Raw genomic sequence first — 539,398 nt, 5'->3', positions numbered from 1 at the left:
TGTTTGCTTCGCTTTTGTGGATGACTTTAATTCTTTTTCCAATTGGCTTGATGATAACACATGGCGACAATTGGAAAGTGATATGCGAACGAACATTCGCCTCACTGCAAACGAAAATTGTCAATTTGTGCACAAATTTTACAGGGCTATAATTTTGCTATTTATTACCGCCATTTGTGTGTTGCATATGTCTCCATATCCTACCCAGTAAATATGTATTTGCATAAGTAAGTAAATAATATATTTCCGCCTTGCATATGTAACACGTGCAGCAATGTTGTGCATATAAATTCTTGTAAAATATTTACTCTTTAAGATGTTGCAATATTTTTCAACAAATAGTCAAGCAAGTGTTTCTTTAATGTAGTAGATGAATTCCCCCCAGCAGATATTTCTAATTCGAGCAGAATTGAAATCTCATCATCAGTTTGTTTACCTAAATTCTTAATAAACTCAACTTCCTTTATATTGTGAGTATGCATTTTACACACTTGCCAAAAGTCGAAATAATAAATTGCAATAAAAAAAAGCAAATGCATTTTCAGCATATTTCGAAATATTATCAGTTGACTTTGGAATATCTGCATAAAAGCACGTTTGTTTGCTTTATAATTCGCGTTCATTAACCCGATCCGAGTTTGCCATATCACAATTTCTACACGACAGGTTTTTGCTTTTACTCATTTTCTTTTATTCATGTTTGTTTTTTTTTTTTGGTTTTGGTATTTATTAACTTACGAACAATTTGTTATAAGTATAGTCAATATATGTATTTTTATTGTCCTGTATTTCATTTCTGAGTATTTCACTTGTTAATTATTAGTTACATATGTATGTATGCGTGTATATTCATATATTTATATATACGTATGTATGTATGTATGTGTGCTTTAGTACAATTTAATAAACGTAAACTTATCCTAAGTATTCAACGTATAATCGCATTAGTAACTTTATATCATTTCAATCTTTTGTTTTGGGTTTAAAGTTTTCGCAAAATTAATTTCGGTAAAATTTCCTTAAATGTCAAATGGGGGAAACACAACTATTCAGTTGTAATAGAACTCAAAGTGGAATCTTTAATTTCTTATGAATGATATTTTATTGTGAACTTTTTGTTTTCATATTTAACATGTTACAAGTATTTTTCTTCAAATGTCTGTTAATACTTATAATCTTATTATAATCTTATGGTAACTTCGATTATAGTTTAACCAGAATATTGAGAGAACGAGTTTAAAATTGTTATTACGTGAAATTATTGCATATTGCTCAACTTTCATTTGATTTTATTGGTATACCTATAAAAATGAAGAAAAATTAACTATAAAACTATTGACTAAATCAAAATCTTGATAACGACTTAAGTCTGCTGTTTGATGTTCCCTGATTTCAATATTTCAATTTTAATTACTTTTTCAATTACAATTCTTGATCGTTTGGTAATAAAATGATTGAGTTAAATAATTGGCCTTCACTACATATAAATATATATACATAGAATTGAGCTTAATGTTTAACGGATTTGTGGAATCAGCTGTCGATATGTGGTTGTCTATATTGATATATGTTTTATGATCTTAATATCTCTAAAAGCAAACTTTGCATATAAACTTGCAAATAAAAAGTGAACGTTTGTTTTTGTTTTATTTTACAATCTGTTTTGCTTTTAATATCGCTATAAATAATGAGAATTTATTTATTGCATTTTGTCATCTTATTAATTATTACAATTAATGTTTACTCGTGTGTATATGTTTATTTGAATTATTATTGTCTTATGGTCCATAAAAGGTATTCAAACAAATGTTATAATGCGAATACAAGTCTATCTATGTATGTGTGAGTACTTTATTAAATTAGCCACACTTTTTATTGTTATCTGTTGTCTTCGTATTTTAAATTGATGTTCATATTGATCATTTCCATTTTGATTCTGATTGTTAACTTAGCACTTCAACAAATTGCAAATAGAAATACAGATTAATGAAATATATTATTTGGGTTAAAAAGATATTATAAATCTTGCATAAATTGAGAAGGAAATGGAATTTAAATAAACAAGTGCAAATTATGTCTGCACAAATTTTCACGTGTTTTGCTATCGTTGTCGGTCCTTTCTTATTTTGGGCGGGCAGGTACACTAACTTACATTAACAACTGTAATCGTACGTGAGGCATGTATTGCAGATGTTTCGTTTTTGTGGCATGCAGACAATTGCTAAGAAGAAGTACAACTAAATTGACCAGCCGCAAATTTATTACAGCTGCATTGAAACTACATACATACAAACATATAGACATGGATATTTATGTGTGTCTATATGTTCGTCTGGTTGTGAATATGCAAATACATTTGGCAAAGAGCATTTTGGGCACTCGAATAGTGTGTCCCCTAATTATAATAATAATAATAAGTGTACTTATAATTCAATGAACATAAATATTCAAAACAAAAACAAATAAACAATGCAATGCAAACAATAAAAAATACAAAATACAAAATATATATCGGACACATCGTGTGTGTAAATGAAAATGAAATAAATGAGAATGGACGTTTTTAAACCGAGATTAAAACATTTGCATAGCTAGTTACGAATGCTCAGCTACGCGGTGGCTGATGGTGCGTATACATAATATGCGTGTAATAGTGTTGCACAATGCGGTTCAATTGGAACTAGTTCGCCAAGTAGTTCAATGAGTGAACTTTCGTTAGTAAAATTGTCTTTAATGACAGATGAGTGAAGAAATATAGTATTTGTATATTGCAAACTATTTTATGTATAAGTAAGTTTGAATTTAAATTGAATAATATTTAAAATCAGCATCAATTGTATTTCCATTTAAACTAAACAGAAAATCAATGAAAATCAGCATCAATTATAATTGTATTTAAATTATAAATAAAATCAATGAAAATAGAAACGAAGTATAAATGAATAAATTCTTGTTTAACAGCAAAAATAGGAAATAATGGAATCAACTAATACTAATGCTAAATAAACACATAACATTTATATAAAAATAAAAATTAATGAGTTCCCATATACATATAGAAAGTGTTTAAATGCAATGATATAATTTGTACCACTTTCGTTGACATTGATGACTCTCGAATGTTGAATTGCTGCGAATGGCATGAAATTCCAATACAAATTGAAATCAACCATAATGTTAATAGTCACATTTGCATTGGTACAATAATTATTGGGGAATTGATGGAATATGACAAATGGACCGCGATGGAAATAAATGTGGCAACATTCGCTCTTGAAATTGCGGTGATACTAGCTCATAGAATTTGAGACGATTGTTGTGAATATTGTAGAATAACGCACGGGATACTTGAGGGGGGAGTGAAGGAAAAGTAGGTGTCATTATTGCGTAGCAAACTCTACATTCCCCCTCTCTCTCTCTCTCTTCTATCTGTGTCTCGTATCTGCAGTGGTTGACCGCATGCAATGGAAGAGTCCTCTGTGTGTGTGTATTTGTGTGTGTGTGTGTGCATTCGACGTCACGTGGCAGCAGGAAGCAAGTAAATTATGCATGCAGCTTCAAGTGCAATAAAACAGAATTTAATGGGAATTTAATGTCGAAAACATTATCAGGCTCAGAGGCTCAGCTTCTGCATTGGCTAAAGTGTAGAATCGACAAACAAACACGCTCACATTCCAACAAATAAGTGTGCGTGTGTTTCTCTCTCTCTCTCTCTCTATGTGTGTGTGTGCGTACACATACATATGAATCTCGTGTGGACATCTGACAATTGCCGAATCAGCCCATTTCTTTTTATTTCAGAGTTTTTTTTTTCAAAATGGAATCCGCGCAAAGTGGAGTGGAGAGTGGAGAGAGTGGACGTGGAGTGGAGTGGAGAGTGAAGAGAGTGGACGCGCCAAGTGCCGTGAATTCAACTGGCTAACTTAAGCTCTGCATTCTGCTCTCACCCCCCTTCCCCTTCCACTTCACCATCGCCTTCGCCACCTTCATTCACTTTCCCATCCCAATGTTGCTAAATTAGTGACAATGAGTGTGGAAGCGCAGCGCAAGCGGGAAATGCATGAAATTCGTTAATGCATGTCCATTGTGCACTGCGAGAAAAAGTCAATATGCTTCGGGATTTCTTCACAAAACTAGGCTTGCTTTAAAATATTAACACTGCAATAAAAATTCTTATTTTAAGTATGTTTTTCTCAGCAGCAAAGATAATGAATTTTTTCTATTACGGTGTTCGTTTGATATAGCGAATTTGTTTGTTTGTGAATTTCTTTTTTACTGTAATCTGAATTGGTTTGAATTATGGAAATATTTTGCAACTATATTTTATTTATTTTTATCTATTTGTCTCAATTGGGTGACGAGTTAACTAAATAATTTATTAAGAATATTTATGAGCTGAAGCTCTCTTCAGAATTGTAGTAAATTAAAAATGACACCTCAAAAACTTTTAATAAACTCTTATATTGTTATGTAATTTATAATTCCGTGATCTACAGAGTCAAACTCATAGTCTAAGGCGCATGATAATAAAATTTCAGAGTCGAAAGCCTCTACTGTATAATTAATATTAGTATTTAATACTATATAAAATAAAAATATATAAATAAATTCAAATAAAGTAAACAATGCTATTTTGTTCTCGATTCAATAATTATGAAATCAGTTCGTGATATTTGAAGTACAACATTTTGAAACCCCTTTTTCTCTCAGTGTAAATATATGGCTTGATGCGTTGTGCGTTTTTGCACGTTGCATGTTGTACGAGTATGCTGCCCCATAATTCGTTGTGCCCCACGCACACTTGGCGGCGTTGCATTGTGGGTGCGTGAAGCGCACTTGAAGGTTTTATTCTTATCGCCCGTTGTCCATGCGGACTTGATAAACAACAACAACAACGCTAGAAAGCAGCAGCAGCAGCATGTTATGAGTTGGCTTGCGATCTGCAACGGAATCGGGTTTGGGGACTAGAGACTAGAGAGTAGAGAATGGGAAAGGGAAAGGCTATTCGCCGTCATTTACACAAATGCGCATCATCATCCAGACCGCTTTTATTAGGCTGGGAGTTGGAAATGCAACAATAGCATGAACCACAACGCTTCGGACACTAAACTCGCCCTCACTGCCACTCCAGTGAGGCAACCAGAACAAACCGAGCCAAACTCTCAACTCGCAACTCGTACCATCATGAACATCAACCGGACATGGCCAAGCATCCCACTTGCCAATTCCCACCCAGCGTCAGTCTCTCTCCCTTCGCTCCCCCTCCGTTAGTCGCTGCAATTCGCAGCTTTCGCGTTTTGTGCATCTCTGTAGCCAAGCGACTGCATCCAGTTTGGATTGCAATGCAATGCAATGCAATAGCAACAGCAACAGCAGCCACTTTGGCATTTTCAATCGCATGCATTTATGCAAATTCAATGCCAACTGCATCCCAGAACATAACCAACAGAGACCGAGAGAGAGGGAGAGCGTGAGTGGGAGAGAGCGAGAGGGAGCAACGTGTGCACAGCTAGAAAAACGGACATCGAAATTGAAGTCGAAACTCAGTTACGGAATTTAATAGTTCACATTTCGGGAATACTTTTTTTGTTTGGTTCTTCAATGAAGTATGGAAAAGGTTTGATTTATTTTTGAAACCATTATTAAAAAAGAACTTATTAGCTTTGATTATTAAGTATTCTTAATAAATTACAAATATTACGTGTCAACAAATTGAGACAAATAAATATAAAGAATTCGGCTTAGTAAAAAATTAAAATTAAATGATTCTGAACAAAATGTCAACTAATACAACTAAATCATTCAGAATTGGGCAAAAATATATATATTTTTCTTTAATGTTATTGAAAATTCCATTCAATTTAGTTGTCCTAAAATGAAACTATACAGATAAGAAAAAATATTAATCATAGAAATAGTATAGTTTCATTTTAAGACATCTAAATTGGATGGAATTTTGCATAACATTAAAAATATAAATAAATATTTGTATTTTGTTTTTCTATTCTTTATGATTTAGTTTCCATTTGTAATTTTTTAAAGTTACTCCAAATTTAATTGAATTTAGATTAAGTATGCTAACAAAAAAATAGAAATAGAGAGTCTTTGTAATTTTTTAAAGGTTTTCAGAATGTAATTGAACTTAGATTAAATAAGTTAACAAAACAGTAATGTATTATTTTTTTTGTATACTAATACTAATATGTAAAAAATTAAAAATTACTTTTTTTGTTAACTTATTTAATCTAAGTTCAATTACATTCTGAAAACCTTTAAAAAATTACAAATGACTTTCTATGTTGATTACTTTTCACATCTCTATGATACAATTTTGGATAACCTTAAACAAAATTGTTTTTTTTTTCTTTCAATTTTTCCAAATTTAGTTGTCTTTAAAAAGTGAATCTACAAACAAAAAATTACTTTACTCTTTATTGAAAATATTCCGGGTTTTTATAAATTCGCTCTATCGAGCGTGCACTGTAATGTAAAGTCAAAATCTTTGCTGTGAACTGCTGTCAACTTGAATTAAGAGTTTCAATTGCAGTATTAATATTATATTTTGAACACATCATTATTTTGGTCATTGATTTTTTCTCTCTGTGTATGCTATATGCAACTGTTTGTGTGTGTGTTACACATACGTAGTATATATATTCCCGCATATGTATAAAACTACAACCTGGCAAGAGAGTGTTGACCATGACAGTGATACTACGCATCGTATTCATAAAGCATAAAGCGAATGCAACAGCAACTCCAACAGCAACACCAACAGCAACTGCAACTGCAATCGCATCAGCGGCAGCAGCTTTAACATCCGCCAAACGTATTCCTCAATTATTAATATTCCGCAAGGCTGCACACGCATGTATGTATGTACATATATGTATGTGTGTATATGTATGTATGTGTTTGTACATATGTACTAGTCAATTAAGCATATGTATGTGTATTCATGTGCACGCACAATGCAACATTCTCAGATTAATGCATGCAAATAAATATGGAAATATCCACAATATACATTTTTGACGTCTGCTAGGCTTTCTTTCCTCCGTCTGTCTTATCATCAACACAAAAAATAAAAAAAAAAATGAATTTAACAATAAAACAATCACTATTATTTTTGTGGATTTAAATGTATATAAAGTGCATGCATACATGAATGAATCGGGATGTGTTGAGCGAATGCATTCAAACGAAATGAATGTTATGTATCTTAGTTCAAATGCTCAACTCACTTTTGATTTTTGCTTCGATCGTTCATTCTGAAGTTGTTAATTTCATTCAATTGAAGATTATTTAATTAACGTTTTTGAAAACTGTGTAAGCAGAAATTTAAATATCTAACAAATTAGTTTCGTGGTGAACATTTCTTAAAATATGTGCTGGAAATACTTCATAAAACATTCTTATTGTTCATTTCGTTCAAGTAAATATCATTTCATTAATATTATTGTAAACTTTGATAACGTTAAGGACAATTTTTAATATCTATCAAATTATTTCAGTTTTAACCATTTCTTAAAATATGATTTGGGAATACTTAAAAAACTTTGCAAAGAAAAATTTAAACATCTAACGAATTAATTGAGTTTTTAACATACTTAAAAAACATTATTATTGTTCATTTCGATCAAGTAAATAGCATTTCATTAATATTTTTGTAAACTTTAAAAAGGTTAAAAACCAATTAAAAGGATTTAACAAGTTAAGTCAGTTTTAACCCTTTCTTAAAATATGTGCTGGGAATATTTAAAAAACTGTGTAAGAAATAAATGAAATATCTAACGAATTGAGTTTTGAACATTTCTTAAAATATGTATGTATGTGTTGGGAATACTTAAAAAACATTATAATTGTTAATTTTCATTAATATTTTTGTAAGCTTTGAAAAGTTGAAGAAAAATTCAAAGGATTCAGTTTTCAACATTTCTTAAAATAGTTGCTCGGAATTCAGGAACTCTTCAAAAGTATAGAACAACAATATTATTCATTTTAAAAATTTCTTAAAATATATCTAAGGAATACTAAAAAAACATTATTTTCAGAATTTTGAGGTAATCTTCAAACGTACAGAACATTATTATATGTTAAAGCTAAGAAGCTGTCTTCGACCTTATAAAGTAGATAAATAATTCAAGGTGCAACAACAACAGCTCAGTCGATCTGAATGCGACAAGTTTACAAAGTTTTCAAATATAAGCAGTATTAGAGATTAGAAAATAGTTACAAAAAAGATATATACACGCAGTATTCAAATTCGGTTTATACACTCGAAGCGAGTAACTACTTTAAAGCATGAGAGTTGAATAAACAATTAAATTTCGATTGACTGAACTGTTGATGAGCAATATGAAATATATAGTACTTGAAGTAGTTTTGGGTTTTATCTTTGAAGCGATTGAAAATCAACTGAAGTAGTAATTTTAATTTATATTTAGGGTTATACTTATGTTTTTGTTTTTTTTTTTGGGGTTTCGTTGACTATATTATTATTGTTGCTGTTCTTGTTGTTTATTTTGATATAAACGTCACGCTTAATTAATATTTGCATTTCATTATTATCGGAAGACATTTTAGTATTGCATAATTCAGTATATAACGTTTTTTTCTTTTCGTTCTTTTTTGTTTTTCGTAATTTTGATTACTTTACATTATCTATAGTAATATGAGCTAATAAGCTCAGTATAATGTCTTAAATACAAGAATTTTCGTTAACATTCATTTTCTCATTTTCTCATTTCTCTTTCTCATTTCCATTTCCAGCTTGTGTATAATTATTGTAGTGTGTGTGTTTTGTTTTCTTTTAAGCATAGTTATATATGTATGTTATGTTATGTATGTATGTATTTATATATAATTCATTGTTATTGATTTCATTGGCCTTTTGCACTTTTTGTTATAAAGGGGGAACATTAAGAAATACATGTATTTTGCACACTTACATATATGATGAACTTCGTACATATGTATTTATACTATTGTTGTTGGAAAATACTATATGCAATACGCTTTTTTTATGTGGTTGCCAAATTACCCTCGAACCCGCAACTATCTGAATTTTCATTGAACGAAAGTATTAAAACAATAGCTGACAGCTTAATGCGAGCAGTCGATATTTCGTTTATAACAATTAAAATGTGTGTAAGTGAAATTGACTAGAAATTGAATTGTTTGTGCTATCAAATTGATATGAAAAGCAGACAACTCGTCAAACAGTTAAGTAAGCTCCTCAACTTGCCAGCTTCTCTGTCTGTTTGTCTGTTTAGTTTAAATATATTCATACAACTTGTTTACAATGTTTACACTGAAGCACTTCCATCCGTTAAGCTGTTGCCAGCACAGAATTCATTCTTAGTTTCCTGCTCTTTTGAAGAGATGTTTCGCTCTTAACATGCACAATGTGATTTATAATTTATCTATGTTCTGTTTTGTTTTTTTTTTTCAATATGTTTTATAAATGCCAACCAAACTGAATTAAATATGAAATTGTTTAAGCTGAAAATTTATATTATAAATGAAACTTAATTTTCAATTCCGCTACCCATAGGGTGGAATTCTTTTATTTCTGAGAAATTGGTTATTGGTTATTTAAAAAATACTTTTCTATGACAAATAGCTCCTACTGCAATCGGGTCTTAGCTGCAAACAATCTGGTATATTATGACCTCTATGGTATATTAAAAATACTGACTCCATCAATACACCAAATATGACCTTTGGTATATATTCGGTGTATTTGAAAATACAACACTGTTTTGCCTTTTTTCTTTAAATAGGTAGCGGGTATCTCAGAGTCGAGTGTGCTCGACTTTCTTAATTTTTTATTTAAATGACTTATAAATAAAAAATAATAATATTTCCCAGAGAATCAGAATGAAAGGAAACTAAATGGACAACTGTATAAATGAATAATGAAAATTCTTAATGAGTTTCAATTTAAAATTCTTTTTTTTTATCTATAATATCAATATTTTTTTAAGTAGCAATTGTTAATAAAGCTTAAATAATCATTAAAGAGCAATTATTATAATTAAAAATAAATGAACATTTATTATTGCACAAACTTGACTAAAAATTGAGAGCAGTTGTTAATAAAGCTTAAATAATCATTAAAAAACAATTATTAAACATAAAAGTAAATAAACATTTATTATTGAACAAATTTGACTAAAAATTCAGAGGAGTTGCGAGTGCGGGATTCGAATTTTGAAACAGGCTGTTGTCTCGGCTGCACTCGTGTTTGTGTTTTGTGTTATGAATGCTTTGAATGCATGGGGAGCACTCACAGTATTCAAATAGATGCACAAATTCATGACTTGCTTAAGTAGTAACAAAAATAAAGCGTCGTCCACAAGTCGATGGATGAAAATGTGTGTTCAAAAATCGACTAACCAGAAGATTGCTGTTCCTTTTACTTTTTGTGCTCCGAAGCTTGTTGGGTGGGCAGTGGCCAGTAAGCAGGCTAATAATGAGAAGTAGAGCTAGGCACCTCTTGCTCTCCCCCTCTCTCTCTTTTTTTAATATCATTCTCTCTCTCTGGCTCGCTCGCTTTCGCTGTGTCACTCGCTGTAGAGAGATTCCTTCGTTGTCTCCGACCCGTTTGTTACGTTGTGTGGCGTGTGGATTTTGTTCGGAAGCATAATTTTAAATGAGCTTAACTGAATACATAGACAATATACAGAAAAAAGCCATCAGGGCATTTGTCGTTATCGTGGCTGTGGCCAGCAGCTGTGACCCCGCATTCGCATACGTCCACGGGGTGCGGGGAGTGGCAACCATACCGCTCCCCGACTTATATGTCTTTTCGAATCCGTTACGTGCCGGCAGCTGCGTATCTACTGAAATTATATGCAGTATATATTTAAGTTAAAGCAGACAAGTGCAAGTATTATAACATTTTATAGTATTCAAATAATTGCAAGTTGAAAGAATAATTATTAATAAAGGGATTTCAAAATTTAACGTGATAAAAACTTTCTTTTTTGTATATCTGAAGTAATAAACAGCATCTGTGCTTTATATGGTATATGGTATATTAAACACTTAATGATATTTTAAATACTCTATGGTATATTTTTCGTAGGTAAAGATATTTTTTAAATCAATTGCAGTATACTTATAACACTTTTACCTCAGTCTTATGGTATATTATATACATTATGGTATATTTTCTTTTTGGAAAACGTATATTTATATACCTATTTGCAATAAATATTAAAAATGAAAAGTCGATTTTTTAACCAATTGAAATACATATATTAATAATATATGTAGCATACTTTTTAATTCAATTCTTATGATGTATACATTATGGTATATTTTTCTCTTGACTTATATACCAAATTGTAATAAATGCCAAACATGGCAAGAACATTTTGTTAACTAATTGCAGTATATTTTTAATTCTAATGGTATTATATACACTATGGTATATTTTCCTTTTCCAAATTTTATATTTATATACCTATTTGTAATTAATACCAAAAATCATAGCTATTGCAATACCCATAACATACTTTTGTTTAAGTTCATTATGTATTGAGTTAGTCAACATTTGCTGTAATGATTAATAGGAAAGAGTGTATTTTTTTCTATATTTTACTGAAAGCCAATATGTATTTCGATCATTTAACAGACAGCTAAATAATCGGAAGCATTCACAAGCTTTCGTATCAGCTGCTAAGACGACAGAGAGCAAGTTTTGTGAAAAGGAATTGAAAATGCGTGTGCTTATGCATCGTTAGGACTTGAGTTGCTTGCAACTGACCTAATCAAACGAATATATTGTTATTCGAAATATATAGCGAGTAGCCATGGCTGCGCAATATATCTGCACAGGGAGGTTGGACTAGAAGTTGCAGCTGAAGTTGAGAAGGAGAAGGAAGGAGAAAGCAGAAAGGAGGAGGGCAGGCAGGAGAAAGTCGCACACTTAAAATTGAAACTGACTGCTGGAAAATTAACTTCAAAAGGGATTTGGAGAGCAGCGAGCAGCGAGCAGCGAGCAGCGAGTGTTACCAAAATACGGTTTCACTGATAAATCAGTGTGCTCGACAGCTGCACGAGTGCTAAGCTCAGAGACCAGACCAGTGAGAGCAGAGAAGAAGAAGAAGAAGAAGCAGCACTCGCTTCAGTTCGGTTCAGAACAACAGTTTAGGTTTTTGGGGGTGGTGGCAAGAAAAGGAGGAGGCGGGGCATGAGTGTGTTGCGGTTTTGCCGAGCATACTACTAGTAGTCTGCTCTGCTCTGCTCTGCACTGCTGCAGTCCGTGTTGCATGGCAGCATAGATCGAAGAAGCACAAGCAGAAGCAGTCGCTGGCATGCGAGCAGCTTGGGGTTTCCTTAAAAAGGCAGCGACATATTATATTTGCCCAAGTCATAGTCCCATGACATGGGAGGAGTGCTGCCCATGTGTAGAAGGTGTAGCTACTGCTCTCCTGGACAAGGGATGTGACTGGGTGACTGGGTCTGTGTGTGTGTGTGTGTGTGTGTATGTGTGTGAGTGTTTGTAACTGCCGCTTATGCCTGACTTCATTCAATGCTTGTGCTTGTGCTTGTGATTGTGCTGCAAGCCATGTACTCTCGTACCTCTCGTACTTGTGGAATTTTCTAAATCGTAACTTACCTTCCGCTCCGTTTATCATGCCGTTGACGTTTCCACTTGCCACAATGCCACCACCGGCAGCTCCAGTTCCACCAGCAGCTCCAAGTCCGCCGCCGCCGCTGTGTGGCACATTCCCAATGCCACCGCCTCCGCCACCGCCACCGTTGAACACATCGTTCTCTTGCTGCATTTGATTTGAGAAATGGGTTTCCTTGGTACGCACCACTTCGTTCGTTCCCTTGTTGTGGCTGCTGGTCTGCTGCTGCTGCTGCTTCCGACGCGGCTTGCTCGTGGTGTGCAGCACGTGAGGTGTTGCTGTCGTTGTTGACTTGGGCGGTAATCGTAATTCTGCAAGAAATTGCACCAATTATGAAATGCCGAATGCCAAATGCCGACTACGACTACGACTACGACTAGGACGGCGACCAAAGAACACCACAGAGCACAGAGCTCCCCGAAAAACAAAAGCAAATGGCCTGGCAGACATCATGTCCTCCTCCCCCCAAGTTCCGTCTCTTTATGCTCCTTAAACATAAACAGTAAAACAAGAGCCACAACAACAACAACAACAATGCCAAATACAAAATCTCTAGTGTCACGGGGTTGTACAGTTGGGAGCACGAGTTCGAGTTAGTCGTGTACTACTGTACTATATAGTACGGGTTGTACGAGTAATTTGCTCTGCCGCTTTTCCCCTCTTTTCTCCCCCCTCACACTCCTAAGTATGTCTGTTCCGCTTTCGCATGGCATGGAAATGATTTAACTACTCGCAGCAACAACATAACATTTGATTACAAAGTCTGCTGCAGTGGTTTGTTTGCACCAATTATAAGTATGTATCTAGTGGAAGACTCAACTACGCAAATAAGCACTACCTGATGCCCTTTTTATTGGCAGAAGTGGCCAAGTACATACTTAATATAAAATTCGAATAAAATTCTTCTTGAAAGAAGAAATAAAATGTAATTATTTTTCTACCTAAAATATAAATGATTTCTTGAAATTCTCAATCATATTTAATGAGTTTACAAATTTTAATGAAGTACTTGATATACTAAATGAGAAGCTTAAATGCTTTTGCAAGTTTTGTCTTCGAAGGAAATTCTTAATTTAAGATGGAATGAATTTACTGCTGTAGACACTGAAAATCTGGTATATTATGGTATATTAGCGAATTTAATGATAAGAGGTTATAGAAAATATACCTTTTCATGCATTTCAATATATTTCATCGAATATACCAAATATATATTCAATTTTAATATATTTCAATAATTTTGGTATATTCATGGAATGTTATATATTTACAATAATACCGCTTCCTCACTGTTATATTAATTATACGTTTTGATGTATCTCAGTATATTTTAACGAATATACCAAATACACCTTTTGATGTATTTCAATATATTTTAACCAATATACGAAATATGCCTTTTGATGTATTTCAATAGTTTTGGTATAACCATGAAATGTTAGTTCGGTATATTTGAACGTTTTGATGTATCTCAGTATATTTTATCGAATATACCAAATACACCTTTTGATGTATTTCAATATATTTTAACCAATATACCAATAGTTTTGGTATATTTGAACAATAATACCGCTTTCTCACTGTTTTGCTTTTATGTAGCGATTATATTCGCTTGTCAAAGTTAATTGTAAAAATACTTGGCACTCAAATACATTTCATAATTTCATTAAATGTGCTTTAGTTCAATGTCAACTAAAATCAATATTGCAAATTTGAAAAACTGTTGCGGCATTAAGATATTTACGATTGCAAGATAACTTGCACTCGAAAACTTTGCAGAAATCTCTCCTATTCATGCCAGACATTGCAGTTGAACTCTTTCACCCATCGCTCATAGTTGGCTCAACAATTTCTATGTTTATTATGGCAACCTTTTGCTATTTGAAGTGCATTTAAATAGCGCGCTAAACAATGTTCCTTAACAGTTTTGGATGCTTCATTTCGGTGCATGCAGCAAGTTGTTAATAACTGCCAAAGGCAGCACGAAAAGTTCAAAAGCCAGTTTATTGATATAAGAGATAAGAGATTCGCTTAGTTGCAAAACTTGTATCTTTCATCTGATTAAATGTGGAAACAATTAAGCATTTCTCTGCACCGTTTCCCATGTTTGAAACAGTTTCAATTTAACGCTAGTTTTGGGCAACAAAGCAGAGCAAATGCGGTTACCAAGCTACATTAATAGTTGATTAATAATGCATAAAGACAACAATACAGATGGTTGGCTGGCTGCTCGCTCGTATAGCTGCAATTAATTGGGGCAACAATCGGGGTCAATCTTCTCTATCTCTTGTCGTTCGTTTGCCGGTTTTTAAAGCCGAGAACGGAAACCGAAAAATAATTAAGTGAAACTATCTATTTAAGATGTAAGAAATGTGCATGTCCGACATTGAAATTGATTCAATAAAGCGAGTTTATGAGATAGAAATGAAAAGCTTAAAGCTTATTGCTTGATTTCATTTCAGCAAGCAGACGGACAGACAGACGGACGGAACGAAGGACGGAATGTCTGGCGGACTGTCGTGTAAGTGAAAATTGAAATGGCGTCCACGAACTTGATGCAACTCCATTGGCAATGTGTGTGCGAATGCGAATGCGAGTGGAGAAAGTTTTCCGCTGATTGTGCAATAATTCATGCTTAGTTTCTGCGCTCCAACTCTATTTTTTGGCTGCTGTGCGTTGCGGGAGGAGCATGGGGGGAGTAGAAAGGAATACGAAGGAAGGGGAATGGGGAATGGGGTGACTGGGGGATAAGGAGCCCACTGTGCCAGATGAAAGATAGAGAAAAGCTTCAGTCGTTTTTAAATGAGATCGATAAAAATAATAGACCGACGGAAATCCTAGGTGATTTATTGCAAGGAAACTGAACGAATTACACATGCGATGCAGACACATACATCGCATATATATATATATACGAGTATATACTCTGATTCCCCCTTCCGATTTCCCGCCAAATCCACTTCTCCTCACTTGGCTATTCTCAGCTGAATTGATGGTTTCGAATTTTTGAGAACTATTTGGCTTAGTCTGGGCCACAGTCACAGTCCTGAATGATGTCCCTTCATTCTACCCTTATATGTATTAGAATACTCTATATATGTGTGTGAGTGTGCTCAGCATTGAACTTGAAATAAGTTTGCTGTATCGCTTCGATTGTTTTGCCTGTCATTGTCATTCACCTTGCAATCGAATCCGCGTCTCACTCTTGCCAAGGGCATTCACACTCGAACAGCTGTAAGCACCGAAATCCGATTTGGTCAGGTGTCGTATCGTCAGATTGAGATGCCACGTGTATAGGTTAATCAGCGCCTCCGATATGTTGTACTTGTTGCCATTGTGCAACTTCACATTGCCTGGGCGGAATAGAAATGAAATGGTGATTAATTATGGTACAAGTTTGTAACTTATTTTATTTACACGTAGGTGCTAAAACTTATTTATTATAACAAATTATTGTAGCTCTGATTGGATTGGATTAGATTAGGTTAGAAATAAACTATTCTATTACATTTTTCTTTTAAATTAATCAAAATTTAAAAAAAATTTAAAATTTAAAAATTTTGTTAATTGAATCGCTTGGAGTAAATTTACCTAAAAAATACGTATACAAGATTTGTTCTTTGACCTTTTGTTATTTATTGAAATATATTTAAATAACGTGGTATGTATTTTTAAGACTATATTTGTATGAAATTATATGCCAAAAAGGATTTTCTTTTTGGATTCAATTTTTTTTTTAGATTCAAAGATTCATTTGATTTTCTTAGAATACTGTAGATTTTTCTACATTTCAGATTCATTTGATTTTCTTAGAATACAATAGATTTTACTGTATTTAATGATTATTAAAAATACCAAAAATACAAAAACTATTAGTATTTTTGTTTATAAATAAAAAGAGTTTTTTTTTTTTTTTTTGTCATTTCAGATATATTCTTTATACCGGTGAGTATTTAATCATATTGAATTATTACAGTACTAAAGACAGACATTGTACTTAATTAGGCAATTATTTTTGCTAGAATTTGAGCAAATATTATTTGGTAACTCACCTTCATTTCGGTACCAGCCGTTAAGTGGCTTTGGATACACTTCCACAATGCACTCCAATGTCACCTCTCGCTCCACAGGCGCACCAACTAACTGGTTAACTGCTTTGATTGTGGGTGGAACTGCAAAGAAGAAAGAAGAAAACCGAAATGTTAATATGTAGAACAAGACTATGATTATATAGTAATGCTGTTGGCAACTCCTTTACGTTATTCACGCCTTCCTATGAGCACTTCATTTAAGTTGTAAACTTGCCAGCATAAAGAAATATGCATAATAGTTTTCTCCAAAATAACTTGTGTGTTTTTTGACTATCTTGATTGTCAAAAATTTGCATTTTAGATAAGGAGTGTGGCAAAGAATTTTGAAAGTTTAAGAGGGCAATAAGTTGTCGTCAAAATCTGATTAAGATGGAAAGGGAAAAGAGGCAAAACTATGAAGAAATTGGAGTATAGAAATGAGCTATGTAATTGAATGTTTATAGTTGATCAATTCAAGTTTTGTTACGTTTATGAAATGTATGTGAATTATATTTACAGTTTATTTTTGCGCATATCAAGTGATAGTAATAGCTGCATAAATACTAGCGTCTTTAACTTTGGGATTTTTTTGCCAACATCTTTTTGAAGTTGCAACAATAATTTTTCACTTATTCCTCTCTTTTTATTAGTCACCACAATGATGACTGCACCAACTTCCAGCAAATGACTCTGCTGCATTCATTTCAAAGACAAACTTTTCGTATTTCGCCCAGATACACAGAAAGTGCAAGAGATGAGTGTGGAGAGTGGAGAGCTGAGAGTGAAGGGGAGACATTCGCTACTCCCTGTGCTCTCTGAGTACTTGCTGTGATAACTTGCGGGGGTGGTGGTGGGGGGGTAGCCCGCCATCTCTCGTGACACTTTGAAACTGGAACTGGCTACAGCGACTGTGGTATTCGCTTTACACTCGCTATGCTTTTGCATTCATATGCACTGGCATTAGTTCAGCGCTATAGCAATAGGTGGCGCTAGACGCTGTTTGTGGGTGCTATGTAAATAACAACAGACAAACGTGCGTTGCAAATGCTCTGCCAACAAAGCTAAGCTGAAGTGTATTGCATTTCGTGTGCAGCTTGTTTGCCTAACTATAATTGGTTTAACTATGTGTTTGAATATGTGCATATTTTGTAGAACTTGTTAGCTTTAATGTAGTTGATTAACTACAACATTATACAATTATAGATAATTAATAATAATTAATAATAATAAGTGAGAACTCATTCTAAGAATATACAAAAAATGGCCGCTTTAGTTGTAATAAATACGTTTTTGTTGCATACTTTAGGGTGACTTATTCTGCGTCAGCGTATGAAGAGCATATTTCAGATTCTACATAATATACAATTATACATAAAATTAATTAAATCTTAAGAGTACGTAGTTAAATGTGTTTATTTACTTTTACAGAGCATGTCTGGATTAATGTCAATTTCTATTAGACTTAATACTTATTGTGTAGTTTTATTATTAATTTTATTTTATTTTATTGTAATTAAGTTCTTTGTGCTAAATATCATTATTTCGTAAAAAATATTTAATATTGCTATTATAATCATACTCAGGCATTCATTTTCTTAAGCTTAATTAGAACAAAAGACATATAGTATATAGGGAGCTTTCTATATTTCGACTATTTAATTAACTATTTATTAGTAAATTGTAGTGTATTGAAATGTCGACTCGTTAGTGTATTGCAATGTGCGTTTCACAGAAGATGCCACTGCTCTGGGACTAAGGACTGGCGGGGGAGACTAAAGAAGCGCGGGTGCCAAGTGAGAAGTGAGCGGGTGCGTGAGTCACAGGCTAAGTTCGGTGGGGATGCGACTGTTTTGGGGCACGGAGAGCGGGGGTAGAGCTGTTTTCATAGGTTCATTTTATGCTAGTAGTGTGTGTGTGTGTGTGTTGCTGCTGCTGTGGTAGCTCTGTATGTGTGTGTGTGTGTGTGTGTAAATGACGACTGTAATACTCTGTTTCAATGCAGCAAAGGCTCATGCTCATGCTCATGCTATTTTTCCTGTCGTTGGCTGCTGTCTCGTTGTCGTTGTTGTTGTTGATGTTGTTGTTGTTTCTGTTCTTGTTGTTGCGGTTCTCGTTGTCGTTGTTGTTGGTGTTGTTGCCGTTGTTGCTAAAGGATAATTTTAAGCCATAAATAAAATGGATTAAAGCGCAATGATCCGCTCATCAAAATAGATTTCATCCTCTGTAATTTCTACGCTAGCAACATTATTAAAGCTTTTCTGCAAAATCAATGATAGTCCCAAAGTCCCCATAGTCTCTGTTTGCGGATTTATATGCCATTTTAGCTTTATTTCGTTGTTGTTGTTGTTGTTGTTGTCGTTGTTGTTGATATACTGAAGTTATTCACTCGTCGCGTCTTGCTTTAACTTTAAGTATGATATTACACAGTTCAAGTTTTGATGTGAAATTTTGCGGGAATAAATCGCATCTATTTGGCTTAATACTCGTACTGAAAAATAACTTTTGTTCTTTACCCTCCCTCCCCATGCTACCAGTCTAATCGGAGGAAAATGAAAATGGGAAAATGCATGATTAATTAACGTATATTCGTTTTATGCTGTCATATCCCTGTTTTGCTCGCAGTCTGTTTATTTTCGAGTCGGGCAGGCGAGAAGAATTATTTCTTGTTTTTCGCTTCAAAACAAATAAATTTGCTTAGTCAGGCATGCTCGACTGGTAAATACCTAACTACACAAAGCAATAGAGGTATTAGTTAGACTAATTAACAATTAATTAAACAACAAGCTTAGGCTCGAAAAAAGAAAAAAAATCTACTGTAACCTAAAATTTTACATTTTAAATATGATTTGTTAAAATTTATAAAATCCTAACAATTAAATTCTGAATGAGTATTTTCCTCTATTATTCTAATTTTAAAGAATTTGACAATAACTATAGTCAACTTCTTGACGAAGTCTTTAAAGTTGTTCTTTGTTCTTATTGCTGTTGTATTCTCTGAACTTGTGTTGATTGTTTTGCATTTTTGTTGAAGACAAATTGCTTTTTAATTTATTGTAAGCTTGGCTGTGACAAATCTACATTCACACATATTATTTTGAGGCATTTTAAAATTAACAATGAGAACAGTTTACATTTAATATTAAACACATTTTGAAAGACAGTTGATTCTCATTTGCGACTCTTATAACGAAAATGATATTGTTTGTTTCTTTATATCGAAATCCATAAATCTATCTTAAAAGAATCCTTCACTTTATTTAGCATATGCCTAAAATATCGACTATACTACAGAAATATCTCCATGCATCGCAATGAATGCATTTCAATTGTTGATTTTTCATTTTAAAGACTTCATTTCCTGTCGCATCACATTATCAAAGGGTATCACAACTAAACACAGACAGAGAGAGAGGAAAAGAGGGAGAAAGAGTTGGCTTTAAGCGAAACTTTTGGTCATGTTAGAAGCCATATGCAATAGATCAGAGCTGGCCAGTTTTGGCCAGTTTTGTCGGTTTTGCTGTTTTGTGCTTTTGCTTTCGGTGTTGTTGTTGTTGTTGTTGTTGTTGCTGCTGCTGCTGCTGTTGGGCAACTTGGACGTTTCGACAATTGCTAACTTTGAATTTGCATTTGCATTTAACTGATTTTGACGTGGACACATTGCCGAAATTTCAACAGTTGTATACGAGGCTCCTCATCTTGGATGACTTTCACTTACACTCGCACTCACACACACACACGCACACGCACACATTTACTGCGAGTCGAGGAGTCAGCTACGCATATACGCACACATGCATACATTTATATGTATATATATGTATATATGGGCGTGCTCTTCTACATAAGACAATGGCATGGCAACTGTTGGATGCGTTTGAGATCTGCCTGCTACAACCACATATGCATTTTAAATACATACATACGTGAGTGCATACTTACACGCTTACATACACAGAGAGAATCAAATAATTAATAATCAATATATAATCTTAAATCTAGACCAATTCTCTTCAAATGTTTGAAGATTAAATTCGGGTTTGGCTGCTCTTAAAACAAGTTGTTTAAAGGTAACAATTTCAAAATTAGCATATTCTGAATTCATAAATGCAAATGTTTTAAAAGTGAACGTTAAGCCTCACATTTCAAATGAAGATCAAACTTCTTGAACTTGACTTGCTTATAAGTAATCCAAAAAAATACTATCTTGCACTTTACTTTTTATGTTATATATGTGCTTTACTTTACCTTTTATATGTATAGTACACTTTACTATGATTATGAATAGACTCTTTTGCTTATAGTTTTTATTTTTAAATTGTTTTTACTTTGTGCTAAACGCAATAACTACATTAAGATCTTTGTTTTACGAATGTAGAGTATATATATAGAATATATGTATATATAATTTTAAAACGTATTTCAGAAATACTGTTGTATGCCAAAAAACGCCTACTGACAATCTGGTATATATGGTATATTTTGAATGTAGTATTATTATATATATCAATTACGACATTCGGTATGTAAATATATATTTTTTTTTGGCATTTTTCACTAAATCGAGTTGGCATATTTGTAGTATTCGGTATATTTTCTGTATTTTTAGAATTCAGTTTTATCGAAAATATTTAACGGGTTTCTCCCAGCCGAGTACACTCGATTGTATCTTTCTTACTTACTAATGCCGGGTTTCTCCGGTTTAATTAACATTATTTTACTTATATATATTTTTTTGAATAACGTAACAAATATTTACGTTTCTTCCTAATTTTGTTTTTGAAATAAAGTAATATGTTTACTTTTTCTTCTTCATTTTGAACGTAATTTTTCTCTCTGTGTACTTGCATAGATGCTGGCACACGCACACATACATACGCACATCTGCGCATATAGGAAGTAAACAGAATAATAGAGGCAACAGCTCATGACAATAGTTCAATGTGAGCTGCCAGCTTCACTGCTTCACTTCTCAGTTGCGCTCCTCATCATCTTCCCCCCTCCCATTCCCGCCAGCCCTTTTCTAGCCACTGTGATGGGTGCTTTGCTAGTTACGAGTTGTTATTACAATAGCACACACTATACTACAACTACAACTACAACTACCATCACACAACTACTACGACGACGACTGCTGAAGCATATTCGCCCATTTGATATGCTTTTGGGCTGGTTTGCCGAAGTGCGACTATCGCAACTTTTCACAACTGCTACTCTGAATTTGACTTGACAATCTCATGGTGTTGATTTGTGTCTTGTGTGCCACACCAACGCCATGTTCCATGTTCCTTCCTCCGAGCATCGCAAACAGAACCTTCACATACTTACTTACCATACAGTAAAGTAGAACTAGCATCTTTCAGCCAACATGCGAGTTGCACTCGAGTCGAGTACATGGCTGCAAGACACAATTTGATTGTTTCGCTCCGTCTGGAAACATGCAAAACCTCTGAATGACCATGGCGACCATTCAACATAAATTTAATTTTACATTTTACATTTTACATTTGCCAGTGTGTGCACTTTTCATACTGCATTGATAAATATAATATGTTATTATATACCATAAGCATCTTTTCTTAAATCTCAGCCATTTCTCAGATTGAAAGAATAACATATATTATATATTATTGAATTCTTAAATTCAGTGACAGACGGAAAATACATTTAGTTTTTAATTACATTCCAAATCGATCCCAACTGGCATAAAATACTTGAAATATGGTGGTTTATATATAGACAGCATTTTATCGATACTGAATTGAATATTAAACATGTCTAGCCGAAGACAAAATGATGAATGATGAATGAAAAGATGAACTTTTTGTACTTGAAATTTCTAATTCTTTAAGCAGTATTTATTTCAAATTCAGTTTAAAATCTTAACGGAATTGAAATAATACTAAATGTGCTTTATCTTGCAATCTTGAATTGGGAATACTGTCTCGATGACTTTGTTATTTAATAAAGATAATTACTATATGTGTAATTTCAATCAAAAATGAATCACAAAGTATCTCAAAAGATAGTCTTATAGAGCTGTGCTCTAGTTTAAAAGTTTCATTGAATCTCTTTCCGTGTGCTATCTTAAAGATTCCTTAAAAACTATAAAGCAAAAAAGATGTAGCAGAAAGCAACTTACAGTTGACGTGAATATCAAATCGCTTGCTCACTGAGGGAGGCACTCCATTCGATGCGATGCAAAGGTAACCTCCCATATCAGTTCGGTGGACATTCGTGAGTGTCAGACGCTCGCCCTCGACTGACTTCAGAGCTGCGCGATGACAAGAAAATTGTACAAATTGTTAGAGAATATCATTAACAGTTCAGTTCAGTCTGCCAGCAGATTCTTCAATAACCACATTATAAAACGTTTACAAATAGTGTGTATGTGAACGGTTTATTATAAGGAAATTCAATTATTTAGATATGTTATGCACCTTGTTTGTCTCTGCTCTCCGTTCTTAGCATAATATCTTTGCCTCCCTCACGTCGCCACTGCACCATGGGCTCGGGAACACCTGTTTGAATAGATATTTGTTTAAACTATTAGTTTCAAATCACATATGAAACATCATATAAATTTATGAACACCTGCGAACTTAAAAATAAGATAAATTTTTGTTTTACTTGTTTGTCATATAACTATTAATGGTTCTTGTAATAAGTATTCTATAAACTCATAAAAGAAATAACTATTGTTCTCAATGTAATACAAATTAAATTGGCATGTTATGTTAACATGTTGTTTTTTAGTACAATTTTGAAAGCGATTGAATTTTTAGAAGTTATGCTATTTTTAATTTCTTATCTGTATGTATCATAGTTTTATATTTTATATTTAAATTTTGTATATTTTTTTTTAGTTTTATTTCCTTTTTTAATACACGTTGTCTTATTTGTTTTTTTCCTTAACAAAATAGAATAATTCTATTGAAGCAATTATATTTTATTCTAATTCTATTTTAGAAATAAATTTCGGTAGATAATTTTTGGAGCTACGAAAGTTGTATTATTTGTATGTTTTACATTTATTTTTCGTCTCGCTATTATGATATTGTATTGATTTTCATTTTATTTTGTTAACATGATTTCTTTATTTATGTTTTAAAACAATCTCAATCGCACTCACCTGTGGCACTGCATTGTAGTGAGATGCTGCCTCCTTCAGTGCTGACGCCCTCGTCAATGTTTTGATCGGGATGGTTCAGAATATCCGGTGGGACCACAACATCCAAATAGCCAGACTGCGAAGAAACGAGGATATGATGAACTTCACAATGCACGATTGAATTAGAAAATGTTTTTTTGTGACCTTAAATGTTGACAATGTCTTGAATAGGGGAAAATGCATTAGAAATTAATTGAAGTGAAGAATTATTGAAGTGAACGCCTGTCAGTCTATATTTAATTTTCAAGGGTATTCCAATTTCATATTGCAAACAGTTGTTTAATATTGCTGATTGGAATTCTTATGCTTAGCTTAGCGTAGCTACAGCTACAGTACGTGCAAGCAGTCGACGTCCACGTCCACGTTCATGTTCACGTCCACGTCCTCATACGCGGACAAATGCTGCTGGTCACCTGGGCTAATCCATTCACACATATCTCAGAAGTAAGCCAGGACTCAGACGCATATGGCGTAAAGATTACTGTCTCAGCAGGACACCAAAGCAAAACCACGACAGTCATCTGGGAATGGGCTAGGGATGGAGATGCGGCAGGGAGTGATATGCGGCAGGGATGGAGGTGCAGATGGGTGGAGGCTGCAGTTCATGGTGAGGTGCGGTGTGGTCCGAAGCGGGGTGGTGTGAGTGACTTCTACTACTTACCAGACTCTTCATGGGATCCGTGTTCACCTGGCACATGTAGCTGCCAGAATCATTTAGCTGCACGTGCGATATGTGAAGTTTCCAGGTGTTGTGTCCATTGTGTGTCACTGATAATCTTGGATTTAGCGACACCATATGTGTGTGTATACCAAGTATTGCTTTTGAATCTGATTTAATCCATGCCACCTGAAATTGCACACCAAACACAAAGATAGTAATGTAGTACCGACAACTACAAGTATGAGACACTGAAAAAAACGATTGGATTATCTATGTAGAAGCTCAAAGCAGATTTCGATTAGAACTTGGGTTATTCATATTTATAAAAAAAAAATACTATGTCAGTTTAATTTGTATATTAGAGTTTAAGAAATGCAAATCAGATTTATAAATATGTTAAAGAAAACTTTGTAGATCTTTTTTTACTTTTTTAAAAATTAAGTGTTTACAAATGAACGGTTCATGTACAATAATCAAGCCAAAATTTGCAATTCTTAAATTTATTTTATAGTTTTTGGAATAGTACAATAATTTAGTTATAAATTGTTCTAAAATAATGATTTATATATTTTAGTATAAATTAAAATTTATAAATTTTGATTTATGATTTTATGTAAAATCCAGAAAAATTTGTAAAAATTTTGCAGTTTTCGATTTTGATTTTGATTCTAGAATTCTCGACTCTTTCTTCGACTCTACACGTATTTCTCTCGGTGCATAAGTTTGTTGCTTCTCGGAACTTCAGAAAACAACCATTACTTAGGCGCATGTAGGACATACATGCACACGAGTGGAAGATACTAGAGTACTCGGGTATAAACTCGCATGTACTTTGTACCTGAATCCCCGCTCCCCAAAGACGTCCTCACTGAGGCTCAAATACATACAAATAAGATTAGGACAAGGTTGTCTGGTTTGGTCAACGCAAATACGATTTTATGGCATATTAATGCACTCGCTTCGCAGTTGCCACCCAGCAAAGCTGCTGTCCATGCTGTGGGGTATATTGTATTAAAATCTTGAACTCTATGGGTGTAAATGTTTAGTGTACTTATATAGGTAGTTATGCTCGTATGCATGTCTGAGCGAGGGTGTTCATTAATTCATAAGGCAAACCAAGTTCTGGCCACAACTTTAGCTGAATTGTGTCACATTTTCAGCTTACGAAAGCAGCTTAAATACTCCGCATGTGTAAATCATCTGTTCGTCCTATGATCTATTCTGCGCACAGTTAAGCAGACAGGCGCTAGGTGGCGCCAGCTGCCACAATTGTTTCTCTAATAACTTCCCACCTATTGTTTAATAATACTATCTGAATAGAAGAACACCTGGTTTTATGCATGAATAAAGACAATTTAATTTAATGAATACGTCTTTAAAATGTATACTTCAATTTAATGTACTAAATGCCAAAAATTTGCAAATATGAAGCTTAGCTTTTCAGTATTTGTACATATGATAAGAAAAGAAATTTATAGTGCATATAAAATTTCAATATTTTTATTAAATTTGTGAATTTTATTTATTTTTTTTATGTTACAATCATAAATCAAGTCCTAGCTATGAAATAATATTGTTTGTAGTATATTTAAAGAAACAAAAAAATAACTAAAAGTTAAGGGGATTAATCTAAGCATTTTAAAAATAAGTATTTATATATGATGGATATGATTAGATAGGAATGCTTTTGAATACATATGCCTTCTTATTGTAAATTTATGTTATACATATTTTGTATATTATAAGTAAACAACTAAATATTACATATAGATAATACATACCCGATATTGTCCCAGGTTGTCCACGACACAGGTGAATGATATGTCGCGTCCTTGGGGAACTGTGATATTCGTGAGTTGGGCCAAAAACTGCGGTCCCTGCTCATCGGGATCACTGTGAACTGTGAAAGGTTCGAAATGTCATCATAAAATAATGTGTGCGGAATGTACAAAAAATAATTGCAAAAAATAATGTAAACACAGGTGTGTGGACACAACTATAGTTACTGTATGCTATATATAATATAACTGTAGCAGGTGTATCGTGCATGCAAATAACTCAAGTTGAGGAACAAAGCGAATAAAACAAACGGAAAATGTAATACGAAAAGTGCATTACGCAATTGTAAAACTTCCCACCCAAAAATGGTGGAAGCTGTGGTAGGAGGAGGAAGAGGAGGAAACCATTATCCAAGTTGCGCAGTCTGTTTATACAGTGCATTAAAAAAGTAATGGTGCGCTTAGAATATTATTTGCACATAAGCAATAACTGGGGATAATGCAAAATTAGTTTGCTACTTAAATTAATTACATTTAATACGCTCGCACAATGCGGCAAATTAAGCTGTTGTTCGAGTTCCGGCAAAAAACTTTTATTGCCCGGAGAAGAACATTTAATCCCCGGGCGTTGTCCCGACGACAGTTGAATACTCTTACCCAGATTACTAACGTATTTATATGTCTAAGTACTTACTTTGTGTGTTGGTAAGCGAGTGGCTTGCATTTGTGTTCAACACGCCGGAGAGTAGCAAAATCATCACGGACACTATTGTCCTGACCCGTCGTATGTTTATCAGAGTCATGAGGGCAGTCTTCATTTTGTTTTTTGGTTGGTTTGTTGGGGTTTTTAATCTATTATATGTAGGCTTCTGATCGTCGTCGGATCTTCAGGTACTTTCCAAATAACTTACTATCTTAGATGTGTATAGTTATAATATGCATAAAAATCTCGCTATTCGAGCTGATCCCTTTTGATGGCGATTTATATATATGTATGTTGGTATGTGTGTTGTTATTGTCGCCGATTATTTGTGCGATCGAAGCATTTCCGTTCTCTATTAGTTGTCTAGGTATTGTCATTTGTTAACAGATCATCACGAATAGATTTGCGCCAAGTTGATTCTGCGAAAAGAGGAAGAGTTGAAGAACATGTAGAGTATATTGTAAAAACTTGAAGGTTTTTCTACCAAAATTCATGTTACGTGTTGTTAATGCAATAATTATCTTTATTTGTAAAGCTATTTCGCTTTCAACGTTGTAAGGAAAGGAAAACGAAAAAGGTCTGGTGAAGGCAAGTGAAGTCAGGCAGGACTTTCAGTCCAAGGCAAAAAAGGGAAACAAAGTTAAAACCAAATTCCAAGCTCTGGAATGCGTCGCGCAATTCACTTTGCCGACTGGAATTTCTTTACCAAATTTTAAGTTGTATACAAAAATGTACAAGTGGTGAAATAATACATCTAATTTAAGGGAGGTGAGCTGATGCTGCTGTTGTTACTGATGCTGCTGCTCTGTGGTAACAATTAAACAAACAGACAAACATATTATGCCAACAAAAAATTAAGAAACAGGCATTTCAATGCCTCAGTTCTACACAAAAAGGCCAACGAAAGGGCTAAACGAATGTGAAAGGCATAAAAAGGAACTTAAAGATTCACATGTTTTTCGTAGTCTATTCTCGATTAAATAGCAAATATGTTTCATTACTCAGAGCTTAAAATCTGGTTTCATTGATTCTTTAACAGTTTTTCAAGACTTTGATTTAAACAGAACTGATCATCGCAGAAATCGGGATTTAATTGCGGGGGAAACTTTCCTGGCCGGACACAAAACATTCAGCCGGTCACAGTATAATTTTTTAGCTGAGTTTAAGCTTTTTTTTTATAAAGCATTAGATAAGTTAATAAGTTTCTTTTATAAAGCTTCAGATGTTAATAACCATATCATAACATTTATAATTTAAATATAATAATTTATATGTGTATATTTATATATACTTAATGGTACAATAATATCAAATTAATTTTATCAACATTTTTAAAAATTTGATTTCCTATGTTTACATATTGGGTTGGGTTAATAGAAACATCGACTAAAGGGAGCTTTTAGAGAGTGGAACTTTAACAGAAAAAGCAACAAAGAGAAAATGAAACTAGATAAACGAACTTCAAGAGCGATATGCATAAAGAATCGAACTAGATTAATGATAGGCTGCAATAATCGAACTAAATTCATGAACTAGATGAACGGCTTGCATTAAGGGACAAAAGAACGAACGAAAAGAACGATGAGCAGTAATTGAAAGCGTTTAGTGCAAGTTAAATGGCGGCTTCATTTAGCTAGATCGACTTAACAACAACAAAGTGAACGAATAGAGGAAAAAACTGTAGCAAGTGAGTTGTGACGCTTCTGAAAACATTAAAACATTAAACGGCGCGTTTAACTTTAATCAAAATAGTTAATAACATTCTGCAGTCTATCTTATTGCGCTTTTAAACAATTACGCAATTGCACAATATTTCAGTACAGTGTTGAAGTGCTAACCAATAATGTAAGTGCGCGAATAAGCAAACACAAATACACACACACATATAAATATAAGTATGTAGTAATTCTGCATGCAGAAATCAGAGCCATCAATTTTGGTGCGAATTCGTTTCGTTCGTTTCGTTTTTGTGTGCGTAAATGGTCATCCATCAACAATTAATCGCCCGCTGGCAGCGAGAAAGAGAGCAATGGTAGAGAGTGAGCGAGGGAAGGAGTAGAGTGTGGGGTAGTGGGGGCCTGTGCTGCTGCTGTTGCTGCTGCGAGAGTGTTAAAATAAAGAAAATATTCAGCCGGAATTTTTAATTCTCAACGACTGCAATCAAAGGATTTTACAAATGACCAACCCATCTGCTTGTCGGTTGCTTGTTGGATGTTGGATATGTTGAATGTTGGATTGTTGGATTGTGTTGGATGTTGGATGTGAAGCAATGCGATTGCATAAAATGCTTTAACCACATTTCATGTTTGCTCTTGCACGCCTCTGCTCTCTGCTCGGCCTCTGCTACTGCCTCTGTTGACCACAACAAACCCAACTCTGTTACTTTTGTGACATCATTGCCCTCAGCCCTCGGTAAAGAATGAATGCAGGAGAGTGGAGAGCGAAGAGCGGAGAGTTGGCCATTTTGGAGAGCGAGCGCATCAGCATAAAGTGCCTGCTGATCCATTTATTCATATTCAGTTTCGCCTAAAATCACATAGAACTGTTGCTGTTGCCGTTGCTGCTACTGCTGTGTGATGTGGAATTTAAACGGGAGCTGCTCTCCCGCTCTCTTCTCTCTATCCCCATTTTACAATGCTGAGTTTGTGCTTGCACTTATGCATGCACACAAACACACATTCGGACATTACGCATGTAGATTTGCATGACCAGATTGCTGGTTTGCCTAGTAAGAGATATACACATATACAAATGCAATTGTGTGTGTGTGTGCGTGTGCGTGTGCAAGCGTTGCCGGATCCGGATACGGAATTTCGAAATTGTGCGCACTGTCGGGTAATACGAAATTCCATTCGCCACAATTTTTAATCAGAAGTAACTGGTGTGGTCGAGAGCATTTCCGACGTCGACCGGACCGGGTCGGGCCGGGCCTAAAATAAAAATGCCAAAATAAAAAGATTTGCGTCTGAAATCTCATTAAAAACAATTCCGTTTGTGTGCAAAACAAACGCAAACAAAAAACCGAGGCGAGAGCTGGGAACTGAGGCACGTTGGCCGAGGAAACATTGGACATATCCATCCACACCACATGCATGAGCAGCATGGAGAGCTTGTGATTGTGATTGTGCTTCTGCTTGTGCTTGTGTTGGAAGGGTAATCCCTACAGCTGTAGCAATGCCACTGCCAATACCAGCAACAGCTCCAACAGCAATAGCAACAGCAACGGCCCAGATCTCAGCTGCTCTTCCACCGCAGCAGTGCAGCCAACAACTGCCTTGAACTTGTCAGTTCGTCGTTCGTTGTTCATCGCCGCCGTCGCCGTCGCAACTCGCGCCCTGTTTGTCCATTTGATGACGAAGAGCTACCATCAATTTGCAACACTCCCACAGCCAGAGAAGCTGTAAGAGGAGGCAGGAGGAGGAGCACGGCATCAGTCGTGGTCCGTTGCCCATCGCCTGCCCACTTTGAGTGTAAACACATAATCCATTTAAATTGTTTGTGGTTTTTCTTATTGTTTGTTTCCCTTCTTGTTTTCATTGTAGCTGCCATTTTCGCTGCCGTCGCTTCTGCTTCTGCTGCCGCTGCTGTCGCTGTCATTTCTCTCTCTCGTTTTCGAAGGCAAATCGGGCTCATGTTAGAGGCCTACACGCTGCTCCCCTTCCCCTCAGTTTTCCCCCAGCAGCCGCAGTAGTCGCTTCTAGTTACTTTAAACACTGGCATATTACGCTGCAAGCCCTCACAATTGTATCTGCTTGTAGCTTATCTGTTATTTTTTTGTTGGTCTTTGTGTCTTTGACATTTGATGGCCGCTGAATGATGTGCATTATTGCTACATTTATGCATTTTCACTTTACTTAAATCGCACTCGATTAATGATTTATCGTTATACGCTTTCCCAGTGTAGTTCATCGATCTGGCAACGTGGCATGGCCAATGATCAGCACAAAGAGTTGGCAGCGCGGTCATAAGATTTGGAGACTTTTTTAAAGCTTTTGCTTTTCTCAACAAATGTTATTTATAATGGCGAACAAATATGGCATTTTTTTTATTAATCTCTTTAACAATGTCGTAGCAAAAAAATTATTTTTTCTTGCAGCAAAGACTGTTTATTTTTTACATTACTGCAACATTTTTTCCAGCATTAGTTTTTCAATTTATTTATTTATTTTTTTTTTTATTAATTTTGGTTTCTTTTATAAAGGGGATTCGTTATTAATTTCATTAATATAAAAAAAATAAACAAATTTTGCGAATTAGCTAAGATGTAATTATCTTTTCAGTGCTAAAATTCGATTAAAATGAAAATTAATGCAACTTTGAGAAATACAAATGAAATTTTCAATTATTTCGCAATTCAAAAGATAAAATTGTTTTTTACAGCAATGATTTATTGGTCATTAATTACCAAATTTGTTATTTGAAATTTCGAATAAATTTTGCATTTACGCCAAATCTAAATTCCTAACTTCTGTTAGCTAATATATTAATTTTATTTCGTATCAAATATAATATTGAATTTTAAATTCACACTACCCATTTTTGCCAACATTTGGTTGCAAATTTCGTATTGATTTGATTGCTCTTAAGATCTTACCACAACTTCTTTTGGCAGCCAGCACTTTCGATTAAAGTACTTTTATTTGTTTTTTGCCTTGAACAACGTAACAAATGAGGAAAAAAAAACAAAGTTTTTTTCGTTTTTATATTTTTTCAAGCATGAGCTTGCTTTTTTGGGGGGAGGCGATTGGCATTTGCTTTTGCCTTCCATGTCGATGCGTCTTGTGATTCACTCCCAAAAACACTCAAGGATGCATTAAGTTCCATTTTGTGACACGGCGAGTACTCGTTCTCTTACTCCTATGAGTGCTCTGCATAAATAGCTGTGTCGTGTGTAGCGTTGAGATGTCTGTGCAGAAGTCAAAGTTCTTCAAATTTGCATAGAATCAAAATGACATGTTACTGTGCTTTTTCTCTTTGCTTTCTCCCAATTCAATAGAAAATGTAAAAAGATTATATTGAATTTTCTCGTTGTCTCTAGCCACACCTACATATTAAATTGAAGTAGTTGCATTTAAAGCACAAACTGATTAGCTTATTGGACAAATGTAACATTGACAAATGAAAAAATGGCATCAGAAATAAATCCTACATTAATCCTTTTGGTTAACTGCCCTTTTTGTAGGTTAATTACCTTAATAGCATTTATATTGTAATGTAAACATAATTAGCTAAAAGTATATTGAATTATTGGCAGCAATTACAAACATTTATGAAACTAATTAAGAACTTTTAATCGCATTCTGAATCAATAGAAGTTTCCATTATTTGTCACCACACGTAAGCTCGCCGTTACGTTGTTTGTCTTACGTTTAACGTAATGATCGGGGTGAGTGTCAAAGCAATGACTTTTTGTCCATCACCTGGTGCCCAGCCAAGCGACTTGTGTCTGCAGTTAAAGTAAAACACAACATACACAAACTCCCGCCTACTCCTTCCAACTCACACATGACATATGATTGCGTGTGTGTGTGTGGGTGTGGGTGTGGGTGTATGTAAACTATGCAGTGTAAAGGAATTGGAGAGTGCGGGGAGTGGGAGTGAAATAGACAGACAGGCAGTACTTACACATGGAACAGAACACGACAATGTGCAACTGTGCAAAAGTGGCAAACTGAAATAGTTTTTAGCTAAAAGTTGCCACACACAACACACATACACAATATGCAATAGACAATACCCAATGCACACACCCACACGCACACACATAGATAAGGCGATTGTGTGAATGTGTGTGTGTGTGTGTTGTTGAGTCAAACATTTTGTAGCACTGATTTGGGGGTTGCTACGCAATTGTTGTTATCACTTTGTAATAATAATGCACGACATTTACACTGACTGCTGAAAGTATGCACAAACACACACTGTGAAGATCGTGCATACACACACAAAATGTGAATATTCCGACGCACTTTTGCCTAGTTTATAATCCAACTTTGATAACTGGCTCTAATTATTGCAAACTATTTAATTATTTGATTATTTTTAGATAATTTAATGATTACTGGTGATTAATTAATCGTATGATCTGATTTGGTTTCTTTTTTGGTTTTTCTCAATATTCTCAGAATTTAATTTATATCTTTTATTTCTAATTATAATTGATATCCCAAAATAAGTAATTCCAAATTATCATCCAAATCTCTTCAATATATATAAATATAGAAAACAACACATATTTTATGATTTTAATATGATTATAATAATGCTAGACTAATACAGTGGCTGCTGTAGGTTTTACGTCCACGTTTGATTATTAATTCCCTATAACCTATCAACTGTTATACTCAACAGTTATACATGCTATTGCACTGACAGATCATTGAAAGCTCATTTGCCTGCGTTCATTCACTCAGAATGTGATACTACTTTTCATAAACTAATTTCGCACGCTGTCTCGCTGTCTCCCATTTCTCGACCCTTGACGCCAGCCCTGACTTCAACCCCTCCCTGGGTCGCTTTGGCTGCTACCCAATTGAGTTGTGGAGCGTGCCGTGTCTGTTGACTTTGCTCCTTATCAACAAGTCGCCACTTAATTCAATTACATTAGATACGACGAGAATATACTATGTATACGAGTGGAATGAGAGTTCGAGCTTCCACTCTTCTCTTCTCTCCTCTCCCTTCTCTTCGCGTACTCCAATCGTGTATCCTAAAGGAGGCCCAGTCCTAGTCCTATTGTAACTGCGGTTGGATGACAGCTGAGCGCACTACTGTGGCATCCGCATACTTCTCAAAAGAAGAAAGGAAGGAAATAAAGCATTTAATAGCCGCCGGCATTTCCATTTACATATTCTTCGATTTAAATGTTATCGCGCGTTGTGCTTGTGCTTTTGCTTTTACTTTGGCCAAACGCACAATTTAATATAATTTTCTTTTTTTTTTTTTTTGATTTTTATGTCAGAACAAAAACCCAAACAAATTAAAAGCCTTGCTCAAGGTCAATTGTGAAATGTCTTTGCTAAATGCTCTCAATTGCCCAAAAGGCCCAAAGGCATTCATTCCCATTTCAATTTCAATTTCATAGCCAACTTTGTACCTTGTTTATTCAGCTGACCAATCTCAGAGTTGGCAAATCAATGAGACTAACATTCGAGTGGCTGTCTAAACCCGTCTACTATTCATACTCACACTCATATGCATTGTCATTTGATTACTACTTGTGTGTGCTCAAATGTTGGTTCATTTGTCTGCTTTTAATTCCATCTCAATATGCTTTTAATACATCAATTTAATTGTCGAACAAACTGAAGGGCTTGATGGTAGGACATGGTGTTGAGGCATAAAACAAAGGCAAAGACAAACCTCAATTCAATTATAATTAGTCATAATTATTTATACTACTGACGCTCGATAGTTGGCAAATGTTATTGAGGTGAAAAAGGCAATTGGCCATAGCCCAATAAACCATAGAAATATTGTATGCAAAGTAGGAACAGGAAATTCATCAATGAAAATCACCAAAGATTTCTTCTCGAACTTCTCTCAGAGTATTGTGCATTTGTAACATATGAAATGAATACTATTAATATTATTGAATGAATTAATTCAATTATCAATATCATAAATCTGCTAAGAGAAGAGGTGAGATTTAATAGTGTTTAATTAAACAAGTTGCTTGTTTGATTCTAGTTAAACTTATTGTTTCAGAATTTTCATTGTCTTTTATTCATACTGAATTCAGAATTACTAAAAATAATGATTTTAAGAAGGAAGAAAAATATTTTCAATCTTAGAATCTTCTTCCTTGTCGTTGCAATTTATGATTAGGTTATTCTTTAACAATTATATGATTTCCCTAATAATCTTCTTATTTTAAGTTCTTATAGCATTTCGATATTGCTATATTATACAAAATTAACATAATAAATTTGTAATTAGTTGATTATAAAAATTGCAAAAATATTTGCCAAAGCTCGGCTAAAAAGAGATTTGAAATTCAAATTCGATTAATACTTCTACAATGATAATATTGAAAAGATAATATATCGTGAATTTTTTTGTGAAATTGCAGATCTAGTAATCCAATGTGAGATAAAGATTACTCTGAAGAAATGTGTTTAGGATAGTAAACTTTCCAAAGTCTTAAACATTTTTGTATAATTGAGAATTTTTTCTTACTTTTCTTTTCCAATATTTCAGGAAATATTTTATTGTACGCTATAATATTATTTTTCTGCTGGATTGTTCAGATAATGTTGAAAAAGCATAATGGTAAGTCCAATCTCTATTAACTTCTTTTATGAAGATTTTTCTAAAATGTATAATTTCATTTCATTTTATAATACACATAGATATAAAATTGTTACCAAAGCTATGTTAATATTTCAGTTCAAAAACCATATAAACAGCAAATTTAACTTCCGTCTAAATAATTAGCGATCAGCTATTGATAATCGTGGAGAAATTAAATAGTTTATAGCTTGTAGATAGTCGCAAGCCAATTGCTGCTGCAGGATTTCCCAATTCCTTATTTGAAGTGGTATAATTTGTTTGCCCAAAATTAAATGCTGCATTCAGTTGCAGTATTTACATTTTTCTCATTTGAGGAAAATAAATGAAGTGCATAATTAAACTAGAGTTTTAAAGAAAATAGAGAATAGAAAACACATTTTCATGCTTACATTTTGGACACGAGTACGAGCAGAGGATGAAGTGGAAGTGAAAGAAAATGAAGTGAAAAGAGACCAGTTTCATTCAGAGCTTGTTTAGTTGTTGTTTTTTTTTGTTTTGTTTTGTTTTTGCCGTTTCGTGGCTGCAGTTGTTGTTGTTGTTTTTGTTGCTGTTGCTTATTTGGTTGGCATTTAATGCGTTGGCTGCTTGAACGTTGCAGCACTTGAAACGCTTAGCAAAATTAATTGTTGAGCACAATTGATCGTTATCATTGCAAATATTCGCAGTTATCGATACGCAATAGAAACTTAATTACACATTTTGGAATTGAGTTGTGAAACAATTGATAGAGTATTAGCGATAGTTAATGTGTAGAATAGTGCACCAAGTCGAAGCTAATTAACGTTAACCATAACGTAACGTAACGACGGCAATGCGTTAATCGCGTTCTCCGCACACACAACACGAGCTTCTTCGTTTCGATAACAAAAACTATGCAACTCGACCATGAACCGTCGACCGTCGCGCGTCAAGCTCTGATTGGGACTGAAGCCAGGACTCTGCCTGATAACTTGTCTTGGCCGCGAGGCGCCCGATGGCAGCATCGTCGTGCAGCTTCGTGATTGCTCGTGCCAGCCGAAGTCTTTCACTTGCCCCTTCACTGGGCGGAGAGTGTGCTGGCGACGCTCTCATTGGTCACGCTGCGCCGGCGGTGGGAGAGTTTGTACCGTGAACTGGCCAACAGATGGTTAAACGTGAGAGCGCATGTAAAACACTGTGTATAGCATCCACCACGTGTCGTTGTGGAACGCGTTTGCTCCTCTACCGGCGTGTGAACAATAAATGAACATCAAATTAAGTGGAGGGTGTTTGAAGTGCAGGTGTTTGTGGATACTCTATAAGTTAGTCCACATGTTACTACATACAATTTTTTGATTAGAATCGCTAATTGCTCAAACGAAATGCGCAATTTATTTCAATCAGACTCTATTAGCTTATGACAAATACTCTGAACAACTTTTATATACCCTATAAATACAATATTTTTAAGCAAATCCACAATGCATGCACAGTAGATATTCATTAAAATACGCACAATTGAGCATATTTATAGCGCTATATGCAAGTTACCAACGCTAGATGGCGCCACCACAACTTCCGTTATATGTAGCTGACAATAGTGTTATTAGGTTAATCTCGCTGTTTATTATGTGATTCTAATGCAAAGATAATTAGACAACGCAGGTTGTGGTTTGCTTAACAGATTAGGTGAAGTCATGGCAATTTATCGGATAAAATTTAAGCTTTATGTATACCAAGAAAATATACTATATTCTTGTTTTTTTTGTAGCTTTTATTGCATTTTGAGTAAAGAGAATAACAAATTTGTTTTCCTTAAAAACTGTTTACTTAACATTAATATATAATACATGTATAGAGGACTAGTGAAAAAAGAGTAAATAATAATAAACTTTCCAAAAATATTATATATGAAGGTCATTAACAAAACAGAGCTTTGATAATTTTAGACTGAAAATAAGTAATAATTTTATTCGTAGTCAACCTTTGTAGTCGGCGCTACTCTACCCAGTATTTTTATATTATTACTTAGCTAAAGTTAAATAAATAAAATAAAATAAAATAAAATATTATATATGAAGGTCATTAACAAAACAGAGCTTTGATAATTTTAGACTGAAAATAAGTAATAATTTTATTCGTAGTCAACCTTTGTAGTCGGCGCTACTCTACCCAGTATTTTTATATTATTACTTAGCTAAAGTTAAATAAATAATATAAATAATAATAATATATTATGTTATTATGAACTTGTATGCAGTGTTTCAAAAACAGAAGTTATTTATTCGAGTAACTTGCTCTGCTTTTGGTGTCAAAGTTATGTGGGGAGTGACTTTGTCCTGTTCGTTTGCTCATCCTTTTTGAAGTGTGTTGGCTAATGGAGTTCTACTACACGAGATACTTGTAGATGCTGGCATAAATGAATTTACGAATGTAGAATTTGTTTGCAACCACAGAAATGATATAAATAAATAACAAAACATAAATTTTGCAAAAACAGCTGAAAACAAACGGTCAAACAAAACAAACAAATGAATGACCGCAAGTAAACTGAGGCAACAACAAAGGCAACAATAACAATGACAACAACAACATTCACCCTCGTATTCATATTCGCATTCGTATTCGTATTTGTATTTGTATTTGTATTTGTATTTGTATTCGTGTTCGTATTTGTTTGTGCATTTTTGAAATACTTTTCTCAAATTATTCCATTCAACATTTTCAAGGTCCTTTTGGTTTATTTATTGCTGCTCGCACAGTGAAAGCTATGAATCTGCCACAGCTTTTTTTTCTGCCAGTTGCTGTTGCTTTGCATTTTATGCGTAAGTATCTCTCTCTCTCTCTCTTTCTCTCGCTCTACAGCGTGCTTAAATTGCAGAAGTATCTGTTAGATACACACGAGCATAGTACATGAGTGCATGCATAAGTATGTGCCTGTGGCATGTGCTGCGGTCAGTTCGCTGCTTGCCACATACACTCAAAAACACACACACACACACACTCTTACACACACTTTCGTATTCCAGGGCTGCAAACCACAAAAGACTAGAGATATTTTATTCAGTGGCGATTTCAAAGATGCGTATACGTAATTTATGAAATCACAGCCGGAAAGTAGACTCCATTTTCTTTATATTAATACATTTTTTTAATGTTTCATATTATAAATAACATGTAAAAAAGCTCCATTCAAGAGTGCTCGACTAAGAGATACTCACTACCAATTCCATGAATATACCGACAATATTATCAAATATACCAGAAGCTATATTTGGTATATTAAAACACTATTACATTAAAAATATACCATATAGCGTATTTTAAAATTTTGTAGAGGCACGAACTTGCAAAAAGCTTATAAATTATTTAGATTTGCGTATCTTAAATAATATATACATATACTAGTGATTAATTCATTCAACAATTTTAGTATAACAACAAAAATAGTTCATTATAAGACATTATCTGAAATGCAGCTCAACCATTATAAAGCAACTAATTCAGTGAATATTGCATTTCAGAATGAAATTATTATCATTAATTATAACTGGCAAATTTCACAACATGTTTAAAACTGCCTTCAAATTTTTTTGCTTTCAGTTAATATACTTCTTGTCTCTTGACTGCATCATCTTGCTTGGAAAAGTTTCACAAATTTTATGAAATGATTTAGAATGTAGCCGTTAATTTTTTGTTTTGATGCTAGGGAAAGGGGTTAAAGAGTGAAAAGGAAAACATAGCAATAAATAAGACAAGTGTAGAAGTGAATAACTAAGATTTTATTGTGCTTGTATAATCACTTTGCCAGCGCAGCGCAGCCAGAGTCAAAGGGAAAAGCCAGCGAAGTGAGGCAACAAACGCAGCTCATTGAATGAAGAGTCAAGAAGCAAATGAAAGAGGCAATCGCTGTAGCTGTAGCTGTAGCTATAGTTGAGCAAAAGGCAATGGCAACATCAATGCCAAGCAAGTAACAATAACTTTTAATCACTTTAAATAATAAAATCCAAGAAACACTTTCGGATTTACTGAGTTCCTTGTTGAGGATTAGCCGAGTGAATCTCCAGCGGCTTAGTCAAAATGCCTTCCACCAACAACTAGAACAACGCTGGCTCCCATTTCCATTCCCAGCTCAGTTTCTCAGTTCCTTAGTTGCTCAGCTGCTCATGTAGTAAGTATGTGTGTGTGTGTGTGTGTGTGTGTGTGTGCATTGGGTATAAATGCGGGCTTTAACAGCATTCCTCAGCCTCATTCCTAGACTCAGTTTCTGCCTCCATTTCCAGCTCTATCTCATTCTTAGCCCTTTACACTGAGAGAAATCAGCTATACATTTTTGATTGTTAATGAACTATAATCTACAAAATATGGAAAATATCAACACTTTTTAGAACTTAATTTCTTTTGAGCAGATTTGAACTTAAACTTTACCTTTTTATTAAAATTGTTCTCTCCATTAATCATAAAATAAAAGTGAATAAATAGGATTATAATTTGTATAACTTTTTAATAGCTTAAAGACTTGAATTATTATTTTTAGTTGAAATGTAACTAAGAATTATTGAATATAATATCTTCATCTTCTATTGTAAAATACCTTAACAACAAATAAATAAATTTGTCTTATACCATAACGTCAACAAATCAATCTGATAAACTTTAAAGTGATTTTTCGCGGCTTTATTTCAGATTATTTCTGTCAGTGTAGTGGCGGCTCATTCAGCAAGTAACTGACGCCTTAAGAGTTTCGCCCGCTGAAACTTGGGCGTCTTGCGACTGCGATTGCGACTGCGAATGCGTATGTAGATAGCGTCTTGCTCAATGATGTCCTTGCCGCCATCGTAGCCACCAAACGAGAAGGATAACAGAATAGAACAGAACACTGAACAGAACCAAGAATACAAGGCAACGCAACGCCAAACAGAAAATACACGAGAACACAAGACAACAAACTGTTATTGCTAGGAGATGCTTTGATAAATGCTTCTCTGTCACAATGATGATAATCTCAACTAATGAGGAATTAAAATTGGATTACAGAATTCTGTAATTAAAAGGATTAAGAGGGAATGCAACAATGAATACGCTCACTCGCTCGTTCCCAGGATTAAAATTGACTTGCTCGCATATGCGATGGCAACTTTTGATAATCATATATTCATATATGTACTATATGTACATATATTACTAGTATAATAATCGTGCAGGGAATCTTTTCTTTTTTCGTTAGTGGTGTATTTTTCTGTTCAAGCACTCTTGAGTGTACTCAATTGGGGCACTCGATACTCGTGACATTCATTCGGCTTTTAAGCTCGTCATTCAGCCGGGCTAATTGTTTGCTGGAGCCAGAGAGAATCATTGTAATCGCCACCATTAAAACACTGTCAATCGCTCAACAAAGCAACCCTCTTAGAGAGCATTTGGACAGCAGCAACAACAGCAACAACAACAACAACAGCAACAACAACAACGGCAACAGCAACATCAACGGGAGCAATAACAATGGCAACAACAATAATTACATTCGCACCGCCAAAGTCGTCGAAACAACAGAAGAGATTATTGTCAGTTGGCTAGGCAGTCAGTCCGTCAGTCATTCCATCACTCTCTCATTCATTCCCTCAGTCAGTCAGTCACTCAGTCAGTCAAGTGGGATGCTCAAGCAGAAGCTGAAGCTGATGCCGAAGCTGATGCTTTTCAAAAAAGACTTTGAACAATAAATGATGTGAAATCTCCTGAAACTGAACTCTGTTCCATTCCCATTGTGTGTGTGTGTGAGTGTGCTTGGGTGTGTGTAAGTGGGGGATGAGTGTGTGTAATGGGTGTGTTTGCGAGTGCGAGTTGCCTGCAATTCGCGAAAGGGGCTCATTCGCTTTGCTCTCGCAACCATCTTGCCGGGTTCTTTGGCTCTTGGCTCTTGTCTCTTTGGCTGTTTGGATATTTGGCTGTTGCCTCTTGATTCCTGTTGCCTGGCACTTCTTCTTTCTTTTTTTGCTCATACCCGGCAGTCAAAAGTGGAGAAGAGTGTTGGGACTTAAAGGGAGCTGATAATTTTTTAAGCAAAGTAAAAGGATATATGTTACATAACTCTGACTTTAAAATTAAAATGTCTCATTAATATAGACTCTCATATGCATAAAGCATTGTCCGTCTGACTGTCTGTCCATCACTTTGAACTTCTAAATCGTAGCATCTATAAGAGCTAGAGACTCCAAAGCTTGCAAAAATATTTCTATAGTTACTATGCAGCTGAAAATGTTTTCAAAATGTAGCTTCATTGCTCCTACATTAAATTGATTCGATGGCTTGCACCTTGTATGCAATATCATAGATGTAATCAGCAGGTAATTGTGATCAGTAAGCATAATACCTAATAACTACTATATCAAATTTTGTAATCGGTGTACAACGTTTATGACGAATATATGGTAAAAAGATTGTACACCGATTAGAAAATTAGAGAATGTACTATAGTGATTAGATTTCATGACTACTGACCACAATTACTTACTGACATTGTACACTGATTACAAATTTAAAATAAGGCAATCACTGAGAAAAAAATAATATAAATATTATCAATAATATTGCATGCATTTGCTTTTGATAGAGTTGCCACAGAATCGAAAAGATGTCGAACTAAGTTCATGAAAAGTTGTTAAGTCATTCAGCAGATATTGATCTCTGATGGAACAGAAAATAAATAATAATAAATAAATCACACACAGTATCGATTTAGTTTTGAATATATAAAGAGCTTTTCTTTCGCGCTGCGCTTCTAAACATACCTAGTGTAAGGATAAAGCCCATATTATAGGGCACATTTGCTAATTACTAATCAGATTTCGCTACTGAATACATCTGTTTCACTTACAAGTTTCTTTGCGACACCAAATTGTATGCCGGGTATCTTGCAGTCGTGCCAACGCCACTGCAGCTTGCTTACTTCTGGTTTTTTTTGTTGCCGACAAAGCCGTAGCTGTTGTCGTTTCTTATGCATGGGTGCTTGCTCGCCTACCTTCTTTCCGCGCTTCTCTGCTTCTCTTCTCCTCACTGCTCGCTCCACGCTCCCTCTCCACCTTTCCTTCCCTCCTGTCCTTTCTGTTTGTCTGTCTGTCTGGAGCCTTCGCTGCTGTTTGCCTGCAACAACATCCGTTTGTTTTTTGGCCACCCGTAAGCCATGCTTCCCTCTCTCCCACTCTCTCTCGCACTCTCTTCCCCTTTTGCACGTCTTCGCTTACGTTCCAAAACCAAAAAGCAAACATTTTTTCCTGAGACACTCGACTTGTACAAAGTAAATCGGCTTTCGATTGTATTTGAAGTGGGAAGCTGCCTTCTTTTTGGCTCTTCATCGCAACTACTTACCGTGTATCCAGCTCATATACATACTACTCATGACTACGACTACTTGTCATACAACCTCGCTCTCCCTCTCTCTCTCTCGCTCTCCCTCTCTCTCTCTCTCTGTTGCCATCTCCCTCCTCATATCGCTAATGTGCGTGTCTGCATGGCGTAAGACAGATATGTCTCAGGTTCAGCTTCAGCTTCAGTCGCAACTTCAGCCTCAGAGTTGAATGAATGAATGAAGTGGCTGCGAGTATGACAAGAGTCAATTGAAGCGGCTCAATCTTGCCATGAATGCTTCTATTTCGACTCTTCATCCCTCTTCTCCTCGTTTCGTCCCTCTCCTTCATCGTTCATCGCATTCTTCAGGCATTGCTCCAGGTGCAATTTTCACATGTTGTTTTACGGCAATACAACTGCAATTGCAATAGTTTTGCATTCAATGCCTGAAGCTATGACTCTGCATACAATATATGAATAGATGTTAGTTGATTGGTATTATTTTTATGTTACTTTTATTGTATTCAGTTTTTTCAACTTTTCTTTTCCTTTATTTTATATTTAATTCGTTAAAACTTGTATGTGGATAATTCTCTAACGACAAAAAAATCACAAACTGAAACCATTTTCAAAATAAATAAAGGTTATTCTTATACTCTGGATTATCACTATATTTAGATCTAAGATTTATTTTAGGAACTCTCTCTGTTTTACAATAAGAAATATATTCCAGAGCTATAAGATCCATCTTTATTTAGAATAAAAAAAATGTATAAAGGATATATTTTTTTCATTTTAAACAGTGTCCCTCGCGACATTTGGGTCACAGAATTAAAATACTTTCAATATCCTACTTAAGAATTAAAGTACCAGCTTTTTTATTTAAACTTTACAAAGATTTCTTGAGAATGTTTTCATTTGACTATTGACTTTAAATCCGTTTCCGATATCAAATAAGTCTATATTAATTTCCACAAGAGTAAATTTCCACTGCAATAGCTTTGAAACATTTAGATAATATTTACTTCTATAATATGGTATTATTATCCTTCGGTTCTCTAAGTGAAGCGAATCATATTCGTGAAGGAATTTCACCGTTTCACCTATTTATAATAGTGTAAATAATTTAGTAGTAGGAATTATTAATTCTAAAATCTATATAATTAATATGTAGATATGTAGCTTTGATAGCAACCCATTTTCCATAAATATTCACATTACATTAGCAGCTGTTCGAATGCCAAATGTAAATAATAAGAATTTATAATACACAACTTTTTCTTCAAAATAAATTAACCATTCCTAGAAACTCTTTAGAGAGCATTTCTATCTCTCCTCTTATTTCTGTTTCTTTAATTAAGTAGTACGAAATAATAAAATCTATTGAAATGTTATACGTTGTTTTTATTGACAGTTTTGTATTTGCTAGTGAGTAAAATTATCTCATTAAGACATACAAAATATCGAAAATAATTCCTTATTGCAATGAGATGAATTAGTTTGACTACGATGATCAGGTTAAGAAATGTACCTCGTTCAGTTCTTGTTTAACATACAGAACATAGAATTATTCTTTGCTTCAGATATTCATATTTAAGTTTCAGTTGAAAAATGAGTTTGATTGAAGTTATTGTTTAACTTGAAACGTATACTTGATATAATGTAAATAATATTTGTCGCAGAATTTGTGATTGAATTGTTGACTGAATCGTGTGTGTCAGAATAACATAAGTAAATCGACAAATACGAATACGAGTGCGAGTGCGAGTACTCATAGAGCGTGGCGAGTACTCGTATTCCGATGACAGCGCATCAAGTGTGAGTTCATTTGCATCGATGATTGGAATTGTGAATAAAGAAGAGTTGGAGGGGTGCGTGAGGGGGAGGAAAGGGGGACAAAGCAATGGATTTTACAGCTATTCAAAAGTGAACGTGACGTCATCATCGATGATAACTTGGGTCAACACACATCAATAGAGAAAGGGAGACCCAGCGAGAGAGAGAGAGCGTGAGAGCTTTTGAGGATTGACAAAGTAAAAAGTGCTTTGGGAGTAAAGTTTTTTTTTTTTGAAATGCGGAACACAACACCGTGATACACTCGCAGCACACACACGTCCACTCATCACACACACACATCAATACTCATCACACACAGACACAGACACACACACACTCGCCTCGCACACATCATACACGTTCAGTAACAATAGTGTCCATTAACACGCTGGCGGCCAAACAACTTGGCTATTGATGTCATAAATTAAAATTGCAATCGCAGACCATTGATGATAAATCATACGCTCGGATGAGTTTTCATCTCGCACATGAATTGTAGCCGGCGGCAACTACTGCCCACTGACCCCCCCTCCTGCTTCCCCTCTCCCCTCTCCCCCGCTCTTCTTCGCTTCTGTCAGGCAACCAACCAGGCGATGCGATGGCTCTCTTTTGCTCACTGTCGACTGCCATCAACGGGGGCAACACAGCAAACCACACGACGGCGACCAGGGAAAAGGCAGAGAAGAAGTAGGAGTAGGAATTGGAGCTGGAGCAGGAGAAAGCTGGGTCGCCTCTTTACTCACTGCTCAATACTGCGACGTGATGGGATTTTCAAAAAAATCCAAGCTAAATCGTTTTTGTTTGCAGGCAAAAGCCAACTTTGACTGCTAACTTTGTTAGAGACGAGCAAGCGAAATTTATGTTTTATTTGGTGTCAATTTGTGGCTGTGGCATCATTCTCTTTATTCATAAATCGCATACAATTCGATTAGATTCGATGATTTGATTGCTTCAAATTCAATTTGTGTGTGCCAGCTACTCACTACTCACTCACTCGCTGATATTCGTATTTCAATACATTTTAGCACGTGATCAGCCCAATTGAGCGCACTACAAACACTGCGTATACGTAATCTACACCACTTTAAGCCGCTCTGCTTTATTTGATGCTGTTTTCCCTACATATGAGAGTGCCAAACATCACGTGTCGTATTAATATTATTAAGCAGCCTTGAACCAACTTTGAATGCATGAATACCAGCATGAATACAACATTGACTTGAAGTATTGAAGTATTCATATTTGATTTGCGTATTCGATCTGCGTTGCGAGTTCGTTTGTTAAAGAGCAGCTTTCTAGGAAAATGTGGGTGCAGTAAATTGCGAAATTCACTTTACTAAATGTTACTTGGAAGGGTATTAAATATAGATAAGGAGAAAGTAGAAAAACAAATGCTTATCAAAAGCATTGCTTTAAAAGTATCAAAAGGTTTACTAATAATGTATAGAATAGTTATCTAGAATTAATATATTTATTTATCGAAATGTTCAATTTATAAATAGAATATTTTGAAAAATATCGTCACTTTACTAACTATTTCTTTATAGTATAAATCAGAGCGATTATAGAAAGAAAAATAGAGTTGAAATAGAAACATTTTTAAGTTGTCAAACTCAAGGTATATTGAAATAGTGCAGAATTATATAAGGAATTATTTTCACTCCATTCCACAATATTCCATATGATTATCTTTATTGTCAATTCGCGGCGAATTTCTAAAAAAAAAAAAGATGCAAGGTAAAGCTATTATATATTAATGTAATATCCAATCCAAATTTAAAATAGAAAAACCCCAGCTATCCATTAAAAATTCAGAATATTTCAATCGTCTAATTTAAATTAATTTATTTCATGAGTTGCTGCATATGCCTATCATAACATTCTGGTTTAGTGATAACAAAAAAACTGAAGTAATCACTCGACTACACTAAACACTTAAGAACTTTCTCAAAGTTGACAAAAATTTTTGAGTTATTTTAGCGTGTTAACTTGTTAACTTCTAAGCAGACAGATGAACATTGTCATGCGAGTTGAACCAAAATTCTCGTCTGTTAAGAACTTATGTTCTACAAGCAGAATACAATACAAAACATTTACTTGCTCTGGAAGAGGCTTTTATAAAGCAGTTGCTAGTCAATTGTTCAACTTATGGTGGCTGTAGTATAAAGTTCGCATAGTTGAGCTATTAAAAGTTTACTAGACTTTCGCAATAGGGGCTTGAGATGCTGAAAATTGCATTCACTATGCTACTACGCTTATATACTAACAGAATTTTACTACCTTGGCAACTTAATTTGCTTTCGTTGTGATTATCTTTAACATGCTTTACGAATGATAAAAGTATTTCTAAAATTTTTTAAATATTCTTCTAATTGTGTTATTATTCAATTATTTATTTATTGAATTTTCAATTCATTTAATTTGGTTAGAAATATATTATATTAACTCCGCACTTTTACCCTACAATTTAATTTTAAGCTACAGCAAAAAAAAAAAACATTCGTGAAAAAAATGCTAATAATCTGCATGGTCTATTTTGTATGCAATACTATATCAACAAACCAAATATAGGATTTAGTATATTTCTGTATGTTTGTGGTATTTGTATTTGGTATATTTTAAGAATAATACTGCACTGTTTTGCTCTACATAAAAATGGTAAGCGGATATCTCACCTGAACATTTTTTAATTCATGACTATTCAATTCGGCTCTAAAAGTTTTAAATAAACAAATGAAAAGTGTGTTATTGTTATTATATATAGTATATAACGTACTAGTCACTTAACGAACTAATGCAATTATTTACCCTAATTGAAATGTTTCTTTATTTAATATGTATACTGGCTAAATTACCCAACAAGCTAATATGTTTAGATAAATGTCTACATTTGTATTTTGTATCTCTTTGTGCTGAACATATTTGTTTACACAGCAGAGTGTACACTGTACATCCTGAGCTGGCATTTCAAGACATGCTTGACTGTGTGTAATGCAGACATTTCCGACATTTGGCACTTAATAATTTAGCGTTAAAATGTTCGCACGAAAAATTGACAGCGTTTTGACAGCAACTGGGCAAAGCGCTGAGAAAGAGAAGGAGAGGGGTGAAGTATGATGCTAAGGCTTTCTCTGTCTCTTAATGCCACATCCCTTCCCCTTTCCCTTTCCCTTCCGCTTCGCCTTTGCCGCTCAGTTGGCTCACATGGAGAGACGATTGGGGATTCGACCAGAGGCTTCATTGTGAGACAGACCTACGAGAAGATGTGTCAGATCCAAGGCATTTTAGTATGTCATTGGGGTTACCATGCTTCACGTTCCTACTTAATACATAACTGTAACTGTGTGTGAGTGCGACGTGTGTGTGTGTGTGTGAGTGTGTGTTGATATGCAGCTTACCTCGCTCTCCTGTCTCCTGTCTCCTGTCTCCTGTCAGCAGGCGAAATCCTAAGACGCTTGTCAGCAGATATAAGAAGAAAAAAAGAATATATATAAAGAAAATATGTTTCAAACTGCGGAAAACATTCTTCAACTCGATTCTAATGCGTTTGTAGTGTTCGCATCTTCTTGGCGTGTAAGTATTTCTGTACCTCGTATTTCCTATTTGCAGTCACTGTAATTTCTATACCACGCAAAGTAAAAGGCATATAAAAAAGAATTTAAATCCTTACAGCTAATATGAATGAACAGTTGAAGCTGCTACTTTGATATGCTTCTATTATTAGTTGTTATTATATTCGTCTCTATTTATCATTCAATTATGCAGGGTATTTTGATAGTTAGTCTGTTGTTTTTCTACTTGACCAACTCATATTATATTTTCGTTAGTTCTCTTTGCTGCAAATCTTTGCCTTGGATTAGGGACGTGTAAAATGATTTGCTGTCAATGTCATGTTCTCGCATACTTGCTTCAAATTGCATTTTGCTCAAATTTGTTGAAATATTTGTAAAGAAATAGTTATCAGAAATTATAGCCAATCAAAGTGAGCATTCAACAGCAATTTCTTAAAAATAGTAGTAAACATTTTTCAAGTTTATATTGTATAATTAAGTATGAATATCATATAGGCAAAAATATTGTAAAATGCATAAATAAATAAAACTTTTATTAAATAATGATAACTATTCTAGTATATAATCTAGAATTTGGTATACTGTACAATTTGTTCTATATTGGTATTTGGTATATAATACCCAAGTTGGTATATATTGGAATTTGGTATATTATACCCAATTTGGTATATATTAGTGTTTGGTATATTATATCCAATTTGTATATATTAGTGTTTCGTATATTATACTCAATTTGGTATATATTAGTGTTTCGTATATTATATCCAATTTGGTATATATTGGTAATTGGTATATTATACCCAATTTGGCATGCAGATGTGTTATTTGAAATTGCAGCGCTTACGACTTAAATTTGTGTTATAAACGCAACTTAAATACAAAATTTAGTTATAACAGCTTATTGTATTTATTTTTAAATAATTCAACTTTTCTTAATTTGAATTAACAAAAAACAAGAATGCATATATCATTGAAATAATAATGTTACCAGAAATAGTGTTAATAAAATGAAATATAGCTTATAAATAACTTAATCCTACAAAATTGCGATTTGATTATGACCTAATATTTTGTTGAATATTGGTATCTGAATTTATAATTCTTATTATCACTGCGATCTAGTTTTGTATACAGTCGGATCAAGAAATATGCTGGCGTACATAAACATACATATAATATATCTTCTTTTTTTTTCAATTTGTAATACTCTTTCCTCCCTTTCTCATTTCTGACCCCCCTTTGCTGCCCACCCCAATTAAAAACAGACTTGCAATTGCGAGTATATTGGCGAGCAGCTAGCTTGAGTTTTTCAGCTCTAGCGTCTGCCATAATAAACATTAATTTTTATGCCAGTTTGTATAAGTTCAAGAGTTCTTCGAGATGTTGGTGATGGGAGGAAAGTGGGCGTGAAGCGGAGAACTCTCAGTCGCCCATTGACATTGACTAATAATTAAAAGGGGAATGTGAATTAATTTCAGTAAATAAACTTTTAAATTTTCGAACAAACAGTCGTAAATTTACAAAGTATTCGAGTTATGCCTCTAATTAAATGCCAAATGTGTGTACGATTTAATTCATAATGGTTGGCTGTGATTTAAAGGGTGAAAATGGGAAGAGGAGAGGGAAGGGTTAAAGAGGCCAGTTTTGCTTGAGTTTCATTTCGAATTTTAATCGAATGCTGTAAACTACTCCTTGAAGTAGACTTTTGGGCGTGCACCTCACTCATTGTGTTGTAAGTTAACTAACTATACAGGACACAGCACAAGGAGCAGGACCAAGAGCCACTAACTCAGCATCCACGTAAATGTTGTCTAGAAAGTTTCAAAGTCACGTTTGATGGCAAACTCCCCCGAGTACTTATTGCTGACAAACTAGACTAGTCTAGATTAGCAACTTTCCACAACAAAAGTATCGCGGAAAATCCACTTTATTTTTAAATAAACTTGCCACTTTTTCAGCAAACTAGAAACGTAGGATTAGCAAAGGTGATACTGTAAAAATATTCTGTAACGAGAAATGAATTTATCCTTTTAATTTACAATACATATCTAATTAAATATGTTTCTAGTTTATATAACTTTTGTATTGATTAACCTGTGTAAACATATTTAAAGTACTCTTTAATTTAGAGCTTTATCTTTTAATAATTTCAAGAGAAACTTTATAGCACAAATATTTAAACTTTAATTACAAGATTAGCATTCATGATGTAATCGAATATTAAATATGACAACGATACATTTAAAATAAATAAAGTTCAATTTAGGTTGAAAACATTATTCAAATTTTGCTTTAATAATTCAACTGTTTCAAACAGCAAATCAATTCAAATATCAAATGCAACTAAATGCACAAGTTCAGAGGTCAAACAATTGGCGTAACAATTGGCTATTATTATATAATATTAATCATTTCGCAACATTAGTTATGAAATGTCCCAGGCAGGTTATTTTTTCCTTTTTCCTTCTTTTATTTTGCGTTGTGGAAAATTGAACAAACGGAATTAATGAATTATGATATATTACTTCAACGAACGAGTAAACAAATGTTTGCCCAGAGGAATAAGAGTTCCACACATGCATCTGTGAGTGTGTGTGTGTTTGAGTGTGTGCACACACACACACATACAACATACAACATACAGTTACATACGGTCAAGCTATCGAATTTTGATTAGCGTGCCTGCATCAAATGGAGCGTTCAAGAATTAAATTGCCGGAATTTCAAGCACTCTATTGCAATGACATACACGTAATACGACTGAGGGAGAGGAGAGCGGGGAATGTTGAAAAGGGAGTTACGGCGGTTGCTTGAGCTAACTAAACACGAGAAACATAAACCGAAATATGCTTTGCCCTAAAAGTTGTTTTTTATGCATCTAAGTCAAAGACAAGAAAAGTCCTCTAACTAAGAGTAATTCACATCTTTTATACAAAAGATAATACAATTATCTGTAATGTTTATTCAAAAGGAAATTCCAAATGATCAATTTTTTGACTGCACTTTTTTATAAATAAAAGCATATATTTATGGTTTTATTTATTGATATTCATTTGATATATAAAATATCTGATGGCTCTAAAAATAAAATTCTAATTTCAGTATTGCTATTCACATTAGAGATTATACAAATATCTTTGTGCAATTAAATGTGATTGCTATTATATACATATATTTAGTATTTAGTGCCATAAATTCTTGGTATACCAAAAATTTAATAAGTAATAGTACTTCTCAAAATATTATAATACATTTACAGTCATTTTTCATTTTATTTGTGTTCTTTAAAAATAGTTAGCAAGTATCTAACAATCGAGCACACTCACCTGTAGCAATCTTACTTGCTTTATATTGCAGTCAACAGTTCAAAAATCAGAAAGAAAATAACAATCAACAACAGAGGCTTGCTTTTTACATTATTTGTGGACTGATTTCCACTGATTTTTACTTCAATTGCAACTGTGACCCACTTTTCATAAGAGTGTAATAAAATTAGCAACTTCAGGAATATAAATATTCTCTTTTATGCTGCACATCTTTAGAACTCAATTTGCTATTCAAAGACTCAAAACTAAACCACAATGCATAGAGCACTTTTGGTTTATAAGTTTTCAACCCTGAGGGTACAAAATTGGTTTCAGCTTTCCACGCTTGTTTAGAGAAATGCATATTTATAACAAATGAAATGGAAATCAAGAAAAACCAAGAATAGTTGAGGAAAGCAGTTGCCTGCAGCGGTGTAGTAAAAGTCAAATAACTGCAAAATATTCATATAATCGAATTCTACTAAGTTTCTAAATACAAAACAACCACATTCTTGGCAAATAAAGCAGCGAATTTGTCAATAAGTCAATAAACAAAATAATAGAACTTATTCAAAGCTAAAAATGATTTATTTACTAGATTTTATTTACTTATGTATTTAAGAATTGGCAAATGTATAATAAAATAAAATAAAATCGTCTTCAATATGGATATTAAATGTCCGCAGTATTTGGCTATCCTTTTTTTACCACGCTGACTTTAAGCGGAAACACACACGAAATAAATAAATAAATAAAATGCCACGATGCTCAGGCGTATACACAATATCCTTAAAATGCGGATAAGGAAATTGAATCAAAATCAATAAAATAAAACTTCGATTTGAATTTAAATGCACATTTAAAGTTGTTATCCTCCTACTTGTGTGCCTGAAATAAAAAACATTTCGAAAGCAAGCAATTTTGAATAAAAAGAAGTAAGAAGACTGAGTTACCCGCTACCAATTTTCAATAAAACCATATTCTTAAAATATACCAATATTGTACTACATTAAAAGTATACTATTGAGTACAAAATATATTGGATTGTCAACCAGAGTGGCTAAGATCCGATTATAATATTTGATTAAGACAATCAAAGTAAATAATCAAATAGTTAGTCAAATTAATATGTGATATATAAGTGAACATACTAATTTTTTGCTTTGTCACTTTTGACTTTCCTCAGTTCTGATTTTATTTAATTAACCAACCTTTATTAAGTGTTGGTTGATTTAAACATTTATGAATTCTGTATTTAGATTGCGTGTTAAATTTAAAAGACAATCAATCCCACAAATAATAAACCTGGCAGTAAAAGAGCATTAATCTTTCAGAAAAAAGTGTCAAAATATATACCATATTATTAAAATTTAGATTTATTATTTATTTATTTAATTAAAATTTGAAGTAGAATTTGAATTTTGAAAAATCTTGCGCGATTTTAATTACAGTTCTTACCGTTTGCACTGTGCTTTGATGCTCAGATAGTCACTCTGAACAATTTTAGATGTATGTATCATATATATTTGTTTGTATATATTTAAGTTTGTAATACTTTTTATTCTTTACTGTATTCTGTACACAACATTTAGTTTATTTGCAGCAATTCTAAGCATCCCTGTCGTAGGTCAGACAGTTGAACTCTGATGTGAGGGAATGTCTGCTGCGCGTTCTATTTATTGCAATTTATTAATAAGCTTCAGCTAATATCGGGTAATAATAGTTGAGGCATCGTTGGAGACACTGAGAAGGGTTCAACGGCGTGAGAGAGAGAGAGATGACGCTGACGATAAGGATGACGATGATGCTGCTGATGGTGATGCTTTTGGTGTGTTTGGCTGGTGTTGTGTCTAAGTTATGTGTCCGCCTCTGTTGAGTCTTGGCACAAAATGCCGAGTAATGTGAAACAACAGTAAAATAAAATATGTTATGTAGTCCCTTATACGAATTCTTTTGGTGGCATTTTCTGCTTCAAATATTTGTCGAGCACACACACACATAGAAGGTTCGCATTTTCCCGAGCTTGCTATGCTAGTAGTATGCGCCAGGTAAGGAAAACCATGTTGCTGATGTTGCGAACCGCTGTTGAAGTATGCACATGTATGTCGTCATATTGAAAATATTCACGAAAACCTTGTAAACTTTGTGCACCCTCATAGCTGAGCAACAAAACGGGTTGATAGGGGGCTGAGGATGGAGAGGTTGGGAGGTTGGGAGGTTGGAAGTGGGGTTTCGCCGCTGGTCACGCTGACAGAGCTTATTATGGTTTGCGTGGCTGCTTTCCAATGTTTTCAAAATTCAGTTCACGCAAGAATTCCTTTTGTTCTCATAACATATTTTAAATTAGTTTGTTAAATATAATAATGCACAGACGACTACCTACAGAGCGTAGAATGCTTTACTAGCTACTGAGTAGCAATCACTCAGCTGCTCCTCATCACTCCCTTTTGAATGCCGCACTCAATACGCTTCCTCTATTAAGCATTAGGCGTATAAACAAATCTCCACTTACCACACAGATACACGCGAATCATAAAGTGAGCACTTTTCTTAAATTTCCTCAATGACAATGATAAATATGATGAATCGTGCCATCTCAGATCTGAGTGCTGTGAGAGGCCAAGTGGCAATCGAAAGTGTGTTTGCCCTCTTTATCGTTATCTCTATCTTGTCTCTAGCAGCAAACACATTAGCTTGCCACTAAATATGCCGGAAGTCCTCGCTTGTCTAGCGATGACCTTTTCGATACCACATCGAAAGTACAAAAGATAAATGAGGGAAGGGATTCGATTAAGATAAGCTAATAAGTTGAAATTCGAAACATGATATTAAGGTATTAAGGTGCCTAGAGAGAACAACATTTAGAAATGATTTTATATTTTGCTTTAGCTTAAAATATAATAAGGAATAATAATAAAAAAATAATTTTAATATTGAACTAATAAAAATAGCTTTCATTTAAAAATGATTATTACACATAAATGCTTCCACGATTTAAAAATACTTGATCTATTGGTTTCTAAGGACTAATTGCATCACTTTGCATTAAGGAGACTTGGATTTTCTATCAATACATCATTTGCAAGAGTATACTGAAAGTGAACCCAACCAAATTCTTCAGAGAAAAACGTTGGATGGATTTTTCGATATAAATTGTAAGACACATATGCCAAAAAAATATAGTTTATCCAAATTTCGTATATACATAATTAAGGTAAAAATGCACAGTAAAAATAAATAACTATAGCTTTATTTTAACGATTTAAAAAAGGTCATCAGATAAAATACGTAAGTTTGGTAAGTATTTAATTTTCACAATACAAATATGCAATATTTATTTATTAATTTCCGCTCTACGAAATTTCTTCTAAATTTCATGTTGCTGCAAATTAAATAGTATACGAACATAAAAACTTAAAGATTCTTTAAAAACGTAGATTAGTGGAAGTACCAGGCTAACATAACAGAGTAGCAGGCTACAGCTGATAATAACCTTATTCTCTCAACGGGCATTGTGGATCCTAAGAGTGAAAGGCAATATTCTCTGTCCACATATGTAATTGATTTTCTGTGTGTTGCTGATCTGTCTAATCACAATTTTGTGACCTAACCTTTTTTAAACAAAAATTCCTTGTAACCTGACCGTGTGCAGGATACTCGTTCTTTACAGCATGGTTAGATTAGAGCTATCCTTATGCCTACGGACAACTGGATAGCGTAGAATATACTTAATATATTTCCAAAAAGTGCGAAACCTTCATCTGATTGGTCAGAATTAAAATATGTGGCGGAAGTGACTTTTTCTACAGCCATCTACTAGCCACTTCTGTTGGCCTAGTAAAATATGAGAGTAAAATGTCATGTGAAGCAGGTGAAACACTAACCAAACATAATAAGTTAGTAAGTCGATTCGCCCTACTGCAACTGTGATACTGTGTGATCCTTTCAGATAGAGATCTATGTGATCCTCTCAGATAGATATGAAAATATTGATATTTAAAATATCGGTTTATTTTAATATGAATTAAAAACGTACTTTGAAGTCCAACGAAATATTCGTAAGTATTGCATACTTTTAGGAGCAAATGAATTTAATGTCCTTTCTCAGTATGGTAGGACATACGTTCTTTTTAATATGCTTAGATTAGAGCTATCGATGTGACTATGGACAACTCGATAGAGTAGAATATGCACCCAACTGATCCTCTGTAATGAATATTAGATTTGTTTACATACGAAAAAAGTGCGCATTACAGAAACTGTGTCACAAAACCTTTATAGAGAGACTGGCGTAGACCTTAAGAAAAAATGTAAAATCATTCTATGACTCATTGAGAACGAGATCCTTTGCTAAATGCCACGTGGAGCAACTAAAATACCAGGCGAACATAATAGAGGAGAAAGTGGATTGATCTGGAAAAGTAGCTTAGCTACCATTGGTCAATTTCTCACGACGTGTGCTCTCATATATTGAGCTTAAGAGCGGGAGTCCAAAAGCTTGCAACTGATTGGTCAGAATTAAAGCACGTGGCGCAATTAACTTTGCTTACAGCCACCTACTAGTTCCTACTACTACACCTACTTCTGTTGGCCTAGTAAAATATAAGAAAATTACAATAAGAATGATTGGGCCGGAGTATTTATAGGAAATGTCACTTGTTTACTTGCCCCTCTCAGGGCAGAAGCACGTGGGACAATTGACTTTCTGTATTTTTGCTTGCTGCTAATTTATGTTCGCCTGTTATTTCATTTGGTACTTTTGGGCGTTCGTAACAAGTTAGAGTCATAGACTTTACCAAAGTCGACGAGATTCCTTGTGAAATACCAGGCCAACATAATAGAGTAGAAAGTGGATTGATCTGCAAATATGGATTGATCTACCATTGGCCAATTTCTCAGGTCATGTGCTCCGTATATGGAGCTTAAGAGAAGGAGACCGAGAGCTTGCATTTGATTGGTCAGAATTAAAGTAAGTGACTTTGTCTACAGCCACCTACTATTCACTTCAGTTGGCCTAGTAAAATATAAAAAAATGTCAAAAAGAATTAATAAATTTAAGTGCTATTTGGAGCAGCTAAAGTACCAGACAAACATACTTAAGCAGCAGAAGGATTTGTCACGTAGCTGCAATGAGTACTGTGGTGATCTTCGCAGATCTAAAGTACGTGGTGGAATTCACTTTCTGTATTATTGTTTGCTGCTTTTTTATGTTCGTCTGGTATTTCACTTGATGATTTGGTACATTTGGACGTTGGTAACGACGAGTTCTTTTGTGAAATACCAGGCGAACATAATAGAGTAGCAAGTGGTCAATTTCTCAGGACGTGTGCTCTTGCATGGATCCTAAGAGCTCACACCTGATTGGACAGAATTAAAACATGTGGCGCTAGGAATAACAACCTGCTTCTATAGACTTCTGTTGGCCTAGTAGATTAAGAGAATATTACGAAAATTCTTACGAGGATTTCTAGTAAAATGTCACGTGGTCCATGAAGTACCAGGCGAACATAATTAATTAGTAAGTGGATTGCCCAGCTGTGAACTTTATGATTCTCTCAAAGCATGACCACGTGGTGCAATTGATTTTCTGTATTACTTACTTGCTACGGACTTATGTTCGCCTGGTATTTTACTTGAAGATTTGAAATTTAGCTGTACTTACCCTTGTCAAAAATTGCGAGAATTAAGTTGAATGCAAATCGATATTGAGTGCCGATTTGACAGAGTTATGCCAAGAAAACGAATGTTGATTTTCGAAAATAAAATAAAAATGGCGAATTTTATAAATTTTTACACAACATCCTTTTAATTTCCTATTTCAATTGACAGTACAAATTGAGCTTGAGTTTAAAATATCTTAAAACGAATACACATACATCATTCATGCTTAGCATATGTAAGATTTCTTATAACATACGTTTTACACAATACATGCATATCTCCACATACATACAATTGAATGTATGTTATGTATGTACATACAATATATAACGGTCTATTTGTCGCGAGTCGCTATAATAAGTATTTGTCGTAATGATGAATTAATATAATATATGAATATGTTATTTAAAATTGCAATAATTGCTTGTAACAGTATAAAACTAGTGTATACTTAAATGTTAGCACGAGTTACTGTTAATGCTACGTTGTTTTTGTTAATGTTTATATTAATTTTAAGAATGTCAGTTATCTAAGTTACGAGTATGTTAAGATATTGATATCATTATATGTTCATTAATATTCTTGAATCGATAGCATTGGTGCTTCAGTCTAATTATACTATATTGACATTGATCCAAATTACCTGTCCCCAAAAAATGCTTGCAAGTAAATGCAACAATTATGAATTCGAAATGCTCGACTCGTCTCGATTTGCACTCGTACACCAATTAGACAGTTAGCAAATTCTATGCCTATAGCTATTCTTTTATGAATTAAGTAAATTTATAATCCAATTATATCATCATAATAATCATATTAATAATAATAATAATAATAATAATAATATCTTTAATCCCCAAACCGACTAACCACTGTAAAGGTGATCTCACAATAATTGTCTATCTTAAGTCTAAATGCAAGTAGTTGATCGTTTGATATTCCTTTGAACACTACAAAATATATGCAATTGTGAAATTGAAGTTTAATTGATCTTGAATTCAGTGTGAGAATTGATCTTCGTTCATTTTGTATTAGGCAGTGTATGTATAATACTCTTAGTAGATCGACTTGCAGTTCTGATCAAGGAACATTTCAGTCTAAGGGCAACTTGAAATCAAATGAATTGTCGAATCTGAAGGAAACCTTGCAATATACAAGATAAATACATACATACATCTAAATGACTAAATATTCCTTTTGCTATTGCTAACAGTAATGTTCGTTCTATTGTTCAACTTTTCAAATTTGTCCAATTCTATCGATAAACGCCGATGGCGGACTAACGTGCTTTTCGTTGAGAATGTGATCGCTGCAATTGGATATATTTTCCAAGCTGTTTTCCATTTGATATTGATTGTTATCCATCATAGTACTGCCCATGGCCAAGGTCTCGGAGTTGCTCAGCGACTCCATGGCCATCAGCTCCATGGGCTCAATGCTATAGATGTGACGATGTGAACCGATTAGCTCTAGTTGATCTCCGCCTCCTGTTGATCCTCCTCCTCCTCCTCGATTAATTAATTTGGCATTCTTATCACCGTAGCCCTTGTTGTAGCATGTTATCGACGAAATACAACCATGTTGATCGGCATTTCTCTGCGGCTTTAGTTTTTCAATATATGCCCCCGGCTGTGCAATTGGTCGGGTGATGCCCTTGTTGGCTTCCCCACAATCGCGATTAAGGGTGCCGCTGTTGGCATTATTATCGGCACTTTTGTATCGCTGACGACCGGATACACTTCGGGACAGATCTGCACATTTGGTTGCATCTTTGGCAGATGTAATTGCGAGAGCTTTCCGCTGGGCATCGCCAGAATGCGTTGATTTGCGCTGTTGCTTTGCTGTCGGCTCAAAGAGCCGGTAGTCGATGGGAACGGGGTCCAAGATGCTGCAAAGTGGATCACAATTAGGCGTAGAGTAAACGTATAAGCAAGAACACAGAGAGAAAAATTGCAATTCAAACAAAGTATGATTACATTTTCATAAAACAAAACAAAAATTTAGATTAAGAAAGATTTTTGTTATTAAAAAGTTTACTGCAATTAATATTCTATTGCTTAAGTTTCGGCATTTTTATAGTAAAATTGTGTATGTAAATGAATTGAATTTTTCTCTCTCTGTATGCCTTATTGATTTTCATGGGAAATGATAATGTTGATGAGACTAAGATTAGGTACTAACTTACTATGCAGTTGAGGTCTGCTAAATACAGAAGACCTATCCTTACTATTCCCTCCACTGTTGCGCATCTTCTTGTTATGAGCTGAGAATATATTGGGCACATATATAGTTGATAGTAATATGGTTTATTATCGAGCTTACCTGATACTTCCTCATCCTCCAAGTAACTGTTATCATCACGCATGCGTTCTCGTTCCCCGCTTAATTCACTGTCACTATTGAGACTATCGTATTCCTCCGATTCCGATTTGATGATCTTCGAACGCCGCTTGTGTCGCTTGTCGGTCGTGTTCAAGTGATTGCCATCATCGGGTGATCCAACCATCATGCTGCTCAGATTCGCATTGGAGTTGCCTCCGCCCACACTCGTTGTCGTGCTGCGTTTCCCTTTCACGCCGGAGCTGCAGAGGGTGCTGTCATCGTATTTGGTGGAACTTCCTGTGTAGTTTAAAGGAATATTTCCAGTTTGGTTTTCATGTTCTGGCAAATGGAATGTGGCGTAAGGATAGATATCTTCTGAGTACTCTGGTATACGCTCAAGGCCAGCCACCGATTCAGGCGGAGATTGCTGGCAAGATTTTCGTACTGTACCATAAAAGTGCTCTCGACTCTGAATATCCTTGCCATCGCTCCCACCATTCTGCGGTCTCAGAGAATCAAGATTACGGGTAAACAACGTGCGTGGGTCTACGAATGAAAGTACAAATATTTAATAACATTTATATAATTATCCATTTGCTAATTCCTCACAGTTCTTGAAGCATATGAATGCGCCAATTAATGCCAAAATTGTGCCAAATATCGATGAGATGATCACGGCAATCAGATGAGCATCGCTGAACACAGTTTGCTGATCATCGGGCATCTCATCGTTGCCCAAGCCACCGCTGAATCCGATCAGATTTTGTGTTTCAAAGTAGAATTCCTTTGTAGTTGAACCAGCATTATTGTTTGCTGTCACGCGCAAATTGTAAGCGGTTCCCGGCTCCAAATCCCCGATGATATAGCGAGTCTACAAAATGTAAAATGTAATTAAGAGGTAATAAAATTGTGTACTTGAAGTACTCACATTGGTTTCGATTTTATTGGAAACAATTATCCAATCACTCGAAGATTTGTAGCGCTTAAACTCGATGCTGTAGTGAAGAATGGGACAGCCGCCATCCTGCCAAGAGGATAGATCCAGGATCACTGACGTCGTGTTGGAGCGGAGGAAACTGTGCTTCTGCGGTGCAAATGGTTTGTTGCCTGCAAATCAGTGGAATGAGTTCTGTTGTCAACTTTTGATTCCACCAATGAACTTACCTTTTGTCTGAGCTGAGACTGTTGAGCTTGCGGCGCTGGAACCAATCTTATTGTAAGTATTCATGGTGAACTTGTACTGGGTGCCACACTGCAGATCCTCCAGCATATAGGAGGTGACTCGACGATCAATTTGAATCTCCTCCCAGTCGGACGCGTCACGTCTGTAGGTCAAAGTGTAGCCCTTGATGGGTGAGCCGCCAATATCGTCGACTCGCCATTGAATGGACACCGAATTCTTTTGTACCGAGTTCACCGATACAATCGGAGCAGCAGGTGGCACTAGAAAAATAATCAAAGATAAACCAATTGTTAATTTAAAGATTATGAATAATAATAGATATTTGAAACCAATAACTTCATTACTTACTCCAACAGCTTCACTTACCCTGCACATAGAGCTGATAGACAATGTGATCGGAGCCTGTGGGATTACGGGCCACACACGAATAGTTGCCCTCGTGACTGCGCTGAATATTGCGGAGACTGAGGGTGTTATCGTTGCTCACCTCCAGCGGGAATTGCTTCTTTCCTCGGTTGTTGAGGATCTTCCATTCGGCACTAGCCTTGGGGTTGCCCACAAAAACGCAGGGCAACTTAATGTCTGACTTCCAGTTGACATGCAGCGTCTGACTAAACGAGATGATGGCAGCGGGTATCGAGGTGCTGGGCACAAGTTTAATTACTGGCGTGCTCGGTCCCTGGCCCACTCTGGTGGATGCAGTGACCCACGCCTCGTAGGTCTCTCTGAAATTGAGATCCTTGGCCTCAAAGTGACGATTGTGTGCAGGCAGCATTTCCTTAAGGATCTTTAATTCTTGACCCTTTTCCAAGATGCGTATATAGACATTGTATTTGGTTATTAAGCCGTTGAGTCTCCGCGGTGGCAACCAGCTTATTATCACAGAGGTCTCTGTGCTCACGGCAGATTTAACCAGCTCTGGCGCATCGGGCACCGCTTCCTCGGTAATGCAGGACACCGGAGGACTCGAGACGCCCTCGCCGGCTCGTGTGAAGGCCAGCACCTGGACACTGTAGTTCGTATATGGTTGCAGACCATGCAGCACTGTGCTCAACGCGGACGTAATCTTTGTCTCCCGCACGCTGTACTCGCTCTCGAGCAGTCCCGGCTCATAGAGCAGCTTGTAGCCCTGAATGATGCCATGACTCAGTTCCTTTGGCGGCGACTGCCAAGATATTTGTATATTCTGAGCAGTCAATGCTATGCACGTCACAGATCGCGGTGCAGCCGACGGCACATCCTCGAGCGTGTGACCCAAGGCCACTGCACTCGGTGGTCCATCTCCTTTGACATTGTAGGCTGAGACTGTGATGCCATATTGTGTATACTTCTCCAGTCCCGTCAGGCGAAAATCATTGAGTCCCTCGGTGATGAGGTTGCCAACCTTTGTGTGATTCGCCACGCTGTCGGGAGTGCTCTGCTTCTGGTAAGAGATCGTATAGCCCAAGAGCTCGCCATTCCACGAATCCCGTACAGGAGCACGCCATGTAATCAACAGCTAATTAAAAAATATTTATGAGTTAACACATTGTTTATGGTAATCGTCTATAGACTAACCTGCTGTGGTCCCAATGGCTCTGAGGTGACATCCTGAGGCGGTGCAGAGGGCACTTCGGAATCGGTTTGAACAAACAGCACATCGCTGGGTGCACTTGTGCCCAGATGGTTCTCGGCAAATAGACGAATGTGATAGACCTGAGCAGGCCGAAGAGAGCCTAGTTGAGCTGTGGTTCTGTCGCCAGGCAACAGCTTCTGATTGTTGTGCTCATGCCAGACATCTGAGTAAAGCGGAAGAGGGAATTAATAACAATACAAAATAATTATTTTTATAAGCTACCAAAACTACCAAGATGATACTCTCATCATATTCTAACAATTTGCATTATTCCCTATATAAATAGCTAATTATTTTAAGCCATACACACCTCCCGCCTTTTTTGTATTGCAGAATGTAATTTGATATTGGCTGTGAATCGCGATTATTGCCGCCTCCGCCTCCTAGGATGACCGAATCCTGATCATTCGGTGACCAAGCCAATGTAACCGATCTGCTGCCCAAATCACGCACATGCAAATTGACTGGAAAATTGGGTGGCTCCTGGACTTGGACATGGATAACGCTACGATCACGACCGTAAGCATTGTTGGCGATGCAAGTGTATTCGCCTCTGTCGGTTAGCACAGTCTGCAGAATGGTTAATTCCGATGAGACGCCACGAGCCAGCGGCGAATTCTTGATATGATAACGTATATCATAAGAGGGATCAATGCGTATAGCCTTCGATCGCCACGAGATCTCCAGGGGCTGATCGCCATTGGCCTCGCAGCGAAGTGTGATGCGCTCGCCGCGGCGAATTGACAGCTGTTTTTTGCTCACAGTCACCGATGGGCCAACTATTTATAGAGAAATTGCAGATTAGTTATAATTTGCTTAAAAATCATTAAAATATATAAGACTTGCCATGCACTGTTAGCTTAATTAGCGTACTGAGACCAGCTCCAATGCCATTGCTGGCCTGGCACAGATAACTTCCCTCGTGCTCTCGACTCACTTTCGATATGATTAATGATCCATTCGAATGCACTACTAAAACGGCATGCGAGTTGACATTGTCCATGGCAAAGCTGAGATCACGATACTCCCCAGTGTCGCCTAATTGAAAACAAATTCAAATAAATAGTAAATACTTTACGAAATAATAAGTAGTTGGGAGTTCTACCCTATGAACTTCTTCAAAATATAAAAAGAATCTATATTGTTGATCAGTTTACCTATAGACTGCTTCCACTGAATGGTCGGCAAGGGAAATCCGTCGGCTTTACACGATACGATAACTGCATTTCCCAAGATGGCATCTTGATCGGTGGGCTTTAGGATCCATCGCGGTGGTACTAGGTTTTTATGTTCGAAGATTCAATTTATTATCTGCAACTCCATTTAAATTCGAAATTTTGCAAGGCTCAACTATCATGCAAACTAAGAAACATGCATAAACAACACTAGAACTACAATATTGATCTATTGAGAAAATATGTATATACATTATATTTTCATTGTTATTGAAATAATATTATTTTACTTCAGATGAGAACAGCACTAAGGACTGTAAGAAAATTGTAATTTAACTTACTTTTTAAGTATAGAATTTTGATTATTAAAAACGAAATTTTTCATATTTTGCTGCAAAACACTTAAAAATGTATCATACCACATTTATTTTATTTGCAATGTAAACTGTTGAATTTCGATTAATACCGTCAATTTATTTCCTACTTTTGGCCTTCAAAATAAAAACTATATTGTCTCCCCCAGCTATGACGAATGATTAGTAAATATTCCTTTTGGAGTATTCCAGTTTTGTTAGTTGTTCAATTTGATCTTTGATCTTCATTAGTCATGCGAATTAGGTATCCCGATACTGTTACTGATACTGATATTAATACTGATACTGATGCTTTACATGCGATTGAGATACTGCTTAGCTGTTAGTAAACGAAATTTGTGCAAAAGTGCTGTGTGCATTGTGCTCAGTGCTCTAGATTCCTGTCCTGAATATATGGTTACAGTTAAGATTGAAGTTTGCACTACGAATGATTCCTTTAAAGTTGAATGAATAAATGGACGGTTGGAACTTCATCAAAGTTTGCTATCTAATGAGGGACCTATATTTTTACTCTATTATTTACTTTAATAAAAGCTGATTAATGACTTCGAATTAATTCGAATGAAGGCAATTATTTCTACAAATTCTACTAAAATGTATGTCAGCTTTGAGCATTTTTTATAAAAGTAAAAACATATTTTATATATTTTTTGTATAAATCTATATATTACTATCGGGGTGTAAGGAAATATTTTTACCATCATCAAAACATCCGATCATTTCAATCGGCAAAAATAGTTATTATATTATGTACCTGAAAGTGGTTAAATAATAGTATATTTTGAGTGAAAATTATACATTTACTTAACTGGAAATACATATTAGAGAACTCCTAAACATGTTTTATAAGGCATTTAAACGTGCATTATAGAAAGAGGAAGTTTAAGAGTGAAGAGTATATGGAAACGTACTCGTTAAAACTAAAGCAAAAGTGGGAAATCCCTAATTAGTTAGATATGGACCTGCATCATAACTTCTGAATAAGTGATTATTAATAAGTTCCATTCCTAGACAACCATTTAAACATACATACACTGATGACCTTATTTGTATGTTGGCCAGCTTCTGATAAAGCTGAGCATGGAAATTAATTTATGTGCGCTTCCCTCCTAGTGCAGAATCTACAATATTTACGGTGAGATTGGTGTTCGAGAGTGCAAGGTACATTTGTCAATAATGCGGTGAATGGTAGTAGAATAATACGGCTGCCGTTTTTAAGGGCTGCTCTTGCTAGAAAACAATAGTTACTCTTGATTTACCCGAAACCGAAAGAACGGCACTATATTCAACTGTGCCAGCGTGATTGGCTACACTGCACGTGTAATTGCCATTGTGCCATGAGGAGACGTTATGTATGGATAATATGCTGGAAAATGGGGCATACTGATTGATTGTCAACGACGGATCCGGCGGCAAAAACTCTTCGCCAGGTTTGGTCAACATGGTGGCGCTCGAACTTGTTTTGGCATTTGGCATGGGAGCATTGCTTAATATGGCCACATTGTTTCTATGCCAAGTGATATTGAATGGTTGGTCTCCTTGGCTACTCGAGCACATTATTTGTGTTCGCATACCTTCAGTTATTTCATCTTCAAATGCAAAAGGAGAAATACGCGGCGGAACTAAACAATTGAAAATAACAAAATCAATTAAATTATGTTTGGTTTTTACGAGCATGTTAAGGCTACAAAGCGTTAATACAGTTTTTAAACGTCGTTCAGTTCAAATTTATAAATTAATAGTCCGTTCAACTAAATGATCGAACTAGCTCGATTTCGCATTAGTAGTCAGTTCAACTAAATGAATGAACTAGTTCGATTTCGTATTCGCCACTTGTTAAGAACTCTTTTCGGGTCAAGTATTAAATAAGCACTTTAAATCAAAAATTAGTTTATATCAAAATATCAATCAAACTATAACTATTAAAAATTATAAAAATGTCATGTCATGTCTGTTCGTTGGTGTTATATTTATTATTTTTCTTCAATAAAAATATTGAAAAACAAAAACTTTTAAAATAGTTGATTGGAGAATATTTCAAACTTTCATGTAACTTTTAATAAATAATTAATTTATAGATGAAGTCACACTCAATATTCGAGGGACTTAACATAAAATTTATATGGTTTATTATTTATATGATATATTTATAATGTTTAATCACTGTATAGTATATATAATAAAACCAGAAAACTCTCATTGACTCAATGTTACTTAATAAGACAAGAAATCTAAGAATAAGTTTCAATACTCCAATAAATATACCAAATTTTTATCTATTTGATAAGTTTAAGGCGATTTGATATTGAAGAGTTGAGGCTACAAAGATTTAACCAATACTATAAATTATATGGTCTTCAAAAGTATCGATACCTCATCTTGCTAACTTAAAAAGCAATGCCTAACAAATGCCTTTCTAATTTCTAAAGTCGGATAATTAACCATCTATTAATTCCAATTAATAGAAAAATAATTCAATTTCAAATTATTAAATCAAAATAATTATAAGTAATGAAAAGTAAACAGTAAATATTACTTGACTATGCTCTGTTAACTGATATAGGCTCTCTTCATTTCAATGTTTACTTTATTGTTAAACTCCTATTCTTATAAAGTAACATTGTGTAGAGTATGAACAGGTTTGTAAAGATTATCAGGGTTCAGCATCCTGTTAATACAAATATACAGTTTGTAAAGCTAGACTTTGAAAGATAAATAACTTACAAGAGATATGCAAATAAAAATAGAATATTTTCAAATCTTAGTAATTTAAATAGACTTAAAAAAATTGGAATGTGCAATATAGAATTGTAAAAAGATTGTAGAAAAATATAGATTTTAAGAAAAAAACATGCAGACAAACTATTAACAATAGAATAAAGAACATGCATTTATAACAACAACAGCTAATTTCTATACCATATATAGTACATTGTATTGACATATTATAGTTTGCATAGAAGAGTGTAACGAAAAGTCAAGCCATTACAAGTACCATTAACTTTGAGCTGTGCAGAGTGCGTTACAGTAGCGGCATCGTTTTGGACGCGACACGTGTACGTGCCACTTTGGTCTCTCGTCACACTTGTGATGCTGAGGGCGCTGGTAAAATCATCATTTTGGCGAATTGTCACTTGGCCGTTACTTTCACCACCACTACGACCATTATCATTCATTGCGTGGGCAGCGTGCTGTTCACTTGCTGACGATGGCGATGCATAAGACGAGGCCGAGGAAGAAGATAAGTGCGATAAGTGCGATCCGGTGCCGGAACCCAATAGACCAAGACCAGCAGCGCCACCGGTACCCTTAAGCCCACCGCTGACACCGCTGTCGACCGTGGCCGTGGTGGCCACGTTGGCTGCCTGTGGCAAAGGTATTCCATCCTTGAGCCAAGTGAATGAAAGCGGCAGGTCCCCGGTGCCAATAACGCACTGAATACTTGTGCGGTCACCGACGTTCAGATCGCGTGCGAATGAGAATGGTGTAATCTTGGGTGGAACTGAATGTTTTTCGATTTTAACAATTAATTACAAATCCATAACTTTCGCAGATAAGTGTTGTTTATTTTTTGTTTGTTTTTTTTTTTGGTATGGGTAACGTTATTAAATTAAGCCAACACACAGTTTAGAAAACACATTATTCCCGAATCGTATTCAAGTTATTCAAATTACGAAAGCTTAATCGAGTTAGAATAGCTTTATGAGATACATGGGAGAAAAGGAAATAAATTGCGAAGCAACTTAGCCTAAAAATACTATCGCCCTTTAAGCATACTACAATCCTACAACCCTTCTTTGTTCCTCATTTTTGTATATATATTATATTTCCTGCATTCCCACCAGCGGCAAGGTAGACGGCAATAATTTATTGTGATTGGGTCAGTAAAGCTTTACATTCTTTGTGATTTAACATTGTCCATTACACACAAAAAAACAAAACAAATATAAAACTCAAATACTCTGTATTCAATCAACAAAACTTTGCTGAGAAAGACAACTGCTAAATACACAGCCTTGAAAGAATGTACAACTGATCCCGAAAAAAAACCCAAAACACCAAATTGACGCTAAACCGCGCTTTGCGACTCGCCCTCTTTAGAAACCAGTCCAGAGTTTTAGAGACAGTTCAGAGGTTTGGAGCTGTTACAACTCACAACTGTGGCGACTGTAGAACCTTTTTGTAAGAATACCGCGCGGATGCCAAAAAGCAAGTGCAGGTGCAAATACGTGAGGAATACCGAATGCAAAATGCGATTATATAAATACAAGTGACAAGTGAGAAGTGCAGTAGTGTAAATGATCGAATTGTGCAGATATTATAATTAGAGTAGAATAGTATTATAGGAGTAAAAGTGAAAAACTATGTCAAGTTCATATTATTAATTATAAGTTGAGTTGCGTCAAGACATATTATGTACGACAGTTAACATTCTTGCCAATGAATAATGCATTTACCCAAGAGTATCCTTAGTGCACCAAGGACATCATTCATAACCTTATATGTCGCAATATCTCGAATTACCGTACGAATATATGTATATAAAGTATGGCTCTGGCAATGATTGTTATACTTACTTATTAAAATAAAGATATACCTAAAAAGATATCTTAACTAATTGAGATACTTATTGTATTATTAAAGTAGTCTTATATGAAATGGAATTGATAGCATTATTGTTGATTTAAATAATAATCGTTGGACTTAATTTATTAAGTTATTCATAATCTTAAATAATCATTGCCATTTGCCGGGAGCATGCATTAAACCATGAATATAATTTATAATATTGTCGCATTTTATTCTATGCTTCATCCCCACCGAGACCTGATGTGGAAATAGAAGTGAAATAGGAAAACGAAATAGAGGAACGTGCTTCGTGCATTCAAATGCATATTATATCTAAGCACGTGCATTGTGCATAGTCTCAAGACGGCCTTATAGATATACATAAATCTTTTCATAAGAGGTCACACAAGGATTATCGCGAACTTAAGTGCAAGTGCATGCTTATGTGCAGTGGAAATTATGTTAGGCTTAAAACTACTTGTGCGTATACTTAACCAAAAGTATATTATTTTAATTATTATTAGTATTTCTTAAATTAGTATTCAGATTTTTGGCGTGGATTCTTCCCGTTAAATTATTAAATATCACCCCTATTATATTGTATTAACTAGCTTACTTAGAAAATAAAATGTAATGCGTATACGTAATTTACAAGCAATGTTTTTAAATTAATATTTAATTAATTATCTTTTTTGAACCTAACATTGGCTTATAACTAACTTACTTTAGTTTTGAGTGATTTGTAAGCACTATAAATTATTAAATGTTCTATATCAAACTTTCAGCTTTTATTTTGTATTAAATGAATTTTAGATGTAAAATTTTCCTTTAAAAATAAATCTTCTTCGTACATACCCAGCACTTTGACTTCAACGGATCGCTGCGAGGTGTAATTGTGTTTGTTGCGAGCGATGCACGTGTAAGTTCCTTGATCGGCAGCTCGTTGCACATTGTCGATTACCAAAGTTCCATTTTGAACACGCTGTCACATATTTATGGGCAGTCGCATGCCGTCTAATATGATAGGAAAGTTTGTTTAGAATTTTCTCAATTTAAAATTGCAATTTGTCGCACCTTTCTCGATATACACACTCTCGATGGGATAGCCAGCAATGGGACACTTAAGGGAGAACACTTTTCCAGCGACTGCCGACAACTTGGGCATGTGGCGTATATAAGGCATGCCTAAAGACAATTTAAATTAATTAAATGATATGTGATATACATTATTATATACCATAAATATTTAGCCGAGCAGAATGTGAAGCTTCGCCAGCTCGAGAAATCGCTTTACACTCGTAATCGCCGCCATCCTCCGATTTAACTGCTGATATATTCACATGACTGATGACATCACCGAACGTGGTCACATATTGGCCAATCATTAGACGATCGTTCTGTGGATTCAAAATAAAATTAATCGTTTATCTTTGCATCATTTTATAAGTACTTACGTTGGGTAGCGGAAAGCCGTCCAAGTGCCAAACAATTTTCGGCGTAGGATTTCCACTTGCGCTGCATTTTAAGGAAACTGAAGGTCCTGGCTGCATTGTCTGCTCAATGAACTTGTAGAGCAACTGAGGCGAGACCTCTGCAAGTAAAATAATTGTGAATATGTAAATTAATAAATATACAATTCCCGCATTTTAAAATACTTGAATTTCTATTTAAATATTCATTTGTATTCATTTGTTGGCTTCATTTACCAAATCAAAAAGAAAATCAATATTTAAATTATTGGAATTGTTGTTCAAATATTTGGTCACTTGCTTTTAATTATTAATTTCAATTATGAATGACAAATCATACAAAGAAAAATATATATAATATAAACACTTTTTTTGATTAAAATTTCTTCAACAATATTTCAAAAGGTAATTTTTTTCGACTTGAACTTCAACTGCAATTTCTCCCTCTGCGCATATACTCACCTCCCAATCTCAGTTCGGCAGAACTTTGTGTTGACTCGATATCGTTCTTAATGATGCACTGATACATGCCCTTGTCCTCCTTGACGATGGATGTGATGCGAATGTGCTCCTTGGACAAAAGACGCACTCGAGCGCCCGAGCGCAGCGTTTTGCCATCTTTAAACCATGATATTTGTGTTTTTGGGAATCCCGATGTGCTGCAAATCTATTAAACGCATTAGGAAATGTCCGCATAGACCAAAACATTTAGTATTTGGGTCACTTTACTCACTAAATCTGCAGTGTGGCCCAGATTCACGGTCTGTACTCGTGGCTGCACGCTAGCCGTCAATGGTGACGAAACAGACAGTTCCACCTCCAGTGTCTCGCTGCCTTCGGAATTGGTGACAGTGCAGAAGAACAAGCCGTTGTCTGTCTTCGACACGGCCGAAATAATGAGAGTACCATCCTTGATTTTAGCGCGTCCTGTAGCCAGCATATGCTGCATAGATTCCTCGGTACTCGATCGAGTTGTATGCCATCTAAAAATAATAATAATTAATGAATTTACTATGTAAAACAACTTATAATTTGTTTGAGTTATTCTCTGCTAAATTTATTACAAGTTCAAAAGCATGTCTTAATGCAATTTGCAGAAATCGTTCAGAATGTTGTTACTAATTGAATTAAATTAAAATTCTATTTAAATTCTCCTTCTAGTTGTTTGTATTTAAAATTAAAGTTTCAAAAAGGGTGTGGTCAAATTCTAAAGCAAACTTAAACTACGTACGACCTAAGGATTAGTTTTTATTGCTCTGAGTGAAATACAGATGGTCAGATGTACATACATAAAAGAGGGTTTCCTTCCGCCTGTTAGGCAAATTTTTGGCACTTTAGTATAATGGTCTTCTATACAATTGGATGCGGATTGAAAAGGCAAGAAATTACTCGACTGATCATGTGAGACTAACTTGAACATTGGCGGAACTGCTAGTTATGCAATATGCATATAGTTCATCCTTTTTTTTAGATGTGTTCATTGAGTACAGTATTTAGAAACGGAAAAAGCAAACGAAAAAGCACCTCTCCGTATGCAGATTACCATTTCCACAATCATATGTATATACGAACAATTTGTATGTGAATACAATTCGTATATACATTTGAAAATTAAAAAAAATACATATAAATATTTTTTCTATATAAATAGGAATAAATGAATCTACATGCATACGTATGTACATACATATATATGTATTTGTCTATGAACGTATTTGGAAAGTACATACAAACACATGCATGCAAGCATACATATGCAACTACACTCACACACACCACAACATACCGCACCACACCACACCACACAACACACACCACAAAGTCACAAACCCAAGAAAATCATCATGCAGAAAAATTCAAGAGGAGAACATCGCAAATAAAACAAAGCAAACCCTAACATCGCACACTGAGGACAAAGCTATTTGTTGCGCCATAAATCATGACCACATTGCAATCAGTACAAAAAATGTTGCATACAACTAGGATAAAAGGATTAATTAGTACATACAAAAAAATATTTTAGAAAGTCCTTAATCTTTGATTTAAAAAATAATACTAATATATTTTAAAAGTATATAATTTTTCAATGCATAAAATTGTGAATATTTAAAGTTCAATATTATTTTGAATTAATATAACTTCGGTGTGAATCTTTTTAAAATGCATGACAAATTTGTGTAAGTAATTTAATTTGCTATAACTAATAAGATATTATATAAAACAATTTGTAAAACTGTTAACTGGTTTAAAATGAGTATAAAATAATAAATCTGCAATGCACTATTTCAATTAATTAACCCATCTTATATGTTAATCCAAGATGTAAAGTGTTGTAACTTTTTCTAATTTGCCATAACTTTGGAAATGTGTTTCCGTTCTGAGCTCACTGTGCTCTGTGTTCACGACTCGTCGACTAAACGCTTGTATGTAGAGTAGATACATGTGAGTGTGTGGGTGTGTGAGTGTGTTTGATATGAGTACAAGCATGGCATACAAGTACATTCACAGATATGTGCACATGTACGATGCAACACATGTGTATAAACTTGTGTGCGTGTGTGTGTGTGTGTGTGTACAGGAGTGGAGACCACCACATCATTTAAGTGAAGTTGCCAGAGAGGTGGGCCATCATCATAGCCTTTCAGGCTCGGAGACGCCGCCGCCGCCTGAACGGGACCCAACCCAGCACAGCCCAACTCAACTCAAACTGAACCCCAACCCAGCACACACACATACTATATAAGGACACACAGAGAGAAGAAGGCAAGCAACGAAACAAATTCAGTTGATATGCTTGAGTGCATTGACATGCTGAATTTAATACACACACACATTCACTTGGGCACATCTACATACGACATGTGCATGTGTATGGGGCCGGGGGAAACATGTTTGCGCTGGTATGAGTAAACGTGCACGTACGACAGACCAAAAGAGAAGAAGAACAGAACAATTATGCACAACTCTTTTTTCTAAGTACCTCAAGACCAAACCTACCACCATGCCCATTAAATCATTTCGTTTAGTAATGAGTACTGATGATGATAAAATGGGGAGACAGTCTGTGCCTATTAAAGGTCAGGGCTGAGGTTCACTAATTTGCAAAGAAGCAATTGCAGAATTTCGCATTTATCTGCCACAAACCACTTACATATAATACGTTAATTATGTAATATCTCTGTGCAATTTTATATTTAATTGCAATCTTCTTTTCACATGCATTAATTATACAAGATCGCCCTCATTTCATTGTCATTGCAGGGATTTATAAAATATACTACTACAAATACCAATTATCAGCTATTAAAACTGCGAGTTAGGTTACACTGGTCATACACTTGTAAACATAACTGATATGATTTTGTCCTTGTCTTACCTGTAAGTGGGCTTTGGATTTGCATAAGCAACGCACGCCAGCACTAATGGATCCCCAACTCTTGATGTCAACGCTACTGTTTTATCGTTCATTATGGGCGGCACCAGTTCTCGCATTTCTGTAAAGCCAATAAAACAGCAAATATTAAAATAATACGGCTACATGTTTTGCAAACATTTTTACAAACAGAAACTTTGCAGTCGAGAATGCTCGAGACGTACACACACATACATGTATGCATCCAACCACATTTAAAGCATATGCAAACACGCACACATCCACATATATACAACTTCCCCACACTAGATGGCGCCAGCATTGCTTCCGCTGCTCTGCTCTTTGGAAAATTGTTTCTTGAATTACTTTTGTGTTGATTTTGCTATAGTTATGAAAACTTTTAGCTTAGATAAGGAGCGTAGAAAATGTCTGCCATGTCTGCGTTGCCATTGTTTATTGTAAAAATACCAAGTACACCGACATATTCAACTTGTAATCATAAAAAATATAAATTTTTGATCTCAACTTACCAGTTAATTGAATTTTCCCCGCATTGCTGCTGACTATGGAGTCCTGTGTTAATTTATGATGTGTGCGACAACGATAAATCTTTTGTGAGTCATTCTTGGTGATGTTATATATTAAAAGTTCTCCTGTGGGTAGCATATGATTTTTGCCATCTTTGAACGAGTAGAAATAAACAATAAATATATACAATATAAATATATATCATAATTTATGATTTACGTATGTGCTGCAAAACTTACCGCCCTCTAGTGATGGATAGATGTTAAAGTTGGGCTCCTGCAGCCAAGAGGTCACTGTGACGTACTCCTTGACGAACGACGGAATATTGCATTTAATCAGCACGTTACTGCCAATAAATCCGCCCGGATTTTGTACCTCCGGTTCGTAGTGCTGATAAACCACTGGCGCCCAAAAAAAAACAACACAGAGGATGAACATATTTTTTAATTAAAAGTCCATCAACACAAACCGTTCAGGTTGCAAAAATATCAAACCCCGCCAGCTCGAATTGCAGATACTCTACCTATCTCTATCTGCCTAAATAAAATCCTTTCACAAATTCAAATTCAACTTGAGCTCTTCTCGCATACACAAAGAACAATGCAAATTTGTGTTATCTCCAGTTCTTTTAAGCTTTGAGCGCTCGTTGCTTCAATTGGAATTGGACTTGGCCTAATTGGACTGGGTTTTGCCATAATAATTGCATTCACCGTGCAATTTTGCAATTGCAAATGTATGCACAGTTTGTTAACGCATTCTTATGAATACATGTTTGTAGTACATATATATGTACATATGTATTTGATATTTATGTAATTTCGGGGTATTGTAAACAAAAAACCCAAAACCTAAACTAGAAAGCCAAAAAAGTAGAAGTGCATACAAATAATCCAATACAAAGTGCAATGCAAAAAAATATTCTAACTGCAAGCTAGCCAGTCTCCATCTCCAACTCTAACTCCATCTGTATTTCTCCATTGCTCTCTATGTCCATGTCCATTTTCCATGTCCAGTGTAAGCATCAATAACAGCCATACCAAAAAACTGCATTTGTTACCACTGCAACGTGGGGTCGAAGCCTTTAAAAAGTGAGCAAAAACTGATGAGCTAAGCATGCTCGACGTCGAGCCACCCGATGCTTACTTCTACATATATATTTGAGAAAACTTTAACTAAATCGTATAGTATCTTAAACAGACAAAACAAAGCTATTGCTGACCATGAAATAATTCAAATTTTTAGCATACATTTTCGAATGCCACTATATTATAATAACCATCTAGCTTTCGAATGAAGGGTATAAAAAAAAACCAAACAATGTTATTGGTAGTTGCTCGTTACAACGAAACACGTAATCAAAACTGAAATATTTTGTCAGTATGCGAATATGAAGCTATAAGCAACGTATGTGGCCCACTGTACGACTGCGAATGCAGAAGATTTGGTCATGCGCCCAACTGCCTGCTATGGCAACTTCATTGTTAAGCGTAGAGCACAGTGTATTTACATGCACAAGTACATACATGACCACACAAACTACACACACACACAGACACACACGAATTGGCTTACATATGTGCAGGTTTATATATGAGTATGTGTGTGTGTTGGAACATATGCCCGTATAATTGCTTCGTGTTTTTGGGCTGTGGCAAACCCGTTAGATGAAAACAGTAGGTCACATAAACACCCATCGGAGACTCATATAAGATCCGCAAAATGTACATCCGATAGACACACACGCATACACATATACATATATATATATATAGAAAGGAAACGGGCTGATTGAAACCTGGCCACATTCCAGGAATTATCCATAGCACAGTGTGCCCAAATGCAAAGAATACGCAAGAGAATTTCTTAATCAACGTACCTGCTTTAACAATCACATCCCTGGAGATGATGCTTCCCATGCTGTTGGAGGCTATGCAACGATAGACCGACCAGTGAACATCCTGTCGAAACTCCTCCGCAGCAAATGGCGGAAAGTGCAAGGAACTGTTGGCCAGGATATGACGAACCTGCGAAAACAATACACGACATCCAATTAGATCGTTATTCATCGTGATCATCAATCGATTATCGATTTGCTTCGATATCAGTGTAAAAAATACCAATTACAGTATTAAGCTTACCTTTGATATCGATGTAATGGGATTGTTCTCCTTGTCCAGCCACTGTATATTGGGTACAGGGTTGCCATGGGCAATGCAATTGACAGTGTTGCCTACAGTGTTCATGAATTCTATCCTACTTGGCGGCTCCACAGAGAAACTTGGTCCTTGTGTCTCGTAATAATTTGATATCTCTGCGAAAAGATAAAATGCAAGCGAATTTGCGATTAATTTAGATACGAAATCACAGCGTTTATCACGTTTACACTTTGTGACACAAAGGCGCTATCGCTGTAGCAATCTTAAAGCAACATAAAAAAAGAGGCAACTGTAAAAAAAAGGGTGGCTATTTGTATAGGCGGCGTGTCGGGAGTTTGAGATAATTGCCTGAACGAGAACTCAACAAACACGGGCGTCAAATTCCTTTCATCAGCGTTGAATCACATTTGTTTGCCCCAAGTCTGCATAGAAAATGTCTCGAATTAGCAAATACCCTGAACACAAGTTACAGAGTACTTGCAGTTTAGCATTCAATATGCTATCTCCTTTTCTTTAGCAAGCTCCATCGGTTATCTATTGCCGACTCGCTTGCACTTGTGAGCTGTGAGCTTTGCTCCCACACACATCGCTATCTGTTGCACTCGATCAAATTGGACCAACAAATAGCCGTGCATAAAGGAGACGGGCAGAAGCAGATAGCATGGCATGAATAATATAGTGAGAGGTAAGCCAGCCAAGCCATTTATTCAGACAGCGTGAGCGTCAGGGAGAGAGAGGAGGGAGTAGGGCAAGCAACGGTCAACACGTGACGCCCACACAGGGCAATAAAGCAAATTATCTTTCAATTACATAAATACATTGTGGCTTACCTGTGGCACTTGCCGAAGACGCGCACAAAATAACAACTATAATGTTAAATAATAATAATGTTTGGCGCTTCTTCTTCTGTGCTGTCCAAATCATCTTGTTAGCTGTCACTAACTCTGAATAATGTTCAAGCTTAGCTTTTGCAATATATTATGCTGTAATAAAAAAATATATCATTAGTTAAAGTGAATAAGATAATACTAAAATAATTATATAAAAGATATTCTTGCTTATTAAAGCATGTTAATATAATTAAGATAGCTACAGTTGGATAAGTAAATATGTAATAATGATTAAAAGTGTTGCCTACTTTTCTACATTACATTCAGAAAAGTGTTGCCTACTTTTCTACATTACATTCAGAAAAGTGTTGCCTACTTTTCTACATTACATTCATAATTTTAAATTGTCGTTATTTAAACAGCGAAACAATTTTTAAAAAAATATATTCACTTCTCAATTATTAACCTATTATATTATAAAGGGTTAACAACGATCAAACTAAACTGAACGAATCACATACAAAACCTCTGAATATCGTTTAGTTGCTTCGGTCATTTTCTCTTTATTTTCGAATCTATTGTAAGTTTCCTTTTTGTGGTATTTCCATAACAAATTTATCGCTATTTCAGGCCGCTTTTTTCCAATATAATTCATTAAAAATTGAACTGTTTCCTGCGCAAATAAATCTGTATAGAATCAGTTTCCTTGATTTTATGCTGCGCGCTGGGAATTGATTTGCAATCAGTTGCAAAATGTTTTAAAATGTCAAAAGAGGCAAATAGAAATACATACACGCATATATACATACACACTCACACCCATACAAAATCAACATAAGCATGCTTTGCCAGCGAGTCCAAACAGAAGAAGTAGAATGCGTGTTCTTATTACACGCTAACTTGTCGCGCCTCATTGTGATTATACTACAAATAATAATAATAAGCACTCGTAAATACAGAGTTCCCACAATTATTTCCGCTCTTAGCAAAGAGAGCAAACTGAAAGAGCGCAAGCGATACCAAAAGAGAACGATAGAGAGGGAAATGTTTGTGCAGAAACCGTTATAATAATTAGTTATGCATCGCATGTGACAATATGATAATCAAAATGCTGTTATCATAATTCTTATCAAATATATTCATAATAATAATAATACAAACAAAAATTTGGCGCATGACGTATATATTGAAATTTAGCTCATACAAACTATCACTAAATGTTATATTTACCCAGTTTAATTTTAAAATTAATTTCCAATGCGATGCCGTTTAAATAATGTAAATTATTAAGCTGCACTTTGACGTTGCCGGTGTTTTTTTCTTCTCATTGATTTCGCGACGTGAGCTTAAAATTCAATTTCGAGATGTCACTTTAGATGTGTTTGTTCACTCACAACCACAGGAAAAGAAGCACAAAAATGCAATGCACATTGTACATGTGTAGGTGTGTATAGATGTGTGTACATATGTATGTATGTATGTATTTGCCTCTGGTGGAAAGGCTCTACTGCCATCTATAAACATAAAATTTGTATTGAATTCATGTTGTCTGTGCTCTGTGTGTTGTTTCACTCGCGCGTTGCGTTTCCAAGATGAACGACTGACTCCTCCGACGAGTTAACGATGACTGCCAACACTCGCATCCCAAGCACAAGAAGCTTTTTTTTGTGGACAGCGCAATCCCGGAGCGGATGTATATACATTACATACGCACATATGCGCGTGAGCTTTGCGCAGATGCTGTATAATCTCGCGCACTTGAGTATAACAAATATATCGCATCGCGAGAGCTTTCATATATAGCAAAGCAAAGCATGCGTAAGCTGAGGACTTGTCGTGCCTCTGCTGATAAGAAATCATCTGTTTGAATAGCAAATAATTATGATGTTATGTATGAACGCACACACAAACACATCCCCACACATTTACGCGCATCTGTTTAACAGTACGTAAGGCTATATGTGTATGTGAGTGTAAAAATTCCTCGCAAACTTGACACAACGTGCCGAGTTAATTAGGTAAACAAAACACATACATAAATATTGGCACATTTACTAAAATTGAAAACACAGCATAAATATAGAGCTTCACTGACTTCGACAGCCTATAGCAACAATAATTGGCAGGATCGGTTTATTGTTTATACTGTGTGCAGAGATTAACTTCTAAATAATAAATTTTAGATCACTACATTTATTTAAAGGCAACTAATTAAGTACAGAATTATCACTTCCTCGCTTATACCCCAAAATTATGCATAACTTTAAGAAACTCTAAAAGTATGTATTAGAAAAATATTCTTATTTTTGTTCATTTTATTACATAGTTTACAGCAGATTTTCGTTTCTTGAATTGTAAATATATTAAAATTGCTAAATACATTTTTTATTTAAAACTTCTTATTTTAACTTGTATTATTAATTATTAAAAATATAATTGTCCGATGAACAAGTTTGTTCGGTGACTTATAGAAATTTCACCCTATAGAAAGTGACACATTAATTTGACTACATACCAGATGAAATATCACTTATTTCTTCATTTCTCACTCTTAGTATCAATTAAGATTGGAACAAAATGTTTTAATAAAAAAACGTTTATTGCGCGTAGTGAAAAAGTTGTACACTAGATATAACATTGATAAACTTGAGCTTGCAATTCGCAAAAGTTAACAGATATTTCTTAAGTTGCGCCAGCGTAGATGAGATAACTGTAACACAAAATCATTAGAAATGAATTAATATAATAATTAAATAGAACATTGATTACTCACTTGTTCGCTGCTCAAAACTAGACAAATGGATTGTTGTCATTAGGTAACTTTGTTCGCTTACTATTTACATTCGACTTCATGTTGTCTGATAATCTCTTTCTGCTATCACTGAAATTAGGTATCAGAATTTACATTATTACAATGAAATTATAACAAATGAGTATCCTAAAATTTTACGTACCTTTGGTAATTCACATCCTTTATTGCTTTATTAGCACTATTCTTGCTGGCTTCATTGGCCAATGGTTGTTGTCGAAACTGTTGAGTCGCATTTGTTGTCGGACTGCTGCTTAACAACTGATTAGTTGCGACGGGTCGAATAATGTTTGGCGAATTCGGAGTTGTGGTTTTTTGAGTAACACTCGATACGGGTTTAACGCTGCTTACGGAAACCTTGCCCAAATCGCCACTCATCAAATTGTAATTGTCTGGTGCTTTTTTGGTTGGCATGAAGTTCGCTGGCAAATTTTTATCCCGTACAGTTTTTGATAGCGAAAATACATTCGGGTTTGGTGCCTTTTTCGATTTGAGAATATTGGGCGCTGTGATATTTGGAGATTTTTGCACATCTTGCGGGCGAGATTTGGCAATTTCGGTGGGTGGATTGACCGCAGTTAGCGAAATGCTTGGCGAAATTTCATTGAGTTGCTTGGTAATACTGCTGGTGCCTGGCGGACTCGTGGTGGGAATTATCTGCATGGCAGCGTTGTTTTTTAAGAAATCCTTGGGCAATGCCGATGCTGCATCACTGGGAAATCCCAAAGGGAAATTTACATTTGTTGGCTTTGTGGGTTTCACGCTTTTGTCGATGTCACTTTGTTGGGTGGCTTTCTTAGCCAGCGTGTCAGCAAACGTTGTCGTTGTGGTGAGATCAACCGATGTTGTCGGAGGTCCTGGATGCTTCTTCATTGGCACGGGATTCTTTGCAGGCACATTAACTGGCGTCGTTGTCGTCAGATCCACTGAGCTTACGATGGGCGCAATTGTTGCTCTAATATCAGGCGCAGTTAACGTCTTGTTCTGATCCACAGACGTTCGTGATTTTGTTGCCTTATCCCTTTTATTCAGACTGTCTACAGCTTCAAGTATTTCATTGGGATTGGGATGCAATCCTCCACCTTGAGCTAAAGCCGAATAAGACGTTGAATAGTTTAACAAACTTGACAGCGGATTGTCCAGGAACTGTTTGTATTGTCCCAAAGTGGAGAGCATATTATTTGCACTGGCATTGGCCGATAAGCTGGCAAGAGATGGCGACTCTGTGGTCAATGGATGATGCATCGTTGGATGTGCTAAAGGTTGGCCAGCGCGGGGCAAACCCAAATCTCTTGAATGTGGTTTGGAGGCATTGGCAAGATTCTGCATTGTGGACATCAGCTGAGCACTCGGCTGCATGCGATTCGCATTTGGCAAAACTCCGAAAGGTGACGCAAAACTGCTCAGATCGGTATTCATGTCATTGAATCGCAGTGCCGAATACTTTTGGTACATCGATAATGTATCCAAATAGTTTTGATTCAAGTTGTAGCCATATTGTGGTATCAACGAGGCTGATTGGAGACTGTAGTTCAAAAGCGTTTGCATCTGCACAAAGATTTTCGAACATTTTGAGTAAAATATTTTCAATTATATTAATTAGAAACTCACATCAAGTCCCGGATATGGATTTAGCTTTGACGCTGGCATAGCATTGGGCATTCTGAAATAAAGAAATTTATTAAATCTGTATTATAGTTATAGTAACTTAATGCAACTTACTTGTCCGCAGTTAATCCCTCTTGTTGAGCTAATTGAGCAAAGTATCACATTAATTGTCAGTTGTTTATCTTGGAATGCTTCAATTAGTTACCCAAATTCATTTGTAATTCCCGCTCGTAAGTATGCCATGCATCGGCTTTCTCCTGCTCGCTCAGCTCCTGTTCCACCTTGTTCTCCAATAAACTGTCATGTTCATGATACTTGTAGACCAGCTCCGACTGACGCAACAGATGAGCCAATATCGTATCTTTTGGCAGCACAGGCATCGTTCTTTCACTCTGCACTGGTTTTGTTAAACTGCCGAGTATTATAAATGGTTAATAACATCATTTTCAATTCAAAATAATTGTATTGTTTACGTATAAAGTTCGGCGAGTTCTGCCATATTATAATGTCTATCGATTTGCTGCTCATCCACAACGCGAAAGCTCATCGCTTGCTTCGTCACGGACCTCGTGTACACCTTCTCCTCCATTGTGCCCTGCATTACACAACATTTTTTGATTAGTTTGTTATAATAAATTCATATTAAGAAGTCGCTTTACCATTGCAATCAAGCGATAAATGTAGCAATTCTTTTTCTGGCCCAAGCGGAAGATGCGAAAGATGTTTTGTTGATCGTTCGAGGGATTCCATGAAGTGTCCAATATGATGACTCGATTGGCGCCAATTAAATTGATGCCCTGACCGCCAGCCTTAGCCGAGATCAAGAAGACGCGAGCTCTTCGATTGGCTTCGCTGTTGAATCGTTTGATCATCTCATGCCTAATGTTCTTGGGCGTCTTCCCATCCAGCCTGTAATAATCCTGTCCATTTATCCACGAATTGCTAGACTTAAATGTCGTGGGTATATCTGCAAAATAAGTCGAGTATTATTGTCAATGAAGAGCTTTCATTTGTGGTTAAACTTACGCGTGTGTTGTAAGATCTCCGGATCGGATTCGGTTATTTTTTTAAAGAAATACTCAACGACATTCAAGACGGCAACAAATGCCGAAAAGATTAAGCTGCATAATATCAATTTATATATTACAATAGTACCTCAACTCAGAGAATTTATTGACTCACCATTTTTCGCCCTTCTCCTCGCACATTCGCAATATCGTGAACATTGTACGCAGTTTGTTGCTGGGCATTATAGTCTCCAAATCCTTCTTGGAAAGATCTTTTCGCCACCAATCATTAGTTACCGATATAGTACCAGTTTGGCTGTCATAGATATCATCTGGTTGATCATCATCTGAGTGCGGCACTCCCGCCCTTTTCGTTTCTTTTTTGTTCTTTTGCTGTTTTAAAAGGAATTTTAAGAGTTGTTGATGGGATAATAATAATAGCGTTCATTGAACTCACCATATTCGCATTTTTCCAAGCATCTTCTAATACTTTGGGATGTGTCCAAATCTGAAAATAAAACATACGTTTAATATTGTAATAACTATTCTGCTTAAGCTTAAATTACCTTTCGCAACACGGTGTAATCAGTAATAAGACTTTTGCCTCGACTGTCGCCGCGACTTGCAATTGCTTCCAGAATATATTCATAGAGGGTGTTCTTAAAAGAAAATCAAGTCAAGAATTAACACAAATATTTGTAGATTTCATGTCAATAAACTAACCTGAACTGCAGTCATTGGAATAAACAAAACATATTCAAACTTTTGTGGCAAAAAAGTCTTTAGCAATTCGGCTTCTTTGCGCTGCAAAATAAATATAACATTTAAAAATTAATGGTGCTGAACTAACCAATTTGTCATTAGGTTAAAATACCTGCACAAAATTCGAGAGCTTCTTATGTAGCACAAAGGAACGTTGTTTCATCACAGTAATATCCTTTTTGCTAGAGTCCTTGTGCTGACCATTCTTGATGGGATTCGCATATAAATTGGCAAATTCCTTCTCAGTGCCAAGATACAGAGGCTTTATAAAGTTGACCATGCTATAATCTGTAAACAATTTGAATCGATAAATAAATATAATAGTAAATACTCCAAATCTGAAACATTAACTCACATTCTTTTAAATTGTTTTGAATTGGAGTGCCAGTGAGCATAATGCGCTTAGGTGTAATAATTTTGGACACCGCCAAACTTATAGCCGACTTGCTGTTCTTAATGATGTGACCCTCATCGCATACCACAAGATCCGCACCTAAAATAAGTTATTTACATTGTGACTGCCTCTATATATGTGTCAAATATTTAGTACCCGGTTCAAGTAGATATTTATTGACTTTATCCCGTATACTCTCCAACTTGGAAGTACTCAAGTTACCGCGATTCTTGTAAAACACTAGAGTTCGAAAAGCCTCATAGCCAACCAACAAACAACCTGCTTTGCTGGCCGATGACAAAGACCATTCCTCCAAGACTCTTAGTTTATCGGAAATGTCACTAAAGATAAGAAAAATATGTAATCACCTAATAACAGTAATTGGTAGTATTGCTTACGATAGATCGGGAAAGACGAAGACTTTGTATTTGGTTTTGCTTTTAAGTGGTCCCAGCCATCGTTGAAGTTCATCAGCCCAATTCATAACCGTACTTTTCGGACAGAGCACTAGCACCTTGGATGTATTCAGTTCCTTGTAGGAAATTACTGTGTGCAACAGTGCGATTAACTGCAAGAAGACCCATAAAGTTAATATAAGAAAATTAGGTTCTACTAATCATTTTGATTACCTGCAAAGTCTTGCCCAGTCCCATGCAATGGGCCAAAATGCAACCAGATCCGGTATTTTTTTTGCTATGATCAATGCCGCCATAGCATGAATCATACATAAACTTAATACCATCAATTTGATGTGGCTTCAATAGCTTGACAAGATCCTCATCGACTTGTACAAAAGTCTTTGTTTTTTCCAGATAATCGAGTATGAACGCATTTGCTTGAGTGTTCTTGTTATTTTTTAGTGCTTTGGTGAGTGTTTTCTGCTTCTGCTCCAATCGACGTACTCGCTCGGTTTCCGTCTCCTGTGCGGCTCGCGTCTCTTTCGCCAGCTGATCCATGCGCAGCATTGGTTTTATCACACGTGTGTTCACCTCCACGGGTTCGGGCTCCGCTTCGGAATATTCACTTTCGGAACTCACAACGATTTCCTCATTTTGATTGCGTTTTTCCGCCTCGGCCAGACGTTTCTCCAGCGACTTTTTCGATCTCTTAGGCTTCACAATATTGTCATGCCATGATTGTTCGTCATGACTATCTGATTCCTTTAAAATGCCATCCAAATCGGGCTTACCTTCAATGTCTTCAGTATTGCCACCATCATCGTCGCATTTGAAGACTTGCAGAAACTTGTCGACTACCTCCGATTTGGATTCATTCTCTGACGATGATGAATCCTTTAATTGATTGTAATCGCTTTCATCCGACAGTCCAGAATCGCTATTGGAGTCATCCAGTAATTCTTTTTTGATCTGCTCATTGAATCGCGACAAATATTGATTCTCTGTGATGGCTTCGTCGTCGGTCTATAAAATATATAAATCAAGATTAGGGTGCCGTTCAATACTAAATGTCCGCCCACCTGTTCTTCGATGATCGTCACAATTTTGCCTAGTGAAAATTGAAAACTCTACATACATACTCACTTCTTTGCAACTACGATCACTGTCAAGAGCTTCCATATCATCTTCAGACTCGTCCAGCGCTTCAATACCCTTAACACTCAATGGTTTTGTCTTCGGTTTGTCCTTCAGTTTCACCTGTCGCTGCTGCACGTGACGTTTCTTTAAGCCACTCAAGTTGGTCAGCCTTATGAATTGAGAAATTTATTAGTTTCGTTTAAATATGCTTTTATTTAACACAAACCTTTCAATTTCCTTGTCTGTGTCGTCAGCAGATGAACATGTAGCTTCCCCCTTCGCCTTTCATGTCACAAGACGCTTGGCGGAATTTCTTATTGGTTATATCCAACTTAATATACTTGGAGAGATCAATGCCATCGTTGTACTCGAGATTCCGACATCGTACGCTCTCTTTATCCGCCTGTTTCGTTGAAGTTTCCACAGAACACGATCTAAAAGCTTCATTAGAACTACTCGCATTATCCGAATCGTAGCGTGAAGAGTCTGAATCAGAATTCAAAAGATTCCTTTTGGCATTGCGATTGATGCGATGCCGCTTTTTGAAGAAGCTTTTTTGTGTTGGTTTGCGTTGCTTCTGTCGATGTTGTTTGTTTAATATTCGCTATATTTTGCAATTCCTTTATTTTACTCGAAATAAACACTTTCAACTCATCTTCAGTTTGCACTGTTTCCGCATTGCAGTGATTCAGTATGTCTTTGGCACAGCTCAGTGTGTCCGCCAGTCGTTTGCTCAACCCTGTTGTATTCTCACTAAAATTCTTGTAAAGACTTTCAAAGTATTCATCGCCGGGCTCCACTTCCAAAGGTTCAGAGCAATTGAAGTCCAACACTGATTCATCAGACTCCCTTTTGCTATTCTCCAGGCGTAGTATCTTGATCTTGTTGATGGTGTTGTCAACAAAATTAGAGACATTCGTTGGCACCGTGTCGCTGGACGAAACAATTTGACTCAAGAGCAAATCTTTAACACTACCCAGTCTAGGTTGACTCAGCACAAGCTCCTGTGACGTGTAGTTGTGGTCATTTAATGCATCCGAAAGTTGTGTTCCACTGTGCTCATCATTATCATCCTCCTCCTCCCTCAACTCACACATTTCGCCAATTGCGTCCTCGATGCATCCCACTGTGGTCACAACTTCCTCTTCATAGCCTTGCCCCTCAAAATATGTGGTCTCTGTGACCTCCTCAGGCTCAAATTTGATTTCACTTATGAGCTGTTGTTCCATTAGATCGTCATTCGGCGTATTTTTCACATACGGCATTTCTGCATCTGATAATGAAGTGCGCCATTCACAACTCATGCTCATTGTTTGCTGCAAACGAAATCAGCAAAGATTTTAATTAATGAATACTGACGCACACACATGTCCGCTTGTACATACGTGTATCCGGTTATTTAAATGTACTCAAATGCATCACTAAATATGGGGATTCACTCATTTAATCTTGGATGCAAAAGTAAATGCACTTGCTGCTAAAACAAATTTCGAGATATTGTTGATAATAGGGATGGGCGATAATTGTACAGCGATAGCTTGACATATAGCAATACCGATTAATCTAGTATTTAAATATCATGTAATAAATAAATAATAACAAAAAAAAAATTTTCTTAACAACATCATGGAGTATCATTATTATTTTCACCATATGTCAAAACATCGCTTCACATTTTAATGAAATATACATACGATGCGTTTAAGCGCAAAACATGACATAGTTTGAGATGACACATTTAACTGCAGTAGTCGATAAAACAATGCGACCGTTTGCTGCTCTTATCGATAATGTAATGCTCATATAGCGCATCTCTAAATTGTACCAAGCAAAGTAAAACAAGTAAAAGTAAATAAATAACCATGAACACACGAAGTAGAAAAGCAAATCAAGAAAAAGTGCAGCGAAAACCCAATCTAGCGAAGTTTAAGGCACCGGCTATTAAAAAAGCTAAAAAACGAAGAGAACACAGAGCGAAGGTTTAATGTTACTAAATTTCCACCGTTCGGTATCCCCAAACATGCTTTGACACGAACTCTGGAGATTGTTAACGATCCTAATGATGAGTTTTGGCTAAATAAAAACTCATCGTGTGCGCCGCCAATTAATGATATTGTTTATGGCGGTGGTGTCCAGCGATCGGAAACATATATTAAGTTGAATTTGGCACGTAAATGTTTGTTGACGCGTGATTTTCATAACTTGGCTAAATTGTTGACATCGAACATCATCGGCGACACTGTGATGCAGAAGTCCTCGTTTCCCATTTTTACAGATGTAAGTTCCGTTTTCATGCTCCCGTATGTCACTTATTCTATAATCTACTTTCAGTATGCATCAATCCTACTCACACTAAAGGATCCCGAACTTTTGCAGAAACTTAAAGCGACGATATCGAACTCTACTCAAAGTGCCAATAAATCTTTGCAATTGAATTCTACGTCTACAGAAAAAGATAATACAAAAACATAATACTTTAAGACATTTCCTTTGACGAAAGCCAGTCTTTATTAAAATTTCGACTATCCCATATAGAATTAATGCATTAAGATCTAAGAAACTACAAATATAGACACTGCTTTACTATTTAAGAAAATATAAGTACAAATAAACAGCAGACCCACGATCCTCGTCGCAATTTGTAATTTCTCTACCATATGAGGTTTTGGCTACTTTTACTATTCTTCAAAGCCCTATTTCGCGAACGGCTTCCAATTTTAATCGCCTCGACATTTAACTTGATTTAAAAATAATGCGCAAACATAAATATATAATTTTTCAAGTCCACGGAACTTGTTGCCTATTTTCTTTGTGTACTTTTGGCCATTTACTTTGCTTTTTAAAAGTCTAGCCACATAATCTAGCTATCCATAAAAAAAAATATGCAACTTGGTTCGTGCGCTGTGGGAATAACCGCATTAGCGTAGTTCGCTAAAATAAATTCCATGTTATAAAAAAATAACTTAATTCATTTCTCTTTTGTTTAAATCAGGAAGGATTAAACACAATTTAAAAAATACAAATCTCGCTTCTATTAGCATTTTGTAAAACGTTTTGAAACGTATAACTTTTGATGATAAAAATACACATTGTTATTGGTATCACACATTTTTATTTATTTTCTTTTGAATTCAACTTGGATCTAAAGTCCTTCTGACAGTCATTCCAATATCCAATTTTATTGCAGCCAATCGGACGTCTTCTTCAATGTTTTCGATTCATGGTCAAATCGACGGTGCCTTCGTAATGTTCAAGATATAGATGCGTATTTTTAAATACTAAACAGTTCAAGGTGACACAATTCATGATCATCAACAACACAAATCTTGTGAGAAACACAACGAAGAATAAATAACAACAAAACACTTTTATACAAACTTATTTTTTATTTGCTTTTAACGATTTTTTCATTAATATTTGTTTGTTGAATAAAATACTTGATTAAATGTTTAGATATATCTGCATGTTTACTTTTCAAAAAAATCAGAAACTTTGAAAATCATGCCAGTGATGCAATTGGAGAATAGTTATACATTTTGTTCTGAATTCTTCACTATATAGTGCGTTTAGTGTGTACTGAAGCCTACCTTTATTCTTTGCCCACTAATTGGTAAGATTACAAAAAAAAATTAAGAGCATAATGAAATATGAATACGAAAGAGACTACAATCAATCATATATTTAGTATAAGTCTTCTTCCATTGAAAAGTCTGATGTTTCACCAGCATAAAGAGAGCTGAAAACAGGAAAAATAATAAACTTGTTAATATAATGCAATTGTAAAATGTGGAGTTCTGAACGTACTTTACGGCTCGGCTGGTGAAAAAAACGATGCGTTTTAGCTTCTTATTGTAAAAGAAATAGTTAAAGGACCAGAGGCAACCAGGTTCGCCAAATGGATCCGAGCTAAGATCCGGATTATAGCTATATATGTCGCACTCCGATAAGTTAACCTCATCGTCGACAGCAGACCATAATGGCTGGCGCAAAACCTGATATTGATCGCCAGCCAAGGCAGACAGGTTCGAGTGAACCGAATTCATAACCCAAGGCAAGGAAGGTTCCTTGCTAAACTCATGCGACTGCAATATGAAAGAAAATTCAAATAGTAAGTTTTGAAGAATCAAAGAGATAGCACTTTTAAACTCACCTTTGCATCTGAGAAATCATAGTCAGGCTCGAAAGACGCATTCAGCGTGGCAATCAAGTAAAAAAGAGTTTTGCGTGAGATCGTGTCACACAGAATGACGCCTTCATCACCAGACTGGCTGTTGTTGCGATGAAAGTTGGGCGAAATGTCCGATAGTGTTTGAGGCGGCGATAACGCCTGCAGATCATGGCCATGGGTCTCGGCCGTGAATCGCTTGTACAACACCTTCTCGGCAGCTACCATTTTGCTAAAATTGTTGAAATAGAAAAAAAAAAATTATATAAATTGTATTTACGTAGAACAATCTAATCAATCATAATAGGTTGTATGTAACGAAGTGTGTTCAGGACCAAGCCCCACTGAATCGGATGAAGGCCGATTTCTGCTTAAATGGAAATTCCTTATTATACAAAGAAAAAAACTTAAGAAAACACTATAAGATTGAGAGTAAAAGAATATACAGCACAAATAAGAAATAAAATAATGCGAAAGTTAATCAATCTTTACTTCAGAATTGATTCGAGCTTTTAATAAGCTTTTTAAAATGCAGTGAATACATGAATAATTTACATAAATAACAAGTTGGATAGCTAAATTATTATAAACACAATTAATCTACAACATTTTCATTCAAGTCACAAAAAGTTTAGGAATCTGATAAAAATGTATGATTATATAATTAAGTTTTGGCACAACCAAATTAAAATGTTATTAAATATTGTGATCAGTTTGGAATTGATCTTTTAACAAGCTTTTTAAAATACAAAGAACCCAAATCTACTCTTAATATACTATATGTTATTGTTTCCGTATAATTATAATCAGATCATCTAATTCAAAATTCACTAGTCTGATAAGAAATTGTGATTATATAAGTGAGGTTTGTATATTTTGCTTACCATGAGTAGCTTTCGATGCGTCCGAAAATTGTGACGCCACCAGTTTGAATAGAAATCGCATTGTTGATGGCCTCGAAGCGCGAGCTCTCGAGTAACTTCATCTTGTAATTCCACTTGTTCTCTGCTTCCGGGATTCAGGATCTCACTTATGGGCAATATATATGTATATGCTTTTCGCGATGAGATATTGTGAATTGCAGGCGAACGTTTGAGAACACGACGTCGTTTTCGTTATATGTATTATAAACGATCGAGTAAATTTTCTATATGCGTATGCTTCACAAAGACTTAAGCAAATTTGATCGACAAAAACGAACAATAGCGAAATAAAAGGCAGCAGCTTAAGCGCAACAACAGCTGTTTATCAATATTTGCGGCGTCGCTAAAATGTTTCTCGTTTGGACAGCTCTTGCTCCATATATGGCCCAGAAAGGAATAGTGTGGACGACTTTGAAATTTCTAAACATGGTACTCGGATGAACAGCGATTCTCTTCTTGACAGCGACTCTCTTCTCGATGATGTTGTAAATATGCTGGAGTCTGCACTGTTTTACTAACATTACACTTTAACACAATTGCTGGCACAATTTAAATTGATCTCTTGGGTTCTTTTGCTTTTTTGAGTGTTTGAACTGCAACAACGAGCACTGGCTGCAGAATTCTTTGTTTTCACAAATATATATTTTTGTTGTATAACTTTGTATCTGGATTACTTATACGCACCCACACACTTAAATGATGCGTTTGGATGTAGTTGTTTTTTTTAGCCTTGTGTGTGTGTATACACACGAATAAACGGTTGAATGGGTGTGCGTTTGTGTATAGATGTGTGAAGTGTGACCTTCGTATTAAGGAATATACGCAGAAATATAAAATGGCGTCAAATATTCTGCGTATAGCGCGTCGGTTTTGTTTTTCTTTCGTTTTCGATGTTCTGCTCCACTCCACTAATCTTTTTGTATCGTTGTATATCCGGAAATAACAACAATGCAACACTTAGTAATCAAATAAATGTTCAGAATCCATTGAACGAGACATATTTATATATTAGATAATTTTGCTTTTGTACGTTTTGTAGTTTCACTTATGTATTGATTATTTGATTGCTTCTTGATTAATTATTATCGCCAATTGGTTTTCACACAACGCGCTTTCTCTTTGGGCTGATTAAGTGATAAGTAAATAAAATATGAATCACTTTTTATATTGGTTAAAAAAGATTTTCTGTACGGAAAAACACACTTGCACACTTTACTCAATTTTTTTACTAGTGATGCACCAAGGCTCTAAGCATCGATAAATTGATTTTCAATGAGTGATGGTATAGGACTTGAATGCGATATTTTTGCTTACGATGGTTTATTCGATAGATAAAATGCAATATTACACATTAACAAAATATGTTATTTAAATATAAAAGAATATAATATTATTGTTTTTATTAAATATAAAAACTTTTTATTTATTTTGGTGCAAATTTTAATGTTATCGCACAAATTTGCATCTATGCCAAACTATCGTTTATTGCTTATACACCTAGCCAATACTCGCATATCGATATTAGGCCAAAAAGCAACAATGCTGCGCTAAACCATCTATTGTGCATCTCTAATACATATGTACATATAAATGAATCGCACTGTGTAGATGAATATTAAATACGAAAATTTGCGATTCTTCTTGAGCTTATCACATTAAAAGCGACCAGTGTCAATACATGTGTAATATCGTGTTAAATTCATTTCCGCTTGCAAGTCGCAACTGGTGTTCGTCAAAGTAGACAAACCGTTTTAATAAAAGACCACGACGGGTGTTGTCCCTCTTAAGTAGTATATACATTTTCCATTATTATAAGTTCATGTAAATTCTCAAGTAACTGTTACACAAATTTGATATTTTGTTTTTTTTTCATATATTTTTTTTTTAAATTTTCGCCACAGCATTAGCGATCTTATGAAAATATGGATATTATTTTGTTATATTTGCAGTTTAAAAAGTTGCTGTACATAAAATGGCGGAGGGAAATGCTGGAGTAAGTGCTGAGGGAGCTGCCGCTTTGGCTGCCCCAAATCCTAATGCCGAAGTAATCAGGGGCCAAATATTCGAAGTTGGCCCACGGTATAGGAAACTAACATATATTGGTGAAGGCGCATATGGCATGGTGGTGTAAGTATATCCTCGGTTTTGTCTTAAATCTTGTTGGAACACAACCAGAATACTCTGTGATTCATCATAGTTTATTTACTTACTCTTTATATCATATATATACATATTAAAACAGTTCATGTCGTTAATTAGAACAAAAAAAAAAACATTTCATATATAATTACAATATTAGTTTAAATACTTAACTAATTAAATTTTTGTTTAACCACTGATAAAAAGTGTTTTCAAAACATTTACTGATAGTCTTTAGAAATAATAAATAATTACCTTGAAATAGTTTTTTTTAATAAAATATTAACGGCGGCATCTTATTTTTGGTTTGTTTTTATTGAAATTATTTTTATTTTGTTCTAAATATTTGTTGATGTCCACCACTAATTACTATTTTATCTTCATTCATTCATTTTTTATTATAAAACGTAATCAAGAAAGTGAATCAACATGATAAGATATTCTGTTCCTATGCCCTTTATAAAGTTTTATTATCAATTACATGACAAGATAGCCAGCGATTTATATATAAAATTCATTCTGTTCACTTATTTGAATCTTTTATTTGCAGATCTGCCGATGATACGTTGACGAACCAAAGAGTTGCTATAAAAAAGATTTCCCCATTCGAGCATCAAACTTATTGCCAACGAACTTTGCGGGAAATAACCATTCTAACAAGATTCAAACACGAAAACGTAAAAAATATTTGTATAATTTGGACTGAAAATGTATAGTTTTTATATCGCGGCACATATTTATTACAGATTATTGATATTCGAGACATCTTGCGAGTAGATAGCATAGAACAAATGAGGGATGTATATATTGTACAATGCTTAATGGAGACTGATTTGTATAAACTATTGAAAACGCAGGTAAATACAAATCTTTATACATATTTGCAGTTAATGAGTAATCATCTTGATATGGTGAGTGCATCTAATCTTATCTAAAATATATTTGCTCTCTTTGCTTGCAGAGGCTGAGTAATGATCATATCTGTTACTTTCTGTATCAGATATTGCGTGGTCTAAAGTACATCCATTCGGCAAACGTTTTACATCGCGACCTTAAACCGAGCAATCTATTACTCAATAAGACGTGCGATTTAAAAGTTTGTATCATATTTGATAGTGCTAATTATTTTTTTAATTTTATTGTTAACCTGATTTTTTCGCTTACAGATTTGCGACTTTGGTTTGGCACGTATTGCCGATCCGGAGCACGATCACACTGGGTTTTTAACTGAATATGTTGCTACTCGATGGTACAGGGCACCAGAGATTATGCTTAATTCAAAAGGTTATACTAAATCGATTGATATCTGGTCAGTTGGCTGCATTTTGGCTGAAATGTTGAGCAATCGACCCATATTTCCCGGCAAACATTACTTGGATCAGCTGAACCACATTCTTGGTGTACTAGGCTCACCATCACAGGAGGATTTGGAATGTATTATTAATGAAAAGGCAAGTGCAGCCGTCTATATAAACTAAATTGATTCCCTTAATAATAACTTTGCAATTTTACGCACGATTTGCAGGCAAGAAATTATTTAGAATCATTGCCATTCAAACCAAATGTGCCATGGTCAAGGTTATTCCCAAATGCAGACGCTTTGGCATTAGACTTGCTTGGGAAAATGTTGACGTTTAATCCGCACAAACGAATTCCAGTCGAGGAAGCTTTGGCACATCCATACTTGGAACAGTATTATGATCCCGGCGATGAGGTAATTTTAAAATCTAAATTATACAATACATAGATATAAATATATTTAGATACACCACTAATTATTTGATGTAAACAATTACCTTTAGCCCGTTGCCGAAGTACCGTTTCGCATCAACATGGAAAATGATGATATATCTCGAGATGCATTGAAGTCATTAATTTTTGAAGCAACGTTGAAATTTAAAGAACGACAACCAGAACAGGCGCTTTAAAAACCAAAACTTACAAAATAAAATAACTTACATTTTAAACATACTGGTTTTATTTTGATTTCCGTTATGTTGTTTTTCGGTTTTGTTTTGTTTGTCGCCTATTTTGAATATTTCACATTTGCTACGTTAGCTTGTTCGGTGTTATATTTTCTTATTTGAATTAAGTATAGCAAAGACATAAAAACCAACATCAAAATAACAGAACTAAATACTAACTCGTATATATCATTTGTCTGTGTATAAACAAAAATTATTTCTCTTACACATAGTGGGTAAATTCTATTAAATTTCATATAAATACATGTGTTTACTTATACAATATATTATATATTTATACATCATATGTGTAATCATGCGAAAAAACGGCATGTACCTAATGCATTTACGATATCTCATTATATTATAAGATGAATAACATGTTTTACCTACACACGTTGATAAGTTTGTCATTCTCCAATTAACACACACACTTTTTAATCATGTACTGTATAAACAAATGTCATTTAATATGTTCAACAGTATACAAATTTACATCGTAAACGTAAGCTAACAATTAGTCAGTACCAAAACGAATGTTACACATATACATATATATGTATCTGTCTGTTTGTCTGTCTGTTTGCCTATTGTCTTTGGCATATTGCATAATTATATATGTCAATCGAGAGTTCTTTATATATATATATATATATAAATGTATGTGTATTTACATAATTACCATTTTACATTAACAATTACATCTCAGTTCATTATTACTCTAAGGATATTGAAGAGTTTAATCAATTTATGCATATTGTATATTTGTGTGTTTATTTGTTCTGTATTTTAACAAGAAAATCAAAATATTATTAACTCGTATTTCAATTGTCGATTTCAAATAATAGCAAAATAATCCAAAACGAATTTGTCTATAGACTAAATTTTTTTGAAACTACACGCTAACGCATTGATTGATGTATTAATAAGCCAGAATGTTTTTTTTAGTACTCAGATCTCTGCAAAAAAAAAAGAAAAAAACGAAACAAAACAAAAAAGAAAACAAAGTATCTATGTATTGCAAATCTCATTTGAAAACAGCAAAAATATCTTCTTGCTCATCTAATAACTAATTAAACAAACAAAAAAACGAAAATGAAAAGAACAGATTGTATCTTTTGGGATGCTGAAATCATAATTTCTATCGCATCTTTTCAATATAATAATGCTCCCGATTTTGATCAATCTCTTGTTGATATTCATGTTTGTACCGATCTACTAATCAAATGATAGTTAGATAATAGCTATAGATATACCAAGAAAATGATGATGTGTATCAAGTTTTATTTATTAACAACAAAATATTGACTCGTCTCGTTCCTGATTATTATTATAATTATTATTATGTGTATGTATGTTTTTATATCTTGGTGTACACTTGATGGAGTTGCACATTTCATAGATTCTTTAATTCTGCAATGGAGTTCATGTGTGAAGTGTACTTTCAATTAAATTTATTGTAGTAGGAAGTTTAAATGCAATTTTAGCATATACTATACTCATTACATTCCATTGAATGCGTGTGTATGTGTCTGTAGGTATATATGTATTTTAAATACAATTATATCTTAATTGAAATGCACTTTGAACATAAGTAAACATTATTTTTTTGAATCTTCGCGTTGTTAATAAATCCTTAAACTATGTTGAAAATCTTGGATCATTAAAAATGTAATAATTTACGAAAAACTACAAAAATCTTTGCTTACAATTTTAATTTCTGGGAAATTTATGGATGGAAGGTCAACTTCTAAACTATCATTAATAGCATTCGTTGATTGTCCAAGGGAAACACTTCTTTCGAAAAGTCCTCTTCCAATGTGAATATGGTGGAAGAGATTAACAAATATTTTGCAGTTCAGTTAAGTGGCCAAATCAAGTTCTAAAATGCATTATTTACCTAGACAGGTTGAACTACTTCAGACATGCAGCTCTTTCAATGTTTGTCCAGGTGCACCACTTCATGCACTATTATAAAGCCCACAAACACGAGACGTGTACCCGATATTCATACCATAAATATTTTACATTATTTGGCTTAATTGATAAAGCCAATTGGTGAACTGTTGCAAAAGCAATTTATTTACGCTATAAACACGATTACTCTTTCAAAAAATGAACAATTTTTGAGAAAAATGTTTTTTTCTCGGGATAATCGTTTGTAAGTGTTTGAATAATTTCCATCAGCGTGTCATTCATCTCAAGTTGATTCTCCAATTGTTGCTGAATAACACTTTCTGATCTCACAATTTTCAGCTGTCCTTTGGAAGTGCTGAGCTTACGGAATGCCTTAGCCCGATTCTGTTTGCGAATGATCTGCTCAAGATTAGCGTGTTTCATTAGTATAGCATCTTCAATTTGCGCTTGGATTCTGGTATCTTTGGTTGTGACTTCCGTGAGATCCGCTTGAATCTTTCGAAGAATGTAGATCATTTTTTCTATATTGCTGACAGAATCGACGATACGATTATCCGCTAAGAATGCGATTTCATTTAGAATCGCCTTGGTTTTATTGCGTACTTCTTCAAGTTTTACTTGCGCCTGCGATGAATTCTTGAACCTTTTCTTCTTGGCATCGATATGCTCCTTGACCGAAGCATTCACAAATATTTGCTCCCGATGCATTACACAATGTTCTAAATCTTGAACTAATTTCTCTTGAGCACGCTTCAATTGACTGTGACGTATATTCATTCTGTGTATCTCGATTTTCATGGCGCCTATTTCACCATTTAAAGATGACTCTGACTTGGACCAATTGATAGTTTCCTCAATTAACTTGTGTTTTGTTTCCCAGGACAATGCTTCTCGATGGCTGTCGAGAACCAAGTCCTTGTTGAGCTCGATTTCATTTTGCAAATCATTTATATCCTTTTCCAATTTCAATGTGCCTGCTTCAGTGTCCTGAAATTCGAAATTATAGGATTTTCATATTCGTTCAGATTAAAATAATGTGGACTACTAACCTTGAGTCTTTGGCTCAGCTCAGCTTGTTCATGTTCGTACTCGCTTTCTTCGGTGTCATGATTTTTGCGTTTATTGTAAATTTTCTCGTTGAGCAGCTCCAATTTGGAGGTGAATTTTTGTATGTCTAGCTTTAGATCTCTGGTTTTGCTTTCTGATATCTCCAACTCTTGCTCAACTTTCAATGATTTTTGCTTTATGATTGACAATTCTGTAAAATATGTAAATGCATTAGTATTTAAATATCTATTTCATACAGGAATTTCATATCCTACTTACGTTTGCGGGTCACCTGAATCTCATGCAACTGATCACTTCGCTTATGCGTCAAGTTGACGTAATGATTCTGCAGCATTATCCAAAATTGTTGATGCTCCCTAATCTGATGTTCTCCAATGTGAATGGATTTCTCGATTTGTTTGATCTGTTTAAATATGGTAATTTAATATATAAATTGCTCTATCTTCTGCAAATCTCACCTTTAACTCAGTTGGATTGCCAGTCTCATCCCCAAAGGCACTTTGGATCTCTTCGATTTGGCTATTTAACTTCTCGAATCGCTGCATTTTGATATCAATCTTAGTTTGCATTCGCTTCAGTTCGTCTTCCAGACAATCGGATTTTTGTTCAGCCTTATTCAGATTCTCTTTGACAATATCATTTTCATTTCGAGATTTGTAAAGTACTCCTCTTAACTGTTCGACATCCAGCATGGCTAGGGACAATTGATTTTGAACTTTCGACAGCGACAAATCGACACTTCGACGTTGCTCTTGCGCCTTGTTCAGTAGCTTCAAGCGATAACCACTGGCTTTATCGGTAATAAGTTGTTCTTGAGCCAGTTTGAGTATAGCTTCTTCGGTTTTAAATTTCTTCTGATGATTTTTGTCCAGCACGAAATCAAGGCGACGGATTTCAGACATCAATTTGTGACCTTCTCGTGTGGCTTCTTGCAAATCGGCTTCAGTTCGCGCTAAGAAGTCGGGGAATTCGTCGAGTTTGGTTTGCAAGCCCGACAAAGTTTCTGCTTCGCGTTGACCTGAAATAATGCATGTTTAGCCTACGTCTAGTGATAATTGAGATTAAGAAAAGCTTACAGTCACGACTAAGAGTGTTCATGTCATCCACCATTCGCTGCTTGAACGATTCCAGTTTCTTGTTTAATTGCATTTCACGTGCTATTTGTTTTTTTACAGCCTCCACACCATTTAAACTTAGTTTGATGGCTTCTTTTTGTTTTCTGCATTAGAAATGATAAATTAAAAAATGCATTGAAGCCAAATGATAATTGCTTAAATTGTTCTGTCAAAAATGTATTAGCTTACCTTATATTATCCTGCACTTGGAATAGAATCTTATCACGCTGCTGAATCGCAATGATCACTTCACTCCAAGCTTGCACCAGACGCTTGTGCTCATTCTGCAGCGCCTCCAGATCGGTATTGGCATCCGCAATGCTCATATTGAGAACGTTCACCACCTCTCGAATGGCCGCTCCATCTTCAATGATTGATTCGAGTTCGGCCTCCTTTTTCTTCACCTCCATATCGAGTCGATAGAAAAGTATATCGGACTTGCGTTTCTCCTCTGACAGCTGCTTCTGCAACTGTGCATCGCGGCTAACAATGCGCTTGGCATTCTTAACCTCGTCCTCGACATCGTAAGCCCATTGTTTGATGTTGCTGCCCAGACTTTGTAGATCTTCCAGTTCCATCATACGTGTCTGATACAATGATTTTTGCGTGCGCGTCAATTTCACCTTTTCTTCGTATTCCTTTTTAAGGATTTCCACTGCAGCTTCCTCTTCTTGTCGCTTCTCAATGTGCTCGTCAATTTGAGTTGAGATCTCTTTGATTTGTTGCTCCTGATAGGTGATTTTATTTTGCATATCATAAAGGGCCAATCCTTGAGCTTCGCGGCGATCTTCCTTCTGTTTCACTTGATATTTGATCTCCGTTATCTCATTTTCCAGTTTATACTTAGTCCGAAGCAGATGCTCCTTGAGTGATTGTTGAAACTTCCGCAAAAGCGGATGATTGGGCGGCAAAATGCTCATCTCCTCCGGCTCCAAAGCTGGTTGTGGATCTGCATCCGATATGTTAGCAAAGTCGCAGGAATCTTGGTCTTCAGTGTCCTCCATTATTGCGAAGAGAAATTGAGTTCACCAAAAAATATATTTATACAAGTTTTCGGGTTGCTGATTCAGTTTTTTTATGTTTATTCGTTATAAATATCAAGCGCCTGTTTGGTTGCCAAGTGAAACGAATATTGTTTCTAAGAAACATTGTGATTGGTAAACAGCAACTTTTCGAATTGCAATCGAAATATAATCAATCGAGTCGTTTTTTGCGCATATCGATTAGAGCTGGCTAATTGGTTAATCGTTCGTAATCGTAATTATATCGATACTTAGCATGCTGAAGCTGATCAGCGCATGCGCATTTCAAAAGTTGAGCGCCTCAAGCAGACATCACATATTGAATTTTTGTAGCGAGCAAGTTTTATATAACGAACATTTTGGTAGTTTAAGTAATTTGAATTTAATTCTAATAGCTCATTTATGCTGAATTTACCTCCATTTTGTGTTGTACCAGTGCAATTTTCACGGATTATGCTGTTAATATCCTCAAAAGCTTCTCATATGTGACTCTATCTATTGCTATTCTAATATTATATGTACACACATTTTCATGCATATACGAGTATAGCTGCTAATTGTATACGTGTTGTATGTATATATCTTTAGCTACATGTGCGTACATATCTTTAATAATTGTGTTGTGTGTTATTGAATTCGAGCGTCAATGAGCTGCCCTTGTCGCAATATTCATGATGAAAATGCTTTGAGATCCCTACTTTGCCGTAACTTTTGATTTGTTCAGCTTCAAGGACTGTCAAGGTCTCGCGAGGCCGTTGTCTCGCTATTTGTTAATTTACTCAATTAATCTTTATTTGCTTAATTACTTTATTAAAGGTTAACATTTTGAGCCATGGACAGCTTGGGTATCTCTACAGAGCCAAGTTTTCTGGAAGTTGAGCTGCCCCAAACCCTGCTTGAGTCCCCCTCGGTGTCGACATTTTTACCCGATGAAGAAGCCTCGATATGCCCTTTGCTCTCGAGCAATAATACTCTGGGCACCGGTTTGCTATCACATCCCCTGAGCCCAAACATTGCGGCCAGCGATATTACCTCATCGAATATTAGCAATACCGACTGTAAAGCGGAAACGAGCTCATCTGGAAGTAGTACCGGTATTGCAATGGATGCCATGGATACGTCGACAAATCTGTTTAACAAAGTCAACTATCATCATTTACAGAACAATAATATGACAATAAATCAGGTAAGAAATGCAATTGTATTTCCTTAATATCTAACTTTGGCTTGGCTGCTTTCACTTTAGCGGCTCCGCAAAACAAAAAAGCGCAATTTACGGTGAAAATTCGTTGATTCGGCCTCATGTTTCCAATGTTAGCTGACTTTTAACGTAATCTCTATGAGAGTAAATAAATAAAAACAAGCAAGAAAAGCTAGCTTTCGGCATGCCGATGCTTAAATACCCTGGCAGAGTGAAGATTGATATTGTAAACAAGTGCTAATATAAACAAAATATTGTAAGAACGTGTAAAAAAGTGTCGAATGCACAGTTGCTGAGTTCTGATGAAATAACTAATATCTAAAAATGCAAGATTTTCAAAAACGGTTACTGCTGAGGCAGCTGTTCATAGTAAAAATCCAATGCCATTTGTATTTTCTTCGTATAGAAATTATACGGATAAGTGTCAAGTTACGATAGCGTTGAAATAAGAGGATTATTTGACAGACGGGCAGACATACGTTTAATAAAATGAACTAACCTCCCTCTGCTAGGGTCTTTAAATGAGCTACACTTTTCAGTTGCATTTGATGTGCCGAGGCATTAAATTTTGTTAACGTATATGTCACATTGTAGGTCAATTGGATCCCTCCCTAAGGGGTACCTCTCTTTTGGATGTAGGGTTCAAAATGGAAATGAGAGCGAATGTAAAATTGTTATTAAAATGCTTTCTACACATTTTCATTAATACCTTCGCTTCAATTAGGAATCAAGCACGCATTGTTTGAAGGGTAATCGTCGCAAATCCAAAGAAACACCCAGTTTTGTCTCATGGAATTGGCCCTTGATCAGGAAATGCACATTTTTCGTATTTATCTCCGGCGTCTTAGCCATGTGCTCCATTGTCGTGGCTCAAATCGCCAGTTTGCCAAAATATTGTAACCCAAAGTAAGTAAGAATTAATGTTGTTCGAACGTACGTTTTGAAAATGTTTTTTTTTTCTCATATCTTTCGCAGAACTGAATGGTACCAAGGAGGCGTCTTTTATGAGATCAATCCCACATCCTTTAAAGATACTAATAATGATGGCATTGGTGATATCCGAGGCCTAATAAATGGCATTGAGTATTTTGCAAATTTAGGTATTTCAGGCGTGCGTCTTAACTCAATTTTTCCCACCGGCGAATCCTCCTCACTCAGAGATATGCGACCAGAGTTGGGTCATTTAATGGATCTAAAGATATTCGCTCATGAACTGAATGCTCGCAATATGTCGTTGCTGTTAGATTTGCCTTTGCAGCAGATAGTTGCAAATAGTGATCAGCATGAGCTGATAGAAACTGTTGGAGCAGCACTCAATCATTGGATACATCAGGGGGTAAATGGTTTCTACTTGAAGGGCTTGGTCTCGATAGAAAAGCTCGCGAAGCTCTCCAACTGTTTGGATGCATGGAAAAGCATTGTGGGTCCTGATCGAGTGCTCATGGTAGAGGAATCTCTGTTGAAGCACACGGCTAAAACCAATCTGACAGCTCTGCTCGAGCACGTTGATTTGGTGGACGTTGTCGTGGATGTGGAAAGTGATACGCAAAAGATGAAGCAACGCATCGAGAGTGTGCTGGCTGAGATGCCAGCTGGTGATGATAGCACCTGGATACACTGGTCGATTGGGGAGCATGATCTCGATGTGGACAACAATCCCCGCAAGATATATGCAGCCACTTTAATGCAGTTGACGTTACCCGGCACTCCGAACATTATGCACTCGAATCAGATTGCCATTGCTCAAACAAATAATAACGAATCGAATCAAACAGAACAGTTCCTAGATGATTGGACGCAAGAGCTGCATAATCTGATCGATCAAATGGACTTTAAGGCATCGCATGGTCTTGTTATGATTAAGAATATGATTGCGTTGCGACATCGATCCCCATCGATCTACAAGAACTTTGTGTGCAAGGCGAATAAAAACAAGTCAAACACTCAAATACTAGCAAATAGTAACGCCAAAATATTAGTTATAGTTCGCAATTATCCGCGCAAATTCTCATTTGTTTCAGTCACGAATTTCGGCGACTCGAAAGCGGTATTAGACTTGACTTCCAACTTTTACAGTGGTAATCGAATGCTCAGTGCAACCAGTGAAAAGATCTATTTTGAAAAAATCAAGATTGATTCATTTGACACAATTGTTGTAAAACTAGATAAGTAAGCACTGTTTCAAATATATATTCTATATATTATGGATATTGTTATTGATTTTAGCAATAATAATTACAGTAAAAATGTTGATCGAATTTTATTACGGGTGTTTGGTAATTGGGAAAACATTCTTTCCAAGTGGTAACATAATTTTTTCCTTTAGAGAAAGCTCTTCGTTTGGTTTCATCTATTGCGCTTAACGATCCCGATAAGGAATTTTTATGGATATCCGCAGAGAGAATAACGGCCATAGAAAATAAAAGTTCCGATTCATTGATAAATTAAATAAAAAAAAAATTCTATAAAGATTAATGGTTTAAACTCAGTTCGCTTTTTGGCCGCAAAAAAAACTATTTTCCAATTTCATTAAAATTTTATGAATTTGTTGCCCACATCACTTTACATAACTTTTCCACAGTTATTAAACAAATTGTTTTTTTTTTGTTGGATTTTTTATTTTTTGTGTATTACTAAATAAAATAGAATTGTTTTATTTTTAAAAAATAAGGAAGATTAAAACAAATTGCGTAGCAATTACAATTACATACGAGTACAATCTAGATGTAAAATTTCTAATCACCATGTTTACCTTATAATTGTAAACAAATTAACACGACGTCATCGGATATCCGAAGCTCACATTTCTTTTGAGTTTTCTTTTTTTTTTCGTTAAAGTCGCTTGTAAAATTTAATAAACACTCAGTTTATGCTCCAATATTATTATACAATATACAAAACATTAATGTAAAGCAATCATTATAGCCGAATTTGTTTTTTGAATAATCATAATAATACAATAATAATAATAATAATGTGACAACACTTTCGTTTCATTGGGGGATTCCCCGCCTTCAAGAGTCGATCTAAAGGTTAATGTCTCAGAAATACGTAGTTTCCGTAGTTTAACTTTAGCTTTTCGTTTTTATATTTTTTCTTCTTTATAACAATAACAAGAAGTACAATAATTGCGAAGAAAAACAAAGATGATTGTGAATCGAACCGAGTCGAGTCCGAGTGAGAACGACTTGGATATACCCTGTACTGGGGATCAGGATATCAGCCACGTTAATTGCTTTACTGCATTTTTGATTGTGGTATGTACAAAATTGGCAAACAATAAATACTAAATAGAATAATTAATTGTTTCTTAATCGACTGTTAATCGATCGAGCAACCTTGAGTGCCGCCCGCCCTTAGTTTTGACTGCAAGCCTAAATAACAACCAAATTGAGTAGCTAGGACATTATGGGGTCTATACATCTTGGAGGGGGGTGTGGCAGCAGAGTGCAGTTATTAATCAGCTGATTAAGAGTATATATTAATATTTATGTATATTATTAATTAATTGCTTACTGTACGTTCTTATCTAATTTAATACTTATGTTGTTAATAATTTGTTGAAAAAAATCAATGGAAGTAACTAGATGAACCAGATGAGGCGTCTAGTCTAATCAATCGACAATCAACATAATTGATTTTTGTTTTGTTTTGTTTTTTTTTTTTTAGTTTTTTTTTGTTTTATTATTATTTTTGAAGCTATGAATAAAAACGTTGATGATGACATTTAGAGATTCCACATTATTATCAAAATTCTTTTCTTTTTTTTTCGAATTATTCAATTATGTATTCAAATTGAACTGAGGATCGCAATCCTTCAGCGTATGTAAATATCATACAAAACTGGGGGCTCGGGAACAAGGAAATAATTAAAAATCATTCATTAATATCTAAACTTTAGAAACTAATGGTTAGTTTCTCACTCTCGGAAGATCTGTTAACGGAAGCAATGTACATATAAGGAAGTTATACTCTAGCAATAATCTCACTATGTTTTCTCACTTTTCATTGACATTTCTTATAAATGGTATACATATGAATGCTCATCAAAAATTATCAACAGAATCAGAACGATATTGGATGACATTCCTTTTATACTATATGTAAATATAATATATTATGTGTTGTATAGCGTTCTAGCGTTGTAATGCCGAATGAGACTTAAAACATACAGTAAAATAAAAACTTAATAATTGATAATAATAATTAAAAAATAAAACAATACAACAAATATACGTAATTAGTTAGTATAACAGTTTCGAAGTCTATATAATACTCGTATTATTAGAATATTTAACCTACTCTATGTACAATATTGAAGCTTACTAAGTCTGCTACTCGGCAGGTACCATGTTTTGATCTAAATCGGGCTTGGTATCATCCGGATCCAAGCTCAAGCACTCCGCAAAGTAGTGTTCCATAGATGAGTAGACGTGCTCCAGCACTCCATTGAGATCATGGCCTTCGTCAGCATAAGTCTGTGAATAAATTAAAAACAAAATTAGTGAATAAACTACTAAATTAGAACTATTATTATAATGAAATTTTACAAATAAACAAAATCAAATTCGATGATTAGGTTTCTATAATAACAAATTGAGCCACATTTAAAAAAAGAGTTCACACCTGATAACGATATAATATATTAGCTTCTGTCAAGGACTTGGCTAGCTGTACACCATGCACATAGGGTGCCGTTGAATCAGCTAGACCGTGAATTAGGAAAAAGGAGTTTGATTTGATAAGACGAGCTCGTTGCGTTGCATCCGCTTCCACATATCCCTTATAGTTCTCAGCCGGCAAGCCCAAGATGCGTTCAGTGAATGCAGAGTCTGCAAGGAAGTACCAATTACCGTAAGAGAACAAATAACACATTAGACTTCTGGAAACTTACTGTAATAAAGCCAGTCAGCAATTGGTGAAATGGATATGCCGCATTTGAAGACATCCTGTTGGGTGCCCAGAACCATGGAAGTCACATAGCCTCCATATCCCCAGCCCCAAATGCCAACTCTAGTTTCATCTAAAAAACTTATGGTATCCAATAGATATCTGTACAGGCATATAAAAGAGTATTTAATATATTATTTTCTATGCAGGCAGGCATTCAGTGCTTACCTTAATACAGATATTTGATCCTGTACTTCTGCACCTCCCAAGTGACGATATAGGGCCTTCTTGCTTTGACCTTTTGCTCCTCGGACATCCAGACGAACATAGATAACATCATTACGGGACGACATATAGGTACCCCAATCTATGCGAAATTTCTCGGAAACGGACTCAGAGCCTGGACGTCCATTACTGCACAAAATAATAATAATGTTAAACATTTAGTTTTCTTTTTAATTTTGATAATATTTACACTTCAACGACTACAGGAAAAGCTGCATCCCTGAGTTCTTCACGCCAGCTAGGTGGTAAAAGCAGCTGAACTTGAGCTCGACTACCATGGGGCAAGGGAATTTCAAAGGATCGCTGAATCGGTAATGCAAGTTTCTGCAGCCTTTCGGTGTAGAAGGGACGTGTATCGTATAGGATCTTGACTAGGCTGTGAGTCTTCTGCATATGCACTCCCGAGACTGGTAATCCGGGACCCTGACACTCAAGTATGTAGAAATCAATTCCATAGTTCGTCGCAATCCCAGTTGTGGGTGTGATGAAGGCGTCAAAATGCGAACAATTCACATAATAATATCTACTACTCCAAAGAGCTTCGCCCAAGTCGCAAGTAATGCACTGCGGTTCACTTCTGCAACAAGATGGTCAAAATGAGATATATTTCATTATAAGAAGAAGAATATAGAATAGAATAGAATTTAAAATGTAGCTTACTTTCTAGTATCGTCATGAACGGGATCCTTAACCGAATAGAGATGTCTTTGGCCTGGCTTTTTATCCTGTGTGGCCAGATAGTACACTACATGATTCGCTGTATCCCAACAGAGTATTTTCAGTACCTGAAAACATAATTTACTCATTATGAGGACGCATATGAGCGGATAGAAAAGAACTTACCTCATAACGACCATGAGAAATTACTGAAATCCTTTGCTGCGAGATGGTTATATGTTTAATGTGGGTAAAATGATCGTTGCCTGATTCTTGAACACTGGCTAGCAGTAGAAAACTATTGCCATCAGGTGCAAAAACTGGATGTGGAAAGATGTCTAGCCATTCATCCTCCGGAGCTCGTTCAGAATGAATCTAAAAACAATAAATTATTTCAATCAATCATACTATATGATACATTACATTCTTTTATACTCACTTCTGTACATGTCCAATTTTGATCTTTTGAGCATGTCGCGATTATACTGTAATTTTGAGATCGTACCATAAAAACTACAGAGACTTGATGATTACTACCGGAGACCCAACTCGCTGAAGTTAGGTAATAATCTCTGTAAAAAAACAAAGGAGAATGAATTTACGTTTTCGTATAGGTTAAAGTCTATGCAAATGAGAAACTCACTGTCCAATGAGAGAGGGGGGTGGTCTCAATTCCATTTTAACTATAGACATAAAATTTGTAATATCAACTATCCATAACTGGACTTCTGGATTGGCAGTGCCTGGCGTTGGGTATCGAACATTTTTCGTTTCGGGAAATGAGCTACCCGATGTCATACCGCTACCAGCGATAATGGCTCCAGATGATAACCATGGATATGTCATCACCCCGACATGAGTATCATTAAATAAGGCAAACATGAAGTGACTTCCATCCGTGGACGACCAAATTGCTTCCGGCATATCAAAAATTTCCTCTAAAGAAATTAAATATTATAATATATTAATAAAAAAAAGGAATTAGGTATAGAGGTAAGATGGCAGTAACATTACCCTGGTAGAGCCAATCAGGCACACCATTGTATATATTGTTATCGTGGCCCGTCGTTGTAATCCTGATGTCCTCCTCCATTGAGGGCGATTGTCGTACAAATATATCATTGTCAGCAACAATAATGATTGACGTTGTATTCCCCAGCCAGGCGGCATATTGAAGACGCGTTCTTTGTACCTTCGATGAGTCTTTTAACTTGACTGGCATGTGATGATCATTATCTACATCATAGATTGTGTAAAACGCAGTAAACGATTTCTGAAAAATCTACAAAACAACATGATTTGCCTAATTTTCATTGACTATTTTGCAAATATGAAACTTACTTTTTTTACATTATGCCTGAAGAGGACATATTTAAGGTCGTGTGTGCAATGATATCCCCGTACATTCAGTTGACGAATCGTGTGATTTGTTACTAAAATATTTATTGAGTTCGTCGTCGTATCCAATACGGAAAGTCCCCCATCATCCGATTGAAATACGTATTTCTTCGTTGTCACCCAAGAGGGTTGCAATCTAGTCGGCGTCAGTTCGCCCTGTAAATATTCGTCGAGTATCATGCGGCGTCCCGACCAATATAAGAGTTCATCCACATATCTGTAAACGGTATTTCAATTATATTATATTAATATTATGACGGATTAAATCCTAACCACTACACTTTTTAAGATTCTCAGATTCTTTTACTTTAATTTAATATTGTAATATTTTCGTTTGTTAACTTCAAATTACTTACCCCAATAAATAGATAGCAGTTATTATACCAGCTATTACAAAACTAATAACTAGTAAGGAGAAGATAATGCTGCGCCAGTTATGTCCCTCATCCAGATCGAGATCTTGATCTTTCTGTTTGGGATCCTGCACCTGTAGAGTCTCATCGGGTGGCAGTCTCCAGGAGCCGCCTCCGCCACCTCGATCAGAAGCTGCATTCGCATGCATTTTCTAAAAATCCAAGCAGTACGTGTTTCGAAAACAAATTGTCGATGAATTGAAGTTATTTCAAGTCGAAGTGTGCTTCGGACGGTTTCGGAAGTAAGAAGCTATAACATTAAATGTAAGATGTTAAAACAAAGTCAGATAAACTCTAATGAATTCTTTTTAATGTTTTAACCTTACTTTTGATTAATCATCATGCCCCAACTATGTTTGTCATCGGCTGGTATTTTCTGATAGTATTAAAAATAATATATAAATAATCTAAAGTTGTATGGAAGAAAAACCTGACAATAGTACGAAAAATGTCTTACCTATATACATTGATGATATATTGACATGCATTTATGTATGTACTATATATCTGATATCCTTCACATTGTTGGTACAACAATTATAGCATTGATAGCCGCCGACGAATTTTCCATCTTTTTTGTTCACCACGAAATTGAAAATATGATCACAGACTGAACGAATCTGAGCTTTGCAGCCTGTAAAATTGAATAATATTAGAATTAATAATACTATTCTTAATAAGGCATTTTTATAAAACATAAAGTGTTTCTATACACTTTGGCAAAGTGATCGAAAGAGATCAGGCTATGCATTAGTTTGCTTAAGAGAGTCCATGTAATCTCCTATAGCGACTACGTTGTACTCTATACCTCAGCGCTGTCTTGTAAACTTAATAAACAATAATTTACGTAGTCTACATTACTTTGTTCCTTGTTGTAAAATCAGACGTCATTAGTTTTTTGCAACGTTAGCATAACAAAGCAAAGCCTTCAAAAGCCCTTCAGGTTGAAATGGTATTGATTTTTCTATGGCTCAATCTATCAAGTACACCCTTCTCCTTTCATAAGTCACCTTCTTAGATGAACCCACCATAAGTTGTAATGATACTCTACCTGTAAACTGTAACAGCGCAGCACACAGCCTTGTTCTCAATTACACTTCCGCAAAATGTGCTCAAAACGGGCAAATCAGAAATGGCTTTGGTAGTCAAACGTTAAGTAAATGATAATTATCGCAATATTGCAGTAATTATGGAATTTATTAATAATTAATATATGTGATAATTATTCTCTAATCGGAGCTCTTTGAATCAAGTGAAAATTATACCAATGGTGAGTTGAGTTTTAATGTGAGAGGGTGGTGAATAACCTGTCTGATCGAACTCAACTTCCCACCACCCTGTCAAGTGTGTGGGACAGAAAGAGATAATGTGAAGAGCACTTGGACTCAGCCTTCGGAAGTGAATGAGATGCGATGCAACATCGAGGTAGAGAGATGCTAACGAACAATGTCAAACGCTTGTGTTGTTGGCCTTCCTTTTGCTTTTTGCTTTCTGTATTTTCATAATTTACATTGACCCCCATTTTGCGCCCAAGGCGATGTGTGCGTGCGTGCGTTTGTGAGTCTGTGTGTGCTGATAGGCCGAACCGATAGGCAGATAAATAGGAAGCCGATTTTATCGCACTAAGTAGTTTCCTTTTATGTCGTAAGACAATTATCGCTGCCAGCAATCTACTTACACACATATCTGTTTATCGATCTATAAAGCATACTTTCTGGGCTTTAAGTTTGTACATTACTACCTATTGCTTAACTTTTCCCCACACTGCTAATCAAAATGGCCAAAAAAGAAATACACAAGCATGTAATTAATGTACACACATAACTCAAGCACTTGTTAGACTATGCAATTCGGGAAAAGCTTTTGCTTTTGCGTGCAGCGTGTAAACACGATTAAGTCCACCGTTAAACTGTGTATGTAAGTGTAGGTGTGTTTTTTTAGGTATTTTTTTAATCTAAGATTCTGACCGTTGCGCCCTGGCACGCGCTTAAGGATATAATTGTTAATATGAGGTAACAATCGTTGACGTTCAAAGAACGGAATGAAAAAACCAAGCAAAACTATTTTGTCAAATCATGCATAATATGCACATATGTATGTATATACATACATGTATATCACACACACATACATATACACATGCATATATGCGGTCTTTGGCATTTGAATAAATATGTTTGTGGTTATACACTCTCAAACGGTATTAAGCGGTATTATTTGACATTTAAATACAGGCATATGTAGTTGTATGTTTACAATATGTATGTACGTGTGCAAACAGACGTACATACATACATTACGTATACGTTACCCTCGGTCACACTTACTTGCGAATGTCAATAAATTAGTTATTTAATATATTTGCCAACACATACATACAATGTAAAAACTGGGATTTTATACACATATAAAGTTGCACAAATTTAAACTGTCTGTAGATATATAGGATATTGTCGTGCTTATGTACTCAAGAATTGTTGTCGTTTTTTTTTATTTTTTGCATAACTACATATATGTAGGTGTGTGTATATGCACATACATGCATATACATATATCTGTGCACATACACTGTAGATATGTATGTACATAAGCATTTACAGGCATGTAATGGCTACTTAGAGGCGGTTAGATAGCACTTTCACACCTAGGCATGTTTTTAACAATTGTGTATACGTATTTACATACATGTGTATGTGTACATCTCTTTTTCCTGCACATAAAATCACAACCTTCAGAATATTATACACACATACACTAACTATGCTCAGCACATGCACACAGCACGCACACACACACGCACAGTACACAGCGCACACGCACACGAACATACATACTTCAATGATAGCCAAGAACGCAAACAACACTGGGATTGCAGTAGTATTTGATGGAAGACCATTACCCAGCGACAGGCAACCCGGGACTGAAACCTACATTCGACTGTTGTTTTAAGAATTGCAAAAAATTTTGCTGGCCAGATATGTACCGCACTGAGAGGATTTTTATTCAGCGGCATGCGACAAGCGCTGTAAATACACAGAGAAAAAACATCCACACATTAAGGATCATCTTAAAAGGACAACAAATATGTTTTTATTATTTTTGAAAATTACATAATATTTAAATTTTAGAATGCAATTAATTTTGTGTTTTAACGTTAAGGTACATTATTGTTATAAAATAATTATTATTTTGAATGCCAATAATGATCATTGTTTATAATTTTACTATGTTGACCTTTGGTAGAACGAAAAAAACTTTTGCATTTACTTAAATATACATTCATATTTGAAATAAGAAAATTTAAAATATGCGCGTATCCAGTAGTTTTTATTCAGTGTATAAATGTATACTAATAAATACAGGCTCCTTAAGGGTGGATCAAGAGTTGAAATCTAGTGAGTAAAAGTCAAAGCTAAAACCCTTATTTTAATTTTACAGGTATTCTGAGGATTTATTTTATAAATTCTTATAATAATATTATTTATTTATAGTTATAGATTGCTTGACTTTTAATTAAATTCATTTATAATTATAAATGGGGTTTGGGAAATTTTCTCTTTCAAAAAGAGCAATGATTGGACTTTCTCTTTTGCAACTTGGGGTTGTTTTCATATCAGATTTACTCAATGTGTGAGGCGTGCACCATGCCATCCAATTTATTCACTTGCTCATCCACTTTGAGCATCTTAATCATTATACCTTGGACTGTTGACAATGATGGAGGTGCTCTCAATTATTTTGTATGTTGGATTTTGATTTCAAAAATTTTTGAATGAACAATTTGAATATCCTAAAATTGTATATTGTTCTTAAGCATATTTGATATCCATCAATTTTTTATAATTCACTTTTAATTTATTAATTAAATGTATTAATGATGCTTTTTAATATAATAAGAATAATAGAAATATTTTCTTATGTTAAACAAAAGAATCCCAAGAATATAAAAATATTGGCTTTAATTTGCCTTATTGCCCGTTCCACTTTAATTTGTTTTCCAAAAGGTTGCTTAACTTTTAGAGAAAAATAAATCTAACTTACTTGCCTGTTTTGCAATTAACTTTCACGCAATGAAATATAATTCTTATCATCATTGAATAATATTTTTTATCATTCTCATAGACTTTTATTACTTCAAAGTTATATATCTTTTTAGAAACTAACAAATGTGTTTTTAGTGATACATCATAACTTCCGTGCTTTGGTACATACACATGTAGGCGTCACAAAAAAGACGCTTGGCGTGTTCAGGTAAGTCTTTGTCCTTTGAATAATGTTCATTAATAACTTTCGCTCCGTCGTCCGACAACCACTGCGGTAACTCCGGAACGGATATCATTTCAGGTATATTGTATCCGTTCTTTTCACCTGTATGTTACAATAACAAATGTAATCATGAACTAATATAAATGCGATAAATGTAAGTTCATTAGTTACCTTTTCTATCAGCCATTGAGTCAAAGAAACACCATGGCGCATCTGGTCCCGATCCCGTCTTCACAAATGCCACGTAATGTGACGTTTCAATACAGACAACGGCAAATAGTTCCATGAATATACGTGGCACATGTGAGATGTGGTTGACCATTGCTTTGTAATCCCTTGGTATGGATAGCTCCTTCCATACATGTTTCATTCTAGAAAAATGTATATGTTTTTTTTTGTACATGAAATTTATGTGGCGCAGTTGTAATATTACCTTTTTTCATGTTTATGAATAGTGTTAACGCATTGATCGCAAAATGCGGTCGACTCAAGACCACTGTCGGTCTGTAAGCAGCCAAAACATTCGCGACATTCAAATTCAGCCAGATTGCCACAAACCGCACAATGACGAGGGGCTACAAAAAAACACGTAATAAAATTAGTTATCTAGTAATTATACATTTCTGCAGTACTCTTACAATCTTCAATGATGTTTGTAACGTCCAGTACTTGTGAAGGCAAAATACGTGGATACATTTTGAAGCTTTTGCCAAATCGGGGCATTTGTATAATCAGACACGACGGCACTTCTTTTAACTTGATGTCGGACGAATGGAAGCTCTGCTCAAACAATTGCTGAACTGTCGGAAATGTCAATCGCTCATCTTTCTCCACAAACAATTGATAAAAATACGAATCCTGGCCAGAGCTCAACTAAAAAAAAAATAAATTGAATTACTAAAAAAGTAAGCAATTAAAATATCGTAAATATACTTTTAGGAATGGCTCCACCCGCATTATTTGCGATAATAAACTGTTTAAGAACTCCTCGGGATCCTTTTCCTCACTGGTCAAACCACTAACGGAACTCAATTGATCCAATAATTTACGAAGTTTCATCACTCGATCGGCACGCACAAAGACATTCTTGCGCAACGGATTAACAATCTCATCCCGCAAAACATTCTGCACCTCACTGTAGTGCGAAATGTCCTAAAATTATATGTGTGGGAAACTTTCGTTAGATATTCGCATAATGCATTAATAATATTACCTGAGGACCTTGTCGTCTATACAGTATAGAATCAAAAACGCTTGTAAATGTGAACATGGAAAACAATGTTGCATCCAAGTAGCAGGAATTATGATGTCCTTGAATGCCTTTAAATTTGCCACACGTTGCCTCAAGTTCCTCCATATTATGTATTCCTAAAAATCAAATAATTTATAATGACTTAGCAATTAGAATATTTGAATAGCTATATTACTTACTTAATGGTGCGATAGCGCCTAAAACAGACGGGCAATCAACATGCCCAAACTTGACGGCGTTAGTATCGGTTGACATCATGCTGGCCGCTTGGCTGCCCTCGGATTCAATAAACCTGCGATCGTTGGTGCACTTGTTTGATGGCACAAAGACAGCGCCACCCTCGCGGCACTGAAATAAACTAAAAGAATGATTTGTGTTGCATGAAACAATGTGTGAAAATCAGTGCTGTCAATTTAACCTTTTCCGCATGGGTTTGCCTTAACAATAAATAATAAATTTTGAAAAAATGCTCTTTTTAATATCTAGCCTGTTTTTGAACTAAATATTCCGATTTATCACAAATTCGTGGTTTGTATTTTGCAATTTTCGTATGGCAGCGACTATGTCGCAACACTGATGTTGAAAACAGCTACAGATCGATTGAATTTGAGAGAGGTAGTGAAAGAGCTAAACACCTTGCAGCCCATCAGAGAAATAAACACATCACATAAATATGTGTATAATATGTATATAATATTTACCGAACGCCGTTGTAAGTGCCATCGGATGTGTGTAGATTGCGCAAATTGGGATCATCTTCAACTTCGATTCCCACCGTAATGTGTGGCGAATCCGGGGTAATACCGATCCAACGAATGACGCCATATAAATCAGCACATATTCCAGCATCGATCACCTCAACTAATGAGCCAACAACTAGTTTTGTGCCTGGTATTTCATGCAATTCCTGATAGTTTGCGCTACTTCGATCTAAAGTAAAAGCAACGATAAATTAAAGAAACAATCAGTGTTACGTCAAGCAATGTGAGAAAAATTCGACAATCTGTTAACGCTACTATATACCTTCATAATCATAGTCATAATCGTCGGTGTCTGTCTGTATATTGAACTCCAAAACTGTCAACGGAATATCATCCATTGTAAACTAATACTTATACTATATATATTTCTCAATATATGAATGAATTTATGCTCTATGCGCTTATTCAAAATAAAGAGCTAATTTGAATAGATCGTTTTCGAATAGAGAAACTAGACGCAACACAAAGAACAAACTTATTCTCTCGGATGCAGAGCACGACAAATTTATTTTTACCACGAGCGTATGTGTATCTATAACTAAATGAGCTGCAGAAGACAAACTTCATGACTGCCTGCATTATACCCTAGTTCAAAATAAAAAAACTGCATACAAATTGATATAAACTCAAATTGATATAAACACTAGTAAAATTTCTTTTTTTTTTTTTGTTTAATAATATTGATGACGCGCTCTTAGTATCATTATCACAGAACTTAATTCACTTGCAGTGTATTTTATCGCGCTCGTTAAATTGCTAAAAATAAATGTTTATATATATTTAGATCGAACTGAGAACTGAGAGTCAGCTGCAGTACGCTGAACTCTGGCTAAACAATCTGACGTGTGTGGCTAACTGAATACACTACTTAATCTAGTAAGGAATCCATTTATTTTTACCAGTATTGCCCACCACAGGCTTCTGATCGATCGGTGAAATAAGTCTTTCGGCAAATTCCTTTTTCTTAGGATACGCAACTGGTTTCTCAAATTTGTTGTCAAGTGTTTTGCCATTTAAAATCCCAGCAGCTCCTCCAGCGTTAGCCGGCCAATTTGTGCCCAACAATTCGGCCAAATCCACGTTTTTATTATCGTGAGCATTGTCGATCACAATGACATTCTCATTTTTGGTGGACTCTTCAATGTCGCTCTGGTTTATAACAATGATTTCCTTTTCTTTGAGATTACTCATTGTGGTCGGATTATTTAAAGTGCGTATATTTTGTTCAAGCTGTGAATTCTTACTTTGAAGTGTGGCATCCTTTTCACTGGCCTGATGTGAAACTTTCACAGGTAAAGTTTTGTAGTTGTTATTATTAGATAACTCATTATTATTACTATAATGCTTGTTATGCCTTTTAGGCACGCTATCATTACTGTACAACGGTTTGTTATTTCCGCCTTGATACCTGCTTGGAATATTTAAAACCGATGGCACAATAGCTGTGATTTTGTCAAAGGTTTCGTTGATTAATTTCCGAGGAGATAATTTATTGCTTAGCTCATCCGGAACACGAGTTATGCGATCAGCTGTGGTAAATATTGTTAGCGGAGCTTCGCAATCCAAATAGTTTTTAGCAAAAGGAATGCTGTCGATTTGTGGTGAACAAACGTTGGGTTGCTAAAATAAAGTATTACATTTTATTATTTTTTTTTTGCTTAGCTAAATAATTGTGCATTGTTATGATTGTCTTACCAAACAATTCATGCTTTTTAAATTAAAAACAGAAATTCAAATTCATTTCAACCATATTAAAACTTGGTAACGGATTCGATAATTCGACCGTTGCAAAAATCAATGTTACCAGTGACGATAACAATATCGATAAAGCTTATTTGCCTTATATTCAGCTGTTTAAAATGTAATGCATAGTCAGCGCTTCCCAACACTATTGAGTATCATCAATAATATTCACGAATATCTCAAATGGGGAAATACAGAATATAAGCAATTAGTCATGGACAAACAAGCAGACACCTCATTGTTGTACTTCATTAAACATTTCTAATCTGCACTCTAATACAGAGGCAATATACATTACCCTTGCCTCACAATCGAATAAACAAAATAAAACCCATTTAACATACCAGAATTTCCAGTCCAAAGAAATAACCAACGGGATTCAATTCCTCCACTGGACCAATGTAGCGTATAATGCAATCGAATCGTATGTCCTTTTTAAACAACTCGCCAGGTACACTTAGGGTATCCTTCTCTTTCAAGTTAAGTACCCAACGGCACTGCTCCTTATTGCGCACCAGACGCAAACGACGCCCCGGATTGGCAATACTTATCACATATGGCCAAAAATCTTCGGACACTGGCAGCACATCACTTATTTTACATTCGTAGAGCTGCGTGTTCACATTGCTAAGGAAGTCAACTAATTGCACAATGCACTTTTCACCTTCAATTGTTTCATATATCTTTATAAAGGTGCCAGCCTCTACAAAAAGTTGAAACAATTCTGGGGTGTCTGTTGAATATTCCGAATTAGCAGCGTTGACATATGTAATGAGTTCAGCTCCACGCGTTATTAACGCATATTTCGAATAGTTGTTGGAATTAGAGTCCATTTAAATGAAATGCCAACACATTAGCCAATAGAAATAACTAATGTTCAAAACAAGGCTGACTAATAACAAAAAGAAAATATTAATAGAGATGTGAAACAATATCGATAGACGTGCATACATTTCGATAGTTAAACCTTGGATTATTATGGGTGCACCTTTTTTCCATTGATTCATTAAAATCGATAACTATTACATATTTAAATTGCAGCGAATATTAATTAAATAATTTCAATTAAGATTTATTTCCAAAATTAAAGGAAATTTTGGCATTTATTTAACACACTATTTTGAATTTAATTTAATTGCTGCTACTAAAACAAAATATAGTATTTGCGAGTAATATTCAACATCAAAGGCAATTTATTAAAATACGTTTTGAGTTTTACCACATATTATCAGCATCATATTTTTTTGTTTTTGAAAAGTTGAAAGTGATAACTAAGTTATAAGTAATTTACATTATTTTGGATAAGTGGAATTGTTAATTGCTAGTATATGTTTTAGTATTTACATATCATTATATTGTTTGCAAAGCGCTTATAACCAGCTCAAATTTCAATAAAAATACAAAGAAATACATATTTGTTTTTTTTTGTTTAGTTTAAATGAAACCCTTTTTCCTTCGTTGCAGTTAATAATCGTTCTTTCATTATCTCCTCAGACGGATAATCAGGCAGCTTCAAGTAATGCACACAAGTGTTCACCGATGGATAACTGCCTTGTCCGGCATCCACTTTACGTACCACCGTGAGCCGAGGATGCAAATTAGCCAATCCGCCGGGAGGTAGACTACTGCAGCCAGTTGTGAATTGCAAGAAAGCCTTGCGCTCAGCACCCGACAAGCTCAACAGAACGTTAACGAAACGCAAAAAACCAGGGCTGTTTAAAGAAATTTAATTAGTAAAGTAAATTAATATTATGGTAAAGAATGTCTCACCTTTCTTTGGAGTAGCCTAGTTTGGGTTCAGTGTATGCCATCAGATCCTCACGGGTCCATTGCGGATATTGCTCGCCGCAAATCATCATTCGAGCTTCGCATGGGTTGAATGCTGCCAATTTGTTTAGTGGAAACACTTCACAGAATCCATCGTGGAACGCCTGCATCTGCTTGGCAATGCCATCCTGCAGCATAAAATTGAGCAGCAACTCGCAATACGCCTCCAAATTTTCGATGTTCACCTCAATCGAAGCGCCATTGGGCAATAGCTCGGCATGTGTGTATCCGTACACGGATGAGCTGGGCAAATAGGTAAATGTTAGCGCCAAGTCCTCTAAAGATACTTCAATATCATTCTTGGTGCATAGTTTCAATTTATCAATTAATTCCTTTTTGCTATCACTACTGAGACTGGCATCCATTTCTATAACCTGCTTACGCATCAACAGGTCTTGTAATTCGATTAAAAATTGATAGCGCGTTGGATCAATTTCCTTTAGATTTTCAATGGTTAGAATCCCACTGAACCAGCTACTGGATTGTGTTAAATCGGCATTAAACAGTTTAGAGAACGTGTTAGTCAACTCAGACCCTGCTGAACTTGTCAGATCCTGGAAGCGTGCATTTGTCTTGAGCTTCAGGTCATTGCGCAAAAGTTTGTTATGACAGAGCAACTGCAAAAATGATTTGGAAAGCGGCATATCAACGAGTCGCATATCCTGAAGAACCTTGGCAATAAAGACACCAAAGAACCAGAAATACTTCGCTGCTTGCTCGCAGATCTCAGAGTTTTGCGGCAATGGTGCCGGGAAGAGTCCTTGCTCACGTCTATTGACATAATATCCAACGGGTTTCGATTGATCATCAGTGGGATCTTCCGACGCATCCTGAGCAAGAGGTAGTTCAGAGGACTCGCTGAGCTCATCGTCGCATAGCCACATACAAAGATCTGAACGCTGAATTTCCGCGGCAACCAAAGCATAAAATTCCAGAGTGGGACCCAGTCCAGTGCCTTCCTCATCAAGGAATTCCACTTCCAGCACCGACTTGCGATTGCAGTGCGCCTTCATCACCTGAATGGCCCACTTGAGCAGATCCTTATTGCGCGGCACCTTCACACGCTCATGCTTTAAGCGTCCAACACGGAAATCATGTTGATCATCGCGGCGCGGACTCATGATTGGAATTCTTTGACGTTCCGTGGTAATGTCCCGCTGAGATTGCAAGCAAACAATGCTGCGCGAAGCGCCAAATGCCGTGCAGTTGAAATACAATTGTCGTGTCTCAAACGGAAACAGGAAGGGACACGATTGGTTAAGATCCTCACACCAGTTGGGCAGAGCATTACTCGAGAGCACAAGCGGATCGTGTATTTGTTGCTGCAACTTGTTGGTAATTTTCTTACTCATAAACAGCTCAGCCGGCAGCAAAGAATGGTCCGAAACATTTTGCTCCTGGGCCTCCAATTCCTGTTGATTTAATCCATTAATTTGGATAAGCAACTCCAGCACATCCTCCACCGAACACAAGTTTGTATCGGTGACATTTAAGCCGCCATGCACTGGGGAATTCGGCGACAATGTCGATGCACCGCTTCGAGATGAAACTCCCGGCGTGTTTTGTCCCTCATCCGATTCCAGGTATGTGCATTCTTGCACTGTCGGCAAGACCTCCCGATAGACAATCGTGTATGTGGGTTCCCACAACTTGCGGAACTTGTCGTTTTTGTTTAGCTGACTGTTCTGCAAGAGTTCTTGAACAGCCCTAAAAATGGTCCACTCACTGTTGTCCAAATCAATTTCCACATCAGGAACTCCGCCTACTCCCGGGCCGCGCAATTTCAAACCCAACATTGTCTGCTCATTATTGGGCTGCCGGCTTTGATGAAAACTCTCCATGTTTGTGTCGGGTGGACAGATTTCTAAGTCCGAAGTTTGATTGACATTGGTGCGTCCAGGACGCGGATCAAACGCTGGAATGAGTGCCGAGAACTGGCGCTTTAACACAAACTCATCGTCCCAGGACTTGCGCTTGCTGACGCCCGCCAAACGATTCTCCAGTGACTCGTCGTCCATAAAGGTCAACAAGTTCCGAGATACCATCACTTGCAAAAGAGTATTGCCCACCTCTTCGTACTCGTCCTCGTTCTCCTCTTCATCGTTCTCTTCGTCCATATCGTCTTCATCCTCCATGTCACCTAGCAAAGTGGGCGCACGACAGCTCTCCAAAAAGTCCTCCAACGACACCTGTTCGCTGTCACTCGACGTAGAAGTTAAGCTCATAGTTAGGGTCGGATTTATGGAGGGTGCTGGCTGCTGGCTGACTTTCATATTTGTGGGATTGGGAGCAGCATTCGCTTCGTTGTTGGATGACAGGCTGGGATAGCTCTGGGCGGTGCTCAACAGCCCCGAATGGAAATTGCTGGACAAAGCAAGTTTTACAAGACTCGTCACCGAGTTTGGTCCCCTGGGAAAGAAAGAGCTGGCACCGACATTCTGGTTGCTGTGCTCGTTTTTATTCGCGTTAGTTTTGTTCGCCTGATTGCCGCTGCTTTCGTTGTGCGTATCCTGCGATGTGCGACGTCTCGCGATGGCCGCAAATGTCTCCAGGAAACTGCTGTGCACGGCTGCCTCCGAGGTGGATGACACTTCCGAAGAGCTTGTTGTCGTTAGATTGGGTACACTAATACTCATTTGATTGGAAACGGACACAACGTCATTGGAGATTTGCGGATTCATATTCTCAATGTGGCCCTGATAGGCTGAAACAGCGGGAGCATCATCGGAACTCGATAGATTCGGTGTGGGCATGGCTGACTTCATTGCATCATCAGGAGTTTCGTTCTTCGGCAGATTTCCAGACTGTATGATGACGGAAACCTTGGGATTACCTTTAAGTCCGCCCGAGACATTTGCACGATGTAAATGCAGCTCGTCTGCAGACAATATGTTGTTGCTGTTATTGCGCATTGTATCCACAATAATTTCTCGCGATTCGCCTGGGAACTGGGAAGAAGAGCTGCCTGAATTGCTTTGCTTGAGGTTAATCAGTAATCCCTTTGCGGAATTGTTTGCATTCATCTTATTGTTCTCCTCAATGTGTGCAACTCGTATCACATCGCTGGCAACAACAGTGTCACAGGATTCACACTCTTCGGGCTTGACAGCAACATCGTCCTCCTTTGATATCTCCACAATTGAAAGACTCTCAGTGATGGTAGCCAGGTCGGAGACATTGCTGGGCATGGAATTGTTGATGGTTGATAGATCGGCAATATGCTCCAGTTCGCGTATCAAGGGCGACGGAATATTTGGCTTGGCCATAAGCGTTTGTTCCACTCCAGAAGCTGATGATTCACTGTATGTGGCTTGTGTGTCTCTAGTTAAAGCGGTGTTGGATTGGTTTGTGGTTATCTGTGACTTGGCCGAAATGAAAACATTCTCTGCTATTGTCTCCACTGTCTGCTTCCAGGCAAGGTTATCCGCTGAAACAGTTTGATTTGAAGCATCCTCAGCGTTCTTGTTAATCTCCGTTGCCTCTGGCAACGATGGCGTCGAACTCGATTTGCGTGAAGTCAACACGTTGCCCTTGTCATTCTTCTTGGATGCCATTGGCACCATCGAGTTGACGCCCTCAAACACGGAGGCAACACTCTCCAAATTGGCCAATTTCAAGTCGTATTTGCCCTCGGCACCCATGCGATATGAATTCCTTACGCCATGATCCCATTTCACATCAATCCATCCATTGTGTATCTCACCCGTGATGGTTCCTTCACCTGCGCCATCTTGGTCATCCCAACGCCAATCGACGCCACGCACAACACGCGCTCCACTCGTGATGTGCTTGAGTTGGGCTCGTATTTGACGTCGCTCGCGTCGCGTCTTTGCTTCTGCTTCCTTAATGGTCTTACCAATGTCGTCGCAGACGCCAACAACGCGACCATACACCTCAAAGCCGCTCAAGCTCAAATAGTGTGTCTGTCCAGAGGCATTACGTCCATTCTGTTGTATTCGAATGTGCCTAAATCCCTTTGTCTCCTCCGCAGCGCAAATGATGGGCCAAGTAGCTGTGCTGCCCGGTTCCACCAAGCTTTTGTCATCCACATGAGTGATAAGTGTTACCCAACTGTTGCCGTCCTTTGAGGCCTGCAGTAACCAGTTTCGCAGAGCCGAGCGACCGTAACCACGAGCATGTCGCAAAGTGTAAGCTGTGGGCACAACGTAGACACCCAAATCAATGGCAAACCAGGCCTTCTTGTTATCCTTGGTGTGGCAATTGAGCGAGACGCTGTCGCGCGACAATATGTCCTCCAGTTTACCATATGGCAGCGTTTTGCCTTCTGAACTGGTGACTTGGACCAGCCCGTATTGGGCGGGATTCACCCATTCGCAGGTGCGGCCATTCGATCCAATGTAATAAATTAAGCCTTCCTCGTCAAAGTCAAAACTGTGCGTGAACTGCAGATCAGGTTTGAGTTCGCGCAACTTTTTCAGATAGAAGAATGTTGAGCGATCGAGATCATACCATTGCTTGGCCACCATTTTCAGCAGATATTTAGCCAGTTGCCCCACCGTCGCAAGCGGTTCTATTTTCAGTGTGCGTCCAGTGCGATCGAAGAGTGTGCTCTCGCAAGCGGATCGCTCCAGGCGAAAACGAAGACGCTTCTGTAGAATCTGTAGGCCGTAACCGGTGCCCGGGGCATCGTATAAAAAGACAGGCAATTTCTCTGTGCTCTCGAGGACTGCAACTAATTTCTGTATCAAAATGCTTGCCGTGTTCTTTGTGTCTTCACCAAATATGCACTTCTTAAATATATCGATGCGTTCTTTCAACATTTTGTTGGTTTTGCAGCGTGACAAGTTGTGCTCCCAATAGTTGTTGGACAGCACAGCGACGAGTGCCTGGACAAGACCAGACGAATGCATCTCATATGCACTCACAACACCGTCCTCGTGTATCAATTGCGATAGATTCGTTAATGATGTAAACAATGTGTTGGACCAGGTATTATTGTTGCCCAAACGTTGCTGCTCAATGGCCAGATTAATTTGCTTGACAATTGCCGTGAGCTTTGCAACAGCACCCCGTGGTATTATCTGAGCTGATTTAAAGTATTTGTTGTAGATTTCGCGCGATAGATTTCGCACTTGTATCTTTTGCACATCCGTCTTGGACTTGATACGCTTCTTCTTCTCGGTTGACCAGCCAGAAGCAAAGTCGGCGCCCAGCGAAGTCTCCGCTGTGAATGAATGTTTTGTGCCACGATTGCTTTCGAATATAAATCCTTGCAGATCCTCTTGTAAAATGGTCACTTGATGACCTTCGGTATTGTGTATTTGCAATTGATTTGGCTTCGGCGACTGCATTACCCAATTGCCCACGACAAGCCGCAGCACACAAACGGTGGGCAAAATTGGTTGTGAGGGTGTCCCTGGAGTTACACTGGATCTAGCGCGTACCAGCTTCTCCAAGAACTCACCACGATTCTCTGTAATCAAGTAAAGCAATTCATTTATGTACTACATACAAAGAGTCATAAAAGTTGTTGAGTTGTTACCTGAGCTGTCGTTGCCATTTTCTGGACTGCCGCTGGAGTACATTGTGGCTAGCTTGCCATCAAGTATGAAACGAAACCAACCATTCGAGCCATTTGACAGCTCTAAGGCGGCGGAGTCCGACCAAACATAGAGGCAATCGCGACCGCGACAAATGCTCCAGTCACGCCAATGATATGGCTTGCCTTGCAAGATCTCCTTGGCATCCTCCATGGAATCATCTGTAGCGAAAATAATTATCTACATTTTAATAATGTTTAATTAGGGATATTATGCATTCAACACTTGCCTGACGTTGATCTGTGCGGCATGCACAGCACTGGGCATCTCTGGGCGGCAGCCAAATCCTGCGAGCTGGCTGTCAACAACTGCGAGCCGCCTTCCTCACTCTGATCCATTAAAGCTTGCACTTTAGAGAAAACGCCGAGTCTGGCGAAATGCTCGAGAAATTCTTCCTGTGTCTTACACATGAGTTCCTCAATAATATTTAAGATGATCAAGTGACCATCCTCATCATCCTGCAAGTTAAATGAAGAAAGCGTTAATGACACGACAAAACTACAAGTTTGAAGATCTGAAATTTACCTCACTATCCAGCACACTGGCAATGACTTCTGTCATCAGGTTGCCCACATTTTGGGCAGCCATCAAGTTGGTGGCCTCATCCTGTTTGGCGCAGATGCTCTTTAGCACCGATGGATGTGCGTACTGCACAATCTTCTTGATCAGTCCCAAGCTGGCACGACGCACTGAACTTAGCATGGATCCTTGGAACGTCCGACAGAAAATGGGCAACAATAGTTTCAGATATACAGGAGCCATTTCAGGATCCCCACGCGGCTCCATCAGTGTATAAGCTTGACCATCCTTGCTAGCCATCATATGACCTGATGACATCCATTCACCTGGCGATTGCAGAATAGCAGCGACTTCGCGATGCCCATCATCAGATCGCTCGCGTGCCTTATCCAACGGCGTTTTGCCGTCCTCATCCCGCAAGTCGGGGTAAGCTCCAAACTTTAGCAAAATTTTGGCAATGCCAGGACGGCCAAAGCAGGCTGCGTAATGTAGAGAGGAACTGCGTTGTCCCTTATTGACATCGGCTCCCTTTTCGCACAAATACTCGACCATCTCTAAGGTGCCAAAAGCTGAGGCCCAATTAAGCAGCGTCTGGCCCACATCGTCCATGCAATTTACATCGACGCCACAAGCCTCGATGGCCTCTTGCAAGGCTTCCGTGTCCTTGGAGCGTATGCAATCGATGAGCTGACGATGGGTGCGATCATTGCTCATATCGTTGCGCTTAGGACGCGGCGCCAATTGACCCTGACTACTGGTGGAGGCATTGCCACGATTCAATGCCTGACGACCCTCAAACAGCAGCAGCAACAAAAGATCGGCGAATCGCATGCAGTCGAGCACACACCGCTCGTCGCCTTTGAGGCCACGTTCGATGGCATTCGGCAGCTGCGAGCGCAAGATGTCACGTGTTATCGATGGCGAACCGCGACACAGCGTGGACAACAACGAAATTGTTGTGGAAATCGATTGTGGGGAACGATGAGCTTCACTCGTTTGTATTTTGCTGGATGTATTGGCGGCTGCAGTGCCAGCCACATTATCGTTTAAACTATCCGTGTTGGATGCAGGAGTTGCATTTGCCGTTGTAGCTGCAGCAGTCGTTGTTGCAGTTCCACTTCCACTCGCACTTCCGGCTGTTTGTGGTCCACTAATTTTAGTAGCAGCTAACGTGTGATGACTACTAGTTCCGCCAGCATTCTCTAGGCGCTTCAATAACTCTGTAACTAGTCCGTATTCAGCCAGCGGCGCTGGATCTATCCATTTGCGTGTAAAACGATCCGCAACGGAAGCAAAACATTTTAAAGCGCCATCCGAAACCATGGCGTCCTCATGTTGTAGCAATGTACTTAGACTCTCCACACAATTATCGATGCACGGCGAGTTGGGCTCGACTTTGGTGCAGAGACGCGACACCACAGCCATTGCCGAGTGGAGCGTATCCTTGTGCACTTGCGACCCACTATCACGTATAAAGGAGAGCACACAGTTGAGACCACCGCCCTCAAAAACAGCTCCCGCCTCGCGGGTGCAAATCAATTCAAGCACCTTAATGCATTGCTCGGCAAGATCGCGCGAAGTACGCGATGATAGATCCGCGACAACGAGGCGATTGCAGATCGCTTTGATGGCACCCTCGATAGAAACAATACGGCGTGTGCATTCGGCCGACACATCCAGATAATATGTGATTGCTCTGGCGGTCACTTCGAGCACATTTTCGGGTGCCAGTTCATCTAAAAATATCTTGCACAATGCCGGTAAAAACGTGCGTGGCGGACAACTAATAAAATATGAACAAAGTGTCATAAATATAAATTATTCAACTAATGGAAAATAAAAAAAAATTTACGAAAATTACCTTTCAAAACAACGATCAACATTATCAGACATCAAAAGCAACATACATAACTGCTCCAGGGCAATTAATTGCATATCCCGCTCATCTCCTTGTCCCATGGACAACCATTCCAGTAAAGTTTCTGGATCTACGTCGCCCATCTGCAAAGCAAGACACAAATATTATTGCAATATTATTTCTAACACTTGCTAAACAAAGGCAGCGGGCTCTCTCTTGTGACATAAGTTAATTAACTTGAAAATGTATTTACCCTAGTAAACAGATTTTCTTTGTTATGAATTTCACGCAAACTATGATTTAAAAATAAATTTGCACGTTGCATGTCACTTGGTATCATTTCTTTTGTTTCACTTTATTTTTAATAGCAACAATGACTTCTGTGCCAATAGTCACTAAATACTCCAATGAGTCATAAAGAAAAGCAAAAGAAATGGAGAAACAAATAAAAAAAATCAATATAAAAACACAGGAAGAAACTCGCATGGCGAGTTCAACTTTTTCTTGGATATACAACTTTTTTTACAAATAACTAATAAATCAGTTCCTTAGTTGTATTTACTTGTTAGTCAATCTCTTAATATGTATTATTAAACCATTTAATCAAAGAAAAATTTGTGAAAGGTATTAAGTTTTTTAGTTTTTCTTAAGTTTTTAATGTCTTCATTTTTTTATTTAAATCGTATGAATACTTTCTTTTGCATTTTTTATTGGGAACACTTACCGTGTATTCTTAATGTCCAAATTAATTTTTGATGTGGAATAGTTATGTCTGAAATTAAAAAAAAATAAAATATATATATTTATACATATATAAAGTCAAATAATAAATTGCCTCAAAATAAATATCCATCAAATTAATTCTTATAAAGGTAGTCAACAACAGTTTCTAATCAGAATAAAAAACCCACTTAAATTAGAGCGCACGAAAAGTGCTGACACACAAATGTATTATACGTACATATTCACATACTGTAAATAAAATTGTTGTGGTAAAAAGATACTAAGTTATAAACATTATTTTGACAATAACTTTTTTTATTTTATGATGTTGCAATCTAGTTTAAAAATCAGCTTCATAAAACTAGTTACATGAGATTGAGTATGATGAAATTATGTATCCATATGTAGTTACGTATATGTATGTATGGACCTAACAAAGTTTTTCATATGGTATGTATGAACATAACAAAGTGCGTATGTTAAAAACAGGCATACATATGTACATACATTTGTATAATATTGATATTTTCATTCCCGAGTCACTAATCACCACGTATATTCAAATGTGTGTGTGCGCTTACATACATTTGCATGCATACATTTTTATTGACTGGCAATCGTTGCTTAATTAACTTTGGCAAGTGCGCCATTGCGCATAATATGTACACTTTATTGGCTTTAAGCCTTACACACTTATGTACATAAAAGCAAGAAATATGTACATTCGAATGTATGTGTATTCGACTTGGTGCACTTTCTACATATACATTCATACATATTCATATGTATGTACGTATTCTTCATTTATGGCAAACGAAGACGTAAAAGCTTATCTGTTATGTAAAACTATGCTTAATCGTTCACTTTTGTGACAATATAAAACAAAAACCACAAACATATATGTACATATATTGATCAATTCTATTTTTGTCAAACCTTTTTTGCTACTTTTTCCATCCGTAACTTTGTGAACTATTGACACAAACACGTGAGTTTTGTAATTACCTTAAGCATTCTAGCTCGGCACTGCATATCTTCGGCCTAAAATTGTTGTTATTTATCACTTAATTGCACATTTGCAAATTTTCACACTTTCTCGTAGTAGTATTAAATTTGATAATTTAATATTGCCTAAAAATTAAATGCCTATTGAAAACACACACATACATATGACAAGTGTGACCACAAACGAAATTTGCCAAAAACATTTCTTTTAACTCTAAAATATACCAAAACACTATTATTTTCCACCTGATTACACTTCATTTGGTATAATTATTTTTTTTTCTTGAGTAATTTTTAAGTGGAAATACGTCAAGTGTATTTAACAAATCCGAATTTAAAAAATTACACATAGAGAATAATAAAAACAATTCCACAAATGTAAATATGTAATTATGTAAATACTACTTCGGTGCCATTGCTTTACTAATAGCGTTAGTATTAATTTTAATTATAACTAACCTTTTAAATAATAAAAATAAAAAACAATTGCAACAACATTTTTTAATTGAGCGATAAGCTTAGAAAAACAAATTATTCTTGGTCACACTCACCTGCATTACTACTGAAATTTATATTATTACGTATCGATTCTTTGCAGCTCGATAACATTTTTATGCAGCTTTTCGATACAATTCATACTTTTTATGATTATAAGCGCCAATGTATTTTTGTTTTGTAAACAGCTACGAAACAGTCGCATTTGTATTTATGTTATATACATATGTATATGGAATGTTTTAGGCAACACTTCAGAGAAGCTATCCAAATAAGTTTTTCTCGGTAATTTGAAAAGTGAATTACATTGGCCAATGTAGAATTTTCTAGACCTTCATACATTTTACCAAACAATCCTTTGGTTTACGTTTTGTAAAATTTTTCTTTTTTGCTGTTCAAAAGAGCAAGTTGCCTTTAAGCATTTGAAATACCATATTGCTAAACAATAAAAACCATATTAATTTAATTCTCATTTATACCGAAATATGCGTAAATCTATTAATATACATATATATATTTACATATGTATGTACATTAATTAATTCAATTAATCTAATGACATTCATTGAAATATACTTATTTACAAGAAAACACAACTCTACATATACAAATATAGAGCGTTACATACACATGCGTATATTTACAGCAATGCGTTTTGTTTATAGTATGTATTAATATGTAATTACAAATGGCAGTGTGCCCCTTTTAACAAATCTTAGATGTACATCATTTCCGCCATCGAGGACATTTTTTTGGGAATGTGCACCATAGTATCAAAATAGCTGGCCAGCTCGCCAATGGTCACATCGTCGCAATTCCTTCCGCTCGTTGTTGCTAGATTGTTGTTGCTGGCTTCCTGGGAGCATGAGAGTCTAGAACTATTGTTGATGGCAATTGTAGATCGCTCCCTCTCTTTTTTTTGGACTTCATCTGCGGCGCTTTGTTGTTGTTGCCATATGGTAAAGTTCTTGGACAACGGCCTGTGAGTAGTATTGGAAATGGCTTTCTTTGATTTGGATTCATCTAGCAAAATGTTGCATTCGCCGATCAGATCACGAAAGCTGCAAGCATTATTTATGCTCGACTTAATGCTGATATTATGATTTCGAGATTTGTGAAAATTTGTGCGACTTTTGTCATCCAATTGTAATGGAATCATTCCATTAAAATTACATTTCGCGGAATGCTGTTTATCGTTGGCAACGACTCGCAAAATGGGTTCGCGCAATAGACTTTTCTTTGCTAGAGCCACACTGTTCTTTTTCAATTGTAGCTTTTGCACACCAGGCGGATTCGCAATATCAAAGTCATCATCAACAACAACAGCATCTTCATGGCCAAGTTGTTTTTGTTTGATGTCACAGTCGCTGGCATCAATATTATTTTTTGATTTCCGCCTAATGCGACGTATTTTACACGGCATATGCTTTGTATTTTGAAAAATTGCCGAAATTGTTCTCGCATTCACACTAATAGCATTTGTGCTGTAAAATGGATTTCTATCACGCAATTGCATTTGTTCACTGTTTGATGTTATTTTTAGTTTATCCAAGTCGTCGGGCAACTCCTCGGTAGACATTTTGCTGTTTTTTCTTTTGCGTAAAGCGTTGTTTTGTTTATTATCTTCTTTGTTTCGTGTTGTTTTATTCTTGTGTTACCAAATTTAAATGTTATTCTAATTTTTATTGTATTCGAGGATCGACTTTTATTAAATTTTCTTTATTATTTACTATTTTGATGTAAGTGTTGGACAACGTTTTTATTTGCCATTTTTGTATGTTTCCAAACAATGAGTCAATATGCAGGGATGCAAGTTATTGCCACTGTTAGCAGCAATTTTTCATTAACAGTAGCATTACCAAGTTTTTTTAGGTGCTTATTTTACTTTTTGCTTCTATTTAATTTTTTTCAAACATAATCATATTTGATTCTCAAATCCTATTAGGTGTTGTACACATATCATATTTGATTCTCAAATCTTATTAGATATTGTACACTTTTTTGTAAATTAAAAATGGTATTGCACCATTTATGGTATTTTACATTTTGGTATTTTTTGAAGTGCATCTTGCGGCCTCTCGAAAGTGCTTATTATCAATTATAATTTGGAAGTTTATTTTCACAGACTGGTTTGAGACCGCAACAAATAATGGTAAGTAGATAACTCCTACCTTTAATTACATGGAAATCTGCCTTTTCATTTACACCTTGCCATATATCGAAATATGAAATCATCTTAAAACTCATAATTTTTATGGAATTATGAATGGTTGGCAATTGTTTAAATTTTGCATTTCAATAAAAATTCATATAACATTCATTTGACCTTTACCTTTTGGACTAATTATTCCGTTCAATGCGAAAAAGTACATATTATATGTTTTTAATTGGTTTTGTTTTATATACATATGCATTTTTTTTATTTTTACTGGAATGTTCTAAATACACTTTTTAGTGAACATTTATTAGAAATTATTTTACGGCCTAAATTGCATTTCTTTTAATTTATGCCAATATAGACCCCGCCGTTGCATTGCATACACACATGCAAATCTATATTTGCATGTATTTTCAAGTGCTACACACTTATTCCAATACATACATATACATACATATGTGTGTTATTATTTTTCCTAGCAAATTTGTTGATTTGTTTAATATCATTTTTGATTATCTAAACGATGTATTGTTGTGTATTGTTATAATTCTTATTGTATTATGGTGTTCTGCTTGGAATGTAATAGGATTCTTGTAAAACTTGTGTCACAAGTTGTGCATTTTAATAGCTATAATTCTGATTGTATTTATGTGTTCCAATCGGATTTTTATAGTATTGTGTTCCTACTAACCGGCTAAATTCCATTAGAGCCATAATACAGTCGAACTTGACTTTGAAATACCCGCTCTACCTTAAAGAATATAAAACAAAACAAGTGCAACTGCACCTGTTTAATTGAGATTAATAAAAGTGTCGCTTTCTCTGTCGCCCTTCTACCCGCTATATACAAATATTTGCCTAGTTGCATAATTATGTAAATGTCACTGTGAACTTTGCCATGCAAAAGCCTTTATCTAAATCCAGTGGCGATTGTGGGCGAAGAAGAAGCAGCAACAGCGGCGTGATTGCCTATTTTGTCTTATCGTGCAACTTATTTTATTTGTTTGTTTATGACCTTTGACGAGTGTTATGTGATTTCTAATTAGCGTTAAAATCACTCGAAACTTGGTACCACATACTGTTCCTGATACTTCTGATATCTCACTAATTATTGTTTGTTATAAACCATATACTAAAACACGGAATGTTCTATTATGATGAAATGAGCGTCTCAAGAAAATCTGTCCCCGAAATCTAAGACCAAAGAATTCTTCGAAGTCAAAGTAATTTAATTAATTTTTGATTTTACATTTAATTTTTTTAAAACCTCAAAGTATTTATAATATATGATACATAATTTTGTATTATATAAATTAAATATATACCCACGCAAGTTAAGCAAAAAAAAATAAAAATCTTAACTACTACAGACAAATTACTAAAAAAATTTTCCAATATTAGTATAAGTATTATTAGTAATTTGTAATGATTATGGTTTGTAGCTTATATTTTGTAGCATCTTCATGTGCCTTAACATTTTGTACCGCATCTTCTGACGATTAACTAAATTAAATCTGGAATTTCTTCACAGGCTGAACCTATTCGCATTGTGGTTACTGGCGCTGCCGGTCAAATCGCCTACTCCTTGCTCTACATGATCGCTAGAGGCGAAGTGTTCGGCAAGGACCAGCCACTGATCCTTCACTTGCTGGACATTCCACCCATGGTTGGTGTGCTTGAGGGCGTTGTCATGGAGTTGGCCGATTGTGCCTTGCCACTGTTGCGCGAAGTTGTGCCCACAACTGATCCACTGGTGGGCTTCAAGGATGTTTCGGCCGCTTTCCTAGTCGGTGCCATGCCGCGCAAGGAGGGCATGGAACGCAAGGACTTGCTGTCTGCCAACGTGAAGATCTTCAAGGTCCAAGGTGAAGCCTTAGACAAGGTGGCCAAGAAGGATGTGAAAGTTCTTGTAGTTGGCAATCCTGCCAACACTAACGCCTTAGTGTGCGCCAACTACGCACCATCAATTCCACGTGAGAACTTCTCGGCGATGACTCGCCTGGATCAGAATCGCGCCGCTTCGCAGATTGCCAATAAGTTGGGCGTCTCCATCAACGAAGTGAACAACATCATCATCTGGGGCAATCATTCCTCGACGCAATACCCGGATGCTGCCCAGGGCAAGGTTCTTGTTAAAGGCGAATGGAAATCAATTGCTGAGGCCGTTAACAATGATGCTTATCTGCAAGGTCAATTCATTGAGACGGTGCAGAAGCGTGGTGCTGCTGTGATTGGTGCTCGCAAAATGTCGTCAGCAATGTCGGCGGCAAAGGCCGCTTGCGATCATATGCATGATTGGTGGAACGGCACCGCACCGGGCAAATTTGTGTCAATGGGTGTGTTCTCTGATGGCAGCTATGGGTCTCCAAAGGATGTGGTCTTCTCATTCCCTGTGGAAATCAAGAACAAACAATGGAAAATCGTCGAGGGCTTGGCCATTAGTGAGTTTGGCAAGTCGAAATTGAATATTACCAGCAAGGAGTTGGAGGAAGAGAAGAATGAGGCCTTGTCCGTGTTGGATTCGAATTGACTAGCCGGCTCAGGGGACTCCAAATTGTGAGGATTGTGAGGCGTTAATCCTAGTTGCACATTTTGAAGTAGGCTTTTAAAACACACCCCCAACTTTTATTTTTGTTAGAAATGCATTTATGAAAAACAAACATTTCACACATGGCAATAATCTTTTGTATATAATATTAATAAAAACGTAGTTTCAAACAGTATGCATAGATTGTTTTTTAATATTGATTGATAATAATTTAATTTATTAATGCCGGCAAATCTAAACAAACACTTATGTATGTGAAAACAGTTAGGAATAAAACATGAATTTTTGAGTATTGCTATCGATCGATTGACAATCTATCACTGATCGTATTTATAATTTATCGTCATCGAAGCCTTGTTCCTCATTTGAGCTAGTCGAGCTTCTCTAGCATTATTTACTTCCACTCGCTTAGAAAAATATGCCATTGGTCAGTTTAAAATGAATGGCCGTTTCACAAATTTTGTTAAATTTGTATGGGAGTGTAACCAGATGAAAATCTTATGGAAATCTGTAATTTTTGTTGGTTTCATGGAATATATGGAACATATACTTAAGAAATTAAAACTTATGCATAAACTTAATAATGCATAAATCGACTACAATAACTTATGTATTTCGTGGGGTGGTTTGTTGCAATGAACAAAGGTATATGAGAATTTCATACAAAATTTTCAATAAGCAACTAAGTACGTTTCAATATATTATTTCTTCATATATTTTATTTTAAATGCCGGTTCTTTGCTATAAATATATATTTACAATTATGCCAAAGCTACTACAAGGTATCTTTTATTTACAACAGTGTAAATATTATGTTAATTTGGAATTTTTTTAGTTTAATTATATCCATGAAAAGAAGCCATTTGTAATTTTAGCAATTAAACGATTAAACGACTTTTATTACTTACGTAGTAACAAATACAGAGTAATTGTTGACAATAATTTATGGTAAATAAAAGCCAATATGTTCACATAAGAGAAGGAGGTGTTAATATTTGCAATTAATTGATGAATGAATAGATATAAAAGTTAATTAGTAGCATCAATATAATGCACACAATTTTGAAAAATTAGTGTTGATAAATTCCACAAAAATTATCGTGATCTTGATGTGTGTGTGTGTGTTAACCACAAAATACCTAGTGTAAAATTATAATTATGTATGTGTATTGTTAGTAAATGAGTTTGCAATTTGTTTTGTGTATTATAATTGCTTACATATGCTTTATAAATACGCTCAGTTGGGATACAATATGTCATAATGGCCTGGCCTATAAATAAGATAGACTGTTGGCTCTGATCCCTCGGGAAAATCATGGGCCTTGACTTGGGAGCCTTCACCTCGATCCAGATATTCCACACGCACTCCAACTCCTATCGCTGTGCATAGCGCAATGATATGTATGTGATCTGATTCCTTGTACATGGGCTCAACTTCTTGATGGCGGAATTCCTCAATTGTGAAATCACCCTCAATAAAATTTTGATAAAAATCAGCGTCCTCCTGCAGTTTTCCCGATGTAATCAAACGTAGATAAACAACAACATAATCGGAATAACCCTGTTCATTAAATATTTTATGCAGTTCGCTTTGCACTTTTGCAGTTCCTTCGGCATTTTCCGGACTTACACGCGTTATTACTTCCATAAACTAAAAGAGAAAATATAAGTTAAATCTATGATTTTAAATGGACAAATCGATGATATTACTGACAGTGTCATGAAAGTCTTCTAGCGTAAAGCTGGGGAAACCAAGCTGCACAAGTTTCTCTTTTGAGGCTTCGGCCAATTTGCGAAACTCTTGGTAAGCACTGTTGTTGCTGATTAAATATTCCAAATAAGAATAAGCAAACGCTCGAAAGAAACAATTGCCATCGGGTCGTGTGCGTCGTATGAATTTGTATTTCTTGGCCAACTCTTGAATTTTAGCGGTAAATATCTCATCTCCTTCGTATTCGGCACGTAAACAAGTTAGCGGCAATTGTTCGCTGACCAATGGAGTCGATTCAGAGATCTGTAAAAACAGTAAATGCTTTCCAGTCATTATTATTATTGGAATTAATGGTTCTCTTTACTAGCCTCTTTTTCAATTTCACGTTGTTGTTGTATAATCAATTCGTCGCGATTGCCATCGGTTTGCTCGAAAGACTCCATAATGGTTTTTAATTACAATTTTCCTTAAGTGTCACTAAAACTTTGTTGATTGTGCATTGAAAATAGAGGTGGAGAAACATCGCTATTGAGATGTATCGATATTTTAGGTATCGATTTTTTATGGCAAATATTGACGTTTTTTGCATGTAATGATTATACTTTTTTTTAGTTCTGAAGTACTCTAATTTTTGTTATTTTTACTTCTTTCGTATATATTATATAATATATATTACAATCTTTTCAAAAACTACTGAATATAATCGCCCAGCGATAAATTTATCGGATTACAGGGTGTTCCACAAAAATTATTAGTCATTTTCGATAAATTGAAACAGTTGCTTTTTGTATACTAATATTTTTATTTTACAACAAAATATAAAATAATATGTAAATTATATATATTTCTTAACCAACGAACAGCCTTATGCAGTACTATTTAGAGGTGCTGCTGGCAATGGGACTTCAAAGTTACTATTAGATTGGAATGGGACTGGTTGTAAGCGAATAAATTCGAATGGGAATGGTATTTCATGGTATTTATTGTCATACATTTGTGGAGGCAAGTCAATTGACGTGTTGTTATCAGTCACAATAATATTAAATTGCGACTCACTCTCCATGAATTTGACGGGCAGCACTTGACTCTCAGATGTAGACTGCTCCATTGAAGGGGGAGATGGTGATATAGTAGTTTTTGGGAAATCTATATGAGTGTGCTGCTTTATAGGTTGTTGCTTAATAGTCGGAAATTCGAAATCCTGTGGTGGTTCGGGCTTCTTGAAAGGACTAGACTTGTGTGATGTGTAAAATGCGGGCATGCGAGGCGGATAAAAACTTTGATAATTCTCTATGCTGGTTGTTTCTGCGATCTCAGGATTAAATTGCGCCAGCTCTTTTTCTTTGAGCTGCTTAGTGTACATGTGATCAAATTTATATGGTTCTGGATCGTGAATGTAGATGGGAACTTTACGTTCAACTTCGACTTTATATGGAACTGGAACTTTCTTTTCAACTTGAACGGGAACTTTGATCTCAACCGGATAGGGAACAGTCCTTAAGACAGGATAGGGTTTTGGGACATGCACGATTTTCTCCATTACTCTCTCGACTACATACGGTTTAGGAACGTGTACTGGTTTTGGTATTTGTACGACCTTTTCAATAATCTTTTCGACGGGCACATGAACAATTTTCTCTACCGTCACATTTACAATTCTCGGCACTTGCACAATTTTTTCTACAATTTTCTCAACCGGAACATGTACGATTTTTTCAACTTTATAGGGTTTTGGTACGGTTTTAATGACTTCTTTGATGTGGTTATGATGATGATGGTGATGATGGTGCTTTACTTTGATCTTAACTGGCGTTTCGTGTTTCTTGTTGCCCACGTGTTCAACACCCTCCATAATTTCCTCGTGGCTCTCGTAGTGTTCCGACGGCTGTGTCTGAGAATCTTCTGTGCTCGGCTCGTTGATATGCTCATGTATTTCCTCAAAGGTTTCATAGATCTTTTCCTCCCTGCCTTGAACCTGTCTCTTGGCATGAACTGGTTTCGCAAAGTGGACAGTTTGTCGCTTTTTCTTCGGACGCCTTTTTCGCACTTCGTAGTAATCCTGATTCAAGCGAGAGTTTGAACCCTCGCTAAATTCCCGATAATCAGGATGAAGTGATTGTTTTTTCAAGTCTCCATGAGTTCGGTTTCGATGATTGAGAGACGTATTCCGATCCTTAAGACTGGCATTCGATTGTCCTGCCACCGTAAGCACAAACAATGGAATGATTAAAATCGAAAACACCTGAAATAATCCTTGTAATGCCTTAGCTTGAAGATGAATTGGAGGATCCTATTATATGACTCACCCATGATGTCATATTCGATAATTTATGATTTGATGTTGATGCAGCCGATTCCTCAACAGCAATGAATTCCTTCATTAATCGTTTGCGAATTTATAGGCTTGCAAAATCATAACATTGCATGTGTGTATTTGAAATTAATGATTTAAGTATGAAATTTACAAGAAATTATGTAATGTGAAATCGGTGGAATTCAAGTACAAAGTCAGGAAAAAGTGTTTTTCTCATTTTTTACACATCAAAGCACATGATTGCGTGTCTTTTATTTTGAACAGACATGATGCCGACTATACCCAATGTGTAAATATATATATTTTTTATATCAATATTTTTTTGTAATAGGAGCAGCTTGTCTTCTTCTTTTAAGCATATTTATCTTCATTAATCAGGCACGCTTGGATGCGATTCGATGCAATTTCTTTTCGACTCAATTCCGGACATCACACTTGCCAAAGAAAAAAGAAAAATTTAATGAATATATTTCTGGTTTTTGCTTGCAAAGTTACTGAAAAATAAACCACACAACATTGCCTGATGTAATTTTATTGAATATTTTAAATACGATAGGTTTTTTGTGTTATGACTAATTTGATTAAATAGAAAATGTAAAAACACATTGAATTACTCTTTTGCCATAAAGAGATTTATTTTCTTATAATCTTCATAAGGCTCTTAAATCACAATCACATCATGTTTATTTCTCCATAGCCCAATTTTTCGTTCACATCTTTGAAAATCTTCACAATTTAGCTAATTCACCATGCTTACTTTATCCTCACGAAGCTTGACCATAAATATTATACTTATAGATACACATGCATATCTGAAAATTGATATTTTAAAAACTAGAAATATTATATTATTGCGAATATGTTGAGCGGTAAAAAAGTAGTTTGTTCTTAAGTATCCGAAAGCAACTCAAAACGGAATTGTCACTTGCTACTTGTTGTCCAAAATGAAATTTAGAAACTTGTAATAAATATTCAAAAGGCCTTAATTATTATCAATATTTTATTTATATAGTATTTTTTAGCATGTACAAGATGAATTTTGTTCAGGAACAAGCTCGGAGGCCCACACATCTTGTGGCCAACCAGTACGACCCTTTGTCAGTAAACTAGCATTCTGAAAAGATAAAATATATATACATACATTAGGTAAAATGTTTTCAATTTTAATGAGCCTGACAGGTATTGCGTAGTCGAGCAATTTCCGATTCGTCTATCGGATTTTTAAGGTAAACGACGTGTATTTTTCAAAATGTAAAATAAACAAATACTTCCAGTTCTATATAACAATTGTATATATTCTACAGATACTTTCACATAAGATACAATTTATGTATTAGTCGTGTACTCGTACTACAAATACATTTGTCGGTCCGTAAACACGAGAATTGTTTATCTATTTTATGGAAAACACACCCAACATTTGATTATCTTGTTGTGCTGAGAGTGTCATTTAGCTTTGAAATTTAGTTGCTAACTATTTCAGAATGTAAACTATTGAGTTTGTATACAAAACGAGATATAAATGCATGGGAGTTAATTCAAATTATCAAGGTCGCCGTAGAAGAAGATACAATTTACTATTGGTACATCCGTCGGAAGAAACGCATCTCTTAAGAGTCTTTTCCTATTTAAGCCATCGTAAAAGGTTCGTTTTGCGTTCTATATTTATAACTTTTTACCTATAGGAGATGTAAATGGCAGAGGATGGCATTTCCGATTCCATAAAGTATATATATTCTTGACGATAATGCCATGGCCATCTATACGCTTGTCTCTTTGTCCGTAAGAACACATAACATCTCAGAGACTATAACAAAAAGATTTACATTTCTTTCCAATTTCTTTTACTAGTTATCTTTTCGGATCAAACAATGATCGTCACATCTCAGGTCGTCAGACTTTTTTTCCACCTTATTTTTAATATTCACTCTCTGCAAAACTTATTTATATAAAAAGTGCAAGTTTTTTTCATAACAATTCTGTAAAACTTATTTCGATTATACAGCATATCATTTATAATAAAAATAAATAAACAAACTTTACGATTTGTGAACAAAAGTAATTCGTGAATAAAGAAAAAGAGTCTATAATGTTTTTCCTTTGATGATTTTTAGTATTTTACAATTTCACGTGTTTTCATTTACGTCAAGTAGAATAGAATTTACTTAAAAACGAAACAAATTGACACAGAATCATTAAAAGGGAGATCGATGGAAGGGGAACTTTTTTCCTTTCAGAGATAAACATTTTTCTGTTTACAAGAAAGCACTTGACTCTCGATGCATGGACTCTGTATGTACATACATATGTATTTTTATGTCTACAAATCAATGAGCATTTAAAGAGTTTTAAATATACATACATATATGAGAAATGCCTAATAAACTAATTGGGTAATATTTTTTTCTATTTTTGTATAAAATTTATGAAAGCTTGTTTTTGTAATCTGAAACCAGACTATATTTATTAGCATTTATAGCAATTACAAATTAAAAAGGGTATTTAATCGATTTCGTAATTAGTAATGCATATAATGTTTACATATATAAATAATATTAATACAAATCTCTTTAATCTAACTCACAATTTAACAAAAAAAAAAAAATATACATTTGTGTTTACCAAAATCCACAACATTATGTAGATTACATTTGTATTCAAAATTAAGTGGATTTTGGCCCCTCCATGCAGATAAATAAATTGCGGACACTTGACTATTTAATTGAGATATCTTGCAACTTCAACTTCAACTCCCACCCTCGACGTCAAAGAGTACATTTATTTATGTATGCGATTGAGCCATGTGAAAAGATTGTCGAACACCCGGTCTATAAAAGACTTCTAATGGATTGGGGTGTTGGTAATTTTATGATTACCAGTCTGCACGTGCGTCCAAAATTGTTAGGCATTAGGTCGAACAATTACAAGTGCTTGGCACTTTGGAAGAACACGATGTTACTCATTTCAGAGATACCATAAAGTGCTATTGTTAATCTTGTATCTGTAGATTATGGAGATGCCTTTTTAAGGAGTTATCCTTGTTTGACAGTTTTTTACTGCGTCAGAATTATTTCAAAAATCTTTTCTGTTCTGTTCTCAAGCAAAAAAGGTCAAGAGACATGTTTGCTCCCTTTGTGATATATCCAGCACATTGTGAGTTCATACGTTGATTTGTTTATATGGATCTTCCTTACCTCATTTCTTTGTTTTCTCTCGTTGTAAACTTTCCGATTCGACAGCTTTAGATCTGCTTGGAATCCACTTTTCGGATCCTGATCACCATCTAAAACATCCACTAAGTAATTTATATACAATATGGCCAATTTTAATGTTTTTATCTGAAAAAATGGGAACGAATAAGTATTATGATGTCGAGGATTGTCGTATTAATTTAACTAAATAAATTTCTTTGTATCGACTGATTTAAGTATTAGCAATCAGCATCGATAACATGAATCGCGAAGGCTTAAGTGTAAACGTTGAATAATTTTTTAATAGGAAGCTCCTTCAGAATGTTCATTCGGATCAAATACAATTAAGAAAATTGCAAAAAGTATTTTTCATCATTTACTGGTTTGTTTTTGCAAAAATGCGTTATTAGACCAATTCTTGTAAAACATTCTAGATGTGTCAAATGTAATGGACTGTTTACCATTGCTTATCACTTACTTTGGATAATTTTGTGTCTGAAGGAACATTGGGAATTTTTCCGCGCAGTTTGTAGAAAGCACTGTTAATGCTTTGCGTTCTCCTGCGTTCTTTTTTATTTGCCGTGTTGCGTTTTTTTATTGTTCGCACAGCCGTATTTGGAATGAAACAATGATTGTTAATGGGCGCGTATATATCGTCGGGAACTTTCTTCTCTGAATCTGCAAAGAAACGGAGAGTAAAGCAAAAACAAATTTTATAATTTAGATTTGATTGAGGTTAAATTAATGTACTCCTCTATTTAACAGATAACATATATTATTATTCTTGAAATTGATTTGCAATGGCTTTACATTTCGTAATTTACAAATCCTTATTTTGAAATAACTGATTTAAATTCAAATTAAACAAAACAATTAACATGTTGTCTTCGATATTTTTGATATTTGTTGAATATCAAATAAATCAAATAATTCCAAGGTTTTTACGAATATTTTAAAAATGTCAAGAGTTATAGAAACTTTCAACATTAGAAATATTAATGTTACAATCTAATACATTCACCTACAATTTAATCCATTAATATCCACAATTGAATTGTTCGAATAACTGGCATTATAATAAAACGTATTTGGTTCGGGGCACACAACACTTGTCGTATATTTCGACATTTCACACTCAAGAGCCAGCGCACTTTTCAGTTGGCTCTTTTATACCCGTAAAAATATATTTCTATATGTATAGTATACCATATATCTAGAAAATGGCTTATAATTGTCGGATTGCACTTAAAACAGATTACCGCGATTTACAATGCATCATGGGAGCATTTATCTCGGCACCGCTTGGATACTAACTAAATTCAGATTGCAGACGCACAATTTCAGATCAATCGATGTTCTATGAGTATCCAAAAATTTAACCAAAAAACACCCCCAGAAAATAGATACAGCCAATGGGACACTCTGATGTATTATGCGACCAATAGCAGGCTGTGGTGAAAATAGTTCATGGTGAAAATAGTACAAGTTCAACAAAGCTGTCATGCAGACACAACAATTTACCACATTGCCCTCTACACTTGTACCAAATTTGTATATGTGGGTGTATATTTGTAATATTGTACTGCAAGCAAAAGAAATTATAATTTTGATACATTCTTTTATCCATTAACTAGATTAAAAAGAAGGTCGAAATGTGGTTCTGTTCAAGCCGCAGAGCTCTAAGTTTCGCAGAGAAAATAAAATTAAAAGCAAATTGGCGTAAAACATATTTAATTATAAGTACTTAAGAAATTGGTACGTTTTTTACAAAAACTATAAATCATTCTCTATCTGTGTATACTTCTATTACTAGAATTAAAATGTGAAAGAGAAAACAATAGAATAATTTAAGCAAGCTTTTTGTTAAGATCGAACAATAAATATAAAGTTATTCTAGGAACAAGTAACAAAAAAGACCCTTAAAGCTGCCTAACTGAAAACCTGTTTGTAATATTGCACCTTTTATTATCTCATGGGATTAATAGGAACCTAATAAATGTAATGATTTTACATACACATACATAAACATATATACTAGGTCATCCCGCTGTCGATGAGCCAATTACGGCATGTACAAAGTATTATGTATATTTATTCAAAACAAAAATACAAACTGATCTCGTTTTGAAAAGTATATTTTCAAAAAAGTTTCTTTCGTAAATTTTCCCATTTCGCTTCAAAATAAATATCATTATTAATTTCTTCTTGCTGGGATTTCGTACATATTTGTGTACAAACATTAATAATACATCACAAATGTAAATATTGTGATTGAAAACAATGACCCGTTGACACCGTAATCAATTCGTAATTCCATAAGCCGAGAACCCAGTTGCAAATTCAGCTTTTGCGTTTGCTACTTTTTAAGAGCGTGTTGCTGATATGCGGAGTCTTCGCTCACAAGATTTCCGACTGGGTTGCGTTCATACTAAGATGCGTACGATTGTGTAGTGTGCGAGTGTGTGTGAGTAGAATACTGTCAATTTTCACGCTGACCGCGCTCTCTTCTAGCCGGCCCTGGGCATAAACTTGATTCAGAGCTTCAATTCAGTTGATAGTCGGCGGTTGGAAGCATCAAAAAAGCTCTCACTTCAAGTTGAATATCAACGGAATATACGATCAGTACAATTTTTAAGACATAGCGCAACAGATCGTGGAACTTCCGCTGGTAAAAAATACGAAATAAACAATAGTAAGTGAAATAATAAATATATTTACATATAGATGCTCATAAATATGTAAATACATATATGTATATGTATGGGCTTAATTGTGATTAGCGAGTAAATGGTAATATGAGAGTGATTACGCAGGTCATTTTGGGGATTTTTTACGTACACATTTGTCAATACTATATATACGTGTGTTTAAATATTAAATCGATGTATAATATATGTATGTATGTACGTGAGTATGCATACACACACACATGCACACTTGTTAAAGTGACTTCTAGGGGCAAACAGGTTTGTTTTATTGGCAACAAATACACACTCATACATGGACCATAAATATTCAGCCGATATATTGTGTATACGGGGAGATACAGATATTTATATATAAACGGATATTATTTTTATTATAAAGCAATGTTGCAACATTTTGCCAAATAAGTGCCTCATTAATTAATTCATTTAAAATATATTAACTACAAATTTACATTAAGATTGAGAAATTGCTCACAAAACACACACATATGCACAATCTTTGAGAAATTCCCACAAGCATACTTTCGTATGCGTCATTGGCGAAATCCTTGTGTGTGTCGATAAATGCAATGAACTCGATAATATCTTTGTACATAAGTACATATGTACATATGCAGCTATGCTGAATTAAACGGTCACCTTTGAAATTGATTTTGTTTTTTAGGACATCTGATGATGGACTTAAAGTGTTTTGTATTGTGTCTTTTGGCATATACCTGCTACGCACAGGACACATCGTTGGACGCTCTAATTGCTGATATTTTTAAAACCGATCCAAACTCATTCAGTTCAACTAGCCCCCTTCCAATCCTTTCATCCACTTCAATAATTCCTGACACTGCTAAACAAAGTGATGAATATGAGTCCTGTGGCTACCAAAAAGAATGTGTACCTCGCTGGTTATGCTCAAACGACACCATAAATACGAGTGGCGAAAATATAATCGATATTCGCATTGACACAGAGTCGCCATGCAAAGGATATTTCAATAAATGCTGTGATCTTCCCAACAAGGTAACGTTGAATTTTCGCATTTTCATTATGGTGTTTCTAATCGTTCGTAATTCTCTTATTCCTGTAGATAGATAAAAAGGACGAACCCATTAATCCTGTTGTCACAAATAAGGGCTGCGGTTACCGTAATCCCAATGGAATTACTTTCAAAATAACTGGTGCCTTGGATCAAGAGGCTGAGTTCGCTGAATTTCCCTGGATGGTTGCCGTTTTGCGTGAAGAGTCGCAACTTAACCTGTACGAGTGTGGAGGTGCAATCATAACACCCGATGTTATTCTGACTGCAGCTCACTGCGTTTACAACAAGGACGCCCAATCTCTCATTGGTATAATTGGCTGCCTTAGATTTGTGCAAGTAATTTAATATTTATTGTTTTCAATGATTTAAGTGCGAGCTGGTGAGTGGGATACACAAACCAAAGAGGAGCCGATTCCACATGAAGATCGTTATGTCAAGGAAATTATCTACCACGAACAATTTAATAAGGGATCGCTTTATAATGACGTTGCTCTACTCTTTCTCGAAAGTCCTTTAGAATTCAAAGCAAGCATTCAGCCCGTATGTCTTCCAAATATAGGGGAACAATTCGACTTGGAGCGTTGTTTTGCCACAGGCTGGGGCAAAAATAAGTTTGGCAAAGATGGTGAATATCAAGTAATTCTGAAGAAAATCGATCTTCCTACTGTTGCACATGAAAAGTGCCAAACCAACTTGCGCTCAACACGCCTGGGAAAGCATTTCATATTGCACGATAGTTTTATATGCGCTGGTGGCGAAAAGGATCGCGATACATGCAAGGGCGATGGTGGTTCACCCTTAGTCTGTCCTATTAAGGGTCAACCAAACCGCTTTAAATCCGCTGGTTTAGTTGCCTGGGGCATTGGATGTGGCGAAGAAAATGTACCCGGTGTTTATGCAAGTGTTTCTTACTTGCGACCATGGATAGACCAAAAACTTAGCTTAAGGCAGATTGATACAAAATATTTCACTCCCTGATCAAAAAATGTAATACCTGTTGAAAAACAGCTGTTCAATAGCAACTTCGGGAATAAAATAAAACCTAATGTCGTTTACAAAATTTATATGTACTGAAAATCCAAAATTTATTTTAATTATAATTTTACTTGAAAATTTAGAACGAAAAAGAAGACCAGATCCTATAAACTTACATATGTATGTACATATATAGATATGAAAGGAAGAAAGAAAAAAATGATTAATGGTCTTCAATTATTTCAATTACAAATAACTCACAATTTATCGAAGAATCTTTGTAAATAGGTTTTAATTTATTGATAATAAATTCTATGCTGGAAACATTGTCAAGGTTCGGTGGACGTGGTTGAACATTATGCGGATAGCTGAGTTTTAGAATTTGGCTAACAGTATTTATGTTTGATATAAAGGCAACTCTTCAATTGAAGAACTATCGAACTGACGCGGTATACAACTCTAAGAAGTACGAAGTGTGATTATAAATAGTATATTAGGTGTGATTATCAACAGTATAGTCTAATATGGTATATTTTTGATATTAAAATATTAAAAATACAAGTGTGTTCTTGGTATATTCACCTGCATTCGTACAATAAATGCCGTTTTCCAACAATTGATATTTTTATGAAATTAGTTCATAGAGGAAAAAAAAATTTCAAATGTTTATAAAATAGTTGGTTTAGGAAATCTGGTGAACCACACGACTTGCATTTCTCGTAAATTGTTAAATTCTGAGCAAAGTGTAACCAACAATCCAGTAATTGTGAAAGAGGGCATATTTGGTATATTTTTCGACATAAAATGGTATGTTTTAAAATCCGATTTGTGGTCACCCTGATGACGCACGAAGAGAACAAAGATGGCGTTCACGACGATGGCTACTACACGAACAAAGCCAGCAGAACACTAAATATAAAAGTTGTAAATTGTAGTGAAAACATTGTTGAAAAAGTGCAAATCAAGCTAAAAAGGCAAACGAAAATTGTTGTACCATGTGTAAACTAAAAAAGGGTTACGCAAACTAACCATTTGCCCATTGCTGTGGAAGTTTTGTGTAATTCAAAACATATACATACATATGTATGTAGTTTGTGTTTCGTGGTCAAAAAGAATATACAAATCTCCGATCCACACCTTTTATCACAACTTTAGAAGGTACGGTTTTGCTGCTATTTGTGACAAAGTAAACATCATCTATATTGCTGCCACCAAACAACAACTATAACAAAAAACTAAAAGAAAGAACTAGTTTGCATTTTGTGCAAAGTGAGTATACCAATCAAACCAGTGAATGAAACTCTCCAATTACCTGAGACTTCTTGAAAATAATCTTCGTATGCACAAACACACACACAAATCATTTATGTGCTATACAAAGACATTGTGTGTATCAATTTTAAATTAAAAAAGTTAAATTGAAATAATGCTTTTGTAGACATTTGCATATGTATAAATAGTAATATGAATTAATAACAAGGTGAATGAATTTTGAACACCCCACATTAATATAAACATTCAACATTATTTCGGGTGCACGCTCATCGAATCGTACATAAATAATTCAATCTATGTCTTTGTAATTCATAAGTTTTTTTCATTTTATTTTTTTCCTAAGAGTGTGTGTGTTTATGTTTTGTATCTGCATCTCCGTGTGTACTTCGTGCATTCAAATACATATGCACAAGGCTGTGTGTGTGTGTATGTACACCACGTACATGCACACTAACGCAATTACATATGATCCCGTCGTCGTCGATGTTGTTGCTGTTGCTTCTGTTCACTTCTCTCTACATACGTAACAAGTAAAAGTGGTCTCTTCATCAGTGTGCTCAACTATTAAATACTCTGTCTAACGCACAAACATATGTGTGCTAAATATCCGCATATTGGTATCGAGTATAACAAAGTCTGTAGAGTTTGTGGATGGAGAGGTAGTGCACACACAAAAAGTACATAGACTTACACTTACAGTCAGGCAAACATACATGCACCTTGTAAGCATGCTGCATAGCGGCATCAAAGAATGTTCGTACCTATGATGAATACATACATGTGATAAATAGGACCATTAAAATCTATGTTAAATGTTTAATAAATTCTGTTAGTTTGGGTAATTTTCGAATAAATAAAAAAAATATTTCTTTTAGTCTTTGCAGTGTTACCAAGCCTTATTTTCATACAAAATCCAAAATACAATTCAGCTATAACACATTTCTCATATCTCTACTCACCGAAATTTTCTACAATTTCGAAAAAGAGAATATCACCTGTTGAAACCGTTCGCATTTCCTATATTTTTTTTTTACTTAGCTCAAGAATTCGCGAGAATTGTTTGTGTTATCTAGAAACGTTGGCGCCTACAGCATTGATAACAGTACCTATGACTCTATGAGCAGAGCTGTGATGGTGATCGTATACAATGTATACAGTGAATACTTGATATAGTGAACTAATAAAAATCAATTCTGAAATGCACTCTAAAATTGTATTTGTTAATACCAAAAATTATGAGTTGGTAAAAAATTATTTAAAAAAAAATTTATTTAAACATAATTTACCTTTTTTCAAACTTGCTAAAATAGTTATAATAAAGAATACATTGTATTTCAATTACTTAAAAATGAGTTCTACAGTATCTATTTGAAAATAGAAGATTGCATTTTGAAATCTATGTGTCAAGAGTAATTTATTTATTTATTTCTGTAAAACTAAAGACAATTTTTCATTATCTTTTCAGATTTTGTATCCACCATCTGCCGTCCACAAATCTGAGGTAAAATGGCGACTAGCGACGATGAACCGATGCACTTGTATGAAGTGTTTCAAAACTGTTTTAACAAGATAGCAAATAAGCAACCGTCGGGCAATGTGGGGACCGAACGAGGTGGCGGCTATCACTCACCATATGGAGGCCTTGCTGTGGAAAATGGAATGTACTCAAGCGATTTCAATTCCATTCATTCTGATGGCGTTGGCGGTGGCGGAGGACCCCCAAGCAACAATCGATTCGCCAATGTGTCGACGGTTGATCAGTATTTCGATTCGGGAGCAACTAGCAGCGCTGGATGGTATCAATCCCAAATGAACAGCGGCCCGACTCCCAACTATATGAATCAGACAACTTATCAAAACAACACTCCAATATCTGCACACAATTTGGACCACCAACAACAACAAGTGCTTAATGCTGCCAATGATGGCACGAGTATTGGTATCCAAATGGGCGGCGTTGGTGAGAGTGGAGGTCACCTGGGTATGCATAGTCCGGCAGCGACATCGCTCCCGCCAATGAGCTCATTCCGTGGCGGTGGTTCCGGCAGCATACCAAACATTGTTGGCGGCCCAGCACCGACAGTGTTATCGCCGGCCGTCTACAACTCGCCGCAACATAATCACAATCAACAAGCAACAGTACAGCAACAAGCACAGCACAGTTCATTAGCGTCTGCTGGTCAACTCGGTCACCATTCCCTTAATCATCATAACCCGCTACCTCATGCACATTCCCATCACAATCAGCAACTAAGTCCTGCAGTGCAGAGCGCGGACGGCTTTGGTGGTGGCGGCCCCAATGCGAAAGTCGGTGTCGGTGTCGGAGCTGGTAATTCTTCGGCAACGTCATTGCGACAGCAAATCTATATGTCGGCTGCAGCCGTGGCCGATCAGAGTATTAGTAGCTTCAGTTCAAATCCATCAACGCCCGTCAATTCACCGCCACCGTTAACGCAGTCTGGAGTTGGAGTTGGTGGCGATGCAGCCTCTGTGTCTGGCAATACAGGTGGCTGGAGTCATACGGTCTTAAATAGCGGTGCCAGCTCGAGCTATGCTAGCGATATGGTGGTGCCAGTAACTAGTTTACATACCATGGCATCGGTGTTTCAAGGTGCACGCATGGAGGAGCGTCTTGATGATGCTCTGAACGTGCTACGAAACCATTGCGAGCCTGAAATTTTGGCAAGTGTGAATAGCACATTGAATGCATTGGACAATGCTGAAACGTTATCTTCCTTCGTGGCCAATTCCCCAACGTCCCACGTCCTTGGCGGTGCCAGTTCGGCTGGCAATGGCTCGCTTGGTGGTGCTGGAGGACCCAATTCATCAAGTACACTGTCCCACGATGTGCTTTCAAGTGCGTCGGCTGGCGGATCGGGTTTGACGAACATTAAAATTGAACGTGGTGGATCGACGTCAATAACAACGTCCGGATCGAAGCCAACAAAGAAACGAAAGGAGCAAAGTGGAATGAGCAATGCCGGCGTCTCAACCACATCCAATCTTTCGAGTCTGGACATTTCGGATACGAAACCAACCAGTTCTGTGGAACCCTCAAATGCCAATCAACTGCAACAGCTTGCTGCGCAGGGAGCTGCAAAGGCTGCGAAACGACCGCGACGATACTGTTCGTCCGCCGACGATGATGACGATGCCGAGCCGGCTGTTAAGGCAATACGCGAAAAGGAACGACGTCAGGCAAATAATGCACGCGAACGCATTCGTATACGTGATATTAATGAGGCTTTGAAAGAATTGGGACGTATGTGTATGACACACCTGAAATCAGATAAACCTCAAACTAAACTCGGCATTCTGAACATGGCTGTGGAGGTGATTATGACGCTAGAGCAACAGGTACGCGAACGCAATCTGAATCCAAAGGCTGCATGCTTGAAACGACGTGAAGAAGAGAAGGCAGAGGACGGACCCAAAATGGTTGGTGTGCAACACCATATGATACCACAACAACAGCAACAGCAGCCATCCGTGAGCAGCGTCGTCGGCGCAAACAGCTATCATAGTCAGCCTTCACAACTTGTGCCAGCGACGTCGCAGACGCTAAGTAGCATGGCCTTACCTACCAATCAGGCTAACAGCGTATTGCCGCCACATTTGCAGCAACAGATTGGTCAGCATCCACAGCAATAGCAAGCAGTCAGCAGCGATGATCTAAAGGCATCACCATCTTCCATTACAACAGCAGCAACAACAACAGCAACAGTAACTCAATTGATGCATGGCTCGACGGCAAAGTACTCAACCAGCTTCGAGCTAGAGCAACAGTTATTAAGCAATTTTTTCAGACGTCATGCCGCTAACAACAATCCCGAGGCAATACCAATACCCCCCTTGCAACATCATCCCTTTTAGCCTATTTTTATATATGTCGATTATTTTTTTATTGCGCTCTTCAAGAATATAATATATAGGGCTGCAAACCTCAAATGTTTTAACAAGGGTTCAGCTCGTGACACGTTTTTAAGAGCTCATGAAGCCAAGATTTTAATTCGAACATTAGTTCACTTTTAAAATGTTTTCAACTATTTATTAAAAATGATTCCATACTCATATTCTCAACATATTTTACAATTTCATTGTTAATTCAAGTGCTTTATATGAGTTATATTTTTGCGTCAAGTGTAATATCTTTTTATATATCTGAGTAGAAGAAGTTCCACAACAAAGATTCTTTGTACTTGCAAACCAAACTTTCTTTTAATAAGGTTTGCAGCCCTTATACAATATACATATATGCGAATATACAGTTTTTATCAACTATATCAATTGTATATACTTGTTTTTAATAATTTTTCGACGGAGCAAACATCATTTCCGATTATTAAGAATGAATTTTTGATCCCCATAATATATACAAAAATGTATAATATTATGTGGATTTTACATCATTTAAAGCGATGTCGCCATGTAGCCATCTTTTCATGCATACATAATTATATAATTAGCTCTAAGTAGGTTTATTTACAAGCAACACAAAAATGAAAAGAAATCTATATAAAAAAAAAAAACATGAAAATTTCACACAAACCCCATTTCATACATACAAAATTTCTTGTATTCCCCCATATCTTTAGGACTCTATACATAAGAAGTATATGCATATTCATTTTTCTTAATCGTGTTAAATGCTCGCATGTAATTAAAACAAACAACAAATAAATAACATAATGCAACCGAGTACTTACAATAAGTATTAGAAGGAAGTAATCGTTAAATAAGATTAAAAGGTAATTGTTAAATTAAATGTAAGCTTTCAAAAAAATCAAGAAAATAACAAAAAAAAAAAACAATAAAAAAAATTTTAAAACGGTTATCAATTATATAATATATATAATACGCTAGAGTAGGTTAACATTAAACGGAATTTATAATGCAATTTTATGTGGGCAGCGTTGTAAGTTTCACCCCAACATAGGAAATGATTATATTGGACAGCTGAGAAATATCGTTTATAATGTCAAGAGCTGCCAAATGCGATATGTATGATGATCCAATGCTGCTTAGATAGCTAAAACGCAAAACATAAATTGTTCGACGATATTCAAAAAAAAAAAGCATTCATGGTATGCTATGTATATTTCGTAATCGTACGTGAAATATTTACTTTAATTCTTTATAAATTTCATTTATTATCACTATGTTATTAAGTAGTAATATCATAACATATATATATACATATATAGCTTGTTAATGGTGAAAAGCATTTTTTGCAAAATTGTATTTAGTTTTTCTTTATTCATACATTATTGCTCAAACATTTCAATTATAAATTGTATAAATATATGTATGTGTTTTTTAGTAAACAATGGTTGCCACGCCGATGATGAATAAATGAGGCAAAACATAACTTATATATTCATATATAATTCATCTTTTAGCTTTCTGATTTCGGCATGATTCGAAACACCCTGGGCTTCCTATCGATTCGATAATTGACACTAGAAGCCAAATTTGTCCCGTTAGATTTTTTCTTAAGTGTTGTTAGATACTCAAATCTAAAGGAGATTCAATTTTTGAGAAAAAAAATATATTGTAATTTAAAACGATTCTTGAAAAGTTTCGTTGTGACAGTTGATGTGGAATTTTATTATTTCTCGGGTTTATTCAAAAAATAATTTCATTTCACAGTTCCCAAAACGTTGTGAATGGTAGAAAGCATTCTGTATGAGTGGCATCACCTAACATAAGTAGAAGCTTGTGGTGTTTATCACAAGTCTGGCAACTCTGGTGACATTCGCGGCATTTTATTTTGTGAAATTGACTGAAGCCATCATGGAGGATTTCGAGAAAATTGAAAAAATCGGTGAAGGCACCTATGGTGTAGTTTATAAAGGCCGTAATCGTTTAACTGGCCAAATTGTTGCTATGAAAAAAATAAGATTGGAGGCAGATGACGAAGGTGTTCCATCCACAGCCATAAGGTATGTACCAACATTTATGAGGCTCCATTTCAATTTGTCGATTTAAAATAAAACACGCATCATTTAACCTATTGTAGGGAAATATCGCTATTGAAAGAATTAAAGCATCCCAATATAGTATGTTTGGAAGATGTTTTAATGGAAGAAAACCGCATATACTTGATATTTGAATTTCTATCAATGGATCTGAAAAAATACATGGATTCCTTGCCGCCTGAGAAGCATCTCGATAGTCAATTAGTTCGAAGCTATTTGTATCAGATAACAAATGCCATTTTATTTTGCCATCGTCGTCGAGTACTACATCGTGACTTGAAACCCCAAAATCTCCTGATTGACAAGAATGGCATCATTAAAGTAGCTGACTTTGGCCTCGGAAGATCCTTTGGAATTCCAGTGCGAATTTATACACATGAAATTGTGACTTTGTGGTACAGAGCCCCAGAAGTATTATTGGGCTCTCCCAGATATTCGTGTCCTGTTGACATTTGGTCAATAGGATGTATTTTTGCTGAGATGGCTACTCGGAAGCCGCTGTTTCAAGGCGATTCCGAGATAGATCAACTATTTCGAATGTTCAGGTAAGCGCTCAAATTGAAATGATGTGGGTGAAGAACCATCTGTTGATTAGAAATATAAATTATTGGCGTACAACATGAATCGATTTCTTTTCAACATATGGCAACATTATAGAATATATTCGATGTTTTTAGTTCGATAAGTTTTTTATTTTATGCGGCATAAATTAAAATCGTACACATTTTTCAGAATTCTAAAAACTCCTACTGAAGATATTTGGCCAGGCGTAACTTCGCTTCCGGACTATAAAAATACGTTCCCATGTTGGTCAACAAATCAATTAACCAACCAGCTGAAAAATCTTGACGGTTATGGTGTGGATCTTATTCAAAAGATGCTGATTTATGATCCAGTGCATAGAATTTCTGCTAAAGACATATTGGAACATGAATATTTTAATGGCTTTACATTTGACGGATAATGGCTCCTGCAAATTGATTTAAGATTCTTAGCATTAATGCAAATTTAATATTCTGAATAAGTAATTTCTTGATTTTCATATCAATAATTCACAGTGTATGTCGTCTTTTAATTGATGTTCATCACATATCGAAAATATATAAGGGATTCAAAATCTACGATATACATATATATTATAAACTTTTCCAGACAAAAGTTCTACTTAATTGAATGCCTAATTAATAGTTAGTATTTTATCGAAATTTAAAAAATGTTCCAATTCCACGTTTCGAAATGAACAAAATATTGCTAACATTTATTGTGCATTGTCGGCAAAAATGTTAAATAACATCGACTTATCGATTTTCTCTAGTTAACTATTAGGAACTCATTTTTTTCAATTAAAATATTAACGTAGAAAAAAATAGAAAATGTTAAATGAAGTTGATAGTTTCGCAGACATCTTTCGAGGTGGACTGCCCTATTGTCTTCTTGTTGCTTTGCCGATACTAATACTAGTTTCCCCGAGCATGGCCAGCGATTTTCAAGTAATGTCGATGACCAAATTTGATGTCAATGGTGAACAATTCGGTAAATAAGCAATATCATTTGCATGTTTGGGACAAGCTTTTCATTGTATGCTTTCATATAGGTAGCCGATCTTCTGCCATATCTCTGGAAGCGAAATCTCTCTACACATGGAGTACTGGTCGTCATTGTGTTCTTGCAAGGTAAGAATCAGTCTTTTAATTAAGAACAAGAGCAACAGTGGGCGACTGAAAGATACCCTGTAGCATGTGCTGAGTAAAGCGGCACACTTAATTAATAGAATGGTTCATAGTGCGGCTTTTTAAAATATTCACAGTTACAAAACGGTCGTTTATATAAATTAATATTAACATTATGTGTGCTCGCTTTACACACGTTTTAACAAGATCATTATCTAATCTGAGTGCACAACCCAATTAAGATACACTGTACTGATTTATTAAGGCCAACCGATGCAACACTGCCGCCATCTAGCATACATTTCGTGCCTCAACCTTCAACACTAATTAGCACTCGACCAATGAACTATGCGCCCGCATTTCATTACATGTGTATTCTGAGGGAAACTTTTAGTCGAGGGTTAGCTCGTAAAATAAATAATATCTTTTTTTCTATATTTTAGGCTTCTCGATATTTCTGTGAATGATTTGAATAAAATTCGTCAAAAGGCTGGTGGCCTTATAATTATGTTGCCTAAAGATGTCACAGCCTTAAACGATGAAGTTAAAGAACATGTTTTAATGTTGGAGCAGCAAATGCTGTCTCAAGCCATCCCAGTGCCAGTTTATTTTGCACCTTTCAACCCAAAGTTGGAAGAAATCTTGAAGGATGTGACGCACACAGCGATTGATAATAACGTTGAGAATAAAACAGCATTTGGACAAATGTTGTTACTGGTGTCGGCAAATGGTTATCATGTAACTGTTGATGGCCAAAATAGTGCGGCGAATAAAAATAGCAAAATCCCTGTGATTCAAGGTGAATTTGTGCCAAATCAATTTGTTGCCAAGCACATGGATAACTCAGGCGATGGCAATAGTTTGCCACTTATTTTAATAACAGCCAGTCTTAAGACTTTTGGTATTATAAATGTAAGTACACATTGCTCACTGTTTAAATAGAAAAATTCCCTTACTATATTACACTGTTTACAGGATTACCCTTTGAACGCTGACTCAGCTGTAACAATGGCTCTAGTTGAAATTTTCAGCAAATTACACTCAATGATTAGCATGTCGCCCAAATACCGTTTGGGATTTTTACACTCCGATTCTGGTTTATTACTCAACTTCCAGGGATCGAAGAAATGGCTGGAAATTGACGACAATAGTGTGCTACAGGTATTTCTTAAAAATGTCATTATTAATTAATTCTACATTTTCTACTGCATACTCCATTTATTGTTAAATTTTCAGAATGTTGAATTTGTATTGTGCCTAGATACGATCACACAAAGTTTGGGAGACAATCAGCCAAATGTTTTATATATGCATGTGTCAAAGCCACCCAAAGAGAAGACTTCTATCAGTAATTTCTTTAAGATTCTGAAATCGGTATCGGCCCAACATGGTGGTAACCTGACCGTTGAAGGTGTGCATAAGAAAATAAATTTGGCTGACTCGAAATTGTCATGGGAGCATGAGCGTTTTAGTATGAAACGTTTTCCGGCCTTTACATTGTCTTCGGTGAAGAACCCGTCAAGTCCTTTAAGAACGACAATGTTTAAGGATGATGAATCGCAAATCTTAACGCAGTTAATTACGTCGGCGAAAATAATTGCCGAATCTCTCGCCTGTTATATGTATAAAATAGATCCACAGTCAGATGTGTTTGACGGTCATGTGGTAAGATATATTGTATAGTATATATATATGTTATAATTTCAAAATGCTTTTTTTTATCATTTTGCTTTCAGGCTATAAATGAAAATAATATTTTGCCATATCTTGGGCTCCGATCGATCTTGCAGAATAATGATATCAAGGACGGATTTGAGAAGTATCTGAAAAACGTGAAAATCGTTTACGATAAACCAGATGCGCGGGAACCTGATTTCATGTTCTACAACGGCGTGGATGCCAAGCTAAACGTTTATAGAGTGAAGCCAGCTATATTTGATCTATTCCTTACTTTTGTCATAACCATTTATCTTTCAACCATATATTTTGCAATTCAATTCTTTCCTCGTTTTTACGATCTAGTTTCAGCAAAATTGAATTTATCAATGCGTTCCTCTAATGGCAATGCACAGAACGCCATGAAGCGAAAGTAAATAAAATCCATCATATAGTGAAATAATTTTTATAATGAAAAAAAGGCAATAGAAAGAAATGTTAAATTTATAAATAAGTCTTGTCGCGTTGAGGTCCAATATGATTGTAAAATAAATATTTTACCTTATAAAAATTTACGAGTGAAAATTGTTTTTGTGGTCATTTTATAAATGTTAGAATGTGTACTTGGATAAAATCAAAAATTTATTTTGCAGTGTACAAAAATTATAATCGTTTTGAATCGCCATTAATATTAAATTGTGAACTTTCAATTTGATTGACTTTTGTTTCGTATATGTGATCCCGATGGTAATAATCACTAATATCTCCATTCAGCGTTTCATATGGTGACTCTCGCAACAATTGTAACTCCACTACTCGGTCCGAAATTAATTTTCGCACTAATTTATCATCTGATTGAATATCGCTATCTAAATATGATGGACTCCAATTTTCCAAATTAACAACATTGAACGATTGATTGGAATTATCGATCATATCAATCCCATTTCGCTTACAAAAATCTAATATCCATGAAACAACAAAAAAGCACGCCGCGTTCATTGGAAACGCGCGAATTAATGTCGAATTCAAACCACGGAAGAAGAACATATAACCCTCACGTTCATAACTTTTCACCGCACAATCAACAAATCCATTATATTTTGCATGTTTGCCAAGAGCATCGGCTTGCAAATGGGTCTTGATCACATCGACGGGATAACACGCTAGCCAAGAAGCAACTCCAGCAAATCCTCCTGCCATCAGCGTATAGAATACACCTGGTGTTTGATTGCATTGCATTAGAAACTCATAGGAGACAAAATAACTAGAGAAGCCTAGGAATTGGAAAGAATTGGTGTTTGTTACTAATATAATTTAAAAGTACATATTTTGTTTATAGCCTACCTGGTATATCCCGAAGTATTGTTGCTGTGAATCCTTTGAAACAACCTCTAATACCTTCTGTTCGATATATGTACATAAGACAATCAATCGGTCCTTTGAATTTGTGTGAACTATCGATATGATTTGCAAGTTGAAGTCGTGTTTTTGCCAATTCCATTGGTGCACATACGATACTTTGCACAAGTCCACCGGCAGCACCAGCCCAAAAGTGTGAGGCTAGTGAGTTCGGATTATCCGATAATCGCTGCACGTTGCCGTAAACGCCAAACACAATTGCATTAACTAAACCGATTCCCATCATTGGACTCGAAATACCACGGTATAAACCACGAATATTATCGGACAATAATATTGATTTCATGCAATGAAATGTTCCCCTATATTTCGGATTATTCGGATTATCAGTCTGTAAGTGCACTTTAACTGTGTCAAACGGGTGGCCAACGAGAACTCCCGCTGCACCTGCGAAATAAAAACAAAATAAATTAGCGATTATCAATTGATCAGTTGTGCTCCGGTTATTAAGTCATAATTTCGCTATTTCAATTGACCCGCTGAAAGTTTAAAATGTTCTCGATATGTTTCATTTTCCATCGTTTCTTAATAACAAATGTATAATTTGGTTTATCATAGACTTGTTTTAACCAATTATAGTTATTTTATTGGATAAAAAAAATCAAAATATTTATTTTGTTAAAGCCTCACCAAAGCACGACTGGCTGCACTACAAATAATGAAAGGTTTTAAAGTACAAACATATCATTCAAATAATCTCTCAAAGTAAATTAAATTTAATACTTTATTTAATAATAAGTTAATTATTAAATACATACGCAAATAAAATATTACCTCCGAAAAGACCAGCAATAAAGTCCATTTTTAATTATAAGGTCAGAATATTTTGAGCCGATGTGGTCGCTTGGCGAATACTAAAATTAAGCGCTGCAAATAATTTTGAAAGTAAATTTTGCAGTTCAATCACCAACACCTTGATATGAAATTATATTTAATTGGCAACTAGTCAAATGTAAAATGATGAAAGCTATTTATAATATTAAGTAGCATTATAAAGAAACATAACATTTACAAGCACGCTTACTCATTTAAAAAATAAGATAGCATATGATTAAAATATTGGAATTTTTAATATATAATTGTCTTACCTGACGAACTATCTCATGTTGATGCCAACACTTTAATTATTTCTGAAATTGCCAAAATACCATTATCAGTAATTATAATTTTAAAAAAATTTACAAAATAAATTTTCATCGATGATTGGAGCAAACTAGGTTACTCAATCAATTTTACATCTCATCAGAGTGTTTTAATCTACGCTAATCCAGAATTTTTTCATCATATTCCGCGTTTTATTTCAAATCCAAATGCTGTTTTTAATATATTAAATTAAATACTTATATGTCAACCGGAACGTACAAAATTTGGCGGGTTTTTGATTTACAAGTTTCGCATAGGTCACGAACAGAGCGGATACATCCGTGTATTTTTGAAAATTTCACGTATTCGAAATAATATACATATATTATGAACTGAAGCCCTTTTGAAAATCAAATTTAGCTTATAGTTTATACAAAACTTCGACGTTCAAGCGCACACGTTGAAAACACACTTAATCTTTTGAATTAATATAAAAAAATCAACAATAACGCGAATTCGATGTAGTAATATGCCAAATAATTGTGAATTAAACCGTGCAGTAAACCCGTACTTTTTCGCTCATTTGAAGAGGACTGAGCTGTTATCAATTGAAAAAGCTTGACATTAACGCAAGCCGAATCCATGATTAGAAAGAGCATCAGGGGTCATTTGTTTGATGTGATCTACGAATTAACCCGTAGGCGCCTAAAATCGAAAATACTTTGTTTATAAATTCCGCTATTTGTCAAAGTAATCTTTACTGATATGACTATTATAATCAACAGTTCTATGTCGTAAGAACTAAACTTACAATTTTGTTAGATATTTTTAGAATATATAATTAATAATAAAATCTACGCTTAATAGGTGAACGTAGCTTCTGTAATATTAGAATTTAAATGAAAGTGTTTGCATTTAATTAAGCCATTTTCCATAAAACAAAATATGTTTGTAAATATTATATATTGCTAAATAACTATTTAAACTAATAATATAATTAAAAAATAATAATGCCATTTTAATATACATAATAATAGAATAATTTTTAAATATTTTTTTTTTAGAAAGTTTTTTAATCTGAAAGAGTATTTATGCACCGGTGTGCTGAACACCTTTATTTCTTCCAACGATAGTTTTTAATTTAAAGCAACTCGATAATGGTGTTATCGATAGCATATCAATTGACTGCCATCACTACGCTACAGAAATCATTTAGCAACAAACATTTATTTATCAAAATGATACAACATTCACTTGAAGATTTACAAACAATACTTCAACTCGACAGGTATGTCGCATAGGCTTTCCTATTTACGGAAATTCAATTATATGTTGCCCGTTTCAGTCGATACTATGGATTTCTGGACTTGTCAGATCCCAAAAATTCGGAAATTAAGGAGCTCATTCAGCGAACGATTACAGCATTACAAGATGAAGTCGCCCATTCTCACTCGCATTCAATGCAAATGACTAAACTCGATGCAAAATCACAACCCATCAAAAGCGACCTGCCAACAAGCGATGTCGAGCATATTAAGGAAAACTCTTGCAATGCACAACATAAGAATAATGATTTCAAAAGTGGATCCTCAAATGAAACACCTGTATCAGCAAGCCATTCAACAACATCCATTGGAGAAGTTGACGTAAACACATACTGCAAGCTTGGGCACCTACATCTGCTGATGTATGAATACTCGGAAGGTAAGGAACATTCTTATAGGAAAATTACCTATAATGTTAATACTGGAAGTATTTCCTTTCTTATTGCCCTTTTGGTTAGGGAATAGATAGATCGATCAATCGTTTTTATTATTTATTAAACTCTGACAATTTACATATTTACTTTAATACAACTTATGATATAACATTATTTTTCAGCTTTGTCGGCATATCAAAAATATATGCGATTAAGTGCGAAATATTGGGAGAATCATGCGTTTCTATACGGTATAGGTATCGTTTATTTTGAGTTTCGCTGTTTTAAATGGTAAGTGATTTTATGAAAAAATTCTTTTATAGTTTAAGTAAGCCAATCGTGAAAGTTAGGAAAGAAAGGTCTCGTATATCCCAATCTATGTGCTCTTTCTTTATGCCTATATAAATACAGAGATTTCAGATTTTGAAAGTTACCACAAAACTAATTATTCTTTGAAATATATATTTTATAATCTCCAAATTAATCATGTTTCTTTGTTGTTTTGGTCACACTTTCTTTACGACAACAGTTAACACTATCTTTAAAAGATATTGTTGAAGGTTGTTTTTTTATTTGTCAAGAGTTTCTCATCAATCAAAATACTTAGAAATGCTATGCTTAAGGTAGTTTATTTAAGAATAGCTTTGAAAGAATCCTGCAGTAGTAAGATTATAAGATGTTCCATTTCCAATATGGTCCTACTTGCGTCGCTCAATGTTGTGCCGTTTTTCATTGTAAAAAAATCAAGGAATTTATCGCATGTAAAATATCGATATTTTTATTGATTTTATTCCATCCCTACTTAGTAAATTAAACAAGGAAATTGTAAATGTGTATCGACTGAGTGATTTTTTTTAGAATAATATAAATAAAACACTGCCAACTAATGAATGGGACATCTGTTTAAATTTAGTACAAATTAAATTTTAACTTTACAAACACATAAATCGAAAATAAGTAAGGTTCTAATACTTTTCTACCATTCTATTGTTGATGTGCCCAATTCTTGTTTATACTCTTACATATACGTATGCGTGTATGTATGTGTGCATGTAAGTGCACTTTTGTTCGAGAAAGCGAAAATGTCTGCAATACTTCATGACTACAACTTTCAATATTTAAAGTATTTTTCATGATATTGATGAGTATATTGGCAATTTATCGACAGTGATCAGAAATTTAATGCAATTTATAATTGCTTCGTATTCGAACTGCATTATATGTGCATACATGTAGTTGTGAGTGCATACAAGGGTATGTATGTATGTGTCTGTTAAAATTGAATTGCACACAACAACAAAAATACTAGTGATCGTCTTATTACAAAACACAATTGGTAACCACATGTGCATATTTTTATAATGTGTGCATATGCGCTTGCATGTGTGTGCATGTAAAAGGAGCTGTTTCTACCATCTATGCGTGTATATGTATGTGTGCATTCTTTATAGAACGTTGCGCTTTGACCAATAGTTTTGAAGTTACACTATATTGCCTTTTTTGTGCAGCTCCCATTTGTAAAATGGTTCATCGTGTCGGAATAATCCTTACAATGTGTATTTTATATTAATTTGCAGGTCTATAAAATCGCTTCAGGAACTTTTATACTTGAATCCACATTTTACATGTGCAAATGAAGCCCATTTACGTCTAGGACTGATGCTAAAAGCTAATGGCGAATTTCGTACTGCCCTTAAGCACTTGCAGCTAGCGTTGATTGATACATCGCCATCCACGTTTACCGATCTACAAGGTAAAATTTGCACTGAACTAGTGTAAAATTCTAATTAACCTTTTTTTTCGATATAGTGAAATTTCAAATAGCTCATCTATATGAAGTGCAAAATAAGCATAAAGCCGCCAAGGAGTCATATGAATTTATATTAAATAATAAAAATGTGTCGTTGGATCTTAAAGCAGATATATACAGACAACTAGGTAAAATACCAAATTTTCTATTTGATCTTTTATTTTACATCTTGAATCTATTGCAATTTGCCTTTCAGGATGGATGTATCATTGTGTCGAATGCCTAGGCGAAAAAAAGGAACGTGAATCAAATGCATTGCTATTTTTACAAAAATCCATCGAAGCCGATCCAAAGTGCGGACAATCATTATATTTATTAGGAAGATGTTATGCCGGTGTTAATAAAGTTCATGATGCATTTTTAGCATATCGCAACTCTGTGGAAAAAAGTGAAGGGAATGCTGATACTTGGTGCTCAATCGGGTAGGAATATCAAATTCTATATATTTATACCTTATCTATTACTTATGATTATCATTTGTTTAGTGTATTATACCAGCAACAAAACCAACCAACCGATGCCCTACAAGCCTATATATGCGCAGTTCAGCTTGATAAAGAGCACAGATCTGCATGGACGAATTTAGGTATTCTATATGAAAGTTGTGGACAATTAAGAGATGCCTATGCTTGTTACTCGAATGCCATTAAACGTATAGCAAACAAGGTAAGTTAAAGATGTTTCTGGTTTCTGGTTCTAAGAAAGGGTTTATTAACCGCACTTAATATTTACCAAGTAATAGTAACCCCAAAAGATTGACTTTATTAATTTAAATTATTTTATTTATTTATTTTTGTAGAAAATAGGCAATGCCCAAGAAGGAAATAAAACTTTATATGCAAAAAGCAGCACGAATGGACTGACAAAAGGTCTAGCGCAACGTGTGAAATTTTTAGAATCCCAGCTTAGCCAAGCACCACTGCCCAGTATAACTTCAAAGCGAAGGCAGCTTTGTTCTATTGAAGAAGCTTGGAACCTGCCAATATCATTAGAAATTAATTCACGTCAGCAACAGCAGCAAACCATTCAAATGCAGCAAAGACAGTTTGGCAAGAATCCATCTGTACAGGTAACATTTCCATAGCATTATATTTAATATTTTAAGCTCGGCATACATAAATGACATTATTTACTTACATAGGGACCTCCACCACCCTACCCTCACAGTCACGGGAATACAGGTAATCCCATACCTGCTAAAAGGGTCAAGGAGGATACCGAGCACACTGCCAGAAACCGAACGGATGCCACACCGAATTCATCACAACAGCAACATCAAATGAACTCTGCTCAGTTTTTACAGCAGCCGTTAAATCGACAGTCTATTAAGACAAGCTCGTCACCAGGTCCAGCATCGAGCGCAACAAGTGCAGCAAACGAAGCAATATCCGAGAGAACAAACTCACAATCGTATGGTTCAGAAATAATCTCAAGTGATAACATCAAAGAGGATAATGATGCCAATGATTTTGAATTGACTGAACAAAAATTACAAATTCGCTGTCCAAATATATCAACGAAATTAGCTGAAGACGATGCCCTTAATAACTATAATGGTACAAATGTCGCAATTAAGTACGAGAGTTTAACACACTTCAATGATGATACTCAAACTAACTTTAAAGATCAAAAGCCCAAAGTCGAATATGATAATGATCAAGAATCATTGCCAACATTTAATATACAAATGGATTCAAAGCAATTGTGGGCAGCGGTAAAGCAATTATCCGTGGATGAGCCACCAATTAACTTTTCAATAACTACAAAAAATACACCTCCCCCATCGCCACCGGATTGTCCGCCACAAAGACTCACTCGAGATCAACTTTTAACCCCAACGCCTTCGGTGCACTTGGAAAACAAAAAGAATGCGTTTAGTCCACAGTTGCAGGAGTTCTGTCTAAAACATCCCATTGCCGTTGTCAGAGGTCTTGCTGGTGCTCTAAAGCTCGACCTGGGACTCTTTTCAACGAAAACATTGGTGGAGGCTAATCCAGATCACAGTGTGGAAGTTAGAACGCAAGTCAATCAGTCACCCGATGAAAATTGGGATGTATCTCAAGCAAAGAGAGTTTGGGCCTGTATATCACATCGATCTCACACAACCATAGCGAAATATGCACAGTATCAGGCGTCCAGTTTTCAAGATAGCCTCAAGGTAAATATGACATTTAATTAAAGAGGATACATTAACTAAACCATTACAATTTTGACGCAGGATGAAGGCGATAAAGGCTCTGCCGGCTCTCAAGTCATGTCGGATTCAGATTCCAAAGATTCGGTTTCAAATTCAAATATTAATTTAAGACGCAAACGCCAAAAGAATGGCAGTAAAATGCTAAGGTACATTTTTATATTTAAACTTATTTAAATTATTTTATTATTATCGCCTTTCTTTTAATATAATATAATAACAAAATTAATTCTAGATTTGGAACCAATGTCGATTTATCAGATGAGAGGAAATGGAAACCTCAGCTTAGCGAATTACAAAAGCTGCCGGCGTTTGCTCGAGTGATTTCAGCTGCCAATATGCTCTCCCATGTGGGTCATGTAATTTTAGGAATGAATACCGTGCAATTATATATGAAAGTGCCAGGAAGTCGAACACCTGGTCACCAAGAGAACAACAATTTTTGCTCAATTAATATAAACATTGGACCAGGCGATTGTGAATGGTTTGCTGTACCCGATTCTTATTGGGGCGGCATTCATAATCTGTGCGAAAAGAATAACATAAGTTATCTGCATGGTTCATGGTGGCCGGTCTTGGAAGACTTATATAAAGAAAATATACCAGTATATCGGTTTATTCAAAAACCTGGAGACCTAGTTTGGGTGAATGCCGGGTAAGTTAAAGCGATTTAGATTTATAATTGTATATATAAATGCAATATTTTCATTATTCTTTTTTCAGTTGTGTTCATTGGGTACAATCCGTTGGATGGTGCAACAATATCGCCTGGAATGTTGGACCATTAACAGCTCGTCAGTATTCACTTGCTATTGAACGATACGAGTGGAACAAGCTGCAAAGCTTTAAAAGTATTGTTCCCATGGTACATTTGAGCTGGAACTTGGCCAGAAATATCAAAGTGTCGGATGTTAAACTGTTCGAGTTAATCAAGTAAATATTATAGCTTTTAACATCTCATACAAGATATAGCTATTTATTACATTTCATTTGTTATCTTTGCAGAATGTGCTTATTGCAATCGTTAAAAAATGTTTTTCATATACAAGAATATGTAAAATCCAAAGGAGTCGAAGTTCGTTTCAATGGCCGTGGAAAAAACGAAGCTTCCCACTATTGTGGGCAATGTGAAGTGAGTTCTACAATTGTAAAATACATTTTAATATATATGTATATTTATATATCTACGCTTTATTTATAGGTTGAGGTTTTCAACGTATTGTTCATTCGAGAACAGGAGAAAAGGCATGTGGTCCATTGCCTGCCATGCTCCCTAAAGCTATCACCATCGCTGCAAGGAATTGTGTGTCTAGAGGAGTACCGTCTGTCCGAGCTGCAGCAAGTGTACGATTCATTTACATTATATAGAACACAAGGACTGGGGCAAGCACATTAAGAAATATATATATATATAGTATACACATAAATTATACACATTATAACTGAAATTATATTTTAATACCTTTTATTATTATATATTGTACGTTTTTTAAACTATACCGAAGAGGAATTATTAAATTAAGACAGGTCTCAGAACAATTTAAAAATAGCATTTTTATTCGTTATATCGAAATTTTTACAGCTTTGAAAACTGGATGTATGGAGATTCATTCGTCAAGTTAACACGATCATGATGTGATCGCTGGTTTCAAAGACACCTTTTAAACTGGCCTTCCAAATGTTGCTTGATCTGAACATAGGTCGTAATATAACTACATATATATAGAAATATTTTCTTTACAATATTTAAACGTACTTAATTAAGTCTTATCAAGTTCTAGGTAATTTCTATGTACAATTTTCGACAACTATAAATTATTATTTTGTAGATCCTTCACATTTCTTTAGAGATATTCCGATGCATCTGAAATAAATATAATAAGCATTTACATTAATATTAGCAGGCTGGTTTTTGCTGGCATTGTGTATATTTTTATAAACATCAAATGTATTTTTCTTAAGTAGAGTAGAAATAATAAGAAAAAAATATATTGTTATTTATAAGAATAGGATTTTAAAAATAAAAAGAGCTTAAAATAAAGATGTTTTCATTTTAATTGGTATCGAGATGAAGGCAATCGCAACATCATACAAAATAATTAATAATAATAATTTCAAAAAGCACGAAGCACCAGCAACCCAGTCGAAAAAGAACACAATGTAAATTTATGTACCAGGCGATCAGAAATGAGGAGCAGGCAAAACCACTCACATACCAGATGCGCTAAACTTTTGAACGAGTGTTTTTAGAGCGAAGTTGAGGTTCTTGTAGAGCTTGGATTGAGCTGAGGAGAAACACTCAAGAATAAAAAAAAGGCTCAGGATTGCACTCATTCAATTTCACTTAAACGCACTTTATATTTAACTCAAATTAAATTTTCTACTTGCTGCTCACTTCTGTTCACCTGGTATCTCAACTGGCAATTTGGACTTTTGGGCTAGTCGCTGGCTCTTCACAACTCGAGAATGGAATTTTTGGTTTTGCAGATATAAATGTTGTAGTTGTTGCTACATTTAAAAGGAAATAGCCAACCAGCAGCTAAAAGTGTAAAATCGACAGCTAAAAAACCAGTCAAAATTAGCAGCAAGTACAAGATGTCACTTGAGCAACCGTTGAATTCCAAATTGTTTTGAATAATTTGATACTAATTTTAATGTCTATATTCTCTATATCAGATAAGGGAGAAATACTGAGACAAATTTTAAACAAGGAACCCCTTCGATTATCAAAAGTGTAAAATAAAGATTTACAAGCGTAACTGTATAACAAATTACTATGTATTTTATTATGCTTAGTTAAGGTCGTAGAGTACACATTAATATAGAAATTTTCTTTATAATAATTAATCCTACTTAATTAAGTATTATTAAATCTAAGTATGTACAAATTCGGATGTATTTATGACAAAAAAAAAAAAATGAGAGCAACACTATAAATTATATTTCTGTAGATCTTCAATTATTGTTAGGTCCTTCACACTTCATTAGAGGTATGTTGATTCACCTGAAACAATATGATAACATTTCCATTATTTTTCATTTCGAATTATACAAACGGAAACGGGAAATAGAATTTGCATTTTTGCGACAATCACACTTTTCGAGACTGCTCTTTATTACTTAAATATATTAAAAATTAGACAAAAAAAAAATACGATTTTACAATGTATGGAAAAAAAGCAATGGCAATGTAAAAGGCTATTGCAGTAGAATCTAACAATAGTATAGATAAATAATTAATCATTATAGCTATGCTATGTAGAAGGGGATCAAAATATTTGATCGCGAATCAGCAATTGGTCATTGCAGTCGGGATGCTTCGTCTGCGAATTACCCTGTACTCAGCTCTGAGATACCCTAACTTCACATACATATCTAATATCTATACAAATTCTAATCACTTGCAAAGAGACACACAAAACTCGCAAAAGTTACAATCTACAATCGGTAAGGTAATTTTAACAATTTGTAGGTCTTAATTTACAATCTTATTTGCCAGCTATTCGATATAATAGTCTGAACTTAATTTATTAGAATTGCCTAGCACGACGATAAACTATATAATAATCGATGGTTAGTCAAACGTTGAATTTAAATATTTTCTTCAGAAACAAAATCTTTTCGCTTGCCGTTTCTGTTTCTGTTTCAGTTTCAGTTTGTTTCTTTTCAAAATTTCTTTCGACCAAGCGTTCCTTTGGTAGCTGTACGAGAAATAATCAAATCTGGTTGGTTTCGACAAATATATTGCCTGAAATGAAAAGAAGTATATAGTCCAGGTGTCATAAAAAGGTTCAAAACAATAATAGAAAATCGAAACGATCTCCTCATTAAGTAAAAAAAAGCGGATTTTCATCTTAAATGTATTAATGAGTTATGTTCTATTTGCGACAATTCCTATACCGAAAAACCAGGGTCTCAAAGAAACTTGTTCTAAAACTGGACATAAAATATTATTAGCAAAGCTAGAAGGCAAATTAAAAAGCTTTTGAGAAGCACGCTTTAAAGTATGTACATGAAAGTTAAATCTACCCGAAAGTGTTTTAATCACATGATTTCTCAATAATAACATTAATACTATTTGTTATTTTTTACGTTTATTCAATGGTTTAACAGGAATAATTTACATTAAACAGGACTCAAAAAAGAGCAGAGTAGTTGTTTTTCTGTTGTCACATCTTGTTGTGGTTCACTTTCTGATATCACCCAGAAAATATATCTGAAATAAGATGTACAAATTCAGTATTACAATAGAAACAGGATAGAATACTCTTGCCAAATATGAACAACTCTGACTATTATATTAAAAAGTAATAATCGCTTTGGTGGAATTTTGAATTAATTTAGACCGAATACAATTCGACAGCTGTTCGACAAGTTTAAAGTGCAAAATGAATATTTTAAGTAATTAAATATATTAAATAAATATTAAAACTAACAAGTTTTAACCCCGACTTCGAAATACTTGAAACTAGAGATTTGATAGTTCAGTCAGTCTGAATTCTGAGTTTTATGAAAACAATGTATTAAAAACGTTCTTTGATTTTTTTTATATATAAAACGAAATTCATAGAAAAATCCGACGACAATAAATATTAAGTTTTGGTTGTTTATGCCAAAAGATAAAAGTTAGACATTTCAAGAAGATAGATTTAGAAATTTAAAAGAACTATGTTAGAAGTACAAACAATTTATAATTACTAACAGACACATTTCAAGATACTTTTACTATTAGAATAGAAAATTTAAATTTTACATCAGATGACAAAGGTATAAGAAGAGACTCACCATATTTTCGAAGAACACCGTACTGTAATTGGCACAATATGAGCGTCCTTTGATTGGCCAACGCTGAAGTATCTGAAAGATACATTTTGAAAGTACAAACTTTGCGATCTTAATGAATAAGAAATGTTAACACTTACAGTATCTGTTGATAGTCCATAGCTCTAGTCACTGTTGTTCAAATATGGTTTGCACAAAATAATCCAGCTAATACTATTTGTTTCACAAAATTGATTCTTTCTTACGAAGAGCGCGTATATAAACTATGAGGTAGTCCGCTTACAAAAGCAGTCTATCAATTTTTCATATAACAGTCATTAAATACCGAGTTTTATATGCCCTTTAATAATCTTTAAAATTATGTTGGCCAAATAATGTGAATAAAAAATAAATGCATTTTTAAAATTTATTATTACTATTAAATTTTGAGTTCCAAATTGTTCCGTAATTAAATTTAGAAACAAAATGTTGATGAATTTACAAAGCTTTCGAAACATGAATTGATATTTATTTGTTTTATAAAACAAAGAACGTCATTACGCTTATGGAGATTAAAGTTTATGTTCGTAAGTATTAAGGCTTATATATATATTAATATTTATCTAATAGATTTGAAATGGTTAGACACTTGAACCCATTATAAACCCCTACAGACGCTATTGAAATTTAATCATGACATTTGTATCTCATTAGAGGAGGCAGAGAATTCAATTCCTTAAACTATACAAAATTAATGATTGAGGAATGAGCTGACATAAATTAACAGTATTTACAAATAGAAAAAGCAGTAATGATAAATAAAGAATCTGCAAGAGCTTTTATCATAAGCTATGGCACCCATTAAATGAGTTTTGTTGTTTATAAGTATGCTATGGCATCCATCAAATGAATTTTATTATTTTCTTGTAATTAAGTGGGCAATTTTCTTTTTTCTTCTTGGTTGTTCCAATCTACATATGCTTCAACAAATAGTTTCTTTGAAAAGTGCGTAATTTGTATTATTGTGAAATATATTTAGGCTTATGAGTTAAGGATTGGTGTGCATCAAGTTCGCATCGATTTAATATCTTTTTGTAGTATTTTTACAGATAACAGATTCCAAAATGGGAGGAATGGGGGAATACTAAAAAGTAATGAGATTAACAATAGACTCACCGGATTCCCAATCCTCATTGCCTTCTTCACTACCACCCTGGTTATTAAAATCTTGCGGCAATCGCTTACAAGTAATGTATGACTCTTGTTCGAAGATCTTATCAGATGCAGATGCAGCTCTAGCTGTAGCAGCAGTAGATGTAGTAGTAGTAGGCTTAGGAATATTGCAACGATCGAATATGTGTGGACTATTATTATCTGAGGAGTTGTCATACATGTTTTGAATATTTGAATCGTTTTGCCACTTGATTGAACCGGAGGATTGTGTAACGGACGGTTGGTGGTTGAAAATATGCAGCTTTTTGATGTCCTTGCTTGATGAGGTATTATTAACGCTTACTAAGAACGATTTGGATGAAGACTGTTTGCGTTTCGATGGCATCGCAGAACATTTTGAGATGGTTGATTTTTCATATTGATTTTTTTGTCTAAAACGAATGCATTCATTTTAAACATATTCAGAAATGTTATGTGTTCGATTTTAAATATCAAAATATATGAATATATATAGTATAAGCAAGAAGCTATGTTAAATTCGAGTACGGTGTTTGCACTTACAGGTTGTTTCCCATTTTGCTCCAATTGTTGAGATCGAGTTGCACTTCTCTCATCATTGGCATGAAATGGACCATTATTACGTTCGAAAAAAACGACTTGAGGACGGAGAGTTGAAATCAGAACCCTCACTGTTTAGATTCCTATCATTGTCACTAGGCAAATTATCCGAGTTTCGATTATTGTTTCGATTATTCACTGAGGGTTCAGTTTGTATGCAGTCGGAACGTTTCTCTCCTTCAAATACAATCGAGATCTGCAATTCAATAAGTTGAAAATCATTATATAAATAGCTGCTTAATTTATTGCAAAGATGCTCACCTTAAAGCCCTCCGAAAACTTGTAATCTTTGTCCTTATGGGCACCATCGATTTCGGACTTGTTTAAAGTATACATATATTTGACGTTCGTTCCATCGGTTTCACAATCTACGAACATTAGAGCATTTATTATTATTTATTTATAACTTATATTTTTTTTAGTTTGATTACCGACCAGAACTACTTTGCACAAAGAATGTATTCATCCAGGCGTGGCAAATGATCTTATCCGATGATATTTTTGCTAGTTCCACTTTAATATCACCAGAAACTAAAAGTGGTGAGCTACTTAAATCCAAGTTAGAAGATTGCTGGAAATCAAGTTGCCACGTCTTCAGTTGCTAATTTGAGAAGATAAAATAATATGAATATTGTTAAAAAAAGAGTTCTGAACAGAATTTCTATAAACTTTTAGTGTAATTAAAAACAAATTGTTGCGCTTGAGTTCTTCGTTTCAGCACATCTAACAAAACAATATATATGAGAAAGATTTAGATATTCTTATACTTACTTGTGCCTTAGCTTTTTCTGTTGCGGAGTCCTGCATGTCCCAAATCGAGCATTGCAATGGGCCAAGATTATGCAAAAAATTCGTGTCCGCAAATCGAATTTCACAGACCTTTCCATATCAGAGCAAATTATCAAACAAAATGTATAAGACAACAATTATAATTGTATACTTACGTAAAGACTTGTAACTTTATACCGCAAATCTGGGATCAACTTTGAATAATACTGAACATATCTACGTTGAGATGGAATTGTAACCCCCTTTCGATCTTTCGTACGCTTTTCACCATACCAATCGAGTGCTTCGTCAGCGGTTTTCTTGAATCTACAATGCACCAAATATGCGCATATCATGGTACCTGCAAAATGTAATTCATTTAATTTAAATTGAATAAAATTAAATATTTAAGTTGGTTCTTACCAGTTCGTCCTTTGCCTGCCTTGCAGTGCACGGCGACAACGTTGAGCAAATCAGCTTTTAGCCAAGATTCAACATCATGACAAAAACGTTGTATTAACTCAATTGTGGGAGGATTATGATCTTCAAACGGATAAATTGCAACTCTCTGCATGAAATGTGAAGAATATTTATTAGATTTACTCGAATGAAAGATAGTTAAGATCTTTATAAGCTTACCCCGTGAAATTTACTTTTGTCGTAATTGCGTTCTTTGCACAAATTGTAGATTTTGTAATGATCACCGTGATTTTCATCTAAAAACTTTAACACGTCCTCATAGCGATTTCTCCAAATGCCTTCTATTTTATCTGGAGCAGGATATCCCATCGCAATAATATTAGAGCAAATATCTGCAATAATAAATATTAATAAATTTTTCAACAAGATAGTCAACGAAAAAACCAGTAAATCTAACAAAAAAAATCATTAGCCGAGATTTTGTGAACTAAACTTACAGGTTAGATCCAAGTTAAATCCTTTCTCCTTATAGCGTATACGTTGTTTGCTCACTGCGTTTCGTATGGCGTTGGACATTATGGAAATTGTGTTTGCCATATTAGTCTCTGAAGATGATGTTTGTCTTTTATGATTTTGAGTTATTTGCTTATTATAACTATTTATTTTGATTTCGGTTTCATCATTTCTATGTCCCTTCATATCATAATTTTTTTTAAAAACGTTCTTAAAATAACCATTTTTAGTGTGATCGTTTAACACCTGAAAGAACAACAAATTATTATTAGGAATTTAAGCATTCTGCACAGATGAACAATAGGACATAAAAATGTCTAATTGGCATGTATTCTAGTATGTGCCTAATCAGAATTTAAGGCTCTAAAACTCATATTAAATAAGGACTTTGCTGTGGCTGCTGTTGTGAAATTTTGCGGACCGGTTTAGGGTTATCTCAGTTATCAAGGTATAGGTTAGAATTTCCCTATGTAGCTCAATAAAAACTGTGACTCTTGATGGACGCTATGGCGACTGTTTTTTTTTTTTAAACCTACACCAATACAATGATTACATTGGTCTGAACAGTTATTTTTTTTGTTGTTTCAGTTTAGCATGGAAGCTCCTTGGAAAACACGAATTAAGCAGCGCACTTGGAAAATTGCAAATTATTTTTTTCTAAAGCAAAAGTTAATTTTCTGCGATTACATTGTTTTGCCGAATAATATTATTGAACAAGTTTTAAATTATTGACAAAAGAACTGACACATGCACAAATATATACACTCACAAAAATTGCATATACACACATACACCTATACATGTCCAAATTTATGTACGTGCATGCATGCAGTTTATACTTATGCTTGTGTGCGTATATATGTGTGTTCTCATATGTACGTGTATGTATGCATACGTTCATTTGTTATCCATTTTGTACGAAGTAAGCTTAATCAAAAGATCTTCAAAACTTGTAATTACATACATACAATAATTATTTGCAACGGTATGTATGCACTTACATAGGTACCGTCTAATTCATCACATATGCAAATAATTAAATATGAACGAGTTATATCTCTCTGTACATACAATTTATGTATGTATATATGAATATATTCAGCAGTCATCACAATAATAATCACTGAGGCTAAATTTGAGCACTGCGTTTTTGCACATATGGAAAATGTAGTATGCTAACAAATCGATGCAAAATTAATGTTGCATTTATGCATATGTTAGAGACAAAAGCACTTTACTTTACTTTTTCCACAAGTGCTTGTAAGGAGCTAAGTTACATTAGTAGCAGAGCAGCAGCATGTATGTATGTATGTACGCACGTACATATGTCTGTATGTACAATATAAATGTATACATACGTACATACATGCATGTACATGCATATGTAAGTAAATTGATGTATGTACATACATGTAACACACTCGCAACGCCACCACACAATATCGCCTTTGTAAGTTTTTAACAGAAATTGTAAATTTTATTCCAGTTGAAATTTTTTTGTATATTTAGGATGCTGTTTTCATCACAATTTTATAGGATTTCGAAATATTGTCTTTAACATTTTTGCTAAAGAATTTTTTTGCGTTATTCCGTATATCGTTTACATACATACATATATCACTTATTAATCACAAATAATCTTGTTTCACACAATTCCCATATGACGGCTGGTTGGTGCTCATAAAATAAAATAAAAAAAACCTAAACAATATCTCATGTACTTTTAGTGATATTTTCTAGTGGTGTATCTGCCAATAATATGTCTAACGTGAGAGATACAGGGTGATTCAGACAATCCATCAAAATGATAATGGTGATACACAAAATTATCGATAAATTGCTCAAGTTTTTCTTCGACATTGTTTCAACTATATTTAAATCGATATGAAAAAGCACATGCACAGTATCAAACACTTTAAATGTGTTTCCTAGACATTATTATATTACCGTTAATATAATAGGTGACAACTTTATGTTCAAATCCATACTCGAAACTTGATTAGAAAAACAATATTTAAATTTAAATTATATATGTATGTATGTCAGCTAAAAAAAAAATTGTATTTAAATAGCATCTTTATCTTAAGTTTTGTTTTTGTATAATTATCTTAGTATGATATAATTGAGAAAGCTTTTTGAAAAATTGCCAATCTTGCAAAATAATTATAAATGTGAAAACTAAAATAATAAAATAATAATTTGCATTAAATGTACCGATAGTATGTAGCCGATATGATGCAATTATATGTATTAATAGGCTACTACAGAATTAAAAAATGAATTTGAGTTTATTTGATCCCTTGTTATATTATATCGCTGGCTTTTAATGCTGAAATTTAAGTATTGTTTTTCTGTTCAAGATTTTAAATGTTAAAATTAATATTCTGTATCATATATCTGCTAAAATGGCCTTTACCTTTGTCTTTGGTTCAGTACTTTTCGATTAAAATGTAATTTGCTTCAACGCAGAAAATATCGAATGGCGTCTCCAATTTTCTGGAATCGGAGCATTATAAATGTGGACATTATCGATATCGTTTTGATAACTTTGCCTAAAGAGCTTGTAGATCCCAAATTATCCGTTACTACTTTAAAAAAGACATGTTGAAGATTAAGTCGAATGGAAAACCTAAACAGTAATACAACGAAATAAGCTTTTCCAATAGAATTATGTCGATCCGAGAATTTTTAAAAAATCCTAAGTTAACCCTCTAATCAAAGTGGTTTATATTTTTATATATATCGTTATCGTAATTAAATCGACCTACCCTAATACCCCACATTGTAAGAGCTCTTTTTTTCAAATGGGAATCATCCCTTAAAATGGTAATTGGCGAAAACAGTATAACAAATGTATAAATCAAATACGATTCTGACAATTTTATTAGATTTATGTATTCTAGGTTTGTCGGTAAAACTAAGTCCGTATATATTTTGTTTTAAATATATGTATCTTAATTATTTTTAATAGTTGGCTAATTTAGTTTCTTAAATTTGAATATTTTTTCGATTTAAATTAAGAATTTGTTTGATGCAATTTGTTGTATGTGTAAATAAATAGTATGTTTTTTGTTTGTTGTTATACCAAAGCTGATGTCCTAGCATAGAAATATATGTGTTAAAAAAGATGCATATTTCCTTAATGATATCAATATATATGTATTGTATATGTATGTTATGTACATATTAGCAATGCTTCCTCTCTTCTCTTTGCATCCTTATGATAGCAGAATCGCATCAATATCGCAATGAACGTTGAATATTGGGGTTTGTTTTTATTAGCGGCTTCGAGAAATTTAATACGAAATGTGTGTGGATGCGTATTTATGGATTAACATTAAAACCGAGGATATATGACTGGTGAACGGGATCTAAAACGTCCTCCACCGCCTTGCCCACCATTGCGACTGTAGCTTGAACTGCTGCTGCTGCCGCCATAGCGATTGCTATCTCGAACTCCACTGCTGTACGCATCGCGACGGCTGAAGCCATTGCTGCTGCTGCCACCATCGCGGCTGTTGCCACCACCGCCGTAGCCCGAATTTGAGCGTCCCGAGCTGTAACTACGTTCACAATGGCGGCTGCTGGAGCTGCTCGATCCGCGCTGTTGTCGAAAGCCGCCTCCACTGCTATTTGTTATGCTGTGCCGGCCGCCGACATCGCCGCGGCGTCCTCGGTCGCCTGGTCCACCACGCCGGCCTTGTCGCGGACGTCCCTTGCTGATTTCGACTCGCAATTGTGAACCCAAGAGTTCGGAGCCATTCAGAATGTCACATGCCTTTTCGGCATCGTCACGATGCTCGAATTCAACAAAGGCAAATCCGGGTGGATTAAATGCAATCCATACCGAATTCAGTTTGCCGTACTTTGTAAATTCACCTTCGAGATCGTCTTTTTTGACCTTATCCGTTAAGTTGCCAACGTAAACTCTAGTCCCCCGTTGATCAGTCATATCGTTTTCAACAAATATATCTGTCTTAGCACAGATATTAATTAATCAATATTTTTTCCACCGCACTCCAGCTCGATTTTTTGTATGTACATCAAAAGTTCTAATTCAGCGTGACCAGATTCAACAAACGAAATTCTCACTACTTCAGCCGGTTATAAATTGATATTAAGGCCATAAAATAGTACACAACAGGAATAATGGAATAGAACAGAGAGAAAATAATAGAAATCGCTGAAAAGTATGCACATTCGTTAAAAGTTAAAGTTTAACAATTGGAAAATGAAATATGTGATTGTCTAATTTGGGTTTAATGTCAATTTTCATGTTATTGCGAATAAAACATTGAATTATGAAAATACCCAATTTTCATTGATTTTATAAACTTGTTTATAAAAGATTTAAAAGTGCATTCAATAACCGTATGCATTACCCAAAAGCAAAAAATCTACAATATCTATTCTTACGTCACAATGTAAGGTCGAAATAGTAATAACATTTTATTTGATATCCACAATATGATTTAAGCTAAACAATTGAAACAAAAAGCTACTGAGGCATATGCAGAATATGGTTATAGCTAGATTTATGAGGAGAGATTGTGAAATCGAGACGAGACTATTAATCTGTTTTATCTTATTTCCCAACGAAGGACCAGCAAACAAAAGTACCATTGGCACAATCGTATTAACAATATTGTTGTTCAGATATTGATGTCCTTTATAATAAAACACTTCAATCAGTATGCATAACCCAACTGGAACAAAGAGGATGTTATTTGCATACTGAGATAGAATGTATCCCACTATAGCAGCAACGAAAATAAGGGCTCTGCTTTTTACAAAAAAACCGGGGGTCTCTAGATTAGTTGTATTACTGCTGGCTGAGGTAAAAAAAACGGAATTAAACGCATCTTCTTGATAATTTTTACTTCCGACTTGAATGTTGGGTTCCACTTCAGGGTCCGAATATTCCAAAACCTCAGGGGAATTTGCGTCTGAAATGAAAAAATGGAAAATTATAGTTTGATATCTATATTTATATATATACATATGTATGTAAATATTTCTGATATCTATATTCATAATACTATCTACTATGCGTTTTTAAAAACTCAAAATATCTAACATCATAACCTAACTTGAGTGATAAGCCTTAACTAACAAACAAAACTTTGTTGTAGCTCGTAGCTTTTGTTCGCTTTGTCCTACTTGGGTTTATAGGAAAACCCCATAGAATACAAAAACAATAAATGGAAACCTAATAAAAATATACTGTGTTTGTCAATGACGTTACTTATTTCAATTTCATTCATTCCATCGAACATCAGCTGATGAGTACCAATACTCCAGTGTAAAGAGCAGACTGATGGCGAGTGTCAAATAGATAATGAAAATACTAAATTAACATGAAGCGAGTACATCAATTGAATTTAAATCGTGTATTTAAATAGACTTAAGATTTATAATTCCCTATCAATTATATTAATATAAGTCAAAGGGCACTCGTGAGGTTAAACCACTAGACTATACAAATGTGTGAAGTAATGTGAAGATGTTATATTCGACTACTGCTGGTTTATTGTAACATTTCAATTGTACCAACGTGCAATTCTATGATTTAATTTAAATACATTACATTTGCATTGTTCAAAACAAGTGCAGAAGAAATGCTTACCATGTGTCTGCACTCTGCCATTCAGTTTCTCCAGTCGACTTTTTGCGCTTTCCAATATTTTTTTACGGCGGGCCTCTCTTCTTAATTCTGTTGAAGTCGCTTCTGTACTCCGTTCTGTATTGGTATCCATTGTAATTTAAAAAATAATAATTTACGATGTAAATATTTGTAACATGAAGAATTAAACAGAGTGACCTCAAGTTTATTTGAAAATGTACTATTTAATGTCTAGAAATAAGCGAGATTACCGTTTTCATATTGATACTAAAAAATTGAAGGAATTGTATATCGATATGTACAATTTAACATAATATATCAAAAAAAGGATGGATACTTTTTAAAATACAGTTTTGTATTTAAGGATATAAATATTTATATTTTTTACATAATTCCTGAAACAGAACGAAATACAATAAAGAATATTAACACATATACCAAAAGGGATCGAATTATAACCAAACTTAATTAAGACTTCATAAATTTGTTTATTCAACTTACGGAAGCTAGTTAAATTTACTTAAGGTATGAAAATATATGCTTATGTGTATGTATGTAGTTTATTAAAAACTTATTTTGTACTTTGAGTTCAAGCATGTAGCTCTTGCTTAAGGATGCCAATCTCCTTCAGTAGCTGATCAACATCATTATTGGGACTGTCACTTTCAGCCATCTGCCTATCCCATTGTATTAGCTGCAATGCCAAAGGTTTAATAAGACTATCATTGTGCACAACATTAATATATATTAACCAACTCGCTCCAGTTCAGTACGCAATGCAATTACAGCCTTTTCGCGATCAGCAACAAGCTCCTCCAGATATTGGTACCGAAGCTTCTTTCGTGCTCTGCATTCTCTGGCACTTTGCCGGCTCCGTTCTGAATATAATGAATATTGAACAAATATATATAAAATGTAATTTAATGTACATATGTATAAGCACATAAGTATAAGAACGTACCAAGTTTGGCTTTAATATCAACTTTTTCTGAGGAGGTTTTTCTGCCAGGTTTGCGTCCTCTCCTTCCGCTTTCCTTGCGTTCCTTGTGTAGAAAAAAGTACATTGTATTAATGTAGATTTCTCATTATTGTAGTTTCCACCCCGAATCTATAGCGTCTTTGTTTGAATTTCTTATTTGATTACATGCATACATACAAACATAACTCATAAAATGCGCATGTATGTATGTATGTAGCTATAAACTACTACGCAGTAACAAAGAACAAGGTAAGCACTGCATTTAATGCATAAAGATATCTACTCACAGTCAGATTATTTTCATCTGATATCGCCATTTGAATGCTTTCACAATCCATTTCAGTTTTATATTTATTTGGTAAAATTATTAACGTTTTAAAGAGATAAACACTGGTCTTCCACAAATAGGTTTGTTATTAGCATCGACTGCAACGATAAATGCTTATTGATAAAATTCAGAGTTGCTTTTAAGTATAATCGATAAGTGTGGTCATTTCAAAATTATTCAAGCTTTATAGCGCCAAGCGAACGAAACAAAATATCTACAGGTACTCCAATTATTTTATTTCATAGAAATTAGTTTTTTTCTTAAAAAAAAGTTATTACTGATCAAGTACAACCAAGTCAGTATTTGTATAAGTTGTATATTTTGAAATATTTTTTTTATATAAAATAGTAGATTTTTGTCAATGGGCTTGCGGTCACACTGGATAGCTACTAGTATGACTTTGATATTTTAAAGAAATTCATCTGATTCTGCGATTATCACTCCTGAAAATGCCGTCCTTCAAAGGTAAATATTTGCAAGTTAATGTAATTAAATGTAGTGTGCGCCGCAACATTCTATTCTACGCAGTAAAAGTGAAATGGGGCCGCGAACTTTATCCGGATATTGATGTGAATACCGATGAGGAGCCAATCTTGTTTAAAGCTCAACTATTTGCGCTCACTGGCGTGCAACCAGAACGGCAAAAAGTGATGTGTAAAGGTGGAATTCTCAAGGATGATGAATGGAATTTACAGCTGAAGGATGTAAGTTGCGACTCGTTTCACTCTTATTCTCACTGAATCAGCTTTGATTGCCATCATAGGGTGCAGTTGTGTTATTACTGGGTTCCAAGGAAAAGGTGCCAGAGGTTCCTCAAACACCAGTTAAATTTATTGAGGACATGAACGAGGCTGAAGCAGCCACAGCGGTAATGTAAATTCCATATAAGTGTGAAACATTTTTTAACTAGTCCCCTTGCAGATGCGTATTCCAGCCGGTTTAACCAATCTGGGAAATACATGCTACATGAATGCCACCGTTCAGTGTTTAAGAGCTGTGCCCGAGTTGCGCAAAGCATTGGTTAATTTTGGCCAAGATAGTTCAGATAGTGGATCAACGGCATCGACCGTTTCATCGGCCATGAAGATCGTATTTGCCCAAATGGAGAAGGGCACTACAATTACGCCAATTGTGCTTTTGCAGGCTTTACATCGAGCGTCGCCACAATTTGCTCAGACTGGAGAGAATGGCACCTATCGTCAGCAGGATGCCAACGAATGTTGGTCAGAGATTCTCAAGATGCTGCAGCAAAAACTGCGTCCATTGAGTCAAGAATCGGATGGTGCTATTGCCGAAAAGAAAACGCATAAGTACAAACTCTTGAATAGTGTAGATTTTATAATATTGTATTTAATGTATCCACTATTTTCGCAGCTCATTTATTGAACAGTTCTTTGGCGGCACCTTTGAAGTGAAAATGACCGCAGACGAAGCTCCTGACGAACCTGCCACAATTTCATCCGAGAATTTCTTGCAGTTGAGTTGCTTTATTTCCATGGAGGTTAAATACATGCAAAGTGGTCTCAAATCGGTAATTATTAATAGTAAGCATTTAAATGATTTTTCCACTATTCGTTAATTATATTTAAATGCAGAAAATGAAAGAACAGCTGGTTAAAAACTCTGAATCCTTGGGTCGCGATGCGCATTATACCAGAACTGTAAGCGAGTGACATTACCTTTATTTTCAAGTTAATTTCAAGAATATTCTTGCTTGCTTTTGCAGTATTTAGTGAGCCGTCTTCCTGCTTATTTGACCGTTCAGTTCGTACGTTTCCAATACAAAGGCAAGGAGGGTATCAATGCGAAGGTCTTGAAAGACATTAAATTTCCCATGGATTTCGATGCATTTGAACTGTGCACGCCCGAATTACAACAAAAGTTGTGTCCCATGCGTGCCAAATTTAAGGAAGTCGATGATAAAAAAATGGAAGTGGAATCGCAGATAAAGCAAACTGCCAAATCTATGGAGATCGACGAGGAAATCGATGAAAGCAAATATGAGAAATTCTCATTCGATGACGATTTGGGAAGCAACAATTCGGGATTTTATACGCTGAAGGCTGTGTTGACACACAAGGGCCGCTCCAGTTCGTCAGGTCATTATGTGGCCTGGGTGCGTTCCAGTGGCGATGTCTGGTTTAAGTTTGATGATGACGACGTCACTTCGGTAACAACCGATGAGATATTGCGACTTTCTGGCGGCGGCGATTGGCATTGCGCATATGTTCTTTTGTATGGGCCAAAACTTTTAGATAAGTGCTAGATATTTGTCCAATAATAATTACTTGCGAGGTTTACACACTGATTATTAATCCATTTAATAAATTGAATTGATCAAACGAACGTCGCAAATATTGCATTTAAACTGACTGTTACATCGATTAACTTGTGTTTTTGATTGGTGTATCGATAAAACAAACAAAGTGGAAGAAAGATCGATATGCATCTCGTTTATCGTTCTATGACGAATGCTTTGACATTTGAGCGGGGGAAATCCCCAAATATATTTATATTTTATCAGCTTGCAAAACACAATTATAAAATGCCAAATTAGGGTGCAACTATTTTTTTTCGTTTTTTTTTTCAGTGAAAGCGATTCTTGCGCTACTTTTACTTATGTAGGTATTAAGTCAAAAATCGCTTGTCTTGTAAATGATTTGTGATCAAAATTTAATAACAAATAAACAAAACTAAAGCTTGTTAATCTAAATCTATTCTATTCTCCAAGAATAGATTGCCAGTGTGCATTTTGGACTCCTTCATTTTCAAGTGCGAGCTCAGCAGATCATCCATGGTGATAGAGATCAAAGCTTTGTTGATGTCTGCAGCACCAGTTGATGGCTGTGGCTTTGACGCTTGCTGCTGATTTCTATCCGTGGCTGTCATAAATTGTCGCATACGATAAACGGAAGCATTGCGACACATTTCACGCAGATCAGAGCCCGAGAAACCATTCGTCAGTTTTGCCAAGCGATTGAAGTCCACATTGTTGTCAATCTCCTCCGTTGCCAAGATCAATTTCAAAATTTGTCCACGCTGCACTTCAGATGGCAGACTAATATGAAATTGTGCTGGCATACGACGAAGAATTGCCTTATCTAGATCTTGCGGCCGATTTGTGGCTCCCATGACAATGACAGCAGATTCTGGATCAGTGCTGAGACCATCCCACAGCATCATAAATTGTGTTTTCATCATGGCGGTGGCCTCGTGATCATTTGAGTTGCGTGCACGCAGAAACGAATCGATTTCATCCACAAAAATTATGCATGGTTGAATTTTTGCGGCCAGCGAGAAAACAGCAGAGGCTAACTTCTGTGATTCGCCATACCACTTGTCGGTCAGTATAGCCACATCCAAGTTAATAAAACGCATACCCGCCTCCTTGGCGGTTGCCTTGGCAATCAGCGTTTTGCCACATCCAGGCGGACCATGAAGCAGAACACCACGCGGCGCTTGCCACAGCTTGGAATTCTTAAACATGTCGCGATGTCGCACGGGCAGCACAACCGATTCGCGTAGATCCTGTATGACGGCATCCAAGCCAGCGATGTCACTCCATTTCACCGCAATGTCTGCTGGAACAACAAGGTGTGATGCAATCATCAACTCGTAATCGGTAAATGTTTGTAAGTTTACATCGAAGTTGTCCTCTCTACGCAGCCTGCAAGTGTTGAAAATATGGGATTGATTATGCCTCATAACTATAATACTTGAACACACCTTTTTAACTGTTCTTCGGCCAGAAGTTTTGCCTTCTTTTTGCTTTTACTTGTCGGATCTATTTGATTCATCATCCATTTGACTGAGTAATAAGTGATAACTGAGGCTATAGAAATACGCAGTAACATTTGAACCATGTGACCACGCGTTAGCTCCGAACCGCCAAAGTTAAAATGATCCATTTTTGTGAAGTTTTTTTATGTAAATTGTTTTTACTTAATGCAAAGTATTTTGTTGATAGTTGGTGTGACTTAAAAAAATGCAGAAGAACTAAACCAAAGGTTGCAATCAGGCTGACCGCAACGTGAATTTTAAAATTCACTAAATAACGTGGAAAAATACTAGAGAGGAGCTCCATTAATAAATGATGGACGTGAGAATCATCGATAGGTTGCTACGACTGAAAATGAAACAAAAATTATTTGGCGCTGTGAAGTTTTCGTGATTTTCGATTTATTTGTTGTAATACAATTGTTTTAATTAATATTATTTTGTTTGTGCGAAACAAGAAGCATATTCGTAATATGTGGTTGCACACACACATAAATACATATAAAAACATATAAAAACACACTCGCAAGCACACCTCAGGCTAAGTACGTTGTACCATTAATGCTGCTTCTTCTTTCATAGGCTCTAAACTACAAAAATAACTAATACATTTTAGCGTAACATACATTAGCACTCAATTATCATACGCTAGGAGTATAATTTTCAAATAATATTCATTTCGTGTTTATATGAATTTCGATGTCCTCGCGTTATTGCGATCAAATTCGTGTCAGCGATTTTTCGCCCTCGTCAATATCCATCTTTCTCATGGAGACACTCGGTGCCGAGTAAGTCGATTGAGTTAGGCAAGTTGTATTTCCGGTTCTTCGAGGATCGCTTCTCGTCTTGAAGCCTAAAATGATATATGATAACAAGTGAGTAATATAATACTACACATTTCTTAAGATCGCTTTTAAGGCATCCAAGAATGTCAAGTGTGACCAAGGCAATTAAATCTCTATATTTCAGCCTTATTTCTATAAACTATAAACCATTAACCATATAATACATTAGTAGATAATAATTTATATGGGTAGGGCTATGAAATAAAAATAAACCATTTTTTAAATAACATGCAATTATTCCAAAGCATAGACTGAAAATTAAAAAAATAACACGTACCTAGTTTCATCATTATTTCATTCCACACTCGTCTTTTGAACACAAATATGAAGAATACGAAAACTCCTAGAAGGACATTGAATGAATCACTTATTGACCAGAAAAAGTTCTTCTTGTGATCATATAACAAGATGCTGGCAATTTCCAATAGCCAAGTAATTCCCATTACAAAGCATAGCTTAGTATTCATTATAAATCTGGTTTTATCCACGAAAAATCGATTGCGCAAAGCAGGTTTTTCAGCGTTTGAACTCTGCATACGAAATATCTCCCTTTTGACGCGATTGCAATACTTTAGTGTTAGCAAAAATAGAACTAGATTTATGATGAGTAATATGCCAAGGGGCCCAGAAAAAAATATTAGGCTCGCATATCCAATAGTATCATCTAAAAGAAATAGTATTTTTTATTTACAATTTTTTTGGATGAATTTTGTTGATAAACTTACATGTGAACCAACAACGACCATTACCAAAGTTGGGTCGAATATTTTCCGATAGCACATCAGATGTACTTAATGTAGCCGTTATAATCGTTAAGACGATCGCAAGTCCCCAACCATAAACTGAGTACCATATAAATCGGTTTCGTTGCTCTCGTCTTTGAACATTCTTTGATTTCGTTGATCTAATATAAAAAAATTCGTCAATTTCTGAAAATTGTTGATTCAGAATTATTTACCCAAATGTCTTCCATATATCAAAACATGTAATATTCATCCAAGAAAATGCAGACATTAAAAAGAAATATACAAGAAATCCTGTGTCAAAATAAAAAAATTAAATTAAAAATAATTTAATTATATTTGTTTTATTACTTAAAAACAAAACATACCTGAAATGACGCACACTTTGTTATTGGACGTAGGCATTAATTGCCCCAAAGCAATTCCTAGATAGGCCAGCAGCAGACTACTTACCAAGCAAATTAATATTTTGCCTGGGAGATTGCGCAATTTCTCGATAGAAATATATACTGCAAGGGTCATTGCATAGAAGCAGCAGGAAATTAGTAGACCAATTGGATACATTTTGAATCGAATGCGATCATTGCCCACAACTTTCGAATCGAAGCATACAAATGTGTAGAGCTGTTCTAAAAAAGAAGTAGTTTCTTTAATTACAAATTCAAATCGTATATATAAATATGTAACTTTAAAACCTTACCTTATCATCAGCCATAGACGAGTTTTTAATTTTTTCAATACAATACTGACTGTTTGCATATTTTTTGCTAGTACTAGTTATAAAGAGAGATCCATTAGTTGAGCTTATTGTATGTTCCTCGTCGGAAAATGAGTCTGGATCCAGGCGAAACTTTGGGCATTCCATGCCGTGCAATAACCCAAATACTAAGGAAGAAATTTTTAAATCAATATTACTGAGATTCGTGCCTTTCATTAATTAAAAAAATCACTAATAATAGTTAATAATGATGATAGTTTTAGTTCTAAAATCACCGATTTTGTAGCTTACAAATCTGAATATTCAAAGAATTCTTAAAATATTTATATTTAATAAATTAATAAATTTTAATACTTTTGAAATTGAAACTTAAGTTCCTACATATGTAATTTATATAGAAAAGGCACAAAGTTGCCTTTTAAATAGCTTCAGCAGTGAGAGTGTACTTTGCACAAAAGCTGTCGGATAGACTTACTTTATGGGGTCAAGGAAGCATTAAGGCGTTTATGGCACTCTTCGCAAGCATTAAAATAACTTTATGTGCTAAAGCAATGGCTATTAGTTGGAAACTGTTTAGCTTGCAGTAACTGTTGCCATTTGAAGGGTAAATACAAATTGGAATGACTGCAAGGTCATAAAAGATAATACCATTGAATCTATGAGGCAAAGCCAACATCTAAATTACAGACACGTTCTCAAAGACCATTTCAAATGAATATAAAACTGCGCTCATTTGGTTGAAAGGTGGGCAAAGTAACTGAAACCAAATAAAGTGAACCTAAAATTACGTATACGTCCCGCAATATGGGATGAGTTTACTCCATGAGCAATATCCGTCCTGTTTATTTTGCAAACATCATTTGGGATTGTAATTAATAAAAGTAATGTCTCAATTAAGGCCAAAAATAAGTCAATGATGTCACATTAAGTAATTGTTCCAAAAGGTTTGCTTGTGTGGGTGCCAACAAACATAAACCAGAAAATGGTTTTGCTAATATTGAAAATGGCAGTACGTCTTACTTACACTGAGAAAAATGTATTTCATGGATTGCTTGTACTTACGAAATTATAGTGGATAATTTCGAAAAACTACTTGATAATGTGATACATGATGCTACATGTTATCAACAAAAAATATATATTTTATTTAAACTAAAGTCTAATTAATCATAAAAATAGCAAGAATTAAGGTTGAACAAAGTATCTGATGGGTTTGATTATTTTTTTTGTATCAGTATTTTGCGGGTTGTATCATTTATAAATAAGAAATTTCCAGACAATAATATGAGATAAGAAAATTCTACTTATATCTTATTAAAGATATATTAACTTTACCCACCAGCCGGTTTCGTAAAATTGCCGCTAATCTTTAGACTCGCAAAACTTTCAAATAGAATATCATTTGGATCGCGTTTACACAGCGTCGTCATATTTTTTTTATAATAGATTTCGCCATCAGCACAACATCTGCGAACACATGGTAGCGAATCGCAAATTTTCGACTGTTGACAAGTGCGTATTAGAAATTCTTGATTCCTTTTTATCGAACGAATATTACGAGGCGTCTTCTTTCCATCGATTGCTTCAATGCAAAATTGACTTCGTTTCAATTGGCGACTGCCATCTTGCCAAACGAGCTTACTTTCTTCGGCAACACGCACAGCTTCCGCGGTCGCGGTGTATTCAACAAGAACTTTATTATTGGCACAAAGCAGCGGATTGTCAACAAATATCATTGGCCGATCCACGATAGGAGAGTACACATCGAAGTCAGGTGTACCCGGCACACACCTGTTGAACTCTGAACTGTAGATGTAACTGTGTGGACAACACTTGTTGACGAAACCAATTCTCGAGCTGGGAACTGTGGTCGTAACATCGTTGGCTTCAGGTTTACACGTTAATATAATGAGACGGTTGTTGAGCGTAAGCAGACACGATTTCGCGGAAATCTCCACTGAAGTTTCGCTAGCGAGTGAAACATTTGAGAGTCGAGTACTTGCACAGTCTGTAATTGTTTCATTATGCCTGGCAAGGTCATAGCCCAGGGGACTATCAATTTGATCGAGTAGCACATCGAAATTATCTGTTGCATTTTGAATATTCGTAGCCGGAATGCATTTAAGCAACTCTGAATCGAGTTTCGATTCGGGACTGCAACAAATACCGATCGAATTAATATTTGCGGAAACACAACTGAAAATCAAATACATCAAAGCCAATGCCACACTCATTAGATATGATTCAATTAAATATATATGTATATATATATTTTTTAATTTAAAATATTTCTTTGTTTTGATTTGGGCCTCGGTTTAATTTAAATTACTGTATATACTATATATGAATATTTGTAAGAAGGTTTCTTATCTTCCGCGCGGCGCGCGAATACGTATTAATGAATAGCGTTCTTGAATCTAACTGAAGGCATGCGCTCCTTACGGCTGCACAAAAAAAAAAGTGGATAGTAAAGTAAATAAAGAAATATGTTTACAATCGTATTTATCTAGAAACCGTATGTACGAGCGTATGTATTATATTCACACCTCTCCTCAGTGTGCAAGTCCATGTACATGTGCGTTCATACCTACTATGTACATACATCTATGTACGTACTTAAGCAAGTATGCTCTCTATGTGTATTCCCAAATTACTTATTAAATTTATAAACAAACATACGAGGGTAGCCCAAGTGGTGTGTGGAGTCGTCATAACATCAGCAAACGTTCGTCATGCGCGGGAGGGGGGCGATCTCACGCGGCGTTGCGTCCCCAGAGAGACAGAGGGAGACCGAGAGAGTGAGTGAGCGTCCGAGAGAGACAGTTAGCGTGGGGGAGAGCCTATGAGAGTAGGCAAAATGTTCTGTGCATTGATTGGTAAGTCGTTGGCTTATCATTTTTATTTCTTTGCCACTTATATATCAATTGGCCTTCTTATGTGCACATTGGGCTTGCTTTGTTTATTTGTTGTCCTGAGAACAGTGCAAAATTCAAATATGGGGAGCACAGTAAAAATAACGCATGATAATATCCTCAGTATAATGTAAAAATAAAACCGTAATTTATAACCTAATGCATATAGTGCACTCTGCGCTAGATGGCGCCAGTGGATTAACATTGTATTATTTTATAACTACCTCTCTCAATTTTAATAATCCGTTTTACAATAGATGGCGCCTGTGATAAAAAACAATTTTTGCTTGTAAATATGAAAATTTCTATTTTAAATAAAAAAAATGGTATGCAAATGAAACAAAACCATTACGCATTTTCATTCTCAGGTGAAATGTGATTCATTTGCCAGGTGTAAACAACTTTAACACCCAATAATCAGCAACATTTGACGTCAGATCGATGAACAGCGACTTGCGCAATGCAAAAAAAAGATTAGATCACTTTTCCAATCACAATTCGCATTCCCAGCCACACTGTAAATATTCATAAAAATAAACACTGGTCACACTGGAAGGTAAGACTAATTTCATATTGACCGTACAAACACTCAAATGGTTATTAATGTTGCAAGAGAAAGTTTCAATTCGAATTGAGAAAACAAACAAACAAAACGAGAACCACCTTTCTTTGAGTAGGTCGATTACGAGTCTCGCATCTATGATTCAGTATTGATTATCACGATTGACAACACACACTCTCATAATTATTTAATAACTCTCACTTGCAACATACTTTAATCTACTATAATGCTAAAATCAAGAAATTATTACATTACATCGTTACAAACATTGATCTTCTCGATTGTGCTCATAAACTTGGTGGCATCCTCAAGGATCACAGTGATACCAGATGCGAATAATCCAGATTTTGAGAGCGATGCACGGAAAACACCTGCCACCAATGCCCCAAGTTTCATTCAACTTGTGATCATGCGCTTAATTTATGGCATTGCATCAACGATCGGCGTCGAGGATCGTTTAGAAGATACATTCAATGGAGCATTTATTCCTCCCAACGCTGACGATGGTCTTCTTGGATTTGGCGGTGGTGGTGGCGACAGTGAAGGAGATGGCTTTCTAGGCGGCATCTTTGAAGGAGACGATTATCTCTAAAACGCCATTGGTGGATCTGTTGATGTGAATCGATTGTTAATTTATTTTAAATTTAAATCAACTTTAATGTAAACTGTTAAAAATGGTAAATGTAGGAGATTACTATCTTTAAAAATGCCATAGATTAATTATTTATTTAAAAACTAAAACTTTTATTGTCTATTTAAAATATGGTGAAATAGGGGCGGAGTCTTTGAAGACATAAAGACATAATCTTTGATGCCTTCGATCTAGTGATGTTTACACGACTCTTAATTGAAATAAAACCTAAAATATTATATATTTAAAATAAGAAGACCGCACTTGTTTTCTAATTTAAAATTACATTTTATTTCATTATTTTAATGCACATGTTAAGCAGCAAAAATTGTGCACAATTAGCTCCATCTGTAATGAGCGTAAGCACGATTGGTTTCACACTGTCGGTGCAGATCGTCCTTCTTCTTGATCACCCTTCCCTGGCCACAGGCAGCATCCAAGATTTCCCAAGCCAACTTGTCGGGCAACTTCACTTTACGCTCCTTCTCGCGCGCCGCATCTAAAATCCATTTCATGGCCAAAAAATAGGATTTACGTTGGGTCAATGGGACGGGTACTTGGTATTTGACTCCGCCTCTTTTAATTGCGGACAACGTGAGCAGTGGTCGCGAGTTTTCGATGGCATTTATGAGCAGCGTCTCGGCATCTGTAATAACTTTCTCTTGATCGGCGCCGCCGAGATTTAATCGCTCAATTTGTGTGCGCTTAATTGCCTCAAATGTTTTCGTTAGCAACTCTTTCGCTAATTCGGCATTACCCTTTTTGGTAATGTAATTCAAAAATTTCTGTTTGAGTTCCCCATAAAATATGGTGTCGTTCACATCATTTGGAGCCGCTTTAATTGGGATGTGGGACAGTTCAAGTCCCTTGGAGTTCTGGATGTTTTTATCGACAATTGGACTCACATAGTGCGACGGATACACGGACATAAGTCGTGTAGTGCATTGTGCTATCCTGAAATAAGTATTTCAAGCATTGAATTACAATTTTTAATTAAAACATTCGTCAATTGTTACCTTAAAATATTTTTGGAAGCACAACATGCGTATGCCATTGTTTTATTTATATAATATTTGACAGAGATGGGATTCGGCTACATCGTTTGTAAATCGACAGCTGTTATCGAAAAAATTCGATATTTTTTTCTGGAAAATTTACTGAAATATATTATGTACACTTTTTTAAAATCAATAAAACATATAACATGCAACAAAATCAGATTGACTCTTATTTTTCATATTGGTAACTCTGCTCAAACTATTTTGTAATATTTGTGTGCACATTTTAATCTTTACAAATGTTGATATACAGGAGACAACAGACACATAAAAAATTGCTTCCAAGCTTTTACGCTACTCAGAAAAGCATTGGGAAGAATGGCTAATATATTATTTTCTATCATTTTGACTGTCTTATATATATACCTAAATTGATGATAATATAATTGTACAGTCAAGAAAATGTTTGGAAAAACTGGTTATTTGAGAATTTAGAAACGATAAGAGATTACATCAAATTTTGTTTTCTGAATGTATACATATATTCATTATTTTATTTATTTCCTTCTTGTGTATATTTTTTTTTTAATTAAAATATTAAAAAAAAAAAAATTATTACGACACATCTTTAATCTTTGTTTATAACAAACAATTTTGCATCATCAAACCAAAAAAATGGTAGTGTAGAAGGCCTAAATCGGTAATAAGCAATAATGTGAACGGAATACTACTGTGAGCAGACTGACTCGTTTTGTTGTACTAATTCCATTCGTTTCTATGTTCAATCATAGGTTTCTGTTCTTTCATTGTGAGCTACCGTTGTTTTGATTTTTTTTTTAAGGAGAAAGTAAAATTGACGGAAGTAATGTAAGTGTATATTATTAATGTTTTATTCGAGCACTTATCTAGTTGATAATACACGCAATCGTTTTTCATAATAAAGTGAAGAAAAAGAGTTTTGCACTCTATGCGTTCCGTGATATACACGACAATACAACAACAGCAAACTGTGTATTTGTAGCACCATTGAGAGATCTAAAAAAAAACCAATGCTGAAAAAAAAAACAAAATACAATTATTTGGATACATGTATTGCAATAAGTGATAATCAATTTTCTATGTGCAATTGTGAAGGTACTGGCATTTGTATGTATGAACAAAGGTACCCACATACTACATATGTACATATGTATGTATGTATGTATGTGGCACGCTTGCTTGATTATAAGTGCATGTACATATGTACGTATGCAGAGATATGAATATATTGGACAACAAAATAGACATTGTGTATAAACATATGTACGTTCACATATACAATGTATAATTGTATGTGCCAATTTTTAAACAGACGGTTTTACATGTTGAAGCATGGTCACACAACCATACACACTTGTGTACATATTTCAGTGTTGTAATTGAATGTGAATATTTGTATGTATGTATGTACTTATATCTACATTGAAGGATCATAAAGAAGGTTGTAGGATTCAATGTACATTATCTGGATCTCTGTCACGGTCTGCAACTCTCCCATGCACATACACATGCATGCAATATACAAGTAATTTCAATAAAACTTTCGCATGTTTTGGAAATACCGCAACCTTCCTCATTTATTGTTATTGCATGCGGTCCATTATATTGATACATGTTTTCGATACCTGCACACAGTTCACAAATATATACAATTATTACAGGTGCATAGTATCAATATGTACATAATCTTTGGTCTTTTCACTTCCATTGGGAAGTTCAGTCATCAAGGACCATTTGGAAATCGAAATACGATTGTTTCATACTATATTTTTATTTTAAAATGCTCATGAGTTTATATGAAAATCATTATTAAAACGGCATAGAAATCAATACAGTCGGTAATGAAGTTTTATGCATTCAAATTTGGGAAGAAAAGAAATAGTTCATGTCAACTATATACAAAAATAACATTAACATTACTATAAAGTTCTATAATTTATAAAAATAATTCATTAATCTCGAATAATTTCAAAATTCACTTGTTCAAATTAATTTAATTTGGAGCTTCCTGATTCCACACCAATTAATAAATGTCATTCGAAAATGTATTTTGTATGAAACGTATACTATTTTAGAGTATGGCATCATCAACCAAGTTCATATTATCATATTCGACTATGCACATAGAGCTAAGTGTATAAATAACTAATTTAAATGTCATACACTGATCCAGTTTGGCCCAAAACAAGTTATATGGATGAATTGATCAATGATCCTGAAAATATTAATATACAAGATATTGACTTCATTAAAAATATCGGTGAACTATCGGTACAAGAAGATTAGGATATGCAGTAATTTGCTCTCGGTATAATATCGAGTACAAAATGTTTGTAACTCTGTGAATATTTAATATATATTTAATTATACAAGCAGTTGCAAACATAAATTCTTTTAAATATTTTTATAATTTTCATACAAAATTACTAATATAGAAAATGCATCTCGTGACTACTGACTGTGTAATATTAAAAGAAACAACTCGATTTTTGAAATTCGCGTTTAGTATATTTACAATCACAGAACTATTTTTCTTTAATTCATTTGGCTTAACAGATGGTTTTTAGTTAGCTAATAAATTTCTGCAGTTTTTAAAATTTTGTAATGCAACAAATCGAAAATTTGATATTGCCAATATTTTGTGTAGTATCAAAAACTGCCAGTGTACTGTGTGTAGTTATCGATTAATTTTGTACACATCCATAAAATCTAAATTTAAAAAAATATTAGTCAAGCAATTTGACAGAACTTTATATATTTAATTATTTTTTCTTTGCATTTAATAGATTTTCAGAAGAATACATATTATTTCGAAATACAAATATTGCTTAATACAAATTATCATAGCTGAATATAAAATAAGTTTTAAATTTATCGTTTTTATTTGCGTTTCATGAAAATCATAAGTGATTTTTTTTCCATTTATATATATTTTTTATTTTATTCTAAAAACATCCAACATTTTATTTAATATATTTTATTAGTTATCGGAAATGAATGTATCCAAATCGATAACTTTTATCTTCGTGTAATAACACCTTTTTTGGTAACAAACAAAATGGCATGAAACTCGACGTACTGGAGCCAGTTCAGTAGCTCGAGTCACCCTGTGCTGTTCGTATACAACGTTCATGTGTCGAGCGTACATACGCGCGTGTGTGTGTGTATATGCAACCTTGACAACTCGTGTAGTAGTTTTGTAAGCGGGGTTTAGTGCAGAAGGTGAAGTGAAGAAACAAATTATACTACTGTGTACATATATGTTATACATATATTAAAATCTGTATATACGCATAAATATATGATTAATGTTTTTTCAATGTCATATCGAAATATACATATATGTACTTCAACGTATGTAAACTTAACTACCGTAAATTAGTGAAGTCCCGTAGCTGACGCCATTTTGTATTTAGATATTATAAAAAACAACCAGTTAAAATTCTTGTAAATGGAACTTGGCAAAAAAAGGTAATACATGCATACACATGTGTATATTTAAAAACATAAAATATAACAAAAGAAAAAGATAAATGAGTGAAGCAAATGAACAATTGCAAGTTAATTGAGTTATTTCAAACAAAAATTATGTAAATACGTGTTCACACACATATACATGCAAACGTATATCCCAAGCGTTGACACAATTGTGTATGTATGTACATAAAATACAAACAGGCATATTATGTATTGTAGGCATACACACATAATTGTGTCTGTTAATTGCATATACAAATAAATAAGTATATTAGCAATAATGCATTCATAGGTACATCAATCAAGTTTTTTTTTATTAACCAAAATTGCACGAACAATGTACTGAATGTAAATACAATACATACATAAATATTTTCCACACGCGTACATGCGAACATTAATGTACATTTATTTACATCTGCATTTTAACATATACATATATACTAAGACATCGCATACATGCAAACATACATATGTACATACATACAGACGCACTCACACAGACTGTAACTTCTATTTCAAGGCAATGCTTAAATTGTATGTATGTATGGACAGTTTTATTTTATATACATACAACGCAACGAGTTGAGATTTAAGAGTGCAAAACACATGTATTATATTATTATTGACCCTTATGCATTTTTCGTTTATTTATTTTTGATTAATTGCAGGTATAAGGGTGGTCGGACACCTGCAGTTAGGTCAAGTGATAGGCGACGTCCTCAAAGTATTTCAACATCATCAACTTTATCGCCGCGCGTTGTATTATCGCGCTTGGAACCGAGAGATTTTGAACGACTTCGACTATCGTACAAAGTTGCTATCGATCAGAGGCGATCTCGAAGCTGCCGTGGCATGAACATGGGTCAAAAAATCAGTGGCGGTGTTAAAACAGTTAACCGTAATGATACGCAATCAACATTTAAACCCATCATACCCCGAGAATTGCAAGCCGATTTTGTGAAACCCGCTCGCATCGATATATTACTAGATATGCCGCCAGCCAGCCGAGAAGTGCAATTGAAACACTCATGGAACTCGGAGGATCGCTCATTAAACATATTCGTCAAAGAGGACGATAAATTGACATTTCACCGGCATCCCGTTGCCCAAAGTACCGATTGTATTCGCGGCAAAGTTGGATTAACAAAAGGATTACATATATGGGAGATATATTGGCCGACACGACAAAGGGGAACACATGCAGTTGTTGGGGTTGCATCTGGGGATGCACCGTTGCATTCAGTGGGCTATCAAAGTTTAGTTGGTTCCACAGAACAAAGTTGGGGTTGGGATTTGGGACGCAATAAATTGTATCATGACTCGAAAAATTGTGCTGGCATCACGTATCCGGCCATCTTGAAGAATGACGAAGCCTTCTTGGTTCCCGACAAGTTCTTGGTAGCTTTAGATATGGACGAAGGAACCCTGAGCTTCATTGTTGATCAGCAATACCTGGGTATTGCATTTAGAGGCCTCAAAGGCAAGAAATTGTATCCAGTTGTCTCTGCTGTCTGGGGACACTGCGAGATCACAATGCGTTACATCGGCGGATTAGATCGTAAGTATATTTTATTATCTAATACATAAGTCATTTCCTAATTAAGTTTATAGGAGTTTTGATACATGAAGGTCCGTCTGTTTGATATGAACATCAAAACTTTCAAGATTTTGGGAGCTAAATTCGTTGAGCGCACAGTTCAAAATTGTTGAAGAATGTATTTGACCTATTAAATTCCCTTTGGGTTTTTGAATGGGTTTCTCGCAATCGGTTACACTTGATTATATTAACTTTGCTAATTTGCTTTTTATTTCATGAATTTTAATAGATATTAACATTGATTTCCTTTTGCTTTCAGCTGAACCCTTGCCATTAATGGATCTGTGCCGAAGAACAATTCGGCAGAAGATTGGCCGAGTGAATTTAGAAGAGCGCATACAGCAACTGCAGCTTCCGCAATCCATGAAAACTTATTTATTGTATAAAAATCGTAGATAATATTTTTAAATGTTTGGATGGGTTGTCGAATAAGTTATCATTTCGCAAAAAAAAAAACTGATATTGATGATGATGACGGGGGCAGCAGCAGGGCAGCAGTTGAGCTAAAGTATAGTATTAGTTCGTAATAGTCTTTAATTCAATGTTAGGTTTTTTTGTGTCGTCAAAAGAATCATGTGAAAGTATACAATTTTTGAAACTATACTTGGTAAATCATTTTTCTTTTTGTATTGTAAATTAAGTCGATCAATTAACTCAATATTTAAAAATATACTCATACTTTTATTTGTACAAGCTTGAAGGAAACGAACGACGTCGTATGATACCTTCAATTGAATTAAAAAAAAAATAACAAAAAACACAATTATATATACATACATATAAATACAAATTATGTTTACAAAAAACAAAACGACACAAACCTCGTGGTATATTCAAAAAAAAAAATACAAAAAAAAAAATGACAAAACAAAAGAAAAGCATAAAAAATTGTACCATAACAAACAGTAGATATAACATCCATTTTAAATATGTACTAAGTTTAGCATTTTCTTTTTGAATTGTGACCGTGTTCAGATGTCTAATTTAGTTAAATATTAAATAGAAATGTAAATATATACATATATATACTTATACATAGTTACAGACAAGCATACATAACTACGCGGTAAAAAGTATATAGATATTGTAAGACGACATTTCATAATTACGTATGTGTATTCTCCCCCCAATTGAGATGTCAGTTTGAGTCTTGGTTGCTTTAGGTATTTTTGTGGATGTGCTCGATATGCAATTAAATTATGCAAATTACGCATGTACATATGTATGTACTCATAAATAGCATCATTACACGGTCCTTAAGATATGGAATATGGATATAGAAATGGGATAGAACTTCTTTTTTAAAGGTGCAATAATTTCATCAAACGCAAAACATCTTAATTTTGCCTACAGAACTGATTTGAAGGAATCTCAAAGAACGCATTATATATCCACACTACACATGACATGACATACGATTATATTAATTTTTAAACAATTTGAGGAATTTTGAATAAAGAAAAAACAAAAAAGAAAACCCAATGTATTAACGTAATGCAAAAAGTAATTTAAACGCGATTCATTGTTTTTTCAGCATAATGATAATGAATGAAATGTTTATATCTTAAAAATCACACATTAAAACATACAAATCGTAATTATTTCAACTGATTTCTGATTTTGAAAACTACTAGTAATCAAAAAAAAAAACATACAAAATTACTTAATTATTGAATATGCTTTAAGTATTTTAATGATCGTTTACACTAGTTTCGTTGCTCTCCAATAGTATTTTGACAGAAAACACTTCAATATCCTGATCAGGGGATTATATCATGTAAGACCATTTAATCATTAAACAAAATACTATAATAAACATAATTACAGTCAAAACAACAAATATACATTTGAATAATTTTCGTGGACAGCTAAGTTTATTCCAACAACATATGTACTTATAATGCATTTTAGATGGTTTATACATAAGTTTATAAGTAAATTTTATGACATTTAAATAAAGACTTTATTTCACTGAAAATGTATGAAAAACAAACCCCCTGTAGGTGCCAAGACTACCTTGGAGACGTTAACATGGGAGTATTATTTTTGAACCTTGATTGCTTTACATAAATATGTATATTCGTTACTTAGTCTTGAATTCATAAAATTCATCTTAAACTGGGAGCCAGAATTTATAAATAGAAAACATCAAGTAGATCCATCAAACTGATACACATATCATACATTTATTACATACAAAAAATATAGTTACACAAGTTACAAAGCTTTTTTTTTTTTGGACATTTCATAGCACAGAAATTAATTTGAAACTAAAACTATTGAATTATGCAATTCTAAAGCCATATACAATCGAATAATTTATTTTAAGTTGATGAACCGTTATTAATTCTCTTTGGTTTTGGCAGAGGATTCCAATCTAAATTTAACGCTGTTGGGGAAGACTCACGATATTGAAAGGCGGTTTTATTGATTTTGCTTTTTTGAAAATAGTTTTGTTCCACTTGCTGCTCATTTTCCAACGGAGCACCCGAGCTGCTGGCCGTTGATATATTTGGAGATATCTCCTGAGGCACCTGCGAACTTCTTTGATTACTTATCGGTCCAATATTGTTGTTTTCAGTGTATAAAGCGGTTGAATACACCGTAGTTCCCTTTGCTGCACTATCTTTGAGCAGTTTCTGACTCCGATTGATTGAATCAATAATTTCCTTGACTGATTTTGGTTTGGGTTGTGCTCCTCCATCGTCAGGACGTTCTGATTTTCTCTCAGAGTTTTCAAAAATTGTCAAAGGCTTGTTTAAGTACTCGTAATTCTCAGCGTTGTTGTTTTCTTTGAAACAATACTTTTGAGCAGTTGAAAGATTATTAAGGCCTTTGCGTTCACTTGATTGACTTAGAGGTTGTCTATTTATTTTATCTTCAGGCAAATTTCCAGTCACCGCCACGTTTGTTAAAGTGTGTTCTGTATTCGCTATCTTAGTTTCTTCAACAAGGGGCAGTTCTGAAGTTGTCGGCTTCGGTAGATTTATTTGATCTGGGATTTTGTGCTCAGTTTGTGAACTTTCAATAAATGTAACTGTTTTAGTTTCAACAGCTTGTTTATCATTTGGTCCTGTAACTATAGATGAAGATATAATCTTTGATTCAGTTTTCGTTGCTTCTGATACAATATCAACTGAAGAACTAGTAGATTCATCAATTTGAAGAGCTTTCACTATCGGTTCAACAATCTGGATCTTATTTTCTTTAGCAATACTCCTGCGTCTTGGAGGGACGGGAGAGCTTGTTTGTTGTTGTGGAATCTTTGGATCATGTTGTGGACTTCCTATGGCAGTGGAAGATTCTACAATTTTAACTTTGGCCAGAACCGCTGACTGTTCGTTTGTTAATGTATGTTCTACATTCTGTAACTTATTTTCCTCTTCGGGTTCTGTTCTTGCAATAGAGCTGCGACTTGGAGAGAGGCTGGAGAACTAGTTTTTTCCAAAATCTTTGGCTCACTATTTGGAGTTTTTGAGACAAAAGAGGTTTCTATGATTTTTTACTGAACTGCTACTCGGTTCATCAACTCGTGTAGTGTCCGTAACGGGTTTGCTTGAGGACGTACGTTCTATATTTTGCAACTTATTTTCAGATTTTGTAAAATGACTACGAACTGGCGGTTTAGGTGGAATCTTTTTGCCGGAAAATTTTCGTTCAATTTTTGGACTTTCGGCTACAGGGGACTTTGTGTTTTGATCTAAATTACTATTCAATTTATCTATTTGCACAGTTTTAATTTCTGTCACGGGATCGATCGTTGAAGAACAAGTAACAGTCGTTATTGTTATCGTATCCTCCTGCAAACTTGTATCACTTTCTGTAGATTTGCTTGGGATTCGAACTTTGGCGAATATTGGCGGTTCTGAGTTGTTGTTTGTAGTTTGAGGACTTTCGGGGCGAGGAGAGGGGGACTCCACTACGACTGTTGGGATTGGATCAGTGGAAGTCTCATTACTATTATTTACAAATTGTTCTATTTCATCGGCAAGGGATCGAATCGCTTTATTTTGCTCAACTTTCAATTCACTATCCTCTTGTTTTCCATTTACGGGAGTCGACGTCTTACTCAGCTACAAAAATAAAGAAAACTTTAATAAATAATTTGCAAATACTTAAATGTGTTCTTACCATCTCCTTAGTTGGTGCTAAAGGTGCTCTTCTCTTTTTGCGATAGGATTTGCGGACTCCGCCAAGTGAAACACTTCCAATGTCGGTCGCATCCGACTCTATATCACTTTCAAATGGATTTGAACTCACTAAACTGGTCTGTGAAGATCTGAAAATTATGAATGAAAAAACGAATTATATCGATAAATATTGATTTTAACAATAGCTCTTAACATAATAAAAATAAAAATATTCACCTGGTTGGATGGTATCGCTGACTTAACGGCGTTAAATACCCTTCACTTATTGTTGACCGTTGATGGGGATTGTGAACGGGACTAAAGTTTGTACCGCTCGATCTTAGCTAAAAAAAATCTTATATTACTCTGTGTATTGCAATGTTAATTTATAAGGCTAGCCACTTACACCTCTTGGTGTATTGATATTCTGCAAGGAATTCGTATATTGTCTTCTGAACGCCTGGTCTCCTGGGTACAGAGAGTTTGGTTCTAAACTCCGACGTAAAACTGGAGGGCTTTCTGATGTCTTCTGTATACCCAAAGTCGATGACTTCTTTTTTCTTAATGAAAAAGTTTTGAGAGGCCTTTAAAGAATTGCATATTTTAAAATTGTATACAGAATAATGGATTAAATTGGTATACAATACTAACCACAACTCTTTTAAGTTTCCAACCGAAAAACTTCGCCGTCTGTTATCGCCGCGTTTTGATAAACTCCAAAATCGCAAACGCTTGTGATTGTCATCATCGGCAAATGGATTCAAATGCTCTGGATAATCATATATTGAAAGTTGACTCGAAGACCTCTCCGAACCAGTGCTCGAACGCATCGTCCTTAAAGTATTAAGAATATGTATGCTTTCATTATATTATTGGCTCTTAATTGCGAATCTGTTATTGTAATGATATATTCTTTCGTGTTACGATATTGACGATACCTACTCGGTTTTCGATACGGAAACAAAAAAAAAATTACTTGCAGAGCCTCCACATAATCTGCACTTGTCGATAACAGAAAATGCAGATTCTGTGGAAGATCTGCAATTAATTCGATAACAAAAAAAAAAAATTTATATATATATAACAATATATATATATATGTTTTTAAATTTATTTGTTTCAATGTAGATTCACTTATTGTATATAATTCTATTTAACATTTTAAAAATTTATATTAAAAATTACAAAATCCGTTTCAATTTCATGACATTTATTGTAAATTAACTTCGATAAGTCGATAAAAAATCTGCAGCGTACATTTTATGGTTTATTTATTTTTTTGGACCATTGATCGAAATGTTGAACATATTTGCTGAATTTATTTATCACCGTTTAATAAATGAGAAATTAAAAAACTGTCAAAATCAAAATTTTAAAATTTGCACGGACTTATATGATTTGTACTATTAAGGGTTAAAATAGTTTTTAACACTACGCTTGCATGCAGCCAAACTAACAACTGAGCTGTTGTTCAAATTGTATACATGTCTTCAATTGAGTTCATTGCACGTCAATTCATTGCATTGATAAGTCGATCTTCAGGGCTGCAAGCACACAAAGTCAAGTCAGCTGTTTAGAGTATCTTTCTATCAATATTAAAAACAACAAATAACAATGGTTAGGCTCTGTTGTCAAAGCTGCCAAGTAATCTTTATGTTTGTACAATAAATTGATAAACACAAATTAATCGCAAACATTTCGTGTGATATTTACAAGTGGCGCGTTCTAATTAGAATGAATTCATGCAAATGGCAAGTGTTCTATTTCGTGTTCCTCCATTGTATTGGGTTGGACTGATAAAAATAGATCACGATTTCATATACAGGTATTTGCATTTGAAGAATGCACGACAGCCATGAGAGACCACTTTCTTCTTGCTTCACAATAAATATTTGAAACTTCCTGATTAAATGTAAAAAAAATCCACAGAGATATAGACAAATAAATTCCGGATCTACATATACAATGAAGTTACGTCATGAGATTTCAGTTTGATAAGAGGTGTGGAAGTAGGTAGGGACCGAAAAACTTTATCACCAGCGACTTTTGTTTGTACGTTTGCAACCTTACATACGTACATATGTACTGATATTTATATACACACGTTGTCTGTACGCTGAGTTCATTTATTTATATAGACACACATTCGCTTAAAAAGCATAATTTTTTCTTTAAATAGTAGTTATAAATACATTTGTCATTGCATTTACCAATACATAGATGTTTATATACATAACAAACATAAGAATATGTGTATAAATGCATGTATGTTTTGGTATATACTGCATACATATGTTAATGAATGTATACAAATGTACGTACATAGCCAATTGAGATGTGTAAACTTGTTTGTATATTCCTTGAAATCGATGATCTCACGTTTAAGCTCTCCCTCCTATTGCTTAAGCACCGAGTTGAAGTATAACACTAAACGAACTTTTTCTTTACAGAATTCACACAACACAGGCGAAAAGCTCTTTGCTAAAAATAATTGACGAGGGCAATTCGTAAAGTATTTTATTTATTCCGTCAGTTATTGGTTAAAAATAACGCAAACCCGGCACTGCACATACATATGTACATATGAACAACTATAGACAGAAATCATATGAAAGAAAACCAGTTTTGTATTCTGCACTTGTCTTTTGGATCTTGGACCTCAAATGAATGTCTTGCGCTATTTTGGTTTTAATGACAGACTAGGAGATTGTATCGTAGTCAGCATAGAAACTGACTGGGTGGTATCTCTGTCGAGAGAAGGCCCGGTAAATTTGAATTTTCATCCCATTCCTTGATGGTAGCAAAATCAAGGTATAATAATGTTCTATAAATGTAATTAATATGTATGTGTGTAAATTTTATGTATTGAAAGGAAACCATTACATTTTTCGTATTTTGCTATAATGAAATAGCGAATACAATGCTTATTTCATTTCATAACTGCATTAATAATAATATTTACAACCAGTACTTAAATTACAATTTACCAGCGATCTAGACGATGTTTAGGAAATTGTTATCGTAGTATCGCTAATATAAATATCGATTTCACAAAAAGTGTTGTGTGGATCAGGGATGAATTTAAGTATCGGATATATGGCGTGTCAATGTTTATTCAAAATTGTACTGCGCGCTTTAAAAATTTTATACGGTTTTCATAATTAGTGAGCAATATATATCAAATTATAATATAATCATGAAGATATATTTATTTTGTTTTACGAAAAAAGAAACAATATCCGAATTGTATGAGAATAAAAAATGTTGCTTGAGATTTTCTACAGTTTAACGGAGATTCTGTGGGACTGGTACTGCAATAGTGTGAAAAAGTGTTGTTGACAAACACTAATAAGCTTATTTCCACTGCACCCAAAACCGGTTTTCTTTTGTTTTTTCCGTTCAGGCCGAATGTTACGTTCGCCCTATGTAAAAGCCCATAAGACAGAAAAGACGGTTTTTCTACGTCCGCGCGCTACGTAGAAATAGCGAACGCACTTTTTAGATAAGCCAAAAAACTCGAAAGCCGTCAATATCGTGGAGTGGCATCCCGAGGCTAGGTTGTTCGAGTTATGGGAGGAGAAATGTAGTGCCTTTTTTGGCCAATCCACAAAGTCGTTCCACAAGGGTGCCAAACTCCTCCCTATTAATTCGAAAATTATCTTCAAAAAATGATTCGCTGTTTCCAGGAACATCGCGCTCCCAAAAACACCCATGCCGTTACTAAAAAGTAAATGTATTTATGTAAATATTACAGTGCTGCCAGCAAATCTACTTACATATGTACATAGCCCCGAACTGATGGCGATTTCCTTACTATTTACAATGGCCTATACTCTATACTCCGTTAATTTTCCGTCCACTTCGTCAAAATCCTCAATAAAATCCTGAAATTTAAGAAAATTTTCCATTATAAAATGCGCGTGCTGTTTTTTGAATTGTTCGCCAACTCGTGTTTAAATTTGAACAGCTGACATTTCAGAGCCGCCATATTGAGAAATTACCGTTGCCCATATTTCTCGAAGTGTAAACAGATTCCAGTTCTCGGCGTTTCTGTATTTTGGTATATCGGTGTAAAAATGTATGTTTCAAAAATATTGCTGGTGGTCACACTGTAACTAATAAAACAGTTTGAAGTTTTCATTTCAGAAACCGATCAGTTCCAATTTGTTGTTCGAGTATAATTTCCGAGAATAATTTGTATTACGATTTGTAAAAAAAAATAGAGCAAAAGTACTATTAAAGCAGATTATATCGCACCTATTTCGTACGGTAAGAAAAATTTCGTATAGCAAAATATATAGGTAAATCTAAGTTTATTATTCAATTACCAGTTTGTTGATGAAAACACGCACATACATGTGCTTTTGGTAAACATTGTAATTGCATTTTGTCATTCTCACTACGCAAAAAGGTCGTGGCTTGCCGCCATTTTGTAAATCGAAGGAAAACTAACTGTATAATTTGTAGAGGAATTTCTACATGTGTGTATTTCTACAATTGTGCGTATATAATTTGTCAAAAGCAAAATAGAGTGACGAAATACGAAATACAAAAAGATAGTTTGTGTCCGTAAGTTATTCTTATTGACAATTGTCCAAGTAATTCATATGTATGTACATTTGTATATGTATATTTGCTTTTGTTTTGCATGTATAGGACATGTCTGGTCGTGGCAACTTATTGGCTTTGTTCAAGAAAAAAAGATGAGCCTTCTGAAATTTCGGCTAGTACTGGCGATCAAACTAAGGATAGCGGCTTGGATGCTGATCAATCGCTATCAAGCGGCGAGTATCGACGTGTTGCCAGGGACAATGTCGCCAACGAATTAGCAACATCTTTTCAAAATGTCAACATCTCAGTTGGACGTGGGTGCGGTCGTGGCAATTTTTTGCAAACATTTTTGGCCGGTGGAATTCAGCCTGTGGAGAGCATAAATGCCACACAATCCTCTGAGGGAATTGACGTGGGTGCGACTTCAAGCAAATTCGAAGTGTCTGTGGAAAAAGCAGGTTCAGATCACAATCAAAACTTAGTGGCCGATGCTAAGACTTGCATTACCAAGCCGGGATTATTTTTACCAAATCAAATTTATGGCGTAAAAGGTACAACTTTTTTCTTCTTTATATAAGCTATATATACCATATCTTTATAAATAGGTTTTACATATTATACTACTAAAAAAAATACATTTAACTACATTTTAGTTTTTATATTTATGCGTACTCTAAGCAAACTACATAATTATTAATTAATTAATAATTTTTCTTTACCGTTAAGAGATGACCTTTTTATCTTAATATTTATTCGCGTTAGTTAACATTATACTTCTGCTTTTCACAGGCAACCAGATTAATGTGTCAACCAATTACATTTGCCTTAACTCTGATCCCAGCAAGGGAGTCTATTTGTACGAAGTGCGTTTTAGTCCCAATGTCGATTCAATCCACTTAAGGAACAAATACTTAAACGAACATAAGGATAAATTTGGCGGCACAAAGACCTTTGATGGTTCTTTATTATATTTACCGATTTTGCTCAAAGAAGAATTGACAACGTTTGTTACCAAAACTGCGGAAAATGGTGAAATCGAAATACGTTTGCTATTCAAGAAGAAAGAGTCCCTCAAGAACTGCATTCAACTGTACAACATTCTATTTGATCGCATTATGCGTACACTCAAGTATGTGAAATTCGATCGCAAAAACTTTGATCCCACACAACCAAAAATAATACCTATTGAAAAATTAGAAGTATGGCCTGGATATGTGACAGCTGTCGACGAGTACGATGGCGGTTTGATGCTTTGCTGTGATGTATCGCACCGTTTGTTATGTCAAAGGACCGTGTTGGAAGAGCTCGTTGACATCTATCTGAAAAATAAGAGTGGCTATCAGGAGCAGGCGAAAATGTATTTATTGGGTAGCATTATTATTACCAGATATAATAATCGTACATATAGAATTGATGATATTTGCTTTACTGAAAATCCACAATCGATGTTTGAAACACGCAACGGATCTTGCAGTTATATCGAATATTACAAGTCACATCACAACATTAATATCAAAGACATCAAACAGCCGTTATTGATAAGCAAAAAAACAACAGAAATATGAAAAAAATGCGAGCAAAGATGAAGATGAAATACGTTATTCTTTAATACCCGAACTATGCTATTTGACTGGCATCCATGATAAGATTCGTGCTGATAAAAAACTTATGCGAGACATTGCAGCAGTTACACGAGTTACGCCAAATCAACGGATCTTGGCTTTAGAGAAGTACGTGAAAAATGTGAATAAAAATGACGAGGCAAAGCAAATTCTTGCCAATTGGGGATTGACGCTAGCCAATAACAACGTCAGCGTCATTGGCCGCAAACTACTTGACGAGCAAATATATTTTGCGAATAAAACCGTATCAGCCGGTCCAAATGCTGATTTTTCGCGAGATGCAACCAACAGTGAATTACTCGATGTTGTTCACATAGATAATTGGCTTTTGATATATCACAAAAACGATTTCAGTGCTTGCAATTCATTCATGAAACATATGGAGACATGTTGTGCCGCATTTGGTATGCGCATAAATAAACCAAAGAAATTGACATTGGATCAGGATCGCATAGACTCTTATGTGGATGCTCTACGTCGCAACATCGTTAGTCAAACTCAAATAGTTGTTTGTATTTGTCCCACCAGCAGAGACGACAGATACTCGGCAATTAAAAAGATTTGTTGTGCTGAATTACCTGTCGCCTCACAGGTAAATAACACACATCCTGTGTGCTTCTTATTAGTAATTACAATGTTTAATTATAGATAATCAACGCCAGAACATTGTTGAATGATGGCAAGAACCGCTCGATAGTCCAAAAGATTATATTACAAATGAACTGCAAATTGGGTGGTTCCTTGTGGTCTGTGAAAATTCCATTCCAAAAGTAATGATTTGCGGCATCGATTCGTATCATGATCCCAGCCAAAAGTGCAGCTCTGTAGCGGGTAACTATAGTTAAATAATTAGTTTATACACATTTATTAATATTCTACAAATATATTAGCATTTGTCGCTTCCTTAAACGCAACCTATACGCAGTGGTATAGCAAGGCGGTTGTGCAAACCAAACGAGAAGAGTTGGTTAATGGTCTAACTTCGGCTTTTGAGTGTGCTCTGCAGAGCTATAAGCGGCGCAATGGTTATCTTCCGGACAGTGTTATAATTTACAGGTATTAGGGTAGAAGCATCAAAATATCTTATTCTCCAAAGTCTTCTATACGAAATATGAGACAAAATTCAGATGTTACTTGTTATTATTATCCTTCACAACTTTCAGAGATGGCGTTGGGGATGGTCAACTAAATCTATGCTCCATGTATGAGATTCCCCAATTCGAGGCTATTAGTGGCAAAAATATAAAAATAACGTTTATAGTTGTCCAGAAGCGTATAAATACGCGATTCTTTACGGTAATAATTGAATAACGTAAGTTAACATAAAATTTCGAAGCCTTTCATTCTGACTATTTTCAGGGAAGTAACAACAATTACACAAATCCATCGCCGGGAACCGTAGTTGACAAGGGCATAACACGAGCTCAAATGTATGATTTCTTCTTGGTTTCCCAAACGGTTCGACAAGGAACTGTAAGCCCAACTCATTTCGTTGTGCTACGAGACGATTCAAATTACGGACCAGATATAATACAAAAATTAAGCTACAAGCTATGCTTTTTATATTATAATTGGCCTGGAACTGTTCGCATTCCAGCGTGCTGCATGGCAAGTCATGAAAGCTTCCGATATTTATTTGTTAAACTTATTAATTTGATTTTTCGTTTTTCAGTACGCTCATAAGATGGCTTTCTTGATTGGCCAAAGCGTTCAGCGTAATACATCGGCTACTCTTGCAGAGAAATTATTTTATTTATAAGAATTCAGTTTAAACTTGTTTATTAGAACCATATAATGTATCATCTAATCACGAAACGTTTATTATAACCATATAATCTATCATCTAATCACTAAACTAAGATATATAAGTAACATATTCTCTTTTGATTTTGTTTAGTGCAAATGTGTATTAAAGCACAAAACGCACATGAATTACATATGTAAATTTTCATTTCAATTTTTCTAATCTATTTTCTTTAAGAAACAAAAGTTGTGTTTACTGAGCAAACCGCTAATTAGAGCAGAAAGTATTTTAATTACAAATTCCAATAAATATAAGTGCTTATGTATTTTCACACCAATTAAATAAAGTTATCGATATGCGGATTTTTGGGAAAATGCGTCAATACCCAAATAATAAAACGAAGCTGTTCCAAATAGGACTAGTATATTTTGAGACATTAGATGGGATATTTCACAATGCAACTATAAAACTCTTTAGATTGAACAACTTATACATTAATGTCCACCAACACATTTTACATTTACATCACAATCTCTTTCAATTAATGAGCAATTCATACGAAGCATACATATAAATACATATGTATGTATGTATGTACGGTGTACATAGCGTAGATATTATTACTGTGTACCGAGAGTAAATGTATCAAACAAACATTTTACATGGTCATCTGTTCAAATTAATGAGCAATTAATACAAAGCTTATGTACGTTTTGTATTTAAATTTTCTTTCTCAATCTGTTAGCTATGATTAATTTAATGAACAAAATTGTTCAGGTAAAATAAATAGACTTTTGTATTAAAAAATTTCTTTTTTTATACCCGCTATTCATAGTGTAGAAGGATATAATAACTTTGTGCCGGCAGGAAATGTATGTAGCCGGCATAATGAGCCATCTCTGACGCTATATATATTATATTATTATATCAGCGGATAGCCGTGTCCGTCTGTCCGTATGAACAGATCTCAGAGACTATAAGAGATAAAGCTATAACTTTTCGACATCACTTGTTATGTTTGCAGGCAGATTATGTTTGTATCGAATTTTTGCCGCGCCCACTTCCGCCTTCTCAAATTGACAAATCTCGAATAACAAGCGATAAAGCTAGAGTCGCGAATTTTAGTATATACAATAATAACTATAGGCTTTGTAATTCCTCAAAGTTTGCTTGCGATCAGATAAAAATTGCCAAAGTTATTAAAGAAATAGTTTTGTACCATACCATTTGGAATACTTGGAATACTTATAGTATCTTTATGGTTTACTGTTTGGGTATAGTTTAAGAATAATACCGCAATATTTTGCTTTTATTCAAAATAGGTTGCGGGTATCGTACAGTCGAGCACATTCAACTGTAGCTTTCTTACTTGTTTCATTTTAAAAATGAAACTGTATTTTGCATACTCGCTAATCATAGCGTAAAAGGATATTATTAATATAATAACTGTCGAAAGTATATTGATGTAAGAGGCAGAAAGTAAATACATATATATATTCTTGATTAGAGTCAAAAGTCAAGACTATATAGCCATGATCGTTGCATGTCCGTCTGTCTGAAAGAACTCCTAGATTTCAGACTAGGAGATAAAGCTAAAACGCACGCAGATGAATTATTCTTCTTCATCTATTCGAAACTAATGGCTAACAGAATTTCTAAGCTAGTGCCGCGATACATACAATAATACGTATTTGCGATTCCATAAAATTGAATTGCGATCAGATACACATCTTAGAAGTTATTAATGAATTATTAGTATTTCAGAATCCCGCACAGTTTTGTTTGTATTGAGAATGGGTAGCGGGTATGTCGTAGTCGTGTACTTTTAAATATTTTACGCACTGAGTTATAATCCAGATGAATTAATTAATTTTTACATTTATTTTAAAATTTTCAGGAATATAATCATCAAATGATTCCTTTCTAATTTGCTTGTCCCATCCACTAATTGTTTTAGTAATTGTTGATTGCTTAATCGATCTCTATGAACATTATATGTATATATACATACATATATATTTTTTTCCTGGGGAACACTAAAATTAAATTTTACTAAAATTGTTTATATTTTAAATCGTCTTTCGAAAAAAAATGTGGCACAGGAAGAATATTAATTACCAAATTCATAAGAAATTCGAACATACTAAGTTCTCTGTCTCTGGCCGTCTAGTAAAATGTAATGTCTTCTTTTCTTAAGATACTTTTATGGTTCTTTAAAACGATATTATAATATGCTTTCTCTTGGAAAAACCAGTTGCCATTTTATCTATGCTTTAAGGCATATGCGATTAGCGTAAAATTTCCAGGAATTTTAAAATTTTCCACTGGAAGATCTGTTGGAAATGCAAATACATACATATGAGAACCGTCTGTTCGCAGGTAGTAGTCATTAAAGGCAGTTTGTCCTTGAAGTGAGTGAGTGTAATTACCTAAGCCGTGGACTTAAGGTACTCAAGGTACGTGGCTTAAGCAGGTACGAGTATTTCCAAGAAGTTCTATATTCTATTACCATTACCTTCCAATGTCCTTGATGCGAAATGCAAATGGCGACTTTGCACAGTATTTTCTGCTATAAATAGGCTGACTTTCTTACCATCAGTAGTTCATTTTACATTCGAACCTCGTCGACTCGTGACGTGTTTCCAGTTTCACTCAGTAATTTGTTAAAAGTTCTTCAGTTGCTCCGTGTGTAAAATATTGAAATAATTTCAACTCCGTGATTAATCTTGTGTTTGTGCCGTAACCGAAAAGTATCTTCAAATCAACGTGTCGATTTGTTGCCTTTTGTTGTCTGTCCGTCAAAGTAATCACAATAATTTAATACCATACCTTTCCGCTTTCCACATTTTTCCGTCATCTATCTTGCTGGAACCGTCGAAAATTTCTTCATCGGCTTTGACTAGTCGAAGATAATAGATCTCTTTCAACTTGTCTCCTGGTTTTGGGGTTTGAGTTGAATTTGATAATGTAAATAGTTATACATTTGTGAATATTAAATGAATTCTCCTCCCTTGTTTTCCCTTCCTTGTTCCTGCTTTTATCTTCCTTATCTTCTCCTACCTCCTTCGCCCCATCTTCAGTTCATTTAATATCGCATAGTTGTTTTTGTTTCAAATTTATTTATTTTTATTTTATTCAGTTAGTTTGTTTTGTTATTGTTTTTTCCTTTTTTGTTTTGTTTTAATTTTTTTGTTTTGCTTTTTTGTTTTGCTTTTTTGTTATTATTTATTTAGAATTTTACAAGCCATAAAGTGTTTTTTGTTTCAAACAACATGTTCTTCAGTTAAATTCATTCTTTACAATAAACATTATAAATACGTAGTTAAAGTGCATAAATTATTCACAAGTTAGATATTCGTTTGAGTACAAATGCGAGTATAAGTCAAGCCAAACTACGTAATTGCAAATTTAGTATACGCATCACTGAAAACTTCTCAAATTGTTTGTTTTTTTCTGGTTTCTAGTTTTGTTTAGGTTACAATTTCTCGTGGTATATTCACTACAGTTATTTTGAAGACTTCAAGCAAGATTAGAATTAACGTTAAATAAATAAACGAGTTGAGAGGCTTTGAATACTATTTTTGTGTAGGGTTTCGTATTTGTTGAGAATTCTGTTCTTCACTTTTCCTATATTATATAGTTAGTATTGAGCATTTTGTTTAGGCATATAGATCTACTATAACCCACAATTGTCTCAGCATTTACCACTGATTCGAGGGACGACGCTCGGCTCCGGGCGCAGCGCTGCCGGAGAATCGCGGCGAGGAGCTCTGCGAGGAGCTGCTGCTGGGCATACTACTGCAGGCGGCTTCGTTGGCCAGAAGCGTGTGAATGGCCGCCAGCAGCTTCTTGCGAGCTCCAAACGCGGTGATGCCCAGCTCCATTAGATTCTCCTCCGTCAGTGTTGTAAACATTTCCAAGTCAATTTCGTTTAAAACGAAAATCTCTGCAAAAAAAAATATGGAAATACGGGTGATTATATTATAAGTGCTTAATTAAGTGCAAAGTAGTAAAACTATCAAAAATATACATAATATAAAAAAATAGTTCAAAACTATTAAAAAAAAAGAAATATTGAAAGTAACAAAACTAAAAAAAAATTCATATATTAAGGAACCAAAAAAAAAAAAAAATCATGGTGCAAATCCGTTTACCGTTGGGTAAAAAATCATATAGTAGAAATTTAGTAATGCTGAGTATAGTACAAAGACATAACAAAAACATGTAAAGAAAACCCAAAAAAAGTAATATTTAAATGTAAAACTACCCAAAAAAAAAAGAATGGAGAAGATATATACAAAAATTCACGAATCAATTATTAAAATTGAAGAGTGGCCAAAAAAAGGGAAAAACAAAAAATTAAAAAAAATAAATATTAAAAAAAAGACAAATTACAAAATCCCAAAAAAAAATAAATATTCACTTAGAAAAGCAAAAAAACAAATTGACGAATCAATTAACAAATTGAGGACTGTCCCCATATAACAAGAACCCAAGTAAAATCCAAAAACATTATAAAATTAAAAAAAAACAAAAAAAAATTTATAACAAAACAAGTTACAAAATCCCAAAAAAAGAAATATTCACTAGAAAACCCACAAAAAAATTTGACGAATCAATTAGCAAATTGAGGACTGGCTCCATATAACAAGAACAACCCATGTAAAATCCAAAAAACATTTTAAAATTAAATTTACAAAATCCCAAAAAAAGAAATATTCACTTAGAAAACAAAAAAAAAATTGACGAATCAATTAACAAATTGAGGACTGCCCCATATAACAAGAACCCAAGTAAAATCCAAAAACATTACAACATTAAAAAAAAAAATTATAACAAAACAAGTTACAAAATCCCAAAAAAAGAAATATTTACTAAAAAATCCACAAAAAAATTTGACAAATCAATTAGCAAATTGAGGACTGGCTCCATATAACAAGAACAACCCATGTAAAATACAAAAACATTTTAAAATTAAATTTACAAAATCCCAAAAAAAGAAATATTCACTTTGAAAACCCCCAAAAAAAAGTCACGAAGCAATTAGCAAATTGAGGACTGACCCCTTATAACAAAAACCCATGTAAAATCCTAAAACATAAAATGTAATTCACAAAATCTCAAAAAAAAGAAATATTTACTCAGAAAATCCTAAAAAAATTGAATCAATTAACAAATTGAGAATTGTCCCTATATAACAAAAACCCATGTAAAATCCAAAAACATTATAAAATTTAAAAAAAGACAAAAAAATATTCACTAGAAAACCCACAAAAATTGACGAATTGAGGACTACCTCATATAACAAGAACCTATGTAAAATCAAAAAAACATTACAAAATTAAAAAAAAAGACAAAAAAAAAATTATAACAGGACAAATTACAAAATTAAAAAAAAAAAAAAAAAAAAAATTGACGAATCAATTAGCCAAATTGAGGACTGACCCCCTTATAACAAGATGCCATGTAAAATCCAAAAACATTATAAAATCAAGAAAAGACAAAAAAAATCTATAAAAATATAAACAAAAAAAAAACATTAAAGAATCGATTAGTAAAATTGAGGACTGCCCCCATATAACAAGACCCATGTAAAATAAAAAAAAATATATATATATAAAAAAACACAAATTAAAAAAAAAAAAAAACAAAAAATTTGGAAAAAGAATAAAAATACATTAAGGAATCGATTAGTAAAATTGAGGACTGCCCCTATATAAAAAAGGCCATGTAAAATCCAAAAACATTATAAAATTAAAAAAAAGACAAAAAAAATCTATAAAAATAAAAAAAAAAAAACATTAAGGAATCGATTCGTAAAATTGAGGACTGCCCCTTATAACAAGAACCCATGTAAAAAAAAAAAAAAAAAAAAATTATATAAGAACCAACAAAAATTACAAAAAAAAAAATTTGGAAAAAGAAAAAAAAATACATTAAGGAATCAATTAGTAGAATTGAGGACTGCCCCTTATAACAAGAACCCATGTAAAAGCCAAAAAAAAAGAAATTATATAAAAAAACACAAAAAGTACAAAAAAATATAAAAAATGAAAAAAATACATTAAGGAATCAATTAGTAGAATTGAGGACTGCCCCTCATAACAAGAATCCATGTAAAATCAAAAAAAAAAAAAAAAAATAAAAATAAATAAAATTAAAATACAAAAAAAGATATACTCTTAAAAAAAAACAAATATAATAAAAAAAATCTAGATGTATAAAATGTAACAAGAAACAACAAATATGAATACAAAAAAAGATAAAAAAAAAACGAAAAAACATAAAAAAAATAAATAAAAAAAATAAAAGGGAAACCAAAATTACAAAAAAAAAAAATATATATATATAAATAAAAAAAGAAATGGAGACAATAGAAATTTACTAGTTATGATATATCGACACTTCAACGCTTTAAAAACATCCACTTTTCTCCAGCTTACGATCCAGCAACTGGCGCACTGTACAGAGAAATTGTTTGGTCTATTATGTTGGCATCATTATATCTATAAAAATTTCAAGGAAAAGGAACACTCACTTCGAATGGTAAAAACTATATATTGGCTGATGGATATACATATGCCTCTAAAAGTCAATCCATTGGTACGTCTATATAAAATCTACATTAATACGTTTTATCAAATACTAAGAGATTAATGTTCAACAGCTTTGAGTTTCCATGGCAATGTCGTGTTTGCTTTTAACACTTTGTTCTTGCCTTTAAAGAAGCATTAACCATCGGCTGGATAACTCGGCTATGCGAGACGGAGACATGAATTGTTCTTCCTTAAATGAAATGATTTAATCAAACCAACAATTTATGAACCTAGCAATTCGTACTAAGCAAAAATTGGAACTGCATAAAAATTTCATCTTCTGCAAAAGTTGAAAAACACTTTTGGAACGACGATGCATATTTCTGTCTAAAGTTCGACGTAAGCTGGACAAGAATTGTGAAAGGACAACGAAAACAGGATTGGATCAATCTTGCAGAAATCCGAACTAAAATGATTGGAAGCCTTTCCTGAATATATCTCCTGCAAGAGGAATTAAATGGATTCTGTTTCAGACAGAGCGCTAGAAGGATACAACAAAGCTTCGAAACGTTGAGATAAAAGTAAAGAGAATTTTGAAGGCCTATAGATTGAGTGAAGTGGATGCAATCGTTGAAACCGTTTGGATTCCCAATATTTCTAAAATAGATCTTTCGACTGGATTTGACACATGGAAACAATATTCTGGTGTCTCTACTAAAAACAGTAATTAAGTTAATTTAAGTTAGAAAAAATGTGAATGTGCAATAAAATTAGCAGTAAGCGACAAAATCAACTTATTTTTAATTGGGAAATAGTCAGGTTGTTACGAGTGCTTGCTTTAATAATGTAACATACAAGGCCTTAAATAGGATCCAAAATTGTATCAAATTGACAGAAGTTGATACAACTTATTAGATGATTTTTACTTGTAAAAAAGTAAATGTTCTTGATTGGTTGTTAATTGAAAGGTAGTTAAATTGTTTCTTGAAGTGTTGTGCACAATTCAAATAATTTAACAGATCGTTCACATAATGTATCTATCTATAGGTATGTCGAATAGGAATAGAGCTGCATTAAATAATATTGAACTGACCTAAATATTTGACCATTTTTACGCAACATAATAGAATGCTTTCATTCAATTTGTAAACTTTCAATTGCTCAAATAAATTATAGTAACACCAAATTTAACTACTAATTATTATCTGAATTTCGATTGGATTATTTGGGCTACTACTCACTTATGTAGTGCTCCAAGCCGACGCTCGTTAGTAGTGTGTGTATGTCCTTATGTTGGGACAGCTGCAAGCGCCGACTCACGGGCGTTGCGTCCAGCAATCCCGTCGTTGCGCTCAGTCCGTATGGGGAACAAAGGCCTGGCGGTGGTGGCGGCATACGCCAGCCATTGGCTGTATTGGCACCACCATTGGAACCATCATCCACCGTCTCAATGGGTGCTGGCGATGTGCGGCTAATTCCCATGCCCATCCAGGCAGGGGTTGGAGTGCGCAGCTCACCAGCGACAGGTGTGCGTTCCATGGCCTTGAAGCCAAGTGCACGTTGTATATCAAATTCACAAGCACGTTGCGATGCCTGCTGCTGTTGATGGTGCTGATGCTTGCCCGCAGCGGCGGCCAGATCATAATGAAGATTGCGATAGCTTTCAGCGCTGCCGGGCAACAGATGTGCGCCGCCTATGGCGCTGCCCAGCCCAAGCAGTACTCCATCGCTAAGACGGCGACCAAGACGTGCGGTGGTGCCAGCAATGCTGCCCGTCTCGCTGCTGTACGTGGAGTCGGGCGAATAGTGCGCACGATTGTTGTTGCCACCCGACGAGGAGGACGTCGATGAGACGGCCCCCTGCAACTGGCCATATGGTGGATACGATTGCTCCAGCGATGTGGTGCTGCTGCTAAAACTCTGATAGCCGCTTGTGTTCTGGCTACAGCTGTTGCGTGGCGATACATTCGAACCCACCGATGGTGGACCGCTAGGCACTTGTGGCGGCTTCAAAAGTCCTGAGGTAGGTACTTGCAAAAAGTTATTGTTGTTGTTGGTGTTGTTGTTCTGGGTTATAGTCGGCACTTGACGCGGTTGGTAGGCGCTATTGTGTAACGGCATATACTTTTGAGTGGGCGTGCAGACCCCAGTGGGCGTGGTCATGCCAACGGCTACATTGCCATTGAGCAGTAAATGATTCTTGTTGCCATATGGCGACAATTGTGACCCCATTGAGGGCGGCAACAGGGAAGGCGTCTTCGGACTATCGGGATAGCCAGCAAGCAATGCGGTCAATTGAGTGCGATACGCCAAATTCAGATCCTTATCCTTGGGCATATAGTAATGATCGGGTAGCTCCGGTTTGATCGCCGGCGTCGACAGACATAATATCTCCTGGCGTGCCTCGTATATCTTGTCTGCAAGTGAGAAAAAGGAAAATCAGTTCATTTTTCAGTTTTCATTTAGGTTTACATTGTCGGGGTAACTTTCCTATAAATTTCTCAATGCCCTTGATAACGATGGCCAGCGTGCTTTGTCGCGCCTTTTGGCGTAGCGTTATATAGACGCCGTATTTGACGTTAAGACCCATAATTTCAGATGCATCGGTCTGATTGTCGGGAAAGTCAAATATCAAGACAACGGGCAAATTGCCAAGCAATTGTTGTCGCGCCCTATAGACATCATCGATGCGTCCACTAATCGTAACCTGTGACTTTTTCAGCGGCTTCACGTTCATGTCTGTCAGATCGGGGAATATGATTTTGGTCTGTGTGCGCTCCATGATGTTCAGCAGATTTACATTATTCTTTCCCTTTACAATCTCATGATGTTGCGGCGATATCTCCATTTGCACATTGACAAGAATTTGATTCTAAAAAGGAAATCAATTGGATTATGCCAAAATTGTAATTGATTCAACTGCTTTGTACTTACTGCAATATTCTCAAAGGCAAAGTTGATAAGGAGCTGTGTGGCATCGCGTACTTGGGCCGACTCCTTTTCGGAGCCCTTGACAAGCACCAGGGATGTATGCAACTTGGGTCGCGATGAGAATATGACCTGGTAACAGAAACAATAGCATGAAAATACATTTCCAGGGATAAGAGTATTTTCTTGGGGTTATTACCTGCACATTGAACTTGCTTTCGACCATCTTGATGTAGGGCGTCTCGTGATCTGGCTGCACCTTTCCTGGACCCATTACTGGCATCTCGAACGAGATGAGCAGCGGTGTCGAGAGTCGCACCATGGCCCTGGCACGTTCAACGCCCTCCAAACTGCCGCAAAGCGAAACTTGATTCGATTTCTCCGTGGGATTCGAACGATTCGAATCTGGGAAATGTATATGCGTATGCGATTCATCCATAATCCGCTTTATATTGTTACCGCCGCGGCCAATGATGTAAGAGTGATCCGTATAGCTGACATCCATTTTCATAATCACACGCGTCCCCTAAATAAAAATAAATAAATAATAAATAATAATAATAAATAAGTTTATTTAGCGATCATATATGAAATTCTAAGATAGCACTTAGAATGCCACTATTACTCGTCTGTACGTACCCTTGAGTCCAGGCTGCTCAGAATTTGATCCTTGGCACGCTGCACCTGTTCCATTTTACCCACAATTCGCACATGGGGATCTATAAAAAATAAGTAAAATTATTAAAATCATACATTATGTGCAAATATTAAAAAATTCTTACCCTTTTTGCTCTTGGCTCCAATCTTGAGTCTGCAAGGCCAGCTCACATAAGTATCCGTGGTGTTCATTATCTAAAAGATATAATATATATCTGTGGTTTATATTCGTCCCTTTATAATACACTTGAATTTGGCTTTTCAACAATTACAAATTGCAAAACATTTAAAGTTTATTCACTAAAATTTAAATTGGGTATGCAAAAAACATTAAACATATGTTGAAATAATTTCCATTAGTTAGATGAAGTACAAATTTTTAACTGAAAATGCAAAGCCAAATGTTTACAAAAATTTGATTCAAAATATTTTTAGAAATTCTCTTCTACCATCTAACGGAAAAACGTTACAAATGTGAATGTTACAATAATAAATGAATAGGGAATTTAGCTCAAGCATTAAAATCCAATATAAAATTCATTAACTTAATGTACACTTACCTCATCAAAGAAATACTCAGCACCGTTCATGCCTTCAATGACGCTGTTCTCTGTGAATTAAGAAGAGTATTAGAATATGGATCTATTACAGTGGATTGATCGTACCCTTTATCAACTGTTCTAGTTTCTGTCGGTCCACCTTAAAACGTTCCGTGTGCAAATCGTCTGGATTTTGTACTCCCAATTTCAATGCAATGGCACGTATGTCACTCCAATCGCTGTCCACCGATGAGATTTCGCTCTGCGTTTCGCTGGGGGCACCACGTCCCACGCTACCGTCGCCAACGCCTGTTGCCAGCGGCAGAGAACTAAGATCGACTCCAACTGGAGTCGATTTACCGCTGGCCATGGCGGTAACATCCGCGGCCGTTTGATAAATAAGCTTATTGAATGAGGCACAGGAGAGCATGTCGAAAATTTTCGCTTGTCCGTTTCTTCCTTTTGTCTAATTGTCCGCTAATCGCAGTTTTGTTGTTCGCTTTATTGGCTATCGGCCAATCGATTTACGCCTGCTGTCAGCAAACTTGTTCGATTTGTTTATCGATTGGTCGGTTCTTTTAGTTTTGTTTCGATTGTTATTTACGACAATTCTAAACGTTCACTTTGGTCCGTCTGAGTTTTGAGTTCGGTGGATTGTGTGTGTTGGTTGGGTTAAGGTTTCGAAGATTGAGTGTGCTTGTGTTTAAGTGTGTGTGTGTGTATGTATACGAAATACAGAAGAAGAAGAAATGCGAAAAGCTATGTGGAAAAAATATTGGCATTAACAAATTTATTAAATTAGTTATGAACACACACTTTAGTAATTTATTGACGACATAGACAGTATAATATTTTATTTTTTACATATATCTAGCATAAATTTTATGCTATTGTATTTATATAACATTTTATTATCTTTTATATTAATAACTCTCCATTATTATCCATTTTCAGATTCTCATAAACGTTATTTTTCATTCATTTTAAATTGATATCGACGATTATTTAATTTTATATAGGTAAATTTTCAATTAAATGTGAAGATAATATTTAGATAATATTTTCGAATCTTCTAATTGTTTAATATTTCTAATGATAATTTGGTGGTCTTTGAATTTAAATGAATCTCATTATATGCCGTAAATTATATACATGGAGTATGTTTTTCTTTTTAAGTATTATTGGGTAGTAAAAAAGAGATTAATGTTTTTTAAGTGCTGGATAAATGAGTTTTTTGGTTTAATTTAAAATGTGGGACTAGATTAAAAATATGTCTATAATTATAGAAACCTGCTTATGAAATATTTTTGAACATTTCAAAGCTATTTTTACATCTATATTAGGGCAAACACATTTCACATAACCTCTTTAGAAAGTAAAGGAAAATGCCATGAGGTTCTTTTCTTTTTTCTTACATATTTTATGAACGGAAGCGTAGAAGATTTGACATTGACATGAACAGTTAAAAGGTGTAGACACTTTGACACTTTCACTTTCTTTTTTCTTGCTTGCTTTCACTTACCGCACCACTATTTCAGATTGAAGAGGCCTTGAAAGTCCAAACAAATGGCATGCGTTAGGTCCTGGACAAATTGTATGGCCTCGACAAGGCAAATGTTCATAACAAAATTACGAATTTGTACGAATCGTTCGATGAAAGGCATTTATAATTGTGATCAACGCAATCGGATTTGTCTATACCAAAATATATAGAGTGTATTCTTTTGTTTTACTATTATTTCTTTTAATATTATCATATATGAGTCTATCTATATATATTTATATGTATATTTCCAATGCGAAATAATTGTACACTACAAGTAGTCGGGGAGGAACTTTTCTGCTACCAATTCTATGCAAGACTCGAAGGCAATTGAACGTTGTGGTAATTTTGTCCCCGAGTCGGAGTGATATGATTCAATCGCAAGTATTTGTAGCCAGCGAAAGCTATTAATTGCAACTGTAAATCCTAAATTCGTGCTAGCCAATGGGATAATTGTCGCCAGACTGCAGGCTCGCCTGGAGAAATGCTTAAATAGATTCGGACTGGGTCAACGAACCACTCGCAGAGAGAGTTGTTAGGCTGGCCACAAAAACGCTGATGCTCTTTTCAAACAAAAACATTTTAGTGCAAGGGAGTCGAATTGAGCTTAAAATAATCAAAATTTCAAGAGAGTTTAACTGAGCTTAAAAGAATCTAAGCAAAACTATAAGAGAGTCGAGTTGAGTTTCATAGAATCAAATTTAAAGAGAGTCCAACTGAGTTTAACTGAGGTGAAGTTGAAGTGAGTTGAGCTGAGCTTAATCGGTTCGGCGAGAGATCAAGGCTTTTGGGCTTTTCCTATAAATTATTGGACTCATTGCTATTGTCTCAGCTTTCATAAAAGAATATAAATTTTTTAAATGTTTTTTTTTTTAACAAATTTATTAAATGTGTGCATTTTTTATTTTCTTACATTTAATTTTTTTACAAGCTGGATAAAAAGTTGGATAAAAATTATTACGAGCATTTGAAAGTGTGTTAAAATGTTGCTGCAACTTAACAGCGGGCTGTTAACTTAATATGTTGCTTAGTCTTTTCGCTAAAGCAAAATGAAAAAGGAAATTGTTCCTATTTTATTTTTTCCCGCCAAAACAATTGAGAAACTCACCGCGAATTTTAATACTATGCACAGAAGACACAAATTTTCTCGATTTTAACACATTTATTTATAAAAATTTAAGTATGGGCACAAGGACGTTTTAATTTAATTAATTTATTGATCACGTAAAAAGTAATGTGTTATTTAATTTTTAGGAACAATTATTATTTTGGTCAATTTGTCAAATTTGCAGAGGATTTTTGGTAGTCGTCTTATTTTTTAATTTAACAAAAAAAAAATTAAATAGTAATCACTACCGAAGACAGGGGCGCGAGGGGGAGGTACAATTAATTAATCAAGACACGTGTATAGATAATACAGAAAAAATTGAAATTTTTGAATGAAAAACGAAAATGAATTTTTTCCGGATCTGAATAATGGTCAAGTGAGGGAGGAGTTCACCCAGTTTGGTGGTTGTTGCAAAAAGTTTTTAATAAAACTAAACTTAATTAAGTTTCGCGGAATACAACGCGTCGTAGTAAATGTAAATTGAAAGGGACTCGGGCGGTGTTGTCGTCGTCATTGAAGCGCGTTGACTGCCCGCCCTGATTCTTCATATTGTCCGGTCTGACCTTCAGGCAGAGCTTTAGTCAGCTCTCTTGAATGGGGGGGAGTGAAGTGAAGCTTCAAGATCAACACGTGTATTTTAAAACAACAATTCAATATTGCAACAGTTTTAAAAGCTTTGCATGCCTGTTGAAAGCTTTACCATTTAATCCGCAGTTCAAAGGCTGGACAATAGATGGCGCCACAGCACAGTGAGGCACAGGAGTTAACGCGCAGACCGCCATAGAGTTGAACACGTTTTTGTTATTTCATTATTCGTAATTTATTATTGTTTATTTATATATTAAATTTGCTTACTTTTAAACCAATAGCCATAAATACTAAGTTATGTCGCTTATGTATTTACTTTTTACAATAATATTCATTTAATTTTCTTTTTATGCTTATATGTATTGAGTTCCTTCGTATTATAATTTTTACTTTTTACATCATTTTAGAGTTGGCGTTAACAGGGATCTTGGCTATTATTAATTTTTGTATTTGCATTTGTTTATTTAATGTTATTATTTTGTTCGTTTAGATATGAATATGTCCTTTATATTCAATGCAAGCAGCGTTTTATTTTGTTATTCATGTGTGTTTAAAACTATTTCTTAGCCTAGTTGATAAATAACATTTATATTTATTTAATTATATTTCTTTGTATAGTTTATATTGATATTTAAAAGTAAAATAAGAAATCGACACTCTTAGTTCCTTAATGGGGTTCTATGTACACTAACAGGGTTTTATATATTGTAGATCTATTCTGACTACCATTTAACAATTTCACAAAAGTTTGTAAAACTCATCAGAATAGTTAAGCTTAGCAAAATTAAAGTGAAGAACGAAAAGTCAATGAACCAATTAACTTTAGATCATTGAGCTAACATAAATAAGGGAAGACAACTTTCACAACACGTTTTGATTAGACAAATCTGAGCGCATGCATTTACATTACATAATTGTATTCGATATATGTATATCTATATATATTATAATATAATAATATTTAACATTTACACATATAAATTTACTAACCATACATGCACAATTGATTTGTGCTCTCTAGACAACTTCTTAACATATTTCTCTATTTACAACTTTCAAAATTTTGATTATAAATGTATTTCGGTTTGTCTTGTTTTTCCTTTTTGAGTATTAATTTATTGTTATTACATAATTTAACTTAGTTTTCGTATTGTATTCTCTTTTATCTACCATTTTCATGTTTTTTTTTGTTATATTATATCTTTCCGAAATCTTTATTCAATTTACATGTTGCGCTCTATGCTTCCAGTTACAATTACACCGATTTATTTATTAAGGCAAAGGAACTATTTACCGTTGGATTTTTGTTTGCCAAAAATTTTAAATAATTTTGTTGTTATCGTTTTGATTGCTCAAATAATATGGAATTTGTTTGTTTCAAGATTTATGATTTTACCTAAAATGATTATTGTTTTGTGTCTACAAATGAACAATAACAGTAATTAATTTTGCATGCTTCCAAAACCGTAAAAAGTTCCTTTCAGTACTCGTATAATGTTTTTTATATTATGTTTGTGTTTTATTTTTATGCTTTCGTTCTCCTTTGAATTAATCGTAGTTTTAATTTTATTTACATACATTTCACTGGCCACTGTTTAGAGACTTAAGGAGAGCACTGTGCAGTTAGAACACAATTCATAAAAGGTATATGAAGCTTTTCACTATTGTTTACAAACTCATTTGATGCTTTAAAATGCACTACGGTACAAAAAGCTAAGCTCAAGTGCAATTTAAAGCTTTTATAATTCCCTCTCTCTCCCTTTGTTTGCTCTAGTATTGTGTGGGCGAAATATGAATAACATGTGATATAGTATTTCATGAATTAGGCCCTTTGCAAGTTTTTACTATTTTCTTGAAATTCTTTATTATATTTATGTATTCGGTGTTCCGAATTATCACATTTATGCAAAACTCAATAAAAATTCACCAAATTGCGATCTAAAGAGTGAAGAGTACGTTGACAGTGAATGTCAAACTGTAATACAACATAACGCTCTCTTAACTAATCGAACTATAACATTTTAGCGCTGTTTTACTAGACTGAAGAGAGCGTTAAAAGCTAAGCTTTTGATTCTGAAGTCTATGTTTTTATTGGCTTACATCTTCTTCGACTCTTTTGATCTCTCTCTCTTGCTCAGCTGTTGATAAACAGAGTGACGAACTATTTGCAGTGACTTAAGACTTTTATAATTCATTGGAAATAAATAACATACATACATGCCTCTTAAATTGCTATATTAAGTATTTTCGTTTTTTTTCTCTCTAAAACGATTTTATGAGCTTCACCTGTTTGTATTTATTCGCTTAAATATATTTTTTATTATATAATATTATGTTTAATTTGTTTATACTGTATATATATATATTAAATTTGCTGTACTATATCATATTACAAGTCCTGTTTCGATTATTTGCCTGCTGCCCCAAATGCAATTAATACATATTTATTTTAATTTTTTTTTTCCTCTGCTTGTAATGTTGTATTAATTATTGCCACGCTGCTCGCGCGTTAAACACAAAAAGAGAGAGAAAACAGAAAAGAAAAGAAAAGAAAAGAAAATAAAAGCAAGAGCGAACTCAGCAACACCTTAAGCTACTTTTTGAAATGCATTTCATCATCAATTCAGCATCAGCACGAGGAGGTGCTCGCTGGCGTTGCCAACTCCTGCCAAGTCATCAATAATCGTTGATCCAGCGTCGCTGCCACGCCCACTTGGGCAAGTGTCGCTGACAGCTGTTGATGTCGCTTCAATGCAGCTGCCTTCGTTATTGCTGCTGCAGTTAAATCATCGCTGGCATTGGTAACACTTGCAATATTCCCACCATCAGCACCATCAAAATTGTCATCATTCGCATCGTCATCGTCGTCATCAGCATCATCATCATGAACATCGCTATCATAATCATCGCGATGGAGCTGTGCTGCTTCTTGCAAGTTGTCGCTATGCTGCTGCTGATCCCGATTCGAAAGTGCTGCCAATGCCATTTGACAATTATAAAAGCATTTGTCGCCTCCCCCCGTCGCCGCTGCCGCCGTTGCTGCCGTTGCTGGTGCCTTTGACATTGTCACATTGCAATCGACTGTCGCGACTTTGTCGCTGGTCTTCCTGTCATTTCCTCTGCTATCGTTCGTTTGGTGTTGTTGTTGTTGCGCCGCTGCTTTATCGCTGCCATATTGACAGCTGATAATTTGATGGGCTCCCCACAGCCAAAGGGGCATCGCGAGTGCTGCCAAACAGCCGACACTCTTGCTAAGCCACGCCCACTTCACCAACTGCCTGTTGAAGTGTCTGTGGAGCTTTTTTATATGTTCGACTGACAGCATTTCCGTAAGCTTCAATAGCCAAAAGCGCCAAAAGATTTCGTGTGCAGCTTTTGAGGCGCCTGATGCACTGTCCTCCGCTGTAATGTGAAAGAGAGACAAGGAAGAGTAATTAGTATACACATATACATACATACATACATATGTATAAGCACAACCATGCTTTTTTTAATTGGCTGCCTTAGCAAAGACTGAAACCTTTAATAGGTGGAGTTGATGCATTTTAGTTTGAGGTTAAAATTGAACGGAGAAATTAAAAAAAAATAATTTTTGGTGCTTAGAATAATTGTTTTCTTTGATAAATCGTATACTAATTGAAGATATTTAAAACACATTTTATTCGTATCAGTTTCACTAAATAACTATTTGTTTTCATATATGAATATTGTTCATATATCTTTTTCTGCATACAAAATGAATTGCGTAATTATTATAATCTTATAAGTAACAAAACTATCCTAATACACATTTATATTGCGCAAGTTCATTTTACGGGATTTAGTAAAGCGCTCTCTGGCTGTAAAACAAATAAATTCTACCTATAGATATGTTGTTAGAGATTCGTTGTCACATTTGCATATTAGATGTATGCAAGGACATTTTGTTTTATGTGCAACTCTTTCACTCCATTGAATATAACTCACTTGCTGTGAGACTGAAAAATATCTGATAAGTCGTCTTATGGCTGCATTTTTAAAAAAACTCTATAAAAAAATCGAGTTGAAACGAAATCAAATCCAGTCAACGAAATATGCACATACGTAACCCCATGTGTGTGCGTGTGTGTGTGTGTGTCAACAATGCATTTGCATAAAGTTCACCAAAATCGACAACGGAACTGCGGCCCCCCAAATCGAAACTACAAGCAACTCTACACAAGCGGTAACCCAACTGTTCTCCCAACTGTTCCCTCCCAACTGTTCCCAGCATTTGTAACCCACCTTGAGGGCAGCAAAGAATGTTGCATACTTTTCAGCGCAATTGGATATATTTTGTTGCTGCCGAAATTTTAAATACAATTTGGAGTCTGAACTCAGTTACATACATTGATGTTGTTGTTGTTGCTGCTGTTGCTGCAATTGGTGCTAAGTAAATGTTGCCGCAAGTAAGTGGCAACACTTTGAGCAAACAGTACTTATTTATATAGGAGAAGGAGGAGGCCATAAGCACATAAGCCACACAGCAATCAAAATGCTTTCCACGGTAAAATTAGAAAAGGAAACCCGGGAGACGACTTCAAAGATTGCCTGGGAGCAAGCAGACTGCAACTGGAAGTGCAACATAAACTGGCAGCGTCTGCTGCATCAATGGACGCGACAATCTTTCATGTCGCAACTAACTTTAAACCAATTTGATTTGGCCCAAGCATTTGATTCGATAAGCAGCATGCTCGGTTATCCTGCAGGATAACAGAAGCAGCTGCTCTCCATCTCCTGTTTGCCCTGTTCACTATGTCGTGTCCTGGCCTTGGTCTTGGTCTTGGTCTCGGTCCTAGTCTCCAGCTCCACTGAATGTTTATGCTGGCAAAATGTTATTTGCATAATTTAAGTTGTATGTTCGAGCAGCTAAACGGAGGACAGCAGCAAGTGCCTCACTCCTTGCCTCCCATTTGAATTTCCTGGCTGGGTCCAACTACTTGTATTGCAAACATGACATGGCAAAAGCACAAAAATTGTAGAGGCCAGCAGCAGCAGCTAGGATCAGGCTATCAGAATATTCAAATACTTTTACCCAAAAAGGATTTGCTGTTGAGCAAAGAAAACATAAATAGTGTAAATAATATAAACACAGGCGTTTATCAGCACTACAAGAATGTTTATACGAATTAACGAACATTAAATATATTTCTATTTATTTTCATTTATTGCTTAGAGTAGTTTAATAAACTCTTAAGGAATTTAGAGCGCACCAAAAATGGATAAAAGTGCTTTAGAATTGAGTGAATAGTTAAAATGAAATGCTCATCTCTCCATTCTCGCTTTGCAACACTTAATACTTTTGGAATTTTACAACACTTACGCGAATAGTAGGTTAAATAGGATTCATTGTGATCCTCGTAGCCTCGTCCTCGGTCGCGTTCGCCGATGCTGTTGCCATGCTCATCCAAGGGATAATTGTTCATATCGTAGGATCGTCCCGAGGCCATGATTCTCGGTTTATCCTCCTCGATAATGCTCTCGATTTCCTCCTTGAATATGTCGAATATGTTCGCCGTACACTTGAGCTGCAACACGAAAACAAAACAAAACAAAACAAAAGAGAGTGAATAGCTTGTAGAAGTGGCAGCTATTGAATTTTTTTTGGAGGGGTTGGCTTACCCGCATTTGACCCTTGAGAAAATGCTGATTGGTAACCATAAAATGTATGGCACTTGTGACAGACTCCAGCGTGGTGTTCTCTTGTTTCTCAGTCTGATACGTCTTGATGTGATGCGGTGGCACCTGCAAAAGAAGCAAAAGTGTGATGAGCGAATGAGAAATGAATGTGTGTCAAGTGATGAAGATGATGATGATGATGATGGCATCGAGCTTTGGCTGTATGCTCCAATAGTTCGAAGGCTCAAAGGCCTCACAAAGAACCGTGCAAATCAATTTGTAAATATTTATCAAAAGGATCCTACACAGTTGCAGATAGATGGATACTTGTAGATAGAGAACATAGAACGTAGATATCTACGACACTACACGACACGACACTCATCAAATGCAAAAGCGCGCCACACAATGCACAATGCACAAGAGGCGACTGTGTGTTAAGTGGCGAAACCTGCCACCGCCCACTAGGTGGCGCTGCCAGCCTGTCGGCCTGTTGGCCTGTCTCTGTCTCTGTCTGTCTGTCTGTCGGTCCACGTCCACTTCTTACGCCATCGCCATCGCCATCGCCCAAAAACACACCACACACAGCACGGCAAATTTATAACTTATGAATGATGAATAGATTTACGCTTGAGTGATTAAGTGGAGCAAGGAACGAGTAGAGCAGGAGAGCTGGGGAGGGGAAGGGAGAGGATGGTAGGCATGCCAGGACGAGGCCACTTTGTTTGCGGTGAGTTTAGTTTGAAGTGCGCCTGCAGATACCGTTACCAGCCTGACAGGCCTCCCTCCCTGCCCCTGCCCCTACCTACAGCCTATGATGCTCTGCTGTCTGACTGTCAGCAGTCAGGCACACACACACACACTTACACACATTCGGGCACACGCACACTCGTGTGCTTTCCTGTTGAAAAGCGCTCGTTAGCTAAAAGATCAAGTGGCGAACCATTCTGCCAACACACCAGCATTCCCCCTCTCTCCTCTCCCCTCTTGGTCCCACACTCGCCAGCCAGACCACAGCACACTTAAGTGTTGTTTGTGTTAGTTTTTGCTGAATTGCTTGTTTGATAATGATAAAAATTATGCCCGCCTCGACTCTCAGCTACTGCAACTTTCTCACTCTGCACCATAATACTCTGGCACTCTGGGGTATTATTATTTTGGCCGTCTGTTCGTCCGTCTCTTCATATGTTGATATGCAAACTACACTCTGTTTTTTTTTTTGGGTAGAACGATGAAACTTTCTATTGGCCCTATTCCATAGAGCTGCCGTTAAAGGCTCCTTTTAAATTCAATTTTAATTCTTAAAATTCAAATGAGGCAAAATTCACTTTCAATTCAAATATGTTTTGCCATTTAACTCGCATTTTTCAGTTTTGTTTAGTATATTATAGTTAAGACATTGTACGAGTTGATTGCTCCAATTGAATCTTTTAAATTTTGTTCTCTTTCTTCTCTTATTTGACTAAAGTTATTTTTGTATTCTTTTTACAATCACAAAAAATTCAATTTAACACATTAATTTAAAAGTTAGTTAATTCTCGTATTTTATTTCTAAATATATTCAATTTAATTACATATTTTTTATATTCGTTTGGAAATGGATAAGTAAATAGAACATATAAAATAATATAAAAGTAATCTCGTACAGTGGTGTCTGGGAATGTGCACTACAAAATTGTAGTTGTATTTGTGACAAGCGATGAAAATTCGGAACTTGTTTCTTTGGCATAAAATTTTTTTGTAAAAGTATGAAAATTTATAACATTTCGATTAACATATTAAGAATAGATCAAAATGTTAAGTTAAATAACAGAAATATTAACTTAACAGTCAAGTCTTAACTTATCCGCTGTTAAAGTCAGCTGTGAGAACAGTTTTGAGAAAACAAAACGAGAACAGTTTTAGGTAGAGTTTGTAGTAGGAACAGTTTAACAATGTGTTGCTACACTACAGTGCACAGACTAATAACTACTTTTAATTAATGACTGCAATTGATCAATTTATTATTGAATTTACTCCCCATTAAGCATTAAAATGTATATACAGCAAATTATAAACTCTTAATTTGCCATTTGCAAGCATTTGCTTTGCCATTAAACTCGAGGCAGTGCATTAAAGTTGTGCTTCAGTTTCAATTATGCGAGGTGAAATCCCCTTTGTGGGCTTTTGTAAAATACTTAATTTATGTTGCCAAGCTGAATCAGCAATTCACAATGGGCATGTCGTCGCCTTTCCTCCTCTAAAGAATCACAGCACCTTAAGTGAACTTACAAGTTGTAGTCACACATACTAAAAGGCCAACTCAGGACTACGAGTAGAGTCGTAAAAAGCCGCACAATATGAAATATGGCTTTAACCGTACTGACATTGACAATGCCTTGTCCTTTTCTCTCCTGCTCTCACTCGCAGCCTCTTCTTCTCTTTCACTCGCAAATAATTTACAGCAACAATAAAGTGGGCCGTAGACAGAATGCCATAGGTAATACTACCACTCCGGGGAGTTTTGGGGCGGGTCGCGGAATGAAGCAAAGCTTCTCCATAAAATAAAAACAAATAAGTGTTAGAGTAAAGTTTGAACGATAAACGACTAAAATATACCTGCTAGAATGTACGTAGAATTTAAATTTTCTCATGTTTTAAAATTTTTTGTTTGATTCTGACCATTTTATTTTAAGTTTTGTTTTGAAAACTTTAACGATTTTAGGTTTTAAAGATTAATTTTTAATTTTCATATAATATTTTTAATCAGTTATTTTTTAATTCTCCGCTATTTTTTTTTATTATTTGCGTAATCAAATTATAATATGAGAAAGAGTTGTGTCCACTTATAGATATACTTTTTAAGGATGACAAAATGAATCTATCCTTCTTCCCATGTGTATAACGGGTATCGAAACTAGCTGACAACCTAAACGTTTCTTAAAACAAACGCAGTCAAATGGCAGCAGAGCCCAAAAAAAAGTGCGGTGCCATGTCACTTGCCGAGCAACTCTTCCCTTCTTCCCCTTCCCCTTCCCCTCTTTTGGTTTTTTCGCTGCCTTGAAAGTCACACACCTGTGTGAAATCATGCGGAACTATGACAGCAGCTGGGCGGGCACAATCTGATCTCTCCCCTCTCTCTCTCTCTCTGTCTATCTCTATCTGTCGCTCTCTCCTTGTTCTACTTCACACGATATGCTGAAGTAACCTGCTGTGGTTGCGGCCATAAAACAGCCAAGCCAACGAACAACAACAACAACAGCAACAACAACAACATCAGCGAAAGGCATAAAAAGTGACTGCCTATCAAAATATATGGGAAGCCTAGCTGAATAAAAAGTGAGAGGCGCCTAACAAACACAGGTGCCAAAAAGTATGCAACACACACACGCAAAATACACACACACATACACTTGCACACTCTTTCACACACACACATACACATGCGAGAAATGAAAAATCACACAGTAAACGCTAAAAGATTGCCAAACGATGCAACTGTGTGAAATTCCATCAAGATGAAATGAAAGCGCAAGTAAAGAGTGCGAACTCTACGAGATACTCGTTCTATTGTGAATAGTTTGGCATGTTGGAGTTGGAGAATGGAGAATGGATGGTTTCCAATTAAATGGAATGGGTGAGCAAAATATTCGGCAAGAATATATATGTACATATATGAGAACATACAAATAAAGCCACTAGCTTTCGAAAAGGATTTGCAATATGATAATTTTACCTTAAGTGCATACAATTATTGATGATGAAATTCAAGAAGAAGTCAATTTAAGTACTGTAATTTTGTTAGTAAATAATATATCTATTACTTTTGAAGGTTAAGTGAAAAATTGATTGTAATTAGATGTAGTTTAGGTAATTAAATTGACAATTCTTTGAGGAAATAAAGACTAGCTTAGTCATAGACTCTGATGTGTCTATGCATTAACTTAGAGAATTATCCGAATTATATACTTCTACTGTAGTACTATATATTTTCGATACATTTATTTGGAATGTTTCAAATATAATGCCGCACTGTTTTGGATACTCGAGCAAACTCGACTGTAGATTTCTTATTTATTTTTTAATACTTTTTTAACTATTTAATTTAATTTATAATTTTCATAATATTCAATAATAAAAATGTATTATTTTTGACAATATTTTATTTTATTTATGTATTCCTTATAGAAATCATATTTTATTGCAATCAAGAAATTGTCTAGTGCATAAAGATGAATGAATGATGAAACTTTCTTAAAAATTATACAATTTATAACCTTAAGAGTTTCGCATGAAACACATGCAAAGAGAAATTTTCCTTCAAAGTTTGGAAGCAAAAAGTGACAACAATGTTGAGCTATCCATCTAGGAATTGCACCTCTATCAAAAGTGCAATTGCTTTCTTTGTTGATTGCTCTCAAAGCATTTGTAGAATTTGGGCAATTGAAGTGCAAACCGAAAAGTGTCGAATTGAAAGTTTTATGGAAGTAGTAGAAGAAGGCTCGATGCTAATTGAAAAATGGCCAGGCAATCAATTGAAATTGGCTTGAAGCGTTCTCTAATTGAATGGCGGATCGAAATGGATGCCAACGTTCTCTCGACCTCATAGTTGTTGAAGCGTGTGGAGGCGGGATAAACTGAAACCAAGACTTACCACAATACCATTAATAGTCCATGTCAAATTAGCAGCCGGTTTGGAGTATTTAATTGAGCAATTGCCGTCGACCAAATCGCCAATGCGATAACGTGCCTGAATCCCGGTAACCACTGTGTGCTCTTCCGGCAGTTCTATAAAACAGACAGAGAGAGAGAGAGAGGGTGAGAGGGGGAAAGTGTGAGAGATGCAGGTAATGGGAGTGTTTGTGTGTGTATGGGAGAAATGGAAATGTAAAATTAGCGGAGTAGCACTCGAAAAATGGCAAAAGGCTGCGCACATTTGTCTAATTAATTTGCTTTTGCCGAGCCGCCTTTTGCAAGTTTTCATTTGCGTTGCTCAAGTTGATTTTTTTTTGCACGATGATGATAATGTTTTATACCCGACAACGCAGAGAGAAGGGTTAGTAAGGTGAACAGATTATGTATGAAAATAGATCTCAGATTGAATGAATGTATTTAGTGGTGTTTAATCTTATCTTGCTTCTTTAATTTATTAATTTGATTTATTTATTTAATTTCTATGGCACCCCTGATTATCTTGATAATCATAGCGATGTATCCAATCTTGTTTCTCTGTCTGTCTGTCCGTCCGTTAATATAAACACGTGAATCTCAGAGATTTTACTAGCTAGAGTCTCCAAATTTGCTGACAATACTTACATATGTGGAATTTAAATAGGTCGGAATTCTTCGAGTCACAGAGCAAAAATAGTAGTAGTTAATATTAACGAAATATCAAATAACTATACTGATACAGACTATAACAAAAGTGCGATAATAAGTACTATAATATTTCTTCCTTATAAGCAGTCATAGCGTCCGCCAGTCTGTCTGTCCATTCTTTTAAATACGTTGATTTCAGAGTCTGTGAGTCAATTCTTCTCTTTGTTGTATGTAAATAGATTGTTTTAATATTCTTCTACTCATTAAAACGTATAAGAAATAAACTGATTAATGAAAAATAAAATAAAGATTATGACTAAATTGTAATTTCTGTATTTCTATTTTGGAATATTATTACAATCCTCAAATAAATTGATCTATTCCCCTAAAATGGGTGTCGGGTATCTGACAGTTGAGCATACCCGTCACTTTTTGATCGTTTTTTTCTTGTTAATATTGTTTTTGTTACTTACCCACCACCTCCATTTCGCCGGACACCATCGCCGTTTGAAATGTGGGCGCCTCCACGGATATTTCGCATGTAAATTTACCCGAAATATTCAGCGGCACCGACTGCAGCACGACATGACTTTGATTCGACAGGTTTCGCTAGAAAAGTGCAAAAAGTGGGTGTTAGCAAGAGATAGGAGAACGAGAACGAGAACGAGATAGATAGAGTGGTAGAGCGTAATAAAAATTAGTCGAAAAATTTAGTGAATGCGCTGCATAGAAATTGAATATAACGCAATGCCAAAGTGAAATAAAAGCAAAGAAATTCAGGACTTTCGTTATAGATGGCAGCTGGGCTTTTGATGAAATCTGAGAGAGCTCAACTCAGGTGCATTGCAAATGGATATAGAAGTGGAATTTTAAGTGGAAACAAGCTCCAGTCCCTCCGCACCCCCCAAAAAGTCAACTCTTTATGAGTTCCGACTCCTTTGAGTGAAAGCAATTTTGAATATGGTCATGCCTTGGCTTTGGTGGGATATTAAAAAATTGCTATGGGCTGCATTAATCACGTGGCAAGTAATCTTTTATGAATATGTTGAGCAAAAAAACAAAAAAAAAAAAAGAATTCAAGTTTTTCAACTTTGAAAATGCGGCGTTTAAATATTAGTTTAGCTGACAAAACTATTTCAGCGCATATTTGTACTTTTTTTTAATACATGCTTTGCCAAAAGATTTAAGTAGGATATGCATTAATAGAAAATCATTGTTTTTTTAATAAAATGTTTATCTACCATAACATTTTGACCGCAAAACATACTATACTTTGTGAGTTTAATAATTTATTAAGTAGCGAATCGAATTTTTGAATAAAACTCTTGTTTTCGATTATGCAAAATAATTAAAAATATGAAAATGCATTTTGCTTCTATTTGCGATATATTTAACTAATATTTTTGCGCAATGGGGCAACATTCTGTCGAGTGCCACAATTGACCGAGCTCTCGAAATGTTTTACGCAAAATTTAATCTTTGACACGCCGAGCGATGAACTCATGCGGAAATCCACTTAATAAAAATGGAATTTAATAAATTGCATTTAAAGATGGGGCTTTAATATGCACAAATATGACACTTTCGGGCCATGGGTTGGATGAAGAGTTTTGGTGGTTGAGTTGCGTTGGGTTGAGTTGGGTTGTATTGGGCAGCCAGACGTTTAACCCAATTTGCCGTGGACACCTAATTGGCCCGAATGCATTTCAACGTAATAATTAAAGTTGAAAACTTCAGTCGACGACTTTTATGGAGTATTTTTTGCGCAATCTGCATATATTGTTTTTTAATGAGCCGCAAGTCAATCGCAAGCCGACTAATTGGCCTACAGACTGACTACAGTGGATACTGTGGACTCGCGACTGCTTCAGCTTCTGATTCTGCTTCTGACTGCCAACTCTGGTTGTTGTTACTGTTGTGCATAATTACAACATTCAGAGGAGCAACAACGACAACGACAACGAAAAAAAAAAACACAAAATCAACGGCAAATGTGATTTCGCTGGCTTAATGCAATCAGCCATTATGGGCATAATTTACAGTGCGTTTGTTATTTTATGACACGCAACTGCAGCATGTGCTCTTAATGTATGTGTGTGCCTGTTTCCCCTTGGGGAAGCACACTCTTTGGCTTTGGCAGTCTGTGCGTATACTTGATACTCACCTCCACATTAAGGCCACTTGTCATGGCAAAGACTTTCATTGCCGGATTCTCTTTGGGTGTGTAGCGATAAAACTCACGCTTGCCTTTATACCATTTCACCGAATATAGCGTATCATTTTCCATATCGTAATTACAGGTGAACAAGGCATTGCTGCCGCGCTTTACCGCCTGCGGTATCATTACCGAAACATCCTTGAGCGCCACAATAAAATCTGCAAAAGAACAACAACAAACACAACAACAATGAGTGAGTGCAAACAAATACTTTTATACTGCTTCAAGTAAATGAAATTAAACACAGTCTGTCTGCGAGTTAGTGAAATTGTTTACACGATTTCATTGTTCGCTCAGTCGTCAGGGTTCGTTAGTTGTTATTTTTATTTTTGTCAAGTATCTGTCGAGATTATTGCTGTCATTTCGCTTATGCTAGCAGCTCTTTAATGCTTTCTTCCTAAAGCTTGAATGGCAATTACACGAGAGGTACGCGTAATTTACCCTTTTATTTATTTTTTGTTAAAGTTGTAAATCGAAGAGGTATTTTAATCCAAGCTTTTGCAGTTTCTATTGTTTGCGAACAGTAACTTGTCTTCAATTAGTTTCACAAACATTTTCGAACTGCGAGTTCAACTGACCCTTCTCAGATCATGAACAGAAGAGGGAATTTTTAAGCTTGCCCGATACCCTACAAATGTGTGCTTAGTATTTTAGTGAGCAGCCTTTTCTATGGTTATTTTGGGGATTAAGATATTATTTGTTTTAAAAAGAGTTCGTAACTAAAGAATTTTTGCAAATTTTAGTTGAGGTGAAAGATTATTTTAGTCTTTATTTTAACTAAAAGGAAAGCTTATTACTATATTTTAGTCGTAAGTAGAAATAGACAAACAACAGTAGACTGTGGAATATTTAGCATTTTGAGTAGCTATTAATTTTTAGTATTTTTATATAATTTATTTATTTGATATTTAATTAGTATTTGTTTAGTCTTTTTTAATATTTTTATTTAGTAACTAGTATGTTTAGTCTTTAGAATTTTGGTTTAGTATTTACGGTATTTATTCGGTATGTCTTCAGTATTCAATTAGTAGTTGTTAAGTCTCTTTTTGCAGTAGTAATTTATAGAATGTATTTTTTAATTTTACATCATTTATTCAGAATTTTTCGGTATGCATTCGGTATGTCAGTTTTAAGTATTTTTATTCAATAACCAAATGAATCTTAAAGTAGGTAGATTACAGACTGTGGAAATACTTTAGAGTTTTCGATAAAATACCCTTTATTGCCCAATTACTGAGTATATAAGAATAGAATACAAGACTTGAAAAGTTGGGGGGAAGGTAAAAAAAAAGCGAAATAAAAGTGCAAACAATGTGCATATGCACAAATTACAAGGCTGAACAGTTGCAACAGGGTTGCCAGTAGAGATGGGCGCGTGTCTAAAATTTTCAACACGACACAACACGAACACGAAAAATTTTTTTTTGTGTAACACGAACACGCACGGTCGATTTTGGTCCAACACGAACACGCACGAAACACGCACGAACAACACGAAATTTTTTTTTCATATTTATTTCAATTTTGTATCATATTACATTACAATGTAATGATTATTTTGAGTCAGTGAGCTTTTATTAACAATAACCTTTGTTGGAGCCCGGATAAATAAAAAGACGCGCTAAATTTCTTATTAAAAGTAATGGTACTTTATTCACTTTTTATTACATTAAAGGTAAATGCGCATGGCGAAAGTTAACATAACTTGCTGAGGAAATATACTAAAAAATAGTGCAGTCGAGCAATATTGCCAATAAGGCAAAAAAAATCAAATTTTTTGCTTCGTGTTGTCGTGTTGTTTCGTGTTGTCGTGTTGTTTCGTGTTGTCGTGTTGGAGTGCGCAGCACGAGCACGCACGAACACGCGAAATTTGATTGCGTGCAACACGAACACGCGTGTTGAGTCGTGTCACGATGTGACACGAGAATTAACACGACACGCGCCCAACTCTAGTTGCCAGCCCCTAACTGAACTCGCTTGCAAACTGAACCGCCCCAAACCATCGACCCCTCACCCCTCACCCTCATGAACCCCGCAAGTCCCACGACAATGCAAATACATGCCGGGGCATAGAGCTTTTGATAAGCGAGTTGCTAGTTTCTGACCTGACCACAGTACGTTTCGTGTTGTTTCATTTTCCGCAGTGCGTTTCATGTGACAACAAATGTAGCACTAAATAGCACCATGTTCACGAATCTGCCCAACTTCCCTCCTCTCTCTCACTTCCTCCCCCACTCTCTCATCCCTTAGTTCTCTTATTCTTGCTGCTCTTTTGCTCCCACACTAGGAGCTGGCATCTATTTTTTACCATTTCACTTGAATGCTGTTTTTCCAATGCTTTTTATACCCGACCTTCATGGTTAGAGAGGTTATACAAAAAGCTTGGTGCGATAGGAAAGAAGTTAACAAATATGACTCTCCAATACTTAGTATTTATTTAGTATTATTTAGTATTTACAGTAATTACTTGGAATAAATAATACTCGAATATATAATTAGGTATACATTCTAATAAAAGGAAAAGTTTTTATTACCTGAAATTAATCAAAAACATAAGTTGTGATAAAATTGATAAATCAATTTATCTAATTAAATGGCGAATACATATTGAATACATACAAAATTCAATATGTATTCGCCATTTAATTAGATAAATTGATTTATCAATTTTATCACAACTTATGTTTTTGATTAATTTCAGGTAATAAAAAGTTTATAATTTAATTTAATTCAATTCAAATTAAGCGAGATAAAGTTTAGTGTTCATAATAGTAATTTAACTCTGAATAGTTACTGAAAATAACAAAATCATCAGATATTTATTATTTTTTATTTTGAACGTTAAATTTCATTGTACAAAATTGGAGCCTAATTATGAATAATTTGTATATTTTTTTGTTAGAAACAATTTGAATGTTCTCAACAAATTGTTGACAGGTATCGCATAGTCGAGACGCACTCAATAACAGTTTGCTTATTTGTTTTTTTTTTTTACGTGTACATTTGTACAACGTTTTTTGTTTCATATTGACCCATATTGCCTTACCCCTTACCCCTGAACCGCCCCCCGCTGCCCTAGGCATCTACTACTGCTCGTATTATAGGACGAACGCGATTGTCCTTCAGCAGAGGTTGCATTTGTTGTGGTTGCAGCAGCAGCAGCAGCAACAACAAAAGCACCAACAACAACTTCTCCCTGACATTTTATTTTGTTATAAAAAAAACTTTTACAATCTACGTTTGTTAAGTATTTTAACGGCTTTCTCTGGCGAGCAATGGATTCCACCGCATGCTCAGGTAATATAAACCAATGAAAACTGCAAGGACAACTCGCAGCATCCCTTCGACCCCTCCAATTCCCCGGTGCTCATCTATTAGTCAGTGAACTGGTAAAAGTTTTCAGTATGTCTGCGCTGGGTGTTTATCTGTCAGTTTATGTTTACAAATGTCCACTTTTAATGGTTCTCCATTTAGCTGCAGATAGGGCTGAGGTTACGTATCGAGTGTGTGTGAGTGGGTGAGTGTGTGTGTGTGTATGACATCGGTCTTCCTCTTTTGGCTTTATCATACTTTCCCGTTGTAAAATTCTATTGCAAGTTCGGTTTTCCGTTATTCATTCCATCTATCTAACATATCTGTCTGTCTATCAGTTTCCATTTTTATGAAGTTTCTGCCTCTGTTGTTCACTTTCATTTTGCAGTTCAGAGTTTTTTTCTTCGTGCGGCAAACATCATTTGTAATAATGCTTTTTTGAGCTATAGAAATTTGCCATTTGTTATTGTTTCGTAACTTCGACAAATATTTCAACCATTTACGGATAAACAATGCAATTCTACGTAAGATTACAAGATTAATAATCATTCTATTTGTATTCCATTCGTAAGCTGGTCAAAATTATTTTAAGTTTATGTTAAAGTAACAGGTAATTATATTTTGTATAATTGGAATAAATTATATGTTGAAGTTACAACATATTTTCAGTGAATAACATAAACATATCTATGTAAATTAAATCTTTAATTTAGAAATACTTCATACTGTTTTTTCGTTTTATCATTTGATGTTTCAACTACATATTATATTTTATTTATGCTCTAATTAATATCAGCTTTGTAACTCTTTATGAAGTTCTCAAAGATACATTTTGAAATAGTTGGTGCGCTTCTAAAACCTATTTTAATTTTGATTTTTTCGTTTCGCATTAATTTTGTTGAAAACTTTTGCTGACCTGACACGTAATTAATATTAAATTTGCTGCACAAATTTGTAAACAAGAAAAAGTGCAAAACTTTTGCCAATTTGTACTGTATATTTTATGGGGACTTTCTTTGTTTTTTAGTGCTGCCAAAAAATTGTGATTGTACTGATGAGTTTATAGCTTATTTTTTTAGTGCAGTTTTTGTGGGTCAGCTTTTGTTCTGATTTGCTCTGAATGTATTTGTGCGTCGGGTTTTTCTGATTGGTATTGCGGGACTTTAATAAGTCAGTTAATTTGGAAAGTTTGCAGACAGAATGCATTTGGCGTTGACATTAAAAGCTGATCAAAAGTTAAGCAGACAAAAACACCTCGAAGTGTTAAAGATAAACAGACAAACAAAGGGACGATTTGAAATGTGGTTGGGTTGGGTTGGGTTGGGTGGTGTAGGAGACCAAAGTGTTGCCGAAATGTGAGGGTGCCACTAAGTGGTGTCGACCCAAACAGCCTTGGCCTCCGCTGAAAGTGACACAGTCAATGTGGTGCGAGGAGTGTGAAGTGTGTGGAGATCGAGGCCGAGTCGCGACCACCATGGCAGCCACAAAAACCTGACCAATGTCTGACGAGCAGGATGTCGACTCCACTCCACTCAACTCGACTCAACTCGACTCGACTCGACTGGTAACTGTCAACACTGTAGCCAGGCATTCAACCAAAAGCAACCCAACGCAACCCCAACCCCAACCCCAACCGACTCCTCACTGTCTTGCAGTCATTTCAACTTTGGAATTTCAATATGGTGCTGGGCAAAAGCGTCGCAAAATGCCGCAGGTGGTAGGCATACATACAAAGGACGTGGACATGGACGTGGTCTCTGGTTGATACTACAGCAGGACAGCAGGACATAAAGACTGCAGGACAACAGGACTGTTAACTGTTAACTGGTCGCTGATGGCAGCAAGAAAAGCAAACAAACCAAAAAGTAAATACATAAATTAAAAGTGTTAAGGCGCGAAATGTTTAATGCCCACATTTAATGAAATTGTGTGCTCAACAGCTGAAATATTTCAATATTCGTGCTGAATATTCGCCAGTTTGCCTCCAATCAGATCCAAAATCAACATTTTCACTCGATAGTGTGGCCCAATTTCGATTTATCTGTGCAAATTTAATGAGAAATATCAGAAAAACTATAATGGTGAAACTTGAGAGAATATTCAATCATTTTAAAATCTAATTACACCGGAAAGCAAATACCAATGAAACTAAAATATATTTCGAATTGGAATTAGAATTTCGCATATTTAATTCAGTATTCAGAATTTTTGTATTGCTCTATTTAGCTAAAATATACTTTAGTTTTCCACTCTGTTGTTATTAAGAATACTATAGGTATAACAATATACTATATATAGAGAAAATGAACGTTGAATTCCAAATTCATTTCCATATTCAGTAATTTCGTATTGTACTAATTATATTATTGACATAAATACAGTATTTTAACATACTCTAAAACTAATAATATATGTACCTCAAAATTTGAGGTAGAGTTCCGTACTCAGCAATTTTGTATTATTGCCGTAAATAGATAGTTGTGTGTTTGGCAACTTCATTGAAAATCGCTTTAAAGACTTGCATTCTGTCCTCAGGGTTTGTCTTTATTTATACGTCTATCGTTGCTATTCCATATTTTTTCATTTTGTTGCAACAATTTTTTATCATCAGCTGTCAATAGTCCGTGCAGTTGGCCAGGAAAAATGGCAAAGCAAAGGGAAAAACAGTGAAAATCATTACATAAAAAGTGTTTTATGTTTTGCTATTGCAACTTTGACCAGGCGGCATATGAGCCAAACACATACACACTCGCACACACACACACTTATATGTATATATGCACTGATAGTTAGTTGTATAAGGTTCTCTCCAGCGTTGGAAGTAGTCCAAACTTTACAGCATCAGCAACAACGTTCTGTATAAACACGAACTGTGTTTTAGTTCCTTTTCTGTATTTGCCATAAAACTTAAAAAAAAAATACCCTAAAAATAAATAAAATACAACAAAAACAAATAACAAATCGAAATAAACGCATTTTTATACATACATAGAGTACATATATATTCGTATATCTGTATTTATGAACCCCATAAATATGTCAAATAAATTACAAAACAGTCAAAATATTGTGGCATCTGTGTGTTACTTTGCCTCTCTCTCTCGCTTTCGCTCTCTTTTTCTCTCTCGCTCTTTTCACTCTTCGTCTCTGTCTCTGTGTGAAGTCATTTATGACGATAAGGCAATGTATTTTGAGTATTTTTTATTTTTGTGCTTTTGCGTTTTCGTTACCAAAAACTCCCTTTATGATGCTTAAATCTGGTTTTAGGCTAGCCAAACTCTTTTGCGCTTGAATCCTTTGTTCTTAACATGCCTTCAATTAGTCAAATTTCGTGTTTAGCTTTTATTTTTCGAAAGTTCAATTCGCAATAATTTAGCAGGTGAGTATAGAAAATTTGCAATATGTTCTGTTAATAGAAATGAAAATGCGAAACGAGTTCTTGATAAAGTAAAAACAATATCTGCGAATATTAAGTTCGTGTCCAAAGCAGCTTGTATTTTTGTAATTATGAATATGTAATTCAGTAGAAGAATACAGAAAAAGTTAATGCTCGAAACAATCTACAAAAAATATTAAAACAATAAATAATAATATAATAAATATAATAATAAATAATACAAATTTTAAATACTACATTAAATTCAATTAGTTTTTACTTTTACACAATAAAAATGCCTTTGATGCAAATGAAATTGAAAATCACACATCTTGCCATCCATTTGAGCTAAGCTTGCTTGTTTTTCGAAAATAATTACACATTTCGCACCACAAGCATCTAGTAACTGCTATTGGTATTTAGATAACCCCTGCAATATATTCGGGCAAATGGAACTTTGATAATTTGGTCATTGAAAACGCTGGAAAAACCGCGCGCAGTGTCCGCTAAATATTTAGGGGGAGGTTGGGGTTAAAACTACTCGTATAAAATCTGCGGCAAACTTTGCATTTGCCGCAATGGTAAAAATGTGCACACAAAGCTGACAACAAAGCAAAGGAGGCGGGGGTGGGGGAGGGGAGGTAATGACAGCAGGAGTGAGAGGTGATCATCAGGCAAAAGCGCTGCCCGCAGACAATTTCATTAGAGCATAAAGAAAAAAATTAAAAGCATACACAGAGAAAACACATGCGACGTATACAATAATGAACATTGAAATGGCCGAGGAATGTGATGAGAGGGAGGGAGGGGAAAGGGGAAATGGAAAAGGATTGGGGTACTGGGTAGGTAAGTAACCAAAAATACCGAAAAACTAAAAACAAATACAAAATGAACGCAATTTGCAGTTGGCGCATTCACAAAATGTTTGCCACTGCACCGGAAATGCAATACACACACACGCATACATACACTCGCAAATACACATGCATAAAAAGGGACACACATACAAACAGAGAAAATGTCCTTTTGTGGGTTTTTTGATAGAGCCCAGGCAGGCAGTTGTTGGGGTTGCATGTTTGGGCAGTTTTGGCCGCTCAGTGCTCGACTATTAAATAAACATGCAAATTATTGCGCAATTTTTGATTACAATTTTTCAACAGGCTGCAAGGACCCGCGCAATACGAATGATTGACTATCAGATACTCTGCACAAGCATTTGACAACGTTGCGTATACGTAAAAAGTACACTTCATTTAAGCAAGTATACAATATATACAATATGTTTCTAATTTTGTGAATAATTCAATACATAAATTAATAATTCGAACTGCGTTGTCAATAACTTCAGTTCAATGTTGCGTATACGTAATGTGCACTTGTAAAGATATACAATATACATACATAGTATGTATATACATATATTCTAATATTTTAAATAAATTAAAATTGGTAAGCCATTAGATTTCAATTAATGAATTTATTAGGCGAACTATATTTTTAATGACTGCAGTTCAATGTTACGTATACGTAATGTGTGCAGTGCACTTGAAATATTATGGATTACAAATTGTGTACTTTTAATATAATAGATGTATTTTAATTTTTTATATAAACCACACTTATTTTAATACATAAATTGGTTACAGCAGCTCAATGTTGCGTATACGTCATATATGATATTTACTTGTGATTTATTTTCCTAATATATATATATTTTTAAATATTCTTTAAGGATTTAAAACCAAATTATATTTTTTAACAATTATTTAAGTATATAAAAATATAATTAAATGGTCTTCCCATTAAAAAATAAATCTAAATTTACTTTTTATATAAGATTATAATTATTGCGGCCTAATGCTGAAATATTCGATAAAATTTGCTTTTCCGACTAGTCAACAAGCATTTGTAACAATTCTCGGATTCTTAGCTCATTTCTAGTGAACAACTGAATAATTAACACAGCATTATTATAATAATTCCTAGAAACAGCAATTTAAACGCACAATTTTATAAATTTATTTAAGTACCAACATACATTTTGATTCCAGGGAAATCCAATTTCTATTGTAGTAGTTTAAGTAGTTTTAGTAGCTTTGGTACTGTCAATAAAAGTTTAGAAAAGTGTTGGGTATAACTACATATTTTTGGGAGAACCTTTGTTATTATCGATTTACCCGGTCGTTAAAGTGAATACAGGGTATAGGAGCAACAAAAACACAGCCTGCATATTTGTGTATGTAAATCTTTGGCCCACTCTTCGAATTATGCTGCCCCTTCACACCCTCCTCGTTTGCACGCCCTTTTCACCATCCATTCAGTGCATGCATTTAACACTCGACGCCTATTTTGCATACAAATTTTATTATTATTGTACATATTTGTATTGAATCGCTGGGAATGCTGCCGCGACAATGCCCATGCAAACAACAACATATTTGTTGTTCTGCTCTCTGTCTCTGTCTCTATGTGTGTGTGTATGTGTATGTGTGTGTGTTTTATGTGTGTATGTGTTTTGTTGTATTCATTTTTTTGGCATTATGCAAAACGAAAATCTGCAATTTTTCGCCTGACACTTGTTTGTTGTCATGTTTTCTATATGCTGACAATTACCAAATATATAGAATGACATATCAAGAGAGCGATGTATATTTCCGAATAAATCCGCTCAACAAAAAAATAGATGATTGGCGTATTTACAAAATTAAAGAAGGATTTTGCCATTTTTACCATTTGAGAGGGATTATAAAAATGTGTCGATTACAAGCAACGATTTTTGATTTATCTGCTTGAAAATAATGCAATGCAATAATGCAACTAATTTATGCGCTTTTGTACCGAGAGATTTGTTGATCTAATTTGACATTTGTTTGTGATGTAGAATATAGATTTTAATAGAATTGAATAGTGTGTTCTAATCATTTATTTTTGTTAAAGTAGTTGCTCAAATTTTACTTGAATGAATTTATTTTGCTAATAAATATTGATCGGTCTTTTTCATATAACTTCGTTTAATAGATTTTCAATTTTCAATAGTCAACTTTTTCGGTTTTATTGTTTTTTCTGGAAACTTTTCCGCAACGCTTTTCAATCAGAGTTTCGGGTAATGTAAACAGCTGCATTTTGCTGTGAAGCTGACAGCTTTGGAGCCATAAGAAATTGCAATTCTAAGCGAGCATATTCAAAATTGTTAAATATTCAGATAAAAAATGCAATATTAATTTATGCAACAATCCATTTGCGGCAATCGACGGCACACAAATCGACCCATCAACTGCAGCTACCCGACAAACTTGAATACTATAAAAGTGCAAAAAAAAAAAAACCAAAAAAAGCACTGAAAGTTTGGACAGAAGACAAAAGCAATATAGGGAATTTGTGCTCTATGCATTTTGCATGCGAGTTTTCAGCAACTGTTGTCAGTCAGGTGCACTCGCAGAATATACACACAATACATCGGTTGAAGCATTTATGTTTATATTTGCAATGCCTCCCGCTGCACACTCGCAACACAATCTGAAATAGAAATGAAACGAAAAACAAAACCAGTTTTATCGGAATAACAAATTTGATGGGGTTACAAGCAAAGTTTCTGAAGTGAAGAACAGCGGAAAACTCACTCAAGTGGAATGAAAAGTATTTAATAAATATATATATACATATAACATATATTTTGTTTGCAATATTTCTTATTCATTTGCAGTTTATTTATTAGTTTCAATTGTCGCTTGATTATAAATGCAATTGAAAGGTGAACTAATATAGGGAATATTTAAGCCATCTTTAAAGTAAGAATTGAAATGAAAATATTATATATATACTATTATTTCTTTAATTTCTTAGCTATCAACATATAATAATGATGATTTGTCAAATAATTTTAGTAAAAAAGAATATTAGGCGTTTAGATATTTACAATATATCCTATAGAAATTACCCAAATCATTATAGAAACTACATAATTTAAGAATTAAATTTAATTGGTGTGATTAAATAATATTAAATTAAATATTTTACTCAATATTATGCAGAAATGCTGGCAACCTACCTATATACATTAAGTACGATTCAGTATTTTTTTTTGGTTAAAGCGGTTTTTAGGCAAATTTACACTCTCAAGGTTTTACAAACTTCAGTAAAAGGAAACTTTTGCTGAAACTTGGAAATAAGTATAATATATATTGCCGTAGTTAAACTTTATTTTAAATCTGGGCGAAGAAACATAAAATACAAAATTTACGGCATATTCCATATTCCATTCTTAATAAATTATTTTCATTTTCTAAATTTATTAATAATTAAAGTCGTGTTCAATCAAATTCTAGACTTAAGGTGTATTGAAAACACAGCTCATTTTAAATTTTCTCTAGATCAAGATAGAAAATATGGGAAAGAATAGCGTAAGCAACGACAATAAAAAACAGCGAATGACCCGCGCATTTCTCTCATCTCATCTTCGTTCATTGCATATCAATGGAAATGAGTTTTTACCGAAAGTTTTTCCCCGACTTGAATGCTTGGCAAAGGGGAGCGAGATGACCACGCGCTGATGATGATGATGTTACTGGCGACGATTTGGCGGCCACTCACACATACACACACACACACACATACACAGATCCACACTCATGAATGCCATGCACTGAATTATCCACTCTTCAGTGTACAGTATATTCCCCCAATCTCTTCCCTCCTCTGGGACCACCTCTTCAGAGTTCTTTTGTATTCCTCTCGCTCAATGGAGATGACATGTCAAATGCATGAACAAATAGTCGTTGGCTTTCTTCTGATGCTTTTATAGATTCTCAAAGAATTTTCGCTTATACTTTTTTTCTATAAAATATATACGAAAAAAATACAAATTGAACTCTGCGAATTATTATAATTATTTGTTTGTCTGTCGCCGCATTGAATGCGAATTTTTCGGTGGAAATTCGAGTTTAATTTGCACAAAAGGCGTCTGGCATTAGGCTGTCTGCAAATGTGTTTATAAGAAGAAAAGCTTCTTGACTTAAAAGTTAAGATAAAATTTAGAATTTCACAAACTTTCTTTAGTTAGTTTGTCTTTAATGTACAGATAGAAGAAGCAGTTTGGCTACGTTCACTTCACTACGTTGCTCAATTGTCAAAACAATCAACTGATGCAATCAATATGCGAATGCGAATGCTCTCAGAGTTCTTAGCATTCCCTTGCACCCGCTGTCCACGGGGAAGCCAGGCACATTACAATGCCATTTGAGTGCCATAAACAAAATATAAAATGTTGTGCATACTCCACTTCTGCTCTTTCTCTCTCTTATTTCGTATTTTGTATCTCGCATCTCGGTATCTGTCGAGGCGTCGCTGCCAATGCACAATTCACACAGTTGGATTAAAGTGCTTGGCTAACAAAAAAGTGCCAGCACGTCAAGAAGCCCAACAACAACAGCAACAACAACAACAACAACAACAACTGGAAGTCGAACAATAAATGGCAATAAGAACAACAATGACAGCTGCTCGAAGGTGCAGAACTGTTGGGGATCTCAGCGGCCCAAACATTGTTTAGTAATTTATTTTATTTTAGACAGTTTTTCCCATATCTACCAAAAGTGTTTGCTACTTATGCCTCGTCATTGAAGCAGCCAGCTCTCTCTCTCTCTCTCTCCGGGCTGAAAGATTGCCCAGCTACGTGTGGCCAGTAACTTTTGTATGCAAAGCATGAGCAGCATTTCTCAGCTGCAGCTCAAGTTAAAATATTTTATACCCTCTAGAGTAGTACATTACTTTTAGTCTAGGAGATGCAGAACGCATCGTTGAAATTACTAATAAAAAAATGAATAAAAAGGTCGGTCAATAGGTTTGTTCTTTGAAATAGCAGTGCTATAGACGCAACCTCGAGACAACATTTTGTTAAACCCGCTTATTGTATTTATTTATAAATAATAGAACAGTTTTTTAACTTTGGGTCCCCCCAGTATTTAAGCAAATATGTATGCATTATGATGTTCATTTAAATAACAGTGTTAAACGAAAGAAAAAGGAAAAATTCAAAAAAATATAATCCTATTTAATTACGATTTGATTTACTACGTAATACCTAAAGTTTTGCAACTGTTACAGTGATATTTTAGTGAACACAGCTGTATGCATAATTTATAATGATTAGCTTACTAAATGATATATAGATATATAATATACAAGTTGACATTTCTCTGGTTGAGAATTATTATTTTAAAGAGAACATTTATAGCTACCAGAAAATAGACTGTTTGCAAAGAAAAGACTCAGTATTAAAAACGTTTCTATAAAATAGAGTCAACAAGTTGTCCTCTGATCTAGGCTACAAGTTTCTATAATCATTATATAACTGTGAAAGTAACGATTAGCTACTTGACTTAAGTCAAATTAAATTAAATTCAAATTTCATAGCGAATTCTTTGCCGTAAGAGTGTTTAGATGTCGACTTATCTGTCATTCATTTTCATCCCTTACGTTTGGAGTTTTTTTTGCATCTTTTGGTGGCAGAAACCGAAGATAAATTGATATATAGTACTCAGTGTACTATGTGTATTTTGAGACTGCAGCGAGCGAGTTATTTACATTTTGGCCAATGCACAAATTGTAAACTGTCCGTTGCCATTTAAGCCAAAAGAAAGCAACATGAGCAACAACACTGGCAATAACAACAACGACAACAACAACAATTTCGATGGCAATCCTTTTATTGTTCATTGTCAGCATGCCTTAATTAAGAACGCTTCGACTTTTGCAGACAGGCAAGGCAAGGCGAGGCGAGGCGAGGCGTTTGCCTCATCCGGCGACCTTTTTTGCCAATGTTTACTACCTTGTCTGGGCCACGTCAGAGGAAAAGTGCAAAATGTGAGGGCGGGACAAGAGAAACTGCAAGCCGACAATTTGCAGTTTACAGTTCACAGTTTACAGTTAACAGGAGAAGTAAGGCAGCTTGGTGTACGTGGCGTATACGTTATTGCAAAAATACCGAAAATTGGTTTGTTTGATGAAACAATGTCTGCCCAAATTCGATCCCTATATCTATATACATATATATGTATATGCATATGTATGTCTGCGCTTTTGGTAAAAACTCTGCAACTCTCTGATAGCCAAAAGAAATTACGAATTTACATAGCGCATCCATTTGTCCATTTGTTGTATGTTGTCCTCTGCTCTCCCCCCTTCTGCCCTTTTGTTAATAACTATCGACGAATGGAGGGCAAACTGAACCGAGATGACAGAAAGACACCCACATCAACATCCACATCCACATGCACATACACATTCACATCATGGCCATATTGATGTTCGCATCACATTGCAGTTAACAACAAACATTCCAATTAACAGCAAACCAATTGCAAATTGCACAATCTCAAACGCGATGCAAAGTGCCAATTGCCAATTCTATGATTTTCATGCCAAGTTATCCAGTGGAACACGCACATCAAAATGCGAATATGCTGTTGATAGAACAATGGTCGAAACAATAACTGCAAAGCTTATGTTTTACTGTACGCTATGTTGTTTAAAATACACTATTATTTCTTTAAATGAATTTATTCGGTTTAGAAATACCACTTGCTAAATTCATTTTAATTGATGAATTAAGAACAAGTAAGAAAGCTACAATCAACTGGGAAATACATAGATTTCTAAATATACCAGATTTTCAGAAAAAGTACATACCCTTCTACCCGTTGGGTATTGGGTATAGAACACATTTTTAAGGTATATTGGCTTAATAATTATTTTATGGAATCTTGCATGTTGTTAAAACTTAATGGCATTCAATGCTTTAATACAAATTTATTGCCTGACAATTGTAACGAAGCTTTTAAGAAAAATCGAATATATTTCAAATCATTTTTATTCATATTATTAGATTGTCGCTCGTATCAAGTCACAACTTTAGAATTTTATGAACATTCACTTATCCTTCCAGTGTTCCAATTTATGTTGTGAATCAATTGGGATGAGGCTTTTGAGATAGCTAGTAGAATAATTAATGAACCTCGCTTTTTGTTAAATCTTACTTCGACTTATTTCACTGCTCTCTACATTGTTCTAATATCAAAAAAGTATAAATAACATTTTGTTTTGCATTCTTTAGCTAGAAGATATACTTGGTTTATATATGTAGGTGTTGCATCCACTGTGGTATACTAAACCAATATCCAATACCAAATAAACATAATTTTTCATTGAATTTTTCGTTAAATTGTATGATCGTAGAGTTTGTTCTCTTATATATTTTAACATACCCATACATTGTTTCAATACTAAAAGAAAAGTAGAGGTATCAATATGATTTGCATTCTGCAACTGGAAGATGCGAGTATTCTTAGCACTTTTCTCAATTGTGTTGCGGAGGCGTTAATTCTCTTTTATGGTGATCTACAGCCATAAAATTGGCTGCACCCTTGTCCAAATAAGACAAAACGATGGCCACTTATTGCCATCTCGTAGGTAGTCCATTGTGTGTGAGCTGTGCTCACTCAATTTGTGGGCAGTTTATGGCACCTCATATCCTGCAGCTGCTTCTGCATACACACGCGCTATCTATTGCCTGGTGGTGGAACTACAGATGCTCTCAAGCATAACTACGATTTTTAATTGCAATGAATGTGACAATTGGCCAGTTAGACAATTGTGTATCGTCTTCCTTTCTCTCTTGCACACACTCAGGAGAATGGTAAATGATGGAATGAATGAATAATCGGATTACATTCTGACCAGCAAATGGATATTATCTCAAATGTGTTTTGTGATTCAAGGAAAATGAAAGATATGTAATTGTATTTGGTGTTCGTGTTAGGTTCTGTTGATATTATTGTGGACTTCAAACTAAAATGGTAATCAATGTTTTTGAGGTAATCATCTCGAACTGATTTGCACATTTAATATATGATTAGATGTGTGCTCGTAATCTGTTGATTACATACTTTAGTTAATTAACATGAACTATTTATAGTCTATTATTTCCTTCGGATTGAACTCAAAGCTGAGATAGTTTTGGGTTTATATTTGTGTGAAGTGGAATTTAATTATAAATTGAAATACAGTTTACAAATATCAGAAAATATTTACACTGATATCTTGAAGCTTTAGAAATTTTTTTTAGTATGAGTTATAAATAGCTTAATTTATATTACACGTATTTGAATTTATTGTAGTATTATCATTATCGAGAGATGATTTATGATCTGTTATTAGCTGGAAAAATGTTTCATAACTTATCCATTTGACAATTCCTTCAGCATGCCAATAAATAGTTGCGAGTATTTGCAAAGAGCACATGTCAAGTTCTCAGCATCTCAGGCATTTGCATGTCCTTGTTGTCGGTATTTTAATTACACATTTTGGACTCGAATTGATTTATAACATGCAAACTGAGCTGTGCTCTGCATATAGTACATATATCTGATATGTTTGCGTATGTAAATACTGTTGATTTATTGGTCAATCGTCGTCGGAATAGATATTTTCTAATTGTGCAAATGTTTGACCTGCTTTGAGGCTTAGTTCATCGATTGCTACGCATTTCTCAAATATATCATTTCCAAGGAGATTCCACTGACATTTCGAATGTCAAAAAGGATGTAATGTTTACCTTGCCAGCTGAACAGGACTTAATGTAGTGTGTGTTTCATTACGCATACGCCACGTTTTACGGATTCACTTTCATTTGAAGGCGACTTTTGTCGTTCGCCCTTGTATTAATTGCTGTGACATACTATTTAAGTTGAGATTTTATGTGTGTTCACTGTCAGATAGAAAAGTTCGCATCGGACAATTCATTTCTCTGCCTTTGTCTGACCAAATTGATTGAATTTACTGCTTAAAGCCAAAGCCAGGGCAGTTAGACCGAAAGGCAGCCAGTTAGCCAAGTTGTTGGCCATAAAGACAACGACGACGACTCTCCAAGCTACTCTCTCTATCTTTCTGTTTGTGTGTGGGCGCGGTCATTTCATTTGAAATCCTGCTAGGATTTGTAATGAAGATATATACACACATGCACACGCACACACACAGCAAATCACTTAGTTTCGCATTACAAAGCTATCCTGACAAGGGGAACACAACTCCTTTGACTGCTGTTCTGCGTTGTTCTGTTCTGTTTGCTCAACGCTGCTTTTCTGCTGCTGCTGCTGCTGCTGCTGATACTCATAGAACATATAAATTAATGAATTCGATGCTTATCAATAGCACAGAGCAACAACAACAACAATAAGAAAGGCAACTACAACACGACGGACACAACAACAATCTGTGTCCATCTATTAGTTCGTTAGCTTTGTTTTTCGGCTTGTCGTGTGATTATGTTGAAGTGACTGACTTAAGATTGGTGCATAGACCACACACACTCACACACACATATACACACACACACACTCACACACATATGTTGTTGCTTTTGTTGTGCATGACTTGTATCTATCTTAAAGTCAACAACAAGCGGCTTGCTACTTTATTTCCTCTTCCTCTGCTTTTCTCCTGCTGTCTCTTGCTGGCTCTCCTCATTTATTATAGCACATTCATTTGATAAAACTCTCTCGCTTTCTCTCTGTTTGTGTCTCTCTTTCGGTCCTTCAATCATGCTTTTGTATTTATACCCGCTACCCACAGAGTAGAAGGGTATTATAACTTTGCGTAACAGGCAAAAAGAGGCATTTTCGACTCTACAACAGCCGAGACCATTTACCCATGTCCGTCTTTCCGGATATGAACTCCTAGATCACAGAGAATATCTTTTATATTAATAATCTTTTTATCGCGCTCATATCCAAACAATTCGAAAAACTTGCGTAATTTTAAAGCTAGAGCAACAACTAACAACTATAGTATTTATGATTCCTGTAATTTATTTCCGATCAGATAAAATTGGTGGAAGTTAATTAAGAAATACATTTGTGTGTGTATCTGCTTTGGCTGACAATCTGGTATATTTTGTAGTCAATGGTATATTTTAAATGTAGTACTATATTAATATACCAAATATAGCTTTTGGTATATATTTAGAATTTTTTGGCATATTAATTTGCTATATAAACAAAAATACCTCACTGTTTTGCTTTTATTCAAAATGTATAGCGGGTATCACACAGTCGAGCACACTCGACTATAGCTTTCTTTCTTGTTTTGTATTGTGGCCACTGCGTTATCCCCCCAGGGACACATGGCTAGTGTTTTGTTTCGTTCTTTGAGGCGGATTTGTAATTTGTATTTGATAAGGGGCGCTTTAAGTGTTTCCTCGCATCGGTTTCTTGTCTGCGCGTGGCAAGCCATTCACTCTTTCTCCTTCTTCTCGATTTCTCCTTCTTTTCCCATTCACCTCTCATAAGCTTCGTGGCAGTCTCTAGGCTTTTGGTCTTCATTACAGCATTAGGCATATTGCCGTAAATCTGATTAGCAGACATCGTAGTAGAGAGGAGACCAGATACTTATCTCAGTACTTATGTTATGCATGTACTAGATGCTGCCTGGAGCATAGGTATTTTTAGTCCTTCGCAATCGCTGGCAACTCGTTATATTTAATAGATTTATGTGTCAGTCGAAGGTGCAACAAATAAAGTTAATTAAATGAGCTTGCTGTTTGAGATCAGTTGAACTTGAAAGGCGATAGAAGTAATTACTTCAATTGCATTTTGGCTTATGTGTTTCACTAGTTTGTCTGCAAAATTTCAACACGTTTGCCATAAAATCAAAGCAAACAAAAGCATATTTGCACATCGGGCAAAGTAATGTTGTTTGCGTTTATTGAAAAATACTTTTGGGATCCAAAAATAGCTGCAGGTGTTTAGCAGTTTGTGCGTTTGGCATTGTCAAATTGTTTGTGATTTTCATTTATTCATTTGTTCATTTGTGAATGCGGCATTAAAATCCATTGCCATTGCAACCCATTCGATTGTGTGCTTGCAAATTGCATTGCATACTTTCAGGCGTCGATTGGCAAATTGTTTCTTGCTACGGCACAAAGAGATGGCGAGTATTGGAGGGAGGGGAGAGAGTGAAGGGGAGACAAGAAGGTGTCACCAACTGCTGAAAAGAAAAAACTGGCATTCGAATGAAAATTCTTTGCTTTTGCCATTTTTCCAAACAGTCTGCTAATTTTCAAAGACATCAATTCGTAGTGTGCGCAAAGTACGTGTGAGAATTTATTCCCCCTCTATGTCCCCTTTCTCAACATTGTCGATACTCATATTCTGCTGCCTTCGCTCACGCTTCCATTTCCTTTCTTGCCCGGTTTATAGGAAAGTTTACGCTGATTTTGGCACGCACACATTTTGCATACTGATCAGCAATCAGCACAGCGAGGGTTGCTCGCTCTCTATCTGTGGAGGCTTTCAATTGGATGTTGGACAGGGCAGAGAGGAAGCGAGGAGGAGGGGGGGGGACGGCGAGAGGCTGTGTTGTGGAGTGGGTGCAAATTAAAATTCCACTTTGGCGTTTGGGGAATTCAATTATTTTTCGCTTGCTTCATGGTCATGCGAGTTGACATTGACAGTTGACTTTTCTTCGACGCTCATGTTTTTCTTCTTGTTCTTGTTGTTGTCGCAACTCCCTTTTTATTGTTGTTGTCGTTGCTGCTGCGGTCAATAACTAGCATTTTAGCTTGAATGCGAATGGAACTCAAAAATGTAATGAACGAAGCACTTGGGAAAAAGAAAAATATATGCCAATAACAACAATATTCTGTGATACCCTGTAAGATCAGACTATAGAGATTATCTCTAAAAAATGGTCAAATAAACAAAATTCTGGTTATTGAAATACTAATTTATTTACCACATTTTACAAAAAGAACAAATATAAACGTGATGATAAATTAAACACAAAAAGGATGGTCACAACTAATTGATGAATTATATAATAATTTGACCTTATCGCTTCCATACTTAACAAATAAAATCAGTATTAGCTTTGGCTATTATAGAAAGTTTTAAAATTGCTGTGAACTATTAACACGTTAATGCTGATGTAAATCAAGTCATTTGGTTAAAATTAAATAAAAAATATAATATTAAACAAAGTTGGTTTTAACTATTACCAATAAAAAATTGTTAATACATTTTAATTAAAATATGCAACTGAAATAGAAATATTAATTTCCAAAGTTAAAACCTGAAACTACTTTAATTTAATTTTTTAAATTTCTTCAATTACAAAAAATATGATTTTTATTTTAAACGAATTATTATATCAAATATGAAATTCATGTATAATTTTAAATGCTCAACTACATTAATTTTTTTAAATATCTGCCATATTTCTCGTGAATTTAATTGTAAATGTATTTGTACTTTTTTCAAGAACATTTTTGTCACTTATTTTAGGGTATCTTAGAAGCATGTCCGTCTGTCTGTGTTCGCATTTTCTTAGCAGATTTATTGCCTTGCGTGGCATCTGCCAATTGTCGCCCCTAAATGCAATCAGCGTGTTTATTGATTTGGAAAATTAAATATTTTTCTTTCGGCGCGTGCCAAAAGTCGCGGCCCATAAATTAACAACGTGATTTGTTGTTCCACACCTCTCGCTCTCTGTCTCTGTCGGTCTCATTATGTTTTTCTTTGGCTTTTTTGGTATTTCCGGCATGTTGCAACATTTTAATTAGCTTCTGAATGTGTCAATTGTTGTTGCATGCCACTAAAAGCAAAAACCTGTTTGCCAAAACAAAAGACGCTTGCAAAATTGCGAGTGTGAAAAATGTATATAACTAACAGTTGCTTAACGGAAATGTATAAATTGCATTTTGCGGCGGAACTGCGCCCGCGGGAGAGCGAAAGCAAACGTGCGTTAATGCAATATGTGTGTGGCAAGTGGGAAGCGGAGAGCAGAGACGGGAAGCGGGAAGTGCGAAAGGCAGCATTCGAAAGATAAAGCGACGAGGATGTTGTGTTAAATTTCGTATAAGCGCACACATGCAACTACACATCAGTTTACAAAAGGACCTCAAGAAAGCCAGGCACCTGATGCAGCTACTAGGAGTGCCAGACGCAGGCGACAAATTTGTCAAAAGTGTTGTTATATCTCGCAAAAAACTAAAACCTAAATAGAAAAATGTAATCTGATGATTAATAATGCTTACATTGTATATTTAAATATTATTATATTATAAAAGTCTCATTATTAAGTATGAATTTATAGAACAAAGAATAAATAAAGCTTCAAGTTCTTGCATAAATGCATTACTTTTTTTTATAATAATTTATAATTTAAATATGCACATATTTCGTAGATCAAATGATTTTCATTGAATATGAATTTATAGAATTAAGAATAAATCGATGTCCAATCTTTTCAGAATTTTCACTGATTTATGGAAATAAGAAATTAGTTGTAAATACAAATATATATAAAATACTTTTATATGTATATATTTATTTATATATATATATATATTTTATTAATTCCGATTTATTTTTCCTTTTTTTTGTAATTTTAACTTTATGTATTTCTTTTGTTGGTATTCGAATTTATTTTTATTCTTAGGAAATTACGAAAATTAAATACTTATTTTCGGTGTTCCAACTTATTCTTTATTTTCAACTATTTAAAATATTTGTTAAACTTTTTGTATGCACTAGTTTTAATAGATTTTTCAGACTGTGCATTCGCCAATGAACTATCACTTGTGTAATTCCTTTTGAGCTATAACTTAATGCTTTCTTTTTGTGAAATTTCTCTTTTAATGTTGGTTGTTAATCCATGTACACACACATACATACACACACACTCAGCCATAGACACCACAGAGCAGACCAAAAAATGAAAGTGTTAAGAGCATTTTTGCACTCATCTTGCACATTTTTCAGCGTCATCCTTTTACATCTTTTGGCGAAAAAAGCACTTTACACTAATGCACCTTAAAATTTAAAGATGTCATAACATAAACATTTATCCCAGACGCCAATGGCGGCGACAGCAGCAAAGACAGCAGGATAGAGCGAAGGACTGCTCTGACAGGCAGCAAGGACAGCAAAGACTGCAAGGACAGGTGTGTTACCATATCCAATGTGCTTGGAGTTGTGGTTTCTGGTCAGAATCGCGTTGAACTTTCAGATATTGCACGTTGAAACTTGAGTGGGATATTTAATCTGATGTGAAATTGGTTAATGCAAGCTCAAGCATATTGAGAGTTATAAGGTTTCAAAGAGAATTTCAAAATTAGAGCAAGTGTAACTAGAAAACATTTTGCATGTTATAAGCTGCTCTGAAAATGCAAATTTAAACAGAATCAGTTGATTAACATAAAAGTTATGCAAGCTATTATTTTACTGCCTTTGAGGCAATAAATAAAGAGAAAGCAGCATAATTCTAAATTGAGCAAATTTATAGTTCCTCAAATAATTCCACGATGTAATTAAAAATAAATCTATTTGATAACACAAAAGAATTTCACATAATTGCCAATGAAAAACTCCCTCGCAATATAAATATATTGCAAATGATGTGCATATTTCTTAGGGGTATGCTGAAAAATGTTTGAGCATTTAATTAGCTACTTAAATACCCTCACCACTTGCACTTGGAGCTAATTGATTTTCCATGCCAATAATAAACACTTGTCTGCCACTTCCTGTGCTTCTGTTGCTGCTAAGACTGCTAAGGCAAGAAACAACACCCTAAAAAACAATGCATATAAATTTTCAAAAAATACAAAAACGTAATGAAAACACAGGCAAAGCCTGTAAATAGCCTAAGCAGCGTCTCAGATTGCCTCTGGAGAGCTGAGGGTGTTCAAATATTTAATTTATTTCAATTTCACTTTTAATTTAGGCACTAATCTAGGCAATTTGTACACTTACACGCCATTAAGCGAGACTGAGACCGCGTTATCCATATAAACATGCTAGCATAAGAACAGCAGCTAACACGTCGAAGTGTGTATACACTTCCAACAGAAGAGATATTTGTGAATTATTAAAATTTGAAAGTGTGAATGCTATAGTCATTTGTTGTGGTACTAATTTTATAAGATATATGTATAGTTGATGTTAAATTAGTAATTTAGTATTTAAAAGTACTGCATCACTAGAGTTTTCGTTGATGACAGTTTTACGAAAACTTTTAAGCAGTAAAACATTTGCTAAAACAAGTGCTATTTTCTTTAGTTATGATATTAATTGTAAAAGTTATTTGTATAATTGTTAAATGAATATTTTAGTATTAAAAAATACTGAGTTATTAGATTATATTTTTACAGAAACTTGTTAGTTGTGATATTAATCCCATAAGTTATATTTATAGGTAATAGTATAATAAAAGTATGAATTTTAGTATATAAAAATACTAAATCAATAGAACTTTTGTTGATTTCATTTTAACTTTTACACAGTAAAAGATTTGCTACAACTTAAGCAAAACTTTATTTTGTCTCCAATACTTATTCGACCATAATTTGCAACTAAAAATAGCATTCTTTCTTGGCGTTACTTAAGTATACGAAAAAGAAAACACAATCCCCCTTAAGTGGTAAATGCCAACGCTTCGCTTCATCACCCTCAATGCGGATGTGGATGTGGAAGTGGAAGTGGATGTGAATGTGAGCAGGCTTTGCTGTACCGTAAAAAAATGCTCAGAGAATATTTATTTGTTTTCATTTATTTTCAATAATTTCAAATTTCCATTACATTAGTTTCGTTTTCTCACTGCCATCGTTTGCCTCCCCTCATCCCCCCTCCCTCTTATGATGTGTTTTATGCGTGCGCACGGAAAACAAACAAATTCGACGAATTTTTGGTCGCACAGCCTTCTCTCGTCGTCTCGCCGTTTTGCCCCGGCAGAAACGCTTGCCTTGATTACTAAACTAAATTTTGCGCTCCCTCCTCGACACTAATATATAAAATAAGCGCCATCACTCTGAAACCTTGCTGCTTCCCCGCTCTTGTTGTTGTGAGTCGTCCTGCTGACCCCAAGAAATACAGCTTTTGCTCTTTCGCTGGCCGAAAAACTTTTCTCATTTCTACTTCAACAAACATCAATACAAACAGCGACCGCTGGCAACTTGAAACATATTCCAGGAATATTTTCTTTTCGTCTTCAGTTCCTTCAACTTTTTTTGCTTTTTTTTTTGTAGTTGCTCTTGTTGTTTTTCTTGTTGTTGGGGGTATTTTGTCGGGTTCTTGCCGACATACAGAAACCCAAGTGACATTTGGCACTTGCCCTCAACTGAACTGAACTGAGCAAACGCGAACAAATTTACACATTTTTCGGGTAGTATTTTTATACCCTGTAAAGCAAATGAAGCGGGTTGATGCCTTAGTATCTCAAAGCTGAAAATTCTTAATAAAAATAATCAATAACTATCATAAAGACTTCCTAGAAGCCTAAAGTGAAAAATGTGCCCATATTTTAATAAAAGTTGATATTTATTAGCTCTGTTAATACTAAATTAAATGAAAAGTGTATCATGAAAAAACTGTTATCGATTCCTTGGCTACAATTAGTTCAATTTGAAAGACTTTTGGAAATTTTCTGCTACTATTTAGAAATTCTCTAATTCAAATTATATTTTAAGCTCTTCAAGGTTAAGTTGAATTATTATTATTATTATTATTATTATTATTATTATTATTATTATTATTATTATTATTATTATTATTATTATTATTATTATTATTATTATTATTATTATTATTATTATTATTATTATTATTATTATTATTATTATTATTATTATTATTATTATTATTATTATTATTATTATTATTATTATTACTATTATCTGTTACTTCTAAAAATAAATATTTATTATTATAAATTCTTTTATACTAGATCTACAATGAAACTTACAGCGTATCCTTTTAGACGCTCATTAGCAATACTTTCACAGCTTTTCTCACTGCTGGTTTCTTTTTCAAATTTGTTTTTCGCTTTCTTCATTTTCTAGCTTTTGTCATACAACTTCCGTTTCCTGTTCATTTGTTCACATTTGGCATGTCAGTTGAGAAGTTTCGCTGTTCTGTTCATTTTCTTTTTTTGCTTTTTTTAATAAAACTGTCAACATTTGATGTAGATTAAGAAATTATGGTCTACCAAAAGTTTTCCCTTCGGCAAAGTGAGGGAAGAGTATTTTATTGCTACCTAATCAATGGTTGGGGAAAGAAAAATACATTTTTGAATTATTGCTAAATTTGTGGAAACTGTTCTCGAGTATTTTGGGCAAGTTTTGTTTATAACTGAATTACATTTACTTCTTTTTAAGTAGTTGTTAAAAGTAGAGAGTGCACTTTAAGTGATAGTAGTGCAAAAGTTGTGCAATTTGAATTAGGCAGCTGGATCTTTTGTTTAACAAGTTTTAACAGCATTTTATTCATATCGCTTTGAGTTGTGGACTTATAAAGCCATTTGGTGGCATGCAATGAAGTTTTCTGCCCAGTTGTAATGTTTATGTATGTATATTCATGTATGTGTGTTTGTATCTGAGTGCTGGCTTTTTATAAACGAATACATATGCATGAGATCATAAAGTTTACATGTATGTAGGTGTGTGGGTGTGAGTGTGTATGTGTTTGTGTGTGTAGTGCATTTGTCATAAATGTAAAAAAACGCAAGAAATAATACCCAAAAACTGAGTTGGAGAGCAGACAGAGACACACACAGTTGCATAATGGCAAACATGTGTGTGTGTGTGTGTGTGTGAAGGGAGTTCGTTGCATGCTCTCAACTGTGCATCTCTCTCTCTTTCTCTCGCTCTCTGGCTATCTCTCTCAGGCATACAACGCACTCAGTCGTCGTCAACGGTAATGAATGCATCCGGCATGCATTGAAAACTTGACTCATATTTCATAACCAAACTACAAAAAAAAAACTCAAAAAACAAGAAATAAAACAAGAACATGCCAAACAATAACAACAACAAAAATAACAAGTGCAGCGAGTACGTTGACCATCTTGTTGCTGTTTGTTGTTGTTGTCATTAAAACCAACAACATCGAGAGAACAAACGAAAAAAAATAGACAACAATAAATGGGAGTGACTGTGGGATTTGAGATGATTTTAAGCCAGTTTTTCACTTGTTTTTACTCTTTCATTATAATATATTTCATAAGCCCACACCACATAAAACTTCTTTTCATTTCGTATTTTCAAATTTAACTTTTTTTTCTGTGCAAATTTAATGCGAATTTCACAAGCATTTTTTACCTTGATTCCCATTCAAATAGTATTTTAAGTGGAGCTCAGCTTAATGCGAACTGTCATCGTTAGGCTTCTTAAAACTGATACATTCAAATTAAAGGATTATGGAAAAGTTCACAGAAATATAATAATTTCGACTTTTTCGATAATTAAATGGGTAGTGACTAAACAAAGTGGAAATGGTTTTAAGCATTGTTTATTTCATAATTGATGAATTTATATTTGTCAAATTTTTGTATTTACTATATATATATTTAAATGGTTTCATAAATTAGCACCTATTTAAAATTACCATAATAAAAGTAAATTAAATTTTGGTAATTAAACAGTGCATTAAACCACATTTTCGTTAGTTTGCTGAAATGATTAATTGAATTAGGAATTAGGAAAAAAACAAATTTTTTAAAACATTTTCATAAATCACACATATTTCTCCTCATTCAATTTTTAAATAATCTATAGATTGAATAGGTAGATAAAGTTTATATTTCAGCAGGATTTGTTAGAAGAGACTTCAAATTTCCTTAATACCAATACTTCATAACTTATGCGTGATTGAATTATACATTATGCATAAGTAATTGATAAGTGAAAACGTATTTCTGTTCAGTACATCATATTAAAAAGACAAAAAGGAAAAGTAAGTATTGCAAATAATATTTAAAGCATCTTCTAGAAATCATAAATATTTTTTTTAACATTTATTTTATTTGCATCATCTTATCAAATAAGCATTTAATATTAAATGGAAACAATGGGAAAGTAAGTATTGCATTAAATATTTAAAATAGTTAGTAGCGCGATGAGAAATCCCAAACACCAAGTGCTTCATAAGAAGCCCAAGTTATATGGATGTAGTATGTGGAAAGATTGCCTCGTTTCCATTTGTCTTAGCTTCTGCCCTGTTAAACCCATTCGCAATGCAGTTCAAGCTGACTACCTCGACTCGCATGTAGGTGCTTTGGGCTTTCAAGAGATGCGCTCATTGAAATGTTGGTAGCTCCATTTGGGGCTGGGTAACGAGACAAGGCTCTGACATCAGCCGCACACACATGCCGACAATGGAGAATGGCTTGTCAGGACACCAGAGGTGGGGTGATGTGGGGGTTGGGGGCAAAAGTGCAAGTGCTCGTCAGCTACGCCAAGTTGGAATGTCAAAACAGTAAACGGCAAATGTCTAGCTAGACAAGAGAGGCAGAGCCAACTTCCTCTCTCTCTCTCTCTCTGTCGCTCTTCCTGCAGGGGAATTGCCAGAGAGAAGGACACGAAAAAAGTGCAGCTGCAAAGTGCAAGTTCGTGTGATATGCAAAGTGAGGCAGAGTTGGTGACGTGTAAGTGCTGAGCAGTAGGAAAGATTCCAAAGGGGAAAGCTGACTGAGGCATAGTCTTAGGTGCTGGCTAAACAAAGCTCTGCACTACAGTGCGTATGTGCAATGTGCGAGCTGGAGCCAATTTTAAGCATTGTTTTTGCCTACTGCTGACTGCTGCTGCTGCTGTTGCTGCTGCTTGTTGCATGTTGCCCGTTGAAAGCAGTTCAGTGAGGCACTGCGATAAAAACTGACAAAAGAAGCCGAAATTGTTGAACTCGTAACCCTTTGTTTGAACTGACTGAATTGGGGCTCATTCTTGTTTGTGTTTAGCCTGAATTAGAAACTATCGATTGCCAGCTGCCAAAGCCCAAATCTATCTGTGAGTTGAGATCAATACACTTGTATCTATATGTTGAAGAAGTGGAACGAGCTAAATGAAAATGGAGGAAAAAAGTTACCCCTCCAATTGCGCGAGTTTTGGGTAATTGCAAGAAAATCTCATTTAATCCCAACAAATGCGACTTTATCACGCAAAAAATTATGAAATATTCTCTAGGCAGCAATTGCTTTCATCGCTTGCTTCAGCTGCTGTTGCTGCTGCTTCAGCTTTTGCTTTTGTTGCTGTTTACACTTCTCGCACCCTCTGCTCGCTCTGTCTTTATTTTTCCGCGTGCCTTTTGGCATTTTCCATAGCGGTTCACCAGAAACAAAATATCTACAGCAACAAAGTCAAGCACAACAAAAACAACAACAAGAACAACAAGAACAGCAGCAACAAAATAAAATAAAATACTTGGCCAAGCAAATGGCAATGGCAGTGGATGGATATTAAGTATCATAGTTTCTTTTGCAACATCATCATTTTGGTTATTCGAGTGCTATAAGAAAAGCAATGAGCTGCTGTTTTGGTTATTATGGCGAGGGTTGCTAGAATAGTTGTGCTGATTGTAGCAAGTGCAATGTAAAACACAAAAACAGCTTTAAACGTTGTTAAGCTTTTTACTGTATTGTAGTGTAAATATGTATTTATTCGTTTTATTCAACGTTTTTTCCAATAAAGAAAGTTTTACTAAAATATTACAGATAATAAAGCCATAAAATAATTTGAAAGTTACTTTCACTCATAACCAAATTAATGTTTCGTTGTCTTCATTACTACTTGAATATACATTTTAATAATGCATAGAATAAAATATGTATAAAAATTTGAATGAAACTGGTTCACAACTAATAGATTAATTTAATATAGATTAACATTTTTAATATAAATATTTCTCACGTTTCAAATGAATTAAATAATTATATAATGCTTATGAACATATAATATTGCCTTTTTATATTTTCTGGATTTCATCCTCTAATTTAATTAGTATAATTCTTTCTATCAGTTGCGATTGTTTACAAACAAATTAGTAGAGTCTTTCATACTAAATACTGAAATCAACACTGATTAACTTTTTGACAATTAGTTGCAATTAAAATGATTCTAAACCACCCTCGCTGAAATGATTTCAATGCAAGCCCGTGGCATCAATTTATCCCCCCTCTCCCCAACGAACGCTTGTGGCGCCTCCCTCATCGTTTTATGCAGATGAATGCGCGCATTTATGAAAAATTTTGTTGTCATCGCAGTGTTTGGTTCTTGTTGTTGTGTGATAGTGTTTTTATTGCTGTTGCTTTTGTTGTACTGAGTGTGCTTCCAGTGCTACTGATGAGAAATAATGTTTGCGGAAAAATAAGATTTGTTTATTTTACGAACGATTGATTTTACCCGCCCCATCCTCGACCCCCCCGCCCACTTGGGACTGTTAACATGCCCCGAACCGCCTGCCCTTCCTCCTTCATTTCCTTCCTTTCACTTCCCCCTTGATTCCTCTCCGCGGTCTGCATGTTGTGCTGTCAGTTGTCCGCGCTTCATTTTGTGCAGCTTAAAAATTAATTATCGCCGGCTCTTCGGGCTGTCAGTTTTGTGTCATTTGTTTTTGGGCTTTACAACTTTTGTAAATATTTCGTCAAAGTTTTTGCTCGCTGTGCTCGCATCATTAAATTCTCCGGACTTTGGACAAATCTTTGCCAGAATTAGCTACGATTTTAGAATGCTTACAATTTTGTATTTTTTTCGTTATTCGTTTAGTCATGTTTTTTTTTGCGTACTCTGATTGGATTTGTATTGTGAGTTACGTTAGGAATTCACTTACCCGGCACTAGCATGAGCAGCAACAGCATGGCCAGCCAACAGATATTTCTACTGCTGCCACGCCCCCGTTGCTGTCCAAGAGACGACATTGTGTTCCTCTCCTTCTTCTCCCTCTGCGCTCGAGTTGTGTTGAAGATTTGCATGCGAGTAACTGCTTCAGACTCGCTTTGATGCCAGCTCTTATGCGGGAATAACGACATGAAGACTTTATGTATATATAAACCTATTTTTTATGTGTTTTTTTCTTTTATTTTTTTTGACTGTTTTAATATCTTTTAGTTGTTTCGTCTGCTTCGTTTTGTCTGATTGTGCTCGTTGTCTATGTGCTGCAGCCACTTCCTTTGGGCGGTCGCCTTATAAATATATATTGCCCAATAAATGTCAATTGTATTTAGACCACTTTTGCCGCTGGACGATGTCTGGCTTTTGTTTTTTTTGTTAAGTCTGCGTCTCAGCTGTAATTACAATAAATATAAAATGGTAACTTTAATAAAAAATCAAGTAAAAGTTCGACATGAATTTGATGCGCTGCAAAGTATGCTATAAAATTTTTCATTCTCTTTATTTGCGGATAAAACTTGAAGGGGGTGTAAATAAAACTGTTAAATCAGGTTAGTAACTACATAACTGTATATTTTTATATCGCATTAGAGAAAACGTATAAAACAGACAAAAGGAGGCATTTATTGATTAGCATGAAAGGCTGAGACGATATGGCAATGTATCTCTGATTGTATAAAACACTGGATCTTAGAGACTGTAAGGGATAGAGCTTTAAGTTTCTATGAAATCACTTGTTATTGTTGCATGCAGATCAAGTTGGATTTACATTTACTTTCGTCTTTGAAAATTGAAAAAAAATCGAAAAGGAATTTTGACGTCAGAGTCGTATTGGTACTGCATACAATAATAACTACAGTAATTATTATTCCTAAACATTTCGTTGCGATCTGTGAAAAATTGTACAAGTTAATTAAGAAACAATTTTAAGGGCAAAACCGGCTGCCCTCTGGTATATTTTTAATGTTGTAGTATATGAGTATATTTTCAGTATGTTTTCGGTATATTAATTTGGTGTATTTTTTAGAACAATATAGCAATATTTTGCTTTGATTAGCGAGTAACATATATACCAGTCGAGCACACTCGGAATACATGTAAATTATAGTTCGGTATATTTTAGTATTTGTTAGATATATTAATTTAATGTATATTTAGAATAGTATAGCAATGCTTTGGTTTTATTGATCACTAATTATCCAGCACATTCGACTGTAGAATTCTTACTTGTTTTTATTTCGTATTTATTTCACTATTTGTAAATAAACAAATTAAATAATAATTGTTGTTGTTCGACGTATTTCGATTGCTAAGTGATTTTGTTTTTTTGTATTTTACTTATTCAAAATACACTTAATGGTCAGCTTCGCTTCCACGCTCACTTCACTCGCTCTATATTTGTTTTGGAGGGGAACTAACGTCCGTGCAAACACTGCGATTAATGCAATTAACGCAGCACTTTAATTAAAAATCACTCCAAAGGCAAATGCACACACATGTCTCTACTTCTTCTCCCTTACCTCTCCTTCACTCTCCTTTGCTCATTGGAATACATTGCAACTCTCTCCCCTTCGCCAACGCCTTCAATTTCAATTCGATTCCATTTCAACACTAATCCGCGTGTGTTGCAGCAAATGAAAAAAATAATAGTATTAACAGCCAACAAAGTAGACAAAAAAGATAACAGCAGTCGGAATAAAACAAAACGGAAAACGAAAAGGAAAAGGAACCGAGCGAGTACAACAAAAGCTGGGAGAACGGCATTAAATGGGTATCCCTTTGGCTGGCATTTAATTGAAATTACGCATATCTGACTGACATCCACATAAGCGGGAAGCGGAAGTGGGCCATTTTGTCTGTCTTCATTTGCCATTCCCCCGCTTTCCCCACTTGCTTCGCTTCTGCTGTCTTCGGACCATTTCCTAATTGTCTTTCGCGTTGCGCCAAAAAACTTCAATTCACACTTTAATTATTTTGCCAGTCCTTACACATTTAAATAAAATCCACACAAACATACACACACTCTCTCACATGTGTTACACACTCTTGCAACTTGTTTTTGTCGTTAAAAGTTTTTCGGAACGCTTTTGGCAATATCATTTTCATTCCCCAATTCCAATTTTCCATTCGCTTTGCTACTTTTAGCGCTCTGTTACAACAAAACGTGACACACACACATGTCAACTCCTCTTCCCTCTCACCCTCTTCACTATTTCTGTCCCTTTCTCTACTCGTTCCGCTTCTTAAATTTGTATTTGTTATTGTTTCTCTTTGGCTTTTTATGCATTTAAATTCGTTTTTCTTTCTTTTAATTTCTGTTGTTTTTTTGCTGGCCCGCAAAATGTTGCAAAAAATGCTGCCAAGTTTCGCATTAAAAATGCTGCCAATGCAAAAGAGAAAGAGAGAGAGAGAGAGAGAGAGAGTGAGACGGCAGCTATATGGCCATTTCATTCGCAATTTAAGGTAATGAGCACATACAAAGTGCAATTAAAAGCTTGTTGCCAAAAATGCAATTTTGCGTATACATTTCACAGTCCCTCACTGCAATCAGGGTCCACCTGCTTTCCTATAAAGTCTGCTATAAAATAATTTTGAAAAATAAACTAAAAATTTTTTATGTTGCAAAATGATCAATTTGCAATTTTGTTGTATTATCGTATTTAATCCCGTTTAATGCAAAGTTAATTTGTAAGCGTATTGAAACGTGGCCTAAAATAAGTGTGGCTTTCTTTTTGGGTTCTTATTACGCTGTATGCATACGCGTAATTATTTTTGCTGGCTTTGCTTTACGCTTGTTTTCTTTTGTGCCTGAAAAGTTAAAAAGTATGATCAGCTTAAAAGTATGCAATATTTCGTTCTCCAATTACAAAATTTGTATGGCATAATTGCAGGTTTGTTTACATAAATTGAACACGTAAACATAAAATTTTGCTCATTTGCCTGTTGTAATTCTCAAGTGGTTCTAGAATTCTTTGTATAAGGAAACGTCAGCCGGCAGGGAGCGCAAGGATATTTTTATTTTTTTTATTTTTATACAATGTGTGTTCGGTTTTTTAGGAGCCTTTAGCCTCTCGGAAGTTTCTACTTGTATTGCGACTTTTAGGCTTGTCATTCGATAATGAGCGGAGTGATCTCCTATATCTGTCTGTAGGCTTTGGAGGCGCTTACAATCTCTCTCCGACATGGACGATGGATCATTAGCTGGGACCCCCAGCTGTGCACTTTATGGAAGACCTGCGCGTCGACTTCGGAACTTCACAATTAATTAATTATTTTTAACAATAATGCAACTTCGTAACAGGTATGAATAAACTGCAATTGATTTAATATATGTTTATTATTTTTTTCCTTTTTATTTTAGATTGCCGGATAATTTTGAGGTGTTACAAACTGCACTTTCAGTTGATTATATAATATGTTGCGAGCAAAAAAAAAAAGTGTTATTAAATGTGTTTATTAAAATTGAGTCTTTTAATATATCGAATAAAACTAAAATCCCAAATTGATAAAATTGATCGATAATCAGATTGATTTGATTAAATTGGAAAATATTCATGATACGGTCAAATTTTGGGCAGAGGCAATGGATTATGAGGATTCTGGAGGAAATAAACCATTTGAGTCCCTTGGCTTATTACAAATCCTTTCATTACCCTGCAATGTTATCGATAGCTTTAAGAATATTACTGAACACATAAATAATGAACAAAACACTCTCAACACCTTTGTAAACAACTTTAAGGATAACGTGTATCAGAGAACGGCTTCGGGTGAATGAAAAAAATTCATAGCCGAATAATCACACTGTTCGGATCAGCCGATCAAACTTGCATGCGCTCACATTTTCGTTGTAGATTTTAAATCCAATCGGGTGCTTAAAATCAAGAAGTGATTAAAATCAAGAAAATAGTGATTTTTGCAGTTCTCTGACGTGTATGCTAAGCTAACGCAAGAATATAGAGAAATACCATGTTACATTACTTTAACCGAATTTAAGTAATCACCTAAATAATATTGCTGAAAGTGTCCTCTTAGCCAAATTACAGATCATTACTAAATTCATTTTGAGCCCATTTGATATTCAATTAATTAAAAACATTCTTTCGGACCAAAACATTAACATAGAAAATGAGGAACTCATTAACTTAGAAACAACTAATGAAGATAATTAAATCATTTTTAAAATTAAAGTACCAATATTCGAAAATGAGTTTATACTCTAGCTCACATGGTTCCTTTATCTTTAAATAATATATCATTTGAAATACTTCCTAAGTTTTTATTTTTCAACCAGAAATTTAAATTAAACTACTTAGAATCTAAATGTCCGAAAATTCATAATTTGTATTTTTGTAATAATACGGAGTTTGGTCGATCGGGCAATGGAGACTGCATCAGGAAAATTCTAGAGGGATGGCCTGCTACCTGTGACATTCAAGAATCCGTAAGCGAGAGCGCCGTGAACGTCAACATTAGCTCCAACGGCACAGCGATAATTAGCTACAAAAACTGTACCATAGATATAAATAAAATCACTTACGACGACGACGAAGTTAATATTCTACCTTATCCAACCCAAGCTCAATACTGGTAAAGAATAGCTCAAGAGTACTTAATCTACACCACCTAAAGCTGCAAGGTTTCAACACCACACAAGAAATTTTCGAAGTCAAGAAAGCAACAACGAGTCACCTCATCTCCTTGTATACATGGCTAGGAATAGCTAGTGTGTTTTTTTATCATCATAAGTTTGCTAATAAAAAAGGACCATACTTTTCACTCTAGGCGAGTCACAACAACATTTCGTGCCTTCGTTCTGGCCGTCACTTTATTCCAGGGAGGGAGGAGTTACCACTAGCGCCTCTGCCTCGCCCCGCCTAGCAAGCCACCTGCCTCAGTAGGGCACTCGTGTTGCCAAAGAATGCAAGCTGCAGAACATCCTGTGTTTCTGCTGACTTGCATTTAGCACACAATGTCACAATGCTGACTACGCGGGATAGCGATCACGCTACAACTTAGACTGCCCAAGCTCAGCGTTATATATAATATATCGACTCTGTTAGAACTAAGCACTTCACTTTTGTAACGAATACGAAACAATAAAAACCAACCAAATTATGACCAAAGCCAACGGCGCATGCATTTAACGAGCCTCCTAGATGAACTAAAGGAACAACAAAAGGAGTGGCGAAAGAGAGTAGAATACAGAAAAAGAGAGAGAGAGCGAGAGAGCAAGAGTAATATGAAGGGATAAGTGAAACTTAAAAGAAGCATTCAAGTAAAGTGTTAAAAGTAAGTAAAATAAGCTCGACTGAGAATCATATAAACAAATACTAAGGTAAACTTCAGATAAAGATTGTGGCATGAGAAGTTGAATAAGTTAACACAAGCTACATTACATCAAGCGTTGAATTGGTGGCTGAATGTTGAAAGCTGAATGTTGGAAACAAAACAGAAAGGAAAACTTAAAGATAACAAGAAAGAAAAGAGTTGAGAACTCCAGCCAATTGATTAATTGATCTTTAAGTGAATGCATCTGTTATATAACTTAATGAAAAGCACCTCAGAGCTTGCGAATTGCAATAAATCATAAGTTACATAAAGCATGACAAATTGTCTCAGCTGTGGGAGCATTGCTAACACAGCTTTACTCTTTGCATCACTGTGCAACACTGCGTATGCGTAATCTATGTTAAACTCGCCTGCATGACGCTTCTTTTGGGTTTTGCTTGCAACGAAAACAGACAACAGAAACCAGTTCGAATGTATCTGTGCACTTCCGCTGCAATCTAGGCAAACACAGTTGACAAACAACAAACAGCAACAACTAACAGCCTTAAGTATTTTCTTTATTTGTGTGTATAAATAACAAAAAAGAGGAAAAGCACTCGCCATGCCATATCGAATGCACGACGCCATCAAAGTCGCAGTTGTGCACGAAGCTCAAAGATACTTTTTGTATCTTTATATCTACTGCTGTTGCTGCTGCTGATGCAGTTCATTGACTTGCCAGTTGTCTGCGTGTTGCTGTTGTTCTCTGCTCTTGTTTGCTGCTGGATGCTACGGCTCACTTATTTCATTTCCCAGCGCCTTGTGGTCCATCAATTGTGTGCATATTTTATTTAAACGATTTCTCTCTCAGCGTATGACATGAGTTTTCCTTTTCTACTCTTGTTTTCTTTTTCCATTTGATTTTTTTGTTTGCTCGTTGTGTTTTTCTTTCTCCTTGTGCTGATTTGCTTGCCTGAGTTTGTGGGTCAAGCGTTCGGGTCTCAGCACTTGTGCATCTCTACTGAAGTGTTTTTGATGTTGTTTCTATGTTCGGAGCGGAGCGTGTGTCCATTGGGATGACACCACACAACCGCCAACAGCAATTACATGTGTGTGTGCACACACAACACACAAGTGTCCCGGGTGTTTCCTACGCTTGTTCAACCATTTTGTGTGTAGAAAGATTTGCATTATTTTTGCTGTTGTTGTGAGAGCTTCCGCAAATCAATAAATCATCAATAAATATTAATCGCTTTCAATTGTTTTGAATTTGTAGGTTGCATTTATTTGGTTGCTTACTGCGTATGAAATCTTAATGAAAATAGTTGAGTAAACCTCGCAATACTGGAATAGAACAACTGGGATTACTGTGATCCTTTCTTTTAAGAGTTTACGAGAAAACTGATCGAGGTTGTAATTTAATGTGCATTGAATTATTTTAAGCAATGTAAAGCAAAGATTTGCATTTGATTTTAAATTGTAAAAGATAGATTAAGAGTTTGTACTATATATAATATCGTAGTCTATTATTTTATTACAAAAAGATAGTAAAAAGTAAATAACACACAGCAAAGAAAGAAATATGACGATTATTAATAAGTACGAAGTAAAAATCATGCATGTCGAGTGCCTAACAATAACTACAGGAATCTCAACAAGATCCCTGGTAGATATTTTGTAGTCTATGATATAACAATCAAATCTTTATAGTCTTGATGAGATCCCTGGTGAAGTTTCGCTTGGAGCAAATGATGCATTAAATTAGAAGTGTCAAATGTCATTGATCAAATTCTGGGGTCATGTGCAGTTTGAATATCAGGTGATCATAAAGTAGAGTAGTCGATCATAGTAAAGATCAGCTGATAGAACAATCATTCTCTTAGTGTGGACTCGAGTAATTGTGAATCCTAATTGCAAATTGCTTTCTTTACTGCTGCTAGCTACTGATCCATGTGGATCATTTGAAATACGAGGTTGAATTGTAGATGGATGAACCCTCAATATTCTGTTCTAAGTTGATCATATATAGTTATATCAACTATAATAATATAATATGAGTAAATTAATTTATAAAAGAGTAAATTTTATATATAAATATAAAAAAAAATAACGGCTGCCAATGCCTAAATTTTAATATTTCAAAGTTTTTGCTATTTTACTTCTTATAGTATTTTTATCCATATTTTCGCATTTATCTGATATTTACTCATCCTTCTATTTAGATTTCTCATTTTTACATTGATCATCTTTTGCTTGAGACCTTGCAATCTTTTCTTTTTGTGTTTTTTTTTTGTTTGTGGTGACAGATTTTGAGTTAATTATTCCGGGGCTTTTCTTATGCAGTTTGCCAGATTTACCGGCAATTAATTGACGCTGCCCCGAAAGTAGCTTTTCAGGTATAGTTTTAGCATAAAAACAGAAGGATTACGAGCAGGGGGCGGGGGCTGCAACAGGAGCATAGTGTGCGGCTGATGTATTCTGTTGTTGTCCTGTCGTGGTTACCAACCTTACTTAGACCACAGAAACTCATTACGAGCTGTTCTCTGCTCTGCACTGCTCTCTGTCTCTTTCGCTTTCGACTATCTTTGTCTCTGTTTCTGTGTTTTTGCTATTTTGCAATTAAAACTTTCATTAAAGTAATTAAAATTGCAACAAAATCAACAAAAATACAATCAAAATCTAGCAAGGAGAGGGAAAGGGAGAGATAGGGACAGGGACTAACGTGGTTAGAGGTTCAGTTCGGGGCCTTGACAAATACACAAAAATGCAGTTAAAAATGTACGACAATGGCAGTGAAAGGGATGGCGATACAGACAGAGAGAGAGAGAGAGAGGAAAGAAGGAAGAGAAGTTTTGCGGTGGAGAGAGGAACAAAGACAAAAGTGTGACAAATATAAACAGGAGCGTAAATAAAATAGCAAAATGCAAATGTGGAGCGAGAGAAGAGTTGAGGGGATAATAAAATGTGGTAATTGTAAATAAGTGGAAAATGAGTGCGAGGGAAGCAAAGAGAGAGAGAGAGAGTCTGAGAGGGGGCTAAACAAAAATGTGGAAGTAACATTTTAAATTCAAATTAAACGACTGGCAAAGCCACAAAGGATTGACATGAAGTTAGTGCCATAGCAGCAACAACAGCAGCAACAACAGCAGCAACAACAGCAGCAACAACAGCAGCAACAACAGCAGCAACAACAGCAGCAACAACAGCAGCAACAACAGCAGCAAAAACAGCAGCAACAACAATTGCTGCACGAATTGTTAACTAAAGGTAACCACAGCTGTTGCAGTTGTTGTTGTTGTTGTTGCAGCAATTGCTGCAGTTGACAGTTCCAACGCATTGTAGCATCTGTGCAATTGTATTTGTATTTGTGTTTGACAGCTGTATTGTAACAAATAAATATTGAGAAAACAAAGCGAAAGAAACAACAAAAAAGCAAGTGGAAAAGTGTAGGTTGAAAAGGCAAGTGGCAAAGTGTTTGTTAATTGCGTAATTTTTAATTAATTTGTACATAATTTGTAAAACAAATACACTCTCCCAGGCACACACATACACACACACACACATGACAAAGGTCAATTTTGTAATTTCGGAAAATGGCAAAAATCGCTTTTGCCTATTTGACATTGTTATTATTTTTTTGCTTTGGGCGCTTTGGTCAAATTAGTTTATTGCATATTTTTGGCAGCTCTTTACTAGAAATATGAATTATTGCGGCAGCAATTTGCATTTTAAATAAATATTGGCAAATTCTATTATAATATTTGTAATATCAAATGTGTCATTTACTGGTGTAGAAAAATGACAGCCATATAGAAACATTATAGAGGCATTTACATAAGTTTGCTTTGCATTGACACAATAGAGAAGTCATATGCAGGCTTTTGGAGTTACATTTTAAACATTTAGCTTTAAGCCTTTTAATTTAGGGGAATTTTAATACAATCCCATCAATTTTCTAAAACATGATCATGATAATTTAATGCTTCAAAATCGACTTTAGTATTTAAACAATATAGTTTTCTGAATGCTGCCATACACTCTATAATATATTTAGAATATAGACATACCAAATATAGGTTTTGGTACATGTTAGTATTTTTACGGTATAATTGTGGTACATTTTAGTATTCATGTGGTATACTTTTGGTATATTGAATCAGTCTGTATTAAAAGGAGATATCTTTTTGAAAAGTAGCATCACAACCGCCCTTAAAATGGCAGCGACTGTGGATTTTCGAAAATCTTTTGTTCCTTTGGAAAAATGTGTGCATTGCGGAATATGTTTTATAAAAAGTGAACTGCATCTATAGGAAACAAGTAATAAAGCTACCATCAATTGGCATATTTTAGTATTTTGAGGTATATTTGCGGCATACTTTAGCATTTTGCGGTATATTTTCGGTATATTTTATGAATATGATTTAATTGAAAATGGGAAGCGGGAAGCTGAGCACACTCGACTTTTAAATATTGTTGAATTTGTTCTAACGAAGTCTACAACTTTTTTTGTACATAGCTAGTCTGGATTAAATTACGTCCAACTATCTGATTCATCTACGGATAATGCCATATTTTTGTTGCCTGAATTGAAAAGCCGAGTAGTCTACTTAGACAGTCTGAGGCTGCTCGCCTTTGAATCAATGAATATAACATAGCACTTGGATATAGACTCTGTAGTCTCAGCGGAGTCGTAACATTTCAATGAGCCATATGACAATCTGTGAATGTCGCGCTGTTGTTTACGCTCAAGTACTTTGGATTCATATTTACATGAAAGCAAACTTGAAACAGCTGAAAGATGCTGTATGTTATGTCGCTTGTAGTCTGCCACATGCCACATGCCACATATGACGTCCGTCTGTGTGTCTGTCGGTTTTTTTTGCGGACAGACGGAAATAAAAGATTTCACAAAACATTGCACAGTCAATGTTCGCCTAGAAGTCGACGAGCAAACAACTTAGCCACGCCCACGCACACCTAAGGCGGCCCATCATGCCAATTTTTAAAGGCAACTTGATACGCCAGACAAATAAAGGGAAGCAGAAGAGGCAGACGCTTTTTTTTCTTAAAGTCGAAAGCTGTAAAAAATGATAAACGCTTCAACTGATGACACATTCAGTTTCACACACGAACGACTTTCAATTTACATTTGATGTTTTATGTTTGCCAGCATTTACGAAGCGCAAACGGAAAACGCACAAAAAAAGAAGTGAAGAAACACACTCACACACACATATACAATATGTACATGTAAAAAAAAAAAATATCACTCATACGCACCCACGCACAGGAAAAACCCAAAAATACTGAAGCGAGCCCTGTGAACTGAACTCTCTAACCAAGCAGAGAGCAGCTGCTCGAGTTGTCAAAGTGTGGCGGGGGAGGAGAGACGGAGAAGGAGAAGGAGACGACGCTGGTGCCAAGTAGACGACAACAACAAAGAGGAGGGAGAACTAAGGAAAGGGAAGGGAAGGCTCTGCAAATAAACGAATAATATTTTTGTACTTCAAATAGAAGGGAAAATGCGAATGCCACAAGTAGAAAACGAACTTGCCTCGCATTGAACGCGCATAATTTTTTCCCAACAAAATGCCAAATCCAAGCGGCTAAATCACACACAACTCTCAGCATGAAAAAAAAAACCCAACTCAATAATTCGCTTGAGTTAATGTCTGGCCAGGATTTACTTAGTTTCTCAGCAAAAGGATTGCCTCGATGCCAAGATGTCGATGTCTGCATGCGTGTGTGTGTTGCCTTCAATTGAACGACAGTTTAGAGTGTGTGTATGTGTGTGTGTGTGTGTCTGTGGAGTGAAGTGGGCGATGCTGTGACTAAAGGGATCTATTGTAACCCTGCTGAGCTCTAAACTCTTCCATTAGCTCAAGTATGGCTTGTGGATGGGAATTTCTCTACAACTTCTACTTATGCGTCCTTTCGATAAGCCCAAATCATTTTTACGTTAAGGCAATGAGTATAGATAGATAAAGTATTTGCGGATTCTTTTGATAGGTTTCTCTAAAACAATATCGAGTTAAGCATTTTTTTAGTTTTCAATTAAAGTGTATATTAAGTGTATATTCTACTCTAGAGCATAATTTAGTTAATTGATTTCTAAGTCTTAGTTATCGTTTGAATAGAAATAATACCTTACAAATTAATATTAGGAAGATTGAAAGAGATTATAAAACTAATTTGCAGATCATTTGAATCAATAGTCAAACAAGAATAGATTGATTGCTCCGATTTTCGAAGTTGACAAATTACATTATTAAAGCAACTATTTAGTTTGCATTGTTCACTACAATCTTGTGAACTCATTTCTTAGTTGAAGTTTCGATTTAAGTAATAACTTAAATATTTATTACGAGACTCTATAAGGCAAAGAGATAGGTTATTTTAATAGTTAACAACAAATGTAGTAAAATATGAATTATATTTTATGTTGGTTTCTATTAACCAATAAAGACTTCTTCAGTTTTTCTTTTTAGGTATTTTTTTAATTGAGGTAAGTATTTATTTTGATCATACACTAGTGTAGAATTTAATGAATTTATGTTTTAAATGTATTTTTGATTTGAATACTTCTTTCAAACGAAGTCATAATGTGTGACTATTATTATTTGAATCCCCAACAACAAATGTATGGAAATTTAAAATGTATTTCACATTGATTTTTATTATAAAATTAATAAATGGCATTTTCAGCCATTTAATTTATTGATTTAATTGAGGTTAGTATTCATTTATTAATTCCCCCTTTTTAATTATATTCTTGATTGAAATTCTTCTTATAAAATAAGACATTAAGAGTGACCATAAAAGATCTTTTATTTCAGTAAGGTACAAAAAATTGCGTAAAAGTGAAAAGTGTATTTTACTTTGATTTCTATTATCAAAATTGCGAAATATACTTTGTTGGCCTGTGCCAAATCACATAAATATTCATATATGGTATTCACAAGTGCTGTTTTGCAACTTTAGATTTATTTGCCCAGCAACATTTTGTAAAGTCTCAAACAACTTACTTGACGCAGTATTTGGTGAGCTCAAACAACAAAGTTCTTAATAATTTCTGTGAGTAAATGCTCGAAAATTGGGTTCATAAAAGTGGCACGTGCCCAGTGCTCGGGTGTATATATGTATTCTTTTAGTTTTTTGGGACAACTTGCTGTTATGTAAGATTCTGAGAGAGAGAGAGATAGAGAGAAACTGTGAAGTGTCTCATTTTCAATGGGCACTTGTCAACGTTTCACATCTCGGCAATAATTTGCTTGGGATGCCACAAGGCTTGACATGAACCTCAAAAAGCACTTCAAGAAGCACAAGCAGCAGCAGCAGCAGGCACACAACAAGTTACACACCCACAACAACACATACAAAGAGATAGTCGTGAACAGCATGTGGTCAGAAAACAAAAGCCAAAGTCAAAGCAGTTGCCAAAAATTGCCCATAACGAGCACTTGAGGACAAATGTGACATGCCAAAAAGTTCAGAGGCATTCTCTTGACCAGCAGAAGAAGGGAATAAAGGGGGCTATGTTTGCTATGCGAGCTATTCAATAACTACCTTATAGATACAGCTACGTGTATATAGATTTAAAGTGCTTTGAGCTACTCTCAAGCAACAAGAGTGCACTTAAAGACCCAAGACCAAGTCCAAGTTGTCCGGCATTTTGTCTCAATGAAAGCCACGTCACATAAGTTACGATTTTTTACCTAATTTATACGGCGGACCACGATTCCGTCTCCAACTTCGACTCGGTTTGTTGTCCGGGTGCCACTTGAAGCCATATAATTGCGCTTATCTCTTGGCGCACACTCAAGTTGCCCCAGCTCAATATGTTCCTCCTCCTCCATTTCAAGAGAGTGAGAGAGTGGAAGGTGGACTGGACTGAGGAGTAAAATGAAGTGCCCGCTGCTGCTGCAAAGGACACCACACACACACACAGACACCGCGCGCAAGGACATCGACAAGAATAAACAAAAAACAAAAGCAAAAACCTGGCTACGACTATTTGATTTAAAAGCAAGTATAAGTATACCTTTTTTTGAGTTCTCCTTCTCGCTTCTGTTGTTGTTTTTATTTGTTTGCTGCGGTGACATTTTTATATTGTGTGTGTGCGAGTTTCTTTTTTATACATATAAATATGTATATATATTTTTTTTTGGTTGCCACAAACTTTTTGGCATGCCACCAATGAGATTATCTTAAGTGGGCTGCCATTTTTCTACTACATTGAGTGAAGTAAGAGAAAGGTCCTTCGATTGCAGCCTGATTCGGTTTCGGTTCAGTTTTTTGGGGTCTGCAATTCCCAAATAACTTTTCAAATAGTTTTTAATGCGCACAAAACTTCCAACTTCATTTCGAACCAAAAGCAGTGCAAAAACAATGCCGCTCTGATCAAAATCTAAAAACGATTGAGACAAATCGATGCGAATTTGGCAACAAACAAAAATTCTAAAGTAAACTAAAAACTAAACTATAAATGTTTCTCGCATTTGTTTCAAAATCAATATAGTTGTGTTTGCAGAGAAGCCTTTTGTAGTGGGTCAGGGTTAGTTCCTAAATGGATATGTGTAATTATTCAGATGGCAAAATAATGGTGTTGAAAGCAAAGAAATTGTTGAGTAAATTAATTGCAATTCAATTTCATTGAAAATCCCATTGTGAGTTATTTTAATACCAAAATAAAATATATGCAAAGCATAACTATCTTAGTAATATTTATTATTTCCTAAATTTTTGCGTTCATTCTTTTTTATAGTTTGATGTTTTGTTTACATTAAAGTGAAATTTTCTATTTTCCATTTCTGTTTTTCCACCTGCCTTAACTTTGAAATATGCAGTATAAAAAAATGTATTTCTATTGTATACATTCATTTTGTATATAATATCTTTAACGCTTTAAATTCTTTTGCCTACTTCGACAACAAACATATTGCATATTGTCTTCCATGTTGTTTGTTTATATTGAAAAATGTTCAGTTTGGAAAATTCTTAGTCCCGTGCGCAACTTTTTCCATTCTTCCCTCTCCAACTTTGCTACTCTCTGTGCCTCTCTGTCTATTTCTCTGCCTTATCTTCTGCCTCCCATTTGCCAATCACATATTTGTTTGTATTGGTATTGAAAAATGTTCAGTTTAAATTTTGTGCTTTGTTAAGGAATCCAAGCTGCAGACGCCAATCTCTTACTTTCCCTCTCTCTCTCTCACACTCTCTGTCGCTGTCTCTATCTGGTAGTCTCCCCTTCGCACCTATGGCGGGCGCTTTTGAAGGCTTCAAGTGTGAACACACATTATAATAAACGCCTCAATTGTTGTTCAGTCATCTGTGTAATTTATGTTTAGCTAATGTTCAGGCATCGATGAGCTTGTCAGCTTTTGTGAATCACAGCACACACACACACACACACACACTGTCTCTCACATATTGCCTGTCGTATCTGCTGTGATGCGCCACACACACACACACACACACACACACACACAGACATTAACCCCCATTGAGCTGAAGTCAGGCTACGAAATGACGTTAAGGTTGCTTCGTTGAGTCTAATAGACTTTCCTGACTCTGCCGTCGTCTGTCTCTCCGGGTTGACTTCGCATCTGTCCTAGTTTCGGTTGAGTTTAGAGCGCAATCCTGTATAGTGCAGAGCGTTTCTGGACGAGAGTTGTGTGGCGTCCTAAGTAACGGTAAACGAAATCCTTTGCCATCCACTTTGCCATCTCAAGCTCTGGCATTTTATGGAACTTTGCTTTCGTCTACTCAATCTTGTTCTCGTTCTCGTTCTCGTCCTCATCGTTGCTGTTGTTGTCCTCGCTGTTATTTCGTTTTCTATTTTTTGCAGGACATGTTTCAATGATTTCTTATTTTTGCCATGAGGCGAAACTGTTGCGCTATTTGGTCCGTTACAGTTTTCTGCCTTTTTTTTGTAGATGTTCTTGTTGTATTTTGTGTTTAGTATTTGTCGCTCAGTCGGTGTTAAATCATTGATGTGTGAAAAAGGCAAGTCACAGTGCATCGATCGATGTGGAAACTGTTTTTGCTATATTTCTTGAAATCAAGTTGGCATTGAATTGAAATCCTTTCGTAGTGCTCTAAAAAATATGTCACTTATTTCAGTCTTTATTCGTAACCACCTCCGATAATATCTCAGCATTCAAATAATTTGTTTTATTTGAAACGAAAAAATTCTTCGTTTCGAATTCCTTACGCAAGTATCTGAAATTCCGGTGAGTTTAACTAGACGAAAATAAAAACTTAAATCGAAATTAATTTTTTTTTTATAATTTGCAGTGTTGCGCTTGATCGAGATGTGTCAAAGTGCCTGTGGTAGCGTGTCCTATGCTCTAGCTTATGGTCCTGTTGGACCCGCCTTGCCGGCGATGAACTACAACAACTGCTGTTGTGGTCCCAGTCCGCCGTGTGGTCCTTGGACCTGTCCGCCCAACAGATGCCGTTGCTGCGGTGAATGCGGCTGCTTCGGACCCTTTTACTAGAACTATCCCGTAGGAGCTGTCATATATTGTATGATAGACTAAACTAAATTGATATCTTTCTGTATGCTTGCGTGGGAAGTCGGCGAAGTGTTTTTTCTAGGTTTTGTAATCAAATAAATTGTTTGTTTATGTAAGAAATCGCAGTGTTATCTAATGTTAATGAGTCTTGCGTTATTCCTATTACTCTAGATGAAAGAATCGGTATTTTCAAAAGTTACTACTAGAATACTGCTGGTTTTCGTCATAAATGCATTCCACTGACCATTCATTACAGCTCCACTGTATGTTATGTTTCGCCCCTTCCTGTCCTGTTAACCTGACGTTACTGGAGGAACAGAAAGAAAGAACAGATTCCAGATATAAAATAAAATACTAAGTAAAATAAATATAATAAATAAATAATAAATATTTTTTATATTTTGCATTATAAAACAAATTATACAACAAATTTAAATAATAAAATATTTTTTGTAAACAATAAATAAATAAAACAATAAATTTAGATTTAAAAAATTATGAGACGTCTTTCCCATCTACTGCGCACCCGTACTACAAAAATAATAGCGGAACATGTTTTTTAATTACAATTCGTTAGAATAGAAAATAGCACACAAGATTTTTCATATTTCTGCGTAGAACAAATTTTCTAAGAGAGAAATAAAACAATTGCAATGTTCAATTACTATTAAAACGTGATTGTTCTATTTGGGATTACAATGCACAAGTTTCTCATAGGCCGTTTTCCAATTGCTCACAGCTGCGGATTTCGATGGATCTGCTGGAGGAAGCGGGAATTGAAAGCAGGGATTCATTTCAACTGCAACTCGGTGCGGCACCAGGCAATGGCCTCGACTGCAGCTGGTGTCCTTGACAAAGCACTTGTCCTGTGGTCCACATGGAGTCGGAATAAAATCTCTGCCCGAGTAACGCAGCGTCGACAGTGGAGGATTGTTGCAGGCCAATTCAAAGGAGGCACACGCCCACCCACCGCACATCGTGGCTGTAAAATGATGTGGCTAAACCATGGAGGGGAATATTTCAGCTCAATATTTCATACAATATTTTTATATAGTCAGACTTACTCTGGAATAAAGTAAAATTTAGACTGCGAGCATTTGAAATAGTTTTTTCTAGTGCTTCAATTTAAAATGTTTGCCACAAACTCATGGCCAACTCGAGGTGCAACAGTGTGTTCTTTAATAACCACAGCCACCAGGGCAGCCACCGCCACAGCAACCGCCGCCACAACAGGGCGAACAGCTGTCATAGGGTCCACAGGGAGTGGGGGCGAAACAGCGACCCGTGAATCGCATCGGCGAGAGGCGATGATGATTGCAGGCAATCGCATACGAAGCACAGGCCCAGCCACCGCACATTCTAATACTTTATGGAGATGAACTTGAAAAATACGGAAAACTGGGAGCTGAGAACTGTGAACCGGAAATTTTGAAGTTGTGTGAGGGGAATGTGTTAATGAAAGTCTGTGTTCGTCGAGACAGTGCTCGTTGTAGTCGTTACCCTGACAGCTGTTGACAAGCCACGCCCCGCCGACTTGTCCAATTGAAATCTCACTCTCTCTCTCTCTCTCTCTTAACCCCAGCTCAACACTGAACAACAGAACAGGATTTAGAGAGCGGAGGACACAGGACATTGCAGAGCCAACAATTTCGTAAATCTTGCCAAGCCGTGTTGAAATCCATGCGAATCTCGCACACCATGCACACAGCCCAAAAAGAACCAGAAAAAAATATGCTAAAAATGGAGGCAGCTAAAGTGAAATTAATCCAACAACAGGCACAGTGGTAGCAACGATGGGGAAGAGTTGAAAATAAAAGTGACACACGCTACTAAAAGCTGAAAAATATTTGCATGGAACAATTTTTAAAATGTGGAGAGTAGATATGCTTAATATATCACTATAAATATTAATTATTTCGATCTACCAACATTTTGATAGCATATTTCTTAAATACCAAATAAATCAAATTATCCTCAAACAAATTTGAGAGTCAGCAGAAAAAGTTTTTCTTGAAATTGTTAGTTAGTAAATTAATAATAATTAGTAGATTTATCTTTTGCAAAATGTGTAAAAATTGGAGTGAGAAAAATGTAGAAATGGAGCAATAAAAAACAAGTTATAGTTTTTTAATATAATTATTATATTTTTATTTATATTTATCGTTTAGGCCAGACTAATTTGAAAACTAAACTAACTGCTAGGATAAGCGTTAGCGACAATATAACTTTATTAACAAGAAGTAGTTCGAATAAAATATGAGTTTCACTTAACACTTTTAAAATGTATTTGCTCAAGGCAAGAGAATAGTGTTTTAAATATTTATATAAGTTATTTTGAAGGCCTTAATTACTCTGGACTTGCCCCACTGTGGCACGCTCCGCAGCTGGTATGCAAAAATCGCACACACCCAAACACCGCTAGACAATTCCAATTTTTTTTCGCACTTTGCGTGGAGCATTTCAGCTGGTCTTGTTCGGCGAGGCCCAGACAATCAATTACATTAGCCCCAGTGACCCCCACTCTCTCTTTCCCTGCTCCCCCGCGAACACATTCACTCGAAGTTCTGGTCGCCCAGCATCATGTGGTTTAGCGACTCTTCAAGCGAGAAAAGGGGGAAGAGAGTTGTAAGGGAGCAGAACGAAGTTGGTTTCTTACAAAAATAGCCAAATAGCCAACCACAGGGCAAATACAATTTAAAATGGAATTTAATAGTTTGCATTCGAGTGCAATTTGAGGTTAGATTCGTCTCGCTTCGGTTGAGTTCGCTTTCGGGATATTTAAGGATTGTATTTGGTTCAGTTTTCTGTGGTTACATTGTAACTAAACGAAAGGAATGTGTCGAGTTGCTGTCAACTGAAAGAGTGAGCTGTCAGTTCAATAAGGTAAAAACAAATAAATCTCAAATAATAATAAATCCAAAAGTAATTGCTTCATCTATGCCAAAAAAGTGCTAAATAATACCGCGGCAGCTGTCAATTGTCTGCCATATTTAGCACGTTTTTTGCGTGGAATTCTCTGGCAACGGAAATCACAAGAATTGGCGGAGCGCAACAGGTGAAGAGAGACAGAAAGTCGAAAGAGAAAAAGCGAGATCACTGCCAATGTGCCCAAAATGTCGAATTGTTGGAGGTTGTGGCAAGCTCTGTGGCCAAAACTCTTGCTGTGGCAGCTCCAAGAACAGCTGTTGTAAGCCTTGTGGAGGGTGTGGACCATGTGGACCATGTGGATCATGTGGCCCATGTGGATCATGTGGTCCATGTGGATCATGTGGTCCCTGTGGACCTTGTGGTTCCTGTGGGCCATGCTGTGGTCCATGTCCTGGTCCTTGTTCCCCCTGTGGACCTTGCGGATCGTGCCACAGCTCGTGTTGCGGCCAGGCGCCTTGCGGCATGGTCTCCTATCGCCTCCAGAGCGGACCCGTGGGTCCCCTGCTGCCCAGCATGGAGTACTGCGGCTGCTGCTCGAGTAGCTGTTGTCCGCCCTTCTATTTTGTGCCCAATCCCTGCGCCTGCTGCTGGGAATGGGGCTGCTTCGGACCCTACTATTAGTTGCATACTGAGCTTTCTTCTTCACTGTGTCGCGTTCACTATGTCGGGTGACTTTGATCGAACTTTTCAATAAATAAATTTGTATATCCTGAACTTTGGTAGTATTTACTTTGACAAGCCAGCAAATGATTGTTTGGCAACACGAAAATGCCAGCTAACAATGTTGCCGAAATTGGCAGAAGGAAATGTGGAAAAGAAAAACATATTCATTGACTAAAAAATAAACAATGCAAAAACGCGTTGAAACCAAAATTGCGTGTTTGCTTGAAAACCCATAACAATAACAGTGGGGCAAAGGGCGCAAAGGAAGAGTCGGAAAATCTGCTGCGAAAACAAAGAATACATTTTAAAACAATGTGCGGGAATGCGATGGATTTTTTACGATCCAAAACAATGTGTATTTAAGTAGGTCAACTAAGGGACTTTGCCTCCCCCAATCGAGGTAATTTCTCCCTATTTTTTTGCTACTCCCATATTTTGATTGCATATTTGAAAATGAAAGCTTGTGTGTAATTGAAAATTGCACAACTATGCAGGCAACATTTTACAAAAAACCAAAACCAACAATTGCAATTTATCAGAATTTAAAAACAATTCTTTTACAATCTTCTAAGCTTAATTGTTAATAAATTTAGCTGCTTTTTCAGCAAACGAATTTTGAAACATTTTATACAAATTCTTCGAAGCGGTAAAATATGAGCGTAAATATTTTATTTGTTTTTATTCCCTTTACGTGATTTGTATTTTATTACACTACATTTCATTGTATTTGGTTTATAGGTATGCTGTATTTATTTGTTTGGATTTTGATTGTAATTTACAATTGCTCTGAAAAGTATGTTGGTTTTAACTCAACAACTAAAACTAAAATTGCCACAAAACTATCGAATTTTTATTAGAACACGTTGACTAATTCAGCTTTCACAATTTGGTAAATATTTTGCAGGTGAAATAAATATTTGAATAATATATTTAAACTCACGACTAATTATGTTAAATGTTGCCAAACTTCAATTAAAATGTTTTTGTTTTGTTTTTAAACAAATAACCAAAATTGTTACCACAACCATGATGCCATCATGGAAATTTTGGAAATGAAAATGAAGTGTTTTCTATATTGAAATCTTATGAAAATCGGTAATGAGCGTTTAAAAATTATAATGAATATGCAAGGATTTAAAATACATTTTGTTTGTCGTCGTTGTTTGACTTCTGTCAGTAGAAATGACTCGTGAATTAAATTTGCTCTTGGCGTTATTTGATTTCGTTTGATGGGGTTGAAATCTAATTTAAATGTGAATGTATGAAAATTAATAATTTCACATAACATTGTGATTAACTGCATTATTATTTATTAAATATTATCATTGTATTGGCATTCACTACTTTAATTGCAAGGAATGAAATTTGGAAAGCGATAATAATTAACTAGTTTCATAACTTAAAAGAAAATACAAAAGATCTTTAAGAAGCTTAAAAGAAAGCTACTTAGAATATAATATGGTGTGATTTCTTTTAAAATATTTCTTAATCAATTCATTTGACACTTTAAAAATATTACGTTTATCTCTATGCAATCAATTAAACTGTTTTGCAATTTCAGTTTAAAGTTCATAAATTAATTTGCTGGTAAAAATGTCTACGAAATGAATTGTCAAAAATTGTTTAAGCTACATTTGGAAATACCTATAGAATATATGTACATACATATACAGTGAATATTTCATCAAGAGCATGTTAAAGCTTTGCGTTTTCAATTTTTACGCAACTAGATGAATTTCAGTGTTATTACTCATACGCCAAGTGGCCACTCTCAATAGATGTCAAGCGAAATGAATGTTTGTAGATTAATCAGTGTAAGATCAAGTCGACTGTTGTTTTCAGAAAGCACACAAAAACACACGCAAATGCACACGAAATACGAATTTATTAGGTAAAAGTATTTGCAGTGGTCTTTAAGAGGATTACACGGACTAAAAAGCCATGTTCATAGCGATTGCGTCTTACCTTTGGGGCATAACAAATACCAAATGTTATGTTTGGGTTGCTGTTGTTGTTGTTGTTGTCGATGTTGATTATTGTAGTCTGTGGCTATAAATTAACAAATTTAGCACGTTACAACGTTACACAACGCTCGCTTGCTTGCACACACAAACACTAACACACTAACACACCAGGGATTTAAACTTCGAGACCGGTTGGAGTCGGGTTTCGAGTTCGAGTTGGAAGCTGAGACTGAAGCCGGACCGTGACCGAATCCGGGACAGGGACAAGAACCGGACCGTACTCTCTGTCCTACGTGAGTGCTCAAAAATCGCAGTTGTTATTGTTGTTGCTGCACATTTTTCACATATTTTTCATAATTTTACGCGAGCGAGAGAGTGCGAGCAAGAGGGAAGTAGAAATTGTAACAGTGTTTGCCCAAAAAGCATAAAATGTTGTCAAAATGAACAAAAAAAGTTTGCGTTGTTTGTTTGTTGTCGGTCGGTTGGGTTGTTTGTTTGTTGGTTGGTTGGTTGGTTGGTTGCAAGCACTCAAATCTCTAGTGAAATATTAATTCTCACAATTTCTGACACTTTGCGACGAGCTGCTGTTATCCATTTGTTTAATGCGTTTTATACATTCGTTCGTTTGTTTGTTTGTTTATCTTAGCCAACTTTATGGATTGTTTATTAATTGTGCTATGTTTCCGCTGTGTCGTTGTCGTTCTCTAATTTAGTTATTTATTGCCCATGGCGCGGCCCCCATGAAGCGTTATCGTGTTGCTGTTGTTGTTGTTGTCTTTGTTTAGTATTGGCGACGTCGTCGTCGTTGTTTTCAGCATGAGCATGAGCAGCAGCAGCGTCGTAAGCGGCAACAGCAGCACTAGCAGCACAGCGAACCAAACGTTTTGACATTATCAACGTAACTGAAGCAGCAGCAGCAGTAGCAGCAGGAAGCTGTCGTCCTCTGCCTGTCGGAGTCGCCGGCAGCAGACGTTGTCGCCAGCGCCATCGCCGTTGTCGTTGCCATCTCGCCAGGCCGTTGTCTCTGCCTATTGCTCTCGCTCGCTCTCCCGAAGTCCGCTTCGCTACTTGACGAAAGTTCACGAAGTGCTCGAATGGCTTCGTGCGTGCTTCGCTTCGTTCGCTCGAGAGAGCGAGAGCAGCGGACAGCTGTTAGCACAACTGACTGAGAGAGTGAGAGCGAGCGAAAGCTTTGAAGTTCGAATTTGTGCTTCAGCTGGGATATTTTAACAGGCAACATGCTTAGCAGCTGTTAAGTTAACAGCGTGTAAAGTGTGTTGCTGCTGTTAGACAGACATTATGTAAAGTAATTTAGTTTGTTATGATGCATATAAATTGGCATTAAATTAAAACAAAATACGCATTTATTAAATGCAAAGAGAAACTAAATTACGCTAAGCAGCTTAATATTTGTGGTGTATTTATAAGTTTTGCCTTGGTATCGAACCCTTATGATTACTTTGCCAAACTTTAATTAAAGAATAACCAACTAGTTACCTAATCGGCTTTAATATGTGCACAAGCATAACAATTGCCTACTACTTCTTCGACGCTACCTTTTGCCATGGCAACAACAATAATGTCGACATCTTAAGCGAGGATGAAGAATGAACTGTGTTGACTGATGATGGCAACGTTATGGCGAAAGCATATTGACAATTTCACAAAGCAGCAGCAACAGCAGCAGCAGCAGCAGCACCAGCAGCATCAACGAAGAGCATAAAGCAATAAACAAGAAAATACAAAATGCATACGACAAACATGCGGAGACAAGAGCGAAAGGAAATAAACACATACATGTGAACAGTAAAGGACACTCACACACACACACATGGCAGACAATAGCTGTAAAATGTAAATATTAATATTGTCATAATGGACAACATGTAAGCAGCAAATTTGCTTTGGACAACTTTAAATGCAGCTCGAAGCGATGCTGGAAAAGTGTCGTTAAACCAATGCCAGGATAACAACAAGCAGGACAACAACAGACAGGCTGGGAAAATGTCAGCTCATTTCCGGTTGCTTAATTTGAAATCGTAGCGCAAAAATTACAAATGAGCTGACAATGCGAACACAACCAAGAACCCAAACAACCGAAAAATAACAGGCCAAGTGCTGCAGTGGCAGGGGGGAGGGGTCACAGTATTGGCTGGGGAGGGGGAGGGGAGTTGGTCTAAACTGGGAAACAATAAGCACAAAATAGCAGCGTCTAATACGCAAAATAAACGAGAGCTGGCCACAGCATGACAGCAACGGGGCAGCAACACAAAACCAGCTGGGGCGCAAATCCAATGGAAAGTTGCCCCCAAAATCGTTCCCTCCCCCCTCTGCATGCCTCACCCACGAACACTGACCCTAACCCGCCTCTATCTGCTATTTCTCTTGCCACATCCTGCAGGCAGCTCCTTCTGTTGTTTTACAATTTAACGCACATCCTGACAGCCAAAACGCAGTCGACGCTGTTGCCAACGCCCCACAGTTTAATTTTTGTCACTGTGTTTGTGTCTGTGTGTGTGTGTGTGTGTGTGTGTGTGTGTGTACACTAATCTAATGATGACAAGCATCGTCTGGCAAACGTAGGGGCGTGGCTGCAGCTCTAGAGCTGTGGGGGGCCGGGGGTAACGACGGTTAACTATTGCACTCACTCACACATTGCGTATACGCCACGTTGCACTCGAGTCGAAATTGTTGTGCGTTCACCTGTTTCTCCTAGTTTTTTTGTGTGATTGTGTGTCTGTGTGCTTGGCTCAGACGATAAAAAGTGTTGCCTGCTGTTAGATTCCAGTTGGATAAGTTGACATGTCTCCATTCTTCACTTGATGCCAGCTGCTTTTATTCAAGCTGCAGACAGCTGACAAGACAGACAGATAGACAGCCAGACAGCCAGAGAGACAGGCGGTTAACCAACCAGTCATTGCATGCAATTGGGTGAACTTTAGCTATTAAAAAAAAAAAGTGAAATGCATTATGCAACAAAATGCAAGCATGAAATACTGTAACATAAATAAATGGTCTGACTTTATTATTATTGAATAATGACTATTTATACTATTGAGGCGAGTGCCTTGGAGGTGAGTGGCATAAATTTTAATAAATGATGAAACTATAACAAAAATAATTGTATTTATTTTACACGGTTCTTGTTTAACTTAAACTTTTCATTAAACAAATCGCTCGTTCAATATATTTCTTCATGAGATTATTAACAACTACTTTTAAGGTAAAACTTTGTACAAAATCTGATGTCTTGATTGTTGTGTAATAATCAGTAATGTTAAAAAACAACTGCGTTATTATTGTATTTAAGTTTAAATATAATATTACCAGCAATAAAAATTGCATGTGCCAGTTACAAATACTTTTCTAGAATTATTTTGGATGAATTAGATTTATATAGAAGTAATTTTGAATTTTATATTGCATATTAAATTCATTGACTGAATATAAAAATTATGAACGCACAGCTTAACAGGTAAATACTGGAATATTGCAAAAATTTACATATTGTAATTTACAAAATTCCATCGTGCAATGCATTTTGAAAATTTTAACTCGAACTATTTAATCACGGATTATTATTGTTGCTTTTGCTTCATAAGTTAATTATGCATCTTAGTATTCTTACCGAGGCTGTAAATAAATTTTACAGAGTATAAATAGGTAATCAAAAACAAAGTTCAATTATAATTGATGAAATTTCGCGGGCAATACTGTGTGTCAAGCTGACAAATATATTTTGTTTTCAGTTAAAAAAAGAGAATTAATCATTATTTCTTTATTTTAATTAAAGGAATAGAATAATTTTATATCTGCTATATTTGATTTTATTTGCGTATTTCAATTTCAATTTTCGCATCTGCAATTATTCAAAATCAACTCGAACTTTGCGCTGGCTGCGAGTGTTCAACTTGTTCTGCAGATTTCTGCAGATGCCACAACTTTAGCTTTTCGCTTCACCAAAGTTGACACACACACACATAAAACACACACCTGCACACATACACACACCCACACACACGTACAATCATTTGACTTTCACACCTGTGAATTGCTTGGTAACTTCATTTGCGCTAGTCAACTAATTGGCTAATTTATGCAAGTCAAATAAATGTCATGTCAACAAATATAATTAGTTGGCCCGAAATAGCGAAGGCTGCTTCTGCTGGAATGCGTACGCAGAATGACTATGAAAATATTGTGGTTAAATAGAGTATGAAAATATGCAAACAATAATTTATGCATGCAATAATTTAAATGATTTCTTTAGCCAATTAAAAGTGTGTACAAAAAGACTAAATAATGCTGAAGAAGCGACTGAGGTCAGCTGAAAGCTGCGAGCTGACAGCTTGTCAGTTGCTGTCAGCATAATTTTGTGATTGTTTTGTCTTTTGCAAAAGGGAGTCGAGTTGCAACAGGAAGTTGCTGCCACCGCCTGTTGCCTCGTCCTCAGCTTCAGCTTCAGCTTCAGCATCAGCATCAGCTTCAGCTGCTGCTTAATCTATTGGATTAGCGTAAATGCAATTAGGCGCAGGCAAACGTTGCTTTAGCCGGTTGTTGCTTGGCTGACAGCTTTTAGCCAGTTGTAGTTGGCAAGGAGCAAGGCCAGGCTAAGATGGCCATCTCCAACTCAATTAAACTGTGTGCGGACTTGTCGCATTATCAAATTGCCCAGCAGAGTTGCACTTAAAGTGTTGCATATATAGATCCATATGCATTTCAGCGCAATTACATTTCAAAAATTTGGTACAGAGATGAACTAGAAGTTGAAAGTTGGTTCATCAAATATTTGTGCGATGGCTAACAAAATAGCTCGCACTAAATCCACGTCAAAATTGCTAGGCGAAAATAAATAAAGAAAACCAGCTCCCTTCGCTCTCCAACACATATCCTTATTCACCATTCAAAATACAGTTGGAGACCCATTTTCCATTCTCCATTTTGCACTTTTCATTTGCCTAACCCCGAAACTCAAACTTCAATTCAGCGACGTCAGTTTGCCGCATAAAAAATGGTTGCAAATTTCACCAAGTGCAAACAACGTTGTAAAGCAAATATTTACAACACGTTTTGAACTATGTGTGTGCGAGTGTGTGTGTGCCACGCCCCCTCTCTTACCCGCTGTGTCCCGCTGTCCAGTTCATTCGGGCAGAAGCTGGCAATAAAACCACAACGAAAAATCTATCAGTAAATGATTGGAAAAATGTATTTCGAGTCGCGCATAGACAACGTAGAAACAAAGCAAAACGATGAAAAAGGACAGCGCCAGGATATTACTAAAAATACAAACATCGATCGTTTAGTTGCCAAAAGGATTTAGAACGAGAATAAAGCATAGAAATCGAAACAGAACTACTGTACTATTCCTAACTTGTGACATCAATTGTTTAATATATTTTCTATTTTTGCGTTTCGCTTTAATAACTTTTGTTTATATGTTTCGTATTATGCTTCAGTTGCAACATCAGCCATCAAATCCCTTACCAATTTTGCTGTGTTGCCCATTCTTTTGCAATAATAAGCCATAAAAATGTTTTGCTGCTTCATAATTTTGTTGTTTTTCACAAGGTTGCAAAATACTTCGCAGGGAGTTGAGCGAGAGACATTTAAGAAACAAACAAACCGACTTAGTTGCGCTCCAACAAAAGCACAAAGCAGGAACGCTCAAGGAAGCCGGAGAATGTTGTTGTGCGGAGCTAGAAGAAAACAGATATGAAGTGGGGAAAATGGAAAACTAAAGAAAAGAAAAAGGCTTACTACCATTCCTGCCTGGACATTTAAGCAGATTTGCCGCTTGTCTTCAACTCCCAACTCTCTCTTTCTATCGCAGCCTTTCATAATTTTCTTTTTTTTTATCATAATTTTTCTTTTCGCATGCTGGCGCTTCCTTTTCGGTGTTTCCTCCCCTCTTCACAGCGCTCTTTTGTGCTTATAATTTCTCACGTTTTCCTGCAAATGCAGCACAAAAATGCTCGTAGTAACTTTTAATTTCATGCCATTTAATTCGTTGAAAGCGCAAAGCGAAAAAGAAGAAAAGCGCAGAATGCCAAGCGAAGAAAATGCCAAGATGAAGCCATGCAAAAGAACAAGAAGAGTGTGTCCCTTTATCTGCAACTGTATTTGTGACTGTATGTGTATGTGTGTGGGTCAAAAGGAATACAAAAAAAAAAAAAAAAAAAAAAAAAGAAACACGAAGAGAATGTGCCACAGGACACGCTTTACGAGTACTATAACAAAAGTTGTTTCCTTTGTAACTTTCTTCAGCCACTCTTATTTTTTTCTCTTGCTGTTGTTGTATTCAAATGCTGAACAATGCAACAACTGAAAATTCGCATTTCAAACATTTTGCCTTTTCTTTTTATTTGTATCTTTTGCATATATTTGGGAGTTGTTTCAAAACTCGCGACTTATGTTTCGCTGTGCGTGTAATTCCCCTCTAAAAAAATAACTTCATTTTGAGTAATGATACTTATGTTATTTACCTTTTCGCTTGACCTGAGCTCGCCAAGGCTAAATCAACAATATTAAGTCTTAGGGTGACCATTTGAAAAAAGGGTAACTTAAATGACGAGAAAGTTCATTCTTCGATAAAAAATAGTTAATTTGTAATTCTTATTAGACACCCGCTACCCATTCTCAATAATAGCAAAATATTGTGGTATTATTCTAAATATATACGCAATGAATATAACGGACAAAATACTGAAACATACCGAAGCCAATATTTAGTATATGAAAATAGTATTGTACATTATTATACCTGACATATACTGAAACATACCCAAATATATATATTTGGTATATGAAAATACTTTGGTATTATTCTAAAAGTATACTAAATTATTATACTGGAAAAATACTGAAACATTACGAAGGCTAAAAGTGTACTAAATTAATATACAAAAATACAAATACTGAAACAAACCAAAAGGTATATTTGGTATTTCAAAATACATCAGATTGCCAACCAATGCAAAACAGACTCGACTGCAACAGCAGTTATTTTTGTATATTAAATAATTTATTTTTAGAATTTCATTTAATTAACAGGTACAATCCATATTCTTTCAGAGATTTACTTTAGTTTGAGTAGCTTTTTACCTTATAGAATGTCTTTGCTCGTTGATAAAGTTCTTTTAACTTCAACGAAGTCACAAATTGCACTTAGGATCTATGCATCTTTAGTTGTTTTATGATGACCCAGAAATATATAATATATAGAGGAAAACTGCGGTAACCCAAAACCCGAAAACATTTATTTTATTAGCTCCATTTGCTTGTGCATTGACTATGAATAGTTTGACTTTCTTTTGTTGCTCAGCCCAGTTCATTAATGAACCAAAAACTTTTGAACTTTTTTGCCTCCCTATTTTTATTACAAATTGCATTCATTAAATTTTGGCTATGATTTTATTTTCGGTGGATTTTCTTCAAAAGCGCGCAAATGCCAAAGAATTAAGTGCTTCGTTTTTTTTTTAGCTTCTTCTTATTTTATTATTTTGGCTAATTACGAGTAGTTGAGTCGGGGAAAAGTTGAAGAATCCGCAATGTAGGGCATTAAATATTTAAATTGCAAGCGGCGATGCTGTGAAAATTGATTATGCTCGTAGTTGGATGAAGAAAAGGGTTCATAATTAAGGGAATTCTGTGGCCTCGCGCTCAAAACTGAAACCGAAACTGAAACTGTAGCTGAAACATTCATTTCCAGGGCTTTAGGTAAAGCCAAAAGGTGGCCAACTAATAAAGTTGGGCGCAGAGCAGCTTAGGCCACGCCCCTCACACACACATACAATGTGTGTGTGTGTGTGTGCTTAACTTTTCCATACAACGCTTGTTATATGCGTGCCAAATTAAGTCTAGCTGCTGGCACGGATGGCTCGAAGATGTGGCGGTTGCCTCACTCGTTCCTCGTTCCAGGCAAAGTTTTTAACCATTACTTAACTGTTATATGCACCTTAAGGCACACACTCACACTCACACTCACAGTCACACTCGCACACACACACATTCGCATAAATTCACTTGGGCTCGAAAGTGAAACTAAAAACTGGCAACTTCTTCACTCTTTAAGACGAAGGCGACATCGAATGCGGCGCCTTTGCTGCTTTTGCAACAAACTGCAAACATGTTGCATGCTTTTATGCGTGCTGCAAGTTTCTAGCCAACTTAAAGTGGCCTGGGCGTGAGTCTGTGGCAACTATTTTCATACTGCCGAATGTGGCTTAGCATGCATCTAGAACATTCATAACATAATTTAACTAATAAATCATTAAAATAATAAATTAATATTATTGAATCGAACTTGCATACAAATCCAATTAATTAGTTGAACTGATTTACTAATCACGACTGTTCTAATTAAGTTGTGATTGCAGCCACAGTTGTTTATTATTAGTTGAATGCCCAATTATTAGCTTTTTAATTAATATGCATTTTTTTTTGTAATGAAGTGTATTAATTCAATTGGTTTTATAGATATTATAGTAGCAATTGAGTTGTTGAAAATTATTTTACGATATGTACTATACCGATAAATATAACTATATTTACACACTATATTACACTGACTAATGCAATTCTCCAAGGATACTATTATTATTGAATGTCCACTTGTAAACACTTTTTGTAAAATGAAGTTCGTTAAGATGGCCCATTGATTGTGGAATCTATTAATTGGAAAGATTTTTTTGGATCCATTCGTTGTATTTGAGTTGTGTCGCATGCTAAATCGAAATATTTCAACTAATTCTAAGAATTTATTGAACTCACTCACAATGTCATATTTAATAGTAATATTTGTTTATATTTTTATATTATTTTTGTTGTATTTAAATTGTAAACTTGTTAAACCTATTTAAGTTTATAATCCGTTTAAATAATTTGTTTCTAATACAGACTTTTAAGAGCCAAGCAGAGCAATGTGAAAAGCAGTGCAATTTAATTTACGGTACTCGATTCTAACATATATTTATATTAGTGTAACAAGAACTCTTTTGCTTGTATCTTAAACTGCAGTTACACTATTTGTTATATTTTATTAAACTTTATATATATGTAAAACATATTTAATGTAACAAAAAAATTCTTGGTAGTATTATTTTTATCAATTTGTTTTGTTCTTATCTAGAATTGCAGTTGCAATATATGTTATGTTATTTATTATGGATGCTCATTCATGCGCTTCTGGCTGTATCATCGCCTCTTGCAAAGTGACAAATTTGTGTGTGCAAATATTTACAGCAAAATTGACAAATAGATACTAATAATAACAAAAGAAGCATCAGCAGGAGGCAACAACAACAACAAGAACAACAACAATGTTTCTGAATATCAAAAAATTAAAAATTGATGACGTTCAAATTTCTTGAGAAATGAGAAATTGCGCTTCATGAACATTGACAACGTCATCGAGATCAAAGAAGCTCCAATAGCGACTAGTTTAGTGTCAAGGCACGCATAGCATATATCCTATGGCCATCCCATGACCACGCCCACTTTTCGCACACACACACACACACACACACACAAAGGAATATGTTTTCCCCTTATATTGTTGCAATGACAATACATTTAATATTGTCAGCAGCTTGATGAAAACGAAGCAGCAGATGAACGAATCAAATAAATAAAGAAATTGTTTCGCCACAAAACTTTTCTTTTTTCTGTTGTTGTGGTTGTTGTTGTTGTTGGGGTTGTTGTTGTTGATTATTTTTCATTTTGTTCGGTTGGCGAAACATTCAATTTATCTTGTGAATCATTCATATATTCACTGTGAAAATGACTGTGTAGAAAGTCAGGTGTTTCTTCATCAATTTGTTTCGTTGGCATCAATCGAAGCTGACAATGGGCAATCAACTCTAAGCACTTGATTATTCCCTCGATGAAATAGGAAAGAGAATTTGAATTTCGGAATGCTGCAAATTGAATTACAAACATATTTTGAATATAGTTTTCAAAATAGATTGCTTTTTGTGGTGTGTTTGAAATATTATATATTTTCTTTTGGTTCATGGTTTGACATAAGTTATTTACTACCAATTGAAATGTGAAGTATCTGTAAACATTTTTTTTCCTTTTTATTAAAGTGCATAAAAAGTGCTGAAGTCTATTCAGCTTAGTTTTTAATCCAGTTTCAATTGATTGGTTTAATCGATTTTTGTGTCATTGTTTATGCTCTATTAATTATGTGGCACACACAAACAGATTTCTTCACTTCTCTATAAACGCTTTTTCTGTGTAAACATCAACCTCTTTCCCCTCCACGCCGCCTTTTGCTGGTGACAACAGCGCACAAAAAAATAAATATTTATCAGACTGTGCATAATTAATGCCCATTTGATTGCGTAATCTGTTTGAAAATGTTAATTGCAAAATTTTCAAGCGCTTATTTTTTCATTTGATTATTTTTTTTTTGCTTATGCGGTTTTTTATTGTTTTTCTTGTATTTAACATTTTTTTTTTGTAATAATTTAATGGGCTGTCAATTGTTAGCTTTGACAGCTCATGTGTAATTGAAGGCAGTAGACATATCAGACATTTTTATTCCCTGGTCTAAAAAAACATTAACATTGAAAGTTGTTGTTTATTGCTAATTTTTAAATAATCCTCAAACTGCAACAAAACAAATTATGTGCGAGGGAAGGCTGACAAGTAGTGACTTATTTATTTATTTATTTTTATTTTTTTTTAATTCATAATATTCTTTAATAACTTCATTCATGAGTATTCAACCCATGGAATTTTGCTTGTTTTCCCTTTTTATTATTCAATTATTCATGTCAAATACGGCCAGCAATTTATGATAAATAATTTTGCTGCTTTAAACAATTTTATGCAAATGAAAAATATAGATTAATTTAATGGCAACAAGCTTCCACTATTCAACTCTTAAAAAAATACACAAAATATACACAATTATTTGATGGTATGCAAATTGAATTTACTTATTAAACATCCCTCGCAAATTGCCATTATGAATTTCTAATATCTATATGACAAAATGCAATTAAATTCAGTTGTTCGACGTTTGGTATTAGCGAAAAAAATAATGTAGGAAAAACCTAAAAAAAAAAATAAATTTATAATTACAGAATTGTATAATAGAATTTTATATATGATAATAATTGAAAATACTTTCTATTTATAATATAAAATTGTTATGGAATTCGACAAACAAATATTGCAAATTTTCGTAGCCAAAAATAGTAACATTGTTTTGAGTACTTAAATTTAAATGAGAACTTAGAATATGTGAAATTTTATAGAAAACAATTGAAAATATTTCATCGAAATATTTGGTGTGTCGAAAAATGCATATTAAATATTAGATATAAAAGAAATGAATATACACAAAGCTAAATGTTTTTGTGGTCCAAATTAAATTTTTCAAAGTGTATAATTATCAAATTACCATTGAACTGCTGCTAATTAGCGTTGCTGGCATATTCGTTTTCGCTTCATAAATAAAAGTATTTTTATGCTCTTTCACTCACTCTGACATATGCAGAACACACAACATTCTTGTGATGCGTTTGCCGCACAACGCAAATCGCTTCGCTCTGCGATGCAAAGTGTTTTTTTATGGCGCGTTATTCAAATTCAATTTGTTGCCTTCGCCGAGTAGATTGCGAGAGGGAAAGAGGAGTAAGAGAGAGAGAGAGAGAGAGAGGGAAGACACTAAAATTGTAAGAAAGTATCGAAGCAGCAAGGTTATGCATATGCCCCATTGAGCACGCATGCTGAGTAGTTGGCAAAGGGACGAGTCCATGAAGCTGCTATAAAAGAGTGCCGACTGCCAAAGCAGAGGCGGGAAGAGGAGAGAAGGAGAGATTATATGACAAACATCAATAAACTGAACAATAAAATGCATGCATGGCCTGAAGAAGCAAAAGAGAACGATGCATAAAACGCAATGTCCTTGGTAGCAAAGGAAAACTCACACACACACAGACACAGACACAGAGTCAGAGACAGAGACACAGAGAGTACAGTTTGTATCAGAAAGTTGTTAAAGCTTAAAGAAATTGTTGTAAATTTGCGAAGCATCGCTCAAAGAGATGCCGCTGCAGCAAGGAATGGAAGGGGGGAGTGGATGGGGCGCCCACAAGGCGAACATAATTATGCAAACTAATTAAAATACTCATACGATACGTACATCTTCTGCTCTGATGCCCCCTTTCTCTCACTCTCATTCTCTCTCTTTTTCTCAGTCATCTTCTGCTTCTTCATCTCCTCCACTCTTTGCCTGCTGGCTGCTGTTCTTTGGCGCCCATTTTTAATTAACAGTAAGCGCCCAACGATGAGAAGAAGTATGTGTAGAGAGGGAGAGAGGAGAGAGAGAAGGAGACTGGGGCGTGGCAGGTACAAGTGTGAGTGTGGTTGTGTATGTGAAATGTGTCGACTGGGGACAGGGCAAACAAAAATGAAAGACACTCACTTCCGCTTGACATGCTGTGGAATGTTGTGCACATGCATCTGACTCTGCTCAATGCCGTTGCGCGTGTATGCGAGTGTGTGTTTGGGTGTGTGGGTAAGAGCGTGTGTACTGCACAAATATAAAAGCAAACCGCAAAAACACAAATATAGTTGCATACTTTTGAGCGCCTACACATAAATGCGAACTGAGGCCCAGCGAAAAATGAGATGAACACAACATCATCGCAACAAACGCCAACGCGAACGCTAAAGCAGCGACAGCAGCAGCTTCTGCTTCTCATAATATTTTTATTTTGCCTTTTGCCATTTACACTTGACAAAATTAACGACTGTGAAGCGAAATTACAGAATAATTACTGAAAATTGAGCGTAGTAAAAGCAATTAGATGTATAAAGTAAGAGTATTTGTCGTCATGAATAAATTGTGTAGAAGATATTGTATATTTTCTTTAAATGCTAACAACATATCAATAACATATCTAATATTAAAAATAATAATAAGATGATATTGTTGCTTGGAATATAAGTAATAAGTATTAGGTAATTGAATGTCAATTATGAGTTGATATCTTATGCGACGTTTAATACGTTTTCTGCAGCTCAACTTTCATAAATAAATTTCAAATAGCTAAAAATAACTTTTGAAGTACTATTTTGCTATATTTGTTTATTTAAATTTGCCTTAAATGCATACTTCTTGTAACAGCTTACATTACTTGCCATATCATAAAAACGTGTTTTGTTAAATACTTTTACTTTGCTTTTTTTACTTTGTAGAAACTATAAAATTTCTCTTAAAATGTATTATTAAAAAAACTGTAGCTTAAGTTTCATGAGTACTTTTTGTTGTAAGAATGTTGAAGAACTGTTTTGTAATATTTGTTCTTTTAATACATACTTCTTCCATCAGTTCACATTATTTTCTACATCGTAAATTTCCATAAATTCTTTTAAATAATGCTTTTAATTACTTTTGATGCTTCGCCCATTAGTTACATACATTACTTGCCATATCTCAAATAAACTTCATCAATTTGTAGTTCGTGACAATCGCAATTGCATTTAAGAGTTACAACACTCTGATAATGCCATTTTGAATTAGCTGTCAGCAGTTGTCATTACATTCAATTTGTTGCCTTTTTGGGCACAGTGCATCATTTCGAATCCCCCAGTTGGCCGTCTAAACCCAAAAAGTCAGCAACACGTTGCCTCTAATGATATGACTAACGTTGACAGCACGTCATTCACATTCAGATTGCCAGTTTGCGGGTGTGAATTGGCGCGAGCAACTGAATGAGTGAGTGTGTGCCATGTGTGTGTGTGTGTGTGTGTGTGTGTGTGTGTGTGTGCGAGTGAGTGCGAGCTGTGTATTCTGTTTGGGGAATAAATTGTTAATTATTATTTGAAAAGAGTTACAGCGTTGATGAGGACGCCAAACAGGCAGAGGACCAACTGTAGTCTTGTGTGGTGCGTTGCATGTTTGTTGGCCTGATGCTTTCGTTTTTATACTATACACGGCTTAGGCAGCGGCGGCCGCGGCGTCAGGACTTTTGTGGTATCCTGGTGGGGGTTTGCAGGCTCTGTACGTGTGGTTCGTTCCCAGGCTTCTGTTGCATGCACATTTCAATGCGAATTTCTATGCCACACATCGAGAGAGTGAATGGAAGGGGGATGGTGGATGGTGGGGGTAAGGTGGAGTGCACACCCTCTCTAAATTAACATTCGTTCGCGCCCAGGATCTGTGCATTAATGTGCCCTCAATTCTTCCCATATGCGTGTGCTCATTTCGAATGCGCATTACAACTACAACAACTAAGTTTTCTATTTTTTTTTTTTTTTTGCTTCCCTAGTTTTGCAGTTGGTTGTGTCAATTGAAATGCAACAGAAACACGCGGCTGTGCAGTGCAGTGGAGGCAAAGCGGCAGCCAGAGTTGGTAAATTAAAAAGTGAAACATACATGGCGTATGTGTAATATTTTTATTACACTTGCCTTCTAATTAGGCAAGTCAGCTGTCAGTTTGCCAGTTTGTCAGCTGTGAACTGTGCCACTGTGCCGACCCCATCTCCATCTCCGACCCCCCTCGCGGCTGGTTAGCCAAGCTCTACGCACTCGGATTTGCATTTGCTTTCAACTAATTTGCTTGGCTTCGTTTCCAGCTGCTGATTAATACACTGTGTATTTGGGCCAAGCCAGAATGGCAGCCATGTGGAATTCGTTCGTTCGTTCATTCGTTCACTCTGAGCATAGTTTTTCTGCGGAGTCTTTCCCTTCTCACCACTTCTGTCACATTTGGCAAACTGTCATTATCGCGATAAGAAGATATATCCAATGGGAATCGCTTAAGAAGAAGAAGAAGGCCGCGCTTAATAAAAGTTCAGCTCACATGCTATAAATATGATATTTACTTTGTTACGAGTTACTGCAGTAAGACATTCGAGTCTTCAATGAAACGTAAATGCTTTTTATTAGAAATAATACATTTTACGTAATGAGAATGACAAACATTTTCATTAGTGTTGTCAAAATAATTCACTGAAAGTAGTTTTGAAAAAACAGAGAAAATATAAATAATAATAATAATAATGAAAAAACAGAGTGAGATATGTATATAGCAGATTAATTTGCCTACATATTACAGTTCAGTGCTAAAATTTAAGTTTTTATAGTATTTAAAGTAAATATTTGTTTTGCATTATAATTTAGATATGATGTACGTGTGTTGCACTTAATTTATTTAATCAATTAAGGTAATCAAATCGATTGCACTTCTTTTCTTGAGAATAATATGTTCAAAACACTGTCAAGTAATTTACCGAAATTAGAGTTCCATTTAAAATAAGTGTTTGAAATTATCATTTTCCACTTAAAGATATTCCTTCTTTCGTATAATATTAATTCAATGAGCAACAATTCAATTTGCTTCTGTAGCTACTCAAAAAGAAACCATTTTTATTGCAGATTTGCAGGCTGTGGTTAACCCTGCAGCTAAACATTTAATCAGCAGCACCTCAAGCGCCATTTAGACCCCAACCACCAACACTCCCCCGTTGCCTTTATTACCCTTTCTATCGGCAACTTCTACATGATTCTGCAATTCCACAACTTAGGCAATACCACTAAAATCGATTTCAATTCAATTTGTTTGATTGCCGCGGTGCTTAGATCAAACGAACTAAATGCCAGCCACGTTCGAAGCTGACACACACACACACACACACCTGGACATGTACTGAAATAAATACACACACACACACAATTCCAAAAACACACACAGACAGACAGTTGCAATCACGAAAATGGCCGGGCAATAATTGCGCGTGTCGTTGGCTTCGAAACTGGAACTGTTTCTACCTGTTTCACATGCGAAATTAGCTTAAAATGGCTGACGCTAATGTGCAAACAGCCCCAAACCCTTGACACTAGCCTCCCTCTTTTCGCTTCGCCCCATCCACACGCTAGCTAACTCCTGCGCATTAATGCCTTTTGATCTGCACCAAAAATACAACGAGTGTGATGGAAAGAGACTGCGAGTGGCGACCAGCAAACTTTCGATGTACGTGTTTCTGGCGACGCCAAAAAGTATGCAATGCTTTTCATTTTCTGCGCACAAAACGAGCTTAAAAGTGCGACAGGTCTCTCTTCATGCTTTTCGCTTCCATTCTCAGTCGCAGTCTCGGTCTCGGTCCGTCTCCTCAACTCTGACATCTATCGCCAGCACGGACAAGTTTCAATTGAACACCGCACGAACAACAAGTGAATTTTAGCCATCAAAGCCGTGAAAAAGATACCGCAAGCAAACAGAGCAAACCACTTTTCATAGTCAACTTGATGGGGTCTCTTAAATATGTGGTTAATTCTGTGTCAAACAGCTTCATGTCAAATCGTTTCGAAATACGCATAGATTCTCTTTATGTTATTCATTTTATGAATTAATTTAATTGTGAAAGAAAGGCAAGAAATTAAAATAATCGAATTGGATTCAGAATGTGAAAGAAAAGCATACATCAAATTAATATTTACCTTACATGCTGTAAGGTTACATAGTTCAAGTGACCTTACTATATTTATGTAGTGCGTATATTTTTATATTCTCTACCATAAGAGTTCGTAACAGTTATTAAGGAAATACTTTGTATGATAAAAAACACTTACTGCAATTGGTCTTCGTTGATTTGGCTGGCAATCTGGTATATTTTGTACTCTATGTCATATTTTGAATGTAACATAGTTCTACATCGATATACCAAATATATCATACAAAATATTTCAGTATTTGTTGGTATAATAATTTTACATATTTTTAGAATGATTTTTATTGAAAATGGGTAGCGAGTATCTCATAGTCAAGCACACTGTACATAGCTTTCTTACTTGTTTGTAATTAAATTATTGTAGTTCACTTCATAAATAAGACATATAAGAGTTGTGTTTAAAATAAACAAATCTAAAATTCATTTTATTTTTATGCAGTTTTATATTTACTCTTATATTTTCCAATAAAATTATTTACATGATCACACTTTACACTTGGCTGTTATAATTTAATTTGTTTGTTATACAACAATTCCATTTTATTATGAAAACGGTTATATATTTCGTAAAAAATGTATATTACGTATTAACTTGGCATTTCTAAGTGTATTTTAAATTTCACCTCCAATAGATACAAATGCATATCGTATTTTTTATGGCAATTGCCGGGCTTTATTATTGCCGTTTAGCGATTTTTTATGTCCCGAACTGTGCACTATAGGCCGTTTGTCGACGGCGCATTTTATTGCATCGCTTACCACAATGAATGGAGAGGGAAGTAGAGGGAGAGGGTGCGTAACGGGGTCATTTGCTCTGTTAGCTTTTTGAAAGCCATAAAAATCGAATGGCAGCGGTCGAAGCAAAACAAATCGATTTGTTAAATTGCAGTGTAAAGTACAAACGAAAGGGAGCAGAGAGGGAAATTCGGAAGCGGGTCAAACCCACGCATGTGGTGTAAAGTGTCTCATAATTTATCAAAGTGCAGCACTTTATGCTTTAAGGATATGATAACTGAGCTAACTCTTGAATCAATTAGTTTTTACTATAAAAGTGAAAGAAAATTTAATGAATGTGGTATATTTTGTACACTAAGATATATTTTGAACGTAATAGTATATTAATATACCAAACTTCATTATATTTTAGTATTTTCGGTATATGAATTCAATTTTCTCTGTGTATCACCGTACATTTCCACGGTACATTTCGTACCATATAGTATATTCACATACCAGCCTTTTAATATTTTTGGTATATTAATATAATTGAAGCGGTATATTATTTTGGTATTAAACATTTTAAAAGGGTATTTCACAATCGAGTATACTGGAAAGTGCCTTTCTTACTTTTGATTAGGTATTAAATAAAACTAGAGACAAATATGAAACTTCTAAGAATAGCTTATGATAAGTTATTTGCTAGATCAAAGAATTTGGCTATTGCGATGCTATCGAATGTCACTTTTGGTAGCGCGTTCGTATTTATTTAATGCACCTCAAGCGCAAACACTGGTGGTGGGAAAATGTTTCAAGTTTGTGTAGCTAAAAAGTTTTAATTACACTTTCTGGGATATTGGCTTAAAGAAAATGCATCATTAAAATAGTTTCACTCACTAAGCGCATTTGGCCTAAGGCTGCACAAAATTGTTTGTTGCCCCGCCAAACTATTTATTGTTAACGTTAGATGCTGCTAGATTGTCGTGGCAAGCAAAAGGTAATTACTAAGAAATGCAATTCACAGATAATTTTTTTGGTTAAATTTAGAATTCTCTCGGTTTAGTTTAAGGCATTTTCAAATTCCCCTGTTGCACATTAAGATTATTCGAAATTTTGGGATTGTAAGGTACAGATATTAAATAACAGCTGCTCTCCTCTCCCTTGCGTTATCTCGGTGGCAGTATCGCCTTTGGCATACGACCACAAAAACCATCTCATTTATCCATGAAAATCTTGTGGCAGCACAAAAAAGGAACCTGTGCCGTATCCTTTTCATTTTCAGCAAACCACAAAACACATTTCGCTTTCATTTCATTTCAAAAATTCGTAAGAAGCAGCAGCGAACTGCTGAGTGGGAGAGTGTGAGGGAGAGCGACACAAACCGTGCGACAGAGAAAGGTAGAATGAAAACGAAAATGATGAAAATGATGAAAATGCAACTAATTCCTGACGGCTTATGGTTATTATAGGAACTTGTAGGAGAAGTCGGCAAACGGAAGGTTTATAGGGGACTTGGCCACGTTCTCTATTCTTGGGCTGCCTTTCACTCGCTTTTTGTTATAATTTTTATTTTATTCTCAACAGGCATTTAATGCGGCCAAAACCAGAACCCGAGACCAGTCAACGCCAGAATCAGAATCTGAGAGTCAGAGATTAACCTTCAACGTCGCTCAGCTGTATATCATTTAATTTTGCGGTAAGCTCAAAATCCAGGCAATTCTAAAGGTACGAATAGTTTGAATAGCATTCGCTCAAGGTTCCAATCTTTTTTTATTTTGTAAAAGGTCAAAGCAAGCAACATACTCGTATATAGTATGTATGGTATATATGTAGATTGCAATTTTAATTATAAAAAAAGAGTTTAGCAAATCGGAGTTTTTGGCCACTTGTTGCCCAATGTACAACACACACAACATACAATGCATAAAGGCCCAAGGACTGAGCCACATTAGCAATGCCATTCAAACTGCATAAATCAGCATTCAAATTAGAAATTAGCCAAGACTGGCAGACAGACTGCGTCCAGATACAACACTCACAGACTAAACTCATCCAAAGCAGCCACTTGAGGTCTTTGCACCAGACCAACTTCCCTTTACCGCTCTCCTCTTCTGCCCGCTTCCCCGTTGTCTTCTATCTGCAACTCATTCGTAGAACACTCGTCAGCGCACTCATTATTAGGCTTAAGTGCAAATTAGTGTGTTTGTTAGTGGGTTATTAAGTTCTCCTCCTGAGCAACACGTCCCCCTCCTCCTACTTCTCGTCTTCCCCTCCTTTGTTATGCTAACGAAAACGAGTTTCTGCTGTGCCAACTAAATACGTAAAATTCTCGCTCGTTTTGTGTGTGTCTGCACAGTAAAACTTGAGTATACAAATTTCATTTCATTGTTTTTCGAGTGCTCTCGCAGCATCACAGCAAACCAACAACAACAACAACAACAACAACGACGACGACGACGACGACCGCAACAACAATAAACGAGGGCAGCTGTGTGGGCGTGGCATTCGCACTGTTCATTGTACTTGAATAGTTTTTGCTCGTCGTCCTCCTCGTCGAATGGGCAAAGTTTTCGCAATTAACATGAAAATATATACACACAGACACCTCACACATACAGCGACAGCTGCAGTAAAAATTGTACTGCCTACTTTTAGGGAATTACCACAGGCAACCAAAATAAAAACAACGACAACAACGACCGCAGATTCTGAAACCGAAAAAACGAGAAAAACAAAAAAAAAAAGAAAATGGTGACGCATAAAAAATTAATTAAAATCAATTAAGGCAACAAACCGGAAGTTGGAATAACGATAATAATGAAAAAAGTATGCATAAAATCACCTTAATTATGGTTTACATCCGGCTGCTCGTTGTTCGCCCTTCGGGCCAAGTATGCAAAACAATTTGGAAAACAAACGCGCAAAACCAAAGCTAAAAGCGAAACATAATAAAAATTCAATCAGACCAAGCGAAAAACAAAGCAAATGACAGGAAGACACTGACCCAAAACTCTCAACGAGCTGCGCCCAAAATGACATTAATTTACACATCAACGAAGCGCAAAAGATCCTAAGCACAAGATTGGGGCAGGAGGAGGTTCGACCAGGACAGTCTTCACAAGGAAGTGTGGCGAGTCCGCTGACCAGATGACAAAGCGCCTAATAAAAAACAATACAAAAAAAAACGAAAAAGGGGGCAGCCAGCAATAAAACAGCGAAAACAAAGGCAAAAACAATTTGTTAAGCGCTTCAGCAAATGATGGAAAGTGACGACGAAATAAAGATTCTAAAAAAAAATAATAATGCGCAAAGCGGATAAGCTGCAAAGCATAAAGCAAGAGGAAATAAAAGAGAGAACGAGCAAATGTTTCAAGTGCAATGCTCTGGCATTTACTTATTATTTGAACTCTATATAAATTATGTATATGTAAGAATATTATTTGAAAGCTGTCAGATGTGCTTAAGAATTTAATTTTAAATTTTATTTCAGTGAAAATTGTTTAGTACGAAACTTATTTATTTCGTATTTAATTGACTGAAATAATTAAATTTAAATAAAAAAATGTTATAATACTTGTTTGTGAAAAATTTAAAATGACATTGAGTGAAAACCTTTTAAGACTGCTTTTAAAATTAAATATTTTAAAGACAATATTCTAATAAATAAATATCATCGAATGAACAGATAGACGGAAAAAATCTAAATTGAAAAGAAGATTGCAACTTTTGATTTAAGATTAAGGCGTATTGGTTTTATTTGCTGTATTTTTTCTAGAATTTTTATCTTGATTTCAGATCTTAGTTTATTGGTTCAGTATGTTAAAATATTTAATATTTGTGTGTTAAGTTAAAAGTCGTTATTAATAAAGAAAACAAATTAAAATAAGCTAAACACTGCTATTAATTGACTGGGATAATACAAAGCTATGCCAATCGAACGCAACTGATATATCTAATCTAGTGCCTATGTTTATAGGATATAATTAGTATTGAAATAATAAGATTAAAAGTTTAGTGTTAAAAATAAGTAAAATTAATTTTAGGATTTATAACTAAGCTATGCCTATAAATAAATACAAACGACAGAGGACTGCTATAATTAATCTGATGTCTTTTTCTATGCTATGTATATAAATAAGATTGTTATGCGATTGCCGGCTCAATTATAGCCAACTCTTCAGCTGCAACACAAGCAGCAGGAATGGACGTGGCAAGGTTAGAGAACTACTTAAGTGAATGTCTGCCCAAATCAACTGCAGATGGATACAGTTAGGAGCTCAACTCTATTCTCTATTCTCGCATCTCGTTCTTGTTGTTGGCGAGCTGGGACTCGGCGCCTAGACAAGCAAATCAAGCAACTTGCCACTAATCACAAAGGCGAGCCGCAAGGCGAATGAACAAACAAAATGGTCGAACAGCTGTCGACCAAGCCTCTCTCTTAGTCTATCCTTTCTCTTTCTCACACTCAGGGTGTCTGTGAGCGAGCAAGGATGTTAGCAAGGATATATGCATAATTGAATTTGATAGCCCAAAAGATTGTTATTGCTAGAGATTTGTATGGTAATCGTGTTGAGAAGAGTGAGGTTCGAGTTTCTTCAGCTGCTGTTGCTGCTGCTGCTTTTGAGGTTTGTTTACTTTGCGTTCTTGAGACTCTATCGAAGCGGTTGCAACATGAATTTATTAGCACGTTGACAGTTTTGAGTTGTAGAAAAAACAAAATGATGAAATGCGTTTTTCGGACTCGCCATTAATCAGATGGGATTAATTATGGTGGCTAGACTTGGAATTTTGGAGAAAGCATTTGTTGGACGAGGCGTATACGCAATACCGGAAATTAAACATACGCCATGTAGGCCAGCAGCAAAGTTAAAGCGGATGCTTGCTGCTCTGAAGATGGAGCAACGCAAAGAAGATGAACATTTTGTGGAGAACAATTTTTAATATTTAAATACGAAAAACTGCTTATGAGCAGCAAGCAACAGGAACAACACTAAGCTTATCAAAAAGTAAATAAATGCACAACGAAAATAGGATAGAAGAGTGCTGAAAAGTAGATCGACTTCAAGCTACCCTGTAGATGTACCTTTCTGCTTAGTAATTCGGGTAGTTGAGCTACCCACTAAAATGTGTGAAACTAACAAGAAACTGGACTGTGGAAATGTATGTATAATGTATGCAAAATTCGTCGCTGGCTTCGTCTTTGCTTTGGTTGCCGCTGCCACCGAAATTTTAATTTATACATTTTTAGCTGTGTGACTTCCTGTTGCAAAATGCAGTTGCAAGTGAAAGAGAGGGAGAGATGGCGACGTTTGCACAACTTGTTTATGATTTTATGTCAAATACGTGGAGAAGTGGCAGATACCCAGAGAACGGGGCGTGCCACAGTCGACAGTCAGCAGTCAGGAGTCGGCAGTCGGCAGGGCTAGCAGCGAAAGCAGTTCAAATATCTACAAGTGCAACTTGTAGCCCCAGCCACGCCCCTATTTGGCACTAGAAAACTTTTTGATTTACTACAAGTATGTGTGTCTGTGTGTGTGTGTGTTTGTGTTGGACGAGAGGCATCGTTTGGTTTGTGCTGCAACTTCAGTTGCTGCCACCGCTGCTGCTGTTGCTGCTGCAGCTGCTGCTGTTGGTGATGATGCTGGTCGTGTTGTTGCAGCTGACTAGCATGTTTGCCATCTTTGGCAGCGTTGTCAGTTGTGCTTGCTTGGCTTTAAGGCAGCAGCAGCAACGGAAGTGCAGTTTATGCAACATTTTATTCCATAACAACATGCGAAACTTTATCCGTTCCATGTTGATTATTTAAATATTGTTGAGAATAATCAAGCGCTAAGTATATATGCAACAACTTTTAGATTATTGTTATGCAGCACATTTCTATGTGATGACAATGCTTGTTTTAATCTGTCGACAAGTATGTTCAAAATGCCAACAAATAAATTCACATATGCTTACATCATATTCCAAATGAGTGCTTGAATTTAATATTTTAATCATTTAAATTTGAACAACGTCATCTATCAAAGTTTAGAATATTTCCAACAACTTAATTTAAATAACAATGTATTTTTTCCATTAAAATATGCCTAACTAATATAATGAAAAAAATACTGAAATATACTGTTATATTCTATATTCAAAAATATACCATAGAGAAGAAAAATACTAGATTTCCAGCCAAGCATTTAGGACCCATTTGCAGTAGGGGTTTTTTCCACACTTCCTAAATTACTTATACAATTTGTAATCGATCCCAACCAAATTCTTAGGAATCATAAATACTGCATCTATGTGCAAAAATAACAAGTGCTGTCGAAATTATATCTCTAACTCTTATAGTCTCGGAGACTTAGGTGTTCATACGGACGGACGGACAGACAGACAGACAGTTTTTCGTTTGCACAAAGTTGTAATACGCCTCTCAACTATGGGTAACGAGTATAAAAATATACATAGACTTTTGTGAAGCTGTCGTTTTTTTTATGCAATTATTATTGAAACCGTGAATATATATTTATATGTTAATATAATATATGTTTATTAGTATATTCTTATTTATGTAATTTCATGGCAAATTATTAAACTTTTTTTCCCAAAAAAAATATATGAGTGATTTCAAAAATGATTTTATTGTAAATTCTAGAGGGAATATTGTAGTTGAGTATTATTTTTATTTTCTGTTCTTTTACTTAAATTTTAAAGTGTGTGTTTTTCGCATGCAAATTTCACTTTAAAGAACAGTTTTGTTTTTTAACAGTTGCCGACAAACATGCAGCAATTACACCCACTTGTACAGTAGCCACACATACCCAGTCATACACACACACACACACACACACAGAGGGACAGTCAGATAGATATTCGCACAGACAACTTTGCGGCTTGCAGCTGCATTAAATGCAACCCTTTGCAGCACTTTCAGCAATCGCAACTTCAATCCAAACACTTTGCATATGTGTGTGTTTGCGTTTTCTGCACATGAAATGCATTTAAAATAAAAATAAATAAAGCGATAGAGTGAGAAAAAGAGGAGAGTGAGAGTGAGAGGGATAGCGAAATCTTTTATACGGCTGAAAGCACGCTTCAGTATAATTTGCGGTCATGTTCATTGATCTCCTGGGAAGCATTAAAATTTAATGATTTATATTATGAAAACGCCATTGGGGGGAAAGAGACTCAGTTCGGTTTGGTTTGGTTTGGTGTTCAAGGTCCGTGCCGCAAATGAATTTATGTTATGTCTCCGGCTGCTGTCCGACGCTTAAAGGGGTTAACATTGTGAAATTAACAACAATTTGACTTATGCGCGGGCGTAAAAGCCACACACACACACACACACACATACAAGGGAGAGAAAGTAGAAATAATATCTGCGCCCTAAAGTATGCTAAACAGTCGAAACGAAGGCAACAAAAGTCATAACTCAGTCGGTGGCTTGGCTGGGCATGGGAAGGAGGAAACTCAGGGCAAACTTGGCGAAAGGTAAAGAGAAATGTGAGTTTGGTCTGCCTTCCACTATTAATCAGGCTTTAATTGTTTTGCATGTGTGTGTGAATCAGTGTTATATGTGTGTGTGTGTGCAGACTGAATGAGACTGAGAGACTAAGAATGAGAGAGAACAACACGCGCTCCAGTTGAGGCCCATGCATCATGCGGCCGAAATCTTTTTTGTAATCTCTGGCATTTGTCTGGATTTTTCGTAAAGTCTTTGAATAGATTTATGCGTCTTTGACAGGCACAAGATGTGAGCTGCCTCGGCTGCTGTTTGCTGCCAGCAGCTTAAAGTATCTTAAAGATACGTGGCACAGCTTAAACACACAACCTAGTGTTCTCTTGTTCTCATATTCATAGTATTTATCGCCAACTATCGAGTGCCAGCATTATTAACGAGCACAACACAATATTATTGCACAAATCTAAATGCCAAATGCCAAAAGGCTTATAAAGAATGCACGCTACAAGTTTTGCCGTCTGCTGCTCTGGCGTAGTTTCTGGTTGTGACAACAGCAAACCGTGCACTACACAACAGCAACAACAACAACAACAACAGTTGCAACAACAACACTTACCCAGAGTATCCCCCAGTGCAAGTTGAAGTGGTTTTTGCGCTGTGGTTGCGCAATCGTCTGTGTCTGTGTTTGTGTTTGGTTCTTTTGCTGGTTTTTCCTCTCTCTCTCTCTCTCTCACGCTCTGTGTTTTGTTGTTGTTGTGTTCATGTCTGCACATGCTGCGGTCAAGAGTTGTGTTGGTGTTGCCAAAGTGTTGCCATATATTCTAAATATGTTGGCTGGTCGGTTCGTTGCTGTTGACCAGCTCAGCTGGGGTGGCCGAAAAACGACAGTTAAACGCAAAAGCGGCTAAAACTGGGCTCTAAAAACCACTTGGCAAACTAAACGCGTGATTTATGCCTCAACTATGATAAGAGCAGGCATGGTAGTCCAGCTCAAGCTCTCTTGCAGCAGGTGAAATAAAACGAGATATAAAAACTAAATCTGCCTTGGCTATTGGCAACACTCTTTTTCCCACTTTATTTTGTTTCAATGTTTTACGAGCCAAACCCCATTCACACCTCTCGATTTGGCTACGAAAATATTTGCTCATTTTTAAATAATACAATTTTGTTGAAATTGTGTTGCAATTTAATCCTCACTTTATATTTCATGTTCTTTGTTTTCAATGTTTGCACATGTTTAATCTAATTTAAGCCAGTGTGTCTCGAAAGAGATTCATATGCGATTTAAATAGATGAAATAGCATTTTATTAAATTATTATTACTATTTGTCAAATAGGAGCAAAATGAAATTTGCTGTTAAATGGAAATGGCATAAAAGAAATCGTTAAGCTTTGGTGTCTGACCATTTCTTTGATATTGCCATAAAAAGTACCCATTGAAAAAAGGAAAGACGAGGATAGATTGGTTCATGAGGTTCATGTTGCAATATATATTTAACTTTTGTTTTTTAATTTTATTTATTTTATTCCTAGATTAATGTTGGTTAATATATTTTATTTTGAGAATATTTTATTTGCTTTTTTAAGCTCGTCTCGCACTCCTTTTTTGTTCGCAGTGTTTTCGTAGAACATGTTTATCTCTTGTACCGTTTTCCCATTCCCAATATGCATCCCATATTATACATACGTATGTTGCCTTCGACTTGTTTGCCAAGTTGTCTGCTGTCTGCCCTTTCCAATGGGCGTGGACGGAGGGCGAGTTCACCGCCCCAAACTCGTGTCTGTGTGTTTTTCATTATTTATGTGCACAAAACAAATAAATGCTGCTCTATTGGCCATAGACTGTCAGACTTCCAGACAGTCTCTGAACGTTGGAACCAAATGGACCTAATATTTTTATGATATCGTCAATCGTTTTGCCATTTCTTGAATAAGGGAATAATTTCAAGTAAAAATTATTAAAGTCCTTGGGCATTCGACAATGGTGCGTATACGTGTTCTAGTGTTGCATTCACCTACGGCATTTGTGTACAGGGCATTGTTCTCTCTGTCCAAACAATGAATATAAAAACCACACAAGAGTTTTAAAATTGAACTTTCGTCGCACCGACATGAGCTTCAAACAAATACCAGGAATGGAGTGCAGGAATGGTGTTCAGGTAAACAATTCCAATATGCGAGAACAACTCACATTTTTGGGCAGGTGGAGGAGTCAGTGCCACGCCCACTTTATGTACTAGAACGTGGCATGTGCTGTGCTAAAATCTGTGCTCATTACTTTCGAGCTGGTTAAAAATATGCAAACAATGCTAGACAAAAACTGATGCTCTAGGCAGCATTCTCTTCCTCTGTCTGTGTGAAAAAAGTGGCATGCTGGGGACAATGCGGCAGGTATCAGGTGGCTGATGGCAGCCTGAGGCAGGCAAAACAAGAGGAAAACAAAGGCGCCAACCTTTCACCTGCAACGTTGTTGAGGGTGAGCCAACCAAACAATGGTGCTCATCAGCAGCAGAAACGCAATGAAAATTGGAAAATTCTCTCATTGCTGAGTGCTTAGCAATGCAATGAACAACAAAAAAGTATAAATTGAAATTCAAATACAAATCGAAATCGAACTAGAAATAGAATATGCATGCAGACAGTTTGAAATGCCTACAAGCTATGCGAGAGGGAAGATATTGTTTTGTCGGGTTGCAGCTTTTATTTGATATGCATTCCATGTAGAACAACTAACGAATTATTGGCTCGCCATCCAGTTTCTTAAGATTGGGCAAACGTTTCATGGTCTCGGCCAGAAAATTGGCAGGATCCATATTCTCGTACAACGGATTGCCGCAGAACGTGATCTCGCCGAGACCCGGCGGAACTCCCATGCGCATAAATTCGGCCCAATCTTTGATCACATTCTGCGAGATGTAGAGCACTTTGAGGGCCTTCATCGACTCAATCGGTTTGATCTTCTCAATGTTATTGTAGCTGACCCACAATTCTTCCAGTGTTTCGGCTAACGACTCGATGCCATTCAAATTCTTGAGATAGTTGCGTGCCAGACTCAAGATACGCAGATTCTTCATGCCCGAAATGCCGCTAATCTTCTCAATCATATTCGATGAAAGACTCAACTTCTGGCACTCAACCAACGTGCTTAGCGTAGCATCCATCTTTTCAATGGGCGGATACTGAAATTGCAATCCTATATCTGCAGCCGAGACAGCTTCTTGCTTGTTGCGATCCTCCCAACGTGCCAATGCATCCTTAATAGTTGTCGGCTTGGACATTTTGCTTTTTGTATATAATACTCCTAATGATAATTACAATTTCGTTAGCTTGGAATTATTGAAAGATTCTTCAAGGGGTTAAGCTGTGCTTATAAACTGACTAAGTTATAAAATGATAAATGCAAAGCAATGTATACTTCGATTTCATTTCATTTTACTATTGAATTCCTTAAAGATCAACAGTGAAAAGCTATTGATAATTAAACTTCATAATTTATTATATTTTATTCAAGTTAAACGAGTGTATTCACACACATGTTCACATTACTCTCTTCTGGTTATTCTGACAGCTCTCTCTTGATGTTAGTTATGGTTTCCTCATTACTCTCTCATCTCTTTTAGGACTCTGCATTTCAAAATGAATAATTTGGAACGACGCGAACAGTCTTGCGTTGCTTTTAATTTCATAATTTTTCTGGTCTTCTTTAGATTTTAAAAGGTATCTACTTATAAAACAAGTAAGAAAGTCGCAGTCAATTGTGCTCTGAGATATTTGTTACCCATTTTAAATAAAATCAAAATAGAGCGGTATTATTCTTAAAATATACCAAAACATTATCGCCAAACTACTAAAATATACTGTATTTTTTAAATTTTACAACTTCCAAGCTTAGTCGCAGAAATTGGATACTTATTTTACATATTTTCTTTAAATAATTTGTATATAAGATGATTATTTTATTGTCAGTTTACTAGCAGTTTTTTAGCATTTCATTTTATTATTGGATACATTTGAATGATTTTATTATGAAAACTTGTAATTTACATTATATTTTTCTTAAACTTTTTTCTTAACTTTTTAGTAGCATATTTAGCTACTTCTAGTCCACCTAAATGAAATTGAATGAGTTGCAGTTGTAAGTCAAGATATTTCTTTAATTTCGTATGTTTAAGAAATGCAAACAAAGCTAAAAATTCGTTAACTATATTTTTATCTAGCTGTGCACTTGGGAGGCTGACTTTGCTCACAACAGTCTGAGGCAATTCCCATTCTCCCATTCCCAATTCACTCACCCCCTCCTCTCGTCTCCCGTCTCCCGTGCTCCTCTGCTCTTGTTCTCACCGTCTAAATGTAATTTATTTATTTGTCTCTGTGTTTACTCGGCTTTTGGCTGCTCCCCAAGCTCTGTCTGGTACACGCTGATAACTTCATTGGCATTGGCTTTTGTTTGAGTCTGGTTACGGGTTGCCATTTGGGGTTCAGGTTTGGGTCTCTTCTCTGTTTGGGAGCAGCTCCACAGCTCCACAGATCCAAAGCTCTCCAGCTCCCCAGTTTTCAGCTGGCATATGCCAAATACCCAACCCTGTCTGTATTTTTTTGTGTTTCCTTTTTTTTTTGTTGCGACACATGTTTGCCTTGTGTGTGTGTGTGTTTTGTGTCAGGACCCCTCGGGACTTTATTACACATATTTTGAGGTGATAATACAGTTTGCCTTGCGATTCGTTTTGTCAAACTTTTTTTCTTTTCGTCGCCACAATGACAATGATTTAATTTTTTACATTTCGACTTTAATTTGAATGAATTTATTTAAATATATGTGAATTTTTTCGGGAACAGCTGTTATCGCACAAACTGCAACAAATTTGCACTCATAAATTATTGAATTTATTGGTCCGCTTCAATGGAAAATATACGAGTGTGTGTGTGAAAAAATAGTAAGGTAATGGAAATGTGTGCCCCACATTCTATTTTCTACATTCTCACATGGCGCACGTTTTTGATAATCGTCCAGAAATTTGCCAAAACATATTTGACATTTTTTTTTTGTAATTCCTTTTTTTATTATTATTCTTCTTATTTTTTAGTGTTGTAATATTTTTGCCAGTTCAATATGAATTTTCTGCCATCATAAATTGTGTGCTCAATGCGGCAGAACTGACAGACGGCAAAGGAGACGGAGACGAAGAAGGCGCCGAGGGGCAGAAGAAACATTGTTGAAATGCACACAAAGTCTAATTTATGAATTCGATGGGTCAACTTCGATGATGTGAGAACGATGAGATGAGAGGGGGCCAAAAATGTTGGCATATGAAAAATGTCGAGGGGGTTTCGATTTGAGTGGGACAAGAAATTGAGAAAAACGTAGGCTGCGATATGTAACTAAAGCAAAAACTAGGCAAACTTCATGAATATTTATATTTATGAATAGTCTTAAGTATTAAATGTTTAAACTTCATTCAAAAAATTTCATATATACCAAAAATCAAAATATATTATTATGATAGTAGTAAAAACAAAGGAAACGTCTCAAATATTAACATTTATTAATAGTTTTAAGTATTAAATTCTTTAATAAAAATAAAAATATATCAAAAGTTATTAACTTCTATATTTGTCGTTAACTTCACTAAAAAGGCCCACTAAAAAGATTTATTAAATAAATGTGTGAATGTAGAGAGGAATAGTTATTACAGTCATCCAAAAAACATTTTTTTTCTCTCTTTTTTAATTTTTTTACTGATTCCTTCGAGAACAGCAACCTTCGAGAAATATAGCTTTCATTCTCGAACATCGCCTATACAAAATTTTCTAACACTCTGTCCATTGGTTTTCTCTTTATTCCATCGTTTCTTTCTCGCACTAACAATATTTTTGGCTTCCAATAGTCGAAAGGTCTTGTTACTTTAACAGTCGTATGCATTTAAAACTTAACATTTAAGCTTTTTGCTCGACCACACAAAATGGAGATAACTCAAGCACAGACATATGTAAGTATTAGGATTTATTAAATTAAAAGAGGTAGATGGCTTGCCTATATAGTATTCCCTAGGTTAAACAGAAATTTGTAATTTTCCAAAATTAATAATTATTTATAAATATAACCATAATAATAAATTATTGTATATGTACGGTCTCTTATTGTATCATTAAAAGTTGTTATTCAACAATAAATAAAATTAATAAATTAGTTAAATTATGAATAAATAAGTTACACAAAAGATAATGAACTACTAAACTAATAATGAATATTAACTGAATTTATTGATTAATTTAGTGTGCCACAGTTGTCAGCATCTTGTATCCACCTAAGCAGACAGTGCGTGCAATTTGCTTGATTGAAAAGCCACTCTTGTGGCTTGTGTCGAGCATTGTCTGACAATGCACATGAACTCTATTCTAAAATTCCATCTCGCTTCCCTTCTTCACATTCATGCTTCAGTCGGAGTCATAGTTAGTGCACTCAGGACTCAGGACTCTGGACTAGGCTAATTCAATGGCCCCTTGGTTGTAACTAGAAGCGTATCCAAAATGCATTTCAACAATTAAACAACGCTAACAGATGAAAGACAGAAAGAGACAGAGGATAGAAAGAGAATTCTAACCAAGCAACGAACCCAGCAAGGAACGTCCCATATGGACACATGCATTATCACTCACATGGAACAAACATACGAAACCGAGCATGAGTTCTCCCTCTACTTCTTCTCTCTCTTTCTCTTGCTGTGCGGGTGCTTCTATGTATGCGTGCGTGTGTGTGTGTGTGGTAGCCCGAGAAGCCACAACATGTCCTGTCATGCAGCACAGGACGTTGCGCAGCGGTAACATGCGGTAAACGTTACAGTTGTTGACAGCCGTGTTTGTACTGTTTAGTTTCAGTTAACAAGCGAGAGGCGACACAGCCAGAAAAACGTACGGGGTGGTGGTTGAGTGGTGGGGAGCGAGGGAGTGGGTGGATACGCGGGGCGGAAACTGCAGCAATGTCATCTTTTTAGTGTGCAATTTGTTAAATGAATAGCTATTAAATTAAAGAGGCGGCCAGCTCTACTATTAACAATTAAATAAACGCGCCAAGTCGGTTTTCGTATTTATAGGAAAATTAAAAAATGGGTAGACCATATTAAAGTGTTTCAAGTGTTCGTTTTTTATTTTAAAGCATTTAATAAAACAAAAATATTAATTTACATTTATTTTTATAAATAACCATGTTAATAAAATTGGTTGACAAAATTTTAATAAGAGGCAAAGTAAAGGGCTTCAAAAAAACAAGTAAGAAAACTAGTGTGCTCGACTGTAAGATATCCGACCTAATTTTCAATAATGCAAAACAGTGCAGTATTATTCTTAAAATATACCAAATTTTTATACCAAAAAACACTAAAATATATCGATGGATACATTTGGTATATTCATTCAAAATACATTAAAAAAATAGACACGGGGCAAAGTAAAGTGCTTTAACTTATAATTTGAAATAAGTGAATATCATCAAATTAATTCAAATACATAAGCATTTAAATAACAGACTTCAAGTCGATCGTCTTCTGTATATAACACAAAACTACATTTTTTTTACCTTTGCCTTTATGCCTTTATTTATTTGTATATTGAATGAATTGAAATGAATTAAAACTAAAAATATAATATTGCTTTTAACAAAATAACTCAATTGTGTTTATTTCAAGGCAATTTTCTATACCATATTTATCTTGAATAAAACCATTGTAATTAAAGTTTTTATAATTATTTAAGGAATGTTAGCTTCGATGACAATATTTAAATAAACACGTTCAAGCTTTTATTTTTGCTAAATAAAATGTTATTCAAAATAAAAATATTCTGGAGATTCTGCCATTATTAAAGCGATTTCAAGGCTGAGCTACTAATTTTGTACAAGTTAATAACATAAAACTATTTCACACATATTTCGTAGACACTGAGTCTAAATTCATTCAAAGCTCAAAATGGCAAAAATTCAGAAAATTATGAAGAGTTGAAAAGTCTTTGATCTATCTATGGCAGCCATCTGTCTGCCCGTCTGCCCGTCTCTTCGTCCATCCGTTTGTCCCATTTGTTGTCATTTATACAGTTTACTGGGTGCAACATTGAGCATTACTTGAAGCAACTAACCCATAAGTCACAAAAATGCTACCGCCTCGTCTCGACATTGTAGCGATGTTGTTCTTCATCATGTTGTTGTCGTTGGCGTTGTCGTAAAACTTTTATGTATGAAAATATTTTTCCCCATAAAACACCTGGCCAAAGCGAAGACTACAAAAAATCACTGGAAAATGAACAGGAGAGAGAAAGAGAGAGAGGTGAAGAAAACTTTGAGTGGGACGGCAAGAAGGAGAGAAACGCTTGCATATTGAAAACTTTACATTAAGTAAACAACCTGGGAGAGCATCTGATAACGACTCTGAAACATGCTTTACCCTTATGAGTATGTGTGTATGTATGTGTGTGTGGAGAAGATTATGGCTGCTTGCTACTTTCAAGGTGGTCTGGCTGAGGACAACAATTTATAAAGTCTGCGATGTTGACAATGAAGAGCAAGAGATTAACATTGAGCATTTCATTCAAAGAGGTGTGATATCTTAAAGTAGTTGAGAAGAATAAATAAAATAATGATAAAAAGCAGGAAATATAGACAAATATTTATTTTAGAATTATGTGCGTTTATAGAAATTTATTAAATAATGATAATACTGCGTAAAATATTTGGGAAGAATACATTTAATAATTATATTAATAAAATGTAGAGAATTTATATTATTTTTATAAAGAAATGCATCTTAAATATATTTAAAGAAAACTCCCAACATTTATGCGATGTAGTGCACTAGTGGCCAGCAACAAATTCAATTGATATATCGTTAAAATATTATATTTATATTCTTTCTGAAATTCGAATACTTTCATTAATAATAATTTCAATTTATTGATATATATTTTCAAATTTTAAATATTCGAAATATAACACATTCATGTGGTATTTCAATTATTCTAATGATAAAATTCAGGGAAATTATTTTATATAATTTTTTCTGAAATATGCATGTATGATGCAACACATATATATTGAAAGACTTGTTTCGTTATCTATATCTATAATATTTGCTTATTAAAGATATAAAATGAAACAAATTTAATATTTTAATACATTCTACTTAAATTTAGACTCAAACTAAAATTCAAAATGTATAATATTGGGTACGTTTCGTATTTGCTTGGACTTTATTGCTCTGCAATTCATTACTCAAGAATTTCAGTAGTTCATTTTGAAGCCATATTGAAGACATGCTCAATGATATATTAATTGCGAGTTGTAAACAAGACCTGGTTCTAATTAAAGACAGATATATCTCTATCTGCGTTGCATAACTTCGTGTTGTAGTCGAAGACAAGCAACACAGACAGACAACTCACATTTTCCAAAATCAATATGCTTGCAATTGACTATATTGCGTGAGTTTAGGACTAACCAGTGTGGGGGCAAGGTAATAGTATACTATGACTAAATTCATGGGCAAGCCAAGCAGAGAGCCACACACTCACACACTTCAACACACACACACTCAAACGCAGACAAACACATATGCATAATAGCTCACATATCAACAGCAATTGAGTTTGAGTTACATAACCGCAAATAGACAGCAGCAACCGGTTGAGTCATCAAGTTGCAAACGACTCGACTAGGAAGTGGAACAGGAACTGCAATTGCAAATGCAACTGCAACAAGACTAGAGCAGAAGAAGGAGCAGGAGTAGGAGCAGGAAAAGGCGAAGGCGAGGGAACAATCAGAGGAGCAGACAACAGTCTGAGAAGCTGGGCTAGAAATTGACAAACTGTCTGACGTTTATGATTGCTGCAAACAAAAGCTACGATGACTGCACTCAAATTGATAATTATCATGCACAATATTTGCCCATTGTCCACAGTCAACAGTCCACACTCAGACATTTATCAATATGGATTGTTGCTCACGATGACTATGAAGAATTTTCGGCTATGGCTTATTTAATGCGGATCATTGCAACCATAATAATGCTGTGCTTTATGTTATTAAGGCATTTGATTACGCTTAATGTATGGATTAAAAATATTCCTTAGAATATACATAATATAATCTGAGCAAGCTTAAGTTAAGCATGCAGTACTCTTAATTCAAGTTTAATAAGCATGCAGTATTTTGAATTAATTTATCGATATTATTTTTTTATTTTATTTTATATTAAAGGAAATATACTTAATACGTTCTTGTGTTTTACTGTAGACTATAGTTACTATATATAATTATGTAAGCTGCAGTGATGATGGATATTGTTGAATACGTATTTGAAAATTTAAAAGATTCAGTAAAAGGTTTATTATTTTTATTTACGGATAATAGATTTTATTGAATATGTATTTAAATAAGAGTTGGTGAAGTTTAGACTAATAATATTATTTATATTAGCGCAAAAATTATTAATTTTTATTATTTTTCGATATGATATACAATGATAGAGATGATTGGCATGCTGCATAGTTAAGAATATATTTTAATATTGGAAGCAAAAAATTAAATAGAAGTAAAATATAAATCAATTGCTTGATCCAAACTATATTCCCAAATTTCAAACCTTGTTTCTGAATTTTTGGAGAACTGTTAAAAGAAAAGCTGCAAGCAAATATTTAAAAAAGAATATAAGTTTTAGGCTAGATTGAGTTGAAGGATTGTCATCTCAAATGTTGGAATGTTTTTTGTATAACGTTGGCAATTTATTTTTTTATATAATGAACTCTTACGAAAGAACGCAATGAAAATGAGCACGAAAAATTTAATTTCAATGCGACGACAGTTTTCCAAATTGAAGTTTGAAAATACGAAATGGCCGCTCACATATGTGAGTGTAGCTGCATAAGAGTGTGTGTGGCCATGTTGTATAACTTATTACAACCATAATTAACACTAAATTCTCCAAATGGCAACAGACAACTGTCAGCTGCAAAATCATTTGTGGTTTGTCCGAATGTTAGGGATACCACGAAGGAAAGAAAGAGAGGCACACAGTGAGAGTGAGCAGGAGAGTTATGGTGATTGAGAAGCGCAGATAGAGAGAGAGAGATAGCAAAAGAGAGAAAGGTTTGCCTGTTGAGTGACAGCATCGGCTGATGCTGACTGTTGTCCCATGTCCTTGTCATGTTGCAGGACTCGCTTACATGGCAACTCAAAGTGGTTGTCCCCCTCTTGCCTCTTGCCACATGCCACATGGCCCACAACTGGCTGACTTATGTGCTGCGCCGTGCGGCAAATTATAAAATGTTTGCAAAAGGCCGCAAATTTCACATTTCAGAAAGTTGTCGTCCTGGCACAGGACACACACACACTTACACACACATGGAAGTAGTCAATGCCAATGGCATTTCCTTGTCCCTTAATGCATTGCCGCAAACTGCAACGAGTGCTTGCTCGCTTGCTTACTTGCAACGCACGAGTCTTCTTCATTTCTCTGTCATAATGAAATTAGTCCAAGTTACATTTGGGTCACATATTGCAGATGTACTCAACGGGGCATTCAACTCGAAGCTGGCCCCTCCCACTTCCACCTTCATCCACTCATCTTCTGGTGGCGCAGTTAATGGCATCAAATGGATGAGATAGCTTTGCATACTTGACACACGCTGCACTTTGATTAATTGGCACATAGAGCTTGTTCTCTGCATCGCAACGAAGCTGAAGATTTTTCGATATTTCGCAGCTAATGAATTTAAAACTCAATTTATGAGAATTGCGAATATTATTATCTGACTCTGTTGAACACATTAATTTGGTTACGATCAGGCTAATCTCAAAATAATCTAGCAACTTCAAATCAAATACTATTTTCAATATAATCTGGTATATTTTTTACTCTATGTTATATTTTGAAAGTTATAGTACGAAATATGATATTATAGTAGTTCAGTAGAATATTTTGGTATATTTTGAGAATAATATCCAATAATCTACTAATTTAAATTCATATACGATTTTCAATATATTCTTTTTTAATCTTTTATTTTTAATTTAAAATTGTTGTGGAATAAATTCATTACTTTCCAAGTATCAACTCTTTTTTCATTCACCAAGTTTAATTCAAAATTACTTTTAGCAATTCAAATGAAATAGGACATTACCGAGACACATAAACTTTCTGCTAGAAACACATCCGACTGGTCTGTTGAAATTTATAAATGCTGCGAAAAAGAAAACTGCATTCTTTTTAATGATATTTCGCATTATGAAAGTCACTTGCTAACTTGCCACTTAACAGTTAAATTTCCATGTTTAATTAATGCAGAACGTGCCGCAAATCCCCCCCTCAACTGAAGTTAATAGCACTTAAGACGCAGCGCAAATCGCTTGATAATTACTTAAAATAATCTACAGCCACAGGACGCATTTGGTGTTGGGCCACGCCCATCGGGAGCAAACAATTGGGAGGTCTGGCATGCAAAAGTGGTAACAACTGAAAAAAAACAGTAAGAGGAACCAAGAACAGAACCAGGCCAAAAGCATGCAAAGGCAAATCCCAAGCACGCGTAGAACGTTAGCCAAGTGCAATTTCTCAACTGGCAACAAAAACAGACAAAGAGAGGTAAAGAGAGAAGCGAGAGAGAGAGAGAGAGAGAGAGAGAGGGGGAAGTACAACTATCAAGTACCCCCAAAACTCTGGGCACTGTTGAAATGGAAGCCAGGCCAACCAACATATTCACTTAATGTATTTTATTTTAGTTTTTCTCTCTTATTTTTTTTTGGGGGTAGAACAGAACTCGAAAAACAATTAAGCGACAAGTGTCTCAATTTCAACGTCACTTACAAACATTTTATGCACCGCTCAGAGACAATCATCCAGAGAAATGGGGGTAGGGAAAAGGGAAGAGAGGCAGACATGGTACAGTGGAAAAGTGGAAGCATGAGCACAGAGCATAAAATGCAAAAGTTTTTACCATTGTAAAGTTACGTGACAGGGCGAGGGTGCAGACACAACTACAGACACACACACAGCACTCACACTCTCGAAAAAAGTTAGAGAAAAAACTTAATTATTTGTGTGCTCCTCGGCTTCGTTATACGTATGTATGTATGTAGGTCTGTCAGAGTTCTTCTCCTCCTTCTCCTTCCCGCTTCTGTCATGCAAATGTGCGAATCTGCGCTGCAAAGTATGCAACGCATTTTAATCGAAAAGGTCTGCTGAAAATGTGCCATCTTTTTTGCTCAGATTTCCACAGGGTTTTCAGTTGATTGTTAATACAACTCGTGCTCTACATGGAGATAGCTGCGAGAGTGGCCACAACACATTGATACACACACGACTGTTGCGAGGATAATAAATCAATCCTACGACTATTTTACAAAAAAGTAATTAAAACGCGGACTATAAGCAACAGCAACCAAGAAACTAAGGGATGAAATAATTGAAATTAATAAACAAACATCAAAAGAGATGTGCATGAGATTTTGGTCAGTGAGCCTTTATCTAAACTATGGAAATCTTTTGAGATTGTTGAATTTTAAATATACGATTGATTGGACAAATTAAGTATAAAGTTACATGCAAAATATTTCTTTCCTCTTCTAATGGAATCTGAATGATGTTGTGCATATCGTAGTCATTTCAAAGTATTTACCCTCATAAATATATGTAAATGTTTATTCTACAAAATTAAATAAACGGTAGAATATATATATATTATACATATATATTTGATCAGCGTCAACAGACGAGACGAAATAGCCAATTGCTTTGGCTGACAATCTGGTATATATTGTACTCTATAGTCCATTTTATGTGCAGTGTTATATTGGTATATTTGAGTATTTCTGTGGTATATTAATATTTTAAGAATATAACCGCACTGTTTTCGTCCATATTTTTCTTACCTGTTTATTTCGAAACGGATATTAATAATAAAATACTGTATTTATCTGAACATTTTCCAAAATAACGAATCTAACCCTCTTCTAAGTAAATAAAAATAAAAATGTTATCTCAATTAAAAATAGTGTTCTTTCTATAAAAATTAAGTAATGATGGATCACAAATCAAGCTGTAATGAAATGAAGGCAGAAAGAAGGTTGGCGAAACAAGATTTCGACAGCTGATGCTTGATTCTTGAATGTTGCTGCGCTAAGGCAAATCCCAGTAGATTATAGCATTGTGCCACATTAATTCCAACAGCGTCAATAAACTCAGCTGAAAGTGTTCAGCCGCAACACCGCATTACACACCGCACCACAGCGCCCCGCAGAGTATAGCAGCTAGCAAAAAGAGACGAGCCCAAATAGAGACGGGCCACGCCCACTGGTTACATGAAGAGCAGCACATACGCCCACAGGTGTGGTTCAGGCACTGGTCAAGCATGGCCTTCATCTGGTCAAGAGAGATCTACACACACACACACACACACACTCATACACACAGAGACCCAGTCTCAAACACACACACACAGCAATCGTTTCCCATTTCGTGTTAAATTACACATTGAATCGGATTGCGGTGGCCATAACATGTGGCCCTCACTGTGCTGCAGGAACAAACCCTTCAGCCACCTTGTTCACCCCCCTTCAACCCATCTCCAATCTGGCATGTTTGTGTGTGTGCGAGTGTGGTCAACGCATTGAGCCCTCGATAGGTTTTTGCGGTTTTTTAATCAAGTTATTTGCGCAGAACATCTTGAGGGCAGAAGAGGGTTTTTTTGTTGTTATTTGGGTTGGGTTGGAGCGAGAGCGTTTGCTTAATGGCTTAAGTAGCCCGTCGCATAAATAAATACCAATCTAGCATATACTCCACTCACACTCACACACACATTCGTACAACATTCTTTTGTAGGGGTGGCAATTTGTTAAATGTGCGCTCAAATAAATCACAAATGTGTTCCGCAATCAAAGTTTCTCTGTTTGCTTATTGTTCTTCTTCTTGGGATTTCTTTGTTCTAGTTGCTAAGATTGTTGTTGTTTTTATTGTGGTCGAATCTCTGGCATCAAATTTATTGCGTTAATTCGCATGTAAAATATTTCGTACATTTTCTAAGCATTTATCAAGCGTTTTATTATTGACAGAGGTCAGCGGTCATCTCTCTTCCTCTCGCCTTTTCTCTTTTGGTCTGCTGTTTATCTCTCAATTGTCCCTCCCACGCTCTCCCTATTGGATGTCAAAAGTTTTGGCTTAAAATAAAAATGGCAAATTTGTATTTATATAATGCTGCGGTCAGCCATAAATTTAAGCCAAACTTATGCCTAATAAGTTAAATATTTTTTGTTTTATTTTGGCATATTGAAATTGAGTTTCAATAGCTTTTGCAAGTGGATGGAGTTAAGAGATAGATTGATGGTCAATTAAGATACTTTTACGATATAATAAAAAGGCATTAAATATACATAAAGTATTATATAGGATATATAGTTTTTAATAGTTCCTGATGATTCCGATTAGGCAAACTCATATTTAAAACAATTTAATTTAAATTTCGAGAACTTTTGAAAAAAAAATAAATACATTGTAAACAATATATGTAGATCTAAATTCCATTATTTTGCTTTATATTTCTATATTCTCAAATAAACCTGGTTCTATTCTTAATTTGAAATAAAGTAACACAATGCTTTATTTAAAATAAAACTATTTATTGAAGAACTATTTATTGAAGAACATAATTTGATTTAATTTATTTTCTAAATATTCATTAAATTATTTGCCCCAAAGTCTTCCGCCCACAAAAATCGACAACAATCGAATAACAAGCGATATTTACTATAGAAATTATTTAAGAAATTCTTTTTGTATGGGACCAGCGAACTAAGATCTTTATTGGGAACATTGTAATATATATAAAGCTTTTCTAATTTTTTGAAGCACCCAACAACAAATTGAATCTGAAAAATTACTTTTAATAAATTAATTAATATCCATCATCAGGACAAATGACGTTATGAAGTAAGCTGCAATTACAAACGATTTCAACTGTAAAAACTGTAAACAGAAATAAAATTCCATGCAGAGTTTTTTCTATTCCTTCAATGCAGCAAGTGCTGCATTTGCTTTTTCTTTCTCACTCTGGCACTCTATCGCTGACTTTTTCACTATCGCTGACTATTCGCTGGCTGCTCCTTCTGGCTTCTGCTGCTGCACTTTCTTTTCGTTGGGTGCGTCCAAAAATTTCTGAACAAATTGAAAATTCCAAAAATCGCTGAAGCATGCGAGTAGAAAATGATAGAATCCACAATGAAATGCACAAAAAAAAAGAACGAAAGAGATGCGAAGTAAGAACGAGAAGTAGAAAAACAAAGCCAAACGAACAACTCACATCATGAGACAGCCAAAAAGAGATTGGTTGTTGTGGGAAGGGGATGGGGAAGGGGAAGGGAAGGGAAGGGGGAAATGTGATGTGGCTGCTGACATCGACGACACATTGCCGCAGAATGCAATTGCATAAAGGTCATATGGCAACATGACTAAAGTGGGCGTGACATGGCTTTGCTGCATGTCTATGAATGCCTGCGTGTGTGTTTGTGTGTGTGTGTGTGAGTGAGTGTGAGTTCGTCTGTGTGTGTTGGCGTCAAAGTCAAAAGCAACTTTTGGAGCTCTGCAAGGTGACAGTGGCAACAATGTTGGGCGCAGTTGGAGACGAGGAAGCGAGTCTCGAATACAGTCGCTTGGGAAAATATTTTGTCATGTCATCAGTGGCAACTGTTGCAGTGGCCGTCGCCATGCGGATGATACTCCATACTCGTCTGTCTGACTGTCTCGTCAGTCCTCGCAGTCAGAGTCGAAATCGTTGTCGTTGTCGTCGTCCTCATCGTCAACCGGCACTGACGCCAGCAAATGTGGTTACAATTATTTATGCACTTGTAATGACAGACAACAAAGCGTTAAAGAACAGCTACCGACGTTGCCTGATCCCAAACTCGAAACCCGAACTCGAACCCAAAAACCGAACTCGACTAGTATCCCATTCCCTTAAAGTCGTGGGTTTGCTGTCAGTTGGGATGCGGCAATAAAATGCGTGTCATGTGCGTGTTGTTGTTGTTGTTGTTTCCCTTCGTCCTCTGCTCCCCTTCTCACTTTCGCCTTGTGTCAACGGAAATGTCTCGCATGAGACGTCGTCGCTCGTTGATGTGCAGCCTTCGTCGCAGGGCGTCGAGTCTTCAAAATTAATTTTAAATTTATAGTTGGCGCTATTGCGTTAAATGACGCTGCGGGTCCCGACCTTTTCAGCTCCCCCAACCCCCAAAACTTCCGCTCCCGCCCTGGTTCGCTGTGCAACTGCAACTGTGGCTGCAACGCTTTGTGCGTCTCGCTCAACACGTAAAGTGGGAAGCACAAGAGGAGGCCGCCGCATCATCTATCATTTGCGTTGAGTGATTTGCGAGTGTCAAAGGAGTCTTCGCCGAGCTGCTCATCGCCTCCTCGCTTCCATCGGCTTTAGCTCAGCCTTTCCTCTCCTCCTGTTGCTGTCTCCGTTGCGTCACATTCGATTTATGTTAATATACGCGTGCCACGCGACAACCGCAAAAGCGATGCGGTTGCAGTACTTAACCCACTGCAATGCCCATAGCGCGCACAGTGTGACAATATGTATTGAAAATTAAACGCAAATTAAAAGAGATCAATAAAGTCATCCTTAAATTTCAGTAACCAAATTGAGGTAGAAATGTTATTAAATAAAATAAAGGTTTTTACTTACATACTGATCCGTATTCGAGCAGCAAAATTTTATGAAATTCATCAGGAGATAGAGTAAAACCAATTTATTTATATTTGCAAATAAATAATTAACAAATGGAAAGAAACAAATTAAAATATTTTCGAATTTTCTGATTAACTTAACAATGCCACATGAGTTAGAATATAAAATATGTTTGAATATAGTTTGATAAACTTAATTTTGTTAATAAACAAAAAAATTATTACTCTTTGTCTAAAAATTCGATTCATAAAACTCTAAATCGGAATCGGTTTAAGCCATGTCTTATTAAATTGTTTTGTTAATATGATAGTGGTTGATCTAACAAAATTTCCCTAACTTAATGGGAATGCTATTATATTTCATTAATAAAGAAAATTTTATATATAGAATAATATATTATATTATAATAATTTAATACAATAATTATTAAATTTGGTAGTATAATAATAGATCTAATAATTGCTTTAAGTAACTTACAGTTCTTATTTCAGTTTCACTTTTAATTCTTAACTCTTTCAATTTAATGTTTTTAAGTATTTCCATTGCGGAATATTTGCCCACTGTGCGGAATTGTCTGTATCCCTGAGACCTTAATCTTCAGGACATCAAGAGCCGCGACTGTGACGATCTCGTCAACACAGTAAAGTGGGGTAATTTTCAATGTAAACGCAACGCCTATAGCCCTAGGCCCCTCTCTTCCCTTCTCGCTGCCCCAAGTGACGACGCCCCGCAGAGCAGTTAACAACTTGCAAGATAACTATGGGCGCAAGGAGTATAGGCTGTTTGGGGGGCGTGGTCGGGTCGGTTCATTTGCATTGTGTGTGTACGAACGGGAGTACGGCAATTGCATTTTAAATGCAGTTGCCACGCCCCCTCCGGGCACAGCCCATTGCCAACTGTTAGCTGTTAACTGTTAAGTAGATGTCGCTTTTGTGTGTTTGTGTGTGTGTGTGTTAGTGTGCGGCACTTGTTCAACTGAGCAACGTTTTTATAGAATGCAACAAACAGTGGATTGTCTCTTCCCCTCTCCATATCCATCTCCTTCATCTCTCAAAACTTTCCGCTAATATGCAAAACGCACTTGGCCCGCAGTAACCTCTTTTGCTGCTATTCTAGATAAATACTATATATATATCTGTTGTCTCTCTCTCTCTCTGTCTCTCTCTCTCTGTTGTTTTTGTATTTGGTGTGCCCTCAAACTTTAAACTAAGCATAAAGTGTTGCCTAATGGGTTTTGAGTGTTTTCGACGACTGCAACAACAACAACTACAACAATAGCTGCTACAACTACAACAATAGCAACTGCAGCAGCAACAGCCCTAAAAAGTATGCTATGAAATATATTTTTTTTTGTGCTGTTTGCTTTTGCCAAAAGTTAGTCATTAGCGTTGTTTTCAACACTGCTGCTTGCAGCTGGCTCCAGGGCTTTTGTTGCAACATCCACAACAAATACAACAACAAGAAAAAGTAGTAACAACAACAGGGAAATAACAATTAAAAATTTACAATGCAGCGCAAAAATCTTCTAATGACTTCGGTTTGCCTCTGAGGTCAAGGATAAATTGCTGCATTCGCTTGCAGGTTTTGATTACACATTTGTTGCATATTGACCAAGCAAATATGCTATTGTTGCTTTTTTATGAAATAAATATTTACAATTCTGGTGAACCACAGCAAAGTGAAGAAAGCGCAAATCAAGCAAAGAATAAAACAAATACAACAAATATGTTATGCTTACAAGCAATGTTAGATTACAAATTGATGTGAATTATTTAACTAAGATATATTGAATAATTTGTGATGTATGCATGCTAACTTAAAAAATCATGTGAAAGTGTAAAAGAGCAAATAACAAATTTATAAAGGATACATAAATAAATACATAGGTGTAAAGGGAAAAAAATACATATTAAGCACCTACTCATCGATAGTGCAATATATACTTTATTTAAAATAAATGAACAACTTAATTAAAAAAAAATAGTAGCATAAATAATTCAAATAAACAACTATAGTAATAATGATATAAGTACTAGATTTACGATATTAACATCGAATAATTTATAGAGTTTATCAGTTCAACTTCTGCATAAATTTATAATCTTCTACTGTACGCTCTCCTAAAAGTAAATTATGCATAAACTTTAGAAACATTTCAAGGCGAAAAAAGACCCAAACTAATAATAGTTGGTGTGCCGCAAGACATAGACTATAAATCTCAGTTGTCTCCATGTTGTTAAACAAAACTCTGAGCAACCTTTCGTTAACCTCTTGAACTCTTGAGCCTGGGCTTAACTTAAATCGATGGCAAAAGTGAATAACGAAATCGCAAAATCAACATAAAATTTCACCTTTTTGGACCAAGATACGCATATATTCGCATATAAATCTGCTATTATCAATGTGACAGCAACAAATTATGATTGAGAATGTCCCCTAGTTTCATGCCAATTCGAATGACCCAAGGGAGATGTTAGGTTAGAAGAGGGAAAGGGAATGGGAAATGACCTTCTCCACTCCTCGTGGGTTCAGTCGCAAAGGGAATGACAAGCGGCGATCCGTGATATGAAAATCAAGGAGAATAAATCATTTAAATGATTACAGCTTAACTTTTGGCGCTTTTAAGCGAAATTAAATGAAGGGCCAAAGACGATACGATGGCGATGGCGATGGGATGGCATATTCTATCATAAAGATTATTTATTTGTAACGTTGTTGTGTGGCACAAAGAGTCGACAACGATGACGATGACGACGAGGACGACGACGACGAAGATGAAGCTGGAATAGAAAAGAAATGTAACCCAAATCTATGTAAGTGAATCAAGAGAAATCACTTAAGTATATTTTTATGCTGGACATGCTGCCAGGAATTACAAATACAAGACGGCAAGACAAGGCACGGCACGGCAAGCACGCTCGCACGCACGCACGCAGCCGACTTACGAAAAGAGATGAGGACGAAAAAGGACACGCAGGACACGGACAGAAGGACGATGGACCAACTGAGGGTCGCCTGGCGGTTTGTGGCTGTCATTTGCCCTCGAGGCTTTCGCTGTTTTGTGGAGGCTCGTTTCGGTTCGGTTTGGTTTGGTTTGGTTTGGCTTGGTTTTGGTTCGGTTGGGTTGGGTTGGGTTTGGCTTGCAAGTTGTGCAAAAGAAGTGCCATCAAAAGGACATCAACACGTAGCAAATAAAGGACATGCCACAAGGATATGCGACAGCGAAGCTGCTGCTCCTTTTGCTCCATTGCTACATTGCAAAATTATTATGATTTATATAGCCTTTGGGAATGCGCAGAACTCTGAGACTCTGAGGCGCAGACAAACACAAAGGACATGGCCAGGATACCAGAAGGCAAAGAATTTCTGGCACTCTGCCCCCCTCTTTCTCTCAGTTCTTTCTCTTCACATCCACATCGCTGTATGTGTGGCACAATCGTCTTCGTCGTCGCATTGGCCGCAAAACTTTTGCTGCGACAAAATAGAAAACTTTCTTGGCATAATTCTTTCTATTTTCCTGCATCCTGCGTCCTGTCGTCAGTCGTTGTCGTTGTCGTTGTCGTAGTGAAGTTTGTTGCCTGCCTCGGCTCGACTACTCGAAATTAGGTTAACACTGACGAATTAAGGACATTAGCGTCATAAAGAAATAAGTAATGAAAGCAGCAGCGCCATCGTTCGCTCAACATTTCTGCTGAGTGCGTAAAGCGACAGAAGCAACAATAACAACGACAACGACAACGACGACAACAACAATAATAAATCCAACATTTCGAACAACAATAACAACTAGTCAGCTATAGCTACAATTTTCTTTCTATATCTTTTCTATGCGTTTGCTGCAGGCGCCGCACTTGAAAGGCATTTGGAAGGCATTGCACGCAGTTCTCAGTGCTCTCACAAGGATATAGTAGAGTCCATGTCCTGGCTAAGCAGCCCCTTGGTAGTGGATGGGCTCTTGGGGTCAGGCTTGATGTGCTCGCCTGTCCTCTGCTGTCCTGACCCAGTCTACTTATTTGTGTTTGTGCTCGGTTTAGCCCGCAGTGATAGCTGGACACGTGTTCCATTTGCTTTTGATCTGCAGCAGATGGACTCGAGCGAGAAAATAAAGAAATTCTAAAGAACAAGATTATTAGCTGCATCTGATTGGCAGCAGAAGAAAAAAACTATTCTACAAAAAAGTCGGACAAAAGGATCGACACAATATAGGTTAAAAACACAATAACAAAAAACTTATAAATAGGTAATGCCTACAATTTAGTATAAAATAATAAGTAATTTAATATACATTTTTGCTGACTTTGTATTTGTAAGTAAAGGTTGCGTATAATAAATTAGAACCATAAATATTCTATTGATTGATAGAATCAATAATAAATAAATAAAAAGAATTACATTTACTATATATAAATAAACAGTAAGTAAAATAAGTTTCGATTGTATTTGCATTTGGAAATTATTTACAAATATATACCAAAATATCATAATATATAATAAATGATGTGGCCCCTTTTCAGTCCCTAAATTTGCATTGCACATTTTTGTATCATAAACATCACTTTTCAGTCATTTTTCAGCATTTTTCCCTCTCCAAATGCAGTTGACAACCATTCTGCACTTATGCGTTAATTCACTTCCGTTTCGTAGACTGTGTTAATTGCATTTATCGATAAAATGTTTGGTCTACCGATTACTTGGCCACAACTGCAGCTGATTTAAAAATAAAATAAAAAATCAAGCACAAGCTGTTACCATTAATAGCAGCTGTTTATTAAATTTGTCACCTTTCCAACGCGATAAGCGACCTGTTTGATCCGACAGCCAAGACTGTTGCTCCCCTCTTCACTCTCTCTCAGCTCACATTGTCAGCCCTGCTGCAGCTAATAAAATATTGATTTATTAAATTATGCCCAGCAAGCGGCATCCACGCTGAGGCTGAGGTTGAGGTTGAGGTGGAAACTGTGGCTGACGCTGAGGCTGCCAATGCCTGTCAATATTTTGCAAATTTTGCCAGCAGGCTGCTCGGTTCATACGCGTATGTTTCGCCCCGCTCTTCCGCCACCCGCCACCTGCCACCACTTTGAACTCTGTACTTTCGATGCGACGACAACCCTAGCCAAAAGCTCCTCCCTTGCTAGCTTTGGTAAGTGCTTTTTAAAATCCCGCCCGGGGCGCTTTGATTGTGTGCAGCGGCAGCTGCTGCGAAGAACCATTGAACTGGGCTGTGGTATGAATGCTCGAAGAGGGGTAGAGAGAGGCAGAGAGTGGGGGGCGGGTACTGCTAGGGGTAATAACGGTTAGGCGAAGCCGCTGCTGGATACTGAGCTTAAGTAACCGCACAACTTTAAAATTGTTTGCCAATTCCTTAGGCAGATGAAGGCGAGACGAGGCGAAAACGAAGACGAAGTGAAGGCCGACGCTTTTGTTTGTTTCACTCAATAAAGCATCTTTGACGTATGCTCTCTCCCTCTCTGTCTCTGTCTCTGTCTCGCCCCCACACTATCAACTGTCCGCTGCCACGCCCTTTTAACCCGTTGCCTCAAGGCACTCTCGGCTCTGCTTCATGGCGCAACCGATAAAAATATGAAGGACCAGCAAAAGCTGCCAGTGGCCGGAAGCTTTATGGCCGGCCTCAAGTCCGTTCTCCCATCTCCTTTCTCCTTTCTCCTCTGTTCTCTATTCTCTGTTGCCTGTGTCCTGTGTCCCATGTCTTGGTGTCCTTTGTCTGCATGTCCTGGGCTCTGGTGACTGTCTTTTACACTGTTTATTGATGCCTTTGTTGTTATACTACTCACATAGCAGTTGTTGTTTTAGTTGCTGCTGTTGTAGACATTGCTGACGTCTTTTGTGCCTTTTTATAGAATTCTCTTGGTTCTCAACAACAGCCAAGTGTTCTCTGGGTTGGGGTCTGCCTCTGAGCTTGCTTAGTTGCCAAACATTGCCCTGTGGTTAGCAGCATGTAAAATGGTTTTACGCTCAACATTTTCTAAACTTTCTTTACTCACACAGTGCAAAAAAGAATTAGGCAACTAATTTCTAGTCAATATGCATACAACAAGCACGAGTTGTGCTCGATATGACGGAAGATACTAAGTATATTGCAAAGGAAATGCAGTTCTACTTACCGAGGAAATTCCCCAACTTGGTAAACCTACAAATAATACAAAAAAGTAACACACAAAATAAAAATAATGTAAGTGCAGAAAGTAAATAAGAATAATAATAATAGGAAGTCAAAACGAGCGCATAAAAATTGCATTAAAATTGCGACACGGACATCCGCAATGGACGCCAATGGACGACAATGAACAGCAAATGGCGTCCGAGGCGCAATTTGGTTTTTCTTTTTGGTTGCGATGCGGAAATGCAAAAGTAGACGGAAGTGCAAGTTGTGCAAGAAACTCTCCTTTTAGTTACACACCTCGTCCTGAAACCCTTTTCAGCAATTGAGGCGCAAAATGAAATGTTTCCGCATACGAGGGGGGAAAAGTGGAAAACTGGAAATCTCGCTCGTTACGAGGAGCGCACGAAGAAAATGCAAACAATTTTCTTGTCATTTGCCGTGCGACATTTTGACATTTTATTGCATACTTTTTGGCACAAGAATCTTTCCCATTCCTATTCCTCATTTTTCCTCAATTTCCCTCATCCCTCTGAAGCCACATCCAATTTGGCAGATCATTTAGTAGGCAGCTCTTGATGATTACCAGAGGACACACACAACGAATCCCTGTTCGACTTGCTGGCCACTTGTCACCTTCGCTGACGTTGACATCCATTAATCAATCAACTGGCATTGTCCTCACTTTCTCTCTCCCTCAACGTTGTCATTTGGCGGCATATTTCTCTGACTTGAACTTACACACACAACAACAGCAGCAGCAACAGCAGCAACAACAACAACGACTAGAGCCAAGACAATTAGCGTTAAGTTGTCCTTGAAGTGTTGGCCCGTTAATGAGATGAACGCCAAAAGTTTCTTGCTTCACTTCTTGCGATTGCGATTGCTTTGATGACAGTTTTTTCTAGCATTTTTTGTTTGCAACAATTCGATTAGAACAGAGGCGGAGTGAGAGTTTAGAAGTGAAAGTGGGAAGTGGGCTATTATATGGATAGCTTAAAGTTTCTGTTAATGGTTAGCAAGATAGAAAACTTAACTAAATTAATTCTACTTAATGCAACAGGTAAAAGAAGAATAACAAGTTTATTCTGAAAGATCTTTATAGATAAATAAAAATTAATGCAATATGTATATAACAATTAGCAAAAAGTAATAGTGATTACATTAATATCTCTCTTCGTTAGTAATTTCTCAACATCCCTAACAAATTATTTACATACATTTGGATTTACATAACATTTTTACATTATTTAGATAAATTCAGTTAATATTGAATTCACAAAAAATGACTAAACAGAAATTTAATTTATATATTTTGCAAAAAACAAAATATTATAATTTTAACTAGTTCCTTGTAAAGAGCTTAAAAGATTTTCTTTAATTGCTGCGAAAAATAATAGTAATTTTAATTGTATTACATTGTTCGCAAGCACTTAATAAAATATAAATTTATTTAGTTTCGAAACATGTTTAAATTACTGCCCAATTTAAGTAATACAATATTATTTATTTCGAACTTTCATAACATTTTTTTCTTATGCGTTGGCGATTTCAATATAAATTCTCTAAATTTTGGTGCCAAAACAAAAGTAATTATATTTTCTTAGGACTAATATTTATCATAGTAATTCTCTCAATTGTTTGTTTAACACTTTTCTCTTAACACTTTTCTCTTTTTTTTTGACAATCAATATTGATGATGTCTTTCGCTCCAGTTATACCTCAAGCTGATTATTACTGTTTCTTCTTTGAAATAGTTCTGTCTGAAATTCTGTAGACTTTTCTCTGTTTTGTGTCTTTGCTTCAGTGCATCCTTCAGACTCAATTCCCTTGGCGTACTAAATGATATCTTGCACTCCATCATCTTGTGCTCTTTCATTCCTCTTCGCTTTCGCTAAGCCCCCTTTTTGGACAGACGCCACTGAGCTACTTCCCCGCTCTGCTCTTGCATCATCAACGTCGCTTCATTAGCTGCTCTCACTGCAAAGGCCAATGCCAAAAGGTGTAAAACAAAAAACGACACAAAAGAAACGAAATAGAAAGAAAAACCTTAACAAAAAAAAAAAGTAGAAAAAGAAGTTCAGCTGAAGCTGAGGAAGAAGCTGCTGTTGCTGTTGTTCATAGACAATACAAAAACAAAAGCAGACGCTCGTTCAAGTTTCACAAAAGGAAAGAAAAAGTAGCAAAAAGTAGTAATAACAGCAGCAACAGCAACAGCAACAACAATAACAGCAGCAATGACAGGCAGAGTCAAGCTGCTGCTGCTTTTGCTGTTGCTGCCTGTGGCTGATTGATCTCGTGGGAAATTTTGCACAGTTGCTGCAACACAGCCAACAACAACAACAACAACAATGACAACAGCAACTTTGTGGCAACAAAAAGAAAACCCAACTTAAATAAAACTCGAACGTTTTTCTTTTCTTCTCCTTAGCTATCGTTGTTGTTGTTGTTGTTGTTGCTATTTCGACTTCACTCCTCCGCCTCCGCTTCCCTCCTCACCGCTTCCCTTCACTGTGATTATTTTGCAGCTGTATCCGCTTTGAGCTCGTCCTCGCACGAAAATTAACTTAATGTCACTTACACTTTAGTGCTTTGGGTTAATTTGGTTAGATTATTGTTAATATCCTTTGGGGTGCTCTCTGCCCTCGCTTAGCTCGCAAATGTGCGTGTGTGTGTGTGTGTACGTAAGTGTGTACGTAAGTGTGTGTGTGAGCGAGTGTGTTGCTTCTGGGCACACTCATCGCTGCGGCAGTTGTAAAGTTTTCGGCATAAAAATGATGCATTGCTTTTGCTTATGACTTGGAAATTGTTTTCCTTTTTTTTTTGGCCACACAAATGTATTTATTTCTAGCCCAATGGATTATGCTCGCAGCAACAACTGTAAGTCCTTAAGAGTTATTGAGGTTGAGCTGAAGAGTGCATTAACACAGAGAAGTTGAGTCGCAAAAAGTTACACCTAAAACTCTCAATTGAAATTGGCAACTCTTATCAAAAGAATTCGACTTAAAGAATGGTGTTTTTAATATTGTGTATATGAAATAAACGATATACATATATATTTAATGTATATTTATTTAAATTCGTATCATTATTATTTTATGAGATGCGAGAGAGGTTAGTCGCTTCAGGATATATGTATGTGTTTATATAATATTAGAATGTTGTCCATGTTATTTATTGACCATTAATTTAATTCTTCATCAAACTCAAATTCTTTTTCTTAATATGAAGCGATAATAAAAATATAAAAAATGTTTAAGTTAAATATTTATTTATTTTTTATTAAGTACTTACTATATTTACTATCAAGATACTAACAGCAATGGCTGTTAATACAAACTTTTCCAATTTGACAGCTAATAAAACTTTCTTGCTATCCATATGCATTTTAAATACAAATAAAATTAAAACCTGCAACCTCAATAACTAAAGCGTAAATTTCTATAAATTTTCAATTATATTTCAAATGTCTCATTTTTATGAATGTCTCAAATACAAATAAGAAATGTAATAACTGTGCTCAATTTAATTTAGAAATTCTAAACAATATTATTTTTAATATATTTCTGAGCAATTTGCTAGCTTAAACGCTGTTCTATAAATAAAATACAGCGAAGAGAACGTGACAGGTTGCCAGAGCTCAAGAGAAAATCGTGGTCCATCATAATTGGCCTAGAATGGGAGAGATAGAGAAAACATTGCCACAGTTAACAAGGCATTGTTTTAACTGCATGTCGCATTATAAGCAAGTAATTTGGTCTCAAGTAGTAAACGCTAAATGCATCATTTGATATTAGTGTCCAGTAAGTGGTCTACTTAAGAATTTGTTTAAGATTTAGACATGTTAAAATAATTGTGAAGAGAGAGAATTAGTTGGTGAAGTGGTGCTTAGTATTTCTTCAATTAAAATTAAAGAATAATAAAAATATAAATTAATGTCATGGCTTTGATATAAATATTTATTAAAAACGTAGCAAAAAGGGCAAAAATTATCATTAGGTGTTATTAAATAATTTTAAGACTTACTATTAAAAAAAGCCGCAGACAACCCTAGCTGGCTTATTATCTGACAATTTATGTACAATTTATATTTACATTTAGTCTAAATTGTAACATATTTTATTATATACTACAAGCTAAAGCTCTTAAAATTATTGTGCCAATCACCTTTAAATTTATGCTTATCGAATAAGATATTTTTAAACTTTTTTAAATTAAATTTTACTTATTTTTTGTAACAATTTAATATTTATGATTAAAATTTGCAGTGCAATTATTAACATTTCTTTCCGTTAAATTTATGTGCATTTATTTAAACTTTCAAAAAAAGACCCTTAAATTGCCAACAAATTTCCCCTACAAATATCCCAGTTTTCTGTTTTGGGACAAAGTATTAATATGAAAATGCAATTAGAAAATAAAATAAGGAATAATTTACTAAATTACTTCAAGTTTATAGAAAAAAATGTGAATAATTATTCTGTTAGATAAATGGTTAAGAGAAATTAGAATTTTTAACTTAATACAAACTATTCTCTTTGTTAGAGCCCGTGAACTGTTGTTAATGTTGCAATTGAAAATAGGATTTAAAAATACAATTTATAAAATTAATAATGCATAAATATAAAACTATAAAGAAAAGTATATTACCTTCTTGTGAAAGAAATGATTCATAAGAATTACAATATTTATTAGCATTTCAACTTTTAGTGAAATAACATTTAAAAATATTCCTTTGAGATATAACAGGCGCTGTTAGCAGTTGTAAATTTCCCTTTACAGTTGCAAATATTCTTGCTCTCCTTTGCTTGCTCTCCCGCTTTGCGAATTTCTCTGAGCAATTTCCCTTCGACCATGCTCAGAGCACAGCTGCGGCTGCCTTCGTTAAGTTGAGTCGCCCGCCCAAAATGACGACGAGCCGAAGTGGAGCCGAAGCAACGAGAGAGCCGCACGACGACAACGAAGGCTGGCACAGAATACGCTTTCTGGGGCGATGCTAGCGACGATGACGAGAAAAATCAGCAGTTCAGCAGTTTCATTGATAACGCGCTACGAACTGGGTCTACCCTAAGAAGTTATCGAAACGAACTCGCCGTCGCCGTCGCTGTCGCCGCGTCATCAACGAAAATAACAACGAACAACAAACATAACAACGACAACAACAAAACTGTGCAAAAATGCCAGCCACTTTACACTGCTGCATATGAGGCGTATGAGTGATATTCCTACTGCTGTCAAGGCTGCATTTATTATAAATTTCGTCGGTTCGCTGTGTCATTATTGCCGCGCGTGTGTTTAATTATTGCACTCACTGTGGACGTGTGTATGTGTGTGTGTATATATTCCATATGCCCACAAATGGACTTCGGTGGCTCGCATTGCATTCCAGCAATTACAATCCTGCCGCGTCGCGTCTGCAGTTGCTTGCGTGCCACAAACAATTTCCTTGTGCCTGACCAATTAGCCGTTGAAAGTATAAAGTCTGCATTTGCAGCAGCAACAACTTGATCAATCTGTTGCCACACGCCGCAGCAAGTAAGTGAAGTACTCGACTCTTGTTTAACCACAGTTCTTGCACTTTTATTAAATTGTTTAACAAGGGCGAAATGTGTTTTATGCAACGGAAATTCCGGGAAAATATAATAATTACTGGTGGTAGTAAACTTCTTTCAATTTATTTTGTTAGTATCTCAGAATTCAGAAATACGTTGCGCTTATATACTTTAAGAGATTAAAGATTCCACTTTAAGCTTGCTTTCATGAGGAAACATTGCATTGAAATATTGTATTTTAATCATTGATTTTAATGAAAGAAATTCCAAGTAATTAGCAAAGAGCTTTGGGCAATTTCTGCACTTATTCAACGTTTCAAGTCTACGAATAGTTCTGTTCATTTATTTCATTTTGCCATTACATGCATAGCATATATAATAGTTTCTTAGTTTGCTGCTCAAAACTGCATACAAAATATGTATGGAAATGAAATCTATGCATATCTCTGGAAATGCAATGAACAATAGCAACTTTCACTAGAATACCAACTGACTTGAAAGCTCTGCAATTCATTAACTTCAAAGCGAAGCATTATTAATGCACAACACACAAAATTTTCTGACATACCACAAGCATTATGAGAGACATATGAATATAAACTTTGTTCATAATTCTCTCGTATTATTAATATGAATTGCTTTTACGCAACATTTCTTGACGCAAATAGTTGGCTGCAAATAATTTGTGGAGCCCACACCGAGTTTCAATTAAACTCCTATTAAAATTTCATTAAACAGCAACGCCCACAAAATGCTCACTAATTAGTTTGGCCACACCCAATGTTGAAGGCTCCACGTTGAACGCTGAACGTTCAACGTCCAAACACCCAATTCAGTATTCAACATTTAACGTCCCAGAACCAAGAGAAAACAAGCGGCCCAGACCGCGTTGACCTTCGACGGCGCAAGGCCAACAACATTAACATTAACCGAAATTTTAAGCATTTCTTATATAGGCCACAACACGCAGACGGCCTAATTAAACTTCAGGCCAAGGATGTGCGGCATTTTTTTACACTTTTCGCATTTTTTTTTTTTTTTTTGGTATTTTCAATTAATGCGTCGACATTTTCATTTAGCCTTTCTTCCAAGTGGAGAGTTGAGTAAAATTCAACAATTCTTATTCCTTTTTTTTATATAATTTGCCTGACCTCTGGCGCCCCAAGTGCTGATATTTTTATTTTATTTTGCTAATTTACGTATTCTTTTTGTGAGCAGAGGAGCTGCTGCTGCTGATGCTGGGCTGGAGCCCTCATAATTTACATGGCGAATGTTTTATTTTTGTTTTCGCACACAGCGAACTTTCTGACAGTCTGGCAAAAGGGAAGAGAATGAGAAGGGAAAGGAAAAGGGAGGAGAGAAGGATGCCCAATACGTTGGGTGGATGTGAGGGGGTCTGTCGTCCAGTTGGCGTCGCATAAATTTTTATATACAAGTATTTTCCGCTAGCTTTCACTAGGCAATCTCTATCTATGTCTACCTCTCTCTCTTTCTCTCTCTCTCTCTCTTTCTGGCTGACAGTGACTTAATGAGCTGTGGAAGTTTATGTGCAACTTTGGCTCTAGGACTTGTTTTTCCAACAATTTATTTGCATATTTGGGTTAATTCTGTTGCTATTTTATGCTGCTTATATGACTGGCATTTTTCTGTCTGCTTAATTAAAATGTGCTGTCATTTGTCATGTGTTGATGTGATATTGGAATTTATATGAAATATTTGTAGACTTAAAAGAGAATTGCAAATGCAAGAAACATTTATTAAATGGCAATATTAGTTTCAAAATGCAGTTGACAAATTATGAACTAAGCTTTTCAGAGTATTGTGAAATTCTCGAAACAAATCCTGCTCAAAAAGTAGCTTCATTCTGTCAAGCGAGACCTCTGCAAATAACGACAGAAGTACAGAAAGAGAGAGAGAGAAAAAGAGAGAATGGGAAAATCACAGTCGAGCTATTGACTTTTGTGTGCCCACAATGGTGCCCAAACGTGCTTCTTGTGCAACATTGTAGCACATGTGAAAGCACACACAGACACACATACACATTGCGGCAATCACACACAATCAATAGAAAAAATTCTTTGTGTAAACATGTTTCTCCAAAAAGCAAAAACCAAAAAAAAAATCACATGAGCAAAATCTATAAGTGAGCAAATTTTTGTGTGCTGCAAAAAGCTTTAATCAAAAGCAATCGAGTAGCGGCGACTTGGAATTTTCCTTTTGCTTGAATCTGTGGGGAAAATGATTTCGTTTTCTCTCAGACTCTATCGCATTGCCTCGAAGTAACTGAATCGGTGTGTTGCCTATTTGTATGCCCAAGTTCATTAGCGTCAGTTGGCAAATATTTACCAGAGTTAGCAATTTCTTCTCTCGTTTCGCTGGCATTTCTTTCTTCTAATACTTGGGGCTACTTTACTTTGGCTGCAAGCAACAAACATCATTAAATTTAATTTGTTGCCAATATTGATTGAACTTATTTATGTGTTTTGATTACATTGGACGACAATCGACAGACGTTTCTGAAGTTGATAATAGCTAAATACAAAAATAAATTCTTTAAGAACAATGCAGTGATTTGGTTTCCTAGATTATCCGTGTTAAACATGGGATTTTAAGCATATGTGTATTTTATTGCGAATGTGAGTATAAATTATTCCTAATCGAAGCGTGGAGTTAATTTATGTGGATGCGGCGAATCGCGCAAGCAATCGCAGTTCTCAATGTAATTCAGCGATGTCAGATATCCTTGTAGCTCCTCCAAGAAGCCCTTCAAGTTGCTATCGACCTTCAAGTCATCGGGTATATTCAGTTTCTGGTGCTCTTCGATGGTCCAACGCCTCATGCTGTGGATCAACTCGCGGCAAAAACGCTTTTGATTCGAGGGCAGAGCTTTTAAAACGTGATTACGTCGCGCTGCGAGCAGACGAGTTAAACAAAAAATCCTTTGCAAAACTTACTCGAACTCACAGATGGATTTACTCATGGATTTGTGCTCTTGAACCTCGCGTTTAGATGCCATAAAAGCCTGTGAAACATCGTATTCGCGACGCTCATAGAACTTGGGAGGTCGCGGAGGCGGCGGGGGATTGCACACATTGATGTGATCATTGCCATAATACGGTGCCCAAGTGTACTCGACAGCCTTCTTGAAGTCCATACGCTGCGACTCAAGGATGGTCTTGCTCATCGCCCACTTTCTGCCCACGTAGCGATTGAACAGACGATAGGTCATGGTCGACATGAAATCTTCCACTTTGCCCAGAGTGCTGACAAGAGGGAAAATGCGGTAAAATTATTAAATTGTATTATAATTGAAGCAATTGTTGAGCGATTGATGATTGATGAAACTCAATTCAATGATAAAACAAATAAAATAGAGTTGCAACTCAGAAGTAGCCATAAATTTTAGGTGATCAAACAACAAGCAAAGCAGATTCATGGCATTGGAGAAGAGGATTCACAATTTTAGTTTATAATATGCAATTTTCTCTAAATTTCTATATGTTTAAGAGCTGCTCCCAGATGAACGAAATCGCGAAATTTAAAATCAAAGAAATATTTAAAATCAAAGAAATATTTCATACAAGTTGTAAGTTATAAAATAAAAATAATTGTTGTAAAAAAATGTCGCAATAGAAATGGGCACAGAATGTGAGTTCATCTGTTTCTTTTCATAATTTCATTTATTTAATAGGCGAACGACAAATTTAGGAGCACAAAAGTTTTTGAAAACGGGCACACTAAAATTAGTGGAGCTTGAGAAATATACTGAGTTTTCGCAAACGAGAGATTGATAATTAGTTTATAAATGAAATTAAGAGTTAAGTTTTAAGTCAGATTTTAAAAATGGAAACTGGTGAAACAAAAGTAGTCAAATCATTAAATGGTAATAGACATAAATCCATTGCAAGGCAATAAATTATGAAAATTCTACATTAAGATTTCTATAATTATAAATACAATGGCTTGACATGGAATGTCATAAATGGAATTATTGAAAGATGCAGCCTTACACACATTAAATAGTAAATTGTGCCTAACATATCGCATGATAATTTGAAAATTCTATACTATGAAACCATGAATTCTATAGAACTTACTCTCCCTCACGGAATGTGAGAATGCCTGGCAACTGATCGTTACGCTTCAATGAATGCAACTTATAGATAATCGAGTGCAAAATGTCCTCCACAGCAGCCAATTGTATGTTCTTCAGATACATCATATTGTTGATATATTTGCGTGAATACCAACCACGAAACATAGCCTGAATCTTGACGCAACTCGAATGGTGAGATATCAGCACACAAGACTGTGTTTCTTCCTGAATGTCGACTACTCTATGACGTTCTTCGCAATAATGTCGCCATATTCTTTGTATGGTAATCGCAGCTCGATGTTGCTTCTTTAGCAGATGACGCACACGCCAGCCTCGAAATATTCGCTGTATAAGACGTGCAGCCTTGAACTGCTTGTAATCGAGCAGCAGAAGTTGAGTTCTATTAGGCGAACAGAATTGTTCAGCTATTGTTCTGTGATGTTTGAAAACACTTACCTCAAAATGCCACGCTGTGAATCATAGCTGCAATGGTGTTCACCTTCAACATATTCTTCAGCGCCAGAGTTGCTAAAGCCAACTTGGCGTATCGAGTGAATTGAAACTAATTTATCCATCCACATATTTTTCAGAGTATATTTTAGAATTGTTGTGTGCTGTGTAAGAGTTGCTTTTCGAGTGTTACGAATAAAGCAAGATTCTATGTTATAATGCTTCTGTAGAAGTCAATGGCAAACTGATTGTTTTTGAAGTATGAGTCAAAGTAGTAACTGAAGATATCAACTCGTCCTGCTTCTGTAAAACACAGAACAAATTCTGTGACATACCCCATATCAACGAAATAAATAAATTTTAGAATATATTTCACATCAAATTTTAAACTTTACTCCAAATAATCAATAAACGGCATACAATTTAGGAAAAAACCAAAAATTTACGATTCGAATTCAGAGTGTGCTTCTCTATACACTTCTAACACATCGCTCAATAAGTCCCCGGCCTGACATAAAGGGGGTAGTAGTAAGCAAACATCGATATTTTTTATGGATAGTGTCAATTATCATAAGCTCTGTGTAAAAATTTTACAACTCTGCGACCACGTGCGTTTAAGTTACAATTTTTAAAGTGAAACAACCTTTGAGTTTTTCTACAATATGGAAAAAAGGGAATTTCGTGTCCTCATTAAACACTGTATTTTGATGGGAAAGAATACGGTAGAAGCCGAAATTTGGCTTGATAGGCACTACCCGGATTCTTCTCTAGGAAAATCAACCATTTAGGATTGGTATAATGAATTTAAACGTGGTCGTGTGGTCACCGAAGACGCTGAGCGTAGCGGACGCCCAAAAACAGCAGTTAGGCCAGAAAATTTCGCAAAAATATGAAAAATGGTATTGGCCGATCGCAAATTAAAATTAAAGGAGATAGCTGATGCCTCAAAGATATCAGAAGGCTGTTTGCTTACGATTTTGCATAAACATTTGAATACGAAAAAACTCTACTCAAAGTGGCTGCCGCGATTGCTAGCACCGGACCAATAGCAACAAAGTATCGATGCTTTCGAGGCGTGTGTAAGCATGTTGAAGCGCAAAAGAACCGATTTTTTCGCCGTTACGTAACCATGGACGAAACATGGATACACTACTATACTCCAGAACCCAGTCGTCAATCTTCTGAGTGGGTGGTAGCCGGTGAAAGCCGTCCGAAGCGTCCCAAAACACAAATATCGTCGGGTAAGGTTATGGCGTCCATATTTTGGGATGCATACGGGATTTTGATTATAGACTACCTGGAGAAAGGTAAAACAATCAACAACGAATATTATATAAAGCTGTCAGATCGACTGGGCCAAGCGATTTAGAAAAAACGTCCACATATGGCAAAGAAGAAACCGCGGTTTCATCAGGATAATGCACCGTGTGACAAGTCTATGGCAAGAATGCTGAAATTAAGCGAATTGAGGTTCGAACTAGTGCCACACCCATCCTACTCTCCAGATTTGGCCCCCAGCGACTACTGGCTTTTTGCAGATCTCAAAAAGCACCTCCAAGGCGAGAGATATCGATCAAATGAGGAGGTGATTGCCGATACTGACGGCTATTTTGAGGGTAAAAGTTCATCCTTCTACAAAAATGTCATCGAAAGGTTGGAGAAGCGCTGGACTGACTGTATAGCCTTAGATGGAAACTAAATTGATGAATTAAAGTAAATTTTTAGAAAAAAATGTGTTTTTCCCTCTCAGGCCGGGAACTTATTGAGTGGTGTGTTATAATAAACCAAAATACGGGATCGCCGCACTGTAATGAGAATGGTATATTATTAAAATAAACCCTATTTATATAATATTTACTCACCTTTAGTTCTCGCAAAGATTTTATTCCAAAACATTCAACTCCAAACGATATACAGCGTAAAAATACAATTTTAATTAATTAATGTCTTAAATATTCATTGCCGTGTATTATCATTGTCCTTTATTATCATCGATGGCACTATGTTAATTTTACTGCAAGTCGAAAAGAATTTCATTAGAATATTAATAAATGAAGTATATTTACTTTAAAATCATTTACCTCAAGTTTATTTGATATACACCTCACTGAAAAGAACACTTGCAATCGCCTTGTCGCTTTAAATAGAATAAAAAAGTATTGTAACATAAGTAATGTATGAATTACTTTTCATTCTAAGTTGTCTTTACCAATTCTGTATCCAATGTTTATTTTTGCATTTCACATTTATGTTTGTACCATTTCTTTTCATTTCTGGTCTTTTTCATTTTTTTTCTCAATATATAAAATTAAAAAAGGTTTGGTTAAAAATAAATTCACTTTGCACTTAAAAGTATATTTATTTATTATTTTTATTTTTTATTATTATTATTATTACTATTATTATTTTTTAATTGTTTTCTTACTAAAGTTGTGTTCTAAATGATGAATTCGGTGATGTCTAGAAAGCAAGTTGACTTTGATACGATGGCTTGGACTACTTAGATTGAGAAAAAGTTGAAATAACTCTGATTGTCAAGTCTATTACATTTCATGCTTATCGTAATTATTTACTCATTCAAAAAGCGTATATCAATAATAAACACATCCATATTTAGAAATATAATACTGCTCCGCAAATTGGAAAACATCATTTAGAAACCGTACTTTTAAATTTAGAGTCCCGATTTTATTATATAGAAACAATAATTAAGACTGAGATCAGATTGAAATTATAAAACCTATCTAAAAAAAACTTTTATACGGCAAAAAATGGTTGTTGCAGTCGAGTCTTAGTTACCTTGATTAACAATCTGTATATTATGCACTTTATTTTGCACTAAATGTAATAGTATATTAATATATTAATGGTACATTATTCGATTACGAATTGTATCTTAGGAATAATAACCCATTATTATTTCTATTTAAAATGGGTACGCATATCTCACAATCGAGAACAATAACATATTAAATAATCAATGAAATAAAAACACTTGAACATATTTTGTGCTCTATTGAAATCCAAAAATCAGTCAAGATCATATCTTGTTGTTACTCGACAAAAGAATTGTTTTTCAACCTGTGTAAATTGAATTACGCGCCGGCTGGCAAAATTCTTATAGCATATCATCAGCAGTTCCTCAGAGAAAAGTTGAGAATGGAAAAGGAGAAGCAGAGTAGAGTGTGAGCAGAGAACAGAGAACAGACTCGAGAAACATCGCAAGTTGAATTCGTTTTTAATGCTGCCACTGGGCGTCGTCGTCTCCGTCTTGAAGATGCTGTCGAGGACGTGGGTCGCAACTTTTGGACTCACTGTACGAGTTGCATTTGCAATGCAGTCGACCGGGAAGGGGCACAACTGTGACTACCAAAAGGGGGAGTGGAGAGTGGAGAGGAGGTGGCAAATACTCGGCCGGCATAGCACAACTGGAGGACGGAAATCAAAAGTTAAAATAAACTACGTTGTCGGCAGCGGCGGCGTCGTTGGGTGTCCTGTTGTCTTCTTGCTTGTTGTCCTTTGTGGCGAATACTCGACTGGGTTGCCTTATAAAGTTGCCGGATATCCGGTTGTTGTCTTCGCTCATTTTTCGCCATCTTTCGTCCTTATGCACGCGCCCCCACTCAACACTCCACTGCCCGGTACTTTACACTCCACAAGGCATTGTCCATTGTTGTCATCGTAGTTGCAGTCGCAGTCACAGTCACAGTTTTGTTTAATGTTTCATTTATTTATATTTTCGAAAAGGACTCGCAACAGGACCAGGAGCAGTAGCAGTAGCAGAACACTCTGTCTGGATGGTGCATCGCATTGCAGTGCATTGTGTTCCCCTTTGGCAGGACTCTTGTGTTTTTACTATTTGACGCTTGTTTACTCATTTCCGGTTGCAACTTGCATTACGTCCTGCAACCGGCAAACAACTATGCACCACTTTCTCTCTCTCTCATTTGCCATTGCATAATGTCCTTCTTGTTGGGGAATTTATGCACACAGACTTTGGGCGTTGCTCTGAAATATTTGTTAATATTATGCAAAAGTCTGGCAAGTGTTTAAGAATAAAGTTACTTTTCATTTTGTAATTGAATCAATAATACCATTAATGCTTATTTTATTAAGAAAGATTTGGTATAAAAGTAATTTTATTAGAAAAGAACAACTTAACATATGTTTCAAAGATATGTTTAAGTTATTATGCGGTTGAATTTAAATAATATTAAGTATAAGAGTTGAATTATCAAACTTAATTACAGTAAATAAAATAGAATTTAATAAACAACTAATTTAACCAACAATCCTTTGGTCGATTGAATTATATTTGAAGCGAACGTCAGACGAAACTATTGCTTAATAAATTGAAGAATTTCTTCAAGATTTTCACCACAATATGCAGTTGCAACTTGTGTATATGTATCAGCATTAACAAGGAGAAAGTTTTTTTGGGTAAACTTTGTCGATCTGCCAGCTCGGCAATTGCTTTTAATTTGCCTCAAGGCAAAAGCAATCAATCAATATTCATCAAAATGCTATTAAATTTGAATGCAGCCTGCCCATTCTTTGCTTCCCTTTCCACCACATAGACCAACATCTACTTGAGCAACTTGTTTGACTCACACAAAACTTGGCGACGTTGCGAACTTTGAAAAGTCGCCGGCAAAACTGAAGCAGAGAACGGAGAGGGGGAAATAAAACTACTATGGATCAGAACAAAAGTGTCAAAGCAACACTAACGAATCTGCAACAGTTTCAAGTGCCTCGGAAACAACAACAACAGCAACTGAAACAACAAGTCAATTTAACAACAGCTAAGTTGTTGCCAAGGTGTTTGACAGCCTACGTTCCAAAAAGAAAAAGAGCCAGAAAGTGAGAGAGAGAGAGAGAGAGAGAGAACGCGGCATTCCTCAGACATCGCTCTAATTGTGAGAATTTCATTTGATTTGCAAATTGTTGCATACTTTTCAGCTGCAGTCGAAATGTGCTTCCGTGTATGTGTGAGTGTGTGCGTGTGTGGGTAACCTACATTTCATGACTGGCTGATTTCAATTGCATACGCAACGCACTTCCATGGCTGGCCTCACATGCTACTTCGTTAACCTGATTCCTTTTTTAGTTTTTTCCTTGCCTTTGCCTTTCGCATTCACTCTCCCACAAGCTGCACTTCAAATTTGAATGTCTGACAGAGAGCGTGAAATCGAGGAGTAACAGAGCAAGTATTGAGAGTTCTGTGTGTGTGTCACAAAAGATTCTTACTGCAAATATAAAGTTCAATAGGTTAAGCTTTTGCTTTTCTTATCACTTCTAGTATAGATTAATAACTTTCTTAATTCAAAAAATTCTAATCAAGTAGCCTTTGCTTTCGTTTGAGAAACGAGCTGGGGTTGAAGCATATAAAAATTGATCACAAATCGACATATACAGCAACAGAAAACAACTAAAAATTAAAAACAAAAATATAGTTTTAGGTCTAAAGTGTCATTTTTTTTTTACTTTTATACGTTTTTATAAAATATTTTTTTAAAAAATGTTGCAATCATTACAAATTAAGATAATAATAATAATAATTATAATAATAATAATATTATAATAATATACATCCTGAGCAAAATATATAACATTAAATTGATAAACATTACTATGATTCACATTACATTGCTGTGGTTTTACCGAATTATACATTTTCACTGGATGGTTTGTAAATTGCTTATCACTTTTAACTATTTTATTATGTGCTTTTAATGTGCAGGAAATGAAACTTGTGGCTTAACTGAAATTAAATTGACGAAAAAAGAAAAGAAGAAGAAGAACAAGAGAAATTAAATTTCCGTAAGATTGTTATTTATTTGTCACATTTGAATAATACATTATTTATTTATTTAGTGGTTCTTGGTAGCTTTTTGCTGCTTCATTGTTATTAAGGAGTAACTAAAATGAAAAAAATAATATACGGAGAGAAAAATAGGAGTTGTAAGATCACATCATATTTTCATTTTATATTGTTATTATTATTTCTTTATTTAGAGCATTCAGCATTCAGCGGCGTTCCAGCTTCAAGGTTATTGGAAAATAGCTGAATTGCATTAATTTGAAGGAGAAGAAATGTACGTTAGCTAGAATATTATATTGATCGTTGGAGATTCAACTCGAATGTTGTCGACTTTGAATCTGCTGAAATATATATATATATATTAGGAATATCAAGGCATATATATATATACTAAGTTTTGTAAATTAAAATGTATTTCCAAATTTTGCGTGTGGAGTTTGAAGTTTCGAAACAAGAGCGCCTCTCTAGACTGAAAATTGTTTGTTAAATAAATATTCTTTGGTTTTCATTTATTGTTTTTTTTATCTGGTTTCTGCTGCTTGGCAGCATAGTGAAAAAAAATCCTAGTGGAGTAAAGAGTCGGCCCAAATTAATATAAATTTTATAGGCAATGAAAATCAAAATGCAATATCAAAGGAAAACTGAGGAGAGAGACGAGGGAATGAAAACAAAATATTTTAAAGACCACAAAAAGCATGTCCTTGTGTGGCAGGCTAAGGCCACTTAATGCACGCCAAAAGCAGTCATGTCGCTGGCAATGAGAGAGTGTATATGTGTGAGTTTATATATACATACATACACACACACTTTCGAACAGTCTCACACTAGAATTTGCAGTAAGGACACATGTTTTGGTTTGCTGAGCCTGCTCGGAGGCATCTTTTCTGTTATCCCAGACCATGTTTGTCGTCGTCGTGTTAATAATGCTTTTGATGTGTGCTAAAGACAGCTACAAACTATAGCATATGCGACTACTGCCAGAGAACGAATACAGGATCTGGTTATGCTTCGACATAATGTCACTGCGTGCGGGCTGAGGAATAACCCAGTAAAGCTCAGCCCGAGGCTGAAGTCTCTCTCTCTCTTATGTTTGTTTCATGTTGCTGCTAAACCAAATGAAAAACTTGAAATTCTGGCAATAACAAATTGCGGCTGCAATTCGAGTAGAAATTCAACATTTTAACAGCAAATTATTAAAATTGTGCTTGAGCAAAAATGCAAAATATTTTGAAATTTACGCAAAAACAAATTCAGTTTTAGTGGAGGATCTGAGGATTAAAATCATAAGATAAATAGCAACAGAATAACGATTATGGTTATATTTCGAAATCGAAATCTATAAATCTATAGTATAAAATGCCGTTAAATTTATCACTGAATTTGCAGAATTTTATGTAAAAATTGAATGAAAAGTATATCCTTAAATATTGATTGGTATGATTTAAAAAAAAGGAATAAATATTAAGCGATGAATTGATAATATAATAATTAATAATAATTAATAATATCGATTAATGCATAATATAAATTCAATTTATATTGGCAAATTAAATTTCTCAGATTATTACCAAAATACAGTCACTTTTAATGTGAAATTTATATTTTAAAGTGTATATTTAATTCGTTGCTGAGTTGTACGAAAATTGGCATTCGTTTTACATTAACTACACTACGGGAATTGCGCCGTTTTTATAGACTTTCGACTAGTCGCTCAATGTGATTTACGCATTGCGTATACGCAATGTTGCTCACTTTTTTATAGCCGACACTTACACCTGAGCTTCACACGCAGCTGAGCAATTACAGCAACACCAACAGCAAGAGGAACAACAACGACGACGTCTTAATGGCGCCACAACAACAAAGTTGTCTAAGCAAGAGCCAACCAAAAAAAAAGCAAGCAGGAAAAGTAAGTCTATTAACGGCAATGACAAAGCACGCGAAAAGCTAATAGAATGACAGACCTGTAAAGTGCTTCTGGTGGAGCCGGAGAGTAGTTTGGCAAGTCTATAAAAATGTATTAACTGTTGTGTAGGTGGTGGCCGAAAATAAAGTCATAAACAGCAGAGACACAGGCGCTGCCAACGTCAAGAGGACAGAGATTCAGAGGCCAGGCAATGTGCGTAATATGATAATCATTCAATGTGTGTGTGTGTGTGTGTGTGTGTTGGGCAACTGAAAACCAAAACAAAGCAAAAGTTGAAGCACAGAACACAGAAGTAGAAGAAGAGGGCGTGTGAAATTTGTGGGCGTGGCGCAGAGCTAAGAAATGACGGCGAGATCTTCTTCAGGCCACAGCAAATCCATTAAACCCTTATGATGCATGAGCACAAATAAAGTGAGTGAGTGAAAGCCGCCAGACAAAAGAAAAAGGCGAAAGGCGAAAGGAGAAAAAACAAGCTGAGAACAACAAACAAAAACAGCAAAAGAGGCGTGGGAAACATATGCCAAGAAGACTAAGCCAAGGCCCAAGCGACACAGCGAACGAGAGAAAAAAAAACGCAAATGAAAAAAACTAGAGGCTACGGAGGCTCAGTCAGAGGCCAAAACGGTAACTAAGCAGAGATAGAGAGATGCCAGACATGGGTTGTGTTGTGGAATGTGCAAGGGTCAGGGAATGAGATAGGCAGATAGTCAGATAGGTGAAAGAGAAAGAGAGAGAGAGAGAGAGAGAGAGAGTGAGTGAAGGAGGGCTGAAGTGACTGGCGGGGGCGTGAGAGGCCGCAAAGTGAGCAAACACTTGAGCCAAGTGCTTGACTGGTTAAAGCGATGAGTGTGAGTCAGCGAGTGTGAATGTGAGTGTGAGTGTGAGTGTAAGTGAATACTAGTTCGTGTTGTGGCCATAGTGAAAGTTCAGTCAAGTGCAGGGAAGGGCGAACAGCATAACCACTAAACAATACTCGTAGATGTAAAGCAATTAGATGTAAGTAGATTTGTAATGATTATATTGAGTAATATTGAGTATAGGAACAGCGCAGGTTCAGTGCGATGGCTGGAATAGCATAAGCAGATTAGAATGCAATAATTAAGGGTTTAAACATAATTCAGTAATTATCGTTTTTCCTATTTAAAATTCCACTCATTGCTTTTATTCACTGATTATCTTTATAAATATATCCAAACTGCATTCCTTCTTATAGATTTCATCATGACTTGTCTTGCTCATAATTTATATATATTATATTAAGTATACGCATACGATTCTCATTTTTACAAATTCAGTGCAATAATTGCTGTTATCAATTCAAACATTTTTCCCTTCACGCCTTAAGTACATATGTATATGAAAAAGATTAATCTCAAAATATTAAGTATACGTATTTGTAAATGCACATAAATCGAATTTTAAGAAAACAATCCGACAATTATTTAAATTGTTCAATGGTTATGTTATAATTTGATTGTTAATTATTATTTTTATTAAAAATATTCGCATTCTGAATTTACACTTAATAAATACTTATTTTATATAAAGTTTAAATAGTGAGCTTCGCACAATTGAACAAAAAGATTATGTGTGTATTCAAAGTAGTCTACAAATGTAAATTGTTTAACTGTCGCTAATATTAAGTATTGCTACACTTCATTAAGCAAAGTTTCGTTTAAATTTTGTACGCTTTCTGCCATTTACTCAATTTAATATTTATAGCTCACACCTCATTTCGCAGCAGCAACGATTGTGCAATGCAGTGCAGTGACTATCAATTCTTCAATTGTTGTGCTCATCTTACGAGTATTTTCGCTTTCAATTTCCTATACTCGTATACTCGTAGTTGTATTCGTATATGCATATGAAATGTTGATACTCGAGCATTACATAAAACCGGCTCTTATCTGCGAGCCTTACCCAAAAAGCAAATCCGAATGCTCTGGCACAGTTGCATAAATAAACAAGAAAGACAAGGAAGGCACAAGCACTGAGCTACACACACACACACACACTTATACACAGACAGATTTCAATACCTGAGTGCATTTTTAGCATTTCCTGGTGGCATCACAATCCCCTCCTATACGATATAGTATGTACTATATATGGCACTCGTGTGTAAAAGAAAAAACATTTCTCTGCATGCCGACAATGCTCGAAAAAGACAGTTCCCAGACCAGAGAGGGAGCAGACCAGTCTCGAAGCAAGCGAAACCCTCTAGTGGCAACAGCAGCAGCAACAATAACAATTGTGTAAAAAGCATAACGTATACGCGACGTGGCACCAAACGAATGGAAGTCCACAGCCGTAAGCAGCACTAGGAATAGCTGATGTGGAAAACCGACAAGCACGAATAAACTATACACTATGATAACTGATAAAGTAATGTTTGAAAAATTATAAATATAATTCATTAAAATTGTTATTACTAAAAGGAATTTCTTTGAATTCTTTGTGCCTGAATAATTTGTTGATAAATTGCAATACAAATGTAATATACCCTTTGTCAGTTAGTTAAGCTGGCAACTAGCAAAGGAAAGGCTCAACTTTTGGTGTGGCGCTTACACAGCGCGAAGAAAGCAGAAAGTTTAAATCAACTTGTGGGAATTTAGACAATTTTATAAACATGTACACACCAAAAAAAAATGTGTATGTGTGGGGGAAGGCAACGGGAAATGCATATAATACAAATTTAAAAGTAAACCAAGTCGCGTTTGCTGTGCTATCTGTGGATGCCTTTCGTGGTTTCCTCCTTTTCTCCCCCTCTCCAAATCTTTTTCCCCTTCTTCTTGTTGCTGTTGGTGTTTATGCAAATTTTCGCCCTGCGTCGTGTGTGTTGGGCCAGCGCCAAAAGGAGATACGAACGAATACGTGCCTTACACACACACACACAGACACACACAATTCTTTCAAATATATATAGATATATACAAACATATATATATTCATGAATGTATGAATATCTCGGCTGTATAAACAGCGCGTAACTGAATAATAATAACAAGAGTTGAACCAGCCGCCGCAGAAGCCGTCGTCATATCCCAGTCTTGCAATGGTAAATGCAAAAAAAAAGAAGAAGGGAGAACGCGAAATGGAAATGGAAGAGCGAAAGAAAACTGTCGCCAGTTTAAATGGTTAAAAGTTTCTTTTACCTCAGGTAAAAAATCCATTTGCGGCTTCAGCTCTTTAAACAACTTTTGCAATGAACACCAACACCGTGTGGCCGTAAATATATTTATGTTCTTTCGCGACAGGATTTTTGCTTCTGCTTCTGCTTCAGCTTCAGCTTCCGGCAAGGATCGCTCTTTGTATTGCGGTGCTTGCTTGCGGTGTCTGCCTTGGCGTTTGGCGCGACAGCAAACATATGTTTCATATTTTATTAAGACAACTTGCTTGCCTTCTTTTTGTGCTCTTGTTGTTGGTCTTATGAAGAAGTGTGAAGATTTTCGTTGAAAGCTTGCAAATCACACACTTAATGCTGACTGCAGCTGCATTAATAAATCATTACGAATACACTTATATTTATTAAGAAATTAATTGAATCAAATCCGCGATCAGCTGGCCGCAACTTCAATAAATAGATATTTTTCTTTAATAATTTTATTGAATTGCATCTTCATGATATTTTTCCGTACAATCTTCTTATTTGCAACTTTCGCTATTAACATAACAGTCCAATATATTTTTATACTCGCTTCCCCATTCTTGATCAGCGTCAACAGCCAAGTCGAGTCCATCTGTCTGTCTGTCCGTCTGTTCGTCTGTCCGTATAACTACCTAGATCTCGGAGACAGAAATATAATTTTTTTCGACAGCACTTTTAATGCTTGCACGCAGATCAAAAAAGGTCGCTGAAAAATGAAAAACCTACAATCAACAATGAGAAACTGACAATCTGGTACATTTTGTATTCTATTTTTGTATTATATTCATTTTGTATAATTAATTCAACATATCAAATATAGGCTGTGGTATGCTTCAGGTTTTTTGTGGTATATCAAGTCAGTATATTTAAAAAAACAATACCGCACTGTTTTTCTTTTATTCGAAATGATTATTAGTACTGCAGCTTCCTTCCTTGCTTTTCAAAATTCAATTCCCATACAATTATGTTACTTCAATACTTATTGTTAGTCTCGCATTTTTTATATTTTCTCTTCTTGCAGTTTCATTCCCTTTCTTAGATCGATATTCTACTCATTGTTTTGTGCACTTCTTCAATGTGCTTCTTAATCCGACTTCACTTTCCACCCAAATAGTATAACATACTAATATATTTTTCTTCTTCCCTTACCACAAACTCATTGACTTCCGTTCACAACTATATTCCACTATATTCCCGAACTCTCTTGCTTTCACTTCCCTTCTATTTTTAGCAGGTGACCCTTGCGTCTATCAATGTCAATTCCGCTTAAAAAATAGAAATACAAAAATGAAAAAGAAATCCCCAACATATTGTGCTTTTCATTTCATTTTCTAACAGTTTGGTTTTCTTTACCCTCTCCCTCTCCCTTCCCGTCCTTCTCTTTCTGTGCTCCTCTCAGTTACAGGTCAGACAGCCATTTTCATTTGCTGTTGACGCTTGCCCCTTGAAACAACTGTGTGGCGCCCCCCTGCACTCGCCTATTTCCTTCTAGTGGGAGTCCTGCCCCATCTGTCATTCTGTTGCACATTGAAGCGTGAAACTTGTGCGCTTGTCACAAAAATGCTTCCTGTCAGATTTTGTTCGTTGCGGTTGCTCGATTACAAGGAACCTGCCCCAAGGACCATGGCGACGACAACAGCAACAGCAACAGCAATAGAGCAAGAGCAACGGCTACATCGACATGCGCATATAAATTACAAAATAGTCCGATGTGCAACACCCCACAGAATCGACCTATTGCAGCTGCCACTTGCCACTTGCAGCACACAACCGCTACTGGTGCTGCTGCTGTTGCTGCCACGCGTTGCATTAGCATTAGCATTTCCTGTCACTGCCTCCGTTCCGCTTCCATCTTCCACCATGACACCACATCGCAACTGTGACAGCTGCTGCCACTCGTCTCATTTCACTGCAACGCACAGTGCAGCTTCACACAGTCCATTTTCCCTCCACGTGCCACAATAGCGTGGCTGCAACTCGAACTCGAAAAGAAAAACGACCCACTCACTCTCTATTCTGTTCTCCATTCATTTGCTATTGCTCTCTTTTTCCCATTTTTGTTTTCGTAATTAATTAAGCAACAACACAGTGGTTGCTACTCTGCAATTAAATAAAATGAAAGAAAATGTTAAATAAATATACGAAAACTCATATTTTAATAAAAATTTAAAAATTAAAATTAGTGTAAATAAAACAATATAAAAAAATTCATACTAAAAAGAAATCCAAATAAAAGAAATTTTGTAAAATGCAATAGGATATTTTTATTTATTTTACCCTTAACGACTATTTACTGTATTATATTTATATCTTTAATTTCATTAATAATTAATCACTCTTCTTTTTAATTTATATTCTTTTTTCATTTCCAATCAAATAATAATTGGAATATACAATCAATTTCATTCAGTTCTCAGTTATATTTTCCTCGAGCAACTTTCAACCATTTTCATAGTTCATTAGCGCACTTTGCCTTCAGTTTTTCTCCAGTTTTTCCCGCTAGACTTGTGCATTCTGTTGAAAGCACTCACCCCTTAAAAACTGAGAGCAGACATTAGAAAAATATTTGCAATTTGCTGCGACTTTCTTTCTCACTTTTTCTCGTTGCCTTTGCCTTTTCTTTTATTTTTATTTTTATTTTTATTTTCATTTTGTTTGCTGTTATTTTCGTTTTAATTTCTAGTTTGCAGACTGAAACAGAGTGAAGTTTTCCGCGTTATTTGGGCGCGACTCCTTGAGGTCCCCATTGGAATGCTTCGGATGCAGCGTCTTAAAGATCCACTGCTGCTGCAACGGCAGCAACTAATGACTTTAAATGTATAAAGATAAGTAGCGTGACGGCAGCTAAAATGGCAACGACAACGGCAACGACAACAAAGCCAAGGACTCTGCAATAAGCAGCAGGGAGAGGGGGAATGGGGGTCAGGGTGGCAGCCAAGTGGCTGTCCCGCCATATGCACAACAACATCTAACACACGACAAGCAGCAAGGTGTTAGGAGGAGGAGAAGGAGGAGAGAGAGTCAGTAGTCTTTTTCAACGCAGCCAACGACGACAACAGAAATTTGTTGTGCACAAGGACTTTCCAAGCAGCTTGAGTTGCTCTCGCTTTCTCACTCCCTCACTCTCTCTTTCTCTCTCTCGCTCTGTCAGCTGGTCTGTGTTTTGCTTCTCCTCCTCGGCTGTTTGTGTAAAATAAACGACAGCTAATAATGCGCACAACAAGGCAGCGTACAACTAGACTATACTAAGTAGCAAAAACAGCAGGCGAGCAACTTGTATTCGAATACCCTGCACTGAGCAGCCAACTAGAGTATACCAGACTGCAGTTTACCTACATCAAGATCCTTAAAATTAGAAGCAGATGAAGTTTTTGTTGATTGCAAAAACGATTCAAAACTTGCAAAACACATTTTAAATTTTCCAAAGTTCAGACTAACTGTGTTATGGATTAAAAAACAGAAATACTAAGCGTATTTAAATTTATTTGCGGACGCAATTAAAAAAAGTCAGACTAAGAACTCTTGAAGCTATTTCTAATTGCTGCTCTTAGCCCTTGAGCAATATTAAAATACAAATATGAAATTTGCATTATTTGCTGCAGCTCACAAATAATTTAAAAATATAAGCAAACACTTTCGGCATATCTTGGCAATAATAATTAAAATTTAAAATATTTTCGTTGTGAAAATGTAGAAAATTTTGATACACATTTACACAACTGTTCACCAACAACTTTAAAGCTATTATATTATTACAGAAGTGCTCTTCAACTTCGAAAATATATCAAAACGTAAAAATTAGTTTTTTCGCTTTAGCAAATAAAAGAAATCTTACATATTCTAAAAATAATTAAAACTCTTTGAAAAGGGCATCACAATATTAATAAGTATTTACTATAATTATTTTATGTGTTTAAAAATATTTTACTCTCATTTCAATAACAATCATTTCTGGATATCTCCAAAAATTATTAATACTTATCAAAATAATAATTCAATAATATTACGTATACGTGTATTATTATTACGTACAAGAGTTTTCTTTATCTGAACATTAAGCTTTCACTACAATATGATGTACAACTAAGATATATTTATTTATAATAATTTTAAATATTTATATACCCTTAAATTCTGAGTAGAAATTTAATATAATATATTGAATCCGTAATTGTTTCTTTAGTTTCTTTTTAGTCTTTGTAAACGCTTAGAAATGTTTAGGCCCAAGCACAGAGAATTCTGACTTCGAGTAGTTTAAATTTTGTGTTATTTGTTGTCGCTTGGTGTTTTGGGGGCGTGGCGCGACTTTAATTGGCACACATGACACAAAGGCGCGCGTGACACAGTTGCCACTACTCAAAGCAGCAGCTGGAGACGCGAATGCTAGGGCGGTGTCTGGGGCGGGGTCAGAGGGCAAGCGACAGCGACAGGAGTCAGTGTCGAAGTGGGTTTTTGGGTACAAACTTTTGCTCATATGCATAGACACATTCAACGAGAGAAAGAGAGAGAAGAGAGAGAGAGAGAGATGTTGGCAAGCTGGTTACTGGGACTTGTTTCACTCCTCTCGAATGGCTCCCCAGTTGATCTTTTGCCCGGCCTCGCTATCCGCCTGGTGTGGCATTGTAGGCGTATGTGTTTCGGGGTGTGCGTGTGGTTGTGTGTGTGTGTGTTTGCGGCACTTGCAACGCCTTATGCAAATGACTTGATGTGTGCGCTGGCACGCGGCTTAACATGGCTTCCCGGCAAAAACAATGCCAAAAGCTCAAGTGTTAAGGGTCGCAGCTTAAGTTTAATTAGACGCGGGCTTGTGATTTATTTGATTGCCCCCAACATGCCCCCTCTAACGGCTCCACTCGAATAGTTTTTCCGCGTCAAAGTTATCCCCATACAGCCATATTGGACGCAATTTAAAACAGCTTGAAAACGCATTTTAAATAATTGCATTGCGTAACACTTTGCCATACAGAGATGTTGTTTGCTTTTATGACTTCAACTTGATTTAAAGCAAATTTATGAGAATATATATTAAATATATAAAAATAATTAAGAAAGTCAAGAGAACATTATTGAAATAATAATGCTACAAAATTGATATTATAAACCAATATTATTCGATATATAAGTTTAAGACCAAAGTATAATGTAACGCATACATCTTGAATCTCAGAGATGAACTCTGGTAATTTAAGCACTCATGTTATGCGTGGCAGTCACCATTAAAACTCTGCTAATATCTGTAGCTATGTATTAGTTTTGTTTTATGTTATTGTGTTCATATTTTTTAGAAGTTTAAAAAGTCTGAGTTCATTTTATATTATTTGAAATATGACAATTAATATGAGTGAAATTCCTATTCAACAAAAATAAAATAAATTTCTGAAACTAAAATTTATACTTTCTATTAATCAAAATTTAGCTAACCCAATTTCAAAATGTTTGTGATTTATTATTTTAGGTTTATTTATATTGAATATAAACATAAGTTACTGCCTCAACAGTAGAAATAGAATATATTTTAATATTTTTAAACACTTTACGTTATTTATTATAGATTAATAATAGGAAATATTTTAATATTTTTGAACATTTTGTGTTATAGAAGTATTTATTAATTCTTTCATGAATTATCTATTATTTATTTACTAAGCTGCTTGAATTTTACTTGGAATAATGTATTTCAGCGGCTTCATAAATTAGAAATATAATGAGTAACTATTTTAAATGTTAATTAGTTGTGCCCATTATTTTGCTTTGTGAGTTTATACATTTTATAAAATATTATATATTATGTTACCTACCTTACATTTTTACGAGGGATAGAGAGAGCGAGAGAGAGATAGAGAGCGAGTGAGTAGGTGAGAAACAAACTAGTTAACTTCAGAAAGTTTTGTGCCTTTTAGAGCAAGTTGCGCTCGCATGAGTAATGAGCGTTTCCATTTCGCGAGTCTGCACTTAAAAAATCAGCCAGCCATGCAAGACAGAGACAGAAGAGAGAAAGAGAGAGGGGAGTAAGGAGATCCGCATAAATAATAATATCTGTCAGCTAAGTTGGAACTAGTTTTCTTTGTCTGCTTTACGCCTGATTCGCCACGCAACTTTGGCTAGGTAATTTCTCAGTGGCAAGTGGCAAGCAAGTAGGTAAACTGATGAGTTGGGATGGCGTGGGGGAAGGGGAGGGACGAGGGGCAGTCACTCAGGCGCAGTCGAGTGCACAAAAGTATGCAACAGTCTGTGGCAGCGGCATGCACAATATGTTCGCCAAGAAGCAGTGCAGTGAAGGGGCAGCCACTAAAGAGCTAAATAGAATGGCGTACACTAACAATAGTACTCAGTGGGGGAAGAGGGGGAAGAGGGGTTGACCTCCATTGCCGCCAAGATGCATCCGGTTCTCGCTTTCTCTCTTTTTTTCATTTAGTTTTCTCTCTGCTGCCCTCCCATCATGGCATTGAGTCCTGACTTGTCACTTGCACTGCTCGCTGACAGTTGGCCAGCCAGCAGCTTTTCAACTAGCATTTTCTAGCTGTTCTTTTCGCATTTTCCCCACTGCTGCTATTGCTGCTGACAGTGGCAGCAGTTGCATTTATTTACGCCACAACTCCTGACCTGCCGCAAACTTCTCTTCCTCGCTCGCTTTAAGCTGCTTTAAGCCAGGTTCTTTTATTTTTTTTTGTTTTTGGCTACGCTGGCGCAAACAATTTTCATTAACAGCCATAGCAAAAATTCGCTCTATGAAAATTTATTCTCTCGTTGTATGCAAAAATGAAAATCTCTCTATAAAAAGTTTGTGTGTGTGTGTGTGAGCAGTAAAATATGTAATTATCCATAAATTATGTTTGCTCTTCAAATTAGGTTAGCACGCGAAAACATCAGCTAACACCTGTCTCCCTCCCTTCCCCTTTCCCTTTCCCTTAACAGCTTCTCCCACATTTCCATTTCCCAGCGGGCAGGTTAACAAATTTGTACATTTTTGGTTTTGAAATTTACGTTGCTAATAATTATTTTTCGGTTTTGGTATTTACTGTAATTTGTGGATAGATAGATATTTTTGCCCAACAGGTACAAACAAAGCTCCGCCTAGAGAAGAGAATAGAACTGAAGAGAAAGGAAGAGGGAACGACACACACACACACGCAGTTTATTTGAGTTTGCGAGTTTTGCCAGCATAATTTGTGGGTTTTTGGCAACAATTTTGTAACAGCATTCTAAAGGGTTTTGCCAGCCAGCAGCGTTTTGTTGTAGGTGCTGTGGTTATTATAATTAAGTAAGCATTGGACTATGGCCACGAGAAAATAGCTTAAAGTGATACACAAAAATTAGGGTGAGGGAAGAGAGGTTTAGAGGCCAACCAACGAAAGACAGACAGATAGTCAAAGAATATGTAGAATAATAGAAATGCTAAAGGGATTAAGATAACGAAATAAATGTAAATATGATGTTTATAGTGTACTCAAATCTAGTCATGATTAAATTAAAGTAAAGAAGCAACTGATAAACATTGTTTTACATTTAAAAAGATAGACTTTAATATACCCATTTTCAATAAAACTATATTCTTAAAATATACCACATTAATGTACTAATATATCGATAAAGTAAAACATTCAAAATATGAAAGAGTAAATATATAGAGTAAAATATACCAGATTGTCACTCAAAGCAACCCAAATCTTCAGTAATACAAAAGTATATAATAATGACTTATTTTGCCTGCCAGATACTTATTCTGCAGGCACAAAGTTCTAATACTCTTCTACCCTATAAATTGCGAGTATGAAATGTTATACTTAAAAATAGAAAATATATGACTTAATACTTAATACAATAAAGTATTCAATTTGCAATGTAAATCTTCTGAATAGAAAATGGGCCGCATGAAAAAGTCTTACTACCTATGTTGTTCACAATTTCCGCTAATGTAAAATGCACTTCACATTAGTAAGTCTATATTAACATAAATAATTTTTGAAAAGTAGCATTAGTCATCGCTTTACATTCCATAGAATTATAATTCCTCAAGTACTGAAAAATGTCTACTAATAAAACCTGCAAATTGCTCAATTCAAGTGTCACTTTACCTTACAGCAGCATTATTGGTAAATGCCTTAAGAGCATCATTCATACCGATAAAGTGCTCAATCGAATTAGGAGCAAAAAGGACATATTTTCTATGCCAATGAAATGAATTTCAAAGCTCCTAAGAACTTAGAGAGTCATATTTCACATACATTGATGCACACACGTTGCAATGGAACAGTTATTGCAACAATTTGTGTCAGGCATGTTGTGATTGCCACTTAACCAGCAATTTCCATTCAGCATAAGAAACTTATATACTCTATATATGCAACTATAGAAACGAGCAGGAAAAAATGAAAGTAAAAGAAAAGTTCTTTGCCATTCAATTACAATACAAAATTATAAATAACGATTTATCATGAAATGCTGCAGGTTGCAGCTGCAGATGCGTCAGAAATGGAGTTGCATTTGCCAATTGCAGACACACCTGAACACATCTGAACTCGCAGCTGCCATGCTTCGTGTATACTCCTCTTGGCCAATTCAAATTGGCTCGAAGCGCAGCTTGAGCCTTCCACAATATCCCTGCCAACGTAAAGCAAAATAAATTGCCAATGGCATTTGAGTGGGACGTTCGTCTGTCCATTGCCTGGTAACTGAGACATCTTTTTTTTTGTGCAGTCAGACATCAGTAAAGCGGTATATAAATGCACATATTGTGCACCCCATGTCGTATACTTTATTTAGCCTTAAAAATGCACTGCCACCGAACTATATGTATGTGCATATATTTCTGCCGTTTACTGGTCAAACTCGCAAGCGAAAATTTTTGTTTTCTTCTATTGACTGTGCGAATATTATTTAAATTGCGCATACGCCGCATAGGCCACATGCATGCACAGAGCGAACACAAAATACTCTCAGTCGATGCTGAGGCCAAAAAACTCGAAATAAACTCGGCACATTTACCGCTAATCGCTTCCCCACAGACGCATTAACAATTTATCTTGTGTTATTTTATGCGAAAACTTTTCGCTATCCCAATTCAACCAGCAACCAGCAAGCCTCGAAAGCGCCCGCAATCTTCCCCTCACTCTTTATGGTCGCCGTCGAAAGAGCAAAAAACGTAATATCGAGTAAAGCATTTGAATTGAAAATCGTGCATGCTGAGGCAAAATATCAACGACATACGAGAGAGCCTTCAATTCACCTGGGAAATGTTTATACACAAAAAAAAAAGAAATAGAGACGGGCCAAGTACAGAACAGAGTTCTATTTTGAGTGGAGCATTAATGACAACGGTTTGGAAAGCTACGAAAGTGCAACTTTAAAATAAGACAGATATAGAAATTACAGAACACATCTCAAACGTTTAAATCGATAATGAAATTAGCTAGTGGCTGTGATTATTTTTACTGATTAGGCACAACTTTAATCCGCAAATGTTTATCAAATATTGCAGCTTATAATATCACGGTAAAATAAACACTGAGTTGCTGGCAAGACAAATTATCGATTTTTGCCCAAGTCATTTGCCAAAAATAGTAGCTCTTTAGTCTGCCTACTCGTTATCAATTAACTAATTAGTTGCCATCATCATGCTCTTCAAAAACGATGATAATCATTTAAATGTTGAAGAACGCACAAAAACCCTTTTGTGTGTGTTGACGTCAAGTGAAATTTTCCTCAAAAATATGTCTCGACTGGGAATTGAAGAACATTTTCTAGAAGAAGATGAAGGCAAAAACCACACACTAGTTAATTACATAGAAGCAATTTAACATAATTTTGTAGAGTGTGGATAACTTTTGGGGAAACTTGCCTGGCTCATTGACCCAGCACACAATCCATTTCAATTAAAGACAAGCGTATAAACTGTACGCAGGGGAGAGGGCGAAAGGGGGCAAGACAAATACCATAATCTTTATTGTGGCCCAAAAAAGGCCATGTGCGAAAATTACAAAATTAACCCGCACATTTTGCCAAACTGACCAAGGAGAAATACTTTGGTCACACTAAGGACTAAGGACTAAGGACTAAAGATACACACAAAAGCAAATCGGAATGGTTGCTCTTTGGGGGTCATCAAAACGAGCTGAGCTCAAGAACTCAAGAACTGGACCAAATGCAAATTTCAAACTTAATCATGGTGAAATTATATGACAAAGAGAAAGGAGTATGAGGGAGGGGGGAAAGAGGTCCGGTTATAGCTTAGAGACCCTTTCACGTTGTTCATTTGTCAAACTCAAAGAGCTACAACAGCTGTTAAGGGAGACCGGAGAGAGAGCAAAAAATAGTTGGGTTTCTGCCTTTTCAGGGCTGTCAAATGAGATTAAAATAAGCTTGTTCGTCAATCGACTTGGTTATCCCCCCTTTTGCAACACAGTCGCACACATGACAATGGAGCCATGTCCCGCTCCTTCCTGCTACTCCCCATGGTAATGGTCGCAGCAAATTTATAGCAATTGTGCACTAAAAGGGTTTTATCCACGCACAACAGCTTGACCAATAAAGCAACTAAGCGCATTTGTGCGCCACTCGAGAGGCGAGTTCTCCTCCTTCTTTCTCTCTCTGGAGAGAGAGAGGGAAACGTCGACGTATAGAAAGGGAATATGGCAGTCAGTTTATTGCCAAATTGAGTTCTGAGTGAGCGAACGAACGAACCAACGAAGGGCACAAAGCTTTGTTAGCTGACGACAAAATGTTGTCAACAACAGCTGCACAATTGAGATAAACTTCAATTTTCGTAAATTGTTTAGTTTATTGAAAAATGCGACAACTTGAAGGCTGCTGTCAGCGTTTCCTTCCCCTTCCCCTTCCTCCTCTCCCTTTCCCCCTCTCTCACACTCTCTTAGTACTCCACACTCACTCAGTCCACATTAAACGCTTTGAATTTTAATTCAATTTGACTTTAGTTTAGTTTTCAGTGTGTGAACGAGAGAACGAGAGTCTCACATTCACTCGCATGCCATCGAATTTATTGGCACATTTTATTTTACGAATTTATTGGAGTTGATTTGATTGGACTCGGGTAATGGAAATTGTGTCCAATGTGTGCCTGATGGCCAGTTAAAAGCTTTGTTTATGTAACCTACTGTCTGTCTCCATTCTCTCGATATCTCTTCGACAAGTTCATTTCGTTCAACTCAACCATATTTAATTTCGAGTGGATTTTAAAAGTTTAAATAAAATCCAAATTCGACAGTTATTATGCAGCGGGAAATGCCCAAAACTGAGCACAACAACTCTTTTAACTCTGCCAGTCGAAAGCGTATCAATTCGCAGAGCTTTACTCACATTGTACAATATACTATTATATATACATATATACTATATGTGCATACTATATATATGCATTTATAGAATCTGTGAGCTTAAGTGCAGTTGCTGGTCAAAGAATTTAACTCGGTTTGACAAGTTGTTGGCAGAATGCGTAAATGAAAACTAATTTAACATATATATTTTAAAGCAACTCGACGTTTTTTTTTATGAATAAATATAAAATATTCAAATGGGTTATTTTATTTGCATTGCATTTATTAATTTTTTTTGATTCAACATATTGCTTTATATGAACTCAATATTAATTTATAAAATATTTGTCTGCAACTGTGTAGATGTGCTTTAGAATTGAGATTTTTTAATATTGCAATATATTTGCTCTTAGAATAAATATTTGCAGAGTAAGCATTATGAGTTCCTTTTCCAGATTTGTATACCCGCTACTCATAGGGTAGAAGGGTATAAAGTATATATATTCTTGATCAGCATCAATAGGCGAGACGATCTAGCCATGTCCGTCTGTCCGTCCGTCCGTATGAAACACTGGATCTCAGAGACTATAAGAGTTAGAGCTATAATTTTTTTTTCGACAGCATTTGTTATGTTTGCAAGCAGATCAAGTTCGTTTCAAATTTTTGCCACGCCCACCTCCGCACTTTCCAATCAATAAAATCGAATAACAAGCGTAATTTTAAAACTAGAGCTGTGAATAGGTTTATATAATAATAATAGTATTTATGATTTCTGAAAATTTAGTTATGATCAGATAAAAATTGTGGAAGTTATTAAAGAAATACTTTTGTATGGGCAAAAACGCCTACTTACTAGGGTCTGAGTTGCTTTGGCCGACAATCTGGTACATTGTGCCGTCTATGGTATATTTTGAATGCGGTACTATATTGATATACCAAATCCACCATTTGGTAAATTTTTAGTATTTTTGTAATATTTTTGATATTTCTTTAAAATAATACCGCAATATTTTGCCTTTATTAAAAATGGGTAGCGGGTATCTCACAGTCGAGCACACTCGACTGTAACTTTCTTACTTGTTTTTATTATTTGTATTATTTATTAAATTTGTATGCATTTATATATAAATTACATTTGTAAATTTTTTTCATATTGAAAGATGATTTGCCCCAAATTATATTATAAAAAATATATAACTCAAATGTTATTGTGTTGCTTGATTACTAAGAAACTAATCAGCGATAAAGTTTTGTTTTCTATTTTATGTTCAGCTTAATTCTAAAATTATTAAATAAGAGTGCGTTTTTATTCAAATCAAATATTGATGTACATACGATTGCTAATAGATTATTTGTTACCAATTTTACCAATAAGCTTAAGTTTAATATTAGTTTATAAAATGCACATCTTCCGTAAAAAGCCTTCAAAAGTTAATTTATTATATTATATATTCGTCAAATTGAAAATTATCAAAATAAGTCCAGAATGCTAGAAATTATATTTGAAATGGACATGTTGCTTTATTTTACCTGCTTTGTACTGCAGAGAGCTATTTGCTGTCCCCGTTCACTCGCTTTATCACTACTTTTCCATCAGCTACAGTCATTGACCAAATAAGGACCTCAAAAGTCAGGCAGACTTAAGGGCCAACTGGCTGGATCATAAACAGTGCTGAAATTTTGGGCAAATGGTGTAAGACCTGGCCCATTTGCAGGCATACATAATCACACACACAGGATGCATTGGCCATCGAGTGCGATCCAGAGTGTGTGTGTGTGTGTGTGTGTGTTTTGGGCGTCAAAACTGTTCGTTCAGCTACATAATAGCCAAGGCAGCTTAATTGCATTCGTGTGTGCGAGTGAGGACCACAAAAATGGCTAAAAAGGGCAAATAAACAAGCGAAATGTGGCAGCAGATGGGCGCAGTTCTGAGAGGGGGACTAAAGAAGAAATTCATTATGTATTTTGCGCCTTGCAACTAATGGTGGCAAGTAGCAAGTAGCAAGTGGCAAGTGGCTGTTGCTACAGCTACAGCTGCTGCTGCTGTGTTGCTGTTGCTGCCATGACTGTAAGTAAGACCAACACTCGACAACACACAGACACGTTATCCATTCTGAAGATGCCAATACCTCAACAAGACCTAAGCACACCTCCTCCTCCCTTCCCCTTACTCCCTTGCTTCGCCTTTCCTGTCTTCAGCTGACTGCTTAGTGCAGCTTTCGTCTGTTGCGGTTCGGCGCTTGTTAATTTTACAGTGGAAATTGCTTTGGTATTTACAGTGCACTCGGGCAAAGGCGCATTACAACCACACGCAGCTCTCTCTCTCTCTCCCTCTCCCGCACCCAGTTGCCATCTCATTCACCCCTCCCCATCGATGTTGCTTGTGTTTGTTTTGCGCTATTTGCGCTGCATTTTCCATCGACAGCTGTTAAACATTTTCACGTAAAGTCTGCCGCTTGATTGTGTTTACTTGCTGAGTCGCTATCATCACCCACATCCCCCTCTGCCTACTACTCCCCCCTTCTCATTTCTTCCATGCACTGCCACAAACTCGTGCGCTGCATAAAAGTTGCCTCTCAGGGCTAATCAAGAGCGCCACTTTGTTTGATAGCCCCCAGAAAGTATGCTTTGGCATATTTTGTAACCTGCTTATCTTTAAACTAATTTGTTACAGCTGAAGCGGGCAAAATGAGGGAAAGCGGGGAAAGTAAATCACACCCCAAACATCGCTCTTCCCTCTCGCATCTCGCTTCTTCTGCTCCCATTTTGCGGTCGTCTTTTTATCAACTTTGCGGTGCGTTTCATTACCCAGACAACAGCGTCTTGAAATGACTATAAAACAATGCAGCATAAAAAAGTGGAACTCCACTCCCCGCTCCCCGCTCCAACCACCCCACCACCACTCTTCTTCCATTCATAGTCGCCTTGGAACAAGCAAAAGTACTCTGCGAAAATAAAACAAAGTAACTATAATAAATGTTCGCAAATAAATTTGAGCTGCAATATTTTTTTTGTTTCCGTTCGCTTCTCCTTTTTGGCTTTTTTTTTGTATTTTTTATTTTTGCCTTGACATAAAAAAAAGTTTAAGCACTTTGCTTCCCTTCCATGCGCCAACGCGAATAAATAGAAACTGTATTCAGCTAACAAAATATGTTTTATGTTGCGGAATTTGTACATTTTGTGACTGATGAGCACAAGATGTTGCAAAGCATTACATTAGGACTTGACTAGTCGAAATGGAAACAAACACATACTCATGCGTATTTTGTAGTTCTTAACATCAATTTGGATAATTTGTGGCAGAACTTTTGTTAAGGAAGCAGATTATTTCGCAAGCATAAGTGCACATTTCATTAAAAGTGAATTTCGACTTGGCGATCAACCTGAAGAATAACATAAAAATAAAATAAAAAATAAATATAAATTAATAAAATAAAAAATAAATAAAAAATAAATATAAATTAATAAAATTAGAAATAAAATAGCAATTAAGAAAGCTACAGTCGAGTGCTCTCGACAATATTCAAGGTTATATTTGGTATACCTACGCTACCTATTTCAATAAGAACATATTCTACAACTATATTAACAATATATTGCAAAATATTTATATATTCTTACGGATGTATTTGGTATATAAATATTGTACTCTATTCAAAATATACCATAGAGTAAAAAATAAACCAGATTGTCACCCAAAGCAACTATCCCGAGTACAAAGATAATAACATTGGTAATTAAAACGGGTATAAAAATCAAAATGTTATTATATGTTAATATTGATAAAATGCCATCGCATTAAATTTATAGTGAAATAGATGAAAGATTTTTTTAATCAGCATTTGAGTATAAAATAATTTATAGATAATATCTCCTAAAGTTTCTTTGCTGAACTTTTGAATATTGAAGTTACTATGATTATATATAATATTACATATGTTGTCTTGATTTATTGACATTTATTCCTAAACTTCAAATCGATTATGTTTTTAATTAGATTATTCCCAATCTTTCATAATAATATTAATATATAAACTGCTTGTTTCTATAATCTAAGAATTATCTAAATTTGACTTAATAATAATAAAGTTTAAAGTTGATCTTAAAAATAAAATAAATTAAAAAAAAAAGAATTTCGCTGGTGAATAACAACTCGAACAATTGGATTTTAGACTGATAACTCAACTGTCAGCAACGATTCAGATAAATATTTACTGTGTAAGAATAAAGAGTCTAGTACACAAATAAGGATAATAACTTTAACTGGCGTTTCACATTCGAATCTAATCAGTCGCATCGCTTGACACATGCAAAAGGCAGTAAAGGGCGAAATTGAGACTTATGTATAAGAGAAATGGGGAAATGGAATTCCCCAAGCGATGCGATGCATGTCACCACGTTGCGAATCGTCTCAAGTCTGAGCCATCGAATCCTCCACAGGCACTTTTCACTTTTCCCAGGCATCGCATCGCATCGCATCGCACATTTCCAATCACAGAGTGAGTTACGCTCCCCGGGAGTGTTTGGTGCCGCACTCTCAAGCGCATTTTCAGCTTAAAGGATTTACATTGAATACTGAATGTTGATACTTCATATGAGTTTAGTTTTCGGTCGCGAACTGTCGCCTGCCAGCTCAGCTCACAGCGAGTATCTTCGATTTCCATAAGTGAATTTCATTCAGATAGACACAGCGAGAAGTTGATGGGAAGAGAGAGAGAGAGAGAGAGAGAGAGAGTGAGGCAGGTTCAGATGCCACAACGTTGCATACTCTGGGGCGTCATATGTATGCGAAAAGCCGCCTTCGCCGTATCATGGCCAAATGGTGTCATGTACGATATGTGTGAATCGTGTTGTACAATTTCATGGCTTGGCTTTTCCCCCGCAAACAGAAACACAAAAAAAAAAAAACAGAAAAATCCAATCGCAAAAGGAGCGAGACATTTTGTTCTTTAAGACAATGTGCCGTGATTTGGGAGTTGGAGTTGTATATAGATACCAAGTTATACGAGTTTTCGTTTGTGCGTATTTGGTTTGCTAATGGCAAACATTTGGATTTTGCAAATCAGTCGGAAAATGTGCACTGTGCACTGTGCACTGTCTTTGCTTCTCGCTCTCTGTTGTTTCGGTTTCTCATTTATATGTTTGAACTGTCATGTAAAGCCTGAACAGCTTAAAATCAATGCCAAATGATTGAGGAGTTGACTTGTAGTCAGTTTACTGAGTTGGCAGATTTCTTACTCCTTTGGGGATTGGATTTCAAAATCCATTTGTTAACAATTCACAAACAATAGTATTATTTTTTAAACCAGAAGAACAATTATTCAAAATATTTAAATTATTTGAAATTTTATAATTTAAATTAAAAACATTAACATGGATTTAAAGAATTTTTAAGTAACTAACGAATGAAATAATTGAAATGAAATCAAAGTTTTATTTTTTGAATGAAATAATGTTTACGACTTTAGCGAAAAAAAGTAGTAAAATCAAAAATAAAATCTTCAAGGTAAATTTTATTTTCCAATCTTCTAAATTTCATTCAACCTAAAATTCGTGTTTCAAGATTTTAATTTTTAAAAACGAAAATTTTACCAAGATTTGTAGTGTACTTAAATCTTGTTTTTTTTTTCCGTACAGAATAAAACATTCTTAAAACAAATTATTAAATTATTTTTTAATTAATTAATCTTCAAATTCAAGATTAAATAGTTCTTAAATTCAGATTAGTATTATACTTTTCAATCCAGATTTTTATTTACATGTGTGAAAAATTCCAATTTTCAAATGGTACAAATTAATTTTAAGATATATTTTATTGATGTAAATAAATTATTCAATTTAAATTAATAATTTCCATTGTTTGCATTGCTTGCAGGTGACAGTGCGAAAAAAACGTACAAGCAAAGTGCAAAAGTGCAACAACATAAAATATAAGGAAAAAGAACCACAAAAAGAGAACTTCCTTTGAAAAAGAGCCGCAAGTGGATGTTAGTGCAAACAGGAAATGAATATGCAAAAATGACAAAGAGGATATGAAAAATGCAAATATCAAATCGTGTTCAATGCAAAAATCATCTGCTAACCGAACGAAACGTGTTTACACAATTCAGTCAATGGAAGCGAAACTCAATACGAATACATATGTGAGTCACTGTGCAGCCAATCGCTAATTGTGGCTGTGCGCAACTGTTGTTGGACAAAAGCGATGGCAAAACTTATATGAAAATATGCATTAAGTGCAACCGCAAAATAGAAAACCAACAGAACAGAGACAGAACGTAACAAGAAAAAACGGAAATAATAATTTTAATAAAAAGAAGAGGACAAAGGGAAATTACGCTGTGGAAAAACGATAGAGGAAACCAAAAAAAAAAAAAAAAAAACACGAGATTTCAAATGTAAAAATTGATTTCTGCGGTTTCAACTAACGGATATTGCTCATACGCAAAGTATTGTGGCCAAATAGCGGTAGTGCAGTTAAGAAAACAGCAACAAAAAATAAGAGCTGATAAATAAATAACGAATAATTGTGTTGATCAATTAATAATCAATAAAAATAACAGAAAATGGCGCTGCCCAGAATAGAATTCTGTAGGATTTTCATCATCTTTATCGCCTGCCTCACAGCATTACCAGGTAAGTGTGAACAGACATTTCCGTTAATATATTAAGTGTGGCCAGCTATCTTGATTAACCTCTGTCACGCAATTTGAATCGGAAAATACTACTACTGGTATTTCCATCGGGTCACTTAGTATGTGGTTCAGAAATATTGCGGTTGAGGCACAATTCACTCGACTTGTTTTCACTCGGATGATGTACACACAACACACACACACATACACATACACTCACTGGCAATTTGAAAAACCGCAGAAAATGCAATAAACAACCTCAAACTATAGTTAGTGTCCAACAGTCCAGCCAAAGGTCCTGGCAAATAACGAACTTCAATATTAAATACCATAAATATTTTGAGTGCTTTGTAGTACGACAAACGTCAAGCTCAAATGACATTTTACTATTGTCATGTCATTAAGTACTAAATAATGACGGCATAAACCATATGTAAACGACAAAATTAAACTCCAATAAATTAAAGATGAAATCCTCCTCAAATGTACTTCTATTTGATTTGAATACTGTTTTAAAATATCATATTACAAAAAATGAAAGACTGGCTAAGTATTTTCATAAGCCAAAAGATAAGATTGAATAAAAAACTAAAGACAAATCAAATAGCATCAACAGACTTTTCCATTGTCTCAAAAGAGTTCTAGATTATTTTAAAATTTAAATTATATTTTAAAGATAAAAACAATTTAGTAAACAGATTTAGCTTGATACTAACAAGAAATTACCTTTAATAATTTCGAAACCACAAATTACTATTGCAAAATTAGATAATTCAAAATAGAAAAACATCATTACAGCAACAAAACTTCTTTTAACTTCAAAATATATTTTTTAATTAATTTAAATTGGGTCTTATTATAAATGTTTTTATATGAGAATTAAAAAAATAAAAAATAATAAATTGAACAAGAAAACAAGAAACTAAATGCAATTCTATCAACTTCAAGAGATATTTTCGTTGTTCTAAATTGAAAAAAGCTTCAATATTACTACAAGGCTCCTCCAATTTTTCTGATCGATTTAACAATCCCTCAAAGGATTTCTTTTTTTGTTGTAATACTCAGGTAATTTTCTTGCTTGCCATTTGGTAGCATTAGTCGCAGACTTTTATCTCTTTACCAATTTTGATCCTTTTGCTGTCAATGCCCTCCCACAATGTTTTCATGACTTTCTAGCACTCACAACACTTCCTTTGTACTCAACTGTCATAGCATTCGCATTCATAAAGAAATTTTCATTATTATTTGCAGAATTTTTTCACTTGGTTTTTTAATATTTTCACTTGCTCATTGTAATTTGAATCCGTGCCTGACACGCCTGCCTCTCGTTTTCCATTTTTTTCTATACGAAAATGATTCCATTTTCAGTTTTCATCTCTCGGGCTCTCATCGCTTTCTCCGCTGCCGTCGCCGCCGTCTGACACTTTAGGCAAAATGGCTGCAATGACTTGCCGCTTTGTCTGCATTTCCGGTAGCTTTAATAACGTTTTATATTTCCGTTTTAACTGCTCGACGACCACTGTTTTTTCTCTTCCCTTTTTTACGAGCAGCCTCCCGACGAATTACTAACTACGATTCGAGATTTTGTAGTCCTTTCTTGTCATCATTCCCTTGCAATTTAGTATCCTTCATAAATCCGAGCTTTTGCTTTTGGCATTTCATATTTAAATGTTGGGGAAAAAAGAAAATCGTTGAACTTGAATGTCGTCGCTTAATGCGCTGCAGCTACAAGTGAACTTTGTTGTTACACTAGTTGTAAGGATTGAAGTTTATGTTGGCGGCGGGGCGGGGTCTAAGGCAATTCATCAAAGCGACTTCCGTTTCCGGTCTAGGCCAAAGAAACACAACAGCTTGATTCTGACTACTGTGTTGACTCTTGACAGACATGCGACCAACTGACGTGCCAGACAAGTTAGTCATATTTTGAAGGTGCCCACACACACATATATATAAATATACACACATACACACACACACTAGTAGGGCAATGGGAAGTAGCGACGCCTGTTCGAAAATTTCAATCACGTCGCGCGTATCCTTCACTAGACACGCATTTCAATAGCCAACTAGGAGCAGGCATTGAATGGATAGTGGAGTGTGGAGCGTCGTGGCATGTGCATGTCGCACGTACCTCACACACACACACAAACACCTACACACACTGATAGACAGCTAAGCTGAAGACGGAGCTACATTGAAACTAATGTCTGAATAGCATGATGATATATTCGACGTGCTTTGGCCTAACGCAATAGACGCATATCTAATTAAATTATTGTTGTTAAATTATTATTATAGAATCTAATGAACGAATAACAATGCAAGCATTTGCCACATAAATACTTAACAATAGCTGAGTTTAAAGATAATGGCCAGATGAGAGAAACCGGTTAAAGTAATGAACTCGGGTGTGGAAATTAATTTTGAAGATACATATTATTAATTAGATACTACAATATAATGTACAAAGTTTCTAGAACTGAAAAGTTACTCAACTACAATTTACGTTGAATAATATTAATTATTTAACTTATTTCTAATGTAAAATAACGCTGTGCATCGAATTTTGAGAAATTTTGAGAATATTCTGAAAAACTATTATCGGTTATTAAATTTATAAAAAAGTTTTTGATAATTTAGCTGCTTTGGCTGACTTTATTTTGTATTCTACGCTATATTTTGAATGTTGTAATATATCAACATATATATTTGGTATATTTCAGTATTTTTGCCGTACAGCCGCACTGTTTTGATCTTATTCAAAATGGGTAGGGGATATCTGACAGTCGAGCACATTTAGTTTTCTTACTTATTTTAAATTGTAAAAACTTTAGCATAATAGTCTTATAAAATATCTTATAATTAGATGGCCGTTAATTCATTAAAATAAATGCAGTCACATCCATTTTATATCACCCAAAATGCAGTCGATAGAATTTCCTTAGGTATACAAATTAATTTTCATTGCCTGAAATATATTTCGATTTCAAATTTCTTAAATTTTTGTCCACTACACGATCAACTCTCGCTACATCAGAACTAGTTATTATTTTAAAAAATATTTGTGCTCTGCCATTTGCCACAACGATTGCCAGCGCAGTGCTTTAAACTTTTTACACACCAATCCACACACACACATTGGCATTAGTATTTGGTGTGGCAAGCACGCAATGTCGGCGGCTGCCGGAAATGCCAAGCACAAGCCAACAACAAAATGGAGAACAACAGGAATCAACTGTTGGCATGTTCCCGAATCTCTTTTCGCATTCTACATTCCCTTCTCCCCACTCGTATTTTCTTTTTTTTTCCCCCGTTGTTGTTGCCCGGCTGGTTGGAATTTTTGCCAGCGTAATCACGATTAAACTGTCAACGGCATACTAATTAGATTTTTATTTTTATTGCGCTATGACAGCGCCGCGTGACGGCGTCACCAGACATCCTACGCTCTACATCCCACGTCCTCTATATCCTGGCATTCTATGTCCTGTTCGAGCTGCTGCTGTGACTCTGGCTGTGGCTGCTGCTTAGCAAAGCGTGCCTCATGGCACTTGCTGTGCCCTTCAGCCGCATCATTCCCAGACGCGCGCGTGCCTCGCATGACCAAGTGTCCTGAGCGAAGAGTCCTGCCAGAGTCCTGGCCGGCTGCAGCAGAACTTTGAGCACTTTGCGGCGCCTGCTATTTTGTGATTTATGTCTTATCATATTTATGAAAATTATTGTTATTGATGGTATTCAATATTATATATACATATATCTATATATATCGCAAAATGCCACAATGATTGATTGAAAAATTGAGAGCTACAAACTTCGGCTGGTAATTGATTTAAAATACAGATGCCTTGAGGCGATGCGAAGAGCACGAAACGAAGTGCTCTTAATTAAGTGTCAGCTGCCTTCAGCACGCACAGCTTAAAGTCAAACACCCACCCACACACACTCATGCAGAGACTGAGAACATATTTATTTTAGTTTTTGGTTGCCTGCAATAATTCTAGTCTTTGCCATGTGCCATTCTTTGGGGGCGTTCTTTGGACGGAGGAGAGTCTATTACTTCCAAGCTGTTGAATTCGTCACCGCGTACTCAAGAAATACCCACTGGCAATTCCCCTAACGAAAGACCCAGACCTCTTTGTCGTTCTGCTTTTGCTAATGTTTTTTTTTTTTCTTGCTCTACCTTCAAGCTGCTGCAGTTTTTTTTTTCATCAAGCTCTCAGCGGCTCAGGAAGTGAAATGTTTTGTTGTGTCCGAGTTATTGTAGTTATCGTTGTTGTTCTTGCTCCAGTTGAAGTTGTTGTTGTCGGTGCGTTGGCGCAAGTGCTAATGCGGCCAGACAATAGCTATGGCGTCGACGTCGACGTCGACGGCGTCGCAACGGCTGCGAGTGAAAATCGTTGCATACTTTTCAGCGTGCAGCTAAAAGATTTAACGAAACTGCGCCAACAGCAATTGCTGCTGCTGCTGCTATTTGTACTTTGTGTTGTTGTTATTACACTTGTTGTTTACGTACTCAGTAAAGCCTGCTGCCAATTACGAATGCATGCAAATATTTTTGCTTGCAATTTAAAATAATTATAATACTCGCATGGGCCAAAAACACAAACAAGAGCGCAGTCTGCTCTTTACTGTTGTTGTTGATGTGATTATTATTACTCACTGGGTTTGCTTTAGTTGTTGTCCATTATATGCACTCTCAACCAGCAACCCTTGGTGTTATTTGCGAGTTTTGTTAACAAACTTTGTTGTTCACTTTTCTATTTCCTTAAAACATAGCGCCCATTTAGCTAGCTGAAGTTTTTAGGTTCTGCATAGAATGCTTAAGCAAAATAATCCGAGCATGAAAAATGTCTTAGAAAGATTTCTTCCCTATTATTGCTCAGATGCATTCACAAAATCCGCATTCCATGCTTAAGTAGAAGAATGAAGTGCTAATTCGCAAATAAAGAATTTTTTAATTAAATCAAAATTCCAAACTACACATCAGCTAAGCAAAAATTCTTAACTACACATTTTTCACATTTTCTTTTCTACTCAAAGGCTTTGCTTGAGCTGCTAAAAATTGGTTTTCTTCGATAGATAGCAAACTTCAAAAATAAACGCTGAATTGCATTTTTCATATCAAATTGAATTAAAACCATTGTGTGTCATAAAAATCAAAGTCGTAATAATAAATATATTCCAACTTTTATACCAAATAACTGACCGCTAATGAAAAGTTTTAAGTAGTATTTCAGATACAATAAAAAGTCTTTGGAGTTTAGGTAACTTCAGTGTTATGCGTCATCCGGAAATAAAGCAATAAAATTATTATATGAAAATATTAAAAACATAAGCAAATAACAAAAGCTGAGATAAAAATCTCAAATCCACTTGAAGAGATTGAGGAAACAACAAAAAAAATAAAACACACTATATAAACACAAACCATTTTTGATGAATATGCAGAAAATGTGCTGAAAATTATTTCATGCGCATGTGTGGGCGTGGCGGAAAAAAGGATAAAAGCGGAATGGAAGGGGAAAAGGAAAGGAGAGGCAAAAAAAAAAAAACTTTTGATTGCTGAAGTAAACGCACCCAACGGAGTTTGGCGTCAGTTTTGCTGGTTTGGGGGTCTCGTGTCTCTCAGTCGTCTGCAACAGATTCACGTCATCAGCATCATCATCATCAGCGGCAACAGTGGCAGCAGGATCAAGCGATGCCTGCCGCCAGGGCGGCGTCTGTGGATACGGCATTATCATCATATACCCATCATAATCATCATCAACAGGCCGAAAACGTGACGCATGGAAATTAATATACAATATTTATATATGCACATGTGTCTGTCTGTCTGTCTGTCTGTATGTACGTGTGTGTTTGTGTATTTATATGCTTGTAAATTGATGGATGTATCTGCGCCGGCTGCGGTTACTTGTGGCTTACAGAGAAGTCATGCTCATGGCCTCCCTGGCGACCATTGCGTATTCATAGCTCGGCAAATGCTCTGAATAATGCTAATTCCGTATATTATTTAGGTGTTTTTGCAAACACGAAATTAAAAGGGGAAATTGTGATTGAAATTAAACACATTTCCTGCCTATTTCATGCACAGTTTGCTTTGCAAGCACAACAGCTGAGCAACTGCAATAGTTTATATCAGAAAAGGGCTTCCTGGGGATGCAATATATCTTTACCTTTAAGCTCTGTTCTTTAAGAGTTTCTCTTTAGCTTGTTTCTGTCTATGCATAACATTGCAAACTTTGCCAATAACTCAGACACAAAGCTATATTAAAATCACTTTAAAAATGAAATCGTTGCCGCATTTTTTTGCTTCAACTTTCAACCAAACAGCAGGCAGTAGAAACAGCAGAAAAAAGGGCGACGAAGAAATTGCTACTCCCGCTACATTCTTTTGCTTTTCTGCTTGGACTCATTTTCTTTTTATTATTTCGCACAATGAACGCACTTGGCGCGCATTAAGTAAGCCCCCAAGAAGCATTTATCAAATTTCTCTTTATAAATATTGTGCCAGCCAAGCAAATACTGTGTCTATAATTCTCTCGCTCTATCTCTCTCTGTCTCTCAGTCTGTGTGTGTGTGTGTGTGTTTCTGTATTTTTGAAACATTTATAAAACGTCAGGTGCGGAAAAGGAAAACCGTTGGGATGGTGGAGTAGCATAATGCGAGCTTAATGACAGCAATGAAGATGCCAAAATGATAAACAGCAAACTGCGGCCCAAAAGTGACCACGAACGAAGCGTTGGAAAATGCCCCAACAACAAAAGCAAAGTGAAAAACAAACAAAATTCAAAACAGGAAATGTGTTTGGTCATTTTGTGGTAAGTTGCGGGCGCCGCTCTGTGTGTGTGTGTGTCTATAAAATTGTGCTGATTATTCATGGTAAACAACTTGTTATCGTATTGAACTTCCCACTAAATACATATCGTTTAACAGTCGAGAATCGTTTTGCTTATGCTTGCCATTTGGGTGCGAATATTTTGTAGCATACTTTTAGGATAGACTACAAAATAAAAAATATGAGACGTGGGTTATTACGCAACTCTTAAAAGCCATTAAAAAATCGCTTGAAAAAAACACATAAAATTGTAATCTCGTTTGCTCATTTTATTGCCATCAATAAATTTATAAAAAAAAAATTGTTTACCATTAATAGTTATTTTTATCAATTTGAAAACTAATTTAGAGTTTCAAACATACTGTATTCATTTAAAATCAATTTTACATTTTCATTAAAGAGATGAAAAAACTACTTCGCTTTATTAATAGTTCGATCATTTATTCGGTTCGTTTGCTTTTAGCTATTTTATTTGCTGTCGCCAACTTTTGCGATTAATTAACTTTTTTCCAACTTGTTTGCCTCTAGCTTTGTTTTTTCTTTTTGTTTTATAAATATTTTAATCAAACAAGCGCCTTGAATTGCTGCATGCTTTTATCGAAGTTTTGACTCTACCTTTTTTTCTTTACTTGTATTTTCGTCTGTCTGCTATTATTTAACGGCTTGTTGTTTCGCCTCAGCAACATCATCATCATCAACGGCAGCAGCAATCTCCTGGTCGACGTCTGTTTAATGAGTTGGCTTTTGTAAGCGAGAAAAATTGCTTCAATACTTGCAGACAGATCTATTCGTAGTCTCCCCACTCTCGATTTGGCTTATTGATAACAATAAAAAAAAGGCAACAAAGCATTTCCATTCAAATGGCTTAGCTTCATTGTGGACTTTAGCCAGGCATTGTTTGTGGAATGACGAAGCGAGACTCGTCATCGGCTGAAGGAAATTGTAAACGAAGGAAAAACAGTTTCCTCAGTTATCATTTGTTTGCGTCGACATCTCTTTCACATCGCTTCGCCTCCCTGGGCGCACTTTAAATGTCAATTAGTTGTCAAATGTTTTATGCACTTGCCATTGGCCAGGCGAAAGAAGAAGTCGAAGTGGAATAGGAAGTCTGAACAAGTTTTCAACGTTTCGTTGTTGTAGCAAAAAGCAGAAAGTCGAAATAATAATAATTTATAACTATCAATGTCATAAGTTCATGACATGCTCATCAATCAATGCATTAGACAGCTCAGCTCAGCGCTGGCTGCAAGTGGGCAGCGAGATGAAGCTTCGGACAACAGTTGTTGTTCATCTTGTCGTTGTTGTTGCCTCTGCTTCTGCTTCTGCTTCTGCTTTTGCTGTTGTCGTACAATGAAAAGTTTTTCGCCTTTAGCCTTCTTAAGGCACCGCTCATAATTTAATGTTGCATACTTTTGTGCGCACAAGAATTTCCTAGCTACAATTGACAGCAATTGCGTTTTGGTTTCATGTTTTTCCCTCTTCTCTTTCGCTCTCTCTCTTTGCTCAACTATTTGACAAAGTTATCGAAATGGTTGCCCAAAACTTATTGGCAACATGGAAAGTTTTCTTTTTGGCCTGGGGATTGTGTTTAGGATTGCCCAAAGGATTCGCCTGGACATTCGTACAGTTGATTGAGTTTTATATTAATTCGATTTCATTGCGTGCCAAACGACAATTCAGTCGCTATTTCGCAAACGGAAATAAAGTTGCAGTTAGCATGAAATATGGCAATCGATTAATTGAACACTGTCAACTATTTATAGTACAAAAGACAACTTTCGGTTATTATTAAAGAGACATTTGTAAAACATAGTGCTTGGCAGAAATAAAATTACAACAGCTAATAAGTTCAGCGTAGAAAGAAATTGAAGAAATATTAATTATATAAAAAAAAACAGTATATTGAATATATCAAATCAAAAAAATTGAATACCTAGCGTAATCTTGAAGCCAGATTCTCGGTGCATACAATAATACATGTAGTTCTGAATATATATTAAGTGTACAATAAGATTCATAATGAATAAGAATTTTAAAAATACTTGTTAAAATAATTTCGCCTTAGTTTATTTAGCTTAAATTCTGAAATTGGCCGCAACCAAGGCTTTCATTTATTCATATTTTGAGCGTCTTTCATGATCCCCCATAATTTACTTCTTGCTTCACACATTTTTCCAATTTCCATTTGCGATTGTGCTCCGCTTTTTTCTTTTTCTCTTCCTGCTTTTGCCTCTGGGAGCAGCAATCCGGCAGGTGTGTGTGTTGTTGCTATATTACATATAGTACATATATTTTGCACTTTAACTGAACGCGCATTTCCCTTATTCGCTCTGCTGTTGCTGTTGCTTTTGCTTTGGTTTTCTCTTTCATTGTTATTATGCTGTTGCATCTTCTGCGTCTTCTGCTTCTACCACCAGGGCCATAAGTCCTGGCTGCTGTTGTTGCCGCTGCTTCTGGTCGTGTTCCTTATCCACCTCACGCCCTGCCCTGGGCTTATTCAAATTGACTCAATTTTTGTTAAATTTCCTGCTGGCCTGCAGTCTCGGCTCCATATATTTATGCCCCGGAATGAATCTCCAGTTTGCTGCAGGAGCAAACACACAACTTTCCTCTCTTTCGCTTCGCTCTTTTACTCTGTTTTGGCTGGTGGGGTTTACGTGCTCCTCCTCTTCATCCCTGCCCTCTCCCTTAATCCCGGCCAGCGAAATGTGTCGGCGCAAAAGCCAATTTAAAAATGCCAACAATGATTTATGCTATGTATCGGTTCAGTTCTGCATTCAGAATGCCGCCTGTTGTTTGTGTCTCCTTCTCCTTCTTCTCGTTTTTTGTTTGTTGCCCTTGCCATGCAGTAATTTAAATGGCGTACAGCGAATGCGCTTTAATTTAAACAATTAACCCTAATGATTAACCCTAACAAGGAAGCAGGCCAGTCGGCACATGAAAGCAACTCAGCCCAGTTTCAGCTCAGCGATGTTGCCAATAAAACTTAATGACTTAATGCCCCGGTCCAGGTTCCGTTAAGGCTTGCGTGTTATATTCGCCCAAAGTGGCAAAAGTCGCATAATTAAAACAACAACAATATCAGCAGCAGCAACAGCAATAACAACAGCAACAGCAACAACTACTACAACTACTTCGCCTACAACAACAATGGCCGTCATGTTGGGCCACTAAAACTAGTGCTAACAGCTCTATTTATATAAACGGCTCGACGGCAAAAGCGACAAAGTCATTGACTTCCTGTCCCTAACGCCAAATGGCCTTAGATACTCGTGCTCTGCAGGAGAAAGAAGAAAGTGAAAGAGAGGGAGGGACTGAAGAGTGGCATGTGTATGTGTGTGCTGAAAATGCTGCAGTAAAGTCACAATTAAAGTACACGAAACACGGGACTAAGCAATAAAAAAAACAACAACATCCTCGCTAATATAGGACTGAAAATATGAAGTCTACACTACTTCTGAATACGCTATAAAAAACCGCTTAAAAACATTTTAGTAAATGTGAAATTTCATTAACATCGAAAACACTTCCAAAAAACATTTAAACATTTTCCAGTTTAAATTATAAAAAGAAATAAAAAGAATAAATATAATATTTATGAAAAATATTGTTTGCAAAATAAAGTAAATAAAGTTTTAAAATATACTATTAATAACTGAAATTAATAATTTTATAAATTTTTTTAGTTCCTTTTTAAATTCACTATGAGAAGAGAAATTTAATTTAAATAAAAAATACGTCTTTAGAAGGCTTAAATATAAATGTAGAAATATATTTTCAAAATGTTGTTTAGAAAAATAAAAGCAAAGTTTAAGAATATACTAAAAAAAACAATTTTATAAATTACATTATGGTTTCCTAGTTTTCTCTTAGTTTTCTCTTACTTTCTCTTAGTTTTGTGTAATTTTAGTTTAAGTTACTTTACGGAAATGCACAGAATAATTTTCTTCATAATCTTAAGGTTTCTACACAAGTATTTTTTTGTGAACTGCAATCGCATTGCCGCTTGACCCATAATACCCTGCAACACCATCGCATGAACAATAACTAGTTTGCGACACTTTCTCTCTCTCTCTCTCCTTCAACCATTCCCATGCTTCTCTTTCCACCTCTTCCTCTGGCTCCATGCGCTGTGGGTGCTCGAATATCGTTCTGGGCATCGTTGGTGGCAGTTATAAAAGCCATTATAAACATATGTGCAACCGAGTGTCGTGGTGTCTTTACACCCTCTCAATCTCTCCTTCTTTTTTGCTCTTCCTTCTTTTACATGATGCTGCCTCTCACTTCTTGCAGCATCATTTCAAGTGCTTCCGCATACTCGACTATCTACGCATAACTTGCTGTATGCTAAAATGTGCACAAGTGTGTGTGTGTGTTATTATTGTTTGCTTAGCTAGACAAACACAACTAGACCCCAACTTCCAAGTGTATGTGAGTGTGTGTGTCCGCTTTTAAAGAGCTGTGCTGATAAGCATGTAATTGTCGACGATATAAAACACGACTCCCCCAAAAATATGAAATTTCTGCATAACATTAAAAATAAACACAAGCGGATTTTAATCATGCGGGATAAAAATATAACACCAGCAATAAAATTCATTATAAATTTCTGATTAGGAAACTAAGCGTAAGTTAATGAAATTATTGTTACTTCACTTGTAAGCATGGCGATAAGCAATTTGTATGAAATAAAAAAAAATTATTCAAATGTCGAGAAAAAAAATTAAATCATTTAATTATTACTAATAATCGTAAGTTTGCAATGACATCACAAATTCATTTATGTTAAATTCTCTCTAGTTTAAGTAATCTCTATTATATTATATAATCCGGCCGAAGGGAGTTTGTAAAATATTGAGAGAGAGAGAGAAAGAGAGAGAGAGCGAATTATGGAGAACAATCACGTAAAGTGACTCAAAGCGGAATTCTGATTATAATTAAAAGAAACTACACTCGAGATTTGACTTCAAGAGACCCTTTGGAATATAATAATAATAAGTTGAATTCATAAAAGAGTCCAAAGAGAGCTTATATTAAAGCAGAAGTATTTTTTCATTTTGAATATCTTTCAATTATACAATTACAAAACATTCTGATTTCTAACATTTGATATAAGACCAAGTTCTTATTTAGAAGAGGAAAACCCTTGTAATTTTAAGGCCAAAAATCCTATGATAAAATTATTATATTTCGTTATTATTTTTTCTTTATATTGTATTTTATTATTAAATTAGCGCATTTTAGTTATAAGACGTTCAGTGTTACAATTCTACTTTTAAACAGCGTGTTAAATGTAAAATTTATAATAGACGTTCCCTTTTGCGTTCATTTCACTTTCAAGAAACTTAATAAACCATTTCACACTTTATTAAAAAATCGCAAGGGTATTAAAAATAAGTGTGATAACTTTAGTTTCAATTGAAATACAAAGAATTTTAACCTTGCAGAGTGCGATGAATTGTGAGAGCTTACAACTAAGAACATTCAGTATTGAATTAGTTCGACAACTGAACGGATCACAATTAGACGCAATGTCAAGTGTGATCTGGTGTCTTATACTGTGTAGTTTAAGCAGTGCAACAATCGCGCAAATCAACTTGCAAAATGAAAAATTTATGCTACGTGTAAAAATTTTTAATATCTTTAAAATACAACAAGACAAACAACAAGTCGTAGACGCCTTGCTTGACGACACATTCTCCGGGATTGTGAAGAGAGCAGCCGATTGTCCACCAGAAGACCCTAAAAATACCACAATTAAACCCCATCCAGATAAGGTACAGTGTGGAAACGGTACAGTGTGCATCCCAAATGCCCAATGCATGGCTCCGATGGCGACTTTGATCGAAGGCAAATGTGAAAATGCAGATGAGATCTGTTGTCCATTCAATCAAACATTGGAAGAGATTATCAAAAATATTCCCGATTGTCCAAAATATATTAAATGTAGAGCTGGCACGGAATGTGTTGATAGTTTGCTTTGCAAATCTGATAATCCCCTTGGTGATTGTGACAAAGGAAAAGTCTGCTGCCGTAGCGAGGAAAAGGTAGCAACGCTCGACAATACTGATTCCTTTAACAGCACTAATTGAATTTCCTTGCAGAATATGTGCGGATTACGCAAAGTACCAACAAATCAAACTTATGGAGCTGGTTTCGGTGAATTCCCCTGGATGGTGTCTGTGCTCAATGCCAAAGGAGATTTTATATCTGGCGGTGTTCTGATTGCCTCGAACATTGTGCTGACCACCGCTAATCTGACAAACGGCGAAGATCTTGATAAACTCAGTGTGCGAGCTGGTGAATGGGACAAAGAGAGCACAGATGAATTGTATCCGCATCAAGATCGTTCAGTCAAAAGGATCCTGCCTCACGAGGGCTACAAGGGCGGCAAATACAAATACAACAACATTGCGATGCTCCAGTTGGAAAAACCCTTCAGCAATGCGCCGCACATTTCCCCCATCTGTTTGAACAATTCCCCGTATTCTTTAAATCGCACTAATTGCTTTGTCAGCGCTTGGGGCAGTCGATCGCGTATTCTGAGATCGTTTAACACCTCCTTGATAAATTCTAAATCTTGCGAATCGAAGCTTCACGCTCAAAAAATTCATTGGTTTGGTGATTTCATCCGTGACGATCTGCTGTGCAGCAAAGCTCTACCGCATATCGAAACATGCGGCGTCGATAGCGGCTCGCCACTTGTTTGTTCTTTCAAGCGCAGTCCCAAGCAATATGCTTTGGTTGGCTTAGTCACCTGCGGTTGGAGGTCCACGAAGGTGATTCACAATCTGCAGCCGGGTATATATAGCAATGTGGCGTATTTTGCGGACTGGATCGATGAACAGCAAAGTAATTTAAATTTGTGATTTATTGAAACACATGATAACATTAAACAGCAACACGATTAATCCCAAGACTAAAACTCTATGGAAAACTTTGATATCCTCACAACACGTGTCGCAGTTAACACATTTCCTTCCTCTTGTTATTTCTGAATGTTTTGCTTACATTTCTGTCCCATCATTTGTTGACCAAAACCAAAATGACTGCCACACGATAAAACTCACATGGCCAAAAAGAAAACCAGACTGATGGCAAACATCACAGCGCCTAAAATATACAGTGCAATCCCTTTTTTTGGCGTTTAACCTCAACGTGAACCCTGTTTGTTTGTTTGTTTAGGTGGCAACGAGATGATTAAAAATAATTTCCCTGCAAATGTCCGCCGGTTGTTTTGCCATCCTGTATCCTGCACATCGTTTAACCTCCCAACACAAACAATGCACAAAACTACAATGTATTTTATATAGTATAATAGGAGACTATGCGGCCAGCGACCTCGCTTCAAATTTAATTGAAACCCGACCCTCGAGAGACAATTGCATGCCACTCATACACCGTACTATAATCCACACTACACAGAATTTAATTGGCCATAATTAATAAGTTTAAACACTTGGCAAGTCGTCAGACAATGTCAAAGGCTTAGAACATTAATCACTTGACACCATTACGCTGCGAAAAAGCCATCAAAATGGGGCGCAAATTATAATTAAAGTTAACACAATTAAGCACTAATTTTAAGAGCTCGTTTCACGAAATGTTCCCAAAAATGCCAGAGAAGCTGTTTCCCATAAATCCACCTTAAGAACCACGACGATTCTGCACTTGATGGTCGAGCTACCTCATAAACCAATTATAACTCACGCCAATAGCGATAAATCAATAAAGCGTCCTCGGCAGAAATAACTCGACTCCCGATTGCTTTTTCTCAGCTTTGCCGTGTGTTTACTCTTGCCATAATTCTGGCTGTCAATTTATAAATACTTTTGATTTAAAGCAGTGCAAGAAAACCAAAACTTATTGTGGGAAGCAATAAAGTTAAATAAAAACTGAAATAAACCGTATTCAATAAAGTATTTTTTATTTTTTTTACTTTTTTTAAGACTAATGCAATAGCAAAATTAGAAAAAATTATATTTTATGTAATTAACTACGTATTTATACCTTGAAAATAAATAAAGAAAGAAGAATTGACAATCACAAAGGAAAATTAACAAGTTTACATTTTAATACCATAATTGTGTTTTGCACACAAACAAAAATGTATTTTAAGCGTTTTCTATTCAGAAATGCATTATTGTCTTGATTAGAATTTTATAATTGTATTTCTGATGTTGCTTAATTTCTACGTATTACATTCGCTTTTTACTCTTTACTCTTTTATTCATAATTGTTTATTCAATCGAATGTTTTAGAGCTTAAACTTATTTCTTGGCAAGCAAGAGTTCAATTTGAAAATCCAAATGCATTTATCATAATTAACTTTCACATAGTTCAGCATAAAATTAAATTAAACAAGTAAGAAAGCTTCTGTATAGTGGGCTCGACTACAAGATACCCTCCACCCATTTTAAAATATACCGAGTTTATATACCGAAAATATACCAATGGCTATTTTTTTGGTATATCGATATTGTATCACCAATAATACAATAACTTTCGGTGTATTTTAGTATTTTTATACCATAGAGAACAAAATATACCAGATTGTCAGCCAAAGAAACTTAGACCTTAGTTGTAACTAACATACATACATACATATGTATGTGTTTTTAGCCTTACAAAAGTATTTTTTAAATAATCTTTACAATTTTTATCCGATCGCAACCAAATTTTCGACAATCATAAATACTGTAGTTATTTTTGTCTCAGAGGGTATAACAAACAAACACATTGATGTTTACTGCCGAGTTAATAAATTTTATTTGGCATTCGGTTTTCCTTCAACGTGCTGGAAATCTAAGAAGCAACTCATTCAATTTCCTAATCATATTTCTGGCGAAAGGCTAATCCCAATTTTCATTCTGTATTTTCCATTTTAGGTAATTGATTGTCAAACGAAATTAATTTATGTGTCTGAGGCTGAGACTCTGTCTCTGTCTGAGTCTCCGTCTCAGTCTCAGTCTCCGTCAGCTGACTGGATGGAATGGTTGCTGTGTGGAAACGCTTGAGTAAGTGGCCGGCAATATATCACGCATTTGAGTAGACGCTACAAAAACAACTACTAAATAATTGTTAATGTATTACGAATAATTTATGACACTATTTCATAAAAAGCAATAATTTTTCAATATCAAACCAGGCGGCAAACTGAAACTGCAAACGCAGCAGAGAAGGGCAAGAGGAGGGGGAGAGAAAGGAACGCCCTGCACAGTTGCAGTTGAAAGCTGCTCCTCAGCCCTTCCTCTTACCCCTCTTTTTTACCCTGTTAGACGTAGCTGCTGCTTTCGTAATAAGCTTGATAAATAATAAAAGAGCGCCAGCAAAGTGAAGTGGGCAGCGGAGGGGCGAGTTGAGTGGTGTTCGAGGGGTGAGGGGTGAGGGGTGAGAGTTGACTGTCGCTACACACTGAAATTTATCATTTTTCATAGCTGCAAGCTGCACTTTCTGAAACATTTCACTCAGCGAGCGCGGCAAGCGGTGCTCCTTGGCTGAAGTAACCCAATCTCCCCAGTTCCCATTCATTCCCGCTCTCGCACTCTTTTGACTCTACATCAGAACTTCCTTCTTTCATCTCGATGGGCAATCTCTTCCCTCTCATCCGTAGCTGGAGTCTCATATTTTTGGCTGCTTAGACCTCCTCAGCGTCTCCTTTCATGTTTGTTATTGCTGTGCCAGGCTGCTGCCATTGCTGTTGCTGCCTGGCAAATGTTTACGGAAAGAGATTAATTGATTCCACTTGGCTGCATACACAGAGTGTCCCTGCAGAGCCTCTGAGAGTGTCCTACCCTACCCTACCCTGTCCCCCTTCATTCAGTTCCTTGCCAGCTTGCCAGAGTTTGTTACTTGGTTTTTGAGGTAGGAAATGCTACTGAATTGTTTGTTGGCATTTTGCTGACGGTTTCGGTTAAGCCACGTTCGCCACATCAAGAATTACTACCAGAGTTCACGATTGCACCAAGAAATATCATATTTACCCTATTGGCAAAAGTTTATTAATGATTTCTTAAGCATCCTGAATATAATATTCTAAAAACTTCAGAGAAGAATTATAATTAACTATTACTCTTAATTTATTTGTGTATTACTGTTTGTCACCTCGAGCTAAACTTTTAATTCGAATATTTCAGATTGTTCCAACAAATATGATATTTATCATATGTGCCAAAGTTTTTTTTTTCGAAAGTTAAGAGCTTACTAATTAATTAGAAATTGTTATTAAAATAAACTTTAGCATTCAGAATTTTTTCTTGATTCATAATTTATTTATTATTCAAATACATTATTGGCTACCAAACGATAAAGCCTCTGATAGTTTTAGCATTCAAGTTAGAGATGAAATATCATGTTTAACTGCCACTAAGGTAATTCATGATTTCTCTACCTGACAGTGAACTATTAAGCTGCAGGATTTTCAATCAAAACTTACTCCGCATATCAAATGAATACTCGTAACCTTATTAGAACTCTCAGTACTCAGTACTTTATGAGTAATTTCCAGCTGATATTTGATATTATTTAGGCAATTAAATCTGCCTAAATAAGCTTAGAGCATTGCATGAGATAAACCTCTTAATTTTTCTAGATTGAAATTGCGGGGTACAAAGTGTTTACTCTCAATAAATGTGAATTTATTTCCACGTCATTTCATCAATTTTCTCACATTACTCAATAATAAATAAAAAGGTCAATCCTCCCGCATTTGCTACAACTCTGGTTACACACACAACGCCCCAGGAAAAAAAGAAGGACAATTGAAAATGTAAACATAGTTGATTATGCAATTAAAGCTTCAGTTAATCATTCATTTTGGTTTTTAAATAATGTCATTTATCATAATTATGTCATTTATCATAATTATTTTCATGAATGCAAATGGCATTTAATTTGTAATGCGAAAAAAAAATTACACACCAAATTATCGACTATTAAAAAACATTTCGATTTTGCAAGAAAAATGTAATGAACATAAGGTATTGTCTATCGATAGGAAGTAACCAATTATAATTTGAATATTATTTTCTTCAGTTTATAATAAATAAAAGCAAATGCAGTGAGGGTGAAAATAAATCAATTTTTAACACACATAGTATCCAAGCTATATATTATATAGTAATCAATAGTAATAAGTTGACCTAAAAATTTAAAATTCTGTCTAAAACACTGTAAGGAAAACAGATTGAGAATAAGATATTCAGTTAAAATAAATCATATTTAACGACTCTCATATTTCTTTATAATTTTCTCTTATTGTAAAAAGATAAACATCTCCAAAATATTTTATAAGGCGGCACCAAAGATTTAGTATTTCAATAAGTAATTAAAGTGGGAACTTAAAAACCTAAAGACTATTGTTTTTAATATTTCATTACTTTTCGGAATACTCCTATATAGTTCTTCAAATTATAAAATATTTACTTTTTAAGATTGAGAGAGAGATTGAGATTAAGATTAAGATTACTATAAGAAAGGAAATGAAGTTAAGGAAACTTAAAGTTAACACATTCAAATAAATATAAAAACAACTAACTAAAATAACAACAAAATTTGCAGTAATCATAAATTCTATAGCTGATGTATGATGAACAGCTAAGATTTATGATTGTTATACGCTTTTTTTACATTCTATTTTGTTGTATATCGATCTCTCTTAGTCTCTGAGATCTAGGTGCTTATACAGACGGACGGACAGACAGACGGACATGACTATATCGTCTCTGCTATTGACGCTGATCAAAAAAATATATACATGTAAATATTTATGCCTTTTACATGCATAAATACCATTCTTTCCTATGGGAAGCGGGTATAAAAATATAAAATTCATATATACCCAATATCGTATAAGCTCGTCTTTAGCGTAGTATTCAGATTTTAAATTTAGATGACACTGTATTTGATGCAGAAATAAATGTTGCATAGCAACTGAGGGCGACTTGTCCGCCTTCTTTTGTGTTGAATGGAAAGGGCGACGATGGGAAAGAAAGAACTTTGAGACGTTTTCAAAGCTGCCAGAGCGAACACAGTTGCTGATGTTAGGAAGAGGGGCAAAGGGAGCAAAATGCATAAGCTTTGCTCGTATACTTATATACATATTTAACTATTGGTATGCTTTACATGATTAAAACTTTATAAATGGCAAAAGGACAAAGGATTCGCCAGCCAGAGTTGGCGCCAGATTCAACGCCAGCACAGTTAACGAGTGCTCAAAAACAGTGGCAACGCTTTTTTACAGCTCCGCTGGCAGCTTGGCAAAACTTTTGCTCAAAACTTGACGCTGGAGCCACCCCGCCTCTCTACGCCAAGTTAGTTGACGAGGTTCTGAGGTTGTGGAAAGACGAGCAAATCTGAGTGTAGAGGAGAGTAAGAAAGGAAGGAAGGAAGGAAGGTTCCCTGCATTTAATAAGTGGCGAGCTGGCAAAGACTTTTGCTTTTGCCAAAAAAGAAGCCGAGCCAAACATTTGAGACATGCCACAGCAACCAGTTTTAATGTTTGACAAGCAAAACATGCAACCATGCAGCGTTGTCCCCACTGCCAACTGCAGTTGCCACATCCCATGCCACACTTGCCCCGTTGCGGTTTTTTGATAAGTTCAGCTTGTCAGGCGTTTCGAAGTGACAAATATATTTAATTGCTTGCAGAACTTGGCTGCCAAAAACTTTTCCACCCAATACGCTTCCACTCCCATTCCCATTTCCACTTCTTCTTGCTCTTCCTTTCCTCTCTGCAATTTTTTCTTTAATTTTTATAGTTTTGTTTGTTTGTCGCTTTTGACATGTGTGAAATAGACGTTTTTATAATTGCTTTTAATTGCGTTTTCATTTGCTGCCTTAATCACAACTCGCTGCATTTCAGTTCTCCACTCATTATACATACATTTAATACATATCCAGCTGATATCCTTTCTCTTTCCACATCTTTCAATCGATTGCAATATGCTCTCGAGCAGAATTAACATTTTAATGGCGTTCCAGCAAAATGATTAAAATTTCATTTTTATGCTTTTTTCTGCTCCGTCACAATAGAGCTGGCAAGGGAAATATGCAGCGAGTAGTTGCAACATTTTTTCTTTATAATTTTCGCTTGCAACTTGACTTCAACTTTGCCATGCAAATTGTCATTAAGTCATGATTGTTGTTCGATTCAAAAGTTTTGCATTTAGTTGAAGGAAAAAAGTTTTGAGCAAGACACAACTTAACAAAGTTCACGAACTAAACGTCATTTAAGACTGGAAAATTTTAAAACCACTCAATGAACAATAAACTTTAAATCACTAGAAAAAGTAAAGCGACTTATTATAAATATATTTATAGCAAGCTTTAATTCAGTGTGTCTTATTTTATTTAAGCCAAATGTAGCTAAGAAGTCTCAAAGAATATAGAGAAATAAGACATATAGTATATATTTATAGCAGCTTTAATTTATATTTCATACATAAAGAATTTATTAATTTGCTTTTATTTGTTACCAATGTATGAAATAATTTTTGTTATACAAAAATTTTTCGCATGGTTGAAATAGTAATTTCTATAGATGTTGCATCCCTCTATTTTACACAATTCAAGTTCAATTATCGAAATTGTTAATTAAATTCAGCGTACATAATTTTAATGACACAAAGGCATTTTCATAAATCGCTAAAAGTTGTTTCGTGTCAACACGATGAGGCGGGCTGGCTTTTAATAGCAAATATTATTGCAGATGCATAAAGCGAGAGTTATGACTTTACACAACATTAACGACATCGAAAAAAGGGGGGAAAAAACAAAAACATAAATTCTCGATTAATGCATTTTTTATGCAAAATAATAATGCTGTGAAATTTGAATGAAATTCAATTGAATTGGAGTGTTATAAGCAGCTATTAAACAAGTGCCATCAACTGTTTATTATAGCCAATTGACAGAGACAAAAAGAGGGAATAGATAGAGTGAGAAGAAGAAAGAGAGAGATAGGGGAGCAGGAGAGCAGGAGAGTAAGATCAAAACAAAACACTAAAAAAAACTTAATGCCTTTTGAAGTTGACTGTTGAACATAAACAAAAGACGTATACGTAATGCGAAATTGGCTGGTCAAATAAAGGATCAGAAGCGCAGGTTAGTTCTTCCTCTTCACGTACGAATATGTGTATGTATAGGTGTTTATTGGATTACCTAACTGTCGCCAGGCTGCAACTTCATCGACTGGGCCTCTGGTCCTTTGCCTGTTTGTCAATACTAATCTGGTCGTAACACACACAAGAGTTTGCTGACAGAAAGAAATGGAAAGCGGCGAGGCGTAGTCGTTGGCAGAGTCGGAGATGGAGATGGAGATGGAGACGGAGTCGACGCTAAGGACCTCCTGTGGCGACAACACAATCAATGCTGAAATCGAAAGCAGCGGGAACTTTTGCGAAGGCCGTGTACCGTGTGTGTTCCATGTACTCCTCCTCCTCTTCCTCCTTCACGTCGAGTATTTGAACCGGAAATCAAAATAAACAACAGCAAATCAGTCAAACAAACAAACAACAAACAGCAGGCTGCGAGTCTGGCTTTTGCTGCTGGGCTAAAAGCAATAAGGTCAAAATGCGAAACACACACATACACACACACACACACACACACACACACTCACGACATCGGCAATTTTTGTGACAAAGCTACTCTACACTTTATTTACGAGTGTGTGTATGTGTGTGTGTGTATCGTATGTTCATGTGGCCCAATAAAAGCTAATGGCACTGTCGCAATCACCAGGCCACTTACAGGCTTGAGCTTGTGACTCGATGTGTGCTTCGCATGCAGCATCAGCAGCAGCAGCAGCTCTTACAATTAGCTGGAAATTAATGGCAACAACAAAAAAGAAGGTAATTGCAAGTGGTCAGCAGAGAGGATACAGAGAGGTCTCTTATTAAATTCCCTCTTGTTAAATAGACAGGTGAATCGCCAGTATAAAAAAACTTTGAATATTTTTAGAGCGAAAAGAATACCAAAGAAAAGATATTTCCGATTATTAGCTTTTCTGTTGTTTGAAATTGACAATAGAATTCTTACTTCAGTTTTAGCTTAGTTTTGTATTTATCAATAAAATCTCAAATATAGTATACTTAATTCAAATTCAATGGAGAATAACATCGCTAGCGTCTGTAATATAACAGCATTATTTTTGTATTTTATGATAACCAACAATATGAAAAACTTTATAGAATTATCGATTGATTATTAATCGTAATAACACGGAGTTTTTTAATCTATTGCCCTCGCTCTTGGTTATATACATATGTAAAATTAAAAAAAAGACAATTCAAGTAATTACTTTAAAAGTAAAAAAGGAGTTTGTCTTTTAGTGCTGAAAAAATCGTTAAGCCAACAATACATATAGTATTGTTAGAATACAACTTTGTGTTATATTTAGATAATTAATTACTGATCTACATTGAAAAGCTTTCTGACTACATTCAGTTTTTGGACTTTTAACTTATGTGTGCGTAATAATGAACATAAACTGTAAAGTATGAATATATTTATAATTTCAATAAAAATTCTGTTTATTCAAATATGTTCAAATATTTTTCACTTTAACGCCATCAATATCCATATGTGCTATTTGATGAAATTGGATTATAACAGAGTTTTTATTGATGTAATACAAAATATGTAAATTAGTTGCATTTTGTTGTATGTAGCGCCGTGTGAAGAACTTCAGATAAGACTCTAACTTCAAAAAAAATGCTTGTAGCGAACTGTCGATACTTATTGTTATTATCTTTTTGTGTTATCAATATTTTGACAAATTTTCGAGAATCTATTAAGATTATTATTTTTTATTTTTAATAGGTTACATTTTGATATTATAACATAAACTGAGCCTCTAGTCAAAAGCAACATCAGCCTACTTGAATTACAGCTTTCATGATTTATCTAATAATTTTTAATTTTACAAAATACAAATTTTGTCAGTATTTAAGTACTTTGCATTTGTTAATTTCAATAAACGAAATGTTTCACATAATTAAGTATACTAACTGTTGTACACAGAATAGTTCAATTTTCCCAACAAGTTTGTTAATCAATTTTAGCTGCTAAAGCGAGTTGTTTTAATACCCAACTAAAACCTCAGCATCGATTTGATTGCGGGCAAATGTTTCTTTCCTCAAGTTTCTCTTTCCCACTCTCCGTGCTTCTCTTCTACCTTTACTACACTGTAAGCCACAAGCAAGAAAAAGAAAAAGGTCAAGAAATTGCTTGCGTTGACCTACTGTAAATTCCGCAAGGTAAAGGAATTTTTATTATTATTCAATTTACAAGCGACATCAAAAGGCAGCGGCAAACACTTGAAGCATTTACAGCCACGCCTCCTGCTCCAGGCCGATGCCATCGTTCCTCCTCCCTGGGCAACCGATTTCTTCTTTCGGTTTTTTTTTATGAAAATTACATTTTTACATAATTTAACAAGATGAGGGAAAGTGAAAAGGCAGAGAAGAGGAGAGAAAAGCGAAGGCGAACTTCAGTTCAGTTCAGTTGAGTTCGTTCGTCATGCTGTCAGTCAGCCATTTTTTTTTTATGTTGCTACTTGAATTTCGCTGCCGTTGTCGATGTTATGGTTGCTGTTGTTGTTGTTGTTGTGGTTGTTGCATTGACCACTAAAGTAACCATAAAGCGGCATAAAATTTGTGCTCTATGGAAGGTTGGCTCTATAAGAGAAGTGGCACTTGAGTGGCCGCACTTTGAATGGGTTTTAAGGTGCCTCCATCTTGGCCATATCTGCCACTTTTACCCCGCTCTTCAGGCACACCCTTCGACCCCTTCAACTCCATCCCGTCCTCCTTCCTCTCTCTGGCGCATATTTAAGCGCAAATGATGTTGTAAATACAATTTTTTAGCAAGAAAAATGTCTTCATCGTCAAGTGGCTGCTGGCTAACGGCGGTTTCTCCCTCTCCCCTCTCCACTCTCCACTCTCACCCTCTTCCTCTTCATCACCATCTTCATCTTTAGCCCCAATACAAATGGCGTAAAAGCCTCGTGTTGTTGTTGTTGCTGTAGCCAAAAGGTTTGCTAAGTGGAAATGGGTGCTTTGCGCTAAAAAGGGATGGGGAGAGGGGCAGGGCACGGGGTACAAAACTGTGCTAAAATGTTGTTTATGCGAGGGTTGCCCCAGCAGCCGACAAACTTTCGCTAGGGTTGCCTTGCCATCGTGAGTGAGTTAACAAGGATTTGCTGGCTTTAGCCAAAAATTGGTTCATTCACCATTCGTCCGTTTAAAGCGAACTCAAAGTTTAATAGAGTTCGAAAACTTTCGCCCCTCTCAAACTGTTCTTGTAATGCTGTTAAATATATTTTCGAAAATTCTTAACATTAGATAGATATTTAGAAAAACAGTAGAAAACTGCTCTAACAAAGCTACAACAAGTTAAGGGACTATTAAGCTCTTTAAAATAGAGTAAAATAATCACAATATATCTTACTTTTAAGAAGTCGAAAATAAAGATGTTGCAAAGTGATGTAAAAATGAATCATTGTTTAAAATAACATTTATTTTGATTTAAAAATCGAAATCTCAGTCCAAATTCTTCACTTTTTTATATTATTATTGATTTCAATCCAAATCTCGGATTATTTTTTTAACATTTAATATTTAAAGATAAGTTTAAATGAATTTGTTCTTTCAAAAATTGATCGAATTAAGTTTTTTGGCAATACTTTTTTCTAGAAACATATTGTTCGCTATATAAATACACACATCTGATTTTCAACCATTAAGATTTTTCAAATGAAGTGCTCTCAAATAATATTTATTAAATGTCCCACTACGAATTAATTTTTTTGACGAAAAGCTTAAAAATTTAAAATCCTTAAATTTGAAGTCAGTAAAAGTCACAAAGTTCTTTATTATATTTTAACTCACTAAAATGTTCTATTCAAGTTTTTTCGCAACACATTTTTATTTGGAGATATTCACGTATGATTTTCAATTACGAAAATTTTTAAAATTTAGTTTGCTTCAAAAAAAAGTTGATGGTATTATAATAAAATATAATAAAATTGCCAATAAATGCTTCAAAAAAGCTTAATAAATAATTGTTATAGAAGCCACAAGAGAACATATCGGAGCAGGCTTATTAACGGCTAGAAAATCAAGTGAAGCCAGTGCAAAATCGTTTGTTAATCAGCCTGAAGCCAATTGACTAAAATCGCAATAAAATTGCTTAAGGCTGCGTTTAAACTTTAATGCGGCAGAATAAGCTGCACAGACTTTAAGGCCAAAGCCAAAGCCAATCGCCAATGGCCAACGCTTCGCTGGCTTCACTTCGAGCTGCGACAAAGATAGAAACAAGAAACAGTGAAGCGGAGAGATGAGCAGAAGAGGAGGTATTATCATTACCAGAAATGTCCTGCAGCGTCAATTTGTAAGCGCCGTTGGCATTGTGCCCTCTGTGTGTGCAGCCAAAGGACTTGAAAGCAGGACCACACAGAACAGTCAGAATAGTCGGCCAGGAGACACTTAAGCAGCCAGCGACACTTAAGTCTAATGGTGCTGTCAACCACGCCCCCCTTTCGCCGGTCGACGCCCTCTTCCTTATCCTTCGCCCAGCGTCCTTGCACGCATACAAATTGACAATTTTATTGGCACATAAATTAGCAAAAAATAATCAATAAGCAATGTGCCAAAAACGGCGATTTCAATGGACAAATAAATTGCATTTATTGGCCACATTTATGCAGCAATTGCCAGGATAATACAAGGACGATGAGTACTTTTTTTGTTGGTGTCAATTACTGTGAATATTTCGAAGAACTCGACTAATTGCTTCATTTGCACTCAGCACTCAAAAGGGAGAGAAAAAGTCATTCCTCCCCTTGTTATTTGATGAAAACTTGTCGCTAATTAACTGGATTTTTGAGCAGCAGTTTGGCTAATTTATAAACTAAATAGTTTGAAGTCAAACTTATCAGAAGCGAGTGTCTTTTCACTTCATCTTAACCCAGTGCTCCCTTCCATGAATGCAAATTTCTATTTTGGCTGCTGGCCAACTGCAAAAAAACAAAGAATGAGGAGGAGAAGTAAAGTAGGGAAACAGGAAAGAAAAGACTAAACAGTACTATAGTTAAACGCCGGAAATGAAATACAAGCCAAGCGACAAACAGCAAGGGAAGTGGGATGCGGGCCAAGGGCAAAAATGAAGGAACGAGAAAATGTGTTGCTGTCAAACTTAACAGAAATTAGAACGTGATTAGATTTCATTTAAGCATTTAGCAATTCGCATTTCGCATTTCACATTTCGCACTGAAGTGACAGCCAGCATGACAGCATCGCGGACTTGAAAATTATATTATATTTGCCGCACGCAAATTTATTGGCAATTAGCAAAACTGAGGTAAGGTCTCTGAGCTATAGATAGATATTGGGGCAATGAGTATGAGAGCAGAACATTAATTATAACGAGCATAATTAACAAATCTGGCAATCAGTTGCTTAACTCCACTCTACACAGACGCAAACACACAGACAACTCTCTTCTCATAAGCGTTTAATCAGGGCGAAGGACAGACCGAAGGACATGGAGGACATGGAGGACTGTGCTCAGTCAGACGTATTAATTAAAGCTCAGCTCTGCGCTGTCCACGCAAGTAGAAGTTATTATCTGAGCCAATGTATAAGTATAACTAGTTCTTTGGCTAATTTACGGTATTAATGAGTGTCAAGGAGCAACATGAAATCGTCCTATAATTGGCCAGGCAAGGCCAGAGATTGAGACTGAGGATGGAGACTTGCCTCTTCTGCTTTCTCTTTCCTGTCAGTCAACGATACCCATGTCACCTATGCGAGAAACCCATTTGAAGGAGAAACCCGACACAAAAAATAGGGGGGAAGCAATGACAGGCTGACATGACGCAATACAAGAAACACGCAGGCAAACACAGTCGAAGAAGGACAAGCAAAGAACAACATACGAGAGTGTCGAGTTAATCGTTGCAAAGTTAAACAAACACAAATAGATTAGTTCAAAGTTCACTCCACGCCCGATGCCAAAAATCAAATTGTGTCAACTTGGCATCCAAAAAAAAAAATGGGAAAAAAGAGAACATCAAGGACATCGCGACTACTCCGCAAACAGCGAGCATCGAGAGAAGAATGAAAGGAATGTGAACATGCGACAGGGAAAACAAATTGCTTTTGAGTCAAACGATTGAGGCCTGATTGACGACGAGTGATTGACGATTGACTATTGATTTTTACTGGGCATAACTTTAGCTAAAACCACATTAAAATGCGTCATGTTGCTTTCCTTATTCTCAATGCTTTGTCAACCAGAAAAGTCTTCTGAATATTTTGAAATGCAATACTATTTTCTTCCTTTCAACTAAAAATAAATTAAGAACTTGATCTAAAACTCATTTAGTTTCTTATCAATGTCATCTCAAAGAAGACTTTTAAATATGAAAACCGTGTCAAAATCTAATTATTTTGACTTGCAGTGAACTGAACAAAAATTAAAAAGTGGTCAGTCTATTTCTCAAATATTTCTACCAAAATTTATAAAAATACATTTTAAACTAAGATATATAAGTACATATGTATGGTAAAAGAGTACTTAAAATTTGCATCCAGTTCTGTTCAAGATGCCAATGTCAGCTGCCTCAGATTATGTGTATTATTGGCTTCACTAAAAAATCCTATTTTGTAAAGTTGCCTATATTCGCGCATAGAATTAAATCATATAAGGCATAAGGCAGTCGAAAGCCTAAGTCTCTTTGCAATATTAGTGTGTTTATGTATTAAATTCTAAAATTTAGTAATGTACGTATAATTTAAGACCTCTTTACAACTTAAATACTTTAATATAGTAAGCGTCTGCAACAACTTGTAAGTTCAAGTTTATTTCGTTACCTTCTCGTTCTCACTTCGAGACTTTCTATCGATGCAGTTAACCCGCTTTCACTCACATTTGACATGACTTTGACTGGCATTAGCATGAACGACACATTTTGCCGCTTATATGCAATCATGTGGCAAATGAAAGGAGCTTAACTAACCAACCGCTTTGTCATCATTCCCATCGTCTCCATCATCATCATCATCGTGAACATTCTCTACTATCAGTGGCAATCCTGGACTGCGTTACTTAGCATAAATACGTATAGTCGAGGCTAGGAGCATGCTAATTAGCTTACAGACATCGCAACATTTCATTAAACAAATGGTCCCTGGTGTATCATTTTAATACGCAATTACAACCAACTCAACGCCACTCAATTGCCAACGCAGCCCTGCTTTACTCCGCCCTCAAGTTAGTTAACTTGCCCAGATACGAGAGACGATACTTGAGCATAAGCCGAGGCAATAAATTTCATTTCATTTGATGCTCAACCAGCGCGCTGGTTACCTACGCAATCATCATCATCGGGTAGGTTGCCCTGGCAAGGGGCTTTAAATTATTTGATAATTTATGTGAAAATTATGTGACAATTGAGCGAAAAAGTGAATCGACGCTCAGTACTAAGAAGTGCTCAAGTTACTTGGCAACAAAGAACGGAACGAATCGGAGGTCTTTCTTTATTGGAAACTGTGGTCACATCATCAATCAATTAGGAGCAGCCATCTCATATCTCATACCAGATGTCGCCGTGTTTCAAGTCCAGCTGCGGCTCCATTTCCTCAATGTCATGAAAGATGCGCAACGGGCAAACGAATCTGAGGAACTCATAGAGCACAAAGTACAGAGTGCCCAACATATCGGTGTCCAGATGATGTTGATGATGATGATATTGGATAGCACAAACAGTATCCAATGTACGGGCAATGGGGATAAAGACTCAGCAGCGACAATTGATGTCGCGGACAGATGGGAGGTGCGCTCAAATAGAAGAAGGATTTGGCCAATGCTGCAAGCAGTTTGAGATTAAGTTATCAAGAAGTTTACTTTGACTGTGATCTCATTATTCGGTCACTTACCACGCGCCACAACTCGTGCAATGTGTTTAATTGATTTGAATTTAAACAGATGAAGAGACTTGTGTTTGCTTTGATACTTGAATTTCATTTCGAGAATCGAATTTCAAAAATACACAAAACAACTCATAAACATCTCAAGGCCTGCCACTTGAGTTTGAGGCGCTGCCAACTCTTCTGTTATTTCTAATTAACGCCATGGCTGTACCCACAGAAATTTAACCACAGCTTCGTGATTACACCTCAATTTGTTGGCTTTGTTGTTGTCGCTACCTGAGATTTCCTCTCGCCAAGGGGTTGCGGCATTGTTGTTGGTGAATTATTAAAATGCTTTAATTCACGTTTAATTATTAGATTATTGCCTGTGCATAGTTAATGAACGTCAACAGCAAACCATTGTCTAAATTATTTCATTTTCATTATGGCTCCAACTCTCTTTGCGGCTTTACTTATGTATAGTAAAAGCCTCCTCTCGGCAATAATCATAGCAAGTGCACGAAATTAATACTGCGCACAAATTCGATGTCAATAATTCGTTTCGATCTCTGAGTTTGCGTTTTCTTTTGCCTGTCGCACTTAATCACTGCAAGCCTCTTATAGTGATGGTATTAAATATTAATTTGTTTGCACGCAAATCTGCTACTAAGCCTCGACTTACAACCACCATATCGACCCCAACCCTAGCCCTAAAAAAAGAACACACACACCCTTTTAAACGGTAATTAAAAGAGGGAGCCACCACCTGAACACGGCGGATTAACCAATCACGGGGCGCAACCTGTCGCAATTTATGCAGTGCAATCACCGCTTTAAGCAAGTAGCAAAAATATAAAAAATCAAATTACGCATGGAATATAAGTGAAATACTTTGAGAAATATTGCATATTAAGACCCACAACATTTTGGATTATTATTTATGCATAAAATTTTAAATTTAACATCCTTTGCGTGATCAGCATAGGGTGTTTAAGCTGTAACATTCCGCACCCATTCAATTACTTAACGCTGCTTTCTTGCTTCTCTTTTTCGACGAAAAAGTGCTGCATACTTTCAGGCTTATTTTTTAATATTTATCAGAGAACGCGACGACGGCAGCAGCAACAACAAACACATTTAAAATGCAATCAATCAGTGGGCGTCGTAACCAAACAAAATCCGCAGAAGCGCAAAATTGAAATTAATTATATGCACATTTATGTATAAGCAGACATCCGAATTTTACATACATATATATTCATATGTATGCATTTATATAGACCTGCATACTGATGTGTTTGATATTATTTGCATTTGCATGTATCGAATATTTTAATAAACTTTTTATTAGCACAATTTCAGCTTCACTTTGCTGACGATTTAATTGAATATTAATTTGCTCTTTGGCTTTTATTAATATAATATAATAATAACAATCGTGAGAAGGAATTAAACCTGTTTCAAATGCTTCAAAAGCTTCATCACATCCTTTTTCGCATTGCTCGAGCATTTTGTTGTCTGTTTAATTGCAACAAAGGTTTAAAAAAAAATATAAAAATGGTAAAACTTACGAGATTTGACATAAACAAACGAGACATTTGCCTCTGCTTTGCAATTTAATTAAGCCAGCATTAAAAATGTAAACTTTTGTTTCCATTATTCTCCGTGTTCGCTGTTTATTCAATTGTATAGATTTAATGAGCAAATTGTGTGGCTGCCGTAATTAAGGAAGAGTCTTTATTTATGCAACACCAGAACCACTTATAGCATTGCATCAAAGTTGAAAGCAGTGAAACTTTGTGTTTTGTGAGCGCCTAAAAGTAGGCGCTAACGTAATGTTGCTTTGCTTGTGAGAGATTGAGGCACATGAGACAATAATTGTTTGCATATTTCTGCAAACGAATAAAAAAAACAAAAATATTACACTTTTTTCCATTGCAAAGGTAAAATACAATATATTTAAATATCAAAATTATACGACACTTGAATTTATTCCCTTGCACATACGATTATTCGACAGCTCCTGAAAGTATGCAGTATATATTTGCAATTCACATTTGCTATCATAATTATAATCATCGCCAGTTTGCTCTCGCTTTTGGTTAAGTGAAAAAGACTTTGCGAAAGCCTTTGAGCCGCAAACATGGAGAAAAACTTTTTCAATGGCCACTCAGAAGTTGTGCCAGCCTGAGGCTGAGGTGAGTCAGCCTGGGCTGAAGTGAAGGGAGGAGTAGGGGCATCAGTTCATCATTCGCCTCGTTCCACAGACCGCAACACTTTAACAATTATTGCCAACCACATGGACATGAACATGGACATGGACATGGACATGGCAAGAGAACACGGACACGGTCACAGCACATGGCTGACTGGGATATTGGGATGAAGGACATGGACAACAAGGACACTTGGGGTGCTGCATGTAATGTGCACAATTTTTCGCATTTTGCTCAGCCGACGCGAACGAAGATCGAGGAGTGAAGTGCGGAACGAGGTTGAACGATTGCAATGCCTGCCACATGGCACCTGCTAGCTGCTAGCTGGTAGATGGTAGATGGTAGATGGTAGCTGTTAGCTGCTTCTGCTTTTGTTCTGCTGCCAACCATAATAATATTAAACAATATATATAAATCACTCAGCTGTCTGACAACGAGCCAAACGTCGCTTTGCTTCCATGCTTGGCCAACAGGCAACAACAAGCAAAAGCTGTGGGAACGGGGAGAGTTGATAGCTGTTTGCAAAAAAAAGTGGATGGGCAAACAGGGAAAAATGGGGAAATGCCTCTGACAGCAGAAGGTTTCATAAAAATTTACCGCCATAATGCTTATTTTAAAAGTCAATATGTTCACTGCCAGTTATTTTAACACCCATCGTGTCCAGGTGCCAACGCTCGACATTCACATCCTCGTTGTCGTCCTCATCCTCATCATATCCGTTGCGAAAATGTACGAGACAGGCAACAGCACAACATAAAGCCAAAGTGAAAAGTTAACAGAAGCAACAATAAACACACACACACACACACACATACACTGAAAGAGAGAAAAAAGGGCCAAAAGGAAACAAGTCCGAGGAGGCGACGAGACCCCGCAGCCATCTAAAGTCAAGCGACACATGTCACCTGACCCAAAGAGACCCCAACGACAAGTCGGAGATTCTCTCCTCCCTCCCTCCCCTCCTCGCAACTCTTTCTGTGCTTCATATCCGGCCATGTCGTCCGCTTTATATGACATGATTATGTGCAACGGTGCAACAGGCAGGCAAGCAGTCGGTTGCAAGTCCAGCAGACCAACTGAACAATCCCCATTACAAGTTTCCCTTTCACCTTGCCCTGCTTCTTTCTCAGCCCAGCCAATCATCGCGCACAGCTGAACGCGCTGTCAAATGGCCCTCAAGCCATGCAACAGCAACAGGAATGACAAACAGCACGTGTGGCACAGAAGGCAGCAGTAGGTTGCAGGTTGCAAGTTGCAACTGCAGCTCACCTTTGTTGACAGGCTGCCAACAGCGCTTACAACTGATTTTTAAGTCTGTCGAGTCTTAAGGATCTGCTCAAACCGCAAGGACATTGCTTCCCATTAAGCTAATCAACTTGGTCATCAAATTGTTAAGAAATTTTCCAGATTTATAAACTAGCAGAAAGGAATTTTCCTAATACCATATAAAGAATTGTAATCACAATCTGCTGACAAATGCACCCATTTATTTATATTAAATTTTCAAGCCATTAAGTACGATCAAATAAAACCAAAAACCACAAAAATATAAAGAAAATAACTACCGGAGGATGGACTTAGAGATATCCTTTGAAATTTGCAATAAAAATCAACATAAAAGCAACAAGGTAGAAGACTTGACTAGAAACTATTTTGTTGCCCTCGCCTCGTAATCTTAAAACAATCTTATAACTATTAATGTCATGAAAATATGTCATAATTTGGATATTCTTCAATTGCGTCCATTCTAAAAATTTCACAAATATCTGGAAAAAATTGAAATACTTCACAAACAAAAAAAACAAACTACAGTTGTTTCAATAAGAAATGCTTCTTAACTATATTTCCATTGTATACTCTTACTACAATCAAAATTCAGAAGGAACTTGGATTAATTAGATCCCATATCTCTTAGTCTCTAAACTTTTAATCTCTGATCTCTCTCCACACACTTACATAAACTGGCAAACGGATTCAAGGACATAGCTTAACCCCATTTTTTAAGTTTTTAGAGTCTGACGAGTCTCCATTAAACTTTTCGATATACTCCATTTCCGCACTTTTAATAAGAAAAGATTATAGAAATAAATATGCGGTCATGTTATGCGTCAGTCAAGCCTGCTATATAATTATATGAATATGAACAAACATATAATATTTTCATTATGAGCGGTAAGTTTCAAATAGCTTTTGCACAGTGAGGAAAGCAGAACAATCGCTCGTGTGATTTCAGTGCAACAAAGAATTTACAGAAAGTATAGAAATAAATAAATATCCTCCCTTCCTCCAAAAGGAATAACGAACATGCTGAGAATACGTGAATTAATTATATTTGTAATACTGTTAAGCTGTGCTTGGTCAGAAGAGAATGACACTAAACTATATGATGAACTGGATGAAATGGTGGGAGACAGTACTTACTCGGAAATCGTCAAAGTACAGCCTACACCAGAAATGGAAATCAATGCATTTCAAGGTATTTTGGCGTCTGATCGTAGCTCGAATCTAATCGGTAAAGTAAAAATTGGACGACAAGAAGAGGTATGAATAGAATAGACACAACATTTCACTTCCGATTGTCACAGCTTCAATTTGACAGATGCCGAATCGTGGATGTGGCTTTGCCAATTCTAAGAGTCAACAACCAGCCGACGATCTTACATCACGCTTTGGAGAATTCAACTGGATGATTCGAATAATGGCAGATGATACGTTTATTGGGAGCGGCACATTAATCGCCCCAGATATTGTGCTAACCACTGCCGGTTTAGTCTATGAATATGTGAGCTCTAACCTAACTGTGATAGCCGGAGAATGGGATGTGAACAGCGAGAATGAGATTTATCCCCATCTCAGTCGGACTGTGCATACAATCATTTCTCACTCGAACTACATTGAGTTTACCAATGACATTGCACTCCTTGTACTTCGCATTAGCTTCAGTCGACAGCCCAACATTAACACCATCTGCCTGAGCATACCAATCACAATTGTGGATCAGGATAATTGTATATCGCTAGCCTGGCCTCAGGAAGGATCCAAGCCACTGCAACATCGTCTCGCAATACAATCCGATGAGGCTTGCAGTCAGCTTGTTCCCAAGACATATGTCAGAGGCAACAAACTGGAATCTGGCTTCATGTGTGCAACCCATTTGGATAATGCGCCCGATCTTAATGTTGGCGCTGCCCTCTTTTGTCCCATTCAAGGCGTGCCTAATCGATACACTCAGTTGGGCATTTTTATCGGAACCGAAAACCGCACGGGAACTGCGGCCGAACTCTTTGTTAATGTGAATCACTTTATGCCCTGGATATATAAACAACTCGGACCTCGACGCACCGATTTGAAACACTACTTGCCCTTTGTGTAGGAGCGACGGGTAAATTCTACACTAACAAATGTTTATAAATAATTGCAGTAAATTGTGATTGAGGGTATTTTACATTTTTATGGAAGAGTTTTAAAAAACAAAATTGCAGTAATTGTTGTGAATTGTGATTGAGGGTATTTTACATTTTTATGGAACAGCTTTAAAAACAAAGCGATAGTCAAAATGAAATAGATTATTAAGAAAACCAAAAAAAATGTATATATTACAAAATTAAATTCATTTTAGAAAGGCAATTTCTACTTTTAATGTTGATAGCGAAACATCAATAGAAATGGATATATGTATTTATTTAGTACTACCAATGAATAAATTAAATAAAATATTAAGAAATGAACGGAATTCTTCAAAGGAAATGCGATTATTCACCTGAAACTACATGAAAATTAATTAAAATACATTTAATGTTTTCTTTACATATATTTCATATATGGGTGTAGACGTTTTTAAATAATGATTTTATTTATTTATTATTCAAGATGTAGAATTGAATTTTAAATTCAATAAATACTTAATATTAATGAAAATAATATTCATATTATGAAAAAATTAAGTAAAATCAAGGTTTTTTCCAACTTTATATTGAGACAAAAATTCATATATATAATATATGAATGTACATATAATAAAACATTTATATACTAGTCAATAGCACTTTTATTAAAAGAACAAACAAAGGTTTATTTTTATCACATAATCAATAAATCAATTATTTCACACAACAGTTCATTAAGTTCGATAACAAAGTCAAGTGAACGAAAGTTCTTTTGATTCCAAGCTTATCTTTGCGAACTTTCTTTTGCATGCCTTTCGAAAAAAGCAAGCACTGTCCATTGAAGACTCCGGCTGCAGCTGCTCATCATGCTTTATTCTATATACTTATCTACATATACATACGTATACATGCATATGTATGTGAATACATGCATATGTATATGTATGTACATATATTTGATTTTTTCTTCTCTTTCTCTACGAGTCGTCGCTCGTCGTTGACCTACTTTCGCTGCTTCGTCGTGAGTCACAGAAATGCTTCGATTGTGTCGATCGTTTTGTTGACGTCGCTGCTGACGTCGCCACCGTCGCCCCGCCAACGCTTGCTTATCAGCTGCTGCTCAGCGTCAATGCCAGCGCGTAACTTTTACCAAAAAAACAAAAAACACACACACACAGAGAATACACAAACAAACACGAATTTGTTGTCTTGACGCACGTGTCGTGTCACTTTTGCTGCTCGCCTGTTCAATTAGCAAACTATTTAAAATGTTTTAAACTTTTTTACGCTCTCCGTTGGTTAAATTTTATAAACAAAATAAAAATATTTATAAAGAGCGCACACTCATGCACTGTTGATTTATTTTGTTTATATTGCGGCTGAAGATCTTTTTTGTTTACACACACGCCCAACTCGTCTGCGTCTTCTTGTTTCCCATAATCCTCTACGCGGCCCACAGAAATGTGAACTGCAAAAGAAAAATCAAAAAGCACTCTCTCCACTTTGTCGCTCTGTTTTTCTTCGGCTCTTTGGTGCTCTCCACGCCTTTGTTAGTGCGTTTGTTCGCCCTCAGCATAGCGTTGTTTTCTATGCTTGCTACGGCGTAACGGTAAATCCGTAAAACTCTAGGAAATACGGTATTATTTTGTACTAATTCGAATAGGCGTGCAGCTTTTAAGAGCAACAATTCCCCATACTACGGCGACGCAACAAAAGTGTCGCAACGACTCAACGATAAAGTCCGTAGTTGGCCCAACGTATAGTGTGAATGTGTGTGAGTGCGCGTGTTACGTATGTGCATGTGCATGTGTGTGTGTGTGTGTGTTTATCTTTCTGTGGTGCTGCTTTAATTTGTTTATTCGCTCATTTGAAATTCCTCGCTGAGCTTTGAATACATTCGTTTTAAATAACGCCTCATACACTGCGAGGCAATAATTATATTTTTTCTTTTATTTTAAAATTAAATAATATGTTTTCATTTTTAATAGTAATCGTAAAAGCATAAATTGTGTGTTTTAATATACCGTTTATTATTATTTGTTTTTGTGGTAAAAAAAAAATATTTTTAAGAAACCTTATTCAATAAAATGTACACCTTGTTGCTATATAAAAAAGTTGACAACTTATTATAATATTTTAAAGTTATTTTTGTTATTGAAAACCGAAAATTAATGAATTAGTTCAGAGATAATTTTTGTTTACATAATATGAACTAATTTTTTAATATTAGTTTTAATTGCAGCTTTAAAATTTCTTCAAGTGTATAATACCGCATAAAAATCACGTTTATCCAAAAACTTGACAGAGTGGAGACAGATACAAACACGTCCACTTAAAAACTGTCCGCCTGGGAATTTGGATAAATGCGCCCCATTCAAATGGCCCACTGTGGATCGAATGAAATCGAAAGTGCTCAGCTGATTTGATCATAACATATAATAAAATATTTAGATTCTGCTCCCAAGTACAAGTATAAAATCAAAGAATCTCTACACAAAGTGGTTTCAGGTCGATGGAATATATTCTCTTTATATGTATGTACATACATATATACAAACTTACATTACTATCCACACAATTCACGAGTGCACAGTAATGTGGATACACTCGCACTCACAGCAATATTGCTGAGCGTGTGCTACTGAAACGCTTATCAGCAGGCAACCTCGTGTGGGCTTTACGCCCGCCTCCCAATGCCACACCAACAATTTTCACTGGGAACCCAAGCGAGTGGAGCGAGTGAAATGCATTGGGCAAACAACTTTCAAGCGTTTGCTGTGCGCTTGTTACAAAAAGTTTATGATTTCGTATTAAACAAAAAAATAATGTTCAATGCCGTGTAGAAAAGAAAAATATTATTAAGTTGGATGGTTAGTAAGTTTATGTCCGCCTCTATAAGGTCGTTCAGCTGAGTGGATTGTTAAATTAACCCTAGCAAGGCAGTAATAATATTATTGCAAAGTGAAATAAAAATAACAGTTGTGATGAATAATAAATATTTTACTATTTTCGCATTAATAATAACTGCTATAAGTTATAGTATTTATTTCAACAATATTAACAATTTCATTTAGTACAAATTCGTTTGCTCTGTGAATTTAGTCGCATCGGCTTTCTAGTATTAAAACGTCAGACCATCGTTATTGTTTACTCTCTTTTTCTCACTCTTGATCATTGCCTTTCACACAGTCGTTCTCGCTTTACGCTTGCCTTGCCTTTCACTCAACTGTTGCTGCTGACGTCAGCAGTGTAATTCACTGGCGCTCTCTCAGTTCAATGCTCTCCACTCTGTGTTACGCTCTCGCGCTCTTTGTATGCGCCGCTGCTTGCGGTCAACGATCTTCGAAATTTCGGTTTGTGCGAGTTCGTTGAACTGCCGAAAAAGCAAGTGAACTCGATTCATTTGTTGAGGCGACAACTGCTTGTTGCGGCTGCGTGCCTGATACAGCCAACAAGCGTCTGATTTTTCTTTCAATCGTCGTCGCTGCGATCGGTACGTTCGATTGGTTGGCACTGGCCATTGTGGGGCTGGGTCAGGGGCGGTCCCTGAACGTGACATTATTGTGGGGCATTCACCTTATTCTCCATTTCCAGCTGAGTGCCAGAGAGCATTGAACCTGACTGACTGTGTGCTGTGTGTGCGGAGGTCAATGCAAGTGAATCGCGTTGCCTTCGCTCAAAAAGTGGGTTAAAGAGCGGGGCCAGGGCCCTAGCCCCCAAAAAAACACCAGGGCCATGGCAGCTAGTGGCTAGCCATCGCATCACTTTCGTTTTTTATGTAGAAATCGATAGCTTGATTTGTTTATGGAACAGGCGAGCAGGCAATGCAACCTAGCGACAAACAGACAACTGACTGCATGAATACTTGAAGGTTTTAATAGCAACGACGACAACAACAACAACGACAAACAATACAATTTGAGGGCCAGCCGTGCGTACAATTATCATACTTACAAACACACTCACACACACAGAGAGAGACGGGCGCGTGTTTGTCTTTTGTTGTTGGTTTCTATGCCGCTGGCTGTGACGGAGTGAAGCAACCCCCATTGTGCGTCTTCTTCTTCGCTTCTTCGCTTCACTTTCGCTTTTTTCAACATGATCGATAATATACAGGCACAAAGTAACAGGCGCACAAAACGCACAGTTCAACGAAACTCGACTCCACCGTTTCATTTAGTTTCGTCGCGGTGCGTCGACGTCAACGTCGACGTCGTCGTCGTCGCCGTCGTCGCTTGCTTGCTGACCTCGTTTCTCTGTGTCATTGTTGTTGCCAGCAGTGCTTATGCTGTTGTTGTTGTTGATGTTGTTGCTGTGCTCGCATTGTTGTTGTCGCGCTAACAATTGAAACGAACGAAGGGAAGAGCAACGCAGCATAAGGAAGCAATACATATGTACATACATACATATGTGTGTGTGATTACGTGAATATAAAATGTATGTGAATGCGAGTGAACTTGCTTATACGATGGAAATTTACATACCTACTTACAATTTTGTATCTTTTAAGTTCACTCACAAATATTTTAATGCCTGTTGCTATGGATATTTTGTGAAGAGGATTTATTGCCACATTTCATTGGAGAAAGTAATCGACAGATTTTGACAGCATATATTAAAGCAACACTTCAAGATGTTTACTTAACAAACAATTTTAAAATGTGAAGCCAAAATAAATTAAATAATTTACCAAATAGTAGATTCATTGGAAATAACAAAAATTATAATATAAGTGTAAACGACTGTATAACTTATCATGTTTTATAAGTTTGCCTTAAATGTAAATTATACTATTTTATCTTAAATAAAGGGTAAAGGGTAGGTTTTACCTAATCAAATAATTACAAAAAAAGTTAAAATTTGCAATAACATACGTGTTTTATTTCTGGATTTTGGCAAAAGAAATAAGAAGAAGTTATTTTCAAAAAATTTAAGAGGTAGTCTTTTTGTTAATAATAGTTTTTGGTTATAATTTCATTTAGTTCCATGAAAATATTTTAAGAAAGCTACTAGTTTTGTCGTTAGTTATTGGCATTTGTGCAATATACTAAAATAAAATGTATACATTTTCCATATTCATGTAAATATGTAATTGAAATATTATATTAACCAAATAGTATAATATAATTATTTAAAAATTTCGAATTGTTTGCATTTCTAAATATTTGGAAATATGTACCCTATATATATCATGCTAATGGGCTGCATGATAATTGTATTTATCTCAGCTATACTTCGCATCTAGTTTTGTTTACATACGCACATACAGATATTTACGTACATCTGTTTGTTAATATGAATGTATAAACAGATGTAGCAATGTGTGTGTACATAGGCGTTTTTATGAGTACGACGATTATTGTTGTTCGTTTTTTGGTTTTCCAAGGTTTTCCAGTCCACGTCGATCAGTGTGTGTGTGTGTGTGTGTGTGTGTGAGGTTTGCGATTCAAGGTTTCCTTTTTGTCTCGACATAAAGTGCAAAAGTGGCAAGAGCCACTGGCAGTTGGTAAACCTTCTGTTGGCCTGGCCAAAATAGAACAGCAACGGTTTCTAAATAGTAACTGGGAACTGAAACTAATAGCTGAGGAGCCTTTAGAGCAGATGACACTATAATTCTCTATGCTTGCCGGCAAAAACACAAAAAAACAAAAAAAAATGCTACTGTCTTTATATGGATTTCGGCAAAACAAATAGTTTTTTGTTTACGCAAATTTCGTGGCGTCCATTTGTGGGAGGGCGTTGGGGGCATTTGCGGGTGGGCGAGTGGGCGATGCCGCCCGGCTAGACAAGCTCCCGGTGTACGGCATGGCGTATGTGATTAGTTTTTTCGTACTATTTGGAACCGGCGCACAGCGATCCATAGACGGCACCTTCTTCGCTGTCTGGGGGCAGCATGAAATTGTTATGTTGATATGAGTACAACAACAACAACAACAACGAGAAAAACAATGTTCAGTGCTCGCGAGTGCCGTAAAAATCAACGTGAATCAACAATTAGCATTCAAGGTTAACCAGAAATGAGCTGACTGACTGAGTCGCGACTTGGGGACAATCGACAATCGACAACTGACAACACAACCTCACACACACATACACACACACAGTCTGTTGCTGCTTACCAATTGTTTTTTCTTTTACCAGTCCCAATTCCAGTCACAGCTCCAACAACAGCAACTGCGATCAGACCTCAAGCCCAGCAACAACTACAAACAAACCGGTTTCGACGATGCTAGAGCCTAGTATATACTATATAGATTCTATAAATAACATAGTTCGATCGTAGCATAAAACTCATATACAGATACCTAAAACATGAACACTTAACTTAACATTTGAAGTGGATAGCATTTTGCTGTTTTGCCTATGAAAAGTTTTTGTTTCAAAATCGAATAAAATAAACGAAGTATCAAAAATATTTTAATATAAAACGATATATTGAAGATGGATACAAACATTTTTTAGATGATAGATTAAAGAAATACAAATAATAATAATAATAATAAAACATAATTAAAACTCAAAACTTCATAATTTGAAGATTAGATATATGTAATTATTTAGAGCTTTTAGTTATTTAATGCATTATATATTAAAATATTCTCTTGAACTAGTTTTAAAGTGCATGAGACTAGATTTTTGCATATAAAGTTTTTATTATTTTTCTATGTTTTAAGCAAAAAATCGAATTTGACTTATTTAAAGAAAAGGGTTATTTACAAATTTTATTTTTTATAAACAGTAGATTTATTAAAATTACTCAGGGAATAATTATTATTTAAATGAGTTGAAATATTCGTATCATTAGTTTTATATTTTTTTTTTAATTAAATGAAGTATTTATTTATAAGTTTTCAAATTCTGAACTTAAATACTTTTTTATAATATTCGTTGTTACAAAAATAAGTTAAATGTGCATTTTGTTTAATATTATTACAATTACAATTCTATGTTTATAGAGAGAGATAGAGAAAGAGAGAGATAGAAAATAGCGTTTTTTTTCAACTAGGCAAAGCAGCCGCCAAATTAAAAAAAATAATTTTTACAGGGTATCTACAATATATAAGACATCATTACTGAAATACTTAGAAATTATGGATTACTAATATTATTTTAGCTTGTAGTTACCTAATTTCATATTGTGAAAAATTATAATATTTACTGGGTATATTAAAGACAAGCTTATGATATGGTTCTACTTAACATGAATATGTTTTAAATATTTTTGAAGGGTATTCTTTCCATTATTCTTTACTGTATATAACATATATGCATATCTTATCTAATCTGCAAATATAACCTAAATTTTATTTGTTTAATAAATTTGTTGGCGCCCTTGAACTAGTTTTGCTGGGTATCGTCTAGTCGTAAACACTCGTCTAGGGCGCCCTTAGTACGACGTCGAAGTTCAATGACCTGGCGACAGATTACAAACACCACATGAGTTAAGTGGGTACATTGCCTGCGTAAGATTCCTGGAGCCCTGTTCAGCGACAGCACCGCAATTTCCTATGTAGTTGCTGTTGGTGCTTTATGATTTATGGATTGCTCATCTCCTCACCCATGAGGCTCGTGCTCTCTTTCGAATTCACTTTCGATTTTCAATTTTACTAGGAAGTTTTTTATAAATACAGCCAGGCGCACAGGGCCGCAAGGGCGTTGGCAACTTGGTCATGATCAGCCACCAAAAAATTTGTATCAGCTTAACTCATGTAGAGCGTGCCATCTCGCTCGCACCTACATAAATATGCATGATTGTGTGTGTATATTTGTGTGCGTAAGTTTTTTTTTGGCTGCTTGTGATCGTGACCTACTTTTTCTTTTGCTTTGTGTCGGCGTCTGTTTATTTCCGTGTATGAATACCTAGATGGGAAAGGGGAAGGGGGAAGGGGAAAGCAACACTGATTAAGCACAAATTTAGTTTATGGCAAAAGCCTGTGCTTAGTGCTCAGTCGTCAACTAAGCGATTTTGCACGTCGCTCATGCACAAAAAGCCAAATGTAATCCGCGTCGTATCATAATTAAGCTACAATAACTTGTCATGCTTAAGCCCTTGTGACAACAACAACAACAACAACTACAGCAACTACACGCTCTCTTAAACTCCCTCCTCTCTGGCTGACTTGCACTCACAACAACTCCGACTCACACTCTCTTACATATTTTACCGTTGCAGAGCTGACTGTGGGGCTGCGCAATGTTAACGTTCGCATTCCGGCGGCCGTTAAGCGCGGCGATAATGCGCTCTTAATCTGCAATTATGACATCGAGAACGACACGCTCTATGCGGTAAAATGGTACCGAGGCCGCAGAGAGTTCTATCGTTATACGCCCAAGGAGAATCCAGCATGGAAGATATTTACGAAAACGAATGAAATTGAAGTCGAGGTGAGTACTTGATGATGATGATGGTGATGGTGATGATGATGCCGATGATGATTAAATGTGAAAGAGCTGCCATTGTAAATGGCTGCTGCTTGTGTTGTATTAACGACAACAACAATAACAGCTGTAAACTGTTTGCCTCTGTTTCTGTGTGTGTCGCCATGTTTGTTTTATGCATGTTAAAAAGTTTTAATTAACATTTTTGACTTTTCACTTGGTGTCGCTGTTGTTGCTGCAGTTGTTACACGCACACACACACACATGTTCTCTTGTAGGCAAAGTCCTCTGCATTTCAATGTTGACTTGCGCTGACACTGCGAGAGACACAAAAAGGCAAACTACCGCAGAAATGTGTTCAAGCTGTTGCAACACGACTGTAGTTGTAACTTATGCAAACATACACATACACAAGTGCATTATGTAATTATAAAGAGCGCTGGTTAACAGCTGCAAAAGTTTGCAAAAGAATTAATGCGCATTGATTGGTCAAACAAAAGTGTTCTGCCTGAAAGTATGCAATGAAATATTGAACCACCAAAATTCCACTAAATATTTGCATATAAATTTATTGTAGCATGCTTTTGTGCTGACAAGAAACTTAGCTCATTTAAACATGCATATTTTAATTTATTAAAACAGACCACACAATCGAATGCCAGTCATGTGCTGTTGCGAAATGTGCCCACCTCAATATCCGGCAAATTCGCCTGCGAAGTTTCCGCTGATGCGCCCACCTTTGACACATCCATTGTGACTGCCGATATGGAGGTTGTCGGTGAGTTTCTTTTACCCAGCCACAGCTCAGATATGATTAGCACTGACACGTGTATCCTTTTGTAGAACTGCCCTCACAACGGCCCATCATAACGGGCATTCATTCGCGTTATCGCCTTGGCGATATCATCAATGGCAACTGCTCGTCGGATTACTCAAAGCCCGCAGCGAATCTCACCTGGTGGATCAATGATATACAAGTAATATTCGAGGTTTGCCCATTTCATTCACATTAATGGCTAATGATGATTGTTTATGCAGGTGCCACCAAATTATTTGCGTGTCTATGACATTCAACGACACCTGGCCGAGCATCTTGAGTCATCAGTGTTGGAGCTGAATTTTGTGGTGACAACTCATCACTTTATCAAGGGACGCCTCAAGGTGAGATTGCCTAATTGCAAGTAAATAACAATTTGATTGAAAGTACTTTGCTATTTTGTGTATTTGTAGCTAAAGTGCTCGGCTCGCATTCATGATATTTATGCGCAGGAGAGTGAAAAACTCATTGAGGAGGATCGACCACGAATTTTGGCGTCGGGTCGCTCGCCTGACATGAACATGTATCCATTCGATCAGCCTGGCGATGGGGATGAGCACAACGAGTTGTTCTTGACAGATCGAAGTGAGTTTGATATATTTTAAATTTATTTCAGTTTGAGCCTAAAAGTTTGCTGCAAATATTTCAATAGCATTGTATTTGCGAAAGTCTGCATTTTTAAAGCATACCTTTAGGCTTGTATAATATTTATGCTGGGTTCATTTCTCCACTTCCGCATTCGCATTCGCAATCAATATCTTATTTGATTAAGCATCTCACATTAGTCTCTGCAAAAGTGCTGAACGTTTGTTTAAAAAATTAACCCAAAGCAACACACACAGTGGCGAGGCTTACAAATCTTGGCCTGATTGTTTTGCAACTAAAACAAATGCGAAGCAGACCGTTGGGAATCGTTAGGGGGTAAACATTACACGCACGCCATTAGAATGATAAACGGCACGGCATTAAATCAAAGTTAGTGAAAAAAAGGACTCGGGACGCACCTTATTAGCCATTGTTGTTGCTAGCCACGATTTATTAACGCTCTGCGCTAAGCTGCAAGCAATTAATTCAAAGATTAATTCGACCAGCGGGTGCCACACCAACCTTCAGCCACCGCAACCACCTTAACCACCGCAACCACCTTAACCAGCACTCAATATATTTTGTATTTCCGTCTCTCTTCTATTCATAGATGCTGCCACAACATTGTTGAAGCTGAATTGGCAACGGCAACTCAGCTTTTGGCTGTTGTTACTGCTGCTGCTGCATTTGACCTGGAGCAGGACAAACTGGAGCATCAAGACGACAAGGATTAAGAGTATCCCAAGTTCTTGTTGCAGCGAAGCTGCGCCAAAACTTAAGTTGGCTGCACGGTGATGCGTTGGACCTGCTCTGCAGCTGCCGCGAGAATTGGACTTCAAGACGAGCATGAGGTTGAGGACGAGGACTCCTATTGCCCCATAGAACTAGCATTTGTGTGTGCTAGCAGCGTCAACAATTATACACAGAATCATATATATGCGGGCGTATTCCCAATCCAATGTGAAATTGGCAAACGGGAAGAGCCTTCTTAGTGAAATGCGAATAGTCGAAATTTGTCATTAACTGTAACGTTTAGCAAATGTTTGTTGTGCTGCCCCCCTGATCCTCTGCCCTATTCCTCATTCCTATCGCTCTCCTCTCCCACATAAAGCTACTAAATTTACCAGCAAAACATAACGAAATATATACTGTAAAAATGGAATATCTCATTTCGCCACCTAAGCCTAAGTCGAATGTAAATAATTCATAACACAACAAAAAAAAAAAAAACAATCTCAATTTCAATGGAAATACACAAACAAAATTTTATATATTAAGCTAACTTACCAAAAAGAATTTTTTTATGTCTTTTTAGTGAATTATTTTCGATTTAAAATTTGAGATGTTTCCGTTAAGCTCTAACTAAGTATATCAATAAATTGTTGGTTTAAACTAAGTGACATTTGTTAGGAAATTGACGTGTTGTGTGTTGATTTTATTTTGGTTTACACTGTATACAAAATGGCAGCCAAATAAAACGTATTTTATTTGAACAGCATGGTGTTGGGTTTAATTGGGGTCAGAAGAATAAAAGAGCATTTTACTGATAAGGTATTTGTGGTATTTTGAAATGATTTTCTGAAATGCATTTACAAGAATAAACACTCTTTTGTTTGCTTGAGTAAACTCAAATAAATTGTTTTCTCTAATATTGAATTAGTACAGTTAAGTACAACTTTTTATTTTGTTTATAAGTACACCCATTCTTTGATCATTTCTGTAATTACTGTTTGAGTGCAGTTGTTAAACATTTGACGCCATTTGCTCATCATTTTCAAATAACGATTGTAAACCAATTTTCCTTGTTTCATTTTATTGTAAGGGGTTTTTTTTTTGCTCGTCGCTGCTCTCTGCTGCCTTTGTGGTTCACCGGGTCGCCCTCAGCAGAGTGTAAAATATTATGGCGTCAACTGAAAAAGCCACAAATGAAAAACTTGTAATTTAGGTGACAAAAACAACAAGGCAAGCGAGCGATTGCCAACTAAAGCGGAAGCGGGAAGATGCCAGGAGGGCAGGCAGTCAGGAGTGACACAAAAAACAACGTCAAATTCGAATGGGTTGGCAGCATTGCAAAAAGCGACTAAAAACCATTTGGCAGCACCCACACTTAAGGCCGCATCACAAGCACACTCGCATACACTAACAGCTACTTCAATAGGTGCAGTTGAGTCTTAAACTAAGCAAAACACATTTCTAATTAAGGGAGATTAGAATCAAATGACATAAATAAATTTAAAAAAAATATGTTTAATACTTTCGTTTTAAAAACAAAAAAAAAAACTGTAAATTATTTAATCTTTGTTTTGAATGCTTGCATTTTAAATATTAATGCACAAAACAATTAATCAATTGCTTACCAAATTTAAATTCTTGGTATTTGTTGCTTTACTTTTAAGTTATCTGTGCATTCTTATTATTTTAATGGAGTTAAGTAAATTTCCAGGCACAATTTTCTTTACAACCTTACCAGCATTAATATTTCTTGGATTAATTTTTTGTGTGATTTAAAATAAACCTTTTAAAATTAAAAACAATTCTGAATTATAATTGTTTTATTTGTCAATTATTTGCATGTACTTCATATATGCATATTGTCTTTTTTCACAAATATAATTTTATTTATTTATCTTGATTAATATTAGCATCGTGCTACCAGAAAAGCTGTTTAACCTAATAACATATTAAGACTACTATTGTTTTGTATATGGCGCTTTGATTATTTTGATGATTATTTTTGTAGCTGCACCTATTTGAGTGACGCGCGCTGTTTCTGTGGGTGCAGCCATTGCCGTTGCCATTGCATACTTTTCAGCGCGTCGCTTTGTTGTTGCTGTTTGCAATTTCGCACTCGACTGCATCTCGGCAGGATCTGAATGCGAATCCGAATCTCTTGCAGCATGTGCGTGTTTGATTGTGTGTGTGTGTGTGGGCTCGTCTTGCTAAGCATCTGCAGGCGGGGCGTGGCCATTTGCCCACTGCACTGTTGCAAATTTATTGTGCATGTGAATGCGCCCTCTTGCCCCCTTTCTCCCCCATTGCTCACAGTCATCCTGCAGCTGGATGTACGACTTTGCTTTGGCAGTCAGCGAACCAAGCCAATTGCTCGAAAATGACTTTTGGCACGAGGCAGCTGCAAAAAGCGATGACGATGACGACGACGACGACGACGACGACGACGACGGTGGGGTCCAAAAGCCCAAGCCATGATACTCAGAAGATGGTGCTACGTTTGCTGTGCAGAGGCGTGGAGGGTGTGGCAATGGAATTGCGACTGTGTTGCAGAGTAGAGCAGGAGCAGGAGCTGGAGCAGAAGAAGGGGTTGGACTGCTAATGGACAATCGAAAACGCATTCAACTGGCAATTTCGGTTTTGCCCGATGGCGCCATCGTCAGCTGTGTTGGCAAATTGATTCCCGTTTGCGGTTTGCTTGGCACCGCCACCAACGACAACACGGTCCAGAGGTCGACGTCGATGTTTCCATCGTAGTTGCTGCAGTCGTCGTTGCCGTCGCCGTCGCCAGGTGGCGCCCTCATTAAAAGTGCACTGTCAAGCTATTCGCGGCGTGCGCGCAAAAATGTCAAAAACATTCCCTAAAGTCGTGAAGTCAGACCAAGAACCCGGCAACACCATCAGACTAAACGTAAATACCCTTCCGAAGCGTATTTAAATTTAAGGATTGTGTCTATATTGTGCAGTCAATTCATATACTTGTATAAATATAAGGTGAACCAGACTTTTATATTACAAAGTAAAATGTTGAACTTTCAAAGAAGCCACAAAGCAATATTTTTGAATAAACAACAATTTGAATAAATGATGTACGAGTCAACAATTATTATGAACAAATTCTCTAGTCTAGGTTGTGTAAATACTTTTTTGTAGTGTATTAAATCATTTGGTAAACTTAACTTTCTTGTTGGCTTCTTGTTTCTGACTTGCATGAAAAACATTTGTTAATTACTTTTCTTTTCCCCAAACTGGCAACGTCGTGCAAAAATTAAAAACGAAAACAACAAGTAAAGCTCGACAATGAGATACCCGCTACCCATTATGAATAAAAGCAAAAGAGTGCGGTATTAATTTGAAAATATACCACATCAGTATACCAAAACAATACTAAATACTACTCAGAGATCCATCGCTTCAGACGGACAGACAGATCGCTTTACAGTCTCGTCTCTTGGGGCTGATCAAGAATATATATACTATATAGGGTCGGAATAAATGTAACTACTATGTATTACATTTAACATATACCATAGAATGCAGAATATACCAGAATGTTAACTAAATTTGCATGCGAAAGCAAACAAATGTTCGGGAATCAAAAAGATTGTAGTTCTTATTATATTCAACAAAAATGGTAATTTTGATTGGTTTTTTTTATTTTCTGGAAACAAAATGGTCGTGACAAATATCAAAATAATAATAACAATAACAAGAGTTTTAAAAAAAAAAAGTTATATCACTATCTCTTAAAGTATCTGAAATCTAGGTTTCCTTATGTATAGGCGGAAGAATATGTATATTTTATGAGGTTTCATGAGGAGTCATCTTCCTCCTTCTTCGTGTTACATACATTTTCTGTAGGCACAAAGTTATATACCCTTCTACCCTACAGCTGGCGGGTATAACAATGCACGTTTTTGAGGTAAGGAACATTGTGGCTGCATTTGAGATGAAATTAAGCAATTTGCCTCCAACAATCTATTTGTTTTTTCAAAGGCACAATGACATTTATACGGTCGCCAGACGATTCCATTGCTCTCGACAATCAATATATTGAAGCATTGAACATTTATGGAAATAAATGTGTTGCAAGAAGCTATTATGTATGAATTTAAATAATTTAAAATAAATACATATGCTCATTTTCATCAAAATACACGCATCAATAATTTCACGGAAATATTTACACACAGCTCCAACAGATTTGGAATTTGAATTTACGTGATAGCAAAATTCTCCAAGAGTGCAGCAATTTTTTATTTCAAAGAGCATCAAACTTATAAATAGCATTCTATTTTGTAGATTAGAAAAGTCTGCGTCCAAAATTCAATTAAAAATTGTGTGCGAAACTAAAGTGTGATTTTTTGAATGTGAGTGTATCAATGCAACTTAAAATCAGTACAGTGATTACAGCCTATGCTGTGATCTTGCTCCAATGGGGCCGTAAGAAATGGCGATGATCGGATGCCACTCGCCGACCGTTCCATGTCGATGGGAGCAACTTCACCATGTTTTGGGTTTCCCATTCCCAATACTTTGTGCTTCAGGATAATCCCACGGTCATGTCTCACATTCTGCATGGAAGATCTTATTGCGGCTGGGAAACCAAAAAAAATAAAGTAGAAACAACAAAAAGCCAAAATGTTTATTAGTTTCTCAAAAAATTAAATAAGCTACAAATCACTCATCTTTCTTGGAACAACGCTTTAACTTGAAAGCACTTTCACCAAAATTGGTCGAATCATAATTTGTATTTTTATGATGACAAAAATTTATATGAATGTTAAATTAACGACAAAAACTGATTGAGTTTGAGATTTTGTTTTATGTTCAGAGCTTTTATTCCCACATCTCATATGGTAATATTTTCTGCTTAGAAGAAATGTATGTAAGAGACAGAAACTGACATCTCCGTATATACATATTATATGTTCTCAATGAGTGTCAAAAGCCGGAACAACACAGCTATGTCCATCTGTTTGTCAGTTTGAAAACCTAGACCTCAGACAATAATATAATTTTTTTTGCTCATACGGACAGATTGTCAGACAGACAGACGAACATGCCTTCATCGTCTCGACTGTTGACGCTGATCAAAAATACATCTACCTTATGGGGTTGGAGTTGCATAAATTTATACAAAGTTATAATATCCTTCTACCCTATTGGTAGGAGAGAAAAAGCAATCGAAAGGCAATCTGCAATGTTATTTGTAAGGTAATCAATTTATTGAAATTTTGAATTCTAATGAAGGTTTACGTGGTGTCCAGCAATAACTATGCGTGAATTGAATTAATCTAAAATAAATACTTATTTTTTCGCATTTTCAAATTCAAATATTATATATTTAAACAAAGCTAACATAAGCGATTTGGAAACCTTCGTGACCCCAAAGTTCCCCAAGAGTTCAGCAATTTTATATATTTATAGCATAACGTTTTGAAGATTAGAAAAATATCCGTCCCAAATTTAGTATAAATTTGTGTGCGCAACTGAATAGTGTGAAAGTAGAGTGTGACTCTTGGATTGTGATCGAAGCAATGCAACTAAAAAGCAGCACAGCGATCGCAGCCTATGCTGTGATCTTGCTCCAATTAATAAACTGGACAACAGGTAAACATTCATAAGCATTTTTTTTATTCTAAGTATCTGTAACACATATATCCCTATTCTTAGCTCGTCGTGGCTTTGGTCCTGGCGAACAAGACTGGAATTATGTTGAGGTGCGAAAGGGCGCCCATCTCTTCTATTGGCTCCACTACACGACAGCGAATGTAAGTTCATTTTACGAGCGACCATTGGCCATCTGGTTTAAAGGCGGTTATGCCTCCACGGGCAGTGGATACTTTGAGTATGTGGGACCCATCGACATTGAGGGGCAACCACGTGCCAGCAATTGGATGCAGCACATGAATGTGCTCTTCATCGACAATCCTGTTGGCACTGGCTTTAGCTATGTGGAATCCTTTGGTGAATTTGCTAAGAACGACACGCAAAATGCCCTTGATATGGTCACACTAATGGCGCATTTTCTGCGCTCACATCCCGAGTTCCAACGTGTCCCATTGCACATCATCTCCGAGAGTTATGGTGGAAAAATGTCACCGGAATTCGCCTTGGAATTGTATCGGGCTCAGCAACGGGGCGAGGTGCAGTGTCAACTCAAGTCTGTGGTGGTGGGCAATCCCTTTACCTCGCCTGTGGATAACGTTTTGGCCTATGCCCCATTCCTGCTGCAACATGGTATCATTGATCACGATGCCTATAGCAAAATATCTCGAGCTGCGGCCAAGTTTGAGCATTGGGTCAAGTTCGGCAATGCCAAAGAAGCCGTTCAGCAGTACTCAAAAATTGATGAGATGATCGAAGAAATCGCTGGGAACATCTATTTCCATAATATTCAGCGACGAGCCCATGTAGATAATGTCTTTACGTATGGCGTAAATCAGACGGTGGGTGATTTTGTTGTCAATAATGTGACAAAGACGCTGAATCTCACACACATGCCTAGATGGGAAGCACGGAATGTGACGGCTCTCATCGAACTTACACCCGGAATGTTTAAACCGTCCGTTAACTTCGGTAAGTCTGTCAGGCAAGGAGTGTATATAATTCATTATCCATTTTCTTTTATCTTTATAATTTGATTAAAATTACACTAAATTTGAATTTATAGTTCTCTCACTGCTCTCTTATCTTTGCTAGTCACTCGTTTGCTGGACGAGACCCCAATCCGCATGGTCGTCTACTCGGGTACCATGGATTTGATCGCTCCCACTCCCGGCACCGTCAACTGGATCGATCAGATGCAATGGGGCAGCAAGAAATCGTATGTGGATGCCACTCGTCGACCTTTCCTTGTAGATGGCTTTTTAGAGGGTTATGAGAAACAGGGAGGAAACTTCAGTATGTTCTGGGTTCTTCGAGCAGGGCATCTGGTACATCAGGATAATCCTGCGGCAATGGCTTATATTCTGCGTGAGATCACGAACTATGGATGATGTTGATGCTGAAGCGCTATTAAAAAATATCATTTACTTGAGAAACTCAATGATAATATGAGGATTTATATATTTCTACGCTTTCATGTTATATCAGCTTTTCAGATGAAAGTATATTTTGTATTTTTATAAAAAATAAATCATTTTTATTGTTTCCGTAATAATTTAGTAAACAATCAATAATCACTATTCTTCTTGACAGTTAAACTGGCATCGCCTCGCAATTCCCACATCAAACTGTCTATCAGCTGATCTGATTCTAACTGAAAAGATCATGTAAGAAGCTTTAATGTCGGTGGCCGTTACCAAAATCAAGATAATGGCGGTATATACATGTCAAAATCTGTTCTGTCGAAGTCTGTTCGTTCATTAAAGCAAAGCGAGTACCGATGCTTTCACAGGCGATTGCGTAAGCACACTGCTCCCTCAATCCTTTTACTGCCTAAGCCTGAGCCATTGAACCATACTCAGTGACAGCGATGAGATCACAAGTGTAAACAATTGCACATAGAAATTTATACAGAGACTCGCCAAACTTTCGTGCTCCTAAAGTGTCAAAATTAACCAAAAGTTCAAGGATTGTTTATTTGATAGAGCAGTCAACTGATATTCCATTGTAGATTAGAAAAATCTGCGTTCAAAATTTAGTTTAAATTTCTGTGCGCAACTGAATAGTGTGAAAGTAGAGTATGACTCTTGGATTGTGATCGAAGCAATGTAGGTAAAAAGCAGTACAGCGATCACAGCCTAAGTTGCGATCTTGCTCCAACATAAAAATACATTTTATTTTGTAATTTGTATTGTAAAATTTTGAAAGAATATAATCTCTAAGAAACACGGATTTTACTAAGTTCAGAGTTCGGTTAAATTAGTTTAGAGTCATAGAATTTTTTCTAGATTAAAGAAAAGTTTTGCTACAGATAAAAAGACAACTTAAACTTTGTATAACATAGTGAGAGTAGTACCACATATACATGAATTGTATTAAGAAGTTTTCCCAATAGGCACATCCCGTTGGTAGCAATAATAGTTTTTTACACCACAATACAATGGGGTATAAGACCTTTAATTTTGGATTTTAATTCATGGTCAGAGCATTAAAAAAAATATGGAAAGCGGGTATATTGATGAATTGTAAATTAAAAAGCAACTTATAATAAGATTCAAAAACTTGCGTGCTCTAAAAGTTCACCTAAAGTTCAAAAAATATTTATTTGATAGAGCAGCCAACGATACTATATTGTAGATTATAAAAGTCTGCGTCCAAAATTCAGTATGAACTTGAATGCGGAACTAAAAAGTTCGAAAGCAGAGTGTAATTTTTTTTATTGTGAGCGTAGCAATGCAACTAAAAAGTAGCAAAGCGATCACAGCATATGCAGTGTTCTTGCTCCAATTAATTAACTGGACAACAGGTATTAATTCAAATATTGTTTCTAACTAACTGATAATTACTTTTTATCCGTTCTTAGCACGTCCAGGCTTTGGCCCAGGCGAACAAGACTGGGACCATGTTGAGGTGAGGAAGGGTGCCCATCTCTTCTATTGGCTCTACTACACGACAGCAAATGTGAGTTCATTTGAAGAGCGACCGCTGGTCATCTGGTTGCAAGGCGGACCCGGTGTTGCCTCCACAGGCAGCGGCTGCTTCGAGCAGCTGGGACCCTTCGACATTGAGGGGCAACCACGTGCCAGCAATTGGGTTCAGCACATGAATGTGCTCTTCATCGACAGTCCAGTCGGCACTGGTTTTAGCTATGTGGAATCCTTTGGCGAATATGCTTTGAACAACAAGCAAATTGCCCTCGATCTTGTCTCACTAATGACGGATTTTCTGCGCTCACATCCCGAGTTCCAACGTGTCCCATTGCACATCTTCTCTGAGAGCTATGGCGGCAAAATGGCACCGGAATTTGCATTGGAATTGTATCGGGCTCAGCAACGGGGCGAGGTGCAGTGTCAACTCAAGTCTGTGGTGGTGGGCAATCCCTTTACCTCGCCTGTGGACACCATTTTATCCTATGCCCCATTCCTGTTGCAACAGGGCATCGTGGACAACGATGGCTTTAAGAACATATCGCAAGCTGCGTTAGAGTTGTCGCGATTAATATATACCGGCGAAATGCTGAAGACCGTCAGACAGAATGTAGAACTTCAGCAGTTAATCGGTGAAACCACTGTGGGCATCTTTTCCTCTTACATCCAGAGACGGACTCATGTGGATTATGTCTATGAGTATGGAGGAGATCAAAAGGTGTGTGACTTTATGCTGAATAATGTGACGAAGTCGCTGAATCTCACACACATGCCTGAATGGGTAGTACGGAATCTGTCGGTCTACTTCCATCTCGGCAGCGATCTCTTTAAGCCTGCCGTTCACATAGGTAAGTCTGAGCTACTATTCTAATCAAGAGGATTAGCTATTAAGAAGACAGTTTTCATCTTCTTTACATTTTAGTTTATTTAATTTTGCGATTTCAATCAGTAACGATTTCAGTAGCTTTCATTTCATTTTCGAGACCTTAACGTTGCAATAGCATGTTATAATCCAAAATCCGCCAATTTCTCCTATGCTTATGATGATGTGACTACAGCTACATCTTGTGGCAATTGTATATTAACAAAAAATGGAGTTACTGACACGCATTGGAATGTGGCTGACGCCACTAACCAAATCTCAACAAATGGCTACACGACTTTAACAGTACTTCACATAAGCACTCAAGAAGAAAGAAAAATAGCAATGTGAATGGCAAATACGATCCTGCCAACTTACTGCAAATTTTCTGGCGAATTATCAGATGTGTACAGCTGTAAGCTTTAACCACAACTGCGTCCCAAGTGCCGATTAGAGATAAGACTAAACATTTGTTGCGTAAATTCAAATTGGGCCGCTGAGCACATTCCAATATATTATAGAGAAACATAATATTTACACCCAATAATAATTTTATTAGATTAATAATTTGATTATAACAATGATAATAGTAATTGCAATAAGTGTAAAGATGTTCTGTAGTATAGACGGACCGAAAAATTATTATTTTGTAGATTCCTGAAATCATGTGAGCTAATCTACCGCTAGTCGCATAATTTCATTTATTTAAACTACATCAAATCTATATACATATATGTATTATATAGTTATCTTATAATATTAACGCTGTTTTATTATCCCCATCTCTTTGTTAGTCACTCGTCTGCTGGACGAGACGCCAATCCGTGTGGGCGTCTACTCGGGCATCCAGGACTTGGTCTGTCCCACTCCTGGCACCGTCAACTGGATCAATAGCATGATGTGGGGCCGCAAGAAATTGTATGAGGATGCCACTCGCCGACCTTTCCATGTCAATGGCTTTCTTGAGGGCTACGAGAAGCAGGGCGGAAACTTTAGCATGTTTTGGGTCCTTCGCGCAGGACATATGGTGCAGCAGGATAATCCCGCGGCCATGTCTCACATTCTGCGAGAGTTTATCGACTATGGTTGATAAAAGTGTATCTAGATAATGAAGGGAGCTTAAAAATGGACTCTTTTGATTTTATCATTAAGAGTCATTAAAAAGTATCAGTTAATAATATACGAGTGTAAATATGTAAATTAAAATAAAATTAAAAAATAAAATTAAAATAAATAAAAGTAAAATTTATAATAAAATATAATTATTACAGTTTTTACGACCTATTGTCTAAAATAATGCATTTTCATCTTTAGTGACAGATATTTTTCTGTATTTTAAGTATTTGATGAATTTGATAAACTAATAATTATTATTTTAACATGATATTATTGCTTTTGGTTATGTAAAGGTTCAAGCTTACTAAAAATTCATCTAGAGCAACAGTCTTTACTACTGCTTGCTGAAAATAAAAACTTACACGTATTTCAGTGAGCCTTAATTCCCTGATGAAAAACCGAGTCAAATCCGTTTACTAAACCCATAAAAGGGAACTGCTGTGGATGAAATACCAATAATTCGAAATAGAAAGATATAAACCTTATTGAATTAAGTAAAAAAACTTAAATGACTTATCCGCTTTCAATAAAAACGAAACGGTATTATTATACCAAATAAAATAGCAAAATTTTCTCCAATATAAACAAGTAAGAAAGCTACAGTCGATTGTACTCGACTGTGAGATACCCGCTACCCATTTTAAATAAACCCATATATTTTGCGATGTAATTCTCAAAACATACTAAATATGTTACAAAAATACTAAAATATACCAAATGGTATATGCGGTATATCGATATAGTGCCGCATTCAAAATATACCATAGACGGCACAATATACCAGATTGTCAGTAAAAACAACTAAGACTAGTAAGTAGGCGTTTTTGCCCATACAATAGTATTTCTTTAATAACTTTGACAATTTTTATCTGATCGCAACCAAATTTTCATAACTACTATAGTTATTATTGTATATACCAAACTTTGCAACGCTAGCTTTAAAACTAGGCTTGTTATTCAATTTTTTTTATTTGCGGGGGCGGAAGTGGGCGTGGCACAAAATTTGAAACAATCTTAATCTGTGTGCAAACATAACAAATGCTGTCGGAAAAAATTATAGCTCTATCTCTTATAGTCTCTGAGATCTAGGTGTTCATACGGACAGACGGACAGACACTCAGACGGACATGGCTCTATCGTCTTGGCTGTTGACGCTGATCAAGAATATACATATATACTTTATAGGTTCGGAGATGCCTCCTTCTACCTGTTACATACATTTCCTGTCGGCACAAAGTTATAATACCCTTCTACCCATAGGGTAGAGGGTACAAAAAGGCTATATTTCGTATTTAGGTACTTTTGCAATTACAATAGAATTCGAGGAAAAGTTCGCCGAAAATTCAGCGATTGTTTATTTAATAAAGCCGTAAGCTTATAAATAGAATATTATATTATATATTGGAGAAATTTGCGTCTAAAGTTCAGTATAAATTTGTGAGTTGATGCGAAAGGTGCGAAAGTTGCGAGTGATTTTTCGATTGTCAGCGCGGCAATGCAAGTGAATAACATGAAAGTGATCACAGCCTATGTAGTATTCTTGCTGCAGCTAATTAACTGGGCAACAGGTATTAATTAGGATATAATTCCTAACTAACTGATATGGTATTCTGATATTTTTCCACTACTTTAGCACGTCGTGGCTTTGGCCCAGGCGAACAAGACTGGGACCATGTTGAGGTGAGGAAGGGTGCCCATCTCTTCTATTGGCTCTACTACACGACAGCAAATGTGAGTTCATTTGAAGAGCGACCGCTGGTCATCTGGTTGCAAGGCGGACCTGGTCTTGCCTCCACAGGAAGCGGCTGCTTTAAACAGCTGGGACCCATCGATATTGAGGGGCAACCACGTGCCAGCAATTGGGTTCAGCACATGAATGTGCTCTTCATCGACAGTCCAGTCGGCACTGGTTTTAGCTATGTGGAATCCTTTGGTGAATACCCTCAAAACAATACACAAATTGCTCTCGATCTGGTCACATTAATGTCGGATTTTTTGCGCTCACATCCGGAATTCCAAAGCGTTCCATTGCACATCTTCTCTGAGAGTTATGGCGGCAAAATGGCACCGGAATTTGCCTTGGAATTGTATCTGGCTCATCAACGGGGCGAAGTGCAGTGTCAACTCAAGTCTGTGGTGGTGGGCAATCCCTTTACCTCGCCTATGGATACTTTTTTGTCCTACGCCCCATATCTGCTGCAAATGGGCATTGTGGATCACGATGGGTATACCCAAATAAAGGGAGCTACGGATGAGCTTTCGCGTCTGATTTCTGCCGGCGAAATGGAGAAGGCCATCATACAGAATACAGAATTTCTTAATATGATTGAAAAAATTACTTCGAAAATCTTTATCTATAATATCCAGCGACGAAGACACGTCGATGATGCGCCTGGCTATAGTACGGATCCTAAGATGTTTGACTTTATGGTCAACAATGTGACAACGGCTCTGAATCTTACGCACATGGCTAAATGGAGGGAACTTAATAAGTTGGTATTCTATAATCTCCGCTTTGATATCTTTAAGCCTGCCGTTCACATAGGTAAGTCTGTCAAGCATGGAATATAATTATATAGTTATCTGTTTTCGAATAAAAATAATAGAATGAAAAATTTGTGAACTTTATAGAGTTATAGAGTTAGTAATTGAAATTAATTTATGAAGAGCGCTTAGTGAAAATTATTATTGTGTAGAATATATATTGATTAATTCGAAGTGCTTACAAAATAAATAATAAGCAAGTAAGAAGCTACAGTTGAATGTACTCGACTGTAAAATACGCGCAACTCATTTTCAATGAATGCGAAACAGTGCGGTATTATTCTGAAAATATATCTAATTAACATAAAGAAAAAGTCTAAGATACAGGGAAGTCTATATTTTATTTGTATATCTAATTATTATTACGTTCAAAACATAGCATTCAAAATAAAGTCGATTGCCAAGGAAAGCAGCTCACACCCGAAAGCAGAAGTCTTTCCTTTTTGTGTTTAATTACTGAGTTCCCAAAAAAATTCCATCTCTTTGCTAGTCACTCGTCTGCTGGACGAGACGCCACTACGCGTAGGCGTCTACTCGGGAGTCTTGGACTTCATGTGTGCCACGCCCGGTACCGTCAACTGGATCAACCGGATGTCGTGGCGCCACAAGCAAGAGTATGTGGATGCCACACGTAAACCCTTCCGTAGCGATGGCTTTCTCGAGGGCTACGAGAAGCAAGGCGGAAACTTCAGCATGTTTTGGGTCCTTCGCGCAGGACACATGGTGCAGCAGGATAATCTCGTGGCCATGTCTCACATTCTGCGAGAGTTCACCAACTATGGATGATGTCCCTGCATCTCGCAACCAAAAAAATTCAAAATAAATAAATAAATAGAATAAGTCGAAAAATGAGGGACCTCAGATAATGAATAATTCGATTCTTGTAACAAACTAATTAGTAACGTATAATAACTGTAAACTATTGTGAACTAATCCATTTCTCTTTTGAATTATTATTTTGAAAGCTTTAATGTAGTACTCAAATTTTAATCATTTTAAAGTTAAGATTATTTTTGAAAAAATATTCAACATAATTAAGAAAATATTTTAGGACAAAATAGAATTCAAATCATTATTTTACGATATTTATAATATTTTTTCTTCAATGACAATAATTAATGACCAAATTGAGCGAAGCCAATAATGATAAATAAAACCTAAAAATGATTATTATTTTGTAAATGGTATTATACAACTTATATTTATTACAGTTGCTGAGAAAAACGAATAGTGTTTGCTATTAATTACTAAATTATATTACCAAAAGTGTTATGCTAAAATTTCAGTGATTTAATATTAGCAATGGAGCAATGAATGACAAGCATTTACTTGACTCGCTCCCAAATAAGCACAGTAGGAAAACAGACTACCTGAAAATGAAGTAAATACACTCTGAATCCTCTGAATCCTCCTCTCAAGCCAAGCTAAGTCGAATGTTTCTGAAACTAGTCGCTCATTACCAGAACTTTCTGAATATCTTAACGTCTTACTGTCCACCTTATGTTCCTGAAGAAGTCGAGGCCAGTGAGCAGCTTTACCCAAAACTTTTAATAGACGAACTGCCTTGGGGAAAAATAACATATTTCCCTAGTGCCGAGCGTAAACGTGTAAAACAATAAAACCATTCCAAAGCTAAATATTGATGTACCACTGCACGAAAATCTAAAGAGAAAAGAGAGAGAAAGCATTCGTACTTTCAAATGAACTCGTTGCAAAGCTCTCCAAAACTTAATCGATTGTATGATCGAGCAGCAAACTTATAAATAGCATATTATATTAGAAAAATAGAGAAAGCTGCGTCCAAAATTCAGTGCGAATTTGTGCGTTGAGCTGAAAAGTGTGAGAATTCAGAACGATTCTTCGATTGTGGCCGTGGAGATGAAACTAAAAAACTACAATGCAATCACAGCCTATGCAGTTTTCTTGCTGCAGCTAATTAACTGCGCAGCAGGTATTCATAAAAATATATTTTCTAACAACTTGTCGTGATATTTTCTGTAATATTTCCTCACCTTTAGCACGTCGAGGCTTTGGCCCAGGCGAACAAGACTGGAACTATGTTGAAGTGAGAAAGGGCGCCCATCTCTTCTATTGGCTCCACTACACGACAGCGAATGTGAGTTCATTTTACGAGCGACCGCTGGTCATCTGGTTGCAAGGCGGACCCGGTGTTGCCTCCACTGGTTGCGGCTGCTTCGAGCAGCTGGGACCCTTCGACATTGAGGGCCAACCACGTGCCAGCAATTGGGTGCAGCACATGAATGTACTCTTCATCGACAGTCCTGTTGGCACTGGTTTTAGCTATGTGGAATCGTTTGATAAATACGCTGTGAATAACAAGCAAATTGCCCTCGATCTTGTCACACTAATGTCGGATTTTCTGCGATCACATCCGGAATTCCAAAGCGTTCCATTGCACATCTTCTCTGAGAGTTATGGCGGTAAAATGGCACCAGAATTCGCCTTGGAATTGTATCGGGCTCAGCAGCGAGGAGAGGTGCAGTGTCAACTCAAGTCTGTGGTGGTGGGCAATCCCTTTATTTCGCCTGTAGATACCATTTTGTCCTATGCCCCATATATGCTACAACTGGGCATCGTGGATTACGATGGCTTTAAGAACATATCGCGAGTGGCATCAGAGTTTTCGCGTTTGATATATACCGGCGAAATGGAGATGGCCGTCATACAGAATGTAAAGCTTCAGCAATTGATTGAAGAAATCATAGGAAACTTCGTTTTCTATAACACCCAATGGCGTTCTCATGAGGATGATGACCATAGTTACGGCGAGGGTCCGAAGTTATCCGATTTTATGATCAACAATGTGACAAAGGCTTTGAATCTGACCCACATGACTAAATGGGCGGCACGGAATGTGGCGGTGTATGATGAGCTAGGCAGCGATATCGTTAAGCCTGCTGTTCATATTGGTAAGTCTGCCGAGCAGAAAGTGTATATGAAACAGTTATCTATTTTTATATCCGCTACCCAGGCTAAAAGGGTATTATAGCATTGTGTCTTCGGTATTTTTTAGGATTTAACATATTAATACTATATATAATTTATTGATAACGGGTAGCGGGTATCTCAGTCGAGTACACTAGACCCTAGTTCTCTTAATTGATTATAACCACTATGTTCCCCCACTGTTTTCATCCCTTGCTAGTCACTCGTCTGCTGGACGAAACGACACTCCGCGTAGGCGTCTACTCGGGTGTCTTGGACTTGATCTGTGCTACGCCCGGCACCGTCAACTGGATCAATCGGATGTCGTGGCGCGGCAAACAAAAGTACGTGGATGCTATCCGTCAACCCTTCCGTAGCGATGGCTATCTTGAGGGCTATGAGAAGCAAGGCGGAAACTTCAGCATGTTTTGGGTCCTTCGCGCAGGACACATGGTTCAGCAGGATAATCCCGCGGCCATGTCTCACATTCTGCGAGAGTTCACCAACTATGGATGATGTCCCTGCATCTCCCACAAATAAAAAGCAACTAGTCCAAAAGTCAGATAATGATCATTCACTCATAGTAGCAGTCAAACAATGTAAACTATTCAATTTCTCTTCTTAAAATAATGTAATTTTACTGTGACTTATAATTTGTATTTCTCTGATATTTGGTACTTAATTATTATTAATCATCACGAAATAGATATTATTGAATTTTATGTATTGCTCAAATATTCAACTTATATAAGAAATATTTAAGAACAAAATAAAAATCAAATAATAATTCTTTTTTCAAACAATTTTTTTATACTACAAAGTCAAGTAAAGGTAATAATCGCTGTTATTCGCGAAAAATAATAAAACCTAAAAAAAATAATTCTTTTATAATTGATATCATCGACCTTATAATCGTTAAAGTTCCTGTGGAAAAAAGTTATGTGATATTCTTTATTAAGTTCAAAATCTTATGCTGAATAGATCACAGATTAAATATTAGCAATAAACTATGAAAGATAATCATAAAGTGCAATCTAAGCCTTAACCAATGAAGCAATGTCAGATGTAGGAATTAAAATCAAGACTACCTGCTAACTGAATTTTGAGCAAATTAGCAAACAGTAAAGTAAATTCGCTGAAAACAACAAATTCCGTTTTAAGACTTATAATGAGTACCCATGCAATCCAGCTAGATAGCTGTGGAGAAGTCTTAAGGGGATCACATACTACTACTACACGTGCCAACAATAGTAATGAGCAATAAATACTCTTAAATATATACACAGAAATTTAAAAATATGCGGAACACTTTCGTGCCAAAGTTCATCGATTGTTTATTTAAACGAGCAGCTATCTTAGAAATATCATACTACATTGATTTAAAAAGTTGTGTCCAAAATTCAGTGTGAATTTGTGTGCAGAACTGAGAAGTGATAGAGTAAAAAACGATTCCTCTTCTTCGATTGTGGGTGTGGCAATGCAACTGAAAAATATCAAGGAGATCACAGCGTATGCAGTCTTCTTTCTGCAACTAATTAACTGGTCAGTAGGTAAGTATTAATAAGCATATTTTTTCTAACTACCTTCTCTAATATTTCCCCATCTCTAGCACGTCGAGGCTTTGGCCCAGGCGAACAAGACTGGAACTATGTTGAAGTGAGAAAGGGCGCCCATCTCTTCTATTGGCTCCACTATACGACAGCGAATGTGAGTTCATTTGAAGAGCGACCTCTGGTTATCTGGTTGCAAGGCGGACCCGGTGTTGCGTCCACTGGTTGCGGCTGCTTCGAGCAGCTGGGACCCTTCGACATTGAGGGGCAACCACGTGCCAGCAATTGGGTGCAGCACATGAATGTGCTCTTCATCGACAGTCCTGTTGGCACTGGTTTTAGTTATGTGGAATCCTTTGGCGAATATGCTCAGAACAATACGCAAATCGCCGTCGATCTTGTCACACTAATGTCGGATTTTCTGCGCTCACATCCGGAATTCCAAAGCGTTCCATTGCACATCTTCTCTGAGAGTTATGGCGGTAAAATGGCACCAGAATTCGCCTTGGAATTGTATCGGGCTCAGCAGCGAGGAGAGGTGCAGTGTCAACTCAAGTCTGTGGTGGTGGGCAATCCCTTTATTTCGCCCTTAGACACCATTTTGTCCTATGGCCCATATCTACTGCAAATGGGAATTGTGGATCACGATGGCTATAAGAATTTATCGAGAGCTACGTCAGAGTTTTCCCGTCTGGTTTCTGCCGGTGATATGCGGCAGGCTGTTGACCAGGATGAACAAATTCAAATATTGATTAAGGAAATCACTGAGAATGTCTTTGTCTATAACACCCAACGACGCTATCATGTGGATGATGTCTATCACTATGGTGATAGTCCCAAGTTGAGTGACTTTATGGTCAACAATGTGACAAAGGCTCTGAATCTAACCCATATGTCTGAGTGGACGGCATTCAATTCTCTTATCTTTTTTGGGCTAGGCATCGATGTCGTTAAGCCTGCCGTTGACATAGGTAAGTCCAGGGAGTGTATGTATATATGCATCTTATATATAAAGTTGATAAAATTCTTTGAGGCTTAGGGCATACAATTTAATTTTTAAAAGAGTAACGTAAAGCTCTATTTATACAATTAGTATTTTCAAAAAGTGAAATCACCGGAGATATAAATTGAAAAGTTTTTGCTTAAAGAGTAAATTTAGTGCTCAAGAATTTTTTACAGATTCTTTAAATCATATGTCCGGCATAATTCTCTTTGCTAGTCACTCGTCTGCTTGACGAGACTCCCATCCGTGTTGGCGTCTTCTCGGGCATCCTTGATATTATCTGTGCCACTCCTGGTACAGTCAACTGGATCGATCGGATGTCGTGGCGCAGCAAGCAGTCGTATGTGGATGCTACACGCCGACCTATGCATATCGATGGCTTTCTCGAGGGCTATGAGAAGCAGGGAGGAAACTTCAGCATGTTCTGGGTACTTCGATCAGGACACTCGGTGCAAGTAGATAATCCTGCGGCCATGTCTCACATTCTGCGTGAGTTCACTAACTATGGTTGAGGCAGTTTCTTCTCATATAAATAAATCGCAACTAGTCGAATCCGGGAACTCAAATAATGATTTTTTTTGTTATTTTATAGTAATTGTAAAATCATATAAACTATTTTTTATATTTAACGTTATATTATACAATTTCAACACGATTTTCATTTCTAATTTATATTGTTATCCCTGACAAAAAATTAATATTGTTGGAGCAATAATTTAGAAACCCATAAATAATTATATTTAATAAAAAAAATATGAATTTTAATTTGATCGATTAACAACCGTGGCAATATGCATCTCTTATTGAGCAGATCACTCTGGAGGTGGTTCATGAGTACAAATCGGGGAATGATTCTTTTTCCTTCAACCCTAACGCCTAAATTAAGAAGTTTATTGAATGTGCAGCCAATATTAGACTCTTCCAAGATGTGCTTAATACAGTGATAAAGCTGCTTCGTAAATGGCCATTCCTTTATCGTCTTCGAAGAGAGAGATATATATAGAGAAGGAGGAGAGAGAGAGAGAGAGAACTGGAGATAAAAACAATTCTGTTGTTGATCAGATTGATAATGGTTGCGTTTTTCCCTCACAGAGCTTTCCTGTTCCTTGTGCTGATCTTTAACTTTTCTCAAACACTTCCTAATCTCCTGGGAGAAGGCCAACATTATATATAATCGTTCTATTAGTCAGAAGTCTAATATTCAAGGTGAAAGACTCTTGAAGCGGTGAAATACTGGCGTGCCCACTATCTCTTATATTCTCTGAGATCTAGGCGAACATATGGACAGACATGGCTATATCGTCTCGGCTGTTGAGAGTGATCAAGAATATATATACTGCATGGGGTCGGAGCTAAAGATAAAGAGCAAAAATGAAAATATAATATGGTTGACATAAACGAATATGATAAAATAGATAAGAATATATATTTTTATTCATAACAACAAAAATGGTTTTTAAGAAGATTACTTTGGACTTTGGAAAAAATAAAAAACAAATATCCAAAAATTAATGTGCATTTAATGCAGTGCCCGGCAACAGTTTTATGTTAATTAGCCTAATTAATTACAAATATATATTAATGAATTGATCAATAATAAATATTGCATAGCCATCTAAATACAAAATCCAATAATTACAGAGAGCAAAAAGTACACATAAATATTTACACAGTGCTCTAGGAGATGTAGAAAACTTGCATACCCCCAAACGAACGAGAGGCAAAGTTCTCTAAAAGTTCATCGATTGTTTATTTGATCGAACAACACACTTATAAATAGCATACTCTATTGTTTGGAAAAAGCTGTGTCCAAAAATCAGTGCGCATTTGTGCGCGGAACTGAAAAGTGCGACTATTCAGAGCGATATTTTGATTGTGGGCGTGGCAATGCAACTGAAAAATAGCAAGGAGATCACAGCGTATGCAGTTTTCTTGCTCCAACTAATTAATTGGACAGCAGGTAAGTATTAATAAGCATACTTACTATCTTATCTTATGTTTCCCTAACTCTAGCACGTCGAGGCTTTGGCCCAGGCGAACAAGACTGGAACTATGTTGAAGTGAGAAAGGGCGCCCATCTCTTCTATTGGCTCTACTATACGACAGCGAATGTAAGTTCATTTGAAGAGCGACCTCTGGTTATCTGGTTGCAAGGCGGACCCGGTGTTGCGTCCACTGGTTGCGGCTGCTTCGAGCAGCTGGGACCCTTCGACATTGAGGGGCAACCACGTGCCAGCAATTGGGTGCAGCACATGAATGTGCTCTTCATCGACAGTCCTGTTGGTACTGGTTTTAGCTATGTGGAATCCTTTGGCGAATATGCTCTGAACAACAAGCAAATTGCCCTCGATCTTGTCACACTAATGTCGGATTTTCTGCGCTCACATCCGGAATTCCAAAGCGTTCCATTGCACATCTTCTCTGAGAGTTATGGCGGTAAAATGGCACCAGAATTCGCCTTGGAATTGTATCGGGCTCAGCAGCGAGGAGAGGTGCAGTGTCAACTCAAGTCTGTGGTGGTGGGCAATCCCTTCACCTCGCCCTTGGACAGTGTGTTATCCTATGCCCCATATCTACTACAAATGGGCATCGTGGATCACGATGGCTATAGCAATATATCGCGAGTTGCGGCCGAGACTGCGCGTCTAGTATATGCTGGCAAATGGCGACAGGCGATCAATGAGAACGCAGCTGTTGAGGTGATCAAGGAACGCACTGGGAACGTGTTTCTCTATAACACTCAACGACGAACTCATGTGGACGATGACTATCGCTATGGCGAGGATCCTAAGTTGTGTGCCTTTATGGTCAACAATGTGACAAAGACTTTGAACCTCACTCATATGCCTGTGTGGATAGCGCAGAATGCGACGGTCTTTCTTAAGCTCAGTGACGACATCTTTAAGCCAGCAGTTCACATAGGTAAGTCCATAAAGCTGGTAAATAATTCAACAATTATTTATTGAATAATTATAAGAGCAGCACGAAAAATAGTTTAGGGGAGTTCAGGGACCATTAATTCATTATTTTTATGATTGTGTAATAAAAACAATATAAATTAAGTTATTTAATAGTACTTAGTGGAAATATAATGTAATATATAAAGTTTGTATTTTCAAGTAATATGCAAAGCTTTAAGGAAATGAAAAATAACTTATTTGATCCAATATGGGAATATGTGTGTACGTTCCATAAAAGTCCCGTATATGCTCAAAATTTAGTTTATTTAATATTTCTGAATATTAATTATTTGTTTATGATAAAGCATAATTTGAATTTATTTCCTTTTTTTGTTAGTAACTTAACTTGCATTGAATCAAAATCAGGAGAAACAGGCAAAATGTTTAAATTTTGATCGAGTTCGAATATATAAAAATAATTTAAAAATGGTTAAAGTTAAAAATATTATAGCAATAGCATACAAATTTTCGTAATTCTCGTATTTTGATTGACTAAGGATAAAAACTGTGGAATACATTAATGTTATATATTTCTTTGCTTATTTTAATCAATGTTACCTCTTTCCTAGTAACTCGTCTGCTGGATGACACGCCACTCCGAGTGGGTGTCTACTCGGGCATGTTGGATTTACTCTGTGCCACTCCCGGCACTGTCAACTGGATCAACCGGATGTCGTGGCGCCACAAGCAAGAGTATGTGGATGCCACACGTAAACCCTTCCGTAGCGATGGCTTTCTCGAGGGCTACGAGAAGCAAGGAGGAAACTTCAGCATGTTTTGGGTCTTTCGGGCGGGACACACAGTGCAGCAAGATAATCCCGCGGCCATGTCTCACATTCTGCGTGAGTTCACCAATTATGGTTGATTATGCTTTAAATACAAATAAAGTGCAACTAGTCAAATAATGGATTGCTTGTGTTTCAGTCACTCCTCAAAGTGTTCTTCGCCCAAAATCTGGTGTCAAGGAGAAATACAAATTTCTAAAAATTTACTTGAAATTAACTCAAATGCTGGTTACAATGCGGTTTGCCTCAAGCCCACAATTCACACACATTGCTGAGTGTCTTTGCCTTCGCTTATTGCTGGAACATTTTACAGGTGCACCACATCAATTTATTTTCCACACAAAAGCCTATTAAAACTCTCACACTCACACTCATACTGACTCGTCCATTGATGGCTTGTGGAGCCTGACTAAATGTTTGCCAAATGGAACCACTTAACCTTTTTTTTTTGCTGCCTTTCTCCTTGCTTTTTCTCTGTGGTTCAGTGAAAATGAGCAGAATTCCCAATGAGTTGTGGAGAGTTGTTGGCAGACAGTCTATGGGGTTTTGGCGTTGTGTCTCGAGCCGCAGCAAAACAAATTAATTAAAAACTTAAAAAGTTTCTCGAACACAGTGATGATGCTTTAAACGACAGACGGCAAAGAATCAAGGCACATTTTACTGAGTCAGACATTTCTCTCTAAGGAGTCTCCTTGTCTTGATTTGACTACAATTTTCTTATGCCCGAAAGAGTTGAAAATTTGTAAGAGTATTTGGGCAAGTTGTGAATTAGCTGGAACATAAAAAGATTGGTAAATGCCGAAAGTTTGCTTTGAGAAAGGTACTGAGGATAAATGTTATGAAAAGGTGCAGGTATTTAGATGATCGAATTAATCTCACAAAGGAACCAAGGACTTTGACATTTAATTCTTAATAAATCATTTTATTTTTTGGGAAACTTTCAAATCAAAATACACATGCTGAAGAAGATACACTCTCAAAAAAAAAACAAATATATATTTTATTTATTACATATAAAGATTTTTCACCTTCAGAAACTTCTCCCTTCTCTAAGAAGCTATACCCAAAAAAAAGTCTCTTACCTTATCTTTCGCTTATTGAAATTAGGCAAATTGAAAGCAATTAGATTCGATGGCAGATTAATTTTGGTTTGGCCATTTGGATATCGTCAGTGTTCTAGGCACTCTCCATCATCAACAACTAATTAGTGAATACTCAGATGAAATACGTAATCGAATAACAATTGGCAAGACGACTACAACATGCAAGAAGTTGCCTGCAAAATGCTTTTCCCTGCGTCACGTCAACGCACAAGTAATTTTCACACAACTTAACGCAACATATCGTGCATATTAATTATGGTGGGAGTTTGTCGGTCGAGGGGGGTGCAAATCTAATTTGGTTAGACGACCTATGCGGGCGTCACGTAGTTGTTCCTTTGCCTCCCCAATCTCCATTTCCCATACCTTGCTTTTAGCAGGCAGATGGTAGATGTCATGCGTGGAATGCGCCTGCACGTATGCTACGATAGAAGCCGTGGAGCCTGGCCTTTATGCTACTGCCTTGGCTTGGGTTGTGTTCTTGAGCTTGTTTTTATACCCGCTGTCCTTAAGGTAGAAGGGCATTTCAACTCGCAGGATATGTACGTAACAGGCAGTAGAAGCATCGTTCACATTTTCAAGTACACAAGTATATTTTGATCATCTTCTAGAGACCAGAAAATTCAGTTATGTCAAGTCAGATCACGCAGCTCACATTTGCTTAAAAAAGTGGCGAGGCTACAAATGAGTATGGTGTACGAAATTTATACATTTTTAGTTCGTTTCCGATTTACAATCCTTCAATTAATTTTAATAACTATGCCATATATTTTTTTAAACTTTTTTTTATATTATTTTACTTTACTTTTAGTATAAAATATTAAATTTTAAAAAAAATTAAAAATTAAATATAGTAAAGAATGGTAAATTAAATTAATAAAATTGGATGGAATTAAAATAAAATACATTAAAATACAATTCATTTAACAGTTTTAAGAGACAAATTTTGAACACGCAAAAATGTTATGTACTCTATAAATATGGTTATCGGATATTTCAGAGTCGAGCACTCTAAGCTGTATCTTTCTCGCTGGTTGGTGTTAAGAGTGAGGGTTGCCCTAGTTGCCACGTAGCCGGGTCAGGGGTAGGCAGCCATTGTAGCCATGTCAAGTATTTATAGGTGGCATGCCTGGATTTACCACGCACAGCCCAAAATTTGGCTTAAAAATTACTCATGTGCGATGTGTCGATGGCTTCAGCCCATCTACTGCCTCTGCTTCATCTTCTTCTTGGCCAGGCCAAAAATAAATTAAATGCCTTTCGCCGAACCAAAAGAAAACAAAGCAAAATTCCTACCATCAACATTCTCACTCAGCCCACTTTCCTAGACAGGTGTGTTACTGACTTGCCCTTGACTTCGTCCTTCGTCTTGTATCCTTGCTCCTTGCTAGCAATGTTGGTTTTAAGCCTTCGGTTGCCTATTGTTTTGCCGACACTGTAAAAAAAGACCAGTTCCTAAAATCTAACTCCACTTGAACATCAAATTTTTTAAACACATTTAAATCTAAAAAGTGCTTCATTTAAAAAAAAACCAAAATTACAGGTATTTAGGTGAGAAAATTCTCGAATCCATCGAAATTTCTATAAAGTTATTATTATGTACATATAAGCGTTCAATTGGATTGGATTGTGGGTTAGTGGTCCTTAAAGTAGACGATTTATTCTCTTATTTATTCAATGTTTTTATGTTCTTCACGCGCTTTTTAGAAGAAAATTTACATGTTTAATTTATTATTATATATTCTTTGGTTCCTTGTCATATAATATAGCTATCTAACCCAAATTCATTTTTTTCTACTCCAAATAGGGATCTAGTTTTTTATTCATTTTGATTTTATTTAGTTCTTTTCGCTACTCAACTATGACTTTTTCGCCAAATCTAAATCAAAACCGAAGTGGGATCCTCTCCCATTTTCTGCCATTTCTTCTATATCTTGAATGTTGATTCAATTGATTTTTGTTTTTATTTTTCCTCCTCTAACATATTTCTCCGTAGTATTTCTGCCATAATTTTTCTCCCTTCCCTCTACATTTTCATTCTTTTTTTTTATTATTCCACCTCACTTTTCTCCCAAGCAAGAGAACAAAGCCTAATAAATGAGCCTTAATTGGTTCAGTCAAACACACATGTTGCTTTAGCTTCTAGTTCCCAGTGAAAAACTCACTCCATTCCATATTCTATACTGAAATTTAATAAGACAGAAGTATTAACTTCGCCTCTTTAGGATTATTTGTACTGAAATATTGTCAACACGTCACTTCTTCAAAGTTATCAATTCGACAATAACATGGCACATCGTTCAACTGATCTATTAGAATGGCAGCCTCATCGAGGAAATTGTTCAGCATTTCGGGTGTGCGAAAAACATTTTCACTTATTTTCAAATTGTTATCATCCCAAATCTTCCATTTGCGCATGCTCTCGATTACATCGCCACAAAAGTTCTGAGATGCGTTGACAGTGCGGGAGATCATGTCCTCCACATGCTTGCGGTATTTACCTTAAGATTAAAGGAAGCAAATGAGAAAACAACTAAATAAAAAGTTAGGTAATTACGGTCTGCCAAGGTGCGATGCACCTTCTTGATTTTCTCATCGATCTTCCCAGTCTCGTACTCCTTGATGATCTTGTACATACGGGCATCCATATACTTGATGCCAAAAGCACTCTCTTCGCATGTCAAGTTGCAGCCCGTATTGAAATTGGGTCCCTTGAATGGCACCGCAGTCCGAAACTTGTTGCGTTTGAATTCATCACGTCGATTCTTCATGAGATTGGCCATATGCATTTGGTAATAACGTGCTCGATCGTTGTGAAAGCGAAACGTTGTGCTGGTCAACAGCTTTTCCACCTTCGAGAGGCAGCTAAAACAAACATAAAAGAATATCAATCGGAAAAACAAAAAAATCTCTCAAGGCAAAATAGGTATTGCCAATAGGTATTAAATTAATTAACAATTATTGAACAATATTAGGTTTTCAATAAGTTAAGTTTTTAAGTTATACTAAATAATTATAAAAAAAAAAATATTATATATAATTTTTGAGAAGTACATTTGGTATACTGAAATAGTACTTTATTTAAAATATTTGTACAGATTACAAAAACCACAGAAGCCGTATATTGGCATATAAAATGGTCTCTTAATTCTTAATAATAAGAAGTTAAAGTTAAGTCACGGCACGCAATAACCCAACATACAAAATTTTTAAATTTGAAAAAGGACAATTTAATCAAAAAATAATAAAATATGTTACAAAGGCAACGAAAATATAATATTGGAATATAAGATTAACATATGTAAATAAGTAAAATACAAATTGAGAAAAAAACTATTGATAAGTTTAATAGGCGTGTAAATATGTAATCATGAGTAATTAATAACTAATATTGTAAGAGAAATCTAAATACATATACCAAAAAAAAAATAAATAAAAAATAAAATTAATGAAAATTAAATAAAGAAACATTAGTAATAATTGTGAACATTTTTCGACTGATTTAAAATTTAGTTTTTTGTTTTTAATTTAGTTTTAGTTATTTTTAATATGAAACTATGGCCAGATATGATATAATATATAGTATTCACGAGACTTACGTGGAGTTGCGCAACGAGTAGACACCGGGAATGGCCTGAGTGCGCAGCAGATGGTGCAGCCTGTATGCCACACAACAGAGTAACTCTTCGGCGGCCAGCTGTTGTGTGTGACGCAAGCTGTACGCATCGTGCACTGTTTGACGCACCAACCAGCCACGAAACAGTGCTTGTATCTTCGTCGCCGATCTATTGTAATGCGCCCAGAGACGTTCGTGCAACATGTTCTCGACCAGCTTCAGATAATTGTTGCGCGTCGCATAGCCGCGCCACCAACGTTGTATTTTGATTGCGGCCCAATCTTTGCGATTTGGTCTACGGGCGTAGTAGCGACGCCATGCGCGTTGAATGCAACGTGCGGCCAAAAATTGCTTATAGTCGATTATCAGCAGGCATGTCCTGGCAACAGGATGATCAACTGGGTAGCCATATGAGTTGTGGAATCACTTACTGCGAGAGCTCTTGAGGCACCTCTTTGTCATCTCTGAGTCCCGAGAATTCTTCCTCACATCTGTGTGAGGACTGCCTAGAAGTTGAGTATAAAATTCACAATTGTTGCAACTTACTCGTAGGCGGATCGCACATTCGTCGACAGCATCGACATTTTCTGCTCAACAAAGTTATAATGAAACATTGTGTATTTTTCTTTTTATACGTTTTAGTTTTATTATTATTTTTTTTTTATTTTTGTGTTTTGTAATATTTAGTTTTTATTGTGTAATTGATTAAAGTCAAGTTAATATTTGAACATCTCATTCTAATTTGATTACAAAATCAAAGTTCTTTTAATTAAACTGAAACTCACAAATTATTGTATTTACATATATCCATTTTTTGTTTTTTTATTTGTATCGATTTGATAATAAATCCATATTTTCCATATCGAAATTCGAAAACCATTTCAAATTTAGTTCTAAAATTGGTTCATATTAAGATACTTGCTCTTATCGATAGTATATCAACGATAGAACTATATGTACACTATTTTAACTTATATATTATAATTGTCATCTTTTGCAATTCCCTTCTAAAATGTTTCTTTCTACAATAGAATGTATACAAATTGGATTTACTTCGCTTTACTATCGATGATAGCAGCGATTACTTTGGTCGTCGACAATCCAATTACAGTCTAGTTGCAAATTCCGTTGGCAGTTTATTGAAGTTTATGCAACATACTTGCAGTTAACCAACTCAGTGACTAACAACAGTGTACGCTAAAAGTATGCAAACAGCTTTGGCGAAAATAGATTAAATGGCATGTCAACCCAGCTCTGATGCGGGGGCAGTCAGGAAGGAAAAACAATAAAGAAAATATAAATAAATTGTAGGAGACAGCAGCGTTTTGGGGCCAAATTGTTTAAAGGTGAAAAATTGTGCTGATCAAAATTCAGGCCAAAAACCGAAGAGCAATAAGAGCAAGAGGGAAAACGAAACGACGACTCAAGGTGCCTTGGCGTATGACAAGCGTTAACTTTTCTATGTTGACATCCTCAAGGAATGTTACTTGTTTCGTCTCCTCCTTTCAGGATTCTGTCTCTATGTCCCACCGTATTTTGTTTCGTTTCGTACGCTCAATCAATTTTCTCAATTTTCTTTCCCAATGTTACTTTTTTTTACATTTTATTTTTATTTTGTTCTTCTTTATTTTATTCTTATTTAGGTACAGTGCACGTTTGGTTTATTTATTCCCGCTGCCAGTCGCAGTTGAAGCTGTCTTCATAGCCATTATCCTGGGGCCTCTTCCCTCAGCCTCATCGCTACCAACCGCCAAACCACTCTTGGCCGCATTGCGATGATGGCGACGTTGATGTCGATGTCGATGTTGAAGTCGTTTGCTGATGATGCTGCACGTCTCGCAATGCTCTGATGTGTGCTGATATTTGACACTTTATTATGTGCACATCATCAATTTTGAAATTATTGTCAATGTACAGAAAGAGCACAACAATATGTGCGATAGGCAGTTCCTCTTTCTCTACCTATCGATAGTAGCTCTGCAATTAGGAAAACCGAATAGGTCAACATTGTTTGACAAAATAATGGATGGTTTTCCAATTACCTATTTAAGTTATTCCTCGAAGCTATATATATTTTTTATATTTTTGTCTTATTTTAAATAAATTAATTGAATTACGTTTTTAATTAATAATTTATTAATCAACCAATAAAAGGGTTAGCCTGCAAGTTTTATACTATTTTATTAAATCAAATTTTATGTATATTTATACAAATGATAACTGCTAATGATAACTGCTAATAAAAATCATTAAGTGTCTGGATTAAAATCATTTTAATGCACATATGGTTTAACTGCCTAAAGAGAACTATTTAAATCATTCATTAAATAATATAGAAAATAAATACATTACATTGTTTACAACTAATTCAAATAAAAAGTATACGATAGGTACAAAGGTAAGCTTAAAAATGTAGCAATTATTTAGACCATCTACAACTCAGACACATACACACACTCTCACAGAAAGCACAGAGCAGACGCGTCGCACATTTGGCGCACCGCAAAGTATGCAATCAATTTTTATTGCCCACATGCAGTGAGTGGGCGTGAGGGGGTTGGTGTGGGCGTGGTCTTGTGCTAGCGCCAGTGCAATGTTTTACTAATAATTTTCAATATAATCAGCACCTGTGACGACGACAAGGACGACGCGTCGCCCTTAGCAGAGGCCGCAGCAGAGGCAGCTGGCAGGCAACGACGACGGCAACGGCACAAATGTTGCTAATGTATAAACATTTGAGGCTGCTGGTAAAGTTAGAGGGAATAAAAATTGAAATGCCTTAGCATGCCCAGCAAGGCGCAACAGGGCTAAGAAGCGAACGGGGGGGACTCCCCATAGAGCCAACACTTGCCACATTATGTAGCAGCCGCGTTAACTGGAACTCAGTCGCACAGCGAATGGCGGATGGCACAAAACCTAATGCGTTTCGCTTGCGGAGCACCACATGCGGCTGGGCAAAAAAGGTAATGGCCATGGCTTCAAGAGAAGACGAGCAGTAAATGTGGAATCTACAGCATCAATGAGGCTACTCATTTATTCTAAGTATACACTGACTCCATACTGTCATCGCTATCGAATATACTGAATGTGCAATACGTAATTAAATAGATTAATGATCGCTCTGTAAAATATTTACTATAGATTAAATTAAAAAGAAACATAATTTTAATATATTGTTTAAGTTATTGAAATGATTATATTTTGAATATTGAATTAATGATCATACAATTGCGACAATATCCGAAACCATCTATGATTATTGATTGTAATATAGCGAGGCTAATACAGAAAGCATAAGAAATTAAATTTTCGCCTTAAACTGATAGAAATATTAACTAGTTTCTTTGTTGTCATTGAAAATATAAAGAAACATAATTTTATTATATTGTTAACATTGTTCAAATGATGATATTTTGAATATTAAGTTATAGAAAGAAACCCTCTAAGATTTTCGATTGTAATTTTGCGAGACTATTCTTTCTTCCTTTAACTAATAGAAATACTACGATTAGCAAGTTCTGTTCTTATCCACTCATATTGACCTTGAACGTCAGTAAATTTCGTTCCATTTGTAGAGATTCCATGGCTCCAAATTCCAATTTGATAATACCGATTGGTACTACCTTGTTCGGGACATACCAGTGGTGAGCCGTTTCCAAAGGCGAGATCCGAATTGTGACCTGTTACACACAGCAGAGTTTTGTGTACAAAGGTTTTACATTGAGTTAACTGAAGTTCCATTGCTCTCATAATGGATTGATCCGACCATCTATTATCATTCCAGCCTGTCACAATGCATTTGTTCTTGTTCAGTTCAATGTTGCTGGGCAAACAGATGGGTCGAATGTGCGAGAACAGTTTGAATCGTTTCTCCAAAATAAGCAGCGCCACATCATTTGCATACACATTAAAATCAAACTTGGGATGTATCACAGTCTCTTTGATGAATCTCTCTTCATATGACAATGCCTCTTTGTTGGTTTTCATATCCCATTCACCAGCTCGAACCTTCCGGTGTTTTGAAATCAGTTCACTTGCGCTGGTTAGCACGACCTTTACTGAGATCAATGAACCACCAAAGAGATATTTATCCTCCATGTCAAATACACCAACAGTCCAGGGGTACTCTCCGAAATTCGATTCACTCGCTCTTTTTCCCTTAATGGTCATAATAACACCATTATTTGTGCCATAGCCACATTTGGAGGGGACTGAATTGCTAACCGGTCTCGAAGCATTTAGCTATTGTATGTAGAATAATTAAGATCGTAATTGAATTGAAACAATTTTAAACTTACAATCTCCGCATCGGGGCAGCATGTCTCTAAGTAATGACATTCGTCGCTTGTAATTATATCGATTTCATATTTATCGTTCAGCGTCCTGGAGCTCTTGCATTTCCAAAATGCAACACATCGATTCTCATTCTCTTCACCGCATTGCACAATGGGTGCAACGGTTGTTGTCGTTGTGGTGCTTCTAGTCGTTGATGGTGGTGTTGTTGGTGCTGTGGTTGTGATGGTAGTTGTTGTTGTTGCTGCTGTTGTTATTTCTGGGATCGCTGTAATTGGTGATTCAGTTAGTGGAATGTCGAATTCATTATTATTTGTGTATGATTACAGCCATCGTATTTTCCCTCTATAATATCATTATAAATGTCGTCATCGTCGGCTCTGACCTAAACAGATTATCAGAAGCCATAGCAAACCCCTTACGAAGAGCATCTCGGGAGAGCTGTTAATGATGAGCAAGAGTTATCGCTAACGCGTATTATTGAGAATACTATACTCAACAATTTTCAAGTTAAATGCTCACCAAATGAATAATAATAAGTAATACGATCCTAAAATCTCAAAATTTGTTGAACTTTCTTAATACGCTGGCATAATGCACTGATTGTTGAATTTAAACTCAAATTCAAAGCAAGCGATTGTGAACCATATTGAAGTACAAAAAAAAAAAAAAAAACATTTAACGATTGCATATAAATTAAAAACTCATTGATAGGCTTCTAACGAGTAATGCTACATATATTTATAAAGCAATTAAATTTGACGCGCAATAATAATTTGATAAGTTCTAGATTGTTCAAAAATATCGAAATGTACTTACACATACATACGAGTATATAAATCTAATATGTTGTATGTATACAAGTTTCATTTTTTTCTGATTGCTTTGCTGGCGTTTGCTTTTTGATACGTTATCAAGTTTCTTTTCGAAATTTTAAATAAATATACGCTGTGGCAATGTTGTTGGAATATCCTTTAAATACATAACAAATTTGTACAGTCAATACAAACATTTGAGAGATTTATTCGGCGTGTTTTGCTTGGTGTCATGGAGGACTTCCAAGATCATTTTCCTTCCGAAGGCGGGCAAATGCAGCCATGTTATTCCCAATGACTTCAGGCCAATCAGCCTAAAGACTTTCTTACTAAAAACCTTGGAGAAGCCTTGGGGGCTTTTCTTGATATTTTAGGCTCCTTTAATAATGACACAACTGATGTCATTATGAAGCGCCTTGACTCAGTCAACACGGCTACAGTGATCTATCGATGGATCTGCGATTCACCCATTGAAATGGAAGTGCTAGGTGGCACTCTCCAGGGCCCGAGCCCCAGCTTGCCAAACACTCCTTTAAACTCCCTGACCTCTACAGCATTATCCAAGTGGCCGGCCAACGCAATTAACATATTTGTTGACAGCAAAGCTTCTATAAAAAACGCACTCTAATGTGGTCAAATGCAAGGTTGTCCTGGAGAGCAGAAGAGTAATAGAGTCACTGAACTCAACAGCGGTCAGGTCAGGTCAACTGCCACCAAGGCATGGAAGATAATGAGATCGCAAGCACCCTTGCCAAAGAGGACGTTAGGTTTGATATCAGCAACATGCATAATGGTCTGATATACCTTATCGAGGAAATTAAAGCACACTCTAAGCTTCTGTGGGACTTGAGCAGGCGCTCGACTAACTCATTGAAAACCGTCAAGCTCATGTGTGTTCTAATCGACATCCACGCTGCCAAGTACGCGAAGCAGCTTTGAAGGAAAGAATGCAGCCTAATATTCAGCATTTTAACTGGGCACTATTTGTCGGAAAGACGAAGAGTAATCAGTGTAGGAAATGTAAAGAGTCCGGAGTTAAGGCAGCAGTCAAACATCTTCGCTGTGTATATCAGGGTGAAAAACTTTTATAAGTTGTGTCTAAACGATCTGTGTCACGTTTCAATATTATCCCCTAATGCTGTTGGCGTTTGCTAAAAATGCTACCATACTCTGCGTCTTCTGATACGAAGGCACAATGTACCACTACAGCTACGGACTTCCACAAGTCAATGTTCTGCCCCTCTAAGGGCACCCGGTCGTACTTACCTAATTTTGTAGGATATGTGCAATGAACTTGATCGGATAATTTGATGATATAGTCATTGAATGATTCATTGAGAGCCGCTTTCAATTGCACAATTTGTTCGGGCGTTGGATTCAGTAAACTTATCAGCTTCCCTTCCAAAATGTTTTTCTCGAAATCCAGATCGAGTTTTTCGCATTTTCTAGTTGTAGTTTCAGGCTCTGGCTGCTCTGTTGCTTGCGGCGTAGTTTGTGTTTCTACTTTCATTTGCATCATATCATTTAACGTATCATAATCAGTATCATCTTGAACTGTGTAATGCCGAATAAATAGAAACGTCTCAATAATTTCTACACTGTGTTGCATACAATTCTCTAGCACTTACCTACTGATGAATCCGCAACTACAAAGCTCGTGAGGAGCAGAGGAATTAAAACACTCTTCCATGAGCACAGCATTATGACGACTATCAGAATTATTCCAATTCTAAAACATTTATGTATACCCGCTACTCAGTTTACTTTCAGTGAAATTTGTTGTGATTCATTGATAAGTGAGTGCCAGCTGTAAAATAATCACTTGGTGTGAGTGCGCATATTAGAAATATTTATAATTATACATATGTATATATTTTCATTAGTTGTATGACATATAAAAGATTACACGACTTTAAAAAATATATTAAAAATGCATGAGAGTAATGCTAATCAAGATTATACATATTTATATAAATAAAAACAATATAAAAACGACCTTATTTTACTTTATCGGGCATAAAAATAAAATTTTGTGGTTTGTGCTCGACTTCGTAATGTACGTAATGTACTTTATGGCTTTTTCTCTTGGGTTTAATGAAGTACTTTATCAACAATTCACATACACATAAATATTTCTTGATTAATTTTAGTAAAATGTACAGTTTAGTTTTTAATAAGAGTGTCAATCAATATTTTAAACATTAAGAAGAGTTTGTGGGACATTAAAAGTGAATTTTAAATTCATCAAGATTAACAGGAAATAGAGTATCGCGATATCTCGACTAAAGTATGTCTCCTCTACATTATTTAATGTTTATCGGATGACCAGAAGGCAGTCAGTATTGAGACAGATTTCACATCTACCGTAAACAAACTTAGCAGGAAGAAGATGAATAACAAAGGCAATTGAAACAAATCAAATACGAAAATTAGCTATTTAATAAATTATGCTACACTGACGGCATTCGCATCAGCAATCCTGCAACTACAACTCACAAAACTGAAACCGTGGCTGCTATGATGGAACGTTGTCGTCAATGAAAGCAAATCAGCGCATATAACATTCGCATGCCCAGAAGTTCAACAGAATGGTACCACACTGCCTGTAGTCAAATATCTCGGCCTAACACTTGACAGAGGGCTAACCTGGGCAGAACACATCAAAAACAAAAGAAAACAGCTGAGTCTGAAACTTCGTCAAATGAAGTGGCTGCTGGGCTACAGATCCCAACTGAGCCTTAGAAACAAAATCCTGCTGTACAAAGCGAAGAAGTTAAAAGGTACGCTTTGAAGTATCAGGAGAGACTAGATCAACACTGCAACCCGCTGGCCGTTAATCTGCTTGACAATAGCCAACATCGCCGACGGCTGAAAAGGCACCACCACCCCATTGATCTCCCATTTAGGCCACCCAAAGAGTGGTAGTTAACACAATTTCTTATAAATAGCCCCTACATGTAAAATTTTCTGTAATTTTCTTCGTCATAAAATTTATTTTGAACAATTTCTAATGTTTTTCTATTTCCTTTTAATGAGCTACTAAGCTTTTTTAGTAGCCTTTTCGCATTAAACTATTGTTTCTTAATGAAACACGCAAGTTCAAATTTCAAGTTTATTTTTGTGGTACATATGTTTGTCTGTATAGGTAACCACTTGTAAATTTGGATGTGACTTGAGGAAATATCAAGCTTCGCCACCCACAATATATATATATTTTTATACCCGCTACCCATTGGGTAGAAGGGTATTATAACTGGGTGCCGGCAGGAAATGTATGTAACAGGAGACTATCTAGCCACGTCCGTCTGTTCGTCTGTGTCTGTCCGCCTGTGTGTTTGTCCGTCTGTTCGTATGAAACACTGGATCTCAGAGACTATAAGAGATAAAGCTATAATTAACTACTATAGTAATTATTATATATACCAAAATTCGCAACTCTAGCTTTAAAATTACGCTTGTTATTCGATTTTGTTGATTTGCGGGGGCGGAAGTGGGCGTGGCACAAAATTTGAAACAATCTTAATCAGTGTGCAAACATAACAAATGCTGTCGGAAAAAATTATAGCTCTATCTCTTATAGTCTCTGAGATCTAGGTGTTCATACGGACAGACGGACAGACACTCAGACGGACATGGCTCTATCGTGTTGGCTGTTGACGCTGATCAAGAATATATATAGGGTCGGAAATGCCTCCTTCTACCTGTTACATACATTTCCTAGCGGGTATAACAAGAGCATCATGGGAGATCTGTGAATGATGAGCACATTGACAAATAAATAATTTAGCAAGAGTTATCTCTAACACGTATACGATTATACGATCCTACAATCTAAAAATTTATTGAACGGTTTTACTGCGCTGAACAAGCTCCAACAGTCTACTTACTGATTGTTTAATTCAAAATGAAATTGAAGGTAAGCGATTTTAATCCATACTAAAGTACCCAAATAAATCTTATTGTTGCATATAGATTTAAATTTGCTTAAAATTTCTTGCTTAAAAATAATTCTTGTGGGATTAATGCTTCAAGCTGACGAGCAGAAAAAAGTTGATAAGTTTCAGATGGTTTAGGAATATGAAAATAAATTTATATATACTATAAATAAAATCTTCCATTTTTCTCTCAGCTTCACCGGAGTAAAATAAAATTAATAATTTTATATATTAATATTAAATCAAACTTTTAATTATTAATGTATTGCACATTATTTATTTTAGATATATATGATGCTCTTGTTTATATTTAGTCCTTAGTATAATTAAAGACTACTTCCAATTTCCGTCAAGTAATAATAAATATTTTTTAACTTATGCAATTTAAAAGTACATTTCAATCACTCCAAATGATACACAAAAGTATATGGAATGTCCTTTAAATACCCCAAAAATTTGTACATTGCAATCAAAATGTGAAATTTTCGTACCCATTTGTAGTTCTTGTCTAGGCAGTATAGTAAGTGCTGTTAATTTGCAGATTGCGGAGTTCTTGGGAAATCCAGGGCATCATATAGGGCACACTAGTGTAGCCCGCTGGCACATTCTCCACTCCGCAATAATATCCCCAGGCAACAATACCTGCCTGATAATAGCGATTCGGATTATCTTTTATGGGACAGACGAGAGGAGCACCGCCATCGCCGAAACAGGAATCGATGTCTTTCTCGCCGCCAGCACAAATGTTACTGGGATGAACATTAATACCTTTAATTTTCTGTCTCAGTTGTTCGGTACATTTCGTTTGTGGAACAACTTGCACATTGATCTTTTTGAGAATGTGTAGATACTCTTTGCTATTTAGTGGTGTTTTGCCCCAGCCGGCGACAATGCAACGTTCCTTATCGAAATTGGCTAATTGGTTGGGCAGGCAAATGGGCGATATGTGAGGACTGGGAAAATAGCTTCCTTTTAGCACCAGTAGTGCAATGTTGTTTTCCCATTTCCCATAGCTCGGATGTATGATAATCTGCTGCACATCCAGATCTTGATGCTTAAAGAACTCTCGGTCTGTGGCACTATCCCATTCACCAGCACGGGCAAATAAATTTTCGGCAGTTATGTTGACTACCTTGTGTGCAGCTGTGAGCACAACATTTGGCGCTAAGATCGAGCCGCCTCCAATAAATACATCCAGAACCGCTGCTGGTGTAGGTACACGTTCTAGGATAGCAATTATCCATGGGAATTCTCCGTATTTAGCCTTATTATGTGTCCCGCCTTCGTTGGTAAATAGTATGCCATTTGGATTGCTATAGCCACACTTTTCCATCGAGCTTGGCAGCACCTCCTGATCAATCTGCAATATTCGAATTACTTAAATAGCTGAAATAAAAGTTGTGAAGATTGTTAACCTTATCAGATATGTGGCAACAAATTTCATCGGAGCTACAGACATCAGGGGATGATTTGACTTTATTCGCTTGTTTGCTATTTTTGCACAACAAAGAATTGACGCATTCTTTTTTGTTTACCACACGACTTGACGTTCGATTCAATCGACTCGATCGACGTAGTTTGATTTGTAAGTCGTTTGCCAACATCGTTGAATGACTCATTGAGAGCGGCTTTCAATTGCACAATTTGTTCGGGCGTTGCATTGAGTAAACTTATCAGCTTCCCTTCAAAAATGTTTTTTCTCGAAATCCAGATCGAGTTTATCGCATTTTCTGGTTGTAGACTCAGGCTCTGGCTGCTCTGTTGCTTGCGGCGTAGTTTGTGTTTCTTCTTCGATTTGCATAATCTTATCAATCTCTTCATAATCAGTGTAATCTTGATTTGTGTAAATAGAAACGTCTCAATAATTTCTACACTGTGTTGCATACAATTCTCTAGCACTTACCTTCTGTTAAATCCGCAACTACAAAGCCCGTGAGGAGCAGAGGAATTAAAACACTCTTCCATGAGCACAGCATTATGACGACTATCAGAATTATTCCAATTCTAAAACATTTATGTATACCCGCTACTCTGTTTACTTTCAGTGAAATTTGTTGTGATTCATTGATAAGTGAGTGCCAGCCGCAAAATAATCACTTGGTGCGAGTGCGCATATTAGAAATATTTATAATTTTACATATGTATATATTTTCATTAGTTGTATGATTTTCCAAGAAAAAAAGAGAAAAACAGAGTACATTGAATATGTGAAATGCGTTACACGACTTTATAAAATATATTAAAAATGCAAGAGATTAATGCTAATCAAGATTATATATATACAAAAGAGGAGTACTTATATAAATATAATTATTATAATTGCTCATTACGTTGATTTGAATAATACAAAAACAACCTTATTTAACTTTGTCGGGTGTTTGTGTTTTGTGCTCGACTTCAGATTACTGTACGTAATGTACTTATGGCTTTTTCCCTTGGGCTTAATGAAGTACTTTATCAACAAATGAAGTACTTGTATACAACAAAGTACTTTATGTATACATACATATATGTATTTTTTGTTTAATTTTAGTAAAATGTACAGTTTAGCTTTTGATAAGAGTGTGTCAAAATCAATATTTTAAACATGAAGAAGAGTTTGTGGGACATTAAAAGTGAATTTTAAATTCATCAAGATTAACATGAAATAGAGTATCACGAAGTCTCGACTAAAGTATGTCTCAATTACATTATTTAATGTTTATACGCTGACCAGAAGGCAGTCAGTATTGAGACAGATTTCACATCGACCGTTTCGTTCGCTTAGTTTCTATATTTATTTCTCAGTATGAAGTATTCATTGCTCTTATGTGGGATACTTCTGCACTTGACGCTGATTAGTTCAGACGTTGTGGGTAAAACCAAATACCGGGAAAGAACTTACGATCCGACCCTTGACGAATCGTCTGAGGATGAAGTAGCTGTAAAATCGTGTGGAGTTCAAAAGGAATGTGTGCCACTACATTTGTGCAATGCTAATGGAACAATCATAACGGATGGCAGAGCTATCATCGATTTGCGCACTGCATCATTCTGGAATAATCATGGATGCTTATGGACCGAGACTTGCTGTGCTAATGGCGAAAAGGTTTGAAAAAGAGAGGGCTTTCATTATATTTTTTTTTTCAAAAATAGTCATGTTTTATTTGATATATTTAATGGAATTTGAAGACTAACGAAATCTAATATGAATATTATTTTAAAGTTTATTATATTTATTATTCTGCATGCTCAGAATAATTATATATTCGTAATGTGAAAACGAGTATCTCATTTTTGAGTGATCATGAAAGAATGTCAAGTATATTCCAATTGATAAAACAATATAAAATCTTCACTTTGATGCTTTTCTAATCAAGAAAATTTCATCGATACGGTATTTTTATAATATTTATGATCGCTAATTTCAAATTTCCCCGCCATCAGATCTTGAAGCCCGCTGAAGAGTATGTTTCCCGTGGCTGTGGCTATAGAAATCCAAATGGAATTCAACTCACCCTGAACAATACCAACGACAATGAGGCGCAATTTGGTGAATTTCCATGGATGGTAAGCATCGAAGAGAGAGTTTGCGAGAATGGACAATGCAGCTTTAGAGCTCAGGGTGGTGGCAGTCTCCTCGCTCCAAATGTGGTGCTGACCACAGCGCATAAAATCATAAATATTCAAGAGGGCAATCTGCGAGTGCGAGCCGGTGAATGGGATAAATTGACTACAGATGAATCCCATCACCATCAGGATCGTCTAGTGGCCAAGATGATTGTGCATCCGAGTTTCAATTACGCTGTCGGTTTCTACGATGCAGCTCTGCTTATTCTGCAGACACCGTTTAAGCTATCGCCACACATCGATACTATTTGTTTACCCGATAAATCCGACGAATTTGACTGTCGTCGCTGCATCGTCACGGGCTGGGGAAAGAAGACCATGAGCGATCCACACTACCCGAATTTAATGAAAAGGGTTGATTTACCCTACATACCGAGATTCAAGTGCCAGAAGCTATTGCGTAGAACACGCTTGGGACGCTATTACCAGTTGCACAGCAGCTTCGTTTGTGCGGGTGGTGAGAAGGATCGCGATGCTTGTCTGGGTGATGGAGGAGCTCCGTTGGCCTGTCCCTCGACAAGCAGCGAACCCAATCGTTATGTCGTAGCAGGCATCGTTTCCTGGGGCCTCGAGTGTGGCTACGAGAATGTGCCCGGCGTGTATGCCAATGTGCAGTTGTTGCTTCCATGGATTAATCAACAGCTACAACTGTATCAGGTTCCCAAATAACCAAAATAAAAAAAAAACCAATCGCTTCACTATTTCACTGTGAGTGAGTAAACTAAATAGATCAATCTTATTAACTAAACATTATTCTATTCAGAGCTATATCGGTAAGTTCGATAAGCATCGTGTTCTGTTCTGGCCTAAGTCTATATGTTCTGTTCATTGAAATTTAATGTTAATTGTTCTTCCACGCTGTTAAGGTGCAACAACTTCAATTATGTACAGATTAATTGTTCATTGCTGAAAGCTAAGCCATGTCTTGTGAAACAAACAATAAACCGCTTACAAAAATAGCAATTGTAATAATTTGATGTTAGATGTCGTAATCCCTTGAATATTATGTTTTTTATTTATCGTGCTTTCATATAAAATAAATGCTTTTTTAAATTCAATAATTGCTACTATTTTATTTAAATGTACCTTCCAGCAGCACATTCTAGTTTTTAAATTTTAGACCATAAACCGCACATCACTCATAGTGAACTAGTTCGGCAGGCCAGTTCATTTAGTTCGCTGTAATGGAACCCATCACCTGGTACAAGTTAGGTACATATATCATTAGTTCATTCATCTCTTTGCAACAGCTTCTGGAAGCTGAAACAAGTTTAGCAGAGTAGTTCATTAGTTCGCTACAATAGTGACAATTATTTTAACAAACAAGTAAGAAAGCTACTGTCGAGTGTGCTCGACTGTGAGATACCCGCTACCCATTTTTAATAAAAGCAAAATATTGCGGTATCATTTTCAAAATATACCGAATATACTGCAAAAATACATAGACGACACAATGTACCAAATTGTCGGCCAAAGCAACTCAGACCCCTAGTAAGTAGGCGCTTTTGCCCATACAAAAGTATTTCTTTAATAACTTCCACAATTTTTATCTGATCGTAACCAAATTTTCAGGAATCATAACTACTATATTTATTATTGTATATACCAAAATTCGTAACTCTAGCTTTAAAATTACGCTTGTTATTCGATTTTTTTTGATTCGCGAGGGCGGAAGTGGGCGTGGCAAAAATTTGAAACAAACTTGATCTGCGTGCAAACATAACAAATGCTGTCGAAAAAAAATTATAGCTCTATCTCTTATAGTCTCTGAGATCTAGGTGTTCATACGGACAGACGGACAGACGGACAGACACACAGTCACACAGACGGACAGACGGACAGACGGACATGGCTATATCGTCTCGGCTGTTGACGCTGATCAAGAATATATATACTTTATAGGGTCGGAGATGCCTCCTTCTACCTGTTACATACATTTCCTGCCGGCACAAAGTTATAATACCCTTCTACCCTATGGGTAGCGGGTATAAAAAGATTGATTGGTGTAAATAATAAGTATGATAAGCATATGCATAAATGAAGCTCTTTATTAGTTTCCAAGCATTGATTACTACATTACGATAACGTTTCACTATTGTAATAATTGGTGTTTAAGCGGTATAGTATTTGCTCTCAATGTTGAGTCTTCTGAGTTTATCGCTAATCCACGGAGTAAAAGCGGCAACATTTGTATATACCCCCCGGAACATTCTTCCGACCGCAGCCAAAGCCCCAGGCGACAATGCCGGCAAGTTTATAGCGATTGGGGCTGCCTTTTATGGGACAAGCAAGTGGAGCTCCGCCGTCGCCGAAACAGGCATCCACGCCCTTCTCACCGCCCGCACATATTGAGCTTGAGTGCAGTCGGAACTCGCGATCGCTAGATGCCTTAGGCAGTAAATCGTTGCATTGCGAATTCGGCAACACAGGAAGCGGTATCTCTTTGAGAACATTTGGAAAAACGGCGTTATCTTGATCTTTCTTACCCCAACCCGTGACAACGCAATCTTGAAAGTCAAAGTTCTCATTGTGAGTCGGTAAACAGATGGGTGCAATGTTTGGCTGCGTGCTGAAGGGTTTATCGAGAATAAGAAGAGCAATATCATTGCTTATCTCTGTGCGAGAGAACCTTTCATGTAAAATCAGCTTGATGACATTGCGATCTAAATGAGGCATAGGCTCTTCGCTCGATTCCAAATCCCAATCGCCCGCTCTAACTTTCATTTCCTTGAGCGTGAGATTTTGGACCTTATTTGCCGCTGTTACCACAACATTAGGGGCTATAATTGAACCACCACCAATTGGTTTTGTATTCCGCATAATTGCAACCATCCATGGAAATTCACCAAACTCCGCTTCCATATTTGGTGTAGCATCCAAGGTGCCCTTTAAGCCATTCACATTTCGTTTGCCGCAGATTGATGGTTGATTCAAATCACTAGCATCAGGTACTTCTTCTATCTGTAATACAATCGTGGTTAGGTGAGTATTTATATATCAATTGATATTCTGATGCAGTTCCTTACCGTATCGCTGATATGACAGCAAGTTTGCAAATAACTGCAAGGCTCGGTACCAAAATTTCGGAACCTGTACGTAACATGGCCGTTGCCGTCGACGGGCTCCGATTTGCACAGATTTTTCTTAATGCATACGCGTTCCTTGCCACACATTTTGTTTTCGCGTACAATTTTCGTTTGATTCAAGTGGACATCTATTAAGTTCACGAATGCCTCGCCTTGCTGCTGAATGACAGACAATGCAGCTATCACATTTGTTCGTATACTGACCAATTGAATTGCAACATCGTGTGGTAGGTTCAATTCAGTGTTCTGTTGATGTGGACCATGCTTTTCAGATTTGCTGGAGTCTTCCATCAAGTACTCGACAATTTTATCGTTGTCATCATCAGTAAATTGTCTTTGTTCCAGCGTTGTTTGATCTGGTGAACCGCCTCGCATTATCATGTCAAGCTCATAGTAATCGTCATATTGACCTGAATTTGCGTTCGACGTATGTATAAATAGAATCATCTCAATAATTTGTATTCAAAAAAAAATGTGTTTAGAAATATTGTGGTACTTGCCCGAATCCGCAGCGACAAAGCCGATGAGCAGTAGCTGAATTGAAACACACTTCCATGAACACAACATTGTGACGACTATATCTGAACAAGGCAATTTCCTTTTATTTATACTCATCGCTATCAATTCAATTTGTTGTGATTCATTTTGTCCAAATACTAATGCATGTGTATGTTATACAGGCTCATATCAGGCATTCAGAAATATTCAGCACATGCCATTATCGCAAATGGATGTAGCCCACAAACGGAAGTGAGCGATCAAGCTATTCAAGCTAATAACTTTAAAATGATGTGCAAGAAATTACCAAGAAATTATTTACAGTTTATTTGTAAATTATATTTTATCATTTGCTTTTTGTTGTAATGTTGATAGTTCTACATTGTTGAATGTCTCACGCGGTATTTATATTTAGTGTTACTTACTTGTAGCTTTCAATGCTAAGTTTTTAGTTTTAGAATTTACAATGGAAAACAATTTTAATTTTTTGATTTATTAGCTTACGTGCATACTAGATTTTAGTGCATCTAAGAACTGTGTTATTTCTAAATTCAATTAAACACGATTCGATTTTTGTAAATAGTGACCACTCGATATAAAGAACGAATAAAAATCAGGTTTTTGTTTTGCATAACTATAACTAATCATGTTTTCTGTAACTGTTGGATATGCATAGATTTACCAAAGGGTATGTAATAATTTTCATTTATTTTATATTCAATACAACCAAATGTAGTTTTCAAATTTATCAGTGTTCACACTCAGAGGAGAGTGCACTGTATTTATTTTTATACCCGCTAAACATAGGGTAGAAGGGTATTATAACTTTGTGCCGGCAGGAAATGTACATATGTACAGGTAGAAGGAGGCATCTCCGACCCTATAAAATTTATACATTCTTGATCAGCGTCGATAGCCGAGACGATCTAGCCACGTCCGTCTGTCTGTCTGTACATCTGTCCGTATGAAACACTGGATCTCAGAGACTATAAGATATACTATAGAGCTCTAATTTTTTCCAACAGCATTTGTTATGTTTGCACGCAGATTAAGTTTGTTTAAAATTTTTGCGACGCCCACTTCCGTCCCCGCAAATTAACAAAAAGCGTAATTTTGAAGATTTTTGTATATATAATAATAACTATAGTAGTTGTAATTCCTGAAAATTTGGTTGCGATCAGATAAAAATTGTCGAAGTTATTAAAGAAATACTTTTGTGTGGGCGAAAACGCCTACTTATGTTACAATATTTTGCTTTTATTCACAGTCGAGCTCACTCGACGGTAGCTTTCTTCCTTGTTACTTAGCAGTTGGGGGTTATCAATGCTGCTCTCTCTGATTAGCTTTTGTTTTCTATGTGCATTCGTTGTCGTTATGAATAAATACAATTATTTCACTAAATGGACTTGAAAGAAATTTACTTTGTATTTCGTTTTATTTTCAAATTGCAGTTTGTAAAAGAAAGTTCGCATTTCGTTAAATAAAAAAAAATATATATATTTTTTTTTTTATAGTTTAAGAAAATAAACTATTATATGTTAGAAAGTGAAATTGCCTTAAAATAAAAATATAAGGTCAGAGATTGAAATTTGTTGGTGGTTGAAACTGAGTTTGTGTCTGTATCTGAATATTTTCTCTGTCGTCTGATGAATGTGCATCGTCTGCTGTGCGTGGCGGGAGGAGGAAAGTGGAATGCGACTTGGTCTGCTGTCCAGTGCAATTTAAGCAGACGTTTTTAATAAACATTAAGTTGACATGAGAAACACGCCAAACAAATGAAGCAAATGCATTTCATACTCTGGCCATGTCGGCGCCCCGGACTGCCACTGTTGTCGAGGGGGAGCGGAGGAGCTGCGGGGGTGTGGCATCTGTTTACTAATGCTGCTGCCCTTTTTTGTGCCGGCTTTCAGCGCTTGCACCGCAGGATATGTTTACAAATTGAAAAATATAGCATGCGACCGCCAGAACGTGCTAAAAAGGCGCAGTCTGAGGGTTCGCGCACAGTGGTGCTAAATCAATGGATAATTGTGGAAACATTTTTGTTTATTCATTCAAAAATTTATTAATATCTCTTTGAAGATAAACATTCAAAAAATTTGATTAATTTCAGTAGATTCCCTTTGGACCCTGCAGGACATGCAGGAGTATGAGATGCACAGAAAAATAATTATAGCGCAAATCATAATAATGCAGCTCCCTACAAACATACATATAAAACGAAATGAATGAATAAAACCAAGAATAAACCCAAATCGTGATAAAAATACAAAATGACCCTAAAACGAAGCTGAAATACTCTTCACAACTTTTCAGTAATCAGTATGTTATTTCTGATTTTGGAGACCCCTATGAAATGTTCAGTTTTACTAATAAGAGACTGGATGTTTTCGTCTTATCTATAACTCGAGTTATACCATATGCAATAAACATTGCCTCATAGATTGCGTATGGTATGACTTATGTGACAGATAAGACACACAACATTAAATCTCAGTTCAGCGAAACTGACCCTCAAATTTTCATAGGAAATTCCCAAATAAGATGACAATGAATCTATTCAATATTATAAAATTGAATAGCCAAGGAAATATTACCTTTTTAGAAGGGGATTTCCATGATTTGTATTTCCCACTAAGCCTCACTTATTAATCGTCACTTATATAACAGATAAGACAGACAACATTAAATCTCAGTTCAGTGAAACTGACCCTCAAATTTTCATAGGAAATTCCCAAATAAGATGACAATGAATCTATTCAATATTATAAAATTTAATAGCCAAGGAAAGATTACATTTTTAAAAGGGGATTTCCATGATTTGTTTTTCGCACTAAGCCTCACTTATTAATCGTCACTTATGTAACAGATAAGACAGACAACATTAAATCTCAGTTCAGCGAAACTGACCCTCAAATTTTCATAGGAAATTCCCAAATAAGATGACAATGAATCTATTCAATATTATGAAATTGAATAGCCAAGGAAATATTACATTTTTAAAAGGGGATTTCCATGATTTGTTTTTCGCACTAAGCCTCACTTATTAATCGTCACTTATGTAACAGATAAGACAGACAACATTAAATCTCAGTTCAGCGAAACTGACCCTCAAATTTTCATAGGAAATTCCCAAATAAGATGACAATGAATCTATTCAATATTATGAAATTGAATAGCCAAGGAAATATTACATTTTAGATGGGGATTTCCATGATTTGTATTTCGCACTAAGCTTCACTTATTAATTTTCAAGTTTGTGGGTCAGTTTCACTGACCTGAGATTTAATGTTGTCTGTCTTATTACTTAAGTCAAATCATATGAAACAAACGTCATACTAATGTAATCTATTCAATATTATAAAATTTAATAGCCAAGAAACGATTAAATATACATATATAGGGGCATTTAAATCATTTGTATTTCGCAGTAAACCTGGCCTATTATTTTTCAATAGCTATAACTTATCTGTATTATTTAATGGCTTGCAGTGGTTTATTGTTACTCACAGACTATTAATTAATATGATTCGTATTCATAATCTTAAAGGAAAACCACAATAACAACATGAGTTTTACTTTCGAGCACATCATAAAACTCTATACTGTATATGCCTTTTTTTCTTATAAGAAATATTTACTAGCCAGAATATAAAATTAGTTAGCATTATTGTTTAATTTCAAAAATTAAAAAACAAATTATTATTATTTTTTATTATAAAATATATTATTACAAACTTATTAAAGTTATATACTTTATTAGCATTACTTACATCCTACATATGTTAACAATAATAGCTTCATTGTGAGTGAGGCAGAAATCGACTAATCAGTAGCCACAGAAACTCTAATACATTCATGTTATTAATATTAAAAGACTCCACATTCTTTGTTCGCTACCGCAAATCAATTTAATTAGCTTCATTATACAAGCACTTCTGAGTCAATATATTTTTAAAACAGGTTAACATCCAATGACTAATCCGTAAGGCTCGCTCGGTAGTGTATAGAATATACCTTAACTGAAAGAAAAGAGAATGGGAATAGGGAATGGGAATGCTGGCAATGTCATCAACATGAGCATTAGCCCTGGAAACACAACATGTTCCGACTCAGACTAACCGAGAAGAAGCCCGGGGAGGTTGGCTCCGGTGACATTGACAACTGCGGTCCAGACTCAAAGAAGAACTTTAGCGGGAATTGTGGAGATAGAGATTTTGGACTTGGATATGTTTTGATGCTGCGATGACAATGGCCTTTGTCTTGACAGTGTCAGTCAAGAAGCGGGGACAAATTAACTGGCAGTCTAACCATAAATACAATACCAAAACCTGACCAACTGATTTACAATGTCAAATTGACAACAATTAGGCTTGCCGCTCTAGTCCATCTCTACTGTGTATCTCTCTTGCTTTCCTCTTCTCTTCTAATCTCTGCCTCTCTCTCTTTCTCTCTCTTTGTTGACTGGCTGTCAGCCTGTTGCGAAAATGTTGACAGCATTCAAATCAAAATGTTGACAACAGCAGCAAAGAGAAAAGCGACAGCGAAGACGAATGCCTCTGGCAATGGAGTCCCTCACTGTGATAAGAGTCTTGTGGAAATGTTGGATAAGAGCAGTGGGGAGGGATGCTGAATAAAGATGTGGAACGGAAGAGCGAGGAGTATTGTCATAAATGTCATCTTTGAGTCATTTGACAGTTGCACTGGGTTCGATTAGGGCGTGATTTGAATAGGAAATTAGCGAAATGTCGTTGCGTCCTTTTCACTTTCTCATTTTATGCTTTGACTTATGGAAACTCGAAAATTTAATTATACCAGCGGCGTCTGATAAGTAAATTAGATGCAAATTGCATGGAGATGTGGAAATTTTTATATAAGTAAATTTTTGATTTCATAAAGAAATGTTAAAATAGTATTGGAATTTGCAGAAAATTTAAAGTGTGTAAAATATGAAAAAAAAAAATTATTTATAAATGCTTATTTATAAAGTAATTTCATTTAAATGATAAACATAATAATTGATAAAGAAAAATTAATAGACTTTTTCTTGTTCTCAGTTAAAAACACAAATTGGTAAAATTGAAAATGAAAAAAAATATTTATCGGTCTTAATTCATATATTCGTACATAGGTATTATCTTTATGATTTTCGATTGTTTATATCCCTTTCCATGCTAAAAAAAACGGTTATTGCATTAATTTGAATCTCGTTCTCAATCATTGTTTGCAATTCTATTTTTCATTATTTTACACCACCTAAAACTGCAGTTAGTTTCTCTTTTATTTAGTATCCTATTACAAGTCAGCGAACATTTATACCTTACACTGAAACGCACTGCGGGCGGAATAAAGAGTCAGCTAAGTAGAAAAAAAATATAAAAAAGTATCTTCAAGTATTATTATCACTTTCGATGCTATAAATTGTATGACATGCGTTGCGTAAGCCAAAGCGAAGTCAAGTGTCGAATTCTACGGTTTGGTTTTCATTGACGCCGACGGAAAGTCTGAAAGTAAACCTCTCTGATGGCAAAGAAGGGTCTGTGGAGTAACTCGTCTTGTCTGCTCCGGCAATGAGTACTTCCTGCTTCCGGCGACTCTCTCTCTCTCTCGACTGTCTGGCAGCAACAACTGTAAGCAACTATAGTATAACTGTCGGCAAGTTGGCTTTATTATTTCCACACTGTTGAATATGCATGCATATAAAAGTTGTAAGGACAAGGCTGAGGCTGAGGTGAATGGATGTAAGTATTTTGTTTTGCTTTGAAGACTAGCATGTCGTAGAGTCTGAGGTCCATCTTTATAGGCGGGTGCATTATCACTTCCCAAACAGGCAAAATATTGTGGGTGCATTAAATATTTTCGACCCCCCGCTCCCACTCCATCGTTCCTATTGCCAGCGGCAACACAAAGGAGACGTTACGTAAAATGCTGGCAAAAGGACGAAGTCCTGCCGCCTTCCTTTAGGCCAAGCCAAGCAGCAAACTATGTGGGCCTCAGTTGTGCTCACCCGGCAGCCTTTGTCTGCATTTTATATTAAACTATTTGCTGTTGCCTCTGCAGTTTTCTGCTGGTTCCCAGTCAATGCCGAAATTTACCTCCTGCAAAGTCTGTGCAACGCATTCTCTTTTTTGCAACAATTTGCGGCAGAATTTATGAAAAATTCAAAACAATTATGCTGCCAGTCGCTGCTGCCACAACATGCACCGCAAATATGAGGCAACTGCTTGAGGGTCCGATTAATTTCGATATTGCTGTCGATGCTGCATGAAAACAGCTTGAGTACTGACCACTACAAGTACTTACAAAAAACTCTAAAAAACTAATTAAAGCTTTTGGTAAATTTCTCGAAGTTACAGTAAAAAAGATTTATTTTAAACAATTACTTAACAAATGAAACCTAAAATAAAATTATATTACATCACCTACAAATTCATGAATTCTTATAATAAGCAAGATTAATGAGTCCATTTTATAATACAATCGAATCTTTTAAAATAAGAAAATTTATAAACTATTTTACTTTCGCGAATGAAATTTTTGGTCAATATTTTTCATCGTTTGATTGTACAAGAAAAATTGTTTTCTTAAAAGTTCAAATGTTCATCAACAAAAAAGTTTAAATTCATCCGATAGCGGTGCTTTCAGTTAAGTTACGATGTCAGAGCTCATCGAAGACACAAACCATTTGGAAGTTAAGCGGGATAGTTGAATAACAAAGTTACATTATTTTATCTACATTATTTTTTTTTGTTGACGGCATTCATCACTTATTGTTAATACAAATATTACTTTGAATACTTTGCCACCCATTGTCTACAATTTTACATATTTGTGTCTATCAAACTTGATTAGAAATTTATAAAATGTTGCCTTTAAATTTGGAGCTTATAAAGATGAAATCTAGTGATGGATTATGTTTAAGTCTCAACTGTTACTTGAACTTAAATTGCCTGAAGATTGAGAAGTTGCAACTTCTTTGCTAAAGTTCCAGGTCTTTTTTTTATTTATGTGAAGTTGTGTGTGTGTGTGTATTTGGTTGGCAAACAATATTGCAGAGCAGAGATTAGTTGCTTATTTTGACAGTAGCTGTCAGTGTTGCATTTAGCCGAAGCAGCTGCCTGTGTAAACAAACAAAAATATTTGCTGCCTCTGCTGCTGCAGTTGCAAGGACAAGTGCTGCTTATGGTGCTGCAAGTTTGAGTTGCCGGCAGAGGCAAAAGTGCTTCCCTTGCCTGATGACTATGATGATATTCTCATATCTCTGCTGCAATGAGTGCATGCTCTTCTGCTCGAGTGCTCTGCTGACTGCACTCAATCCCCCCCTCCTCACCGCTCTGTGTTGTCCCTTTGCCACTCTGGGTTGCAGTGAAGGCGCCTTCGAACTCATCTCGAGCATAGTTTTTCGTATTTCTTGCCTTTGCGTTTCTTCATTTTTCATGTGCAGCAGCAGCTTCAGGAGCAGCGACGTCGGCAGTTAAGCTTTTAATTAAATGCAAGGAAAATTCAATTTTAATTAAAATTTCTCAAAAAGTCTCTGGCCTGGCATGCATGTACGGGATACCGAATACGGAATACGGGATACGGGATACGGATACCGATTTGGGATTTTCTCGCAACTCTCTGTCCCTCTCTGCTTTTGCTCTGAGTGTTTGCCAAACGTGTAAAATTGAAAATTAGGAAATCGAATTGTAACGTTCAGATACTAGAACATTAGAGAGGAGGGAGGTGCTGGGGAACTGCAATAAGAATGCCTTGTGCTGAGTCCGACTGACGACTCGTCAGAGCCAAACAAAAGCAAAATTGTAAAGTAATTGGAAATGAAAACTCATTTTGGCCAAAAATCATCATTCAATTGGTGCGAACGAGTCTCTGTATTGTTCATGGGAGACGAAGTGGGAAAGGGAATATTCTGTTTGCATTGCCAGCTTGCATAGAGCGTAATTTGGGTTACGCTTTGTTTCCTTATAAGCTTCAGCAAGCTTCGGAAAGCTTGGATTAATGCATGCTGTCAAATTAAACTTCAATCATAAGCCAAAATTGTACTATGTGTGCTTGAGCATAGTGATAAAAAAAAATAATTGGAATCATTGAGAGGTTAATTGAGTATTTGTATGCTTTAAATGAGAAAATTGTTTTTTTTTTTTACATACAAGAAAACAAAATTTTGTTTTTATTAATATGATAAATAAATAATTTGAGTGATGGATTGATTGATTGAATATATATTTATTGTACGTTTTGAATTTAAATAATTTGAAGAATTGTTGAATATGAGAAAATCAAGTAATTAATTGATTGATTGATTGAAGCGCTATAGTGAATTTCAATGAATTTTTGTCTTAAACAAAAGAAATATAAATAATTGAATTGATTTAATATAAATACATTCGATTACTAAAAAACGTTAAATAAATAATGCTGTAGGTCTATACATAAACTATGAGTTTATATGGTTGATTGATTGATAGAATATACTCGTATCTTTATTACATGTCATGAATTTAATGAATTTAAACTTATTTTGCTTTCTTACAAAGAATTACTGATTATATTTGTGTATAATTAATGAAGTGTGAGTAATTTGTTCACTAAGATTGAGGATGATATATTAATTCCTTAAAAGCATTAAACAAATAATGCTGTACTTAGTATGTTAACCAAAAAATAAATGAGATTGATTGATTGAGGAACTATTTTACAGAAAATAGTTTATTTATTTCTTTTAATGCGTTAGAGTTTAAACAATATAACATAATTTTAATGAAGTTCAAATTAGTTGTATTTTGAACCTCGATATAAACAAATCCAAAAGATTTATTTCATTTGGTTTAATGATGACAACAAACCAACTGCCAGATTGATAGAAAACGTACAGTAATTATTAGAAAAGATTGAGCAAATCCACTTTAAAGTAAACATAAAGTTGAAAAAATACTGACACATAAACAAATTCATTGATAATGAAGAAAACCTGTTGCAATCTTCTCAGTCTAAGTTTCAGATCCAATAGCTACACATCACATATCATGCGTGGAATCAAACGTGACAGCCAAGTAATTGTGACATTGGCGCAAGTTTCAGCTGTCTGTGTGGTGTTTGTGCTTTCTTCTAAGGCCTGTTTCTTTGGTAGGGCTTAGAGCAAAAAGTTTTTAGTCCCTGGGCTTGAGCTTGAGCCTGAGAAAAGGGGCTCAGGCAGCTTTTCGGTAGCATTTTGCACATAATTTAAATGCACACATCCTGTCAGTCATAAATTACACATATTACATGCACGTATAAATCGCAGGCCAGATACCAGATACGACCATGCCTAAAGTGCGCCGGCAAACTGAGAGCAAAGTGCTTAACATACTTTTTGGCGCAAGGCCCAAGGAAAAAAAGGGGGAGCAAAAGGGAAAAAAGTAAAAGAAATAAAGAATCCAAGCTGGAACCACATAGACATCGACAGCAACAGCGACAGCGACATTCACATAGGCAAATCTGCGAAATGCACGTAGCATAAGAAAGTTGAAAAACTTTTCGCATGCACACCAAGAGACAGACAGCCAGCGAGCGAAAAAGGGAGATAGAGATAGAGAGAAAGCAGTGAAAGTTGAAAGTAAGTCAAGACGCTGCCAAAGCGAAAAAGGCGAACAACTTTTACTTTTGCACTGCAAAGCCAAAGATTATGGCAGCTTGACGTGTTCCCAAAAGTCTAGAATTCGCCCCTTTTTAAATTGCCCGTCCAGACAGGAGAGTCCCTCGTCTATAACATACTAATTTAGATACCTCGTTGATAAGCTGTTCTACACACACACACACATATGTATATATGTATGTATACGCACCTTGTAGACACTTTATGAGCAGCCCATATCAGGTCATACGTGACCAAAGACCTATCGACAAGATTTATGCATCGATGAATCACTCGAAGCGTTCTTCCATATGATAAGCTTAAAGCATTGAAGCCCACTGCAATTGTAAGAATTATGCTGTGCTTTAGTCTCGAATTGTTTTCATATAAAATAAGCTTGAAGTGCACAACATGAGCAACATCTGCGCTGTATACTCAAAAATTAATATTAAAAATATCTTTCAATATTATATTAAATTATTTATATGCCGCTGAATGTATTATTTAATAGAGAAAATAAATTATTCGCATTGATATTCTATTTGCAACACATGTGTTTAAAACTCTAACATATTCCTACGTATTAATTCTTTTGATGATAAACTTCAACTATGTTAAATATTTTATAAAGAAAATAAAAGAGTATCAAAAATACAATTATATTAATATTGTGAAATATTGATTACCTATACAAAATAATACCCATTTTTTTATAATCATAAGTTTGTAAAATAATTTTGAGCTATGTAATAAAACAAAATTAAATGAACAAGGGTATAATATTTTAACTTCTACCAGTTAATAGTTTAATAAATATATATATGAATATATTCTCACAATAGAAAACAATCATTTGCCATCTCGGTATTAAAATTTGACAGAGACCGAAGAGACGAAAGAAAGTGTGATGGAAAGAAAAGAAAAGTTGAAAGTCTCACCTCTGAAAAGCGCTAAAAACGCATTGAAGTTAGTTGTCTCTGTTAATTTGCAGTTAGCCAGCCAGAGCAGGAAACTTCACCTTAGGAGACAAGCAGCAGTAAATGGGGACGAGCATCATGAAGCACATAATAATAATAGTAGCAGAAGGAAGGCGGAAATCCAACCCAAGAGCGATGCGGTCGGGACCCGCCATGGGGCGAGGCGAAATGAAACCGCCATCAATGAACCGCAATTGTATTTGTTTGCAAATAACTGAACGTTATCGGAGACTATTTATCTTTATCTACAATAACGGGAAAGGCAGCATTGGCAGCAAGGACAACGGCTCTGAAGCTGGGGGAAAACAACCAGCAACCAACAGGACCAAACAATGCAAAACGACACCGCCACAGTGGCCACGGCCCAAAGGGAGACGAGAGACCAAAGACCGAGCGAGTCGATGCCATTCAGCCGGAGGATTGTGAGGCGAACTTTAGAAGAAAAGAGCAGCAGAGATGCTGATGAGAGGGGAACATCAGCGGTTGTGCCAAGGCGCCAACTGAAATAATGATGCAAGCGCCAATAACAATAAAAGTGAAGAGAAAATGGCGAGCACAAGGATATGTATGTAAGTCGCAAGTCCATCCAAAGACAATAACAATGTCTGCACTGCTCGAAGTGGCAGCTACTTCAAAGTGCCGCCCAAGTCCTTTCATGCAGTCAAAGTAGTGTCCAGTTTTCCATCAAGAACTGGTTTAAGTTCAAGCTTTGGTCACAGCGTATTCGTGATGCCTGATTTAAGCACGATTTGCGAACGTATTTTACGCATAATCAAATTCAACCCAAAGCGTTTACTGCTCCCCCACATTCCCACGTTTTTTTTTCTTTTCCTTTATTTTTGAGCTTATACTTTCTCGGCAGCTGATTGCGCCTAAAACCATGCAAATTAAATTTAATGGAAAATGTATTTTTCATATTTTTCGGCTTCTCGTTTTTCTCCTTGTCGCTCGTTTTTCTTCGCCACGGGGTGTCTGCATTTTTTTTTATAAATCAAATTGCGGCCTTATAGCCGCGCATTAATAAATAAAATCATTCAACAAGTAACCGAAATGCGGGTGGAAAACAAAGACGAAGGCGCATTTTTTTGTTTCATATGCAAAATCAATACACTGTTTAGACGCTTTCGCTTGAGAGTTTTGCCTTAAACTGTTTTCGATTTGCATGTCAAATATCTTAATATTTTGTTTTACTTTTTATTATTTAAATCTTTGTTTTCGTATAATATAATTATCATGAAATTGAATACATACTTTAAATGATCTTTTCAATTGTAAGTTTGAAGTTTCAATAAAGTTGTTTTATTATAATCTTTTTTTATTCTTTTCTCATTTGAAATAAGAATTTCGTAAATATTTACGTATACTTTAATTCATATTTGTCATTTCTGTTATCATTTTCATTGTTTATTTTTTATCGCTTCGAATATATTTTTCATATATTTATGTAATATTTTTCATAGATTTTTATGTTATTGTTTTTAGTGCCACCGCTTGAAGAATTTATTTATTTATTTTACATTTTCGCTTGTAATTTTTTTGTGTAAGAGTTGCAGACTCTTTGACGAGTTGTTAACATGATATTTATATGGCAGAATCCAATCTGTAATCAGCACTTAAAGCACATGCCGACACATGCTTCCAAGAGTTTGTATGCGAAGGTTGACGACGAGAAAGAGGAATAACAGATATAGGAAGACAGAGAGAGAGAAGAGAATTGGGGAGTTTTTGCATGAATTATGCAAAAGAGTTTGTTGAACTGTTGTGCGATGCGTTGTGGTCCCATAAAGGGAATACTTAAATGGGATTTGGGAAATCACAAGCAGAGTGAGCGAGAAACCGGGAGAGAGAGATAGATAGTTAAAGTTGGCAATTGGAAAAAGGCGAAATGAGGAAATGTGAAAAGAGTGGAGTGTCGAAAGTGGAGAGCTGCTCTTTGATGGCATATCAAATTGCATTCGAGTTAAGTAATATAATAAAGAGATCGCTCTCACATATATAGAGTAAAGTAAGTATATTTCCATCGAATTGTTCTCGCATAGTATTTACAGTGCCTACAAAATGGAGGCATAAACTTGTTAAGGCAACGCGTGTTTTCCAATAAATTTCCCAGGCGTTAACTGCGAAATCCCATTGCCCATTTACTTACTGCTGCAACGTGCTGTGTGTGCTGCATGCAGCGTGCACCACCTGAAAATTGCAACTTAACAATGCTTGAGAGTCGCCACGAAGTATGTGTGTGTGTGTGTGTATGCAACACACATGCAACGCTGCTGCCCCATGTGGCAACGCATGCGGCGTATAAATCAATATTGGCAATTTAAAATTGGCTGGCGGTGTATGAAGCCAATATCCGGCGTTTGGTTCGCCCACATGGCACAAAAAAAGCAAAAAAAAGAAGAAGAAAAATCAGCTAGTATACATATTTACACACACATACACACAGACGCATGCCACGGCCATGGGGCAAACGTGAATCTTAGACAAACATCGTGTGGCAAGCGCAGCGTTCAATGGATTCTGTGTGTCTGTGGGTTTGTATGGGGATGGATGGGGAGTTTCTACAGAGGATTGGCCAACTGTTCGCGGAGTCTATTAAAAATGCGTGTATGTACAGTTTGTGGCCCTTTACCAAGTTGGCCAGCGGGTAAACAAGATGCCTCCCAAAATAGAAAAAAACCAGGCTAAAAAGCGGAGAGAGAGTGAGAGAGAGAGAGAGTCTAAATGCTGACTAGGCAACGCTTAGACCCATTGATATTGGGCAAAGGAATTGGGAGTGAGAAGTTGGGTAGATAAACCTTATCGCAGCCAAAGCTTTGATTGCTGATTAAAGATACAGAGACAAAGGAAACAATTTTGCTGGATATGAACGTAGAATGTGTAAAGCTTTAAACGCTGAAATCGCAATTAAACTTTTGTGGCGGCGTGCAAAACAAAACAACAAAATGCTTTCATACTTCAACACTCCCCGGAAAACAAAGTGAAATTGCCTAATTATGCGCCTATAAGTATGCAAAAATTTAAATATTATGCAAATTGCACACTAAAAACACAGCAAAACAGCAAACGCGAATTGTGACGCGTCGTGTATCGCTTGGGATGCGCAATTTAAACGGTTTTTGTTTTGATTTGATGACATCATCAGCACGGGAAATCGCGTCAAAAACGAATTATCACAGAGAGCAGAGCGAAGTAGAACAGAACAGAGCGAGCGTCCAACAACTAAAATTTGTTTACGCGAACAAACGCATAAAATGATTGAAAGAGATGAGATGAGAAAGAGAGAGAGAGAGAGAGAGAGAGAGAGAGAGAGAGGGAGAAAGAGAAAGAGAGCGCTCTAGACAGTTTTGCGTGCAAAAATAAAAAGCAAATTTTCGACTGTAGTTATTGCCTTGGCTCTTGGCTCTTGTTGTCGTTGCTGCTGCCTGTTGTTGTTTATTGTTGATACAATAATAAAAAAATTCCAAGAAATAGGAAATGAAAAATCGTTCAAGCATAAAGTATGAAAAACACAGATAAATACCAAATTGATTTTACCCTCAAAATTTATGAATATTATTTCTATATGTATGCGTGTGTGTGTGTGTTTATGAGTGTGTGTTTGACCGAGTTACAAAATAGTGAGAAAAAGTTCACAGAGAAATTGTGTATGCTCGAATAAAAAATAAAATAAAAAACATAACAGCACTTCTCATTCTTTAATGAATTAAAGCAAAGTAAACAACAAAGTCAAAATATATATGTATGTATATATAAGAATTTAGAGGGCATTCTTTAGTCCATCATTGCTGCAGCTCGTCTATTTTTATCACAAACTACAAAATTTGTTTGGCCCGCATTTAAATTCAATTTTCAGGCATTAATTCATTTTGCTCGGTCAACCAAAAAACATTGGAAAATTAATCAGCTCGGCATTTAAATTAAATACCATAAATAATGCGCATTGAATTAAATAGCAACTGTGCTAACGCGCTTGGCGCTCGGCGTGTTTGTAAACCCATAATAACAAATAGAAACGAGCGAAAAACGCAAAAATTAAAAATGATTATTGTTTTCATTGTGCCTTGATTACATTTTTCGCCAGCCGAAAACAAAAGTGCACAACTTTCATTCAACATGGCTACATTTGCGTCAGTTCATTTAATTTTGATCACTTGATGTGCTCATCGATTTACGTATTGTGAATTGGATTTGATGTGCTATGAAAAAATGAGAAGGAATTTGGAATGGAAAAGTCAAAGATGAAGCTTTTTGCTCTTGATTGACACTTAAACTAAAGATTTTGGAATTATTTCTCTGCTTGCATTGAAAAAATTAAAAACAAAAATGATTGCATTTTTTTGTTTATTTATTTTATTGCAGAAAAAGTTCCTGAAATTTATCTTAGCTCAAAGTGCTAGTCTAAAGCTATATGAATAACCTTTGCTTATTACAAAAATTATTCCAGTTAATGTTTTTTGTTATGTGAAGTTTACATTTCATAGTCGCGCATTCTTTGTTTTGACAAAAAATTTAATGAAGGATGGAAAATCATCAAATATGTGCAGCAGAGCATAATTTATTATATAACATGTTTTTAGCTGTTGAAATTTGCATTTCGCAAAGTTTTTAATTAGTTGTGAGACAAGTCCGTTAATATTTATGTATGCAATTTGAACATAATGCAAATTCAAAGAGATTCTTATTGAAAATTCTATAAATGCAATTGAACTGATTATTTTTCAATTTAAGTATTAGAAATAAGAAAAGGTTTTAAGACAATTTATTATTAGTATATTTGGTTATAAATGAATTTAATTCGATTCCTGTAATATTTAAATAAGGCTTGAAAATATCTTTGTAACTTGAAGTAAACTCTCGCATTCAATATTGTATAAATTTAACATATATAGTTCCTAAACTTAGACGACTTTCAATATTATGCAGAAAAGCACTCCTTCTTTCATATGTTTTCAGATTTTGTTTTCATTGTATAAACCTTTTATTATTTGAATATATAATAATATTAAAATTAGCTGTTGGCAACATCAATTGATTAACAGAGCTCTGTAAAAACTCTCATGTGTGTTATGCTATTATGTTAGCATTTACATTCTGCTTTCTAATCTTTAATAAAGAGGAATCAATCTTGTAAATAACTACTTACAACATTAGCATTTTACATATTTTCTTAATATCAATTCTTTAAAGTAAACTGAATATTAAAAAAATATCTTAAATTTCGTGCATTCCCAATTGTTGAATAGAAATGTTGGCCAAGTTGAAAGCAGACTTTTTTTGCACGTCTTATTACCGTTCGTTGCATGGGTATTTTAGTGCAAAACTTACTTATAGTATTATATCTGCAATAAAATATTTAACGTAATTAAAAGCAATCTCTTCTACGCCTTGGCATTTAGCGACTGCTCACTGCACTTTTAGCAGTCGCCGTCAAATGGCCAAACAATTCTCAATTGCTTCGCTGTGCCAGGAAGGAGCTTTACATTAATTGCCTTATTCCATTTTAGTTTTGGCCTTTTGCCTTCCACTTCTTCTATACCTTTGCTCCAACAAAAAGGTGCACGAGAGATGGCAAAATAAATGCCGGGTTAAGTACGAGACAAGGCAGAAAAACTGTAAAAGAGCTGATAAAAAACTTAAGGCCTGAGACTGAGAAATGCGCAGCTAATAAAAAAGTTTCGAGGCCCAAAAGCTACACGAATTACTTGAACAGCGAAAAAAAAAAACAAGAACACCAGTTTGGCTGCCAAATATTCATTTTAAATTGAGCTTTCATTTGGCTAAGAGAAATTTAATTTGTTAAACAGCATTTTATTGTTCATACGCCACGGGGGCCTCGATTGAGTGAAATTCACATGAAACATTTTGATTGGGTGCAGCATTTTACGTAAATTTCATAAAGTTTCTATACAAGTTGAATTTATTTGAACTTAATTTATGTTGATTGCATAGAAATTGCACGTTCAATTAATTGAATTTTAATTTGTATAAATATTTGTTAAATTATGGAGAGTATTTTTTCTTTGCTTATAATAATTTTATTATCTGAAATTTCTGGTTTTAAATTAAATATATTATATAATATTTTACTAAAATATTATAATTGATTTTATATAATTTGAACTATTATTAAAATTCACAGCAAATTAACGGATTTATTCTATAAAATATATTATTCATATAATATAGAAAAATAAATGTTGTGATTTATTTCAATAATTAGCCTACGCTTAAAGCAAAAAAAATTTAGAAAATTTTAGTTTAGATTTTGCTGCAGATTGAAGAGATAATTTTGACTTTAGTTTTCTCAAAACCAAAGCCAAAAAATAAATCAATTTTAGAATGAAAATTCTTTTATTTATTTAAATGAATTATTTTATAAAAATGAGGCGAATAAAAACTTTTAGGCAGAATATATTTTTAAATATGAATTTTCTTTAATTATAAATAATTGCAGTTGTAAATTAATTTAATTCGTAAGCAATTTTTTTGTTTATTAGCTTACAGCAATAAAAAGTAGTTTCTTTCTCCTTAAATTCTATTCAGTGCAATCAAATTTGCAGCAAATAAAATCGATAAACGAAAAATTAAATTATTTCTAGCTAACAAATCTAGCGTATAAAATTTAAAATAGTTGCAGTTTGAATTTAATTTTATTTGTAAGCAATTTTCCTTATCGATTGCTTCAAACTCCCCGGAATGATTTGCATTATGCATTTAATTTACAGCACAAAGGACCACAAGGGCTCAGCAAGATACAAACATAGAGAGAGAGAGAGTTAGAGAGAGAGAGAGCGAGAGAGAAAGAGGTGCTGCAGCTGGTGCAGTGAATGCCGCCTAAAGTTGTGCTATTAATTAATTAAATTTTGACTACAGCAGCGTCGTCGTCGTCGTCGTCGTTGTTGGCCCCATCGCAAGTTCTGGTGCACAATTAATCCTTATTAATTATATGCTGCCTGTGGATTTATGGCATGTTTTGTGTGTTGGCATGTGCCCAAGACACACACACGTACACAAACACACACATGACTCGCATGGGTGACTAAAGTCAATTGTAAGTTGTTGTCCTTGCTTTTGTTGTTGTTGTTGTTGTGGTTTGCTTGTGCTGCGGACTCTCAGCGTTTGTTGAGGACATTGATAGGCTTTTGGCTGCAATTTAACGTCGATAGAACAGCGGGACAGCATGATTGTCTGTCGACTCTCTCGCTTTGGACTGCGTCTGACAGCTGAGACAACAGCACAACTCAATATAAACTAAACGTGGACAAAGGCCTTTAATTGCTCACGCGTTTACAACGACCACAAGCTGAATGCAGTTCACAACATGAAATTGATAAGCTACATTAGAGAGAGAGAATGCTTTTTATTCCTCCCCATTCTCCAGTTTGACACTTTAAGTCTAAATTTAAATTTATATTCTTTTTAGGAACTTCCTTTTAGATATTCCCCTTTGGGGCCGCAGCCTAAAATTATATTTTGTTTCGTGAAACTTTCTGCGAGTGTCGTTAAGTTAATGCGCATTGGAGATTTGAACAGCATCTAAATCCAAATATCAACTGTCATTATTTTGCGCGCAACTCCCCAAGGCAACTTTCCATTTTTAGCTGACTTTACTTTTTCTACTCTTGTAATCAATAGCAAAGAAGAGGAAGAAAAAGTAGTTGATAGAATGTAATTTAATGAAGTGTAGTCGCCAATTCTATTAGCTGACAGTGTAAACAGTGAATCAATTAGAAAAGCAAAAGAGAAATCAACACAAATGAAGAGTATCTTGGAGTCTATCACAAGCTTGATTAGTTTGCTATTTACGACGTTTTACCCCATTTGCCATCTAATGTTTGATGTCAATCAGCAGCGAAAATAGAGTCATTATCATTGTCTGTTTACCGATTAACACAGCGTTTTTTTCTGCCGCAGTTCTCTTTTTGTGTTTGCATATCATTTAAAATCAATTTAGTAATCAGCCAGGCGTATTTTGTTAAACAGTAATTAACATAAATCAATTGAATTGTCAGTCAGTTACATAAAAATGTTTACCCAATTTGCTCGGGTGACATTAATTAGAGCAAAGTCCCATGGGTTTCACTACCTCCCTCTCTCTGTCTGCTTTGGATAGTTTTGCTGATTAATTGCCCGCTTCAGTTGCATATTCAACTCGTATTGTATATGATAAAAAAAAAGGTGGCAGATTGAAATGTTTTAAATATGCCAAATACCAAGAATTGTATTGTTGCAATGCTTTTGCATTGTTTAGCTAATAAATTATTTATTTGTGTGATAAATACATATTTTATTATCAAATTGAAAGCGTTAAAATTAAAACAAAACTGTAGAACAAGTAAGAAAGCTACTGTCGAGTATGCTTGGCTGTGAGATACCCGCTATCCATTTTGAATAAGAGTAAAACATAATATACCAAAGGATATACTTGATATATTGATGTAGTACCATTCATAATATACCATAGAGTTCAAAATATATCAGATTGTATTTCAGAAAGTATTTCTTAAAGAACTTAAACAATTTCCGATCGCATCCAACTTTTGTAGATTCATGAATATTTTAGCTATTATTGTATGTACCGAAAATAGCGACTATAGCCTCAAAATTACAATTGTTATATGAAATTAATCGATTTTCGGGGGCGGAAGTGGGCGTAGCAAACATTTTTAAAAAACTTAATCTATGTTCAAAAATAAAAAGTGCTGTAAAAAATTATATTTCTATCTCTTCTTGTTTCTGAGATCTAAGTGTTTTTGCCTATGGACAGACAAACAGACAGACGGACATGTCTACATATATCGTCTCTGCTGGTAATGCTGATCAAGAATATATTGTATATACTTTATGGGGTCGGAGTTGCCTCCTTCTGTTATACATATAATACCCTTCTTTCATGTGAGTAGCGGGTATAAAAATATAAAAATGTTGAAATATTCTATATTGTTATGTAATTCTATTGTTGATATTTACATTTGCTATTGATAAAGTGTTGAAAGTTGCAAGTGTTTAACACCTTTAACTGTCTGTAGAGCTTTAGCAGCAAATGAAAAACTTACTGCAATTGCATCTAAAACAATATGTGATGCCAAAGGAAAATCCTGCTGCTGCAAGAGCACATAAATTTTAGGGGGCAACAACAACGAGGCTCATATATTTTACGTTAAAGCTGCCAGCCAAAGGACAACAAATATTTTGTGGCCAGTGTGCAGGGTGCAGACGTCCTTTTTTGTGGCCACGCCCACCACTTGCCTTTTCTTATGCAAGAAGCAGTGCGAAACGCAAAAGCAAAGGCAATTTACTTGCCACACATGTGTGTGACTGTCTGTTGGCACACGTATATGTGTGTGAATGTCTAAGTGTGTGTATGTGTGTGTGCCATTAAGTGTAATTGTATTGCATTTTTGAGCTTGGAGACAGAACTCGCACTGAAGACTGAGAGAAAAACCATTACAACTAAAACAAAAGTGTGAAAATATTGAAAGCTTGCTTACAACTGGCCAAATCTAACGGCACTTGCAGCAGCAACAGCAACAGCAATAGCAACTGCAACTGCAACTCCGACTCGAACAGCAACAACAACAACATCGAGGGCAAGAGCGAGAACTTTCTGCCTGCAGAGCTTGCAAAGTTATTACAGCCGGGTGCCAGAGGCAATGGCCAAAGGATGCTGAGGACTCGCAGCCCAGGCAATGCTTTCGCCATGAAATTCTTTTTGTAAATAATGTGTGTGTACGTCTAACACATATAGGCACACTTATGTACACACACACACATACTCGTACACACACACATTCGATTGCAGCTTGTGTTAATGGCGTTGACTGTTGCTCATTGCTGTTGTTGCAGTTGATGCTCTGGCCTATACCCAGCAATCGAATGTATTTATTTCCGGGTATTCAAGTAAACATTCCAAACTATTTCTTTTTTATTGATCAACCACAAAAAGTCATTTATATTGATGTACTATATTTTATTTTTTATTGAAATGAAAGTAATCTATGAATAATCGATATTGAAAAGGTTTATTTATTTGAATAAATTTTATTTTACTTCGAAATGACATTTTAGTTTGCAACACTCAACTAAATTTGTTTTACTTAATGTTTGTCACCTTTCGAGTTATTTTATATATTTTGACTTAATCTGTATTAGATCAATGATTTTTATTTTATAATTTTTATTTCATTTAAATAACATTTACTTATTTATGTAATATTCTTGTGCTGAATTTACCAACATTTAATATTTTAAAACATAGGGATTGTAATAAATAGTCATCATCTTAGAGTTACACATTTTAAAAGTTATTGTACACTACTATTAACCTATAATCTTTTTGCATTCATCATCGCACCAAATATAGTATAGTTATAATATTTTCCATCATATTCATTTTGTATTTCTCTAATACATTTTTAAGGATTCTGCTACGAAGTATCTTCTGGTGTGGCATCAGCTCTCTTTGAAGTTCAACTTATTCCTTGGCTTGTTATTATTTTAGTTGCTTTCACTTTACGCCCAGGCGTATAATTTCTATATGCTCGACTACAATAAAAACCCCAAGATGGAATGAGAAAATGAGAGCTTAAAGTGTTTTATTTTTCTTTTTTTATATGGGTGCGCTATAAATTGCTTTAAAGCTTTTAAGCCACAACTGGCTTTGCGAAATGAAGAAGGAGCTGAGGGAAAAATCGTCTTAAAGATTCGCTCAAAAGTGCGCTTTTAGGGTTAAGCCTGGGGGTAATTGTAGGCGGTCGTTTCTTGACCCCCTTTCTGCATTCATCATGAGTGCTTTTGGCCGATAAGCGCTGTGGTTAGCCCCCAGGGTGAGGTCTAGTCTAATCTAATGGCCGTCTGTCTTGGCCATTGATTTGATGCGTGTAGATGGCTTTATAAGCCACCCAAAAATGAGCCTCTAATTGTGCGGCTTGTGTGTGGGTAAAGTGGTCAATATTTTATGGTTATGGCCATGGCGATGACCAATAATTACATTTTCAAGTCAAATGTGCTGAAAATCTTTTAAATTGATTAAACGAAACCCAAGAAAACACTGTTTTCCCTTTAATAAGAAACACTTTAAAGCTGTCGTTGAACAAATTTTGTCACCAACTTGACCTCAGACAGTCAAGTGCTCAATTGACCCGATTTCTCAGTTTTGGGCACAGTTCTCTTAACTGGATATAATCTTGTGTCAACTCACACAGAGCTGGGATACTATTAAATTATGATGCACCCAAAAGACACACAGTTGTGCATCAGGTCACAGGTTGAATTGGTGAGAGCAAAATAAAGTAAGTAATTCAATTGCATATGTTAAGACAGTCAGAGGGCCCAGGATGTGTGTCCTTAGAGGCAGCTTTAAGATGCTTGAACTTAGGAAGGAAAATATTTAAGTTAGAAAAATTGTAAAGGGTTTAGTTTTGGCTAATAGTAACTAAGCAATCTCTGCGCTATATAAAATATATCGTATAACAATTTGAGCGAGTTTATTACAGATCAGGTTCGAAACTATTTAAGCGACACAAAAATTATTCTTTTATTTATGTAAGTAAGTAAGTTCGAAAGAAATTGTAAACAATTTGATTTTGTATATTAAAAATCTGTTGAGATTTCATTTAAGCTAAAAGTTTGAAGATAAAAAAGTTGTGAATCTCTTCAAGTTAGTTATGTCATGATGTTTAGTTGTAGTGAATATTAAAGAGCAATTTAAACAGTTGTGATGAATATTAAAAAACTAATCTCAAAAGTCGAAGAAGCGAATTTGTGAAAGACCTCAGAATAATAATTAAGATATGTTCATTTCGTTTTAGTTAGTATAAACAACTAATCTGATTAGTATAATTAGAAAAAAAAAATGTATATAAGCGAATAGTTTGTTGTCATAATAGTAAAATTTTGAATAAATTTATATTATTATATGAAGTTATTTAGATACAAGCAATCTAATCGTAATATTTGTATAGAAATTTGTACATATAAGTTTTGTAAAGCTTTTTCGTTACGATTATTAAACAACTAACCTCATTAGTCTAATATCGAAGAAGTACACAGAACGAAAAATAATTTTAGAGGCTAAAGAAATTAGCACATAAATAAATTATCATGCTAAGAAGAACAAATGTTTTGTTATGTGATTAAATTTATGCAATGCCAATGTTCGAATTGTGTTTATAAGAATTCCACAAGTATTGTCAGATATCATCAATGATATAATCCTTTCCTTTTTCGACACATTCATCCATTTGCGGAATGTTTCAATTTGCTTTTGTTTTGGCTTTGTTTAGATTTCGGCTTTGCACTTTCAATTCTAACGATCTTTGCACAAAAATCAGTTGGTAAATAAATTTAATGTAATTAAAATCAAATATCATGTGACTTACGACTTGCCCCGAAAATTTTCAATTCACAGCCAGGTGAACAAAGCCAGAGCATTGGCAAATACGCAGCACATTGAGTCCTTTGGGGATGTGAATGGCAAGGCAAATGCTCTATGCCCGGGTATTGTGTTTAATTGTAAATATTTTCACACACACCTGACACCGCAAACAAACACACACACACACACACACACGCATGACAGAGACGGAAACAGACAGATGAAGATACTTGGTGTGCATTGATTTTCGCCTCAAGGTGTTGGAATTACACAAATTGCAATTTATTTGCCTTTGCAGACCAAAACTAAAGCTGAAATACTCGCATGCTACATTCTCATTCTCTCTCTCTTACTCTGCTGATTAATATGTCTTGCGTTTTGTGTATTTGTGTTTGCATTTAACTGGTGAATGGGAAATGGAGGACACAAAGAGAGCGATGGAAGAGAGGAAGGAAGGACGGGTTGAAAGGGCGTCCGATATGCTGATATCCTGCATGACCTAGACAAATATTGTGCGTTCTGTTTCCATTTCCATTGCTGCTGTTGTTTGGGTCTGCAAAAGCAGTTTGTCATCCGAGAGAGCGAGAGAGAGAAACTGGAGTGGACAACGAAAGGACACATTTGTTATTTTGAAATATTTTGTTGATTTTGGCCAAGAAGATTTTCCGTAGCCGAGCTGAGCCAAGGCATTTGAGGTTTTCATTTGGCTAAAAGCTGCTCCAACAACAACACATTTCTCATAACTCCAACTGACACACACTAATTGTTGTGCTTGTTTCTCTGTGTTCTATGTAAGTTTTTGTGTCTGTGTGTGCGTGTGTGTGTGTTTGGACAACCAAAAAATCCAATTCATTGCTCTGAGTTGCTGTTGTAGCTGCTGCTCAAGCTCTTCGAAATTGGTTTAACCTGGCGTATGAGTGATTTAATATTGAATTATGGTTTTTGATTTTTGCCATTCGTTTTACGCTTTTCACATGCTCTGTAATAGATTTATGAATGCCAGCGATTGACGACCAGACTAATCCAATATGCAAAACTCTTTTACTGTCATCCCACTTTGCCTCGCCTTCGCTTGTCTCTGCATTGAAACTTTCGACAAGTAATTGCCATGTCCGAGTACGAATTGAAGAAGGAGCTAAGAGAGGGGCGGGCATCCTCTTCAGTTCACTTCAGCTGCAACTCGTTGCGGCATTTTGCCAAGAAAAATAAAAGCGTTGCCCAATTTTTTGGCACAGTGGCGTTCAAAATTAGTGCTAAGCGTGTGAACGAAATGCAAATATTACACAGCTCATTAAGTTTGAATTGGATTTAACATTCCCGCTAAAAGTTGGCAATAGCATGGCCGCAATTTTAGCGCAAAATGCAACGATTGCATCTATGGTTCGCCACTCATTTGATTAAAGGGCAAGACTGTTTTCATTTGTGGAATTAAAGAGAGTAGAAATCTAGAAAAAATTGCTTACATTGCATTCTCAAATTATTTAGATATTCCCAAAGTAAAACCTTATGCATTTTATAATATTAGAAGTTCACATTCATTTTATGTTTGGGTTAAAAACTGTTATTTACAGCAGATAATATTTTATGAGAATTTTTAATGTCTTTGCTTTACATTACATGTTAATTAAATCACTATTATTAAATTAGCCCCGTTACTTTTTAACTTAATTTATCGTAATGTATATATTTAAATTATTGTTTGAAATCCATTTTTCTAATGTATTGAAGATGCACAAAGCTGATTAATTGAATTTATTATACTTTTACTACAGACTTGATACCCTCTAGTCATAGGGTAGAAGGATATTATACAGGTAGAAGGAGTCATCTCATCAGACCCCATAAAGTATATGTATAAATATATATATTATTTATCAGCTATGTCTGTCTTTTTGTCTAGATCTCAGATAGTTGCTTTGGCTGACAATCTGGTATATTTAATACTCTATGGTATATTTAAAATGTAGAACAATATCGATATACCAAATATGATCTCTGGTATGTTTTTGGTATAATTACGGTATACCATATAAATAATATATTTTTAGAATATGGTTTTATTGAAAATAGCGAGTATGTCACAGTCGAACACACTTCACAGTAGCTTCTTACTAGTTAATTTTTATTATGAAACGAAATACGTTCTCAGAATTTGTTTGCAAAGTTAAATAAAAATTGCTATCTTTTCCCTCTCAAAGAAATGTTGAGTTTGCTACAGATTTACGCGTATTATGCAATCTTTCGTTTAAATAGTCCTCTGTAATCTGGTAAATTGTATCGCAGAATAATCTCAAATTGACTGTCAGTTCAATTTGGCTAATTTCACATTCTGTTCGCTTTGCCATTTGTCCCACGATTTTGGGTACGGGCCCATTTTAGGCTGGCACCCCAAATTTATAATGTGGTAGAAAGAGGAGTGAGTGGGAGTCACACGCGAACTTCAATGTTAATTTACGTTTAATGAATTTTAATTGCTCGTCGACTAGCAAAACAGCAGCAGCAACAACAGCAACAACAGCAACAATCGCTCACGTACACCACAAAGCGGCCATCGGCCGCAGCGACCAAAATGACCCAGGCAAAATTGACAAATGACATTGCGCCGGGAAGCCCGAATGAGACCAGGGATCGCTGAGCCTGTTCCCCAAACATTTTTTTTTTAAAGGGGACTGAGAGGACGCTTTCTGTTTACTAATCAAAAATTGCAAACACGTTTTATATTGGCAACACAAAAGTCATTTATTCAATTTGCAAACCAGTTTTACGTTGCGTAATCTAATCAAATAGGTTGTCGACTGCGAGACGAGACGAGACGAGAAACAAAACGAAACAGCAACCAAACGAGTCGAATCGTGTTGAATGTGTTTAGCACACATACTTCCACACTCTTTTCCAATAGTTATTATTGCTGCTGCTGCCTGTTGTATAAGAAAAATCCTCGCTGGCTGGCTGCCAATAACAAACAAAACAACAATCTAAAGCGTGGGTCAGTTCAAAAGCCAACACACAAAACCGTTTTTCGCTTCAAATTTGCAACTAAAAATAGTTCGTCGAATGACGTCAGTTGGTCGATAGAAATGCGGCAAAATTTATGAGTGATTCCTATTGAAAAATTGAAATGATGTGACAGACGACAGCAATACTATTATCTTGATGTGAATGACACAAATGGGAAAACCTTTAGTCATTCCTATGAGGAACTAAACAGTTGCAGTGACGTCAGAAAAGCTCCAATATTTAATGGTGTTAAAATGAGGAAATCAAAAAGTTGTCTGTTAAGAAAATTATTAGAACACTTTGTTTATTTTTCGCAAATGCAAACAGATTATCTATCGAAATATCAACAACTTTCATTTAATAACACTTCAATTAAAATCTACAATTAAATGCGGCTTAAATTCAATTAATTGTAGGGGATCTAAAAAAACAAGAAATAAAACAATTTCAATTTCGGTACAATTTTAAAACAGACAGATTGAATTGATTAGAATTTATGCTAGACAATTCTTGTCGTATGATTTTTAATTTTTGGCATGTTTTAAATAGGAAAATAGACTTGACTTTAAATTTGTGAAATTAAATTATCTGTCTTTAAAAATTGTTTGCCACAAGATTTTAATCTGAAGACAAGATTCCCTTAATTTGAAAATTGTAGATAGAACTTTATTTACAAAACAACATCAAATTCAAAATATAGTACGATTAAGTTTCTTGAAAGGTTTTCTATCAGTTGAAAGCAGAACAATTTTTGATGATTTTCTGATGGAAAGCTGTCAAGATTATACCTTAATAAGCTTAAAAATATTGTAATCAGCGGAATTAATCAAGTATTATTATCATAAACTTAATACTGCATAGTGCACTGTGAGAGAAGGCCCCCTAAGAGAAGTGCTTTAAACACCTGATGACCTTTTTTTGCCTATCCATGGTGGAGTTGGCACAGACAGCGAGAGGGAGAGTGTGACTCCATGGGACACAAGGGGGGAGGGGAGGAAAAAGAAGAGGAAGAAATGGGCAGACAGACAGCGAGAAACAAGCCAACAGACGACGTTAACGATTAGCGATTGTGAACATGGAAAACAGATATGCAAACGTGGCAAACAGCCGCAATGTTGGCGAATGGGGCATGTGGCAATTGCAAGTGACACGCGGCAGGGGCCAGTGTGGCAAATGGGAGATGCGGCGGTGGGGAGGTGGGAAGAGGAGCAGCATGGGCGTTGCGAAAAACCCAATAAAGTGCTTAAATTTGCGCCCTGTACATTTTAATGGGCAAATGAAACAATTTCGTTGCGAACAGACAGCGGCAGATCCGTTACTGAATTTTCAGAGCCCGAAATGTTGGCATTGGGGCAACGCCTCCCATATGCAGATTAAGCGCGCGTTTAACAATTTACGCTGCATACATTTAGGCGCCGTATAAAATGCTCAACAAAAGTTTCCTTGTTGCTGTCAATGTTGCTGCTCTTGTTGCTGTTGCTGTTGGTGTTGCTGTTGTTGTTGTTGCTGCATCAATAAATTAAATGCAGATTTTCATTTTGGCGCTGCGCTCAACGTGTTCAATGCAAGCCATATCCCTCTCGCCTTGCCCTCTTTTGGTCGCAGACCCGCGCAGTACGTCACTCTCGATTGCCGGTTTCCAGTTGCGCCACAGTTTACCAGTTTGCTGCAGTTTGTCCGTTTTGCGAGTTGCCACAGTTGCTAGTTAGGCGTGGCATGCAAATTGTTGCATGCAGTTAATTATTTTGCACAGGTTCTTGCAACGCCTTTGCCATTCTGTTCATTCTGCCAGCAATGCCAACTCACACTCACTCACACAGCTTCTTCGCATCGCTTCTCTTCGCTTCGTCTGCTGACTAACTAATTGAAATATAACATGTATATAGCCTTTTTTGTTCTTTAATTAAATGAGGTTAAAATACCCTGCAGATGCGACTTTCATTTCATTGTGTGTTAAATTGCATGCAACTTTAAATGAAATAAGTTGCAGCCCGAGGTTTTCCAAGCATAGAAGTCTCAATTTAACTTAATAAATGAAAAATATCGTTTTCTATGTGCGAAATGGTGCAAAATGTAGAAGCACTTTTCTTATTGCTTCACCATGTTATTATTGCACTTAGTAGCCAAAGGGTAATAAATTAAAAGAAGCTGCTAGGAACACTAGCACATGGAGAGCCATAAAATATATAATATTTAATTTCGATCATATGCAATATTGTGCATTTGTCGCCATGAATATCTAGTCTATCTTTAATTTTGGTTTGTCATATCTTAGATAAGGATATTTTTAAAATTAAATTCAATATAAAAAACAATTGCAAAGCTTTTTTATTTTTCAAATTATTCCAAATAAAATATAAATATTTGTTAATGTGTTGTATCTTTTATTCACAATATATCAATTTGGTATTACTATATATTTATAGAATTATTAATAAATTTTTTTATATAATTTATCTTGATCAAATAAGACTTCTAGTTATACTCAGTTGCTTATCTTATGAGCTACATGTTTCAAGTTCTTCTGATTTCTTACTCACACTCTTTTCTTCTCTTCCAAATCACCAAAATTTTGTTTAATATTCATATATTATATCTCAGTTAATTTTGCGTGAAATATGAGCTGCCAAATGCAGCGCTTTCAACAATCAAATAACTTCCCGCATGATATTAAAAAATAAAGATGAATGTCACATTTCAAAGCATAAAATCCAATGGAATCGATGGCAAAAAGCGAAATTTGAATCCGAGAGTCAGCGAAAATTGTTTGGGGCAAAATTGCGAAAGGTGCTAAAAGTGTTTGCGAGTTTCTACGGAATGAACACGTCTTCTCTGGCATATCGAAACGGGAGAGAGGAGAGGGAAAGGAGACACACAGCAACCATAGAGAGCCGATGGAAATTCAGAGTGGTGGCCAGGTGCCGATTGGCACAGAGGCTAACCAAATCCAATTGGCCAGCGTTCGGATGTGATTTGAAAAACCGAAATGGGTGCAAAAGTTGGCTGGGCTTGAGAAGGGTGATGGGGAATAGGGAATGTGGAAAGGGGTTGGAGTAACGTTACCGTTACGTGTGATAAATAAGGTTTTGTCGGTCGAAACTTTGCTTTGCAAAACGTTGCATACTTTGCGGCGCTTTCGTCGTCCTTGTCTTCATTTTTGTCATTTCACCTGGCAGCCATTTTCGTTCACCCTACAACCGATTTTCTTGCAGTTTTCCCTCAGTTGTCCTTTTTTTTGTGCGCCCAACTCTTTTGTGGTTTCCACTTGCAACTCATTCAGTTGTTTCTGGTTTCCTCCCTTGGTCCTTCTCCTTACGCTCCTTTCGCTCGTTTTTTTGGCTTTTAGTAAAATTTGCATTTTGCTTGATTTACGCAAAGATTTGCGGCTATTGCAACGCAACGTTGATGTGTGTATCAATTTACCCAAGCCTCTCTCTCTCTGACTATGGCTCCTCCAGCTTTTCGAACTGGCTCACTCTCCATCTCTGACTGTGGTTCTAGCTTTAACTCTGGCGATGGATCCGATCCGATTGCATTTTGGGATTGCTATTCGAAACGTTTGCAGATTGTAATGTTTGTCAGGGCAAACATGTTGCTATTGCCTGACCGCACAGATAAGTCAATTGCCATCCTATCTGATTGCAGGTATTTTCAGCTATCCTTTTTCCTTTCGTTTCTTTACTCCCCTTTACCTTTCTCTTGTGCATATGTGCGTGTAAATGTGTGTGACATGTTTTTCAAACATTTTATTTGAAAACCAAGATGGAAGAGCAAAATATGGAGACTTTGAGGTCTTGCAATTCAGTAAACAATTTTCGCTTCACTTGAGCTCGTTCACATACATTTTATTGATGAATACCAAATAAGTAACTTACTTCTCATTGATGAAAAAGTATTGGATAAAGTCGATGTACTACTATGCAATGAAACCACTATGCAAAAAATACATATAACTTTGTATTAAAAAATATCCAAAATTTAAGTCAAAAATAAAAAAAAAGCATAAAATTCTCATTCTGGAAACTTATGGACTCATTTGTAGTTTAAAAAAAACTGAATTGAACTTGTAGTATGTTAGGAAATACTATTGCAAAATATGCCTATACTTGTACAATATTTTTGAAACATTGTGGTACTCTGGCTTTCCTACTTGAAAAATGTAAAAACTTAAAATTTGCAATAATTTTTTAAATTTAAAAAGGACACATTTTTGAATTCCACTTTTATAAATAAATAATTTTGAATTATTATTTATTATCTTTTAACTTTTTTTTTTAGTATTCATTATAGCTGTTTTCTAATACTTGAGTGAAATCCAAGTAAGTAATTTACATTATAATTTGCAAATGGGATTTGCTTTATTTATTATTTAATAATTTAAACTTAGGAATAAAATTTCCATAGAATTTTGCAGAACTTCTGTTTGCCTGCTGTTTGTAAGACATTCATTTCATTTAATTCAACTGTTGTGGCCCAATGGGGAATGGAAAATGGGAGTTGGGAAATGTGAAATGGGAAATGGGGGAAAAAGTCGTAGGTCTAACACTAAACGTAAACGTATCATACTTTGTAGCTGTAATTTCCTTTGAGCGCACTCTTAACGACTTTTCACAAAAGTCATAACCTGCACGGCACACACACACAAACACACACACGGCCGCAAACTCACACAAATGCAGACAAGCGAACAAACAAACAAAAAGCAAAAAAAGAGAAGAAACGAAAAGCAGACGGCAAATTCTGCTTAAGTGCAAACAATTAAAAGACAAACAGCTCAATGCCAGCTCATACACACACACCTACACTCACTCTCACACACACACACGCATACGCACACACTGAAAGTGGAAAGTGGAAAGGCGTGGGAACATTTTGCGACAGCACCAAAAGTTTTTGACAGCTCAAAAGTCAGACGACATCTGAGCCGCAGTTTTCATTCCCTTTTTGCTTTCATTTCTTTTTTCTCCGAATACCTTTGAAAATGCAACCAACGGGAGGTTTATTTTCCTGAAATTAAATGTTTTTCATTGTTTAATTTAAGCTTAATTCTTTTGTGGCCAAAATGCTTTTATTTGTTTGCATTCAGCAATTGACGAGCATTTATGTTTTGAATTTGTTTACCAAATCAATTATTTGCTTTAAGTGGATATTATTATTGAATAGACAAACAATTTTTATCTGGATAAAATTTGAAAAGATTTTCACTCAATTAAGCACAAATACAATTAAAATTCGAATTATATATTTTTCTATTCTCTGCTTTACTTTATTTTATTGCACACCCGTAAAAGTTTATTAAAATTTACAATTTGTTTGAAAAGAATATATATGATTGAATAGACAGCACAACAACAACTTTCTTGTTATTCAATTTCTAACATTTATATCAATTTAAATAGGGTCAAATTCATGGAATGGCTTAAAAGGATTCCGCTTAAATGCAAACTGATCTTCAAACCAAAATTCAAAGTACAAAATATATAAATCAAATTGCCATTTCGGTGCGTTGATGAGTGGGTGGTCTGCTGCTTTGTGAAGGCTTCCGAGAATCAAGGTTGAGCAGGGTATTAGAACTTCTCTATAAATATCACTATTTGTGTACAGTTGTGAGAATTCCCATCTAATGCGGAATTGCGAGTCGAGTTTGTGTTGTTTGTGTGTGGGTAGCTTACGCGTGTCAACGTTCAACTTGATTATTTACAGCAGCGTCTTAGATGCACTGAGCTACACTTGCCTCTTGTCGCTTACTGCTTACTGCTTGCCACTTGCTACTTACTATTTGCTACCTGGTACTTGCCACTTGCCGCTTGCCACTTGCCGCACGCAGTGACTTTGCCACCTTTTTCGTACATTTTGCGTTTGCCGAAAAATATGCTTTGCATTTAAATGGCATTTTCTTTTTAACCTTTTCGCAACGCTACTTTCTGCATATTTTTACTGTCAATCTGTGTGCCACACACAACATGCGAGTGTGTGTGTGTGTATAAGGACTGTGTCTTGGTTGCTGGCTTGTCATCTGCGTTGGCATGTCATTCAATCTCAATCATTTCTACGGCTTCAGCGTCAACATTCCAGGTAATAAAATGCCAGACAATCTGCGCGTGCTGGAATTTTGATTTTTCCCCTCAACACACACACACATACACACAGCCCCAAAGGGAGCAGAGTTTTGAAGCCTTAGCTAATCTTTCGACGACCAACAGACCGCACATTAGCACAACCTGTGGGTGGCACCCAGAGGGGAACACAAAGCGTACACAGCCAGCAATCGTGCATTGATGATGATAACGTGGCCAGTGAGGCCCATTGATGCTGTTGTTGTTGCCGCTGGCCGCAGGTTTGTCGGTCCACGCGTTGCATATTCACGCCGCATTAGCTGCTGACCAGACCAGAGCGAGAGAGTGTAAGGGAGAGCGAGAGAGAAAGAGCTGCGGCCACAAGGGAATCCCCGCAAGCGTTGTGCAAACCCCAAAAATGCTTTCCGTTGCGTTGCATTGCGTATACGACGCGTTGTTTGCTCCGGTTTTGTCGGTTGATGCTTTTGACACGAGCTGTTGATTTTTACGCTGCCTCCTTCTCTTTCGAAAAGCCCAACCCATTCTCATTTCGTAGTTGAACGTATGCTAAGCTGATTATTTGTGCCTAAATTATCAGCGGTAACAAAAAGAAAGAACTTGCAGCTCATAAAAGTTTTTCATTTTCACCTGCCAAGTTTAAAAACGTGACTTGCCCACTTTTGCTCTCCCTTTCGCACTCTCTCGCTGTGGCAGTAAATGAAAATGATATCTTTTATTAGCACAATGAAGTCATAAACATTTCAACAGTTCACCCAGGCAAAGTCAACAAGTCAGCAACAAAGATGAAATCAACAGTCACCCCACATTATGCTTCCCCTCTCCGTCTCTCAGTCTCTACACTCTACACACACACACAGCATGACTCGGTGATAAGCGATCAAAAAACTACATTTACATGCAACGCTGCGAGTTGCCGGCGCAAAACGGAAACGGAAGTGCAGCGGCAACTGCAACGGCAACGGCAACGCCAACTCTGAAATAATATCAAAAATGGCTGCCGGGGGCGTCGGCAAAAAGTTGCAGCTGGTCACAAATCATCTTACACTGTCAACGGTGTGGAGGGGGTGTGGAGGGAAAGAAGGGGGTCAGAGGGGTTGGCAGACAGCCTCTAACTGTACACGTGATGCGATGACTGCGCCAGTGTTGTAAAATGCTAACGAGCCCAGGCGAATGACAAGCTTTGTTGTCCTCATCGTCCTCATCGTCGTTGTCCTCATCGCAGTTCTCATCGTGGCTTTGAGCAACTTTTGGCTGCTGTTGCCGCTGCTTTTGTGGCCTGCAACTAATTTAGCTGCATTTGCAGAGGCCGCAGTTTCATTTGCCTGCGCTAAGCACGCGTTTCCCACAAACAAATTCGCATGCAAATCACACATTTTGTAATAATGTGAATAATTTTGTAATTTTGGAATCAAGCTGCTGCTTTAAGAAGTTTTTTTAAGGTTTGACATAAGATTGTTGGCAAAAACCTGTAAGCTTAAACTTATTTGAATTAATGACACTCATTAATTAGTAATCAGAAAATATTAATTTCAAAAGATTGTCAGTCAGCAATGAGAGGAATGTGGAATACTTTTTTTTAATTTTCAGTATAGGTTATTAAACAATTTTGATATAATATTGTACTTATTTGAATAAGTAATATAATATTATTAATTAATATCAAAGATTTAATATCAATTAAATTATTTTATGTTTCTAAAGGTTATATCTGAAAAAAATATTATTTTTTACATATGACTATTTGAGTAAAGGCTACTAACTTAATGCTCTCATTTATTAACTTGCAACATAAGTTTAACAATTTAACAACATTTTAAATTACATAAAGGCTACAATATTTAAGAGTAAGCAAAGTTTTTGAGTACATCTTTCAAACGATGATTAAATTTAATAAAGTTTTTTTTTTCATCCATCTCTAATTCAATTAGTCAATATATGGTTCTTTGTTATTTTATTTGCTCTGTTTCTTTGGTAATTTCAACAAATCTTCAGATGTTTTTTGTTGCTTCAGTTCGCATAAAAAGTTCATAGCTGCTAGAATTGAACATTGCCAATTTTACATTTACTAAGTGAAATTGTTTATTGGAACTCGCATTGAAGAACCAAAGCACATTTTCTTATTTCTTTTTGTTTTTTTTTATCCTTGTTTCTGAGCTGCAACTTGCACCTTTAGCTAGCTACGGCTGCAGAAGTTGCAACTATAAAATTCCAATTTACCCTCTGCATGCGCGTCGTCGACGACGACGACTTTCTTGGCAGCCAGACACGCCCCCAGCCTCCAGCCAGTCAGTTGATGCCAGCAGCTGCAAGGACCTGTTGTTGTTGTTGCCATTTGGCTGCTGTTTTTCAGTGAAATACCCCTTGCTCCAAAATACGACTTTACTTCTTCTTGAAGCTTGAGCTGCAGCTTTGGCTTCGTCTGCTTTTGCTACGTTTTATTTCTGGCGCAATTTTATGTATTTTTATGGTAGGTTGCTGCCGCTGCCATTGCCGCTTGGCCCGGAAAACGGAAACCGAAAATTGCTACTTATTATGTTACTAACTTTGTGTTGTGCCGCTGTCTCCCCACTCCTGGCTCTCTTGCTTTACTCCTTTTCGCCCGATTCTCTGCTCTTGCTGCTGCTGCATGTGTCTACTTTTTGGCCCGTTTGGCTCGTGTGATAATGTCAGGTTTTGTTAAAATTAAATTGCATGTCTTGCTGCGTTGAAGTTAAATTATTGCCCCCAGCTCAGCTTCATCTTCACACACACAAACACACACACGCAGAGAGGTTTACACACACTAACACACACACACACACTTACACAGCTGGAGTTGGTCGTGTGCACTTCAAATAGTTTGCACGTCTTTCAAGTGGCCTGGGCAAGGCAGCGTTTGCCCAATCCATTAATTTGGCAAACAATAAGCAACAACTTTTTAAAATGCCAAACATCCTTTTTTCTTGCATGTTGTGGATTTTCTTTTCTCGCTTTGACATTGCGGGATGTCTGAAAATACAATATTATTTTTTTTAGCCGCGCAAAAGTATGCAACAGATTTTTTATTTTGCCAGCAACCGCGCGCCGCATGGTTCCAAACAACAACAGCAACAATAACAACAACACACATAAACATAAGCACAAAAAACTGGCAACACGTTGCGCTTGGGCCCGTGTTACCAGCAACAGAAAACAGCCGACGATTTTTGCATGCGCCACAATGTGTGTGGCACAAATATTGTAGAATGTACTATACAAAAGTATATGTGTACATCTCTCACTCTGCGTTTTTTTTTCCTTTTTTCTGCTTCCTTCACTTGCCACATGCTGTGATTTTTACCGGCATTACGAAATATTAACAACACACAAATGCGAAAAACGACACCGCATGTGGCATGTGCATCGCACGGGGAAGGGACGGGGCATGGTAATGGAGTTAAAAATAGAGTTACAGCCGACAAAAAAAGGAGGGAGGAGAGTCAACTTTTACGTAACGAATTTCCACCTCAAAGTCGAATTTGGCCAACCCAGCTGACAGTTGAAATATGTACAAAAGAATTGAAGTGAGATTGCCTTAGATGATGATGGTAATACTAGAAATTCGATAGCTTAATTTGAAAGGAAGAAATAGGATGTGAATAGTACTTATTTCGTAAAACGAAAAGGAGTTAAGTTAATGTTCTATGGTAACTTTTATTAATAGAATGGAAGGAAAGTTAAATTTTTAAATTTAAATTTAGAAGAACATCAAAAGAGATAATTTTCTCTAAGATAAAATGTTTTGAATTTTTACAGTTTAGTATACCTAATGTGGTTCATTAAGTTTCATCTTAACTAACTATGAGAATGAAAAGCAATATTCTTACTTACTCAAATTATCTATCCATTAAAATGCAAACTGAAACTTTTCAGCTAAAATTGTGTTAAATTTACATACATTTTATTTAAAATACTATTAAAACATATATAAAATTAAAATTCAGATACCTTAAGATTGTCATTACAGTTGTTTAAGTTTAAGTACAATTCTCGCAGAGAGTCATTCATTTATTATTTTCGTAATTCGTAAAATTATTTAAAATTTAATATTTTTCTCTATACACAAAGTAATTTTTATCACTTTTGACTTATTAAACATTAGGAAATTCTGAAATACACTTAACTCCTTCTTCAGTTTAATTTGAGGAAATACAATTTAATGTGATATTTAAATAAATAAATACTTTTGGTTATTCATATCGAATTAAGTAATTTGCGGCAAGTTCCTTAAGGTGCTATGTCAAAAGAAAAATTATAAATTGATTTGAAATTTGCGCATAACGAGCGCCGATAAAAATTCATCGAAATAAAAGCAATAAAATGAAATCAACTAAGTGACATTAGATGGCAATCAGACACGTTTGAAAATCCATAAAAGTGGAAATATGTTGCCAACTTCAGGACAACACGCTGAACTTGCAAACACACATGCACACATACACACGAGCACACACACACAAATGTGTAGAGTATTAGAGGAGCACTCATACACGTGAACTTATTATTTACCAAACACGTTCAACAGCCAGAACAACACGTACTCAATTTAGAGATACACAGAAAGCAGCGAAGAAAAAAGGAGTCGGATGAAGGGAGGTAAGAGAGAAGTTGAGGATTTGGAAAGGAAGTGCAACAAATATTGAAACAATTTTGTCCGTTTTAATGTCTCTCTTTCTCTCTATCGCTTAACAGACTGTCCGTTCAAGGACAATAAATTATACGCACATCTGAGGAGCGCAGAAAAATAGAGAGCAGAGGAAAATGTAGAATATGAGAAGTGCACAATTTAAAATTGGTTGAGAAATTCAGAAGAGACATCTCATGACAACATATTGAAGTTATTTTTTTTCTGTATTTCTATTTCAAATATTTGTCTTTCTTTTTGTCTTTTTGTTTGTTGCGTTTTGCGTTGGGCAGCAAAAGGTCATGTGACACTGACACGTTGCTCATACGCCACGTGCTGCGGCCGGGCAACAAAACCCAAGTCAAAACATCCCAGCACATCCATGTCACATGTCTTCTCCAGTCTCTTGTATGTCCTGCCTTCCTTTGTCTGTATTTTCTTTTCTGTGTTATTTTTTTTCTCTGTTTCTTGTGTTTTTTTTTTTTTTGGAAGTTGGTTGCTTCCGCATACGTGCAAAACATTCACCGGACAAGATTTATTACTAGACCACGTGTTGTTTTTCAAGTCGTGCTTTTAGTTCGCTGTGCTGTGCTGGACTGGACTGAACTGAACTGGCAGCAAGGGTTGAGCCACCAATTGTTAAACAAATCCTTAGATTTCTTCACTCTCAACTGCCATTGCGTGGGCAAGGTCAAGTTATTTCGGCTTTTTGCGGACCTACAACATTGTCGAAAGCGTTGATGCTCTGAAAGGGAACTGAAGTAAATTCCTGGAACTATTCAACAATAACACAAATAGTGGCAGTATTTATAATGGTGCAATAACAAAAGGAATTTGGGAGGTATAGAATAAAATTATTCTTTTTTGTTTTAATTATAAATACTATTTTATTTTCAGACAATTTCAATATGTGCTTTTGATTCATTCTATTGCAATGGAATTACATTTTTAGAAAAAAACAAGTGTTTTGTGTCACTCTAAGATGATTCGGAATCTCAAATGTTGTTAAGTTTATAAATTAAATATCTCAGAAATAAAAAGCCTTAATTTAACCTTTAAAGTTTTCGCGAACTAAATATCGCAAATATTTCCTTAAATTTTACTTGCATATTTTTCATTAAAAATTTATTATTATATTATTTTATATTTATTATATTTTTAAATTGAAAATTGTTTGCTTGTTATTATTTACAATTTCGTCAATATTTTTGCTGAACAAATCGAATCATTACAGTGTAAATACATTTACAGTTTGGGACTTAAAATTTCAGACATTCAATTTTGAGGGGAGATTACAGAATTGATAGATTATTAAAAGGCTCCTGTGCCGGTCAAAGCATTGGCAGAGGGATAATGCGATCGCAACACCATGCAGCGATCTCTGTCCATGAAGAGAGCGCGTCGCTTGAGCATAATCTCGCGCTCCAAAGCGGCACGAACACCAACCAGCGCCTCCTTGGTCGCCTCGGCAGCAGTGAGCTCGTGGAGCATGGCAGTGACACTACTCTGAATGGTGTGCACCTCATCGATGAGATGTTGCTGGGCGACATCACGACAACTCTCGACATTCGGACGATAGCTGCGATTGTGCATGCGGGTCTGGGCGACCTTCATGGCCGCATCGAAGCTGCGAATGCGTCCATGAAGCTGCTCGATGCGGGTCTCCGTCTCGGCGAGATCGCGGAGCACACGATGCAGATCGTTCTCGAAGCGCTGCACTGCCTCCTGGGTGCAATTGATGCGTGCGGTCAATGACTTCTCCACAATGTCCGCCTGCGTGCGAATATCTCTGGCTCCATTCAACAAAATAGTGTTGAGACTGCTGCGCAGCGCTGCGGAACGTTGGCGACACTTTTCAGACTCCTCCAGCGTCTCGAGACTGAAGTGTTCCCAGTACTTTTCCGACGATTGTTCGGGCGGTTGATTAACTGCACCCACATGGAACATGACAGTGCGCGAATGGTTATTCAAGCCCACATTCACAGTATCAATATCGTAGGCTTCCTGCTTGTCACTCCAGTCAAACTCGAGTCGCTGCTTCGCTGCGCGATTCTCCTGCTGTTGGGCCTCAAAGTCGCCGAGGACCTTTTGCAGCTGTCGCTTGATCTCGGCAATCAGCGCCAGCTCATTGACCAGCTCTTCTTCGGGCGTATCGCGAACTAATTCAGTGTCAGGGCGACCGCAACGTTTCTCGATGCATTCACGAACAATGCTCTCGGGCACGCCGAGAGTGACGAGCGCTTTGCGCAATCGATTGCGCTCTTGGTCGACCATGAAGATCTCCTCGATCATCGCCTTGATGGCATTCTCCAGTGTGCTCTTCCATTTGCAAATGATTTGGGAGCGTAGTCGCAGCTTCTCGGTTGTTTCCTTTTGCGTCTTGTTCACGGTGGCTGTCAAACGTTGAAACTCCGTCGTGGCACTAAAGCGATTTCTGTGGAGTAGAGAGAAGTATAAGTTTTAAGAGCTCAACATTTTACTCTAGCTTGGAACTCACTTGTCCGACATGTCGAGCACACTGTTCGTATGCTGCACTGTCTGCTGATTTCTGGCACGCCATTCATTCGAGCTGTAGCGTGTTATCGAATATCTATCGACCACTGGGCGAGTGCCAGTCAATCCCGCCATAGGACTCCAGTCAACTTTGCCGGTGGCCCAAGGGCCAATGGGTCCCATGGGCGTCATGGAGTCTTTGTGTGGCAAGTCGTCGCCAGCTTGGGGCAGATAGCAAGGCGGATTCTGTAAATTATCCGCATCGGGATTAATCGAACGCTGCAATTCAAAAAGCAAGACATTAATTAATGTTATGAATGCAACCTGCTTAACGGTCTGATTAAAAATGAAAATATGAAAAGCGCAACCTGTGTTAGCTTTACTTTGCATACTCGAATGTGCCACAAAATGTATTTCGTTACTAAGTTCAATGAAGAAATTTATTTAAATTTCGCTTTACTGCAATAACCGTCAACTGAAGATATCCAGCAGTATCATTTTTGTTCGTATGTGTTCCGGTCTGCATTGACCAAATGCTTCAAAATGATTTCTGCTTCTATGTATAATCGGATAATTAATTTAAAATGCGCCTTACTACCGTTCACCCAAAAGATATTGTATTGTGTTTAGGATATGCGGCAAAATGAGCTTTGCTACTAAGTATAATGTGGCAACAAAAAAATAATTTGCCGTTTAACGCCATTACTTCAAATTAAGCAATAGTATTTTATGTTTTTAATAGTTATTCTTTTGATTGTGTAACCCTTCAGATTTTTAAAGTGTAAATTGTGGTAGTTATGTGAAATAGCGCTTATGCAAAATGACCATTACTCTAAATGACGTGAACTAAAGCAAGAGAATTTCTCTGAAGTATTTTTTTTTGGTTGGTAGTTAAGTGATAATTAGGTTAAGAGAAAATGTTGTTTTTTACTTGTGTTGAAAATGTGTCGCTAAGTGCATTAATTTACTGTAATCGGTAAGTTATATTAAATATATATTTAAAAGGTAAACCTACAGCAAACTGCATTTCCTCCGATTTGAGGGGTCGATCCTTGGCGTGTTCGTTGCGCATCTCTATCAGCTGCTGCTGCTGCTGGTCTAGCCCCGCCTTGAGCTCGTCCTGCACCTGATGATGCCCCTGCACTTGATCGCCAATGTGCTGCTTAGCGTGCTCCTGCAGCTCACGTCTTATGGCCTCGGTATTGGGCACCACAGCAACGGGCTTCTCCTCATTCCACTTGCGTCGTCTGATGGGTCCCATTTCTGGTGGTGGAGGACATATCAAGGGAGCTGGACACGCCGAAGTTGGATGCAAATCAATGGCACCCGCTTTGCAGTCAGCTGCGTCTGCATACAGATCCTTCTCCTTGCAGCAAGCCATCTTTTTTGTTGGTTATGCGTTGAGCTTAAGATCAAGAAAGTACACAGAATATTTGTGAAGAATACACTTGAATATATCGAGGCGAATTGTTAAAAACGTAACTCGGTTTTGTACTGACAATTTGATGGGAATTGTTTGTTTGAGGGTTGTAAATAGCTGACGGCCAGGTTGCTGGGGTTATCTGATAAACAGCAACCTTAAGTTGTTCAGGCAACCAGTTGATTGCAGTTCATGCTGAGAAGGAAACTAGAAAGGGAATTTTAAAACATTTATTTAATTTTAAAACATTTATAAAAACATAATTTATATGTCATAACCATACGTAACCTTATATCTTTAAGCAAATAAAGAGATTAACATATAATTAGATTGTTTAGTTATAATTAGTTTTGGTAAAAATATATTTTTTATTTTATTATATTAAATCTGGTGTTTAATACTACATTTAAATAGAGAAGAGAGTTCTGGCTGCTGGGGCCTTCGACTCGTGTAAAATATAAAGTGATCAATTTGTATAGAGCAGTGAATTGTGGAGAACATTTACTTTTATTTCATTTATTTTGTATATTTAATATATCAATGCTACATTATGAATATTGCCTTCGGCATGTTTTTAGTTACTGTTATTAATATGTTCTCCACTTTGTGGATTAATTTGATAACAAGAGCGATTTATTGACAGAGCTTAAACTTAGTAAATTCCTTAATGGGTAAATTATGTTACTTAAATATCAATCGACTTAAATGAAGCAATAAAGGAATTAATAAAGTTCACCCTTTAGATTTTAAATAACATACCAAAACAAAGGCAAACTCTTCAACTTAGCTTTAGATTTTTATTCAAATGTTACAGAGATACTATACAACAGCATCGATTACTTGGGCGTGGCCATGTTCTGGAAGAACATGATGGAGAACTCGAGTACATTGCTGGGCTTATAGCGCAGAATGTTCAACACATAGTCCTGCATAAAGTCCGCCAGTTCCGAGTTCGACTCCAGATACTTTGTGGAGTTCTCGTAGTTCAAGGCCTTGAGCTCCTTAAACCTGCGCGACAAAGCCAAATCCTGACGCCACATCAACTCCAACTTGGGAAGGATGCGCTCCTTCTTCTTCTTCTGCGTGGCGCAGGCAGCGTGCAACAAATAGTTGTAGCCACGCCAGAAGTGCATCACAATGCGACCCTCGGGAGTCATGAAGGTCTCGGCGACATCCTGTAGCTCATCGTTGAAGCACTGCTGGGTGACAATGTGAATGGTATTCTTGTAGGTGCGGTAGAAGATGCGCACTAACTTGCGCTCCTTGGACACAATCAGATTGCAGCGCATCACACGACCGTAGAGATTCATCGTGTAATACTCGAAGGTGCCCACAAAGTTGTGACAAACCAGATGCCGCATTAGCAGCATAATGCCACCGTCGAGTACGAAAGTGTGATCGCGATCCTTGATGTCCACGGTGGCCTTGAATTTCTGGGATTCCTCATTGATTTTCGTCTCTCTGATCGCAGTGAGATAACGGTCCGCATGATTTCTAACCTCCAATGACTTTTCGACTAGCGCATGATCAATGCGATCGAATTCCGAACGTTTCTCGCAGATCAGCAGAAACTTATCGTCGTATTTGCCTTTCAGCTGATGGCCACACGCGGCGATGCCTTTGCCTTTCTTCATCTTGCTGCTACTGTAGACCACATAGCCATCGTACGCCTCCTCGACATTCAGACAAAACTTGCCGATTTGCTGCAGTTCGCGCTCGAAGAAGATCTTCAAATTCTCACTCAGTTTGCAGTTGGTGTGGCGCAGTTTCGAGATGAACAGCTGCTCCTTGAAGATCACAGCCTGCTTGACGGGCAGAAAACTCTTGGGATCGATGCCCCAATCGCATTGCTTGAACTGCTCATCAGATGGTTCGATGGGTCGTATCAAGGCCGAGATTATGCTCGACACACTGATTTCATCTTGTGCACTTAACTTGTCCAGTTCTTCACACGCTCCAACAATGATTCCCTGCTTAGCCGGATCTCGAAACTTGTCCATGTCACAGGGCACAAAGAGCGGTGGATCTAGTATAAGCTCATCCTCATCTTGTTTGGGTTCTAGTAAAAAAGGATTTGAACTTCAGCTTCGTTTAAAGTTAATGTGAAACTTACCCATGCTAAGACAATAGTTAGAAATAATCTTTAAATTTATAGCAAGGACACAACAAATTTAATTTTTAAGTTGTAGAACGTGAAAAGCTTAGAAAGTAAATAACGAAATAAATGTCATTATTGACATAAAATTCTTTAGATTGTTGTAAAGCATAGTTCATATAAAAAGTATAATAGTATAATATAGTCATACAATGAATTGCGACACTTTGAAAATTACACTCAAAGTGTGGAAATCCTAGCTATAGATAATACATATTCTTTACTAAATGATGCTGTAATGAACATCAATAAAAAGAAACGTTTATTCTATTTACAAAAATTAAAATGAAATGAAATTTATTGATTGTTTGGAATTTTCATATTGAATCTATTAGTTATACATGCTTTTTCTTAAGCAAACAATATAAATATTTATTTCAATTCTGCAAATAATACTAATGTACTCATTTCTCAAACTTGATCCAAAGGAATATTTTAAGACGCATCAATTCCCTAATCGATTCTGATTAGAAATTCAATTTTTGTATTTGCAAAATAATGTTTTATTTCAAAAAATAATTTTGAAGCATTAATTGTAATTGTAATTCAATCTGCTTACAACATTTGTGCAAACTTCTGGCAAAATTCATTTGCATCAACTTTCACTACTCTGTGCAAAAAATCCGCTAATCCAGGACATTCAAGGACATTCTGCTTAAGTCTTCTCGCAGTCTCAACAAGCGCTGTGCAATTAGCTGGAGCATCATCTGACTTTCTCATGGATAGAAGTGCTCTGAAGTGTTTTCGCCCAGTGCAAAACTGTAAATGAAAAGTGCGCTAGAGATATGCGTAAGCTGACAATGGATATACAAGAAACAACAAAATGGAAAAGCGACAACTAATTGCAAGGACAACGACTTCTTCAGGCACACTCACAGCACACAGCTTAAAGCTGCCAAACAAGACACGAACACGGACACGGACAGAAGGAGGTGGTGACAAGTGCATGTTTTTAATGGAGAACGGACAACAAATACTCGTTAAAGGCGACTGCAGAGGGCAGCAAAAGGATGCGACAGCACGACACAGGACATCATGCTCATTGTTATTGAAGCGCAAACAGGCAAAGGCGAAGGAGTTTGGTAGGCAAAAGGCGCTCATTAAAACGCATAAAACGTATGAGAAAATCAACAGTTGAGTATGCAAGGGAGGAGAAGGAGCTGGCGCAACTCGAAAGGGACGAAAAGGACGAGCAGCTCGTGCGTCCTTGGACCGAACCATATTAAATTTGTTATTAAGCCTGTAATTATTTGCTCGGCCGGAATTGTTGGCATTTTCTCGCTATTAACTCAGAGCTGAACGGCCGACAACGCTTTTCATCTTCCAACGTGTTGTTGCTCTTGTTCTTCTTGTTGGCAGAGATGAAAAAAAAAAAATGAAAACATAAATAAATTATGCAGAACGCGAGGACAAAGACAATGCGCTCTGTGTTTGCTCAGCTTATTTCACAGTCAAGTTAACTTTCAAAGATACAAGCTCTGAGGTCCAAGCCCGCGGCCGCGATACAAATTCTTTGTCATTTTTCCGTTTATTTTTTCTTTTGCTTTTTTTTTTATTTCTGTTGAACACATTTTCACATTTTCATTTTCATTAATTTCTTATGCATTTCGCTGGATGCGTAAATTAACTACAATTGTTTTCAGTGTCCGTTTGTCCACTTACACTTAATCTTTCTTCATCTTTTGCATTCACTCGCACATTCACATTCATTCGCCTTCATTCGCTTTCATTCACATTCATTCCTTCTTCATTTCCTTGGCATTTGTTTGCTCTCCTTCCCCTCTTACCACTCTTTCTTATTGTTCCCCAAGAACTCTCTACAACCATTGAGTGAAAAAATAAATCAAAATGAGAGGGGAGCGAAAAGCGAACTCGAGGAAAAAAATAAACAAATCTTAAATGAAAATTGTTACCAACGCCGCATGCAGATCCTGGGTATGCAGGATAATCTACCGCACACTCACACACACACATACACAGTCGCACACACACTTGTTTTGGTTGTGGGTTGGCCAAGCTTAAGGGTCAGTAATAAATGTCATGATATGAAATTTATTTACGCGCCACGAAAACCAATGAAAAGCAACCAAAGCAAAGGAATGCAGCAACAAACACATCTCGAACAACAACAACAGGGAATAAGAACAGCAATAACAATGCCACAACACAAGGACAATTAAAAGGGAATAGGCAGAAGAGCTGAGATACCAAAAGAAATGAAATGAAATAGATTCGACTCAGGCAAAATGAAACAGATCTATGGGAAAATTGTAACCATTTATTGTGCCATGTCGACTGAGCAAAGAAACCAGAAGAAACTGTTGACTTAACTGGGACAAAACGGAGATAAATTGGTAGCTTATAGATATTTAAAACCTTTAACGATCTACCAATAATTTGTGACTAAATTAGTGCAATATTAAGTTGGTTTATAGAAGAAGAAATGTATTATTAAAAGACATTTTAAGATTGCAAATGTTGCAGCGAGAAATATAAAAATTGAAAGCAACTAAAAGATTTATGTTCCAGAAAATTTTATTTTAAAAATGTTCTTCCTAAATAAACTTAATTTAATATATAATATATAGCCAAAATAAAAATGTCATTAATTGTTATTCTTGAAATTGTAAATAAACAATTAATGTTCATTTTAAATAAGTGTAAAACTGTGCGGTAATATTCGTAAGATACCGAATTAACATACCAAAAATACTGAAATTTACCGAAGGATATATTTGGTATATTAATATATACATAGCAGAGACTCTTAATATACCATAGAGTACAAAGTATACCAGATTAGTGGCAAACCAAGTAAGATCCGATCGCAATAGGAGTTTTTGGCTATACAAAAATATTTCTTAAACACTTCGACAACTTTAATCCGATCGCAACCAAATTTACAGGAAACAAATACTGTAGTTATTAAGGATCATATTTATATATTTATCTCGTAAATGCACAATTATTAAAACAATATTGAAGAAAATCGAAAATGGATTAGGAGAAATCAAAGAAATTATCTTTTAGAATTTCGTTACAATTAACTTTTATGACTGACTACTCGTATAATACATAATATTAGTGACGGAATAATACAGAACTATTTTTCCAATTACATGTTTGTAACTCAATTAATCGCAGCATCCAGTTAAACTGCAGTTTACAGAATAATATTAAAACCATTTTCCTATCAGCACTTACAGTGCATAAAAATAAAATATAAAATCGAGTTAACATAAACAAATGTTGTTCATCAAAGTGGTTAATTGATTTCATAGTTTTCCATTGTTTTCGTGTATTGTTAATACTGCACAAGTATTTTTAGGGGCGTGGCACATTACGATGGGCACATTTTCATGTTGTTGTTCATGTTCATGGCTGATAGACAAATGGCATTGTCCGTTTTTATAGCAATTAATTTATGGGGTCTTAACGCATGAATGCGAACATGAATAACATGAATAAATGTCACAAATGTCCGGCACATTCATCAATCAATATTCAATTTATTTAATGAAATTATTATTGTTATTTTCGTTGTTGTCGTTCGTTGTTCGCTGCTCTTGTTTGTTGTCAGATTTGTGCCCAATTGATTTCGCATGCAAAACGTTGCCGTTGTTGATGGCGAAAAAAGGAGTTGGGAGTTGATGATGGTAATGTGCTTTTGTTTTAATTGCTTTGCACATGATTTACATGCTTTTAGATTTCTTTTACACTAACCGCACAGCAGGCACAACAAAAGACAATGCAGTTGACGTGGCAATTTGGCATTTGCGAAAAGGAGACGAGCGACAGGCGGGAGATAGGAGATGGGGAGATGGGCGATAAGCGACGCTGAGAGACGCCACTTAAACTTGACATGAGCTCATAAACAAACACAGGTTGCATGTCCTTTCACACACACCCGCACTCACACACGCACACCTCATAAAAATGCGAGCTGACTGACAACACTTTTGTATGAGTTGTAAATGCGAGAACACATCGCAGCCCTCTTCTGTCTCTCTTGTTTCATGCCTGCAGCACGCAATCCTGTCATGCTTTCGCTCAGCACTCACACCACTACATAAACACTGAAACTCACACACACACACACACACACAGTCAGACAGACAGACAGACAGAGAGTTGTGTGCCCTTTGACTGCTGCCTCTTTTGTTGAGGGGGATGTGTTAATTACAGAAAAATTGCGAGAATTTGTATTATTTACTTTGTTATCAAGATTTAGCTAGAGCTTAGCCATTGTTGTTGTTCTTGTTGTTGTTGTTGTCGTACTTGTGCATTGTATAGCGTGCCTCGCCTATAATTGCATGTGTGCTTGTGTGAGTGTGTGTGTGTGTGTGGAAGCTGGCATCCTGTTGCTCACTGCTGTTGCTGCTCCTTTGAAGGTTAACGTTTTGTTGTTGCCAAGGCACGAATGGGATTTCGCTCCAAAATCGCAGACAAAACTTCATTCTTCAAAAGAAAAACGCTGCTGTAAAAGCTTTCTGACCAGCAGAAGTGAAAAGCGAGCTTGTACTTGAATCTATGATAGTTAATATACAAACGTATGTAATATTGGTTATTTTGATAACCTTTAATTATTTTATAATATGTTTGATTAAACTTATATAATACTGCTTACTACTGACGACTGACTTCATTACTACCGCTGGTGCTGATACCGTTCTACTTTTACGACTGATGTTCTTCTTCTTACTATCTACTTTGACGACTGATGATACCGATATCTTAGATCCCATCGACTTACCGATATCGATAGGGTGTATTGACTATCCTCCATCTTTGTTACGTTTGTACTCTACTGAACAGCTTGGCTCGCAGCTTTTCCTAAATTTCACCATTATCAAATTCAGAAAAATTATCAAGATTTAAACAAATGAAAATAATAATATTTATGTTCACTGTTTTCTACAGGCAACATTACTGTTACATGAAAAAAAAAAACCAGTTGCAATTTATTGTTTCATATTTTTTTCCCCATATTCTTAAGTTTAATCAATTGTTCAATTTTCTGCATTTTAGTATCGTAAAAAAATTGTCGTATTGAAATTTAACTTGGGTATGAAAGGGTTTAAGGTATTCTATAAATTAATTACTTTAAGATGGCTTGATTCATTATTTTCATAATTATTGAGAAAGATTCAAAGATTCTATATATTAATAATGTTAATCTGTATAGTATTAAAATTACTGTATTACAAAAATTAATAGAGTCAGAAAATATAATATAACAATAAGTATTTAATCAATTTATCTATGAATTACCTCACTATTAATAAATTATTCAGATATTAGTTAATGAATAATAAATAGATTACCATGATGAAGATTAGCAGCAATTTGAAGGGTATTTGTTACCTTAGCTAATGAGATTTTTAACTCATTTAAGTTTGCTACTCTATGCGATTACCAATATGTATTGCATAAATTTATGATTATATTAGGTCAAAATTAATTTAGATTGAAATGGATAATATTTCAGTTCACAAAATATACATAAATTATATATTCTCCTTAATTTGTAACCATTTTTAAGTCTTCGTTAATTTTCAAACTACCAAACGTGAATTTTACTTGAAGTTAATTTATATGATGCTCAGATACTTTTGTATCTTCTGACGTAACGAATGAAGCAATTTTCTGATTTATTCGTGGCACATGTTTGGCTTCCACTTGCGCAAGTTTTCCGAGTTTTGTGAAGCAGCTGCATTTACTTCTGTTGTTGCTGCTGCTGTTTCCATCGCTATTTCTAGAAGCGAAACAATGAGTTTTGCGAGTTATTTTGACTGATTCAACAGCAACAGCAACAAGAGCAAGGAAAACAGAAAGTTTATTTTATAAAATGCAAATTGTTTTACAATTTGATTTCATTATGCAATGTGGCAGGCAGAGTGGTGCTTGTATTATCAGATACTCAACTTTCATTTCAATTTCCATTTCCATTTTGGCCAACTCGTTGTCAGACTTCTTTTAATATTAGTTGTTATTCGCTGTAGTTGTTGTTGTTGTTTTTATTGTTGTTTTGCATTGACAAGCAAACAAAACTCAAAACAACAACTGCAGCAGCAGCAGCAGAAAAAATATAGAAACTTTTGGCAAGGTGTTGTTCTATTTGGCCATAGTTCCTGTTGTTGTTGTTGTCGTTGTTGTTGTTGCTGTAACAGGTGCGCCACGCTTAAGCCAAAAAACAAGCACACTCGCTGCGAAAAGTTTATTGTTTAGCTGCTGCTCATGCTGGTATTTTTTACAGTTATTTCGCATAATATTTTCGAATTTGAATTCATTAATTCACTATTGATTACGAAAAGTGTCGCAAACAAATATATTTTTACAAATTAATTAAAATATTTGTTAAATAAGTTTCAGTTTTTCCTTTTTGTTTGTTATCTTTGGTGCTACCCTTTCGCTTTAAAGGTATTTCATTTATTGAAGTGACCCAGTTTCCATTGCTTTTGGCTCATTAGCCAGTGACCAACATTAACTAAACCCGCACTAGAATTCCAACAGCGAATAAAAAATCCAAATTAAAAGTAGAAAAATAATGCTGTAATTAATTAGAGACGGCGAACGTTGTCTGGACGGCTTTCACTTTGTGGTAACTTCATTACGCCAACAGGCGAGCGCAGCGCGAAGTTGAAGCAAAGTCAACTCAGCCCCTTAGCTGCTGACCCCCTTTTTTTCCATTAACTTGGCTTCTTTTCAACGCGCTTAATTAGCCTGACGCCTGGCAGGTGGCGGATTATATTTAAGGTTATGTTATCCGGGCCAAAGCAAAATACAAAAACTCGCGACTGCAAAACTGCAAAAAGAAATGCAGAAAAATACTGCACAAACTTGCTGAAAACACACACACAAGTAAAGAGGATGCAACAAAGTTTAAAGCTTCCTTTAAAATGTTTGCTAATTAGCGGGTAATTCAGATAACACGAACCACATGACGCTCATATCGTTATCAAAAGGAATTCTAGTAGAGAAATTAAAGGGAAATGAGAGCAAAGCAAAGTCAAAGGTCAGGCATGCTGCATTGAACTACAAACATCAGATTAATAGCATATGAAGATCTAAAATTCAGTTCAATGTTGAATAAATTAATCCAGGTAGAATGTGTTTCGATAACTTAACTTTAAATCCCAATGAAATCTTGGCTTAATATTAAAGTATTTGAGTATGCAAGGAATTCGTAAGCTTCAAACTTTACAAACATAACAGTTTCAAATGAATTGATATAAAAGCATTCTACAAATTTGAAATCAATGTGAAGTAATATTAATACTAAGATAATAATACAAAAGCAAACCTTTTTTTTTACTAAATAAGAATAAGTTATGAAATTTAAAATTTAGCTTCATTAACAAATACCACAGTAGTTACTTAAAAGTATTATAACTAAAAACAAAATTTTTTAAAACCTTGCAATAATATTTGTGCAATTTAGCCTTCCATCAGAAAGCCACCTTATAAAAGTCGCAAGCATAGAAATATAACTGCGAAAACGGTCTAGAAGCATAGTTAAATCTCCGGCAGCAGCAGAAGCTCAATATTGGCCTTGCTTGGCGGGACGGGGCGCAGAGATGCTGAGACTGTGTGGCGTGCAACACTCAAAGGCGTAAATAAATACGCCGCCCGCAAAGGTAGGCAACGCTTTTTGTTTGCTCAGCCTATGTATATGTTTGTGTAGGATTCATGAGTGTGCGAGCGGGTGAAAGTGAGGGTGAGTCTATATGTGTGTGTGCGTTAATTTGCCAACAAAGACACGTACAAACATGTAAACAGCATTCAAGAGATTTTGCTAGAGCGCACACCGCACACTGAATGGCATTTCATTCTCAATGTGTGAATGTTGGTGTATAAGTGTGTGAGTGTATTCACATGAGCTTCGAGTGTACGAGTGTTTACCTAGCCATTGCTATTAATTTGTACAAGCTGCATAATAGCTCTGTCAATATTTTATCAACAATTTCCCAAAAAGTGCGACCCAAAAGTGTTGTAAACTGACGCCAAACTTGAGTTTCCCTCGAAAGGGGGACTGTAATGTTAAGGGGGAATAGTTCGTTAAAACATTGGTTGATTATTAATTGTGCATCTTAAAAACAAATTGTTAACTTTGTAAGTTTAAGTACGTAATACGTTTTAAAAGTGCAGCATTAAACACTCGCATTAAACTTAATGTTACAAAAACGAAAATCATAGTTCATTTATTTCAATATCCTTTGAAGTTGCTTTAAATTTCGCTTAGTCATAAAATATGTCAGTTATATTGTTATGTCAATAAATTATGTTTGAAAAGATTAAAAAATCTAGGCAATTGGCTAACAGCATATTTAATTCAACGGAGAAAATCACAACTTATATATTTTAAAAGTCTTTAAATTTGTGTTGGGGTTTGCTTGCTTATTAAATACCAATTAATACCTTAATGTATTGAAAAAAAGAAAATCTGCAAAGCTTTCAAGTAATAGTCGACTATTGAATACTAATATTGTAGTGCAAATAAACCAAGCTTAAACTTATACGTATACGTTTGGATAAACGTTTTGGGGCAAGCCAATTAAATTGAAATTTAATAGCGTAAAAAATACATATAAAGTGCAACAATTTAAGGCAGATGCAAATACAAACTATCTGAAATAGAATCAACTATAAGCTCTGGTATGAGCCTTGAAGCGAAGGAAACTTCGAACATTGCATCAGCCTTTAGGGGCGCATCAATCAGTCTTGTGCAAGAGACCTCCATTGTGCGTTAACAAGTGGCACGTTACCGGATTGAAGCATAGGCCGACAAAAACAAGAGGCCACGAGATATATCTATGTATATCATTTCCCCTCGATCTGCCTCTGTCCCTAACCCTTACCCTTACCCGTCGGTATCTGCATCTATAGTTAGCTGACTTGACTCCAAGTTGGTACATTGATGTTGCCATTTTGGCGGAGAGAGTAGAGAGTAGAATAGAGCACTGCAAGTAGTATGCCAATGACAACATGTACGGGCTGAAAGACAAAAGATTGAAGAGAGCAAAGGCTGCTGCAGCAGGCAGGCTGTGTAGCACATACAAGTCATCAGGCATGTTCAGGAAGTTAGTTAGGCGGGTCTGACGACCCACAAATGAAGGAAGGAGCGAAGAGAGCAGAGGCGGCTAGTGTTCTGTCCCATGTCCTGTGTCCTGTCATAATGTCAGGCAGCGACAAGTTGTTCAACAGGGCAAGACCAACGTGGCTCTTAAAGCACCACAATTGTTGCATTAAGTGCCATCCCCATTTGAATATATTCACTTTTTAAACAACCTTTCTCTCTACTTGACTTGCATAATGGCAGCAGTTTCTCGATTGTTGCTTCGACTTTTTCACTTTTTCACTTTTTTTTTTTTTGCTTTTTGAGATTGTTGAGGCACAAAAGTGCAGTCGCCTATTGAAATCCAACAACTGATAGTAGCACACGCTGCATACAAAGCAGGCAAATGACTGTAACACTGTCAACAACAAAAACTGCAACAATTCGGTATCTGTATACTCTTTAAATTTGTATTTTTTTTACTCTTTAAACAAATTTTCATATAATTTTTAACCCATGATACATAGAAAAACATATCTTCTTAATATTTCTTTCAAATCCACAAAAAATTGGTTACTTTTCAACTGAAAATAAGAAAAATTTTGTGTAACAACTTTTTTTTATACAAATTCCGAAAATCTTTCTTTTTTATATAAATTAAAATAATGTGAAAATATATCTACCAATTATTATACTTTTTGTTTATTTAAATTTAAAAAAACACGTAAGAAGTAAATTTAAATTAAAGTAGGAAACGAATGTACTTATTATACTTATTATTAGCTTTTGGCTGTTATGATACTGAACACTTTTAATATTAGACCTAAATATTTACGATATTTGTTAATACCAGCTTTATTTATAATTTTTAGGTTGCCTGCACTAAATAGATAATGTGAAAATGTTTTCTTTTTTATTTTATCAACTTAGAAATAATATAAAATACTGACTCTAAAAAGCTAGAAGTGATGTATGGATTACTTAACCAACTTTTACTTTTAAACGACAGTATTTTAATTTGAATAATATTCAGCACTCTGATATAACATAGCTAATAAGGCCAGAGTTAGTGTGAGCTATAAGTTCAGCAGTTTGTAGGGCGGCATAGAAAAGGAAATTTTGTCCTGTGGGAGTTTCCTTGCTGATAGTGTCTCCAACTCTTTAAAGCAACAGCACTTTAAAGTTGCATTTATCATCATTTGGCCAATGTAATTGATATTTTCTGTTTGCCCCCTGAACCAGTTGCCTCATTAGTTAGTTTTCCCCTGATAAATGTACACAACATTTTGCACATATTTTCCGCATTATTTATTTTCTAATATTGCTATGAATAGACACAAAAGTTTTGTGGCCATGAAAAGTTGCAAATCTCTTCATAAACCCATATATAAATACTAATATAAATTTGTGTATGTTCGTGTTGGGATAAATAGTTGAAAGCTAAAGTTGCTTATTCTATTTTGCACTGCATGCAAGCAGAGTGTGAAGCAGTGTAACGACTTAGCACTGTTTGCGTTAGATTACAATTTATTTCAGTGCTTTTCCGTTGACTAATTGATGTCTCTCGCAAACTATTGATTTTTCTTCTCGTTGTTGTAGGCTTAGCAATTGATTGCTTATCATATTTTAAATCTATATTCGGCTGTTCTCTTCTCATTAAAGCTCTTTTGTTCACTCTGCTTTCAATGCGCTTCTTTTATTTTACTTGCTGTTAACGAAGTGCTCTCTTTAGTAATATTATATTAACATTCTCAACTTGTGCATCTCAACCATTGATTAGCTTATTTAAGATCTCTCTCTCTCTGTCTTGCCTTTTCTCTGCCATATATACTACATATTCATGCTTTTGTTTTGATTTGCTTTTTCCGTTAATTGTTCGTGTCACAAACATCACCTTTTATAGCTTAAACCTTTGTTGTTGCTGTCATTATTCTCCAACCCGTAGTGCACGCAGCTTTCTTATCGTACCATTCTCTATGAATGCCATTGTGACATTTTAATTCTTCGCTGAGCTGGAATTAGTCTAAATTTGGCTGCTGTCGTGATCGGTCTTGCTACGCTTTCTTATCATAAATTATAAAAAAATTTAAGTTTATAATGGAAATTCCCAACAACATAATCAACGCTTTCTTGACAATACTTTGCTTATGTTTTCTGACAAATTTTGCCAGCTCTCAAGAAGACGAAACAGGTAAAATATATAAGCAGAAAAAAATTATAAGAAGCAAAACCAAATAACATACATATGATTTTGGAGTTTCGAATATAAACATGAGCTCAACTGTGGTATTCCATCTACCCATTGTGAATAAAAGCAAAACAGTGACCACAAATTAAAATAGATCACAAAAATACGAAAAATATTCAAAATTTCATCTATGGGGTATTGATATAGTAAATCATTCAAATAGATTGTTAACCAAAGCAACATCCGTAGTAGATTGCGTGAAAAAATTGTTTAAAGAAACTTGATCAGCATGCAAAACATAATAAGTGATGTCGAAATAATTATATCTATCTTTTATAGTCCCTGAGATCTAGGTGTACATACGAACAGACAGACAGACGGACATTCGGACGTGCCTATATCGTCTCGGCTGTTGAAGCTGATTAGGAATATATATGCTTTATGGGTTCGGCCTATTACATACATTTCCTGGAAGCTGTTTTGAAATTCTTTAATTGACATGCTGTGTAATATTATTTATGCTTTCGTAGAAAATGAATATTTACCAAGAATGTTCTTAGATTAGACTCATTAATAATGCTATTATTTATCAGCCACTTATAAGTATAAAAAATCGTATTGTGTATTTCCAGGAATTTCGTCGTTTTGTGCCCCTGGCAGTCGTTGTGCTCCGCTCTGGAAGTGCAGCAATAACTCAGAAATTACATTTGGGAAAATAGATTCACTTTATCGTGTAAGCGTCACAAATCCGTGTGAAAGTCATCAATCGTGTTGCAGAGAGGAGTTTATTGTGAGTGCTGTGCAGATTATTCAAATATTATTAAGTATAACCGTTGATTTTTATAGAGAGAGCTACCACAGTTGCCACCGCATGATTTTGCTTGCGGTCGTCGTAATGTGGAATCTATGCATGTCGAAAATCAGAGTACTTCAAAGTTGACCGATTTCGCCGAATTCCCCTGGGTTGTGGCCATCTTTCTTAGCGAGCAGACAAATCTGAACTTTATTGGAGGCGGGTCAATCCTATCGCCAAATGTGGTCTTAACTGCCGCTCACATTGTCTGCGACCGCGCCACCCAGGATCTTCGCATCCGTGCTGGAGAATGGGACACGCAGTCGGTGGAGGAACGCTTTGAGCACCAGGAGAGAGAAGTGCTCGTTAAGATCTGTCATGAGAAGTATGATAGTGGAACAATGTTCAACGATATTGCGGTGCTGAACTTGAGAACTCCACTCGAATTTGCCAAACATATAATGCCCATTTGTTTGCCCCGACAATTTGAGTTTCCCAACATCGAACGCTGCTTTGTGGCTGGCTGGGGAAAGGAGAAGTTTACGTCCGATACAACTCGCAATATTCTCCGCAAAGTTGATCTTCCGATTCTAGATAATCGACGGTGTCAACGGAAATTCAGACGCACTCGCTTAGGTCGCTACTTCCGCTTGGATGAATCCTTTTTGTGTGCCGGCGGCGAGAAGAATCTGGATTCTTGCACTGGCGATGGCGGATCGCCTCTCTTTTGCCCCCTTGTCGATCATCCCGGTCAATATTATCAAATTGGCATTGTCTCCTGGGGTCTGAATTGTAACTACCCGAATGTGCCTTCGGCCTATGCAAATATATCACATCAGCTTAACTGGATTCATGGTGTGCTTAAAGGACTTGGCCAAAATGTGAACTACTTTATACCATCCTTTAAACGTGAGTATCGGATGAGAGATACAAATTCAATCATCCACAATTAAAGTGATTGATGCTTAGAAGACAAGAACTCATGGTCAGACCAAGAGTGGAAATGTTTACTTCTCCCGAGGCGAAAAACTTGCTAAAATATATTTTCGAAATGTAATCTTTGTTTCTTTTTATTATTATTGTATCACAAGCTTCTTAAATTTTATAGGTTATTTAAAAGGATAAGTTTAGGGTTGCATAAGCTATTGAGAACATATATATGTATATATATACTGGCTGTTATTTTGATTTAAAAACCGAAAAAAGCTTATAGCATAGTTTTCTAATATTTTGTATATTTCATTAAACCGATTTTCTGTCTTTTATTATTATTTTTAATACACTTTTCAAACGTTAACAAGTTTACTTGATTATAAAATAAACTCATATTAAATACTTTTTTTGATGATATAAATTGATTGTAATAATGTTTAAGCTGGCCGAACTTTATGAAGCGTTTGATTTTCATTACCAAAGCGACATGTGAACATCGACTATCCAAAGTAGATTGTTTTCTTTTTGCTGTCGTTGTGGGAATGCAGCAGTGTCAGCTACATTGAAGTCGTAGTCGTAGTCGTCGTAGTCATCATCATTAAGTAACGTGAGCCATCATCATAAGGCAATGGACAGTTGCCGACGACGACGTCGTCGAGTTGTCGATGCTCACTGGCAAGAAAGCCAGCGAAGCAAATTGTTTTTAATTAAAAGTAAACAATATCAATTCATTCGACAGTTATCCAGTTATGCTGCTGACATTGCTTGTCCTGGACGAAGCATCTAAGCTCCTCTGCCAGCAGTTGCATTGTTTACCAGGGATTACAAAAATTGATGCACACAGGATGCGGGCGACGTCGATGCTCGATGCTCGTTGCTCGTTGGTTGAGAGCTGCTTCAGCTTTAGCTTCAGCTTCAGCTTCTGCTTCTCTGGCAGCTTTGACATGGCCTGTCCATTTATATTTCAGATGCGCAGGGGTAAACATTTTTGTTGGCCATTTTCATTTTGACCATTATTAATTGTCTTCTTAGTCGCCTCGCTTCGCTCTTGCCGTTGCCATTGCAGCAAACTGGCGCTTAATGTTCCAGCTAACGGGATTATTTCAAAACTTACATAAACTTGTTGCCACATTTTTTGCTGTTGTTTTTTCCGCGTTTCTCGCAAGAACTTGCAACTCTCTCGCTTTTAATTCTAGCTTCCAGCTTTTTATTTTGTATTATTTTGTTTGTTTTTTCTCTTTTTTCGTTTTTTATGCTGTGTTGCTAACTTTGTTGCACTTTTAATTGGTCTGAAAAATATCTGAAGTTTGTTTTATGATTTTATTTATTTTCAGATTTAGTCGTTGCGAATTGATGAAGTGCAGAAACTTTGCATAAAATTCGCAAAATTGCATTTAGTGAATACACTGCCACTGAAAGGTACATTCAAATAAGAAACGATATGCTTGAGTTAGCTTAAAATATTTCATTTTTATTACAATTAATTTGTTATTTAATATATACATATATTCTCATATATTTTTGCCATGTTTTTCTAATTAGTTCTCGTATTTAAGTTAGACATAAAGCTATGAGTTTACACGAAAAATATAGAAATTCCCTACAGTTCTCATAACATTGAGTATACGCCTTGTGTTGTGCATACGCTTAACACTGCACAAGAATATGCTGAACGAAAAGTGAAGGGAAGGAGAGGGAGAGGGAGAGGGAGAGAATCGGTGGCATATTCCCGTCATCATCATCATTATGATTTTGGGTATCAAGTTTCGGGCTGTGTCGCCGCTCTAGTGTTTGGTGAAAGGAAATACATACGTGCGCATTCATTTCATTTCCGTTTTGTGTCGCAAAGTGGCCTTCCCAGCAGCGTGAAGTTGGGGGGCGTTGCCCCCACTACGTTCCACAGTCTCGACTATAACTGCCTGTGCCCATTTACAGTCAGTTCGCTCGGTCTTCATGTGTGTGTCCAACTATTTATTTTTATGACATAATGTAGCTACAGTTGTGACTCGCCTCTTGTGCCACTTTCCACTTGCCACTTGCCTCGTGGCTGTGCCTGTGTCTGTGAATTTGCTGCGAATGTTGCCATCTAAATATGTGAAAATTGCTCATTTGAAATGTTGCCAGAGCGATACCCTCAAGTTGGGCAAGGGATACGAAGCATGGGGCATACGACATGTGGCATGAGGCAGTGTAGTAGGTGGTGAATGTCTAGGCAAATTGCTTGTCAAAAATTTGTAGGCAATTTGTTTTTGTTTTTCCACAGTTTTGCCCCGATCCTTATCGAAAGTGCTTCACACAACGCAATTGTTGTAATAAATATATATTTTTTCTGCATATTTTTCCATGTCTCTTAATAAAAATGGAACATTTTATATTGTGAGCGCTTTAAACTCAGCTAAGAATGTGACAAAATAATCAAAATTTTAGACAAACGATACTCTTTAACACATAGTCGAATTTAAGTGGACAAGAGTTAAGTTGTTGATATAAACTGAAAATATTATAACTTTGAAGCTTTAGTATTATGATAGGCAGTGAAACAAAATGTGTTTTATGATTGTGGCGAATACTTTAAAATAATTAAATTAAATTACAGCATCTAGTTGACAGCCAATTTGTCTAATTAAAACAAAACTATAACTTATTTTTGCTATCGATATCAGATTTCAACAATTTATATGAACAAGTAAGTATGTTTTAAATATATTGTAAATAATAAAGTTCAGAAAATCGAAAATAGAGATAAATCCGAATAAATACAGCAAGTAAGCTTTAAATAATTTAATAATCCCATGTATCATATATTGTAATACTTATTATTAAATCGTGAAAACGAAACTGAGTTTAAGCTCTTTGAAGGTTTGCTGCGTTGGCAGAAAGTTTAAAGACGGCTTTGTGGCAGTTGATGAGCTTCAAGTTGTTGTTTATAAGCCAAGTTGAGTTTTGATTATGTTGTATCAATGTCTCGACTGGCCACAATACAGTTAACCGTGAAACGCAGACAGGCAGTCATAATAACTCACACACACACACACACATTCGCAGAACAACTTAAGCCGCTTAATGTAATAGAGCCACAAAAGGATATCAAAGCGGACAGTGGGAAGGAAGCGAACTGCCGCAAGTCGCAGACGCAAGTTGGCAACTAACTGGCATTAGTGACTGTTAGACTATTGGATGTACTTAGACTGACTAAGCTTACAGTGGTTCACGTTAAGTTGTGGAAAGTCGTTGTACACACTGAAAAGCATGTATCTGAGAAATATAATTTGTCTTATTTGATTTATATTCCTTTAGAGAATATTTATTTTAAAGCCATAAGATATTTTCTTTCTTAAATAATGCTTAAAACATTTTTATTAAATAGAGAGTAAATCTTTTAAAGCGACCAGTTGCGAATATTATTTTTAATTTCTTTAAAATTGCTAGAACCTTTTTTTTTTATATTGTTTATAAAGAATTAATACATTTTAATATTTATGTCACTTTAAAAAGAATATCAAAATGTCGGTATGCTGCAAATTGTTTTCCTTTTGTTTATTTTGTTTTTTTTTTATTTAGTAAGCAATTTAATTTGAACATACGATTGGTCAGGCAAGGCTTAAGATCAATGATGATGTTCATGATGATGATGTACCTGAGAAATTTCTGAACCTTGGGACGAAGGTTTTATGTTTTGTTGCACAGACAAAAGCCGCTTTGGCCAATTATTATTGGATTCGCAATTAAATAGTTGGCTTACTTGTTTTTGCCATCGTTTTTCGCTGTTGAGCTTTGCGGGCCAATCGAATTGGCCCCGGCAACTTTTGCGACCTGTTCGAAACTTAAAGTTGAGACAGCATTTCTCAGATACGACAAACATTTAATTAATTTCGAAATGAATGCAAAACTTTCTCGCAGTTTTATCTAGCCCCCAAAAACTGAAACTTTAAAGGTTCGAGTTTGTAGGTGTGTGTATAAGTGTGTGTGTGTGTGTATTTCCAAGTTTTTGGCTTACCTTGAGCCTAAAAACTTTCGCGTGCAAAGTTAAGGCGCATAAATTTCGAACACAGTCCCTTTTTTTCACAACTAAACACTCGAGTGGTTGGCAATCGGAAAGTTAGCTGCTCTCTGCTCTCGGCTGCTGTGTTTTAGGCCATTTAAAGGATTTCCAGTGAATTTTAATTAAATATCCAAGAAATAGGCATAAATATTGACCAACTTAACACGAATAGTCTTTTCTTTCATATTCGGCTAGCAGACAGAAGACACTCTTTAAAACGAAGAATATTTGATAAAGTTGAGAAATTCTTTTAATGTTTATTGAATAATTGTTTGATTCATTTAATTTAAACTTATCAACTATTAGAAATAAAATAGGTAGAGTTGTTGGTCAACATAACAGTACCTACATTATTTATTACTTCTGAAAATTTGAATGCGATCGCAAAAAAAATGTTGCAGTTATTTTAGAAATTTTTTTTTGGCCAAAAGCGGCTGCTGCAGTCGAGTTTTGGATGCTTTGGGTAGCGGTTATCCCACATATTTTAAATGTAAAAGTATATCTAAATACCAAGTTTGACTTTGGCTATATTTAAGAACATTTTTGTATATTTTAAGAATAATGTCCCATTTTTTGGTATTATTATCTCATAGATTTTGAATGTAATAGAATATCTATATTCCAAATATGTATATTAACTCGGTATATTTAAAGAATAATACTGCCCTGTTTTGCTTATATTATAATGGGTCACATGTATATACTATACCTCTCTTTCGAATATTTTTTGTAGCATTTTTCCTATCACAATAATTTGATTTGCTCTTTAAACTCATTATAACATATTATATATAGTTATAAGTTTTTGAAGGAACCATTTTAAATAATTCGTAGTTTAAAAATTAAGAATTGTTCAAAGGAAGTCACATAAGTTCTTCTATTTAAACTAGAACATAAGCAAATTGTTGTGTATAATTTGCAAGACATATTTGAACAGCAGTTATCGTGTTATCGCTCGACCCGCAAGAATGTTGAGTAAACTAAGTCGTCAGCGTTGTTAAAATAGAGTTGATCAACAACTATTATCCATAAAGTGAATTGTTTAATATGCGAAATGTGCCCGAGGGGCAAGGTGCTGGGCATTGAAAGTGACCTAATCAAACTGTTAACTCAACAAACGCATTTCATGCATTTTGCATTCGCAATTCGCATTTTGATTGATTGGCTGCATGGAGCGGAGGGAAATGGAGTGGGGGAATATATGAGTATATCAAATGGTTATACGACTATATAATGAAGTGCGACCAATAAGCAAACTCTCGTTACAAATTGCAGCAAATCAAATACTCACACACACACACACATGGCACATTGACACACAGATATGTTTGCATATTATGCACAAGTGTGTGTAAATAGTTTGCACAGATTTTGGCAACAAAATAAATTGCAATAATTATGCTGCAAACGGTTGAATTGAGAACTTTGGACGATGCCCTGCAGCACAAACATTCAACTGCAACTATCGAAAACAGCACAAATAAATACAATGTAATTATTGAGGTATACAATGAACTCCGCTCTAACTCTCTCTCCCGCTCTCTCTCTCTCTCCCTCTGATTCTCCCCCTGTCTATCTTAATGTCTCTATCATATGTGTGGAAAATCTATTTGCAATGCCGTGAATCACAAAATGCGCGAGCTAAATGCAAATATCAAACGCTGCGAGCTTTAACTTTCAAAGCACACAAATCCAAATTGGTTACATTAACTATAAAGCAGAGTTGGATATATTCGCATTACCTAAAAAGCTAATGGGATAACAATAATTAGAGTGTTCTGTTTACGACTAACCACTCTCAACATTAAATACAATTCATTTACTTCACTTCTATAAATTATAGATTTGATGGTTTGTTTTACAAAGTAAATTGCAGCTCTAGGTTATTATATTTTATGCCCACATCGAAGTAATATTATCTGATTCTGACAACTATTCATTATAATATTTTGTGTTACAATCACGTTTATTAATGCATTTGTTAGTTGCCAAAAGTCATTGAAAATTAACACCTCATATGGAATGCATTTCGCTTACTCTATTAAATATTTATTAATTACTAAATTTGTACAAATTGTATATCGAACTTTCAAAAACAAACAAAAGTAAATTACAGTTTTTGGTTTTCTATTGTCTATGAACATTTCCTTACTGTATTTTTGTTTCTTTTAACAATCTCATTGTTATTAATTCATATAGTTAATAATTCGAAAATTCAGTTTAAGCTTACATTTAAAAGTAGAATTATATTTTTCTTAGATTTAATAATATGTCCAAGCATAACTCGCATATAATTTACTTTAAGAAAAGTTTATGAATTACTAAGATTTTCTTCTTTACCGGTTTGCTAGTTTAATAATCTACATTATACTGATATTGAATATATTTTAACAACTTCAAAAAATGTATTGTGCTTAAAAAATCATTTTAAAAATAAACTGACGATGACGATTATTAATATGAGATCAAGGCAAGCTGAATTCCTTTATTCCCGCTATACATAAGATAGAAGAAAATATTTAAGAAACACATTTATATGTTAAATTTTGTACTCTAGGTAGGTAATATTCTTTAAATATATTTTAGTATTTTTGTAGTATATTAATTCGGTATATTTTAAGAAAATAACCGAACTGTTTTGCTCGTATTCAAAATGGGTAGCGGGTATTTCTCAAAATGGTAACGAGAAAGTTTCTTATATGTTATCATTAATTCAAAATAAAAACGAGCTGAATTCTTACTGCAGTTCAAAATACTATTCAGTGGAAATGCAACAAACATTTCACTAATTTTTCAATGCCATATAATTAGATGCATTCTCAGTTTAAGAGTGTATTACAAACTCGTTTTGATTTATATCTCCGCCCCAATTACTAATTGTTGTTTGTGTAACTATTTGAGCAGTTTATTAAACAAAATCGTTGCAGTCTTTCCGGGCGCTTATTACGGACAATTTGCATATTGTCAATGACTGGGGGGAAAAGTCCAGTTTGGAAATTAACCAAATATGTTGCAGATTTGCAGGGAAATGCAGTTAATTTATTTGTTTAACGCATTTACAAAATGCGAACCGAGGACTTTGAAACAGCAATACAATGGGAGGACAGGTGAACTGACGGTGGGCATATTGTTGAGCTCTATTGGGTTCCGTGTGCACACCTGAAAACTGAAAATGAAAATATGCAAATTATGTTGCCGCCTTTCAACCGTGCTGTAAATATTGTTATTATTTCTATTTTTCGTTTTCTGGTTTTTTTGTGTTTCTCCCCTTCAATTGTTGTTCGCGTTATTTGGTGTTGTTTATTCAGTCCAGAGCAGCTGAAAACTGTCAGCCACATGACAAAATTTATTGCCAAAAATTTTAATTAGAAAATCGCAAAAACATGAAGGAGAGAAACGTCGACAGCGACGACGAACTCTTGTTGTTATTCAGCTTTTGAACTGTTCAACTGTTCAGCTGTTGGCAAAATTATAAAATTGTTTGTTGATTTTTGGCCAAATGTCACTTCATGTCAGCAGCCCCCCAAACAGAACAATTCTCTTCCACGACGCATAATCAAAATACCGCCTCGTTCAGGTGTCCACAATTCACAGTTTGCAACAAGAGAGAGATGATGGCACAACAACAATGAGAATACAAACAATTTTTAAATTAAATAAACGAACAATTTGTACAAAAATATTACATTTTGATTATGTTTCATAATCATGCTGTCAAATAACAACACAACGCGTAAGAAGAGGTAGATCTTAACCTAATCCTAATCCTAAAAGTATATGGAAGAGGTTAACAAACATTTCAAGACATCAATGTCATCGAGTTTGACAATGATTGCCACCTATTGAATTACATTTAATTAAACTTGTCACTTTATTTGCACCAACTACAAATGAAAATATTCAATCTAAAATCTTGGAAATGTCTTAAATAATGTAGAAAGGAAAGAAACTGACTGTTATCTTAGTAATAATAATAATCATTATTAGAACATATGAAAGAGTTATTTACTACATTTTCTTACGTTTAATATTAGATAACAAAGTTCTTTAAATGAAAAATGAATATTTAGCTGACTTCTAGTTATAAAGAATTATATAATATTATAAATGTTTTCTTTTTTTGTTATCTCCACTTATTGTTGATTTATATCAATTGCTTTGATTCTGGATTTGAGTCAGCTTTTAAAATAACGCCAACATTAATTGCTTTCCATAATATAACTAATTTATAATTTGCATATCCGCAGGGTATGAGATCATTGTGCCTACCAGAAATGTGAGTAACAGGCAGAAGGAGGAATTTCTGACCCCATAAAGTGTATCTAGTATATTTCGTATCGTATGTTATATTTTGAAAGTAGTACTATACAAATATACCAAATATAATTTTCGAAATATTCTAGTATTTTGCGGTATAATTTTGAAATATTGTTAAATGAAAATGTGTATCGGGTATCTCACAGTCAAGCATTTTCCACTGAAGCTTTCTTACTTGTTTAAAAATGCTGTTGATTTTTTTTCTACTCCCAATTTGCAATGAAATCAGCATAATGTTTTGAATATGCAACAGTTTTTGTTGTTGTTTATTTATTAAATGCTGACAGCCACAAACGTGCGCCTAATTACGTTTTTTAATTAGGCGTAAATCGTGATTTCGTTCATTTAACAAATTAGTTATATTTATGCTAAAATCCATCATGTTTCTCTCAACAAGGGTCAAAATTAATTGAGACAATCGAAATGAAAATATATTTTGCATTTAATTGTGCACAGCAATAATAGCAACATATTTAAAACTCATTAAGCTCATAGAGAAGAAATAGATGACTAAGCTGAATCACTAATTAAATTGTTAGCAAAATGATAAAATGTGCAATAATGTAAACAAATATGTTTTTAGAAGGTCCAATTACAAATTTAGCTGTAACTATATTTAGAGCTTGTTTCTCGTACTCGACTTTCAAGCTCAACCTAAAGTTTGCACATAAATATTTTTGAAAATGATTGAATGTATTTCAAAGTCGCAGCTGCATTCAACGTACATCAAACTTACCATATACTATGTACTATATACTACATATGTATGTGTGTTGTAAGTAGGTCTAAAAATGTTGCCATCACAAAGTTTTCGGTTGCGAGCTGCGAGTTGCGAGTTTTGGGAGCATTTTCAGTGAGGCAGCGAAAACTGAAAACAGAAAACTGAAAGTCCTGAATAGACGACGCCCCACTCAAAGGCAAAATGACAAACTATGTGCTGTGCACCTCAAGGCGACCCTAATGGTATACAACATTGTTGTTGTTGTTGACGATGTTGTTGTTATGGGTTCGCTTGTGGCAGCCACATTCGAGTGGAAGAGAGAGCTCACACGCACGTAAGTTTTTAGAGGCTTAATTAAGTGCATAAACTTCTAAGCATAAATACAGTTGCCATCTCTCTCTCTCTCTCCCTTTTGCTCTCTCTTTCTCTCTATGCCTTTCTCTTTCTGCTTTATGTGCACGTCATCAGTTGACGCCAGGCGTTGGTTCCCCATCGGGCAACTTTTTTGAGGTTCACGTATAAATTTGAAACGCTTTACTTTGTTTACGTACTTTGTCATAGTTGTTGTGCTCTCTCTCACTCGCTAACTCTCTTTCTCTCTCTCTCTCTCTCTCTGTCTGGTTGCGTGCCTACCTTGGCAAAAGTTCTTAACTAAAGTGTTGCAATTATATTGATTGAATTTTGCGGTGCCGTTGCCTTTGGCAACCAACACAAATGCTTGCACACACATTACGTATACGCCCCCGTGGACCGCATAAAATGCCAAATGGGCATGTCTGTCACTTGCTGAGTTAAGCATTTTGTTATACGCGCGTTACTCTTAAGCAGATCTTACTTTGAATTGAATTCAATTTATTTAATGTAGCTGATTAAATTTGTAAAGAAGTCTGTCGATAGTTAATAAAGATTTTATATTTTAAATTTAAATTATAATATTTGTATTCAATTGCGGATTATTTTTTTAAATTTAACAGATTAAGAATTCTATTGATGGTTAATAGAGTTTATATATTTAAACTTTAATTTACAAACATTTCATTCAACTGTGGATTATTTTCAAAAGTTCAAGGATAACGTAAAATTAATGGTTATAAATTCCAAGTCTTACATTATTTCTCAATGTGGAATTTCCATCATATATTCCATTATTATTTGCCCTATTTGTTTCTCAAACTTGAAACAACTTTTGAAGTTTCCTCGAGGGTTTAGATTTAAGTGCTATTTCATTATTTCAATTAGCTGCTACAAAATGTCCTCGCTATAGTTTTGTGACCTTTGCTGCAGTTGCGCATTCGTCGTCGTCTCATAGTTTTGTTTTTTTCGTTAGTTGAATTGCATTTGAAATGCAAGTTTTGCGCCAACGCATAAATCTTTGGCACAAATGGCAAACAACAGCCAAGAGAGTAAAGTGAAGAGGGGTAGAAGAGGAGAGAATATCATGGCTAGAGAAGGATGCCAGGAAGCAGCAAAGCGTAGCTGCGAAACGGTTGTAGCATATGTTGTGCTTTTCTATATATTGTCGCAACATCAGTCAGGATTAGTTGTAGAACTTTACCAGACCTACTTTCCCGTCGTATTCCTTGGGACCATCCCAGCTCTTGTCTCTCTCTCTCTCTATCTCTCTCTCATAGCGTTGCAATTCGTTCTCATCCATGTTTGCCATGCTGTAACCGTCTCGCTGCGTGCCTCTAACATGGCAGCAGCAGTTGCCCTTGCGATTGCTGCTGTTCTTCTTGTCCATCAGCAGCCAACGCAACGTTTGCTTCCTTTGGTGGCATCCTTTTTAGCTCTCTCCGTCAGTTTGTCCGCTGTTGTTGTTTTGTTGTTGTGTTGTTGTTGTGTTGCTGCTAGCCTCTTGTTGCCCTTGTTGTCTTGTCAGCTGAAGTTTTCTGCCATTTGTTGTTGTTCTTAGTTGGTTTTGCTGTTTGTGTTCCTCCACGCCCGGCTGTGTGCATGAAAACTTACAGGCATTTTGTTGTTTTTGTTGCCACTTCTTCCCACTTCATTTCTCTGGGAATTAGTTGTATATAAATTCCACAAAATACTTTTACTTCAATTTTAAATGCAAAACGTGCGAATGCTTCATTTATGCTTGCTTTATTCAAATCCAACTCGATAACGATTTTAAAATAGATCATATAATAATAAGAATATATTTTTGTTTATATTATGACGCAAGCACTCGTTGATTCGGGACTCTTTTCTGCATTCTCTTCATCTTCTTTGTCCTCTTCATCCTCTTCATCCTCTTCATCCGCTTCATCCTCTTCGTCAGAGCTGGATTGCTCAAGTGATGGCGGATTCTGTCGATAATATTCCTTGGGTCGAGGAAGCGTAAAAGATTCCTCTTTACATGTAGATAGCAGCGTTGAATTAACAATTGTATTGCTATCTTCATCACCGAATACGGAAGGTGCTTGCGATTCAGGTTCCGATTTGATTTCTGCAAAAGGTATAAGAAACGTGTCGTTTTTCTTGTCTTCCACAGCTGAAGTATTTGCAGTGGCTTGAGTGTCTGCATTTTCCTGCAAGTCGACGGCATCAATTGGTGTTGATTGATTGTTATCGATTGCAGTTTGTGTTGCTGCATTTCTAAATGCAGAAAAAATGTTTACTGTCAAATTCATGTTAAGGGATACGCTTTGAGCAGATCGTGGGCCAAGTGCAGTCGTGGCAACTTCCACATCTTCTGCGACATCTGTTGGAATTGGGGGTAAGCACAGACGCTTTGTTGGCAAAACTTGCACCGAGGGTAACTCGCCGCTATTATTGCTGTTGCCACTCGTTTGTGTTGGCGTTGCCTCAAAAGAGATCTCGCCGCATTCCTCGCTGTAGTGAGTGAGAAATTTAAAAGGCTTCACAGGTTTACTTGCTGTTCCACTTACACTCTTCTCCCAGTTGCTGCTGCAAAGATCGGACGACGGCGCCCAATGCTGCCCAATCTTTTTGAGACGCCAACACTGTGCAGCATATGAAAAGTTTGTTTTAATTGTCCAATTTGCAAATTTCAATGCCTCGTTTTACTCACTTGTTGCGGTCACGTGGAGTCTGAGTCGAAGGACGCTCAATAGCTTCAGCTTCAGCTCCAGTTTCAGCTGGAGTTGTTGGATTAATCCGTGACACTCGTTTGCGCTTCACCGATCGTTGAGCTGCAGTTGCGCTTGGCGTGTGTAACGGGCGACGTCCCATAATGTTGGTGAAGGTACGCACATGCATGCCCGTTGTGCAACAGCCACAGGGTATCCTGGGTCGCTTGACCCGTGGACTGCGTCGCAAAGACAACGAAGTCTCTGCAGTCTCATCTGCTTGCACAACAGGACTCGACTGGTTTTCCGTGGTTGAATTATCTGGATTTAAATTTGCATTATTATTTTCCATTTTTCACAAATTTTTAAAATAAAATGCTCGGTTTTTTTGCTTTTCGATTTAATTGATGTGTTGCTTGCTTGCCTGTCTGACAGTTTATGGATGAAATTTCTACAGCAATTCAAAATGTCAACTCAATGAACTAGTTTGGCAGTTCTTTCTATCGGAATTTTGCGTCACAGCTAGCTTTCTAAATGTCAAATCTGACATATAGGTTTAGGAGATTCTTCACAATTATCTTTAAAAAAGAGGCTAATTTTACACCACTTCTATAAATTTATCAAAGTACAAAAATTTATTATACAATTATTATTATTTTAATAAAGACGTGGTCTTCTTATAGTGTATTTGTCTTATCTTCTAATTATACAAATTATATTGTTATATTTATGTGTGACTCAAGGTATTTTGATTACTATATAAATTTACCAATGTCCTTTTACATTAGTTTTAATTACATTCCTTCATTATTGGTCAAATTTTATTGACACAATTGTCAATATACGCTAACAGTCAAGGGATCTACTTATGGATTGGTTTAAGCAGTGATAATTATACAATTTGTGAGCAAACACTTGAAATTTAAAGGGTATAATTGAATTGCAATAACAGGCTTACACGCAAGCGGTTTGCCCGGCAGCCTCTGAAAGGAAAACCAGGCAAAAATAATATATTTATACATACTTGTATTAATTAAATTTAATGCCTGTCTAGAGGCGAGCCAGCGACGACCCTTAAGAAATGCGCTGGACGGGTGGAATGAAAGTGAGGCGGGGGCGGAGGAGTATTACCAGGCGAGCTACCAGCTACCAGTTACCAGCCATGGAAATAACCGCTGCGAAAACTTTGCCAGCTGTATTACATTACGCCTTTAATTTCATTACATGCCAACGAGCTGGGCGGCAACTGAGAAGGGCGAAGGTGGGGGTGGAAGTGGACGGGTTGAGCGAGGGCCACACGCAGCGTCAGTAGCCCATAAAATAGAACAAAACACTTGTAAAGTCACCGAAAGGGTGAGAGCGAGAGAGATAGCAGAAGAGAGAGAGAGAGAGAGAGAGCAATCTCATATTCCATGGCGCCTTCGTTGACGCCATTGCAACTTAGCGGGATGCCAAGCAAAGAGGAAGAGAAGGTTGGACTGGGATCAGGATGCTTTTTCGGTGGCAGGACGTCGCGTTAAGAGTTTATTATTTAATACTTTTAACGTCGTGCGTAGAAATTAGCAGCCATAAATCAATGAAACGACTCGCACAAGTCTACAATTAGCTGGCAGCCAGACTTGAGCATCAGCAATAGAGCATCAGAGCATCAGCATCAGCTTCATCTTCAGACTCAGCTTCAAATTATACGAACTGTATCTGGCGCTGCTTCTGCTGCTTGGGGTAATTAATTTTTATGTTGTAGCTGCCATGAGATAGATACTTCTGCGAGTTGCTTTAGTGTCCAAGCCGACAAATTAGTTATTATATTTATGTGTGTTATCTCTAAGCAATGGCATTTCAACTAACAATTAAGTTCCACTCTTATGATTTTATGTTGCATCGCTTCTACTCCTCAACTCAAGCCAATTAAATCTCTACAAATCAAAAGTTAGCTTCTCCAAGTTTTGCTTAATTCTTATAAATAAAAAAAATATTATTAAATTATTTGAATAATTTACTTGACATTTGGTTTCTTAAAACTAGAGTTCATTAGAGTCTTTGTTTTTTTTTTTTTTTAAGTAAACACGAACACAAAACTATAAATTGCCAATTTCATTATTAGTTTTCTTTTTTTATTGATTTTTTTGCTGTACATCATTGAAAATCTAATTTTGTTTCTGTTGGAAAGTGCAGTATGTCTTGGAAATTGCACAGCAATAGCCACAAAGATACACAAATATCGATTAAATGTATCGACTTTAAAGTTAATAGAGTCGGTTCTACAGTTTTCCTCTAAAATAAGTTAGTGTTGGGATTTGACAGTGAGTGGCAGCAATAAAGAAAGTGTGTACAACTATCATAATATATTAGATATTTATTATGCTTGTCTTAATGTATTATAAGTATTTAATAGTTTCTATTACTTATTTATACAATTTGATTTTAAATTTTAAATTCATGAAAAGCCAATTCAAGTATAAACCTATTTAATTTATGTTCTTAAAACTATACTAAAAGTATTTTTATTTTTTTTAGATGATGATCAAGTTTTGCTTACGGTAAGTGATAAATTATTATTTAAAACATTAAGTAATTTATTTAATTCAGAGTATTGTTGATGTAACACAAATTATGCAAAGTAGTTGCACCTAAGATAAGACTCACTTCAATTGACAACTTATTGACTGTATTCATTGGTGGATATCTCACAATAGTAAGAAAAACTTCATTAGTTAAATTCTTGTATATTTAAAGGACACTTTAAAAAAGCGGCACAATAACTCAAGAATTGCGACTATACCGGTTGCTGCAGACTAAAATAAATATAATGGAAACGCAATAATAAATTCACTAGCGATAACCCAGCCGAGAGTACAGGAATTTGCTGCAGCACGCTCTTCTCGGCCAGCATCTCTCTCCACCTTTTATCAGCTACGATTATATAATCTGCGCAATTGCAGACAATAAACTTATTTTGCGCAAGAATTTCACAAATAAAGGAAAAAGAGGAATTATATTATCACAATGCCACACAGCTAATTTGCAACAGCCAGACATAGTAAAAGAAGCGGATAAAGAAGAGAGAGGTAAAGAGTGAAAGGAAACTACACTGAATTATATTTTCGCAATAAGTTGGCAGACGCCGCTTTGTGCGACTGTGTGTGTGTGTGAGAGTTTTTTTTGTCAATGTATGAGTGTAGCTCTGTGTGGCAATAATAATAATAATAAGATGCAAACAAAATGCTCCTGCTGTGCTACGTGCAGCTGCAACACGAAGGCGCACAAAAGTATGCTATAATAAAAATAGAGCAGATAGTGTGAATGCGGTTAGGGAGAGAAAGGGAAGAGAGGGAAACAGACTGCAGCTATTCCCATGGGCATATAAGGAAATTTACATAGATTTTTAACGCAATAAGCGAAATGTGACTGCGAAATCCAATTTGTAATGAGAAAAGTAGTGTGTGCAACACAGTGAGCAGCAAGAGGGACGAGTAAAGAGGGGGCCTGCAAATATATTGCTGCATATTTCCAGGCGTATTTATGGCATGCACTTTACATCGGAGCGTGCTAAAATTATGCAATACAATTATGGAAAAGGCCCAACAAACAGAACGAGCGAGAGAGAGACAGAGTTAACGCCAGTGTTGTTTGTTTTGTTTGTTCGAGTGGTTAAAAACGTGACTTGTTTTCTGCGACTTAGCTGGCATTTTGTAGACTACAAGGATTTCCATAGTTTTGCTGCAAAACTTTGCTTTGCAATGCAGCTTAGGCTTCAAATTTGGCCAGATCCACTTCAGGCTTAAAGCTGAATATTATTTGAGTACACAGCAAACACATTTTACTGTCTGTTTCTTATTGCGTTTGTTGGCATACATTTCTAGCACGCGCCCGAAAGTATGCAATGATTCACACGTTTCATGCATAATACGTCCCCCTTTCGCTGCCACGCCCCACTTCGCTATTAGGTGGCATTGTTTGCCTGCGCAATTCATGCGAAAATTATGCAAGCGACAAACGAAGTTGCTTCCCCAAAAACTTTGTCTTTGCCCGTTTTCACAGTTTCTTATGAAATAAAATCTTTAAGTTTCACAGTTGCATTAACTGACCTTTGCCTAAATAAACTTCACGCTCTCCTTCCTTGAAAGTCTCCCACACTTTTGCTAAAATTCTACACATTAAGTGTTATGCTTGTTTGTTGTTCTTTTCGTTTTTTCAGTTGCACAGCCTTAAAACTCATTTGACTAGCAGCTATTTCGCTCTGGTTTCCCTCAATGCGTTCCCTCTCTTTTTCTATCTCTTTCTCTCTCTCTCTCTGTCTTTTGCTCCTGTGCTGTGATTCTCTTTTGTGTAATTGTAAAACGTGATTTTTTCTGTCATTTATTTGGAGTACACTTATGTTGGGTGCTATAGTTTACTATTAAAAGGTGCTACACATTTTAGTTTCATTTGCATTTTTTTCACAACGTCGTATTAGATTACTTTTCAATTTACCTTTTAAGCAATTTGTTCTACTTAAAAATGTCAAGCCTATTCTAATGGAAAAGAAAATTAGGCTTATTTTCAGTAGCTTCAAGAAATTGTTTTAAAAACACAATTTTGTAAAATTTGTATAATCATTAGAATATTATTTTTAATGTATTATTAAATAACAAATGTTTTTGCACATCAACTTCTTTTCAAAATATATTAATAAATAATAAATATTAAACAAATTTTAATGCTAGTAATATAATAATCAGCAATATTTATACATTTTTTACATTTCATTCTGAATTTTACTCAAGTCTAATCAACAGTCTTTCTATGTTTACCTTTCCTTACAGCTCTTGGCTGAGTTAAAAAACAAATCGAGACTCACAGCGAATAAAACTAATATTAAATTATTCCAAGACTGCCTAATTGAATTGTTGGTAATAACAGTTCCAAATTAAGCAAATTCTTTTAACTTATAATTTAATTCTAAACAAAATTTTTACAAATTTGTCTGGAGATAATAAAGCTCTCTTGTTATTATTATTTTTATTTGTATAAATAACTTTTAATTACTATGTTGGTCTAGAATTTACTGACACTATAATTAATTACTTACACTAGAGTAAAATGTATTTACAAAAAATGAACCTAGTTTCTTTATTTGTAATTAAAAAGTGTATTTATTATGCGACTTTATAAATTCAACTTCTTTGCTTTATCATTTCTGTAGCGCTTTTTTATTTTTGGTGTTTCGCTCTACAACATTTTTACGGTTTATGTTAATTTTTTGTACACTTTTCTCCGCATTGTTGTTGCTGCTATTTTGGTTCGTTGCTCTCCTTGTCGCTGTCGCTGTCGCTGTCGTTGTCGTTGTTTTTGTCGTTGTGTGCTATGTAAATTATATAAGAACCGTTGACCAGAGTCCGAGAACCACAGTTTTGCAGCATTGTTGACTGCTGAGTGTTTTTTCCAGCTGGCTTTCAAAGGTGTCGTAAAATGAAAATTCATAAATATTTAGCGCACGTTTTATTAGTTGCCAGGACGTTGAGGACAACGATGCCGTTGGCAATTGTGCGCCTTGGGGAAAATATTTAGCCCTCGCTTCTTGCTACATTTATTTAACCTTTTGCAAATTTCGTTTGACATTTAACGCAATCTGACAGCTGTTGGCAACTTAAATATTTCGAACATAAACATAGGCAACACAATGTATTATTGGCAGCTACAAAATCAACAACTGAAGCTAAGCTGATGCTTGGCAATTAACCGAAATATTTTATAATACGTACTTTGTTAATTGTTCAACAAACAGAAGCTCGCTTCAGCCAATTAGCTCTGTAATTTGACTTAAACTGCAACACTGGCAAATCATATCAATCATACGCAGCGTATGCAGCTCTCGAATCTGACACTTTTGGATGCGCTGCCCAGCTGAGGAGCCCATTGAACCGCAAATGCAATGTTAAGCAATTTGCTACAACGGAAATCTTTCAAAGTTAATTTTCAACACTCGAATAGGCAGTTAAGGGACGCATGAAGAGGGGAGAAAAGGGGTGCGACGGAGGCTGTCTACTGACGTTAGCCTGGCTGTCTGTTTTCGGTCTGAGCTCTGTCCACTCAGCTGGGGCGACAAAATTGTACAAATTCAACAGACTTCAAAGCGTCAATAAGCACACAAGTCGAAGTAGTGGGCGTTCTCTCTTTGTGTGGGGGCGTGGCTGGGAAAGGAACGGAACGGAGCAGACGAAAGCGGAGGAGGAGGCGGAGGCAGAGGCGTCTGTCTGGCAAACAAGCTGACTGACTGATAACGGAAGCAAGGCAATGCACGTATTTACCTTTGGATATTTGCTCTCTCTCTATATCTCTCTCTGCTTCCCTTACTCACTGTTATAGATAATAATGATGATGATAATGATGATGGGAATTGCTTGGCACTGGACCTGCGTCCAGGTCATTGCTGATGTCACACATTCATGGTCATTTTGCTGAGTCAATCGTTTGAAAAATTTATGTTGCCTTCAAAAGCAAAATTTGCCATCGACATCGACAACGACAACGCCAACTGGAACGCCAACGACGTCGAAGCCTGGCGAGATAGTCAATAGATGCGGTTCATTTAACCTGACTAAATGTGCAGCGCTTGCTCACTGTATTTGTGTGTGTGTCTGTGACCTATGACCCGTGCACCTGCTATTCGTGATTCCAGTCAACTGTTGACTTCCATTTCACCCTCACTCTTTCGCCAGCTGCTTATGAAGTGTTGATCTCTCTGTCGCATTTAATTGAATTTTGATGCACTTTTCGTTGGCCATCATGTGTGAAAAGCCGACACAAGTCAGCAGTTTTTGGCCTTTTGCACAGTTAATCTGCTTAATTGTGAGTGTCGCAGTTACCATCATCATCACCACCCAGCCAACTATTGCTATTCATTATTTGTGACATCATTATTTCGCTTGTTTATTGTATGTACAATATAGAAAATGCTGCACTGCAATTCACAAATTATAAAAACGCAAACAACATTTATTTTCTTATTACTTCGTGAGATGTTTAGATTCAATGCGAAAATATAATAGTTGATTCTCGTTTTATTCTTCTTCTTAATATTCCTCTCGACCATCACATTTCCATACTCCATTTATATAATCAATAAATAATATGAATATTATATAATATAATCTAATTTGTATTATTTTTCTAGCAGTTATTTTGGTTTGCTCTTCGGTTTTCAATCAGAAATGAAATTAGCAAATTATTGATTTATTATTTTTTTCAATTTAAAATTGTATTCTCATAGTGCATTCCTAAATCCTATAAAGCAGGTTGGGCTCCAATTTAAACAACAAATTATTATAATTTTAATGGTTATAAATATTTTAATATTAATTTCTAAATTAGTCCAACTATAGCTCTGTCGATAACTCAATGTATCACTATCTTCAACTTCAACTCTTTCATAGTTGCTGTGAATTCTCCTTTAGCGTCGCAGTTATTGTTTCTTTTAACTCTTCTTAGTTCTTAACCCCTTTAAACGTGTCTTGATGGCTGGCAACTGTCTGGACTTTGTAGCCCAGTGCAATTATTTCAAAAGTTTTTTAGTGGCAACATTTTAAATTCCATTTACAGAGTTTTTGCACTCATCGCAGTCGCATTTAATGCGCTTAAAGCTTCAGCGTAAAGACGAAGTGGCGGAGGATGAAAACACCAGAAAGAAGCAAACTAAAAATAGAAAGCAAAAATTGTCCACCAAAGTGTCAAAGGCATCCGCAGGGACGTCTCCTCTCTTACCACGCCCCCTGTTCTTGCCCCTTCCCGTTCTCCTGACATCCCTTTGGGGACTGAGCCCTTGCAGTCATAATAAAAGCGGCAGCAAATGACAACAACAAGAGCAAGAGCCAGGAAGAGAGCGAAGAGCGAAGAACGCAAAACTTAACAAGTTCACTTAGCAGAAATTAAGTTTTCAGCATTTATGTAACGAAAACTATAAAGCAAAACTTTCATAATGAAGCGACGACAATGTGGTGAGCAATGCTCAAACTCTACATGCCGGATCGTCAATTCTCCAGTTCAAGTTCGGCAAATGAAGGCGAGAAACGAGCGAGTCCAAAATAAAAATGTATATTAAAAGTGAACATTAACAAAGAGAATAGGGCAAAATTATAAAATCTTAAATAAGTTGGAAAATGAAACACTAAATGCATTTTTTTAACATGAAGGCAAAATAAGACAAATACTTTAAAAGATATGGCTATTGCACTGTAAAGAAAAGTTTAAATATCCAATTACTTTAAAATAAATTGCTATTATAATTTTATGAAAAATTACCAGACAACATTATATACTTAATTAATTAAAAACCTTAATAATTATGCTTTTAAGAGAATCTTTAGTTTATGAGTCTTTTGAAAATTTAAATCATTTAAAATCACTTTCAAGTTTTTACTTAGTTTCTACCTAGTTTGAAGTATGTAATGTGCAGAAACCAACTTAACCTACTTTGCAGCTTTAATGTAAAATATTTTTCTCATACTAAACTCAAATTTAAAAATCCGTCGAACAAGCGAAGTTGCGTCAAGAAGAAAAGTTAATTTATTGAATTTCCCGGCACCTGGATGAATGACCACCTGAGGCATTTTGGCGCTTTAAATCTCGCCTCCGTACAGCGGCGGTCACAGCAGCATTTTATTAATTATTTGCCAAGTGTTTTTGGATGGGAGCTCATCAATTGCTGGCACAGCAAATTAACCTAATTTTTTTGCAGGCCAACAAACTGAGGAGGCTGATTGAGACTGAGTGTGGACTTCACACACACACACACATACACACACACACACACACACACACACACTTACACTCACATGGCCTTTAAATGCCGCGCCATTTTTTAAGGAAAATACAAATACGGAAGCAGACACATTTTGCTAGCACCCCTGAGCATTTTTGTGGCAAAGTCGAAGGAAACTTTTAGTACTAACGGAAAAGGCAGAAGCGAGAGAGAAAGAGAGAGAAGGAGAAGCTCAACGTTAACCTGTGTGTGTGTGTGTGTGTGTGTGCTGGCTGTTTTGAAAATTTACTTTCCTGAAGATAAATTATATGAGCATTTCCCAAAGGTTAACGTGATAAATTTGCCGCCAACGTAAGCAAAATATTCACAGAAAATCGAAAGACGGAGAAAGCGAAGAAAAGCTGCGCAATGTGTGTGATGGCAAAGTGAAGGGAAATGCAATTCTGATGCCGAGACCAAAAAAAAGAAAAACTTTCGAGTTCGATCTTGTGGCCAAATAACAGAAAAGCACTCACTCTATTCATCTCTCTCTCTCTCTCTCTCTCTCATTCTCTGCCTCGCGTATGTGTGTGCGGCAGATAAATTGTTTATGTGTCTGTGGGGAAGCGATTAGTGTTAATGGGTTTTTCTGTGTAAGAATGTGTGATTTCTGCCTTTGGTATTTGGTATTTGATTCAACTTTTGTGCACATTCTCATTGCTTTTCATTTTTTTCATTTTCTCTGCTCTGTCGATATATATTTCTCTGCTTGTTTTATTTTTTTTTAGTTCTTCTTTTGCTGTTTTGGGTACTTTTCAACACTTTGGGACAACGCGACGTATGAGCAATCGATAAGTGCACACAGACAGTGGAGGCAGTGCGCCAAAGACATATAGACAGTTAGATAGACAGTCATATGGGGAATACCTACAATGATACATAGATATGTGCTTCAGTGCACAAAGGGGGGAGCGAGGAGGCAAAGGAGGCAAGGCAGCATTTTCAATTTCTTTTTCAACTGCAGCCATATAAAGTTTTTGGTCGAAATGCTTGCAATGCTGAGATTGCAGTCGTGTAGGGATTTGCTCTAGCAAGGACACCGCCAGACACACACACACACACACATGCTCTCGCAGAGTGGACACTAAAGTGGACAGCAGAGAGAGAGTGCAGAGGGAAGTTATACAATTTTCAAACATATAGCCCAAAAGTGGCCTGGGTCTGGCCTCGGCCATTGTTGTTGCCTTCGACTTTGTTCGGGAATTTCATGTTTAAATGTCAATTTCTCAACGAGCAAAAGTGACCAACATGGCTAGTTATTGTCGTTGTTGCTTCTCTCATAGTTGTTGTTATTGTTGTTGTTATTGCTGGCTTCGCATTTGTGCTCGCTGCTTGCGCATTTTGCAGTCGAAGTCGCCGTCGCCGTCGCAGTCGCATTTTCCATTGCCATCGCAGCCGTAATGTATGCTACGATTTTTGTGTGTGTTACATTGCCTTACAGTCATGGCAGAGGGGCGGGCACAGTGGCGTCCAGAGTTGTGTTACTGCTGCAAGGGGCAGTTATTTTTTCAATTACTTCATTGTTGAGAGCTGTGCGTGTGTGTGTGGCACACACAGCTGTGTATGTCCAGATTGGTTTGTTACTGGGCTCGATTAGGCGACAACGCGTTGTGATTTGTTGTGTGGACTGTTTGCTTTGGTAATAGATACAGATGGACTCACACACATGTTACGAATAGAAAAGTGGAAAAAGAAATATTACGCCATTTTTAATGACTTAAAATAGAAAATGTAATTAAAGGATGAAACTTGTGAGTTATGGAATATGATTTATGATGAAATATAAATGGAAACACAAATATATATTTCGTTACATATATTTTTGTTCATATTTCTATAACTTTTTAAAATAACTAGTTTTACATTATTTTACTGTATGCATTACATATTCAAATTATTAAGCGAGTTATTATTCTTATTATTATGAAGGTAGTTAATTATTTTTAATAGAAAATATAATATAGGAAATACACTTTAGAGGTCATATCTTCATCTACATTTTGATTCCAATTTATTTTTACTTTAACTAAACAATATTATTTTAAAATACATTCAACAAGTTGTAAAAGTAAACTAATTCACTTTCAAGTAATAAAAATCCAAATCTTTTACTTTTATTATTAAAATTAAATCAATTTGAGCTACCCCTTCATTTTGGTTGTTAAAATACGTCTCTATATTGAGAATATGGGCGACATCTCAATAAATCAAATGTTCACGGATTGGAAAAGCACTGCTAAAAAAGAGAGAAACGAAAATAGGGCCCAAACATTTGCCGGCCTCTGTCCAAAGTACCATAAAATCCCATTGACATGACAATGGAAAATGCTTGCGATGGCTGTGTTACTACGGAGGGATGACTGCTGAGAAGAGACGGGTGGTGAAGAGGGGGATGGTTGCCAATTAGCGGAACCCAAGCCAGCCGCAACACAACAACCCGTTTCCCAACTCCCACTTTTGATGCTGATGCTGATGCTGTGATACTCGCTCTCTGATACTCTGTTGGTCTGTGCTAATTTTCAATTTTCATGGCACGCTGCCTGCAATTGATAGGCAGTTGATGTTGATCCCCATGACGGCATTTAAATTGAGCTAAAAGGGGGAGCGACAAAAATATATATTTTTCGCATAGGGACAATGGGAAGGAACTGGCAAATTTTTGGTAGTGGGAGGGGAAAGGGGGAAAGCAGGACATTGTC

At 35.8% G+C, this 539,398-nt stretch overlaps 62 protein-coding genes, 2 long non-coding RNA genes and 1 pseudogene across 96 annotated transcripts; 26 read left to right on the top strand and 39 right to left on the bottom strand.

Annotated features, from left to right (window-relative positions):
- Nucleotides 1-10,168: 10,168 nt before the first annotated feature.
- Nucleotides 10,169-36,253, bottom strand: LOC133850587 (lachesin). 2 transcript variants are annotated; one of them, XM_062286711.1, is made up of 11 exons: nt 35,709-36,253; nt 27,019-27,446; nt 26,328-26,446; nt 24,547-24,732; nt 23,847-23,961; nt 23,155-23,235; nt 22,857-22,988; nt 16,700-16,819; nt 15,827-16,000; nt 12,632-12,958; nt 10,169-10,844 (listed from the first exon to the last, which is right to left on the bottom strand). In XM_062286711.1, the coding sequence occupies exons 2-11, from the start codon at nt 27,140-27,142 to the stop codon at nt 10,654-10,656; spliced, it is 1,569 nt and encodes a 522-aa protein (XP_062142695.1). In that variant the 5' UTR covers nt 27,143-27,446; nt 35,709-36,253; the 3' UTR covers nt 10,169-10,653. The 2 variants fall into 2 exon arrangements, with proteins under 2 accessions (XP_062142695.1, XP_062142694.1); XM_062286710.1 differs by having other exon boundaries at nt 10,169-10,847; nt 35,709-36,252.
- A 20,858-nt stretch (nt 36,254-57,111) lies between these two features.
- LOC133850206 (cell adhesion molecule Dscam2-like) lies at nt 57,112-78,211 on the bottom strand. Its single transcript, XM_062286244.1, is given in 25 exon segments — nt 57,112-58,880; nt 59,174-59,255; nt 59,315-59,860; nt 59,924-60,185; nt 60,243-60,421; nt 60,479-60,757; nt 60,864-61,995; nt 62,055-62,280; nt 62,429-62,891; nt 62,959-63,150; nt 63,270-63,389; nt 66,657-67,163; nt 69,086-69,244; nt 69,305-69,415; nt 69,468-69,627; nt 69,685-69,821; nt 70,162-70,366; nt 70,433-70,682; nt 73,076-73,193; nt 73,603-73,752; nt 73,840-74,001; nt 75,477-75,624; nt 75,739-75,911; nt 76,587-76,739; nt 77,817-78,211. Coding segments are annotated over 24 exon segments (6,504 nt in total). The 5' UTR covers nt 76,681-76,739; nt 77,817-78,211; the 3' UTR covers nt 57,112-58,231.
- Nucleotides 78,212-79,004: 793 nt separating this feature from the next.
- LOC133850197 (transcriptional regulator ATRX homolog) lies at nt 79,005-86,239 on the bottom strand. Its single transcript, XM_062286232.1, has 21 exons — nt 86,087-86,239; nt 84,928-86,017; nt 84,708-84,870; nt 83,796-84,587; nt 83,565-83,734; nt 83,323-83,507; nt 83,128-83,265; nt 82,885-83,060; nt 82,734-82,814; nt 82,577-82,669; nt 82,468-82,518; nt 82,186-82,403; nt 82,030-82,124; nt 81,663-81,970; nt 81,477-81,598; nt 81,209-81,414; nt 81,118-81,145; nt 81,007-81,058; nt 79,541-80,943; nt 79,360-79,467; nt 79,005-79,296 (listed from the first exon to the last, which is right to left on the bottom strand). Exons 3-20 carry the CDS (start codon nt 84,741-84,743, stop codon nt 79,377-79,379), a joined length of 4,245 nt encoding a protein of 1,414 aa, XP_062142216.1. The 5' UTR covers nt 84,744-84,870; nt 84,928-86,017; nt 86,087-86,239; the 3' UTR covers nt 79,005-79,296; nt 79,360-79,376.
- A 224-nt stretch (nt 86,240-86,463) lies between these two features.
- On the top strand, nt 86,464-88,678 carry LOC133848207 (uncharacterized). The gene is made up of 3 exons (XM_062283690.1): nt 86,464-86,493; nt 86,622-86,978; nt 87,033-88,678. Exons 1-3 carry the CDS (start codon nt 86,464-86,466, stop codon nt 87,171-87,173), a joined length of 528 nt encoding a protein of 175 aa, XP_062139674.1. The 3' UTR covers nt 87,174-88,678.
- On the bottom strand, nt 88,068-91,029 carry LOC133841946 (repressor of RNA polymerase III transcription MAF1 homolog). The gene is made up of 4 exons (XM_062274807.1): nt 89,751-91,029; nt 88,852-89,098; nt 88,506-88,783; nt 88,068-88,437 (listed from the first exon to the last, which is right to left on the bottom strand). Exons 1-4 carry the CDS (start codon nt 89,849-89,851, stop codon nt 88,383-88,385), a joined length of 681 nt encoding a protein of 226 aa, XP_062130791.1. The 5' UTR covers nt 89,852-91,029; the 3' UTR covers nt 88,068-88,382.
- Nucleotides 91,030-91,375: 346 nt separating this feature from the next.
- Nucleotides 91,376-94,899, top strand: LOC133837504 (mitogen-activated protein kinase ERK-A). Of its 4 annotated transcripts, none has more exons than XM_062268307.1 (8): nt 91,376-91,576; nt 91,739-91,916; nt 92,479-92,605; nt 92,675-92,785; nt 92,890-93,024; nt 93,095-93,379; nt 93,454-93,642; nt 93,731-94,899. In XM_062268307.1, exons 2-8 carry the CDS (start codon nt 91,762-91,764, stop codon nt 93,854-93,856), a joined length of 1,128 nt encoding a protein of 375 aa, XP_062124291.1. In that variant the 5' UTR covers nt 91,376-91,576; nt 91,739-91,761; the 3' UTR covers nt 93,857-94,899. The 4 variants fall into 4 exon arrangements, with proteins under 4 accessions (XP_062124291.1, XP_062124273.1, XP_062124282.1 ...); XM_062268289.1 differs by having other exon boundaries at nt 91,376-91,579; XM_062268298.1 differs by having other exon boundaries at nt 91,376-91,610.
- A 1,052-nt stretch (nt 94,900-95,951) lies between these two features.
- LOC133837471 (coiled-coil domain-containing protein 40) lies at nt 95,952-99,084 on the bottom strand. Its single transcript, XM_062268249.1, has 6 exons — nt 98,182-99,084; nt 97,954-98,096; nt 97,336-97,895; nt 97,136-97,280; nt 96,859-97,067; nt 95,952-96,796 (listed from the first exon to the last, which is right to left on the bottom strand). Exons 1-6 carry the CDS (start codon nt 98,994-98,996, stop codon nt 95,993-95,995), a joined length of 2,676 nt encoding a protein of 891 aa, XP_062124233.1. The 5' UTR covers nt 98,997-99,084; the 3' UTR covers nt 95,952-95,992.
- A 213-nt stretch (nt 99,085-99,297) lies between these two features.
- LOC133837479 (amino acid transporter heavy chain SLC3A2-like) lies at nt 99,298-102,466 on the top strand. Of its 4 annotated transcripts, none has more exons than XM_062268260.1 (4): nt 99,298-99,385; nt 99,831-100,200; nt 100,940-101,121; nt 101,191-102,466. In XM_062268260.1, the coding sequence occupies exons 2-4, from the start codon at nt 99,847-99,849 to the stop codon at nt 102,386-102,388; spliced, it is 1,734 nt and encodes a 577-aa protein (XP_062124244.1). In that variant the 5' UTR covers nt 99,298-99,385; nt 99,831-99,846; the 3' UTR covers nt 102,389-102,466. The 4 variants fall into 4 exon arrangements, with proteins under 4 accessions (XP_062124244.1, XP_062124251.1, XP_062124258.1 ...); XM_062268267.1 differs by having other exon boundaries at nt 99,299-99,376; XM_062268274.1 differs by having other exon boundaries at nt 99,333-99,350.
- Nucleotides 102,467-102,823: 357 nt separating this feature from the next.
- LOC133846405 (dipeptidyl peptidase 4) lies at nt 102,824-110,779 on the bottom strand. The gene is made up of 15 exons (XM_062281376.1): nt 110,693-110,779; nt 108,316-108,492; nt 108,185-108,234; nt 107,802-108,108; nt 107,389-107,662; nt 107,062-107,329; nt 106,691-106,985; nt 106,487-106,619; nt 106,234-106,422; nt 106,051-106,175; nt 105,581-105,967; nt 105,334-105,519; nt 105,110-105,267; nt 104,842-105,047; nt 102,824-104,693 (listed from the first exon to the last, which is right to left on the bottom strand). The coding sequence occupies exons 4-15, from the start codon at nt 108,005-108,007 to the stop codon at nt 104,550-104,552; spliced, it is 2,571 nt and encodes an 856-aa protein (XP_062137360.1). The 5' UTR covers nt 108,008-108,108; nt 108,185-108,234; nt 108,316-108,492; nt 110,693-110,779; the 3' UTR covers nt 102,824-104,549.
- A 1,182-nt stretch (nt 110,780-111,961) lies between these two features.
- Nucleotides 111,962-116,794, bottom strand: LOC133850748 (ubiquitin carboxyl-terminal hydrolase CYLD). Of its 2 annotated transcripts, XM_062286927.1 has the most exons (10): nt 116,225-116,794; nt 115,037-115,757; nt 114,078-114,306; nt 113,556-113,734; nt 113,338-113,492; nt 113,058-113,276; nt 112,763-112,997; nt 112,558-112,699; nt 112,296-112,495; nt 111,962-112,226 (listed from the first exon to the last, which is right to left on the bottom strand). In XM_062286927.1, the coding sequence occupies exons 1-10, from the start codon at nt 116,711-116,713 to the stop codon at nt 112,033-112,035; spliced, it is 2,763 nt and encodes a 920-aa protein (XP_062142911.1). In that variant the 5' UTR covers nt 116,714-116,794; the 3' UTR covers nt 111,962-112,032. The 2 variants fall into 2 exon arrangements, with proteins under 2 accessions (XP_062142911.1, XP_062142912.1); XM_062286928.1 differs by lacking the exons at nt 115,037-115,757; nt 116,225-116,794 and adding an exon at nt 114,400-114,516.
- Nucleotides 116,795-117,042: 248 nt separating this feature from the next.
- On the bottom strand, nt 117,043-127,543 carry LOC133850747 (E3 ubiquitin-protein ligase Ufd4). The gene is made up of 8 exons (XM_062286926.1): nt 127,374-127,543; nt 126,370-126,417; nt 125,649-125,788; nt 123,794-125,570; nt 123,498-123,726; nt 123,211-123,429; nt 117,651-123,141; nt 117,043-117,592 (listed from the first exon to the last, which is right to left on the bottom strand). The coding sequence occupies exons 3-8, from the start codon at nt 125,786-125,788 to the stop codon at nt 117,310-117,312; spliced, it is 8,139 nt and encodes a 2,712-aa protein (XP_062142910.1). The 5' UTR covers nt 126,370-126,417; nt 127,374-127,543; the 3' UTR covers nt 117,043-117,309.
- Nucleotides 127,544-128,303: 760 nt separating this feature from the next.
- On the bottom strand, nt 128,304-129,642 carry LOC133838388 (uncharacterized). The gene has a single exon (XM_062269465.1). It carries the CDS (start codon nt 129,445-129,447, stop codon nt 128,584-128,586), a length of 864 nt encoding a protein of 287 aa, XP_062125449.1. The 5' UTR covers nt 129,448-129,642; the 3' UTR covers nt 128,304-128,583.
- Nucleotides 129,643-129,871: 229 nt separating this feature from the next.
- On the top strand, nt 129,872-132,749 carry LOC133838379 (malate dehydrogenase, cytoplasmic). Its single transcript, XM_062269455.1, has 2 exons — nt 129,872-130,020; nt 131,558-132,749. Exons 1-2 carry the CDS (start codon nt 130,018-130,020, stop codon nt 132,554-132,556), a joined length of 1,002 nt encoding a protein of 333 aa, XP_062125439.1. The 5' UTR covers nt 129,872-130,017; the 3' UTR covers nt 132,557-132,749.
- LOC133838397 (ubiquitin thioesterase otubain-like) lies at nt 132,629-134,912 on the bottom strand. The gene is made up of 4 exons (XM_062269479.1): nt 134,654-134,912; nt 134,289-134,588; nt 133,258-134,225; nt 132,629-133,123 (listed from the first exon to the last, which is right to left on the bottom strand). The coding sequence occupies exons 1-3, from the start codon at nt 134,726-134,728 to the stop codon at nt 133,812-133,814; spliced, it is 789 nt and encodes a 262-aa protein (XP_062125463.1). The 5' UTR covers nt 134,729-134,912; the 3' UTR covers nt 132,629-133,123; nt 133,258-133,811.
- A 154-nt stretch (nt 134,913-135,066) lies between these two features.
- LOC133838307 (uncharacterized) lies at nt 135,067-136,733 on the bottom strand. The gene is made up of 2 exons (XM_062269377.1): nt 136,592-136,733; nt 135,067-136,527 (listed from the first exon to the last, which is right to left on the bottom strand). The coding sequence occupies exons 1-2, from the start codon at nt 136,664-136,666 to the stop codon at nt 135,151-135,153; spliced, it is 1,452 nt and encodes a 483-aa protein (XP_062125361.1). The 5' UTR covers nt 136,667-136,733; the 3' UTR covers nt 135,067-135,150.
- An 825-nt stretch (nt 136,734-137,558) lies between these two features.
- Nucleotides 137,559-141,098, bottom strand: LOC133838428 (heart- and neural crest derivatives-expressed protein 2). The gene is made up of 4 exons (XM_062269530.1): nt 140,816-141,098; nt 140,269-140,468; nt 139,794-139,937; nt 137,559-137,713 (listed from the first exon to the last, which is right to left on the bottom strand). Exons 1-4 carry the CDS (start codon nt 140,916-140,918, stop codon nt 137,618-137,620), a joined length of 543 nt encoding a protein of 180 aa, XP_062125514.1. The 5' UTR covers nt 140,919-141,098; the 3' UTR covers nt 137,559-137,617.
- A 1,232-nt stretch (nt 141,099-142,330) lies between these two features.
- Nucleotides 142,331-144,595, top strand: LOC133849055 (phenoloxidase-activating factor 2). 2 transcript variants are annotated; one of them, XM_062284905.1, is made up of 4 exons: nt 142,331-142,482; nt 143,163-143,512; nt 143,580-143,838; nt 143,902-144,595. In XM_062284905.1, exons 2-4 carry the CDS (start codon nt 143,171-143,173, stop codon nt 144,507-144,509), a joined length of 1,209 nt encoding a protein of 402 aa, XP_062140889.1. In that variant the 5' UTR covers nt 142,331-142,482; nt 143,163-143,170; the 3' UTR covers nt 144,510-144,595. The 2 variants fall into 2 exon arrangements, with proteins under 2 accessions (XP_062140889.1, XP_062140896.1); XM_062284912.1 differs by having other exon boundaries at nt 142,358-142,458.
- Nucleotides 144,596-145,363: 768 nt separating this feature from the next.
- LOC133835373 (protein daughterless) lies at nt 145,364-150,479 on the top strand. The gene is made up of 2 exons (XM_062265398.1): nt 145,364-145,775; nt 147,247-150,479. Exon 2 carries the CDS (start codon nt 147,288-147,290, stop codon nt 149,430-149,432), a length of 2,145 nt encoding a protein of 714 aa, XP_062121382.1. The 5' UTR covers nt 145,364-145,775; nt 147,247-147,287; the 3' UTR covers nt 149,433-150,479.
- A 941-nt stretch (nt 150,480-151,420) lies between these two features.
- LOC133835376 (cyclin-dependent kinase 1) lies at nt 151,421-152,819 on the top strand. Its single transcript, XM_062265403.1, has 3 exons — nt 151,421-151,723; nt 151,801-152,304; nt 152,492-152,819. Exons 1-3 carry the CDS (start codon nt 151,575-151,577, stop codon nt 152,721-152,723), a joined length of 885 nt encoding a protein of 294 aa, XP_062121387.1. The 5' UTR covers nt 151,421-151,574; the 3' UTR covers nt 152,724-152,819.
- A 223-nt stretch (nt 152,820-153,042) lies between these two features.
- On the top strand, nt 153,043-155,660 carry LOC133835374 (BOS complex subunit ncln). Its single transcript, XM_062265399.1, has 6 exons — nt 153,043-153,292; nt 153,354-153,432; nt 153,873-154,341; nt 154,405-154,590; nt 154,666-155,094; nt 155,166-155,660. Exons 1-6 carry the CDS (start codon nt 153,133-153,135, stop codon nt 155,520-155,522), a joined length of 1,680 nt encoding a protein of 559 aa, XP_062121383.1. The 5' UTR covers nt 153,043-153,132; the 3' UTR covers nt 155,523-155,660.
- A 49-nt stretch (nt 155,661-155,709) lies between these two features.
- On the bottom strand, nt 155,710-158,065 carry LOC133835375 (mitochondrial basic amino acids transporter). 3 transcript variants are annotated; one of them, XM_062265402.1, is made up of 5 exons: nt 157,870-158,065; nt 157,596-157,637; nt 157,282-157,374; nt 156,433-156,894; nt 155,710-156,362 (listed from the first exon to the last, which is right to left on the bottom strand). In XM_062265402.1, exons 3-5 carry the CDS (start codon nt 157,307-157,309, stop codon nt 155,749-155,751), a joined length of 1,104 nt encoding a protein of 367 aa, XP_062121386.1. In that variant the 5' UTR covers nt 157,310-157,374; nt 157,596-157,637; nt 157,870-158,065; the 3' UTR covers nt 155,710-155,748. The 3 variants fall into 3 exon arrangements, with proteins under 3 accessions (XP_062121386.1, XP_062121384.1, XP_062121385.1); XM_062265400.1 differs by lacking the exon at nt 157,870-158,065 and having other exon boundaries at nt 157,596-157,734; XM_062265401.1 differs by lacking the exons at nt 157,596-157,637; nt 157,870-158,065 and having other exon boundaries at nt 157,282-157,455.
- A 675-nt stretch (nt 158,066-158,740) lies between these two features.
- LOC133848600 (lysine-specific demethylase 6A) lies at nt 158,741-164,790 on the top strand. 2 transcript variants are annotated; one of them, XM_062284271.1, is made up of 14 exons: nt 158,741-158,878; nt 158,936-159,294; nt 159,472-159,580; nt 160,867-161,042; nt 161,099-161,227; nt 161,296-161,521; nt 161,585-161,765; nt 161,899-162,168; nt 162,241-163,257; nt 163,318-163,442; nt 163,529-163,948; nt 164,017-164,226; nt 164,299-164,425; nt 164,495-164,790. In XM_062284271.1, the coding sequence occupies exons 1-14, from the start codon at nt 158,748-158,750 to the stop codon at nt 164,687-164,689; spliced, it is 3,675 nt and encodes a 1,224-aa protein (XP_062140255.1). In that variant the 5' UTR covers nt 158,741-158,747; the 3' UTR covers nt 164,690-164,790. The 2 variants fall into 2 exon arrangements, with proteins under 2 accessions (XP_062140255.1, XP_062140332.1); XM_062284348.1 differs by lacking the exons at nt 158,741-158,878; nt 158,936-159,294; nt 159,472-159,580 and adding an exon at nt 160,089-160,246.
- Nucleotides 164,791-164,826: 36 nt separating this feature from the next.
- LOC133848884 (uncharacterized) lies at nt 164,827-169,930 on the bottom strand. Of its 8 annotated transcripts, none has more exons than XR_009895331.1 (4): nt 169,789-169,930; nt 169,231-169,658; nt 165,050-165,157; nt 164,827-164,983 (listed from the first exon to the last, which is right to left on the bottom strand). XR_009895331.1 is itself a non-coding variant. In XM_062284738.1 (4 exons), exons 1-4 carry the CDS (start codon nt 169,860-169,862, stop codon nt 166,278-166,280), a joined length of 594 nt encoding a protein of 197 aa, XP_062140722.1. In that variant the 5' UTR covers nt 169,863-169,930; the 3' UTR covers nt 166,050-166,277. The 8 variants fall into 8 exon arrangements, 7 of the variants coding, with proteins under 7 accessions (XP_062140971.1, XP_062140722.1, XP_062141083.1 ...); XM_062284738.1 differs by lacking the exons at nt 164,827-164,983; nt 165,050-165,157 and adding exons at nt 166,050-166,297; nt 168,079-168,150; XM_062284656.1 differs by lacking the exons at nt 164,827-164,983; nt 165,050-165,157 and adding exons at nt 166,417-167,041; nt 168,079-168,150.
- On the bottom strand, nt 169,789-173,316 carry LOC133848748 (phosphatidylinositol 3,4,5-trisphosphate 3-phosphatase and dual-specificity protein phosphatase PTEN). Of its 2 annotated transcripts, none has more exons than XM_062284533.1 (9): nt 173,159-173,316; nt 171,531-171,792; nt 171,253-171,425; nt 171,037-171,181; nt 170,790-170,974; nt 170,617-170,724; nt 170,281-170,446; nt 170,107-170,213; nt 169,789-170,041 (listed from the first exon to the last, which is right to left on the bottom strand). In XM_062284533.1, exons 2-9 carry the CDS (start codon nt 171,730-171,732, stop codon nt 169,865-169,867), a joined length of 1,263 nt encoding a protein of 420 aa, XP_062140517.1. In that variant the 5' UTR covers nt 171,733-171,792; nt 173,159-173,316; the 3' UTR covers nt 169,789-169,864. The 2 variants fall into 2 exon arrangements, with proteins under 2 accessions (XP_062140517.1, XP_062140452.1); XM_062284468.1 differs by having other exon boundaries at nt 172,957-173,315.
- Nucleotides 173,317-174,411: 1,095 nt separating this feature from the next.
- LOC133838420 (RNA-binding protein Rsf1) lies at nt 174,412-175,610 on the bottom strand. The gene has a single exon (XM_062269516.1). It carries the CDS (start codon nt 175,496-175,498, stop codon nt 174,884-174,886), a length of 615 nt encoding a protein of 204 aa, XP_062125500.1. The 5' UTR covers nt 175,499-175,610; the 3' UTR covers nt 174,412-174,883.
- A 343-nt stretch (nt 175,611-175,953) lies between these two features.
- Nucleotides 175,954-177,390, bottom strand: LOC133838415 (uncharacterized). Its single transcript, XM_062269502.1, has 2 exons — nt 177,173-177,390; nt 175,954-176,492 (listed from the first exon to the last, which is right to left on the bottom strand). The coding sequence occupies exons 1-2, from the start codon at nt 177,300-177,302 to the stop codon at nt 175,996-175,998; spliced, it is 627 nt and encodes a 208-aa protein (XP_062125486.1). The 5' UTR covers nt 177,303-177,390; the 3' UTR covers nt 175,954-175,995.
- A 249-nt stretch (nt 177,391-177,639) lies between these two features.
- LOC133838450 (REPTOR-binding partner) lies at nt 177,640-178,600 on the bottom strand. 2 transcript variants are annotated; one of them, XM_062269566.1, is made up of 4 exons: nt 178,436-178,600; nt 178,131-178,212; nt 177,926-178,047; nt 177,640-177,863 (listed from the first exon to the last, which is right to left on the bottom strand). In XM_062269566.1, the coding sequence occupies exons 1-4, from the start codon at nt 178,484-178,486 to the stop codon at nt 177,759-177,761; spliced, it is 360 nt and encodes a 119-aa protein (XP_062125550.1). In that variant the 5' UTR covers nt 178,487-178,600; the 3' UTR covers nt 177,640-177,758. The 2 variants fall into 2 exon arrangements, with proteins under 2 accessions (XP_062125550.1, XP_062125557.1); XM_062269573.1 differs by having other exon boundaries at nt 177,922-178,047; nt 178,436-178,596.
- Nucleotides 178,601-178,808: 208 nt separating this feature from the next.
- On the top strand, nt 178,809-180,822 carry LOC133838318 (ubiquitin carboxyl-terminal hydrolase 14). Its single transcript, XM_062269388.1, has 7 exons — nt 178,809-178,941; nt 179,005-179,180; nt 179,240-179,344; nt 179,398-179,786; nt 179,851-180,007; nt 180,072-180,137; nt 180,203-180,822. The coding sequence occupies exons 1-7, from the start codon at nt 178,926-178,928 to the stop codon at nt 180,740-180,742; spliced, it is 1,449 nt and encodes a 482-aa protein (XP_062125372.1). The 5' UTR covers nt 178,809-178,925; the 3' UTR covers nt 180,743-180,822.
- Nucleotides 180,823-181,120: 298 nt separating this feature from the next.
- Nucleotides 181,121-182,533, bottom strand: LOC133838347 (outer mitochondrial transmembrane helix translocase). The gene is made up of 2 exons (XM_062269423.1): nt 182,203-182,533; nt 181,121-182,143 (listed from the first exon to the last, which is right to left on the bottom strand). Exons 1-2 carry the CDS (start codon nt 182,382-182,384, stop codon nt 181,180-181,182), a joined length of 1,146 nt encoding a protein of 381 aa, XP_062125407.1. The 5' UTR covers nt 182,385-182,533; the 3' UTR covers nt 181,121-181,179.
- Nucleotides 182,534-182,636: 103 nt separating this feature from the next.
- LOC133838283 (probable G-protein coupled receptor Mth-like 3) lies at nt 182,637-186,988 on the bottom strand. 2 transcript variants are annotated; one of them, XM_062269350.1, is made up of 7 exons: nt 185,899-186,977; nt 184,542-184,726; nt 184,210-184,465; nt 184,057-184,135; nt 183,824-184,002; nt 183,376-183,762; nt 182,637-183,106 (listed from the first exon to the last, which is right to left on the bottom strand). In XM_062269350.1, the coding sequence occupies exons 1-7, from the start codon at nt 186,791-186,793 to the stop codon at nt 182,973-182,975; spliced, it is 2,115 nt and encodes a 704-aa protein (XP_062125334.1). In that variant the 5' UTR covers nt 186,794-186,977; the 3' UTR covers nt 182,637-182,972. The 2 variants fall into 2 exon arrangements, with proteins under 2 accessions (XP_062125334.1, XP_062125344.1); XM_062269360.1 differs by lacking the exons at nt 182,637-183,106; nt 183,376-183,762; nt 183,824-184,002; nt 184,057-184,135 and having other exon boundaries at nt 184,281-184,470; nt 185,899-186,988.
- A 1,056-nt stretch (nt 186,989-188,044) lies between these two features.
- LOC133838441 (uncharacterized) lies at nt 188,045-189,174 on the top strand. The gene has a single exon (XM_062269555.1). The coding sequence runs from the start codon at nt 188,260-188,262 to the stop codon at nt 188,623-188,625; it is 366 nt and encodes a 121-aa protein (XP_062125539.1). The 5' UTR covers nt 188,045-188,259; the 3' UTR covers nt 188,626-189,174.
- Nucleotides 188,929-189,832, bottom strand: LOC133838405 (small ribosomal subunit protein uS7m). The gene is made up of 2 exons (XM_062269490.1): nt 189,681-189,832; nt 188,929-189,618 (listed from the first exon to the last, which is right to left on the bottom strand). The coding sequence occupies exons 1-2, from the start codon at nt 189,716-189,718 to the stop codon at nt 189,003-189,005; spliced, it is 654 nt and encodes a 217-aa protein (XP_062125474.1). The 5' UTR covers nt 189,719-189,832; the 3' UTR covers nt 188,929-189,002.
- A 566-nt stretch (nt 189,833-190,398) lies between these two features.
- LOC133838355 (protein gustavus) lies at nt 190,399-196,255 on the top strand. Of its 3 annotated transcripts, XM_062269440.1 has the most exons (4): nt 192,827-193,055; nt 193,118-193,172; nt 193,850-194,739; nt 195,038-196,255. In XM_062269440.1, exons 2-4 carry the CDS (start codon nt 193,153-193,155, stop codon nt 195,175-195,177), a joined length of 1,050 nt encoding a protein of 349 aa, XP_062125424.1. In that variant the 5' UTR covers nt 192,827-193,055; nt 193,118-193,152; the 3' UTR covers nt 195,178-196,255. The 3 variants fall into 3 exon arrangements, with proteins under 3 accessions (XP_062125430.1, XP_062125424.1, XP_062125418.1); XM_062269446.1 differs by lacking the exons at nt 192,827-193,055; nt 193,118-193,172 and adding an exon at nt 190,399-190,529; XM_062269434.1 differs by having other exon boundaries at nt 192,827-193,172.
- LOC133838479 (uncharacterized) lies at nt 190,526-192,502 on the bottom strand. The gene is made up of 3 exons (XR_009893950.1): nt 192,217-192,502; nt 191,681-191,916; nt 190,526-191,593 (listed from the first exon to the last, which is right to left on the bottom strand). It is a non-coding gene; the product is annotated as an uncharacterized LOC133838479 (long non-coding RNA).
- A 267-nt stretch (nt 196,256-196,522) lies between the features above and the next one.
- On the bottom strand, nt 196,523-198,212 carry LOC133838433 (uncharacterized; the record flags this gene model as incomplete). Its single annotated transcript, XM_062269543.1, has 1 exon — nt 196,523-198,212. A coding segment is annotated over one exon (1,110 nt), but the record flags the coding sequence as incomplete, so codon positions are not given.
- Nucleotides 198,212-201,371, bottom strand: LOC133838327 (uncharacterized). 3 transcript variants are annotated; one of them, XM_062269399.1, is made up of 6 exons: nt 201,231-201,371; nt 199,560-199,742; nt 199,315-199,492; nt 199,146-199,252; nt 198,910-199,057; nt 198,212-198,851 (listed from the first exon to the last, which is right to left on the bottom strand). In XM_062269399.1, coding segments are annotated over exons 1-6 (1,230 nt in total). In that variant the 5' UTR covers nt 201,233-201,371; the 3' UTR covers nt 198,212-198,239. The 3 variants fall into 3 exon arrangements, with proteins under 3 accessions (XP_062125383.1, XP_062125392.1, XP_062125400.1); XM_062269408.1 differs by lacking the exon at nt 201,231-201,371 and adding an exon at nt 200,987-201,003; XM_062269416.1 differs by lacking the exon at nt 201,231-201,371 and having other exon boundaries at nt 199,560-199,817.
- Nucleotides 201,372-203,567: 2,196 nt separating this feature from the next.
- Nucleotides 203,568-207,102, top strand: LOC133846964 (protein argonaute-3-like; annotated as a pseudogene).
- Nucleotides 207,103-209,924: 2,822 nt separating this feature from the next.
- On the bottom strand, nt 209,925-218,200 carry LOC133838274 (protein bicaudal C). The gene is made up of 9 exons (XM_062269339.1): nt 217,612-218,200; nt 217,507-217,556; nt 217,072-217,141; nt 216,929-217,008; nt 216,489-216,815; nt 216,296-216,421; nt 215,854-216,233; nt 214,603-215,780; nt 209,925-210,771 (listed from the first exon to the last, which is right to left on the bottom strand). Exons 1-9 carry the CDS (start codon nt 217,913-217,915, stop codon nt 210,527-210,529), a joined length of 2,760 nt encoding a protein of 919 aa, XP_062125323.1. The 5' UTR covers nt 217,916-218,200; the 3' UTR covers nt 209,925-210,526.
- On the bottom strand, nt 218,039-220,652 carry LOC133838462 (uncharacterized). Of its 2 annotated transcripts, XM_062269589.1 has the most exons (3): nt 220,137-220,652; nt 219,008-219,180; nt 218,039-218,244 (listed from the first exon to the last, which is right to left on the bottom strand). In XM_062269589.1, the coding sequence occupies exon 2, from the start codon at nt 219,147-219,149 to the stop codon at nt 219,015-219,017; it is 135 nt and encodes a 44-aa protein (XP_062125573.1). In that variant the 5' UTR covers nt 219,150-219,180; nt 220,137-220,652; the 3' UTR covers nt 218,039-218,244; nt 219,008-219,014. The 2 variants fall into 2 exon arrangements, with proteins under 2 accessions (XP_062125573.1, XP_062125565.1); XM_062269581.1 differs by lacking the exon at nt 220,137-220,652 and having other exon boundaries at nt 219,008-219,372.
- A 526-nt stretch (nt 220,653-221,178) lies between these two features.
- LOC133838295 (uncharacterized) lies at nt 221,179-285,531 on the bottom strand. Its single transcript, XM_062269366.1, has 8 exons — nt 284,618-285,531; nt 263,215-263,668; nt 233,824-234,035; nt 232,133-232,268; nt 230,995-231,128; nt 226,365-226,487; nt 226,066-226,270; nt 221,179-224,126 (listed from the first exon to the last, which is right to left on the bottom strand). Exons 2-8 carry the CDS (start codon nt 263,411-263,413, stop codon nt 223,354-223,356), a joined length of 1,782 nt encoding a protein of 593 aa, XP_062125350.1. The 5' UTR covers nt 263,414-263,668; nt 284,618-285,531; the 3' UTR covers nt 221,179-223,353.
- On the top strand, nt 278,828-279,181 carry LOC133850643 (male-specific sperm protein Mst84Dc). Its single transcript, XM_062286780.1, has one exon. The coding sequence runs from the start codon at nt 278,858-278,860 to the stop codon at nt 279,041-279,043; it is 186 nt and encodes a 61-aa protein (XP_062142764.1). The 5' UTR covers nt 278,828-278,857; the 3' UTR covers nt 279,044-279,181.
- LOC133850191 (uncharacterized) lies at nt 279,718-280,038 on the bottom strand. Its single transcript, XM_062286222.1, has one exon. The coding sequence runs from the start codon at nt 280,036-280,038 to the stop codon at nt 279,745-279,747; it is 294 nt and encodes a 97-aa protein (XP_062142206.1). The 3' UTR covers nt 279,718-279,744.
- Nucleotides 279,895-280,531, bottom strand: LOC133850192 (male-specific sperm protein Mst84Db). Its single transcript, XM_062286223.1, has 2 exons — nt 280,126-280,531; nt 279,895-280,059 (listed from the first exon to the last, which is right to left on the bottom strand). The coding sequence occupies exon 1, from the start codon at nt 280,417-280,419 to the stop codon at nt 280,240-280,242; it is 180 nt and encodes a 59-aa protein (XP_062142207.1). The 5' UTR covers nt 280,420-280,531; the 3' UTR covers nt 279,895-280,059; nt 280,126-280,239.
- Nucleotides 281,922-282,713, top strand: LOC133850448 (keratin-associated protein 5-2). Its single transcript, XM_062286553.1, has one exon. It carries the CDS (start codon nt 282,164-282,166, stop codon nt 282,608-282,610), a length of 447 nt encoding a protein of 148 aa, XP_062142537.1. The 5' UTR covers nt 281,922-282,163; the 3' UTR covers nt 282,611-282,713.
- A 26,397-nt stretch (nt 285,532-311,928) lies between the features above and the next one.
- LOC133840538 (dynein axonemal light chain 1) lies at nt 311,929-312,601 on the bottom strand. Its single transcript, XM_062272429.1, has one exon. It carries the CDS (start codon nt 312,526-312,528, stop codon nt 311,980-311,982), a length of 549 nt encoding a protein of 182 aa, XP_062128413.1. The 5' UTR covers nt 312,529-312,601; the 3' UTR covers nt 311,929-311,979.
- Nucleotides 312,602-338,127: 25,526 nt separating this feature from the next.
- LOC133850297 (uncharacterized) lies at nt 338,128-417,665 on the top strand. 2 transcript variants are annotated; one of them, XM_062286350.1, is made up of 8 exons: nt 338,128-338,618; nt 371,223-371,983; nt 414,507-414,718; nt 415,355-415,490; nt 415,556-415,689; nt 415,751-415,873; nt 415,943-416,114; nt 416,725-417,665. In XM_062286350.1, the coding sequence occupies exons 2-8, from the start codon at nt 371,914-371,916 to the stop codon at nt 416,907-416,909; spliced, it is 1,032 nt and encodes a 343-aa protein (XP_062142334.1). In that variant the 5' UTR covers nt 338,128-338,618; nt 371,223-371,913; the 3' UTR covers nt 416,910-417,665. The 2 variants fall into 2 exon arrangements, with proteins under 2 accessions (XP_062142334.1, XP_062142335.1); XM_062286351.1 differs by having other exon boundaries at nt 338,128-338,627; nt 371,230-371,983.
- Nucleotides 341,202-343,486, bottom strand: LOC133850177 (uncharacterized). Its single transcript, XM_062286174.1, has 4 exons — nt 343,188-343,486; nt 342,733-343,131; nt 341,600-341,898; nt 341,202-341,545 (listed from the first exon to the last, which is right to left on the bottom strand). Exons 1-4 carry the CDS (start codon nt 343,310-343,312, stop codon nt 341,289-341,291), a joined length of 1,080 nt encoding a protein of 359 aa, XP_062142158.1. The 5' UTR covers nt 343,313-343,486; the 3' UTR covers nt 341,202-341,288.
- On the top strand, nt 384,353-386,574 carry LOC133850407 (phenoloxidase-activating factor 2-like). Its single transcript, XM_062286497.1, has 2 exons — nt 384,353-384,864; nt 384,922-386,574. Exons 1-2 carry the CDS (start codon nt 384,433-384,435, stop codon nt 385,684-385,686), a joined length of 1,197 nt encoding a protein of 398 aa, XP_062142481.1. The 5' UTR covers nt 384,353-384,432; the 3' UTR covers nt 385,687-386,574.
- LOC133850764 (uncharacterized) lies at nt 400,319-400,908 on the bottom strand. Its single transcript, XM_062286951.1, has 2 exons — nt 400,759-400,908; nt 400,319-400,688 (listed from the first exon to the last, which is right to left on the bottom strand). The coding sequence occupies exons 1-2, from the start codon at nt 400,844-400,846 to the stop codon at nt 400,507-400,509; spliced, it is 270 nt and encodes an 89-aa protein (XP_062142935.1). The 5' UTR covers nt 400,847-400,908; the 3' UTR covers nt 400,319-400,506.
- Nucleotides 405,131-406,414, top strand: LOC133843434 (phenoloxidase-activating factor 2-like). The gene is made up of 2 exons (XM_062276984.1): nt 405,131-405,488; nt 405,547-406,414. The coding sequence occupies exons 1-2, from the start codon at nt 405,252-405,254 to the stop codon at nt 406,318-406,320; spliced, it is 1,011 nt and encodes a 336-aa protein (XP_062132968.1). The 5' UTR covers nt 405,131-405,251; the 3' UTR covers nt 406,321-406,414.
- A 2,891-nt stretch (nt 417,666-420,556) lies between the features above and the next one.
- On the top strand, nt 420,557-420,968 carry LOC133838756 (uncharacterized). Its single transcript, XR_009893988.1, has 3 exons — nt 420,557-420,637; nt 420,736-420,765; nt 420,840-420,968. It is a non-coding gene; the product is annotated as an uncharacterized LOC133838756 (long non-coding RNA).
- Nucleotides 420,969-422,323: 1,355 nt separating this feature from the next.
- Nucleotides 422,324-423,846, top strand: LOC133850877 (retinoid-inducible serine carboxypeptidase-like). The gene is made up of 3 exons (XM_062287120.1): nt 422,324-422,456; nt 422,520-423,425; nt 423,549-423,846. Exons 1-3 carry the CDS (start codon nt 422,384-422,386, stop codon nt 423,842-423,844), a joined length of 1,275 nt encoding a protein of 424 aa, XP_062143104.1. The 5' UTR covers nt 422,324-422,383; the 3' UTR covers nt 423,845-423,846.
- A 1,325-nt stretch (nt 423,847-425,171) lies between these two features.
- Nucleotides 425,172-433,608, top strand: LOC133848461 (retinoid-inducible serine carboxypeptidase-like). Of its 4 annotated transcripts, none has more exons than XM_062284039.1 (3): nt 425,172-425,259; nt 431,921-432,832; nt 433,069-433,608. In XM_062284039.1, exons 1-3 carry the CDS (start codon nt 425,187-425,189, stop codon nt 433,362-433,364), a joined length of 1,281 nt encoding a protein of 426 aa, XP_062140023.1. In that variant the 5' UTR covers nt 425,172-425,186; the 3' UTR covers nt 433,365-433,608. The 4 variants fall into 4 exon arrangements, with proteins under 4 accessions (XP_062140023.1, XP_062140043.1, XP_062140034.1 ...); XM_062284059.1 differs by lacking the exons at nt 425,172-425,259; nt 431,921-432,832; nt 433,069-433,608 and adding exons at nt 428,812-428,926; nt 428,992-429,903; nt 430,393-430,846; XM_062284050.1 differs by lacking the exon at nt 425,172-425,259 and adding an exon at nt 428,854-428,926.
- LOC133850837 (retinoid-inducible serine carboxypeptidase-like) lies at nt 425,304-427,332 on the top strand (the record flags this gene model as incomplete). The annotated part of the gene is made up of 2 exons (XM_062287068.1): nt 425,304-426,228; nt 427,037-427,332. Coding segments are annotated over 2 exons (1,221 nt in total), but the record flags the coding sequence as incomplete, so codon positions are not given.
- Nucleotides 433,609-434,254: 646 nt separating the features above from the next.
- LOC133850677 (retinoid-inducible serine carboxypeptidase-like) lies at nt 434,255-435,960 on the top strand. The gene is made up of 3 exons (XM_062286828.1): nt 434,255-434,398; nt 434,458-435,369; nt 435,618-435,960. Exons 1-3 carry the CDS (start codon nt 434,326-434,328, stop codon nt 435,911-435,913), a joined length of 1,281 nt encoding a protein of 426 aa, XP_062142812.1. The 5' UTR covers nt 434,255-434,325; the 3' UTR covers nt 435,914-435,960.
- A 1,246-nt stretch (nt 435,961-437,206) lies between these two features.
- Nucleotides 437,207-439,255, top strand: LOC133850515 (retinoid-inducible serine carboxypeptidase-like). The gene is made up of 3 exons (XM_062286643.1): nt 437,207-437,361; nt 437,415-438,323; nt 438,931-439,255. Exons 1-3 carry the CDS (start codon nt 437,289-437,291, stop codon nt 439,224-439,226), a joined length of 1,278 nt encoding a protein of 425 aa, XP_062142627.1. The 5' UTR covers nt 437,207-437,288; the 3' UTR covers nt 439,227-439,255.
- Nucleotides 439,256-442,420: 3,165 nt separating this feature from the next.
- LOC133850243 (uncharacterized) lies at nt 442,421-444,555 on the bottom strand. The gene is made up of 5 exons (XM_062286282.1): nt 444,409-444,555; nt 444,294-444,353; nt 443,846-444,241; nt 442,804-443,111; nt 442,421-442,747 (listed from the first exon to the last, which is right to left on the bottom strand). The coding sequence occupies exons 1-5, from the start codon at nt 444,474-444,476 to the stop codon at nt 442,494-442,496; spliced, it is 1,086 nt and encodes a 361-aa protein (XP_062142266.1). The 5' UTR covers nt 444,477-444,555; the 3' UTR covers nt 442,421-442,493.
- Nucleotides 444,556-447,031: 2,476 nt separating this feature from the next.
- Nucleotides 447,032-450,506, bottom strand: LOC133850187 (phenoloxidase-activating factor 2-like). Its single transcript, XM_062286218.1, has 3 exons — nt 450,237-450,506; nt 448,161-448,423; nt 447,032-448,104 (listed from the first exon to the last, which is right to left on the bottom strand). Exons 1-3 carry the CDS (start codon nt 450,487-450,489, stop codon nt 447,349-447,351), a joined length of 1,272 nt encoding a protein of 423 aa, XP_062142202.1. The 5' UTR covers nt 450,490-450,506; the 3' UTR covers nt 447,032-447,348.
- Nucleotides 450,507-453,259: 2,753 nt separating this feature from the next.
- Nucleotides 453,260-454,974, bottom strand: LOC133850460 (phenoloxidase-activating factor 2-like). Its single transcript, XM_062286564.1, has 3 exons — nt 454,809-454,974; nt 454,321-454,738; nt 453,260-454,265 (listed from the first exon to the last, which is right to left on the bottom strand). The coding sequence occupies exons 2-3, from the start codon at nt 454,522-454,524 to the stop codon at nt 453,414-453,416; spliced, it is 1,056 nt and encodes a 351-aa protein (XP_062142548.1). The 5' UTR covers nt 454,525-454,738; nt 454,809-454,974; the 3' UTR covers nt 453,260-453,413.
- A 650-nt stretch (nt 454,975-455,624) lies between these two features.
- LOC133849022 (phenoloxidase-activating factor 2-like) lies at nt 455,625-457,473 on the top strand. Its single transcript, XM_062284839.1, has 2 exons — nt 455,625-455,993; nt 456,332-457,473. Exons 1-2 carry the CDS (start codon nt 455,694-455,696, stop codon nt 457,181-457,183), a joined length of 1,152 nt encoding a protein of 383 aa, XP_062140823.1. The 5' UTR covers nt 455,625-455,693; the 3' UTR covers nt 457,184-457,473.
- Nucleotides 457,474-458,544: 1,071 nt separating this feature from the next.
- Nucleotides 458,545-459,992, bottom strand: LOC133850345 (phenoloxidase-activating factor 2-like). The gene is given in 3 exon segments (XM_062286404.1): nt 458,545-458,715; nt 458,717-459,475; nt 459,541-459,992. Coding segments are annotated over 3 exon segments (1,290 nt in total). The 5' UTR covers nt 459,982-459,992; the 3' UTR covers nt 458,545-458,625.
- Nucleotides 459,993-497,932: 37,940 nt separating this feature from the next.
- On the bottom strand, nt 497,933-500,779 carry LOC133844522 (tektin-4). Its single transcript, XM_062278558.1, has 3 exons — nt 500,286-500,779; nt 499,275-499,549; nt 497,933-499,211 (listed from the first exon to the last, which is right to left on the bottom strand). Exons 1-3 carry the CDS (start codon nt 500,649-500,651, stop codon nt 498,089-498,091), a joined length of 1,764 nt encoding a protein of 587 aa, XP_062134542.1. The 5' UTR covers nt 500,652-500,779; the 3' UTR covers nt 497,933-498,088.
- Nucleotides 500,780-501,467: 688 nt separating this feature from the next.
- Nucleotides 501,468-502,955, bottom strand: LOC133850055 (uncharacterized). Its single transcript, XM_062286016.1, has 2 exons — nt 502,804-502,955; nt 501,468-502,749 (listed from the first exon to the last, which is right to left on the bottom strand). Exons 1-2 carry the CDS (start codon nt 502,805-502,807, stop codon nt 501,527-501,529), a joined length of 1,227 nt encoding a protein of 408 aa, XP_062142000.1. The 5' UTR covers nt 502,808-502,955; the 3' UTR covers nt 501,468-501,526.
- A 10,971-nt stretch (nt 502,956-513,926) lies between these two features.
- On the top strand, nt 513,927-515,951 carry LOC133848475 (phenoloxidase-activating factor 2-like). Its single transcript, XM_062284071.1, has 3 exons — nt 513,927-514,091; nt 514,721-514,878; nt 514,935-515,951. The coding sequence occupies exons 1-3, from the start codon at nt 513,998-514,000 to the stop codon at nt 515,832-515,834; spliced, it is 1,152 nt and encodes a 383-aa protein (XP_062140055.1). The 5' UTR covers nt 513,927-513,997; the 3' UTR covers nt 515,835-515,951.
- A 10,052-nt stretch (nt 515,952-526,003) lies between these two features.
- LOC133845417 (uncharacterized) lies at nt 526,004-528,364 on the bottom strand. 2 transcript variants are annotated; one of them, XM_062279885.1, is made up of 4 exons: nt 527,923-528,364; nt 527,780-527,854; nt 527,077-527,723; nt 526,004-527,005 (listed from the first exon to the last, which is right to left on the bottom strand). In XM_062279885.1, exons 1-4 carry the CDS (start codon nt 528,270-528,272, stop codon nt 526,992-526,994), a joined length of 1,086 nt encoding a protein of 361 aa, XP_062135869.1. In that variant the 5' UTR covers nt 528,273-528,364; the 3' UTR covers nt 526,004-526,991. The 2 variants fall into 2 exon arrangements, with proteins under 2 accessions (XP_062135869.1, XP_062135861.1); XM_062279877.1 differs by having other exon boundaries at nt 526,004-527,723.
- Between the last annotated feature and the right edge of the window lie 11,034 nt (nt 528,365-539,398).

Source organism: Drosophila sulfurigaster, chromosome 2L, assembly GCF_023558435.1.
Source record: "Drosophila sulfurigaster albostrigata strain 15112-1811.04 chromosome 2L, ASM2355843v2, whole genome shotgun sequence".
NCBI classification, from domain to species: Eukaryota; Metazoa; Arthropoda; class Insecta; order Diptera; family Drosophilidae; genus Drosophila; species Drosophila sulfurigaster.
The sequence above is the reverse complement of the archived record's forward strand: the minus strand, read 5'-3'. Positions and strand labels throughout refer to the sequence as shown.

Coding starts and splice junctions, on each gene's coding strand:
- LOC133850587 (XM_062286710.1), bottom strand. CDS start 27,142: ATGAAGACTGCCCTCATGACTCTGATAAACATACGACGGGTCAGGACA. Junction 16,820..22,856: donor ATTTGATATTCACGTCAACT/GTAAGTTGCTTT, acceptor TCTTCTTTGCAG/TTCCACCCACAATCAAAGCA. Junction 10,848..12,631: donor CATGATAAACGGAGCGGAAG/GTAAGTTACGAT, acceptor ATATAATTTCAG/TAGATACGCAGCTGCCGGCA.
- LOC133850197 (XM_062286232.1), bottom strand. CDS start 84,743: ATGGAAGCTCTTGACAGTGATCGTAGTTGCAAAGAA. Junction 81,415..81,476: donor GAACTCGCCGAACTTTATAC/GTAAACAATACA, acceptor AATACTCGGCAG/TTTAACAAAACCAGTGCAGA. Junction 79,468..79,540: donor AAGGATGTGAATTACCAAAG/GTACGTAAAATT, acceptor ACCTAATTTCAG/TGATAGCAGAAAGAGATTAT.
- LOC133848207 (XM_062283690.1), top strand. CDS start 86,464: ATGCGACCGTTTGCTGCTCTTATCGATAAT. Junction 86,494..86,621: donor TTGCTGCTCTTATCGATAAT/GTAATGCTCATA, acceptor AACCCAATCTAG/CGAAGTTTAAGGCACCGGCT. Junction 86,979..87,032: donor CGTTTCCCATTTTTACAGAT/GTAAGTTCCGTT, acceptor ATCTACTTTCAG/TATGCATCAATCCTACTCAC.
- LOC133841946 (XM_062274807.1), bottom strand. CDS start 89,851: ATGAAGTTACTCGAGAGCTCGCGCTTCGAGGCCATCAACAATGCGATT. Junction 89,099..89,750: donor CGCATCGAAAGCTACTCATG/GTAAGCAAAATA, acceptor CAACAATTTTAG/CAAAATGGTAGCTGCCGAGA. Junction 88,784..88,851: donor ATGATTTCTCAGATGCAAAG/GTGAGTTTAAAA, acceptor TTCATATTGCAG/TCGCATGAGTTTAGCAAGGA.
- LOC133837504 (XM_062268307.1), top strand. CDS start 91,762: ATGGCGGAGGGAAATGCTGGAGTAAGTGCTGAGGGAGCTGCCGCTTTG. Junction 92,606..92,674: donor CAAGATTCAAACACGAAAAC/GTAAAAAATATT, acceptor TATTTATTACAG/ATTATTGATATTCGAGACAT. Junction 93,380..93,453: donor AATGTATTATTAATGAAAAG/GCAAGTGCAGCC, acceptor CACGATTTGCAG/GCAAGAAATTATTTAGAATC.
- LOC133837471 (XM_062268249.1), bottom strand. CDS start 98,996: ATGGAGGACACTGAAGACCAAGATTCCTGCGACTTTGCTAACATATCG. Junction 98,097..98,181: donor CAAGTGCAGGATAATATAAG/GTAAGCTAATAC, acceptor TTTCTAATGCAG/AAAACAAAAAGAAGCCATCA. Junction 96,797..96,858: donor AGCTGAGCCAAAGACTCAAG/GTTAGTAGTCCA, acceptor TTCGAATTTCAG/GACACTGAAGCAGGCACATT.
- LOC133837479 (XM_062268260.1), top strand. CDS start 99,847: ATGGACAGCTTGGGTATCTCTACAGAGCCAAGTTTTCTGGAAGTTGAG. Junction 100,201..100,939: donor ATAATATGACAATAAATCAG/GTAAGAAATGCA, acceptor CGCTTCAATTAG/GAATCAAGCACGCATTGTTT. Junction 101,122..101,190: donor CCAAAATATTGTAACCCAAA/GTAAGTAAGAAT, acceptor TATCTTTCGCAG/AACTGAATGGTACCAAGGAG.
- LOC133846405 (XM_062281376.1), bottom strand. CDS start 108,007: ATGCATGCGAATGCAGCTTCTGATCGAGGTGGCGGAGGCGGCTCCTGG. Junction 105,968..106,050: donor GTTCATGACGATACTAGAAA/GTAAGCTACATT, acceptor ATCTTGTTGCAG/AAGTGAACCGCAGTGCATTA. Junction 105,520..105,580: donor TTTCCTGTAGTCGTTGAAGT/GTAAATATTATC, acceptor TATTTTGTGCAG/TAATGGACGTCCAGGCTCTG.
- LOC133850748 (XM_062286927.1), bottom strand. CDS start 116,713: ATGGACTCTAATTCCAACAACTATTCGAAATATGCGTTAATAACGCGT. Junction 113,493..113,555: donor AGGCGCTATCGCACCATTAA/GTAAGTAATATA, acceptor TTTGATTTTTAG/GAATACATAATATGGAGGAA. Junction 112,998..113,057: donor GGGTGGAGCCATTCCTAAAA/GTATATTTACGA, acceptor TTTTTTTTTTAG/TTGAGCTCTGGCCAGGATTC.
- LOC133850747 (XM_062286926.1), bottom strand. CDS start 125,788: ATGGGCGACGTAGATCCAGAAACTTTACTGGAATGGTTGTCCATGGGA. Junction 123,430..123,497: donor GCCGCACAGATCAACGTCAG/GCAAGTGTTGAA, acceptor TTTTCGCTACAG/ATGATTCCATGGAGGATGCC. Junction 123,142..123,210: donor AAATGGCAACGACAGCTCAG/GTAACAACTCAA, acceptor ACTTGATTACAG/AGAATCGTGGTGAGTTCTTG.
- LOC133838388 (XM_062269465.1), bottom strand. CDS start 129,447: ATGTCTACCGAGGAGTTGCCCGACGACTTGGATAAACTAAAAATAACA.
- LOC133838397 (XM_062269479.1), bottom strand. CDS start 134,728: ATGGAGTCTTTCGAGCAAACCGATGGCAATCGCGACGAATTGATTATA. Junction 134,589..134,653: donor AACGTGAAATTGAAAAAGAG/GCTAGTAAAGAG, acceptor CTGTTTTTACAG/ATCTCTGAATCGACTCCATT. Junction 134,226..134,288: donor TAGAAGACTTTCATGACACT/GTCAGTAATATC, acceptor TTTCTCTTTTAG/TTTATGGAAGTAATAACGCG.
- LOC133838307 (XM_062269377.1), bottom strand. CDS start 136,666: ATGAAGGAATTCATTGCTGTTGAGGAATCGGCTGCATCAACATCAAAT. Junction 136,528..136,591: donor TATCGAATATGACATCATGG/GTGAGTCATATA, acceptor GGATTATTTCAG/GTGTTTTCGATTTTAATCAT.
- LOC133838428 (XM_062269530.1), bottom strand. CDS start 140,918: ATGTCGAAATATACGACAAGTGTTGTGTGCCCCGAACCAAATACGTTT. Junction 140,469..140,815: donor GGATATTAATGGATTAAATT/GTAGGTGAATGT, acceptor GTTTCTTTGCAG/ATTCAGAGAAGAAAGTTCCC. Junction 137,714..139,793: donor AGAGAAAACAAAGAAATGAG/GTAAGGAAGATC, acceptor TTATCTTTTCAG/AATGCTAGTTTACTGACAAA.
- LOC133849055 (XM_062284905.1), top strand. CDS start 143,171: ATGATGGACTTAAAGTGTTTTGTATTGTGTCTTTTGGCATATACCTGC. Junction 143,513..143,579: donor GCTGTGATCTTCCCAACAAG/GTAACGTTGAAT, acceptor TTATTCCTGTAG/ATAGATAAAAAGGACGAACC. Junction 143,839..143,901: donor GGACGCCCAATCTCTCATTG/GTATAATTGGCT, acceptor CAATGATTTAAG/TGCGAGCTGGTGAGTGGGAT.
- LOC133835373 (XM_062265398.1), top strand. CDS start 147,288: ATGGCGACTAGCGACGATGAACCGATGCACTTGTATGAAGTGTTTCAA.
- LOC133835376 (XM_062265403.1), top strand. CDS start 151,575: ATGGAGGATTTCGAGAAAATTGAAAAAATCGGTGAAGGCACCTATGGT. Junction 151,724..151,800: donor GTTCCATCCACAGCCATAAG/GTATGTACCAAC, acceptor AACCTATTGTAG/GGAAATATCGCTATTGAAAG. Junction 152,305..152,491: donor CAACTATTTCGAATGTTCAG/GTAAGCGCTCAA, acceptor CACATTTTTCAG/AATTCTAAAAACTCCTACTG.
- LOC133835374 (XM_062265399.1), top strand. CDS start 153,133: ATGTTAAATGAAGTTGATAGTTTCGCAGACATCTTTCGAGGTGGACTG. Junction 153,293..153,353: donor TGTCAATGGTGAACAATTCG/GTAAATAAGCAA, acceptor GCTTTCATATAG/GTAGCCGATCTTCTGCCATA. Junction 153,433..153,872: donor CGTCATTGTGTTCTTGCAAG/GTAAGAATCAGT, acceptor TCTATATTTTAG/GCTTCTCGATATTTCTGTGA.
- LOC133835375 (XM_062265402.1), bottom strand. CDS start 157,309: ATGGACTTTATTGCTGGTCTTTTCGGAG. Junction 156,895..157,281: donor TATTGCTGGTCTTTTCGGAG/GTAATATTTTAT, acceptor TTTATTTCGCAG/GTGCAGCGGGAGTTCTCGTT. Junction 156,363..156,432: donor AATACTTCGGGATATACCAG/GTAGGCTATAAA, acceptor TCCAATTCCTAG/GCTTCTCTAGTTATTTTGTC.
- LOC133848600 (XM_062284271.1), top strand. CDS start 158,748: ATGGTGTTATCGATAGCATATCAATTGACTGCCATCACTACGCTACAG. Junction 163,443..163,528: donor AATGGCAGTAAAATGCTAAG/GTACATTTTTAT, acceptor AATTAATTCTAG/ATTTGGAACCAATGTCGATT. Junction 163,949..164,016: donor CTAGTTTGGGTGAATGCCGG/GTAAGTTAAAGC, acceptor TTCTTTTTTCAG/TTGTGTTCATTGGGTACAAT.
- LOC133848884 (XM_062284656.1), bottom strand. CDS start 169,862: ATGGTCCATTTCATGCCAATGATGAGAGAAGTGCAACTCGATCTCAAC. Junction 168,151..169,230: donor CAATGAGGATTGGGAATCCG/GTGAGTCTATTG, acceptor TGTATCTTTCAG/ATACTTCAGCGTTGGCCAAT. Junction 167,042..168,078: donor CGGTGTTCTTCGAAAATATG/GTGAGTCTCTTC, acceptor TTTTCATTTCAG/GCAATATATTTGTCGAAACC.
- LOC133848748 (XM_062284533.1), bottom strand. CDS start 171,732: ATGAAGGGACATAGAAATGATGAAACCGAAATCAAAATAAATAGTTAT. Junction 170,447..170,616: donor CAGAAAAAGCTAAGGCACAA/GTAAGTATAAGA, acceptor TTCTCAAATTAG/CAACTGAAGACGTGGCAACT. Junction 170,042..170,106: donor AGTTTTCGGAGGGCTTTAAG/GTGAGCATCTTT, acceptor ATTGAATTGCAG/ATCTCGATTGTATTTGAAGG.
- LOC133838420 (XM_062269516.1), bottom strand. CDS start 175,498: ATGACTGATCAACGGGGGACTAGAGTTTACGTTGGCAACTTAACGGAT.
- LOC133838415 (XM_062269502.1), bottom strand. CDS start 177,302: ATGGATACCAATACAGAACGGAGTACAGAAGCGACTTCAACAGAATTA. Junction 176,493..177,172: donor TGGCAGAGTGCAGACACATG/GTAAGCATTTCT, acceptor TTTTCATTTCAG/ACGCAAATTCCCCTGAGGTT.
- LOC133838450 (XM_062269566.1), bottom strand. CDS start 178,486: ATGGATTGTGAAAGCATTCAAATGGCGATATCAGATGAAAATAATCTG. Junction 178,048..178,130: donor TGATATTAAAGCCAAACTTG/GTACGTTCTTAT, acceptor CATTATATTCAG/AACGGAGCCGGCAAAGTGCC. Junction 177,864..177,925: donor TGCGTACTGAACTGGAGCGA/GTTGGTTAATAT, acceptor TTGGCATTGCAG/CTAATACAATGGGATAGGCA.
- LOC133838318 (XM_062269388.1), top strand. Junction 179,345..179,397: donor AGGCTGAAGCAGCCACAGCG/GTAATGTAAATT, acceptor GTCCCCTTGCAG/ATGCGTATTCCAGCCGGTTT. Junction 180,138..180,202: donor ATGCGCATTATACCAGAACT/GTAAGCGAGTGA, acceptor TTGCTTTTGCAG/TATTTAGTGAGCCGTCTTCC.
- LOC133838347 (XM_062269423.1), bottom strand. CDS start 182,384: ATGGATCATTTTAACTTTGGCGGTTCGGAGCTAACGCGTGGTCACATG. Junction 182,144..182,202: donor GCCGAAGAACAGTTAAAAAG/GTGTGTTCAAGT, acceptor CAACACTTGCAG/GCTGCGTAGAGAGGACAACT.
- LOC133838283 (XM_062269350.1), bottom strand. CDS start 186,793: ATGAGTGTGGCATTGGCTTTGATGTATTTGATTTTCAGTTGTGTTTCC. Junction 184,136..184,209: donor CAAAGTGTGCGTCATTTCAG/GTATGTTTTGTT, acceptor ATTTTGACACAG/GATTTCTTGTATATTTCTTT. Junction 183,763..183,823: donor TGGTCGTTGTTGGTTCACAT/GTAAGTTTATCA, acceptor TATTTCTTTTAG/ATGATACTATTGGATATGCG.
- LOC133838441 (XM_062269555.1), top strand. CDS start 188,260: ATGCTAAAATCAAGAAATTATTACATTACATCGTTACAAACATTGATC.
- LOC133838405 (XM_062269490.1), bottom strand. CDS start 189,718: ATGGCATACGCATGTTGTGCTTCCAAAAATATTTTAAG. Junction 189,619..189,680: donor GCTTCCAAAAATATTTTAAG/GTAACAATTGAC, acceptor TACTTATTTCAG/GATAGCACAATGCACTACAC.
- LOC133838355 (XM_062269440.1), top strand. CDS start 193,153: ATGGAACTTGGCAAAAAAAG. Junction 193,173..193,849: donor ATGGAACTTGGCAAAAAAAG/GTAATACATGCA, acceptor GATTAATTGCAG/GTATAAGGGTGGTCGGACAC. Junction 194,740..195,037: donor TTACATCGGCGGATTAGATC/GTAAGTATATTT, acceptor TTTTGCTTTCAG/CTGAACCCTTGCCATTAATG.
- LOC133838327 (XM_062269399.1), bottom strand. Junction 199,253..199,314: donor ATATCAATACACCAAGAGGT/GTAAGTGGCTAG, acceptor GATTTTTTTTAG/CTAAGATCGAGCGGTACAAA. Junction 199,058..199,145: donor CAGCGATACCATCCAACCAG/GTGAATATTTTT, acceptor CATAATTTTCAG/ATCTTCACAGACCAGTTTAG.
- LOC133838274 (XM_062269339.1), bottom strand. CDS start 217,915: ATGCTCTCCTGTGCCTCATTCAATAAGCTTATTTATCAAACGGCCGCG. Junction 217,142..217,506: donor CTGAGTATTTCTTTGATGAG/GTAAGTGTACAT, acceptor TATATCTTTTAG/ATAATGAACACCACGGATAC. Junction 216,816..216,928: donor TGAGCAGCCTGGACTCAAGG/GTACGTACAGAC, acceptor ATTTTTATTTAG/GGGACGCGTGTGATTATGAA.
- LOC133838462 (XM_062269589.1), bottom strand. CDS start 219,149: ATGCCTTTCATCGAACGATTCGTACAAATTCGTAATTTTGTTATGAAC.
- LOC133838295 (XM_062269366.1), bottom strand. CDS start 263,413: ATGTCGTTATTCCCGCATAAGAGCTGGCATCAAAGCGAGTCTGAAGCA. Junction 231,129..232,132: donor CGGCGAAATGGAGGTGGTGG/GTAAGTAACAAA, acceptor TCTGTTTTATAG/AACTGCCGGAAGAGCACACA. Junction 224,127..226,065: donor CTATTTAACCTACTATTCGC/GTAAGTGTTGTA, acceptor TTCACATTACAG/CGGAGGACAGTGCATCAGGC.
- LOC133850643 (XM_062286780.1), top strand. CDS start 278,858: ATGTGTCAAAGTGCCTGTGGTAGCGTGTCCTATGCTCTAGCTTATGGT.
- LOC133850191 (XM_062286222.1), bottom strand. CDS start 280,038: ATGTGCGGTGGGTGGGCGTGTGCCTCCTTTGAATTGGCCTGCAACAAT.
- LOC133850192 (XM_062286223.1), bottom strand. CDS start 280,419: ATGTGCGGTGGCTGGGCCTGTGCTTCGTATGCGATTGCCTGCAATCAT.
- LOC133850448 (XM_062286553.1), top strand. CDS start 282,164: ATGTGCCCAAAATGTCGAATTGTTGGAGGTTGTGGCAAGCTCTGTGGC.
- LOC133840538 (XM_062272429.1), bottom strand. CDS start 312,528: ATGTCCAAGCCGACAACTATTAAGGATGCATTGGCACGTTGGGAGGAT.
- LOC133850177 (XM_062286174.1), bottom strand. CDS start 343,312: ATGTGGATGGATAAATTAGTTTCAATTCACTCGATACGCCAAGTTGGC. Junction 341,899..342,732: donor CTCACATTCCGTGAGGGAGA/GTAAGTTCTATA, acceptor CCCTCTTGTCAG/CACTCTGGGCAAAGTGGAAG. Junction 341,546..341,599: donor ATCCATGAGTAAATCCATCT/GTGAGTTCGAGT, acceptor GTCTGCTCGCAG/CGCGACGTAATCACGTTTTA.
- LOC133850297 (XM_062286350.1), top strand. CDS start 371,914: ATGGCGCTGCCCAGAATAGAATTCTGTAGGATTTTCATCATCTTTATC. Junction 414,719..415,354: donor CGAATGAAATTGAAGTCGAG/GTGAGTACTTGA, acceptor TTATTAAAACAG/ACCACACAATCGAATGCCAG. Junction 415,874..415,942: donor TTATCAAGGGACGCCTCAAG/GTGAGATTGCCT, acceptor GTGTATTTGTAG/CTAAAGTGCTCGGCTCGCAT.
- LOC133850407 (XM_062286497.1), top strand. CDS start 384,433: ATGCTACGTGTAAAAATTTTTAATATCTTTAAAATACAACAAGACAAA. Junction 384,865..384,921: donor GCTGCCGTAGCGAGGAAAAG/GTAGCAACGCTC, acceptor ATTTCCTTGCAG/AATATGTGCGGATTACGCAA.
- LOC133850764 (XM_062286951.1), bottom strand. CDS start 400,846: ATGAAATTCAAGTATCAAAGCAAACACAAGTCTCTTCATCTGTTTAAA. Junction 400,689..400,758: donor TGCACGAGTTGTGGCGCGTG/GTAAGTGACCGA, acceptor AACTGCTTGCAG/CATTGGCCAAATCCTTCTTC.
- LOC133843434 (XM_062276984.1), top strand. CDS start 405,252: ATGCTGAGAATACGTGAATTAATTATATTTGTAATACTGTTAAGCTGT. Junction 405,489..405,546: donor AAATTGGACGACAAGAAGAG/GTATGAATAGAA, acceptor TCAATTTGACAG/ATGCCGAATCGTGGATGTGG.
- LOC133850877 (XM_062287120.1), top strand. CDS start 422,384: ATGCAACTAAAAAGCAGCACAGCGATCGCAGCCTATGCTGTGATCTTG. Junction 422,457..422,519: donor ATTAATAAACTGGACAACAG/GTAAACATTCAT, acceptor CCCTATTCTTAG/CTCGTCGTGGCTTTGGTCCT. Junction 423,426..423,548: donor TAAACCGTCCGTTAACTTCG/GTAAGTCTGTCA, acceptor TATCTTTGCTAG/TCACTCGTTTGCTGGACGAG.
- LOC133848461 (XM_062284039.1), top strand. CDS start 425,187: ATGCAACTAAAAAGTAGCAAAGCGATCACAGCATATGCAGTGTTCTTG. Junction 425,260..431,920: donor ATTAATTAACTGGACAACAG/GTATTAATTCAA, acceptor CCTCACCTTTAG/CACGTCGAGGCTTTGGCCCA. Junction 432,833..433,068: donor TAAGCCTGCTGTTCATATTG/GTAAGTCTGCCG, acceptor ATCCCTTGCTAG/TCACTCGTCTGCTGGACGAA.
- LOC133850677 (XM_062286828.1), top strand. CDS start 434,326: ATGCAACTGAAAAATATCAAGGAGATCACAGCGTATGCAGTCTTCTTT. Junction 434,399..434,457: donor ACTAATTAACTGGTCAGTAG/GTAAGTATTAAT, acceptor CCCCATCTCTAG/CACGTCGAGGCTTTGGCCCA. Junction 435,370..435,617: donor TAAGCCTGCCGTTGACATAG/GTAAGTCCAGGG, acceptor TCTCTTTGCTAG/TCACTCGTCTGCTTGACGAG.
- LOC133850515 (XM_062286643.1), top strand. CDS start 437,289: ATGCAACTGAAAAATAGCAAGGAGATCACAGCGTATGCAGTTTTCTTG. Junction 437,362..437,414: donor ACTAATTAATTGGACAGCAG/GTAAGTATTAAT, acceptor CCCTAACTCTAG/CACGTCGAGGCTTTGGCCCA. Junction 438,324..438,930: donor TAAGCCAGCAGTTCACATAG/GTAAGTCCATAA, acceptor CCTCTTTCCTAG/TAACTCGTCTGCTGGATGAC.
- LOC133850243 (XM_062286282.1), bottom strand. CDS start 444,476: ATGTTTCATTATAACTTTGTTGAGCAGAAAATGTCGATGCTGTCGACG. Junction 444,354..444,408: donor AATGTGCGATCCGCCTACGA/GTAAGTTGCAAC, acceptor GTCCTCACACAG/ATGTGAGGAAGAATTCTCGG. Junction 444,242..444,293: donor GTGCCTCAAGAGCTCTCGCA/GTAAGTGATTCC, acceptor TCCTGTTGCCAG/GACATGCCTGCTGATAATCG.
- LOC133850187 (XM_062286218.1), bottom strand. CDS start 450,489: ATGATGCAAATGAAAGTAGAAACACAAACTACGCCGCAAGCAACAGAG. Junction 448,424..450,236: donor CACATATCCTACAAAATTAG/GTAAGTACGACC, acceptor CACCAATTACAG/CGATCCCAGAAATAACAACA. Junction 448,105..448,160: donor GCTGCCCCGATGCGGAGATT/GTAAGTTTAAAA, acceptor TACATACAATAG/CTAAATGCTTCGAGACCGGT.
- LOC133850460 (XM_062286564.1), bottom strand. CDS start 454,524: ATGAGTCATTCAACGATGTTGGCAAACGACTTACAAATCAAACTACGT. Junction 454,266..454,320: donor GTTGCCACATATCTGATAAG/GTTAACAATCTT, acceptor CGAATATTGCAG/ATTGATCAGGAGGTGCTGCC.
- LOC133849022 (XM_062284839.1), top strand. CDS start 455,694: ATGAAGTATTCATTGCTCTTATGTGGGATACTTCTGCACTTGACGCTG. Junction 455,994..456,331: donor GCTGTGCTAATGGCGAAAAG/GTTTGAAAAAGA, acceptor CCCCGCCATCAG/ATCTTGAAGCCCGCTGAAGA.
- LOC133844522 (XM_062278558.1), bottom strand. CDS start 500,651: ATGGCTTGCTGCAAGGAGAAGGATCTGTATGCAGACGCAGCTGACTGC. Junction 499,550..500,285: donor CGGAGGAAATGCAGTTTGCT/GTAGGTTTACCT, acceptor TTTGAATTGCAG/CGTTCGATTAATCCCGATGC. Junction 499,212..499,274: donor GTGCTCGACATGTCGGACAA/GTGAGTTCCAAG, acceptor TCTACTCCACAG/AAATCGCTTTAGTGCCACGA.
- LOC133848475 (XM_062284071.1), top strand. CDS start 513,998: ATGGAAATTCCCAACAACATAATCAACGCTTTCTTGACAATACTTTGC. Junction 514,092..514,720: donor CTCTCAAGAAGACGAAACAG/GTAAAATATATA, acceptor GTGTATTTCCAG/GAATTTCGTCGTTTTGTGCC. Junction 514,879..514,934: donor GTTGCAGAGAGGAGTTTATT/GTGAGTGCTGTG, acceptor TGATTTTTATAG/AGAGAGCTACCACAGTTGCC.
- LOC133845417 (XM_062279877.1), bottom strand. CDS start 528,272: ATGGAAAATAATAATGCAAATTTAAATCCAGATAATTCAACCACGGAA. Junction 527,855..527,922: donor ACTCCACGTGACCGCAACAA/GTGAGTAAAACG, acceptor TATGCTGCACAG/TGTTGGCGTCTCAAAAAGAT. Junction 527,724..527,779: donor GCAGCAACTGGGAGAAGAGT/GTAAGTGGAACA, acceptor CACTCACTACAG/CGAGGAATGCGGCGAGATCT.